The sequence below is a fragment of the Corythoichthys intestinalis genome, chromosome 15 (genome assembly GCF_030265065.1).
Source record: "Corythoichthys intestinalis isolate RoL2023-P3 chromosome 15, ASM3026506v1, whole genome shotgun sequence".
Classification (NCBI taxonomy): Eukaryota; Metazoa; Chordata; class Actinopteri; order Syngnathiformes; family Syngnathidae; genus Corythoichthys; species Corythoichthys intestinalis.
Window position 1 is genome coordinate 44,049,445 of NC_080409.1, and position 569,826 is coordinate 44,619,270.

The following is a 569,826-nucleotide window of genomic DNA, read 5'->3' on the forward strand; positions in this document are numbered from 1 at the left end:
AAAAAATATGGGAACATGGTGTTTGTGACTAAATTTACTTGTTATGAGACCAAATTAAATAAATCAAAAGAAAAGAATGCTTCAATAAAAAAATAAATAAAACTAAATAAGTCCACTCCCTGAAATGTCAATTTTTGTCTTGTCCAAACCCCAAAATCTAATTAACAAATTAGGTCTCAAATAAAACAGTTAAAATGAAGTTGGAATGTCTTTTTTTGGGAGGTATTGTTTATTTCATTGCTGCTGCTTGTAACCGTGGGAAGTTGTTTTCATAGACAGATTTCAAAATATACCGTAATTTTTGGACTATAAGACGCTCCATTTTTCCCTCATTTTGAATCCCGCGGTTTATAGTATAGTGCGGGTTATTTGTTGACTTATTTGGTTTAATAAAACACTTTATTTGACATAGGCATCATACTGTAAAACTGCCATAAGACTGTCGTGATTATGACATGACATTGCATATGACCAGTGTTGTCAGATCAGATTACAGTAACGCGTTACTAACTAATGCGTTACTGTAATCTGATTACTTTTTCATTAACGAGTAATGTAACGCGTTCATTTTTCTACACCAGTAATCTGATTAAAGTTAGTTTCCTTAGTGTCTCTGAGTTACTATTTTTTCATTGCCTCATAACGTATGTAGAATGAAGAATATTGTAGTCCTGTACAAAGAGCATTTTGAAAAGAAAATGCTAAAATAAAAGGTTCCCAGTACGTGTTTCCATGAACCCCCCCCACCCCCTCTTAGCTATTTCCTGTTTTGGTCTCGCGTCACGTGCTGTGGGACTGAGGCGGGTGGATATTCGCGCCGAGTATTGAGACGTTGCGAGGGAATGTTGATCTGTGGATATCCATGAATGAAGGTGAGTATTTTTCCTTCATTCTGGAGGGTATAAGCAAAAGGTTGGACCCCCTACATGCGCAGCCCGTTTCGTAGCTTTGCCGTAGCAACGACGGGCAGTCTACGCTCCAAGTTGGCAAGCTTTGTTTACATCATATGCGTGTTGCGCATTCATGCCGTGAGGTGATGTGTTCGTTTAGCATCTGTGGGATGTGTTCTAAGTCCGACTGAGTGTAAAGTGCTTAGTTGCCGCCACGTTGTGTGGCCAGATTGACCGCGTGTGTGTTAAGAGGAGTACTTCCGGGTTGTTAATGTGCACGGCTGCACGCGCATCCGCGCCCGCCACTACCTTTGTGTTTATTGCACTGTACAATCCACTTGTGTGTTGTTGATTATTGTGCCGTCAGTTTGCATTGTTTTACTTTGGCACTGATATGCTGTTAACCATAAGCCGAAATTCAGAAGTTTTGACATTAGGCTTAATCTTAGAGTTAGTGGGGCTTAATTGGTCGGTGGAGTTGGTTTCAACAAATTCCAAACAGTTTGTCAGATATTTGTTAGTTTCAGGGCTCCGGAGTGGCTAAGCTAGCGCGAAATTCTGATATTCCCCTTTAAATTCAATCATCGGTGAGTCAATTACATGTGATGACATTTTTCTGTTGTCATTCTTATGTTGAGGCGGCAAAGGGAGAAAAATGGGTAAAAAGTAACTAATAGATTACTTTTAAAGTAACTTAGTTACTTTGATAATGAAGTAATCAGTAAAGTAACTAGAATACTTTTTTGAGGCGTAATCAGTAACCAGTAATTAAATTACTTTTTCAAGTAATCTGTGACAACACTGCATATGACAGATGTCATTTAGTTTAATCCGGCAAATAATGTCACTTAAGTCACATTTATGTCCAGCTCGGATCTTTTACATCCATTCAAAAGAGAGATATGACACAATATGACATCTGTCATAAGCATTCATTAATGATCATGACAGTGTCATGTCATAATTATGATCGTCTTGTGACAGTCTTATGGCACCACTGTCATATAAAGTGTTACCAAATTCCATAACTAGCAATTAATGAAACAACTAGAGCAGTAACTGAAGATATAATTAGTATAGAACATGAATTATGATGTTATTTACATCTGTAATGCTGCATTGCATGCTAGCAGGCATTTTGGACAACAATACTGTTGACAGCAGGTGGTTGACTGTCTCCCCCAAGAGAACAGTGATGGCCATATGAAGCTTTTTGAAGCAATGAAGTTTTGCAGCCAATTTTTTCAAAGCTTCATGATGGTTTATTTGGTCTTATGACAGCCTGATGATGCCTCTGTCAAATAAAGTCAGTAAAAAATCAGTTTTCCAAAAGCAAATTTATGTCCTTTCTTCTATTTTTCATGTTTTCATCACAAAGTTAGCCTCGATTGAATTTCTAAATCTAACTCGTGTAACCCTGTGCATATGATCCTAACAAGACATTTATTGTCTTTTACTTCCTTTTTTTGTTTTTTACTTTTCTGCTTCTGAGGGGAAAATACAGTACATTTTAGTGTGATCATATAAAGTACAGTATTATAAATCAAAATATCTTATTACAAACGTTTTATAGTAAAATATAATTTGTAGATTTATAAAATCAGTCATTTATCACTGTCAAGAATTAAACAAAACAATTCAAGACACCATTATTGACATCATTGGATGTTGAATGAAAATAATACAATATATGACAAATATAAAAGAACAAATTTAAGAAGCACATATTTGATGACAAACCAACCATATGTTATATTGAGCATTCAATGTTTTTCATCTATTTAAATGACAATTTGTGTCCTTCTAATGTTCAACAACTTTTTATAAAATGTTCTCCATCTGAGTTGTGTGCAACATCATACAAAAGCAAAATGTCCCCAACACACACACACACACAAAGATCATCTGTTCAAAAATGGTGGAAACACTACTTATTGTCTCATGGACTCTATTAGACGTAATAGGAGTATGTATTGCTTGAGAAAAAGGGTCAACGTGCACACACAAAGGCTATTGTGACCATCGGCAGGAGGATAGCTTGTGTGTGATAATAGGATTCATCCAGTATAGCGGCACTCTTGCTTATTGGCTCAGAAGAGATATTGAAAGAAAACAGCCACCTCCCCCAACACACGCACTTGGCCATATGACATGACCCCCACCCACCATCGGCAACTCCCTTTGAGAATCTATTGTCATTATGAGAAGTGTGACATCATAATTTCCCTAAGAATTACTTTAATCATTATTCTTTTGACAAATGAATCATGTTTTTACATTTTTGGAAAGTGACAACAATCCACAAAATTCCTCGATCATTACACGTGATGCAACTACGTATATGCAAATTATGGATCCTCAACAACAACAAAAAAAACCTCTAACACTCGTGGATCATAACAGGACACATGAAAACGTATCGATCGGTTTGAATTTAGTCAAATGAGGCCCAATCAGCAGCAGGTATTTGAGAGATTTCATTTGATGGGTGATGATCATGATAACCCAGTGGAATAACTACATGTTGAGCAGCAAATGCGCCGCATATGGGCGTGAGCCGACAGGGGGTGCCATAACGAGGAATTCCCCTGATCACAGGCAGGGCTGCCAACAGACTTGCAGGGGCCCCGGGGACAAGAGACTATTATAGGGCCCCCACACCCCACCTCACCTCTGCCACCGGCTTGTCACGACAACATACGCAGTACTTTAACGCTTTGCAAGCAATGACAGTGTAAATTTTCAAAATATTTGCGATGGATAGTTAAATTTAACAGACCGTAATGTGATGTGACACAATATAAACAATTTCCATCTATTGTCACATGTAGGCTACAATACAATACAACTGAGAGTGCTATGCCTGCCTGCTAAGCAACAAAACAGTATAACTAAAAATCCTGTGCTTGCCCCCTCCAGATCCCTGGGGTTATCAAGCCCTCAAACAGTGATGCGCCTAGATTTTTTGACAGCAAAGTCATTTATAACATCAGTGAAATCCAGTTTTTGAGCAAGCTCATGCTCAATGAAGAGCATGGTGCTACTGGTATCCCCATGGGGCCGCTGTCCCCTACAATATAACCGGCTTTACCAATTTGGCGCAGACGAAGAGGTGGGCGAGCATAAGGGGTCAGATTAGAGTTTTTGAGAGTTGTTGCGCAGTAGCGCTGAGTTGAGTGGCTGTCAGTCCCCCATTGTTAATAAAAGTTCCAGCAAAAAGCCATCCGCATGTCTGCATTTTTATTCACATGGCCACCTTCCTGAAGGAAGACCCGGACGAACTGACGACAAACGAGTCGTCCACCCGTCCACTCCACACTACGGTGCAGAATTGAGAGCACCGCAACTTACCATAAAGTGCATTTTGATAAAAATGGGGGGGGCGCAAAAAATTTTATATGTTAAAGTTTTTAATTGTATAATGAGTACAACATAATATTTAATCAGACAATGATTGAAATAAAAAAGAAATAAATGAATGTAAAGAAATAAATTAAAGGTCATTCAGGGGCCCCTTATGGTCCTGAGGCCCAGGACAACATCCCCTTTTACCCCCCCCCCGTCGACGGGCTTCACTCCAGTTCCAAGTCTAAATTACCTCCACTCACGTTTTGATTTTTTTTTAGATTGTTGCCAACGAATTTGATTATCGATTTTCGCTGGCAGCAATGAGCAGTCCTTGTTAGAGCAAGAGAGAGAGTTCACTGCCAGTTGGCTCCACTCAGGTTTGGTTTCTGCATCGAACTTCCGGTTTACAAAAAAACCTCATGTGTTGCGGTTGAAGTTAGCAGTGTGTTTGTGAAGTTAAAACCTCAAAATCAAGCCACGGAATCTCTGGAAATGGATTCAGCACGACGTACATAAGACGTTGATGAGATTGTATGATTGTTCTTATCACTTCGTTGATCATTCGTAGACACAATTAAAAGAACCTGTAAGCCTGTGTTGACGTGAGATATAGATTGATACGCTGGCCACTTGAGTGACCAAAATGAGGGGAAATTACAAATTATATTACATTTGCCGAATGCAAAACGGCTGACACGGATTTTGTTGTTACAAGGAAATACTACAAGATATGTACATATAAACAAAAATAGCATGTCCTTTTTTTATTGCAGATATTGATCGCAATAAAACATTTGGACAACATGATTACATTTATTGTTTTATTTAAAACGATTGGTGCATGTGCAAAACAGGTCAATAAACCACAATTTATAAAATTATTGGAAAAATAGCATACGAGAATGTGATCAGACAGCAGAGCTCCGGAGCCTCACCAACATTCCAGAAGAGCTTTCTCCTAATGTCCTCTGTAATTCCAGTTCCAATAGCATATCTTAAAGTTGCTCCAGTTAAAAAGCAGATGGTTGGATCCTGGGATGGAGCTGACTGTCTGCCGCGAGGCGAGCCACCGCCTACAGCCCCTCGGCCGCCCCCGGGTAGAACGCACATAGTCTCGATATATGTCCATCAACGTACAGTAAGTGTTGATGTGAGGCATATCAACTTATCTTCCCTTGCCTAACAGCGTCTTCCATGTGTTAACACCCGAAAAAAAAATTGTAACACTCGCTTTTATGTGTTGACATAATTGTGCCATCTACACGTACTGATTAGCAACAGGCTAGCAGCAGATACAGTAGTCATAGTAAATAATATTAAAGATCATCATAATTACAATCGTCATCGCAAAAACAATATCAAAGGCAACAAGTCTTTTCAAGCGCAAAGTTTTAGCTTTAGTATTTTTTGAGCACCGGACACAGGTGCAGGTACGGGAATGCCTCGGAGCTTTTCAGGTTCCTGATCGCGTTGCCATCCACTGCCATAGTCCATAAAATATGATAATACTTTACTTGTGGACACCCCCGGCCATTTCTTAATGTTGTCTTCCCATGTCGAGATGGCAGAAGGATGCAATCGTGTTTTTTCAGGGTTTTTAGTGAGTGCTGCCACTCCAGCGCCATTGAAGTCAATGGTAAAAAAAAAAAAAAAAATCGAAAACTGATGTCGCTTGCAGAAATGCGGAAACAAAGCGGAAGTACCTCGGAAACTTGTCTATACAGTCCCTGACAAAAGTCTTGTCGCTTATCCATTTTGTAGAAACAATTGCTAATAACCTGACTTTTAATTATTCAATTGGTTTCAGAAATGGCTCATATGAAAGCTAAGACCCTCCCAAATGATGTTGAATGTACAAAAATATATTTGTTTCACTGAAAAAAGATTTATCATTTCATGAAGACATAAAAGTCTAATTTTGGCAAGACAAAAGTTTTGTCGCCTACAGAAATTAGTGTGAAAATTGAACAAAAAATATACTTCAAATACAAAAATATGTTACATAAAATAAGTGAATTAAGTAGTGGTGCTGTGAGATCCAAATTTAATATTTTGTATGACTTCCATGGGCTCGAAGTACTGAATCCATGTGGTTCGGCAAGGATTCATATAATTTATTGATTAAGTCATCAGGAACATCAAAGAAAGCAGTCTTGCATGCCTGCCGGAGTTCATCAACATTATTCGGTTTCGTCTTCCATGCTTCCTCTTTCATCCTACCCCAGACATGCTCAGTGATGTTCATGTTTGGTGACTGGGCTGGCCAGTCCTGGAGGATCTCGATTTTTTCCACTGCAGCAGAACTCCACGAGACCTGGTCACCTGAAGTCCCTGTGTCAACCAGAATAGTCTGTCGAATTATGTCTAGAAATGGCCTCCATGGTCGAATCAGTGCCCAGAAACCAGCATTATACAAAAGACAATTAAAAAAACGTGTGCCATTTGCCAAGGCCCACAGCCTGTCAAAAGGATGGACGCTGGAAAAGTGGCAAAAGGTGGATTTTTTAGATGAATCTTCCATTTAATTACACTACAGTCGCCACAAATATTGCAGGAGACCTACTGGAGCCCGCATTGATCCGAGATTCACTCAGAAAACAGTGAAGTTTGGTGGTGGCAAAATCATGGTCTGGGATTAAATTCAGTATGGGGGTGTGCGAGAGATCTGCAGGGTGGAAGGCAACATAAATAGTCTGAAATATCAACAAATCTTAGCTGCTGCTTACATTCCTAAACATAAAAAGGGACAAATTCTGCAGGATGGTGCGCCATCGCATACTTCAATCTCTACCTCAAAGTTCCTCAAGGCAAAGAAGATCAAGATACTCCAGGACTGGCCAGCCCAGTCACCAGACATGAAGATCATTGAGCATGTCTGGGGTAGGATGAAAAAGGAAGCATGGAAGATGAAATCCAAGAATGTTGATAAACCCTGGGAGGCATGCAAGACTGCTTTCTTTGATGTTCCTGATGACTTAATCAATAAATTGTATGAATCCTTGCCGAACCGCATGGATTCAGTCCTTCAAGCCCATGGAAGTCATACAAAATATCAAATTTGGATCTCACAGTTGGGCGGCAGCCAAAGGCGGGGGCCTTGGCGGTCCGACCCCCAGCTGCTGAAGCTAACTCTTGGGACATGGAATGTCACCTCTCTGGCAGGGAAGGAGCCTGAGCTGGTGTGTGAGGCAGAGAAGTTCCGACTAGATATAGTCGGACTCTCCTCCACACACAGCTTGGGTTCTGGTACCAATCCTCTCGAGAGGGGTTGGACTCTCTTCCACTCTGGAGTTGCCCATGGTGAGAGGCGCCGGGCAGGTGTGGGCATACTTATTGCCCCCCGGCTTGGCGCCTGTACGTTGGGGTTTACCCCGGTAGACGAGAGGGTAGCCTCCCTCCGCCTTCGGGTGGGGGGACGGGTTCTAACTGTTGTTTGCGCTTATGCACCGAACAGCAGTTCAGAATACCCAACCTTTTTGGAGTCCTTGGAGGGTGTGCTAGAGAGCGCCCCCTCTGGGGACTCCCTCGTTCTACTGGGGGACTTCAACGCTCACGTGGGCAATGACAGTGAGACCTGGAGGGGCGTGATTGGGAGGAACGGCCCCCCCGATCAGAACCCGAGTGGTGTTCTGTTATTGGACTTCTGTGCTCATCACGGTTTGTCTATAACGAACACCATGTTCAAACATAGGGGTGTCCATATGTGCACTTGGCACCAGGACACCCTAGGCCGCAGTTCGATGATCGACTTCGTAATCGTGTCATCGGACTTGCGGCCGCATGTTTTGGACACTCGGGTGAAGAGAGGGGCGGAGCTGTCAACTGATCACCACCTGGTGGTGTGTTGGCTCCGATGGCGGGGGAAGATGCTGGCCAGACCTGGCAGGCCCAAACGTATTGTGAGGGTCTGCTGGGAACGTCTGGCAGAATCCCCTGTCAGAAAGAGTTTCAACACCCACCTCCGGCAGAACTTCTCCCTTGTCCCGGGGGAGGTGGGGGACATTGAGTCCGAGTGGGCCATTTTCCGCACCTCCATTGTTGAGGCGGCCAATCAGAGCTGTGGCCGTAAGGTGGTTGGTGCCTGTCGTGGCGGCAATCCCCGAACCCGCTGGTGGACACCAGCGGTAAGGGATGCCGTCAAGCTGAAGAAGGAGTCCTATCGGGCCTTTTTGGCCTGTGGGACTCCGGAGGCAGCTGACAGGTACCGGCTGGCCAAGCGGACTGCGGCTTCGGCGGTCGCCGAGGCAAAAACCCGGACATGGGAGGAGTTCGGCGAGGCCATGGAAAACAACTTCCGGACGGCTCCGAGGAAATTCTGGTCCACCATCCGGCGCCTGAGGAGGGGAAAGCAGTGCACCATTAACACTGTGTATAGTGAAGATGGTGTACTGCTGACCTCGACTCGGGACGTCGTGAGCCGGTGGGGAGAATACTTCGAGGCCCTCCTCAATTCCACCGACACGCCTTCCTTTGAGGAAGCAGAGTCTGGGGACTCCGTGGTGGGCTCTTCGATCTCTGGGGTTGAAGTCACCGAGGCAGTTGGAAAGCTCCTCGGTGGCAAAGCTCCGGGGGTAGATGAGATCCGCCCGGAGTTCCTGAAGGCTCTGAATGTTGTGGGGGTGTCGTGGCTGACACGTCTCTACAACATCGCGTGGATATCGGGGACAGTGCCTCTGGATTGGCAGACCGGGGTGGTGGTCCCCCTTTTTAAGAAGGGGGACCGGAGGGTGTGTTCCAATTATAGAGGGATCACACTCCTCAGCCTCCCTGGTAAAGTCTATTCAGGGGTGCTGGAGAGGAGAGTTCGCCGAGAAGTCGAATCTCGGATTCAGGAGGAGCAGTGTGGTTTTCGTCCCTGCGTGGAACAGTGGACCAGCTCTACACCCTCGGCAGGGTCCTCGAGGGTGCATGGGAGTTCGCCCAACCAGTCTACATGTGTTTTGTGGATCTGGAGAAGGCGTTTGACCGTGTGCCTCGGGGAATCCTGTGGGGGGTGCTCCGGGAGTACGGGGTACCGAGCCCCTTGGTAAAGGCTGTTCGGTCCCTGTACGACCGGTGTAAGAGTTTGGTCCGCATTGCCGGCAGTAAGTCGAATTCGTTCCCAGTGAGGGTTGGACTCCGCCAAGGCTGCCCTTTGTCACCGATTTTGTTCATAATTTTTATGGACAGAATTTCTAGGCGCAGCCGAAGCGTTGAGGGGGTCCGGTTTGGTGACCTCAGTATTGAATCTCTGCTGTTTGCAGATGATTTAGTGCTTTTGGCTTCATCAAGTCGTGACCTCCAACTCTCACTGGAGCGGTTCGCAGCTGAGTGTGAAGCGGTTGGGATGAAGATCAGCACCTCCAAATCCGAGACCATGGTCCTCAGTCGGAAAAGGGTGGAGTGCCCTCTCCAGGTCGGGGATGAGATCCTGCCCCAAGTGGAGGAGTTCAAGTATCTTGGGGTCTTGTTCACGAGTGACGGTAGGAGGGAGCGGGAGATCGACAGGCGAATCGGTGCAGCGTCTGCAGTAATGCGGACTCTGCACCGGTCCGTAGTGGTGAAGAAGGAGCTGAGCCGAAAGGCAAAGCTCTCGATTTACCAGTCGATCTACGTTCCTACCCTCACCTATGGTCACGAGCTTTGGGTCGTGACCGAAAGAACAAGATCCCGGATACAAGCGGCCGAAATGAGTTTCCTCCGCAGGGTGTCCGGGCTCTCCCTTAGAGATAGGGTGAGAAGCTCGGTCATCCGGGAGGGACTCGGCGTCGAGCCGCTACTCTTCCGCGTAGAGAGGAGCCAGCTGAGGTGGCTCGGGCATCTGGTTCGGATGCCTCCCGGACGCCTCCCTGGAGAGGTGTTCCGGGCATGTCCCACCGGCGGGAGGCCCCGGGGACGACCCAGGACACGCTGGAGAGACTATGTCTCTCGGCTGGCCTGGGAACGCCTTGGGATCCCGCCGGAGGAGCTGGTTGAAGTGGCTGGGGAGCGGGAAGTCTGGGCTTCCCTGTTAAAGCTGCTGCCCCCGCGACCCGACCCCGGAACAAGCGGAAGATAATGGATGGATGGATGGATCTCACAGCACCACTACTTAATTCGCTTATGTTATGTAACATGTTTTTGTATTTGAAGTACAGTTTTTGTTCAATTTTCACACTACTTTCTGTAGGCGACAAAACTTTTGTCTTGCCAAAATTTGAGCTTTATGTCTTTATATGTCTTTATGAAATGATAAATCTTTTTTCAGTGAAACAAATATATTTTTGTACATTCAACATCATTTGGGAGGGTCTTAGCATTCATATGAGCTATTTCTGAAACCAATTGAATAATTAAAAGTCAGGTTATTAAAAAATGTTTCCACAAAATGGATAAGCGACAAGACTTTTGTCAGGGACTGTGGACTACAGTTAAGTCAGGAAGCTGTAATATATTATTTTTGAAGGTAATAGTCATCCATTTTGTCTTTATTGTTACTTACAACAGGACTAAAACAACGCCAAGTGAAACTGTGATGGTAAGTGAAAAAAAGTGTCATTTATACGATTAAATGATTAATTTTTTAATTAATCGTCCTATTAATCTAAATAATTGTTAGTTGCAGCTGTATTACTAACTAAAAAAGCAGCAAAGATGTTACCAAAAAAGTGTTTGTGTGTCTGCTGGGTTAGGGCCGATTGGGATGTGAGGGAGAGGGTAGGGGCCGCCATTTTTCATTTGGCATACCCTACCCAGAATCAAGAATGGGTAGTTGCACCCCTGTGATCGTCATATGAGGAAATAAAACGTCACAAACTAGGACTTTTTTTTTTTTTTTTTTTTAAGCATCTGGTGGGTATCCTTTTACTTGATTTATTACATTTGTGTCAAAATAGATTGGATGTCTACCGCAGTTAATGGCAACCATTGTGTAAAACTTTAAGGATGGATTCTTGACGATAATGACTGCAAAAACAAAAATGTCAACTGGAGCTAACTCTTTGTGGCAGTATTGTAGTATAAAAGGGGAGTAAGTGACTAATTTTACCAACAGATGACGCTGTAGCCTCAATTTTCGGCTGATACGGAGCCTCGTCTTCGAATTATAAACCAGCTGTCCAGTAATTCCATTTCATGCCACTAGATGGGAGACATTTATTTACTTTCTCGGTGAAAAAAAAACTACCTTATAAACAAAAATGAATGACTTTGTTTTATCTCATCAATCGGCCAAATGCATATTTCAGGACATTTCAATCAGCAGTTTGATTTATTTGCATGACGTCATTGTCTTTTGAACGCAGTGCCTCACTATATTGAGGCACTATAATGATTCTCTTTGGCCAAACTATCCCACATTTTGTAACTGTCAATGATACCAATGATGATGACAATAAACATTTCATTCATATTAGGTACATTATTGAATTTCACTTGGAAGTTTTTTTTTTTTTTTTTTTTTTTTTAATAAAGGTGACACATTGGGACTGTTGCAGTGTATTCTATTGAATATACTGTAATTTTCTGCCAATAAGCCGCACCTACCAAATTTGTCAGGAAAACAAATTTGTTCATGTATTAACCATACTGGACTAGAAACTACAGGTGCCCACATTGTATTATGGGATATTTACACCAAAAGACATGCAGTTAATCAGTGGTCTATTTAAGCCGTAGGTTTCAAAGTAGGTGGAAAAGTAGTAGAGTCAATTAGTCTATCTCCAAACATTATGACTAATGTGTTCATATAATTTATTAACATATTACACATCTTAAATCCCATTTTCAATCAATTTGGAGAATCCTAACGCACAGGAAACACACCTACAATCTCCTTTTCAAATCATTTTCAACAATTTTCCAGTTGTAATTACACCGCTACATAGCTATAACACACACACACACAAACGTATTGTTTTGAATTGTATTTATTCATGTCATAACATTGAATAGTACACTCAAACTTTACAATAACGAGTTTATGAAACTCAGTGGAATATCATCTGTGGAAATAACAACAATCCCCACAGACAGTTTACAAATAACTCTATTATAGAGTTTCTGGATTGTTATAATACAAAATAAAACTCACATACACACCTAATAGATATGTACACGTGTTGTATGGAGGTTGGAAAACAAACATGGGTGAAGGAGGGGTGTCGCTGGAATGTAAATATATGAAGGTGCAGTGCAGGAACGAGTCCAAAATGAAGCTTTGGTGTGTTGATGTGTCCATTCCGGACGGAGCGAGCAGAAAAACACTCAGCGCTTTCCATCTAGTCTCTCTCTGCATACCTATCCTACTCTCTCATGCCCCCCCTCCCTTCTTGTGCTCTTCTGGCCGGCAGTGAAGTGGAGACATGTGTTTCCCTGCACCTGCATGGAGAAGGAAAGAAAAAGTCAAGTCAAGATTCCTCCTCCTCCTCCTCCCTCTCGGCCACAGACAGACTGGCGCCGAGCATGGAGCATTCATTAACCCCAGGCAGATAGCAATGAATCCGTTTACAAACAGAACCAGGGTCTCGCCTAATTAGTTGCCGCTCCGGATTGTAATATCATTTTAAACTTTTTAAGTGATTTCACACTGACAAAAATAAATAAATAAATAAATAAATTGTTTCTTAGCTTTGAAAGAGCGATAAAATTGACTTTATTTAAAGGACTAAAATGTTTTTTTACCCAAAATGTTGACACGTGTGGATAGCTTTAAGGCTGGGGTGGGACAAATACGGCCTGCGGGCCATGAATGGTCCCCGTCACCGCATTTTGAGTACCAGGCAAAAAAGCCTATAAACAATATTTAGTATTATTCATAAGGGCACTGAATTATGTATGGAGTAATTTCACAAATAGCAGTCAACCAAAAGAATAATAACAGCAAAGCCCGTTTTTCAGTTCCCTGTCTGGTTTCAAGGGTCTATTGCACCATGTCTGAGGGGGAGTCGTAGTGATTTCTCTATTTGAATCATGACTCATCAAGAACCTCATGTTGGACATTCAAATCATGTTAGAAAAGAAGCACTTCTGATTTGTGGAGTAAATTCTATTTACAATTGAAAATGGCATTAAAAAAAACTCAATAGACCTGACAACTTGCCTTCATTCAAAACTACACTAAGAAATGGTTCCATTTCAGCAAAAAAAAACAAACAAAAAAACATGTTTATTAAAATGACTTTAAATTCAAGGTAGATGTCAGGATATCCCACCGAGATGTACATTTTTCAAAAGGACAGCAACAGTATAAAACTTACTTTTCCTATAGAAAAAGCATATTGGCCCACGAACATTATGTTTCTCACAGCTATATCTGTTCACATTGTTCACATAACGGACTGGTTTATATGTATACACATGTATGTAAAGTTGTGGCAGTACCTACCATGATCAAACATGATATATCCTAATGGCACAAACGCCCTTCATCTTTGGAGAAAGTTCTGGTCAGGTCAGCAGTCTAGAAGAAGATCCAAACTTTAATCAACATTGTATAACTACTATAGTATATAAGACAGTTTTTATGATTGCACCAATATTATTCAAATACACATCTAGTCAAAATTTGCTTACCTTTATTGACAAAAGCCTCGGAGTTTCTTCGGCCTCAAGGGCGATCTGTAGATCGAAGATGTAGTCAATGACGTGCTGAAGGATCTCCACCTGGCTCACACTCTTGTTACGGGGGATGCTGGGCACGAGCGCCGCCAAGCGCGAGTAGCAGTCGTTCATGTCACCCGGCGGCACCTCCACGCACGCGTGTTGTTGCTGCTTTGTCGTCCGGCCGATGGCCACGCTGCGCTCCGAAATGCAGCACACGGCTTTGTAGCAGCTCCTCCCTGAACGGACGGGACTAATGGCTTTCATGGCGGAGTTTGATATGTGTGGAGAGAAAAAAAAGTCACTTCGGTTTGATGACTTCCGCCTTCGGGATGAAGCTCGCCTTGCTGTCAAAATGAGAGCGTCAGTAGGTTTATATAGCTTGCGAGACGAACCCGCCCATTCATCGGGGCCGCTCCCCGATTGGCGGAAGCGAAAAGAGGCGCCTTCTTATTGGCCAATGCGGCCGCGGTGGGAGGAATGAGGAAATAGGAACTGGGGTTGCCTTCAAGGGATTCTCAATCTGATTTTTTCCAGGTACTTTAGAGCACCCAAAATACAGGAATATTATGTCGTTTTTTAATTGAAGCCATTAACCAGCAGAAAAAAAAAAGATTTCTAAGAGTTGTTATGTATGTTTGTATAAAGGTCTCTATTTATCATGAACAGAAGAGCTAGAGGTGCCAGAGATGAAGATGCTGAGGCAAGGCCGCAGGTTTGGTCTCAACATTGGTAGGGACGATATAACAGCATAACCTCCATGTACACTTTTTTTTGCTGGAGACTGGACATTGATAGGAAGGCTACATTTCATATGAACCTAATTTATTGATCGGCTAAATGATCAATGCAAAATAAATATATCAACTTGTACTAACTTTCACATGTATTAGTTCAGGTGATACACCGTTTGATTCAAACCTTTGTTTTCAAAAACTACTCAAGAAACATTTTGAAAACTTCCAGAATAAATGTCTGGGTGCATAAATTATATTAACATACACAATAAAAAAATGTTAATAATCTCAACTATGCAAGAATGTAAAAAAATAAACATTTGTCTTAAGACATCTAAACATTAGCTGTCTAAATGAATCAGTTCAATATAACTGAAAAAAAAAACTTCTTCGAGAATAACAAAAATCCAATAAAAATTGTAAAACACTACTGCATTTGTGCACAACCACAGCCAATCTCAACAAAAAAATGAAAACTTTTTACCTCAATTATGATTAATTAGAGCTGGGAATCTTTGGGCACCTAACGATTCGATTACGATTATGATTCAGAGGCTCCGATTCGATTATAAAACGATTATTGATGCACCCCCCTCCTTTTAATTTTTTATTTTATTTTTATGTTTTGTACATTAGTTCCAAAATTGTTCAAAAATCCTCTCAGACTAAACCAAACTACTATTTCAGTATCAAGTTAACATTTAACAGTAAACAAATATACAAAAATAACAGTAAATAAAAAAACTCCAGTCCCCATTCTGTATCCGCTGCTTTAAACAACATTCAATTAATGTTGTGAATCAACTGTTACAGTTGTTAAAATTACTCCCGTTATTCCATAATTTCCCTTCTGTCTACTTTTGTCAAAGTTTTAAAACTATTTCATCATTTAAAGATAGATTCAAGACAAGATTCTGCCGATTTAGGAGTATTTTAGATAAAAAGTTAACTTGGTTCGCTACAACAGAGCCTTCTAGAGAGGTCTACTGCTTTAAGATGGCGGCTGTTTACTTACGCCGGAAAGTCTGTCACTTCGCATCTCTGTTCAACAGTGTTGTTAATCTTACTGAAAAAAAGTAATTAATTATAGTTACAAATTACTTCTCCCAAAAAGTAATTGCGTTAGTAACTCAATTACCTGAATGTAAGAGTAATTAGTTACTTGGCAGAGTAATTGGTGATAATTACTTTTTTTTTTCCCTCCAAAAAAAAAAAAAAAAAAAACATTGGCCACATTATGTGAAGTTTTTTGTGAAGGTATTTGGTAAAATTGGCCCGAGCCCAATTCTTTACCCTAATTTACCCTTTACCCTGAATCAACTGTTAAAAGTTGTTAAAATTGCTCCCATTATTGCATTAGTTCCCTTCTCTCTACTTTCGACATATGAAAGTTTTAAAACTGTTTCATCATTTAAAGATCGATTCAAGTCAAGATTTTGCAGATTTAGAAGTATTTTAGATAAAAAGTTACTTGGGTTCGCTAGGAAGGTTCTCTACAACAGAGCCGTCCTAAAAAGTACTGCTTTAAGATGGCGCTGTCTACTAACGCATTTAGTGCCATGTCTGTCATTTTGCATCTAGTTATATCTATGTACAGTACATGTGATATCTACCATGTCTACCATATCTACCATAACATGCGGGTGTAGTTTGTAGGCTATCGGCTACAACATGTATTATTGGAGCTACCTAGCATCGCGTTTGCTCGGCGTCACAACTTTCTAGCTTCCTCCCCACTCCTGCTCTGCTCTGTCGTCTCGGTGAGTCCGTCTCCCTCAGACTTTTCGACCAATACTGTATAGTAACGCATAGTAACGCATGCCTTTCCGTCCTCAGTAACGGTAACGTCGTTGCCAAGATGAGAAAAGTAATTAATTAGATTACCCACTACTGAAAAAAATAACGCCGTTATATTGTAACGCCGTTATTAACAACACTGCTGTTCAATAATACTTGTTTAACACCGACGTCATCTGTCATTTTGCATCTAGTTCTACATATATATGATATCTACTGTAGCCGTATGTTTGTAGCAACTTGCAACTGGGCGATGTTTGTAGCGGCTGTCGGCCGCAGTCAGGTATGATTGTTTTTTTATCTAGCGGCATGAGTTGAACATGATATCTACTCCTAGTCCGTTCCTCATTGCGTTCCAAAGACCGCGCTGACTGTGTTTTACTTCCGCTTTACCTGGTATAATTCAATAATCGGAATTTGGATGTTTGTGAATCGTTCTCGAATCTTCCACGGCCGAATCGCGAATAATCTAAGAATCGGAAATTTCACACTCCTCTATGATTAATGTATGATTATCTAAAATGTCTGCATTGGCTGCAAATAACATTTTTTTTTTAATTAACATTTTTTAAATAAATGTGTTGAAAACAAACAGAAGGACAATTCTCTCTAAGCAGCTTCCTACTCAAGTTTTGCAGGTTAGCAAATTCACACAGTTTAATGTTATGCTAACTCTGATGCAGGTCGGACTTTCAGTAGCAAAATCAGTGGTGTTTCCCACCTCCACAACATTTGGATTACTTACAGTGGCTGCTGATAGCCAGAAAAAAAACCTTCTAATATCCTCTCCTTCAAAGGGGGCAGAGGAATCAGCATGTTGTCGACATTTATTTAGTAAGGGTAAGATGGAGACAACTGATTCGCTGTGGCGACCCCTGAAGGGAAAAGCCGATTGGAAAAGAAGAATTGATATTTTCTGACTTTTTTAAACAATTCATTTAACCCCATTTTCTTCCTTTAAATACAATGACAGTTCCATTTCTGGCTTTGATTGCGCTTAACTGTTTTGTAAAGTGTTTAGTATATCATATACGTAACATTGTAAGTAACAATATTCCGGGATTAAATAAATATATTGATAAAAACATGTTTTAGTTGCATTTTTTTGTCCTGTTGTCTTTTCAGTACTCATTTCAAATGTGAAGTTTATTTTAAAATGTTCTATTTTTACTGAAAATGTTTGCATTCTAATATTTAGAATATTGTACTATTTTGAAACCCCCATTTCAGGTATTTAATACTTTATTCAATATTATTACTTTCATCATAAAACCTTTAGTTTTAATATCTTAGTGTTCCCATGTATGTGATCAAATACTGCCCCAACACATCCTATAATGTTTGGTAATACATTTGATTAGGTGCTAAATCAGAAAAAAACAATATTTGAAAATAAACAAATTCTATACGGCCCATAAGAATGGACCACCAGACTTTACAATGAAGTTAAAAGGTCAAGTGGTGTCTTTTATTCTCCTGGTCTACTTTTTATGATGACACAGAGAGCACACGGTGCACATCTGTTTCGTGAAGAAGAAGAAAAAAGTGAAAAAGAATCAACAACAACACTGAAACAATTGCAGAGACACAAGTTGGCTGCCATGGAAGCACGTCCCGTTCTGCTGCTTATATTTATGTCTTATTTTCCTCTCTCTCTTGCTCTCTCTCTCTCTCTCTCACACACACACGCACACACACAATCCTGTTTTGTAGAGGAATGCAGCGGCCAGCCAGCTGTGTGTCCTATCCCGGCCCAGCTGTGTTGATCTAACGCGCCAGTCCCAGACATGCTGGCGCCAGCCTCCCGACGTCATCCATTCACCCCGACGCGTCCTCCCTCCTCCCTCTAGCCAATTCTCCCTCCCTCCATCCTCTTCGCGGAGACGCTCGGGCCTCTGATTGGCTCATTTCCACTGTCACTCAGCGACACTGCGCTTCCAATAAGAGCCAGAAAGTAAGAATAGCAGCTAAATCTAGGTTTACAACGTGTAAACAAACGTAAAATGAAGCAATCTAATGATACCAAATCTGATTTCAGATATAACTCACCGAGTTTGACTATTAGGTAGCTTGCTAGAGAAATAGGAAAGAATAAATACTCCCCTTTTCTAACTTCCCATGGAGGGATGTGGGAAAATGACATGCAAGCAGATTAATGCGAAAACTTCAATACTTCTACTTACTTGAAACAGCTCCCTTTAGACCAATCTTGTAAACTAAGTAGTCACTTTGAGTAGCATGTTCTGTAAAAAGAGAGTGGTCATGTTTGAGTGCCATTGACAGTGATAGAGCGATAGTCCATTCCATTTGAACTGGGAGTGATCAATGTCAGGGCCCTATAGTCAAAATAGGTTGGAAGTTAATCATTTCAATGGTAGCAAATGAGTTAATACTAGCAGAGCTGTTTGGAGTAGCCAAAAAATTTACTCTAAGTAAGAGTAGCGTTACTTAAAAAATAATATTACTCAAGTAAAAGTAGTCATCCAAAAAATGTACTCAAGTACAAGTAAAAAGTATCTAGTGAAAAGAATACTCAAGTAATTAGTAACATTGTGAGTAACTGCTTATTTTTGAATGAATGAATGCTTTATTTTGGAAATGAGAAAATAAAAGCAACAAACAAAAACAAACAAAAAACAAAAAAATCTGACAAAACCAGTGATAATACTTGAGATACCAGCAACAATTTTCTTTTCTTTTTATTTAAACTAATGGTATTTTTTTTCTCTCAGGACAAAGTTATTTATATCAACTCAGGAAAAGTTTCTTTGCTACAGCCATTTGTAACACCACATCACCCAATGTCCACTATTAATTTACATGCAATACTTGTCAACTTCTGCTTCTTAACTTCCATTGACACTTATTCTATGTGCAATACTTATTTACGTGCAATATTAATGTGCAATATTCAATGCCTCACTGTCAACGTCTGCTACTTAACTTCTATTCACACATATTCCATGTGCAATACTTATTTACGTGCAATATTAATGTGCAATATTCAATGCCTCACTGTCAACGTCTGCTACTTAACTCTATTCACACATATTTCATGTGCAAATCTTATTTACGTGCAATATTAATGTGCAATATTCAATGCCTTCACTGTCAACTGCTGCTACTTCACTTCAATTATTTGCACTGCCTGAACATAGGACTACCGCATACATATTTCATATATTTTTTAGATTTTATACTTTTATTCTTGCAAGCCACTTTCAAAATTTTTACTTGTCCTGCAATGTAAAGGGAGATCCGCCACAATTTCATTGTACAACTGTATAATGACAATAAAGGCCTATTCTATTCTATTCTGGCGAGAGAGAGAAGGGGGGGGGGGGGGGGGGGGACATAAATGAAGCATTATTCGTCCAAAGAGCATGAATGCCCTCTAGTGGAGAAAATAGTTCCCAGTTGGAATAGTGAATACTTCCTTCATAGTTACTATCATGAAATTAAAAGGATTGTATCTCCGGTTTTCCATGGTCAATCGGTAAAAAAAAAAAAAACTGAAACGGAGGTTTAAATCCGTGCTTTTGATTCATTTTCAGGGCAGCGTGCTATGTCAAATATCTCATTTTTTTTTACGGTGCTTTAAATACGCCGCGTGATTGAACAGGTTGGCGTGATCATAGAACGGGAAGCTTGCGTCACATTGGTGTAATGGAGTCATGTGATAATTGTTGCAACGTCTCATTGGTGAAATTGGTAGAGCTACTCTTGGCATCGCTGGCAAAAAAATTATAAATCTAAAATGTAGAATAAAGAGGCAAAATGTAACGACTCTTGTGTAGCCCAGAGTAGCGGGGTAAGAGTAGCATTTTTTTGTTGTTGTTCACAAATCTACTCAAGTAAAAGCAAAAAGTATGGCTTAATAAAACTACTCTTAGAATTAAATTTTTCTCAAAAAGTTACTCAAGTAAATGTAATGGAGTACATGTAACGCGTTTCTACCCACCTCTGAATACTAGTGCTGTTAAAGATATGAATTTAGGCCGGTGATAAAAGTAATCATTTACAACGCTACATATACATATCACATTTAGAATATACAGTGATCCCTCGTTTTTCGCGGTTAATGGGGACCAGAACCTGCCGCTATAAGTGAAAAAACGCGAAGTAGCGCCCCCCAAAATTTTTATTGATTTATTTTTTTGTGTGTTCAATGTATTTATTCAGATTAAGCATTGGAAAGAGAGACATGTTTTTTCACTTTTTTTCCTAAAGTATAATCTAAAAAAAACATGTATATATAGTATATATTTTAATAAATGTTTTTAAGCACTTCAAATATAATAATTATGATAAATTTTAAACATGTTACTGTCCCACTAAATTGTTTTTAAGCAACAATAAAGTGCAAAAATGCTTGCCTTTAATAAATGTTTCATTGAGTAAAACCACTCATATCTGCTCAAGCTGCTCATTTACACACGAGTTGCCACATCATCTGTTTAACAAGTTAAACGATGATTGACGCATGCGGCACTTTAAAGTTTCGGCATCCCAGCGTCTCTGGCAAGATCAAACCTTAACGTCTGTCAATCATCATTAACTTTAATAAGCAACTCTAGTGCACTGGCTTACCAAGAAAAGTAGCAGGAGCCAGAGTGAGAGACTATGTGATTGGATCAGGACAGCTCTATAAAATACTGCATTTATTAATTTATTTTTTAATTGGGAGAAAAAAAAAATCTGCGATGGACTGAGGGCGTGACGTAGCGACGGATCACTGTATTTGAAAGTACTATATTATAATATACTGTACATTAAATCAGTCATGATTAAATAAAGCTTTAAAGGGTATGACAACACCTGGGGAAATGCTAATATTCCATCATTTATCCATCAACGCATGCCTTTTGAATTCATATCATGCCACTTCGTGTAATTACACACATCGCAACACCAAGAAAATGATAGAAATTAGGTCGATTGTCAAGCTAAAAGGACCCGCCCCCGAGATGCCGGAAATCTAGCATATTGTGTGCGTGACGTCACTTTCGGGAAACAGCCTTCTCAGTGCTTAGTACTGAATGGCGGCGATGATGGCGGACAATTTTGTTTCTATTTGCAGCGACGAATCCGACGAAGCGAACATTCTTCTAATGGTGACGAGGAGAGTTATGAACCTTTCTTTGGTGTTTTGGGTTATCAATTTGAGCCCAAACGAAAGCCAAGGCAGCCTAATGAAAGGATCATTGAGGGGAGCAATCACACTGATGAAACCCCGACAACAGTTCGTGTGGGAAACACCAAATGGTATGTTTTGCATTTCTTTTTGTGAAGCTGATACACCGTGACCGCAAAATAAAGTAATGTATAGAATAATTATCATTTAATATGCTATCATCGGTTTCGCTCTGCCAACCGACACAAATATGAATGGGATTAGAGCAGGGGTCCCCAACCTTTTTTGCACCACGGACCGGTGTGATTTGGGTCTTTTTTTCACGGACCGGTGTCCCACTTTTATATTCAGCTGGACTCTCAATGTTATCCAATGGTGCTAAAAAACTATTTACATCACAAACATACATGTGCAACACGGAAATGGCGTAAAGTAACGCTTAACGACACGGCGAAGTCGTTAAGTGAGAGGGCTACGTGCAGTTGTTGCGTGCGCCAAACATGCAAACGTAAGTTAATATTTCTTTCTTTAAAGAAAGTTTGTAGTGTGGACTTAGGAATCGCTGCATTCGCGGTCCTTTTTAACGTTACGCGCATGCCAACTTTGTCAGAACACCGGCAATGTGCGGCAGAAAAATACAGCAAATATAAAATAGCATATGTTTTGAGCCCCGTCGTGTTAAGTGCAGGGAAAAAATACAACTCACCCGCTGAATCAGTGGGAGGGCTGAGTTTGTTTCGTTGAGACGAGATGGGAGAGTGAGAGAAGCTAGCATCACAAATACACGATGTTGGAAATTGTAGCACAGTTTTCAGCTCTCTCCTAGCGATGTCGGGATATTCCGAAATGACTTTAATCCAGAACTTCGGAAGAGTTGTTGTCTCAAATGTACGTTTAAGTTGCCGTGATTTGCGATCTCTACAAGCTGATATTCCTGTTCCACAGACATGCTCGAATCACTCGATTTATTCACATACAGGTCACGAATTCGCTCCTTTGCAGTTCGTGGGTCTTTAGTGATTGGGAAGTAGCATAAATTTTGTTTTCTTTGAGGTTGTAGGCACATCATCTGGCTCGTCAGGTTCCCGTTTCCCTGTAAAATTGCAAAATTAGCCCTCTTAGCACTGACGAACTTTACTCATTGTCTGCGTAGTCCAGCTCTTTTTCTCACGTTCGGGAACTCGTGGGTACTACATTGCGACAAATGGCTATTTGTAAACCACATAGCATGACAGGTTTGAACCATTTTAGCGATTTTTTCATAAAACACGAACGCAACTCTCTCGTCGATAAACAACGATGGCACCTGCCTCGACCTTTTGTTTCCTTGTTATGACGTCTCCGCCCCATTCGGCTGTTTCCGGAACACTTTCGGAAATGTTCGTCATTTTCGATAATTGCTCATTAATGTGATTGATTTTTTTGTTAACTTTATCAATATTTGTTATCTTGGCACATAACGGTTTTATTGCTGTCTCACACCCCCTTTGCGTTTTCATACCCTTTAACTCTAATGTCCAAAGTTCAAAATTGACCTTTGCCAGAAGTAAAAAACATTGATAAAACATCAAAGTTATTTAGGAATATAGCTCAAAATGTTATAAACTATGGATTATGGCCCCCGTTCCCCAAAACAATAGAGGACTATAGGCAAATGCCTGCAAGCAAACCAAACGTCAGCTACTGTACTTCTCCAGTTATATTTCCATAAGGTAACTTTAACCTCAACCAAAAGACCTATTCTGCTAAAATATTTTTTCTTTAGTTTTTTCAAGTGTGTCTTTCAGGTATTTTACTACAAAATGGTCTTAGACTGAATTTGATGCACGCGCACCCGCGGGATCAGGTGCTTGCCCTGCAAAGAGCACGGACACAATCGCCTCTCTCTTTCAATGGATGGGAGAATTCCGAGCCTGGCGTCAGTGAGTCTGCTCCCCCACTCCTCCTCCTCCTCTTCCCTCCCACTCCCTCCCTCCCTCCTCCATGCAGCTGGACGCAGACAATCAAGCCATCAACAATCGCCACGCATAATGATCAACACCCTTCTCCTCCCCTCCTCTTCTTAACTCAATCAAATTACCATCCTAGTGGATATTTACTGGCAAAACATGACCAAAAATCTCACAAATAAAAGCTCTGAATTGACTAAAATGGATTGATTTCAATGGACTCCTGATACAAAACTACAGCAAAAGGTCATCTTACTCCTCAACAAAGTTGTGGCGTCTGCAAGGACTCTGGTGATATGCAGTGATGTCATCGACGTGTGTCATCCGGGGAGGTCACGCGGCTTTTTTCACTAAAAGATCACGTCAAATTGACATGCTGGAGCCAAAACACAGAATCCAGAACTGAATGAAATTTGTTATGGTTGGTTTGAAATGTGGATAACACGCTATTAAAAAGCAAAAATTGTCAGTTCTTTTTAACGTCTGAAAACAGTACAAAAATCGATGGCTGACATGATGTTCACGTTGAAATATAACTTTAAAAAATAGCCGTTTCAATTAGTGGTGTCATTGCTAAATGCTGTTTTTCCAAAAATATTTGTGTTTATGGCAAAATCCTGCCCATTATATCAATGTACCGTAATTTTCGGACTATAAGACTACTTTTTACTTCATTTTGAATCCTGCCTGTTATAGTCCAACACGTCTTATTTGTTGATTTATTTGGGTAAATAGGCAACACTTTATTTTCTTCTCATGACAGCGTCATGTCATAATTATGATTGTCTAATGACAGTCTTATGGTGCCACTGTCAAATAAATAGTAACCAAATACCATAACTAGCAATTAATGAAACAACTGGAACAGTAACTGAAGAAATAATTAGCACTAGGGTTGTTCCAAACATGTTTTTTGCTCCCGATCCGATCGTTTTAGTTTGAGTATCTGCCGATCCCGATATTTCCCGATTCGATTGCTTTTTTTTGTGCTCCCGATTCAATTCCAATCATTCCCGATAATTTTTCCCGATCATATACATTTTGGCAATGCATTAAGAAAAAAATGAATAAAACTCGGATGAATATATACATTCAACATACAGTACACAAGTACTGTATTTGTTTATTATGACAATAAATCCTCAAGATGGCATTTACATTATTAACATTATTTCTGTGAGAGGGATCCACAGATAGAAAGACTTGTGACTTTGTATATTGTGACTAAATGTTGCCATCTAGTGCAGGGCCGGCCCAGTCTATACGCAGACTATGCAGCTGCTTAGGGCCCCTGACCACTAGGGGGCCCCCAATCTGGCAATTGTTTAATTTATATTCTATTTTGTTTACTACAGTTTGCTTTATTTGACTTTTGTGAGTTTTGATAGTTTAGTAGAAGCTTAAAAAGTATAAGTTCTTCCTTAACGTCTTTCTTTCCTCTTTTAGAAAAAGGTTTGGTGCTAGCTACTGTAAGTACTGACAATCATTTGGGGTGAGAAGTTTGAAGTATGCAGTGCAACACAATCTGATTAATATACAAAATATGGACGTATGGCTTGGATTGTATGTATGGGTTTCACAGTACACTGTGACGAAATGGTGGGCCAAAAATATGGGCCCCATTGCATTATTTTGCTTAGGGCCCCCAAATGGCCTGGGCCGGCCCTGATCTAGTGTATTTGTTGAGCTTTCAGTAAATGATACTGAAGGCCATGCCCAATTGCATGATGGGAAGTGGAACCATGACAAGTGGAACCATGACTGTGCGTAGTGCTACCAATTAATATATCTTCTCTGCGATGGGATATAACATAAGGTGTTAAGAAAAAGATCAATTGATACCTTGCTTCTCCACATTGCTTCCCATGATATTTCTAACCGTAGGGAGAGGGATTGTAAGGCTTTAGCCAATTAAAATAAGGCTCCAAAGGCTGCCAAAATTCACTCTACTCATTTTACGCTGCCTTTTAGCTCTCTATATGAGCAAAACGGCGCCATTACAGATGGAGCGCGACAATGCGTGAGTGGGTTGTGCAGCGCATGCGTTAATTGCGTTAAATATTTTAACGTGATACATTTTTAAAAAAATAATTACCGCCGTTATTGCGATAAATTTGATAACCCTACCTTAAGCCTAAACTAAAGACTCTGGATAAGATATTATGTCTATGATATTATTATTATTATTATTATATTATTATTATATTATTATTATTATTAGATATTATGTATATGATATTATGTCTGTAACGTTAAATACAATTAGAAAACGATTTAATAAAAAAAAAAAAAAAAAAATTAAAAAAAAGGCATGGCCGCTATTTTTTTGCCGATTCCGATACTTTGAAAATGACGTGATCAGACCCGATCGATCGGCATCTCTAATTAGCACAGAACATGAATTTTATTGTTATTTAAATCTGCAGCGCTGCAATGCATGCTAGGAGGCATGTTGGACAACATTGTTGACAGCAGGTAGCAGCAGAGGTTGACCGTCTCCCCCAAGGGAGCAGTGATGGCCATACAAAGCTTCTTGAAGCAATGAAGCTTTGCAGCCAATTGGTTCAAAGCTTAATGGTGGTTCATTTGGTCTCATGACAGTTGTATGATACAACTGTCAAATAAAGTGTTACCGGTAAATATCTTGTGGCGTAAATATTCCATAATACAGTGAGGACAGCTGTGACTTATCTATGAACAAATGTCGTTTTCGTGTCACATATGTCTTGTGGCGGCTTATAGTCAGGTCCGCCTTATAGTGTGAAAATTACAGTACATGTGCATAACTACTTAACATTTCATTGGTTGTTGGAAATTAAACATGACTACAAAACCAAAATGGTCATTAAACTTTGGGTAACCAAACGTCGTCTAATGCCCGGACATGTCCACTTTTCACATCCTGTCCGGGGCGTCCGGAAATTCATGAAAATGTCAGGTTTTCATTTTTTTTTTTTACGGGACCAATTAGCGTGTGTTGAAACTGACTGACTCTTTCCTCAGAATATGACAGTACTGTGCTGCATGTGGTGTGTTCCCGGAGAGCCTGCCCATTTGTTGAGACTTATTACGATTAATATGTATATAATCAAATGCTCATGCACACAAAAGAGTAATTATGATGAAAATACCTTTATTCTACTTTGGATACAAATTTGCACATGCGTGCGCAATCACAGACTGGCTTTATCGTGGCGTCAACTGTCAATTCTCATTAACAAACAAACCTTTGTCACGGCAGAAGCTCACGTGCTATCGGTATGGAGACTTGCTAAACTTACTTTTCGGCAACTGTTGACTTCTGTTGGAGCTTTGGAACTGGTGTGATCTGTAAAATCCAGTTTGGTGTTGCATCGTTGCACTGCCGATGATTGTAAACTTAAATAAGTTTCCGAGGTACTTCCGCTTTACGCCTGAATACCACTTGCGTTTCCAATTTTTTTACCATTGACTTCAATGGCGCTGGAGTGGCATCACTCACTATAAACCCTGAAAAAAACACGATTTGGAAATACCGCATCCTTCTGCCCTCTCAGACAACATAAAGAACTGGCCGAAGGTGACCACAAGTAAAATATTATCGTATTTTATTGACCTTACGGCAGTGGATGGAAACGCCATCAGGAAGCTCCGAGGCATTCCAGTACCTCCGCAGCCACAAATTTGGCTGTGTCCTCATACACAAACACGGGAATTTCGTCTTCATGAAGGCGGATGGAGAACCAAGCCAGTGTCTGAATGCTCCGTACCACTAACCATGGGTGCTGGTAATACCGGAGGGATGGGGACGTACAAACTGCAGGCTGTCCTGCATGTCCATTTGTTAAAACTGGCCGTTCGTGTAGTCATGCTGTCACAGTCTTATGATGTTTAATATTATTTACAACAACTGCTGCTAATCAGTACGTGTTGGATGGCACGCATAAAAGCAAGTGTTACAAGTTTTTTGTTCGTTTGTTTACTGGTGGTAAACGCTATTAGGCAAGGGAATATACAGTGAAAATGTCTTTTTTGGTATCGAATTGGAACTTGGCATAAAATGTGAAATGTTTCTGTTGTTATTTTGCACAGAAACAGTTGCTGTAACAGTAAATGCACTTTTTAATGTAAAACAAAAATACATGTCAAGTCCAGTTTAAATAAAGATGCATGCCTCTGTTTTTTTTTTTTTTTTTTTTTTTTTTTTTAAATTTCAAAAGGTAATATGTTGCCATAATTAAAGTATCGCAATACATATTGGATCGCCACACAGGTACCGGGAAACAGATCAGATTGTGACGAAAGCGGATCGTTCCAGCCCTATTAAGAACCACTACTCTGGATGGAAGACTTGTTTTCGCCAAGACCTACCACCACTGCGGAAAAAATACCAAAATTCTTGAGCAGCAATTCCCACCAAGACAGGGAAAGTCTAACTGTAGGCATTGTGACATCATGCGGGGGCAGGTAGTAGAGGGCCGTTACCTTCTTTTGCCAGAGCTGAAGAATCCAGTCAAAATTGCCACTTGGGTTTCTTGTTGAGCCTTCTGGACCTCCAAGAGCATCTGCATTAACTGCTCCATTCTGCAGGGCTGTTGGCTGGTGTGTAGCTGGGAGAAAAGCCGGGCTAACTCGTCTATGGCGTCCGTCACTGTTGTCTGGCCCTGGCCCGCCTGCCCACATTCCCCACCATCTGTGTAGGCTTAGCCAGGAAGGAGCTCGAGACACCAAAGTGTCCAACCAAACAGCTTCTTTATTCAACAAAAGGCGGGTTTCCCCAAAAGAAAGTGGCCAAAATGCGGCACAATAAAACAACAACTTAAACGCCTCCAAAAAAAGTCAACTTAGGTTTGTTCTCAAAATAAGTTCTTCCAGGTATTTCTGTCCTTCTTCCACGCCTCCTCTCTCTCCATCTGGTCGTCTCTTATATACCGGCTGCAATTAAGTGGTTTAAGCCAGGGGTTTTCAACCCAGTCCTCAAGGCACACTGTGGGTCCTGGTTTTTGTTCCAGCCGATCCAGCAGAGACAGTTGAACCAATGAGGCTTCTGCTAAAACAAGCCACACCTGACTGCAATCAACTGATTGCACTTGTAAAACACCAGATTGGGGAAAAAGTGTTGTCATCTTGTTTGGTAAGAATGAAATCCTGCACCCACAGTGTGCCTTAGTGGAATAGGTTGGGAACCCCTGGTTTAAGCAACCACACCTGGAGTCGTTGTGTGGCATGCTGGGAAGCGTAGTCTTTGGGCTGGCGGCCATTTTGACTGGATTCTTCAGCTCTGGCAAAAGAATGGAACGGCCCTCCACTACCTGCCCCCGCACAATGTCACAGCATATACTTCACTATCAGTTGACGGGACACGGGGCTCTATTTTAAAAAACTTCAAATTAATATATTTTCAAAACCAAAGCCACTAGCGACCTAAAACCAAAAGAGGCACCTGCCAATTATGAGTGTCCATGAGCATCGCCATAAAAAAATTTAAAGTCATTCCATAATAAAATCCAGATTAAATTTTTTTTTTGTATAACAAAATTTAAAATGGCTATAAAATTCTCAGATTTTATGCTAGATGCACAAAAATCACCAAATGCAGAGATAATCACCTACATTTTCAGGATCAATAGCAATATTTAACGTATCATATAGGTTTTTGCCAGAAATAGCAGCTTATTATTATTATTATTATTATTATTTTTTTTTTTACGAAATCCAACATGGCGAAAGAAAGAGCTTTTTAAGTTGAAAAGTCTTGTAAATAAATGCTTAAATTGTAAGATTTCTAAAGACATGAACGTAAAACAGCCTAGTTTCTTGGTTAAAAGCAAAAAATGGCCAGTTATTGTTTATTTTACGTAAATATTAAAAGCAAAAGTAACTGTTTTGTGTAATCCAACATGGCGGCCCGCGGCCGTCACAAAACGAAGAGCTTTTTAAGTTAAAATATCATGTAAATAAATGCTTAAATCGCGGAATTTCTATAGATAAGAACGTAAAACAGTCTAGATTCTTGGTTAAAAGCAAAAAAACTGGCAGTTATCGTTTATTTTATGTAAATATTTCAAGCCAAACTTTCAGTATTGTGTAATGCAACATGGTGGCCGTCACGAAACAAAGAGCTTCATAAGTTGAAAATTCATGTAAATAAATGCTTAGTTCGTGCAATTTGTATAGATATGAACGTATAAAAGTCTCGATTCTTGGTTAAAAGCAAAAAACGGGCAGTTATCGTTCATTTTACGTATATATTTCAAGCCAAAGTTACACCAATTTTACCTGTTGATGATGTTGAAGTTTCAAAGTCCATGAATGGTGCTATTTAATATAATAATTACCTTGAATCCTCGACCAAATCACTCGAGACACTCCTGCCTGCTTGTATGCAGTAAAACCTTCGTCCTGTTTCCACCTCAATCCGGCGTTAGAACGCAGCGTGTGTTTGAGGTCATCTTAGCGAAAGCCAACTCAACGTTCTGCCTGGGTCAGACCCCTACGGGAAGGCGTGGTGCAATGTCTGTACGAGCTGTCTTGTCAACTAATGGTGAAGTCTATGCTGTAGGGTTGCATTGGACATAACTGTAGTCGAGAAGAGAAAATGCAGTGTTACACCAATGTCAATTTGCGCATCATGCATGGGCAAGGAAGGGACTTGTTTACAAAATATAGAAAGACAACGGTAATGGCCTCACATCTTTTCAAAAGACACCTGAAACAAGTAGAAAAAAAAATATTCATAGCGACTTACACGCGGAACATTGAGTTTACACTGCTGAAAAATAAGTTGTTTTGATTTCCATCTAATTTTGAAACGTGTGACGCCACAAATACAAGTTTTATGGATGTTTTAAATCATGTAATGGGAAAGGCTGCATCAGATGTAATAATAATCATGTAAACCTAAACGTCTGGGGTTGTTTTCAAGGTAAACCCCACATTAGCCCTGCATGCCATACAAAGCACATGCCTGTCAAATAGGGCTTCACTACTACAGCGGTGTGGCTTGGCCGCGTGGGAATGTGGCTGTTGATGCAGTCAGGTGACCCTGCCGGTGTCCTTGGATGGGAATATTTGACACATTCGAATAAATGAAGGCAAAGCAACATGTACGGCAGGTGGGGAAGACGGGAGGAGGCGGCGAATAGCCACGACTGCGCAGCGGCCAAAACAAGCAGTTGACGACGTGACTCAGCGACGGAGGCAACCAGCTGCTGGTCACACTTCTGTTTTGGTGCTTGGCACGACCCTGAATGTACGGTACATGAGTTGTTAGCGTGACTCGTCAAATCTGAATTTAACAAGCTGACTTTAGTTTGAAATTCTTGCATTCCTGTCCAAAATAATGACGCATTGAGAATATAGCAAAATGGAAAACGTTAATATTAACTATTAGCTTCTGTTCACACTTGCATTCCAGTTAAAAATTCTGTCCAATGTAATTAAAAGTGCGTATGAGGCCAAAAAGCATGTTTATTTCATATTTCCATAGGCGGATCTACTATTCAGGCGAAGTAGCTGATCGCCTTAGGCCCCCAACCAGTAGGGGGCCCCCAACCAGCTGCCCTTGCACCAACGAGCAAGGGCTTGGGCCACCGGAGCCAGCAGCACCCCTAACTATTCGTCATGTATAATTATGTCAGCATACCAAACAAACAAATAACAAAACAAAAAAGAAAGCCATTTGAATGCTGCATTTATATTATCTCTCCCCCACACACTACAATGGACTGTTCCACGATGACAAACTGAGTATCAGTCGCTTAGCTTCATTTAGCGCCGTTTAGCTTAGCTTAGCATCGCTTAGCTCCGCTAAGCTGTTCGTTAGCTTAACTTAGCTCTCCCGCGTTTTTCACGCCAGTGAGTGAGAAGTTGAGAACAGGCCGCTAATGCCTCTTAACTTTCTTCTTCTTCTTCACACCGGACATACTATACACGACAGTACACCCTGTGGCGAAACAATGCAGTACAGTTCCAATCAGTCAAACAATAACGCTCAACAGCTGCTTAACAGCATTTGCTAACAAAACAAAAAATTAAATCTATTAGTGACACCACAAGCAATGACGAAGAATTTTATTTTTTTTTAATTTTTTTTTTTACGTGGAGTAAAGCTTTCGGTTAGCGGTTTAGCAAACGTACCTCTGGTGAACATTTCAAAATAAAAGTACGTCATGTTCGTCATATAAATAACAATTTATGGAGTTAATCCCCCATACTTCAGAATTAATATTATAATATGTTGAGTAAATACTACAGAATACAGATTCTACACTAAGAATAGCTTTCAAATGACACTCTTTATAACAAAAAATATGATTGGCAATGAATAATTATTGTAATTATTATACTACTATTATATATAGTAGTATACTATAATAATAATGCTAGAATTTTTTTAAAGAATTGTTTTGAATAATGTTGGAAAAGCAAAGTCAGTGTTCTGAATCTGTTTACTTTCCATTCTTTTGCACAAGTAAATGCTATCAGCATTTAACCTCATTGTTTATTTGTGATTAATTATTGTTATTTACATGATTATTTTTACTTTATTAAAGAATTTAAGTGTTCCAGAATGGTTTTGTGAATTAATAAGCCTCAACAAAAATTTATTTGCTAAATTAGTAAAAAAAAAAAGAAAATTATTAGATTAGTCGACTAATCGTACAACTAGTCGGCTGACTAATCAGGAGAAAATTTGTCGTTTAGCACAACTCTAGTGTACCGGAACATATTTCCTCCACACCCTTCTCACCTTTTTAACCCCTGACCCAAGAAGAGGGCCCCTGGATATTTTTGCCTTAGGCCCCAAAATTGCCAAGTCCGCCACTGCATATTTCACATGGTGTTTTATGCTCCTGAATGAAAAGGACCGATTGGTTGTGTGTGGAAGCGATCGTTTTATATATTCAATTTTTGAATCCCGCGCCATGAAAATGAGTTACTTCCAGCTCCAGTCTCGGGTTTAGGATGGATACGAATGTGACGTCACCCGGGTCAGCATCTCACAATACAGCATTGTTTTATAGCATGCAGATGGACTGCGGTTTCAGATGATTTAGCGGATTGTTTATTTTTCGCATCACGCCAGCCAAATGTGCTGCAGAAAATTGTTGCTGCACCAGGGAGAGGCGTGTGAGTCTTTTTGGTTTTCAAAAGGTTTCCATTCACCGCAGATATTGGCCAAAACAAGCCCTACTACTGAGGGACCATTGGACTTACGAGGAAGTGAGTAAACAACGTATTTTGTATTGTGTCAAATACTGGGATCACAGTACACGTTTTAATATGGAGGTGGCTTGCATTGTGTGGCTGATTGTCCACCGAGAATGCCACTCGGCCGAGGACCGGCAGCATGTCGCATACCCCCCTCTATACTCGGCTTATTGCCCTCTTCGTGTGCCCGGTGTTCCGTCAAATTTTCAACCCCATCAGAAATTGCAACTTTGAGTTAAAAATGGCCGCGACTACAGCGATTACAAAGTAAACACTAGAAAGTTTCTTTAAATTAAGGTCTATTTACTCACGTTTGTTCATGGACGAACATCTAGAAAAGTTCTCCTCAGACACATTCTGCCATGTTAGCTGTTAGCCTCCGACGTCAGCCAGTTTGTCCGGCGGTAATTCCCCAGCTGCTTCCCCAGCAAACATGCTCTCCTGCCTGCAGCAGATGACGAGCTGTAACTTGCTCGCCGCCGGGCGGGTTGCCGATCCATGAAGACAATCGAGAACCCCGCCGCTGTGTGAAATGATCCAGTGTAGTTTTGAGTGATTTTTCGCTTGGAAAGCTGAGAATAGACTTTGAAACATCGCTCTGTTCGGTTTAGCATGTTGGCTAGCTCTCACGCCTCCTGGTTTGTTTACGCTCTCCGAAGACGGGGCAGGGAAATGACAAAAGCCAGACTAACTCCGGTGGCATAAAATATAGTTTGGGAGGTGCAAGAAGTGGACAGTTTTGACCATTATGGAGTAATTTTGCCATGTCATACTCAATAAATGCATTTTTAATATTTCATATTCCATTTAGCACAAGACTCTTATTTGCCATGACCATACCATTTATTTAGCAATTACGGAAAAACACTTCGATAAAAATAATATCCTGTAAAAATATTGGAGTAGAGCGACTGAAAACATCGACATTTTGCGGCTCTCTTTGTCGCATTTTCCTCGTTCTGAATAATTCCCCCTCAATGGGCTGAATTCTAAATCAGATGAAACCATGACCCTGCTGACATCATCCTCCTGTTGGGGACGCTAAAGCACTATAATGATAGGCATGGCTAAACGGCGGATTAAAAGACTAATTTCTCGTCATCTGCGCTTTGCCGTATTGTTGTGTATAGTCGAATTGTCTCAAAATAAGATCCTAATTCACAGAATAATGCTATTTACTGTGGGGCAAATAAGTATTTAGTCAACCACTAATTGTGCAAGTTCTTCCACTTGAAAATATTAGAGAGGCCTTTAATTGTCAACATGTGTAAACCTCAACCATGAGAGACAAAATTTGTAAAAAACCCAGAAAATCACATAGTTTGATTTTAAATAATTTATTTGCAAATCATGGTGGAAAAAAAGTATTTGGTCAATGCCAAAAGTTCATCTCAATACTTTGTTATGTACCCTTTGTTGACAATAACGGAGGCCAAACGTTTTCTGTTACTCTTCACAAGCTTTTCACACACTGTTGTTGGTATTTTGGTCCATTCCTCCATGTAGATCTCCTCTAGAGCAGTGATGTTTTGGGGCTGTCGTTGGGCAACACAGACTTCCAACTCCCTCCACAGATTTTCTATGGGGTTGAGATCTGGAGACTGGCTAGGCCACTCCAGGACCTTGAAATGCTTCTTATGCAGCCACTCCTTTGTTGCCCTGGCTGTGTGTTTGGGATCATTGTTATGCTGAAAGACCCAGCCACGTCTCATCTTCAATGCCCTTGCTGATGGAAGGAGATTTTCACTCAAAATCTCTCGATACATGGCCCCATTCATTCTTTCCTTTACGCAGATCAGTCGTCCTGGTCCCTTTGCAGAAAAACAGCCCCAAAGCATGATGTTTCCACCCCCTTGCTTCACAGTGGGTATGGTGTTCTTCGGATGCAATTCAGTGTTCTTTCTCCTCCAAACACGAGAACCTGTGTTTCTACCAAAAAGTTCTATTTTGGTTTCATCTGACCATAACACATTCTCCCAGTCCTCTTCTGGATCATCTAAATGTTCTCTAGTGAACCGCAGACGGGCCTGTACTTTCTTCAGCAGGGGGACACGTCTGGCAGTGCAGGATTTGAGTCCCTGGCAACGCATTGTGTTACTCATAGTAGCCTTTGTTACTGTGGTCCCAGCTTTCTGAAGGTCATTCACTAGGTCCCCCCGTGTGGTTCTGGAATTTTTGCTCACCGTTCTTGTTATAATTTTGACGCCATGGGGTGAGATCTTGCATGGAGCCCCAGATCGAGGGGGATTATCAGTGGTCTTGTATGTCTTCCATTTTCTAATATTTGCTCCCACAGTGGATTTCTTTACACCAAGCGTTTTACCTATTGCAGATTTAATCTTCCCAGCCTGGTGCTGGTTTACAATTTTGTCTCTGGTGTCCTTCGACAGCTTGTGTCCTTCTTGGCCATAGTTGAATTTGGAGTGTGACTGACTGAGGTTGTGGACAGGTGTCTTTTATACCGATAATGAGTTAAAACAGGTGCCATTAATACCGGTAACAAGTCGAGCCTCGTTAGACGAAGAAGTTAGACCTCTTTGACAGCCAGAAATCGTGCTTGTTTGTAGGTGACCAAATACTTATTTTCCACTGTAATTTGGAAATAAATTCTTGAAAAATCAAACAATGTCATTTTTTTTTTTTAACCACATTCTGTCTCTCATGGTTGAGGTTTACCCATGTTAACAATTACAGGTCTCTCTAATCTTTTCAAGTAGGAGAACTTGCACAATTGGTGGTTGACTTAATACTTATTTGACCCGCTGTAAGCCCTTTTTTATCCTGTCGTACGCACTTTAAGGTTGTTTTTCCTCCTTCAAACTTCCTTCTTCATTAGAATCCAAGCTGCAGTGAGTGGCTCCACCACAAGACATTTGATTCATTACCGGGTTCAAGTTAACACACGTGTTTTCCCGCAGACAACAGTTGCACATGATTATGAGTAGACATGAAACTAATTAGATCACAATGTATGTATGTGTGTGTGGATTCCGTCTCACAATGCAAACACACACAGACACTGGATGGGGATCAGATTGGACGAGGAGCCCAGCTTGCCTATGTCAAGTCTGCACACGTTCCCTGTGCTGTTTATTTGCCCTTCCCAAAATGGCGCAATGAAGAGATTAGGCCTCTGCCGCACTTCCTTGAATGGTCATCCATTCCGTTCGTTGAGAATAAGTGCTCCATGCTGCTTTTTTGGTGTCTTGTGGGTAGTCTGCAGAGATGCCGCTGGTTCCATTTCAGATTCTATCAATGGGGATGCTGTTTACACTACAAGCCAGATTTATATAGCCCTTAATCATACCTTATGTCTCAAAGAGCTTTACAGGCCCGTGACAGATAACAGATGTTTATTACATGATGGATTTTGATCGGTATATAGATTACATTAAATATGTGAGAGATAGTTGAGTGGTGCTGAGAGACGGACAAATGCTTCAAACAAATGATGGCTGCTGTGATGCTGCAGGGGTTCAGCTGGGCACACTTCACAGAAGCACACTGCATCCCTGGTGGGTATGTCTGCACCTGTGTGTGTGTGCGTTTCTGGGTCAAGTGGGTCAATGAAAATCTTAAAGCACACACATGCATGTATGGCTGAACATACACTTCCTTGTGTTGATAATAAATTGATTCAATGGGGACTGAAGACATCATACGCAGCTGATTCCCCCAACCCTAGTCCTGTGCATATACATACATGCACGCACGCACACACCAACACACTTGCACTTTCCCAATCTGGGTCATTGGTGCCCCTCTCGGTCACCCCTGTCGGGGTCTTCCAGACGGGAGGGTGCGGAGTGGGAGAAGAAAGGTCTGGGATCCAAGTGACCTGATTAAAAATTACACACACATGCACACACACAGACCGCTAAGCTGCATGGCTAATCAAACACAACACACCCGCTGACCTTGCTTGCTACTGGACTCTCTAGTTGTCTAGTAATGCCCCCGACACCGTCCCCAAATCGCAACAGTCCTCTCTACAATCTGTGTGCGTTTGTGTGGGTGTGCATTGTCTAATATTATGGACATTTCCTGCTGACATTCTCCAGCTGCACTGTCACTTACTGGAAATACACTCCTTATTACTCAAGAACACTAAAAATACTGCTTCCTCCAAAGTAACTCAAAGAGGCCTGAGGAAGTCATGTCTCATGAACTGAAAGGCTGTGAGCGTAGCTCTATGTCAAGGCCACAATGATTACAATTTGTATTAAAAGTGTCTGTGGTTGCCCTCCTCCTAAACATGCCACTTAATAAAAACCAAACCCTGATACATTCAAACAAGGGGAATCCTGATACACTGGGGCAAATAAGTATTTAGTCAACCACCAATTGTGCAAGTTCTCCTACTTGAAAAGATTAGAGAGGCCTGTAATTGTCAACATGGGTTAACCTCAACTATGAGAGACAGAATGTGACAAAAAAAAAACATTGTTTGATTTTTAAAGAATTTGTTTCCAAATTAGAGTGGAAAATAAGTATTTGGTCACCTACAAACAAGCAAGATTTCGGGCTGTCAAAGAGGTCTAACTTCTTCTAACGAGGTCTAACGAGGCTCCACTCGTTACCGGTACTAATGGCAGGGGGAAAAAAAGCCTCGTTAGACCTCGTTAGAAGAAGTTAGACCTCTTTGACAGCCAGAAATCTTGCTTGTTTGTAGGTGACCAAATACTTATTTTCCACTCTAATTACGAAATAAATTCTTTAAAAATCAAACAATGTGATTTTCTGTTTTTTTCCCCCACATTCTGTCTGTCATGGTTGAGGTTTACCCATGTTGACAATTACAGGCCTCTCTAATCTTTTCAAGTAGGAGAACTTGCACAATTGGTGCTTGACTAAATACTTATTTGCCCCACTGAATATACATGAACCTCCTCCATGTTTCACAGTACATCACAGGACAGTGTACGTTTCTTGGTATTCTTCATTTTTACGTCTAATAACAGAGTTGATGCTGTAGTTCTGTCTTATCTGTCCAAAAAGGAATGCTCCGCAGAGGCTTTATGGCTTGTGAATATGCATTATCACAAATTCCAGTCTCACTTTATTAGGATTTTTATGAACTATGTTAATAGATATAGACATAGTTCATGGACGTGTAACACATTGATAGCATCTTCATTCACTTCATGGGAAAAAATTGCTTTGAGAGTTCTGAGTAATAAAACTCAACGTATCACTGTATTATAAATGTCACAAATCCTTTTGCTTTATTTGCTCCACTCAAATAGTAGGAATTTAAGAGGTTGTTTATCTTATCTACAGTTTGTCTCCTCCCCACTTCAATCTCGCTTCAGACGTCTGGAGGACAATAATTAACTCACTTAAGTCAGCCACGCGTTGACACAGGTGAGCAGCGAAATGATAGTTAAACAGTCATTACAACACAACACACACACACTGTCGATGAGACAGAGCATCTCGGCCCATCCGTCATCTAATTTCATGCCTTCCCTGTATTATTGTTGATTGGATAAGCCTGACGATGTCTCCGTCCATACAGTGTGATCGAGTTAACACGGTCGTCGACTGCCGTTTGTGAGAACGCTATCTCTCGGTAGCGTGCGGAGCGTCCTTCACTGTGAAGCTTATCAGCGACCTTTCAAGTGCCGCTTTTTATTTATCTCCCTTCCAAGCCCGACCCTGCGGTCTTTTACCCCTTGTGCAAGCTTATTTACAGGCATTCCGCTGATATTTTGCTTCTTTTTAAGCATATGAGATGCAGTTTTGGCCACAAAAAAGCATGGATGTTTTTTTTATTTTTTTTATTGTGTTCAATTATTAATCCGTGATGGACTCTTTGGAATTCCTTCAATTTCTGCACAAATTGGTCATAAGCTGTAGTTTGTTCATCAAAATCAAAATAACAAACAAATAGTGCAAAGTACTAAGCTCAACCTGTTTGAGAGGCTGCGAGAAGACCCAGGGATTCCAGAAATATTGCTGAAATGCAACACTTTTATCACGAAAAAAGGTCCAAGACTCATCCTAATGTTAGTGCATGTGTGATGCGCAATTAATTACAGGAGATGTTTACTTCATGTGATTACAGCTAAGGGAAGGTCAAAAAGTTATTAAGTCCAAGGATTCACTTACTTTTAAATCCTTGTACCTAGGCATGCGCCGGTTACCGGTTTCAAGGTTTAACGTGGTATGAAAACGTCACGGTTTCAAAACCACTAAAATTTTCCTTCATACCGTAGTACGGTATTCACTATTTTACATGTCCCAAAAATGCAGCCAGAAGTGTCTTGGAGCGGTAGCGCTCACCCCTCCCTCTCCGGATGTTGCTGTGTGTGATTGTGTGTGTGTCAGTGACGCTAGTCTGCTAGACAGCTAGCGAACCAAAAACGAAACACTCCAAACACAAGGCGTACTTTTCTTGAATTTATGGAGGTCTCAAATCATGGTAAATAAAATACACTCAATCAGCCAATCACATGGCGGTAACTCAGTGCATTTAGGCATGTAGACATGGTTTAAGACAATCTCCTGCAGTTCAAACCGAGCATCAGTATGGGGAAGAAAGGTGATTTGAGTGACTTTGAACGTGGCATGGTTGTTGGTGCCAGAAGGACTGGTCTGAGTATTTCTGCTGATCTACTGGGATTTTCACGCACAACCATCTCTAGGGTTTACAGAGAATGGTCCGAAAAAGAAAAAATATCCAGTGAGCGGCAGTTCTGTGGGCGGAAATGCCTTGTTGATGCCAGAGGTCAGAGGAGAATGGCCAGACTGGTTCGAGCTGATAGAAAGGCAACAGTGACTCAAATAACAACCCGTTACAACCAAGGTAGGCAGAAGAGCATCTCTGAACGCACAGTACGTCGCACTTTGAGGCAGATGGGCTACAGCAGCAGAAGACCACGCCGGGTGCCACTCCTTTCAGCTAAGAACAGGAAACTGAGGCTACAATTTGCACAAGCTCATCGAAATTGGACAATAGAAGATTGGAAAAACGTTGCCTGGTCTGATGACTCTCGATTTCTGCTGCGACATTCGGATGGTAGGGTCAGAATTTGGCGTCAACGACATGAAAGCATGGATCCATCCTGCCTTGTATCAACGGTTCAGGCTGGTGGTGGTGGTGTAATGGTGTGGGGAATATTTTTTTGGCACCCTTTGGGCCCCTTGGCACCAACTGAGCATCTTTGGAACGCCACAGCCTACCTTAGAATTGTTGCTGACCATGTCCATCCCTTTATGACCACAATGTACCCAACTTCTGATGGCTACTTTTAGCAGGATAATGCGCCATGTCATGAAGCTGGAATCATCTCAGACTGATTTCTTGAACATGACAATGAGTTCACTGTACTCAAATGGCCTCCACAGTCACCAGATCTCAATCCAATAGAGCATCTTTGGGATGTGGTGGAACGGGAGATTGGCATCATGGATGTGCAGCCGACAAATCTGCACCAACTGTGTGATGCCATCATGTCAATATGGACCAAACTCAATGAGGAATGCTTCCAGCACCTTGTTGAATCTATGCCACAAAGAATTGAGGCAGTTCTCAAGGCAAAAGGGGGTCCAACCCGTTACTAGCATGGTGTACCTAATAACAAATCCTATACAAAATGTGTACATTTAAAATGTACAATAGTATTTTTAACATGTGTGAATAGCTTCATTAGCACGAACACAACAGAATGTGAGGAAGTTATATCCATGAAGGCCATGAAAAAGGACGCTAAAAATAAAACACAAATTCAAATTCAAAATACAAACTAATTAAATCTTACAAAGACGAATGTTAGCGAGTCCTAGCTGGGAGAACAACTTCGTTGAGGTTATAGATCTCAGCCGCTGAGAAACAAGCTTAAATGAAGGAAAAAAAGGATAGCGTCAAAGATCGCTAATTGCGACAGATATTCATGCCCTAAGCACAAATCCACGTTCACTGGACAAGGATAGGTCTCACTCCCAACGTTTTTTTTTTCCAAGATGAAACCTTTACACAACAATATTTACATTTTAACCAACTTATACATTTTTAACTAACTTAATAACTTATGAATGCTTTATGTCTTTTTAACACAAAGGCATGACATGTAGAATAGAGTTGACACAGTGGCTGAAAATGGTGAAACTTCATTTGAGCTTTTTAGCCCCCTCAAAAAACAATAAAAAGTCATACAGTATATATTTTTTAATTTTATTTAGAAGTGTTTTTACTTTTTCATAGCAGTTATTTTTGTTCTTGCTCTAATCTTCAGCAACCTGAGCTGTGGCTAGTCTATAAGTGCTATTTATTTGAATTTTATTTAAAATATTTGTTATTATTTTGTTAATTCATTTATTTATTTTAACGTTATATTCATGGACCAATTTGCAAAAAAGTTCTGAAAAATAAAATAAATATAATTTTCAATTGAAAAAAAGTTTTAAGCCATACATCTCAAAATAACATGTTTTGGAGCCATAATTGCAATACCGTGATACCGTGGTATTTTTGCCCAAGGTTATCGTACCGTCAAAATCTCGAACCGGCACATGACTACTTGTACTGTGAATGTTTACATGGTATATTGCATATACGTATGAAAACACATAATTTTTATGTAAGGTATTAGTGTAAGAATACTCAATTTGTTATGATTTTGATAAACATTTGATGACCAATTTCCACGTTCGAAAAGATTCACATACTCTTTCCCTCACTGTATTACACTAAATTGGACCCATGGTATTAGATAATGACCATAAAAGGAAGTTTGGGGATTTCCAGATGTTCACCCGTCTTTTTTCACACAACAACATGGCAATGTTAGGCTAACCTCCCGCTGACTTAGCCAGAGCATCTGGCAAGCGTTAGACCTCACCTAAACTCTTAGCACTGTTAGTCAAATCTTACAGATGTGACTTCTAGGTCGTGTGATAGTGTGGGAGATGTTGTGATTGAGTGCTCAGTGAAGATTTTTGCAAAGCAATCAATGGACTTGGTAAGCAAAAAAAGCAGGAGTTGTAGGTGCATGGCGTCCACTGTATGCATCCTTTTGTCATGAGCAACCACTGACTTAAAGCAATATAGTGATAACTCTACATACGAAGTTAATTCGTTCTAGGACCCTGTTTGTAAGTCAAAATGGTTTTATGTCGAGCAGGATTTTCCCATAAGAATACATTATAATTCCATTAATTCGTTCAACAGCCCAAAAACCTACGCTATATCTTTAATAAATGCTGCTTGTACTATTACAAATGGCAGTTACACATAGTGAAACAAATCAATTTCAATAACAATCGGAATAATAATATAATAATAATTCCTGTAATAATGTAACGAATCGGGTTCTAATGTGGCGGACGTGTTTTGCGTGCTGTATCTGAACACACCCAGAGACTGACGTGATAGAGAGAGAAGGGTGCGGCGGAGATTTTACTTTGTCTTTTAAATATTTTGGTGTTGGCTTCAACTGCGGCGGACAGTAGGCGTGTTGTGTTGCGCTAGTTCTGAAATAAAAGATTATAAACCTGAATAAGTTGGCGATTTCTTTGGCGATTTTACCACAATAATAATGGTCACCTTAACTGATACTGGCAAACAGAGATCGGAGGAGGACCGTTGAGATTGTAGACATTGTACAGCCGTATTGTCAAGCCAATTCACGGATGTGCACACCACGCTCATATTTTTCTATCATTTCCATCTTCATTTCAATGGTAAGCGTCACCTTTTTCCTTCTTTCACCACCCGCACTAACCTTCTTGGAACCCATGTTGATTTCTCTCACAAGAAAATCCGCCGTGCGTCCGTCTTGCAGGAAAACAAAGAAACTGCGGCGCTGTCATAAATCATTGTATTTCGAGCATGACATCAGATGTACAAACAAATGGAGAGTCAAATTATATATATATATATATATATATATATATATATATACTGTATATATTAGGGGTGTCAAACGATTAAAATTTTTTAATCGCGTTAATTACAGCTTAAAAATTAATTAATCGTAATTAATCGCAATTAATCGCAATTCAAACCATCTATAAAATATGCCATATTTTTCTGTAAATTATTGTTGGAATGGAAAGATAAGACACAAGATGGATAAATACATTCAACATACGGTACATAAGTACTGTATTTCTTTATTATCACAATAAATCAACAAGATGGCATTACCATTATTAACATTCTGTTAAAGCGATCCATGGATAGAAAGACTTGTAGTTCTTAAAAGACAAGTTATAGAAATTTTATAACAAAACCCCTCTTCATGTTTTCGTTTTAATACAATTTGTAAAATTTTCAATCAAAAAATGAACTAGTAGCCCGCCATTGTTGATGTCAATAATTACTTCCACAATGCTCATGGGTGCTGAAACCTATAACATCAGTCGCACCCAAGCGCCAGCAGAGGGCGGCAAAACTCCGAAAAACACAACAAGTACACCTTTCACTATGCTCTCATTCTAATCTGTTTGAGCGGGGCATTTGTGCGTTAATTGCGTCAAATATTTTAATGGGATTAATTAAAAAAATTACAGCTCGTTAACGTGATAATTTTGACAGCCCTAATATATACGTGTGTATATATATATATATATATATATATATATATATATATATATATATATATATATATATATATATATATATATTTTTTTTATTTTTTTTAAATATTAATTCATATTAATATATATTTTTTATTTATATTTATACATATTATGTTTACTAAAACGATGTATGGATGTTAAACTAAGGAATACTTGTTATAAAATAAATAATTTGGATAAAACAGAGAAGGCGCTGTATGGTAATTGCAAACAGGAGCTACAGAGCCAGATCCTGCCCTGCTCAAGCGAACGCCATTGCCCCGCCCTCTTTTTAATCTTATCCTCCGCATCCAATACAGATTTTTGACTTCGTATTTCGATATGGAGCAGCAAGAAGCTAAAAGCAAACTAAAGACGGGGGAGTTTAAAAGACAAACACGTACTGGTATGAGTGGGGTGGGGAAAGGCTTCAAATTGATTGTCGAAGATGCTACAGAAACCAGTGTTGGCCTCGCCGAATGTAATGTATGTGACGCTTTGCTGTCATACGAGAGCAGAAAGACAGGCTTCTTGACGCTGAGTTGGCATTTAAAAAACTGTACTAGCGAAATGTAGATCGTAAAACATCTGTATTAAGACAGGCTTTAATTTGTTATAATTATGCACAGGCATCGTCAAAAATGTGATCACACAAAACACAACCAGTCCCTTTTCCCAAGCAGTGCTCTGTCCAGGTCTGACTGACGCATCCTCTCCATTTCCTCCTTCTCCTGAGTCCTCACAAATAAAACATAAAATTTCGGGTTTGTTTCGAGCCTGCAAATCAAGTTAATTGATCGGGTTTGGGCTTCTAGTCCCCATCCCTAATTTTAAATAGACTTTTTCATATTGGCCGGTCGGACTTTAAAAAAGGCCGACGCCGATATACCTCAAATTTCCAAATATCGGCCCGATATATCGGCTGGCCAATATACCGGTCTATCTCAGGGGTGGGCAAACTATTCCACAAAGGGCCGCAGTAGGTAGGGGTTTTTGTTGCAACCCATTAAGACAGTACTTCTCAAATAGTGGGGTGCGCTGCCAGGGGTGGCGCATGTGTCCTTGGGGAACATGCTTTTTTTTTTTTTTTTTTTGCCATACTAGAATAAAAGTGTGCTTGCACACCCACTCAGTGGGTGGCAGTGGCGCTCTCATTTTCAGAGAGTGCGCAGTATTTTTGAACCAAGCAAGAGCACACAGAATTATGAAGAGCTGTGCGCCGTTTTCGAGAGCAGTTTACTGGCTGGACTCACGCAGTGACCCACCGTCTTCTCCGGTTCTCACGTGTCCGCCCGAGAAGTGCCATTTTCAGCTTGGGGTCGTCACGACGACCGCCCTAACCTCCGGTTCTCCCCCGGCCGCTGTGAATGCGCCGTTTTCGGGCCGTTTGGCTTTTGGCTCTGACTTTTAATACAGTGGGAGACGAGGAAAGACCACTTTGTTTACTGTGTCTAAAAATGATTGTAGCGCACATTGGGAAGCCAAATCAATTAAGACGTCACTTAAAGATATTAGACCGAATCTCACTGATAAGCCGCTTGATTGTTTTTCAGCGAAAAGGTGCCGAATATTTCCAACAATCGCTTTGTCAGTGTTATGTTAGTAAACCAGTGAGCACTGTTAGTATGCTCAGTGCAGAAAAACCTCACACCATTGCAAAACATTGCAAAGGGGGTGATACTGCGAGCACCAAAAATAAGAACTGTCCCTCTGTCCAATGACACTGCCGTTTTTCTTCTATTCAGTTTCTTTTTTCGGTCAAATTTTTTGGCATATTGTCCTCATGAGAATGTTTCAAATCAATTTTAATTTGTTATTATTTCTTGATTTTATTACATTGTATTTTTCAGTATCAAATGGTAAAAAATGTACAGTGCCTTGCAAAAGTATTCGGCCCCCTTGAATCTTGCAACCTTTCGCCACATTTCAGGCTTCAAACATAAAGATATGAAATTTAATTTTTTTGTCAAGAATCAACAACAAGTGGGACACAATCGTGAAGTGGAACAACATTTATTGGATAATTTAAACTTTTTTAACAAATAAAAAACTGAAAAGTGGGGCGTGCAATATTATTCGGCCCCTTTACTTTCAGTGCAGCAAACTCACTCCAGAAGTTCAGTGAGGATCTCTGAATGATCCAATGTTGACCAATGATGATAAATAGAATCCACCTGTGTGTAATCAAGTCTCCATATAAATGCACCTGCTCTGTGATAGTCTCAGGGTTCTGTTTAAAGTGCAGAGAGCATTATGAAAACCAAGGAACACACCAGGCAGGTCTGAGATACTGTTGTGGAGAAGTTTAAAGCCGGATTTGGATACAAAAAGATTTCCCAAGCTTTAAACATCTCAAGGAGCACTGTGCAAGCCATCATATTGAAATGGAAGGAGCATCAGACCACTGCAAATCTACCAAGACCCGGCCGTCCTTCCAAACTTTCTTCTCAAACAAGGAGAAAACTGATCAGAGATGCAGCCAAGAGGCCCATGATCACTCTGGATGAACTGCAGAGATCTACAGCTGAGGTGGGAGAGTCTGTCCATAGGACAACAATCAGTCGTACACTGCACAAATCTGGCCTTTATGGAAGAGTGGCAAGAAGAAAGCCATTTCTCAAAGATATCCATAAAAAGTCTCGTTTAAAGTTTGCCACAAGCCACCTGGGAGACACACCAAACATGTGGAAGAAGGTGCTCTGGTCAGATGAAACCAAAATTGAAGTTTTTGGCCACAATGTAAAACGATATGTTTGGCGTAAAAGCAACACAGCTCATCACCCTGAACACACCATCCCCACTGTCAAACATGGTGGTGGCAGCATCATGGTTTGGGCCTGCTTTTCTTCAGCAGGGACAGGGAAGATGGTTAAAATTGACAGGAAGATGGATGCAGCCAAATACAGGAACATTCTGGAAGAAAACCTGTTGGTATCTACACAACACCTGAGACTGGGATGGAGATTTATCTTCCAACAGGACAATGATCCAAAACATAAAGCCAAATCTACAATGGAATGGTTCAAAAATAAACGTATCCAGGTGTTAGAATGGCCAAGTCAAAGTCCAGACCTGAATCCAATCGAGAATCCATGGAAAGAGCTGAAGACTGCTGTTCACAAACACTCTCCATCCAACCTCACTGAGCTCGAGCTTTTTTGCAAGGAAGAATGGGCAAGAATGTCAGTCTCTCGATGTGCAAAACTGATAGAAACATACCCCAAGCGACTTGCAGCTGTAATTGGAGCAAAAGGTGGCGCTACAAAGTATTAACGCAAGGGGGCCGAATAATATTGCACGCCCCACTTTTCAGTTTTTAATTTGTTAAAAAAGTTTAGATTATCCAATAAATTTTGTTCCACTTCACAATTGTGTCCCACTTGTTGTTGATTCTTGACAAAAAATTAAAATTTGATATCTTTATGTTTGAAGCCTGAAATGTGGCGAAAGGTTGCAAGGTTCAAGGGGGCCGAAAACTTTTGCAAGGCACTGTACCTTGAGTGTATTTTTAGTTTGGATGTGACTTCTATTTTTATTTTTATTTTTTAATTCAGGCAAATTGATGTGCTTTAAGTCTTTTCTGTTACAAACAAAACAATGTTAATAAAGTCATACTTTATTATAAGTTGATCTATGTTACTTTTTTTTCTTTAATTAAAGAAAAAAGGACACAGTGTTAGGCAGAGGTGTACTTATAATAGTAATTTTATAGACAAATTATACTATTTAAAGTGGTGGCCGAGAGTTTGGGGGAGGGGCGCGAAACATTTACGTCTTCCTTGGGGGGGCGTAACAGAAAATAATTGGGAAGCACTGCATTAAAAGGACACCTTTTCACCAATCTGTTGTTTTACAAGTGCAATCAGTTGATTGCAGTCAGGTTCTTCTCATTTCTGCTGAAACTTCATTGGTTAAACTATCTGTGCTGGGTCAGTTGGAACAAAGAACAGGACCCACTGCGGCCCTCGAGGACCGGTTTGCCCACCCCTGGTCGATCTCTAGTTGTGATAATGGCTTGTCTGTACGTGAGTGTCTGTGTGTGAGCTGTAGCTGACAGCAGCTTCTGATTTGGTGGTTAAATTGTTTTACTGTTGTCTCAGTGTTCACTCACCTGTTGAAAAGCGCATCGACTACTGCGACTAGTAAAGTCAACTGTACTAACCCCAAACCGATCGTTATGAACCATGACTTTCGTGAGCACAGACTGACAAGTTAAAAAGGGACCAGAAAAAAGACCTAGAAGACAATAAGAGCACACTCCCTGCACAGCTGCCATATTTTTTTTTCCAGAGAAGCTATTTCCTGTCAAAAGTCTGACAAGGGAATAATGATGGCTTTGATTGGGCCCCCAGTTAACGGGAGGCACTTCCTGTTGCTTTGTATTGCTTTCATTGTGAGGCGGCGGGGTGGGGTAAGGAAGGGGGGTGGAGGCACGGTTTTAGGGAAACAGCTGCTGGAGATGACACAGTCAAGAACATCCCTGTGACCCCCCGTCACTGCTCACGCAAACTGTTAAAGAAGAATTACAGAGTGCTTCATTAGTCTACTATGACGTAATTGAGGGGGGAAAAAAACTGGGACTTCAGCTATTGTAAAACATTTAATCAGATATGAAATTCAGCCAAAATATTTGATTATCTAATATGTTTCCAAAAATTGTCAGTCCTTCAACCAAAAATAACGTTCTGTCGCAATTTTACGCTTTTTCCCCCACAAGCATATTACTTAAAAAAAGTTTGATGTTTACTTCACGTTTTTTTTAAGCAGTGTATTTTTTTTTGCTTTTTACACATTTTTGGATAAACCTGGATTACAGATTTAAAAAGCCTCAATATAATTTTACTATTTTTATAACGACTAGATATATTGTGGTGCAAATAAGTATTTAGTCAACCACCAATTGTGCAAGTTCTCCACCTTGAAAAGATTAGACAGGCCTGTAATTGTAAACAAGGGTAAACTTCAACCATGAGGGACAGAATGTGGAAAAAAACCAGAAAATCACATTGTCTGATTTTTCAAGAATTTATTTCCAAATTAGATTGGAAAATAAGTACTTGGTCACCTACAAACAAGCAAGATTTCTGGCTGTCAAAGAGGTCTAACTTCTTCTAACGAGGCTCCACTCGTTACCTGTATTAATGGCACCTGTTTTAACTCATTATCGGTATAAAAGACACCTGTCCACAGCCTCAGTCAGTCACACTCCAAACTCCACTATGGCCAAGACCAAAGAGCTGTCGAAGGACACCAGAGACAAAATTGTAGAACTGCACCAGGCTGGGAAGATTGAATCTGCAATAGGTAAAACGCTTGGTGTAAAGAAATCAACTGTGGGAGCAATTATTAGAAAATAGAAGACATACAAGACAACTGATAATCTCCCTCGATCTGGGGCTCCATGCAAGATCTCACCCTGCGACGTCAAAATGATAACAAGAACGGTGAGCAAAAATCCCAGAACCACATGGGGGGACCTAGTGAATGACCTACAGTAACACAGTGCGCCGCCAGGCACTAAAATCCCGCACTGCCAGAAGTGTCCCCCTGCTGAAGCCAGCACACGTCAAGGCCCATCTGCGGTTCGCTTGAGAGCATTTGGATGATCCAGAAGAGGACTGGGAGAATGTGTTATGGTCAGATGAAACCGAAATAGAACGTTTTGGTAGAAACACAGGTTCTCGTGTTTTGAAGAGAAAGAATACTGAATTACATCCAAAGAACACCATACCCACTGTGAAGCGTGGGGGTGGAAAAATCATGCTTTGGGGCTATTTTTCTGCAAAGGGACCAGGACGACTGATCAGTGTAAAGGAAAGAATGAATGAGGCTAAATATCGGAGATTTTGAGTAAAAATCTTCTTTCATCAGCAAGAGCATTGAAGATGAGACGTAGCTGGGACTTTCAGCATGACAATGATCCCGAACACACAGCCAGGGCAACAAAGGAGTGGCTTCGTAAGAAGCATTTCAAGGTCCTGGAGTGGCCTAGCCAGTCTCCAGATCTCAACCTATTAAAAAATCTGTGGAGGGAGTTGAAAGTCCGTGTTGCCCAACGACAGGGCCAAAACATCACTGCTCTAGAGGAGATCTGCATGGAGAAATGGGCCAAAACACCAGCAACAGAGTGTGAAAAGCTTGTGAAGAGTTACATAAAACGTTTGGCCTCCGTTATTGCCAACAAACAGTAAATAACAAAGTATTGAGATTAACTTTTGGTATTGACCAAATACTTATTTTCCACCATGATTTGCAAAGAATTCTTTTAAAAAATCAAACAATGTGATTTTCAGTTTTTTTTTTCCACATTTTGTCTCTCATGGTTGAGGTTTACCCATGTTGACAATTACAGGCCTCTCTAATATTTTCAAGTGGGAGAACTTGCACAATTAGTGGTTGACTAAATACTTATTTGCCCCACTGTATACAGTAAGCACATGAAATAATAATTATCAGCAATGTATTTTAAGAGGGCAAGGGCAAGTGCTTGAGCACCACTTTGTGTCTATGTGGGCACGCCATTGGATATCACCATAGATGTAGTCCAGGAAATATAATTTTTAATTCTCTTTGTTATATGTTTGGCTTGACAGTGGCATTAAACAGCTTAAGCTCCCGATAAACTGTTCACTATCTCTGCCAAATTGTTGCGTCTTGTATCGTGTGTTGAGGTGAGTTCACTGCTAGCATACAGCACTCGTATTTGAAGTTCACACTCAGTAGTCAAAGCAAAGAATTGGTCGAACAGTGGCTCATATTTGGATAGACCTGAAATCTGAGTGAAGTCGCCTGAATGAAATGGACCGCTTGGATGTGTATGGAAGCGATCATTTTATTTCTTCAATTTTTTAAAATCCCGCGCCATGAAAATAAATAACTTCCGACTTTGAGGAGGAATGCGAATGTGACGTCACCCGGGTCAGCATCTCACAATACAGTATTGCTTTATAGCATGCAGATGGACTGCGGATTAAGTCGTTTATTTTTCGCATCACGCCAGCCGAATGTGCTGCAGAAAATTGTTGCTGCACCAGGGAGAGGAGTGTAAGCCTTTTTGGATTTCAAAAGGTTCCCATTCACCGCGGATATTGGCCAAAACAAGCCTTACTACTGTGGGACCATTGGTCTTATGAGAAAGTGAGTAAACATCACATTTTGTATCATGTCAAATACTGGGATCATGGCACACGTTTTAATACGGAGGTGGCTTGCATTTTGTGGCAGATTGTCCACCAAAAATGTCACTTGGCCGAGGGCTTGTCGCACACCCCCCTCTATACTCGGCTTATTGCCCTCTTCGTGTGCCCGGTGTTCTATCAAATTTTAAGCCCCATCACAAATTGCAACTTTGTGTTAAAAATGGCTGCGAATACAGCGATTACAAAGTAAACACTACAAACTTTCTTTATATAAAGGACTATTTATTTACGTTTGATCATGGACGGACATGTAGAAAAGTTCTCCTCAGACACATCCTGCCATGTTAGCTGCACAATAACTGCACGCCGCTCTCTCGCTGTTTACGTCTTTGCCATGTCGTAAAGCATTATTTTACGCAATGTGACAGCTACGCGCTCCTCTGACATTGGCCGGTTTGTCCGGCGGGCATTTTCCAGCTGCTTCCCCGGCAAACGAGCTCTCCTACCCGTAGCAGGGGATGAGTCCGACATGCTGTAAATTGCTCGACGCTGGGCGGCTTGCCGGTCCGCGAAGACAATCGACAACCCCGCCGCCGTGTGACATTATCCTGGGTAATTTTGTGTGATTTTTTTGCTTCGAAAGCCGAGAATAAGACTGAAACATAACTGAGTTTGGGTTAGCATGTCGGCTAGCTGTCACGCCTCCTGGTTTGTTTATGCTCTCTGAAGCCGGGGCAAGGAAATGACAAAAGCCGGACTAACTCCGGTGGCATAAAATATAGTTTGGGAGGTGCAAGAAGTGGACAGTTTTGACCATTGTGGAGTCATTTTACCATGTCGTACTTTATTTATTTTTTTGATTTAATCGTTTTCTAATTGTATTTAACATTACAGACTTTAGTTTAGGCTTAAGGTGGGGTTGTCAAATTTATCCCGATAACGGCGGTAATTAATTTTTAAAAAAATTTATCACGTTAAAATATTTAACGCAATTAATCAATGCGCTCCACGACCCACTCACGCATTGTTGTGCTCAATCTGTAATGGCGCCGTTTTACCTATATAGAGAGCTAAAAGGCAGTGTAAAATGAGTAGAGTGAATTTAGGCAGCCTTTGGAGCCTTGTTTTAAATGGCTAAAGCCTTACACTCCCTCTCCCTCCGATTAGAAATATCGTGGAAGCAATGTGGGGAAGCAAGGTAGTAATTGATCTTTTTCTTAACACCCTATTTTATTTCCCAACGCAGAGTGCCCATGCATTTGGGCATGGCTACAGTATCATTTACCGAAAGCTCAACAAATACACTAGATGGCAATATTTAGTCACAATATACAAAGTCACATTTATCCTTTAAGAATTACAAGTCTTTCTATCCGTGGATCCCTCTCCCAGAAAGAATGTTAATAATGTAAATGCAATCTTGAGGATTTATTGTCATAATAAACAAATACAGTACTTATATACTGCATGTTGAATGTATATATTCGTCCGAGTTTTATTCATTTTTTTCTTAATGCATTGACAAAACGTATATGATCGGGAAAAATTATCGGGAATGATTGGAATTGAATCGGGAGCCAAAAAAAGCAATCGGATCGGGAAATATCGGGATCGGCAGATACTCAAACTAAAACGATCGGATCGGGAGCAAAAAAACATGATCAGAACAACCCTAGGCCATACCATTTATTTAGCAATTGTGGAAAAAAATACTTTGATAAAAAGAATATCCTGTAAAAATATTTGCGAGACTGAAACAATGACATTTTTCGGGTCTCTTTCTCGCATTTTCCTCATTCTCAATAATTCCCTCTCGATGGTCTGAATTCTAAATCAGATGAAACCATGACCCTGCCAACGTCATCGTCCTGTTGGGGATGCTAAAGCCCTATAATGGTAGGTGTGGCTAAACTGCAGATTAAAAGACGAATTTCTCGTCGTCTGCGCTTTGCCAAATTGTTGTACATAGTCGAATCGTCTCAAAATATGATTCTAATTTACATAATAATGCTATTTAAGACTTTTTTTTTAATCCTGTCATAGGCACTTTAACCGTCTTGAACAGTTCCAGGAATACGAAACAGGAGAAAAACATAAGTGCGTGGAATATCAGCTGACGTGTAACTTATTACATACACATGACTTCTGTCTCTAAGTTCTTTTTGTTTTAACTCATCTTAACAAATCTGCTCTTGTGATGAATTCTTCAATGTTCTTCGAGGATCTAAGGGGCCATCGCGTTTCCCTTCAGAGGCCACATTGATGAGCAGCAGACAGAGAGAGTGGCCGTAGGGTACATGTTCCCGGCGGCGGCCGGGGTCACGGCGTCAAATGCCGGGGCTAATTGAACTCGGGGTCACGAGTGCGCATCGCTGATCGTGCGTGTCGTTTAGCGTATCTTTGTGCGTTGATAACATCACAAAGACAATTACGGACCAGGAGGAGGCCAGATAGCTTATCAGAGTTTAATGGGGTGTACTTTCTACGGGAAAGTTTGGTGCCATATAAATACGCCAAGATGTGATACAGTTGTTCCTCTAAATACGACATTAACCAAAAGAGTGCTAAAATGTTAACAGCTCCTGTCAGCACTTGTCATGTTTGTTGTAAATACTTTTGGTGAGATTTTTGCCATGTGATTTTTCTCCTAGAAAAATATATTCTTTGACTCAATTGGGGGAAACAGGTTTTTCTTGGTGTAACGGCATATCTTGTGGACAAAATGAGATAACTTTAACCAATTTCTACTGTAAATTTTCTGTCACTGTGATACAGTAGGGCAAATAAGTATTTAGTCAACCACTAATTGTGCAAGTTCTCCCACTTGAAAATATTAGAGGACTGTAATTGTCAACATGGGTAAACCTCAACCATGAGAGACAGAATGTGGAAAAAAAAAACAAGAAAATCAAATTGTTTGATTTTTAAAGAATTTATTTGCAAATCAGGGTGGAAAATAAGTATTTGGTCAATACCAAAAGTTAATCTCAATACTTTGTTATGGACCCTTTGTTGGCAATAACGGAGGCCAAACGTTTTCTGTAATTCTTCACAAGATTTTCACACACAGTTGCTGTTATTTTGGCCCTTTCCTCCATGCAGATCTCCTCTAGAGCAGTGATGTTTTGGGGCTGTCATTGGGCAACACAGACTTTCAACTCCCTCCACAGATTTTCTATGGGGTTGAGATCTGGAGACTGGCTAGGTCACTCCAGGACCTTGAAATGTTTCTTACGAAGCCACTCCTTTGTTGCCCTGGCTGTGTGTTTGGGATCATTGTCATGCTGAAAGATCCAGCCACGTCTCATCTTCAATGCCCTAGCTGATGGAAGAAGATTTTCACTCAAAATCTCTCGATACATAGTCCCATTCATTCTTTCCTTTACACAGATCAGTCATCCTGGTCCCTTTGCAGGAAAACAGCGCCAAAGCATAATGTTTCCACCCCAATGCTTCACAGTGGGTATGGTGTTCTTCGTATGCAATTCAGTATTCTTTCTCCTCCAAACACGAGAACTTATGTTTCTACAAAAAAGTTCCTTTTTGGTTTCATCTGACCATAACACATTCTCCCAGTCCTCTTCTGGATCATCCAAATGCTCTCTAGCGAACCGTAGACGGGCCTGGACGTGTACTGGCTTCAGCAGGGGGACACGTCTGGCAGTGCAGGATTTGAGTCCCTAACGGCGTATTGTGTTACTGATAGTAGCCTTTGTTACTGTGGTCCCAGCTCTCTGTAGGTCATTCACTAGGTCCCCCCGTGTGGTTCTGGGATTTTTGCTCACCGTTTTTGTTATCATTTTGTTGCCACGGGGTGAGATTTTGCATGGAGCCCCAGATCGAGGGAGATTATCAGTGGTCTTGTATGTCTTCCATTTCCTAATAATTGCTCCCACAGTTGATTTCTTTACACCAAGCATTTAACCTATTGCAGATTCAGTCTTCCCAGCCTGGTGCAGGTCTACAATTTTGTTTCTGGTGTCCTTCGACAGCTCTTTGGTCTTGGCCATAGTGGAGTTTGGAGTGTGACTGACTGAAATTGTGGACAGGTGTCTTTATACCGATAATGAGTTAAAACAGGTACCATTAATACAGGTAACGAGTGGAGCCTCGTTAGACCTTGTTAGAAGAAGTTAGACCTCTTTGACAGCCAGAAATCTTGCTTGTTTGTAGGTGACCAAATACTTATTTTCCACTCAGATTTGGAAATAAATTATTTTAAAATCAAACAATGTGATTTTCTGGTTTTTTTTCACATTCTGTCTCTCATGGTTGAGGTTTACCCATGTTGACAATTACAGGCCTCTCTAATCTTTTCAAGTCTGAGAACTTGCACAATTGGTGGTTGACTAAATACTTATTTGCCCCACTGTATTTACCAATCAACTGGCAAAACCTAACCTGAATAAGTACTAATGGTGCAAATGAAAGTGAATGGAATTTTGTCGCTAATCTAATGACTTTTGACCTGGATGACATGTTAATGAAGAGTCAGGACAGACACTTTTGATCACTCATTAACTGTCTTGACTTATGTGAGTGAGTGTGTGTTTGTGTGTGCACGCCTTTGAGTTCCTCTTTCCTCTGTCACACTCCTCTATAGCATCACCTCTGACCTGGTCGCCTGACCTCTCCAGCTCTAACTTCTCCTTGCTCATCCAGCTGTGGACCAGGCTAAATGTGTGTGTGTGCGTGCATCTTCAATTTATCCAGGAGAACTTGAATGCACTCTGACTGGCAAAAGCCCGCCAGCACACGTCTTTGTCTCCTCTTATCTTTGCTCTAATAATAATAATGACTAAGCACATTGACACTTTAAGATGAACTCTAAAGTCCAACGCAATCCATTTCAAAGTTGATTTTTAACTTTCGGAAAAGACAAAAGTTAGCCGCTGGAAAAAACAAACAAACCTCGTGAGAAAAAAAATGACCATCCCTTTTATGGCATATACTGTATAGTAATATTCTTGACCACGCTCCTATCTCTCATATCTTATTACTCAAATCCAATTTTTGTACTCAAATAGAAGGTAGCAAAGGAGAAAATAAGAGTAAGTCGGGTTTTGGGTTGATGTCAGGAAGCTTAGTTTGTGAACTGTATGCAGCCAAAAGCACATGGAGGATCGGGGCAGGAATCCAGGTGTAAAATAACATAACGTTGGCTCTTTTAGCCCAAAATGTGGCACTCTGAGGCAGATTATGGCATTTTTTGTCATTTATTCAGATAGAATACACAGATAATCTTGGAATGAACGTGTTGAATGAAAAAATGTGAGCGTTTCTGAGCACCACGAAAACCTCCTGTATGGAGGCTCTCGGCGCCTCGCCTTTCTCACACGAAATGCACAGATGAACTGTATAAATGCTTTGGGGGACAGGCTTGGTGAGTTCAATAATTTTATTCAATTTTTTTGTAATTTAATTTCATAGATAATACTAAACCAATAAAAACAAAAGATATATTTCATCACATTACATATACAGGGTGATTGAAAATTAGCTCCCGTATTTCTAAGTAAAAATTGAATAAATTTATCCATTTCTGAACAATTATTATTAGGGCTGTCAAAATTATCGCGTTAACGGGTGTTAATAAATTTTTTAAATGAATCACGTTCAAATATTTCAAGCAAATAACGGATGCACTGAATGACCCACTCATGCATTGCCTCAAACAGATTACAATGACGCCGTTTATGGACATTAAGAGTGAAGAGAATGCCACCAGCCGCTTGGGGGCAGTGCAGTTCCATACTAATGTTATTCCTTCTACTAGTGGAAGAATTAGTAGTTGTAAGACGTTTATGCTGTTACATTGTGCTATTTGTGCTCCACGCATATTTCTGTAAGTTTTCTTCCTTTTAGTGGCAATTATGTGTCTCTTGTTGTATTTTGGGTAAGATATGTACAGAGATATACGTATATGTTATAAAGGTGAGTGGACACAAGACGTTCTTTGGACCGCGCCGTTTTTTGGCATTAGATTCGGCAACTCCTTCACAACAAACATAAGTATCATTTACTGAAAGCACAACAAAAATAATATTCATATCCCTCAAAAAAAAAAAAAAATGTTCACAAAAAGAAAAGCACTTCTGTCTGTAGTAATGTGGCCCTATTCTCACAGTTAAACAACAATGCAAAGTGAACTGGCATGAACTGGCAACTTACTCAGACTTTGATCACTCTATTCTTATTATTGTTATTTTTATTCTTCTTATTATTATATTAACTCTACTTTTGATTGAAATTTTTACAAATTACATTACAACGAAAACATGAAGAGGGTTTTTAATATATCTTTCCATTCCAACAATAATTTACAGAAAAATATGGCATATTTTAGAGATGGTTTGAATTGCGATTAATTACGATTAATTACGGTTAATTAATTTTTAAGCTGTGATTAACTTGATTGAAAATTTTAATCGTTTTGACAGCCCTAATAATTATATTACATAGACTCCACCGTCAGTTGACAAGACAGCTCTCACAGACATTGCGCCACATCATCCCGTTGGGGGCCGACCCTGGCAGAACATTGAGTTGGCTTTCACTGTGATGAAGTCAAACACACACTGCGTTCTAACGCCGGATTTAGGTGGAAATAGGACGAAGGTTTTACTGCATACAAACAGGAAGGAGTGTCTCAAGAGTGTTTTGGTTGAGGATTCAAGGTAATTATTAGGTTTGTTCCGATCATCTTTTTTTGCTCCCGATCCGATCCCGATCGTTTTAGTTTGAGTATCTGCCGTTCACGATATTTCCCGATCCGATTGCTTTTTATTTTGCTCCCGATTCAATTCCAGTCATTCCCGATAATTTTTCCCGATCATATACATTTTGGTAATGCATTAAGAAAAAAATGAATAAAACTCGGACGAATATATACATTCAACAATAAGTATAACATAAGTACTGTATTTGTTTATTATGACAATAAGTCCTAAAGATGGCATTTACATTATTGACATTCTTTCTGTGAGAGGGATCCACGGATAGAAAGACTTGTAATTCTTGACTTTGTATACTGTGACTAAATATTGTCATCTAGTGTATTTGTTGAGCTTTCAGTAAATGATACTGCAGCCATTAAACTGTTCTGCCCAAATGCATGATGGGAAGTGCAACCATGACTGCGTAAGGGCACCAATTGATATATCTTCTTTGCGTTGGGAAAAAATACTGGGTGTTAAGAAAATGATCAACTACTACCTTTCTTCCCCACATTGTCTCCCACGATATTTTTAATTGCTGAGAGAAGGATTGTAAGGCTTTAGCCAAATAACAAAAGGCTCCAAAGGTTGTCAAAATTCTCTCTACTCATTATACGCTGCCTTTTAGCTCTATATACGGGTAAAACGGCGCCTTTATAGATTGAACGTGACAATGCGTTAGTGGGTCGTGCAGCGCATGCGTTAATTATTTAACGTAATTAATTTAATTACCGCCGTTAACGCAAAAATTTGATAGCCCTACTTTAAGCCTACACTACTCTGGATGAGTTTAAGACATTTTGTCTGTAACGTTAAATGCAATTGGAAAACGATTTAAATAAAATATATATATATATTAAAAAAAGGCATATCCGATATTTTTTTGCCGATTCCGATACTTTGAAAATGACGTGATCTGACCCGATCGATCGGGACATCTTTAGTAATTATTATATTAAATATCATCATGCATGCACTTTGAAACGTTAGTTAATTAGTGTAACTTTGGCTTGAAATAAAACGAATGATAACTACCAGTTTTTTGCTTTTAACCAAGAATCTAGACTGTTTTATGTACTTATCTGTAGAAATTCCACGATGTAATCATTTATTTTCAAGAATTTTCAACTTTAAAAGCTCTTTGTTTCATGACGGCCGCCATGTTGGATTACACAATACTGTAACTTTGGCTTGAAATATTTATGTAAAATGAACGATAACTGCCCGTTTTTTGCTTTTAACCATGAATCTAGACTGTTTTACGTTCACATCTATAGAAATTGCGCAATTTAAGCCTTTTTTTAAAGGAATATTCAACTTAAAAAGCTCTGTGTTTTGTGATGGCCGCCATGTTGGATTTTGTATCTCTACACAATAGCGGAATTCAACCTAAATAAGTTGTGATTGTATATAGAAAAATACAAATTTTGCCTTTGTTGAGTAACATTAAGATGATTCTGTATGCTTTCCTCAAATATTGTGTTGTTATCAAGTAAAATTGAGTCAGTTATTAGCTGTTGAAAACTTGCAATATATTAAAAAAAAATTTAAGTTGCTATTTCGGGCAAAAATATATATAAGAAAATATAGGAATAGGAAAATATAGGCGATTATCTCTGCATTCGGTGATTTTTGCACATCTAGCATAAAATCTGAGAATTTTACAGCCATTTGAAGTTTTGTTATAGTTATATATATTTTTAAAAATCCGGATTTAATTAGGGAACGACTCTTGGATACTCATATATGCCTAAGGGAGGTGCCTGTTTTGGTTTTAGTTCGCTAGCGGCTTTGGTTTTGAAAATATTTGAATTCAAGTTTTGAAAATAGGCCCCCGACTGATCGGCCCTGAGCCCCATGTCCCATCAACTGATAGATAATTATTAATATACATAGACTTCACTAAGAAATGATCATGAGAAGAAAACATAGAACCACAATTAAATGATATCACAAGGAACTCTTGTGGGCTTTCAAAATAAATAAATAAATAAATAAACTATAATAGACATTACATTATTTATGCCACACAAACACTACACGTTTTTATGAATGATTTCAGATTTCAAAAACAGGTGTGAACGCAGACTAGATGATTATCTGAACAAGTAAAAGCAAATTATGACAGTAGTACCTGCTTCAGTCAGAAATCCCCCCAATGTTCGACTTAAATTTACACCCTTGGATGAGGGACACTATTTGAATTTGTTACCCCCTAACACAGGGGTCGGGAACCTATGGCTCGCGACCCATATCTGGCTCTTTTGACAGTGCATCTGGCTTGCAGACAAATCTTTAATTATTTAAAAAAAAAAAAAAAAAAAATGTTGTTATACTCCTTTGCGCTGGTACCGGCATCCCCAAGGGGCCGCTGTCCCGTTTCAATATGACCGGCATTACCAAATTTAGTGTAGAAGAAGAAGTGAGCGAGCGTAAGGGGAGAGCGAGAGACAGGTGTGGAGAGAGAGCGTTGCGTGGGAGCGCTGTGTTGAGTGGCTGCGTCTCTCCAACATGTTTTTGTTAATAAAGTTAATAAAGTCTCCGATAAAAAGCCATTTCACACAGCCAGTCGGTTTCGTTTTCTGCGTTGTCAGCTAAATTTAGAAACCCTCTTGAGAAGATGGCAAAAAGAAACAAAAGACTAGGAGTATCATACTTTTCAGCAGGACATAAGTACATAAACGCAGCACCGTTTTTCTCTCTCGCTTTGGATGACTCAACAGACGTAAGCAACTTATCCTAGTTCAGCGTGATTGCAAGATTTTGACTATGACAGGGACAACAAGAGGATTTATTCAAGTCCTTCACCGAGTTCGCTAAAGAAAAAAATCCCAGCAGGGCCGAGAACCAAAAATGGTATTTGCCATATGGCAAAATGTTTTTGCTATGTGGCATTTTTTTTGTCATGTGGCAAAATCAATTTTGTCATGTGGAAATTTTTTTTTTGCCATGTGTCATTTTTTTTGGCCATGTGGAAAAATGGATTTTGCCATGTGGCATTTTTTTGCGGTATGTGGCAAAATGTATTTTGGTTTGTGGCATTTTTTTTGGGGAGAGGGTACACTACATTTTTTGGGGTATATGGTAGTTTTGCAGGCTATGGACGTCCATGCCATTGACGGCTATGCATGTCCAAATTTTCCATTCATTTTAAATGGCAGAAAAACATATATGGCTGTGATTTTTGACCATACACGTTACATTAGGGTGTCATTGACATTCAAAAAATGCCACAAACCAAAATGCGTTTTGCCACATGGCAAAAAAAATGCCACATGTCAAAATCCATTTTGCCACATGGCAAAAAAAAAATGCCACATGGCAAAATCCATTTTGCCAAATGGCAAAATCCATTTTGCCACATGGCAAAAAAAATAAAAAAAATGCCACGTGGCAAAATCCATTTTGCCAAATGCAGAAAAAATGCCACATGGCAAAATCCATTTTGCCTTATGGCAAAAAAAAAAAAATGCCACATGGCAAAAAATTTCTGCCACATGGCAAAATCCATTTTGCCACATGGCAAATACCACTTTTGGTTCTCGCTGTCTCTCAAAAATCTACCGATGGATAAACGTATTTCGGTGTGCACTGATGGTGCTCCGTGCATGGTGAGGAAAAACAGAATTCGTGGCGCATCTTCGTGAACATTAAAAGAGACACATCCTAAGTTTCTCAACGCCTACATGAAATTTAACCCCACCAAGTATCAACCAGGCTACAAAGCCATCAGCAAAACCATGCAGCACCAGAAGTCGCATTAATGATAAGAAATACTCATTGATTAGCAACAGCATAACAATGTTATTGAAAAGAATTCAGCAACTCAATGTACTTTAAAAGTGTTGAAATTACATAAAATGCACACATTAGTCGTATATTTAGTTTTAAACATATTGTATTGCTCTCACGCAATTACATTTAAAAATATGTGGCGTTCATGGCTCTCTCAGCCAAAAAGGTTCCCGACCCCTGCCCTAACAGATCCCCTGCTCCCTCTGCAGGAGAACAAAAGAATTACCCCTTTTTATGTCCCTGTTAAAAAAAATAGTACATATTTAAAACTACAGAAAACTCACATCTGTGTTTTGTTTTGCATGGAAAACAATGTTGTTTCGCAATCACAATGCAACAAATCTCTGCCCAAATTTCTCCCCTGTATGTGGGTCCGTTTGAACCCACTGGGTCGTCTACCACTCCAGCACACAGGGCCTTCTTTTGGTTCCCTCCCATCCCTAGCGCTCTCTTCTTCTCCTTCCTCTAGTTCGCTCTCCCCCCTGCTAGGAACCCCACAGCTGCGCCGACCAGGTGCGTTCCGCCCCGCACACACACGCGCCCAGCAACGGACGCAGCAGGAAATGCCTAATACCAGTTTTAGAATGATGCCACTATGCCAGCTTGTCAGCAAGAAAAGACGACATTGAGACACCAAGTGAAAGTGACAGAGCTCTGAGGAAAAACAGATGAATGCATTCGCGCTAATTTAGCACACTCTAAAATGACTCTTCAGCCCTAAATATTACTAGGAACACATTTCTTCAATTTTGACCGTTGACAGTAATCAAAATTCATTAAAATGTGAAAATTAACAGTACTGAAGGATGAAAGAGGAAGTGGGCGCAAGCTGTTGCCAACATTTACTCTGGTACACTTACTTGAGTAACTTTTTGAGAAAAATGTAGGGTTGTTCCGATCATGTTTTTTTGCTCCCGATCGTTTTAGTTTGAGTATCTGCCGATCCCGATATTTCCCGATCCGATTGCTTTTTTTTGCTCCCGATTCAATTCGGCTACGTTCATACTACAGGTCTTAATGCACGAATCCGATTTTTTGTCATATCCGTTTTTTTGGCGTGCCCGTTCAGACTGCTTTTATCCATTGAGACCGTTCAAGTATTACGCATGCGCACTAATTCGCAGTCCGACACGCGCTAAGCAAGAAGACCCGCATGCGCAGAAGCATCAAAACAAATGACACACGTCATCCGTCATTCCAGGGATATCATGTTTTGCTTTTCAAAAGGAGGACACAAATAACAGACATAAATAATCCCCGTTTAGGCTTATATTCAAAGTTTATATGGATCGATAGCATGCACGCACTGTCCGTGCACGTCACACACATATGGGCAGTTTGCCCCGACTCTCTCTCGGCCGTGTAAGCAATGTTGAAATATTGCTCACTTGTAACAGAGAAAACTGAGCATTCTCAGGCTTATCCTCAACCCATTTTTATTTTTTATGACTGTTGTGAAGCCCAGCCCCTCCCCGAAAGCCGTGTTCACTGCAAGCTAGGCGCTAATAACGCGCAGGTGCATCGCTACGGTAACGACTCTCTCGCTATTTGATGACATAATTGCTGCATGAAATCCGATTTGCGGGACTGGACAGTACAGACCGCCGCGACAGTCTGGAAAAATGTGGCCCAGATCGGATTTAGACCACATACGAAAGTGACCCAGATCGGATTTGAAATGGTCCCGTTCTATGCGACTTGTCACGTTCAGACCGTCAAATTAATGCCTCACTCGAGTCGGAAAAACACGAAAAAAATCGGATTCGTGCATTAAGACCTGTAGTATGAACGTAGCCTTCCAGTCATTCCCGATAATTTTTCCCGATCATATACATTTTGGCAATGCATTAAGAAAAAAATGAATAAAACTCGGACGAATATATACATTCAACATACAGTACCTAAGTACTGTATTTGTTTATTATGACAATAAATTCTCAAGATGGCATTTACATTATTAACATTCTTTCTGTGTGAGGGATCCATGGATAGAAAGACTTGTAATTCTTAAAGGATAAATGTGACTTTGTATATTGTGACTAAATATTGCTATCTAGTGTATTTGTTGAGCTTTCAGTAAATGATACCTTTAGCCATTTAACTGTTCTGCCCAAAAGCATGATGGGAAGTGCAACCATGACTGTGCGTCGTGGTACCAATTGATATATCTTCTCTGCGTTGGGAAATAACTTATGGTGTTAAGATAAAGATCAACTACTACCTTGCTTCCCATGATTATTGTAACGTTAAATACAATTAGAAAACGATTTAATTAAAAAATATATATATATTAAAAAAAAGGCATGTCCGATATTTTTTTGCCGATTCCGATACTTCGAAAATGACGTGATCGGACCCGATCGATCGGGATGATCGGGACATCTCTAGTATTTACTATTCGAAATGCCTGCCATTTTTAGCTTAGAATCAATAATTGATGTCTAATAGTTAGCTTAACAAACAAACAAAAAAGACTGTAAAAAATTATTCACTCGCATATTTTAAACTTTGAAACAAATTATGTCACAATGAAAAAATTAGCGTCTGTAAAAAAGTGACGGATATCTACCTCATAACTATAGCTTAATTGTACTTTTACATTGCGGTCGCATTTTTCCCAATATTTTAGATGCTATATAATTGATCCAAAAAATGGCGCATTAAGCCTGAAAACTATTTTTTAAATTTGTCCGTTTTACCTTGGAAACCCCCGTTTACAGATGTCGTGCAACCGCTTTTGTTTCAACCCAGCCATAAAACGAAGGTACCCTAATTTTCGGACTATAAGCCGCTACTTTTTTCCCTCATTTTGAATCCTGCGGCTTATAGTGCAGTGGGGCTTATTTGATGATTTATTTGAGTTAATAGGTAACACTTTGTTTGACAGCGGCATCATAAGACTGTCATAAGAACGTCATAATTATGACATGACATGACACGATCATGATCATTACTGAATTATTATGACAGATGTCAAAATGTGTCATGTTGCATATTATGTCACTAACTCCATTTATGTCCAGCTCAGATCTTTTACGTCCATTCAAAAGTGAGATGAGATAATTTGCTGGATGACACTAACCGACATCTATTATAAGCATTCAATAATGCCTATGACAGTGTAATGTAATTATGACAGTATTATGACACCACTATCCAAGAAAATGTTACCAAATACCATTACTAGCAATTAATGAAACAACGAACAGTAACTGAAGAAATAGTTAGCACAGTACATGAATTTTGATTGTTTTTACATCTGTAGCACCGAATTGCATGCTAGGAGGAATGTTGGATGACAACAGTGTTGACAGCAGGTGGGAGCTGAGGTTGACTGTCTCCCCCAAGGGAGCAGTGATGGCCAAATGAGGATTTTTAAAACAATAAGGCTTTGCACCAAATTGGTTTAAAGCTTAATTGTGGTTAATTTGGTTTCATGACAGTCTTATGATGCCATTGTCAAAGGAAGTGTTACCAGTTAATATATTTAGGTGTAAATATCCCATAATATAATGAGGACAACTGTGGTTTATAGTCCAGTGCGGCTTATCTATGAACAAATGCCGTTTTCATGCCAAATTTGGTGGTTGGCGGCTTATAGTCAGGTGCACCTTATAGTGCAGAAATTACGGTAATTATATTTATTATTCAAAATGTCATTTTTAGCTTCGAATCATTATTTGATGTCTAATATTTCATTAAAAAAAAAAAAAAAAACGACTTAAAAAATTATTCACTCGCATATTTTAAACTTTGAAACAAATTACGTCACAATGAAAAAATTAGCGTCTGTAAAAAAGTGACGGATATCTACCTCATAACTATAGCTTAATTGTACTTTTTACGTTACTGTCGCATTTTCCCCAATATTTTCGAAGCTATATGATTGATCCAAACAACTATCCAAACATTAAGCCCGAAAACTATTTTTAATTTGTCCGTTTTACCTTGTAAACCCCCATTTACAGATGTCGCGCAACCACTTTTGTTTCAACCCAGCCATACAACGAAGGTAATTAATTATATTTATTATACAAAAATTCATTTTTAGCTTCGAATCATGAATTCATGTCTAATATTTCATTTAAAAAAACGACTTAAAAAATTATTCACTCGCATATTTTAAACAAATTATGTCACAATAAAAAAATGGCATCTGTAAAAAATTCAAGGATATCTACCACATAATTATCGCTGAATTTTAGGGTTGTTCTGATCATGTTTTTTTGCTCCCGATCCGATCAATATAGTTTGAGTATCTGCCGATCCCGATATTTCCCGATCCGATTGCTTTTTTTGCTTCCGATTCCATTCCAATCATTCCCGATAATTTTTCCCGATCATATACATTTTGGCAATGCATTAAGAAAAAAATGAATAAAACTCGGACGAATATATACATTCAACATACAGTAAATAAGTACTGTATTTGTTTATTATGACAATAAATCCCCAAGATGGCATTTACATTATTAACATTCTTTCTGTGAGAGGGATCCACGGATAGAAAGACTTGTGACTTTGTATATTGTGACTAAATATTGCCATCTAGTGTATTTGTTGAGCTTTCAGTAAATGATACTGAAGGCCATGCCCAATGCATGACGGTAAGTGGAACCATGACAAGTGAAACCACGACTGTGCGTAGTGCTACCAATTCATTTAACTTCTCTGCGATGGGATATAATTCAAGGTGTTAAGAAAAAGATCAATTGCTACCTTGCTTCCTCACATTGCTTCCCTTGATTTTTCTAATTGAAGGGAGAGGGATTGTAAGGTTTTAGTCAATTAAAATATGGTTCCAAAGGCTGCTAAAATTCACTCTATTCATTTTACGCTGCCTTTTAGCTCTCTATATTGGCAATACGGTGCCATTGCAGATGGAGCGCGACAATGCGTGAGTGGGTCGTGCAGCGCATGCAATAATTGCGTTAAATATTTTAACGTAATACATTAAAAAAAAAAAAAAAAATTACTGCCGTTATTGGAATAAATTTGATAACTCTACCTTAAACCTAAATTAAAGACTCTGGATAAGTGTAACATATTATGTCTGTAACGTTAAATACAATTCGAAAACGGTTCAATTAAAATATATATATATTAAAAAAAGGCATGGCCAATATTTTTTTGCCGATTCCGATACTTTGAAAATGACGTGATCAATCAATCGGGACATCTCTACTGAATTGTATTTTTTTTTTTTATGTTACTGTCGCATTTTCTCCGATATGTTAGATGATAAATAATCGATCAAAACAAAGAAAAATGAAAAAAAAAAAAAAAAAGTTTAAAAGGGTAAATACGTACGTTATATGAAAATGAAAATCTCGACCACTCTTTGATGTCTGCGATTTCTGCATCGCGACCCTTGTTATATCACCATTATATTACCAGGTTTACTCAAGTTGACAATTACAGGCCTCTCTAATCTTTTCAAGCAGGAGAATTTGCACTATTGGTGGTTGACTAAATACTTATTTGCCCCACTTTTGGATTTGTACCACTGTTAGGTCATTCAGATAGTTTTAACAAATAAAAAAAACATTTTTTGAGGGAGCGGGGTTAAACATTGCCAACTTCCATGTTTAGTTTGTGCCACCTCTCTAACAGGGATCGTCAGATGTGAAATTCTGGTGTGCGCAAGCGTGACTTGATGTGTGGGTGGACGGAGGCACATGTGTTCTTATCAGGTGGAGTGGGGGAGTGAGGGAAAAGGGGGCTATTTTGGTCTGTGGCTCACCACGGACCCAGCCGTCATCTCATTGTGACAAAGTATGCGCAATAATCTAGTTTAAAAATGCACTAAAGAATCGTTTGGGGGAGGGGTTGCTAGCTCAAGGGCTCCCTCTTCAGTTGGGAAACGGTACATGTGCAAGGTAAACTAAACCTTAAAATTTTCTTCCACCCAAGGGTGTAGGTTTGGTCTCAACATTAGTAGGGACGATATGGCATAACCTGCATGTAGTTTTGCTAGGGACGGGACTTTCATAATGATAAAAATAAATCTGCATGACTTTTACTAACTTTTACACTGTTCAATTCAAACATTTGTTTTCAAAAACCACTAAAGAAACATTTTGAAAATTTCCAGAAAAAAAAAAGTCCGGATTTTGTAAGCAAATTAAAATTGCATTATTTGAACATCACTTAAATTTAGGGGTGTCAAACGATTAAAATTTTTAATCGAGTTAATTACAGCTTCAAAATTAATTAATCGTAATAAATCGCAATTCAAACCATCTATAAAATATGCCATATTTTTCTGTAAATTATTGTTGGGAAGGAAAGATAGGACAAGATGGATATATACATTCAACATACGGTGCATAAGTACTGTATTTGTTTATTACAACAATAAATCACAACAAGATGGCATTACCATTATTAACATTCTGTGAAAGTGATCCATGGATAGAAAGACTTGTAGTTCTTAAAAGATAAATGTTAGTACAAGTTATATAAATTTTATATTAAAACTCCTCTTAATGTTTTTGTTTTAATAAAATTTGTAAAATTTTCAATCAAAAAATAAACTATTAGCCCGCCATTGTTGAGGTCAATAATTACTTACACAATGCTCATGGGTGCTGAAGCCTATAAAATCAGTTGCACGAAAGCACCAGCAGAGGGCGACAAAACTCAGAAAAACACAACAAGTACACATTTCACTGTGCTGTCATTTTAATCTGTTTGAGCGGGGCATTTGTGCATTAATTGCATCAAATATTTTAACGTGATTAATTTGATAAATTAGTTACCGCCCGTTAACGCGATAATTTTGACAGCCCTACTTAAATTATATTAACATACACAATAAATACAAGCTTATTAATAATCTCTTTACAATTCAGGAATTAAAAAAAATGTCTTAAGACATTCTTAAGACCAACATTGTCTAAATAAAGAAATCAAAGTAAAATACTAAAGCTTTTGTCAACAAGCACAGTCAAACTCAACAAAAAAAAAAAAAAAATTGAAAGCTCCTGTGGGCTTCATAAAGACCACAAAAATAAAATAAAAAGTAAAATTAGGGAGAAGGGCGGTAAACCTCAGTTCACTACATTTCTCACAGTTAATTTAATGTTAACAGTAAAAAACATCCAGGAGAACACTTCTCTCTAAGCAGCTTCCTACTCGAGTTTTACAGGTTAACAAGTTCACACAGTTTAATGTTATGCTAACTCTGCTGCAGGTCGGACTTTCAGTAGCAAAATTAGTGGTGTGTTCTCCACTTCCAAACATTGACGTCTTTTTACATTTCTTACAGTGGTTGCTGCTGGATGAAAAAAACCCCATCTCATTTCCCTAATATCTCTAATATCTAATGTGTGTGTGTTTGGGGGAGGGGTCAAGTCATCAGCCAATCAAATGTGCGTTTAGGAGTTAAAAAAAAAAAAAAAATGGAACGGCACATCCAGCAAGTGAAAAGAGGTATCCTGTAAGTAAGTCTGAACATAATGAAAATAATTCACTTAATCAATTACAACAATTAAAACATATGGGAAGACAATCTAAATGACCTATATAACTGAAGTCATTATACAATGCAAATAAGGTTTGAGAAAAATGTGAGATTCCTGAAAAGTTGGTAGTGTTTTGTCCTTACCATCCCTATGCAAACCTACGCCATTGCTTCCACCATCACACATTTTTTACATTAAATTATGTCTCATGACACGCGACAAAATAAAAATGTCATTTGAAAAACAATGAACATGGAGAATAATTATGTACCGTACCTTCTGCTGTTTCATGAAAGCCTGTCTTTATTTGTCACATGCATCATGTCAATGAGCAAGATACATAACATTGTTGAAAATACATTTTGAAAAAAAAAAATGTTGCTAACATTTTGGCAACAACAACCGCAAGCTAAGCAATACTGTGAAACACATCTTTTCCCACCAATTCATACATAGGGGAAACCTCAGACTCTAAAATTCTAGAAAACGGTTCATCATCTTCCAGGACAAGATGCCATCCTGCGTATATAGCGCATGAGCCGTTTGGCCCAGTGACAGAACACATCCAAGCAGCGAGATATCTCCACAGAGTATCGGAGATCGTCAAAAGCCGAGTAGACCACAGGAAGTACTGGCGGTGGAGGAGGAGAAGGCACAACAGTGTTCATCTGAAAATTGCAAAATGGGACATCAAGAAAAACTGGAAGCGATACTGTTTTTAATGATAAATGATGTCTGTTCTGAAAGCATGGAGTGGGTTGGGTCAGGTACAATGCACTCCATAATTATTGGATATATAATAATTACTATATGTGTTTTTTAGCTTCTAATAATTTATTTTCTAAATAATATGGGACCTTAATAAAAAAATTAAAAAAAAAAAAGAGCAAAATCCAACCTTCAATACAAGTGCATTTATTCAGTGGGGAAAAAATCCCACATAAAGAAATAATTATTTGACATTAAATAATGTGTGTCACAATTATTAGCACCCCTGGTGTTAATACTTTGTACAACCCCCTTTTGCCAACAAAACAGCACCTAATCTCTCTCCCATAATGTTTCACAAGATCTGAAAAGACAGGAAGAAGGATCTTCAGCCATTCCTCTTTGCAGAATCTCTCTAAATCATCCAGAGACCTGGGTCCTCTCCTCTGTACTCTCCTCTTCAGCTCACCCCACAGGTTTTCAATGGGCTTGTGATCTGGGGACTGAGATAGCCATGGGAGGAGCTTGATTTTGTGTCTGGTGAACCATTTCTGTGTAGATTTGGCCATATGTTTAGGGTCATTGTCTTGCTGAAAGACCCAGTGACGACCCATCTTAAGCTTTCGGGCAGAGGGCAACAGATTTTGATTTAAAATGTCCTGGTATTTCAAAGCATTCATGATGCCATGCACCCTAACAAGGTACCCAGGGCCTTTGGAAGCGAAACAGCCCCACAGCATCACTGACCCACCCCCATACTTCACAGTATACTATACAATTCTCATATCAAATCGCTCACACATAACTTCACAAACTGTAGCTTTAAACTTAATGACAAATGCATACACGAACATGAATTAGCTGAAACAACTTACAGCCTTATGTGGGCCAAACCAGAGCGTAGCTGTCCTTTATCCATGTCAGACGAGTCTGCTCGTCAGTCCAGCCAGACCCAACGCTGCCACCAGAGAGCAGTGTATCCATCACTAAACCAAATACAACACTTTTGGCCTTTTTCGATAGTGATTTTGTAAGGGTACTTAACGGGTTGATTCCAACTTGCGCGGAAATTTGGGTTACGTTGCTAGTATAGGAACAGAACTCGTTCGTAACCCGGTACTACAAAGTGGTCATGGTGAGTCAACCAAGTCTTCCCAAACAGAGCTATTCAAGTCATCCGCTGAAAATTCTTCTAGTCATAGTATCGCAATATAGATCGCAAAGCCCCAACAAAAATCACAATGTCATTTTTTTCCCAATATTATGCAGCCCTAGAAGTTATTGTACATGATTGATATCCCAAGTTGTCTTTGATGTGACTAAATAGTCACAAGCCTCACCTGGGTCAGAGACATACTGACAAGGTTTGCCAGCCTCAGCAGGCGAACGCTGGCGTCTCTCGCAGCTTCGGAGGGCAAGCTGACGTTTTCTGTGGCTACCTTAAGCCAGTCCACATGCACTTTTAAGGCTAAAGTGTGCGTGTACAGCTGAGACAGACTCTCGTTGGCCTATAAAGACAAATAAATGTAGCATGTTTGTATGAAAACTCTATATGGCGGAAAACACTCAGGTGACTCAAAGTTCCGCTCTGAGACCCCCAATTTGGCATACTTTCAAAATTGTCTGATATGTATGTGTGATACATCATTGGAAAGCTTAAAATCTCAATTTTCTGGGGGAACAAAAATTTTGAACAGGAGGGCATTTAAAAAAAAAAAAAAATCACATAGCAAAACCCTATCTGGAGGTGAAAGCATGCGAAAGCAGAATTACAGACGCCATGACTTTAACGAGATGTTATCGTGCACTTACCTTGTGTCGATCCAAAAACTCCATGTAGCATGTATCATCGAGTGTCAAGACACAGATGTGAATGGCCACAGCTGGATTTTTTTTGGGAGATTTTATGGGTGAAACATGGTAATATCACAAGGGTCGCGATGCAGAAATTGCAGACATCAAGGAGTGGTCGAGATTTTCTTTTTCATATATTTACCCTTTGAAACGTTTTTTTTTTTTTTTTTTTTCCATTTTTCTTTGGATCGATTATTTATCATCTAACATATCGGAGAAAATGCGACAGTAACAAAAAAAAAATACAATTCAGCGATAGCTACGAGACATAATTTGTTTAAAAGTTTGAAATATGCGAGTGAATAATTTTTAAGTCGTTTTTTTTTTTTTAAATGAAATATTAGACATCAATTAATGATTCGAAGCTAGAAATGACATTTTGAATAATAAATATAATTAATTACCTTCGTTTTATGGCTGGGTTAAAACAAAAGCGGTTGCGCGACGCCTGTATACGGGGGTTTCCAGGGTAAAACGGACAAATTGAAATATATATTTACCCTTTTAAACTTTTTTTTTTCATTTTTCTTTGTTTGGATCGATCATTTATCATCTAACATATCTGAGGAAATGCAACAGTAACAAACAAAATACAATTAAGCGATAGTTATGAGGTACATATCCTTGATTTTTTTACAGACGCCATTTTTTCATTGTGACGTCCTTTGTTTAAAAGTTTAAAATATGTGAGTGAATAATTTTTTAAAGTCTTTTTTTTTTTTTTTAACGAAATATTAGACATCATTTAATGATTCTAAGCTAAAAATGGCAGACATTTTGAATGAAAAAATATAATTACCTTCGTTTTATGAATCGGTTGAAACAAAAGCGGTTGTGCGACGTCTGTAAACGGGGGTTTCCAGGGTAAAACGGACAAATTAAAATATATATTTACCCTTTTAAACTTTTTTTCCCCCATTTTTCTTTGTTTGGATCGATTATTTATCTAAAATATCGGAGAAAATGCGACAGTAACAAAAAAATAAAATAAAATTAAGCGATAGTTATGAGGTAAATATCCTTGATTTTTTTTATAGACTCCATTTTTTTCATTGTGACGTCATTTGTTTAAAAGTTTGAAATATGTGAGTGAATAATTTTTTTTAAAGTCTTTTTTTCTAAATGAAATATTAGACATCACTTAATGATTCGAAGCTAAAAATGACATTTTGAATAAAAAATATAATTAATTACCTTCGTTTTATGGCTGGGTTGAAAAAAAGCGGTTGCGCAATGTCTGTAAACGGGGTTTCCAGGGTAAAACGGACAAATTAAAAATAATTCGGGGGCTTCATGTGTCATGAATCTGCTACGGCAGCATATAGACATGTTGTTCTATCAAACACAACAGTTGTTTTGGCTTAAAATACAGCAGTTTCTTTTAAAGAGGAGTGCAAGAGCAAAAACTGCTTTTTCAGTCTTGTCTGAGTTTTCCGCCATATATATTCAGTCCCAACAGTCTATTTGCTTCTTCGAGAGAGCCATTCCGGGCAGCTGCCCATATTCCCATGTTCCATAAAAAACAGCCACTGTATACGTAGCCCACATCGGTTTGATAAATACTGGTTTACGAAGTACCTTCAATGAGTCGAAGTCAGCAGCAGTCATTTGTATGACAGGAATACTTTGCAGTCGGGCCTCCAGCAAGACCTCCACAAGTTCATTATGCTGAAACAAGAGGAAAAGTTTCACTTGGAAACTGTTGTTTTTGGCAGCTCTTTTAATTTTCGTCTTAGTCTTTTGAACAAAAATACATATTAGTCTTAGTTATATTTTAGTTAATTCAAAATGCATTCACCTTCGTAGTTTTAGTCAACGAAAACTCAAATGTTGTCAAGTTTTAGTCAACAATTATCAAAATGTTTTCGTCTATAGTTTTTAAAAGTTTTAGTCCATGTATAAATAAAAGATTTCCAACAATTTGAAATAAACATTGACAGACGAGCACATAATTGTAGCGTCGACAAGGACAATCTTCTTGACAATAATACACAAACACACCAGGAAAACAGTTTGATTTGCAAAAAATTTAATTAACCTGGATGCCACGAACTGTATGTAAAGTTTCCCAAGAGTTTAAGAAACCACTCACCAAGTCACCGTGCTAAATGCTAATTCTAACACGAACACTTCGCTAACGCGAACGCTATGCTAACGCTACAAGTTAGTTTCGTGTATGATGATGACTCAGCACAGACCTTTAAAGGCTAAAGCAACATTGTATGGGGGACGGGGCCGGGGGGAGGCCAGCACGTCAAATGAGTGACACGCCCAAACACTGCTAAAATGAGTGCTAACTACACATACGTAAGCCTGTCGCAATATGCAATAATTCCATTTATCACACGATAAATAAAAATTAAGGCGGTAATTTTTCCGCTGCGATTTATCGCCTCGCGTGCACGTGTGTGCGCGCGTGCGGCAGACATGCTGTTAAAAGTTCGGATTCCTTGTTACCAACTGCGCAAAACGCATCTTCGTTCCAGGTCCGGCAAAAACTAGTGCCGGAGCCAATCGTTCCCATTATATCCTATTGTTCAATGTATACCGGCCGTGCCAGTGCTCCGGATTGACTGCGGACCATCCGGTGTGCCGGTGTTGTTGACGTGTAGGCGCTCCTGTCAGGGGTGACATTTCACGCGGGGCGGCTATTTTTCGGCACAACACAGGATATTTGCGTGGCAAATTAAGAGCGCTGTGCTTCAAACTCGTCCTGTTTATGAAAGTCGATTGTCATATGCTGGTGTTGTGCAGTAATGAGCAGATGTGACTTCGTTTGCTAACTTTTTTTAATGCGTGCACACACTAGATATCATGAAATAGCAAACTAGATGTGCTACGTCCCATGCCATTGGCTACGTGAGCCCAGAGTGATTATGGGACACGTAGTCCATATACTACATCGATGAATTATAAACCGCCATGACTGAATGGAAGTTAAGAAGGCCAAATCAATCCATACTAGTGACTATAGATCCTACTCACATGACGTCACAACCACGCCTCCGCGCCATATTGTCCGTCAGCTCGTCGGGTTTAAGCATTACCGCTACGTAAATTCCTCCTATTATGGCGTGTTGTTCTGCTCGTTAACATTAATAATCAAAATGGTGAAGGCGTGTGTGGTGGATGGTTGCAGTAACAGAGAAGATAGACGGAGAGACTTGAAGTTCTACCGTATTCCGAGAGACCCAGAGAGGAGAGCGAGATGGACTGCTGCAATTTGACGAGAAAACTGGGCACCAAACGATCACCACAGATTATGTAGTAGTCATTTTATATCTGGTAAGATGCATTTAATATATATTTAGAGGGTTTTGGGCTGACAACCACAATTAAGATCATTGCGAGGCTAATCGCCGACAACATACAGTTTCAAATTCAAGATGTTTATTTCTTCCGCCATCATTATTTTTTGAATAATATTTAGCTGGTACCAAGTGAAAGAAGCTGGCCTCGTCTACGGATCATCAGTTAAACAGGTGTATCCAAAGCTTTTGCAAAGGGGGCCAGATTTACATAGAACAATATATTTAAACAAATTTTAGCAAGCCCTTCTGTGTCACATTTGCTTTATTATTATTTTTTTTTAAATTCATATTTCAACAATCTCGCCTTTGTGGCGTTCTCCTTCGACACTCGGGCTCTTGCGAAATACTGCTGCTGTGAAATGAAACTAGCTTCAAGTTGCTTTAATTTCTCGCTGCGTATCTTCCCTGTAATGTTGTACATGTTAGCATGTCTTGGTTGGTAATATCGCGTCACATCGAACTCTTTGAAAACAGCGACTGTCTCTTTGCAAATGAGGCAGACACAGTTGTTGCGTATTTTATTGAAGAAATAGTCCAATATCCACCTATCCTTGAAGCGTAGGCCATCGCAGTCAACTTTTTAAAAAAATTTTTATTGATTGTCGCCATTTTAGAAAATTGGAAGTAAAGGGTCACACGGGGGTAATGTTGCTTAGAGTGCTGCTGTTAAAGTTTTTTAAACTTTCGTGAGAATACGCTGAGTTTCTGTGGACAAGATAGTTGTAAATATCAGGGTAGCAGATGTCAGGCAGAGACGGCGAAGACAGCGGGTCGAAAAATATCGATTTAGGCATCAAATATGGATCTGGCGAATGGATCGACCGAAGCTTTTCCACATAACGCCTTTTGACACATCCAATGAGTTTACAGCATCTGAAAGCACCAGGGCTTCCATGAATTGCACTATAAATTGCACGACAAATTGAAACCATTGAGAATACGGATAAACAATGACGGACAATATGGTGGCAGAATACAGCGACACGTCATTGTGTGACGTTGGTGAGTGGGGTCTATATACTACATCAATGAATTATAAACCGCCATGACTGAATGGAAGTTAACAAGGCCAAATCAATCCATACCAGTGACTATAGATAATGCTGCAAATATTGTTAATTCAGTACGTGACACAGATGTATTCGGACCACAAATAGGATGTCTTGCTCATGTAGCAAACCTAGCTGCTAAGAGAGCTGTAGCAATCAACAGTGTGCCCCGCCTCACTTTACAAACAGCAAAGATTGTTCTCAGCACTTTTATACAAAATGTCTTCAGATCAGTAAGAAGTAAGCACATAAATATTATGCACTAAAATGCATGTTTATATGATGGCAATTTATTTTTTGCTCGTTTGCACAACAAAAAAAAAAACAAAAAAAAAAAAAAAAAAAAAAGAAACAATAAATACATTCCCCCCCCCAGAGCATTAAATGTATTGAATCAGATCGAAAATTGTGTCCCCTGTATCGAAAATCGTATCGAACAGTGACTTAACTGTATCGTTGCATCCCTATGGAACACCATTGCAGAATATATGAGGGGAAAAGTTTTCATTTGCCTAAATGCTTATGTTATTAACTGCAATTGTATTTTTTTTTCTTGAAAAACACATTTTATTTATTCTGTGTTTCTGTGCGGTATTAATATTGTTGTCTTTTACTTAAGAGGCATGGTCTATTGTTTTTAGTTGTGATTTCTTATCGCGTTTAAATGGGTGTACTTGATCTATTAATATATACTGTATTCTCACTATGTTATTGTAAATTGTAGGGCTGTCAAAATTATCGCGTTAACGCGCGGTAATTATTTTTTTTTAATTAATCACGTTCAAATATTTGACGCAATTAACGCACATGTCCCGCTCAGACAGTATTCTGCCTTTTGGTAAGTTTTACAGCAAGGCTGTGCTGTCTAACAGCGAACTCTTGTGGTCGCTTTGCGACATGGTTTATTGTTTTCTTGCCAGTTCAATATTGCTGCACGACGTCTCAGGCTGACGCCTACGTTGTAATGTTGTGCTTATATGATCCTTGGACAAGATTTGTCCGTAAGTATGGTTGTTGTAAAGAATGTACATATTATGTTTGTAAGCGAAATGTTATATTTTTGGTATGAGACGCTTTTTGTTTATGTTTAGTGAACCTGTATAGCGTGCTAAGCTAACGTTGTTGCTAATGCAATGTACTTTTTTTTGGTAGTTTTACGACGGTCTAAAGAGGACAATGGTTTGAGGCTATTTTATTAATAAATCAGATAAAAAAGGAAGAAGTCTGATTATTAAGGCGTCGTTCACTAGCTGTCTAGCTTTGGAAAAAGTAGACGCTTCGGCGTGAGGACAGCATAGACAGATTTAAATGACAGTAGAGTGAAATGCCCACTACAGTCCTTATGTACCGTATGTTGAATGTATATATCCATCTTGTGTCTTATCTTTCCATTCCAACAATTTATTTTACAGAATATATATATAATTTGCAGAAAAATATGGCATATTTTATAGAAGGTTTGAATTGCTATTAATTGCGATTAATTACGATTAATTAATTTTTAAGCTGTAATTAACTCGATTAAAAATTTTAATCGTTTGACAGCCCTAGTAAATTGGTTTAAAACAAAAAATTGGGGGGGCGCAGTAATATCGCATATCGCAATGATTTATGAGATAAATTATCGCACACCAAAATTTGTTATCGGGACAGGCCTACAGATACGATAAGAAAATATCACACATTTTGATCTTATGATGGAAACTTTGGTGAATTTTTGCCTTTTTCTTATCTTGTCAGACGACAACTGGCATCCATGTCGTTATGGTTCAGTCTCCAAAGACACGTTTTTAGCTCGTCATCATGATGTCATCGTCACGTAAAAATATTTTCCGTTATCGCCATTGTTTACGAAAACAACACTGCTTGGAAACCTTTCAGTGGGATAGCAAGCGAGATGATGGTAAGAAGGAGAAGGAGCGGAAGAAGAAAAGGGAGAGTAGGATAATGACAGGATGAAAAATAGTGCTACTATTGTCACCATCAGGTGTCGTAGTTGTTCCGAAGTCTTCCTCATGATGTCCATTTGACTGATGGCTGATTTGAGCGCATTGCAGAAGACACCATCATAGGCTGGGGCACACTGTGATGGCTGCATAAGCGCAATCAACAACAGCAGGTGCAGGAGACAAGAGGCCAACTTACAGATCGTTGCCCAATAAAAAAACCCTCCAAGATGATGATGATTCGCCATTATTACCACGATTTACAAATAATAATAAAAACAAACTCAAAAATATTGCCTGCTCTTCTAAATTCTGCTTTGAAATGACAGAAATGAGAAAGAGATCCTGGTCACATTATCAAAGTTCAAAGTCATCAAAAGGATTTAAAAGAGGTGTGGCCTTGTTTGTCCGAAATGATGAATGACGTCTTGGTAAAAAGCTTCCCAAAAAAACAACCAAACATTGTTGTAATCAGTTTTGATAGCGCTAATAATATCACGTCATAATACACTTACGACTCGAGATGACAGACTGGAACGGCCAGTTTTCGTTCATTTAGCTAACCTTTTTCCTGGGTAATACAAGTGCTTTATGGTGGCTGCTGATTGAATTAATTTGAAAGAAAATGGATGGATGAATGAATGGAAAAAGCAAGTATTGAGCAGGTATACTGTAATTTATCCACATAAGACAACTGATTTTCTTTGGCAATACAAACATGACTGCAGCCAGCAGAATAAAACAAGATAAAAGAAAAACTTTTGGAAATAACTGCACAAAAATCGCAGGGGTAACCACCAGAAAGTTCAACCGTGACCTGTACAATCGCAGTCAAGTGATGACAGTTACAAACTTGCTGGCATTTTCTGTGTTAGGTTGCAAAACAAGTACCATGAATGCAAAGGGCAGTAAAGCCTGAGTTATACTCCCGTGTTGCGGTGACGGCGTAGCGACTATGGTGTCATTCGACATTCGATAGTTCTGCGGTGAGGGAACGCGTTGCTCTGTAATTCACCGCCAAGCCACTAGAGGGATGTGGCGTTATGTTTGTACGGTTTTGGGGCATGCTTGTTTACTTCCGCTAGTCGGAGAAAAAATAAACAATGCAAGATGGAACTCTTGAAAGTAAATATTCTGCTCATCAACACTGAATAAATATTGAACATACAAATGTTGACGGGCAGGCGACGCAGAAGACGGTTTCGAGGCGGTCTGGCCGACTTTTGATGCCGCACAGAGAGTTTTAGACTCGGGTGGAGAGAGCTAGCTGTGGCGGCTAGCTTCAAACTGGCGTCGAGCACTGCGTTCAAGGTCTGCAAAGCCCTCCAGCCCGATTTGTTTGCCGTGTCCTACAACCAGCCAGTGGGAAGCCATAGCAGATTTCTGGCATCTAGGGAACTTCCCAAACTGCGTTGATTTTAACTGATTTTAAGGTTATCATAAAAAGCACCGAGGCACTCTCAATCAGTGATGATGTATTGTGTGTGTGAACTGTCTGTTATTGAAAATTAAAGATCAAAACAACTCTTTTGACACCAAATCTGTGCTTTATTCTTCATATACTTGAAACATATGTACACAGTAAATGATGAAGTGCACCAACCAAAAATACGACATAAAGTGATAAAAAGTTGGCAGTTTTTGGCCGACTGGGTCACCGCTTCGTGTGGCCACTCGATTCCAAACACCCACGTCTCGGTGGTTCTTCCATTTAAAAAAATTTTTTTTTTTCCGATCGCCGACCTTGCCATTTGGCAATCACAATAATAATGTCTTGACGAGAATTGCTCTCCGATGATACTCCCGTCGGCTTGGTGCATTTTTGCGTGTAGAAAATAATGTTTGATTCTATTCTACAATGGCAGCGTTTTCGCGGTAAACCGGAAACAACAGTCTGAGCGGACCAATCACAGTCCGTTTTCGTCACGTCATACACGTCTAGGTGACGCGAAGGTTAGAAAATTCGAGAGGCGCGCGTAAGCCTACGGCGTAGGGTCGTAACTCGATTCATCCTTGACGGCGTAGGTCTGACACGGAAGTATAACTCGGCCTTAAGACAGTCATAGGCTGCCATTTCAAGGGCGCTATCCATCTTTGATGTTTTTTCTGAAACTCCTTTCAAGGGAACCACGGACAGAAAGACGTGTAGTTCTTAAAAGAGGAATGTTAGTATGAGATAATGATTTGATGTTGAAACCCCTCTTAATATGTTCGTTTTTATAAAATTGAAAAATTAGTTTAACTAGTAGGTCGCCATTGTTGTTGACGATGCAATGCACCCTGTGCGGTGACGTCACTGAGCAGCACTGCCGTACATTCACAGTGACACTCGTTAGCCACATAAACATGTCGTAGGTTGTGCCCTTCCAATTTGAACCAGAGCAGGACAGCACTGTCGATATTTCACAAAATGAGCAGGAAAAGCAATTAAATTAAGGTCTTCAGTGGGATTTGAACCCATGGTTCCCATGCGACAGAAGAGCATGTAGCCTACAGGACTATACTTCCGCGTGGCGCTAAAGTCATGATTTTCCTTATAAAGCAATCGCAACCCACATGTGTCTATGCGGTAAAACCTGAAAGGGAAACACAACTGAAAAGAAAGTGCTGCTGGCTTGACCAAGGAATTAGAAAACGCGGCTCACTTCAGACAGCAAGCAGACAACATTAATCACACCAGACTTCTCCACCAGCTATCCACTATTGGCATCACCCGCACCCCGTTGAACTGGTTCTCATACTACCTTTCTGAATGCACCCAATATATCCAACTCAAGTCATTTAAATCCACCCCCTCCCCAGTTACCTCTGGTGTGCCCCAGGGCTCTGTCCTCGGGCCCCTACTCTTCATCATGTATCTCCTCCCCCTTGGCAACATTTTTCGTGAATTCAACATCCACTTTCACTGTTATGCCGATACACCCAAATGTACCTCACCTCTGAACCCTCCTCCTTTCTCTCGCCCTCATCCCTGTTTGACTGTATCACAGAAGTAAAAATCTGGTTTACCCATAATTTCCTGAAACTCAACAGCAATAAAACTGAGGTGCTCCTCACTTGCTCCAAATCCACAATCTCTAAAAACAATAGCCTATCCCGTACCATTGACAACTCCACTGTTTCACCCTCCCCCCAAGCCAAGAGCCTGGGAGTAATCCTGGACAACACACTTTCGTTTCAATAGCACACCAATAACATTACCCTGATGGCCCACTTCCACCCACGCACCATTAATCGCCTCCGCCCCTCCCTCACCCCAACTTCTGCTGCAGTTCTGGTTCACAGGCTGGTCACTTCCCGCCTGGATTACTGCTCTACTACTCCCTCCTCTTTGGCCTCCCTCAAAAGACCCTCAATAAACTCCAACATGTCCAGAATTCAGCCGCGCACATCATAACCCATACCCCATTCATCCACTACATCACTCCAGTTCTCCGCCAGCTCCATTACCTTCCAGTCACATCCACACACACATCCAGTTCAAAGTCCTGGACTTCATTTCAACCAAGAATGTGCAAACAGATTAACCAATGAATTTTCTGATGAAACAAGCAGCACATGACTGCAATCAACTGATTACACTTGTAGATCAGATTGGTGAAAAGATAACCTCTTCATTGGCTGGAACGAAATCCAGGACCCTCTTGGCCCTTTGTGGAATTGGATTGACACCCCTGATTTATTCTATTAGTATTTGTATTGCCTTAGCATCTCTTGTAGTATTTTAAATTTGCCTTAAACGTTCTATACTTAATTTTATTAAGTGTTCTCAATCTTTAATTTGTTTAAAGATATAATACACACGGTCCCAGGCTTCAACTGGGACCGTGTGCTTTGGTCAGATGAGACCAAGATTGAGCTTTTTGGCAACAAACACTAAGTGGCTCTGGCGTGCCACGAAAGATGCGCATGCTGAAAAGCACCTCACACCCACTGTGAAGTATGGGGGTGGGTCAGTGATGCTGTGGGGCTGTTTCGCTTCCAAAGGCCCTGGGTACCTTGTTAGGGTGCATGGTATCATGAATGCTTTGAAATACCAGGACATTTTAAATCAAAATCTGTTGCCCTCTGCCCAAAAGCTGAAGATGGGTCGTCACTGGGTCTTTCAGCAAGACAATGACCCTAAACATATGGCCAAATCTACACAGAAACGGTTCACCAGACACAAAATCAAGCTCCTCCCATGGCCATCTCAGTCCCCAGACCTTGTTTTGTTGGCAAAAGGGGGTTGTACAAAGTACTAACACCAGGGGTGCTAATAATTGTGACACACATTATTTGATGTCAAATAATTTTTTCTTTATGTGGGATTTTTTCCCCACTGAATGAATGCACTTGTATTGAATGTTGGATTTTTCTCTTTTTTCAATTAAGGTCCCATATTATTTGAATTTAAAAAATTATGAGAAGCTAAAAAACACACCTTTTTCAGGGGTGCCAATAATTATGGAGGGCACTGTATTATTAACAATAATATAGGGATTGCGTAAAAGGGTTTATTGAACACACGAAAAAAAACGCGATCGTGAAAAGGGAGACACAAAAAGGGTCCGGGACAAAAAACCCGAGGGAAAACTGCATTGAGAGACAGACAAATGAACTAGCAACAAAGGAATCTACAAAATGTCAAATGGCAGCAAGTCAATATCTCGGCAAGCCGCCTAGGATCGGTTTAAAGATAGTCCTGATGAGCTGGAATTAGATGCTTGTACGACGTTGGGAACTCATCCCACAGCTCTGTTATAAAGCAATCTGACCAGCAGCAGAATGTGACAAAATCATGCCAGTCGTGATAGTAGCTTTACTTGCTAGCTAGCACAGCTATTCTCTCAGTCGAGCCCAACTGCGTCATCACCCACAGGGTGCATCGCGCGAATAAAACATGCCGCCCTCAAAACATACTAAATATTATAGATTTTTCAAATCAGTGGCAATAATATGTGTTTCTAATAACATATATTTTTTTAAAAGAGACCAATTGTGACTTATTAGAGCCTACAAGTTACATTTCTTTGCTGTGAAATCGTAAGTGTCACTGTTAACGAAACGACAAAATAATAAGCGTAAAAATGTACTTAGAGCAATGAGATACCCTGCACTAACTGAACACTGATGGGGATCCCCAGAGGTTGCCAAACGTCTCATTTGAGGTGGTCACACTATGAATTAAAGTTCTCACAGCACCAATGTCATTACAAAATAAAAAATAATACCATACTTTTTTGAAAAAAAACCTGATTTGAAATATAACATTCACAAAATGTCACTACAGATTATTACAGTGGGAGATTTGGTATCATTTTTAAAGCTGCAATTTTAAAATTGCTCCGTAGTTTCAACCTGATGCACAGATACTGCGAATGTGCAAGCACGCATTCACACAAATAGAAACTTGCAATCTACTGAGACCTCAAGGACTGGGGCCACATTCTCACCTCAAACTTTTCCACCAACTGACTAGACTTTGTCAGACCATAGTTTCCACCGGATGTTTTTTGGGTTGACTTTTGTATCTATCAAAGGGGGAAAAAAGGTTCTAAAAACCAATGTAGGGCTCTCAAGCCGGATAGAGTTGTTCAGCTCATCACTGTACAGACAGATTTGATATCAGTCACCAAGTCTAAAAATACATTCTTTGATGTGTGCTAATCAACATGCAATGGGAGGGTGGCATCTTACTTTATTTTTGACCACTTACAATTACAGTACATGTAAAGAATATATGCCATTTTCTTAAATTAGACCCCCCTCCCCATTTCTTTAAGATCAAACAAATGTAAATAGACAAATACGTACAACCAAAGTATATCAAGCTACTTAAAATTGACTTGCTTGCTCCTACAGCAGAACTGAGTGCACTTCAGCTTGAAGCCACAAGTAATGGCCGAATATTTTCCAACAAGTTGCCCAGGTCCCGAAGTACCAAAGCAGATCCAGACTATCACAGTATAGACACCATGTTTGACTAATAGTATTATTTTCACAGTTTGAAATGTTGGATTACAATTGATGGATGTAACGAGAGACACACCTTCCAACTTGATCAGCTGTTGTTTTGACAGTTGATCAAATATTCTCCCAAAATTCTTGAGAATTTTGTCTCATTTTTCCACAAAAGTACAAAGCCAATTCCAAAATAGTTGGGACGTTGTACACAGTGGCAGACTTGGCAATTTTGGGGCCTAAGGCGAACATATCCAGGGGCCCTCTTCATGGGTCAGGGGTTAAAAAGGTGAGAATGGTGTGGAGAAAATATGTTCCGGTACACTAGGGCTGTCCTAAACGATAAATTTTGTCCTGATTGGCCAGTCAACTAGTTTTGAAAATTTTCTTGACGCTTATTAATTCACAAAACCATTTTGGAACACTTACATTCTTTACAAATAATCATGTAAATAACAATAATTAATCACAAATAAACAATGAGGTTAAATGCTGATAGCATTTATTAGTGCAAAAGAATGGAAAGTAAACAGATTCAGAACACTGACTTTGCCTTTCCAACATCATTCAAAACAATTCTTAAAAAAAATTCTAGCATTTTTATTATAGTATACTACTATATATAATAGTATAATAATTATTCATTGCCAATCATATTTGTCATAAAGAGTGACATTTGAAAGATATTCTTAGTGTAAAATCTGTATTCTGTAGTATTTACTCTACATATTATAATATTAATTCTGAAGTATGTGGGATTAACTCCAGAAATCGTTATTTATATGACGAACATGACGTGCTTTTATTTTGAAATGTTCACCGGAGGTATGTTCGCTAAACCGCTAACCGAAAGCTTTACACTCCGTAAAAAAACATTCTTTGTCATTGCTTGTGGTGTCACTAATAGATTTAATTATTTTTTTCGTTAGCAAATGCTGTTAACCAGCTGTTGAGTGTTATTGTATGACTGATTGGAACTGTACTACATTGTTTCGCCACAGGGTGTGCTGTCGTGTATTTTATGTTTGGTGTGAAGAAGTTAAAAGAGGCATTAGCAGCCTGTTCTCAACTTCTCCCCCACTGCACTTTGGCTCTCGTGGAGAGCACGTTCGCTCATGTGTTCGAAGTAAACGATAGCCGACATGGAAAGTAGCAAGTGAGCTGTAAAAATAGCGAGCTTTGTGGCGTGAAAAACAGGGGAGAGCTAAGTGAAGCTAGAGAACAGCTAAGCTGAGCTAAGCGATGCTAAGCGGAGCTAAGCGGCTGATAGTCAGGTAGAGATCATATAAATGCAGCATTCAAATGGCTTTCTTTTTTGTTTTGCTATTTGTTTGTTTGGTATGCTGACATAATTATACATGACGAATAGTTGGGGGTGCTGCTGGCTCCGGTGGCCCAAGCCCTTGCTCGTTGGGGGCCCCCTACTGGTTGGGGGCCTAAGGCGATCGCCTACTTCGCCTGAATAGTAGATCCGCCTATGGTTATACAAATTGAAATTCAATATTTTGTTAGAAAAAGAACATAATAGACAGATTAAAAGTTTAAACTGAGTGACTATATCCCCGATATCAAGTGACTGTGCGCTGGAGTCGACGTCAAGTTATGATCAGTGACTTCAACTGTGGCAAGGGAGGCCTTCACTTTATCAGATAGTGTCCTGGGTTACATTCTGAGCTCCTGGACAAGTTCTTGCTGTGAAAATACTGTTCATTTATGGCCTTTATCCTTTTTTAGACGATCACTGAACTAGTTTCAGAGTATTTGCCGAAGACTTGTAGGACTTATTTTTGTTGTGACCAAAAAAAAAAAAAAAAAAAAATGTTGGTATATTTCCAAAATTGAATACCTTTAGCGGAAACTCCTACTTTAAGACAACCAATGATTAATTCAGAAAGAAACCCAAATGCGTCACCATAAGCCAGTTTGAATTTGTAGTATGCTTTCAGTCTACACACAGACAACACGCACCATGCAGCAGGAAGAGTGTGGGTGTTAAGTAGCAGCTGTTTGGACAGAATCATCTGGCTTAGTTTGCTGTTGGTGCAGCCACCATCATCATTCTCAAATTCATCTTTCGTTTGTAGTCAGTATCAGGTTCAGATCTGCAGGAGTTTAAAAAAAATTGTGGCTGCAGTGCGAGCTTGTGAAAACATGAAATCTACAGTACGTGCGTCCTCTTTCTGTGCGTGTGTGTCATGAGAGTGACACCTGGGAAACCCAAACGTTGCGCAACAACACTTGCTGTGTTGCAAGGGAGAGCTGGCAACCGTGGCGAGGCGTGGCTCGCATGCGAGCAGATGCAGATGGACAGTGCAGATAAAAAAGAGATGAAAAGAAGAACTACACTGTACATTTGACTGTAAAAAATGTTCAAAGAATATACTTAAGTGTGAAATAGTTATGTGTCAAGGAACTGAAAACGATACTTGAGTACCGTAATTTCTGCACTATAAGGCGCACCTGACTATAAGCCGCCAGCCACCAAATTTGACATGAAAACGGCATTTGTTCAAAGATAAGACGCACTGGACTATAAGCCGCAGTTGTCCTCATTGTATTACGGGATATTTACACCAAAAGATATTAACTGGTAACACTTCATTTGACAAAGGCATTATAAGACTGTCATGAAACCAAATGAACCACCATGAAGCTTTGAACCAATTCCCTGCAAAGCCTTATTGTTTCAAAAATCTTCATTTGGCCTTCACTGCTCCCTTGGGGGAGACAGTCAACCTCTGCTGCCACCTGCTGTCAACACTGTTGTCATCCAACATTCGTCCTAGCATGCATTGCGGCATTACAGATGTAAATAACAATCAAAATTCAAGTTCTGTGCTAATTATTTCTTCAGTTACTGTTCCAGTTGTTTCATTAATTGCTAGCTATTGTATTTGGTAACATTTTCTTGGATAGTGGTGCCATAATACTGTCATAATTATTACATGACACTGTCATAAGCATTATTGAATGCTTATAATAGATGTCGGTTAGTGTCATCCAGCAAATTATCTCACTTTTGAATGGATGTAAAAGATCTGAGCTGGACATAAATGGAGTTAGTGACATAATATGCCACATGACACATCTTGACATCTGTCATAATCATTCAGTAATGCCCATGATAGTGTCATGTCATAATTATGACGTTCTTATGACAGTCTTATGATGCCGCTGTCAAATAAAGTTTTACCTATTAACCCAAATAAATCATCAAATAAGCCGCACTGGACTATAAGCCGCAGGATTCAAAATGAGGGAAAAAAGTAGCGGCTTATAGTCCGAAAATTAGGGTAAATGTCACGGAAAATAAGATTAGAAGTCACCTTGTACTATATTACTCGAGAAAAATTACCCAACATGATATGCACTTTAATATAAAAAAAATTCTCACATGCAATGTACTTATATTAACAGCAAACATATTTCAAAAAGTAGGTACAGTAGTTAGTTTTAATGAATGCAGAAAAATTAAACACAAGTATAACTTCACAACCCCCTTAAATTTTCCATGACAGTTTTGACCAGATAGTACTTCTGCAAACAGCGGAAAACGTACAGAAAAGCAGTAGATTTGCAATGTGTTTTTAAAGTTAAATATATTTTATCAGGAGGAATTTGCATATTGGCTGCCATAGACACCCAATCAAAATGAACTAGGAGGGCTGGCCAGTTGACATTCGTCATGTTCAATGGCTGACCAAATTGCAAATTTTCTATTCATCCCAAACGCCACCTGCTGGATCCAATAAAGACCTACTCTCCAAATTACCACTAAAGCAATTATCCTTCATGTCCCGAGCCCCACTGCTGTTAAGTGGCAATTGTGACAAAGACTAACTGCACTTATTTCTGCATTTCCTGTGCACACGCGTGTCTGCTAGCACAGGCGGACGCACACTGGCTACCAGGTGCACAGTGCAGGAAGTGAGCCAATAAGCCGGCGGCCCAGTGAGCGAGCCAACTGGGACCCATGGACACGTGCTGCCCTCCTCCACCAACATCCTTAACCCGTGAATGAACGCAAGAAGGAATTTATGGCATTACAATTTTAGTTGAAAAAGCTAAACACAATGAGTCAGGTTTAAATGCATCCACCCCAGCTCTGCTGTATCGCAGCTGTCTTGTTCAATTGTACTAGTATGTACTGTGGGAGAGCCATACTCAACAATGCATTGACCTCGCGCGCTGACCAGGTACAGTCCGTTGAAAGCGAACATATAACACATGGACACTCAGACGGCTGCAGAAAGAAATTACGGGGGGGGGGGGCATTATATTTTTTGGGGGTGGGGGCACTTCTTCAATATAAATTTAGCCTGAACAGTGGCGTTATTACCCGTACATTACTACATCAGGGCACTGAAATATTTTCTGTCACTGAAGTCACAAGTGGTAGTTCATCGTAAAATCTATGAGACAAAGGAAAAACAATGGTGCTACCAAAGTGCTTCAGCGGAAACATAACATACAGTGGGGCAAATAAATATTTAGTCAACCACAAATTGTGCAAGTTCTCCAACTTGAAAAGATAAGAGAGGCCTGTAATTGTCAACATGGGTAAACCTCAACCATGAGAGACAGAATGTGGGAAAAAAACAGAAAATCACATTGTTTGAGTTTTAAATAACTTATTTCCAAATTAGAGTGGAAAATAAGTATTTGGTCACCCACAAACAAACAAGATTTCTGGCTGGGTCTAACTTCTTCTAACAAGGTCTAACAAGGCGCCACTCGTTACCTGTATTAATTGCGCCTGCTTTAACTCAATATCAGTATAAATGACACCTGTCCACAACCTCAGTCAGTCACACGCCAAACTCCACTATGGCCAAGACCAAAGAGCTGTCGAAGGACACCAGAGACAAAATTGTACACCTGCACCAGGCTGGGAAGACTGAATCTGCAATAGGTAAAACATTTGGTGTAAAGAAATCAACTGTGGGAGCAATTATTAGAAAATGGAAGACATATAAGACCACTGATAATCTCCCTCGATCTGGGGCTCCATGCAAGATTTCACCCCGTGGCGTCAAAATGATAACAAGAACCGTGAGCAAAAATCCCAGAACCACACGGGGGGACCTAGTGAATGACCTACAGAGAGCTGGGACCACAGTAACAAAGGCTACTATCAGGAACACAATGCGCCGCCAGGGACTCAAATTCTGCACTGCCAGACGTGTCCCCCTGCTAAAGAAAGTACACGTCCAGGCCCGTCTGCGGTTCGCTAGAGAGCATTTGGATGATCCAGAAGAGGACTGGGATAATGTGTTATGGTCAGATGAAACCACAATAGACCTTTTTGGTAGAAACACAGGTTCTCGTGTTTGGAGGAGAAAGAATACTGAATTGCATCTGAAGAACACCATACCCACTATGAAGCATGGGGGTGGAAACATCATGCTTTGGGGCTGTGTCTCTGCAAAGGGACGACTGATCTGTGTAAAGGAAAGAATGAATGGGGCCATGTATCGAGAGATTTTGAGTGAAAATCTCCTTCCATCAGCAAGGGCATTGAAGATGAGACTTGGCTGGGTCTTTCAGCATGACAATGATCCCAAACACACATCCAGGGAAACAAAGGAGTGGCTTCGTAGGAAGCATTTCAAGGTCCTGCAGTGGCCTAGCCAGTCTCCAGATCTCGACCCCACAGAAAATCTGTGGAGGGAGTTGAAAGTCCGTGTTGCCCAACAACAGCCCCAAAACATCATTGCTCTAGAGGAGATCTGCATGGAGGAATGGGCCAAAATTGACAAGGGAGACGGAAAAAGCAGAAGCTTACCAGCAACATTGTGTGAAAATCTTGTGAAGAATTACAGAAAACGTTTGGCCTCTGTTATTGCCAACAAAGGGTACATAAAGTATTGAGATGAACTTTTGGTATTGACCAAATACTTATTTTCCACTATGATTTGCAAATAAATTCTTTAAAAATCAATCATTCAATGTGATTTTCAGTCCCCCCCCCACATTCTGTCTCTCATGGTTGAGGTTTACCCATGTTGACAATTACAGGCCTCTCTAATATTTTCAAGTAGGAGAACTTGCACAAGTAGTGGTTGACTAAATACTTATTTGCTTCACTGTATGCACTGATAAACATGAGCATTGATGTCAAGATGAGCAGTGAAATCAACAGTCATGCTTGAAGAGGTAACTACAGCAGCTAAAGAGCACAAAAAACACAGATGTCCATTCCAATTTGAATTAGCAACGGAGGAGCCGCTCAATCGCCATTTCTGTAACCGAAGCAATCCCTATCTGATCACAGTACCCAATGGCCGGCTACTCAGCCCGCCCGCCTTATCTGTGATTGCATACCTGTCAACCCCAGGCTGTTGGCAATCTTACAAATAGTGACGTACGCCCTTACAAATCGGTGACTAATCTTACAACGTTGTATATAGCGTGCAATATGAAACAAAAATAAATCTCAATTTTTAAAATAATATGAATTTATTGGTAATGTTATTGGTAATATTGTAACATATAACCTGGTGCAATCCCAGAAAAATCAATATCTACAGCTACACCATGATTACTAAAATTAAAAGTGACTTTTGTTATAATTGTATGTAGCACTTTTGGCAATTTCTATCATGTCTTGATGGCTGCACTTCATGGCACTTCAGCTCGCAATTCAGTTTGACTTGAAGGTAGTTCGTTAGTGTGTCCAATTATAAATTAAAAAGGTCAATTGATAAGATTAACTCACCGATGCAATCTTTGAGTCAGGGAACATTTCTTTTGCTAATTCTGAGAAGTGATCAGCAATAGTTGCAGGCAAATTGTGTTCGGCAACAAATTGGCAGAATAAAATCTCCGCTTTCATCACTTTTCATTCTGCAGACTTCATCTTTATGACCAGTGTTGTTAATCTTACCTTTAAAAAGTAATTAATTAGTTACAAATTACTTCTCCCAAAAAGTAATTGAGTTAGTAACTCAGTGCTGCAACGATTAATCGATTAACTCGAGTATTCGAAAGGAAAAAAATATTCAAATTAAATTTTGTTGCTTCGAGTATTCGTTTAATTAAAGTGGCGTTGTACTGGTTTATTTTGAAAGTGTTTAAATTTAGTCTTATTGATTAGGGTGGATACATTGCCCTCTGGTCTGCCTCATTTCACATGGCTGAATCAACCTGCTCCCTGATAAGACCAACGTAAGCTACATTTTTGTTTGGGCTAATGTTTTTAATGCATTCACAATTTAATTTATAGGTATATTTAGCCGTTTTTTGTGCGAATATGAGTCTGAACCATTTGTTAAGAGCTTTGTGAAAAAAAAAAAAACGTCAAACGTCAGCTAGCTTAAATGCTATAAATTGCTATGTAAGTTAGCCAATTGTTCTTTTGTTGTACATAATCCTCATTTATTTATTTTTTTATACCGTTTGAGGCTCATCCCAGGTATCTTAATTTTTTATGTTCCTTATCCGATTACTCGATTATTTGAACTAACTAGTTCATCGATTAATCGACTACTAAAATAATTGATAGCTGCAGCCCTAAACTCAGTTACCTGAATGTAAGAGTATTTAGTGACTTGGCAAAGTAACTGGTGTTACCTTTTATGTTATTTTTCTTCATTTTTTCAAAAAAAAAAAAACATACTAGGCTTAACCTTTGCCATGTTTGGAAGTTCATTTATTTATTATTTCATATCGACGTGAAAGTTTTAAAACTGTTTCATCATTTAAAGATAGATTCAAGTCAAGATTTTGCCGATTTAGGAGTATTTTAGATAAAAAGTTACTTAGGTTCGCGAGGAAGGTTGAATACAACAGAGCCTTTCTGAGAAGTGTACTGCTCTAAAATGGCGGCTGTTTACTAGCGACACCGAGTCTGTCATTTCGCATGTAGTTCTATATGCATGAGATATTGTATCTAGGTGTAGATTGTAGGCTGTCGGCTACAGTCAGGAAATATTGGAGCCACACATAGCATCGCATTTGCAACAGTCTCACAACAAATATTTTGCTCTCAGTGTCTCTGACTTTTCTCGCGTCATTCAACTAACGTAGTAACACATAGTACCGCACATTGTCTCGTTGCCGAAATGGTGACAAAATTCGAACAGAGAAAAAACCCGTAATGCACGAAAAACGTACAGATTTTGAACGTACGCCGTACACATTTAAAAATCAGTGCTCACTTGTACAAATTATGCCGAAACTTGACAGGTATGTAAATTGGCTAGAAATTGCCTTCATTCGCTGCTCATATTGGTTGAATTGAGTGACGACATATCAAGAGCGGATGAATAGAGGGTTTGTCGTCTCCGTGTGTGTGTGTGTGTTTTTGTGGAAGATTAAACAAACAAAAATAAAAATTACACAATACAGACTAATCGAGCTAGGGCGGGCACAGCCCCCGAATGCCCGCCCATGCCGCCGGGTCTGCAGATACTACAATACTTCCAGTGAGTTCTGTATTTATTATTTCCATTTTATTCTATTGAATGTTTGGATGTTGTTGAATGTTTATTTGAACGAGAGCTGAAACGATTACTCGAATAACTCGAGTTTAAAAATTGATCGAGGAAATGTATTCGCCTCGAAGAATTGTTTAATTTTGCCAGCTCCAAGTATCACATTTTGCCTGGACTACTTTTAATGCAGCACTACGCGCTGATGTCACGTACGTACCGGAAGAAAACAGCAGCGGCAGATATACATATACAGTGCTGGCCAAAAGTATTGGCACCCCTGCAATTCTGTCAGATAATGCTCAATTTCTCCCAGAAAATGATTGCAATTACAAATGCTTCGGTAGTAATATCTTTTATTTTGGTCGCAATGAAAAAACACAATAGAGAATTTTAAAAAAACAACTCACAAAACTCCAAAAATGGGCCGGACAAACGTATTGGGACCCTCAGCCTAATACTTGGTAGCACAACATTTAGACAAAATAATTGCGAACAACCGCTTCCGGTATCCATCAGCGAGTTTCTTACAATGCTCTGATAGAATTTTAGACCATTCTTCTTTGGCCAACTGCTCCAGGTCTATGTCTATGAGAGTTGAAGGGTGCCTTCTCCAAACTGCCATTTTCAGATCTCACCACAGTTGTTCTATGGGATTCAGGTCTGGACTCATTGCTGGCTACTTTAGAAGTCTCCAGTGCTTTCTCTCAAACCATTTTCTAGTGCTTTTTGAAGTGTGTTTTGGGTCATTGTCCTGCTGAAAGACCCATGACCTTTGAGGGAGACCCAGCTTTCTCACACCGGGCCCTACATTATGCTGCAAAATTTTTTGGTAGTCTTCAGACTTCATAATGCCATGCACACGGTCAAGCAGTCCAGTGCCAGAGACAGCAAAGCAACCCCAAAATATCAGGGAACCTCCGCCATGTATGACTGTTGGGCCCATGTTCTTTTCTTTGAAGGCCTCGTTTTGTTCCTGTAAACTCTATGTTGATGCCTCTCCCAAAAAGCTCTACTTCCTCCAAAACGTTTTTGGGCTTTCTCAGGTAAGTTCTGGCAAACTCCAGCCTGGCTTATTTATGTCTCTGGGTCAGAAGTGGGGTCTTCCAGGGTATCCTACCATAGAGTCCCTTTTCATTTAGATGCCGACCGAGAGTACAGGTTGACACTGTTGTACCCTCGGACCGCAGGACAGCTTGAACTTGTTTGGATGTTAGTCGAGGTTCTTCATCCACCATCCGCACAATTTTTCGTTGAAATCTCTCGTCAATTTTTCTTTTCCGTCCACATCTAGGGAGGTTAGCCACAGTGCCATGGGCTTTACACTTATTGATGACACTCTGCACGGTAGACTCAAGAACATTCAGGTATTTGGAGATGGTAGCCTTGACATAGTCCATGTTTCCTCACAATTTTGCTTCTCAAGTCCTCAGACAATTCTTTGGTCTTCTTTCTTTTCTCCATGCTCAATGTGGTACACACAAGTACACAGGACAGAGGTTGAGTCAACTTGAATCCATTTTAACTGGCTGCAAGTGTGATTTAGTTATTGCTACCACCTGTTACTGTATGTGCCACAGGTAAGTAAAAAGTGCTATTAATTACTCAAATTAGAGAGGCATCACAGTTTTTCAAAGGTTGCCAATACTTTTGTCCGGCCCATTTTTGGAGTTTTGTGTAACATAATGAGTTTTTTCTCCAATTCTCTTTTGTGTTTTTTCATTGCAAGCAAAATAGGAAAAATTTTGAACTTGAGGGCATAAAATAAATAAATAAATAAACAAACAAATAAATAAATAAACAAACTGTCAGGCTGTGGTGATGAGACAGACTCAGTTGCGGAGTACAGGCAATCAATTAGTTCATTAATGAAAACTAAGGTTGTTGCACTGGCACAGTAATGAAAGTAAAAACATAAAGCGGTCCAACGGAGGAAAGAGTCAGGACAATTAGGATAAAAAAGTTCAAACACTAAGCACTCCAAAAGGAAGGAAAGGCAAAAACAAACTACTCCAAATGGAGGAAAATGTCAAGATAACTAGGATCAAAAGGTTCAAACACAAAGCACCCCAAATGGAGGATAAGATACAGGATACCTATCATAGCAATGGCGAGAGGCTAACGTGACTGATCTGAGAAGACACTTCTGCACAGTACTGTACAAGGGAAACTAAGGCAATATATGGCGGAAAACACTCAGGTGACTTAAAGTTCCGCTCTGAGACCCCAATTTGGCCAAACTCAAAAATTGTCCCATATGCATGTGTGATACATCATTGGAAAGCGTAAAATCTCAATTTTCTGGGGGAAGAAAAATTTTGAACAGGAGGGCATCTAAAAAAACATTTTTAAACAGCAAAACCCTATCTGGAGGTGAGCGCACGCAAGAGCAGAATTACAGATGCCGTGACTTTAACGAGATATTATCGCATACTTACCTTGTTTCGATCCAAAAACTCCATGTAGCATGTATCACCGAATGTCAAGACACAGCTGTGAATGGCCACAGCTGGATTTTTGGGGGATTTTATGGGTGAAATAGGGTAATATAACAAGGGTCGCGAAGCAGAAATCGCAGACATCAAGGAGTGGTCGAGATTTTCTTTTCATATATTTACCCTTTTAAACGTTTTTTTCCCCCCCAATTTTTCTTTGTTTGGATCGATTATTTATCATCTAACATATCGGAGAAAATGCGACAGTAACAAAAAAATACAATTAAGCGATAGTTATGAGGTAGATATCCGTGACTTTTTTACAGACACCATTTTTTTCATTGTGACGTAATTTGTTTAAAAGTTTAAAATATGCGAGTGAATACTTTTTTAAAGTCTTTTTTTTTTTCTTAAAATATTAGACAGCAATTAATGATTCTAAGCTAAAAATGACAGACATTTTGAATAATAAATATAATTAATTACCTTCGTTTTATGGCTTGGTTGAAACAAAAGCGGTCACACGACGTCTGTAAACAGGGATTTCCAGGGTAAAACGGACAAATTAAAAATAGTTCAGGGGCTTAATGCGCGATGATCTACAATGGAAGCATATAGACATATTGTTCTATCAAACAAAACAGTTGTTTTGGCTTAAAATGCAGCAGTTTCTTTTCAAGAGGAGTGCAAGAGCAGAAACTGCTTTTTCAGTCTTGTGTGCGCTTTCCGCCATATACACACGAGGTAATGGGGAACAGGTGGAAACAATAGATGATTAGGTGAAAAGAAGGGCAAGTGTACAGACACAAGGAGGGTGAAGCCTTCAAAATAAAACAGGAAACAACACGACACAACTCCCCCATGATGTGACAGAACCCCCCCCCCCCCCAGAACCAGCTAACAGACGGTCCAGGCTGGTCCCTATGGAAGTCTCTGATTAAGGCGGGGTCCAGGATAAACCGAGAGGGAACCCATTGTCTTCTGTCTGTTCTGAGGTTGCACTGTAATGGTAAATGAACGGCAAGGGTCAGTCCAAGATGAGGTAGAGACGCAGGTCATGCAAGGCCAACGTACAGCAGGCACACCCTGGGGTTCGCTCTCTTCCCCCAGCTAGCCCCCTAGGGACGCAGATGCAACAACCCAGACAAGGCGGCGCTTCTCTGGGCAACACAGAGACGTTGCTGTGCTCCGGTTCCTGGAGCCCCGGCGCTCCGATAGAGAGGCCCTGCGCCCATGCAGGAACCAGAGGGGGGCGGAGGGAGAGGATGCAAAACACATCTGGCAGCTGCGAAAAACCCCGCATGCTACAAGAAGAAGGGCACCACGGAGAATGCTGACCTCCATCAAGGCTTTTTCCTAATTTTTCAGTGGAAAACAACACTAAAATATAGGGGTGCAACGGTACACAAAAATCTCGGTTCGGTACGTACCTCGGTTTTGAGGTCACGGTTCGGTTCATTTTCGGTACAGTAAGAAAACAAAATGCAAAATATAAATGTGCTAGTTGTTTATTACACACTTTTGTGCTTTCAACAATAGGAACTTTAGCCTATACAAAGCTAGAATTCTGCTCAAAAAGTAGCGGGTATTTAAAGATATTAATCCAATAACAATTTGCCTTTCAGACCCCGTGTATTGGTCAGCTTTCTTTCTGAAAGAAAGAAGAAAAAAGAAGTGCTGTGCTAAAGAGAAAAGCAATCCCAATGACAAAGATTTTAACATGTATTTTACAAATGAAATGCCTCATTGAATCATTTTTTTTTCTCTTATGAACGGTTTTCAAAAGCTTTATTGGTGGATTTTCTCGAGTTAAAGACCCACAAAGAAATTAATAAATTTAATTGTGTAAGCATTACCTGTGTATTATTCTTATTTTTTAATTACAGGTGTTTTAGCTCATTTCAATTTATTGAAATGGGCTATTATTTATTTTATTATGTGTTTGTATTTTAAAAATGTGATGTAGTATTCATTTATATTGTATATTTTATGTTGTATAACTTTAGTTCCTATGTGAATATTAGTTCCTACTTGTTTTGTTGTGGTAGGAGGGTTTTGTATTGAACACGGGGCCGTGTTGGTTATTATTATAGCAGGAAAGAGCAGTAAATCAACAAAGACAAGTCAACTGTGCCCCGATCTACCACTCAAGAGATCTGATGGACTCAAAAAGTGGGTTACGATTGCATATTAGCTTGAAAATCAACCGGATCCACGGTATTTTTATACCAGTGACTTCCGGTCTGCCCGATCCTAGCTTGTAGTATTGACGCAGGAGGGCCGCGTCTCGCGTCAAATAATAAACTCTGCAGTTCTTTTCGCGTGCGTCGCGTTGAGCCGCTTCTTACACGCGGCCGCACTGCGACTGGTGTGCATTGGCTGATTGACTTTAACGCCCGCTTTTCAATGCATTCTCGCGGCGGCCACGTTGTCGCGCCGTTGACGTTTCTGGGTTATATACTGTCCTACCGTGTTGGTCCTCATTATAGTAAAGCAGGAGTAAATATAATCTACACAAAGAAACTAACCCGATCGACTCATAGCCTCGAAAAGTAAGGGTTACATTACGTCAGAAACTTGTTCGGTACGCCTTCATTCCGAACCGAGCACCCCGTACCGAAACGGTTCAATACAAATACATGTACCGTTACACCCTCACTAAAATACCATTACACACATTGGTTTCACCTGGAGCCTCCTCCATATTGCATGTTTCACAGTTAGAACAGTGTTCATTTCTGTGACCATTGGAACAGAGCACAGCATGTGTGTAAATCTGACTGAACTCCAAGACTAGAATGTACCAAACTGCATGTTGACAAGCCACAAATCTCCAAGGATGGGACGGCAAATCCAATCTCATTTTATATGACTCACTGATTTATATACGCAACAAAAATGTATTTAATGGTTTAGGATGGTAGTCAGAAAAATGTTGACTGTTCCTACTGTGAAACAGAGGAAGCTCGGTTGTGGGCCTACTTGTAGATAGCAGTATAGTCCCCGGGTTACGACGTACTCGACTTACGCAATTTTGACTTTAGGACGCCAGAGTCTCGTCCGCTATTTTGTCTCTGGCCATTTTTTTTGTGTGTGTTTTTTTTAATCTGATAAACAGTACCCTAATGTACCTCACAGTATGTATATTTTATTTGACGTTATTAAAATAACGTGTTCTGTCCTCACTAAAGGTGAAGTTGTTCAGCTTTACATATAGCAAAAAAGGCAATTGTGCTTTTTGAAGTTATTTTTTTTTTCGGACAATTTGTAAAGCTGTAACACACATGTACACTTATGTTCAAAACGACACGCATTTTAACAATAAAACATAACACAAAACAATTAGTGTTCAAACGTCCATCTAGTCTGATCAATATGTAAATTTAGTAGATTAAATCAGACTAATTTTCCTAAAGAAATGTCTGCTAGCTTAAATGCTATAAATGCTAACGTATTTACAATTCTCATAGCAAATCGCTCACAAATAACTCCAAAAACTGTAGCTCTAAACTCAATTACAAATACATACACAAACATATATTAGCTAAAACAACTTACAGCATGATGCGGGCCAAACCAGAGCGTAGCTGTTTTTTTTGCAGTCATGATGTAGCTTCTTGCATTCGTCTTGCAAGCACTTTGCAGTCATGATGCGAGCCATTTGCATTTGTGTTGTGGCAATTGGGGTTGTGCTTTTGCCAATTTGCAATTGCGCTTTAGAAATTGGGGATCGTATTGTGGCAGTTTGCATTCCTGCGTTTTTCTCTTGCATTCGTGTTGCGAGTCATTTATGTTGTAGCAATTGGGGTTTGTGCTTTTTTTTATTTGCAAAATGTTTGGACTTTGCATTTCGCCTGACACCTCTCGGCCACCATTAGACGAGTCTGCAAGGTAACAGTCCAGCCAGACCCAACGCTGCCACCAGAGGGCAGTGTATCCTCCATCATTAAACAAAATACAATACTTTTGGACCTTTTGAATAGTTATTTTGTTGGGGTGCTTAAAGGGTTAATTCAGACGGGTTTCATCGCCAGCGTAGGAACGGAACTCGTTCATAACCCGGGGACTACCGACAGTCATGGACGAAATTATTGGCACCGCTGGAACTTTTACAGAAAATACGACATTTCTCACAGAAATTAATGCAATCACAAATGTTTTCAGTATGAATGTATTTATTTCTTGGATGCGTATTGGAAAAACACAAAACACCTGAGGAAAAAAGTCAAAATTGACAGTTTTAGACAAAACAAAAAAATATAGGCTGGACAACATTGTTGCCACCCTCACCACAATATCTGGTTACACATCATTTGGAAGAAATAACAAAGCAATCGCTTCCTATAACCATCAATAAGTCTCTCAGATGGAATTTTGGACTACTCTTCTTTTGCGAACTGTTCCAGGTCCCTCTGATTTTAAGGGTGCCTTCTTGCAACAGCAATTTTGAGATCTCTCCACAGTGTTCAATATGATTTAGCTCTGGACTCGTCGATGGCCACCTCAAAATTCTCCAGCGCTTTGTCTCCAACCATTTCTTGGTGCTATTGGAGGTATGTTTTGGGTAGGGCTGTCAAACGATTAAAATTTTTAATTGAGTTAATTACAGCTTAAAAATTAATTAATCGCAATTCAAACCATCTATTAAATATGCCATATTTTTCTGGAAATTATTGTTGGAATGGAAAGAGAAGACACAAGACGGATATATACATTCAAAATACTGTACATAAGTACTGTATTTGTTTATTATAACAATAAATCAACACGATGGCCTTAACATTATTAACATTCTGTTAAAGCGATCCATGGATAGAAAGACTTGTCGTTCATAAAAGATAAATGTTAGTGCAAGTTATAGAAATTTTATATTAAAACCCCTCTTAATGTTTTCGTTTTAATAAAATTTGTAAATTTTTCAAACAAAAACTAAACTAGTAGCTCGCCATTGTTGATGTCAATAATTACACAATGCTCATGTGGTGCTGAAACCCATAAAATCGGTCGCACCCAAGTGCCAGCAGAGGGCGACAAAACACAAAAAAACACAAGTAACAAGTGGAGATTACACTGTGCTGTCATTTTAATCTGTTTAAGCGGGGCATGTGCGTTAAATGCGTCAAATATTTTAACGTGATTAATTAAAAAAATTAATTACCTCCCGTTAACGCGATAATTTTGACAGCCCTAGTTTTGGGTCATTGTCCTGTTGGAACACCCATGACCTCTGACGCAGACCCAGTTTTCTGACACTTTACCCTCCATTACCCAACATTTTGATAGTCTCCATATTTCATGACTCCCTTGCTCACTGTCAAGGCACCCAGTGCCAGAGGTAGCAAAACAACCCCAAAACATCATTGGACCTCCACCATGTTTGACTATAGGCACTGTGTTCTTTTTAGGCCTCAGTCTTTTTTCTGGCACTGGTCTCCAACCATTTTTTTGTGCTATTTGAGGTATGTTTTGGGTCATTGTCCTGTTGGAACACGCATGACTTCTGACGCAGACACAGTTTTCTGACACTACACCTTACATTCCGACCCAAAACATTTTGATAGTCCCCTGACTCCTTGCACACGGTCAAGCACCCAGTGCCAGAAAAAAGAATGAGGCCTACAAAGAAAAGAAAAAACAGTTCCTGTAGGGGCAGTTTACATGGCGACTCTGCGACACAAAGACGCAATGACTGAGTTGCGGACTCGCCTCGCGTGCATATCGTGTCGGCGAAGATGAAAAATTGTGAATCCTGCCTCCAAAGTGGAAGAATCCGATTGCGGGGAGTTGAGGGGGGCTTCCTCGGCATGCATATCAAAGGCTCTTGCGGCGCGAGACCGCGTCGTTAACGTCAGCACTCGTACACGTCACATTGGGCGTGCGCAGTGGTGCTACAAAACATTAAAAACAGCAAATATGGCGGAATGTCAGCTTTAATTTACTGTTTTAATAATATTTTTAAATTAAATATGTTGAACGTTTCAATTTTTGTGCCTTTTTGAACAAAAGAAAAATGACATGGCTTCGAGTGGGCGGGCATAGTTTTTTTAACCGGGCTGAGGGAGCTTGGTGGGGTCAAAGTGTATCATTCTCTGTCGCCCAGTAAATCTGCCCTGCCCTCTAGGGCCTGGCATGAATACTACATCGTTTTCATGCGGAATCGCGACATTGTTCAAATGGAGACGTAAATGCAAACGCAAATTTGATATTTTTCGTATTCCGGAGAGTCACCATGTAAACGGCCCCGTTGTCAAACATGGTGGAGGTCCAGTGATGTTTTGGGGTAGTTTTGCTGCCTCTGGCACTGGGCGCCTTGACAGTGTGCAAGGAGTCATAAAAGCTGGAGACGATCTATTTTCTGGAAAAATTCCAGGGGTGCCAATAATTTCATCCATGACTATATACAGTATATATGTACATGCTCTATGAAAATGATGGTATCTTGCACAATGTAAAACCACCTTAGTAGGCTACTATACTATTATAAAATAAGCACACAAAGCTAACTTGCATTCAGTTGTGCAATAAACTTGCAGTAAAAGTAAAATACAACTAAACTTTAGTTAAGCCGCGATGCTTTCATGTGTCACACTTTGAGCCTCACTGATAATCTACATCTTAGTGAACATGCATTATTTCTTGTATTCTTCTTGTAAGAAAAATTAGCAGCGAAAAGGAGGACGCTGTGCATGTTGTGTATGTGTGGGTGCACATCTCTGCAAGGTGTCTCACTTGCTTCTTTGCGTGGGCGAAGCATTCAGCGGAACACAGGGCGCGGCATTCAAGGTGGCGGTGGTGGGCGAGAATGCGCGCTCATATATATGCGCTTGTGTGCGTGTGTGCAAATAAAGCGTGTTAGGGCTGTGTGACGTACACCTGACGCTCGCTCTTCCTACGCGACCTTTCACAATGACTCATTTTTTTCCCTATAGAATTGAACCAAGTGGCTGAGTACAAAAGGAGAAAGTAGAGCTAGAGTGAGTGCAGTGTTCAGCGTGGCCTGCAGCTCTTTAGATTATACGGAGTAGGTCAGTGAGAGAGGTACAAGCAGCCGGCTGGAGCGCAACGACGTTCGAGGCCAGCTGTTGGCCCATTAAAGGCCCATCTGCACACAATAGGCTCAGTCTCAAAACACCCACACCCACATCACATCCATACAGTACATACAAAGCCTGGTTCCAGCTTATAGATGCTTTTACATCTCTTGTTGCAAGCAACAGACAGAAAGAAATTGCACAATGACAATGGGGAGTAACTTTTGCATACTAACAGAATTTATTTTTACTGTTTTAGATTAGATCTAATTTATTAGTATTCCCCTTAAACCTTATTTTTACTTTTCTTCTAGTTGTAACGGTTGTATTACTTAAATATCTAGTACACACACGCACATGTATCCATTAAAAGTCTAAATACCCCTATTCAAATGCAAATATTTTGTGAAATGACAAAAGATCAAAATGTACAGTAGGGCAAATAAGTATTTAGTCAACCACCAATTGTGCAAGTTCTCCTACTTGAAAAGATTAGAGAGGCCTGAAATTGTCAACATGGGAAAACCTCAACCATGAGAGACAGAATGTGGAAAACCCCCCCCCAGAAAATCACATTGTTTGATTTTTAAAGAATTTATTTCCAAATTAGAGTGGAAAATAAGTATTTGGTCACCTACAAAAAAGCAAGATTTCTGGCTGTCAAAGAGGTCGAACTTCTTCTCAAGAGGTCTAACGAGGCTCCACTCGTTACCTGTATTAATGGCACCTGCTTTAACTAATTATCGGTATAAAAGACACCTGTCCACAATTTCAGTCAGTCACACTCAAAACTCCACTATGGCCAAGACCAAAGAGCTGTCAAAAGACACCAGAGACAAAATTGTAGACCTGCACCAGGCTGGGAAGACTGAATCTGAAGTACACTGAGAAACACCAAGGCAAGTGTCAACACAAAAGCAGGACATGACACGGAGGAAAAATTCTAGATGATGGTAATAATAAAATTGCTTTTTTGTTGGTTGTGAAGAGGATGCCTCCATTCCTGGCTGGCAATTAGAAAAAGAAATATGATGTTCAGAGATGTTAAAATGTTGAGAGGGGTGTCTTGAGTTCATCTAATTCCCAAATTCCAAATAAAAACGAAGTTATTGGGGAAAATGCTAAATTGGTCCACTTACAAAATGATGACGTCTATGTAGTACAGTATTTGTTTTGTTTTGGTTTTTTGTAATCCAAATAGGGAGCATTTACAGTGTGGGCATCATGCTAGGCAGGATCACGTCACAACAAAAATGCTTTGAACACAAGTGAAATGAATGAGTTATTGGTTGAATTTGTGACTAGTTACAAGTAATACAAGACGTATAGCACACGGAGTTATTGAATGTTAACGTTACGTGCGTGCCTGCACATGGCTAAATCTTATTAGCGCGGCGCAACGCTCACAACACAGCTTATCTACACACCAACTAGCCTTGCTAGCGTTAGCTCGAATCGATAATTGAAAAACAACACTCGGTTTGCATCATTTTTGCCGAATTTCATACACAATATTTACCTTTTCAGCTTGTCGATTGAGTGCGTGGTTCTTTTCGCGGATTGCGTCTTTTGGTCCAATCACAGGCGCGTCGTAAGGAGGAGGCGGTCCACCGCGGTCTACGTTCGCGGGGCCAATCACGGGCGTCCATGGTCGTAGACGAGGAGAGCCGATTGGCCGTGGCCGTAAAAAGGAGGCGGACAGCGGTCGACATTTCGGCCAACGGCAGCGTGGGATTTAGGAGGAGGCGGGCCAGCGGTCTACGTTTCGGCCAACGGCCGCGCGCCGTCTACGCTCGTCCACAGTCTACAGTTGCACGCTCCGAGCTCCGACTTCGCGATCTGTAAAACGCTTGGTTTAAAGAAATCAACTGTGGGGGCAATTATTAGAAAATGGAAGACATACAAGACCACTGATAATCTCCCTCAATCTGGGGCTCCATGCAAGATCTCACCCCGTGGCGTCAAAATGATAATCGCTTACCGTGAAGTCCGCCAGCGGGTCACGTACGGATCGCCTGGCTTTGTTCCTTCACCGCCTTACCGGAGTGTGTTGGCTCCCTGCTCATTTGTTACGGTAAGCGATTTTCATTGCTAAGGGACATTTCGTTTTGCTGTAAGGGTAACGCGGGGATTCTGGGGTTGACAAACTCAAATCTAGCGTCATCGTTGACATTTGTTGATTCTTGTTTGCTTGCTCTTGTGGGATTGCAATCAAAAAATCTCATTTATTCTGCATTTTCTAATCAATACACATTGTCTATTTTGCAAAAGTGTGCCTGTTACTGATTCACCGCGAATCTGGAAATTTCGGAAAACATAGTCTAAATGTGTTTTGTGGATCTGGAGAAGGCATTCGACCGTGTGCCTCGCGGAGTCCTGTGGGGGTGCTCCGGGAGTACGGGGTACCGAGCCTCTTGGTAAGGGCTGTTCAGTCCCTGTACGACCGGTGTCTGAGTTTGGTTCGCATTCCCGGCAGTAAGTCGAATTCGTTCCCAGGGAGGGTTGGACTCCGCCAAGGCTGCCCTTTGTCACCGATTCTGTTCATAATTTTTATGGAGGAGGTCCGGTTTGGTGACCTCAGCATTGAATCTCTGCTTTTTGCAGATGATGTGGTGCTGTTGGCTTCATCAAGCCGTGACCTCCAACTCCCACTGGAATGGTTCGCAGCCCAGTGTGAAGCGGTTGAGATGAAGATCGGCACCTCCAAATCAGAGACCATGGTCCTCAGTCTGAAAAGGGTGGAGTGCCCTCTCCGGGTCGGAGATGAAATCCTGCCCCAAGTGGAGGCGTTTAAGTATCTTGGGGTCTTGTTCACGAGCGAGGGTAGGAAGGTGCGAGAGATCGACAGGCGGATCAGTGCAGCGTCTGCAGTAATGCGGACGCTGCACCAGACCGTAGTAGTGAAGAAGGAGCTGAGCCGAAAGGCAAAGCTTTCGATTTACCAGTCGATCTACGTTCCGACCCTCACTTATTTTCACGAGCTGTGGGTCGTGACCGAAAGAACAAGATCCTGGATACAAGTGGCATAAATTAGTTTCCTCCGCAGGGTGTCTGGGCTCTCCCTTAGAGATCGGGTGAGAAGCTCGGTCATCCGGGAGGGACTCGGTATTGAGCCGCTACTCCTCCGCGTTGAGAGGAGCCAGCAGAGGTGACTCAGGCATCTGGTTCGGATGCCTCCCCGGAGAGGTGTTCAGGGCATGTCCCACCGGCGGGAGCCCCCGGGGATGACCCAGGACACGCTGGAGAGACCATGTCTCTCGGCTGGCCTGGGAACACCTGGGGATCCCACCGGAGGAGCTGATTGAAGTGGCTAGGGAGAGGGAAGTCTCAGCTTTTCTGTTAAAGCTGCTGCCCCCGCGACCTGACCCCGGAGCAAGCGGAAGATGATGGATGGATGGATAATTTCAAGACATTTGCCACAATTTTAAGTGCCTCTGAATCAGTCTGATTGTGACTTTTTTCTGACTTTGGTGCTTTCTAGACTTTGTGCCCAGAGGCGTAGAAAGGGTCCCCGGGGGCACCAGGCAACAAGCAACATGGGGCCCTTCGAGCGTGTGCAAGTAAGGGGGACAGTTGAACTTGGAGCAATAGCATATTTAATAAAAGTATAATAACGCCTTGGTCTCATAGAGCGCTTTTAAGACACTCAAAGTGCCTGGCTTCTACTACATTAGCACATAAAACTACAGTAACATAGTACACTCACCGCTGTCTTGCTTCCTTTTCTCCTCTTCTGCTTTTTTCCCCCCTTTCTTTTGTCGCTTCTAGAAGGATAACTTCTCTTCATTTTGGATATACGCCAATTAAAAAAAAAGCCAAATCGCCGCTCACTCTCACTCTGAGTCACGTGAGCGAGTGAAGGGGCCCCTTCAGGGAACTCAGACACAAGGCTTTCACTGGCACTGTCGCTCTTGTCGCTGCGACAGTGCAGTAAAGCTGCGTGTGCTAAATCTGTTGGCCCACTGGGGGCCCCTGCTGGCTGGGGGCCCTAGGCAATTGCCTGGTTTGCCTAATGGGACGCGACGCCTCTGTTTGTGCCGACTGCTGTTTTGAGCTCTTCATACTGCGATCCAACTTTTGTGAGCTTAAGTCTACGTGAGTGCTTGACCGGGAAGCACTTTTCGTAAATCTCCAGTCTATTCAATGCGGACGAGAACCTCTGCACTTTACTATTGACGTTTAATTATGCAATATTACCAACCACAGGCAGGACTGGAATTCAACAGCTACAGCCACCACAAAACAGCACTTATTATTTTCATTGTTTCCGCTTATAAACTGTGTGCCACTTGAAACTATTTGGCATTATTGTTCAGCCTTGGCAGAGGTCTACAATCGTTTTACTTAAGGAGGTCACAAAAAAAAAAAACACGCCAGCGTGCCAAATTAAATTAAAACCAGGTGCTGGGAAGCAACTAGCTGTCCCAACCACATACCTCTCAGTGCGGTTCCATCAAGCAAGCCACAGCACACGCGCACGTACAGTACGCACACTCACATACACATTGCTGCATGCAGACACATGCAAAAATATCTGTCCCAATACGAAAATAGGCCCCGAGAGGTTGCACCTGCACCTGTGCCCCGGTCCACACCTACACACAGGTGTCAGGATGTGACACGCACACACACACATTCAATAAGAGGGAGGGGGAAATACGAGAGCAGGGTGAAACAAAACTGCGGTTGACCAAAAGGCTTATTTGGAGATACGATCTGTTTGATTTACGTTTTTTTTTAATATGATGTGGGCTTGATTTGTTTGAATTTACAACAACAATGTATGCATTCATTTGGGAGAGGACACATTTCATAAGGTATCTTGTAGTTGTCCATACATCTGCGTACATGCTGTGGTTCAATATGAGAGCTGTGACTAATTTGCACGAAATGAAATGAGGCGGCACAAGTGACGAGCAATTCACAGCCAGATGGAATTTACCTCATCAACATAAAGAACAATATGGCATTTGACTCATTGCCAAAGTTGGATTTAGGTAAATGGTAACGGTAAACAATTCTTGAATTATTAGTATTTCAAAGAAACACTTATTAAAGCTACGTCAAACATCTACTCCTTGGTACAACAAAATCAGTTATTAATACATTATTGCTTTGATAAAACAGTCTTATGTAATAATAAGAAATTAATAAGAAATGCAACTACTCATATACTAAAGTAGTGACTGGTGGTTTAGTTTGTAAAAGATATAGACATTTACACAATCATTTAATGCCATCTTGTGGAATGAAACGGTTACTGCAAGCAATAAACTCCCAACTGCAGTGACTATTTTTCCTACTTGAAAAATGACAGTGAGAACACTTTCGAATTGTAATACCAATCAAGAGCAAAATACTACACTTGTCTAATTCAGCACAGAATAGACACCTTCTGTAATAACCAGGAGAGATGAATAACCTTTAAGATTCCTCTTTAGCGTTCCTTACGAGTCTTCTTTCCCTGTGCCGATGGGGCAGCAAATGCCGGTGCCTTTCGGACGGCAATGACCTCGGGGTTGCTTCTTCAGGTACTGCTGGTGGTAGTCTTCGGCATAGTAAAACTGCTGCAACTCAACAATTTCTGTTGTGATGCCCCCCACGCCCTTTGTCTCCAGCTCCTGTAGATAAAAACACAGATCCAAGAACTCAGCATGATGCTATTAGTCTCTATTACCCCAGACAAGGGCGTCGGTTTGCATAGGTATGGTAGGGACTTAACACTACCAACTTTTCAGAATGCTCAGATTGTCCCTATCAACTTTTAGGCAACCACATTTGCAACATATAACGACTTCAGGTATATCGGTAATTTAGATTGTCTTCGCATATGCAAAACGCACATTTGACTGGCTAATTACCCCCCCCCCCCCGCAATTCAACACAAGGCAATTCAAAGTGCTTTACATCACATGAAGATCATAAAAATCACATTTAAATCAACACAACGTAAAAACCAAGACAAAAGATCGCATTTAATCACAGAATAAAAATAAATAAATAAAAATAAAACAAAAATAAAAATAAAACAAAAACTACTACTACTTATAATAATTGAAATCAGCAATGGAGATAAGCACAAGAGGAATAGAAAGCAGGTACATTGAAATATATAGACAGTTATGGATATGCAGTGCTAAACAAAAGCGTTTTTAGCCCTGATTTAAAAGAGCTAACAGTGTGAGCATACTTCAGACGTTCGGGTAACTTGTTCCAAAGGTGAGGAGCATAATAACTAAATGCTGCCTCACCCTGCTTGGTTCTTGTTCTTGGATCATGCAGAAGACCGGTTCCAGACGACCTTAGGGGTCTAAATGTCTCATAGGAATCTAACAAGTCAAGCATGTATTTTGGTCCAAGGCCATTAAGTGTTTTGTAGACGAGCAGTAGTATTTTATAGTCGATCCTTTGACTCACTGGAAGCCAGTGTAGCGATTTCAAAACCGGTGTAATGTGGTCCAGCTTCCTTGTATTTGTGAGGACTCTGGCTGCAGCATTCTGTACTAGCTGCAGCTTCCTGACTGATTTTTTATCATGACCTGTAAATATACCATCACAATAGTCTAATCTGCTGAAAATGAATGCATGCATAAGTTTTTCCATGTCTTGTTGAGTCAGAAGCCCCTTAATTCTGGTTATATTTTTTAGGTGGTAATAGGCGGATTTAGTGACGGACTTTAGATGGCTATCAAATTTTAGGTCTGAGTCAATAATTACGCCAAGGTTTCTGACTTGATTTGTAGCTGTAAGTGACATTGTGCTAAGTTGGCTGCTTATCTTTGACCTTTCCTTTTTTGGCCCAAAAATGATCACCTCTGTCTTCTCCACATTTAACTGGAGAAAATTCTGACATATCCATTCATTGATTTGATGAATGCATTTACTCAGGGAGACTAAGGGACTATAATCATGTGGGGACACAGAAATGTACAGTTGTGTGTCATCTGCATAGGCGTGATAGGAGATGTCATACTGTTCCATTATCTGAGCTAACGGAAGCATATAGATGCTAAATAAGAGTGGTCCCAGAATTGACCCTTGAGGGACTCCACACGTGAATTTGGTTCGTTCTGACTGATAGTTTCCGATTGACACAAAGAAATCCCTATCATGTAAATAGGATGTGAACCACTGAAGAATAGTGTCAGTAAGCCCTACCCACTGTTCCAATCTGCTGAGTAGTATGTTGTGATCAACCGTGTCAAATGCGGCGCTGAGATCCAATAGTAGCAGAACAGATGATTTGCCTGCATCGGTATTCCGACGAATATCATTTAGGACTTTGATAAGCACGGTCTCGGTGCTGTGTTGTGGCCGAAATCCAGACTGAAATGAGTTGAAAAGATTGTTTTGCATCATAAAAGTCTGGATCTGTTCGAACACAAAACCTTTCGATAATTTTCCCCAGGAATGTCAGATTTGATATTGGCCTGTAATTACTAATGGTTGAGGCATCCAGATTAGTTTTTTTTAGGAGAGGTTTTATTACTGCTGTTTTTAAAGTCTGAAGAAACTCTCCTGTTTGGAGAGAAGTACTGTATTTATAATCTGAAGTATGTCTAGGGCTATGCAATGAAAAACAGTTTTGAAAAAGTTTGAAGGAAGGATGTCAAGGCAGCATGTTGTGGGCTTTAATTTTGACACAATTTCTGTTAAAGTGGCATAGTCCAAGAGGCTAAACTGTCTAAGATTGACGTGGGGGACATTTTGGGAGGCATTTAGTGTAACATTTGTTAATCTGGAGTTGCACACAGTCTGTCTAACCTTTAGTACTTTGTGTGTAAAGAATGCTGCGAAATTATTAGAGGACACCTCAGATGACAATTCCTGAGGTATTGATGGTTGTGGGTTTGTCAGTTTGTCAACAACAGAAAATAGTGTGCGAGTATTGTTGGTGTTTCTACTAATGATCTCTGAAAAATATGACTGTCTAGCATTTTTCAGTTCCTGGTTGTATTTGCGAAGACTCTCTTTGTAGATATCATAAAAAACTAGGAGTTTGTTTTTTCGCCATCTGCGTTCTGCTCATCTACAAACTTGTAGACGAGCAGAACGCAGATGGCGAAAAAACAAACAGAAATACAACATGTCAACAAAATAGCACTTCCTCCGCCCCCTTCGAAGAGGAGGGATATTAGAAGTTTTTTTTTTTTTTCCGGCCAGCAGCAGGAAGCACTGTAAGTAATGTAAAAAGACGTCAATGTTGTGGAGGTGGGGCAAACGCCACGAATTTTGATACTGAAAGTCCGACCTGCATCAGAATTAGCATAGCATTAAACTGTGTGAATTTGCTAACCTGCAAAACTCAAGGAGGAAGCCACTTTGAGAAAAGTGTCCTCCTGTATGTTTTCTATTGTTAACAATTAAACCGTAAGAAAAGTAGCGAACTGAGGTTTACCTACTTCTCCCAAATTTTCATTTTTATTTTTTTATGTGGTCTCAAAGCAGCCAAAAGGAGCTTTCGTTTTTTGCTGCGCTTGTGGACAAAGGCATTTAGCATTTATTTATTTTTGTTAAACCCTAAGAAGTTTTTTCAGTTATATTTATTTAGACGGACAATGTTGAGTGGTCCTAAGACAAATGTTTATTTTTGGCAATCCTGGATAGTTAAGGATTATTTACAAGTTTGTATTATTTTGTATGGTAATATAATTTACATTATGTTTAAACATTGCAATTTAAATTTGCTAATAAAATCCAGACATTTATTCTGGAAGTTTTCAAAATGTTTCTTTTCTAGTTTTTGAAAACAAAGGTTTGAATCGACCGGTGTATCACCAGAGCCAATACACATGAAAGGTAGTATAAGTCAATACATACTTATTTTTGCATTGATCATTTAGCCTATTCATTGATTAGGTTCATATTCTCGAGAAATGTAGCCCTGACCCCCATTCACCCAATCTGTTTGCTCTTATTAATGTCCTGCTTACAGCAAAAAGTGTACACGCACGTTATGTTGTTAGATCGTCCCTACCAATGTTGAGACAAAATCTACGCCCTTGCCCCCAGAATTAGGTGACTTGACAATTAGGGCTGTAGCTATCGATTATTTTAGTAGTCGATTAATCGATGAACTAGTTTGTTCAAATAAACGATTAACTGGATAAGGAACCTAAAAAATTAAAATACCAGAGCTGAGCCTCAAACAGTAAGAAAAATAAACAAATAGGGATCTAAGTACAACAAAAGAACAACTGGCTAACTTACAAAGCAAAAGTCCGCTAGCTTAAATGCTACAAATTGCTAGCGTTTTTTTGTGTGTGTTTTTTTACAGTGCTCTTAACAAATGGTTCAAACACATATTCCCAGAAAAAAAGGAGTAAATATACCTATAAACTACATTAGAAATGCATCAAAAACATTAGTTCAAACAAAAACTTTTTTTTTCTTAAATCATTCAAACACATATTCCCCCCCAAAAAACGACTAACTATACCTATAAACTAAATTACGAATGCATAAAATATTAACTTAGATTATGTTGGTCGTAACAGTGAGCAGCTGGATTCAGCCATGTGAAATGAGTTATGTCATATTCACGGATGCCACTAGAGGGAAGTGTATCCACCCAAACCAATAACACTAAATGCAAACACTTTCAAACGAAACCATTACAACTACACTTTGATTAAACGAATACTCGAAGCACCAAAATTGAATTTGAAACTTTTTTTCGAATTGAACTCGCGTTAATTAATTAATCATTGCAGCACTATTGACAATCATGGAATTTACCACAGATTTTAACACATTCCACGGAAATCAAAATAGTCTGCGGAATACAGGCAGATGTGCAGAATAGTTCAATTTCCCCTGTAGTTTTCATCCCCACCGCTAGGTGTCGCAGTAAAATAATGTCCACTATTGGCCCTGTTTGTTTCTGTTTGCTTTTTAAAGGAAAGAAAAACATGAATGCTAATAGTTGCAACATGAATGTAATCAGCCACAACAAGAGCACTAAAACAAGAGTACAGACTTGTAACAAAAGTGGATTTACAACAGAAGACAAACGCTCTCTCTTAATCCCTCTTTGTGACCATCTTTGCTCAGAAAGAGTCAGCGATAGGGTTGCCAACAGTCCCGGATTGCGCGGGACATCCTGGAATTTAGGAAGTTCTGATTGGTACCACCTGAATTCCAGGATGTCCCGCTCAATCCGGGACTGTTGGAAACTCTATCCAACGAAGATTGTTGTATAACGTTAGCTGCTAACATTATAACAAGTGTGAGCCGTGATGTTAACAGCATTACTGAGGTGGACTATTAGTGGGTAAATCAGGAAGTTCTGGTTCGGCTACTAGAGGGCAGCGGCAATGAATAAAGACAGACAGAGTTGGTTCTAGTTAAATATGTATTTTACAAAAAGTGATACAGAAAAATAAACAGTATATATTTACATTGCGCACACACAATCATTGTACAAATGGAAAAAAACTGAGTTCTAATTCCCCACCTCAATGTTCATGAATAATGAACCTCAAGTATGAATGCCTTCAGGTTTATGGATGTGGAAGGTGAATGTTGTCCCGTAGCGCTGCTTGAGGTATCAGAGGTTGAATGGATATTGGAAGCGCTTAGCTTGAGTGGTGGGGAAAGAGATAGGCTGCAGAGCCTCCTACCAGACTTAACAATTGTGTTGAAGACAAGGAAAGTACCACAGGCTCCTGGCTCGATTTCTAGCTCGCCATCCTTTTATTGGAGTGGTCCCAAGGCAGGGCAGGACTTGCCTGGCCTGCATGGACCAACCAACCCAATTAAACAATTGCAATGACTAAAAATGCAATACTGTGTAAGCATTAGCATGCTAACATACAGAAATACAAAAATAAAGCACCAACAGACACAGAAAATCACATGAGCACATAGGGTAGCGTAAGTTAGCATGGTGGCTAATCCGCTAACAATAGATGGAAAAATTCAAACTCACCAGTTCTCTTGGATGTAGTTGAGCACACACACTAAACAGGTCTCCAACACAAATAAAAAGGTCTGGTTCTAGAAGTTATAAAACAGCCTTTATACTAGTTTTAAAAGTAGTAATACTAAAAAGTAATACTACTAGTATTGATTTTTGTATTGTTGTATTGACGAATAACTTAATTGAAAAAAACAACAACATATTAATGATCTCACAAATTAACTGTCGAAATATGCTGCTCTGTTCTTTAAACTGAGACACTATCAGTGTCTCTGCCCTTATCATTCTGTATAAATCTTAATTTGAACCACATTTACAATACTGTAATATCACTTGGTACATCACATTTCCCACTTACTGTATCTAAAAAAGCTAGAAATACTACAGAAAAAAAGTACAGTCTGAGTTCAACGCACCAACTAAATACATTTTTCACCCCCACCACCTTCTGAGGCTTAATGAGCACAAGTATTTTCAAAATGCTTGCGTAATGTATCAGATCATCCATAAACTAAATCATAAATTAGGTGACTTCCTCCCAATCTGTACTCCTCAGCACACATATACTACTAGAAGAAAAAATTCATATCTTTGGGAAAAACAAGGCTAAAGTGTACAAACTTGGTCATTGTGTGCCGAGGACCACAGATTTGGAATGAACTTGACGAAAAACTTAAAATGTCACACTCCACCTCCATTTGTAAGAAAAAAATCAAAATTAATCTCCTAGCAATGTATGTTTAATATGCTGATATTTTGAATAACATTACTAAGGTGTCTCATGTCAAATCCAATGTAACCAGAATGTTGAAATTGTCCATAGTTAATTGTACAGTGGGGCAAATAAGTATTTAGTCAACCACTAATTGTGCATGTTCTCCCACTTGAAAATATTAGAGAGGCCTGTAATTGTCAACGTGGGTAAACCTCAACCATGAGAGACAGAATGTGGGGAAAAAAAACCCAGAAAATCACATTTGATTTTTAAAGACTATTTGCAAATTATGGTGGAAAATAAAATTTGGTCAATACCATAAGTTCATCTCAGTACTTTGTTATGTACCCTTTGTTGGCAATAACAGAGAACAAACGTTTTTTGTAACTCTTCACAAGCTTTTCACACACTGTTGCTGGTATTTTGGCCCATTCCTCCATGCAGATCTCCTGTAGAGCAGTGATGTTTTGGGGCTGTCGTTGGGCAACATGGACTTTCAACTCCCTCCACAAATTTTCTATGGGGTTGAGATCTGGAGACTGGCTAGGCCACTCCAGGACCTTGAAATGCTTCTTACCAAGCCACTCCTTTGTTGCCCTGGCTCTGTGTTTGGGATCTAATGCCACGTTTACATGGAGCCAAATATTCCAATTACAATCGGAATATTTGTTCAAACCGAATAAATGTGTTCCATACAAACACCTCATTCGGAATGAACAGGCCCAAACCGAATGGAATTTCTTTCCGATTCACAGGGGTGGAATATTCCTTTTCCCAAACCGATTAGAACTAAAATTATATCATGTAAACAGGGAAGCGGAATGGTGTCTGGTTGCGTTCTTTCTGCACATGCGCCGTACTGACGTGGTGACGTCACTTGGCGACGTAAGTAACGTCACTTGCAACATGGCTTCCAAGCACACGCACAGCGCACCCACACAACTTTTTAAATGAACGGCGTATCATTCTGAAGTTTTGTTTCCACTTGAAAAGTTAAAACGGCAGCTGATCTGACGATCGATCTCCATGTTTTGCAACGTGACGCTTTGTTTTGATTAATCTGCGCATGTCAGACGGCAGTTGTCAAACGTCCTTTCGGAATAAAGGCAGACACATGTAAACGCTGGATCGGAATAGATGAAGTGACATGTAAACAGCTGATGTGAAATTTCCATTCGGAATGATTTGAATCGGTATGAATAAAAATCAGCATGTAAACGTGGCTATTGTCATGCTGAAAGACCCAGCCACGTCTCATCTTCAATGCCCTTGCTGATGGAAGGAGATTTTCACACAAAATCTCTCGATACATGGCCCCATTCATTCTTTCCTTAACACAATTGTCCTGGTCCCTTTGCAGAAAAACAGCCCCAAAGCATGATGTTTCCACCCTCATGCTTCACAGTGGGTATGGTGTTCTCCGGATGCAATTCAGTATTCTTTCTCCTCCAAACACGAGAACCTGTGTTTCTAAAGTTCTATTTTGGTTTTATCTAACCATAACACATTCTCCCAGTCCTCTTCTGGATCATCCAAATGCTCTCGAGTGAACCGCAGTCGGGCCTGGACGTGTACTGGCTTCAGCTGGGGGACACGTCTGGCAGTGCAGGATTTGAGTCCCTGGTGGCACATTGTGTTACTGATAGTAGCCTTTGTTACTGTGGTCCCAACTCTCATTCACTAGGTCCCCCCGTGTGGTTCTGGAATTTTTGCTCACCGTTCTTGTTATCATTTTGACGCCACGGGGTAAGATATTGCATGGAGCCCCAGATCGAGGGAGATTATCAGTGGTCTTGTATGTCTTCCATTTTCTAATAATTGCTCCCACAGTCCCACAAATTTCTTTACACCAAGCATTTTACCTATTGCAGATTCAGTCTTCCCAGCCTGATGCAGGTCTACAATTTTGTCTCTGGTGTCCTTCGACAGCTCTTTGGTCTTGGCCATAGTGGAGTTTGGAGTGTGACTGACTGGGGTGGTGGACAGGTGTCTTTTATACCGATAATGAGTTAAAACAGGTGCCATTAATACAGGTAACGAGTGGAGCCTCGTTAGACCTCGTTAGAATAAGTTAGACCTCTTTGACAGCCAGAAATCTTGCTTGTTTGTAGGTGACCAAATTTTTATTTTCCACTCTAATTTGGAAATAAATTCTTTAAAAATCCAACAATTTAATTTAATGTAATTTGCTTTTTTTCCCCACATTCTGTCTCTCATGGTTGAAGTTTACCCATGTTGACAATTACAGGCCTCTCTAATCTTTTCAAGTAGGAGAACTTGCACTATTGGTGGCTGACTCAATACTTATTTGCCCCACTGTATGTATGTGTATAGGTGTGTGTAAGTGTATGCTGTCCAACTGGTCCCCTACTAAAACCTTTAAATAGCTTCTTTGGAGTGTCCTTTTCGCGCTTCATATGAATGCTTGTATATGATCATGCACTGTATACCTTGAATGATGTCAAAATAAACTGAACTAAACTAGCGCTGACGTTAGCTGGTAAAGTTAGCCAGATACTTCAGTGGCATCAGTTACTAATTTAGACAGGGCTTTGGTAGCTTGAGGCAGATGTGAGTTTACCACACTTTGGGTTTTAAATAATCTATTTAACCCAATAAAATACAAAGAACTTCTCAACTTGCCACACAAATGTAGAATGTTGTTTGATATGTGCAACGCATCGCATGTGAACTTTCCATGTCAGGCGAGGGCACGCAAGAGTTGTGCTGAGTGACAGTAGAAAGGCGCATGGTGCTCTTTGTAGTGCAGCGGTTTACCCGCTGTGGGACGATGCATCATCCGCTCCCTTTGTTGAGGACTTCTTAAAAAGCGCGTTGACGCTTACACTTTCTTAAGCACCTTGAAAGGAGGCTTCAAACACTTTTAAGTCCTACTAAAGTGGGTCGTGTGATTTTCTTTGTCGAATAAACGGGCATCTACAGATCAAAACGGAAACAACAAGTCGGCAGCGCGGTGGGACCGGGCAACAAGTAGCTCGAGCCGATGTTCTCACATATTGGAACACTACAGATATGAGGAGCTTCAAAACATATGAAAACAGTTGTTGTTGTACTGTATGTCCAGGTGACACAAAATATACCTCAAATGACAGTTGTGAAATCATTTAAAATAGTTAAGAATTGTCCTGGGACCGAAGGGTCAGCGGTTCAATTCCCGGCTATGACTTCCCGCTGTCGAAGTGCCCTTGGGCAAGGCACTGAACCTTGCCTTGCATGACAGCAGCAGCATTGATGTGTGAATGTGTGCGTGAACGGATAAATGTGTGCTAATGTGAAGTGCTTTGGGCATGGTAACCATGTAGATAAATGGGCTATATATACCAAGATGTAGTTGGCAAAATTTTTTATCTGTGAGAACCAAAACCAAGTGCATCCTGCTTGAACTAGGTTATGCCCTAATCCATGTCAAGGAAATTTTGGGGTTGTATTTGCCTCACACCAGACATCAACAATTTTCCATCGTCTGACTAGTTCCTAAATTCCAGGGTCATACCTGGTTTGTTTGATTTGCACTAACAATTAAATAAGCAGTATCTTTACCAACTATGATAGAGTGATCTAACTTCCTCTTTTGCCCGGACATGTCACTTTTATATCCTGTCCATGGCGTCCAGTGCGGTTTTATAATTCATGAAAAGGTCCTGACGATTTGCACAGAATACTACGGTTACTGTCGGGCCTATGACGTGTTCCTAGAGAGCCTGCCCAGTTGTTAAGACTTGGGTTCAATACGTATATAATCAAATGCTCATATAGCTAAAACTGTAATTACTGTAATTTTTTGGGATAATAAGCCGCTACTTTTTTCCCCTCATTTTGAATCCTTCTGCTTATAGTCCAGAGCGGCTTATTTGTTGATTTATTTGGGTTAATAGTAGGGTTGTTCCGATCATGTTTTTTTGCTCCTGATCCGATCATTTTAGTTTGAGTATCTGCTGATCCCGATATTTCCCGATCCGATTGCTTTTTTTTTGCTCCCGATTCAATTCCAATCATTCCCGATAATTTTTCCCGGTCATATACATTTTGGCAATGCATTACGAAAAAAATGAATAAAACTCGGACGAGTATATACATTCAACAGACAGTACATACAGTAAGTACTGTATTTGTTCATTATGACAATAAATCCTCAAGACGGCATTTACATTATTAACATTCTTTCTGTGAGAGGGATCCATGGATAGAAAGACTTGTGACTTTGTAAATTGTGACTAAATATTGCCATCTAGTGTATTTGTTGAGCTTGCAGTATATGATACTGTGGCCATTCCCAAATGCATGATGGGAAGTGGAACCATAACTGAGCGTAGTGCTACCAACTGATATCTCTTCTCTGCGTTGGGAAATAACATAAGGTGTTAAAAAAAAGATCAATTGTTACCTTGCTTCCCCACATTGCTTCTCATGATATTTCTAATCGTGGGAACAGGGATTGTAAGGCTTTAGCCAATTAAAAAAAGGCTCCAAAGGCTGCCAAAATTCAATCTACTCAGTTTACGCTGCCTTTTATATCTCTATGTAGGTAAAACGGCGCCATTACAGATTGAGCGCGACAATGCGTGAGTCGTGCAGCGCATGCATTAATTGCGTTAAATATTTAAACGTGATACATTTTTTAAAAAATTAATTACCGCCGTTATCGGGATAAATTTGATAACCCTACCTGAAGCCTAAACTAAAGACTCTGGATGAGTGTAACATATTATGTCTGTAACATTAAATACAATTAGAAAATGATTTAATAAAAAAAAAAAAATATATATATATATGTATATATATATATATATATAAATATATATATTTAAAAAAGGCATGGCCGATATTTTTTTGCCGATTCCGATACTTTGAAAATGACGTGATCGGACCGATGCCGATCGATCGGGACATCTCTAGTTAATAGGTAACACTTTATTTGACAACGGTGTCATAAGACTGCCATAAGACCATCATAATTATGACATGACACTATCTTGGGCATTAATGAATGCATATAACAGATGTCATTAAGTGTCATCAGGCAAATTATGTCACTAACTCCATTTGTGTCCTGCTTGGATCTTTTACATCCATTCAAAAGTGAGATCTAGAACACTGAATGAGAATAACAATTGAGTTGGAATAAATTTGTCAACGACATTTGTCATGACAGTAATTTATAAATCTAATTAGTTGGCACATAGCCTACTGTGTGTGTGACTACATTTCAATTTTGTTTTTATCATTATTGTTTTTTTTGTTTTTTATATTTTAAATACGTTATTATTGTTCGATTATTTTTTTTAAAGAATAATAAAGCCTGTTGAGTAACCTGTGAGAATTTGAATTTATACCTTTTGTACAATTTTTTTTAATAAAACTTTTTTTTTTCTATCCAGACAGAGGTGGCACACTTTAAATTTTTTAAAAGTGATATAGGCATCTTTGAATGAAGTTCGAGTAAAATTCAAGTATCTCAAGGCCGGGCAGAGTGTCCTCATTTTTGGAAATCAAAATATGGTCCCCTTAGTATATTCCCTTCAGTATATCCCTTTTATTTGCTGCCATGTCAATGTTATCTGCCAAGTGCCATCTGGGACTGTTTCTTTTAGATTTCAAATTTGCCACACACTAGACATCAACAATTTTCTACCCTCTGATGAGTTTCCAAATCCGAGTGGCATACCTGGTTTGTTTGATTCGCGCTAAAGATTATTAAGCGGTATATTTAACAATTCTGACATACAGTGGGGTAAGTAAGCATTTAGTCAACCACCAATTGTGCAAGTTCTCCTACTTGAAAAGATTAGAGAGGCCTGCAATTGTCAACATGGGTAAACCTCAACCATGAGAGAATGTGGAAAACAGAAAATCACATTGTTTGATTTTTAAAGAATTTATTTCCAAATTAGAGTGGAAAATAAGTATTTGGTCACCTTCAAACAAACAAGATTTCTGGCAATCAAAGAGGTCTAACTTCTTCTAACGAGGTCTAACGAGGCGCCACTCGTTACCTGTATTAACGGCACCTGCTTTAACTCAATATCAGTATCAAAGACACCTGTCCACAACCCCAGTCCGTCACACTCCAAACTCCGCTATGGCCAAGACCAAAGAGCTGTCGAAGGACACCAGAGACAAAATTGTAGACCTGCACCAGGCTGGGAACACTGACTCTGCAATAGGTAAAACGCTTGGTGTAAAGAACTCAACTGTGGGAGCAATTATTAGAAAATGGAAGACATACAAGACCACTGATAATCTCCCTCGTTCTGGGGCTTCATGCAAGATCTCACACCGTGGCGTCAAAATGATAACAAGAACGGTGAGCAAAAATCCCAGAACCACACGGGGGGACCTAGTGAATGACCTACAGAGAGCTGGGACCACAGTAACAAAGGCTACTATCAGTGACATAATGCGCCGCCAGGGACTCAAATCCTGCACTGCCAGACGTGTCCCCCTGCTGAAGAAAATACAAGTCCAGGCCCGTCTGCGGTTCGCTAGAGAACATTTGGATGATCCAGAAGAGGACTGGGCGAATGTGTTATGGTCAGATGAACCCAAAATAGAACTTTTTGGTAGTAGCACAGGTTCTCGTGTTTGGATGAGAAAGAATGCTGAATTGCATCCGAAGAACACCATACCCACTGTGAAGCATGGGGGTGGAAACATCATGCTTTGGGGCTGTTTTTCTGCAAAGGGACCAGGGAGACTGATCTGTGTAAAGGAAACAATGAATGGGGCCATTTATCGAGATATTTTGAGAGAAATTCTCCTTCCGTCAGCAAGGGCATTGAAGATGAGACATGGCTGGGTCTTACAGCATGACAATGATCCCAAACACACAGCCAGGGCAACAAAGGAGTGGCTTCGTAAGAAGCATTTCAAGGTCCTGTAGTGGCCTAGCCAGTTTCCAGATCTCAACCCCATAGAAAATCTGTGGAGGAAGTGGAAAGTCTGTGTTGCCTAACGACAGCCCCAAAACATCACTGCTCTAGAGGAGATCTGCATGGAGGAATGGGCCAAAATACCAGCAACAGTGTGTGAAAAGCTTGTGAAGAGTTACAGAAAACGTTGGGCCTCCATTATTGCCAACAAAGGGTACATAACAAAGTATTGAGAAACTTTTGGTATTGACCAAATACTTATTTTCCACCAAGATTTGCAAATAAATTCTTTAAAAATCAAACGATGTGATTTTCTGTTTTTTTTTTCCACATTCTGTCTCTCATGGTTGAGGTTTACCCATGTTGACAATTACAGGCCTCTCCAATATTTTCAAGTGGGAGAATTTGCACAATTAGTGGTTGACTAAATACTTATTTGCCCCACTGTATCTTATTGTTGTAATGTTATTGTCATACCACTAATAGGAGGTTTAGAGCAGGGGTCTCCAAACCGGTCCTCAAGGGCCACTATGGGTCCTGGTTTTTGTCCCGATCGAGTACCGACAGTTTAATCCAGTACTTCTCAAATAGTGGGGCGCCTCCTCCATGGGGGGCGCAGAGCGATGTCAGGGGTGGCGCATGTGAGCTCTGGGAACATGTTTTTTTTTTTTTGCCATACTAGAATAAAGTGTACTTGCACATCCACTCAGTGGGTGGCAGTGGCGCTCTCATTTTCAGAGTGCGCGCAGTATTTTTGGACTAAGCAAGAGCACACAGAAAGGAGATATGTAGAAGAGCTGTGCGCCGTTTTCGAAAGCCTTTTTCCGACCGGACTCACGCAGCGACCCACTGTCTTCTCCAGTTCTCACGTGACCGACTGAGAAGTGCCATTTTCGGCTTGGGATCGACACGACAACCGCCCTCACCTACGGTTCTCCCTCGGCCGCCAAGAATGCGCTTTTTTCGGGCCGTTTGCCTTTTGGCTTTGACTTTTAATACAGTGTAGAAGAGGAAAAAGCACTGTTTACTGTCTAAAAATGATTATAGCGGACAGCCGGAAGCCAGATCAATTAAGACGCCACTTAAAGACATTACACCCCAATCTCATTGATAAGCCGCTTGGTTGTTTTTCAGTGAAAACGTGGCGAATATTGCCAACAATCGTCCCGCTTTGTCCGTGTTATATCAGTAAACCAGTGAGCACTGTTAGCATGCTCAGTGGTAAATAACCCCACACCATTGCAAATGAGGTGATACTGTGAGCAGCGAAAATAAAAACTGTCCTTCTGTCCAAAGACACTCTTCCTTTTGCCCAAAGACACTCTTTTTTTTTTCTTCTTTTCAGTTTTGTTTTTTTGGTCATATTTTTTGGCATATTGTCCTCATGAGTTAATGTTTCTAATCAATTTGATTTTTTAAAAATTATTTACTGATTTTATTACATTTTATTTTTCAGTATCAAATGGTCAAAAATGTACCTTGAGTGTACAATTTGGATGCGACTTTTTTTAAATTCAGGCAAATTGATGCGCATTAAGTCTTTTCTGTTACAAACAAAACAATGTTAATGAAATTATACTTTATTCTAAGTTCGTTAATGTTACTGTTTTTTCTTTAGTAGAAAAAAGGACACATTATAATTTTATAGACAAATGATACTATTTACAGTGGCGGCAGAGAGTTTGGGGGGGGCGCAAAATATTTACGTCTTCCTTGGGGGGGGCGTACCAGAAAATAGTTGAGAAGCACTGGTTTAATCAATGAAGTTTCTACTAAAACAAGCAGCACCTGACTTCAATCAACTGATTACACTTAGACACCAGATTGGTTCAAAGGTGTCGTCTTGTTTTGTTGGAATGAAATCCTGCGCCCACTGCGGCCCCATGTGGAATAGTTTGAAGACCACTGGTTAAGACCACAAGGCTATTAAGCAAACCAGCAGATATAGTTACCATCAAGGGTTGAACACATGAGGGCAGCGCAGTACTTGATATGCGGAGCACTGCCGCAGAGGGTTTGCTAAATCAAAAGCGTAGCACCCTGCAGAGAGGCTGAGGCAGCAGCTGACCTCTAAGTCCTCGGCAGCTGCTTGCTACAATGTGAAGACTCTAATCCCCCTGCAGGAGCGTCCGCGAGCCAAATCCCAGCGCGTGGAATATCAGAAGATATGTACGTTTAGGCTTTTTAGCGGCGTGACACAGCAGCATGTGCTACATTAAACAGCGTGCTAGCATGAGCGCTGCTCGGCTGGCTATGGCCTAATTAACCACTCATCACCACGAAACCACAGTGGTAGCAAACCCTTCGGGGCATGAAGATGAGGAAGTGGGACACACAACATCCAAGCTACGCCAACCCCCCACCTTCACCTAGCCTCCCTCACGCTCCATCCTACGGTAGTCACAACACGGCCGCCATTTTAGATCTATAAATCAGAATGCAGGGCATCACACTGCCGTGGCTAACCTGACTTGGTTCCTCATACGCGATTGTTAGTCCGGAGGGCGAAATCTTCCGTGTGAAGGAGACGTCGAGAGCTTTCCGTGGCAGAAGCATAATCGTGTGTACATTAACATCACGTTAGTGTCAAGTTGTAACCTCGAGAGTATGAAATGAACGTGCGTAGACATGGAAGGAAAATGTCAGAGCTCTGTTTAGGGGGCTTAGGAGTTTATTCAGAATCAATTTAGGAGTACACTACTACTGGGGCCAATTGGTGGGATGGGGTTGGGTACCTGGGCCTTCAAGTGAGGCCATATCTGACTTACTCTGTAAATATTATTATCACCATCACATAGCAGATATAGAAACCTCAAATACTAAACAACAATGCAGTCAAAAAGAAAAAAAATGTGCTAAATACTGCACTTTAAGAGTTTAGAATCAATATTTACCAAATAAAAATCATCCTCACCAGAGACCTGATTAAATGTCAAAGTTGGCTCTAACATTTTTTGCCCTGATCAACCACTCAGAGGGAGAAAATGGGGCATGACATGAGTTAAGATTGTGCAGCGCAACCGTTTCCTAAGGTGTATTTTGCAGAACAGATTGACATGAAAACATGTCCTGGCTGGGATTTAATTGAATAAAAAATATATCCACATACACGTACTAGAAGCGAAACACTACAAAATGAAGAGACCGGTGGGGTGAAAACTGATAGAAGTTCACAGAGCAATTACCATAATTTGGGTTGTTAATGGTGGTCAGTACTTCTGACTTCTCACGACTGGGTACTTGAGATATTGAATTTGAAAAAAGCAAAAATAGATTAAAACACGGAGAGCTTCTTGGGAAAAGGTAAAAGGCCAAATTATGAGACTGACTAAAGGCCAACAACTTCAAAACACCATTAGTGTGAATTTTTTGTTTGTTGCCTTATTCTTATCGGCAAGAAAAAGATTCCCTAAGAAACACGAGTAGCATTGCAACTTAAAATACAGCCTTGTCTCCTAATACACGTGGATTTAAAAGTCCTCACACCCCTGTTGAAAAGCCAGGTTTATGTAAGATGAGCCTAAAGAAAAACATCCCAACTTTTACCAACTCTGAAAACCTTTTTGAGATGGGAAAAGAGCATTTTCTAAGAGAACCTTAAAATTGAAGATGTACAGTGATCCCTCGCTACTTCAAAGATTTTTTTTCCAAATAAAAAATAAATTTAAAAAATGCAGTATTTTACAGAAGTCTCCCGATCCGATCACGTAGTTTCTCGCTCCTGCCGCTTTTCTTGGTCAGGCATTGCAGTGGAGTTGTTTATAAAAGTTAATGATGATTGACAGAGAATAAGGTTTGATCTTGCCAAAGATGCTTGGAAGCTGAAACTTCAAAGCGCCGCATGCGTCAATCATTGTTTAACTTGTTAAACAGTTGCTGTGGCAACTCACTGTGTGTAAGTGAGCAGCTTGAGCGCATTTGAGTGGACACGAAGCATTTAATAAAAACAAAGCATTTTTCTACCTTATTCTTGTTTAAAAATAATTCGGTGGGACAGTAACATGTTTAAAACTTGTGCTTAATGTGTTCAAAAACCATTTAGTAATATATGTATTAGTGCTGCAACAATTAAGTCGAGTGATTCGATTAGAAAAAAGATTTCAATTAAATGTTGCTGCTTCGAGTATTCGTATAATAAAAGGGTAATTGTAATGGTTTGTTTTGGAAGTGGTTGCATTTAGTTTAATTGATTTGGGTGGTTTCACCGCCCACTAGTGGCAACAGTGACTATGACATAACTCATTTCACGCGGCTGAATCCAGTTTCTCACTGTTAAGACCAACATAAGCTAAGTTTTTGTTTGAGCTAATGTATTTTTTTTAATGCATTCATAATTTTTATGGGTATATTTAGCCTTTTTTTGGTAATATACCATTTGTTAAGAGAATTGTATAAAAAATAAATAAATTAAAAAAAGTGAGCATTTTATAGCATTAAAGCTAGCGGACTTTTCCTATGTAAGTTAGCTAATTGTTCTATTGTTGTACTTGGATCCTCATTTATTTATTTTTCATCCCGTTTGAGGCCGATTACTTGATTATTCGAACTAACTAGTTCGATTAATCAACTACTAAAATAATCAATAGCTGCAGCCCTCCATTAAGATTTTTTTTTTTTTTTACACTTTGGGGGGGAAAGGTGAAAAACGTCCTATATGTATCTATTTTCAATGTTAAATCTGAGTAAGTACATTGAACACACATGCACACACACACACACACAAAATATTTTTTTATGGGGGGGCGCTACTTCGCGGTTTTTCACTTATCGCCACAAGTTCTGGTCCCCCTTAACCGCGAAAAACGAGGGATCACTGTAGCTCTTTTTCCAAATCACCCAATAATATTTAAATGTGTAAATGAGTAAGTCTGACCTTGTATGACCTTTTACATGCAAATACTTTTTATTCTGGAATAGAGACCTTGTGCTAAACAGAAGACCCAAGATTGAGAACTAGTGACTAATCCATATTAGAGCTGAAACGAATACTCGAGCAACTCGAGTAAATCGAGTTTAAAAACTGATTCGAGTAATTTTATTCACCTCGAGTAATCGTTTATTTTGACAGCTCAAAGCATCACGTTTTGCTCGGACTACTTTTAATGCGGGACAACGCGCTGATGTCACGTGCGTAGAGGAAGAAGCAAAAAAAAAAAAAAAAAAAAAAAAACTTACTGCAGCCGACAGCCGCTACAAACGACGCTGACGTTGCTAAATACTAGCCCGCACGTCTGATGAGTCACATAGAGATCACGTGTATGTTGAACTAGATGCGAAATGACAGACTAGGCCGCGTCTGGGCAGCGTTAGTAAACAGCCGCCATCTTAAAGCAGTAAAGCGCGCTAAGCATGAATAAATAAGATTAACGTTACTGTCACTAGCTCAAGTAACGTTAGCCCTGCAGAGGGCTAGGTTTCTATTAATTATGACCACTTTCGATGTGTGGCTAACGTGTCTTACATACAGGCTTTAACATAAAAGCGTTGTGGAGTGATGAGGGTGTAAAATAAAAACTCAATAATGCTAACTATCAAATTTAGCTCAGTAGTCATTGCTGGATAAAACACCAAGTAGCACAGGTCCCTAATGTGCTCCAATATAGACTGTATCATACATTTATTCTGAACACTGCAAAAACTCAAAATCCTATCAGGACTTACAGTTTAGACTAACTTAAAACTTAACTTGGACTTAAAAATGGCTTGACACAAATAGAAATTCAATTGAAACACGTGGGGGGAAAAAAATCCTAACTTTTAAGTGACATCAAGCGTAACGGCATTTTTAGGTATATATATATATATATATATATATATATATATATATATATATAAGATCTAAAGGTTTTTTGAGTGATAGTAGTGAATTAGTCTTTTTTTATTCTAGTTACATCTGAGATGCAATTGTTGGCTGTTTTCAACAATATACATCGAAAATAAAGACACTAATTGACTGAAAATGGTTCAAGATTAGATGAAATGTCTTGTTTTGTCATGTATATTTATAATTGCTCTTCACCTAAAAACATTTGTTTTGTCTGATTACTCGATTAATCGATAGAATTTTCAGTCGATTACTCGATTACTAAAATATTCGATAGCTGCAGCCCTAATCCATATATTACTGCATTTTCATATGGGAACTCTTAAAAATCGGCCTATCATGCCCTTACATTTGGTCATTCATTTTAAAGGTTAGTTTTCAATGAAATATTGTGGCAAGTATTCACCTAAGCAGGTCTCTAGTTTGATACCCATGAATGAATCTTCCTTAGGGAACAAAGTAGAAAGACAAAATTCATGTTTTCTTTTGTTTTGAACAGCCTTATTACCACAACAGAGGAAACCAAGTTTGTGTGTTCGTGTGTGTTTCGAGCTTGCCGTGGCTCAGTCAGTCTCCATCATGCCTGTCGGAAACGCTCGCCCGTCAACGACACGGCCGAACGGGTGTATTTCTACGCGCGTTTCCCCTCGCTCAGTCCGCCGCTTCGTGCGATCGAGTCCTTCCTGCTCTCCAGCCGAGCAAAAGGGAAAAAAAATGAGGGTAAGAGAGAGAGAGCCCCCCTTTCACTACTAGCAGAGAGACACGGGGCCCCTGCTACATAAATAGGATGTGACACCCCGAGAGAGGGCGGAGGTTGCGGAGGGTAGAGTGGAAATGTACGCGGGTCCTAAACCCCACTGTGTCGCCGCCATCTTCCACATCCCCAACGTCCCCCGCCCATCTTCGGAAGGCCGCCGGCCACGCTTTGACATCGACTTTGTGACACCCGATGACTCATGCCGAAGACATTTGAAGATGGAGTTGACCTCAATTTGCCGATTTATGTAATCGTGCCTCAGTCTAATCCCGACGCAGACGTTTAATGCGACATTGCAGATTTTTTAGTCCATCATGATAGTGACTGAGTTCAGCTGTCTTTTTATGACAAGGGCTTAATATAAGCGACGACTGGAATTATTTCCCAATATTTTACAAATAAAAGATTCTTTAGATGTTTTTTCATCTGGATACAGGTTTGCAATGCAGATATAAAATGGCAAACAAAAACAAAAAAAAAGAAACACCTTAGCAATCCTATCACCACCCAATTTTTTTTAATCAGCCGCCACAAGGTTGAGATCAGTCGAACGTCGCATCGCTGGCGTGTAAAATTCCGCTGTCAAAAAAATAGAACATGAAATTCCATGAACGTTTCTGCGTCTTTTTACCCCCCCCCCCCGGTTTTTCAGCATCATTCCGGCATCCATTTTCCCTACTCTTCGGCTAGCGCTCGTACATTTTGTGATGAAGCCGCCGCCGCTCACACTCGGAGACGGAAAAGAAATCGACGCGTAAGATTCCGTCGCCCCGTTCTTAAAGCCCGTGCTTAACAAACGTGAGAAACTTTCAAAAAAGTCTACATGTGACCTTGTACGGCTGGAACACTAATGCAGACATAATGCACCAATTCAAACCCCCCTGCAAAAAAAACCCATTTCCAACCCCCACAACCTCCTTTCTATCTTTCAAGCTTATTAAGTTGCCTTATCAGAGGGTACACGCACCCCTCCGAGGCCTTGTACGCACACACAAACATTGTGCAGGTTGGCTGGATGAAACCTATTGTTTGCGAATACATACATAGTACAGAAGCCAGCTTCGTGCCACCACCCTGCCCTCCTTCGCATCAACCCTTCACATCGCTCCTCTCCCAGGGCCTGGAGGGTGAAGATGCGGGGTGAGGATGAGTATAAGGGAGGGAAGCTAGAAAAGGGGGTGAGACACGAGTGTGTGTGGGGTGTGCGCTTCTCCTTTGCGCATTGCTCCAAAAGCCTTTGATGTTCTGCAAATTTCAAATTTCATTATAGAAGAACCCCCATCTCCCCTCCCCCACTCTTGTGCTTAAACAACCCCCCCCTCCTTTGCACTTCCCTCCCTACCCAACCCCAATGCTGAAGTTAAGAAACTGAAAGCCGTGCAGAAGAGACTTTTCATATGGGTTAATTATTCATCGGGTTGGAAGAGTTTGAGCCAAAATGTACGTCTGAATGCGTGTGTCTGGATTTTTTTTCTTCCCGCGATCTTATCTTTGGCCTCGCCCACTCGTTTTTGTCACTCCATCGAAGGCGCGCTCTATTTTTTGGCCTTTTCGGAGGCGCGCGCTGTAGTCGCTCGGTGCCATTTTGGAAGACGAGGGGGCGTCAATGCGGCAAGGCGACCATTTTGGTTCCGAGCGTGTCAGATCCGCGTTCCCGGCGGAGCCCCAGTCGAAAACTGCGGCGCCACTGAAGTCGCTGACAGATCGGTGGTGTCAGCAGCGGCGTCGTCGTCGGTGGCAGAGAGAGAGGAGAAGCTGTCAGATGTTTGTAAATGTGTGTTTTGTGAGCGGGAACTAGGTTAGAGACTCTCAGACGTCAACTAGGGAGCTGACAAGACGATACGCTCCATATGAAGGGCCTTTTGTTGCATATACGCCCCATTAGCGGTACTTTAGATTTCTCGCTATAGAACGGCAGTTGGGGCGCAACGGTACATGTGCATTGATTCCTTGTTCAGCATGAGGGATAACATTGCAGACTTACACGCTAAAGGCAAAAATCCACAATCTGAAGGGACAATATGGAAAACTTAGTTTTAGCGCCGCTACACAGTACTCACTTTATGCTACAGTGCTGGCCAAAAGTACTGTCTCCCCTGCAATTCAGTCAGATAATCCTCAGTTTCCCTCAGAAAATGATTGCAATTACAAATGCTTTGATAGTAATATCTTCATTTATTTTGCTTGCAATGAAAAAAAAAACCCAAAAAGAGAATGAAAAATAAATCAAATTGTTACCATTTTACACAGAACTCCAAAAATGGGCCAGACAAAAGTATTGGCAACCTCAGCCTAATACAAAATAACTGCGAATAACCGCTTCCGGTATCCATCAATGAGTTTCTTACAATGCTCTGCTGGAATTTTAGACCATTCTTCTTTGGCCAACTGCTCCAGGTCTCTGAGATTTGAAGGGTGTCTTTTCTAAACTGCCATTTTCAGATATCTCCACAGGTGCTCTATGAGATTCAGGTCTGGACTCACTGCTGGCCACTTTAGAAGTTTATTGGCTGGATGTTGCCTGCTACGGCGGGGGACCCTGCCCTGCCCTGGGCTTGGTGGGCCGCTGGGGGCCCCGTGACGTGCCGTGTCGGCTGGGGGGCTGCGGCGGCGGCTTGTGGCCTGGTTAGGCGGATGGGGTTGGGGACAGGCGTGGGGTTGGTGGTGCTGGTGGTGGCCTGGGGGACCACCCTGGATTCCGGGGGGGGAGACGAGGGCTCCTTTGCTGGGCTGCGAGATGAGGGATGGGCTGCGCTGCCCCCCCTGGGCTGGCTGGGTGGGGGCCGTGGCCCTGTGTCGGCGCCCGCGTGGCGTCTCCGCGGCACGCGTGCGGCTGGATTTTATTGGGTGCGCTCGGGCGGGGGGTCCCGGTTCCGGGATTGGCGATGTTGCGGCGTAGGGTCGGTCGCCAACGGGCTAACACTCACAAGGCATTCACACGATTACTGGGTTCTAGACCACAGAGATGATTTGTGTACACTCTACCCCTTTCTATCACTTAGCTTATAGACTCCCCCACCTTCTTCCCCCTCTTTCCCTGGTCAACAAGCCCCCCACATGGTGTCAACCGGAAATACATTTAGCTGACGATAGCACCAACATATTAGTAGTTAGTGTAGTTAGGCGTTCAATGTATTTCTTGTTGTTGTTTGTGTTTCTTCTCTTTCTTCTCTTATGTTTCTTTTCTTCTGTTCCCCCATAACCCCTTCCTGTTCGCTGTTTTGTCAGAATAAATGAGGTATGTTGAATGATCACAAAGGGAGTATGTCAGACTCACAATGTGAAACATTAAAACTGTTCAGACTACCCGGGCACTTAGACTTCCATTCTCCGTGTCAAACAGCTGAACAGGACAGGTTTAAAAAAAAAAATTTTTTTTTTTTTTAAAAGTTTCCAGTTCTTTCTATCAAACGACTTTGTAGTGACTCTTGTAGTTTTGGATCATTGTCAAGCTGGAAGACCCATGACATTTGAGGGAGATCCAGCTTTCTCACACTGGGCCCTACACTATGCTGCAAAATTTGTTGATTGTCTTCAGACTTCAAAATGCCATGCACACGGTCATGCAGTCCATTGCCAGAGGCAGCAAAGCAACCCCAAAACATCAGGGAATCTCTGCTATGTTAGACTGCGGGTAACGTGTTCTTTTCTTTGAAGGCCTCATTTTCCCCCCTGTAAACTCTATGTTGATGCCTTTTCCCAAAAAGCTCTACTTTTGTCTCATCTGACCAGAGAACATTCTTCCAGTACTTTTTTGGCTTTCTCAGGTAAGTTTTGACAAACTCCAGCCTGGCTTTTTTAGTTCTCTGGGTCAGAAGTGGGTATCCTACCATAAAGTCCCTTTTCATTCAGACGCCGACGGATAGTACGGGTTGACATTGTTGTACCCTCGGACTGCAGGACAGCTTGAACTTGTTTGGATGTTAGTCGAGGTTCTTTATTAGAGGTGGGAATCTTTGGGCACCAAACGATTCGATTACGATTCAGAGGCTCCGATTCGTTATAAATCGATTATTGATGCACCACAACCCCCCCCCCATACCCCCTGCTTTTTTGTACACTAGTTCCATAATTGTTAAAAAATCCTCTCAGGCTAAACAAACTACTATTTCAGTATCAAGTTAACCGTTAAAAACAATGCATAAAATACTCAAGTCCCCATTCTGTATCGGCAGCTTTAAACTACATTCAATTAATTTAATGTTGTGAATCAATCGTTAAAGTTGTTAAAATTGCTCCCGTTATTCCATAATTTCCCTTCTGTCTACTTTCGACGTGAAAGTTTTAAAACTTTTTCATCATTTAAAGATAGATTCAAGTCAAGATTTTGCCGATTTGTTTTTTCATTATTTTTTTTTTTAGATAAAAATTAGGTTTGCTACAACAGAGCCTTCTAGAGAAGTCTACTGCTTTACTAGCGCGGGAAAGTGTCATTTTGCATCTAGTTCTTGGTATGTGATCTAACACGGCCGTCGTCTGTCATTTTACATCTAGTTCTAGATATATGTGATATCTACCATAGCCGTATGTTGCCGTGTGTTTGTAGCAACTAGCAACTGGTTTGTAGCGGCTGACGGCCGCAGTCGGGTATTATTGTTGTTTTTTTTAATCTAGCGGCATGAGTTGAACATGATATTTACTCTCGGTCCGTTCCTCATTGTTTCCTGAAGACCGCGCTGACTGAGTTTTATTTCCGCTTTACCTGGTATAATTCAATAATCGGAATTTGGATGTTTGTGAATCATTCTCGAATCTTCCATGGCCAAATCGCGAATAATCTAAGAATCGGAAATTTCGCACACCTCTATTCTTTATCCACCATCCGCACAATCTTTCTTTGAAATATCTCATCAATTTTTTTTCCCCTTCCACACCTAAGGAGGTTAACCACAGTGCCATGGGCTTTACACTTATTGACGACATTGCGAACGGTAGACACAGAAACATTCAGGTCATTGGAGATGGACTTGTAGCCTTCAGATTGCTCATGTTTCCTCACAATTTTGCTTATCAAGTCCCAAGACAGTTCTTTGGTCTTTTCATTTCTCCATGCTCAATGTGGTACACACAAGGACACAGGACAGAAGTTGAGTCAACTTTAATCCATTTTAACTGGCGGCACGTGTGATGTAGTTATTGTCACCACCTGTTATGTGCCACAGGTAAGTAACAGGTGCTATTAATTACACAAATTAGAGTGGCATCACATCTTTTTTCAAAGGGTGCCTATACTTTTGTCCGGCCCATTTTTGGAGTTTTGTGTAAAATGATAATGAATTTTCTCCCCCATTCTCTTTTGTATTTTTTCATTGCAAGCAAAATAAATGACGACATTACTACCAGTGTTGTTAATCTTACTGAAAAAAAGTAATTAATTATAGTTACAAATTACTTCTCCCAAAAAGTAATTGAGTTAGTAACTCAATTACCTGAATGTAAGAGTAATTAGTTACTTGGCAAAGTAATTGGTGATAATTACTTTTTTTTTTCCCTCAAAAAAAAAAAAAAAAAAAAAAAAAAAAAACATTGGCCACACTATGTGAAGTTTTTTGTGAAGGTTTTTGGTACAATTGGCCCGAGCCCAATTCTTTACCCTAATTTACCCTTTACCCTGAATCAACTGTTAAAAGTTGTTAAAATTGCTCCCATTATTGCATTTGTTCCCTTCTCTCTACTTTCGACATATGAAAGTTTTAAAACTGTTTCATCATTTAAAGATAGATTCAAGTCAAGATTTTGCCCATTTAGAAGTATTTTAGATAAAAAGTTACTTAGGTTCGCTAGGAAGGTTCTCTACAACAGAGCCGTCCTAAAAAGTCTACTGCTTTAAGATGGCGGCTGTCTACTAACGCATTTAGTGCCATGCAGTGTTGTTAATTTTACTTTAAAAAGTAATTAATTACAGTTACAAATTACTTCTCCCAAAAAGTAATTGCGTTAGTAACTCAGTTACCTGAATGTAAGAGTAATTAGTTACTTGGCAAAGTAACTAGTGATTTTTTTTTTTTCTCAAAAAAAAAAAAAAAAAAAAAAAAAAAAAAAAAAAAAAAAAAAAAAAAAAAAAAACAGGTCACACAATGTGAAGCTTAAAGGGTTTGGGGGACAATTGGCCCAAGCCCAATTCTTTACCCTCCACTTAACTAGACACAAGGGTATTGCGATAACTAGCTAGTAACCTTTGCTATGTGTGGAAGTCATTTAAAGTTGTGAATCAGTCGTTAAAGTTGTTAAAATTTCTCCCGTTATTGCATTAGTTCCCTTCTGTCTACTTTAAACATGTGTAAGTTTTAAAACTGTTTCATCATTTAAAGATAGATTTAAGTTAAGATTTTGCCGATTTAGGAGCATTTTAGATTTAAAAAAAATTACTTAGGTTCGCTAGGAAGGATCTCTACATCCGGGCCTTCCTGAGAGGTCTACTGCTTTAAGATGGCGGCTGTTTACAAACGCATGTAGTACTTAAAACATGTTGGCAATGCAGCAGTGTCTGACTTTTGCATCTAGTTCTATAATATGATATCTACCGTGTCATGTGGGCGTAGTTTGTCGGCTATGGCTGCAGTCAGGTATTATTGGAGCCATCTAGCATCGCGGTTGCAACGGCGTCTTCCCCACTCCTGCTCTGCTCTCGTCCCCGTGAGTCCGTTTCTCTCAGACTTTTTTTTATTCAACCAACTTAGTAACGCATAGTAACGCACGCCTTTCCCGCCTCAGTAACGGTAACGGCGTTGCCAAGATGAGAAAAGTAATTAATTAGATAACTCATTACTGAAAAAAATAACGCCGTTAGTAACGCCGTTATATTGTAACGCCGTTATTAACAACACTGATTACTACCAAAGCATTTGTAATTGCAATTATTTTTCTGGGAGAAATTCAGCATTATCTGGTATAATTCAATCATCAGAATTTTGATGTTTGTGAATCATTCTTGAATCTTCCATGGCCGAATCGCGAATAATCTAAGAATCGGAAATTTTGCACGCCTCTATTCTTTATCCACCATCCGCACAATCTTTCTTTGAAATATCTCATCAAATTTTTTTCCCCATCCACATCTAAGGAGGTTAGCCACAGTGCCATGGGCTTTACACTTACTGATGTCATTGCGCATGGTAGACACAGGAACATTCAGGTCATTGGAGATGGACTTGTAGCCTTCAGATTGCTCATGTTTCCTCACAATTTTGCTTATCAAGTCCTCAGACAGTTCTTTGGTCTTCTTTCTTTTCTCCATGCTCAATGTGGTACACACAAGGACAAAGGTTGAGTCAACTTTTAATCCATTTTAACTGGCTGCATCTGTGACTTAGCTATTACCACCAACTGTTATGTGCCACAGATAAGTAACAGGTGCTGTTAATTACACAAATTAGAGAAGCATCACATGATTTTTCAAAAGGTGCCAATACTTCCGGCCATTTTCTTGGGAGTTTTGTGTAAAATGATGATTTTTTTTCCCTTTATCTTTTTGTTTTTTCATTGCAAGCAAAATAAATGAAGATATTACTACCAAAGCATTTGTACTTCTATTTATTTCACAGAGAAATTGAGCAGTATCTGACAGAATTGCAGGGGTGCCAAAAGTGTGGCCAGCACTGGAAATAAATTTTTGCAAACAAAAGATAAATTCTTTAAACAAAAAACATTTGAACCAATGAACGTACATAAAATATGTGTACTGGAGTGTCTCAGTCTAAATCCTGACCGCAACCTGATTGAGATGCTGTGGCATGACTGCAAGAAAGCTATTCATAGCATAAGTCCCAGGAATCTTGCTGAACGGCAACATTTTTCTAAAAAGGAATTGGCTAAATTCATCCTGACTGTTGTACACATCTGACCTTTGCCACGTGAAGCATTTGGTTGAAGTTAATGCAGCCCGAAAAGTGTGACCGAATGGAATGCACAGATTTTTTCCTGTCCTGTAAATATTCAAGTAATTTTTAAATCAAAATATGAAATTGAAATAGAAAAAAATGTCATTGTCTGGGGTGGTATTAGTTTAAAAAGATTGATAATTCTTGTGATTTTGATTGATTTTTGGACCACTTAAAGAAGTTCCACTGAGTTCACATACTTTTTTCCTCCCACTTTTACAAAGTAGGTGCACTTTAGAAAGCCATTAATAAAAATATTGTCGTAATCACGAGATATGTGTGATTTAGTTGGAGTACTGTATGTTCCCCCCACCCGCCCTCCAAAAATAAATGAATGAATAAACAAAAGTCATATTTTGAATGGCGGATGTGTTTTGACATAGCTGGAGATCACTGCAATCTAATTAATAGTGTTCAATATGGGAAGTCAAAATTACATTTACAAAGACAATTACATACAGTGAGGAAAACAAGTATTTGAACACCCTGCGTTTTTGCAAGTACTCCCACTTAGAAATGATTGCCGGGTTGGAAATTTTCATGGTAGGTGCTTGTCCACTGAGAGAGACAATCTAAAAAAAATCATAGTGTTTGTTTTTTTTAAAAACCATTTATTTGTATTATACTGCTGTAAATAAGTATTTGAACACCTGAGAAAATCAATGTTAATATTTGGTACAGTGGCCTTTGCTTATAATTAGAGATGTCGATCGATCGGCATCCCGATCGATCGGATCCGATCACGTCATTTTCAAAGTATCGGAATCGGTAAAAAAATATCTGACATGCCTTTAAAAAAAAAAAAAAAAAAAAAATATTTTTTTTTATTAAATCGTTTTCTAATTGTATTTAACGTTACAGACATATGTTACACTCATCCAGAGTCTTTAGTTTAGGCTTAAAGTAGGATTATCAAATTTATCCCGTTAACGGCGGTATTTAAAAAAAAAATTATCACGTTAAAAAATTTAACGCAATTAACGTATGCTCTGCACGACCCACTCACGCATTGTCACGTTCAATCTGTAATGGCGCCGTTTTACCTATATATAGAGCTAAAAGGCAGCGTAAAATGAGTTGAGTGAATTTTGGCAGCATTTGGAGCCTTTTATTAATTGGCTAAAACCTTACAATCCCTCTCCCTACGATTAGAAATATCGTGGGAAGCAATGTGGGGAAGAAAGGTAGTAATTGATCTTTGTCTTAACACCCTATATTATTTCCCAAGGCAGAGAAGATATATCAATTGGTACCACTGCACACAGTCATGGTTGCACTTCCCATCATGCATTTGGGGAGAAGTTAAATGGCTACAGTATCATTTACTGAAAGCTCAACAAATACACTAGATGGCAATATTTAGTCACAATATACAAAGTCACATTTATCCTTTAAGAATTACAAGTCTTTCTATCCGTGGATCCCTCTCACAGAAAGAATGTTAATAATGTAAATGCAAACTTGAGGATTTATTGTCATAATAAACAAATACAGTCCTTATGTACTGTATATTGAATGTATAAATTCGTACGAGTTTTATTCATTTTTTTCTTAATGCATTGCCAAAATGTATATGATCGGGAAAAATTATCGGGAATGATTGGAATTGAATCGGGAGCAAAAAAGCAAAAAAAAAGCAATCAGATCGGGAAATATCGGGATCGGCAGATACTCAAACGATCGGGATCGGATCGGGAGCATAAAAACATGATCGGAACAACCCTACTTATAATTAGAGAGGTCAAACGTTTCCTGTAACTTTTTACTGGGTTTGCACAGACTGCAGCAGGGATTTGGAACCACTGCTCCACAAAGATCTTCTCTAGGTCAATCAGGTTTCTGGAGTGTCACTGAGAAACACTGAGTTTGAGCTTCCTCCAAAGAATTTCTTTTGGGTTTAGGTCTGGAGACTGGCGAAGCACCTCCAGATCCTTGATATGCTTTTTACGAAGCCACTCCTTGGTTATTCTGGCTGTCTGCTTCGGGCCATTGTCATGTTAGAAGACCCAGTCACGAGCCATTTTCAATGCTCTAACTGAGGGAAAATCTCACAATACATGGCCCTGGTCATACTCTCCTTAATACAGTGCAGTCGTCCAGTCCCATGTGCAGACAAAAAAAACAAAACAAAAAAACCCTAAAGCATGATGCTGCCACCCCCATGCTTCATAGTAGGGATGGTGTTCATGGGATGGTACTCATTATTCTTCTCCAAACACTATGAGTGGAATTAAGACCATAAAGTTCCATTTTGATCTCATATGACCACATGACTTTCTCCCATGACTCTTCTGGATCATCCAAATGCTCATTGGCAATCTTAAAACAGGCCTGGAAATGTGCTGGTTTAAGCAGGGGAACATTGTGTGCCATGCATGATTTTAAACCATGACGTCTTGGTGTATTACCAACAGTAACCTTGGAAATGGTGGTCCCAGCTCCTTTCAGGTCATTGACCAGCTCCTCCTGAGTAGTTCTTGGCTGATTCCTTACCATACTTAGGATCATTGAAACCCTACGACAGTGGTGTCCAAACTATTCCACATAGGGCCGCAGTGGGTGCTGGATTTCATTCCTACAAAACAAGACGATATTTTTTCACCAATCTGGTGTCTCACAAGTGTAATCAGTTGATTACAGTCAGGTGCTGCTTGTTTTAGCACAAACTTCATTGGTTAAACTTTCTGTGCTTGATCGGTAGGAACAAAAACCAGGACCCACAGCGGCCCTTGAGGACAGGTTTGGACAGACATGCCCTACGAGGTAGATCTTGCAAGGAGCCCCAGTCCGGGGGAGATTGACAGTCATGTTTAGCTTCTTCCATTTTCTAATAATTGCTCCAAAGGTGGTTCTTATATCACCAAGCTGCTTGGCAATTGTCCTGTACCTCTTTCCAGCCTTGTAGAGGTCTACAGTTCTGTCTCTGGTGTCTATGGACAGCTCTTTGGGTTGTATGGGGTGGACAGGTTTCTATATGCTACCCGCCTCAAACAGGTCAAAAAGTCAGACTCAAAAAGTCCACCTCCACTCCACTTGAGACAAGTTTGTTGGGGGTTATCACAATTATTGGCATAAATAAAAAAAACTCAAGGTTAACCAGATGTTAAAACGCAAAGTCCAGCAAAGGTTATTACTCTTTTACGCTGTTTTAGTTTTATGGCTTTCTATAGACGTGTTGTATGTGAGGATAGGTCACAGTTATCCAATTGTCAGTGGTGGTGATGGTTGAGTGTTGGGGGGTGTCCCTATCAGCTGATAGGTTGTCACTCTCGTCTCTCCGATCTCATTACCTTCTGCTATTTATTTGCCGTCAATCACCTCTCTCTGCCCTTGTCTCACCTGCTACCCCTCTTTCACCTCTGACCCCAGCCCAAGGCCAAGGTTGGGAGGTTGTCACCATGGAAACCCCCCCCCCCGAAAACCTTGGGCTGTGACGGCTGACCCCTAACTTAAAAACCACGGTTGTAATTCGCTCCCCTCTGACTGTCACTGAATGCTTTTAGAGCAAGCTGATGGGAGGATCAACGGTGAGACGGACCGATGGACAGATGGAACAGACAAAAGGAGGGGCGCCGGCGTGTGCCACCCCAACGACCTATGCGCCCTCTTGCGCTCTTTTAGTATGAGGCCTGTAGAGAATGAACATGTAGATGCGATCAACTAAACACAGGTGTCTTTGCTTAACTAAACGGCATCCGACTCAGAGTGGTCGCCACTCCAAAGACAGCCACTCCATTGTTATTCAAACAAATAGGCCAACTCCACACATTAGGTTTAGCAGCTCCACAAGCACACTTGAAACCTGGAAAATTTGCTCAGTGGGAGCTGAACAACTACATATTAAAATTTAAGTGGGACTTAATTTAAGCAGTGATGATGTGTATGGCATAATTTAGTTGCCGTTTCAACATGTTTTATTGAAAATTGCTCTGGATTAGAACATGGACGGATAGATCTGATGTTTTTACTGTTGTCTCTAGCATGTGTGTACAATGCCAGCATCTACAACAATAACAATGGTTATCTTATATTTATTTAAAGTACATCACCATCGTACAGGCTTCTTAGTCCTTGCAATTTAAATGTCTGGCTATTTTTAGTTTTACTTCATTTTTTGCATCTTTGTATGGACACACACGTTTCTTAAAGGGATTCTGTTTATCCCCGAGACCCTAATATATGGCGGCATCAAAACAGACACAGTAAGCAGTATTTAACAAAAACATTAGTTTGGAACATCCTCGCAACCCTTAGAGATATCCTTTTTAAATGAAGCATGTTTATTTTAGTGTTGCAACGATTAATCGATTAACTCGATTAACTCCTCGCGTCTGTCGGCAGTGACTCGTGATAATCATGTCATGTTTAAGACGTTTTTATGAAAAAAAAGACGCAAAACACAGCTGAAATATATGAATTTCAGACGTTTGTCTACAGATGTTTACCTGTGCATGCCCCCATCTCAAAATGGCGACACGTTCCTATGCGAGATGACGTCATCGTGACATCACGCCGACTGCGAGAATGAGATAAATGAATGAAAAACACAAAATAAAACAAAAAACAAACCCCCTAAAAATTAATGTAGCCTCAACGGGACACAAGCCAGTGTCCTACTTGCGCCAGTCCCAAGCCCGGAGAAATGCAGAGGGTAAAAAAAAGGCTGCGTTGGAGGTGAAGATTTCTTAGTGCCCACTCTGGTGGGTAAACCTAAATCCGGGCCTGTTTAGGATTCAAACCTTGAAGTGAATGTTTTTAAAGTGAAACTTAACTCAAACCTTTTAGATAGTGTCCTATTAAAAACGTTCATGAAGTACACAAACTGCCTCTATAGGATGCCATTGCTAATTTTTGTGATTTACGAGAAATGTCTGGTTTCAGCGACACTATTCACATTAGGGTTGTTCCGATCATGTTTTTTTGCTCCCGATCCGATCCCGATCGTTTTAGTTTGAGTATCTGCCGATCCCGATATTTCCCGATCCGATTGCTTTTTTTTGCTCCCGATTCAATTCCAATCATTCCCGATAATTTTTCCCGATCATATACATTTTGGCAATGCATTACGAAAAAAATGAATAAAACTCGGACGAGTATATACATTCAACATACAGTACATACAGTAAGTACTGTATTTGTTTATTATGACAATAAATCCTCAAGATGGCATTTACATTAATAACATTCTTTCTGTGAAAGGGATCCACGGATAGAAAAACTTGCGACTTTGTAAATTGTGACTAAATATTGCCATCTAGTGTATTTGTTGAGCTTTCAGTAAATGATACTGTGGCCATCCCAAATGCATGATGGGAAGTGGAACCATGACTGTGCGTAGTGCTACCAATGGATATATCTTCTCTGCGTTGGGAAATAACATAAGGTGTTCAGAAAAAGATCAATTGCTACCTTGCTTCCCCACATTGCTTCCCTTGAAATTTCTAATCGCAGGGAGAGGGATTGTAAGGCTTTAGCCAATTAAAAAAAGGCTCCAAAGGCTGCCAAAATTCACTCTATTCATTTTACGCTGCCTTTTATCTCTCTATATAGGGAAAACGGCGCCATTACAGATTGAGCGCGACAATGCGTGAGTGGGTCATGCAGCGCATGCATTAATTGCGTTAAATATTTTAACGTGATACATTTTTTAAAAATTATTTACCGCAATTATCGGGATAAATTTGATAGCCCTACCTTAAGCCTAAACTAAAGACTCTGGATGAGTGTAACATATTATGTTTGTAAAGTTAAATACAATTAGAAAACAATTTAATTAAAATATATATACATATTAAAAAAAGGCATGGCCGATATTTTTTTGCCGATTCCGATACTTTGCAAATGACGTGATCGGACCCGATCATCCCGATCGATCGGGACATCTCTAATTCACATGTATGTTTGGTTCTCTGGTTTAGCCTTTTGAAGGAGCCACTACACTACCAGGCAGCATTGGAATCATCTCTGGACAACTATTTATGACATTCTTTTGATTTATCCTCATCACCCAAAGGTTCAAATGAATTAATTGTGATTATCTTGAAATAAAAAACGCACGCCTACCGTCTGGTAGACCACTTTGCTATTCAGAGCAAGCTCCTGTTGAGTGGCGCTGGATGTGTAAATGGCCGAACGGTACTGAGTCCCAACATCGGCGTGCTGCTTCATACCTGCGAACACACACAAGAGCATAAGTGCCACAATCGCCGTCTACACATTTCCATTTGCATCTAAAAGGTTTTCACAATTATGTCATCATCCCACATCTTGAAGCCAAATGTATTTAGGCAATCACTTTCAGCGTCTGCGGCGTGCCGGTCTACGTGCTCGTGTAGGTGGCTGTGTGTTCATTTTCTTTGTCGTCTATGCACGTCAACATTTTCATCAGCTTTACATCAGAGTGTTTTTGGAGGACCACGGCAAAGTATGTGTGGAAAAGGAGGTCAAAGAGCTGCCACGTTTGTGCGCTCTTCACAAGTGACGTTACTGAACAGCTTTGGCGTCCGTGAAAGCCTCCGCACTTTATTTCTTTCTTACTCTTTATCCTCCATATTATTTTATTCATGCATCCTTACTTACTTCATTTTTGTGACATATTACAACACAGTATAGTCAGTATATTAAAATATCATTCTACTTAGTTCAGAAGGATCACAGGATTGTCTACATCTCAATGCTTTGCCCACTATAGCAACAGTACGATATTGATAACACAATAACTAGACGTGCTCCAACAATAGAACCGTACTACACATCCCAATAAAATGATGGCTCTGTTATATGCCAGCCATTCGACTGAAGCCAGGGGTCAAAACTGAGAAATGAGATTTTTGGTATGATACCCGCCTTTGAGTAACCTGGCACGCCAGATTGATTGTTCCATAAATCCGCGACGAATATATTCCACATATCAATCTGGGAAAGATCCAATCGAGACCTGTTTCATGGGATGAACTTTAAAAAAAAAAAAAAAAAAAAAAAAAAATACAGCTGCTGATTGGACAGTGGCTCCTCTCGTCACATTCGCAAAAACATCATTTCGCGTCAAAAAAAGCTTTTAGTGATGTTCTTTGCTCCTCTTTTAATGAGGAAACTAAGTGTATTTCAGACCAATACAGTGGGGCAAATATGTATTTAATCAACCAATAATTGTGCAAGTTCTCCCACTTGAAAATATTAGAGAGCCCTGTAATTGTCAACATGGGTAAACCTCAACCATGAGGGACAGAATGTGGAAAAAAAAAACAGAAAATCACATTGTTTGATTTTTTTTTAAAAAGAATTTATTTGCAAATCATGCTGGAAAATAAGTATTTGGTCAGTCCCAAAAGTTCATCTCAATACTTTGTTATGTACCCTTTGTTGGCAATAACGGAGGCCAAACGTTTTCTGTAACTTTTCACAAGCTTTTCACACACTGTTGCTGGTATTTTGGACCATTCCTCCATGCAGATCTCCTCTAGAGCAGTGATGTTTTGGGGCTGTCGTTGAGCAACACGGACTTTCAACTCATTCCACAGATTTTCTATGGGGTTGAGATCTGGAGACTGGCTAGTCCACTCCAGGACCTTGAAATGCTTCTTACGAAGCCATTCCTTTGTTGCCCTGGCTGTGTGTTTGGGATCATTGTCATGCTGAAAGACCCAGCCACGTCTCACCTTCAATGCCCTTGCTGATGGAAGGAGATTTTCACTCAAAATCTCTTGATACATGGTCCCATTCATTCTTTCCTTTACACAGATCAGTCGTCCTGGTCCCTTTGCAGAAAAACAGCCCCAAAGCATGATGTTTCCACCACCATGCTTCACAGTGGGTATGGTGCAATTGAATATTCTTTTTCTTCCAAACACGAGAACCTGTGTTTCTACCAAAAAGTTTTATTTTGGTTTCATCTGACCATAACACATTCTCCCAGTCCTCTTCTGGATCATCCAAACGGGCTGTAGCGAACCGCAGACGGGCCTGGACGTGTACTTTCTTCAGCAGGTGGACACGTCTGGCAGTGCAGGATTTGACTCCCTGGCGGCACATTATGTTACTTATAGTAGCCTTTGTTACTGTGGTCCCAGCTCTCTGTAGGTCATTCACTAGGTGCCCCCGTGTGGTTCTGGGATTTTTGCTCACCGTTCTTGTTATCATTTTGACGCCACGGGGTGAGGAGGGAGTTGAAAGTCCGTGTTGCCCAACGACAGCCCCAAAACATCACTGCTCTTGAGGAGATCTGCATGGAGGAATGGGCCAAAATACCAGCAACAGTGTGTGAAAAGCTTGTGAAGAGTTACAGAAAACGTTTGGCCTCCGTTATTGCCAACAAAGGGTACATAACAAAGTATTGAGATGAACTTTTGGTATTGACCAAATACTTATTTTCCACCATGATTTGCAAATAAATTCTTTAAAAATCAAACCATGTGATTTTCTGTTTTTTTCCCACATTCTGTCTCTCATGTTTGATGTTTACCCATGTTGACAATTACAGGCCTCTCTAATATTTTCAAGTGGGAGAACTTGCACAATTATTGGTTCACTAAATACTTATTTACCCCACTGTACTCTGGAAGCCTGGCAGCGTAGCCCAGTGACGTCAACAACAATGGCGACCTACTAGTTAATTTTACAAATTGTACAAGAACGAAAACATTAAAAGGGGTTTTAATATCAAATTATTTTAACTCATACTACGTTTATCTTTTAAGAACTGGTTCCTTTTAAACACTTTCATTGTGTGCTGCTATGGGCGAAACGTGAATTTAAAAAGCCTGATTCTATTTTATTCAATCATTAGCGCCGTTACTACCCTATCAAAGAAGCAAGTAGTTAGCTCCACCCACAGCGCCTGCCTGTCTTTTGATTATTCCAACTCCACAACCAATCCCAAAAGAATTGAATCCTCAAAGAAACACAACGGCAACAAACACAAGCACCCCCAAAACAACTCAGCCATCTCTCATGCGCTTTCTCCATTTTTAACAGCCCTCTTCGTTATTTTCTCCACCCGTCAAAGGCAACAGTAATTATTAATGAGAGCCTCCCTGTTCCCTCTGCATTATGCATGAGAGAGCCTTGCTTTTTGAAAGCACGGGGTAATGGGGGGGTTGGACCAAAAAGGGGATGGGCTCCAGGGGTCACACGTGCCCTCTCGCGCAAATGGCGCCGCCACGCGGGGGTCACTGACCTACACCCCATGAAAATATGAATTAACCCCCGCCAACAGGAGGGGCAGGCAGTGCTCAATACGAGAGCCTTTCAAAGTGGCCCCATTTTAAACGGTTGACAGACAAATGGAATGAGGAATCAGACAGACGTCTCGAAGATCACGCGTTCCTCGTTTGAACCTGCTGGGATTGGTAGCAGCAGCTCGGCAAGATGGTTCTCATTGTTTATCTTCATCCTTCTCTCTTTTCTTCACAGGCTTTTTAATCTTTCGTATCCCAACGCCCTGTCTCTCGCTCATTTCCTGCCGACACTTTAAAGCGTGTGCACGTTTGAACCGAAAAAAAGAGCAGAGGGGGGATCAAGTACGAGGCCGCCTTGTTGATGCATTCGCTGTTGCACTCGCAGGGTGCGCCTTTCTTCTAGTTGCCTCTGATGCTGCTTTGACCCTCTTTTATTCTAACCCTCCAACCCTCCCTGATGTATTTTTACGTAACGAGCCTTCATCCACTAACAAGTGCCGGAGCGGGGCTAAGCCTCATCTCGCCACGTACTGTCCCTGCGGCCTCCTCCTGCCTCTGGATTTCCGAGAGGGCCAGGCAGCGCTCGCACGGATGTAGAACAAGAGAAGACTGCAAATGAGGCAAATTAAAAACGCAAAGAGGGCCGCCTTACGTAACTGCCGTCAAGCCAAGTTAAGGCCAGTCCTGTTCAGTTTGGTATGGTTCCACATTGGGTAGCGCATGTTGGGTCACCTACAGTACTTGCCACCTCCCTTCCAAATTTGAAATCATACGGATGAATGAGTTGTAAAGGCTAGTAGAGGTGACTGCAGAATGCAGAAGTTACAGTGTATCACAAAAGTGAGTACACCCCTTCCATTTCTGCAGATATTTAAGTATATCTTTTCATGGGACAACACTGATAAAATGACACAATGAAAAGTAGTGTGTGTGCTGCAGCTTATACTGTATAATAATTTATTTTCCCCTCAAAACAACTCAAAATATAGCCATTAATATCTTAACCCTGGCAACAAAAGTGGGTCACCCCTGTGAAAAAAAATGTACATCCCTAAATGTCCAAATTGAGTGCTGCTTGTCATTTTCCCTCCTAAATGTCATGTGACTCGTTACAGGAGTGCTGTCAGCATTGCTGCAGAGATTGAAGAGGTGTGTGTGTGTGTGTGTGTGGGGGGGGGGGATTAGCCTGTTGGTGCTCAGACCATACGCCGCACTTTACATCAAATTGGTGTGCATGGCTGTCACTCCAGGAGGAAGCCTCTTCTGAAGACGGTACACAAGAAAGCCCGCCCGTTTCATCAGACCATAGGACATGGTTCCAGTAATCTATGTGCTTAGTTGACATGTCTTCAGCAAACTGTTTGCGGGGTTTCTTGTCGACAGTGCTGCACTGGAAACAGAAATGTTGTTTAATCCATCTGCAGTCGACCGTCGTGATTTTACGACACTATGTGGGTGTGCCCTGGTCCTCATCGGAAAAGCAGCGCTGGTCCTCATGGGAAACGCAGTCTTCCTTAAGGCAAGACACTACCACTTTTGTCCACCTGTGTCGCTAAAATCGACTAAAACTGAAAAGTCACCAAGTGTCTCTTTAAAGAGCATACGACACGAGAAAAAAGTCTTAAATGGCATTATTATGTGAATTAGAATCATATTTTGAGACGATTCGACTATATACAACAATTTAGCAAAGCGCAGAGGACGAGAAAGTAGTCTTTTTTAATCTGTCGGTTAGCCACGCCTACTATTATAGGGCTTTAGCGTCCCCAACAGGTGGATGACGTCGGCGGTAGACTGGGCTCATCGATTTTACTATTCAGCCCACTGAGGGGGCATTATTCAGAACGAGGAAAACGCGACGAAGAGAGCCGCAAAATGTCATTGTTTCAGTCTTTCCACTTCAATATTTTTACAGGACATTCTTTTTATCCAAGTATTTTCCCCCAATAGCTATATAAATGGCTTGAGAAGGACCAGTCAGCCCGTCGAGGGGGAACTATTCACAACGAGGAGAACGCGACGTTGAGAGCGGCAAAATGTCATTGTTTCTGTCTCTTTACTTCAATATTTTTACAGGATATTCTTTTTATCCAAGTATTTTCCCCAATTGCTAAATAAATGGCATGGTCATGACAAATAACAGTCTTGTGCTGAATGGAATATGAAATAATAAAAATGCATTTATTCAGGACGACATGGCAAAATTACTCCATAATGGTCAAAACTGTCGACTTCACCTTTACTGTCGCACCTCTCGAACGATATTTTATGACACCCAAATCGGACATATGTCATTTCCCTTCCCCGGCTTCGGAGAATGTAAACAAACCAGAAGGCGTGACAGCTAGCTGACATGCTAACCCGAGCCGAGTGATGTTTCAAAGTCTTCGAAGCGGAAAATCACACATTACTAGCCTGGATTATTTGACATGACGACTGGGTTGTCGATTGTTTCCGCGGATCGGCAAACCGCCCGGCGGAGAGCAATTTACAGTTCGTTCCCCGGAGGAGGGCGGCTGGAGTTGTTGTGCAGCTAACATGCTGCTAATGAGCAGAGGAGAGCTTTTTACATGCCTATCAATGATCAAACGTAAGTAGTCCTTTATTTAAAGGAAGTTTGTAGTGTTTACTTTGTAATCGCTGTATTCATATTTGACATAATACAAAACAAAATGTTTACTCACTTCCTCGTAAGTCCAATGGTCTCACAGTAAATATCCACGGTGAATGGGAACCTTTTGAAACTCCAAAAAGGCGCATACGCCTCTCCCTCATACAGAATGATTTTTCTGCAGCCGTTTGGCTGGCGTGATGCGAAAAATAAACGTATTAATCCGCAAAATCAGCTGAATCCTTCGTCCTCATACACAACAGTAGGCTGTATAGTGAAGAGGATGTCTTCTACCTTACACGTCACAGCGCCCTCCTCCTCAATGCAAGACCAAAGCCAGAAGTCACTCATTTTCCTAAATAAATATAGCGATCGCTTCCACACACATTCAAGCGGTCCATGTCATTCAGGAGCATAAAATACCGCGTGTATTATGAAATAAACATGCTTTTTCGTGTCACATGCACTTTAAACACCTGGGGAAATGCTAATATTCCATCATTTAATCATAAATGCATGCTTTTTGGATTCATATCATGCCACTTCGTGTAATTACACACATCGCAACACCAAGAAAATGATACAAATTTGGACCGATTGTCAAGCTAAAACGACCGGTGCCCGAGATCCCGGAAATCTAGCATATTGTGTGCGTGATGTCACAACTAGGAAACAGTTGCTTAGTACTGAATGGCGGCGATGATGGCGGACAATTTTGTTTCTAGTTGCAGCGACCAATCCGACGTAACGAACGTTCTTCTAATTGTGACGAGGTGAGGTATGAACCTTTCTTTGGTGTTTTGGGTTATTCATTTGAGCCCAAACGAAAGCCAATGCAGCCTAATGAAACGATCATTGAGGGAAGCAATCCTACTAATGAAACACCGGCAACAGATCGTGTAGGAAACACCGAATGGTTTGTTTTGCATTTCTTTTTGTGAAGCTGATACACCGTGACCGCAAAATAAATGTATAGAATAATTATCATTTATTGTGCTATCACAGGTTTTCGCTCTGCCAACAGACACAAATATGAATGGGATTAGAGGATTTGTTGTATATATTTTACGAGCGATAATTTATACATGTGTCCAATCCTATATCCAATGCGTGATATGTTTTTATTATAAAAGTACTCTGGCCATTTCGAGCTTGGCTGCTCCCCTCCTTTGCTTAGCCTGGAGTGGTCTCATCAGTGCCAGTCATTGTCCTCTTTCTTGATATCTCGGGACATTTAGGTGGCTGCGCGTGTATGGTGGGCACCTCATCTGCTTTCAGCAGCAATTTCTTTGCAAAACCTGATTTCATTTGTCCATAGTTCGAATAGCTTTCAGGTGTAAAATGCGCACCACACAAAACCGTGCCGGAGGCTGGGTCTGCAAAATTAGCCCTCTTTGCACGGGCGAACTTTACTCGTTGTCCACGTAGTCCAGCTCTTTTTCTCGCGTTCGGGAACTCATGAGTACTACATTGCGACAAATGGCTATTTGTACACCACATAGCATGACAGTTTTCAGGGTCCCCCCATGATCGATAAATCTAAATTCAAGACTTTTAAGATATTTTTAATGCCATTTCAACTGAAAATTAATACTTTTCTCGCACCCATTATTTAGATAATATTGATTCATATTAAAAAAATAGAGCACTGAACATCAAATTTAACCTCAATTACTAAGTGTGTTTGACAAAAGAATGCACATTTATTGAAGATACAACAAAAAGTTTCGTGCCACAGACCGGCCCTCTTTATGTCATGACCTACCTTATTAAAATATTGTAATAATAATCGTGCTGTCAAGCGATTAATTTTTTAAAATCGCGACTAATCGCATGCTGTCAATAGTAAACTTGCGATTTTTTAAAATGCATAAAATATATATTTCCATTTTTAAATACACCTATTAGCACAGAAGTTCATCAAATTTAAGCCTCATTAGAAACAAGAGTTTTCCTTTACACTTGTAAAGATGAATCAAATATGAATTTTCCCCAAATAACTTGTAAAAAGGGAGGCACAGAGGAAGAGCATGTCTACTGACAGTTCCGAGATCAAGGGCTCAAGCGCAGGTTCTGTGTGAAGTTACCATTTTATTTTTGGGGTACTAGCTATAATTTTATCTTATATTAGACTGCCTTTTTAAAGAATGAGGAACCTTTTGCAGGTGTTTTGAATTACACATGTGGCAAGTGTGTACAAAACTGAAGGGTTTGTGGTACATGCAAATTGACATACTCAATTTTGTTGGTTTAATCTACCAAAATAAAAACTTTTACCTGATATTCAAAATTTTGGGGGCGTACTGTATATAGTTTTCAATAAATAAAAAATTATATGTAATATATCATTACTTATGAGTGTTTTCATATTATTCATCACATAAAACTACCGCAATTAAATGTGAAAGATTGAATGATTGATTGAAAGAATAATTGAACTCACCAAAACGGTTGTCTCCCAATGCACTTATACAGTTCAGAGTAGTTCACGCTCATCAGTTTTTGCCTGAGAACGTGGATTTCACCCCAATCCTCCGTCTTTGTGCCCAAAAATAGTGCCTGGAGCCTCCATGGTGGAGGTTTTAGTGGTGCTCTCATTAAAATTATTTCATTCTGCATGTTAATTTACGGTTTATTACTGTACTTTTATCCAAACATGCTCAAAAACAACAATAATGGGTTGCGCCAACAGCCAGACGGGTTCACGCTCGTCATGCTGCCTCAACGTGCCCCATTTCGGCCATTAAAACCCAAAATTAAATTTTTCCAGAATCAAGTCAACAGGATGATATCATGATACTCTTTCCCACAGGCAGAGCTGGAGGCATTAGAGCAGACATGTCCAAAGTCCGGCCCGGGGGCCAAATGCGGCCCTTGGTCAAATTTCATCCGGCCCCCAGCCTCTATCATAAAATCAATAACGTCTGGCCCGCACACAGACTTAATAAATTGGTCAGCAGTACTGCTACCAGCATATGAAGTAGCTTACACACTAAATGCTGCTCCTCATTTACCCACTAAAAGGCAGCAGCACTTTAAGCAACATTACCCTATGTGACCCTATGCTCCCAATTTTCTAAAATGGTGACAATCAACAATAAAAAGAAAGTTGACTGCGACGGCCGACGCTTCAAGGATAGGTGGAAATTGGACTATTTCTTCACTAAAATACGCAACAACCGTGTCTGCCTCATTTGCAAAAAGACAGTCGCTGTTTTTAAACAGTTCAATATGAGGCGATATTACCAAACAAGACACGCTGACATATACGACAAGATTACAGGGAAGATACGTAGCCAGAAATTGAAGCAACTTGAAGCTAGTTTAATTTTACAGCTGCAGTATTTTACAAGAGCTCGAGAGTCGAAAGAGTACGCTACAAAGGCTAGTTGCGAGATTGTTGAAATTATTCATTTTAAAAAATAATAAAGCAAATGTGACACAGGGAATGGCTTGCTAAAATTTGCTTAAATATATTGTTCTACGTAAAGGACGTCAGCCAAGGTCGGCCCCCCACAATTTTACCACACCAAATCTGGCCCCCTTTGCAAAAAGTTTGGACACCCCTGCATTTGAGAATGGGTGCCTGTTGCGGGGTATCGAATTTCAAACTACGGAACGCTAGAAGGGCCACAATTTATCGCGCAAAGCGGGGTTGTGTGATGCCGTTAGTAAATAGTTTAACTGAAAAGCTTCGTTATAAAATGTGTATTACGACCGGCCCAAACGTCAGGCCGGCCCACGGGGAACTGTCTCGGTTCTCCCAATTAGCCACTCCGGGCCTGGTACTGTGCGATTGCCTGCTGTTGTGATATTGATGCTAATGATGCTAACGGCGCGCACGCACCAGGTGCAGTGCATCGTAAAAATTCTACGCGTCATCTTCGTTATGGATTTTAAAAAAAACAAAACTTTGTCACGGATATAATTTAGGTTGCACTGAGATGTTCTTGAAAATTAAAACCACGGTGAAAAAATTCCAGACTTACGACAGCTAATTTAATACTTTTAATACCTTTAGTAATGGAAAACTAAATTCAATGCCTTTTTAATACTTTTAATAACCCGCGGGTACCCTGGTTTTGAACCATTTTAGCGATTTTTTGATAAAACACGAACGCAACTCTCTCGTCGATAAACATCGACCTTTTGTTTCCTGGCTGTGACGTCAAAGCCCCATTCGGCTGTTTCCGGAATACTTTCGGAAATGTTCGTAATTTTCGATCTATTTTTGATAACTGCTCATGAATGTGATTTCTTTTTTTGTTAACTTTATTAATATTTGTAATCTTGCCACGTAACGGTTCTATTGATATCTCAAAGCCCCTTAATATTATAATTCTCTTTAAGTGAAAACAAAGGTGTTGTGAATTTAACGCATCTCACTGAAAGGTGTTGTTAAATTTGAATGCAAAAATTTGAATGAATAAAAAGGGTCCACATTAGAGAGACTTTAGGGAAACATATTTAACATCGTGACACTGGCAATTTAGCCTGTGGCTCATACATGACAGACATTTTAACACGTCCTCCTTGCTAGTTATAAACCAGGGGTTCCCAAAGTATTCCACATCGGGCCGCTGTGGGTGCTGGATTTCTTTCCAACAAAACAGGACGACACATGTGTACCAATCTGGTGTTTTACAAGTGTAATCAGTTGATTCTAGTCAGGTGCTGCTTGTTTTAGCAGAAACCTCATTGGTTAAACGGTCTGTGCTCGATCGGTGGGAACAAAAACCAGGACCCACATGTTAATGGCACTGAGGTGTGCTGCAAATTGTAGCATCGAGGGGAAGATTCAACGGGGCTAATAAGGAGTAACTCATAGATGTTCAATCACTGGGAGTCGTTTTAGCCACATTAGAAAACAAACAAGGAAACTGAAATGGTGAAAACATGTTTAACACTTCAGTTCCACAATCGATTATTATTCAGTTATTAGTTCTTGCTTCTTTACAGTATGTCACTGTTTACAAAAGACTAGAAAACAGAAAATAAAAAAAGCTATGCTTGATGTCACATTTAATGTTGTAACAGGAATCACAACTTTACAGTATGTCACTGTTTACAAAAGACTAGAAAAACAGAAAATAAAAAAAGCTATGCTTGATGTCACATTTAATGTTGTAACCAGTGTTGTTAATCTTACTGAAAAAAAGTAATTAATTATAGTTACAAATTACTTCTCCCAAAAAGTAATTGCGTTAGTAACTCAACTACCTGAATGTAAGAGTAATTAGTTACTTGGCAAAGTAATTGGTGATAATTACTTTTTTTTTTTTCCCTCAAAAAAAAAAAAAAAAAAAAAAAAAAAAAACATTGGCCACACTATGTGAAGTTTTTTGTGAAGGTTTTTGGTACAATTGGCCCGAGCCCAATTCTTTACCCTAATTTACCCTTTACCCTGAATCAACTGTAAAAAGTTGTTAAAATTGCTCCCATTATTGCATTTGTTCCCTTCTCTCTACTTTCGACATATAAAAGTTTTAAAACTGTTTCATCATTTAAAGATAGATTGAAGTCAAGATTTTGCCGATTTAGAAGTATTTTAGATAAAAATTTACTTAGGTTCGCTAGGAAGGTTCTCTACAACAGAGCCGTCCTAAAAAGTCTACTGCTTTAGGATGGCGGCTGTCTACTAACGCATTTAGTGCCATGCAGTGTTGTTAATTTTACTTAAAAAAAGTAATTAATTACAGTTACAAATTACTTCTCCCAAAAAGTAATTGCGTTAGTAACTCAGTTACCTGAATGTAAGAGTAATTAGTTACTTGGCAAAGTAACTAGTGATATTTTTTTTTTTCTCAAAAAAAAAAAACAAAACAAAAAAACACACAGGTCACACAATGTGAAGCTTAAAGTGTTTGGGGGACAATTGGCCCTAGCCCAATTCTTTACCCTCCACTTAACTAGACACAAGGGTATTGCGATAACTAGCTAGTAACCTTTGCTATGTGTGGAAGTCATTTAAAGTTGTGAATCAATCGTTAAAGTTGTTAAAATTTCTCCCGTTATTGCATTAGTTCCCTTCTGTCTACTTTAAACATGTGTAATTTTTAAAACTGTTTCATCATTTAAAGATAGATTTAAGTTAAGATTTTGCCGATTTAGGAGCATTTTAGATTTAAAAAAATTACTTAGGTTCGCTAGGAAGGATCTCTACATCAGGGCCTTCCTGAGAGGTCTACTGCTTTAAGATGGCGGCTGTTTACAAACGCATGTAGTCCTTAAAACATGTTTGCAGTGCAGCAGTGTCTGTCATTTGCATCTAGTTCTATAATATGATATCTACCGTGTCATGTGGGCGTAGTTTGTCGGCTATGGCTGCAGTCGGGCATTATTGGAGCCACCTAGCATCGCGGTTGCAACTGCGTCTTCCCCACTCCTGCTCTGCTCTCGTCCCCGTGAGTCCGTTTCTCTCAGACTTTTTTTTATTCAACCAACTTAGTAATGCATAGTAACGCACGCCTTTCCCGCCTCAGTAACGGTAACGGCGTTGCCAAGATGAGAAAAGTAATTAATTAGATTACTCATTACTGAAAAAAATAACGCCGTTAGTAACGCCGTTATATTGTAACGCCGTTATTAACAACACTGGTTGTAACAGGAATCACAACCAGGCATGGGACCAATGGATGTTGGAGTGGGACCAAATCCCAACCGTACAATACTTGTCGCTTGTGTTCACATTATGTATTTCATTTATAAATTATAAATTATTTTACTTGCAAATCCAATGCAGGTAAACATTGTTCGGGTAGGGCACTTCCAAATGCTTCATTATTTACCTTCTTTTTAAATGATTTCTGTTCAGATTATTGTGGAAAGTCTTATTTTATGCTCTGAACCGTGTTTGACAAACATTTTAAGATTCTGTCACAGTATATTCAAGAAAACCTCATACCGCTGACAAAGTATACATTGACAAGCACGCCAGATAGCAATAAAGATCTGTGTCATATTGTCCTTGTGTAAAAAAAGAATGTGTAAATGTTTAAATCCTGCAATTTGAACACGAAACAGGGCTCCAAACTGACAACAAATAGACTAAAATTAGAGCCAATGCGAGCTTTTTTTCCCTTTTTGGCTGACTAACTTCTTCAAGATGAAATCAACTAGTTCACGATCATGTGACGAGCTGGTCTGCTAAAGGAAAATAGACCCTACTCACCTACGTCACAAAATGACGTGTCGCTGTATCCGGCCGCCATATTGTCCATCATTTTTTAGACCTATTCTCATTGTTTTCAATAAGTCGTGCAAGTTATAGAGCAATTCATGGAAGCCCCGGTGTTATCTGACGCTGTAAACTCATTGGATGCGTTGCATAAAAGGCGTTATGTAGAAAAAACTTCAGTCTATCCATTCGCCAGATCCATATTTGATGCCTAAATCGATATTTTTCGACCCGCTGTCGTCGCCCTCTCTGCCTGACATCTGCTACAACTATCTTGTCCACACAAAATCAGCCTATTCTCACAAAAGTTTGAAAAACTTTAAGAGCAGCACTCTAAGCAACATTACATTACCCCGTGTGACCCTTCCAATTTTCTAAAATGGTGACAATCAATTAAAAAAAAAAAAAAAAAAGGTGACTGCGATGCGTCAAGGATAGGTGCATATTGGACTATTTCTTCAATAAAATACACAACTGTGTCTGCCTCATTTGCAAAGAGACAGTCGCGGAAGATACGCAACGAGAAATTAAAGCAACTTGAAGCTAATTTAATCTCACAGCAGCAGGATTTCGCAAGAGCCGGAGGGTCGAAAGCGAACGCCACAAAGGCGAGATTGTTGAAATTCTGTATTTAGAAAAAATAAAAAACAAAGCAAATGTGACACACAGAAGGGCTTGTTAATTTTTTTAAAAATGTATTGTTCTACGTAAATCAGCCCAGGTAGCCCCCCACATTTTTACCACACCAAATCAGGCCCCCTTTGCAAAAAGTTTGGACACCCCTGTTTAACCCTTTAAGGTCTGGGCCTATTTTGTCTGATTTTGCATGCCTTTGAAGTTGCCTTTATATTTCAAAGAAAGAATTGTTTACGATGGCCTGGTTTGGTCCCTTTTTTTGTGACACCTTGAACTTCATGTCCAAATTGTTGTTTCCTTCACTGATCAATTATAAATCATCATTTTGGGCCCAAAAAGACCAAAAATTCCAAAATCGTTTTGTCAAAATTTTTAATATTGATGTCCAATTGACAACCAAACATGCGTAACGAACCATTTTGAAACTTTTTAATATTTATTCAACATGTTAGGATGATCATTCAACCAAAAACATTTAGAATAAATAGTCTTATAGTTGACAATTCAACATAAACAACAGGTATAGCCATAGGCGTTTTTTGCCTTTATACATGCTCCAGTCAAAACAGGTTATATACAGCAGACCTAACAGTGAAGAACAGTGAAAAAATATATACCATCTAACACAAAAAGTGTTTAGAGGCCATCTCTTTATGAGTTTAGGTATTGCAGCCCATCGCCTGATGAAAACTATGTACACACAATCAAGCTTCTTGAACACACATTTATATACACGAATTGAAGACTGATTCTGGGAATATATATAACATTGGAAAAAAAAGTATTTTCAAAAATATTTACAATAAACAAGTTAAATTTTTTTCAGTCATGCCACTCCGAAAAGCAGTTTCGTCCTGGAATTAGACACGGCTACATCACACAGCTCACACTTCCATGGGGTGTCGGTCCTCTTTCCACCCTTCCATTTTCATTTCACTTCACTTTCATTGTCACTATAAATGTACATGAAAATAAGTCAGCATTTATGAAAATAATAAAGTATAAAATAAAAATATATACAGCAATAAATAATAATGGAAATATATATGTATGACAATAGAAAGAATACCATAGCTGAATATGTGCTACATCCCTAATCTTCATATAGAAAGAAGAACACCACAAATTATAAATTCCTGCCTGGGATACCCACAGTGCACGTACGACTTTGATCTGATATGCACATTTTATTATTATATACACAAACACACACTTATATTGCATCAAAATTAACTTTGTCTTGCAATATTAAAAGAAACTTTCAAAAGAAACGTTTTCAGCATGAAAAAAAAGAGTGAGTTGGTTTACCTCTGCTCGTCGATGGCGTCACCCACGTGTTCAAATCCGTCACTATCTTCACTCGAGGACTCTTCCGAAGAAGACGATGATGACGGATTTGGACCATCCTCTTCCTCAAGTTGATCAGAAGCACAATTGCTTGCGCTAAATTTAGTTTTCCGTTCATTGTCAAAGTCACACAAAGTCGCTTCTCGATCCAGGAGTATGCAACTGGCCGTCGCTCGCCACCTCGCTGCTTCAGAACACTCCTCCCTCTAGTTCGGTTGAACCTCGCACCGCAGTTATATTTATAAAAAAAAAAAAGAAAAACGCATTTTGTGCTTCCACTGTGACTTTGAAAGGGTTCGTTTGATTTGTGTTTTTTTCATGGAGCTTCCGTTTTGAAAAAGGCGGAAATATAGACATAAACAAATGATCCATGCAGCGTTTTAATGTTTTTTTGAGAGGACAATAAAACTATAAAACTTAAATGACAATATCTCACGTTCTAGTTGGTCGATTGACTTCAAATAATAACGAGAGTAAACCGCAACTTCCGCACTTTAAAACGAGACCAACCAACGGCATGTGGGTGACGTAATTAAAACGTGAGGGCGCTTCAAAGACGACGTGCGCTGAGGACGCGCCGGCGCGTCCTTCGACTCTCAAGGGTTAACCGATGATCCGTAGAAGAGGCCAGCCTCTTTCACTTGGTACCAGCTAAATATTATTCAAAAAATAAAGATGGTGGAACAAATAAGCATCTTGAATTTGAAACGGTATGTTGTCGGCGATTAGCCTAGCAATGATCTTAATTGTGGCTGTCAGCCCAAAAGCCTCTAAATATAGATTAATTGCATCTTACCAGATATAAAATGACTACTACATAATCTGTGGTAGTCGTTTGGAGCCCAGTTTTCTCGTCGAATTGCAGCAGTCCATCTCGCTCTCCTCTCCGGGTCTCTCGGAATACGGTAAAACTTCAAGTCTCTCCGTCTATCTTCTCTGTTTTTGCAACCGACCGCCACACACGCCTTCACCATTTTGATTATTAATGTTAACGAGCAGAAAAACACGCCATAATAGGAGGAATTTACGAAGCGGTAATGCGTTAACATTACGAGTAGACGGACAACATGGCGCGGGGGCGTGGCTGTGACGTCACGTGAGTAGGGTCTGTACAACGGAAGAAAAGGACTTCCGGGAGAACGAGACTCACAAAACGGCCGACCCGAGAGGCTCCGCCTGCCTCGGCTACATTTACGCACACGTCCCCTTGGTCGTTTGCGCATCCAGGAAATATACGTGGCACCACACTGCACGTTTCTATTTGAAAAATTTCAAGTGTTGAGTGGGCTACTGCGCAATGATTGTAACATCCAAATTAAGTATGTTAGATGTATTCTCAAGATTCCAATCGCAACTCTGGGACTGCTTGTAAAAGCAGCGTATGACCATGCTCTCCCTTCCGTATGATGCATTCAAATGCGTTCACGAAACAAACAGTGCTCACATAACTGACTCGGACAAGCTGGCAACAGAACATAGAAAGTACAGTACAGTGGTATGAAAAAGTATCTGAACCTTTTGGAATTTCTCACATTTCTGCATAAAATCACCATCAAATGTGATCTGATCTTTGTCAAAATCACACTGATGAAAAAACAGCCTGCTTCCACCAAAACTACCCAAACATTTACAGGTTTCCATATTTTAATGAGGATAGTACGCCAACAATGACAGAAGGGGGAAAAATAAGTGAACCATCATATTAATATTTCTTGCCCCCGCCCCCCTTGGCAGAAATAACTTCAACCAATCTTGGCCCATTCTTCTCTAAAAAACTTTTGTTCAGTCAGATTCTCGGGAAGTCTGGCATGAATCTCAATGTGGTTCAAGTCTGGACTTTGACTTGGCCACTCCAGAACGTGCATTTTGTTCTGAAACCATTCAGAAGTTAATTTACTTCTGTGTTTTGGATCATTGTCTTGTTGCAGCATCCATCCTCTTTTTAGCTTCAACTGTCTGACAGCCGGTCTCAGGTTTTCTTGCAAAACATCCTGATGAACTTTTGAATTAATTCTTCCATTATTGATTGTAAGTTGTCCAGGCCCCGAGGCAGCAAAACAGCCCCAAATCATGATGCTCTCTCCACCATGCTTCACGGTGGGAATGAGGTGTTGATGTTGGTGAGAGCGGTTCCATTTTTCCTCCACACATGACGTTGTGTGTTACTCCCAAACAATTCAACTTTGGTTTCATCAGTCCACAAAATATTTTGCCAAAACTTCTGTGGAGTATCCAAGTGACTTTCTGCGAACATTAAATGAGCAACAATGGTTTTTTTTTTGTGTTTTTTTTTAGACAGCAATGGCTTCCTCTCTGGAGTCCTCCCATGAACACCATTCTTGTCCATAGTTTTACATATACAGTAGTTGATGTGTGCACAGAGATATTGGACTGTGCCAGTGACTTCTGTAAGACTAGCAGACACTCTAGAGTTCTTTTTTTTACCTCTGCGCTGAACTCTTGGCGTCATCTTTGTTGGACGGCCACTCCTTGGGAGAGCAGCAACAGTGCCAAACTCTCTCCATTTTTTTAATAATATATAAATTAGGGCTGTCAAAATTATCGCGTTAACGGGCGGTAATTAATTTTTTAAATTAATCACGTTTAAATATTTGACGCTATTAACGCACATGCCCCGCTCAAACAGATTAAAATGACAGCACAGTGAAATGTGTTGTGAAATTGTTGCGTTTTTAAGAGTTTTGGCGCCCTCTGCTGGCGCTTGGGTGCGACTGATTTTATAGGTTTCAGCACCCATGAGCATTGTGTAAGTAATTATTGACATCAACAATGGCGGGCTACTTGTTTATTTTTTGATTGAAAATTTTATTGAAACGAAAACATGAAGAGGGGTTTTAAAATAAAATTTCTATAACTTGTACAAACATTTATCTTTTAAGAACTACAAGTCTTTCTATCCATGGATCGCTTTAACAGAATGTTGATAATGGTAATGCCATCTTGTTGATTTATTGTTATAATAAAGAAATAAAGTACTTATGTAGCGTATGTTGAATGTATATATCCATCTTGTGTCTTATCTTTCCATTCCAACAATTTACAGAAAAATATGGCATATTTTAAAGATGGTTTGAATTGCGATTAATTGCAATTAATTCTTAAGCTGTAATTAACTCGATTAAAAATTTTAATCGTTTGACACCCCTAACATATTATTATGCTTTTTTTTTTGTCATAACTGGGACACATCGCATCACAGCTTGGTCTCCCTAAAAAAAATTCCCATGTTAACTTAATTTCTAAGCAGTATACTGGGTGATGTCAAAACTGATAAGAGAATAAAATATAGATCCATAACTTTGTAGTTTTATTCATTTATTATGAAACTTTTTATCGAATAAACAGTATAAATTAGAGGAAAACTTAGCATGTCAATTTACAGTGTGCGCCCCTGAATCTTCTACTTGCACCCCTAAAATTTTAAGTTAGGAGCCACTGTGCTCCTAGTAATAAATGTTAGTTGGGAGCCCTGCGAAAGAAATTGCACTTAATGAAAACAATATTCTCTCTGCATAATGTAAATGTGCAAATAAACACATTTTGGAGTTGGTGATATCATTTTGTGTGCTGCTATAGTATGAAAATTTGATGGACTCACAAAGGCTGATTCTATTCCACCATCAAATGTTCAGGACAAATGGCGGATGACTGCAGCCTCCCTTGTTTTTTTTTTTTTGGTTGTGGTGCGTTCGTGCTAGTAGGTTGTGGCGTGCCCTGCGGTCCCGCTACGACTGCGTGTGCGTGCCAGCACAGTCCTCTCTCTCCCTCTCTCACTGGCGCTTCTCTCTCAGCTGCTATTTTTGCCCTCGTCTTATGTAAGCCGCCGCTGATGCGCTGGAGACAGAGGCAAAGTTTGGGATGGTGAGAGCATCCCTGGTTGATGCACGCACACACACATACATGTGCATTAGCATCTACAGCCTATCCTTAAAGGGATCCAATGTATGACAACGTATACAGCCAAATAGTAAAGTGATTCTCGGTTGGCTGAGTGGCTGCTGTGTGTGTGTGTGTGTGATAGAACGAAATGTACGTCCAAATCATGATCACTGTTGTTGCTTGCGTGCGTTTTCCACGACGGGGGCTCTCAAACGTGACTTCATGGTTCTGGGCATGCTGTCAGAGCCCAGTGACCCTTTCACTTTTTTTTTTTTTTTTTTTTTGCTACATCCAATCTAGCACATTATTCTTGTGCTACTCAAATGAGTCAAAAAAAGCGAACACACAGACACACTCAGGAAAAAAAAAAAAAACACAAAACAAAGTAACGTACTCAGTTACAATCTCAGTGCGAGCTTTGGAAAAATACGACGGCCACAGTAAGCAGTAATCAATATTTTGGACATATCAATAGTGCGTTGCTTCATATGTATACTGGGGAGAACAAGTATTTGATACACTGCCAATTTTGCTGGTTTTCCCACTTGCAAAGCATGTAGAGGTCTGTACTTTGTATCATAAGTTCTCTTCAACTGTGAAGGACGGAATCTAATACAAAAAACCCAGAAAATCACGTTGTATGATTTTTAAATAATAAATTTGCATTGAATTGCATGAAATAAGTATTTGATACATAACAAAAATCAAACTTAATATTTGGTACAGAAACCTTTGTTTGCCATTACAGATACCAAACGTTTCCTGTAGTCCTTGACAAGGTTTGCACACACTGCAGCAGGGATTTTGGCCCACTCCTCCATGCAGATCTTCTCCAGAGCCTTCAGGTTTCGGGGCTGCTGCCGGGCAACACGGACTTTCAGCTCCCTCCATAGATTTTCTATCGGGTTCAGATCTGGTGACTGGCTAGGCCACTCCAGGACCTTAAAATGCTTCTTATGGAGCCACTTTTTAGTTGCCTTGGCTGTGTGCTTTGGGTCGTGCTGGAAGACCCAGCCACGACCCATCTTCAGAGCTCTCACTGAAGGAAGGAGGTTGTCAGCCAAGATCTGGCGATACATAGCCCCATCCATCCATCCTCCCCTCAATACGGTGCAGTCGTCCTGTACCCTTGGCAGAGAAGCAGCCCCCCAAAAATGATGTTTCCTCCTCCATGTTTCACGGTTGGGATGGTGTTCTTGGGGTTGTACTTATCCTTCTTTTTCCTCCAAACACGACGAGCCCAGTTTACACCAAAAAGTTCAATTTTGGTCTCATCCGACCACATGACCTTCTCCCATTGCTCCTCTGGATCATCCAGATGGTCAGTGGCAAACTTCAGACGTGTCTGGATATGCACTGGCTTCAGCAGCGGGACCTTGCGTGCGCTGTAGGATTTTAATCCATGACGGCGTAATGTGTTTCCGATGGTTTTCTTCGAGACTGTGGTTCCAGCTCTCTTCAGGTCATTGACCAGGTCCTGCCGTGTAGTTCTGGGCTGATCCCTCACCTTCCTCATGATCAGTGATGACCCACGAGGTGAGATCTTGCATGGAGCCCCAGAACGAAGTAGATTGACCGTCAACTTCAACTTCTTCAATTTTCTAATAATCGCTCCAACAGTTGTTACCTTCTCACCAAGCTGCTTGCTTATTTTCCTGTAGCCCATCCCAGCCTTGTGCATAGAGCTGGGAATCTTTGGGCACCTAACGATTCGATTACGATTCAGAGGCTCCGATTCGATTATAAAACGATTATTGATGCACCCCACTCCTTTTTTTTTTTTTTTTTTTTAATTTGTTTTGTACATTAGTTCCAAAATTGTTCAAAAATCCTCTCAGGCTAAACCAAACTACTATTTCAATATCAAGTTAACATATAGCAGTAAACAAATATACAAAAATAACAGTAAATAAAAAAACTTCAGTCCCCATTCTATATCAGCAGCTTTAAACTACTTTCAATTAATTTAATGTTGTGAATCAACCGTTAAAGTTGTTAAAATTGCTCCTGTTATTCCATAATTTCTCTTTTGTCTACTTTCAACATGTACAAGTTTTAAAACTATTTTAAAGATAGATTCAAGTCAATATTTTACCGATTTAGGAGTATTTTAGATAAAAAGTTAATTAGGTTCGCTTGGAAGGTTCGCAACAACAGCCTTGCAGGGAAGTGTACTGCTTTAAGATGGCGGCCGTTACTAACGCCCGCATCTAGTTTTTTGTAGATGTGCTGGTAACGATACCGAAGCTATAATGCATCTAGTCCTATATAAATGATATCTACCGTAACATAATGCGGCTTGTAGCAGCTTTTCGGCAGCAGTCAGGTATGTTGTTGTTGTTTTTTTATCTCGTGGCATGAGTTGAGCTAGAGCCGTGAGTTGAGCATTGGCGTTACCCGAGGGGCCGGGTAATGAGAAGCATGATGTTTAGCTACTCTCGCTCCGTCCCTAATTGCGTACCGAAGACCGCGCGACGCGCTGAGTGTGTCGTACTTCTGCTTTACTTGGCATATTTCAGTAATCGGAATTTGGATGTTTGTGAATCGTTCTCGAATCTTCCACGGCCGAATCGCGAATAATCTAAGAATCGGAAATTTTGCACACCTCTACTTGTGCAGGTCTATTATTTTATCCCTGATGTCCTTACACAGCTCTTTGGTCTTGGCCATTGTGGAGAGGTTGGAGTTTGTGTGTTTGAGCATGTGAACAGGTGTCTTTTATACAGGTAACAAGTTCAAACAGGTGCAGTTACTTCTGGTAATGAGTGGAGAACAGGAGGGGTTCTTAAAAATGAACTAAGAGCCGAAATATTTCCTGGTTGGTAATTTATCAAATACTTATTTCATGCAGTTAAATACAAATTTTATTATTTAAAAATTGTACAATGTGATTTTCTGGATAGTTGTATTAGATTCCGTCCCTCACAGTTCAAGAGAACTTATGATACAAATTACAGACCTCTACATGGCTTGCAAGTGGGAAAACCAGCAAAATCGGCAGTGTATCAAATACTTGTTCTCCCCACTGTAAGCTTTAATATTATGACATTTTTCAGGTTTGGATTGTTTGGTACTAAGGGTGTACATGTATTCGTATTGAGCCATTTTGGTACTTGGTGCTTGGTTCGGAACGGAGTCGTACCGAACGAGTTTCTGATGTAATTTAACCCTTACAGTTTCTTTGTGTTGATTATATTTACACTGTCTTCTCTACTATAATGAGGACCAACACGGTAGGACAGTAAAGAAACGTCAACAGCGCGACAACGTGGCCGCCGCGAGAACGCAGTGAAACGCGGCCGTTAAAGCCAATGCACACCAGTCGCAGTGCGGCCGCGATAGACGCGTCCCAGAAGCGGCTCAACGCAATGCACGTAGGGTTGTTCCGATCATATTTTTTTGCTCCCGATCCGTCCCGATCGTTTTAGTTTGAGTATCTGCCGATCCCGATATTTCCTGATCCGATTGCTTTTTTTTTTTTTTTTGCTCCCGATTCAATTCCAATCATTCCTGATAATTTTTCCCAATCAAATACATTTTGGCAATGCATTCAGAAAAAAAATGAATAAAACTCGAACATATACATTCAACATACAGTACATAAGTACTGTATTTGTTTATTATGACAATAAATCCTCAAGATGGCATTTACATTATTAACATTCTTTCTGTGAGAGGGATCCAAAGACTTGTAATTCTTAAAGGATAAATGTGACTTTGTATATTGGGACTAAATATTGTCATCTAGTGTATTTGTTGAGCTTTCAGTAAATGATACTGTAGCCATCTGTTCTGCCCAAATGCATGATGGGAAGTGCACCCATGACTGTGCGTAGTGGTACCAATTCATACATCTTCTCTGCGTTGGGAAATAACATTAGGGTGTTAAGAAAAAGATCAATTACTACCTTTCTTCCCCACATTGCTTCCCACGATGTTACTAATCATAAGGAGCGGGAATGTAAGGCTTTAGCCAATTAAAAAAGGCTCCAAAGGCTGCCAAAACTCACTCTACTAATTCTACGCTGCCTTTTAGCTCTATATATAGGTAAAACGGCGCCATTACAGATGGAACGTGACAATGCGTGAGTGGGCCGTGCAGCGCATGCGTTAATTACGTTAAATATTTTAACGTGATACATTTTTTTAAAAAATTACCGCCGTTAATGGGATAAATTTGATAACCCTACCTTAAGCCTAAACTTAAGACTCTGAATGAGTGTAACATATTATGTCTGTAACGTTAAATACAATTAGAAAACGATTTATTTAAATATTTTAAAAAGGCATGTCCAATATTTTTTTGACAATTCCGATACTTTGAAAATGACGTGATTGGACCCAATGCCGATCGATCGGGACATCTCTAGATGCACGCGAAAATAACGGCAGAGTTTATTATTTGACGCGAGACACGGCCCTCCTGCGTCAATACTACTAGCTAGTAGACCGGAAGTCACTCGTGTAAAAATACGGTGGATCCGGTCGATTTTCAAACTAATATGCAATCGTAACCCACTTTTTGAGTCCATCAGATCTCTTGAGTGGTAGATCGGGGCACAGTTTACTTGTCTTTGTTGTTTTACAGTTGTCTTCTCTGCTATAAAAATAACCAACACGGCCCCATGTTCAATACAAAACCCTCCTACCACCACAAAACAAGTAGGAACTAATATTCACATAGGAACTAAAGTTATACAACATAAAATATACAATATAAATGAATACTACATTATATTTGTAAAATACAAACACATAATAAAATAAATAATAGCCCATTTAAATAAATTGAAATGAGCTAAAACACCTGTAATTAAATAATAATACACAGATCCTGCTTACACAATTAAATTTATTAATTTCTGTGTGGCGCTTTAACTTGAGAAAATCCACCAATAAAGCGTTTGAAAACCGTTCATAAGAAAAAAAAAAATCATTGAGGCATTTCATTTGTAAAATACATGTTAAAATCTTTGTCATTGGGATTGCTTTTCTCTTTAGCACAGGACTTTTTTCTTCTTTCTTTCAGAAAGAAAGCTGACCAATATTCGGGGTCTGAAAGGCAAATTGTTGTTATATTATTTTTAAATACCCGCTACTTTTTGAGCAGAATTCTAGCTTTGTATAGGTTAATGTTCCTATTGTTGAAAGCACAAAGGTGTGTAATAAACAACTAGCACATTTATATTTTGCATTTTGTTTTCTTACTGTACCGAAAATGAAACGAACCGTGACCTCAAAACCGAGGTACGTACCGAACCGAGATTTTTGTGTACCGTTACACCCCTATTTGGTACGGTACCTGTGCAAAACAATAGAGCTGAAACGATTACTCAAATTTTAAAAATTGATTGAGGATTTTATTCCGCCTCAAGGAATCCTAATTTTGCCAGGTCTAAGCATGACGTTTTGCCCGAACTACTTTTAATGCGGCACAACGCGCTGACGTCACGTGTGTACAGGAAAACGGGCGGCGGATATATTTTCATGTATTCCGCTCTTCACACTGGGTTGATGCTAGTGTGAAAAGGCCTTAAAGGGAACCTCGGACTTAAAGACTTGTAGGCTCTAATAAGCAACAATTGCTCTCTTTTACTAAAATATGTTATTAGAAACACATATATCACCATTGATTTAAAAATCTATAATATTTTGTACATGTTTTGACCTACGGAAGGCGCCAAGTCACGCTGGGTGATGACGCTTGTTGGGCTGGACTGGGAGAATAGCTGTGCTAACTAGCAAGCGAAGCTAGGATGATGACTGGCGTGATTTTGTCACATTCTACTACTGGTCAGATTGCTTAGTTTCAGAGATGTGGGATGAGTTCACAACGTCATACCTACATCCAATTCCAGCTCATCAGGAGTATCTTTAAACCGTTCCTAGGCGGCTTGCCAAGATATTGACTTGCTGCCATTTGATAGCTTGCATATCACTTCGTTGTTAGTCGTGGCATATTTTAAGCGCAATGGATGCCTGGGGTGATGACGCAGATTGTCACTGTCACTCGACGAATACTACCGGGTTACTGCAATTCCTTCTACCCGGCGAGACATCCAACAAATGCGCTCATCAGTTAAAAGCGGCGAGTACCTACTGTGTTTTTATTGAGTCTTTTGTTTAGGGCTGCAGCTATCCACTATTTTACTAATCGAGTATTCGACTGAAAAACATATCGATTAATTGAGTAATCGGATAAAACATTTTTATTAGTTAAGGAGCAATTATAAATTTACATGAGAAAACAAGACATTTAATCTAATATTGAACCATTTTCAGTCAATCAATGTCTATTTTCGATTGTTGAAAACAGCCAACAATTGCATCTCAGAAGTGACTAGAAAAAAAAAAAAAAAACTTTTTTACTGTTTTCACTCAAAAACCTCTAGATCTTATGATTTTTTTATTTTTTTTAATCGTATTTCTTACCTAAAAATTTAATTACGCTTGATAACACACTAGGGCTGCAGCTATCGATTATTTTAGTAGTCGATTAATCAATGAACTACTTAGTTCAAATAATCAAGTAATCGTACAAATCGGATTAAAGTACCTGAGCTGGGCCTCAAACGGTATTAAAAAAAAATTAAAAAAAATAAATAAGGATCTACATATGTACAACAAAAGAACAATTGGCTAACTTACATAGCAAAAGTCCACTAGCTTAAATGCTATAAAATACTTAAAAAAAAAAAAAAAAAAATTTTAACAATGCTCTCAACAAATAGTTCCGACACATATTCCAAGAAAAATTGGCTAAATATTAGGGCTGTCAAAATTATCACGGTAACGGGCAGTAATTAATTTTTCCACCCAATCACATTAAAATATTTGACACAATTAACGCACATGCCCTGCTCAAACAGATTAAAATGACAGCACAGTGTCATGTCCACTTGTTACTTGTGTTTTTTTGGTGTTTTGTCGCCCTCTGCTGGCGCGTGGGTGCAACTGATTTTATGGGTTTCAGCACCATGAGCAATGTGTAATTATTGACATTGTAAGATGTGCTCTAATACTTTTGCATGCTAAGGTTAATAATGTGTGTTTAAAACTAATAGTTATAGTTACTTGTCTTATTTAAAAGTCTTAAGGCCTTACAAAAGAAAGAATGTGTCACGGAAGGTCACATTCAACTGAAGGACAGATGCCCAGCTTGACCCAGAGAGGTAGATTTCCTGTTTTAGGTTTCTATTGCTGACCATAAGGTTTCAACACAATGAGACAAGACAAATAACTGCCCGCATTCTTTTCTCAACAGCTATTTCTCAAGATGTGAAACTCACACATGTATGTTGAAACTTTCTCACTTGTCAATAAAAGCTGCGCTCGTCAGGATGGAAGTCAGAGAAGCTTGATGGGAGCCACCGAGCTCACATCAACCTTTTTCTCCTGACGGGCCGTTAGCATAAAACCTTATCTGTCTCCATTCTGATCCTCTCTCCGTCCTCCCTCAGATCTTTTATTATTTTCTTAGTACAGTAGTAAGATTAGACCCAACATTTCTTGGTGCCGAAAGCCGGGACCTAAAAATCCGCGTTCTTCCGGACCGCCGCGGGGCCAACGGACGCCGCCGGGATATTTACGACCTTTTTCTCATGACCGGACGGCTGCGCCTTTGTTCCTGCGACGACCCGGATTGCCGGTGACAGGTCCCAGACGAACCAGGGCAGGACGGAGTGAGGTAGGATAAAGTCTAATTAAGTTGTTGACGCTTTCGGGTTTAAATACATGGCGGATTGAATTGTGAAGTCGAAGTACTGACTCATAATTGTTCGAAGTACGGAACATCCGTTAAGTAAACCGTTGAAATTTAAACCATCCTAGTTCGAAGTACTGAACTATTGTGTGACGAATTGCGTGCGTTTAAAGGGTCTATAAACGTTACGTAAACAGTAATCCTCGAAGTACTGAGGACTAACACACAGGCGATATTTTGCGAAGTAAAGACAAAATATTGCGGAAAGCGGGCCGAAGTACCGAGCCATAAAAAGTTAATAAAACGTCCGAACCCGGAGTCAGGGACAAGGTAAAGCAAACATAATAGCGTGATAAAAAGCAAAAGTGAAAAGTCCGTGCACGGCAATAAAATACAGGCGACCAAACCTTAACACAAAACAACTAAGAGATTAAATAGGCGACGTAAATAAAACGTAAACGTGTTACGTGTGAAAACTGATAAAAAACAAAAGTAAAAATGGGAAAAGAACAAAGCAAGAAAAGGCTACAGCAAGTTGAAGAGAAGACAAAGAAAAAAGAAGTTTTTCAACATGAGGAGTGCGGCCCTTCGGTGGCCCCTATTTGCAACATGGGGTCCTCGACGGCATCCGCTGGGTTTTTGCCCAAATTAATTATAAGGGAAGGTTGTAATTGCAGCTGGGAATATTCCAGCCTTTCCCTTGTACTATTTAGGATAGAAGTTTGAAATGGAATCTCAATAGAGATAAAAATAGACTATTGAGCTAAATTCAAAATAAGAACGCTCTTAAAAGATAATAAGAGAATGGCTAAAAGAGAAAGAAAATAGTTAATGTTTTGAAAAAGGAAAAGCTCAACTGTTGATAAATAGCTATTTGAAAACAAACTTAACAGATTTATTTTAAGCAAAGAGCTAGTATATTTGATAAAAAGAAAATTAGATTGTTAGAAAGGTTTTTCATTCAAGAATAGATATTGTTCATAATATTATTTGAAAGTAAATTCTTCTGAATTCAGGTGAGAAATGACCAACTTTTAGATGTATCGAGCTAATAAGAACAAATAGTAATATTTACTCCAAGTAAGTAGAGTAATTTGAAATAGATTGACTAAATTAGATTTTGAAGAACGTGGCAAAATACAGTAAGAACTGTCAAAAAGACTTCCCATTAATTCTTGGGAATGATAATAGATATCAATGCTAGTCTTATAGATAAAGAGCGGTCCAAATGTTGGTTAGCAAACTCCTGTTGAGGGAGGAGCAGCGGTTTGGTATATGTCACAAAATGAATAAATATTAACAGCTGATGAAAAATCAGTTTTAGCAGATGTTAGAGCAATTCTAAACTGCTGCTTTTTAAGAATGGTAGAAATAATTTAAACTAGGGAAATAAGTTGTTACAGGGAGTGTATAAATAATGATAACAAATCAAAAGTTGGGATTAAAAAACCGTTCTAAAAATTCACACGGAAAGCAGATAATTCTACCAACCTGGAGTGACATACAAATGGATGTTTTTTAGTGCACGAAAAAACATTCTTTGTTCTCCTCTGGACTGCTGAATTATCCTCTATTATAAATTATATGGATGTCAGTTGAAAATGATTGGAATTAAAAATTGAATTGAATGCTATAAGAGGTAGTGTTTACTTAGGTGTTAAAGAATAGCAGAGAGGTCATAGTGGAATAAAAAAGATTGCTTAAAAGAGTATTGCTGTCCCACAATACCCTCCCATTCAAATGAAAAACTTTGCCTGGGTAAAAAAGTCAGATTTTGACTTATGTGGACAACACAACGTGATATGGAGAATTCAAATTTGAAATAGAAATTTAAATTGATTACAAAATTTACCCAAAAGATACTCTAGGCCTATTGAGATACTGTATTTGACTAAAGACAATTAATTGAATAGATTATAATTGCGTAGTGGAATCGTAAGTTTTGGATTACATGTTGATGAATCTTCAACAGTGACCCAAAGAAGGTGAAAAGACATTTTTGTCAGCTCTAAAGAAATTCCAAAACAAAGACAAATTCATTCCATTTTTGTAATCTTGAGTGGAACATTGCGCGATATATTTAATGCCACTGCAAAATTCAATTTACTGATTAAAATGGGAGCTGACAAAAAATTGATCATAAGCATATATTGGCATTTGCCAAGTGGAAATTATTATACTGGGAGAATTGTAACTCTAACTTTGGGTTGATTGCGGAACGTAAACTGTTTTTGATACGGTAATAGTAACGGTAACAGTAATAGCATGGGGTTTCAGAAATGGGTTATTTGTTATTCTTGAATTTACGATACATGATTACCATTCTCCCAAGATAAGCTTAATCTTTGATTTTAGACTTTGAATATATCACGTTTATCCTCAGTATCTTTATTTCACATTTTTATTGACATAACATTTGGTTTGTTTTGAGGATATGTTTTAATGTAGAGTTTATAAAAGCTAATTTAATTTGGTTTGCAATTCATGCTTGGAAAAATGTCTTCAATTCATGCTTGGAAAACAAAAAAATTTTTTTCAGTGTTTACTTTGCATAAACAATGTTAAGAGAGACTGAAAAGAGGGAGGTTTAACAATGGACCCCACTTCAGAGTTGAGGGCCTAATGGAAGTGGGCAGACTGTTAAAAATTGAAATGGAAAAAAAAGAAGAGAAAACCCATTGCATGTACAGACCCCAGTCGGCTGGACTAGTGGAAAAAGACAATTTAATAACAGACTGATGCAGAAGGAAAGAACTTGCCACTTTTTGGACTTCCAGATTGAAACCCAGGACCTGTTAAGGGTTCTGGCAGCATTCCAGCTCATATAAAGAAACAGTTTGATCCAAGACAAGGTCGCGACAACAATGATCTGCCAGAATGTTCTGATCCACAGACTCTCAAGGTGCGGGTCGGAGACTTGTTGATCCTGAAAGTGTTGCAGCGTGCCTGGTGGGACAGTAAACGCTGAGTGAACGCTGGGACGGTCCTTACGAGATGGTGGGCTTCAGTCCGACTGCAGTGAAAGTCTCCGGAGGCACTGGGTGAATTCGTCAGTCCCAGTGCAAGCTCTTCCGGTTGCCAGAAGGACCTAGCGACGCCAGTCCACCAGACCCTGATTCCTAAAGTCCCGACCTCACCTAAAGTCATTAAGAGCGGTGGAGGGTTTTCCACCCTCCTGGCAGCCCGTCCGCTCTTACGAATGACCTCCCGTCATTGGATGGAGGAGTCTACTTCGCATTGTCAAACGCCTGCTCTCTACTGTGGACCAAAAGGTCAACACCATGTTTGTCGCCTACTCAGCCAAATACGACCTTGTGTCACAGGTCCCCCTAGAAGAACCAGATACGGACTTGGACAGTGACGATACGGACACTATCGTCTAAAATAGATTCCCCACAACGGCCATCCCGACTCTGCAACCCTATGGACTCTCGATAAATAATACTGACGCGGCGATCATAAATCGTTGAAATATGGCGTTCAAAAGAGTCCCAGATTGTACCTACATTTACCAAATGTTGTGTTGAATTGTGTGTTTTTCATGGAGCCATGGCATGAAGATGCTCTCGTCCCTAGCGTAAATGGGGAGGGAATAGGGGAATTTTGTTCTTAATGTTAAGGTTTTTTTTTCCCTTTGCCCCTATTGTGGCATTTTATAACTCCTGCTAATGGATAAATGATGAGTCAGACACAAACCCCACTCTCGGGAATGTCTAACTTTGATGAAAGCTGAAAAGTTTTAAACCCACAACAGGAGGGAAATGTAAGATGTGCTCTAATACTTTTGCATGCTAAGGTTAATAATGTGTGTTTAAAACTAATAGTTATAGTTACTTGTCTTATTTAAAAGTCTTAAGGCCTTACAAAAGAAAGAATGTGTCACGGAAGGTCACATTCAACTGAAGGACAGATGCCCAGCTTGACCCAGAGAGGTAGATTTCCTGTTTTAGGTTTCTATTGCTGACCATAAGGTTTCAACACAATGAGACAAGACAAATAACTGCCCGCATTCTTTTCTCAAGATAACAGCTATTTCTCAAGATGTGAAACTCACACATGTATGTTGAAACTTTCTCACTTGTCAATAAAAGCTGCGCTCGTCAGGATGGAAGTCAGAGAAGCTTGATGGGAGCCACCGAGCTCACATCAACCTTTTTCTCCTGACGGGCCGTTAGCATAAAACCTTATCTGTCTCCATTCTGATCCTCTCTCCGTCCTCCCTCAGATCTTTTATTATTTTCTTAGTACAGTAGTAAGATTAGACCCAACAGACATCAACAATGGCGAGCTACCAGTTTATTTTTTTTATTGAAAATTTTACAAATTTTATTAAAACGAAAAAATTAAGAGGGTGTTTAATATAAAATTTCTATAACTTGTACTAACATTTATCTTTTAAGAACTACAAGTCTTTCTATCCATGGATCGCTTTAACAGAATGTTAATGTTAATGCCATCTTGTTGATTTATTGTTATAATAAACAACTACAGTACTTATGTACAGTATGTTGAATGCATATATCAGTCTTGTGTCTTATCTTTCCATTCCAACAATAATTTACGGAAAAATATGGCATATTTTATAGATGGTTTAAATTGCAATTAATTATGATTATTTAATTTTTAAGCTGTGATTAACTCAGTTAAAAATTTTAATGGTTTGACAACCCAACTACATACACCCTCAAACTAAATAACGAATGCATTAAAAAACAGCTCAAACAAAAACCTAGCTTATGTTGGTCTTAACAGGGAGCAGCTGGATTTGGCCATGTAAAATGAGGTGACTAGAGGGCAGTGTATCCACCCAAATCAATGAAACTAAATGCAAACACTCTCAAAAACAAACCATTACAACGCCACTTTAATTAAACGAATACTCGAAGCAGCAAAATTTAATTTGAATCTTTTTTTTCTAATCGAATACTCGAGATAATCGATTCATCGTTGCAGCACTACTTTTGTTACCTTTTAAAGACGCAAATGTTTAGTAAATTGAACACAGAGATTTCATGATTAACCTATGCTAGCATTTTGGTAATGGTTATTATTAAGGTTGCTCCGATCATGGTTTTTTGCTCCCGATCCGATCCCGATCGTTTTAGTTTGAGTATCTGCCGATCCCGATATTTACCGATCCGATTGCTTTTTTTTGTGCTCCCGATTCAATTCCAATCATTCCCGATAATTTTTCCCGATCATATACATTTTGGCAATGCATTAAGAAAAAAATGAATAAAACTCAGACGATTATATACATTCAACATACAGTACATAAGTACTGTATTTGTTTATTATGACAATAAATCCTCAAGATGGCATTTACATTATTAACAATCTTTCTGTGAGAGGGATCCACGGATAGAAAGACTTGTAATTCTTAAAGGATAAATGTGACTTTGTATATTATGACTAAATATTGCCATCTAGTGTATTTGTTGAGCTTTCAGTAAATGAAACTGTAGCCATTTAACTGTTCTGCCCAAATGCATGATGGGAAGTGCAACCATGACTGCGTAGTGACACCAACTGATATATCTTCTCCGCGTTGAGAAATAACATTGTGTTAAGAAAAAGATCAACTACTACCTTTCTTCCCCACATTGCTTCCCACGATATTTTTAATTGTTGAGAAGGGGATTTTAAGGCTTTAGCCAATTAAATAAAGGCTCCAAAAACTGCCTAAATTCACTCTACTCATTTTACACTGCCTTTTAGCTCTATATATAGGTAAAACGGCGCTTTTATAGATTGAACGCGACAATGCATGAGTGGGTCGTGCAGCACATGCGTTAATTGCATTAAATATTTTAACGTGATTAATTTTTTAAAAAAATTAATTACCGCCGTTAACGCGATAAATTTGACAGTCCTACTTTAAGCCAAAACTAAAGAATCTGGATGAGTGTAAGACATTTTGTCTTTAATGTGAAATACAATTAGAAAACGATTTAATTTTAAAAAATAAATAAAGAAAGAAAAAAAAGGCATGTCCGATATTTTTTTGGCGATTCTGATGCTTTGAAAATGACGTGATCGGACCCGATCTTTAGTTATTATATTGTATTTAATTTGTGGATAAGCATGAAATTGCAAATTCAGAACATCATAAACCAAGGAACCCCTGGACTGACAGTGGAAGATCTAATGAATAAATCTTGCAATTCTGTGACCTACATCTTACCACAGTGTCTCTAGATTGTTGATTTTGAGGATTATTGTAGCGAACAAACTTCACAGAAAATAAAAGAAAAATCATTATTGTGGCCACAATCCATTATATTAATGTATTCCGATGGGATATAATTATCACTACTTCTCAAGCTACCAAGGTCAGTGATGTTTCTGTTTTCTTCAAGGGCATAAAAAGCACAGATTTATTGAGCCGACTGCCAAAGCTTTAACACTTAATTTGACCTTTTTTTCCCCACTCATTTTCTCATCAAAACATACTGCACCTTCTATTCTACTCTTATCTGTTAATATCATATCTATTGTTGAAAGGTGCGTTAATGGTGCACTAATGAGGCATTTTTGTTATTGTTTGTCAACTTCCAAATGGATGCCTTTGTAAGTTCAACATAATCAAAAGGATAAGCAGAAGAAGTGCACTCCCATATGCACACGTGCCGGGCAATCTCCATAAATTATGGCCGTCATCGGTGCGCCAGGGTGTAATAAGTGACACCTGGTAATGAGCACACCATGTGGGGGAATAGTATGGGGGTGGCAAGGGTCAGGGTCAGAGTTCAAGGTGATCTCCTGTGGGGTTTTCTTCTTCTCTTTTTTTAAGAAGGTGGGGGAAGACTCCCCTAAAATGAGACGATATGGTGACTCAACTCAAGGCAACATGGGAGTAACCCCCAAAAGGGAATTGGCGTGTGTCGCAGCCAGCTGGGGTGAAGATATGATTATTGGGGAATATTCATGCTCATTTGTCGGGGGCCAACGACCACCAGTATGATTTAGCAGATGGGCGGATTGGCTTCTATTTTGGGATTGGATCCAATTCATGATACAACAATAGCCAAGACTCACTGGGTCTGGCCACTCCAGAACGTGTATTTTGTTCTTCTGAAATCATTCTGAAGTTGATTTACTTCTATGTTTTGGATCATTGTCTTGTTGTAGTATCCATCCTCTTTTTAGCTTCAACTGTCTGACAGCCAGCCTCAGGCTTTCCTGCACAATATCTTGATAAATTTTTGAATTCATTCTTTCATTAATGATTGCAAGATGTCCAGGCCCTGAGGTAGCAAAACAGCCTCAAATCATGATTCACCCTCCACCGTGCTTCAAGGTGGGGATAAGGATTTGATGTTGTGAGCTGTTCCATTACTCCTCCACACATGAGGTTGTGTGTTACTCCCAAACAATTCAACTTTGGTTTCATCAGTCCACAAAGTATTTTTGTCAAAACTTCTGTCGAGTGTCCAAGTGCCTTTTTGCAAACATTAAAGGAGGAACTGTTTTTTTTTTTTTTTTTAGACAGCAGTGGCTTCCTCCATGGAGTCCTCCCACAAACACCATTTTTGACCATTGTTTTATAGTGCACAGAGATATTGAACTGTGCTAGTGATTTCTGTAAGTCTTTAGCAGACACTCTAGGGTTCTTTTTTACTTTTATGAGTATTCTGCGCTGAACTCTTGGCGTCATCTTTAGTGGACGGCCACTCCTTAGGAGAGAATCAACAGTGCCAAACTCTCCATTTGTAGACAACTTCTCTGACTTTCGATTGATGAACATCCAGAATTTTCGAGATGGTTTTGCATCCTTTCCCAGCTTTATTACAAATCAACAATCCTTGTTCGCAGGTCTTCAGACAGCTCTTATGACTGAGCCATGATGCACATCAGACAATGCTTCTATAGAAGAACATTCTTATCTGGTGTGTGTTTTATAGTGGAAGGGCAGCTTTAAACCATTCATCAGTGATTGGGCACACACCTGACTTAAAATGTTTGGTAAAAATTGGTTTCAATTAGGGCTGCCAAACGATTAAATTTTTTAATCGAGTTAATTACAGCTTGAAAATTAATTAATCGTAATTAATCGCAATTCAAACCATCTATAAAATATGCCATATTTTTCTGTAAATTATTGTTGGAATGGAAAGATAAGACAAGACAGATATATACATTCAACCTACGGTAGATAAGTACTGAATTAGTTTATTATAACAATAAATCAACAAGATGGCATTAACATTATTAACATTCTCATCTTCATCATAGCGATCCATGGATAAAAGACTTGTAGTTCTTAAAAGATAAATGTTAGTACAAGTTATAGAAATTTTATATTAAAACCCCTCAATGTTTTCGTTTTATTAAAATTTGTAAAATTTTCAATCAAAAAATGTACGCTATTGTTGATGTCAATCAGTTGGACCTAAGCGCCAGCAGAGGGCGCCAAACACCAAAAAACAAGTAACAAGCGGACATTACACTGTGATGTCATTTTAATCTGTTTGAGCGGGGCATGTGCATTAATTGAGTCAAATATTTTGTAGGGCTGTCAAATGAATAAAATTTTTAATCGAGTTAATCACTGCTTAAAAATTAATAAATCGTAATTAATCGCAATTCAAACCATCTCTAAAATATGCCATATTTTTCTGTAAATTATTGTTGGAATGGAAAGACTAGACGGATATATACATACAACATACTGTACATAAGTACTGTATTTGTTTATTGTAACAATAAATCCACAAATGGCATTATTAACATTCTTTCTGTTAAAGTGATCCATGGATAGAAAGACTTGTAGTTCTTAAAAGATAAATGTTATAGTTACAAGTTATAGTAATTTTATATTAAAACCCCTCTTCATGTTTTCGTTTTAATAAAACTTGTAAAATTTTCAAAAGTAGAGTTAATATAATAAGAATAAAAATAACAATAATAAAAATAGAGTGACCAAAGTCTGACTAAGTTTTACGTGTATTTTGCATATCTATTTTTATATGGAATGCCAGTTCATTTTGCATTGTTGTTTAACTGTGTGAGAATAGAGCCTCATTACTATAGACTGAAGTGCTTTTCTTTTTGTGAACATTATTTTTTTTTTCTGGAGAGATAGGAATATTATTGTGCTTTCACTAAATGATACTTATGTTTGTTGTGAAGGAGTTGCCGAAGATTATGCCAATAAACGGCGCGGTCCAAAGAACGCCTGTGTCCACTCGCCTTTACTGTATAACATATATCTGTACATATCTTACCCAAAATACAACAAGAGACACATAATTGCCACTAAAAGAAAGAAAACTTACCGAAATATGTGTGGAGCACAAATAGCAATTTGCATTGCATTGTGAATACAGCATAAACGTCTCACAACTACTAATTCTCCCACGTTTAGAAGAAATAACATGAGTATGGAACGGCGCTGCCCCCAAGCGGCCGGTGGCATTCTCTTTACTCTTAATGTCCATAAACGGCCTCATTGTAATCTGTTTGAGGCAATGTGCGAACGGATCATTCAGTGCATGCGTTAATTGCGTCAAATATTTTAACGTGATTAATTAAAAAAATTAACGCCCGTTAACGCGATAATTTTGACAGCCCTAATTTTAACGTGATTAATTTTTAAAAAATCAATTACCGCCCGTTAACGCGAAAATTTTGACAGCCCTAGTTTCAATTGCTCTTTAAGTCTCCTTAGGCAGAGGGTTCACTTATTTTTTTCCCCCTTCTGTCATTGTTTGCATGCTATCCTCATGAAAACCTATACATTTTTGGGTGGTTTTAGTTAAAGCAGAGACCGTTTTTTCATCCGTGTGATTTTGACAACGATCAGATCACATTTGATGGTGATTTTATGCAGAAATGTGAGAAATTCCAAAAGGTTCAGATACTTTTTCATACCACTGTAACTCTGAAAATATCGGACTGATTACTCCTTTTTTTGGATTCCATGTATGTTTTGAAATGTCCCACTCTCAAGTATATGAGCACAAAGGAAAAAATTTTTTTGGGTAGGCGTGCTTTACACACAAGCGTTTATACTTGAGTATTTCCTGCTCAGGAACGACATTTAAAAAGTGGAGTGAAACCTTCTTATAGATGTATATCCCTTGTCCTGTGTTAGCTCTCAGCCCATATTTTTGCGAGTGAATTAAATTTAATCTCAATTAACTTGGCCTGAAAACACTAAACCTTTGCAGTAGGAGTGGGAACCTCTTGGTACCTCACGATACGATACGCGATACAAAGCTCAGGATAATGATGATCTGAGGATACAACGATTATCAGTACATTGGTCAGGAAATCATTCTACAAACAACTAATAAACAGAAAAACAAGCTTCTACTGTAAATTGGAATGAGTTTATCATTAGTAGACGTCCAATCCATTTGAACTGGGAGGGTGGCAGCGAATGAACATTCACGTCTGGCAGTGCAGGATTTGAGTCCCTGGCGGCGCATTGTGTTACTGATAGTAGCCTTTGTTACTGTGGTTCCAGCTCTCTGTAGGTCATTCACTAGGTCCCCCCGTGTGGTTCTGGGATTTTTGCTCACCGTTCTTGTTATCATTTTGACGCCACGGGGTGAGGAGGGAGTTGAATGTCCATGTTGCCCAACGACAGCCCCAAAACATCACTGCTCTAGAGGAAATCTGCATGGAGGAATGGGCCAAAATACCAGTAACAGTGTGTGAAAAGTTTGTGAAGAGTTACAGAAAACGTTTGGCCTCCGTTATTGCCAAAAAAGGGTACATAACAAAGTATTGAGATGAACTTTTGGTATTGACCAAATACTTATTTTCCACCATGATTTGCAAATAAATTCTTTAAAAATCAAACAGTTTGATTTTCTGGTTATTTTTTTCCACATTCTGTCTCTCATGGTTGAGGTTTACCCATGTTGACAATTACAGGCCTCTCTAATATTTTCAAGTGGGAGAACTTGCACAATTAGTGGTTGATTAAGTACTAGGGGTGTAACGGTACACAAAAATCTCGGTTCGGTACGTGCCTCGGTTTTGAGGTCACGGTTCGGTTTATTTTCGGTTCAGTAAGAAAACAATGCAAAATATAAATGTGCTAGTTGTTTATTACACACTTTTGTGCTTTCGACAATAGGAACATTAGCCTATACAAAGCTAGAATTCTGCTTAAAAAGTAGCAAATATTTAAAGATAATCCAACAACAATTTGCCTTTCAGACTCCGCGTATTGGTCAGCTTTCTGAAAGAAAGAAAAAAGAAGTCCTGTGCTAAAGAGAAAAGCAATCCCAATGAAAAAGATTTTAACATGTATTTTACAAATGCAATGCCTCAATGAAACATTTTTTTTCTTATGAACGGTTTTCAAAAGCTTTATTGGTGGAGTTTCTCAAGTTAAAGCGCCACACAGAAATTAATAAATTTAATTGTGTAAGCAGGATGTGTGTATTATTTTTATAATTACCGGTGTTTTAGCTCATTTCAGTTTATTTAAATGGGCTATTATTTATTTTATTATGTGTTTATATTTTACAAATGTGATGTAGTATTCATTTATATTGTATATTTTATGTTGTATAACTTTAGTTCCTATGTGAATATTAGTTCCTACTTGTTTTGTTGTGGTAGGAGGATTCTGTATTGAACACGGGGCCTTGTTGGTTGTTATTATAGCCGAGAAGACAACTGTAAATCAACAAAGACAAGTCAGCTGTGCCCCGATCTACCACTCAAGAGATCTAATGGACTCAAAAAGTGGGTTACGATTGCATATTAGTTTGAAAATCGACTGGATCCACCGTATTTTTACATGAGTGACTTCCGGTCTGCTAGCTAGTAGTATTGACGCTGGAGGGCCGCGTCTCGCGTCAAATAATCAACTCTGCCGTTTCCGTGCGTTGCGTTGAGCCGCTTCTGGGAGCGCGTCTAACACGCGGCCGAACTGCGACTGGTGTGCATTGGCTGATTGACTTTAACGTAGGCCTGTCGCCATAACAAATTTTAGTGTGCGATAATTTATCTCATAAATTATTGCGATATGCGATATTATTGCGCCCCCCCACCCATTTTTTTAAACCAATTTACAATAACACAGTGAACATACAGTATATATTAATAGATAAAGTACACCCATTTAAACGCGATAAATATTTACTCTTAAATTCAAAACTACTTTTTAAGAAATCACAACTAAAAACAATTGACCATGCCTCTTAAGTAAAAGACAACAATACTGATACCTCACAGAAACACAGAATAAATAAAATGTGTTTTTCAAGAAAAAAAAAATTGCACTCAATAACTTAAGCATTTAGGCAAATGAAAACATTGGTGTTCCATAGGGATGCAACAATACAGTTAAGTCACGGTTCGGTACGATTTTCTATACGGGGGACACGATTTTCGGTCCGATTCAATACATTTAATGCTCTGGAAAAAAAAATAAAAAATTATATATATCTATTTTTTTGTTTTTTTGGCTAACGAGCAAAAATTAAATTGCCATCATATAAACATGCATTTTAGTGCATAATAATTATGTGCTTACTTCTTACTGATGTGAAAAAAATTTGGATAAAAGTGCTGAGAACAATCTTTACTGTTTGTAAAGTGAGGCGGGGCACACTGTTGATTGCTACAGCTCTCTTAGCAGCTAGGTCTACTAAATGAGGGAGACATCCTATTTGTGGTCCGAATCCATCTGTGTCACGTACTGAATTAAAATTATTTGTAACATTATCTATAGTCACTGGTATGGATTGATTTCGCCTTCTAAACTTCCATTCAGTCATGACAGTTTAGAAATTATCGATGTAGTATATGGACTACGTGTCCCATAATCACTCTGGGCTCACGTAGCCAATGGCATGGGACGTAGCACATCTAGTTTGCCATTTCATGATACAGTGCCTTGCAGAAGTATTCGGCCCCCTTGAATCTTGCAACCTTTCGCCACATTTCAGGCTTCAAACATAAAGATATGAAATTTTTTTGTCAAGAATCAACAACAAGTGGGACACAATCGTGAAGTGGAACAACATTTATTGGATGATTTAAACTTTTTTAACAAATAAAAAACTGAAAAGTGGGGCGTGCAATATTATTCGGCCCCTTTACTTTCAGTGCAGCAAACTCACTCCAGAAGTTCAGTGAGGATCTCTGAATGATCCAATGTTGTCCTAAATGACCGATGATGATAAATAGAATCCACCTGTGTGTAATCAAGTCTCCGTATAAATGCACCTGCTCTGTGATAGTCTCAGGGTTCTGTTTAAAGTGCAGAGAGCATTATGAAAACCAAGGAACACACCAGGCAGGTCCGAGATACTGTTGTGGAGAAGTTTAAAGCCGGATTTGGATACAAAAACATTTCCCAAGCTTTAAACATCTCAAGGAGCACTGTGCAAGCCATCATATTGAAATGGAAGGAGCATCAGACCACTGCAAATCTACCAAGACCCGGCCGTCCTTCCAAACTTTCTTCTCAAACAAGGAGAAAACTGATCAGAGATGCAGCCAAGAGGCCCATGATCACTCTGGATGAACTGCAGAGATCTACAGCTGAGGTGGGAGAGTCTGTCCATAGGACAACAATCAGTCGTACACTGCACAAATCCGGCCTTTATGGAAGAGTGGCAAGAAGAAAGCCATTTCTCAAAGATATCCATAAAAAGTCTTGTTTAAAGTTTGCCACAAGCCACCTGGGAGACACACCAAACATGTGGAAGAAGGTGCTCTGGTCAGATGAAACCAAAATTGAACTTTTTGGCCACAATGCAAAACGATATGTTTGGCGTAAAAGCAACACAGCTCATCACCCTGAACACACCATCCCCACTGTCAAACATGGTGGTGGCAGCATCATGGTGTGGGCCTGCTTTTCTTCAGCAGGGACAGGGAAGATGGTTAAAATTGACGGGAAGATGGATGCAGCCAAATACAGGAACATTCTGGAAGAAAACCAGTTGGTATCTGCACAAGACCTGAGACTGGGACAGAGATTTATCTTCCAACAGTACAATGATCCAAAACATAAAGCCAAATCTACAATGGAATGGCTCAAAAATAAACGTATCCAGGTGTTAGAATGGCCAAGTCAAAGTCCAGACCTGAATCCAATCGAGAATCTGTGGAAAGAGCTGAAGACTGCTCTTCACAAACACTCTCCATCCAACCTCACTGAGCTCGAGCTGTTTTGCAAGGAAGAATGGGCAAGAATGTCAGTCTCTCGATGTGCAAAACTGATAGAAACATACTCCAAGCGACTTGCAGCTGTAATTGCAGCAAAAGGTGGCGCTACAAAGTATTAACGCAAGGGGGCCGAATAATATTGCACACCCCACTTTTCAGTTTTTTATTTGTTAAGTTTAAATTATCCAATAAATTTTGTTCCACTTCACGATTGTGTCCCACTTGTTGATTCTTGACAAAAAATAAAAATTTTATATCTTTATGTTTGAAGCCTGAAATGTGGCGAAAGGTTGCAAGGTTCAAGGGGGCCGAATACTTTTGCAAGGCACTGTATCTAGTGTGTGCGCGCTAGGGCTGCAGCTATCGAATATTTTAGTAATCGAGTAATCGACTGAAAATTCTATCGATTAATCGAGTAATCGGATAAAACACATATATTTTTAGGTGAAGAGCAATTATAAATATACATGAGAAAACAAGACATTTCATCTAATCTTGAACCATTTTCAGTCAATCAATGTCTTTATTTTCGATGTATATTGTAGCTAGAATTAAAAAAAAAAGACTAACACTGCTTTCACTCAAAAAACTTTTAGATCTTATTTAAAAAAAATGTATATATATATATATATATATATATATATATATATATAGATAGATACATATATTACCTAAAAATGCCGTTACGCTTGATAACACACATCACTTAAAAGTTAGGATTTTTTCCCACGTGTTTCAATTGAATTTCTCTTTGTGTCAAGCCATTTTTAAGTCCTAGTTAAGTTTTAACTTAGTCTAAACTGTAAGTCCTGATAGGATTTTGAGTTTTTGCAGTGTTTAAAATAAATGTATGATACAGGCTGTACTGGAGCACATTAGGGACCAGTGCTACTTGGTGTTTTATCCAGCAATGACTACTTAGCTATAATTGATCGTTAGCATGATTAAGTTTTTATTTTACACCCTCATCACTCCACAATGCTATGTTATGTTAAAGCCTGTATGTAAGACACGTTAGCCACGCAACGACAGTGGTCATAATTAATTGAAACCTAGTCCTCCGAAGGGCTAACTTTACGTGAGCTAGTAGCGACAGTAACCTTAATCTTATTTATTAGCGCTTAGCGCTCTACTGCTTTAAGATGGCGGCTGTTTAATAACGCTGCCCAGACGCGGCCGAGTCTGTCATTTCGCATCTAGTTCAACATACATGTGATCTCTATGAGACTCCTCAGATGCTACCTGCTACCAACTTAACATCACGCGGGCTAGTTTTTAGCAACGTCGGCGTAGTTTGGAGCGGCTGTCGGCTGCGGAAATGTTTTTTATATTTTTTTATTGCTTCTTCCTCTACGCACGTGACGTCGGCGCGTTGTCCCGCATTAAAAGTAGTCCGAGCGAAACGTGATGCTTAGAGCTGTCAAAATAAACGATTACTCGAGGTGAATAAAATTACTCGGATCAGTTTTTAAACTCGAGTTACTCGAGTTGCTCGAGTATTCGTTTCAGCTCTAGAAAACAACAACAAATACGGCTCATCTTCTTCCTTGAGTTAATGAAATAATGCATTAGCTTGCGCTAAATGTAGTTTTAGATCCATTCTGCACGTTTCAAAGTCGCTCGCTCAAACCAACCGGCCGGCCGTTGCTTGCTTCGCATGCCTCCCTTTCAATAGTTGGCGCCTCGCTCGGAAATTTATTAAAAATAATCACATTCGGTTCGTCCTTCTTGACATCACAACTGCTCTTGGGATATGTAGTATTTTGTGGCGCTCTCGGTTTTGAAAAAGGACAAGAAATGATGGAAATATGGAGATGGATACATGGTCCACGCAGCGTTCTAATGCATATTTATGAGTGCAATAAAACTATAAAACTCAAATGACATTATCTCCCGTTTTTCTTGGCCGATTGACTTCAAATAAAAACTGGTGTGGACATCAACTTCTGCACTTTCAAACGAGACCAACCAGCGGCACGTGGGTGACGTAATTACAGCGTGACGAAGCTTCAAAGACGATATGCGTAAATGCGTCGCTGCCAACACGTTCGGTGTTAAAGGGTTAATATTCTGTCCGAACAAGCTTAACAAGAGGCAAACAGACAGCGGAGTGCACCAATCAGCGACGGGCAGACATGCCGTTAGCAAAGCGACGAGGGCAGGACGAGGGACTTGCGCGCGGAAGTAAACATACGAGGAGAACGGAGTTTATTCAACATGGCTAGCGCGAGACAGACTGTTGTCAATGTCTCGTGTCGATGTGTTTTAGCTCATTTAAAACTGAATTTACCGTGGATTGGAACATATTCTCGGCTCACCCGTTCGCCATCCGTGTTGATGTAGAGACGACTTTCGGCGCGCAAGAGTGACGTTGCTCGTAAAGAACACGTCACGCAAATAAACAAATCTGATTTCTCGATTGATTTTGTAGCTACTCGAGAGGCTGTGTCCCAGACTTTTCTCTCAGTGTTTGAAAAATACAGGAAGAAGAGTCTGGCCATGCCAGGCAAACACTCCGTTGCCTTGACATTTTTCCGAGTAAGGCCAACGACGTCATGCATCAAGAGAGACAATAGCTAATTAATATGCTCACTCGCCACCCTGTTGTCTGGGGTGTGAATTGCAACCTGTCAAAATGACGGATGGACTTCAGTTTTTTCCGTCACTGTTTTAAAAAAACGGTCAACGACGGAAAATATTCGGTTAACGCGACCCCTGATGAAAATTTGAAAATGATTCTGACCCCAACACAATACAAGGGTTTTGGTTAATTTGTTGAACAGTGCACGTACTGTGTATGCGCACACTATCAAAGACAAAGAACAGCGATGCTCGTTCACTGACGCAGCAACAGTAAGTCATATCATAAATAGTACATGGCCTCAAAAAACAGGAAGGATAGAGGGAAGAAGAAAGAAAGACAAAAATGAAGGGTGGGTAAAAGGCCTTGCTTGTTAAGATGAACAGCGGCGGGGTGGAGGAGGGGAGCCGAAGAAGAGCGGGGATGATGTTGTGGGGGGGTTGGATGAGAAGCTGGGAGGAGAGAGTGACTAAGAGATAAAAGAAGAGCGAGGGGATGCGAGAGTGTTTATGTGGTGAGCGGATGGCCTCGGGGAACCGTCGACTCACTGCGCTGCTCTGCGGATGTGCTGACGGGCCGCACGTTCACTCAGACGCTTGCCTTGTGGGCCCGCCGCAAAGAAGGAAAGGGGGCAGGTGAGAATGAGGATAGGTTGCGCTGGGAGCGGAGGCATGCGTTAGAAAAAAAGAATTGGAACATGTTTGGTTGAGTTAGGGAATAATAAGATGATTGTGGCGCTTAACGCGAATGGGGGGATGAGATATGTTGGAGCAACAAGAAAAGAGGTTCCTTAGGGGAGAAAAAAAAAAAAACGAGGCCTTCCGATGAACCAATGTGAATATACGAGCAATTAAAACTGGAATAAGTTGGCAACCTTGTGCATATAGGCGTATCAACGTAAAAATCAAACGGCGTTTCCTGCCCCCGCCATCTTTGCACTTTGACACGCCGATGTCACTTTTGTGAGTTTGTCACCGTGCGCTCATGTGTGAGGTTGCATTATTGAAGAGTTGTCATAACGCAAGACATAAGGGCGCTTTGAATTTTTTTTTTAGGGGGGGTTGGGTGGATCGTCTTTATGCAACATCCCAGAGAAGCCAGCAGATTGAGACTAGTGTTGCTGAATATGGAAAGAGGGCACACGGCAAAGGCTGCTGGGAGTTTCTGATTGGCTGCTAATGTTGCTATCCGGGCTGGGATTGGCGGATCCGACGCGAGCCCCGACATCACGTTGTCGGGACTAAACCCCTTTGAACTGAGGCAAAGCGGAGCGGCGCACATCTCGAAACAAGCGTTACATGCATCCATACGTGACAGCCGATGCCAACAAAGTGTGCAAGGGTGGACTACAACCCCCCAACCCCGCCCGCTCCCCCAAAACTCTTTCTATATATAAGTGATGAACTTCCTCCACTACGCCATTCTCTTCCGAGTGCATCACTGTAAGGTGGACGGAATAAATTGGAGCTTAAGCACGCGTGAAGGCACAGCCAGCGGGCCACATCACGCCACATTTGTCAAATCAGAGTTTTTTTTGAGCTGCATGTGAACTCAGAATCAGTGGTGGTGCGGTGGATGAGTGGAGTGGTGGTGGTGGGGGACATTAATGGCAGATATAGTAAAGGAAAATCTAAAAATGTGCACTTATTCTGGATGGTGTTCTTAACCGTGGCATGGAGTGCATAGACAACAAACGGCGCAGGCTGTAAATAAAACATGAGAGGAAGACAGGGCTGTGAGTCAGGGGAAACGCATGACTACTCGCCACGGCCCCCTTGGTACGTCTTTGCCCACGGTGCTGACACACAACTCGACCTACAGCGCCACTGTAGCTTCGTTGCTTTTGGATGACCTTGACGACCCCTTCCTTTCACCCCGTTTTCAGCCTCGGTTCAATGCAACGCTGATGAATGCCACGACTCGGCTGCCGTTCAATGCACTAGTCGCTATGATACAGATGTGTTTCAAAAAGAACATTGTAGGAAAGTGGCAAGTAATTTTCTTTTTTTTATGCTGTAGGCACTAGTTTACGCTATAAAAAATATATACAGTGGTATGGACGGCACCTTCCAAATCATCCCGCAGATTTTCAGCTATAATCAGGCCTGGGGAGTGGGATGGCCAGAACATTGTACTTGCTCCTGTGTATGAATACAGAGTAGACATGTGCCGATTGCCAGTTTCAAGGTACTGTGGTATGAAAACATCAAGGTTTCAAAACCCGAAAATGTTCTGTCATACCGTCCCTTCGATCGGGATGCCCATCGATTGGGTCCGATCACGTCATTTTCAAATTATCGGAATCGGCAAAAAAATATCGGACATGCCTTTTTAAATTTTTTTTTTTTTTTAATTAAATCGTTTTCTAATTGTATTTAACGTTACAGACAAAATGTCTTACATTCATCCAGAGTCTTTAGTTTTGGCTTAAAGTAGGGCTATCAAATTTATCCCATAAACGGCGGTAATTAATTTTTAAAAAATTAATCACCTTAAAATATTTAATGCAATTAACGCATGCGCTGCACGACCCACTCACGCATTGTCGCGTTCAATCTATAATGGCGCCGTTTTCCTGTATATAGAGCTAACAGGCAGCGTATAATGAGTAGAGAGATTTTGGCAGTCTTTGGAGCCTCTTTTTAATTGGCTAAAGCCTTAAAATCCCTCTCTCAACAATTAGAAATATTGTTAGAAGCAATGTCGGGAAGAACGGTAGTGGTTGATCTTTTCCTTAACACCCTGTGTTACTTCCCAACGCAGAGAAGATATATCAATTGGTGCCACTACGCACAGTCATGGTTGCACTTCCCATATTGCATTTGGGCAGAACAATTAAATGGCTACAGTATCATTTACTGAAAGCTCAACAAATACACTAGATGGCAATATTTAGTCACAATATACAAAGTCACATTTATCTTTTAAGAATTACAAGTCTTTCTATCCGTGGATCCCTCTCACAGAAGAATGTTAATAATGTAAATGCCATCTTGAGGATTTATTGTCATAATAAACAAATACAGTACTTATGTACTGTATGTTGAGTGTATATATTCGTCCGAGTTTTATTCATTTTTTTTCTGAATGCATTGCCAAAATGTATTTGATCGGGAAAAATTATTGGGAATGATTGGAATTGAATCGGGAGCAAAAAAAAAAAAAAAAGCAATCGGATCGGGAAATATCGAGATCGGCAGATACTCAAACTAAAACGATCGAGAGCAAAAAAACGATCGGAACAACCCTAGTTTTAACTATTTTTTATGTCCCTCAAATGCAGGGAGAAATCCCTTGCTTGCAGCTGCAAGGCTCAACTCTCCCCCACAGGGTGTTGCCCAGTGTCAGTGATCAGCTGTGCTACACGATGACTGGAGGTGGTAAAACACCTGAACTTTTTTCCCCATCGAAGAAAAGGAAATCGCTGGTATGGGAATATTTCGGCTACAGAAAAGTTACAGACGACCGCAGCGTAGAGGAGGATGGCCAACCGACATGCAACACATGTTTGCGGAGGGTGGCTGCCGAGGAGGAGATACCTCCAATATGATTTCGCATTTATACAAAAATTAAAGATGAGTAAACACTGTCGTGAATGTTTCCCACTAGGCACAGGAGTTAACTCCAGTGTGTTTAGTGTGTCTAGCGGGGGGTAAAACGTGTTTCTTTCTCTCTGGCAACTCTATGTGTTGAGAAAGAGTGTGTGTATAATGTAAATATGATACAAGTCATACACACGTGCTTTTTAAGACTACATTAATTTAATTAATTATTTTATTTTATTATTATTTTTTTTTTATTATACTTATGTTCCAATTTGCTAATGTTTCATTTTGCTTCCCCAATATTTTTCTTGGCCGACCACGTCTAGCCAAAACAAGAAGTGTGTTTGTGGCCTTCCATTTCCTAACTACGTTCCTCACAGTCGAAATTCACAGAAATATCTGAAATAGCTTCTTTTTATCTTCCTCTAAATCAGTCGGGAACCTTTTTGGCTGAGAGAGCCATGAACACCACATATTTTTTTAAATGTAATTCCGTGAGAGCCATACAATACGTTTAAAACTAAAAATACGAGTAATGTGTGCATTTTATGTAATTTCAACACTTTTAAAGTACATTGAGTCACTGAATTCTTTTTAATAACATTGTTATGCTGTTGCTAATCAATGATGAGTATTTCTTATCATTAATGCGACTTCTGGTGCTGCATGGTTTTGCTGATGGCTTTGTAGTCTGGTTGATACTTGGTGGGGTTAAGCTTTATGCAGGCAATGACAAACTTAGGATGCGTCTCTTTTCATGTTCATGAAGATGCGCCATGAATCCTGTTTTTCCCCACCATGCACGGAGCACGATCAGTGCAAACCGAAACACGTTTATCCATCGGTAGATTTTTGAGAGACAGCGAGAACCAAAAGTGGTATCTGCCATGTGGCAAAATGGATTTTGCCATGCGGCAAACATTTTTTGCCATGTGTCATTTTTTTTGCCATGTGGCAAAATGGATTTTGCCATGTGCCATTTTTTTGCCACGTGGCAAAATGGATTTTGACATGTGGCATTTTTTTTTTTTTTTGCATTGTGACAAAATGGATTTTGACATGGGGCATTTTTTGAATGTCAATATGCCCTAATTTAACGTGTATGGTCAAAAATCACAGCCATATATGTTTTTCTCCCATTTAAAATGAATGGAAAATTTGGACGTGCATAGCTGTCAATGGCATAGCCTTACTTGGGTGCAAGTTGAATATCAATGCAACAGCCACACGTTTTTCTGCCATTTAAAATGAATGGGAAAATTTGGACGTGCATAGCCGTCAATGGCATGGACGTGCATAGCCTGCAAAACTACCCCCAAAAAATGTCATGTCCCCCCCCAAAAAATGTCACAAACCAAAATCCATTTTGCCACATGGCAAAAAAAATTTCCACATGGCAACAAAATGTTGCCACATGGCAAAATCCATTTTGCCACATGACAAAAAAAATGCCACATAGCAAAAAAAAATTGCCACATGGCAAAAAAAAAAAAGCCACATCCCAAATCTATTTTGCCACATGGCAAATACCATTTTTGGTTCTCGGACCTGCTAGGATTTTTTTCTTTAGCGAACTCAGTGAAGGACTTGAATAAATCCTCCCCTCTCGTTGTCCCTTTCATAGTCAAAACCTTGCAATCACGCTGAACTGGGATGAGTTGCTAACGTCTGTTGACGAGAAGCGAGAGAAAAAAAACAGTGCCGCATTAATGTCCCTATGTCCTGCTGAGAAGTAGAATACTCTTCTTTTTTACTTTTTGCCATCTTCTCAAAAGGGTTTCTTAATTTAACTGACAAAGCGGAAAACGAAACTGACTGGCTGAGTGAAATGGCTTTTTATCGGAGACTATTAACACAAACAAAAACATGTTGGAGACACGCGGCCACTTAACACAGCGCTCCCATGCAACTCTCTCTCCACACCTGTCTCTCGCTCTCCCCTTACGCTTGCCCACTTCTACACTAAATTGGCAATATTGAAACGGGACAGCGGCCCCTTGGGAATGCTGATAACAGCGCAAAGGAGTATAACGATTTTTAAAAATTTTTTATAAAGATTTGTCTGCGAGCCAGATGCAGCTGTCCTAAGAGCCAGTTCTGGCTCGCGAGCCATAGGTTCCCGACCCTTGCTCTAAATCATAATCTTTACTTTTAGGTTGTGTCAAAGCCCCCCCCACATTTCCACTCTTTGCTGGAGACTCAAAGAGTCACAACATGCAATTGCCCAACTTAAAACATTTTCTAATGATTGCATGTACTGTACGTTCCTATAAGCTTCAGGCATAGACTTCATAATATATTGACGACACACAGGGCGCAGGGGCGATTAATAGGGGGCCTATCTCCGTCAAAGCTGAACGAGTGGAAACACAAAGTTTTTAGCAAGGAAAATTCTTGTGAATAAATGCTTACATCGCTGAATTCTTTGTAGATATGGACGTAAAACGGTCTCGATTCTTGGTTCAAAGCAAAAAAACTGGCAGTTAGCATTTATTTTACGTAAATATGTCGAATGTTCTGCTAGTCTTTAAGCCAGTGTGGCGCCGCCTTACCACCACAAAGCTTTTTACGTTGAAAATTCTTGTGAATAAATGCATACATTTCTTAATTCTTTATACATACAGTGGGGAGAACAAGTATTTGATATACTGCCAATGGATTTCCCATTGGCAGTGTATCAAATACTTGTTCTCCCCACTGTATGAACGTAAAATAGTCTGGATTTTTGGTTAAAAGCAAAAAACCGGGCAGTTAGCATTTATTTTTACGTATATATTGTGAATTATGACGAGAATGCCGTAGCGGATAATTTCTCTCATTGATTTTTTTTTCCCGTTTCAAAATGCATGCATGGTACGAAGAATATAATTACCTTGAATCCTCGAATAAATCAATCCTGAGACAATCCTTCCTGTTCGTACGTGGTACAGCTTTCGCACTTTTTCAACCTAAATCCGGTGTTGGATCGCTGCATGCGTTTGAGAATAACTGCGACAGACTTCGACCAACTGAAGCGGAGTGTGGGACGGCCCCCTACTTTGAAGGCGGGGCGCAGTGTCTGGGGAATGTGTCCCGTCAATATCATTATGAAGTCTATGCTTCAAGGCTTGATAAGCTCACATGTCAATTTCTGATCTCCAATTAACCAGTGCTAAGAAGTTACAAGCATTCAACAAAACAACAAGGGTGGTCAAGTTTTTTGATCCTTTGTAATTTTGCCTTGATGCATATTAGACATCTTCCATTAGTCCAATAAACCTAATTTAACTTCTCAAATATTTCTCTGTCCATCACTGTTTATTATATTAAAATGAAGTTGCAGATACAATCAATTAATGATTAATAAATTATTTTAAAATTGTCAAGGGTGTCCAAACTTTTTCAAACCACTGTACAATGCTGCTGAGCCTCTGGCTAATGGATGTCATGCATCTCATACTGTTTTTTTGTATGAAAAAGTTTGGATCCCAGTTGGCAAGAAGTATTTTCCAAGCCAAGTCTTGTTTTTTTTCCCCATGACAACATGGCAATTCTGCAACACTTCGGGTCTTCTGTTTGTAAATACTGCAAAAATAGTCAATTTTACAAAAAATAATGGGACAAACCTTTACGTGCCACTTTTTTTAGGTCACGCTGATAATGCAAGTGCAATAATCACCTATGCAAAACATGACGTCATGACAAAAGTAATGTCACTGAGTACATGCGGTGTGTGTGTGCATGTGAGAGCAGCGGCAACAAGCAGGCCTATAAATCTTTGATTCACCTCCTCCCAACTTGTCATACTCCCCCCCAACCCCCCTTTCGCTTTTCCATTCCATATGAGTGAGCAGAGTACGTCTTTGCCTGTCCTCTCACTCCCTTCTCTTCCTCAACCAGCGCCATTATGGTGCATTCATGTTCTTACATCACCTCCTCCAGTTTGCCCAAAGCTCGGCAAAATTTCTACCTCAACTTTTGCCATTTTGGAGTTGTCAAACAATCTAACCTGGGAAACGTACCCGTAATATATTAAAAGAAAAAACAACAGTAAAAAGAGAAAAAAAAAGTACCCTATTGGCCCGAATATAAGCCCTGATTATAAGAGCACCCCCTCTTTTTCAAGACTCAAGTTTGAAAAAACACTTTTTGAACACCAAATTAATTTTTATACAGAAAATAATTACAGTACATCGGAAACAAATGATTACAACAATATATTTGAGAAAAAAAGCATGTTATTTTGCCTCATTGAAATCTTAATATCCGAACATTTCAATATGTAAACGAAAGCGCAATCACATTCGTAAATGAATGGCTTCTGGTTTTTGAAATGTTAATTAAACCGATCTATTGTGATGAAACAACAAAATTGCAATAACTGCAATAACCATCAAACTGAAGTCTAACTATAACTGTAGTCTTGAAACGAATCTGAATGAGGAAAAACATTGCAATAAAATAATGCAAACTGGTTAAACTTGAGAGTAGCTGAGATCTATCATGACCGAACATCGCTTCAGTGATATCTGGCGCCATCTAGCGTCGTGAATGGGTATAATATCTAGACAGCGAATATAAGACGACCCTCACTTTTTCAGTCTAATTTCAATGCAAAAAACAGCGTCTTATATTCGACCCAATACGGTACTCAATCGGTCAATATGCCTAAGAGCTACCAAGAGTGGATCCGTTGATACAAATCGCTTTTGTAACCAGAGAAGGGTCATCTGACCCTAATCAGCATATCTTTTGTGAGCACAGAGGTCCTCATTAGTCATTCCCATTCACACTCACAAAACTACAGGGTTGGATTGCCTAATTAGCATCTTGAGTGTTTGCAGGGCAGGGCTGCTTTGGCTTTGTCGGACAGTGGACCCCCCAGGCAGGCAATTGGGCAGACAACCTTTTTACATATTCCAAAAGCTGCAGTTTGCCTACAACTCCTTTTATACAAGGTACAGTCTAGCTAATATTTTAGACAGAAGTGATTGAGATAGTTGTTCCTTTGTGGTGTTTTCATGTCAGACACTTCTGAGTGAATCCTCAGCAAAAAAAAAAAAAAAAAAACAGTGTTTCAATCTCTTCCTAACATTTTGTCAAATCGTACTAATTTATCAAAATTGAAAATTGACCAGTCACTCATCACTATTTATTCAGGCAGATGGTTTGGTGTAAAAGAGAATGTTTTGTCGAAGCACAGACAGTATCTCTCAATTGTGGGGGAAGGTGTCAGCTGTCTCAATCTCTCTGAATATGTAGTTGCACTCTTTCTTGTATGTACGGAGCTATAATTGTCATATTTTTGATGATGGATGGCTGATGATGCACACGTCATTTTTTGCACACAAAAAAAAGCTTTTTATTGAATAAAGAAACGTATGTGGAAAAGACAAAAGAAACAATATACAAGGGATGGTATAACATTTTTTTTTTAAAAAAAACAAGATTTTTTATGTGGTTTTGAGTGTGTGTCTGTCATGTCCTTGTCCGACTGGCATCTCAGCAGTCACTATTCTGTCCTTCTGCTTGGCGGAAACATACCCGGCACTGCCATGCCATGTTCCCTCTACGTTTACCACATGTGTATCTATAAGCAGTCAACACATCGTACAGTGCCGGAATTGTTCTTGCATTCATCATTTACTTGACACTTCGCCCTTTTCCCAGTGTTTTAGGTTGTTGCCGAAGCAATGTTTCCTTTTGCGCCTTTTTTGCGCCCATATGAGAGTCAGCCAAATTCTTTGCAAGACCCACCAGAAGTCCACCCGCTTCTCTTGCCTCCCAGTGCATGCCTGATACAACCCATATGCATTCAGTGCTGCCATGTCAATCATATTGTAGAAAACGGCAACTGGCCATCTTAGTGTTCCTTCGTGTTTGACAAAGCCAAGGGAGCCCTGGATTTGCAAATATTCCGGATACTAATTGCAGCTATCCAGAGTGAAACCTCTTCACACCTAGGCAGCGACTCCAAAGGAGTGTATAGGGGGGTTGCCTGCTTGATTGCTTGTTTGAGTGGTCTATTGTTTGACAAAGACCAGTAGTCAGTTTGGTATCTGGGTCATTTGATGACTTTCTGGTCTTTCTTTATAGCAAAAAAAAAATAAAATAAAAAAATAAAAAATAAAAAACTGGGACTTCCAGTGTTAAACCCTGAAATTTCAAATTGTTTTTTGCATAATTACTCTAATTTTTTTAAATCTTTATGGTTTACAATTAAACACACTTGAAACACAAGGACACTAGTGTGTATATTGCCTCTTTGCAACCTGTAAAGTACCTTATTTTTTAATTACTCATTTTATTATAATTTTGTAAATATACTTTAAAATTATTTTTGAAACATCTAATTACTGTAATGTAGGCTTTAAAGTGTATGTAACACCTGGGGAAATGCTAATATTCCATCATTTATCCATAAACGAATGCCTTTTGGATTCATATCAGGTCACTTCGTGTAATTACACACATCGCAACACCAAGAAAATGAGAGAAATTTGGGTCAATTTCAAGCTAAAAAGACCCTCCCCCGAGTTCCCGGAAATCTGGCAGATTGTGTGTGTAACATCAAAACAAGGAAACAACCGGCTCAGTGCTTTAGTATTGAATGGCGGCGATGATGGCGGACAATTACGTTTCTAGTTGCAGCGACGAATCTGACGTAATGAACATTCTTCTAATGGTGACGAGGAGACTTATGAACCTTTCTTTGTTGTTTTGGGTCATCAATTTGAGCCCAAACGAAAGCCAATGCAGCCTAATGAAAAGATCATTGAGAGGAGCAATCACACTGATGAAACCCCGACAACAGTTCGTGTGGGAAACATCAAATGGTATGTTTTGCATTTCTTTTTGTGAAGTATATACACCGTGACCGCAAAATAAAGTAATGTATAGAATAATTATTTAATATGCTATCATCGGTTTCGCTCTGCCAACCGACACAAATATGAATGGGATTAGAGCAGGGGTCCCCAACCTTTTTTGCACCACGGACCGGTGTGATTTGGGTCTTTTTTTTCACGGACCGGTGTCCCTCTTTTATATTCAGTTGGACTCTCAATGTTATCCAATGGTGCTAAAAAACTATTTACGTCACAAACATTCATGTGCAACACGGAAATGGCGCAAATTAACGCTTAACGACACGGCGAAGTCGTTAAGTGAGAGGGCTACGTGCAGTTGTTGTGTGCGCCAAACATGGCAAACGTAAGTTAATATTCCTTTCCTTAAAGAAAGTTTGTAGTGTGTACTTAGGAATCGCTGCATTCGCGGTCCTTTTTAACGTTATACGCATGCCAACTTTGTCAGAACACCGGCAATGTGCGGCAGAAAAATACAGCAAATATAAAATAGCATTTGTTTTTAGCCCCGTCGTGTTAAGTGCAGGGGAAAAAATACAACTCACCCGCTGAATCAGTGGGAGGGCTGAGTTTGTTTCGTTGAGACGAGATGGGAGAGTGAGAGAAGCTAGCATCAAGCTAGCGATATTGGAAATTGTAGCACAGTTTTCAGCGCGCTGCAAGCGATGTCGGGATATTCCGAAATGACTTTAATCCAGAACTTCGGTAGAGTTGTTGTCTCAAATGTACGTTTAAGTCGCCGTGATTTGCGATCTCTACAAGCAGATATTCCTGTTCCACAGACATGCTCGAATCACTCGATTTATTCACATACGGGTCACGAATTCACTCCTTTGCAGTTCGTGGGTCTTTAGTGATTGGGAAGTAGCATAAATTTTGTTTTCTTTGAGGTTGTAGGCACATCTTATGGCTCGTCAGGTTCCCGTTTCCCTGTAAAATTGCAAAATTAGCCCTCTTAGCACTGACGAACTTTACTCATTGTCTGCGTAGTCCAGCTCTTTTTCTCGCGTTCGGGAACTCATGGGTACTACATTGCGACAAATGGCTATTTGTAAACCACATAGCATGACAGGTTTGAACCATTTTAGCGATTTTTTGATAAAACACGAACGCAACTCTCTCGTCGATAAACAACGATGGCACCTGCCTCGACCTTTTGTTTCCTTGTTATGACGTCTCCGCCCCATTCGGCTGTTTCCGGAACACTTTCGGAAATGTTCGTCATTTTCGATCTATTTTCGATAATTGCTCATTAATGTGAATGATTTTTTTGTTAACTTTATCAATATTTGTTATCTTGGCACATAACGGTTCTATTGATGTCTCACACCCCCGTTGCGTTTTCATACCCTTTAAGGGGGTTGATAACTTGAGTTCAGTAGGGATAATTTGACAAAGTGTAAAATGAAATACAAGCTCTAATTAAAGTATGACTAAATACTGTATATCTTAAAAAAACAAAAAAAATTGACTTTGGGTGAAATGTTACACAACTTGAGAATGAACAGCAAATGTGTGAAACAAGACCCCCAATGTGGGGGGGCGTCAATAACGCACCACACTGGCATGACTCTCCATGGATGGCTGGATGTCAGACACATTAACTGTCTGCCATTGACTTAGACCCCTGAGACCCCTCCACCCTTCCTCCCTCCGCCACCAACACACCGTACACGTCTAGGCAGCATCCTTCTGCTCCAATACATCGTTCCAGTGTCCCCTTTGGGTTGCCTCAAGCTTGATAAGCAACCTTTTTTGGTGGGTTGTGTGCAAGCTCTACTACCTTGCGTCGGATCGTGGTTCTCCCAGAAGCGTTTCAACAGCTCCTCCAGATCGATGTCTTTGGGAGAGAAGACCACCCTAACAACCTCAGTGTGCCCAGTCAGACCTACAGGACAGAACACAATAATTAAGAAAGAAAAAAAAAGTTTTATGAATGATAATGACAAAAACTGTCTGAATGCTGCACACCACAGGAGAATCTTTACAGTATCTGAGGATATGGCCTTCAACTTTGATCAGAAGTGTGGAAAAGGCCCAACATCTCGATTGCCAGTAAACCTCAGTACAGTCCCTGACAAACGTGTTGTTGCTTATCCATTTTGTAGAACCAAATTATATATTTGTTTCACTGGAAAAAAGATTGATCATTTCATGAAGACATAAAGGTCAAATTTTGGCAAGACATAAGTTTTGTCGCCTATAGAAAGTAGTGTGAAAATTGAACAAAAAATGTACTTCAAATACAAAAATATGTTACATAACATAAGCTAATTAAGTAGTGGTGCTGTGAGATCCAAATTTAATATTTTGTATGACTTCCATGGGCTTCAGTAAGGATTCATACAATTTATTAATGAAGTCATCAGGAACATCTAAGAACGCAGTATTGCATGCCTCCCAGAGTTCATCAACATTCTTGGGTTTTGTCTTCCATGCTTCCTCTTTCATCCTACCACAGACATGCTCAATGATGTTCATGTCTGGTGATTGGGCTGGCCAGTCCTGGAGGATCTTGATCTTTCTCCACTGCAGCAGAGCTCCACGAGACCTGGTCACCTGAAGTCGCTGTGTCAACCAGAACAGTCTGTCGAATTCTGTCTAGAAATGGCCTCCATGGTCGAATCAGTGCCCAGAAACCAGCATTAAACAAAAGACGATTAAAAAAACGTGTGGCATTTGCCAAGGCCCACAGCCTGTCAAAAGGATGGACGCTGGAAAAGTGGAAAAAGGTGGATTTTTTCAGATGAATCTTCCATTGAATTACACCACAGTCACCCCAAATATTGTAGACCTACTGGAGCCCGCATGGATCAGAGATTCCCTCAGAAAACAGTGAAGTTTGGTGGTGGCAAAATCATGGTCTGGGGTTACATCCAGTATGGGGGTGTGCGAGAGATCTGCAAGGTGGAAGGCAACATAAATAGTCCGAAATATCAACAAATCTTAGCTGCCTCTTATATTCCTAACCATAAAAACGGACAAATTCTGCAGCAAGATGGTGCTCCATCGCATCTTCAATCAAGATCCTCCAGGACTGGCCAGCCCAGTCACCAGACACGAACATCATTGAGCATCTCTGGGGTAGGATGAAAGAGGAAGCATGGAAGACGAAACCCAAGAATGTTGATTAACTCTTGGAGGCATGCAAGACTGCTTTCTTCGATGTTCCTGATGACTTTATCAATAAATTGTATGAATCCTTGCCGAAGCCCATGGAAGTCATACAAAATATTAAATTTGGATTTCTCAGCACCACTACTTAATTCGCTTATGTAACATATTTTTGTATATGAAGTACATTTTTTGTCCAATTTTCACACTACTTTCTGTAGGCGACAAAACTTTTGCCAAAAATTGACCTTTATGTCTTCATTAAATGATCTTTTTTCAGTGAAACAAATATATTTTTGTACATTCAACATCATTTGTGAAGGCCTTAGCTTTCATATGAGCCATTTCTGAAACCAATTGAACAATTAAAAGTCAGGTCATCAACAATTGTTTCAACAAAATGGATAAGTGACAAGACTTTTGTCAGGGACTGTATATTGCATGTCAGGTAGCAAGTTTACACTGCAAATGTTTCATTTTTTTGTCACAATATCAACATCGTCTCTCTTCAACAAGGTCTCGGCCCGGTTGTTTTGATCAGCCGTGTGTGATCGCTGCATTCACACCTGTCCAAACATACAGCACCGAGAGGCTAAATGAAGCGTTCAATCCGAGCCAACTGTACAAGGCAGGTGCGAAAAACGCCTTAAGGGAAGCACGCGTCGGGTTGGAAGCCGCTGTGACTTTGACAAAGTATCCTGTCCTCTCAACCCCCTGCAGTCAAAACTTTTTTCTCTCCTTTCAAAGTATCGAACAGAGTCTTTACCGCTCACTTCTTTTTGTTGCAACGCTGTAGGAGCTGTGAGCGCAAACGTGTTCTCAATCTTAATTCATACGCGTTCATATTCTTAACGTGTCACATTCTCAACTATTTTCTCTGACCGGTTTTGTGAAAGTTACATCTAGAATGTGATATAATATGGAGCAAAAGAATATGGACCAAAGGAAGACCAAAGAAGAACCTGGAGTAGGTAAAAATAGCTTGTTGAGCTCTCCAAACAGCAATTTAATTAATCTGCATTAAATAGTAACTCATGTGGGGGGGAAATACCTGTGTGTGTGTATAATATCAAGTATGACTTAAATGATAGTTTCATACAAAAATGTCGCAGCTGTTCAAATTCTGGCATGGGTCATCAAGAATTTTGCGTCACGGCGTGATCGACATGTCCTCCAATTTAGTATTTATTGGTGAAACTGGCATGAATGAATCAGTTTTAGGAATTGGTGTTTAGGACCAAAAAATACATAAGCCATGGATAGACGCTGTTTGTGACATTTTTGGTACGATGAGACCCCCAATAAGTAAATGTGGATGTCAGGTCTTAATTAGGCATTTGCCGGTTTGAGATTCTGACTGTATGATAACCTTAAGCCAAAATATCATGGTTTCACGGTATTGCAATTATCGTGTAATTGCACTAAAGTGTATTACTTTGAAATATCTGGGTTAAGAAAAAAAAAACACTTGCATTGAACAGGACTTATTTTTGAAAACATAACAAATTGGATTCAGGTCTGGACTTTGACTTGGCCATTCTAACACCTGGATACGTTTATTTTTTAACCATTCCATTGTAGATTTGGCTTTATGTTTTGGAACATTGTCTTGTTGGAAGATAAATCTCCGTCCCAGTCTCAGGTCTTGTGCAGATACCAACAGGTTTTCTTCCAGAATGTTCCTGTATTTGGCTGCATCCATCTTCCCGTCAATTTTAACCATCTTCCCTGTCCCTGCTGAAAAAAAGCAGGCACAAACCATGATGCTGCCACCACCATGTTTGACAGTGGGGATGGTGTGTTCCGGGTGATGAGCTGTGTTGCTTTTACACCAAACATATTGTTTTGCATTGTGGCCAAAAAGTTCAATTTTGGTTTCATCTGACCAGAGCATCTTCTTCCACATGTTTGGTGTGTCTCCCAGGTGGCTTGTGGCAAACTTTAAACGAGACTTTTTATGGATATCTTTGAGAAATGGCTTTCTTCTTGCCACTCTTCCATAAAGGCCAGATTTGTGCAGTGTACGACTGATTGTTGTCCCATGGACAGACTTTCCCACCTCAGCTGTAGATCTCTGCAGTTCATCCAGAGTGATCATGGGCCTCTTGACTGCATCTCTGATCAGTTTTCTCCTTGTTTGAGAGGAAAGTTTGGAAGGACGGCCGGGTCTTGGTAGATTTGCAGTGGTCTGATGCTCCTTCCATTTCAATATGATGGCTTGCACAGTGCTCCTTGAGATGTTTAAAGCTTGGGAAATCTTTTTGTATCCAAATCCGGCTTTAAACTTCTCCACAACAATATCTCGGACCTGCCTGGTGTGTTCCTTGGTTTTCATAATGCTCTCTGCACTTTAAACAGAACCCTGAGACTATCACAGAGCAGGTGCATTTATACGGAGACATGATTACACACAGGTGGATTCTATTTATCATCATCGGTCATTTAGGACAACATTGGATCATTCAGAGATCCTCACTGAACTTCTGGAGTAAGTTTGCTGCACTGAAAGCAAAGGGGCCGAATAATATTGCACGCCCCACTTTTCAGTTTTTTATTTGTTAAAAAAGTTTAAATTATCCAATAAATGTTGTTCCACTTCACGATTGTGTCCCACTTGTTGTTGATTCTTGACAAAAAAACTAAATTTCATATCTTTATGTTTGAAGCCTGAAATGTGGCGAAAGGTTGCAAGATTCATGGGGGCCGAATACTTTTGCAAGGCACTGTATAAATTCAAATTGATCAGCAACATCAACTCATTAGGATAATATGCCAAACAATTAGATCGAAAAACAAAAATTAATGGAACAAAAATGACTGTCATTGGACGGAGGGACAATTTTTATTTTTGCTGCAGGAAGTATCAGCTCCCTTGCTATGGTGTGGGGTTATTTTGCATTGAGCAACTAGGTATGCCACCTTATATGATGCTGACAGTGCTTGCTGGTTTACTTATGTAACACTGTCTAAGCGGGAGGACTGTTGGCAATATTCTGTGCGTTTTCGCTGAAAAAAATAATTCCTGCTGTCTGCTGCGAACATTTTTAGACAAAGTAAACAGACTGGTCTTTCCTCGTCCCCCACTGTACTAAAAGTTAAAGCCAAATGCTACATATGCTTCGTCATATTTCCTTTTCTTAGCTTTTCAATAGCTCCCGTGCTCTTTGCTGTGTGCTCGTTTGGTTCAAAGATACTGCGCACACGATGAAAATGAGAGCGGCACTGCCACCCACTGAGTGGATGTGCAATTACACTTTAATCTAGTACGGCAAAAAAGTATGTTCCCCAAGGTCATATGCGCCACCCCCAGCATTGCTCTGCGCCCCACTGGGGGGGCCCGCCCCACCATTTGAGAAGTACTGGCCTAAACCCACAGCTACAGCTCAACATTATTACCATCAGAATAAAAAAATATTTAAATTACTAAATATATATTTTCCATAAAAAGCACGTGTGTATGACTCGACATGTCATACATGTGTGTATGACAGTTGTCAGAAAAACAAAAACATGTTTTACCACTGCTAGACACACTAAACATGGAGTTAACTGTCGTAGCTGGTGGGAAACGTAAATGACAGTGTTTACCAACCTTTAATTTTGTTTAAATGCGAAATCATATTGGAGATATTGCCTCCTTGCCAGCCACCCTCCGCGAACATGTGTTACATGTAGGTTGGCCCTCCTGCTCTCAGCCGCGGCTGTAACTTTCCTGAAGCCAAAGTATTCCCACACTAGCGATTTCGTTTTTTTCGATGGGGGAAAAAGTTCAGGAGTTTCACCTCCTCAAGCCATAGTGTAGCACAAAATTTTTGCGGTTTCAAAACCTTTACGTTTTAATACCACGGTATACATTGAAACCGGTAATCGGCACGTCTCGTCTCAATGATAATTATAAATGCTTTTCAAAATTATTAGTACCGGTAATTTGTCAGGACGTGGAAGTGAGGTGCACTCAAAAGCAGGGAAACTAGGACAGGGAATTGAGGCAGGGTGGCGGTGAACTCAAAAAAATGATTTAAGGGGATCCTCTATTTTAAAGACAAGTAATTCTTAAAAGATAAATGTTAGTATGAGTTATAATTTTATATTAAAACCCCTCTTAATGTTTTTGCTTTAATAAAGTTTGTAAAATTATTTTCGGCAATAGGTCGCCATTCTTGTTCCGTCGCAGTGCGTGACGTTACCGGGTCCGTTGCCGGAATTCCAGTCTGTCACTCGTTCGCTTTCCCAACATGTAATCGGTTCTACCCTTCCTATTTCAACCAGATCTGAAAAGTGAGGAGCAGGACAGCACTTCAGGGAAAAATGCGTGCAGCAAATACCTGATACAGACAAAAGTTGGGCAAAACTGGTGATGCGAGAGAGTCCTGTTGGGAAGTCCGGTTGGGAGCGAGAGTGTATGCTGTCCGGTTTTATTAGCAGATATTCAAGGTAGGCATATTGCGTTTTCAAACTTATCCCAATTATGTAGATTGTTAGCATCCAGAGCTGTCGTGTGCTTTACATACAGTACAGACCAAAGAGCACACCTTGTGTAATCCATGTCTTGTATATTGTAACACGTGGTAGGTAGGATACGTGTATAAAAGTACCAAAAAGGGGAGAAGCTTGCACCTATGCAAATTTTATTCACAAAAAAATATTTCCACCTTGACCACTCTTCACTCGGGAGCTCAGCAGTACCCAAACACGCGTTCCCTGACGAACTCCAACATTGTTGTAAGGTCCATGTCAGAGTCACAGTCGTCACTGTAGCGTGCCATAGTTCTTTGATTATTTGGTATGATTTGGGGAAAACTCCCACGAAGAATAGTCGACAAAAAAGATAGCTATAGTAATCCAAATCTGCGTTTTTTACTCACTCGAAGATCCAGGAATTAGACCGATACCATGGCAATGTTGCAGCTGCGATCAGGCCGTCGAGTCCACAAAATAGACTGATCTGAAAAGCTTCTGTGGGACCGACGAATAAAAAAAAAAAAGGACAGATCCGAAACCAATATTGCAGACACGGTGGGACCGTCGGATCCAGAAAATAGACGAATCCCTTACTTGACTGAGGATCCAGGAAAAATATTCGGGCGCCAGTTGTAACGCGTGGTGGGTACGATACGTGCATACAGGGATCAAAAAGGGGGGAGAAGCTTCCACTTATGCACATTTATTCACATAAAATAATAATTCCACCATGACCACTCACTTCACTCCCCCTGTTTCCATTTGACTGGAAATTGCATCTTAAAAGCAGCACATCGTGGCATTTTACTTCGCGAGTTTAGGCAGCATTATGCAATTGTTGAACACGCTACACATTTGGAAAGATCCCAATGACGTCATCACTGCGAGCCCGCAAACCATGGTACCAACTAACGGTCAAACTATGTAGTAAACATTATAAAAATTGATTTAACATTTTATGTGTTCCTAACAACATATTTTAGTACAACAGAACAATTGTGGTTTATTAGAGCCTACATGTAATTATGGTAAAGGATCACTTTAATGATAACTACAAAAACACAAAGTACAAACAAAAAGCACCAAAACCTACATAAAGAGAGGATGCAAGAACATGAGGACTCTGGATGGCAGAAATGACCTGAACAAGACCAGACCTTGGGATAAACATGAAAGCGACAATAGGCACGTTTACATGCTGACTTTTATTCATACCGATTCAAATCATTCCGAATGGAAATTTCAGATCAGCTGTTTACATGTCACTTCATCTATTCCGATCCAGCGTTTGCATGTGACTGCCTTTATTCCGAAAGGACGTTTGACAACTGTCGTCTGACATGCGCAGATTAATCAAAACAAAGCGTCACGTTGCAAAACATGGAGATCGATCGTCGGAGTGCTGCTGTTTTAACTTTAACCCACTTGTTGTGTTTGTGGGGTCGTATTCGCTTCTGCTGTTTTGCTCTTTTGCCTCGTAGTAGCCGGTTTTCCACCGGTTTCGAATCTGGTCAACGCTCCGGTCTACTCCGGCTTCGTGTAACCTCTCATGAATTTTTTTTAAATAGTTCACAGTTCTTCGTTTTACGGCCATCTAAGCGAGCAATTATATTAAATTCTTTTAAAGTTTGAATTAAATACAATCTTTCCGCCGGACTCCAATTAGGTGCGCTGTGCTTGGAAGCCATGTTGCAAGTGACGTTACTTACGTCACAAAGTGACGTCACCACGTCAGTACGGAGCATGTGCAGAAAGAACGCAACCAGACACCATTCCGCTTCCCTGTTTACATGATATAATTTTACTTCTAATCGGTTTGGGAAAAGGAGTATTCCACCCCTGTGAATCGGAATGAAATTCCATTCGGTTTGGGCCTGTTCATTCCGAATGAGGTGTTTATATGGAACACATTTATTCAGTTTGAACAAATATTCCGATTGTAATTGGAATATTTGGCTCCATGTAAACGTGGCAACTGACGCAAAAAGGAGTTACCAGAAACTGGGAACTTAAATACACAGACAAGTAACGAGGCAACGAGACACAGGTGGTTGATACAAGAGGCAACGGATTGGTCACGATACAAGGAACAGGTGAAATCAATGGGTAATCACATGGACAATAAAAACCAGGGCACAAACTGAACAGAACTCATCTCAAGCCATGACATTAATATTTTCACATAATTTTCATGGATGAAAAAAATATGAATACGGCTGTACCTTTACATACAAAGTTAATTCGTTCCAGGACTTTGTAAGTTAAAATGGTCGTATGTCAAGCAGGATTCTCCCATAAGAATACATTAATAATTCCATTAATTTTTTTTCCACAGCCAGAAAACTGACACTAAATCCTTAATAAATACTGTTTGTTACCATTACAAATGGCAATTATACATAGCAAAGAAGATAGATTATAAATAACAATCAGAATAATAATATAACAATAATTCCTGTAGTAATGTAACTAATCGGGTTCTAATGTGGCAGGTGTGTTTTGCGTGCTGTACCTGAATGCACCGTGTGGCTGACGTCACAGTGAGACAGGTGCGTGCAGTAGAGATATTACTTTCACTTTTAATTCCCTGCTGTTTTTGGCGTATACTGCGGGGGACAGGAACTTACTGCACAAGTTATGAAATAAATGATTAAAACCTGACGAAGCTGGCAACCTCCTTGCCGATGTTACAACAATAATAATTGTCACCTTAATTTATAAAGACTGGCGAACGGAGGTCGGAGGAGGACCGTCAAGATCGTAGATATTCTACGGCCCTATTGTCGAGCCAGTTCACGGACGAGCAGTCGAGCACACCACCCTCATATTTTTCTATCATTTCCATCTTCATTTCAATGGTGAGCTTTTTCCTATCTTCACCACCTGCACTTTCTTGGAACCTAAGTTGATTACTCTCACAAGAAAATCCACCATGCGACAGTCTTGTGGGAAGACAAAGGAACTGCGGCTGTCATACATCGTCGTATTTCAAGCATGTCATCGGACGTAGAAACAAATGGCGAGTAAAATTTTACGTCAAATGTCAAAAAGATTGTGTGTCGAAGCGATCATATGTCGAGGTACCACTATGTTTATAAAAACAAAATTAATACAAGTAAAATGAATGCTTATGACCCCCAATCACACTCAAATGTTTTTTCTTGAATTTTATAGTATTTAATGCTGCCTTTGAGAACGATAGATGTCCAATTCATTTAAACTAGGAAGACTTGCTGTGAATACTCATCTTTTAATGCCATTGACGGCACTAGACGTCCAATCCATTTTGACTTAGAGGGATGGCAGCGATCATTTACACCCAATGAGTTAAATGAGTGTCCCATTAAGGGTTAAACCAACATGTGTGAAAAGATGAGTTCCATATCAAACCTTGAGTTCCTTGAGACTTTTTATGTTTTTGTTTAATTTTGAATTGATTGTTGAAATTAGTGAGGAGAGCTACTTACTATTTTTTTTTCTTTAGTGGTGTTCAAGACCTTAACATACCTACAGTAATTTCCCGAATATAACACGCACTTTTTCCCCCCAAAATCAACTTGTAAAATCATGGTGCGCATTGTAAACGGGTACATGGATGGAGACAAATATATACACTCACCGGCCACTTTATTAGGTACACCTGTCCAACTGCTCGTTAGCAATTTCTAATCAGCCAATCACATGGCGGCAACTCAGTGCATTTAGGCATGTAGACATGGTTTAAGACAATCTCCTGCAGTTCAAACCGGGCATCCGAATGGGGAAGAAAGGTGATTTGAGTGACTTTGAACGTGGCATGGTTTTTGGTGCCAGAAGGGCTGGTCTGAGTATTTCAGAAACTGCTGATCTCCTGGGATTTTCACGCACAACCATCTCTATGTTTTGCAGAGAATGGTCTGAAAAAGAAAAAATATCCAGTCAGCGTCAGTTCTGTGGGCGGAAATGCCTTGTTGATGCCAGAGGTCAGAGGAGAATGGCCAGACTGGTTCAAGCTGATAGAAAGGCAACAGTGACTCAAATAATCACCCGTTACAACGAAGGTAGGCAGAAGAGCATCTCTGAACGCACAGTACGTCGAACTTTGAGGCAGATGGGCTACAGCAGCAGAAGACCACGCCGGGTGCTACTCCTTTAAGCTAAGAACAGGAAACTGAGGCTACAATTTGCACAAAATCATCGAAATTGGACAATAGAAGATTGAAAACACGTTGCCTGGTCTGATGAGTCTCGATTCCTGCTGCGACATTCGGATGGTAGGGTTAGAATTTGGCGTCAACAGCATGAAAGCATGGATCCATCCTGCCTTGTATCAACGGTTCAGGCTGGTGGTGCTGGTGCAATGGTGTGGGGAATATTTTCTTGGCACTCTTTGGGCCCCTTGGTAGTAATTGAGTATCGATGGAACGCCACAGCCTACCTGAGTATTGTTGCTGACCATGCCCATTCCTTTATGACCACAATGTACCCAACTTCTGATGGGTACTTTCAGCAGGATAATGCACCATGTCATAAAGCTGGAATCATCTCAGACTGGTTTCTTGAACATGACAATGAATTCACTGTACTCAAATGGCCTCCACAGTCACCAGATCTCAATCCAATAGAGCATCTTTGGGATGTGGTGGAACAGGAGATTTGCATCATGGATGTGCAGCCGACAAATCTGCACCAACTTTGTGATGCTATCATGTTAATATGGACCAAACTCTCTGAGGATGCTTCCAGCACCTTGTTGAATCTATGCCATGAAGAATTGAGGCAGTTCTGAAGGCAAAAGGGGGTCCAACCCGATACTAGCATGGTGTACCTAATATAGTGGCCGGTGAGTGTATATATTATATATATATATATATATATATATATATATATATATATATATATATATATATATATATATATATATATATATATATATATAAACCGTTTTTTTTTTTTTTTAATTGACACGGCCATGTTGTGTTGAAGAAACGTATGCGGCGATCCGTTGCCGACCATTACGGTACGTGACATCACCATTTTGTTTCGGTAATACTTCACTCTAATTGGCCGAATGATTTTGTCTGTGTTAAATCCTGCTTTTTTTACTCTTCATAAAGCACAGAATTTAGTTTCTTGAACTCATTTGAGTCAATGTTTATTGCAGCTCCGCAACTCGGACCGTAACAAACGTAACACAACACAAACTTTCTGTGTCCGTCAACTATATCTGTCCCTCGAGAAACTCAAACCCAAATAACAATAGTTCCTATTAGGGCTGTCAAAATTATCGCGTTAACGCGCGGTAATTAATTTTTTAAATTAATCACGTTAAAATATTTGACGCAATTAACGCACATGTCCCGCTCAGACAGTATTCTGCCTTTTGGTAAGTTTTACAGCAAGACTTTTTGTGCTGCAGCACAACAGCGAACTCTTTTGGTCGCTTTGCGACATGGTTTATTTTTTTCTTGCCAGTTCATATGGCTGCACGACGTCTCGGGCTGAAGTCTACGTTGTAATGTTGTGCTTATATGATCCTTGGACAAGATTTGTCCGTAAGTATGGTTGTTGTAAAGAATGTACATATTATGTTAGTAAGCGAAATGTTCTATTTTTTGTATGAGACGCTTTTTGTTTATGTTTAGTGAACCTGTATAGCGTGCTAAGCTAACGTTGTTGCTAATGCAATGCTTGTGTACTTTTTTTTTTGTAGTTCTATGACGGTCTAAAGAGGACAATGGTTTGAGGCTTTTTTTTATTAATAAATCAGATGAAAAAGGAAGAAGTCTGATTATTAAGGCATCGTTCACTAGCTGTCTAGCTTTGGAAAAAGTAGACGCTTCGGAGTGAGGACAGCATAGACAGATATAAATGACAGTAGAGTGAAATGCCCACTACAGTCCTTATGTACCGTATGTTGAATGTACAGTGGGGAGAACAAGTAGTGGGGAGAACCCATTGGAAGTGTATCAAATACTTGTTCTCCCCACTGTATACAGTGATACCTCAGCTCACGAACATAATTGGTTCCCAGAAAGTGTGTCTAAGGCGAAAAGTTCGTCTTCCGAACATTTATTTCCCATAAGAAACCATTAAAATGAGAATAATCCGTTCCCAGGTCCCCATAAAACATAATTTTCTACTAAATAAGCCTTAAAACTACACAAAAATATACCTTATTTTATGTATAATAAATGTGCTATTGTATTATAATTAAAGAAATAAACTGTACTGTATAATAAAGTCGTTTTATTTACCTTTGTGATGGTAGTTGATGGCTTGATGGAATGGAGTGGGAGGAGGAGGGAGGGAGGGAGTTACTGTTTGGAAGGAGAGTGTTACCGGCAAAGTGCGCAGGTAGCGTAGACTCCACTGCTGTGCCCCCCACATGCTTTTGGTTGTTAATAAAAGTGCCCACAAAAAGCCATCCGACACCTCTGGGTGTTTGTATGCACGCCGCCTCCTTTCTGGAGAGGAAATCGGGCGAACCGAAGACAACCGACGACAACGAGCCAACGTGACTCGCCGGTCCACTTCTCACTACGGTGGGAAGCTGAAAGCACCGCCAATTACCAGTCGAGGGCGAATTGGTAACACGAGTCACCTTCCATAAGGACTGTAGGTAACTCTTTTTCGGTCCCATAATAGCAAAAGTACACTCAATATGGTCCAAAATGTCTATCAAACACAAACCGCGTCCGCACTCAACGAAAGTGAGGGGACGAACTGGGACGCCGTGAACGTGCGTCAGCTTCTCGTGGCGCTTTTCGACCGCGTGAATTGGTTCGTCCGCCGAAAACTAGTTCGTCAGCAGAGACTATATGCTCGCGAATTTAATGTTCTTGAGGCGAAAAGTTCGTGAGCTTAAGCGTTCGTGAGCTGAGGTATCACTGTATATCCATCTTGTGTCTTATCTTTCCATTCCAACAATTTATTTTACAGAATATATATTATTTACAGAAAAATATGGCATATTTTATAGATGGTTTAAATTGCGATTAATTGCGATTAATTACGATTAATTAATTTTTAAGCTGTAATTAACTCGATTAAAAATTTTAATCGTTTGACAGCCCTAGTTCCTATTGTTACTGTCGTGTCGACAGCGATGAGCTCTCTCGGATTTCCGACTTATTTTGCTTAAGTTATACAGCAGCCTTTAAAAGAAAGGTCACATCTGTTTTGTTTTCTCCTGGATTCTGGTAAGTTGAAGATTTTATCAGATCATATAATTACTGTACATATGGTCAGTTTACGGTAATGTTTTGAACTACAAATGTGCTATGCTTGTGCTGTGTTTCACCAGTCAGTAAAATGACATTTCTGTACCTGTACACGAGCTCTGTTTTCTTGTATTCTTCTATTTATTGGTGCTAAAATTAGGGTGCGCGTTCTACACGGGTATAATAATTTCCCCTAGATTTTACTAGTAAATTTGGGGTGCGCGTTACATACGGGTGCGCCTTATATTCGGGAAATTACGTTTTTTTTTTTTTTTTTCCAGGACACAGACAGCTGCAATATTGATGAGTTTTTGCTCAAATTATTTCAAAAGGGCCTTTGCACTGCCTGCTGCCCGGGTGCCTAATCAGTAATGCATTCCATGACTATGACTTAACGTCTTTTGTCACATTACCACCCTTCAGTCTGCCCTTTAATCCTTATGTAGCTTCACTTGCGCTTCCATCAGCCCTGTCTGTCTCTTTGACCGTCCGACACCGTAGTGCTGACAGCTCTTCACCGCCATGCCGTGGACGGCGTTCCGCTCCGTCACGGCCACTGGAGCGACGCCTGCACCTTCCCTCCTAGCCGTTCTTTCCTTCGGATGTTCTTTCCCGTCAGAAAGTTTATTCCCGCCCTCCCCCTCAAGCTCTATCTGTCATACAGCTCCATCCTATAGCTGATGCACAATCCCTTGAAGGGCTTTCGCTCAGAATTTGTGCCAGCCAAAGCCCGACGCATCATCCTCGTCCTTTCCGTGTCCGATCCTGCTTTGCCCGCCATTGGGACTTTGCTCTCGTTTTTACTCAAAAAGCTTAGAAGTTCATAATTAAAACACACCAAACAGAGCCAGACGTATTCAATTAAATTATATATCAATGCCCTACATGGATCTATGAGAATCTTGATGAAGAAACACACAGATAAACACACACACATCGGTAACTAGGATGTTTTATGGCTCTGTAATTTAACCTCATGCCAAATCACAGTCTCAAGGAACAGAACCTACTGATGGCGCTTCATACGCGGTAACCTCTGCTGAAAAACGCCGCAGTAGAGCTCAGAAAGCAGCCCAATCCGTACAAGTAGGTCATGGGTGGGTGGGGATGGTAGAAGGAGGAGGTGGGTGGGTAGGTGTGGGGGGATTGGTATATGCAGCCCATCTGGAGCAGTGCGTTATGAGTTTGCCTGCAGATGAAGGGAAGGCGGAGAGACGACGCGAGAGCTATAATGAGTCCGACTGTGGTACTTTTTTTTTGGTGCATCGTACCCAACGTTGGATCAAAAGTAGCGAGGTGTCTCGCCACTGAACTCTTCAGAAAGAATTGAGCTTGAAATTCATCAATAGCGAGACATCAAGGGTTAAGTCGAATACCTGAGCAGATCTCTTCATAGGTGGGGTTGGGCGTAAAGCCGCCGGCAAAGCCCACCTGGGTGGAGAAGACCCCAGCAACTCTCCAGAAAAGCTTCTCGGCGCCCCAGAAACAACCCATACCTGTGCAAAAACATCAGTATTGCTGTGACACCAGTCAATCTTGGGACAATTACTGACCGTAAAAAAAAACTGATTGAACCATTTACCAAACATGATCGTCTCCATTCCTTCTGGAAAAGGCTCCACAGTTGTGTTACCGTTGACTGCATGCTTGTCTGAGGGGAAAACAAGTGTGACAAGTCAGATTGAGCAATTAATAAATGGTAACACCGTATGCATAATGGTATGCATGCAAAAAGGCCTATTCAAATTTTGCTGTCACACCTATCACAGGAAGACATCGCCTCACTTCGGAATGGCTCCTTAATAGTGTAGGAGCTTATTATAAGGGTGTGTGACAAAGCTGCGAGATCCTATTCACATAACTTCATTCAAGTCCGTTTTGAGTAGGCATGTGCCGGTATGAGATACTGACGGTATGATAACCTTAAGCCAAAATATCACGGTTTCACTGTTTTGCACTTGCAGCTCTAAAATGTATTACTTTGAAATATCTGGGTTAAAAAAAATAAATTCCATTGAAGAGGATTTTAATTTTTCAAAACATTAGCATATTGTAACTATAAGTAGAATGTAAAGTTAAAATTATTCTAGATAAAATCAAAATGCAGTTCTTTAGGTGAGCCTTAAGCCCCAGATCAACATTATCACCATCAGAACAAAAATTTTTAGGGCTGTCAAAATTATCGCGTTAACGGGCGGTAATTTTTTTTTTTATTAATCACGTTAAAATATTTGAAGCAATTAACGCACATGCCCCACTCAAACAGATTAAAATGACAGCACAGTGCAATGCTAACTTGTTAGTTGTGTTTTCTGGAGTTTTGTCGCCCTCTGCTGGCGCTTGGGTGCGACAGATTTTATGGGTTTAAGCACCCGTGAGCATTGTGTAATTATTGACATCAACAATGGCGGGCAACTAGTTTATTTTTTGATTGAAAATCTTACAAATTTTATTAAAACGAAAACATTAAGAGGGGTTTTAATATAACATTTCTATAACTTGTACTGACATTTATCTTTTAAGAACGACAAGTCTTTCTATCCATGGATCGCTTTAACAGAATGTTAATAATGTTAATGTTGATTTATTGTTAGAATAAACAAATACAGTACTTATGTACCGTATGTTGAATGTATATATCCATGTTGTGTCTTATCTTTCCATTCCAACAATAATTTACAGAAAAATATGGCATATTTTATAGATGGTTTGAATTGCGATTAATTACGATTAATTAATTTTTAAGCTGTAATTAACTCGATTAAAAATTTTAATCGTTTGACAGCCCTAATTATTTTCCATAAAAAGCATGTGTGTATGACTCGTATCATGTTTACATTATACACACACTCTCACTCTCAACACAGTTGCCAGAGAAAAAAACACCACGTTTTACCACCGCTAGGCACACTAAACACGCTGGAGTTACCTCTTGTAGCTGGTGGGAAATGCTGATAATATGCACTCAGCAGGAAAATAGCACATTATTTGCAATTAATTGGCATAGCCAAGATAAGAAAATAAAACTTACCAAGCAGCACCTGACACATGTGTTTCACAAAAGGAGCCTGGAATGGGCAAACGCTTAAGCATCTGTGTGGGGCGTGGGGAGGTGCAGCAAGTCACATGAGTGACACGACCAAAACACTGCTAAAATGCGTGCTAACTAAACATACAATAAGAAAATATCACACATTTTGAACTTATGACTGAAACTGACGAATTTTTGCCTCGTTCTCGTCTCGTCAGACGACAACCGGCATTCAGCTCGTTATGTTTTATACTCCGAAGACACGTTTTTAGCCCGTCATTGTGACATCATCATCATGAAAAAAATTGTTCGTTGACGAAATATTTTCGTCATAATTGACGAAAACAACACTCTGTGGTCCTATGGGTTTCTCCTGAGCCCCTTTCAGACTTATATCCTGGTAAATTCCCATGTAAAGTGACGTGTCATGGCTTTCAGACAAGGAGAAATATCCCGGGAACAACCCGGGTTGGACACTTTCAGACTTGTCCCGTGTTGGCGACTTGACGCGCTCTGCAGCTGACGGGATTTTATAACCTGGACATTGCGTCATTTTTGGTCGGCATCGGCAACAAAATAAACCACACATTTCCAAAGATGAACGATGGACTGTCTTTTACTTGGCTGTATGATACAGTAGCAACTTAATTTGGTTATGTTTCCAGTTTAATTTTGCCATTTCCAGTTTGCCATGTTCATAATGTCGATGTTTATTTAGCGCTTTTCGTCTTACTGCGAAGAGAGGAAATACATTATATTTCATCAGCCTTCGCACTGTGACCCTAGATTTAAACGTCTGCTTTCACACATGCCGCGTCTTGGTACGTCCTGGACATTACACATGGAAGCGACCTGGTAAATGTCCGTGTCATCCCGGCTAGTTTCTTTCACACATAAGGGCTACCCTTTTAAATTCCGGGAATTAACCAGAGTTCAGGTATGTTTGAAAGGGGCTCTGGTTAGTTCATTAGTTGACTTCCACACTTTGCTTTATCACCGAATTGCTGGTCACCAGGTTTGCTGGAACTTCATGAAAAAGTTTGCTTTCAAACACAGCTATATGTTACACCGCCTTTAACATCCAAGTTTAAACAAGCTATAATTGTCATATTGTCTTTCGTAAGTTTATCTAACCAAGTTCTAAAATTGCTGGTTCAAAACTAGACGTCCTGATTACCGGTTTCAAGATATACCGAGGTGTGAAAACGTCAAGGTTTAAAAAACGCAAAAAAAATTCTGTCAACCGTCCATAAGATATTAGCTGTTTTTTGTGTCACAAAAATGCATTGAGAAATCTTTCTCTTGCAGCTGCAAAGCTCAATCCTCCCCCAGCGGTTGTTGGTCAGTGTCAGTGAGTCAGCCGTGCTACACGATGGCTGGAGGAGATAAAACTCCAGAACTTTTTCCCCCATCGAAGAAAAAGAAATCGATGATATGGTAATACTTCGGCTACAGAAAAGTTACAGACGACTGCGGCTTAGAGGAGGAAGGCAAACTGACATGTAAAACATGTTTACGGAAAGTAGCTGCCGAAAGAGGCTATACCTCGAATATGATTTCACATTTATACAAAATTAAAGGTTAGTAAACACAGACACCTACAGAGAGCTGGGACCACAGTAACAAAGGCTACTATCAGTAACACAATGCGCCGCCAGGGACTCAAATCCTGCACTGCCAGACGTGTCCCCCTACTGAAGAAAGAAAAATCCAGGCCAGTCTCCGGTTCGCTAGAGAGCATTTGGATGATCCAGAAGAGGACTGGGAGAATGTGTTATGGTCAGATAAAACCAAAATAGAATTTTTTGGTAGAAACACAGGTTGTCGTGTTTGGAGGAGAAAATATACTGAATTGCATCCGAAGAACACCATACCCACTGTGAAGCGTGGGGGTGGAAACATCATGCTTTGGGGCTGTTTTTCTGCTAAGGGACCAGGACGACTGATCCGTGTAAAGAAAAGAATGAATGGGGCCATGTATCGAGAGATTTTGAGTGAAAATCTCCTTCCATCAGCAAGGGCACTGAAGATGAGACGTGGCTGGGTCTTTCAGCATGACAATGATCCCGAACACACAGCCAGCGCAACAAAGGAGTGGCTTCGTAAGAAGCATTTCAAGGTCCTGGAGTGGCCTAGCCCGTCTCCAGATCTCAACCCCATAGAAAATCTGTGGAGGGAGTTGAAAGTCTGTGTTGCCCAACGACAGCCCCAAAACATCATTGCTCTAGAGGAGATCTGCATGGAGGAATGGGCCAAAATACCAGCAACAGTGTGTGAAAAGCTTGTAAAGAGTTACACAAAACTTTTGGCCTCCGTTATTGCCAACAAAGGGTACATAACAAAGTATTAAGATACACTTTTGGAATTGACCAAATACTTATTTTCCACCATGATTTGCAAATAAATTCTTAAAAAACAAACAATGTGATTTTCATTTTTTTTTTTCTCCACATTCTGTCATGGTTGAGGTTTACCCATGTTGACAATTACAGGCCTCTCTAAAATTTTCAAGTCAGAGAACTTGCACAATTAGTGGTTGATTAAATACTTATTTGCCCCACTGTATGTGCTCGTCCGTCAATGTTCATTCGAAACTGTTGGAAACCACTTTTATTTATTTATTCATGGACTAAAACTTTTGAATTTTATAGACGAAAACATTTTGGGGAACTGTCGACTAAAAATATACAAAGACAAACAAATTTTGAAATAACTCAAATATTACTTGGACTAATAAGCATTTTCGTCCAAAACATTAAGACGAAAATTATATGATCTGCGAGAACAACACTGGAACCGTATGATATCAATCCATGGAACCTTAGGAGTGGAGTCAAGAGCACTGGACATATATCGCTAAGTAAAGAGGTAAGTTCCTCATTCCTGCAGCTCAAGTGATCACATCGTCAATTTTTTTGTACACATATCAATTCAAGAATAAGCTGTTAAATAAATAGCATTGCTACATGGAACTAGCATACTGAAAAGGAAGTCAGTGTGTGCAAAGTAGGAGTGCATGAGATGTAGGCACAGCCCACAGATGTGCGAAAGGGATTAGACTTGGCTAAGAAGACTGAGGTGACTTATCGTGCAAATCTCTGCTAAGCAAGGCTGGTTGGTACAGCAACCACTAATATTAGTCCTCAGATAAACAGGCCAATGGGTACACTAAGAGCTTAGGCACACACCAATAATGGATGCTTGCTCTGAGGTCAAAACCAGATAGCTCTCGAGCTGCTTAAAGACACATGATGTGTGACAATGACCTGAATACCAACAAAGTTAAATTAGATCAATCTAATAGTTCATTTCCTTGTTGTTTTTACAATGTAATAGCAGGCTAAAGACATGCGCATAACGGCACAACATTTAAAATGAAGAGATTATTCTGGGCCTAACTATTCTCTTTATTGTCTAGTCTAGTCGTCCCCAAAGAAAACAAGCCATGACTGCTGTCTGTTTTTTCTTTCTCAAAGATTACTGAACAATAATAACAACAACATAATAAAATCTAAAGCCAGAGGCACGGAGGTGGTGAGAAAGGCCTGCTCACCACCTCTCAGTACTTTTGAAGCAACAAACTGTTATCAAAACATTGCTTTGTTATTTCATTCTTGACGAAGGTAACAAGAAAATACTTTAGAAAAAAAAAAAATTGAGGCGCCGCTTGTCCACCGCTTCATTCTCGTTTCTGCCAACTGCTCATCATCTCTTCGTACCACTTTCCCAGCATGCCTTACACTCTTCGAACCAAGGCAAGCATGCAATCTGATCGTTCTCACAGCAGCTTTTGTTGCGGGTGTGTTCCTTCCACCCCAAATAGTGTAGCTGGCTGAGGTCCATGCTGTGCCAGGCATCCACCAGCATAACCCCAGAACCCACCTTTCCTCGCAAACCATCAACAACCCCAACTGTTCAACAAGTACTCTATCTGATACGAAAAGAGGTTTAAACTAGGGCTGTCAAATGATTAAAATTATTTAATCGAGTTAATCACAGGTTAAAAATTAATCATAATTAATCGCTATTCAAATTAACCCTAAAATATGCCATATTTTTCCGTAAATTATTGTTGGAATGGAAAGACATAAGACGGATATATACATTCAACATACATACATAAGTACTGTATTTGTTTATGATAACAATAAATCCACAAGATGGCATTAACATTATTAACATTCTTTCTGTTAAAGGGATCCACAAGAAAGACTTGTAGTTCTTAAAAAATAAATGTTATTACAAGTTTTACAAATTTTATATTAAAACTAGAGATGTCGATCGATCGGGTCCGATCACGTCATTTTCAAAGTATCGGAATCAGCAAAAAAATATCGGCCATGCCTTTTTTTAATATATATATATATATATATATATATATAGTTTTTAATTAAATCGTTTTCTAATTGTATTTAACGTTACAGACATAATATGTTACACTCATCCAGAGTCTTTAGTTTAGGCTTAGGGTAGGGTTATCAAATTTATCCCAATAACGGCGGTAATTCATTTTTTTAAAAATGTATCACGTTAAAATATTTAACGCAATTAATGCATGCGCTGCAGGACCCACTCACGCATTGTCGTGCTCAATCTGTAATGGCGACGTTTTACCTATAAAAAGAGGTAAAAGGCAGCGTAAAATGAGTAGAGTGAATTTTGGCAGCCTTTGTTTTATTTGGCTAAAGCCTTACAATCCCTCTCCCTATGATTAGAAATATCATGGGAAGCAAGGTAGCAATTGATCTTTTCTTAACACCTTAAGTTATTTCCCAATGCAGAGAAGATATATCAATTGGTAGTACTACGCACAGTCATGGTTCCACTTCCCATCATGCATTTGGGCATGCCTACAGTATCATTTACTGAAAGCTCAACAAATACACTAGATGGCAATATTTAGTCACAATATATAAAGTCACAAGTCTTTCTATCTGTGGATCCCTCTCACAGAAAGAATGTTAATAATCTAAATGCCATCTTGAGGATTTATTGTCATAATAAACAAATACAGTACTTATGTACTGTATGTTGAATGTATATATTCGTCCGAGTTTTATTCATTTTTTTCTTAATGCATTGCCAAAATGTATATGATCGGGAAAAATTATCTGTAATGATTGGAATTGAATTGGGAGCAAAAAAAAAAGCAATCGGATCGGGAAATATCGGGATCGGCAGATACTCAAACTAAAACGATCGGGATCGGATCGGGAGCAAAAAAAACATGAACGGAACAACCCTAATTAAAACCCCTCTTAATGTTTTCGTTTTTAATAAAATTTGTAAAATTTTCAATCAAAAAATAAACTAGATACACTAAATACACCACAAGGTGTCAATGGCGAGTTTTAAATTAACTTAGAAATCAAGCCAAATAGTGTGTTTTGTCCCTCGACTGACGCCATAGTTTCCTGTTTACTGCCCCATCCATTGTAATTCATGTCATTTGAGTGCTGGCTTCACAACGTACTTGACCTCTGATAGTTTGTATATTGTAAATAAATGTTGCCATCCAGTGCATTTGCTGAACTAAACGAAATGTTTGAATAGCGTTTGACCAAAGTCTGAGTAAGTTTTATGTGTATGTTGCATAGCTATTTTGATTGGGAATGCCAGTTCTCTTTGCACTGTTCTTTAACTGTGTGAGAATAGGGCCTCATTAATACAGATTGAAGCGGTTTTCTTTTTGTGAAAATTATTTTTTTAGAGATATTATTTTTGCTGTGCTTTCACTAAATGATACTTGTTTGTTGTGAAGGAGTTGCCGAAGCTTATGCAAATAAACGGCGCGGTCCAATAAAGGCCTGTGTCCACTCGCCTTTTGTAATATTGCGATATAGAATTAACCGAGGCACTTTAAAGTGCACGCGGCGCCAATGCTGTTTACTCACATGATGCAGGAGTGAGTTAGAATTACGGCCTGCCGAGAGCCATAAGCTGTGTTAATGTTGAAGCTGAATGTGCTAATAAAGAAACAAAGTACCAGCATGTCGCGTGTGGGATACCTTTGTTAAGCACAAAACAAGAAACCATTCTCTGCCTCTTAGCTCTCAAGTGTGTCATTGTAATCTGTTTGAGGCAATGCACGAGCAGGTCATTCCGCGCATGCGTTAACTATTTTAACGTGATTAATTTAAAAAATTAATTACTGTTCGTTAACACGTTAAATTTGACAGTCCTGATTTAAACATGTCCAAAACAAGCTAGATGGATTACCGTTGAAGAGTAGGGTTGTTCCGATCATGTTTTTTTGCTCCCGATCCGATCCCGATCGTTTTAGTTTGAGTATCTGCCGACCCCGATATTTCCCGATCCGATTGTTTTTTTTTTTTGCTCCCGATTCAACTCCAATCAATCCCGATAATTTTTCCCGATCATATACATTTTGGCAATGCATTAAGAAAGAAATGAATAAAACTCGGACAAATATATACATTCAACATACAGTACATAAGTACTGTATTTGTTTATTATGACAATAAATCCTCAAGACGGCATTTACATTATTAACATTCTGTGAGAGGGATCCACGGACAGAAAGACTTGTGACTTTGTATACTGTGACTAAATATTGCCATTTCTTGTATTTGTTGACCTTTCAGTAAATGATACTGTAGCCATGCCCAAATGCAAGATGGGAAGTGGAACCATGAGTGTTCATAGTGCTACCAAATGATATATCTTCTCTGCGTTAGGAAATAACAAGGTGTTAAGAAAAAGATCAATTGCTACCTTGATTCCCTACATTGCTTCCCATGATATTTCTAATCGTAGGAAGAGGGGTTGTAAGGCTTTAACCAATTTAAAAAAGGCTCCAAAGGCTGCCAAAATTCACTGTACTCATTTATGCTGCCTTTTATCTCTCTATATAGGTAAAACGGCGCCATTACAAATTGAGCGCGACAATGCGTGAGTGGATCTTGCAGCGCATGCATTAATTGCGTTAAATATTTAAACGTGATACATTTCTTTTTTAAATTACCGCCGTTATCGGGATAAATTTGATAACCCTACCTTAAGCCTAAACTAAAGACACATTATGTCTGTAACGTTAAATACAATTAGAAAACGATTTAATAAAAAAAAAATATATATATATATATATTAAAAAAAGGCATGGCCGATATTTTTTTGCTAATTCCGATACTTTGAAAATGACGTGATCGGACCCGCATCGATCGGGACATCTCTAGTGAAGAGTGTCCTAATTTGGGATTAAAATTTGCCTTTTGTGTTTTATTTTCAAGGATATCCAAAGACTGTGAGACAGCTTTTGTTGCCATTCAAGAGGCTCTTGTGACAAATGGAAATATCAAATGGTTACTGACAGTCTAGGGCAAAGGAATCACCACTATTTTTACTAAGAGTATAATCGAGTCCAGATAACCAAGTCTGAGGGGGGATTTGGCTTTTATTAGCCTCTGGTTTTACCTGTGACCCACGTCGTGCTCATAAAAATCCGCAGTCCAAGCGGCGAAACACGGGAGGGGTGCTACCCCTGGATGCCGAAACCTGTGAGGGCAAGGTCGATTTCCAGATCGCTCGTTTTATCCCCCACTCCACCCCAAAAATACATTCCCTTTTCGCTCTTGCTCTTCCCTCCCTCTCACCACTCTTCTTTGCTGCTTCACACAGGTTGGCAGCAAGCTAGGCACGAGTCGTCGAAGGAGGCTGAAGCTTTATACTGGTGCCAACTACCCTCTGTTTATGGGAGGATGGTAAGGGGGTGAGGAGGAGTAGGGGTAACAGGGGAGGGGAGGCAAGTCTGGTGGGGAGGTGGTCCAAGAATGGTAACAGCCAAATGAACAAAACAATGTGGCTGTGGCTCACTGTTACGGCTTATTCGTCAATCTCCATGATTTGTGAAGTTTTCTTAACTTTGAGGAAGAAGACCTGCACTTCATAAATTCTGTTAACATCTAAGAGGTGTAAAGTGAAAATAAGCAACATTTACTTTGGTGGCGTGTCAATAGTCTTATCTATTTGAGAGTTGGATAGCCGATGCTATTCGGAGAAAGTTCCGAGGACAGTCCAGGCCTATTGATTCTGGGAGCTCACCATGAAAGGATTCTCTCCTACACCGTGCTTTAAGCACAAACACTACTGGCTGGCGACAGTATTATGACATAACTGCAAGTCTTTTTAACTCTGTCAGCCAGAGGGAACAAAGCAGCATGGATACGAGTTTGAGGATCAGTGGTTCTGAAGGATACTTGATGTGTCCGTCGCCTGGGAACGGGGGCAGCACCCAAGCTGTCAGCGCCTCGGTCAAGGTTCTGTTGGGAATTCTGGGAAACTACAGCATACAGAGAGGCTCCAAAATTGGGTTTACAAACTAGAAGTACTGTGGGTTCTGCATTGTGATGCTTAAATCAGTTATTGACAACTAACTCAATGATTGTTCCTTAAGCAAAATGGTGGCACAATCCACTGGATAGAAATCCAAGTAAGAGTTGAGGGTGTAAAATGATGATTTCAATTCAATTCAATTTTATTTGTATAGCCCTGGATCACAACAACGTTGTCTCAAAGGGCTTTGCAGAGGCAATATGATACACAATCAGAAACAGCAAATGAAGCAACAAAGATGAATAAATAAATTCAAGTCCTGGGTATCCCCCATCCTTAGACCCTCCATGTCGGCAAGGAAAAACTCCAAAAACTCCAGAGTCTTCGGGAGAAAATGAGAAACCTTGGGGAGTACCACAGTCAGGAGAGATCCACTCCCAGGACAGATAGATGGGACTAAATGGTCTGGGTGCTGGAGTGGTCATGTCCGAACCTCGAAAGTTGTAGGTTTGATCTCCAAGTCCCTCCAAAGGCAAAGCATTCTTGAGACAGCTATCAAACTCCCAGTTGCTTTTGATGCTGCATCATCAGTGTAGAACGATGAGATTTTAAATTGCTTATGAGTACCTTGATAGTTGAACATAATCATGCTGTACACATAAAAGCATTTTCAGGAGCAAAGTTGGAATAAATGAAAGGTCTTTTGGAATGGCGTACCGCACGCATGCTATTTTTAGACCGTGACGTCGCATCGTAAAGCGGAAGTAAAGCCGAAGTGGGACATTACAGACCCACCCTCGCATAGAAATAACATAATTAGTGCTACTTTTCTCCGGTCATCTTTCAAAAACGAACATGCCGATCACGCTTTGCTTTATTGGAACTTGTAGAAACGACTCTAGACATTACGACACATGAAGGATGTTTTCTTCTTACGTTTCCGAAAACCAAAAACTCGGGAGGAAAAAATGTGAAGACTGAATCAACTTGCGCGGACTTTAACACCAGCTCGGTGAATCCATTCACATTTCATATGCAGCAAACATTATGTTGGGTTGGCATGGTCTTTCAGAGGACAAAGGTAAGCCATTTCTATATTTTCAACTTATTCTTTTAGCGTAACGTTGTGCTGTACTGCTTCTGTTTGACAACCGTTTCTGTTTATATATATATATATATATATATATATATATAACAACTTTAGTAAGGGGGAAGTGTAAATAAATTGTAGAATTAAGATGTGTTATCAACGAAAAAATTAAAAGTGTTCGTTGGCTGTCACTAAGTAGCATTTGCGATCGCTACACAAAGCTAACTAAATTACTCCCAAGAAAGGTAAGAGACGTAGGACAACCAGAGGATATATAAGAAAGACTAGGCTAATGGTAAAGGATAGCTTGTTGAAACAGGAGAACGTCATTGTCAGTCGTGTCGATAAAAAAGCTAAAGCTATGCTTAGGTTGGCTCGGTTTTTTCGTCTTTTTCAGCCTTCGACACTCAAGCCATCTCTTTAACTGAACATTTTTTATGTTCTTCCACATCTTTGCCAGTGAATTTGGCACCAGGCACATCATTTTCGGAGAGAATTGGTAGGTTTAGCTCTGTAAACATCTCCTTCGTACACGATTTCCATTCATTTCCGATTAGGGACAAACGGTAACTTGTCCCTACTTAGCAACAGTAGCTAATGTCTTGAATATTAATGAGCGGAAGTGATGTGTTGCTTGCGGTACGCCATTAGATCTATGATTTGGACTTAGAGGGGAGCTGAAGAGCTTTTCGGATTTCGGAAGAGTTAGTCAAAATAACCATGTCGTTTTTAACATGCAACTGTGAGGATAATTTGCGTTATTATTATTTTTTTTTGCACCCCGTTAATAGTCCCTTCCCAAACCGGAAATGTGATGTAAATTCCTGAACGCAACAGAAGACTATAGACTATCCACAGCGAGCATACCAGCAGCAACAATATCAGTGATATTTCCATTGAAAGTAACCATTCAGGATCACTCTTTCGTGACGCTAATGATAGCAAAGACTTTTGGGAGCTTGACACTTCATGTAAGGAAGAGTGGTAGGCATTTAGCATTGTGATTTGTCTCTGAATCTTTATTTCCCCAGTCATTCAGTGATATAATTATCAGTAATTGCAAAAACAGACGAGTAGTTATATACACTCACCGGTCACTTTATTAGGGACACTATGCTAGTAACGGGTTGGACCCCCTTTTGCCTTCAGCACTGCCCCAATTCTTTGTAGCATAGATTCAACAAGGTGCTCGAAGCATTCCTCAGAGAGTTTGGTCCATATTAACATGATAGCATCACAAAGTTGGTGCAGATTTGTCGGCTGCACATCCATGATGCAAATCTCCCGTTCCACCACATCCCAAAGATGCTCTATTGGATTGAGATCTGGTGACTGTGGAGGTCATTTGAGTACAGTGAACTCATTTTCATGTTCAAGAAACCAGTCTGAGATGATTCCAACTATATGACATGGCGCATTATCCTGCTGAAAGTAGCCATCAGAAGTTGGGTACATTGTGGTCATAAAGGGATGGACATGGTCAGCAACAATACTCAGGTAGGCTGTGGCGTTCCAACGATACTCAATTGGTACCAAGGGGCCCAAAGAGTGCCAAGAAAATATTCCCCACTCCATTACACCACCACCACCAGCCTGAACCGTGGATACAAGGCAGGATGGATCCATGCTTTCATGTTGTTGACGCCAAATTCTGACCCTACCATCCGAATGCCGTAGCAGAAATCGAGACTCATCAGACCAGGCAACGTTTTTCCAATCTTCTATTGTCCAATTTCGATGAGCGTGTGCAAATTGTAGCCTCAGTTTCCTGTTCTTAGCTGAAAGGAGTGGCACCCGGCGTGGTCTTCTGCTGCTGTAGCCCATTTGCCTCAAAGTTCGACGTACTGTGCATTCAGAGATGCTCTTCTGCTTACCTTGGTTGTAATGGGTGGTTATTTGAGTCACTGTTGCCTTTCTATCAGCTCGAACCAGTCTGGCCGTTCTCCACTGACCATCAACAAGGCATTTCCGCCCACAGAACTGCCACTCACTGGATATTTTTTCTTTTTCAGACCATTCTCTGTAAACCCTAGGGATGGTTGTGCGTAAAAATCCCAGGAGATCAGCAGTTTCAGAAATACTCAGACCAGCCCTTCTGGCACCAACAACCATTCCACGTTCAAAGTCACTCAAATCACCTTTCTTCCCCATACTGATGCTCGGTTTGAACTGCAGGAGATTGTCTTAAACCATGTCTATATGCCTAAACGCACTGAGTTGCCACCATGTGATTGGCTGATTAAAAATGAAGTGTTAACGAGCAGTTGGACAGGTGTACCTAATAAAGTGGCCGGTGAGTGTACATCTAGTAATAAATGTATCAAATTGACATGAATGGACAACCTATCAGTGGTCTTATGACAGGCAAGCATAGACAACAAAAAAACAGGTTGCGATCAAGTAATAAACGTATCAAATTGCCAGTAAGGTTCTACTTACGTCTTTGAAAAACCAAGGTTGTATCCTCATAGACTTTCAAAGTTGTAGTCGCTGAATTGTAGAAAACAAAGATGAGATCGAGGAGCCGGGGAGAAGTTATTCCACTTGACTCTCACTAAAGATGTCCAAATCCTTGCAGTTTTTTTGTGCCACTCATAGAGTCTCAAGCCTTCGTGTGACCAATTCATGGCTACACATCGAGATGGCAAGACGAATCTCGCGAATAAAACCCAGAAAATCTTTACTATATTTACTTTCGTATATTTGAGTCCTGGCGAGGTCTTCAGGAATCGTCCCTCCTTGCTAAGGTGTTGCTATGGCAGTAACTCAAAAACTATGCGTTTTGAGACAGTGAATGATGCATTCAATACGATTTAACCAAGTCAAACGCTCATGAATTTAAATCTTTACCTGCCCTTTAAAAACCACCGCTATTATGTAGGCACATTTTTCTTTAAATGCAGTTCATCTCAAAGCAAAAGTGGAAAAACTGGAAGGGCAATATAGGGCAAAGATAAGCTAATCAGAGGTTTGACTAGAGAGCCCTTGGTTCCCCTTGAATTGAAATTTTTCACGCTACTGAAATGTTTTACGGACGGTTTCTACTCATGTTTCCATGAGGTCTTTGAAATCCATCTTGTTTTTCCAATGTATTGTTTATACACAGTATGGGTGATTTTCTAATATATTTCCATTATGAATAAGCTGTTGAGACTTGTGATGAAGCACACAGCAGTGAGATTGATACTAGTCAGCTGACACCCACTGCTTCTGCTATCCTGTTTGGAAGAAATATTGGCAGTCTATACTGCACTGGCTGAACATAATAGCAGGTGTGCCCCTACCATGTAGCAATCTGCCACTGGATCGTTCGCGCCAAGGTCAGCGAGTACATTGGAAAGACAGTTGGGAAGAAAGGGAGGGAGGGAATGGAGGGAGGAAACAAGGAGCATCTTCAATGAAAGGGGCCTTTTATTTTAAAGAAGGGGGGCTTACGTGTACAGGAAGCTATAATTGACCATGCTTGCAAACATACACTTCGACGACTCCCATTGGGGCCAGACTCGTACAAACTAAGATGCCCCTCAATCCCCCTGCCGTGAAAAGGGGGTGGAACAGATTTGTGCCATGCGGCGTCTCCGAGCTGCTTGGACAGACGGAGCAGGAACTTACGATGGGGCGGAGCCTTCATGCGCGTAATGCCCAGATGGGCCCTCTGGACCCATCGTCCCATGATGCACTTTGGCAAGAAGCAAGGCAGGTGACCAACACCAGAGTCAAACAAAACGCCATGTTCGACATTATTCTGTGCTGGCGAGAAGCAAATTTCTCAGTCGGAAACTGCGATATGACTAAACTCACTAATAGTAGTAAAGTGAAATTAGTTCCTTGCATGCCAGTGGTGTTTATTTTTGTTGCACTTCAAGTGTAGGATAAATCTGTTGCTGGTGAATGAGGTGCAATAAATACAAGATTCTATAAAACACAACTACCTGTCTGTTCTTCTCTATTCAAGTGACTCGAATACTGCTCAGAAAATTTCTAATTCTTTGACATACAACAACTTCTTTTTAAAGTAACGGAAATAGTTACTTTACCAGGTAACTAGTTACTTTTACTATAGAGCAGGGGTCCCCAACCTTTTTTGCACCACGGACCAGTGTTATTTGGGTCTTTTTTTCACGGACCGGTGTTCTGACAAATTTTGCAACCCATCAAAAATTGCAACGATGCGGTTCTGCGCATGCGCGTAACGTTAAACATAATGCAAATTTTGCATAAAGCAAAATGCGCAAATGCAGCGATTCCAAAGTAAACACTACAAACTTTCTTGAAAGAAAGGAATATTAACTTACATTTGATCATGGAAGGACTTGTAGAAAAGTTCTCCACAGATACCCCACACCACACCACATCCTGCCATGTTAGCTGCACACAACTGCACACCGCTCTCACCATTAATGACTTCGCCTTGTCGTTAAGCATTAAGAAGCTCGCTTCACAAAGATACGATGTTGGAAATTGTAGCAAGGTGCTCTCGTAGCGATGTCAGGATATTCCGGAATGACTTTAATCCAGAACCTCGGTAGAGTTGTTGTCTCAAATGTACGTTTAATAAGGTCGCCGTCATTTGCGATCTCTATAAGTTGATCCTCCTGCTGCACAGACATTCTCGAATCACTCGTTTTTTTCACAAACGGGTCACAAATCCACTCCTTCGCAGTTCGTTGGTCTCCGAGGTTGGAGGCTCGTCAGGTGCCCTTTTCCCAGTAAAAATATCTCCAAAGACGTCTGTTTTCCAGTCATCTTCGCTCATGTGGGGGCTAATTATTTCCGGGAACAAATGTGCTGCACCCGCGGCCTAGTAATACGTTATTATCGAGGACAAGCGCACATAGATGTATTATATACACAAACGAGATGTACTGCTAGCGGTCCAATCAATGGATTTCTATGACGACATTCTAATCCATCCCGTAGTATTATATCTAGAGTAGACAGGGATATTGGTGTGTTAAGCAGGGGCACAGGGTTAATTCGGCCAGAATGCGGTCGTTATTAAATTATTATTTCTGTGCGGCCCGGTAGCAAATGCGCCACGGACCGGTACTGGTCCGCGGCCCGGCAGATGGGGACCCCTGCTATAGAGTAATTCAGTTACTAATTCAGTTACTTTTTGGAAGATGTAGTGAGTAACTATAACTAATTACTTTTTTAAAGTAGCGTGCCCAACACTGTTGGTTGTCAATGGGACATGAATACTACAAATTTTGACAAAAGATTTTTGGATTTTTTGGGGGGTGGGGGTCCAAACAAAATGTTGATTATAATTGGTCAATGGAGGAAACAACAGTTTGGACATGATGGTTACGGTGTCCTGAAAAAAGGGACCCAACCAGGCCATTGTGAACATTTTTTTCTTTTAAATAATATAAGGCAACAACAAAGGCATGCAATTTTAGACAAAATATGTTCATGTGTTAACGGGTTAACTTCAAATTTCAGAAAAAAACGACTTGTTTTAGTAATGGTACCGACAGTCTCAGACAAATGAAATTTCCTCCTTACAGACGTGGTTCTGGCTAGGTTTTTGCATTGTATCTCCCACTCCTGTGTTTGTTTTAGAGCTGTCCCGACTAGTCGACGTTGTCGACGTCATCGATGACGTAAATGTGTCGACGGGCAAAACATACCGTCGACAGGTAATGAGGGGTTAAAAAAAAAAAATTACATGCGGATAAAGTTTAGAATGGCGGACGCTCGCGATGCCAGCGGTTGTTACTGGCACCCCCAAGGGGGCCGCTGTTATTTCAATGTGACCGGCATTGTCAGATTGAGCAAATAGGAAGAAAGTGGGCGAGCGAGCGAGAGAGAGGGAGCGAGATCGGTGGTTGGAAAGGCCGAGTTGAGTGGCTGCGTCCCCCACGTTTTTGTTTTGGTCAATAAAAGTATCTATAAAGAGCCATCCGACGCCTCTCGGTGTTTATATGCACGCCGCCGCCTTCCTGAGGAGGAAATCGGACGAACCGACGACAACGAGCCAAGTGAATCGCTGGTTCACTCCTCACTACGGCAAGGAGTTGAAAACACCGCCAATTACCAAAAAGGGCAGAATTGGTAACACGTGAAAGCGGCATAAAGCCAAAAAAGCGGACCAGAATAGCCAGAGCCTGGAATTATTTTAAGGAAGATATGGAAGGTGCCACCCTGTGTGCTGTTTGCTAAGCTGAGCTCGCATACCACGGTAGCACGTCGGCTATGAACGAACACTTGCAGCGCCGTCACCCAAGTGTAATTTTAAGAAACAACAAGCTAGCGGATTGTAAGTCCATACAACTTTCTAACGATTTTTTTAATGGAAGTTGCCTTTATGTGCGTCGTACCAACATGCATTTTTATGTAATAAAATAATTAATATATGTATAATATAATGTATGATATATATTTTTAATTATTATTAAATTTATTAGGATCATGGAAGGTCCCACTTGGGGAAAATATACACATATATCCTGTATATACATAATAAAAGTATACATGGAAACAGCACTGGCCTGCTTACTGTAATCCATGACTGCACTAATGTTAGTTACTTTATATTATAAAGTATTATTGTGTATATACATATAGTAGTATACGATAAAATTAATACTATATATTTAATTTTTGTTACTGTGAGTATGTGTGCCTTTCATTCAAAACAATTATGGTAATATTTCAGTGTGCCCTCTACGTCAGGGGTCCCCAACCTTTTTTACACCATGGACCGGTGTGATTTGGGTCTTTTTTTCACAGACCGGTGTTCTGTCAAATTTTGCACCCTTATAAAATGTTGCTCCCAAAGCTTTTGTGGAGGTGAAAAAAGCCCTCTTTTATATTCAGTTGGCCTCTCAATGTTATCCAACGGTGCTAAAAAACTATTTACATCATGAACATACGTGTGCAACACAAAAATGGCATAAATTAATGCTTAACGACACGGCGAAGTCGTTAAGTGAGAGAGCTGTGAGCAGTTGTGTGCAGTTAACATGGCGAATGTAAGTTAATTTAAGTTTGTAGTGTGTACTTTGGAATCGCTGCATTCGCAATTATTTTTTTAACGTTACGGCCATGCCAAATTTGTCAGAACACCAGTAACGTGCGGCAGAAAAATACAGCAAATGTAACTTAACATTTGTTTTTAGCCCCGTCGTGTTAAGTGCAGGGAAAATACAACTCACCCGCTGAATCAGTGGGAGGCCTGAGCTTGTTTCGTTGTGACGAGATGGTCCTGAGATGGGAGTGAGAGAAGCTAGCTTCCCAAAGATAGGATGTCGGAAATTGTAGCACAGTTTTTAGTGTGCTCCTAGCGATGTCAGCATATTCCAATCTTTAATCCTTTAATCCAGAACCTTGGTAGATTTGTTGTCTCACATGTACGTTTAAGGTCGCCGTCATTTGCGATCTCTACAAGCTGATATTCCTGTAGCACAGAATCACTCGGTTTATTCACATACGGGTCACGAATCCACTCCTTCGCAGTTCGCTGGTCTTTAGTGATTGGGAAGTAGCATAGATATTGTTTTCTTCGAGGTTGTAGGCTCATCTTCTGGCCCGTCTGGTTCCCTTTCCCCCGTAAAAAATCTGTCCAAAGATGTCTGTTTTTCAGTCATTCTTGTGGGGCTAATTATTTCCGGAAACGAATGTGATGTGCCTGCCCTACGTCATACGTTATTATGGAGGCCAAGCGCACGTAGATATACAAAACAAGATGTACTGCTAACAGTCCAATCAATTTCATTTCTATGACGACCTCCTATCCTGTAGTTGTATATCATCTAGAGTAGACAGGGATATTGGTTTGTTAAGCGGCACAGGCCAAAGTCAATCGGCCAGAATGCAGTCGTTAATAAATTATTTATTATTTCTGCGCGGCCCGGTACCAAATGCGCCACGGACCGGTACCGGTCCGCGGCCCGGTCGTTGGGGACCCCTGCTCTACGTCATCTATTTTCAGGTTAAAACAAACAAAAGTTGAACAGTTTTTCCCCTCCCCCCAAAATGCGGAATGCACACCACAAAACGCATCTGAACTCACACAAAGTATTCTGAAACTGGTTGTCTGGGACATTGCAATTCATTTTAACATTTAGAACAATATAGACGATGACATACCACAAAAAGAGTAAGGATTGTTATAACTCCTGTTGAAAAGGTGAAGTCACAGTGCTTCCGTTTACTTTTTTTTTTTTTTTTTGCACTAGTTAATGCAAGCAGCATTTGACCTCATTGTTTGTGATTTATTATTGATATTTATGTTATTTATTTATACGTTAATAAAGAATTTAGGTGTCCCGAAATGTTAATTGTGAATTAATAAGCTTCAACAAAAATTTCATTATTAAAGTATTTAAAAAAAAAATATATATATATATATATATATATATATATATATATATATATATTATTAGATTAGTCGACTAATCGTAAAAATAGTCGGCTGACTAATCGGGAGGAAATCAGTCGTTTGGGACAGCCCTAGTTTGAGCATCAACTTTTAGTTTCCAAAATTTATAGATGATTTATAATGCTGATGTAGTGTGTCAGGCTGCCAAAGTTGAGGCCTAGGACAAGACCACCAATACCACCTCACCTTGACATGACATTAATTACCTGCAACAGCCATTTTCTCCTTTCGTCCGGCGAGGGCGCGCTCCCTGCTCGGCATCTGCGTCTTATATGACATGTTCTCGAGCCTCAGCGGACACCACCACGAACGCAGTTAAGCTCGTAGAAAGGAGGAAGGGAGAGCCAAATGGCTGAGTGTGGCATACTTGCGAGTCACCACAGCAAGAAGGTGAGAAGGAGGGGGTTGGGCAATGGGTGTTGGAAAACGCCACAGATATGAATATTCATGGCGCGTGGGCTACACCGTGCACCGCATAATAACTAGTCAAGGGGTTAATATGACTCTGGCACAAAAGCCTACGCCACACCGCGTGCGGGAATGAAATTAAATTTAAATAAATATCGGCGGTGGCGTGCATGCAAATGAGCTCGTGCCACTCCACGGTGCTCAGAGGCCTCTTCTCAGGTTGGAGCGAGGCCTGCTGTGGTGGCTTTTTTTGCCGTTTCGGAGGAGTTAATCCGGAAATGGGAATAATAGCTTGTTAAAACGCACGCAGAATAAATGGCAGAGGGATCCCAAATAATGCAAATACAGTAAATCGTGTGTAAACAAGCTATTTAGCTAGTTATGTTTAATTCGCTGTAACATTGCTATCAGATGCGCACCAATAGCCATATTAAAACCTCTAACCATCCCATCACAGATAATGACAATGTAGTCACTTTGTAACATATCCAACGGCATGTTGCTTTAATTCAATGATAAATTCATTTTAACATGTTTGGAGGCACTGAGCACAGAAAGTCTCACAAGCTAGCAATCGGCAAAGTAGCTCTCGTTCCTTTGGTTGACAGTTTTTGCTTTGTTTTGGGAGCCAGAATTCGACATATGAGCAAGCTTAAGATGCGACTCTGCTTGAGTGAAGTGAAAAAAATGGGTTTGCAGCAGTGTTGTTTTCGTCAACGTGACTATAAAAATATTCCGTCAACGAACACTTTTCTTCATGACGAGCTAAAAACGTGCATTGGGAGACTAAACCATAACGAGACGAATGCCAGTTTCGTCTGACAAGATGAGAATGAGACAAAAATGTGCACATGTTTCCGTCACATGTCCACAATGTGGAACATTTCATGTGTAGTTAGCCTTAAACCACCGTAGCAGTGTCTGGTTGTGTCACTCGTGACTTGCTGCGCCCGCTCCACACCTTACCAACACACCAGTGTGTCGCCTCCAATCTCCATGCACGCTCGCACGCACGGTAAGTTTGTTTTCTTTGCCAGAGAGAATATGCAGTGTTGCTTTAGCCTTTAAAGGTCTGTGCTGAGTGATTATCTCACAATAAATGGAACTCGTAGCATTAGCATAGCATTCGCGTTAGCATTAGGCTAATGCTAAAGGCGAGCGTCCTCTTAAACTCTCGGACAACTTTTTTTACATGTAGTTCATGGCGTGCAGGTGCGTATAATTTATTGAAAATAATGTTCTATTTTCCTGCTGAGTGTATAAAGTCATCAAGTCACAAGCATTTTCCTTGTGGCTATCAATTATTTTAGTGGTCGATTAATTGATGAAGTAGTTAGTTCGAATAATCAAAGTATCGGATAAGGAACATAAAAAAAATGAAAATATCTGATCTGAGCCACAAACGGTATAAAAAAATTTTTTAAAGTATAACAAAAGAACAATTGGCTGACTTACATAGCAAAAGCCCGTTAGCTTAAATGCTATCAAATGCAAATTTTTTCTTTTTTACAATGCTCTTCAGAAATGGTTCAAACGCATATTGACTCCCCAAAAAACTGCTGAATATACCGATAAACTTAATTATGAATGCATTAAAAAAACATTAGCTCAAACAAAAATGCATGTTTGTCTTAACAGGGAGCAGCTGGATTCAGCCATGTGAAATGAGTTCTGTCATATTCACTGTTTCCACTGGAGGGCACTGTATCCACCCAATTCAATAAAACTAAGGGGCTGTTTACAGGGTGACTCTCCGAGAATACGAAAAACGTCAAATTTGCATTTGCGTCTCCATTTGAACAATGTCGTGATTCCGCATGAAAACGATGTAGTATTCATGCCAGGCCCTAGGGGGCAGTGCAGATTTACTGGGCGACAGAAAATGATGCACTTTGACCCAACCAAGCTCCCTCAGCCCGGAAAAAAATATGCCCGCCCACTCGAAGCAATGTCATTCTTCTTTTGCTCAAAAAGGCACAAAAAAATGAAACGTTCAACATATTTAATTTAAAAATATTATTAAAACAGTAAATTAAAGCCGACATTCCGCCATATTTGCTGTTTTTAATGTTTAGTAGCACCGCTGCGCACGCCCAATGTGACGTGTACGAGTGCTGACGTTAACGACGCGGTCTTGCGCCACGGGAGACTTTGATATGCATTCCGAGGAAGCCCCCCTCAACCCCCCGCAATCGGATTCTTCCACTTTGGAGGTAGGATTCAGAATTTTTCGTCTTCGCCGACACCATATGCACGCGAGGCGAGTCCGCAACTCAGTCATTGCGTCTTTGTGTCGCAGAGTCGCCATGTAAACTGCCCCTAAGTGCAAACACTTTCAAAACAAACCATTACAACACCACTCTAATTAAACGAATACTCGAAGCAGCAAAATTTGATTTGAAGCTTTTTTTCTAATTGATTTACTCGAGTTAATCGATTAATCAGTACAGCGCTAGTTCATTCGAAATAGTTGGAAACTTTTATTGATTTATTTTGATAGTAAAAAATGTTAATTTTACAAACAAATTTTTTTGTAAACTTCGACTAAAACTAGACGAAATTGGTCTTGAGGTTTCGTCGCCAAAAACTAGACGAAGACAAACATTTTGAGATGACTAAAATATGACTAAGACTAATAAGTATTATCGTCCAAAAGACTAAGACGAAAATGAAAAGGGCTGCCAAACACAACACTGGTTTGCAGTCAAATAGCTGCAATACAGTGCAGCAACTAAATGTGACGGTAATAAGGATGATTATTTATGTGTGGGCGCCTAATGCCTCCTCTTATATGCTCTACAAGTAACGAAGAAGTCAAGACGTTGTTCCCGCGCATGTAGCAAGAATAACATCACACCCTGCTGCAATTCTTTATCTCTCCTTTTTAAAACTCCCTCTTTTCCTCTTCCTGGCTCTCTTATCTGGTGGGGAAATGAAGCTCAATCACCTGCGGAGGAGCTGAGGGCGGCACGGGCGACTTTGCAATGCAAATGCCAGGTAATTACCCCGACACGTGGGGAGTGCAAGCGCGCGAATGGAAATAGAGCAGAGTGGGGGGGAGAAAAAAGCAGAAAGAAAAAGAGCAGGAAATGGAGAAAGAGATGAACCAAGCGGCGGGTTCACCTGCCTGTTGATGCAGGATGATTGGGGGTGTCGGGAGAATGAGAAAATGGGTGGGGGGGTAGGCGGAGGGGATGCAAACATTACCTTGACAATGTCTGGCTGTCTGCAGCATCACTGTGTGCAACCAGCTACAGTAAAACAATGCATAGTATTTGTGTTGTGACATTTTTAGTCGTAAATAACTATGGCCAACAATAAGTTCCATAGCAGCTCTGTTACTAACCAAAACAGCAGCCCCTATACAGTCTCTCTCTCTCCGGAAATTGAACCCCATGTTGTAAATGAGTTAAATAACTTTGAAAAAATGACCTTTCTCTATAAGAAGACTGTATCTCGAGTGATCATTTAAAGTATAGTACAGTAGACAAATACAGTGATCCTTCGTTTTTCGCGGTGAATGCAGACCAGAATCCGCCGCGATTAGTGGGAAAACCATGAAGTAGCGCCCCCCACCCCAATTTTTTTTTTATTTTATTTTTTTATGGGGTGTTCAATGTATTTATTCAGATTTAGCATTGGAAAGAGATAAACCGTAATTTTCAGACTATAAGCCGCTACTTTTTTCCTTCATTTTGAATCCTGCGGCTTTAGTCCGGTGCGGCTTATTTGTTGATTTATTTTGGTTAAATGGTAACACTTATTTGACAGCGGCATCATAACACTGTGATAAGACTGTCATAATTATGACATGACACTATTATGGGAATAACTGAATGCTTATGTCATTAAGTGTCATCCAGCTAATTATCTCACTAACTCCTTTTATGTCCTGGTTGGATTCTTTACATCCATTCAAAAATGAGATAATTTTCCAGATAACACTAAGTGACATCTGTTATAAGCATTCATAAATGTTCGTGACAGTGTGATATCATAATTATGATTGTCTAATGACAGTCTTATGGCGCCACTGTCAAATAAAGTGTTACCAAATACCATAACTAGCAATTAATGAAACAACTAGAACAGTAACTGAAGAAACAATTCGCCCAGAACATGAATTTTTATTGAATTTACATCTGTAGCGCTGCAATGCATGCTAGGAGGCATGTTGGACAACAACAGTGTTGATTGCAGGTGGCAGCAGAGGTTGTCTGTCTCCCCCAAGGGAGCAGTGATGGCCAAATGAAGCTTCTTGAAGCAATGGCGCTTTGCAGGCAATTGGTTCAAAGCCTCATGGTGGTTCATTTGGTCTAATGACAGTCATATGATGCCGCTGTCAAATGAAGTGTTACCGGTTAATATCTTTTGGTCTAAATAGTCCACAATACAGTCAGGACAGCTGCGGCTTATAGTCCAGTGCGGCTTATCTATGAACAAATGCCGTTTTCTAGCCAAATTTGGTGGGTAGCGGCTTATAGTCAGGTGCACCTTATAGTGCGAAAATTACGGTATATAAGACATGTTTTTTCACTCCCCCCCAAAAAATTTGTAAAAAATGTATTGTAATAAAAGCATATAAAGCACTTCAAATATACCGAAATTTCCTGAATATAACGCGCACTTTTTTTCCCCCAAAATCAACTTGTAAAATCACGGTGCGCATTATACACGGGTACAGGGATGGAGACAGAAATATACATATATTATATATACATAAAGACCGATTTTTTTTTTTTTTTTACACGGCCATGTAGTGTTGAAAACGTACACGGCGATCCGTTGCCGACCATTATAGTACATGACGTCACCATTTTGTTTAGGTAATACTTCACTCTGACTGGTCGAATGATTTCGTCTGTGTTAAATTCTGCTTTCTTCACTCTTCATAAAGCACAGAATTTAGTTTCTTGAACTCATTTGAGTCAATGTTTATTGCAACTCGGCAACTCGGACCATAACAAACGTAATACAACACAGACTTCCTGTGTCCGTAAATTATATCTGTCCCTCGGGAAACTCAAACCCAAATAACAATAGTTCCTCTTGTTAGTCAACAGCGATTGTGCTCGTTCCGATTTCCAACTTCAATCCCCACTTTTATTTTACCGTATCACTTCATGGAAGAAACATTTATTTATCATGATGAAAGGAGCAACTTATACAGCAGCCTTTAAAAGAAAAATCACAACTGTTTGGTTTTCTCCTGGATTCTCGTGAGTTGGAGAAGTTGTCAGATCATATTATTACCATGCATATTGTCATTTTAGGGTAATGTTTTGAACTACCAATGTGCTATGCTTGTGCTGTGTTTCACCAATCAGTAAAATGACATTTCTGTATCTATACACAAGCTCTATTTTGGTGTATTCTTCTATTTATTGGTGCTAGGGTGCGCGTTATACACGGGTACAATAATTTCCCCTAGATTTTACAAGTAAATTTGGGGTGCGCGTTTTACACAGGTGCGCCTTATATTCTGGAAATTACGGTAATAATTAGTGTAATGCGATTTTTATGTATGATTTTATTTCCGATTTTGATTGTCTTGTTTTTTACGTTGTATTGATTTAAATGTGATTTTTATGATCTTCATGTGATTGTAAAGCACTTTGAATTGCCTTGTGTTGAATTGTGCTATATAAATAAATTTGCCTTGCCCCGATACCATTTTTTGGCCCCGATACCGATACCTGACTTTGCAGTATTGGCCGATACCGATACATTCCGATACCACACCTTTTGAAATATGGGCTGCTTACCTATGTGAAACAGGAAAAAGATTAATGGCGGAAAACACTGACAAGACTGAAAAAGCAGTTTCTGCTCTTGCACTCCTCTTTAAAAGAAACTGCTGTATTTTAAGCCAAAGCAACTGTTGTGTTTGATAGAACAATCTGTCTATATGCTGCCATAGCAGATTCACGGTGCTTTAAGCCCCCGAACTATTTTTAATTTGCCCGTTTTACCTTGGAAACCCCCGTTTACAGACGTCGCACAACCGTTTTTGTTTCAACCCAGCCATGAAAACGAGGTAATTATATTTTATTCAAAATGTCTGTCATTTTCACCTTAGAATCACTAATTGATGTCTAATATTTTGTTTAAAAAAAATAAAAAAATAAAAATAAAACTTTAAAAATTATTCACTCACATATTTTAAACTTTTAAACAAATTATGTCACAATGAAAAAAAAAATGGCGTCTGTAAAAAAGTCACGATTTACCTCATAAATATCGCTAAATTGTATATTTTTGTTACTGTCTCATTTTCCCCGATATGTTAGATGATAATCGATCAAAACAAAGAAAAATTGGGGAAAAAAAAGGGTATATGGAAAAAAAAATCTCGACCACTCCTTATGTCTGCGATTTCTGCATCGCGACCCATGTTATATTACCATGTTTCACCCATAAAATCCCCCCAAAAATCCAGCTGTGTCTTGACACTCATTGTTACATGTGACATGGAGTTTTTGGATCGAAACAAGCTAAGTACGCGATAATATCTCGTTAAAGTCATGGCGTCTGTAATTCTGCTCTCGCGTGCTCTCACCTATATAGGGTTTTGCTGTTTAAAAAAACTTTTTTTTAAAAATGCCCTCCTGTCCAAAATCCCCCCCCCAGAAAATTGAGATTGTAAGCTTTCCAATGATGTATCACACATGCATATCGGACAATTTTGAAATTTGGTCAAATTGGGGGTCTCAGAGCGGAACTTCAAGTCACCCAAGTGTTTTCCGCCTAATACAAATGTATGTGTGACAAATAATAAGGGGCAACGCCTGTATCGTCTTTTGTATTGTTGTTGGGTGTTTCCAATCGCAATCGGACACTTATAGCCTGTTTAGTTGTTTGGATGATGCGCGGACGCTAGCGAACGCATGCTAACCGTTTGTGAATGTCATAACTGTATTAGCAGCTAATCATCGCGGATTTGCATTGTTGCGAACATGTTTGTTACTGAGGACGAAATTGTTTGTTTTATTTCTAGTTTTAGCTTCATTCTTCAAGTTATGACGTTAGGATCAACAGCAAAATTAAGTAAAAAAAAAAAAAAAAAATCATAACGATGCCCTGCATCGTCATTTGGGAGTTTAGCTCGCTGTATAGCCAGGACTGAGCCGTAGCGTCTTGGTGAGGACAGTACAGCTGCGTTCAAGTGATGCCAGTAAATGGTATCAGCGCCCTAGTTGTTGGTACTTGCCGATACCGATACCAACACGGGCTGGATCGGCGCCCCTTCCGATACTGGTATCGGTGCAACAATACTAATAATTATGATAAGTTTTAAACATGTTTATGTCCCACCAAATTATTTTTAAACAAGAATAAAGTGGTCAAAAATGCTTGGCTTTATTAAATGCTTGATTGAGTTGCTCGAGCTGCTCACACACAATGAGTTGCCACAGCAACTGTTTAAAAAGTTAAACGATGATTGACGCATGCGGCTCTTTTGAAGTTTGTAACTCTGACAAGATCAGACACATTCATATGTCAATCATCGTAAATTTTAATAAGCAACCCTGACGAACAAAGAGCAGTGAGAGGGGGTGAGGGTCAAGAGTGAGTCTACGCGATCGGTTCTGGACTGCTCATCTGTATTTATTTTTTAATTGGGAAAAAAAAAAATCTGCGATGGACTGAGGGCGCAAAGTTTGAAGCGCGAAGTAGCGTGGGCTCATTGTACATGGTCACACCATAAAGCCTTTAGTTCATGCTAATGTTCCACTTGACACGAGCTGCAAAGTCCATCATAGGGCAAAGAAAGTATGGTTAAACTGTTGTCAAAATATGTTCTTGTATTTTGAAGGTCTGATATTTGACAGGATTTTGGGCACCAATGTCGGATTACCTTGAGCTGTTCTTAAAAGCTTTCATTGTGGTATACCTCTTGCCGTCTGTTGAACTCTTTTCACACAACATACGAAATCCTTCAGATAGATGCCCTTAAATTCCGGGATTTGAATGGCTGAGTCGAGTTTTATATTGTAAGAACACTGGGACAAAATTTTGACTAAAACTTTAGTCAAAAATGAATCACAGCAAAACTTGTTTATATAAAAAAAACAGTTCTTGGAAAAACTATTTAACCCTGGAGAATCCATAGGTCACATTTGGCCTATAATAATGGCTGCTACTCAAGGGTTAATATTGCAATATGAATAGACTAAAAGAGACCTCGAGTTGAAAATGCTCATTTACCTTGAGGAACCACATTTGAACTCTGCCGCTAACCAAAAACGCAGCACCTTCCAAACTTGTCTATCAATGTAGAGACTTAATGCAATACAGTAAACTGCCATGTAACAATTTAAAAATGTATTTTTAAACATATACAGTTGTGGTCAAAAGTTTACATACACTTGTGAAGAACATAATGTCATGGCTCTCTTGAGTTTCCAGTTATTTCTACAACTCAGATTTTTTCTCCGATAGAGTGATTGGAACAGATACTTCTTGTGTCACAAAAAACATTCATGAAGTTTGGTTCTTTTATGACTTTATTATGGGTTAACAGAAAAAGTGATCAAATCTGCTGGGTCAAAAATATACATACATGGATCTGAAAAAGCGAATCATTGACTTGAACAAGTCAGGAAAGTCACTTGGAGCCATTTCAAAGCAGCTGCAGGTCCCAAGAGCAACAGTGCAAACAATTGTTTGTAAGTATAAAGTGCATGGCACAGTTTTGTCACTGCCAAGATCAGGAAGAAAACGCAAGCTATCAGCTGCTGCTGAGAGAAAATTGGTCAGGAGGGTGAAGATTCAACCGAGAATCACCAAAAAGCAGATCTGCCAAGAATTAGAAGCTGCTGGAACACAGGTGTCAGTGTCCACAGTCAAGCGTGTTTTGCATCTCCATGGACTGAGAGGCTGCCGTGCAAGAAGGAAGCCCTTGCTCCAAAAGAGGCACCTTAAGGCTCGACTGAAGTTTGCTGCTGATCACATGGACAAAGATAAGACCTTCTGGAGGAAAGTTCTGTGATCAGACGAAACCAAAATCGAGCTGTTTGGCCACAATGCCCAGCAATATGTTTGGAGGAGAAAAGGTGAGGCCTTTAACCCCAAGTACACCATGCCTACCGTCAAGCACGGTGGTGGTAGTATTATGCTGTGGGGCTGTTTTGCTGCCAATGGAACTAGTGCTTTACAGAGAGTAAATGGGATAATGAAGAAGGAGGATTACCTTCAAATTCTTTAACATAACCTAACGTCATCAGCCTGAAGATTGGGTCTTGGGCGCAGTTGGGTGTTCCAACAGGACAATGACCCCAAACACAAATCAAAAGTGGTAATGGAATGGCTAAATCAGGCTAGAATTAAAGGTTTTCGAATGGCCTTCCCAAAGTCCTGACTTAAACCTCATTGAGAACCTGTGGACAATGCTGAAGAAACAAGTCAATGTCAGAAAGCCAACAAATTTAACTGAACTGCACCAATTCTGTCAAGAGGAGTGGTCAAAGATTCAACCAGAACCTTGCCAGAAGCTTGTGGATGGCTACCAAAAGTGCCTAATTGAAGTGAAAATGGCCAATGGACATGTTACCAAATATTAGCGCTGCTGTATGTATATTTTTGACCCAGCAGATTTGATCACTTTTTTCTGTTCACCCATAATAAAGTGATAAAAGAACCAAACTTCATGAATATTTTTTGTGACAAAGAGGTATCTGTTCCAATCACTCTATCAGAGAAAAATCAGAGTTGTAGAAATAACTGGAAACTCAAGTGAGGCATGACATTATGTTCTTCACAAGTGTATATAAACTTTTGACCACAACTGTATATTTTTTTTACCTTTCCTGTTTAGCTGCTTGACACGGAGAATGAAAATCTGAGTGTCCGATTGGTCCAAGCAGTTTTAATGTATCACATGGGAGAATGACATACTCCCATTGTGATCATTGAACGTGCCTCGTTTATTTGGAAAAAGCAGCGTAGAGGAATTATTGGGGGACAGAAGAGAGAAGGAGAGAGAGCCAGAAGAAGCACACATAACAACAAGAAACACAATGAACACCTACAATAACTTTGAATATGATGGTGCTATCGTTAGCTGGTTGTATTTCCAGTTGACACCATGTTGGGGGCCTGATGATCAAAGAGAAAGGGGGGGGGGGGCAGAAAGATAAGTGTTTGGGAGGGGTAGAGTGTAAACAAATCAGCCATGTGTGGTGTAGAACCAAGTATTTGTGAATCCCTTGTGAGTGTGGATATGTTGACATCCTATTCAATGCTGCCTGATCGCTAATCTTGACATCAAGTTTTATGTACTTGTGTTTAATTTCACAAAGTCATGCGTGAATCCCATTAGACATGTAGTAGTCCTGCAGACGCGTGGGTTTGCAGTTGTGTTGTGGTACATATGTATTTTTAAAGCGGAAACTTTCTTAAAATTGAACATAAGGTGAATTAAAGGAAGTCTCCGGTTTACGAACAAGCTCTGTTCCTACGCTGGCGACGTAACCCAAATTTCAGCATAAATCAGAATTAAGTACCTTTAAGTACCCCTAAATAACCCCCATATTTAAAATAACTATCCAAAAACACGTATTATGACGATGACAGAGGTCCGTGTGGTTTGCGGGCTATATTCAGCAGAAAAAGAAATTAAAATTTAATCTGTTTCATCTTCAATAACAGCAATTCAAATTTGGGTTTATAACTAGCTACCGATACAGCAGTAACAATCGAAACAAACGATTAGCTTGCATCAGTTTACGTTCATACATCATCAAAATAAACGCAAATAAATAAATAAATAAATAAACAGTACAAAAGGTGTTATATAAAGGTGCTGCCACCGTGGCTGTTTCACAAGCAACAAATGTGTGCTCATGCTCGCAGGCTTTCCCCTTGGCTGCGGGACTTCCTCGTTGAAACAAATGCACTCTTCCTCGTGTGTGCGCTAGCCTGCGCCCTTTTCTTCGTGTGCGCAAATACGTTCTTCTTTGTATGTACATGCGCTCTTACTCGCGTGCTATTAGTACTACCTGCTCTTCACTTCCTGCGTCAAAATAAAAGCATGTATCACCAAAAAAAAGTCAAAACTCCAGCGTCATAAAGTCAAAATCACGTTCAGTCGGATACGTTGTAATCCGGGTAATACTTGCGCATTGGTTAAATTTAAATAAACACCCTTCATTTTCATCATTATTTTTAATTATTGTGTTTTGGTATTTTTCAATTATTCCACTGCCTGATTGCGAATTATTCAGAGTTGATTTGAAACACGACTAACTATGGGTGCTTGTCTTATAAAAGGTTAATCACGAATGAATGTGTGTGTAAGTGTGCGGTTGCATGCATGTCGCGCCCGGCTGCTCCCGTGTTCATATTGCATGTGTGTTTAAATACAGTGTATATATGAGCATGTGTGGACCATTATGCTCATGCCCTCTAATGGGCACTTGTGTGTGTACATGCCTGTGTAGGGGTGTGCAAGTGTGTGTGTGTTTCGCCGCAGGATTTAATGCGTACGCCAGCTTGCAGCTGTTTCATTGTGAGCCAACGAGAGCAGAGCGGCGTGCAGATGTGCTTTAAGTATCAAAGAGATTATCAAGTGACCTGGAAATGAATAAACACACGCAGTGCGACGCATTCTGAACATGGCACGCCGGCCGCCATGTTGTCGTCCGGGAAGCGGGAACGCAGCGGTTTGTTTGTTTGGAAGCAACAGTGTGACTCACAAGTCTGATGTGTTTTAGGGCGGGTTTTTTGGCGTGTAATCGCGCCTTTGCTCGAGTCTCACTTTGCACTAATTAGAATTATAAATCACGCCGCCTCGCGCCACTTCAAAAGGGCCCTCCGACGTGGCGGCGAGCAGGTGGGATGGTGTGCAAAACAAAAGGGTTTGATTGCTCTGCTACGGTCGGTTAAAAGCAGCGTGACGCTCCACGGGGATTCATATTCATAAAGCGACGACGTGACACATTTGGAGTCATACTTAGGTGCCTGTCTTCATGTGACTAAAGTTGGACTAGCCTAAGAAACGTACATACAACTGAGTGATAGCGGACTCATCCAATTTATTGATAAACGCACACACGAGATATATTCTCCAACTTTCACGCCCAAACTACAGAATTCGATAGAACCGATTTTCATTCTTTAAATGAATTTTTAAAGATTAAATTCAGAGTTGCGCCCGAGCGGTACCAAATTACTAGCTAGCAATTAACTCAACTGAACACCATGCAATGTAAAAGGAGAAGACTTGCAACATTTCTGTTAACAGACGAGCATGATTGCTTTAACTGAGTTAAAGGGGCTTAACATTGCCAAAAACATTGATGTGTGGTTATAGCTGTGATTTTTCAGAATGTGTTAAATACAGGTGTAACAATTTTGATTATTAGACAACTAATCAATTAGCAAATTAATCGACAACTATTTTGATAACTGGTTGTTTACGACCTATTTCAACTTAAACTTGTCTAACTTCTAGAAATCATAACATAGATATAGCTTCTCAGTCATAAATATGATCAGATTTCTTCATTATATTTTTGTTGAGTCAAAGTAGGACATGAAAAAAAAAATCTGCTTTTACTTTGGAAAACAAAGATTCACATTTTTGCCAATTTTCGGACATCTCACAGTCTAAACTTGCTTCTTAAATAAGGCTGCAACAACTGCTCGATTAGATCGATTTATAAATTAGTTCCCAACGAATGATATCATCGATACAGTGTAGACTACAATTAAGTCAGGAAACTGTAATAAAATATTTTGATGGAAATAGTCATCCATTTTGTCTTCGTTGCTACTTACAACATGCAGAAACGACTTCAAGGTCAATTGTGAAGGTAATTGAAAGAAGTGACTTTTATCCAATTAATCGTTTAATTGTCCAATTAATCGAGTATGAAAAAAAACGTTAGTTGCAGCCCTAGTGTTGAAAAGCAGTGTTGTTTTCGTCAACGATGACTATAACGAAAACATATCGTCAACGAACAATTTTTTTTAAAGACGATAACGAGTTAAAAACGTGTTTTGGGAAATACACAGTAATATTTGTTTTCTTATCTTGGCCAGAGAACATACAAAGTTACTTTAGTCTTCAAAGGTCTGTGCTGAGTGATCATCACATATTAAATGCAACTCGTAGCATTACCACAGCATTCGTGGTAGCATTGGGCTAATGCTAACGGCGAGCGTCCTCTTAAACTCTCGGACTTTTTTTTTTTTTTTTTTTTTTAAACATACATTTTGTAACGTCCAGGTGGGTATAATTAATTGAAAAAATGGTATTGTTTTCCTGCTGATTGTATATTATCACCAAGTCGCCGTTGTCCTTGTAGACGCTACAATATGTGCTCGTCTGTCACTGGTCATTCGAAATATTTGGGAACCTTTACTTGTTTATTTATTTTTGGAGTCAATTTTATTAATTTTGCAGAAGAAAACATTTCTAGTAAACGTTGAGTAAAACTAGACAAAATTAGTCTTGAGTTTTTGTTAACAAAAACTAGACGAAGACAATCACATTTTGAAATGACAAAATATGACTAAAACAGTGGTTCGGTGAGTACGTCTAAGAGGTTCAGTGAAGGTAAAGAAACGCCGAGCCCTATTTTCATACACTGATTAAACACAGAGTTATGCTTCCGCGTCAGACCTGCGCCGTCAAGGAAGACCCGATTTACGACCCTGCGCCGTAGCCTCTCTGGGTCCTTCTTTTTTTTTTTCCTGACTTCACATCGCGTCAACGCGTGTGACGTGGTGGAAATGGACTATGATTGGTCCACTCAGACTGTTGTTTCCGGTTCAGCGCAAAATCAACGCCATTCTCAAACATTTTTCTACACGAAAAAAATGGACCAAGCCGACAAGAGTATCAACGAAGAGCAAGTACTACAACTTCTACAATGTCTCGTCAAGGTATTATTAAGATTGCCAAATGGCAAGCAATTCATGGGAGGAGATTGCTGAAAATACGGGGCTGGAGGTCAGCCAGTGATTGAATAAAAAAATGGAAGAACCACCACGACAAGTACAGTATGTGTTCGGAATCGAATGGCCACACGAAGCGGTGACCCAGTCGGCCAAAAACTGCCAACGTTTTATCACTTTATGTCGTATTTTTGGTCGGTGCACTTCATCATTTATTGTGTACATATGTTTGCAGTGAGTCTGTTACTTACTGTATTTACGTGTCACACTTCAAGTATATGAAGACTAAAGCACAGGTTTGGTGTCAAAAGGGTTGTTTTGATGTTTCATTTTCAACAACAGACAGTTCACACACGATACATCGTCACTGATTGAGTGCGCCTCGGTGCTTTTATGATAACGTGAACATCAATGCTTCCAACGTAGTTTGGGAAATTCCATAGGTGCCAGAAATCTGCTATGGCTTCCCACTGGCTGGCTGTAGGACACGGCAAACAAATCGGGCTAGAGGGCTTTGCAGAACTCGGACAAAACGCTGGACGCAGTGCTCGACGCCAGTTTGAAGCTAGCCGCTACAGCTAGCTGGTTTCCACTTGAGGCTAGAACTCTATATGCGGCATCAAAAATTGCACAGACCGCCTCTAAACCGTCTTCTGCGTCGCCTGCGCCTCAACATTTGTATGATCAACATTTATTCACTGTTGATGAGCTGAAGATCCAAATTCAAGCGTTCCATCTTTTATTGTTTTATTTTTTTTCTCCGTTAAACTAGACAAGAGGAAGTCAAAGAGCATGCCCCAAAACCGTACAAACATAACGCCACACCCCTCTAGTGGCTTGGCGGTGAATTACAGAGCAACGCGTCACCTGGCCGGAGAACCATCGAATGTTAAATGACGCCGTGGTCACTGCGACGTCACTGCAACACGGGAGCATAACTCAGGCTTAAATCTCGGCAAAGTGGCTTTTTAGACCAGGTTTTGGACTGGTTTGCTCCCAATTTACAGGCTTGATCCATTTCTTTTAACTACTAGTCATCGATCTGATGGGAGGAAGAACTGGTTTGCTCAGTGGAAGGTTGACTCGCACTTTATGACAAGGATACACCCGAGGACCCAAATGCTCGACAGTTCAGTTCAAACAAAAGTGTTTATTTTTCAGTTCTTAATGTTCAAAAAACCAAGATAATGAAAAATCACAGCAACAGCTGGACACCAATCAACTGAGTAAACTTGAAAAAAACAAAAGGCATTGGTTCAAAACATAAATAATTGTCCAAAAGGCTTACACAAGAATGTGGCGTAGAACGTGGCAGGACAAACCGACAGAGGGCAAGGTTAGACGCCAACTATTTATACAGAGGGTCACAGGTGGACACGATCAGCCTGATTGGCAAGAGTAGGAAGTAAAGTTGAAGCAAGGAGGAATGCCACTCAAAAAATAAGAGTCCTACATGAACCAACACAAAAAATTAACAAGACTTCCGAGACATGACACTTGGTAAGAGGGAGAGCAACGTCTCTAATTTTGACCTGTTTATAAAACATGCTTTCAAAATGAGAATTTTGAACGGGAATTTGCTCATTTATTGTCTTGCTTGTTTAGATATATCGGTTTTGAATTTGAAAAAATTGCTTTATTATCTAATTCCCAAGGGTTCGGTGAATCCACATGTGAAACTAGTGGGGTTCGGTACCTCTAGCAAGGTTAAGGAACCACTGGACGAAGACTAATAAGTATTATCATCCAAAAGACTAAGACTATGACGAAAATTAAAAAGGCTGCCAGGGAAAAAAAAAAAAAAAAACTGTGGAAAAGTTACTTCATTAAAAGAAAAAGCACATTTTTCCAAGCCGAAGCAATTCTTGCCGAGTATTTTCTGTATTAATACTATCAAAGTTGATGAAAGCTAATGCTTCTGTAAAATTGCTAGGAATAAAAACCCCCAACACTTTCAAAGCTTGTTCAGTAGCAGACAATTTATAGTAAAAACCCAAAAGGACGTTGTTTTATTTAAAATATACGCATCCTTTTTAGTGCAATGAATAAGTGAACAATTGACTGCAGGCAACCTCTATTGAAAAGGGATGGATAGAAACATGAAAATGAGACTGCCTATATTGCTCAGCGTAAAAAAGTTGAGAAAAACAAAAGAATTCCATTTGCTTTTTAAACTTAAAAGCAACAATAAAATTATTTGACTGCATAACACCTTACTAAACTGACAGTAAGTTCCTACATTAATATGACATGATTAATTTCTCATTACACCTGTTTGAGAGTTAAAAACATTCAACCTTTATAGGTCCTTTAAATATTTACACTAATTTGTCCCCAAGACAAAATTCTCTATAAATGAATTATAGATTAGTATTATTTCCACTGTAAACAAGTCAGCCTTTAAAAGGACTTCAGCCTGAAATACACACATTAAATATTTATTATATTTTAAGGGATTTGAAAACTAAAGGCAAGCATGTTTACGCAACCCCAGTTTTTTTTTTTTTTTTTTTTAAATATAAAGATGAATTGGCTTAAGTATTTGGAATTTGGCTTAAGTCACAACAAATTCTGTAGATTTTATTGACTTAATTGTATAGAATGTGTTTTATAAATTAAGGAAGTAAATAGAAACTTGCCATTAGTTTCATGGAACTTTATGAGAAAACAAAATATATCGAGGTATATAGTGGTATGAAAAAGTTTGGGCACCCCTGATCATTTTCAAGATTTTCCTTTATTAATCATCGGGTGTATGGATTAGCACTTTCAGTTAAATATATCATATAACAGACAATATATAGTGAAAAAATTATAGGAGTTGAGTTTCATAATTATTTAAACAAAAAAAAGCCCTGTGCATACATTTGAGCACACTTATTGTTCCTTGATTTAAATACCTTTAGCCCTAGTTACTCGAACACAAATTTCTTTGGTAAGATCATTGACCCTTGACCTAACGACACAGTTGAAGTCAAAATGAGAAAGGTTATTTAACGTGGATATATGCAAGAGTTTTATCTTAACTAGAGAGTGGCATCATGGTAGCTTCAAACTACTTTCAAAATACCTGAAAAGCAAACACTGTTCAACATCATGGTTTGGAGAAAGTGCATATAAAATACAAAAAGTTAGCTTAGAGATCATGGCTGTCAGTTTCCACCGTGAGGAACATAGTAGGGAAATGGAAGCCCACAGGTACAGTTCTAGATCAGGCTCGGAGTGGCAGGCCAACAAAAATCTCAGATAAGCAGACGCAAATGATGGTGAGAATAGTCAAACTCAACACACATACCAGTGCTAAAGATCTAAAACGAGGTTGCTGCAGACGTTGTCATTGTGCATCGTTCAACCACTCAGTAAACTTTGCACAAGGAGATGCTTTATGGGAAAGTAGTGTGAAAGAAGCCATTTTTCCCTGCACAATCAGAGGCTGAAGCACATTTGGAGCTAGCTTCGTTTTGGAATAAAGCATAGCGGACAGATGAACCAAAATTTCGTTATTTGGACATAACAAGGATATACACGGAGGATGAAGAACACAGACTTCTAAGACTTTCTAGAAATCTTGTTAAAGGTGAAAGTTGCACAGATTCCTGTCAGCATCAGCAGATCCTTGAAAATAATGTTCAAGAATCGGTTGTGCAACAAGCTCTATCTATATGAGATTTTTTTTTTTTTTTTAAAGTCTCCCCGCATTGCATATCACTACTCAGAGGCATATACCCTTTATTCTTAACGAAAAAATGGCTTATATAAATGCAGGTTACTAATACAATGTGACTGTCATCTTGGTTTCAATGCGTATTTGTTATATTGTCCCTCAATTCCTTTATCATATTGGACAAACTGCTCAAGGACAATACTACTTCCATTTATCAATAAGAAAACTTGGTTGTAGTTACAAGTGTACAACAATCGAACAAATTGAACTCAGTGGAGGCACCTCTTTATTTCCAATTCGACTGCATGCTGACTCTTAACATTCTTATGATGGTCTGCAGTCTTTTCCTCATTCGAGCATCTTTTCCAATGCTCGAGGGTCTTCCTTCTCTACACCCCCCTCCTCCATTTACAAACTATTTCTGGCCTACATCTTTTGCTAAATCTTCGCCCCACCATCTTCTTTTTTTTAATCATTATTATTCCTGAAGAGACTTTGCTTGAGGGAGAAGATGCCATTTATGTGCGGAGACAAAGCCAAACGGATGAAAAGGACACTGGGGAACAATATGTTTGCTGACGCCACCATTGTGGAACCTTCATTTTGACCCCGAGGGCTGGGATTGAGCGAGGACCGAGCTGTCTTAATGGGCGATTTTTGGGATGACTCCTTTAGACTTCCATCTAAATCACTTAAAAGCCCCTCCATTGTACAGCGAGTCACTATCAACCACTGCGCGCAACCCACTTTTCACTGCAGCGGTGCCCAATTGCCAATGCATTGAAAGCAGGGAAAACAATGAATCCGTTTGCTTGCATGTCTTTAGCAGCGTAGCTCGAGGACACGTTCTCCGCTTGCCGATTGGCTGCGGCGGGAGGAAAAGTTGGCGGAAAAGACACCGCAAGGGGAGGTTGGAGGCATAAAGGATTTGAAAAGCAAAGCCTCTTTGGTAAAGAGGGAGCCGTGTGGGGGTTGCTGCGGGATGGATGCGGGATGACACAAGGTCCAGATTAACCCTAATCTCAGGCCTGGTGCTTTAGGTGCGGGAGTGCAGAGGGGAAGCCAGGTGGTTCGAACTGGTGGGGGGAGGTGGAGTGGGAGTGTTAATCTCGGTGTGCTTTTATTTTGATAGAGATATACCCATGAAAAAAAGAAGAGATGTTAAGGATTGGCGTGGGCGTGGCCAGAGCGACGGGAGCTGCGAGCCGATTGGCTGCTGACTGCATGGCGACAGTGGCACATGCCCTGGTGCATGAGATTAGAAGGACAGTTCCCTAATCTGCTGTTTTAGGCTCGTATGTAGGCCAAGAGTGGCTTAACCGACCGCTCTTAGCGAAGCGACAGGAAGTTGACCGCCGTGATTTGGTGATGCTTTAAACAGTCGCACATCCAGCTCTATTGGAAACGCTCTGTCTCACGTGGTGTTAACCGCTGGAAAACATCAAATCAATAATTAAAAAAAAAAAAAAAAAAAAAAATCAAACCATGATAACAAACCAGCAAGGAAGAAATAATACACTGGAAATTTACTTCATCACTAATATTGTTTCATTCAGTTTAATTTAGACACATAAAGTGAACCGCTTATGTTTTATGGTGATTGTCATGTGCTGTCATACAACAGACCTGCTATCTTCTCAATGTGTAGTGTAACAAACAGCCGTGTAATACATTCTCATGCAGTGACCATTGTTTTAAAGGGTATGAAAACGCAAAGGGGGTGTGAGACATTAAGAGAATCGTTATGTGCCAAGATAACAAATATTGATAAAGTTAACAAAAAAAATTATCACATTAATGAGCAATTATCGAAAATAGATCGAAAATGACGAACAGTTCCGAAAGTGTTCCGGAAACAGCCGAATGGGGCGGAGAAGTCATAACAAGGAAACAAAAGGTCGAGGCAGGTGCCATCGTTGTTTATCGACGAGAGTTGCGTTCGTGTTTTATCAAAAAAAAAATCGCTAAAATGGTTCAAACCTGTCATGCTATGTGGTTTACAAATAGCCATTTGTCGCAATGTAGTACCCATGAGTTCCCGAATGCGAGAAAAAGAGCTGGACTACGCAGACAAAGAGTACAGTTCATCAGTGCTAAGAGGGCTAATTTTGCAGACCCGGCCTTCGGCACGGTTTTGTGTGGTGCGCATTTTACCCCTCAAAGCTATACGAACTATGGGCAAATGAAATCAGGTTTTGCTAAGAAATTGCTGCTGAAAGCAGATGCGGTGCCCGGTGAAAGAGGACGATGACTGGCTCTGATGAGACCACCTCACCACCCCAGGCAAAGCAAAGGAGGGAAATGGCCAGAGTGAGTACTTTTTTATAATAAAAAACATATCACGCATTGGATATAGGACTGGAAACATGTATAAATTATCGCTCGTAAAATATATAGAACAAATCCTCTAATCCCATTCATATTTGTGTCGGTGGGTAGAGCGAAACCGATGATAGCATATTAAATGATAATTATTCTATACATTATTTTGCGGTCACGGTGTATCAGCTTCACAAAAAGAAATGCAAAACATACCATTTGGTGTTTCCCACACGAACTGTTGTCGGGGTTTCATCAGTGTGATTGCTCCCCTCAATAATCCTTTCATTAGGCTGCACTGGCTTTCGTTTGGGCTCAAATTGATAACCCAAAACACCAAAGAAAGGTTCATAACTCTCCTCGTCACCATTAGAAGAATGTTCGTTACGTCTGATTTGTCGCTGCAAATAGAAACAAAATTGTCTGCCATCATCGACGCAATTCAGTACAATTCACTGAGCCGGTTGTTTCCCTATAGTGACGTCACACACACAATATGCTAGATTTCCGGCATCTCGGGGGCGGGTACTTTTAGCTTGACAATCGACTTAATTTCTATCATTTTCTTGGTGTTGCGATGTGTGTAATTACACGAAGTGGCATGATATGAATTCAAAAGGCATGCGTTGATGGATAAATGATGGAATATTAGCATTTCCCCAGGTGTTGTCATACCCTTTAATACTTTTCCACATGAATCAGGTCTCTTATGTTCTCAGTCGATCTAGGTTGTTCTCATACAGTGAAGCCCATACAGCATCTACAACCCCTAGCAAAAAGTATGGAATCACCAGTCTCGGACGAGCTTTCACTCAGACATTTTATCATGTAGAACAAACTCAGATAAAACTCTCGAAAAAAGAATGAAGTAGTCCAAAATTGCAACTCTTTAGCATTTAGAAACACTAAAATACATGAATAAAAAACATTGTGGTGGTCAGTAAATGTTACTTTTAAAAAGCAAGTGCAGGGAAATAAATATATGGAATCACTCCATTCTGAGGAAAAAAACTATGGAAGCATGAGAAAAACAAACAAAGAAATAACAATCTGTCAGGACTAATCCAAAGTTCCAGCATCATCACCTTGTCAAGAGTCAAGAATCTGCATTGGTTTGGTGCTGTTCCAGTGAGATTTACAAAGATTACTGCATGAAGAAAACATCAAATTCCCTCAATCCTTCATTATATGGGGCTGCGTGTCAGGCAAAGGCAATGGGGAGATGGCTGTGGGTAAATCTTCAATAAATGCACAAGTTTACATTTAAATCTTGAGACAGCTTTCTTATCCCTTCAATTGAAAATATGTTTGTCATTTTCCAATATGACAATGCATCATGCCACAGAGCTAAAGCTGTTCAAGCATTCCTTGGAGAAAGACTCATCCAGTCAATGCCATGGCCTGCAAATAGCCCAGATCTCAACCCTATTGAAAACCTGTGGTGGAAATTGAAAAAAAATGGTCCACAGCAAGGCTCCGACCTGCAAGGATGATCTGGCAACTGCAATCAAAGAGAGTTGGCACCAAATTGATGAAGAATACTCATCAAGTTCATGCCTCAGAGACTGTAAGCTGTCATAAAAGCCAGAGGTGGTGCTACTAAATAGTAGGGATGTGTTTTGATTGTTATTTCTTTGTTTGTTTCTCAATAATCGAATTGAATCGTGGGGTGCCTAAGATGGCACACCCTTAGCGGACAGTAGGCGTCACTGTGTTGCACAAGTTGATGGAATAAATGATTAGAAACCTGACAATTTCTTTGGCGATGTTATTACAATAATAATTGTCACCTCAACTTATAAAGACTGGCGAACAGAGGCTGGAGGAGGACCGTCGAGATCGTAGACATTCTACCGCCGTATTGTCAAGCCAGTTCACGGATGCACACACCACGCTCATATTTTTCTATCATTTCCATCTTTATTTCAATGACTAGCGTCACCTTTTCCCTTTTTCACCACCTGCACTAACCTTGGAACTAGCGTTTTCTCTCACAACAAAATCCGCTGCGCGTCAGTCTTCGGGCAAAACAAAGAAACTGCGGCACCGTCATAAATTGACGTATTTTGAGCATGCTGTCTGATGTTGAAACAAATGGCGAGTCAAATTTTTACGTCGGCTGTTGAAAAGATTGTGTGTCAAAGCGATTGTATGACGAGGTATCACTGTACTTGGCTTCATAAAGACCTGGCGTCCACATATGTAAACAAACCTTTTTTTTTCATGTATGACAAAATATTACCATTTGGTATTGTACAAATGTGTCCAAATGTGTGGGCACCATGTCTCACTTTTTAATATTTTTTAAATATTATTAATTATATTTTAAATTATAATGTATTTTTATGAATAAATAACATTTTGAATAATTATGTTAATAAAAACTACATTAAAAATGAATAAAACCAGAAATATTTTGCTTATGGCCCCCAATAACACTATATAATTGATGAACAATGAATAAAATAGCATTAATAACACAGTATTTTTAAAACATCCCATTTGTTTCTAATTTATCATAAAACATTTGTTATAAAATAGTCTACTTTTTAATTTAAGCTTTTTTTTTTTTTTTTTTTTTTTTTAAATAAAGAAATTTAAAAAAGGAAAACTTAGTATTCTCTGGAGGTGGGAATCTTTGGGCACCTAACGATTCGATTACAATTCAGAGGCTCCGATTCGATTATAAATCGATTACTGATGCACCACAACCCCCCGCGTTTCATTATTTGTACACTACTTCCTAAATTGCTCAAAAATCTTCTCAGGCTAAACAAACGACTATTTCAGTATCAAGTTAACCGTTAAAAACAGTGAATACAATATTCAAGTCCCCATTCTGTATCGGCAGCTTTAAACTAGCTCAATCTTGGTCTCATCTGACCAAAGCTCACTGTCCCAGTTGAAGCCTGGGAGAGCCTGGGAGGGGGTTAACCAGGGGTGCCAATAATTATGGAGGGCACTGTATGTGATATCTACCATAGCCGTATGTTGCCGTATGTTTGTAGCAACTAGCAACTGGGCGCTGTTTGTAGCGGCTGACGGCCGCAGTCAGGTATTATTGTTTTTTTTTTTTTTTTTTTATCTGGCGGCATGAGTTGAACATGATATTTACTCTCGGTCCGTTCCTCACTGCGTCCTGAAGACCGCGCTGTGTTTTATTTCCGCTTTACCTGGTTTTCAATAATTAATAATAATTCAATAATCGGAATTTGGATGTTTGTGAATCGTTCTCAAATCTTCCACGGCCGAATCGCAAATAATCTAAGAATCGGAAATTTTGCACGCCTCGAGTTTCCTCCCCTTTTTACTTAAAAAAAAAAGACAGAAAAACGCCAAAGTTTTTAAATATTTAAATAAAAACTTTACTATTAATTATATTGAATATATATTATTTACTGCTAACCTTATTTACAGTTTATGCCCAACTCCAATTAATTTAAAGTGGGAGCATTGGCTATGAATGCTCATTTTTCAGTGCCACTGATGGCGCTAAACATCTAATCTGTTTAGACTGGGAGGGTTGGCAGTGAACAATCTAGAGCTGAAACGAATACTCAAGCAACTCGAGTAACTCGAGTTCAAAAACTGATCCGAGTAATTTTATTCACCTCGAGTAATCGTTTATTTTGACAGCTCTAAGAATCGCGTTTTGCTCGGACTACTTTTATTGCGGCACAACGCGCTGATGTCATGTGCGTAGAGGAAGAAGAAGGAGAAAAAAAAAAAACTTACTGCAGGGACAGCCGCTACAAACGACGCCGACGTTGCTAATAACTAGCCCGCATGATGCTACGTTGATAGCAGGTAGCTTCTGATGCGTCTCATAGAGATCACATGTATGTTAAACTAGATGCGAAATGACAGAGCCAGCGGCGTTAGTAAACAGCCACCATCTTAAAGCAGTAGAGTGCTAAGCGCTAATAAAGAGCGCTAAGCGCTAATAACTAAGATTAACGTTACTGTCACTAGCTCAGTAGCTCATGTAACGTTAGCCCTGCGGAGGGCTAGGTTTCTATTAATTATGACCACTGTCGATGCGTGGCTAACGTGTCTTACATACAGGCTTTAACATAACATAGTGTTGTGGAGTGATTAGGGTGTAAGACAAAAACTTAATAATGCTAACTATCAATTTTAGCTCAGTAGTCATTGCTGGATAAAACACCAATTAGCACTGGTCCCTAATGTGCTCCAATACAGCCTGTATCATTCATTTATTTTGAACATTGCAAAAACTCAAAATCCTATCAGGACTTACAGTTTAGACTAACTTAAAACTTAACTAGAACTTAAAAATGGCTTGGACACAAATAGAAATTCAATTGAAACACGTGGGGAAAAAATTCTAACTTTTTAGTGATGTGCGTTATCAAGCGTAATGGCATTTTTAGGTAAGAAATATATATATGTACTGTATAATGTATATTTTATATACATATATACAGTGGGGAGAACAAGTATTTGATACACTGCCAATGGATTTTCCCATTGGCAGTTTATCAAATACTTGTTCTCCCCACTGTGTGTATATATATATATATATATATATATATATATATATATATATATATTTTTTTTTTTTTTTTTAATAAGATCTAAAAGTTTTTTGAGTGAAAGCAGTGAATTAGTTTTTTTAATTTTATATTCTAGTTACATCTGAGATGCAATTGTTGGCTGTTTTTTTAACAATGTACATCGAAAATAAAGACATTGATTGACTGAAAATGGTTCAATATTAGATGAAATGTCTTGTGTTTTCATTTATATTTATAATTGCTCTTCACCTAAATATATGTTTTATCCGATTACTCGATTAATCGATAGAATTTTAAGTGGATTACTTGATTACTAAAATATTAGTAGCCCTAGAACAATCACAAATTCGATTGGATGTCTAGCCCGGTCAATGGAAGCCAATGAGTGTCCTATAAAGGGTCAAGTTCCCCATCTCAAAAATGATAAAGCACTAATAGCAAAATGCCATACAGTAAACCTAAAGTGTTGTAAAAGAATATGCAAAATGTATATCTTAATAAATGCACCAATCATAACTCTGCTTACTATTACTGCACACTGATGCTAATTTAACTGAGTTCCAAAACCACATCATGATTCTATAAATTTGTCATGCTTATTAGTTTAAAAAAAAAAAAAAAAAAAAAAGCGCCCAGTGCTTTCTGCTTAACTAGGCTGCAAAATTGATTTGCCTGCATGACATTCTGCGAGCGTTATTGTTCATCACAGAATACGTCAGCCATGTAGTTTCATTAAAAGTACAATTAAAAACTAAAAACCTGACTATTTATCATTTTAAGAAGCAGTCAATGCAACAAACAGTCCCGGCCACTATGAATGAGATGCTACATCCATAAAACTATTAAGTAGCCTTTTTATTCGAATTATACAAAAACAAAACAGATTTTATTGGCTAAATGTTTAGTTAAGTCGTTCTTTTTAGCGAATGTCGATTTTCCTGTCCCATTTATTGTCGTAGTCTTGTGAAAAAGGTCAACTAGAGTTCTTCATATGCTGTATATTTTCTTTTTTTTTTTTTTCATTAGAGCTGATATCATTACTGCCGTGTTTGCTTCCTCCCTACTGTACGCCCCAAAGCAAATCAGTCGTGTGTCAAACAATAACATGCGAACATGAGAGGAACGGTGCAAAAACGGGAAGTAGGTCACATAGCAATTTATTTGACAAAAAAAAAAAAAGAGGGAGGCTGAGGGGGGATGGTGGGGAGGGAAGTGGGGCACGGTGCGTGCAGAGGCGGCGGCATTTTTGTTATTTTGGGGGAGAAAGCAGACGGGGTTTTACTTTTTGTCTATGCTTGCCTGCTTGGTTAAAGGAAAGTTAGAGAAAACCTCAAAATGTGATGATTTTATTGGAAGTGGGAGTGATACTGTGGTCCCTGGAGCATACTGACACGGGCGAAACACACACACTCACACACAGTCAACTGCATCGATCAGCTGTCATTAAACTGAGCGTCCCACCAAACACCACATACTTGCACTAATATTTAAAGAGCAAATAGAAGGAATGACACGTGTACACAAACATTTTCTGATGCCAATTAAACCTGCTCATCATCATGCAAGCCGTCACCTTAAAATCATGCTATACAGTTTTGCATCAAGTTCAAATAACTTAAAAAAATGTGCACTTGAATGATGAAATAACTTCCATGAAGAAGTTTTAAAATTGCTGTTATTATTCTTTACGCTATATTTGTCTAAGAAAAGAATATATTCACATTATAGTGGGTCAACTGGTGCAATGATGATTCTTGATGGATTGGAAAATGCACTACAGTATTTCATGTGTAGGATAGGTTGAACTGAAACATAGACTGCACTCAATCATTGCAGACAATCGGAAATTAATTTACCATGAGGGGAACACTCAGTAAAAAATGTGGAAATGTACTTTTAATCAAGAAAATGTACCTCTGCAGCAGTGTTGTTTTGGCAGCCATTTTAATTTTCGTCTTAGTTTTCGTCTTTTGGACGATAATACTTATATTGGCCTGACGGTGTGTTTTTTGCATTGAAGTAAGGCTGAAAAAGAGGGGGTCGTCTTATATTCGCGGTCTAGATGTTATACCCATTCACGACGCTAGATGGCACCGGATATCATTGAAGCGATGTTCTGTCATGACAGATCTCAGCTACTCTCAAGTTTAACCAGTTTGCATTATTTTATTGCAATGTTTTTCCTTATACAGATTTGTTTCAAGACTACAGTTACAGTTAGACTTCACTTTGATGATTAACAGTTATTGCAATTTTGTTGTTTTATCACAATAGGTTGGTTTATTTACATTTCAAAAACCAGAAGCCATTCATTTACAAATGCGATTGCATTTTAGTTTACAGATTTAAATGTTCAAATATTAAGATTTGAATGAGACAAAATAACATGCTTTTTCTCTCAAATATTATACTGTTATAAACATTTGTTTTGGATGCACTGTAATTATTTTCTGTATAAAAATTAATTTGGCGTTCAAAAAGTCTTTTTTTCAAACATGAGTCTTGAAAGAGAGGGGGTCGTCTTATAATCAGGGCCGTCTTATATTCGGGCCAATACGGTATTAGACCTAGTCATATTTTAGTCATTTCAAAATGTGTTTGTCTTCGTCTAGTTTTAGTCAACGTTAACTCAATAGTTACGTCTGTAAAATTCAGAAGTTTCACTCCAAATATAATGAAGAAAAGGTTTCTAATGAACATCGACAGACGAGCACATATTGCAGCATCTACAAATCTATCACGTGATAATACACACTCAGCAGGAATACAGTAGGCTACAATATTTTTAATTAATTATACCCGCCTGGAAGACACGTATTGTATGTAAAAAAGTTGTCCGAGAGTTTAGGAGGACACTCGCCGTTAGCCATAGCCTAATGCTTACGTGAATGTGAATGCTATGCTAATGCTACGAGTTACATTTAGCATTCAGCACAGACCTTACTATGCTAAAACAACATGGCATATTCTCTGTTGCAGAGATAAGAAGACAAATCTTACCGTTCGCGTGTCTAAAAACAAGCAATGGGGAGACTGGAGATTTCACTAGACTAGTGGGTGAGTTGGGGGGGTCGCAGCATGTCACATGAGTGACACAACCAGGCAGGCTAACTACACATAAAATGTCACACACTGTGAACATGCGACGAAAACTATGGCGCATTTTCGTCTCGTTATCGTCTCGTCAGACAAAAACTGGCATTATTGTTGTTAAGTTTTAGTCTCCGACGATACGTTTTTAGCACGTTATCGTCTCGTCATTGTCATGTAAAAATTGTTCGTCGACGAAATATTTTCGTTATAGTCATCGTTGATGAAAACAACACTGCTCTGCAGGTTAAACCATTACTTTAACATGAGAGAATGAAACACACTAAAATATTTGTGTCTAATAAGAGTGATTTCATCTACCAGAGAAAAATTAATTGGGTGTTATAACAGCACGAGTGCTGCAACCATAAATCGATTAACACGAGTAATTCGATTAGAAAAAAGCTTCGAATCAAATTTTGCTGTTTTGAGGATTCGTTTAATTAGAGTGACTTTGTCATGATTTGTTTTGAACGTGTTGCGTTGACTTTTATTGATTTGGGTGGATACACTGCCCTCTGGTGGCAACAGTGAATACGCCATCACTCATCTAACATGGCTGAATCCAGCTGCCGTCTGTTAAGACCAACGTAAGGTATGTTTTTGTTTGCGCTAACATGTTAATGCTTTGTTATTTAGTCTAGAAGTATATTTAGAAGTTTTTTGTTGGAATATGTGTTTAAACGATTTGTTAAGAGCATTGTAAAAAAAAAAAAAAAAAAAAATGTAGCATTTGATAGCATTTAAGCTAGCTGACTTTTGCTATGCAAGTTAGCCAATTGTTGTTTTGTTGTACTTAGATCCTCATTTATTTATTATTTTATGTCGATTGAGGCTAAGTTTAGGTATTTTAAGCAAGTCAAAATAAATATCAATGCAAGCATAAACTCTTGCTTATTTATTTGTATTAATCCTAAAATTTATTCTGCAATTAAATCTTCATAATCCGAATCCAGCTAAATCCAGCTGCCCCCTGTTAAGACCAACGTAAGGTATGTTTTTGTTTAAGCTAATATGTTTGTTTATGCATTCGTTATTTAGTTTAGAAGTATATTTAGCAGTTTTTTTGTTGTTGGGAAGATGTGTTTGAACGATTTGTCAAGCGCATTGTTAAAAAGGAAAAAAAAAAGTTAGCATTTAGCGAGCTTATAGCCAATTGTTCTTTTGTTGTACATAAATCCTCATTTATTAACTTTTTTATATCGTTTGAGGCTAAGCTCAGGTATTTGTATTTATTTTTAAATGCATTTATTGCTCTTGTGAAACAAAAGTACCATTTTGCATAGTTTAAAGAAAGAAACAATTTTATTTTGGATTTGCATTTAATGCTCTTATCAATAGTGTAGCAAACCAAAATAAATATTATTTCAAGCATAAACACTTGTTCATTAGTTTTACATCTCCCAAAAATGTTTCTGCAACGCATGAAATGTTCATAATCCGATTACTCGATTATTCGAACTAACAAATAGCTGCAGCTCAAACAGCAACTAATGAATGTGATTCTGAATAACATTAGTGATATGGTACATGAATAGAGAAGGGGCTTGTTTTAATATCGTGAGAGTATTTAGTGGCCGATGGGATACAATCTGTGCAGACTGAGGATGTGCAAAAGCCACATTAACACATGAGCGAGGCTCTGAAGCACCAGTCTTCTCTAATGACTCCGTAATCCCGCCCAAATGCTGCCTGTTTGCTAATCTCTCCATCGGATTACCCAAGTGGGGACGAACCCTGCGCTCTACTTGTCTCGACCCGGCTCAACAGAGCCGCTGCATGGGAAACCTCCTATACCGTCAATCTCATGCAATGAACCTTGTGTGTTATCATACAGTGAACTTAATACACTCTCATAAATAGCAATTTGCATGTGTTCATACACTGGACGACTTACATTCCTCCCACAATAAACCTCATTTTATAATACTGTGAAACTACAATGTTCTCAAATAGTGAACCTCCATAAACCTAAAATATTCTTATACTCTCATACAGTAAACCAGAAAATGAACCTCGTGTTTCTTCATGTAATGGACCTTACATTACACTCTGTTGCAGTAAAACTAAAATGCGCTACTAAAGTGAACCTCACAACTAGGACGTTCCAACGAAACTAGACGCTTCTCGCGCAGTGTCAAAATATGATGACTTTATTTAAACTGCATTTTATTATGTTTCCTGTTTTCTTGTTTTGTTTTCAAAATGACTTCTGAATAAAATCTCACCTCAGGAACTTTTACTTCAGGTTTGCATTCATAAATTGTGTTTGAGTCTGATTTCTTCTAAGCATACCCATCGTGAAAAATATTCCAAAATTGAGCTGTTTTTGCGAAGCTTTAACCATATTTCAGATTTTAACATGCCTAAATGCGATACCCAGTCAGCAGGCTGGTAGCAACAATTTTCCATAAATGATCAAGATAAAGGATTGAAATTTATTTGAATAAATTATAGTTAATAAAGACTTCTGAAGGACTTGTTTGGACATTTTCACATATTTTAGGATCTTCAATTTCCTCAAATTTATAAGAGGAGGGGAAATGATTATTTTGCCAATTCTGATAGAATTACAAAGATTTTTGCTAGTTTTCGAATGTCCATCAAAATACACTGCCAAAACACTTAGTTTGCCATACGTATGTGCTTATTCTGGTCTCATGACGTGAACTTTGTGTCCTTTGTGCTCCTAAATTAAACAATGTATCGGAAATGGAACCACATTTGCTGGAATTAAATTGCAAAGTGGCTCACTATCAGGCAGTAGAACCCTGTGATTCCTCCCAGTTCATTAACATAGACAGGCAATAATTATAATGTACAAGGTACAATTAAATACAACGAATTATAATTACAAGATGCGTGTATAATCACAGGTGAAATGATTGTGATTTTAAAAACTGGCAAAGTTGAGTAAAACAAGTCTTGTAATGCACCACAATTATAATCTGAGTTTACTAGTATTATGGATGAAAACATAATTTTAATGAGTATCTTAAAAAAGCTAAAGGACAAAAATGTAGGTAGTAAAAAGTAACTGAAGAGAGGGGGGCTGACTTCCCTAAATTCAAGCACATATCAGCGCCATTTTTTGGTTATTTTACATCAGACGTCGGAAGAACTAAGCTTATTTTATTGGTCACACGTCCACAACATCCTATTCTTTATATCCGCTACCGCTAAAGAAAAACGCCATTTTGTGCAGTCTTTGAGGGCCTAAAAATGTCGCCTTGATTTTACAGCTGAGATTGTATGCCTAGCCCTGTATGTGTGGGTGCGCGAGTGTGTGTGTGTGTATCTGTCCTATGCACTGTAGCTCAAACTGCAGTCGACAGCCTGCAACAACGTTTAGCAACATAGTAACACTCAGCGCAGCTCGGACGAAAAATTGGACCTAAATTTTACCTACACTCTATAGAATAAAAGGAAATATTGGACATTTTGCGTTGCAACAACACAAAAACGGAGCGACTAAAACACTGATGAAAGGATGTCAGTGCATGTCCAAGTAGAAGCAAAAAAATGGAAATGAGCGTGAAACATAAAAGTAGCTTGCAGCTTGTGCATACAGCATAAACTAAAATAAAATAGGATGAAAAGAATGTTTTCCTTTTATTTATAGATTCACTCTGGCCCTCAAAGCACTTGACAAAAAAGCGATAAAATAGAAACAAAGCATCCTGCGTTACCATAACAGATGGATGCATTACGGTTGTAAAGGTTTGGGAAGTGAAGCATGAGATGGAGGTACGTTCGATTCGACGTTAGCGGAGGAGAGGGGTAGTTGTGGTGGGGGCTTTTTGTTCCTGCGGCTGTCCCGTTTCCCGCGATCAGCTGACGGATGATGAAGCGCGGATGGGGTCAGGGGGCAAAACCTTGCATTGTCAGCCCAGCCGCCCGCCGCTCTTCCACCCCCAACCCATCTCCCGTGGGGGTTTTCCTCCCTTGGATGCACCCTACCCCTTTTTGCGTGCTCCCTCCTGCAGCATTTACATATTTTTATCAACCGCCTTGTGCAAATAAATTTTTCAGTACCACTGACGATGACAGACGTCTAATAGCTTGGCTTTTTTGATTCTTTTGCTGTGAATTTAAATTATATTGTCGCGAGTAGATGTGAACTGAGAGGGCTGGCAGCAAATGAACATTCATTCTCAGCCAGCCTTCCCAATTTAAATGGATTGGAGGTCTATCAATGTCAATGGCAGTCAATGAGTTGACATTGCAAAAAAAAAAAAACATTTCTTCAGTGACATTTATAAAAATGTGAGGTATATACTAAATTTAGTGATAGTATACATACATTGTATTAGAAGCTCATGACCACCCCTTTGCCCAGTGAGACCTCTCACAGGGGCCTTGTACAGAATGTATTCATATTGTGAAAATAATATTGCTATTCAGTGACTCTACTGAACCTTAGCTTTTGTCATACAGTGAATATCATGTGCTCGTCAATTGTCAAATATCTCATGGATCTCATAGAAGGAACCTAATACTTTTTCATCAGAAGAATCTAATAATATTTCCTTTAAAGCAGCCATATAAATATATTATAATATATCAAATTTGATGCTTTGAACTCTGTAAATTACCGTAATTTTCAGACTATAACCTGCTATTTTTTTCTCTCATTTTGAATCTTGCAGTTTATAGTCCAGTGCGGCTTATTTGTAGATACATTGTGTAATTGGGTAACACTTTGGTTGACAGCAGCGTCATGAGACTGCCATAAGAAAGTCATGATTATGGGATGACACTATCATGGGCATTAATGTGAATGCGTATGACAGATGTCATTAAGTGTCATCTGACAAATTATGTCACTAACTCCATTTATGTCCAGGTTGGATCTTTTATATCCATTCTAAAGTGGGATCATTTGCCGGATGACACAAAATGGTAGCTATCATAAGCATTTATTAATGCTCATGGCAGTGTTATGTCATAATTATGACAGTCCTATGGCACAACTGTCAAATAAAGTGTTACCAAATACCATAACTAGCAATTAATTAAACAAATGGAACAGTAACTGAAGAAATAATTAGCACAGAACATGAATTTTGTTTTTTATTTACATCTGTAGCACTGCAATGCATACTGGGAGGCATGTTAGACGACAGCAGGTCTCAGAAGAGGTTGACCGTCTTCCTCAAGGGAGCAGTGATGGCCAAATGAAGCAATGAATCTTTGCAGCCAATTGGTTCAAAAATTCATGGGTGTTCATTTGGTCTTATGACAGTCTTATGATGCCGCTGTTACCGGTTAAAATCTTTTGATGTAATTATCCCATAATACAGTGAGGACAGCTGCGGCTTATCTATGAACAAATGTCATTTTTGTGTCAAATTTGGTGGGTGGGGGCTTATAGTCAGGTGCGCCTTATAACACAAAAATTATGGTAAACCTATTACAGTCTAATACAGTCAATCCTTTGGCTCCAGCTATGAATGTATATGTTTCCCTTACAAGAACCCTCGTACGTTTAGAAAAAATGGATCAGCAAGGTGTCGTAGAGTAAGCCAGTGGAGGGCGCTCACATAATCATAAAGTGAGTCTTAAACCGTTCTCATGCAGTGAACCTATGCGAGCCGTTGCAATAAAACCGCTTAAAAACACTTAGGTCGAAAAATGAAAGACAAACTGTTCAACTGTCCCAGTTGTACTTTTCACGAGCTTTCCACAACTGCAAATATTTTGAAATGTAGTTAGAATTGGCAAGTAATCACGCTAAATTAAATATGAAGAAATTCGAGTTCAGATAATATGACAAGATGGCCAAAGAGCCGTGATGCATGTTTGCCTATCAAAAGTCTTTGGGTCTCTGAATCATAATGGGAATGTTGACTAAAGTACAATGACAAAATGTTAGGATGCAAACCAGCCATGAATGTTTCTGAGGTGTGAGTTTATTTAAAAAAAAAAAAAAAAAAAGTATGATGGGTCCAGAGATCGATGGAATGGTTCACAAATGTCCTTATATATAGTACAACGTACTAGCGCTGCAGCTATCGATTATTTTAGTAGTCGATTAATCTATCAACCAGTTAGTTCGAATAATCGAGTAATCGGATTAGCAACATTTAATGTGTTGCAGAATACATCTTAGGAGATGTAAAACGAAGCTTTGCTAAGATTGCTCTTTCAAAAAAGCATTAAATGCGAATACAAAATAAAATTCCTACGTGTTTCTTCTAACTATGCAAAATTTCACTTTCATTTAAAAAGAAATTAAAATACCTGAGCTTAGCCCCACACATATAAAAAATAATGAATGAGGATCTTTGTACAACAAAAGAACAATTGGTTAACCTGCACAGCAAATGTCCGCTAGCTTAAATGCTATAGAATGCTAACTTTTCTTCATTTTATAATGCTCTTAACAAATTATTTAAACATATATTCCTACAAAAACAGCTAAATATACCTATAAACTAAATTACGAATGCATTAAAAAAACATAGCTGTAACAAAAACTTACCTTATGTTGGTCTTAACAAGGAGCAGCTGGATTCAACCATGTTAAATTAGTTATGTCATATTCACTGTTGCCACTAGAGGTCACTGTATCCACCCAACTCAATAAAACAAAATGCAAACACTTTCAAAACAAACCATTCCAACGCCACTCTAATTCAACGAATACTCGAAGCAGCAAAATTTGATTCGAAGCATTTTTCTCATCGAATTACTCGAGTTAAACGATTAATCGTTGCAGCAGTACAACAAACCTAGTATTTTATCATTTGACGTTTTTGCCCGTCATAAAGTACGTGGTCATACTGTCAGTTTAGTACCTTCTCATCTCGTGCACGTAATACGAAATCGGGCCGTCATTTTAGTCTGCTCTCCTTCTCTGAAATTCAAATTCTCATGCAGTGGAATCTTGAGAACGCAAAACGCTCGCTACATAGAACCTTATATGTTTTTAGACCGTAGACAGAATACGCTGTTGCGCAGTGAAACTCGTACGTCCTTCATTCGATTTACCACGATGTAGTGTGACACGCCTGTCGCTCTCACACATTATGACGTATCAAACATGAACTTCCTCGAACCCCTCCATCGACCGTTGCGTACATAAACGCTGCGTATGTTTCTACATATATGTGCATGTACAGGGACAAGACAGCCTTACCCCCCAACCCCCATTTTGCCAAAACCCTCGCATAGTCACATCCACCGCACCCCACCCCCAGCCCAGTTTTTCCTGTGTAATCCCTGCCAGCTGGCCTCGTTGGTTAATCCCTCTGCACTGATCAGATAGGCCACGCATCCAGTACGGGACAGGGGCAGATAGGGGCGGGACGCTCCTGTCTATGCGTGAGTGTGTGTGTGTGTTGATGAGGTGGGGGGTGGTGTCGACCAGAAAGCATAAATTGCCGCTCGTGCCTTCGCCTCGGCGCAGTGTGTCTGTGCGTGAGCCAGTCGCCTCTTCCTCCTCCTCCTCCATCCCTTTATCTCCTCTTCCCTTGGATGCTCATACATATATACCTTCTCGGCTTATATATGTATCATTTTGGGCTTTTTTTTCCTTCCCTGAATGGATTTCTCCTCCACAACGGTATATATCTAATTGTTTTTTTTTTTTTAATACCTCCCTACCTGTTTATTTTTTTCCTGACTGCATGCCTCCTATCCCTTGTTGTCTGCCATCCAAGCATCCCAGCATCCCCCCTTTATCTCGCAAGCCAGCCAAAGGACCTCAAGGATGCGGAATCGGGACCACGGATGCGCCAAAACAAGAGGAAATACTGCAGCCTCCTCTCCTGTTCTCATCTGGGATATGACAACAAGTGCATTTGTTATTTTTCTAGGTAAACCATTTCATTGTGAAAAAGAAAAAAAGTTATAAAGTTTCCTGGACTAACGTTTGTGCTTAAAACGCCACCGTCGGTATTTATTTGTTTCGAGCCTGTTAGCGGCATAGAAGTGACGGGAGAGTGGGAGGACGGGAGGGAGGGAGAAAGAAAGGGAGATAACGACGCGGCTTTACCGACTGTAACGATGCGACGCTTAAAGCCGTTAAGCGGCGGCGGTGGAGGAGGGATGATGGCGTCGTGTGCAGGAATGGGAGCAGCCACTGAAACATAGATCGCTAATATCTCGGGTTGATGCGTTTGTTTTGTATTTGTCATTTTTTTCGGGGGAGGTGTACACCGCGATTGCTCGGTATACATTGTCCTGATACAGCCATGTCGGGTACTGTCAGCGAGGTTCCGGTGTTTGGTTTGAGCTCTTTGTGTTCACAGTGGACCTTGATTTAATTTCAATACAATTAAGGCACGCGGTGAATGCCAAGAGAGAAGCCACAGTCTTCGCTCACCTGACGGCGGGAAGTCACGTACGTACGGGCCGCCCGCAGGACGCGCTGCACAAAAGGCGCAGTGAAGGTTAAGCAGCTTTAGACGGGAAATCCTCGTTTTAAGCGTCGAAGATGATCGTGTTGTCATCAGAACTGGTTCAGCAGTGAGGGCCAGGTGGACAGAGGGGTCGCACGTAGGGTTGATAAGGGGGTGCCATGTGGTGACAGCGGGCCACTTTGGAGGTCTGCCAGTTTCCACCTGACCTGTAAACACAGAACAAGGTTAGAAAAATGCAAATGGAGAAAAACGTGAGGCAAAACAGTGTTGGTTTATTTATAACGAATGTGAAAAATAAATAATGTTGCAATACAAAACATGGACCTTGAGATTTTTGAGATGATTTTTAAAAGGTAAAATGCTAAAAAAAAAAAAAAAGTGAGGAAAACTAAACTATGTTAGAATTTTTACAATGTAAACTATATAAGAGAAGAAATTATATACAGCATTCGTATTAGTACCCATACAATCTGTTCTCTGGTATCTTAAAAAAAATATATATAAAAGTATATAATTTAACTCACGTACTTTAGCGATACATGCTTTTTATTTGACTTATATTGTTTTCTACTTATTCGCATGTAATTTTTTTGTTGTAAAAAAAAAAAAAAATCAATAAAGATCTCAATACTTGCACCGAATTTCCATTTATTTGTTTTCTATGTCAAAAAAAATGAAGTAAAGCCATTTTTTCCTCCAGAACAATCATTCGAATGCTATTTGAACGAGCGGTCCACGGGCCATATTCGGCCCGCTGTAGCGATTGATGCGGTCCTAAACAAATTCAATTTCAGAGTAAGTATCTTACAAATTCTCGAAAATTGTTTTAACTTTACGTAAAAGAGTAATATTTTTCATTTTATTTGTTTGTGGACTCCAACGATGCACTCCAGTGTCAATCCTATCGCACTGTATTAAGGGCACAACAGCACTGCAGTTGCGAACGCGGCACGCTTTAATATTGTGATTTCCAGATTTCCCCTTTGAGGCTAACACAATGAGCACGTGCGGAAGGGCAAGTGTGGCGAGGTCATCAACCGCTTTTTTTCAGGCCGCCATCTTGCTCGCTGTCTGCGCATTATGCGCGTCGGCTCTATAGAATTGGGACACCCCTCCTCTGTTTTATAGAAATGAAGAGGAGGCGGTGTGTATTAGACAGCAGGTGACCCCGTATATATTAATATATTCACCCCCCGCTACTACCATACATCATCATGACATTTTATTAGTACTATTGGTAAAGTCACCACTGTTTTGCATTCTGATTGTCTCAATGGGCAAATAAGAATGATGGAGGTCTTTACAATGCATAAATTGTTAACTATAATATCAAACGGTCCTTATCAAGCAGTTGCGCCATCATCGATTATTAGAAAACCATGTAAGAATATCTCTAATAGTGCACACGTTGAAGCCACTGAGCTTGCTTTAAAGGCTGGTTCCCTAAAAAAAAGTTTTTTCAAAAATAAAATCATAGAAAAGGAAAATAAAAACACCAAAATCGTGAATCCGCAGGTCTTGATAGGCAAATATAGGCCAACTGCAACAAAAAAAAAAGTCGGGTTTGATTAAGCAAAAAGTGATAAGCATCCAAAAATACAACAAAAATGAGCGACATCTCTTTAAAAGCTGTAAAAAAAAATAATAATAAAAAAATAAAAAAGACGACAAACGACATGTTACAGTAATAATGTTTCGTTAAGATTTGGCCACAACCCCTTCACATTGGCTATTGTGACTTTTTGCTTGTCCTATTTCATAGGAATTAAACTATGTAAAACAAGTATATAGAGTATATTGAAATTCTATTGGGCATTATAAGTCATGGTTTCTTTTATTTAAAAAAAAAAAAAAAAGGTTGTTTTGGGGCCTCAGAACTGATTAATGAAACTTTAATTTAACAGGAATTACTGATTTCATTTAATGTCACGTCCTCATACTTATATAACAGTTCAAACTGTTAGTTGTTACACCAGTCTGCATCTTTAATTAAAGAAAAAGAAGACTATTATGTACTTAAATCTTTAGATTTAAGTGGTTATATACGCTGATTACATCTTATAAAACATCTTAGTGTGTCCCCCTGCACCCTGGCCACTGGACACAATTAAAATGACTTGGTGAGGAGTGCAAACATTTATCAATTCTTCAGAAGATTTAAAAAAAAAAAAAAAAAAAAAAAAAAAAAAGCACAATTTTCTGAACAGTTCATCAATAATCCACATTTATTTTTTGGTCATTTTACTTGAAGACCCTTGCTTACGTACAAACACACATGCATTCGAGGCAAATCAATCTAATTTAGTCATGTAAATAGAGGTCGGCGGAGGCGACATGGCGAAGCGTCACTAATGGAAGAAAGAGATGGATGCCTTATGATAATGAAGGCACAATGAAGCACATGCATGACCTTGCGGCACCAAGTATGGAATACAGCACACACACAGACATCTTATAATAACAGTGTGAAACAGGCTCATCCTAGCATTTTTCTTGTGTGCCAAGTTAAAATACCCCCAATAAAAATGTAAGATGCTAAGGGTTGTGCCACATGAGCACAAAAACACAGACTGTGTCTGTCAGACACAGTCGCTGGAAGAATTGCCTGGCAAAATGTCAAGTGATGCTCATCATATATATAGGCTAACCAAAATATTAAGGACATTTCTGGTTCAATGTATGAGCACGTTACCACAAGTGCTAATCAAAGTGAGCATTACATTGGACTCGACTCCTCAGTGTGTTGGTTTAACGGTAAAATTAAAATAAAGTAAAATGGACTTAATATGTCAAATTTACTAAACCACAGTCTGAATCATGAAACACCGATTTAAAAGCATATCTGAGAGACTATTATCAAAATACAGCCATCCCCCCAAAATACTAAAATAACCAATTCTTGGGATAAATTACACAAAAAACAGACTGAATATACAAATATTTGATCAATGAAAAACAAACATTTTGTATGTTTAAAAAATGGAAAGCACCAATAATGGAGGAATAACAAAACTACAGGTAGTCCCCGGGTGACGACGTACTCGACTTACGCAATTTTGACTTAACGACACCAGTCTCGTCCGCCATTTGCCTTCAGTCGCATAAACAGTACCTTACTATACCTCACAATATCTTATTTTCTACTTTATTAATATGATGTCTTCTGTCATCACTAAACGTGACGTTGTTCAGCTTTACAGACAGCAAACAAGGCAATTGTGCTTTTTGAAGCTTTTTACTGCTTTATTTTTGACAATTTGTAAAGCTATAACACACAAATGTACACTTATGTTCAAAACGACACACATTTTAACAATAAACACCTGCCACAAAACAATTGGTGTTCAACCGTCCATCTAGTCTGATCAATATGTAAATTTAGTAGATTAAATGAGCCTATTTTGCCTAACAAAAGTCCGCTGGTTTAAATGCTACGATTGCTAACCTATTTATAATTCTCAAAGCAAATCGCTCACACAAAACTCCACAAACTGTAGCTCTAAACTTAATTACAAATACATACACAAACATATATTAGCAGAAACAACTTACAGCCTGATGTGGGCCAAACCAGATCGCAGCTATCCGTTATACATATCAGACGTCTGAGTTTGCTCCTCAGTCATACAAGGCAACATTCCATCATTAAACAAAATACAATACTTTTGGACTTTTTGGATAGCTATTTCTAGATTTAGGATTGCTTACTGGGCTAATTCCGACTTCCGCGGAAATCCGGGTTACGTTGCCAGCGTCGGAACAGAACTTGTTTGTAACCTGGGGACTACCTGTACACCACAACAATGGGAAATTTAGAATGTATGTAAGTAATATTAAATAAGCTAAAGAAAATTACAAAAATATTACAATACTACATCGTTAAAAAAAATCTAAAGTTACTAAATATTACAAATATACTATTTTTCATTTACTATACAGTAGTACCTCTACTTAAGAACATCTCTACATACAGAATATTCAGGTTAAGACTAGGGCTGCAGCAATCCGTTATTTTAGTAGTCGATTAATCGATGAACCACTAAGTTCGAAGAATTGAGGAACATAAAATACCTGAGCTGAGCCTCAAACGGTACAAAAAAAAAGATCTAAGTACAACAAAATAACAACTGGCTAACTTACATACCAAAAGTCTGCTAGCTTAAATGCTATAAAATGTTTTTTTTTTTGTTTTGTTTTTTTTTACAATGCTTTTTACAATGCTCTTAACAAATGGTTCACATACTCCCACAAAAAACGGCTAAATATAACAATGAACTAAATTACGAATGCATTAAAAATACATTAGCTCAAACAAAAACTTAGCTTACGTCGGTCTTAATAGGGAGCAGCTGGATTCAGCCATGTGAAATGAGTTCTATCATATTCATTGTTGTCACTAGAGGGCAGTGTATCCACCCAAATCAATAAAACTAAATGCAAACAATTTCAAAACAAACCATGACAACACCAGTTTAATTAAACAAATACTCGAAGCAGCAAAATTTAATTCAAATCTTTTTTCTAATCGAATTACTCAAATTAATCATTGCAGCACTAGTTAAGACACGCCTCAACAGGAAAATATTGCCTCTTGTTACGGAAAAAATTTCAGGGTACAAAAGGCCAAAATGGCTGGAAGTCGCAACCCCCAGAGTTTAATGAATGTAACTTATAGCTGGTCTGCCATTGGCTATTGCCTAGCATTCCTGGCGTACAATTGGCTAATAGGGACCTCTACTATAGACCCTACCCACCGACGTCACAAAATCACGTGGTCGCCCCCTTGTCCGTCATTTTGTGTCTGTATTATCAATGGTCTCAATTGATCGAGCAATTTATAATGCATTTCATGGAAGACCCGGTGCTTTCGGATGCCGTAAACTCACTTGGTGCGTTGCATAAAAGGCGTTATGTGGAAAAGCTTCAGTTTATCCATTCGCCAGATCCATATTTGATGCCTAAATCGATGTTTTTCGACCCGCTGTCTCTGCTAGCTACCCTGATATTTACAACTATCTTGTCCACACAAAATCAGCCTATTCTCACGAAAGTTGGAAAACTTTAAGAGCTTGGAGGCTTATAAATACTTCGTTGCTGGTTGGGTGAAACAGGTCCTCGTCCACGAAAATTCGGCAGGAATCTATCTTGTGCTCGGGAAGGTGAGTTACGAAATTTTCAATTCAAAATCTTTTGTTCTTGCTAACATCCACTGTCAAGTCTAATGTATTTCATGTCATTTGTCAATGGAGCTAGGGCTTTTAATGTTTATATGGTTTAGCGATAGCACTCTCACTACATACATACGTGTATGTTGTCGGCGATTAGCCTAGCAATGATCTTAATTGTGGTTGTCAGCCCAAAACCCTCTAAATATATATTAAATGCATCTTACCAGATATAAAATGACTACTACATAATCTGTGGTAATCGTTTGGAGCCCAGTTTTCCCGTCGAATTGCAGCAGCCCATCTCGCTCTCTCCTCTCCGGGTCTCTCGGAATCCGGTAGAACTTCAAGTCTCTCCATCTATCTTCTCTGTTATTGCAACCGACCGCCACACACGCCTTCACCATTTTGATTATTAATGTTAACGAGCAGAAAAACACGCCGTAAATAGGAGGAATGTACGTAGCCGTAACAGGTAAACACGATGTGTTGACGGACAATTGGGCAGCACCAGTCAGGAGAGCGGAGTTGTGACGTCACGTGGGTAGGGTCTATACTAGTATGTGTATGACTGTGTATCCCAGCGTCCTTCCTCATTACTCCTCATTGGCTCAACCCTCCCCCACCGGTTGTTGCTCAGTGTCAGTGAGTCAGCTGTGCTACACGCTGCCTGGAGGAGGTTTAACTCCTGAACTTTTTCCCCCATCTAAGAAAATGAAATCATTGGTATGGGAATACTTCGGCTACAGAAAAGTTACAGATGGCTGTGGCTTTGAGCAGAACAGCCAACTGACATGTAAAACATGTTTGCGGAGGGTGGCTGCCGAGGAGGCAATACCTCCAATATGTACTCCAGCTTGTTTAGTGTACAGGGTCCCCCCAGGATTGATAAATCTAAATTCAAGACTTTTAAGACCTTTTTTAATGCCATTTCAACTGAAAATTAATACTTTTCTCGCACCCATTATTTAGATAATATTGAATCATATTAAAAAAATAAAGCACTGAACATCAAATTTAACCTCAATTACTAAGTGTGTTTGACAAAAGAATGCACATTTACTGAAGATACAATTAAAACACATTTAAATATAAGGTCTTTCAGATTTTTTTCCCCAGGATAAAATGGATTTTACACTATTTTTGTAAAGCAACTTCAGAAATTACATTTGCAATACAACAGGTTTCCCTTTTAAGAGGACCTAGTCAAGGTGGTAGGTTGGTGAGTGTCAAGTTGGTCACCTTAACTGGTGATTGTCAAGTTGGTCACCTTAACTGTAAAGTGCTTGGGGAAATCTTGCAATTGGCAGTGAAAGTTTAAAAAACAGCCACTAAATGGCAGTAGTTTACCATTGATTACCACAAAATTAAAAAAAAGCTACACATGACCATTTCCCTTGGTAATTGTTTTTTTCTAATCACATTACAAGAAGTATACAAAACACATTTTAATCCTTTGTTAGCTATTGAAGACATTTCTTTTAATCAGATAGAGAAAATCCATACACTTATTCAATCAAGAAAAACATTTAAATATACCAGGAGGTGTTTTACTATCACCTACATTATAATTTGCCTATCACTATGCCATGTTATTCAGATCAACATTACCCCGCACTCAACCCAATAATAGTGTCAATTGTGTTGTGTATCTGAGGGTGACGGTGGATCTACGACGCCAGTTTATCCATGCTAAGGCTAGTGAACCTGCCAATACCCCATTGAACATGGCTAACTCTTGAGTTAAAACTACGAAATTCACATTCATTCGAAAGGCAAACCGTGCAGAAATACATTATTGCATCTAACACATTTGAATTGGAGAAATTGGCAACTTACTTTGAAATGTTAAGCAGGTCCACTGCCTTCGCATGACCCATAAACTGCGACCCAAAGTATCTGGATGCGACTTGGTCGCCGATCCAATACCTCACATGCTGGTCCAACTGTTTGGACTTGGTTGTCTTGTTGAGGCTTTCATCGAACATAACAACTAAGGCATCTGAGCAGTTCCTTACGTTAGCACACAGTACTGTGCGATTGCCTGCTGTATTGATGTTGATGCTAATGATGCTAACAGCGCGCACGCACGAGGTGCATTATGATTTGCAGTGTAGTGCAGCGTAAAAATTCTACGCGTCATCTTCGTTATGGATTAAAAAAAAAAAAAACTTCGTCACGGATATAATTTAGGCTGCACTGAGATGTTCTTCAAAATTAAAACCACAGTGAAAAAAATTCCAGAGTTACGACAGCTAATTTAATACTTTCAATACGTTTAATAATGGAAAACTAAATTCAATGCTCTTTTAATACTTTTAATAACCCGCGGGTACCCTGGTGTATCTAGCGGTGGTAAAACGTGGTGTTTTTTCTCTCTCTGGCAATTGTCTGTGTTGAGAAAGACAGAGTGGGTATAATGTAAACATGATACGAGTCACACACACGTGCTTTTACGGAAAACAGTTCAATTATTTTTGTTCTGATTGGTACTACTGTTGATCTGTGGCTGTGCGTTTAGGCTCACCTGAATGACTGCATTTTTTTAAACTTCAAATTAAACTTATGTTCCAATTTACTCATATGTTTTGAAACATAAAAATCCTGTTCAATGGAAAAAAAAGTTTCTTCTTTTTTTTTTTAACCCAAATATGTCAAAGTAACACATTTTAGAGCTGTAAATGCAATACCGTGATATTTTGGATCAAGGTTATCATACCGTCAGAATATCATACCGGTACATGCCTAGTCTCTACTTACAGAATTTTCAAGGTAAAAAACTACTTCCAGAACCAATTAATTTCGTAGGTAGCGGTACCACTGTATTTATTTTTGTTAGCTTATACCTAATAGGCTTCCCAGTAACATTTTGAATATCTTTAATGAGCAAAAAAATATTACCACATGCGAAAATACTGTTAAATGAGTTACAAAACCTGAAAAAGCTGCAGACTGAGCAAAAGTAAGCAATATCTTACAACTGCTTACAAACAGCTACTTATCTGAGAGCAAGTAACACATATTTCACTTTGAAAGCTAATTCACGCTTACCTTCTGTTTCTAAGGCCGCCTGACTAATTTTATTAATTTAAATTTCCACCATCCCCCAAGAAGCAACTTTGGGCCAAAATGGAGTCCCAGGAGACGCTCGTGTAAGAGTCACGGGGGATCCCCTCCTGGGAGCGTGCTTACCACGCACAAGCGACACGTGCCGTCGTCCCCAGACCTCAAGAGCCCCTCCACCCCACCCCACGCAAATTCACACCATTGTCAACACCCTCAACATACCCCTGAGGGGACAAAAATGGCGTTAAAACTTACCTAAAGCGTATGAAATGTGGGCCAATAACATCCAGTTGCCAGTGACGCCTAACAAGCGTCGCCTACTCGTTTAAAACCAGACCCGCCTTTTTTTTTTTTTAACTAAATTTGGCGAACATATACTTATAAAAGTCATTAGCTACATAAAGTTGAAAAGTGTTACGATATTTGTTCCTTTACTATTTTTTCAAGTGTCGTTAGCTTGCGCCAACTACAGTAATTGGCTAATGGCTATCCTCCATGCCCTTACTAACCCGGATATACGGTGGCCTAAAAGGGTCGTAAAATATTTTCTAAATTGGGCTTTCCAAACATTAAAAAATGACAAATATTATATTAATGTGACTGTTCAGAACTATTACTATTAGGCATGTAGTTATCTCATTAGCTGCCATTGATGGTGTTACACGGATCAGAGTTGCTTTTAAAATGAATTGGTTTACAATGACCAGTGACCAAACAATAACAATGGCATTTTACCACTTACACTACTGAAACTAACGAAAAACATCAAAAACCTTCCAACTGTTCTAAAGGCTTTAATGTTATTACTAGGGCTGTCAAACAATTACAATTTTTAATCGAGTTAATTACAGCTTAAAAATTAATTAATCGCAATTCAAACCATCTATAAAATATGCCATATTTTTCTGTAAATTATATATATATTCTGGAAAATAAATTGTTGGAATGGAAAGATAAGACACAAGATGGATATATACATTCAACATACGGTACATAAGGACTGTATTTGTTTATTATAACAATAAATCAACAAGATGGCATTAACATCATTAACATTCTGTTAAAGTGATCCATGGATAGAAAGACTTGTAGTTCTTAAAAGACAAATGTTATTACAAGTTATAGAAACTTTATATCAAAACCCCTCTTAATGTTTCCGTTTTAATAAAATTTGTAAAATTTTCAATCAAAAAATAAACTAGTAGCCCGCCATTGTTGATGTCAATAATTACTTACACAATGCTCATGGGTGCTGAAGCCTATAAAATCAGTCGCACCCAAGCGCCAGCAGAGGGCGGCAAAACTCCATATAACACAATTAACAAGTGGGCATTTCACTCTACTGTCATTTAAATCTGTCTGAGCGGGACATGTGCGTTAATTGCGTCAAATATTTTAACGTGATTAATTTGAAAAATTAATTACCGCCCGTTAACGCGATAATTTTGACAGCCCTGGTTATTACATAACGATTGAACAATCACTATCAGACCAATCCCAACAGATTGGACGTCTATCGCCGTCGATGGCACTACATCAGCCCTCGTTTTTCGCGGGTAAAGGGGACCGCCCACCTCCGCGAAAATTTAAAATCCGCGATGTAGAGGCGGAGCTTATTCACATCAATTTAAAAAAAAATTTTGGGGGGGGGGGTGTTGTTCAGTGTATTTATTCGGATTTAACAGCATTGGAAAGAGATTTTAAAACATCTTTTCCCCTTTTTTCCCCAAAGTATAACAAAACAAACAAAAACCTTATATGAATATGTATATTTTAATAAATGCTATTTAAGCACTGCAAATGGAATAAATATATGATATATATATATATATAAGAAAATAATTTGTACTTGTATACATGCATATAGCCTAACATTTTAAAATAAAACACTATTTTTTTTATTTTCAATTGAAGAAATCCACAATAGACTGAGGACGCGAAGTTTGAAGCGCGATATAGCGAGGGATCACGGTTTTGCCAACCATCCCAGTAAACCCTGTCAGGGATAGTGATCACTACATTGGACAGATCTTCAAAAACACTTTAAACCTTTATTGCGCAAGTGACATTTTCGTCATTAAAAACGCTTAAATACTAACAATTATTTTACATATATATATTTTTAATCATCATTGTATTTTTATAAATATATTAACTTAGATACACAATGTTAATGAAAGCTAAATTAATATAAATTCAAGCAACACTAGGTAACTTTGCAACCTTCATAAAATATTTTCATAACATTTGTGATATGTTGCCTGAGAAATAGTTGAATGACACCTCTTTTATAACTTGAGGGGGTCTGTATCACTTTCACCAGCACTAAATTTGAGGAGGGTGGCAGGAACCGTGCCACACTGAAAAACTACAAATGTGCCAACTGCATTACCCGGTAAAAAAATCAAACATTTCTCAATGTCAACATCATCATATGCTATTGTTTAGCCACAACTGGATTCATTACCTCATAACTAGTCATCCTTCACACTACCGCTGGAAACAGAAGTGTCATTTAATCATCTACATGCGACTGGGAGATCAGGATTTTACAACGCTGTGCGCAGGTCCTCATGGGAAATGCAGTCTTCCTTGAGACAAAACACTACCGCTTTTGTCCACCTGCGTCGCTAAAATCGACCAAAACTGAAAAGTTACATAGTGTTGCTTTAAAATCAATGGGATTCTCTACATATAGTCATTTACTACTAGTTGCTTTATTTTTAATTGTCAAATATGTCTCGGATCGGTATCGGCAAAACATATTTACAAAATAGGATTGGAAGAAAAAAAAAAACTTAGCAGACAATGACTATGGGTAAGACCAGCTGCTGGAATTCAGTAATGGTCAGTCGGATATTTTTCCTCTTCAGCAAATGTATGCTCCATCAGATCCTGGTCTGGTGATTGACTTGGCCATTACATAACACGCCACCTCCTGGCCTGAGAAAAAAAAATCTTGAAAAATCTCTATTCACTCATCAGAAATAAGCACTTTATTTTTCCTTAGAATTTTGCCACTTAGGTCTGACACATTAACTGGTAAATCAATCAACTATCTACACTAAACTGGCTTCAAGTTCATCACGTACGTTTGAGAGGAGCAATTGCCTGATACTATAACGCTCTCTTGAGGCCACACCGTGAATTACAACTTTACTGGCTGAAGAAAATGGCGGAGCGCATCAAACTAAAATGCAACACATAAAACATCCAACCAAGTTACGACTGTGAACAAATCAAAATGACACGCACAACTTCCTGGAGCATCTTTATTCTGCCACAAATAAAAGCCAGTAGTTCTGAAACAGGACCTTGCAATGTAATTTTTTTGTGTATGTTGAAACTTCTCAAAAATGTCATGAAACTTCTCAAAAATGTCATTCTGCAGAAACAACAAAACAATATAAGCTAATTTGATTATGGTTGGCTTAAGCAGTCAGAAATGTAAAGTGGGTAATGATGTAGTATCGACAGGCCTGGTTAGTAGAGAAGAATGTGAGGGAAAGGTAGTGATCAGCCATGATTGGATGGACGGGTGTAAAATATGAAACATTCTTCAGCATATAGGTGAAACAAGGGGAATACACACCAGTTCTGCTTAATATACCACATTTATTACTTTGGAACTGATTAATAGAAAGAGCGGGGGCAAGGCCACTCGCATCGCTGTCATTAGAAAAGGGAGAACAAAGAAAAAACCCCAAAAGAATGCAGCCCATTGCAACAATGACTTAAGCTGTCCAAGGGAAAGTAAAGGTGGAGAAATTAAGTCCAATGAAGGCTCTTAGTTAGCGGGGTCTCTTTCAAACGATACTCTCTTGCGCAAGGCTCAACTTAAGCGCTTTCTTCTTTAGTCGTCTCCCTTTGGACATCCACGGTGCGCTCAGTTCCGACACATGCAAAAACAAAATGGAAGGCTACTCTGAATGTCACCTCCAGAAGAAAAGCGGGAAATGACAGAAGGACAAAAACCCCAAAAACCATGGCAGACATGACCATAAAGAACATGACCGACTGTGGTAAACTGTTGAGGGAAAAAAAATTGTGTTCATGTTGATCTCAGACAAAACAATGCAGAAATGATACATGTTGTCCCACTTGTGATCTTGGGACACCATTTTAAACAAACGTGGAGGTGACCATCGCACAAACCTGCTCTTGGACCGTAAAAAAAAAAAAAAAAATCAAGATGATCCTTTAAAAAAAAAAAAAAATAAGGGCGTAAGAAGCATATGCAGTGGAATGGCAAAACAAGAGTTCACCTAAAGATGCTATGCATTAAGTTGTAGTCCTAGGAATAATAGTTTGTCTCATTTTTTTTTCTTTACTACGAGTTCCAAGTAAGTCTTCAAAGTCTAAAGAAATCAAGAAAGTCTTCATTGTGTTTTTACTCTCATCCTCGGTTAATTCTTTAGCCCGTTTTAGGATTTCTTAATAAAGAGACGTGTGGGTGTGATGATGCAATGGCTGGCTGGGGAGAAGAGGCCAGGTAGATGGGGGAGATTGGAGGGGAGGTGGGAGCTTTGCAGTCTTTTGACAAATGCATCAACTGTTACTTGATCCGGCCCTGGCGATCCTGGAAGAACAAACATAGTAAACCACTTTTAATGTTGGAAAAATAACAAAATGCAGAGAAAAATAAGACTTTACTAGCTGTTGCTATTTATATTTTCAGCATACCTAATTTGCTTAGACACCATTTTTCAAAATAGTGAGTCGTTGGCATTAGAGGTCACCAAGAATTGATGACCACTAAAACATAATAAAGATATATAAGGATTTTGTTACATATAAGTATTGGACAAAATAATGGAAACACCTAACATTTTGGCATAATCATTGAACATAATTGTTAAAGAACGGCATGAGGAAAATTCTAATGAAGTTGAGCATCTCGAATGGCCGGCACTATCCCCAGACCTGAACATTATTGAGCAAGGTTTCCCCTACAACAACAACAACAACAAAAAGATTGTGGCGCACCGCCATACCCCAATTTTTTTTTTCTCCATAAAAAATTATACAAATTATAAATTAGAACGTAACAACACATCTAATATCTATAGCTCATTACTTACGCAATATTTGCCAGAAGTCGTCTGAAATAGCACGTTAAACACAAACTGTTCCTTTACACGATTTATTTTGAAAATCTCATCGGTTTTCTTGTTGCAAGCGTGAGTCTGACTATGTTGCCGCAGAGTCGGCAGAAAAATCCACAGAAAGGTATTTCAAGTTAATGGATGGTTTAAACCTGTGAAAACAACCTTATATTGACATGAAGTTTAGGTACTTTTTGGCATGTGTTTTACCCAAATCGTCGAGTCCGAGCATAGCATTTGTTTGTTGCTGATGTTACTGGTAGTAATTTCAGATGAGTATTTTGAAGTATTAAAAAAGGTTTACCGTAATTTCCCGAACGAAGTTCCTTGAGACTTTTTCTGTTTTTGTTTAATTTTGAATTGATTGATGAAATTAGTGAGGAGAGCTAATTACTAGTTTTTTTCTTCAGCGGTGTTCAATATTCGTAGCGGTATTCGTAATTTCCCGAATATAATGCGCACTTTTCCCCCCCAAAATCAAATTGTAAAATCATGGTATGCATTATAAACGGGTACATGGATGGAGACAGATATATATATGTATTGAAGAAATGTATGCGCCGATCCGTTGCCGACCATTACGGTACGTGACGTCACCATTTTGTTTCGGTAATACTTCACTCTGATCGGCCAAATGATTTCGTCTGTGCTAAATTCAGCTTTTTTCACTCTTCATAAAGCACAGAATTTAGTTTCTTGAACTCATTTGAGTCAACGTTTATTGCAGCTCCGCAACTCTGACCATAACAAACGTAACAACACAGTCTTGCTGTGTCCGTCAACTATATCTGTCCCTTTGGAAACTAACCCAAATAACAATAATTCCTATTGTTACAGTCGTGCCGACAGCGATGAGCTCTCTCGGATTTCCGACTTACGTTCTCACTTTGATTTTACCGTATCAATCCATGGAAGAAACATATATTCATCATGATGAAACGAGCAAGTTATACACCAGCCTTTAAAAGAAAAGTCACATCTGTTTTGTTTTCTCCTAGATTCTGGTAAGTTGGAGAAATCAAATCATATTACCGTAAATATAGTCAGTTTATGGTAATGTTTTATGCTATGCTTGTGCTGTGTTGTGTTTCACCAGTCAGTAAAATGACATTTCTGTATCTGTATACGAGCTCTGTTTTCTTGTATTCTTCTATTTATTGGTGCTAAAATTAGGGTGCGTGTTATAAACGAGTACAATAATTTTCCCTAGATTTTAACAGGAAATTTGGGGTGCGCATTATACACGGGTGCGCCTTATATTCGGGAAATTATGTTAAGTTTTGAATGGACGACGGTCTGTTAACAGAACAACTATCATTGTTGTGGTAATTGGTAATGTAGTGCATATAAAGGCCAAATAAAGAAAAAGATGTAAGTCGTACTATTGCTACGAGGAAAAAAAGTTGTATTATTAAGTAGGGGTAATGTAGCTGTAATTAGCGACGCATTTTACCTACATGTGGCGTAGCTGAGCGTTACGACGAAGCATTAGTATAATCATTCTATTGATTACAAGTTGATGTAGATGAGGCAAAATATTAAGGATTTCCTCACTTGCTGAACAGATTCTAAAACAAGATGCTTACAACATTGTTGATTTTAACAGAGGCGGCAACAAGGGTTGGGCATCGTTTGAAATTGAACGATGCCGGTTCCGATTCGTAATTTTGATTCAGGTTCCGAACGATTCTCGATTCAGATTCTTTTAACTCATTCACTCCCAGCCATTTGCATCAGAGTGAGGCCCTTCACTCCCGGCGGTTTTTCTGGATTTTGACTGATTTTGCAAGGCTCACGGAAAATTCTGTTCTATTGCTATATAAACACAGAACCCACCAAAAGAAAGATTAGACTCTCTTCTTTCAGCAGAAAAATAGTTCATATCTTTTTCCATTTTTTAGAAATCAGCATTAGAAAATAGCTTCGTTTGAGCAATTTTCCAATTTCTGATGAAAAAATTGAGAAAATTAGCTTTTTGTAAACGCGTACATTTCGAACTTTGATTTTAACAAAGATATTTTTTGCATTAGTTACATCCCAAACATCTGAATAATGCTTTCTTTTTAAAAAATATCATGAACACCCAGACAAATAGAGCTTTTGATAGCAAAGTAACATTTACATATGACTACTGAGAGATGACGCTTTGTCTCCAAAATGACGCCGTTGTCGCCACGTCAGTCGTGTAAACTTTTCCCACATCGTTGTCTGTCTCACAAAGATGGATTATTTTTGCGTCTCTGCGGGGTCTGCTCGCCGAGCTGCCGCACTGGGGGTCTCACTCGTTTTGCTCGTTCGTCCAGCGCCTGGCCTTCCAGGCGCCCTCTCGGTTGTTTTGTTCGGTCGAAGCGCCGCCAGGCATCATGCCGCCTGCGCTCTGACTGTGCTGCCCGGCCGTTCATTGCTGTTGAATTGGGTTGCGGGTCTTATAAAATGCACTACTGCCCTCCAGTGGCCAGTTTTATTGCTTTAAAATGGGTTTGGAGCCTTGTTTTGTTTCTCAGAACAAGCTATAGATGCTTCTTGTTAAAAAAAACAAAAACGCAAAATACGTATAAATACGTTTTTGGGACAATTAAGCATTTAAAAATAGAACGTATTTATAAGTTTCTGGGAGCAAATGAGTTCAGAGGCAGGGTAAAAAAAAAAAAAAAGGGCAGGGTCCAAAAAAATTGCATGCTCTATATTAAAGTCTTAACTTCTCGATGATTTTTTAAATTATATTAACCTCTCACAGGGCTAATTTTAACTTGCATATAAATATCAGTCTTTGAACTGCAGCAATGTTTTTCCGCTTGGCGGTCAGGGCATCGAAACATGGAATCGAAATTTTAAAATTCGAACGATTCTGGGAGCATCGGAGTTTATTAGCTGGGCTAATGAAATATTTAAAATCTTTATTATGGTTCTTCTGGTAAAAAAATAAAGGTTAAAAAATTCTTGTTAGTCATGATATAAAGCAATTTCGCCACGGCACAACATGTGGGGCTGTCTGCTTTCAATGCAGCCCACCACCACAGCTTCAAAAGGGAAACCCTGTTGAGAATTTATGGTCAGTTTTAGCGATTCAATTAAGAAGTCGATTTCCATCTCCTCTAAAAGAGTTAGAGGGTGTTCTAACTGAAAAATGGCTTAAAATTCCTTTGCAAACAATTCACAAGTTGTATGAATCAGTACCTCGGAGAATTGAGGCTGTAATTGCCGCAAAAGGCGGACCTGCACCATATTAGTTTTAAAAACATTTTTAAGGTGTTTCCATTATTTTGTCCAACCTCTGTATAGCCGTAGTTGTACAGTCAAATTTTAATTTTGAATTTCCATTATTTCCTCAGGTTAAGATAACGAAGTTGCGCAGCGGCTGCTTTTCTGTTAAAAGTAAAGCCTCACTGGCAAGACAGGTTCAATGTGAAATTACCTGCAGCCTGTAATGACTCCTGTTGTTTGGGTTGCTGGGATATGGCTCGCTGCCTTGGACCTCCACCTGTCACAAAAACACCCCAAGTGAAAAAAATGGAAACTTTGGAAACTGGTTTACACTATTGCTGCAACGATTAATCAATTAACTCGAAGTAATTCGATTAGAAAAAAGCTTTGAAACAAATTTTGTATTCGGAGTATTCGTTTAAATAGAGTGGTGTCGTAATGGTTTGTTTTGAAAGTGTTTGCATTTAGTTTTATTGGGGTGGATACACTGCCCTCTAGTGTCAGCAGTGAATATGACATAACTGATTTAACATGGCTGAATCTAGCTGCACCTTGTTTAGACCAACATGAGGTCAGTTTTTGTTTGAGCTAATGTTTTTAATGCATTCATAATTTAGTTCATAGGTATATTTAGTAGTTTTCTGTGGGAACGTGTTTGAATGTTAAGAGCATTGTAAACATTAGCATTTTATAGCATCGTAAACATTAGCATTTTATAGCATTTAAGCTAGCAGACTTTTGCTATGCAAGTTAGCCAATTGTTCTTTTGTTGTACTTAGATCCTCATTTATTTTTTTGATACCATTTGAGGCTAAGTTCAGGTATTTTACCTTTTTTTAAATGAAAGCGCAATCCTCCATAGTTTGAAGAAACACTTGGGAATTACATTTTGTATTCACATTTATTACCCTTTTGAAAGTCTTAAAAATTATCCTAAACCAATTACTCGATTATTCGAACTGGCTAATTGATAGATTAATTGACTACTAAAATAATCTATAGCAGCACCCTTAGTTTACACAAAAAAATCCATGCAAATTTGCAAACACTCCTCAAAATTAAGCCTACAAAAAAGCTCAATAATGCATTTCTTAAAGCTGTTCTAAAAACAAAACATTTTAGGATCTTAACAATACAATCATTTTTAACATTTCACACAGATTAACCTTTAAATACAATTCTGAGTGGGGGGGGGGGGGGCACAACAAAACCTCGGGAAAATTTTCAATCAATGTCATCAATAAAATTAGTGTCATCCATCAGAAGGATACTATTTCTACAGTTAGGAAATACAAATTGTATTACACAATATCTCACCAGGCACATCTACTACTTTACAGATCACGCTTTTTACAAAGCAGTGTTTAAAATGTTACCCACACCAAATAAGAAAAACAAAATGCACTTGGTTCAACACAACAATACACCATTTGTACTGGATGTCATCCAGCTGCAGCACTTGAATTGTTAGTGCATTAAAAGAAATTGTGATTGAATTTGCTTTCAAGTGAGCGATGTTCACCAGATTATGCACAAGACTCATCTCCGTTTTGATGTCATGAAAACTTGCTTATTCGTTATATCCTTGCTTTCAAGCACAGCAGACTCCATTTAGCATTCAAAATATAACCAATAACCTCCACAGGTGTTTGTTATTTTCATTCAAAAAAAACAAAAAAAAACATTGCAAGTGAAAATATTCGGGGAAAGACGCTCGCCATGTACTGAGTGCATTAAATTCAAACTGAAAGCAGATAAAATAAAACCCTTTATCGCTTCTACCCTGTTTGTGCATCAGGGAAAACCAGTTAATGCAAAATAGTATCCCCCTGTCCCTGTCAAATCGATTAACCTATTGATAAATGTGACTCATCACACAACCAAGCCGTCAGTCCACTCGCTCAAATAATATTTACTCTAGGGCTGCAGATATCGATTATTTTAGTTGTCGATTAATCTATCAACTAGTTAGTACGAATAATCGGATTAGGAACATTTAATGTGTTGCAAAATAAATTTTAGGAGATGTAAAACAAAGGTTCGCCAAGATTGTACTTTCAAGAGCATTAAATGTGAAAAAAAAAAATCCATACTTTCTTCAAACTATGCAGAATTGCACTTTAATTTGTAAATAAATTAAAATACCTGGGCTTAGCCACAAACGGTATAAAAAAAAAAAAAAAAGAATCTAAGAACAACAAAAGAACTGGCTAACTTGCATAGCAAAAGTTTGCTAGCGTAAATGCTATAAAATGCTCAAGATCTTTCACAATACTCTTAACAAATTGTTCAAACACGTATTCCCACCAAAAAACGGCTAAATATAATACATATATAATAAAATAAATTACAAATGCATTAAAAAAATAAAAATAAAAAAAACGAAAACTTCCAACCCTATGTTGGTCTTAACAGGAAGCAGCTGGATCCAGTCTCGTAAGACGAGCTATGTTATATTGACTTGCCACTTGAGGGCAACTCATCCACCCAAATCAATAAAACTAAATGCAAACACTTTCAAAACAAACCATTACAATGCCACTCCTTATTAAACGAATACTTGAAGCAGCATAATTAGATTTAAAGCTTTTTTCCTAATCGAATTACTCCAGTTAATTGATTTAATCGTTGTAGCAATAATTTACTCATTTTTAAGTAAAGATTTTCTAACATTAATATGTGCCAAAACTCTTGGAGGGTTAAAAAGGGAATTCATCAGCAAGGGATCCCAAGTGGATAACAACGCTGCCTTTGGGCCTTTTTATTAACTTTTAATTCCATTGTCATACATATCAGCTACATTTGGACAAAGGGTTATTTAGTAGCTGTGGAATAAAGTGCACAACAAGCCTGCAAATAGGGAGTGGGCACAGCTGTGAACCGCAATAAAAAATAAAAAAAAATCTGAATTTTTTAAATGATGTCCGCCTCCAAAAATGTCCAGAATTACCTATATGAGTAGTTTTAAATGTAACTATTTCATTATATGACACCAAGACAACTTCAAACTCATTACCTTTAAGAAATAATGGATTACAGATTTGTGTTAGAAAAATTGCACCACAAGTGTCGTGTACATGCTGTGAACACTCAACTCCCACAAACCACTAAAGCCTGGCTCCTTCCTGACATACAGGACTCCCATATTGGTTGATGCACCATTTCAGCGTAGTTTCGAAGGAACCAATGACTAAATTCAGTGTAACAGATCCATTGTGGCATTCAAAAGCACAATAGAAGGGCAAAACATAAGTTTTTTTCCTGATGAGAGTCCCCCCCCCCCCCCCCCCCAAAAAAAAAAAGTAAATACCCTAATTTTCGGACTATAAGCCGCTACTTTTTTCCCTCATTTTGAATCCTGCGGCTTATAGTCCAGTGCGGCTTACTTGATGATTTATTTGGGTTAATAGGTAAAACTTTACTTGAGAGCGGCATCATAAGACTGTCATAAGAACGTCATAATTATGACATGACACTATCATGGGCATCACTGAATGCTTATGACAGATGTCAATATGTGTCATGAGGCATATTATGTCACTAACCCCATTTATGTCCAGCTCAGATCTTTTACGTCCATTCAAAAGTGAGATTTGCTGGATGACACTAACCATCATCTATTATAAGCATTCAATAATGCTTATGACAGTGTCATGTAATAATTATGACAGTATTATGGCACCACTATCCAAGAAAATGTTACCAAATACAATAGCTAGCAATTAATGAAACAACTGGAACAGTAACTGAAGAAAGAATTAGCACAGAACATGAATTTTGATTGTAATTTACATCTGTAGTGCCGCAATGCATGCTAGGAGGAATGTTGGATGACAACAGTGTTGACAGCAGGTGGCAGCAGAGGTTGACTGTCTCCCCCAAGGGAGCAGTGATGGCCAAATGAAGATTTTTGAAACACTAAGGCTTTGCAACCAATTGGTTCAAAGCTTCATGGTGGTTCATTGGGTTTCATGACAGTCTTATAATGCCTTTGTCAAATCAAGTGTTACCAGTTACTATCTTTTGGTGTAAATATCCCATAATACAATGAGGACAACTGCGGCTTATAGTCCAGTGCGGCTTATCTATGAGCAAATGCTGTTTTCATGTCAAATTTGGTGGCTGGCGGCTTATAGTCAGGTGTGCCTTATAGTCCAGAAATTACGGTAGGTGAATTACCAAACAGCTAACAGGCATAAGTTCTTGAGTACATTTTACAGAAGATTTAAACACACGGATGAGATTAAATTTTAATCAATGACACATTTTAACTGGCAGCCCGTTCAAATGGATTGGCAGTCTATTACCGTTAAAGACAGCGAAGAGTTAACGTTGAGTAATTGTTTAACTATTGCGAAGTAATGTATTGTACTACACCTGACCAAACCTGCTTCTAATATTCCAATTTCAACCTAAGCTCAAGTTTCAGGGCCTCTCGGTATTCATCGTTACCTTTTTCACACATTCTTCCTCTTCCTGACGCTTCTCGTAGTGCGAAAAGTCATCAAAGATGGAGGTGGTGTGTTTGTAGCCAGCGATAATCTTGAGCACCTGCCGGGCCTTTTCCAGCGGCACCTCCTGCGTGTCCCGAGAGTTGGTCACCGGCTTGTTCTCGTTGTTCTCCAGCCGGATGTGTCTGAGCTGACTGTTGGGAACGTCTTTGACGAAGATCCAGCGCACATCAAAGCGCCCCTTCCACTTGTCCTGCGACCACACGCCGGCAGACGTGTTGTAGTCCACGGCCGAGCGCATCTCGGCCACGCCGCAGAAGTGCCCGCTGCCGTTGACGCTGAACAGGAGGTAGAGCGGCCCTTTGGCGCCCAAGGAGCGGTAGGCGGCATCCAACCTCTTGTTGCCATGCTCCGTGCTGCACCAGATGTTGTACTTGATGGAGCGGTGGATGTCGTCCTCGGAGTAGCTTTTGATGATAAACACGCGGCCCTGCTTGGGGTTCCAGTCAAAGTCCTTGGGGTTGTAGTTGTTGACCATACGCAACTTCTCTAAGACTGGGTGGGGCTCGGAAGGCACCCCGGGAACCATGCCCACTCCGGAGGAGGCGGGAGGCGACTGCCCCGCACCGGTGCCGCCGCCGTCCCCAAACCCGTTGGCTCGGTTCCGCGGGGGCACCCAGCGGGTGGGCTGGCCCGCCTGCTGCTGTTGACTCGGCGGAGGCGGGGGGCCCTGGGAGAGCGGCGCCTGGGGCATTGGAGCCATTCCAGGCTGCCCGCTGGATTGGAGCTGATGCTGCCCCATCTGGGAAACCGGAGGTACCAGCTGTCCGTTGCTGAGGGGCATCTGTGGGTTCCCCGCCGCCGTACTTCCAGGCTGGGGAGACGCCTGATTGGGCGGTTGCCCATTGCTAGGAATTGGGGGGCCCTGCTGTGGCGTGACTGCTTTCGGCACATTGCCCTTGTTGTCCCACGTGCCGATGTCCATGTTGTGTTTAATGGGCGGAGGTGGCAAATTCGTCCCGGCCATGCCACCCTTGGTTTTCAGCTTGGGTTGAGGCTTGGCCGGCTTGCTGGCGATGTCTGCCCACGAAGCAGGCTTGGCGGGGGCGATGGAGACGGGAGGCATGCTTGGCGGTCCGACAGAAGACACTGGCCCGAGAGGACCCCCTCCCGGTAAGCTGGAGCCGACCACCTTCGGAGCCATGTCCCCATTACCCCCTGGAGATGCGCCCCCGATCTTTAACCCTGCCATGCCCTGGTCTAGGCTGTTCATACCGGGCGCCTTATTCAGGGGTTCATTGGCAGCAGGCGCAAAGGGGGACTGTCCGTCCATCACGGCTCCTCCCAGGGAGCTGGGAGCATAGGCATAGCTGCTGCTGTAGCCGGAGCTCTGCGGCGTGCCCGACTGTCCCTGAGAGCTGCTGTTTCCCCACGCCGAGAAGTCGATGCCGCTGGGGAAAAAGTTGAAGCCGTGCTGGCCCAAGAAGGGGTTGCTTCCCAAGGGACCCGGCTGCCCGAACATGGCATCCGGGAGGTAGTGGGGCTCTCCGTTGCTTAACTGTCCATAGGAGGCCAGGTAAGGCATAGGAGGGTCCCCGCCGGTAGACCATGCTGCCTCGTTGAGGGAGTAGGAAAATCCTATGGAGGGGCTGTAATAGCTGGGCATGTAGGAGTCAGACATGGCCGTATAGGCATTGCTCTAAAAGGGAAAGATGAAGCATTTTTAGTCACAATGTGTCAATACAACAAAAATAAGTGTGGTCAAAATAGGTATAAAAATATGGCGGAAAACACAGAGAAGACTGAAAAAGCAGTTTCTGCTCTTGCACCCCTCTTTAAAATAAACTGCTGTATTTTAAGCCAAAAGAACTGTTGTGTTTGATAGAACAATATGTCTATATGCTGCCATAACAGATTCATGGCGCATTAAGCCCCCGAACCATTTTTAATTTGTCCGTTTTACCCTGGAAAGCCCCCGTTTACAGACATCGTGCAACCGATTTCAATCTAGCCATTAAAAAACATGGTAAGTAATCATATTTATGATTCAAAATGTCTGTCATTTTTAGCTTTGAATCATTAATTGAAGTCTAATATTTAGTTTAAAATTTAAAAAAAAAAAAAAAAAAAAAAAACGACTTTAAAAACTTATTCACTCGCATAAACTTTTAACCAAATTACGTCCCAATGAAAAACTTAGCGTCTGTAAATAAGTCACATATATATGTACCTCATGACTATCGCTTCATTGTATTTTTTTCGTTACTGTCGCATTTTCCCCAAAATTTTAGACAAATAATCGATCCAAACAAAGAAAAGAAAAAGTTTAAAAGGGTAAATATATGAAAATTAAAATCTCGACCACTCCTTTATGTCTGCGATTTCTGCATCGTGACCCTTGTTATATTACCATGTTTCACCCATAAAATCCCCCCAAAATGCGGCTGTGGCCATTCACAGCTGTGTCTTGACACTCGGTGATACATGCTACATGGAGTTTTAGAACGAAAACAGTTAAGTACGCGATAATATCTCATTAAAATCATGTCGTCATTAATTATGCTCTCGGTTGGTCTCATCTCCAGTTAGGGTTTTGCTGTTTAAAAAAAGATTTTTTATTCATTTTTTTTTTAAATGCCCTCCAGTTCAAAATTTTTCTTCCCCCAGAAAATTGAGATTTTAAGCTTTCTAATGATGTGTCACACATGCATATAGGACAATTTTGAAATTTGGCCAAATTGGGGGTCTCATAGCTGTACTTCAAGTCACCTGAGTGTTTTCCACCATACAGTGGGGAGAACAAGTATTTGATACGCTGCCAATGGGATTGTAATGGTTTATTTCTAAAGTGTTTGCATTTAGTTTTATTGATTAGGGTGGATACACTGCCCTCCGGTCTGCCTCATTTCACATGGCTGAATCCAACTGCACCCCGTTAAGACCAATGTAAGCTAAGTTTTTGTTTGAGCTCATGGTTGTTAATGCATTTGTAATTTCCTTTAGATATATTTAGCCATTTTTGTGGGAATATGTGTTTGAACCATTTGTTAAGAGCACTGTAAAAAAAAAAAAAGTTAGCATTTTAGCTAACCGACTTTTTCTATGCAAGTTAGCCAATTGTTCTTTTGTTTTACTTAGATCTGCAGTTATTTTTTTATGCTGTTTCAGGCTCAGCTCAGGTATTTGATTTTTTTATGTTCCTTATCCCATTACTTGATCATGGGAAGTAACTAGTGCATCGATTAATCGACTACTAAAATAATCGATAGCTTCAGCCCTAATGAAAACCATTATTTTTGACAAAACGGCATATTGAAATGATGACAATCAATGTTTTGATCAATAAAGAGATCCACATCTTAATTTTTTACACCCATATTTGATATTTGAGAGTGACAAAATATGAATCCAACTGCTCCATGTTAAGACCAACGTAAGCTACGTTTTTGTTTGAGCTAATGTTTTTTTATCCAGTCATAATCTAGTTTATAGGCATATTTAGCTGTTGTTTTGTGGGAATATGTGTCTGAACCATTTGTTAAGAGCATTGTTAAACAAAAACAAACAAAAAAATAAATAAAAAGTTAGCATTTTATAGCATCTTAGCGAGCGGACTTTTGCTATCTAAGTTAGCCAATTGTTCTTTTGTTGTACACAAATCCTCATTTTTTTAAATACAGTTTGAAGCTCAGCTCAGGTATTTTAATTTTTCATGTTCCTTATCCGATTAATCGATTATTCGAACTAACTAGTTCATCGATTAATCGACTACTAAAATAATCGATAGCTGCAGCCCTACGTGAATGAATTATCACATTATGTTCATACCAAAAGTTTCATACTCGTTAACTTTTCTCAAACTTACTTGTCTGCATATATGGGCATTGATCTGCGCACCTCACAGTAAATCTCGTATTTGTCTCATCGTAGCCGAGCCAATTCCAGCAGTCTTGCCACTGGGGCTGAAACTTTCCCTTTTCTTTTCATATTGGATTTCACTTTCACTCAACTCCTTCAGTGACTTTCTCTTTCTTAAGTGGTCTTTTTAACCCCCGGTGCTTGGCCAGGTGCTGGGGGTTTCAGAAACATGCTGTCTTGCAGTATAACGTTAGGTGGGTACTGAGATACTGACAATCAATCAGCAGCAGTCATCAGGTTGCGCACGTTTACGCGGGAGCGAGCGAACGAGGTGTATTTACGCCCCACGGAGAGCAACGGCTGGTGCATAGACTGTAAAAGTTGTCTTTGATCGGGATACATAACGTCATCAAAACACGAAACTACTGGGATTTAAAGTGAAGATTTTCCTTTTTTCAGTGGTGAGAGCATTCTTCTAGCCCTGACCGTTTTAAAAATACGTCCGGGCCAATGGGCCATTGATATTGTTGACCCCTGTAAGCAGTAAGTCAAGTTGGATTTTCAATACGCAAGTTTTTTAAACTGAACCAACAGATCTTACGAAGGAGCACCAATGCTTACCTGTCTGGCCTGAGTGTTCAGATAAGGCTCAAACTCATCATCATTCAAGGAATCCTTTTGGGTCACTGCTCCGTTTTGCACTACAAATAAAACAGGTAAAATCCAATTAGTGACATTATAGGATACTATGAAAAATGCTTAACTGTTGCACACTTAAAGGCTGGATCTTCATTCACAGCATGGCTTAAGTGAGACAATCGGGATATAGATGAGTCATGGTATAACATTAATATATTATCAGATCAGCACATGTAAAGTGTCTGCCTTCAACAGCTGGGAGTAGTGACACCTCTTCCACAGTTTTTTATATCGGTACAAGAAAGGTGGCAATTGCCGTCACTGTCGGTGGTGAGGCAGCAAGCGACAGCTAAACCAAGATGTAAGTTAAAAAAAACAAAGATTATATTTTTCTGGAATGTTAACTTTGTACATAGGGCAGTATCTAATCTTCCAACGATTGTTTTACTGGCGGCTGTGGCGCAGTTGGTAGCTCGAGTTGTCCTGGGACCGAAGGGTCAGTGGTTCGATTCCCGGCTGCAACTGCCCACTGCCGAAGTGCCCTTGTGCAAGGCACTGAACCCTAATTTGCTCCCAATGGGTTGGCAGCTGCCTTGCATGGCAGCAGCCATTGGTGAATGTGCGTGTGAAAGGGTAAATGTGTGTTAATGTAAAGCGCTTTGGGCATGGTAACCATGTAGATAAATGCGCTGTATAAGTACCATTACTGATTATTGGTTTATGATTATATGCACCGTAATTTTCGGACTATAAGCCGCTACTTTTTTCTTTCATTTTGAATCCTGCGGGGTATAGTCCAGTGCGGCTTATATTTTCTAATTTATTTGGGTTAATAGGTAACACTTTATTTGACAGCGGCGTCATAACACTGTCATATGACCGTCATAATTATGACATGATTCTATCATGAGCTTTAGTTTATGCTTATGTCATTAAGTGACATCCGGCAAATTATGTCACTAACTCCATTATGTCCAGGTTGGATCTTTTACATCCATTCAAAAGTGAGATAATTTGCCAGATAACACTAAATGACATCTGTCATGAGCATTCATAAATGCTCAAGACAGTCTCATGTCATAATTATGATGGTCTAATGAGTCTTATGGCGCCACCGTCAAATAAGGTGTTACCAAATACCATAACTGGCAATTAATGAAACAACTTTAACAGTAACTGAAGAAATAATTAGTACAAAACATGAATTTTGATTGAATTTACACCTGTAGCGCTGTAATGCATGCTAGGAGGCATGTTGGACAACAGTGTTGTCAGCAAGTGGCAGCAGAGGTTGACTGTCCCCAACAAGGGAGCAGTGATGGCCAAATGAAGCTTCTTGAAGCAATAAATCTTTGCAGCCAATTTGTTCAAAGCTTCATAGTGGTTCATTTGGTCTTATGACAGTCATGTGATGCCACTGTCAAATAAAGTGTTACCGGTTAATATCTTTGGTGTAAATGTCCCATAATACAGTGAGGACAGCTGCGGCTTATCGTCCAGAGCGGCTTATCTAGGAACAAATGCCGTTTTCGTGCCAAATTTGGTGGCTAGCGGCTTATAGTGCGAAAATTACGGTATATTAAAATATATGGCAACTGTTATTGGCTGGCAACATTGTTAGACCTGTAAATGGGACCGTATATTGAATAAAGTCGCGTAATCTGATCAACTCTTTCAGCGACATTGACGAAAATGGAGGTCCAATTATGTGGCTCTTCCTTCTGCTGTGTTGAACGAATGTTTATCACCGTCAATGACAGCCAATGTGGTACTGGTAAAGTGAAATTGTTTAGACTGTCATTCCTTGACCAGCAAATTAATATAGCAGAGTTAATTTTGTCAACACTTGTAGATTAGTTGAAATTTTCTTTTATTCCAGACAATTTTAGGTTGATTTACCTGACATGTTAGGGCGACTACTTCCGCCTTCATCAGAGTGTCCGCTGACACTTGGACAGTAGTCGCCGAAACATGTCAGGTAAATAATATAACCTAAAATAATTGTCTGGGATGAATGAAAATTTCAAATAACAAATTTCAGTGGTACCGCAACATACGATCGCTTTGACACTAGACATGTGCCGGTTACCGGTTTCACGGTTTACCGTGGTGTGAAAACGTTGCGGTTTCAAAACCCCTAAAATTTTCCGTCAAACCTTAGTACAGTATTTGCTATTTTTCATGTGCCAAAATGCAGCCGAAGTGGCTTGGTGCGGCAGCGCTCACCCTTCCCCTGTTTGTTGCTGTGAGTGTCAGTGATGCTATTCTGCTAAACAGCCAGCAAACCCAAAAACACACCCTCCAAACACAAGGCGTACTTTTCTTCCATTTATTGAGCTCTCAAATCGTGGTGAAATATACAAATGAATACATTTAAAACGTTGTACAATTGTATTTTTCCACGTGTGATTAGGTTCAACAGGATAGCAGTAGCACCATTAAAAAGTTCGCCAAAAACAAAACACACATTTTCCTTTCAAATTCAATATACAAACCAACTAAAACTTACAAAGACGAATGTTAGCCTAGGCTAAGCTGGGAGAGCATCTTCGTCGAGATTTTATGTCTCACAGCCGCTGAGTGAGAAACAAGCTTGAGTGGAAGAAGGGGGGGGAAGAAAAAGGATCGCGTCAAAGATCGCTAATTGAGAAAGGAGGTCTCACTCCTCACTTTTTTTTTGTAGATGAAACCTTTCCTCAACAATATTTACATTTTAACTAATTTATAAAACTAACTTATACATTTTTAACTACCTTAACTTTAATTAACTTATGAATTCTTTGTTCTTTTTAACACAAAGGCATGGCATCATGTGGACCAGAGTTGACACAGTGGCTGAAAATGGCGAAACTTCACTTGAGCCCCCCCCCCCCCCCCTCAAAAAAAGTCATACAGTATATATTTTTATTTAGAAGTGTTTTTACTTTTTTATAGCAATTATCTTGTTCTTACTCTAATATTGAGCAACTTGAGCTGTGGCTGTGGGTATAGTCTAGGTTCTATTTATTTTATTTTATATAAAATATTTGTTATTTTTTGTTAATTTATCTATTTTCACATTATATTCATGTTCCAATTTGCAAATATGTTTTGAAAAAAAAACCTGTTCAATGGAAAAAAAATGTTTTTTTCTTTTTCTTTTTTTTTTTTTTTTTAAACCCATACATCTCAAAATTTTGGAGCTATAATTGCAATACCGTGATACCGTGAAACCGCGGTATTTTTGCTCACGGTTATCGTACCGTCAAAATCTCATACCGGCACATGCCTATTTGACACACAATCTTTTCGATATCCGACGTAAAATTTGACTCGCCATTTGTTTCTAAATCCGACGACATGCTCAAAATACGACGATTTTTGGCAGCGCCGCAGTTTCTTTGTTTTGCCGAAAGACGGACGCACGGCAGGTTTTCTTGTGCGGATAATCAACACTGAATCCAAAAAGGTTAGTGCAGGTGGAGAAAAAAAAAAAAAGAAAAGGTGACGCTTACCATTGAAATGAAGATATAAATGATAGCAAAATATAAGCATGGTGTGTGCATCCATGAACTGGGTCGAAAACAGGGCCGTGAAATGTCGATCTCCTCCGTTCGCCAGTCTTTATAAGTTAAGGTTACAATTCTTATTGCGGTAGTATCGCCAAAGAAATCGCCAGCTTCGTCAGGTTTCTAATCATTTATTCCGTCAACTTGTGCAAAAGCAGCGGACGCCAGCAACAAAACAAAGTTAACTCTTGCTCACCATCACGTCAGCCCCGCGGTGCGTTCAGGTACAGCAAAAAAAGTCCGCCACATTAGAATCCGATTCGTTACATTTTTACAGGTATTATTATTATCACTATTATTATTATATTATTATTATTATTATGATTTTTATTCATATATTATTTGTTTTGCCCTCTGTAATTGCTATTTACAATAGTAATACTTTTATTTATTAAGGATTTGGTGTAGGTTATTGGGCTGTGGAACGAATTAACGGAATTATAATTTATTCTTATGGGAAAATCCTGGTACCAGGTAATACCAGGTAAAGCTGAAATAAAACGCAGTCAGCGCGGTCTTCGGGACGCAATGAGGAACGGACCGAGAGTAAATATCATGTGCAGCTAATGCCGCTAGGTAAAAAAAAACAATAATGCCTGACTGCGGCCGTCAGCCGCTACAAACAGCACCCAGTTGCTAGTTGCTACAAACATACGACAACATACGGCTATGGTAGATGTCACATATATCTAGACTAGATGTGAAATAACAGACTTTCCCGCGCTAGTAAACAGGCGCCATCTTAAAGCAGTAGACTTCCCTAGAAGGCTCTGTTGTAGAGAACCTAATTACTTTTTATCTAAAATTCCCCTAAATCGGCAATATCTTGACTTGAATCCATCTTTAAAAGATGAAACAGTTTTAAAACTTTCACATGTCGAAAGTAGACATGAGGGAAATTATGGAATAACGGCCGCAATTTTAACAACTTTAACGGTTGATTCTAGAGCTGGGAATCTTTGGGCACCTAACGATTCGATTACGATTACGATTCAGATGGTCCGATTTGATTCTAAAACGATTATTGATGCACCCCCCCCCCCTTTTTTTTTTTTTTTTTTTTTTTAATGTTTTGTACATTAGTTCCAAAATTGTTCAAAAATACTCTCAGGCTAAACCAAACTACTATTTCAGTATCAAGTTAACATATAGCAGTAAACAAATATACAAAAATAACAGTAAATAAAAAACTCCAGTCCCCATTCTGTATCAGCAGCTTTAAACTACATTCAATTAATTTAATGTTGTGAATCAACCGTTAAAGTTGTTAAAATTGCTCCCGTTAACCCATAATTTCCCTTTTGTCAACTTTCGACATGTGAAAGTTTTAAAACTATTTTAAAGATAGATTCAAGTCAATATTTTACCGATTTAGGAGTATTTTAGATAAAAAGTTAATTAGGTTTGCTTGGAAGGTTCGCTACAACAGCCTTGCAGAGAAGTGTACTGCTTTAAGATGGCGGCCGTTTACTACGTCTGCATCTAGCTTTTTGTAGATGTGCTGCAAACGCTACCGTAGTGCATCTAGTCTTATATAAATGATATCTACCGTAACATTATGTGGATGACGTACTTTTGTAGCAGCTTCAGGTATGTTGTTGTGTTTTTTTATGTCGTGGCATGAGTTGAGCTAGAGCCGTGAGTTGAGCATTGGCATTACCCGAGGGGCCGGGTAATGAGAAGCATGATGTTTAGCTACTCTCGCTCCGTTGCTCATTGACCGCGCGGCGCGCTGAGTGTGTTGTACTTCCGCTTTACTTGGCATATTTCAATAATCGGAATTTGGATGTTTGTGAATCGTTCTCGAATCTTCCACGGCCGAATCGCGAATAATCTAAGAATCGGAAATTTTGCACACCTCTAGTTGATTCACAACATTAAATTAGTTGAATGTAGTTTAAAGCTGCTGATACAGAATGGGGACTTGAGTATTTTATTTAATGTTTTTAACCGATAACTTGATACTAAAATAGTAGTTTGGCTTATTTATCCTGAGAGGATTTTTGAACAATTTTGGAACAAATATACAAAACATTTTTTAAAATGGGGGGATGGGGGTATCAATAATCGATTTATAATGGATCGGAGTCTCTGAATCGTAATCGAATTGTTAGGTGCCCAAAGATTCCCACCTCTAATTGCCACCAATGGCAGTGAATGAGGTAGTTTGCTAGGTTGTTTGCAGACGCCAGCATCAAAACAAAGTAAACTCTTGCTCAAAAAGCAGTATTAAGGATTTGGTGTAGGTTTTGGGGCTGTGGAACGAATAAACGGAATTATAATATATTCTTATGGGAAAATCCTGCTCGACATACGACCATTTCAACTTACAAACAACGTCCTGGAACAAATGGACTTCATATGTACAGGTACCACTGAATTATATTTCTAGGTGCGAGTCTGAATGACTCTTTGTCAAAGTCGTCTGTTTGGCCAAAACAACGAATGTAAATTCCACACTGAGTTCCAACGATGATATTCTCGTCTACTACCATTAACAGTGGCCACGTTTACATGCTGACTTTTATTCATACCGATTCAAATCATTCCGAATGGAAATTTCACATCAGCTGTTTACATGTCACTTCATCTATTCCGATCCAGCGTTTACATGTGACTGCCTTTATTCCGAAAGGACGTTTGACAACTGCCGTCTGACATGCGTAGATTAATCAAAACAAAGCGTCACGTTGCAAAACATGGAGCTCGATCATCAGATCAGCTGCTGTTTTAACTTTTCGAGTGGAAACAAAACTTCAGAATGATACGCCGTTCATTTAAAAAGTTGTGTGGGTGCGCTGTGCGTGTGCTTGGAAGCCATGTTGCAAGTGACGTTACTTACGTCACCACGTCAGTACGGAGCATGCGCAGAAAGAACGCAACCAGACACCATTCCGCTTCCCTGTTTACATGATATAATTTTACTTCTAATCGGTTTGGGAAAAGGAATATTCCACCCCTGTGAATCGGAATGAAATTCCATTCGGTTTGGGCCTGTTCATTCCGAATGAGGTGTTTATATGGAACACATTTATTCGGTTTGAACAAATATTCCGATTGTAATTGAAATATTTGGCTCCATGTAAACGTGGCAAGTGATGGTCGTCTACTACAAAAATGGGTTTGACGTCTATTGCCACCAATGGCAGTGAATGAGGCAATTTGCTAGGTTGTTTGTCTTCTTGCTTCTATTAGGTTTACCTGTAATAACCCTTCTCCAATGTTGCTGTTTCTCTTGTTTGCTTTTTGGTTTCTATAGTGTTAATATAAGCATGTTCCCGTGAAGACAGCTCCCGACAATTAAACCTACCAACGTACATACCGAGCTACCTCTTATGTGCATGTCTGTCTAAGTGTATTCGTAAAGCAAATGCATGGAAGACGTGTCATTTGGGGTTAACCTAGCAACCAGATAGCGGCTAACATGCTAAGCAAACAAGTGTCCGAATGAACGCCAAGGGTGATTTTCACATAAACTTCCCCAACTCGGCGTGCTCGGTATTATTTATTCGGAGGTTTTAATACATAATCAACGTTCTAAATGTGAGCTATTGCTTTGGGATAGTGTGAGAGACAATTCCCTCGCACACGTGTCATCGCGATACAAAGCGAGTTAGCGAGGAAAGGGGGGATTCAGCTGGGCATCATGTAGCCAACTTTCGGGGTTGAAACGTGGGAACATAGGCCTCGTGTACTACTCCCAACGTACATTGCAGGCGTGTTGTCAAGAAACGCGACGCTTCAAAGCGACGAGCACACGTTAAACTCGAGCTTTCAAGTCAAAATAAGTGATCGCGAGGAAGGGAAGGAAAAAGCCGCTTACCTTTATTTGCTTGGCCTTTCGGTCTCTGGATTGGGTCCAGGTGATTCATGAAGGTTTGATTTATGAGAAAAGAGGAAGGGGAAAAATTGATGAAGATATAATAGGTTGAGCAGTCAGTTCCGTTTAGCAGGTGGTCAAGGCCTACTGCTGCACTACTTAGCCACAGCCGCTTTTTGCCTCTCGAGCTAAGCTATTCCTCGCTAGCCGCAGCCGCCGCGCGATGCTGCCAAATTGCTTCAGAAAATACCTCTCTTTACCTGTTCGAGGAGGCTGCTGGCTGACATGTCTTTTTATTCCCCCCGGCAGACTGCCTAAGTACACTACGAGCGGCAGGCTGGAGAATTTCGCGTAGCTACGGGTGAAATTGTTGAGCCGAGCGCCCCTATCTCCCAACAGAGCCTGCTTGGTGTCTACACAATGGCGGGCTGCACTTTGCTTGACAGACTTCTCAACATGGCTGGGCGGCCTCGTCAGCTCCGGGATGACGTTTAGCGACAGCGGACGGGCGCCCTCTACGGTCGGGGAGGAACTAGTACAGTGGTGGCATTCACGCCAAGATGGACCCCCTGTGGAAAATTCCCGGAAAAATATTGTACAATATTATTCTAGATTTTTTTTTTTTTTTAGATAATTTTTGCTTACGAAACTCTTTTTTAAAAAAAAAATCAAAATCCAATGATGGTTTGCAGCTTTGAAAGCCTGGTGCAAGGGAATGGAAATCACGCAATCACAATTCAAATTAGCGCCATACGAATTTTCTTGAACCTGGCACGATTCTGATTTTGAATTGGGAAGACGGAGGAATGAACAATTACAGACTTTTTCTTAAGATAATAATATATTTGTCATATAAAAAAAATAGCAAGATTTTCAAATAAGAGGTGCCGATTTCAAAAAGCAAATTCCCAACACTGCATAAGCGGATTTTAAGGAGGGGGCAGCCCCCGCCCGGTGGCCGAAAAGTGTCATTGCATGAAATTTACTTTCCTATATATATAAAAGTTGTAAGACAATAAAACTGCAACAAAAATAAATAAAATGAACAAAAACAAATATTTTCATAATGGGTCAAAATTATTTTTTCGAACAGATCATGTGACTAGCACCTTAGACGGTTGCATATAATTTTCAAAAAAATAAAAATAAAAAAATAGGGAAGACCATTTTTATTTTTCAAAAGATTTTTTTCTTTTATTGAATTTTTTATTAATTTTTAAACTTTTTTATTGAAGCAACTTTTTGGGTGATTAAATGATTTAGACACAAATGTCCTACCCCTAATATGGCCCAAACACAAAAAGGATTGCTTCAATCAAATAAAACTTTTTCACTGAAAAATTAAGTGTTCAAATGCAAATTTTTCAATTTCAAGTTTTTTTTTTTGCATTCAAAAATGTTTTCTATGATTGAAATTTTTCTTTTTTTGATTGAAGTGATTTTTCCTTTTGAAAATATAAATTTTTTGAAGCAACTTATTTTTTTGATTGAATAACAAAGACAAAAACGTCCTCGCCAAAATGTGGCCCAAACACAAATCAACATTACTGCAATCAAAAAAGTTGCATCAATCCCCCCAAAAAATTAAATCAAAGAAAAATAGCTTTCACATGCATTTTTTTTTTTTTCTTCTTGAGTTTCAATTATTATTATTTTTTTGGATTGAAGCGACTTTTTTAAAATTGAAATTATATATTTAGATTGCAGCAACTTTTTTTTATTGAAGCAACTTGTTTTTTTTTTTGATTGAATAATAAAGACACAAATCTACCTCCATGTGGCTCCGCCCAGGGGATACAATTTTTGACTGGGGTAACTACATTGGCACGACACCGATGGGCGTACCATATTCAATGGTTGACAATCTTGGTGAAAAGTATTGCTTAGGCAGCCTGATTTAGAATTCCCCTCAAGAATGATGGGAAACAAAAAAACGCAAAAAAACAAAAACAAAAGTCAAAGTTCACCTATGCAACACCTGTGTGTACTTTAGATCAACCATCTTTTTGTAAATTAAGTAGCAGATATCATCCCTCAACAAAAAAAACAAAAATACTTTCAAATGTGTATATTGTATATTCATTTAATATAATAATTCTATGTGTTAATCAATTTTAAAAAATGAAGAAACGAATTTTCCGTAACGTCCAATAATAATTACTGGACACAAATCTGTAAGAATACATTTACAATGACTAAGAATATAATCTGCAATTTATATCCAGTTTTAAATACTGCATTGATGGCAAATCAACTCAGTCAGTCTAATATGCAAAAAGTGTTTTTTCCGAATCCGATAAATGTACAAACTGTAACAAGAACACTCCAGATACATAATTGTATGCTTGGTGGTGTGAACCTGTACAACAGTTCTGGCTCCCTTTTGGACTACAGGACTCCGTTGTCTCCAAATCTTTGTCTTCTTGGGCAATTTGAATGCTGTAAACATCCCAAATAATCAAGCTCGTCAGCTACTGACAACTTTAACGATAGCTAATTAAACAAAAACATTTTTTAAAAAAACAATATTGCTAATTAAAAAAAATAAAATATTAACACGGACCAATGGTTAATTTAGTCATACAACATATAACACTGGAGAAAATATCTGCAAAACAGAAAAAAAAACTGTACAGCTAAAATCAATGGGCAACATTTGCCAGAATGCTGACCCTAGAATAATGATTATTTCTTGCCTGAGCCAGGAATACCATAATAATGATAATAATAAAAAATATATAAATAGAATAATAATAAACAGTTATGTTTAAATAATTCCCATCACTAATCCCTGGTACACATTTCTGGGTTGTCAATATATTTTTCTACCATCTTCATAGGAACTGTGTGGGTGCTCCTGGGGGGTGGGCCCGCCCCCCTCACCGGAGTGGGGTGGAGTTGGTGTGTGTAGTGCCTTCCTGTGACGACCCAGGCCAGGGATTGCACCTCCGTCCTCTTGGCCTGCCTCGTTCTCCGCCCATCTTTCTGGGCTTGAGCTGCCCTCGCTGCCCTTCTGACAGCAGGGTCATCGATGGGCCCTCCTGGGGTCCTTGGGATCTGGAGTGGGGTTGGTCGTCCCCCTGTTGGGGGGCTAGTTCTCCCCTGGCCACCGGCGCGGTGGCGGTTGCCCGCCGCTTCTTTCATCCTGTGGCCAGCTGTCTTGCGGGGCAGGGCCCAGCCCACAGGAGCCTTTCTCTGGTCCCGCTCTGCCCCGCGGTGGCGTAGTGGCTCGTGGGGGTCTCACTGTGTGTCCCGTCGGGCGGGGTGTTGTGGCAGTGCCTAATTATATATGCGCCACCCTGCCTAATCACATTTCTTTTCGACTTACCTTCCCTCTTCTTGTTTAATTACAGTAATTATATAATTACGCCAAAGTATCTTTGTAACAACTAACATTAATTATATCTTGAATACTTTAGCCAACCAGCCCTAAAATCTTTTATTTTCCAATCCATGTCACAATAGCAAGTACGATTTAGCCATTTTTATCTCTGAGATTTTTAAAAATTTTGTAGACCAGTGTAATTAGATTACGATAGCACCTCTATATTCTTACTTAGCATAGGTTTTTAAATCATGTATTTTTTGTTGTTGTTTGTACTTTGTTGTTCTCCTCTGTCTGCTTCTTTTCTTTGTGTCCTCCCAAAACCCCTTCCTGACAGCTCCTTTCTCCTAATAAATAACTCCAATGTGGCACATTAAAACTGTTCAGACTATAGGGACACTCAATTTCCCATTTTACATGTCTAAGGAGCTGAACAGGACAGGTTAAAAAAAAAAAAAAAAAACTACAAACAAAAACCACTCTGGTCTTGGCATCCAATAACACTAAAGTTGATGTTTTTTGAACAATGACGGACATCCACTTCGATTAAACCAGGAGGATTGGCTGTGAATGCTTATATTTCAGTGCTATTGACAGGGTTAGATGTCCAATCAAATTTTAACTGGGAGAGCGAGCAGTGACCATTCGCTGCCAACCTTTCCCTGTACAAATATTGAATACTCAATAAATATTAAAATGAACTGTTTTAAGGCATGTTTGTATTATTCTGTTGCTATAGGTTTTTTGTAAATGGTGAAAATATTTTGTTTAATAGCATACGTTTTAAATAGTGCTACTATGAAAATATATACAGGCCTGTCGAAAAAAACAGGAAGAAAACCCGAGGCACGCCCCCCTCAAAAAAAAAAAAAAAAAAAAGTGATGTAATATCTTGTAATGGCACGCCCTTGCCACATGGTGGAACACTGCAGTTTATTATTACGGCAGTACGGCATGTTATGAATGATCATTAGGCAACAGTCAAAACGTTCTATTTTTGAGAATGATTGACAAGCTTGTATCCAGATAGGGAGGCAGGTTGTCAAAAACTGTGTGAACCTCCCTGATAGGGTTATTCCTGCAAATAATCATTATGATAAAAATATATAAGAGGAGTAAACACACTTAATTTTAACAGATTTTCAAATTTGATACAGTATTCTTCATATGCTGAGGAAAAAAATTGGACAAATGTGCACATAGTACTCTGTCTGACCATATATACAATTACGGGGCAATCCCCTGGGTAAATTATGTTTCTACAATCATATCAAATTTGGTTCCTGATTAATGTAATCTTTTTACAATATAGAAATGGAAAATAAACCCCAAAATGAAATGTAATAAACTATTTTAAAAAAACAACAACAAATGAATAATTTAGCTAATACGACAATATTTCAAATTGTTAAGTAAAATTTATATTCATTTTAATTCATATTATATTTGAGCAACTGTTCTCTCACTGTACAAAATACCCCCTTTTAAGCTTTTTAAGATGGTGCGATTTTTGTGTTCAGTGTATGAAAAAAAACATTCCATCACAGTGGAAATAGTATTTTCTTATGAGTTTATTATTTCTGTGACCACACAAAGAACTAAAAACACTTCACGATTACACAATTTTAAAAAAAGGCTAAAAAATTAAGCCAGAGGACTTTTGCAAGGCAAGTTTGCTTGGGTTGAACACGCATGGTTTCATGTTTCTGTCACATTTTTTGTTAAAGGGATCCACGGATAGAAAGACTTGTAGTTCTTAAAAGATAAACGTTATTATGAGTTAAAATAATTTATAATTGAAACCCCTCTTAATTTTTGCGTTTTTATACAATTTGTAGAATTACCCTATTTTTCGGACTGTAAGACGCACCTGAATATAAGTCGCACCAGCCATAAAATGCCCAACGAAGAGGAAAAAATCATATATAAGTCGCACCGGTGTATAAGTCGCATTTTTGGGGGAAATTTACTTGATAAAATCCAACACATAGAACAGATATGTCATCATGAAAGGCAATTTAAAATAAAAATACAATAGAGAACAACATGCAGAATAAGTGTACAGTATGATAATGTTACATGGTGCCTTAACAACGAAATGCAAACGTGGCCGGTATGTTAACGTAACATAGCTATGAAGAGTTATTCCGATAACTATAGCATAAAGAACATGCTAACAAGTTTACCAAACCATCAGTATCACTCAATAACATGTGAAATGATATAATAATATGTTAATAATGTGTTAATAATTTCACACATAAGTTGCTCCAGAGTATAAGTCGCACCCCCAGCCAAACTACGAAAAAAACTGCGACTTATAGTCCGAAAAATACGGTAGTTTAACTAGTTGGTCACCATTGTTGTTGACGTCGCAGGGCGGTGACGTCACATGGTTACGCTGCCGGACTTCCATGACTCTAATGACATAAACATGTCATCTGTTCCACCCTTGACAAGCATGACAGCACTGACGATATTTCACTAAATGAGCAGCAAAAGCAAAATGAACAGGAAAGACGGGATGAGACGTGACGAGAGTAGGTCAAAATGTGCTACACCGGCGAAACGTCTACAAGAGGCGAATTTGACACCCAAAGTACTACCGTGCACTTTTAGCTTGTTTTGTTTGGATGAATACAGACAGAACATACTAAAGATACCTTAAGAAAATATTGAAATGTAGTTATATCAAATAAGGGTGGTTTAAATATGCTACGTGACTAATGTGGTCAACAGAACAACACCCTGCTTTAAAGCTACCACAAGAAAACACTATGCTTAAAAATGTGATAGGGAAACACATGCAAAAAGTATTTTGAGGCAATGAAAAGGTAATAAAAGACTCAATAAAAACACAAATAGTAAGTACTCGCCACTTTTAACTGATGAGCGCATGTGTTGGACGTCTCACTGCGTAGAAGGAATTGGAGTAACCCAAGGGCGTAGGTTTGGTCTCAACATTGGTAGGGACTATATAACATAGCATAACTTGTATTTACACTTTTTGCTGGGGACGGGACATTAATAAAACCAAAAAGTTAATGTGAACGCGGATCAGGGCTACATTTGTCAGGAATATGAACCTAATTACTTGATAAGCTATGATCAATGAACAATCTGTATTGATTTATACAAACTTTTATGTGTATTGGTTTCAGGTGATACACCGTTCAATTCAAACCTTTGTTTTCAAAAACGCCTCAAGAAACATTTTTAATACTTTCAGAATGAATGTTTGGATTTTATTAGCAAATTTAAATTGCAATATTTGAACATAGATTATATAAACATACACAATAAATACAAACTTGTTAATAATCTCTATCCAGGAATGCAAAAATAAATAAATAAATAAATAAATAAAACGTTTGTCTTAAGACCACTAAACATTGTCCGTCTAAATAAAGAAATTAAATATAACTGAAAAGACTTCTTAGTTGGGGTATAACAAAAATGAATAAAAATGGAGCCTTCCTTTAGGTAAAACATTAATGCTTTTGTCCTCAAGCATAGCTAAACTCAACAAAAGGCAAAAAACTTTTTTACCTCGACTATTATTAACATATATGAAAAAATGTCTGCATAGGCTGCAAAAAAAAAGTTTTAAATAAAATAATGTAGAAAAAAATACATTTTAAATAAATTCAAGTCATGACCCAATCAAACGTGCGTTTGATGGGGAAAAAATGGACGGGCAAGTTCAGCAAGTGAAAAGGAGTAAATGTAAATCTGAACATAATGAAAATAATTTACTTAATAATGGTAAGTTCAATTCTATCCTTACAACATATGAGAAGACAATCAAAATTACCTATATAACTGAACTCATTATACAATGCAAATAAGGTTGCTTAAAAGTTGGTGGGGACAACTTGAGCATCTTGAAAAGTTGGTAGCGTTATGTTCCTACTAAGCCTGAACGATATATCGTTTAAACATCGCCATCGCGATGTGCGCGTTCGCGATAGTCCCATCGCAAGCACGTGCGATATATATATATATTTTTTTTTTTTTATCCACATACGCCTTTCTTTCTGCTCTGTGCACAGCCTCACACCCCTCCCTCTCCCAGCCCTTTGTTCCTCACAGTCACTGCAGCACTTGCTTATTAAAGTTAATGATGCTCGTTGTCTTTGATCTTGCCAAAGAAGCGGACATCAAAGTGGAGAAATGTGTCAATCATCGTTTAGTTTCTGCAAGGAAGCCGCGCTGGAATGAATGTGTGTGTGTGTGTGTGTGTGTGTGTGTGTGTGTGTGTGTGTGTGTGTGTGTGTGGAGACGTTGGAGACATATAAAATAAATGCCAGAAGGGATCATGAGGAGTTTGAAATTTCTACATGCCACTCCAAGAGTCACAGCTAAGGTAGATAAACAGAAGCATTTAATATACCCAACCATTTTTCTACTACAGTACTTCATTCTTGTTCAAAAAATGATTTGGTTGGACAGTTATGTTTAAACTGATCATAATCATGACATTTGAAGTGCCTAAAAACCATTTATTTATATACATTTTTAAAAATCCCTATGGGGTAAAAGTTGAGAAAAAACATGTCTTATATGTATCTCTTTCCGATGCTAAATCTGAATAAATACATTGAGCACAAAAAACACACACAAAAAAAAAAACAAAAAAAAATGGGGGGGTGTGCTACTTCGCGGTTTTTCACTTATTGGCGCGGGTTCTGGTCCCCATTAACCGAGAAAAACGAGGGATCACTGTACACTGTGGTGATGGTGAGTCATCCAAAGTCTTTCCAAACAGCTATTCAAGTCATCTAGTGAAAATTTCTTTAAAAAAAATATATATATATTTTTGATATCGCTATATTATATCGCAAACCCCCCAAAAATCGCAACAATAGTTTTTTCCAATATCATTCAGGCCTAGTCCCTACCGTCCCTATGCAAACCTACACCCTTGGAGTAACCGTCGACAGTAAGAATCTACGTCATCACTACGAACATCCATAAAACAGGGCGCCCTCCATAGGTCAAAACATGTACTAAATATTATACAATTTTAAATCAATAGCAATATTTTATTGGTTTCTAATAACATATTTTAGTAAAAGAGAACAATTGTGGCTTATTACAGCCTACAAGTTTGAGTCCGAGGGTCCCTTTAAGTTAAATTGCACTCAAATTTTTGAAAAAAAAAAAAAAAAAAAAAAACTACCTCAAGCGTGTATCGTGACAAACTCAAAAGTCGAGGTACCACTGCACAAAGCGGGTCACAAGGTTCACAAAATGATATGAATTACTGTATGTCACCGTGGTCAACAGCCTCATCAAAGGCAAAAATGTGGGACAAATGTTGTTGCTATAACATTTCTTTACCAGCCTAGTTGCTTCTGTATTAAGCATCGCGCAAGGGCAAAGGTTGGTCAGATGGCATGTGACTAAATTGCACCTAAGAACACATGACATGGGCCAGGAATAACCCCACCCTTAGACTCCCACAAACACACACTTCAACCCCCCCTACAAGGGTGAATAAGCGTGCACGTTTAAAAATTACATTGTACACTAGGTTAAGATATTTGTTTTATTAAGGTAAAAATATACACCAAAGTACACATTGAGCTTGTGCTGCTGCCCAGTAGCAGCACAAAGGCATTTGGACTTGTGAACATGCTTAGAAGTACAAGCATGGCATGTGTGTATCATATTCAGCTTTTCAACTCTCAATCACTTTTGAGTGCTCTACTTGTCTCCGGAGGGCAGCTGCCCGCCTGCCTGCTGCGGAGTGGGACAGGTGGCGTGGCTTGGAGAAGAGCTGGCTCGCCACCAGCCAATAAAAATAACTGCAGGGCTCCATGATGTCACCTGAAAGCAAACCATAGCTAGGGTGAATTAAATAAATCATATAAATATATGCTTGCTTAGCGTCATGGTTTGTAATAGACAACATGGCTCAATTAGTCCTGGGGTTTGTCATCAGCACGCTGAATGAAGCCACCAAATCCAAATTCTGTCTCCAACCAATACGGCAGCGCCTACGCAGATATGTAAACAAGTCTAAGGAGGCTGGAGGCTTGTGTTGTAAACAACTTCTCTAATTAAATATGATCTCACATTTTGTGAAGAAACATCTGTAATGGCGATTAGTGTTGCCTTAAAATCTGAATGCGGTGGTGTGGTTTACTGGATAGGATTAAGGGCAATTCCATTCAGTTAATGGGAAAAGATGCTATGCGTGTTTTGAGTTACAAGAGGGGTCATGGAATAAATTAAACTCAAATCTGAAGACATTATCCTTAGTGTCTAATTTGTTGTCTTTGCTCACTCCTTGTCCAGGTATTGACAAGGCAAGTTTTAATTTACCCAAGTGCGTAGGTTTGGTCTCAACATTGGTAGGGACGATATAACAGCATAACCCGCGTGTGCACTTTTTGCTGGGGAGGGGACATTCATAATGATCAATGCAAAATAAATCTGTATTCATTTACTGTATACTAACTTTCATGTATATTGGTTGAGCCGACACTGTTCAATTCAAACCTTTGCTTTCAAAAACTAATAAAGAAACATTTTGAAAAAATCCCAGAAAAAATGTCCGGATTTTAAGAGCAAATTTAAATTACATTATTTGAAACTAATTGAAATTACATTAACATAGAAAATAAATACAAGCTTGTTAATCATCTCTTAACGATCCAGGAATTTAGAAAAATAATAAACATTTGTTTTAAGACCACTCAATGTTGTCTAAATAAAGAAATTAAATATAACTGAAAAAAAACTTCCTTGTCAGGGAATAACAACAACAACAACAACAAAATAATAAATAAAAATGGAGCTGTCCTTCAGGTAAAACACTACTGCTTTTGTCCACAAGCACAGTCAAACTCAACAACAAAAAATGAAAGCTCCTGTGGGCTACTTTAAGACCACATAAATAAAATAAAAATTAATATTGGGGAGAAGGGGGTAAACTTCGGTTCACTACATTTCTCACAGTTAATTTAACATTAACAGTAGAAAACACATACAGGAGGACCCTTCTCTCTATGCAGCTTCCTACTTGAGTTTTGCAGGTTGGCAAACAGTTTAATGTTATGCTAACTCTGATGCAGGTCAGACTTTCAGTAGCAATATTAGTGGTGTGTTCCCAATTTCCACAACATTGATGTCTTTTTACATTTCTTGCAGTGGCTGCTACGAGCTGAATAAAATAACTTATAATATCCTTCTAATAATATTATATCTAATATGTGTGTGTGTGTGTGTGTTTGTTGTGGGGGGTCAAGTCATCAGCCAATCAAATCACCCTTTCGGCGGGGGAAAAAATGGACCGGCACATTCAGCAAGTGAAAAGAGGTACATGTAAGTCTGAACATAATGAAAATAGTTCACTTAATAATGGTGGGGTCAATTACAACAATTAAAACATAAGGGAAGACAATCTAAATGACATATAACTGAAGTCATTATATAACGCAAATAAGGTTTCTTAAAGTTTGTGGTGTTTTGTCCCTACCATCCCTATGCAAACCTACGCCCTTGAATTTACCGGTATGTAAGTACAATATGTAAATTGACAGACAGTAACGTGAGCTGACAAACCAAAGTGATGTGGGTGTCCAAGTGATGCAGTCAGCAGTTTATTCAAAGGAACAGCATATGAAGAAAAATATTTATAGTAGCCATGTGGCAATTATAAATTATGAATTCAGCCTTGCAACATATGACACAGCTATGGGGCAGTTATGATTTAGCCCTATGAACTCCACTAAGCAACAGGTGACAGGAAAATACCATGTGAACCATTAGCCCCTTTCACAAACATATCCTGGTAAATTCCCGTGTAAGGTGACGCGGGATTTACTCGCGTCATTTGCTTTCACACATGGAGAGATATCCCGGGAATGATGCGGGTTGGACACTTTCAGACTTGTCCCGTGTTGCCCACTCGGCACTCTCTGTGCGGGGAGGGCTGTTGGCGCGATATTATAACCCAGACATTAAGTCATTTTTGGTCGGCTGTCACATTCTTTTGGTCAAATAGTGTTTTTTTAAAAGAGCCGATTGTGGGAGCGCTCCCGACGTCATACCTGCAGCCATTTCAAACTCACCAAGACTGTATTTAAGCCCAGGCGATCCAAGAAAAAGGTGCCGAGATATTAACTTGCTGGGTGCCATTCTACACCTTTTAGTCCCGAATTTCGTGCATTTGCTAGCTTGTTCGTTTTTTGCCCTTGTTTTGAAACACCCTACGTTGTGCTGGTATTTAAGTGTATTTGTTTTGTTGTCTTATCGGTTCTCTGCCTACCGCTTAAGTTAGTATTATTGATCCCCGTCGACCTAATGTTACGGACCCATTGTGTTATTCCCCCTTTTCTGGGATTGTGCGTATTTTTGTTTGTATTTAATACAATTAGAAACCTTTGAACGCATCCCTCTGTTGTTTTCTGATTTGAGGCAGAGCCTTGTTTTCGCAGTTGCGGACCCTAACATCGGCAACAAAATAAATCACACCTTTCCAAAGATGGACGATTGATTCTCTTCCTCAGCTCTACGATCCAGTAGCAATTTGATTTGGTGATCTTTTCAGTTTAATTTAGCTACTTCCAGCTTGCTATATTGATAATCGTGATGTTTGTTTACCGCTTTTCGTCTTACTGCCCGCCATGATATTTACGCCATCAGACATCGTGCTGTGACCTGTGAATTTAACACCTGCTTTCACACACACCGCTTCTCGGGAAAGTCCCGGATATTATACTAAGACACGACTCTGTAAATGTCCGCCTCATCTCTGTGTCAGTCACCCCGGGAAATTGCTTTCACATACAGTGGTACCTCTACATACGAATTTAATTCGTTCCAGGACCTTGTTTGTAAGTCGAAATGATCGTATGTCGAGCAGGATTTTCCCATAGGAATACATTATAATTCCATTAATTCGTTCCAAAGCCTAAAAACATATACTAAATTCTTAATAAATACTGCTGGCACTGTTACAAATGGCAATTAAACATAGAAAAACAAATTAGTTATAAATAAATAATTCAGAATAATATAATAATAAGAAGAATAATTAATAATTATTCCTGTAAATAATGTAACGAATCGGATTCTAATATGGCGAACACTTTTTACTGTCCCTGAACGCACCGCGAAGTGAGATAGGTCGGTGCGGTAGAGATAATACTTTCGTTTTCTTGAGAGCAGTCAACTGCTTAAGACAATGGGCGTTTTGTGTTGGATAAGTTCTTAAATTAATGATAAAAACGTGACGAAGCTGGCGATTTCCTTGGCAATGTTACCACAATGATAATTTTCACCTTAACTTATAAATAGTGGCGAACGGTGGTCGGAAGAGGACCACGGAGCTGTATTGTTGAGCCAGTTCAGGCTTTTTACTGTCCCTGAACGCACCGCGAAGTGAGATAGGTCGGTGCGGTAGAGATAATACTTTCATTTTCTTGAGAGCAGTCAACTGCTTAAGACAATGGGCGTTTTGTGTTGGATAAGTTCTTAAATTAATGATAAAAACGTGACGAAGCTGGCGATTTCCTTGGCAATGTTACCACAATGATAATTTTCACCTTAACTTATAAATAGTGGCGAACGGTGGTCGGAAGAGGACCACGGCATGGAGCTGTATTGTTGAGCCAGTTCAGGGACACGCACCCCAAGCTCATATTTTTCTATAACTTGCATCTTCATTTCAAAGGTAAGCATCACTTTTTTCCTTGTTTCTCCAACTGTATCAACTTTTTTTGAAAACTGTGTTGATTTCTCACACAAGAAAATCCACCGTGCGTTCGTTTGCAGTGCTGTCATGTCGTCGTATTTCGAGCAACTCGTCGGATGTAGAAACAAATGGCGGCTCAAATTTTACGTCGGATGTCGAAAAGATCGTGTGTCGAAGTGATCGTATGTAGAGGTACCACTGTATACTGTAAGGGCTGCCCGTTCAAATACCGGGATTTAAACGGTGTTCGCGTGTATGTGAAAGGGGCTATTGATTATAAACCGGTTTGATTCCTCATTAAGTGCTTAGATATTTAGCTATCACTGGTTCCAAGTTAAAAGATGGGTGGGTTGTGTCAGCATGTTCAACAGGTTCCAGAACCATCTAACAAAATTTGTAAAAGCTATGATGGCTGATAATTATTTAGAAAAGGAAACAACAAAGACTCAAACTGCTCAGGGAAATGAAAACCGCTAGCATTGAATGGTTCATCGCTGCTTCCCATATCTTACATGATATTGCAGCCATGATCATATCGAGTGCATCAACAGCTTTGACTAGAAAACATATGGATGGATGATTTTTCAGGTTGATCTACAAATTTGTGGTGTGTTTCACACAAAATCACAATTGCTCTTCCCAACATTGTTCTGTTTTTGGCGTATCTGCCCACCAGCAACTGTATTAAAAAGGCCGGACAGACCACTTTGGCCACTTGCACCCTTAGCCAGTTGCCAGAGAGCGTGTGCAAACTAAAGCCGGAGTCTGATCTCACTGCCATACCTGGCATTCTGAGGCCACAACACCATGCTGCCCGTGTGGAACCCGATCTGTCGTAAATCTCCCCTCTTTGACCATGTGACATGCCGAATTTGTGATTTCACCCAGTCACCCCCCACCCTTCCACAGAGCACAAATGTCAGGCGGGAGGGCGGCAATTCCATGTCTCGATTGCTCTTTCTGTGCACGTCGTTCATGCTCTTGAATATGTTACCCCTGGACGTGTAGCCATGATATCCTGGTGTGCGTTTGTGTCAATTTGCGATTGTGTGCATGCATAACTGGAGTGACCCGGCTCTGCTTTGGCGGCGGGACACTTTCAGTAAGAGGATGTCAGGAATGTGGCACTTGTCAGCCTCCCCGAGGATGATGTTTATTCACATTGAGTCCATTTTAAAGGTTTAGCCTATAATAAACTGCAAGTATTCACGGTATTAAACTACGACTCGGGTTATTATCTGTGTGTTTAGCCATTCTTAGTCCATTTTTTTCCACAAATGGCACAAGAGAAAAAACATTTTGTATTATTGTTTTATTATCTACAGGTAATGTAGGCCATCCAAGGACTTAAAAATCAGCAGTCAAAATATTTGACTATCCGCTATCAATGTTCTTCTAAAACAGTGTTTTTCAACCTTTTCTGAGCCACGGCACGTTTTTACATTGGAAAAGATCTCGCGCCACACCAAAAACCCAAAATGTTCTAAAATTGCTATCTGCACAGTATATTTAATCATAAAACAATTTCTGAATATCTTTACTTACTCAGTGTGAAACCTGTTGAGATGAACACAAAGCCGTTATCCTGGCAGGAATCTTCTTCAACAGCTCTTAGTCGCTCTGTTTTTATTTTTTTGTAGCAGTCAGGCTTGAAAAGCTCATAATTTTCAGACAGGGGACTTTAGCAATGTCTTTAACCGTATCAGGGACGAACATCTCGCTGACAATGGCTTTGCAGGCAGGTCATATTAAGGTCTCTGCAATAGTGTGGGACTTTTTGGATTTAGCAAAAAGTTCAGCAACAAGGTTTTGAGGGCTTTCTCATTGAACTTTGTAGTTTTTCTTCAAAAAAGTTTCTCAGTTAAAAGTTTCTCAGTTTTTACGAAGGCTAACAAAATAGTCCATTGACTTGTTTTGAAGCAACGGGTGTTTCATTTGGAGAAGACGTTTAAGCTTGCTTGGCACCATGGCGGTGTTGGATAGATGCTTGTGTCGCGTTCAAAAACTGCTCAGATGTCTAGCTATCAGCCACCTCCTGTCCTCAACAATGTGTTGGAATAAATTACAGGGGGAAGATTGACGGTCGTCACATATTGATAAAATGGAAAGGACACTTTCGTGTATATCGACATTTGACGAGTCTAATCATATGATGTACAGTAGACGTGCTGGGGTCCACATTGTCACGAACAGCAAGGTGGCTGATCGCTAGAAATCCGAGCAGCTCTTGAACGTGACATGAACAATACCTCGCTCATCTGCACACAACCGCAACCTTCCACCTTCTCCTTCCTTCCTGCTGCAACTCCGCTCAACGACGTTATAAAATTGCGATAGTGGATAATTTATCACGGTAAACCTGACGATCTCTCACGGCACACTAGTGTGCCGCGGCACACCGGTTGCAAAACACTGTTCGAAAAGGCACAATATACAAATGTTCAGTGAGTCCAAGCTAAATTTGGACTTCTCGCCAACCGATTATGGGGTACATATAATATTAGACAAACAATTATTCAGTCGTATTAACAATGTGTAACCTAAGCCTCAGACCTGTCAAGCAGACGGCACACCAGGAACAGAATTAGCACAAAAACCAGGTCAAGCTGCATGTATAGGAAACAAGAATAGGAAACTTATTAAACTAAAACAAGAAATAGAAAAGAAAACTCTTTTCCTCATTCAACCAAATACTGTAGGTATGACACGGCAAATCATTAGATTCAAATCGATGTAGTAACAGATCTTTAACAGCCACGGGGCACTGTCCACATGTATATCCCAAATGCCAAGGCAGGGGTGTGAAGTTAAAGACCTGCCACTCCTTTATATTGCCCTTTGTGTTGAGAGCAACAATTGCTTTTTATTGTACGTAAATCATGTGCGAAATGAGGGCGGAACGGAAGATGACTGGTTAGCAGCAGCAGCTCATAATTCAGATATCGAGGATTAAAATCTGGGCACCGGCCCATCGAATCCTAAGTGAGTTTGAATGGTTCCTTTTCTGTATGTGCCCAGGTCAGGGATCGAGTTTAGAACCACCATGTGAGGATGATAAGCAATAGAGAGAGAAAAAAATTAATGTGTCGGATCTTGATTGGAGGATTTCTAGTTTCTAACAGTATTGTTCATAAGTGAAGGATGCATGGAGCAGGAGATTGTGAAGATTTACTTGTCTATTAGTGTTCACACCCTTAACTTTGGTAATCAACTGTGGGACGTGACTGAAAGGACAAGTTCTAATTGTAGATAGAGGAGGTTGAAATGGGTTTCTTAGATGCTCAGCCATTTGGAAATGAATCTGAGTAGAGTTGCTGATCTTTTACATTAACAGTAGCCAGATGAGATGAATGGTGCAACTACACTAATTTTCGCACTATAAGGCACACCTGACTAGAAATCGCCACCCACCAAATGTGACAGGAAAACTGCATTAGTTCATAGATAAGCCTCATTTTGCGACTATAAGTCGCAGCTATAGGATATCTACACCAAAGATATTAACCGGTAACACTTTATTTGACAGCGGCATCATATGACTTTCATTAGGCCAAATGAACCACGATGAAACTTTGAACCAATTGGCTGCAAAGCTTCATTGCTTCAAGAAGCTTCAATTGGCCATCACTGCTCCCATGGGGGAGACAGTCAACCTCTGCTGCCACCTGCTGTCAAAACTGTTGTTGTCCAACATGCCTCCTAGCATGCACTGCAGCGCTACAAATGTAAATAACAAATCGAAATTCATGTTTTGTGCTAATTATTTATTCAGTTACTGTTCCTGTTGTTTCATTAATCGCTAGTTATGGTATTTCGTAACACTATTTCACAGTGGCGCCATAAGACTATGATTAGACAATCATATTTATGACTTGACACTGTCATGAGCATTAATGAATCCTTATAACAGATTTCATTTAGTGTTGCCGGGCAAATCATCTAACTTTTGAATGGATGTAAAAGATCTGAGCTGGACATACAGTGGTATGAAAAAGTATCTGAACCTTTTGGAATTTCTCACATTTCTGCACAAAATCACCATCAAATATCATCTGATCTTTGTCAAAATCACACAGATGTAAAAACAGTGCCTGCTTTAACTAAAACCACCCAAATATTTATAGGTTTTCATATTTTAATGAGGATAACAGACATACAATGACATAAGGGGGAAAAATAAGTAAGTGAACCCTCTGCCTAAGGAAACTTAGGCCATGTCTACACCTAGCAGGTTTTTTCTTTTTTTTTTTAAACGAGGATTCTGCCCTAACAAGTGGGGAAAAAATGATTGCGTCCACACCTGCACGTACCTACACATTTGTACCCTTGTAAAAAAACAAAACAAAATAAAGACTTCCACAGCCAACCGCTTTCATTCATTTTTAACCCTTTTCTTGCCCAACGTTTCACATTTGATACACCTAAAATTTCATGATTTTGAGACTAATTCAGAATTTTGACAATTCTTTTTGAAAAAAAAAAAAAATGTAGGATGCAAGTCAACACACCCCTGAACCTTTTGGAATTTCTCACATTTCTGCACAAAATCACCATCCAATGTGATCTGATCTTTGTCAAAATCACACAGATGTAAAAACAGTGTCTGCTTTAACTAAAATCGCCCAAATATTTATAGCTTTTCATATTTTAATGAGGATAGCAGATAAACAATGACATAAGGGGGGAAAAATAAGTAAGTGAACCCTCTGCCTAAGGAGACTTAGGCCATGTCTACACCTAGCAGGGTTTAAAAAAATTTTTAAATTTTTTTTTTTTTATAAAAACGAGGATTCTGCCCTAACACGTGGGGGAAAAACAATAATTGCGTCCACACCTGCAGGTACCTACACGTTTGTAACCTTGTAAAAAAAAAAAAAAAAAAAAAAAAAGAAAAAAACTTCCACAGCCAACCGCTTTCATTCATTTTTAACCGTTTTTTTGCCAAACGTTTCACATTTGATACACCTAAAATTTCATGATTTTGAGACTAATTCAGAATTTTGACAATTGTTTTTGAAAAAAACAAAAAAATGATGGATGCAAGTCAACACATGCATCTGCAGGTTCCATTAAAAAAAAAAAAAAACAGGATTTAGCAAGGGTTATAGATATCAGAGCGCTTATTACACATATTCATTTTGACTTTTTTTTTCACAAATTTGAAAAAAAAAGGTTTCATTAGGACCTTATTTTTTAAATTTTGGGATTGTCTGAAATATGCTTCATGTTGCAGGTATATAAGGGGTAAGTACATTCATAACAATAAAAATAATGGTCCATAATAACAATTCTTCAATAAGAAGCACAGCAATAGTTTGTGAAAAAAATAATGGGAAGCAAAAAAGCGCGTGTTTAATTTAATCCAAATGTAAACATTGGTTTCATGTGTGACGCGAGGACAAAGTTTGTCGCAGTCAGTGACTATTCCACAGTTAAATCTTCGGTTATCAGTGTCCACACTTCTTCACTTTCTCCGTCATTCTTAAGAACCCTGGTTTAAATGTGCGTGTGCTTGTGGATGATAGGCCAAACCATAAAAAAATATCTTCTTTTTGCCAAATACCCTGCTACGTGCGGACATGGCCTTAAAGAGCAATTGAAACCAAACAATTTAAGTCAGGTGTGTGTCCAATCACTGATGAGTGGTTTAAAGCTGCCCTGCCCACTGTAAAACACACACCTGGTAAGAATTATCTTGATGAGAAGCATTGTCTGATGTGCATCATGGCTCGGCTGTCTGAAGACCTGCGATCAAGGATTGTTGAATTGTATAAAGCTGGGAAAGGATACAAAACCATCGCTAAAAGTCTGGATGTTCATCATTGCCTTTCTGTTATATTCTTAAATATCAGAACAAATATGAGAACATCACAAATGTGAAATTCAGAAATAATTTGTTGGGAATTCTTTGCAACAGGAGGGACAAATCCCTTTTGCACAGGTCATTATCAATAATGGCTCATTAATCAACTACATAAGGTTTGTCCTTGCGAAAATAAACAGTCCTCTAAAATGCAAGCTATATTGAAAGCATGCGATACAGTTACACTTACATAGTTCATATAGTTCTTTATAAAAGCCCCTGACTTCCTAATGTCCTGCCTGTCAGTCTGTGTGGACAATGGGGGAGTTGTCTTGGGAAGAAAATAACCGCACACTTGCACATTACCGAGGATTTATCACCAACATTTGTGTATAACCATGAGAGGCCAAACCTGTCCATATGTGGTTGCCCTGAATGTGTGTGTGTTTGCGCGTGCTTCCGATGACACTGCGGAGATGATTCTGAACAGCTGAAATGAGTTTGTGAGGAGCGGGCAGCTGTACATCTCTGTCTCGGACATATATACACACTCACACACAAAAAAACAGCAGTGGAATCCCAAGGTCCGACCCCCTTGAGACTAAGCCGGACTGAGACCTTAATAAAGGCCTTGTTGTTTCAGGAGCTAGCTGGTCGGTTTCGAGTTCACGTCTCTGCAAACTCATCTCAAAACCTCACTTGCCATTACTCTTATTTTAACTTTGGATTTACAGTATTCTTATGATGCTTGTAAAGTCTCTACGGCTGACTACATATGTATTTTACACAGTCCAGTATTTCTAATATAAACTATTAATGGTGGTGTCGCAATGAGAATGGCTGTCTAAATAAAACCGGGTTGCCATTAGTGTGTCAGCTGGTCTGCGATCTGTCAGCCAATGGAAGCATTTGCTCGTTCAGACTACTTTTTATGAGAGGTGGGGCCTAGATGTGCAACAGGGTCACAGCGAGTGATGTAACCTCTGTTTATTTTCAGCATATACGTGTAAATGTAGACACACGCACAAGCAAGCACACACTTAGCCAGACTATTGAACATACTGTTCTTCACTTGCAAAAACAGCTAATATTTCCTTCACTGAGCGCAAAATTGCTGCAAAAGTCATTGCATTTGTTGTTTCTTTCATAGCAGGAAAATGCAAATACAGCGCGGTGGCATCTGTATGTGCCAAATAAGGATAGCAATTTCATGCAAAGCCAGATAAAATTGCAGGCAAAGCAAACAAATGAGCTAATGGTGTCTCGTAAGGGAAAAAGCTGAGTATCCAGTAGGAGTGGAACCTCTTGGTACCTCACGATACGATACGATTTGAAATACAAAGCTCACGATAACGATGATCTGACGATATGGCAATACAACGATCATCGATACATTGGTCAGGAAATCATTCTAGGATATTCTACAAACAACTAATGAACAGAAAAACAAGCTGCTAGTGTGAATTGGAATTAGTTTATCACTAGTAGACGTCCAATCTATTTAAACTGGGAATGTTCATTCGCTGCCATCCCTCCCACTTCAAACGGATTGAAAGTCTATGGCTGTCAGTGGCAGTCAATGCCAGGCAATTAGGTAATTTTGGGCCATTTAAGGTCACACTGTAACAGCACCAAACAAAAGTTCCAGCCTCATCACCTTGTCAAGAGTCAAGAATCTGCATTGGACAAGGTGTCAAGAGTCAAGAATCAAGAATCTGCATTGGACAAGGTGTTAAGAGTCAAGAATCTGCATTGGACAAAGTGATGATGCTGGAACTTTTGTTTGGTGCCGTTCCAGTGAGATTTACAAAGATAATTGCGTGAAGAAGACATCAAAATTCCCTCAGTCCTTGATGATATGGGGCTGCATGTCATGCCAAGGCACTGGGGAGATGGCTGTGGTTAATTCTTCAATAAATGCACAAGTTTATATTTGAAATTTTAGACAGCTTTCTTATCCCTTCAGTTGAAAATATGTTTGTCATTTTCCAAGATGACAAAGCAAAGCAAACAAATGAGCTAATGGTGTCTCATTCTAATTCACAGAAAAACAAGCTTCTAGTGTGAATTGGAATGAGTTTATCGCTAGTAGACGTCCAATCCATTTGAACTGGGCATGTTCATTCGCTGCCATCCCTCCCACTTCAAACGAATTGAACGTCTATGGCTGTCAGTGGCAGTCAATACCAGGCAATTAGGTAATTTTGGGCCATTTAAGGTCACACTGGAACAGCACCAAACAAAAGTTCCAGCCTCATCACCTTGTCCAATGCAGATTCTTGCCTCTAGACACCGATTCTTGACTCTTGACACCTTGTACAATGCAGATTCTTGACTCTTGACAAGTTGATGATGCTGGAACTTTTGTTTGGTGCCGTTCCAGTGAGATTTACAAAGATGTTTGCCTGAAGAAGGCATCAAAATTCTCTCAGTCCTTGATGATATGGGGCTGTATGTCATGCAAAGGCACTAGGGAGAAGGCTGTGGTTAAATCTTCAATAAATGCACAAGTTTATATTGAAATTTTAGACAGCTTTCTTATCCCTTCAGTTGAAAATATGTTTGTCATTTTCCAAGATGACGAAGCAAAGCAAACAAATGAGCTAATGGTGTCTCGTAAGGGAAAAAGCTGAGTATCCAGTAGGAGTGGAACCTCTTGGTACCTCACGATACGATACGATATGCGATACAAAGCTCACGATAACGATCTGACGATATGGCGATACAACGATTATCGATACATTGGTCAGGAAATCATTCTAGGATATTCTACAAACAACTAATGAACAGGAAAACAAGCTTCTAGTGTGAATTGGAATTAGTTTATCACTAGTAGACGTCCAATCTATTTGAACATCCCTCCCACTTCAAACGGACTGAACGTCTATGGCTGTCAATGGCAGTCAATGCCAGGCAATTAGGTAATTTTGGGCCATTTAAGGTCACACTGGAACAGCACCAAACAAAAGTTCCAGCCTCATCACCTTGTCCAATGCAGATTCTTGACTCTTGACAAGGTGATGATGCTGGAACTTTTGTTTGGTGCCGTTCCAGTGAGATTTACAAAGATGATTGCCTAAAGAAGACATCAAAATTCCCTCAGTCCTTGATGATATGGGGCTGCATGTCATGCAAAGCACTGGGGAGAAAGTTGTGGTTAAATCTTCAATAAATGCACAAGTTTATATTGAAATTTTAGACAGGTTTCTTATCCTGTCAGTTGAAAATATGTTTATCATTTTCCACGATGACAATGCATCATGCCACAGAGCTAAAACTGTTAAAGTATTCTTTGGAGAAATACTCATCCAGTCAATGTCATGGCCTGAAAATAGCCCAGATCCCAACCCTATTGATAACCTGTGGTGGAAATCCAAGTCCACGCCTTAAAAACTGCAAGCTGTCATAAAAGCCAGAAGTGGTGCTACTAAATGCTAGGTTTTGATTGTTATTTCTTTGTTTGTTTCTCATGATTCCATATTTTTTTCCTCAGAATGGAGTGATTCCATATATATTTCCCTGCACTTGCTCTATAAAATTAACGTTTACTGACCACCACAATGTTTTTTATTCATTTCTTTTAGTGTTTCCGAATGCTAAAGAGTTGCTTTTTTGAACTAATTCATTATTTTGTCAAGCTTTTTATCCAAGTTTGTTCTACATGATTAAAATGCCTGAGTGAGTGCTCGTCCGAGACTGATGATTGCATACTTTTTGCTAGGGGTTGTATTATGGTGGAAGATTTTTTTTTTTAAACCCTTTTTAAAATGATATCTTGATTCTTGGCAGGAGCATATCGATAACCTTTTGGGATACAAAGTAACACGATACAGTATATCACCAGTTCGATGTTTTGTCACACCTCTAGTATCCAGACATGAAGCCTATTGGTAACAAGGACTAGGTCAGGAAGTGGCAGTGAGAGACACGGTGGGTAATACACTCATTGCCATTATTACTATTAGTGGCATCTTTTGCCTTCCGTCAGCTGCAGCTGTTGATCACGCTGGTGCAACACTGAGCGTTTTAGCATTGCATCACTCGCCCTGACTTCAGTGCTATGCCCTCACTTAGTCTGCACTTATATGGAGCCCTTTTTTTGCACGTCATGCTAAGGTGGGCCCACTTTAACTTCGGGTGCGCGATTAGTCTCGGGAGCACATTCTTCTGGTGACAACCCGCCACCCGCTATTCATACAATGCGTGTCGGAGGCATAGTGAGATGTTGGTCATGTTCTCTAATGCGGGGAACGCAAGCAGGCGGACGATGTAACTTCCCAAGGAAGCTTGTCCACTGGCATACATCAGAGACATTCCACCTCATTTGACACTCGTCCATGGAATTCTGCACATTTTCCGCACTGTTCTCCGAGGCATTCTGAAGTGCCTGTCAAATAGACTGGCGGGCCCAAACAGCAGTGTGGGCTAGTCTTGGTTTAGTGGTCTGATGATGATGCAGGCATCATGATAAAAAGATACATTTTGCCGTTTTTTAAAACATGTTGTCTAAATGAGAAGAAATTTGAATGGACTTGAATGGATTCACTTGGGTTCAGGGGTGAAAGTGGTTAGAATTTCTTGCCTGAACTCCCCGACGTCAAGGTCGCCATGGAGTCAGAAATGTTATTTATTTATTTACAGTGCCCTCCATAATTAATGGCACCCCTGGTTAAGATGTGTTTTTTAGCTTCTAATATTTTTTTTTTTTTTAATTCAAATAATATGGGACCTTAATGGAAAAAAAGAGAAAAATCCAACCTTCAGTACAAGTGCATTTATTCAGTGGGGAAAAAATCTCACATAAAGAAATAATTATTTGACATCAAATAATGTGTGTCACAATTATTAGCACCCCTGGTGTTAATACTTTGTACAACCCCCCTTTGCCAACAAAACAAGGTCTGGGGACTGAGATGGCCATGGGAGGAGCTTGATTTTGTGTCTGGCGAACCATTTCTGTGTAGATTTGGCCATATGTTTAGGGTCATTGTCTTGCTGAAAGACCCAGTGACGACCCATCTTCAGCTTTCGGGCAGAGGGCAACAGATTTTGATTTAAAATGTCCTGGTATTTCAAATCATTCATGATGCCATGCACCCTAACAAGGTTCCAAGGGCCTTTGGAAGTGAAACAGCCCCACAGCATCACTGACCCACCTCCATACTTCACAGTGGGTATGAGGTGCTTTTCAGCACGCGCATCTTTTGTGGCACGCCAGACCCACTTAGAGTGCCAGTTGAAGCCTGGGACCGTGAGCTTTGGTCAGATGAGACCAAGACTGAGCTTTTTGGCAACAAACATTTGGCATTCGGACATTGATGTGACTCGTCATTGTCAGACTCGGATAACTGCAGCAGCTGGGGAAACCTCCATGCCGGCCGTGGAATAAAATAAATATCGGTGGAAACGAATTACGCTACACAAGCACTTTATTATGCTTGTTGTTAACACTTGTGTATGTTAGGGTGACCATATTTTGGTTTCCAAAAAAGAGGACACTTGGCCCGGCCTCGAGATACTTGAATTTTACTCGAAGTCCAGTCAAAGATGTCTATATAATTTTGATGTATTTAAAGTGTGCCTCCTCCGTCTGGTTAAAAAAAATCAGTTTTATTAAAAAAAAAAAAAAAAAAAAACAACAAAAAAAAACATAGGCCTATTGCCATATAGTATAGATTATACACTATATGAAATATTTTTTTACTCAACAGGCTTTATTCTTCCCAAAAACAATAATCAAACCTAAAAAAAAATGAATAATGATTTAAAAAAAAAAATATATATATATATACATATATATATAATGCAGACCCACGGAAATGTAGTCCAGTCAATACGCACACACAGTAGGCTATGTGCCAACTCAACATTTTTATAAATTACTATCACGACAATTGTCGTTGACAAATTGTTATTCTCACTCAATTTTTATTCTCATCCAGTGTTCTAGATTGTACGCAAACAATAACCGAAATAAACTGACAAGCAATTCAACCAGCATGTTTCCAAACGCAGCAGTTCAAAACTATATTGCCCATAATGCCTAGCATGGCTGAGCGCACTGATAGCTACCCTGTTAGCAAGTACCGGGCGAGGCAAAATCAAACTTTGCTATCAAAGTTTACAACCATCGGCAGCGCAACGATGCAATACCAAACAGGATTTTACAGATTACGCCAGTACAAATCTCCGACAGAAGTCAACAGTTGCCATTATATACGTATTTATCGTAAAAAACTCTCAACTGGGCAGGCGCTCTTATTTAAAATATAATACTAACATTCAACCAAATACACGAACACAGAACAATTAATACAAGACTAATACAATATACTGCATCTCTGTTTACACATATAACCCAATATTCAACACACGTGATCGGCATTAACAGGAACAGAAAGGTGTATGGAGCCACGTCTTAAAACTCCTTGCTGTAGTCTGATTTCTTGCCAAACTGTCAACCGTCGGTAGATGGTGGTAATTCCACATGAAATAAAGGGTAAACTGCCAACAAAAAACAAGAAGAAGATGTACTCCTTCTCTCGCCCCTTCTAGTCGGAGCCACAGCAATGCAGGCAGGCGCTGCCTCCTAGCGGCCGTAGGGATTCTCTTCAAATTGGTCCCGTGAAAAATCATAAAAACCGGACATTCTCATGAATTTATGAAACCCGGCCAGACCCTCCGGAGAGCACGTAATAAGAGGACATGTCCGGGCAAAAGAGGACGTTTGGTCATCTTAGTGTATGTAAATCTGTTGTTGGTAGATTGTTTTCTTCTTGGAGATGAAATGCATGTGTGGCAGCTTTGTATTTTATTATTATTTTTTTTTTACATAGCGTTTTGACAGGTACCGTCATTTTTGGAATCAAAGCACTGTATACCGGAACTGCGTTCCGGCCCTGAATCTTATACCAGAAATGCATTCCTGACCGTTCTGGCCCACTTTCACCCCTGCTTGGGTTTTACCTTGCTAGTTTAGATATAGCATTTTTTAAATTTGAAAACAAAAAAAAAAAAGATTTTTCTAATTCCTATGGGTTCAGTTAATGCACGTGTGAAACTCACGGGGTTCTGTACCTGTAGGAAGGTTAAGAACCACTGATTTAGGGTAAGAAGCCCATGTATGACTTGTTGTAGATAAGTGCGCAAGATTTAAGCTTGAGTATTTTTGGAGCACTGGACACATGAAAATGCAGGGATAGGAAGAACATACCTTCCATAACATAGCAGCAACATGGCTACATAAACACCCAGTCTTTGTGGTGGCATGGGCTTTGTTCCACATCTGCCTTCATGAACATGTTCATCACATGTCGTAATGATGGCAGATGGATGAAGTATTTCCAAATGGTCTTTTTGGAGGAATTTTGATGAGGTATGCCACTCCAGCTCGGCTGTTGTTTTGATTACAGAAAGTGTAAAATGGAAGTCGAGAGCAGAAATTCGGAAGTAAAGCGGAAGTACCTCGGAAACTTGTCTATACAGTATGCTTTAAGTTCATGTGTGAAGTCAAACTCAATCTGTTTGCACTGCTAATGGGTGATAATTTGCCACAGATTTGTGCAGGGTGCCTTTCTCTTCTGTGTTGGTACAGTATGAGCAGTGTATGCAACCTATATAGTTGACACCTAAGTGTCGTTCGGAGAACACACTAAATATTTGAGATGGCTCAAAGGTTTACTTGGCAACCAATGGCTGTTTTAGGAGCGTGGATACACTTTCAGCTTGGACCGCGCACAAAGTGAACACAGTACATGGAGGGAAATTAAGGGCTACATCTGTGCGATCCTCATCTTTTTTCTTTGACAACAACTTGGCTAGATAATAAATCAAAACCTAAAAAAAAGGTAAAATGTCTCTTATCTGGCTGGAATTGCTCTGTTGAAAGGTGGACAACATTTGGACTTGGCCTTGCAATTTAACTGATCAATCAGACATTTTCGTACTTGTTCTTTTTTTCATACTTTTATCATGATCAATTGTAATCATTAGGGGTGCACGATTGAAACCGATACCGGTATTGATAACTTCCTGCTCCTCAAGGCCGATACCGATACGATAACCGATAATATACAGTCCCTGACAAAAGTCTTGTCGCTTATCCATTTTGCAGAAACAATTGCTAATAACCTGACTTTTAATTATTCAATTGGTTTCAGAAACGCCTCATATGAAAGCTAAGACCCTCCCAAATGATGTTGAATGTACAAAAATATATTTGTTTCCCTGAAAAAAGATTTATTATTCAATGAAGACATAAAGGTCAAATTTTGGCAAGACAAAAGTTTTGTCGCCTACAGAAAGTAGTGTGAAAATTGAACAAAAAATGTACTTCAAATACAAAAAATATGTTACATAACATTAGTGAATTAAGTAGGAGTGCTGTGAGATCCAAATTTAATATTTTGTATGACTTCCATGGGCTTGAAGGACTGCATCCATGCGATTCGTCAACGATTCATACAATTTATTGATGAAGTCATCAGGAACATCAAATAAAGCAGTCTTGCATGTCTCCCAGAGTTCATCAACATTCTTGGGTTTTGTCTTCCATGCTTCCTCTTTCATCCTGTTCACGTCTGGAGGATCTTAATCTTCTTTGCCTTGAGGAACTTTGAAGTAGAGATTGAAGTATGCAATGGAGCACCATCCTGCTGCAGAATTGGTCCCTTTTTATGGTTAGGAATGTAAGAGGCAGCTAAGATTTGTTGATATTTCAGACTATTTATGTTGCCTTCCACCCTGCAGATCTCTCGCACATCCCCATACTGGATATAACCCCAGACCATGATTTTGCCACCAGCAAACTTCACTGTTTTCTGAGTGAGTCTCAGACCCTTGCGGGCTCCAGTAGGTCTCCTGCAATATTTGCGGCGACTGTAGTGTAATTCAATGTAAGATTCATATGAAAAATCCACCTTTTGCCACAAAACAGTGAAGTTTTTTGGTAAGACTAAGACATAAACCAAACAGGTATTGTGCTTTGTCAGGAGATAAAACATTAGGTGTAACAGGAGAGGAGGCTTTTGCGGTCTTGGTCCATGAAACAACTTAACCTGGCAATTATAAGACCGCAAGCCTATCAATAACCAAAAGGCCTCTCAAAAATATTATACCAGAACAGCATTTCGGCCCTGACTCATATACCGGAACTGCGTTCTGACCCTGAATCTTTCACCAGAACTGCGTTCCTGACCGTTCTGGCCCACTTTCACCCCTGAACATTACACTGTAAAATGCAAACATTTGCTAATTGCCATAGTAAGGTTTTTCACTCAATGATGGAAAAATACGGCCACTAGAACAGTAAAAAAAACTTTGCATACTGGCAAAACAGGAGTGGAAACAAACGCACACATCCCAATCCACCGACACCATCCCCAAAATATTACCGTAATTTCTGGACTATAGACCCTACTGATCAACGTCACAGAATGACGTGTCGCTGTATCCGGCCGCCATATTGTCCGTCTTTGTTTATCCGTATTCTCAATGGTTTCAATTTGTCGTGCAATTTATAGTGCAATTCATGGAAGCCCCGGTGCTTTCAGACGCTGTAAACTCATTGGATGCGTTGCATATAAGGCGTTATGTGGAAAAGCTTCAGTCTATCCATTCGCCAGATCCATATTTGATGCCTAAATCGATATTTTTCGAACCGCTGTCTCCGCCCTCTCTGCCTGACATCTGCTACCCTGATATCTACACCTATCTTGTCCACACAAAATCAGCCTATTCTCACGAAAGTTTGAAAAACTTTAAGAGCAGCACTCTAAGCAACATTACCCCGTGTGACCCTTTACTTCCGATTTTCTAAAATGGCGACAATCAATAAAAAAAAAAAGTTGACTGCAATGGCCGACGCTTCAAGGATAGGTGGATATTGGACTATTTCTTCAATAAAACACGCAACAACTGTGTCTGCCTCATTTGCAAAGAGACAGTCGCTGTTTTCAAAGAGTTCGATGTGACGCGATAATGATATTACCGAACAAGACACGCTGACATGTACGACAACATTACAGGGAAGACACGCAGCGCAACTTGAAGCTAGTTTAATTCCACAGCAGCAGTATTTCGCAAGAGCTCAAGTGTCGAAAGAGAACGCCACAAAGACGAGACTGTTGAAATTATGAATTAAAAAAAAAAAAATAAAGCAAATGTGACACACAGAAGGGCTTGCTAAAATTTGTTTAAATATATTGTTCTATGTAAATCAGCCAAGGTAGGCCCCCGCATTTTTACCACAACAAATCTGGCCCCCTTTGCAAAAGGTTTGGACACCCCTGTTTAACTGATGATCCGTAGACGAGGCCAGCTTCTTTCACTTGCTACCAGCTAAATATTATTCAAAATGTAATGATCGTGGAAGAAATAAGCATCTTGAATTTGAAACTGTATGTTGTCGGCGATTAGCCTCGCAATGATCTTAATTGTGGTTGTCAGCCCAAAACCCTCTAAATATATAATAAATGCATCTTACCAGATATAAAATGACTACTACATAATCTGTGGTAATCGTTTGGAGCCCAGTTTTCTCGTCGAACTGCAGCAGTCCATCTCGCTCTCCTCTCCGGGTCTCTCGGAATACGGTAGAACTTCAAGTCTCTCCGACTATCTTCTCTGTTATTGCAACCAACCGCCACACACGCCTTCACCATTTTGATTATTAATGTTAACGAGCAGAAAAACACGCCATAATAGGAGGAATTTACGTAGCGGTAATGCGTCAACACGACGAGTTGACGGACAATATGGCGCGGAGGCGTGGTTGTGATGTCATGTGAGCAGGGTCTATAAGGCGCACCTGACTATAAGAAGCCACCCACCAAATTTGACACGAAAACAGCATTTTTTCATAGATAAGCCGCACTGGACAACAGGCCTCAGTTGTCCTCACTGTATTATGGGATATTTACACCAAAATATATTAACCGGTAACACTTTATTTGACAGCGGCATCATAAGACTGTCATAAGACCAAATGAGCCACCATAGAACTTTGAACCAATTAGATGCAAAGCTTCATTGCTTCAAGAAGCTTCATTTGGCCATCACTGCTCCCTTGGGGGAGACAGTCAACCTCTGCTGCCACCTGCTGTCAACACTGTTGTCGTCACTGTTTTAGCGCTACAAATATTAAATAACAATCAAAATTCATGTTCTGTGCTAATTATTTCTTCAGTTACTCCTCCAGTTGTTTCATAAATTGCTAGCTCTGGTATTTGGTAAAGCTTTATTTGACAGTGGCACCATAAAACTGTGATAGGACCATCATAATTATGACATGACACTGCTATGAGCATTAATGACATCACGACGGATGTCATTTTGTTTTATCCGGCAAATTATCTCACTTTTGAATAGATGCAAAAGATCCGAGCTGGACATATAAGTAGTGTTGGGGACGTAATTTGCCAGATGATACTTAAAGACACCTGTCATATGCATTTATTAACGGCCATGATAATGCCATAATCATGTCATATTTATGTCGGTCTTATTGCAGTCTTTTGACACCGTTGTCAAAGTGTTACCTATTAACCCAAATAAATCAACAAATAAGCTGCACTGGACTATAGACCCTACTCACATTTCGTCACAACCACGCCCCCGCGCCATATTGTCCGTCAACTCTTCGTGTTGACGCATTACCGCTGCATAAATTCCTCCTATTATGGCGTGTTTTTCTGCTCGTTAACATTAATAATCAAAATGGTGACGGTGTGTGTGGCGGTCGGTTGCAATAACAGAGAAGATAGACGGAGAGACTTGAAGTTCTACCGTATTCCGAGAGACCCGGAGAGGAGAGCGAGATGGACTGCTGCAATTCGACGAGAAAACTGGGCTCCAAACGATTACCACAGATTATGTAGTAGTCATTTTATATCTGGTAAGATGCATTTAATATATATTTAGAGGGTTTTGGGCTGACAACCACAATTGCTAGGCTAATCGCCGACAACATACACTCAGACGTTGTGAATGAACTACCTGAAAATACATAATTATAAGGGGATAATAAGACAGTTATCATACAATTAATTTACAATTTCACTATTGAGGTCAAAAGCCAAAAAAATAAATTCAACTAGGGACAATCTCGAGTAGTGCTATCGCACTTCATATTTATTACATATTATATATGTATGTAGTGAGAGTGCTATCGCTAAACCATATAAACATTAAAAGCCCTAGCTCCATTGACAAATGACATGAAATACATTAGACTTGACAGTGGATGTTAGCAAGAACAAAAGATTTTGAATTGAACATTTTGTAACTCACCTTCCCGAGCACAAGATAGATTCCTGCCAAATTTTCGTGGACGAGGGAGGACCTGTTTCACCCAACCAGCAATGAAGTATTTATAAGCCTCCAAGCTCTTAAAGTTTTTCAAACTTTCGTGAGAATAGGCTGATTTTGTGTGGACAAGATAGTTGTACATATCAGGGTAGCAGATGTCAGGCAGAGCCTTTTATGCAACGCATCCAATGAGTTTACAGCGTCAGATAACACCGGGGCTTCCGTGAATTGCTCTATAAATTGCACGACTAATTGAAACCATTGAGAATAGGGCTAAAAAATGACGGACAATATGGCGGCCGGATACAGCGACACGTCATTTTGTGACGTAGGTAAGTAGGGTCTATAAGCCGCAGGATTCAAAATGAGGGAAAAAAGTAGCGGCTTATAGTCCGAAAATTACGGTATATATTATCGGGCCGATAAATAATGTTATCGGATTTATTGGTATGATGTCATAATTCCTATTATCGGACCGATAATTATCGTGCACCTCTAAAATGATGGCACATAACAAATAGGAACAGAAGGTAATTCATATGCAATGTGATCATTGTTGGTGGTTGTTTGGTGGTCCACCAAGTGGGAAGGAGTTGACACAGAGATGTACAGGACCGTCCCACTTACCCTCAGCGCCCAACACATTTTGCTGCCGCAGCTGTTGTGCCACCCGCGTACACGCACACACATTTGCACACACTTAAGTGTACTCCTTGTGCAGTGACTGCATGTCCATTCAGGCTGCTGCTCACTGCTCGATCGCCGTCTACTTGGGTTGCCTCTCTGGTCTGCACATACGCACGCAAAGTGGAATGTTGTCGCCGTCTTACTGGGAAAAGTGGCATTCAGCAGAAGAGTGAAGAAGACTGCGCTCATTTACCATGAGCTGTTTGGATGTTATGTACCCAGCCTATGGACATTACGCCTCGTACGCAGCCAACACTCCTGCTTTCATCAACACACGACAGGTAGGCAAAAACGTGCATCACATTTTGTTCTTTTTAATGTTATGCAGTCTCTCATTTATCTGTATTATATTCGCAGCCTGGATTGTGCTGTGCATTGAAAAAAAAAAAATCATTATTTAAGTTTAAACTTTTTGCAGGTTGTGCAACAAAAAATAGATATTTAGAAATATGTACTTTAAAGTTAATACAAATATGTTATAAAATATACAGTATGTACTGTATAATCAAGTGTTGCGTGCACATACAATATACCTATGAAGATCCACATCATGCTTATACACATAACTGGATATTTAAACTAGTGCGGTCAAATTTAATTTTAATTTTTAAAAATCTAATTAACGCCCGTTAATGCGATAATAAATTTTTTTAATTAATCACGTTAAAATATTTGACGCAATTAACTCATTTGCTCCTAGAAACGTATAAAGACGTTCTCTTTTTAAATGCTTCATTGTCCCAAAAACGTATTTATACGTCTTTTGCGTTTGGGTTTTTTTTTTTTTTACAAGAAGAATCTATAGCTTGCGATCTATCTGAGAAACAAAAAACAAGGCTCCAAACCCGTTTTAAAGCAATAAAACTGGCCACTGGAGGGCAGTAGCGCATTTTGTAAAGACCTGCAACCCAATTCAACAGCAATGAAAGGCTAGGCGTCACAGTCGTAGCACTGGCGGAAGTATGCCAGGCGGCGGAGACCGAACAAAACAACCGAGAGGACGCCTGGAATGCCAGGCGCTGGACGAAGGAGCTAAACGACTGAGACCACCGTGCAGCGGGCTCGCCAAGCAGACCCCGCAGAGATAAAAAAATAATCCATCTTTGTGAGACAGACGAGGGAAAAATTTACACGGCAGACACGGCGACAATGGCGTCATCTCGGCGACAACAGGCGTCATCTCTCAGTAATCATGTGTAAACAAATTGTTACTTTGCTATCAAAAGCTCTATTTGTCTTGTTCATTATGATATTTTGCAAAAGGAAAACATTATTCAGATGATTGGGATGTAACTAATGCAAAAAATAGCTGTGTTAAAGTCAAAGTTATGTTTGAAATGCATGCGTTTACAAAAAGCTCATTATCTCAGTTTTTTCATCTGAAATTGGAAAATTGCTCAAACTAAGCTATTTTCTAATGCTGATTTCTAAAGAACGGAAAAAGATATGAGCTTACTTTTTTTCTGCTGAAAGAAGAGAGTCTAATCTTTCTTTTGGTGGGTTCCCTGTTTATATAGCAATAGAACAAAATTTTCTGTGGGCCTTGCAAAATCAGTCAAAACCCAGAAAAACGGCCGGGAGCGAAGGGCCTTTCTCTGGTGAAAATGGCTGGGAGTGAATGAGTGAACGCATGCGCTGAATGACCCGTTCATGCGTTCCCTCAATCAGCTTACAATGACGCTGTTTTAGCACTTTGAGAGCGAAAAGGTAGAGACATGCGAGTGGACACAGATGTTCATTGGAATGCACGCACCTGTTATTGGCTTGAGCTTTGTCAACTCTTTCACAACAAGTACTGTGGTAAACGACGTGGGGAAGAATGACAGGAGGTGATCTTTTTCTTAGCACGCTTAATTGAACACAATGCAGAACATACTGTATAACATTTGAAGCTACCACTGACAGTTATGGCTGCCCAACTTCCCATCATGCATTTGGGCGGAACAGTTAAGTCGCTACAGTATCATTTAGTGAAAGCACAACAAAAATATTATATATATATATATATATATTAGGGCTGTCAAACGATTACAATTTTTAATCGAGTTAATTACAGCTTAAAAATTAATTAATCGTACTTAATCGCAATTAATCGCAATTCAAACCATCTATAAAATATGCCATATTTTTCTGTAAATTATATATATATATTCTCTAAAATAAATTGTTGGAATGGAAAGATAAGACACAAGATGGATATGTACATTCAACATACGGTACAAAAGGACTGTAGTGGGCATTTCACTCTACTGTCATTTAAATCTGTCTATGCTGTCCTCACTCCGAAGCGTCTACTTTTTCCAAAGCTAGACAGCTAGTGAACGACGCCTTAATAATTAGACTTCTTCCTTTTTCATCTGTTTTATTAATAAAATGGCCTCAAACCATTGTCCTCTTTAGACCGTCATAAAACTACAAAAAAAAGTACACAAGCATTGCATTAGCAACAACGTTAGCTTAGCACGCTATACAGGTTCACTAAACAAACAAAAAGCGTCTCATACAAAAAATATAACATTTCGCTTACTAACATAATATGTACATTCTTTACAACAACCATACTTACGGACAAATCTTGTCCAAGGATCATATAAGCACAACATTATCAGCCCGAGATGTCGTGCAGCCATAATGAACTGGAAAGAAAACAATAAACCATGTCGCAAAGCGACCACAAGAGTTCGCTGTTGGACAGCACAAAAAGTCTTGCTGTAAAATTTACCAAAAGGCAGAATACTTTCCGAGCGGGACATGTGCGTTAATTGCGTCAAATATTTTAACGTGATTAATTACCGCGCGTTAACGCGATAATTTTGCCCTAATATATTATATATATATATATATATATATATATATATATATATATATATATATATATATATATATATATTCCTATGTCTCAAAAAAATAATGTTCACAAAAGGAAAAGCGCTAAATGCTAAACTGTCATTCCCAATCAAAATAGCTATGCAAAATACACATAAAACTTACTCAGACTTTGCCTTGGCTAGATCTCTAATTTAAAGCTCGCCATTGACACCTTGTGGTGTATTTCAATCACTATCTTACGTAGTTAAAGACACTGTGGAAGAACGGCAGGGAGCCCGATGTGACGTCACCGCTCGGCGACGTCAACAATGGCAAGCAATTAGTTTATTTTTTTATTGAAAATTTTACAAATGTTATTAAAACAAAAACATTAAAAGGGGTTTTAATATTACTATAATTTGTACTCAAATTTATCTTTCTATTCATTCTTTCTATCCGTGAATCCCTTTAACAGAAAGAATGTTAATAATGATAATGCCATCCTGTGGATTTGCTGTTATAATAAACAAATACAGTACATATGTACAGTATGTTGAATGTTTACGTCCGTCTTGTGTCATATCTTTCCGTTCTAACAATAATTTACAGAAAAATATGGCATATTTTAGAGATGGTTTGAAATGCGATTAATTACGATTAATTAATTTTTAAGCTATGATTTACTCGATGTTAATCGTTAGACAGCCCTAATTTAAACATATCAATACATCTTCAAGTTCCAACCTCATGCAAGCATTACGCATGCAGTACGATAGATAATAAAATGCTCTGGTTAGAGTAATAGAAACAGTAAAACAGTAAATGCAAATGTAAATTCCTCTAGTTAAAAAAAAAAACTTTCTATCAAGCCATAACTATATGTTCATCAACTGAGCCACATTTGTCATAGGTTAAATACACTTAACTTCCTCAAACAATATACAGCAACTACAAATATGCCGACATATATAGCTTTACAATTGTCAGATGTATATACATCTATCGGTAATGGTATCGCCAAATTATTTAGCAACAAATATATATTATACAGTGCAGCTATTCATATACATAATGCCATTTTACATTTATATTTGTTTACTGTATACATACAGTCTCTAGTTATGACCATGGTAATACAGTGTCACTCTATATACAATTAATGGCGGAAAACACTCTTGACTTGAAGTTCTGCTCTGAGACCCCCAATTTGGCCAAATTGTCCTATATGCATGTATGAGACATCATTGGAAAGCCTAAAATCTCTATTTTCTGGGGGAGGGAAAAATTTGGAACAGGAGGGAATTTTTGACACCCTAAAAATGGGTCAAATTAGGTGAGTGAAAAATTTACATTTTTGAGGCCTTTGAAATTTTCTTTAAGTTCCTCATTTAAAAAAAGGTTTTGGACACCAATCCTGGTACATAATAGATAACGAACACTTCAAAATGATCCCCTTTGTCTACTCAAGTCTTTGATAATCAATATGTATGCACTAACTTGTGGGTGGATGTACAATAATAAAGGAAATTGGTGTTTGAGTAAATGTAGATATAATTTCGCCCTGTGTTTTATTTTGTAAATAAACATGGTAAAACGCGGAGTTAGCTGTATAGTTAATGATAACTTTACTGCATATAGTTTTTGATTTGGCTTGATTTTAATCTGTCCAAAGAAAAAACATTTCCAGGGGACTTTTAGGGGTTAAATTCCAGGACCATAATATTTTAATTTTTGCTGTGTGCTTATAAAATATTTTTCAATTATGATTAAAGAATGTGAATTTGAGATACTCATAATAAAAGGCTCCATATGCATAAAGGGAACATACTGTATCAATATGAGTACATAACACTATCTATTTTTTGTATTTAGCCTTAAAGCCTAGGCTTTATGATTTGAGTATGTAATGTATCTAATACATCCATATTAATACATCCTTAATAAGCAAATCCAAATGGCAACAAGGGTCAAAAAGAAAATGGATACCACCCTGGTCAGTTAGCCTGCTGTGTCCATAATTCTCGTGTTAGCGTTCGACTGCAATGTATGTTTTTTTTGTGGCTTTCCGGTAACTCGAGGTGAGAGCATGAGAGGGCATAATTAAAGGCACCATGATTTTAGAGAGATATTATCGCGTACTTACCTTGTTTCGATCCAAAAGCTCTGTGTAGCACGTATCACCGAGTGTCAAGACAGCTATGAATGGCCACAGTCGGACTTTGTGGGGATTTTATGGGTGAAACACGGTAATATAACAAGGAACGCGATGCAGGTATCAAAGACAAGAAGGAGTGGTCGAGATTTTTCATGTTTTTCTTTTTTTGGATCGAATATTTATCATCTAAAATATCAGAGAAAATGCGACAGAAAAAAAAAAAAAAAAAGATACTATTAAGCGATAGTTATGAGGTAGATATCCGTGACCTATTTATAGACAGTATTTTTTTTCGATGTGACATAATTTGTTTAAAAGTTTAAAACATGCGAGTTAATAATCTTTTAAAATATATTTTTTAAACTAAATATTAGACATCAATTAATTATTCTAAGCTAAAAATTATAGACATTTCAAATAATAAATATAATTACTAACCTTTTTATGGCTGGGTTGAAACAAAAGCGGTTGCGCAGTGTCTGTAAACGGGGGTCTCCAGGGTAAAACGGACAAATTAAAAATTGTCCAGAGGCATAATGCGCCATGAAACTGCTATGGCAGCATATACCCATATTTTTTGGACTATAAGTCGCAGTTTTTTTTTCATAGTTTTGGCAGAGGGTGCATCTTATACTCTGAAATTGTTAACACATTATTTTCTCATTGTTGCTTGTTAGCATGTTCTGTATGCTATAGTTATCGCATTAACTCTATGTTACATTAACATACCAAGCAGGTTTTCAGTTCGTTATTTATGCGTCATGTAATGTTAGCATACCGTACACTTATTTAGTCTGTTGTTCTCTATTGTATTTTTATTTTAAATTGCCTTTCAAGATGACATGTCTGTTCTTGGTGCTGGATTCTATCAAATAAATTTCCCACAAAAATACGACTTATACTCCGGTGCGACTCATATGTTTTTTGTCCTTTTCATTGCGCATTTTTTAGCTGGTGCGACTTATACTCAGGTGCGACTTATAGTCCCAAAAATACGGTAGACATATTGTGCAATCAAACACAACAGTTGTTTTGGCTTAAAATACAGCAGTTTATTTTAAAGAGGGGTGCAAGAGCAGAAACTGCTTTTTCGGCCTTGAGTTTTCCGCCATAAACATCTAGCATCAATAATTTAAATATATAATACAAATAAATAAAATAAAGATTTTTCCTCGCAATATGCACCAAGCCTTCTACGCAGTATAAACTGTGCATCTTCCGAGCTGTAATACAATTTCAATACTTAGCGTATCAACCAAATCGAGTATCTATCTCACTCCTGACACATGCATACTGTATACGTACACAGCATACACTGTATATATTAGGGGTGTAACGGTACATACAAATCTCGGTTCGGTACGTACCTCGGTTTTGAGGTCACGGTTCGGTTCATTTTCGGTACAGTAAGAAAACAAAATGCAAAATATAAATGTGCTAGTTGTTTATTACACACCTTTGTGCTTTCAACAATAGGAACATTAGCCTATACAAAGCTAGAATTCTGTTCAAAAAGTAGCAGGTATTTAAAGAAAATCCAACAACAATTTGCCTTTCAGACCCCGCGTATTGGTCAGCTTTCTTTCTGAAAGAAAGAAGAAAAAAAGTCCTGTGCTAAAGAGAAAAGCAATCCCAATGACAAAGATTTTAACATGTATTTTACAAATGAAATGCCTCAATGAATCATTTTTCTTATGAACGGTTTTCAAAAGCTTTATTGGTGGATTTTCTCAAGTTAAAGCGCCACACAGAAATTAATAAATTTAATTGTGTAAGCAGGATCTGTGTATTATTCTTATTATTTAATTACAGGTGTTTTAGCTCATTTCAATTTATTTTATTTAAATGGGCTATTATTTAATTTATTATGTGTTTATATTTTACAAATGTGATGTAGTATTCATTTATATTGTATATTTTATGTTGTATAACTTTAGTTCCTATGTGAATATTAGTTCCTACTAGAGATGTCCCGATCGATCGATCGGGTCCGATCACGTCATTTTCAAAGTATCGGAATCGGCAAAAAAATATCGGCCATGCCTTTTTTAAATATATATATATTTTTTAATTAAATCGTTTTCTATTTGTATTTAACGTTACAGACATAATATGTTATACTTATCCAGAGTCTTTAGTCTAGGCTAAAGGTAGGTTTATCAAATTTATCCCAATAACGGCGGTAATTAATTTTTTAAAAAATATCACGTTAAAATATTTAACGCAATTAATGCATGCGCTGCACGACCCACTCACGCAATATCGCGCTCAATCTGAAATGGCGCTGTTTTACCTATATAGAGAGATAATAGGCAGCGTAAAATGAGTAGAGTGAATTTTGGTAGCCTTTGGAGCCTTTTTTTAATTGGCTATAGGCTTACAATCCCTCTCCCAGCGATTAGTAATATCATGGGAAGCAATGTGGGGAAGTGGGGAACACCTTATGTTATTTCCCAACGCAGAGAAAATATATCAATTGGTAGCACTACGCACAGTCATGGTTCCACTTCCCATCATGCATTTGGGCATGGCCTTCAGTATCATTTACTGAAAGCTCAACAAATACACTAGATGGCAATATTTAGTCACAATATACAAAGTCACAAGTCTTTCTATCCGTGGATCCCTCTCACAGAAAGAATGTTAATAATGTAAATGCCATCTTGAGGATTTATTGTCATAATAAACAAATACAGTACTTATGTACTGTATGTTGAATGTATATATTCGTCCGAGTTTTATTCATTTTTTTCTTAATGCATTGCCAGAATGTATATGATCGGGAAAAATTATCGGGGATGATTGGAATTGAATCGGGAGGAAAAAAAAGCAATCGGATCGGGAAATATCGGGATCGGCAGATACTCAAACTAAAACGATCGGGATTGGATCGGGAGCAAAAAAAAACATGATCGGAACAACCCTGGTTCCTACTTGTTTTGTTGTGGTAGGAGGGTTTTGTATTGAACACATGGCCGTGTTGGTTATTATTTTAGCAGAGAAGACAGCAGTAAATCAACAAAGACAAGTCAACTGTGCCCCGATTTACCACTCAAGAGATCTGATGGACTCAAAAAGTGGGTTACGATTGCATATTAGTTTGAAAATCGACCGGATCCGCCATATTTTTACACGAGTGACTTCCGGTCTGCCTGATCCTAGCTACCCGTAGTAGTATTGACGCAGGAGGGTTCACGTCTCGCATCAAATAATAAACTCTGCCGTTCTTTTCGCGTGCGTCGTGTTGAGCTGCTTCTGGGACGCGTCTAACAAGCGGCCGCACTGCTACTGGTCTGCATTGGCTGATTGACTTTAACGCCCGCGTTTCACTGCAATCTTGCAGCGGCCACGTTGTCGCGCCGTTGACGTTTCTAGGTTATACTGTGCTACCGTGTTGGTCCTCATTATAGTAGAGAAGACGGAGTAAATATAATCTACACAAAGAAACTGTAACCCAATCGACTCACAGCCTCGAAAAGTAAGGGTTACATTACGGTTCAATAAAAATACATGTACCGTTACACCCTTAGTATATATACATACTGTACATCTATGTACCAATCTACACTCATGACACCTCTCTCAACCCTCTACTTTGATGCCAGACTCCCTCTGGTGTGAACAGCACCTCACCTCCGTGCCGGGATTTTATGGACAATCCCAGGTGTGCTGAGGGAATGTCCGCCGTCCAGGGCACCGTGGGCGGATCGGCGACCTCGTCTTCTTCATCAGCGTCATCTTCTTCTTCTTCCTCCTCTTCCTCGTCGTCCTCCTACACACCGGCTGCCCCGCGCCCTGACGAGGGCCCCAAGGACAAGCAGGAGGGCCCCGAGGCAGAGTATCTGAGCTCGCGCTGTGTACTCTTCACCTACTACCAGGGGGACATCAGCAGTGTGGTGGATGAGCACTTCTCTCGGGCACTAAGCTCCTACATGGACGGGGAGGGGAAGAGGCGGGCTTCGGAGCAACAGGTTGCCGCTACCCCAGGTATGCTGTAAAAAACAAACCGTTAATTAAAAAAAAAAAAAAAAAAAAGATGCTGTGTTACTTGTAGATGAATGAGAAAGCACTGATTTACTATTTTGTCTGTAATATTAAATTAAACTGGGTTCAGTTGTGTTATTTAAATGAGACATTTTAGGATGAACTTGCACTATAAACTTTACAGTAGTGTTGGGAATCTTTGGCATTATATTGATTCAATTATTAATTTATGTTGATATGACGTGTCATGTACAGCTTCAAAACAGATTCTGCAATTTTAATGTGTCATATTTTCCCCGAGTGGCATCTTTTGGGCCACACAAGATGAGGTCAGACAGGTGACTCCTTTGAGAGGAGGGGTTGCTTTGTGGAACTCTAGTCCATTAATGAGATCAGAATGTATGGGGTTAAAGGTAATGAGGGGTCATGCTAGCTGTAGGCAGAATAAGGGTGACTCTTTTGACTTCACTGACGTTGGTTAGTATTTTGAAAAGTCAGGAGAGGTCACAGCTGGACATCAAATATGTTCAAGAGTTCCAAAGTCAAACAGTAACCACCAGGGCAGGCTCTTGGTGATTTGGTGCCCTGGGCAAAAGATTAAATTGGAGCCCACTCTCCCTCATCTGTGGAAAACACCTAGCTCGGGGGTCAGCAACATGCGGCTCTAGAGTTGCATGTGGCTCTTTAGCCCTGCCCTAATGGCTCCCTGGAACTTTTTTTAAAATGGAAAAAGATGCGGGAGGGAAATATGGTTTTTGTAGGAGGACAAACATGACCCAAACATTCTTCTTTTAGTATTTTCTGCACTTTAAGGCGCACCTTCAATGAATGCACTACTTTAAAAAAAAAATTCATGTATAGGGCGCACTGCATTATAAGGCGCAGTAGTAGTAATTAGGGTTGTTCCGATCATGTTTTTTTGCTCCCGATCCGATCCCGATCGTTTTAGTTTGAGTATCTGCCGGTCCCGATATTTCCTGATCCGATTGCTTTTTTTTGCTCCCGATTCAATTCCTATCATTCCCGATAATTTTTCCCGATCATATACATTTTGGCAATGCATTAAGAAAAAAATGACTAAAACTCGGAAGAATATATACATTCAACATACAGTACATAAGTACTGTATTTGTTTATTATGACAATAAATCCTCAAGATGGCATTTACATTATTAACATTCTTTCTGTGAGAGGGATCCACGGATAGAAAGACTTGTAATTCTTAAAGGATAAATGTGACTTTGTATATTGTGACTAAATATTGCCATCTAGTGTATTTGTTGAGCTTTCAGTAAATGATACTGTAGCCATTTAACTTCTGCCCAAATGCATGATGGGAAGTGCAACCATGACTGTGCGTTGTGGTACCAATTGATATATCTTTTCTGCGTTGGGAAATAACATAGGGTGTTAAGAAAAAGATCGACTATTACCTTACTTCCCTTCTTTGCTTCCCACGATTATTCTAATCGTTGGGAGAGGGATTGTAAGGCTTTAGCCATTTAAAAAATGGCTCCAAAGGCTGCCAAAATTCACTCTACTCATTTAACACTGCCTTTTAGCTTTATATACTGTGTGGGTAAAACGCCGCCATTATAGATTGAATGCGTGAGTGGGTCGTGCAGCGCATGTCTTAATTGTGTTAAATATTGTAACGTGATAAATTGTAAAAAATATTCATTCTCGCCGTTAACGCGATAAATTTGATAACCCTACCTTAAGCTTAAACTAAAGCCTCTGGAAGAGCGTAACACATTATGTCTGTAACGTTAAATACAATTAGAAAACGATTTAATAAAAAAAAAAAAAAAAAAAAAATATATATATATATATATATATATATTTAAAAAAGGCATGTCCGATATTTTTTTGCCGATTCTGATACTGACGTGATCGGACCCGATTGATCGGACATCTCTAGTACAAACATGACACAAACCTTCTTCTATTAGTATTTTCCGCACATAATGGACTATTTTAAAACAGTTTTCATGTATAGGGCGCACTTCATTATAAGGCGCAGTAGTAGTAGTAATAGTAGTGGTTGGTATTGCATTAAGCATCCACAAGATGGAGCTGAGCTAAATGGAATGTCATGCCATAATGAACCAATATTGATAAATATATAAGGCACATCAGGCGCACTGTCGGCTTTTGAGAAAATTGAAGGCTTTCCGGTGCACCTTTATAGTGCGGAAAATACGGTCATGATGAAGGCTCATTATGTATTGGTAGGCTTCTTAGTCTTTTTGATAGTAGGCTAATATAGATACAAGATAAGATAAGAATAAGATGGATATATACAGCATGTGTTGCCTTCATTATAAGGCTTATATAAGGCTTTTAATTTTTTGCAGCTCCAGACATATTTGTTTTTCATTTTTATTCTCCAATAGGGCTCTTTCAACATTTTGGGTTGCCGACCCCTAACCTAGCTGGCTAGAGAGAAGTGCAACTGTTTTTGTGCGAACTAAAAATTATGTCAAATTACCGTATTGGCCCGAATATATAACGGTGTTTTTTACATTGAAATAAGACTGAAAAAGTGGGGGTCGTCTTATAGTCGCAGTCTAGACATTATACCCATTCTCGACGCTAGATGGCGCCAGATATTGAAGCGATGTTCTGTCATGGCAGATCTCAGCTACTCTTAAGTTTAACCAGTTTGCATTATTTTATTGCAATGTTTTTCCTTATTTAGATTGGTTTCAAGACTACAGTTACAGATAGACTTCACTTTGATGGTTAATGCAGTTATTGCAATTTTGCTGTTTTATCACAATAGATTGGTTTATTTACATTTCAAAAACCAGAAGCCATTCATTTACGAATCTGATTGCACTTTACTTTACATATTTAAATGTTCAGATATTAAGATTTGAATGAGGCAAAATAACATGCGTTTTCTCTTAAATATATTGTTATAATCATTTTTCAGATGTACTGTAATTATTTTCTGTTTTAAAATTAATTTGGTGTTCAAAGTCTTTTTCAAACTTGAGTCTTGAAAAAGAGGGGGTCGTCTTATAATCAGGGCCGTCTTATATTCGGGCCAATACGGTATGTACATTTTAAACATGCAAGATATTAAAAACAAAATAAAAAATTCAATTTTTAGCAAACTATGGGGTAAATAGCTCAAAACTTAACACAAATACAGGTAGTCCCAGGGTTAAGACGGATCCGACTTACGCGATTTTGACTTTACGACGCCTGCGTCTTTTTTTTTTTTTTTTTTTTTTTTAATAAATGTTGACTTTTGTTGTGTGATGCATGCTTTTATTGGTGCAGGAAGTGTAGAACAGCAAGCGAACGAATGTACAGACGCGCCCATACAGGTGCACACAGAGCAGCTAAGTGACAAATGTGACAGCCTGCGAGCACATTTGTTGCTTGTGCAGCATCCCGAGGCGACAACTGTATATAACCCCTTTTATACTGTTTATTGGGCGTTGTAATTGTGGTCGAATACTTAGGGCGAGCTTACTTGATTGTTTTTGATGATGTGAGGAAGCTAACTGATACATGCTAATCGTTCTTTATAGCTGTATCAGCAGCTACTGGTAAATGCAAATTTGAATTGCTGTTAGTGAAGATAAAATGAAATTAAATTAGTTTTATTTTAGTTTCATTCTGCAAGTGTTGATGTCATGAGCAGCCGGGGCTTAGCTCACTGTGTAGCTAGGACTTAGCTCTTGCAAGGACAGCACAATGACGTATAATACATGTTTTTGGATAGTTTTTTTTTTTTTTTAACTTAGAGTAGATCGCTAGCTAGACATGTGCCGATTACCGGATTTAAGGTATACCGTAATATGAAAACATCAAGTTTTCAAAACCGCAAAAATTTTCCACCACACCGCTCCTACGGTATTAGCTATTTTTATGCCCCAAGAATGCAGGGAGAAATCCCTCACTTGCAGGTGCAAGGCTTAACCCTCCCCCACCGGTTGTTGCTCAGTGTCAGTGAGTCAGCTGTGCTACACGTTGGCTGAAGGAGGTGAAACTCCTGAAGTTTTTGCCCACATCCAAGAAAACGAAATCGCTCGTATGGGTATACTTCGGCTATAGAAATGTTACAGACGGCCGCGGCTTAGAGAAGGAGGGCCAACCGACATGTAACACGTTTGCTGAGGATGGCTGCCGAGGAGGCAATACCTCCAATATGATTTCGCATTTATACAAAACTAAAGGTTAGTAAACACTGTCATGAACGTTTTCCACCAGCTACAAGAGTTAACTCCTGCGTGTTTAGTGTGTCTAGCTGTGGTAAAACGTGGTGTTTTTTTCTCTGGCAACTGTCTGTGTTGAGAAAGAGAGTGTGTGTACAATGTAAACATGATACGAGTCATGCACACGTACTTTTTATGGAAAATAGTTCAATTATTTTTGTTCTGATGGGAATAATGTTTAGCTGTGGCTGCGGGTTTAGACTCACCTAAAGAACTGCATTTATTTTAATTTTATTTAGAATATTTAGTTGTCGCTTTTGTTTTTAATTTATTTTATTTTAACTTAACATTACACTTATGTTCCAATTTGCTAATGTTTTGAAAAATAAAAATCCTTTCCCATGGAATTTTTTAAATAGTTTTTTTAAACCCAGATATTTCAAAGCAACACATTTTTAGAACTGTGAAACCGTGAGATTTTGGCTTAAAGTTATCATACTGTTAGAATATCATACAGGCACATGTCTCCACCGCAGGAACAGAATTCGTTTGCAAACCGGGGACTACCTGTAGTGAGCAAAAAAACCTCAAAATGTAGCCCCAACTTTCCCCGTTCGTTTGAACTATTTTCAATGTACAATGACAACACAACACATCGGACTGACACACATGACTATAGTTGTGCACATCATTTTAGTGTTTTTAGAAATTGTCTATACTGTTATAAACATTTAAAATTATAGTGAGTAAATGATAAATAAACACCCTAATAGTTGAAAGAAATTTGTCCTTGAAAGAATATGTTGCTATTTGTGGTTTGTTGTGTCAGCTGAGTTTCAGTCCAGCATTAGGTTAAAGTCACTGGTCTTAATGAAAACTGATTCAATTAATTAAATCCAGAGGTGGCTAGCAACTAGGGCTGCAGCTATCGAATATTTTAGTAATCGAGTAATCGACTGAAAATTCTATCGATTAATCGGATAAAACAAATATATTTTTAGGTGAAGAGCAATTATAAATAAACATGAGAAAACAATTTATCTAATCTTGAACCATTTTCAGTCAATCAATGTATTTTCGATGTATATTATTGAAAACAGCCAACAATTGCATCTCAGATGTAACTAGAATTAAAAAAAAAAAAAAATCTCAATTCACTGCTTTCACTCAAAAAACTTTTAGATCCTCTTTAAAAAATTATATATACAGTATATACATATATATATAAATATTTATATATATATACCTAAAAATGCCGTTACGCTTGATAACACACATCACTTAAAAGTTTGGATTTTTTCCCACGTGTTTCAATTGAATTTCTATTTGTGTCAAGCCATTTTTAAGTTCTAGTTAAGTTTTAAATTAGTCTAAACTGTAAGTCCCAATAGGATTTGGAGTTTTTGCAGTGTTCAAAATAAATGTATGATACAGGCTGTATTGGCGCACATTAGGGACCAGTGTTACTTGGTGTTTTATCCAGCAATGACTACTGAGCTAAAATTGATAGTTAGTATTATTGAGTTTTTATTTTACACCCTCATCACTCCACAACGCTATGTTATGTTAAAGCCTGTATGTAAGACACGTTAGCCACGCATCGACAGTGGTCATAATTAATAGAAACCTAGCCCTCCACATGGCTAACATTACGTGAGCTAGTGACAGTAACGTTAATCTTATTTATCAGCGCTTAGCGCTTTTTATTAGTGCTTAGCGCTCTACTGCTTTAAAATGGCGGCTATTTACTAACGCTGCCCAGACGCGGCCGAGTCTGTCATTTCGCATCTAGTTCAACATACATGTGATCTCTATGAAACTCATCAGACGCTACCTGCTACCAACGTAGCATCGTGCGGGCTAGTATTTAGCAATGTCGGCGTCGTTTATAGCGGCTGTCGGCAGCAGTAAGTTTAAAAAAATTTTTTTTTTTTTGCTTTTTCCTCTACGCACGTGACATCAGCGCTATCTACTGTATGTACTGACAATCATTTGGGGTGAGAAGATTGAAGTATGCAGTGCAACAAAATCTGATTAATATACAAAATATGGACGTATGGGTCTGATTGGATGTATGGGTTTCACAGTACACTGTGACGAAATGGTGGGCCAAAAATATGTTCCCCTTTGCATTATTTTGCTTAGGGCCCCCAAATGGCCTGGGCCGGCCCTGGGAAGGCGTCCAAAACAACTAATCTATTGGCATTTAGAAAACATGCCAACTCCACAATCCATATCTCAACGAGCTCATAAATGAGTTCACTTGTGTCTTACGGCTTCACTACATCTTAAAAACATCCGGATGGTGTCGCTACTGGTGTAATCTTAAAGAGCCAGTTACTTCACCTGCATGCGGTCTTTCTGACCACACTTTTGTAACGCGTCACTTCAGTACGACAAACGTCCTGCCTCACAACAGATTCTATGTTTGTCCATGCTGCTCAGCACACAGCCTCGCGGCGGGCGTATCCTCCTTCAAAGACATCGCCCCCCCACAATGGCCGCTGTCAGATTTATATGCCCTGTGATCGGACACTACCCCTAGCCGGGCCACGCGGTGTCTCTTTTCCAGAGGAATATCTAAATATAAAAGTCTACTGCTGAAAACATATAATGGCCTGCTGACATTCTGTCAAGGGCGAGGGGAGGTTGATGGGAGGGGCGATGGGGGCGAAGAAAAAACAACAGGTGGGGGTGCAGAGGACTGAAAAGAGGAGCAGCCGGCACTTACACAGGGTCACTGTTGTGCGTGCACGAGTGTGTTTTAATACTTTCTCGAGGGCCGAGTAGACATGGGAGTGAGAGATGTCACCGCAGACAGTGATTTAAGGCTTTTTGGGCTGCCTCTAGGTCACAGCGTCTGCCTTATATAGATGGCATTCTGGGATATATGGTCTCTATCTCGCTACCACGCTCTCTCTCTCTACACTACATGTGGTTGTGTTTATTTCTGTGTCTTGTTGGAGCTAGCAGTGTGACAGTATGATCCAATGGGGAAGATATCTGGGCAAGGGAGCTAAGCTGTCATGTGACTGCATGCACCCACTCCTCTTTTTAAGCCCCGTTTCCAACGAGTGGTGCAGCTCAGTTTGGTACACCGCTATATTTTCCACGTTCTTTCTGTCAATGAATGATTGGAAGATAATTTAAACACAGAGGGCTCTACTTTTGTAGTGTCAAGTCTGGCGCATCCTTATTTCTGTGCAAGGGCAATGCTTGGTGTACCTTGGTTACCTGGGCTCCTTCTTCCTTAATCCAACTACCTATGATGAAGTCTATAAAATAATCATGACCATGAAGAATTCAAATTCAGCTGCAGCAGATGGAATTTCTAACATAATTCTGAAACACATTTCCAACATTATCACTGCACCTCTTACCCACTGTATCAACTTATCACTACTCTCTGGAGTAGTGCCTCAAATAGCAAAAATTGCACAAATCACATCAATTTTTAAATTTGGAAATAAAAATGATCTGAGCAATTACCGACCAACATCTATTCTGCCTACCCTTTCCAAGGTATTGGAAAGAGTAGTCTACAACAAACTCAGTAACTATCTAGACAAGCTAGACATCATTGTACCATTGCAGTATGGATTCAGAAAGAAAAATAGTACATATATGGCAGTACTTGACCTAACAGAAAAAATCCACGATTAAATTGACAAAGGTGACTACAGAGTCGGCGTTTTTCTGGACCTATCCAAAGCATTTGACACTATTAAGACCGATATATTAATTAAAAAACTCCAACATTATGGGATTAGAGGCCTAGCGCTAGAGTGGTTCAGTAGCTATCTATCTGGAAGACATCAGTATGTCAAGATTAACAATTCAGAATCATCATACAAACTCCTCAATCATGGAGTCCCCCAGGGCTCCATCTTAGGGCCACTCCTCTTCATCCTTTACGTTAATGACTTTGTTAATTCCTCATCTGTTTTTTATAAAGTACTATTTGCTGATGATACAAATTTATTCTTTTCCCATAAACATCCCTTTGCACTTGAGCAAATCATAAATAGTGAACTAAAGAAAATAGACACATGGCTCAAATGTAATAAACTCTCTCTAAATATCAATAAAACAAATTTCATTGTGTTTCGCTCCAATAAAAAATCCAAACGAATCTGCTTAAACATAAATGGAGAAACCATTGAAAGAGTCTGCTCTACAAAATTCCTGGGAGTCCATATTGATGAGTACCTTAGTTTTAAAAAACATATTGATGAGCTCACAAATAAACTGTCGAAATATGCTGCGCTGTTTTTTAAACTGCGACATTATATCCCACTAACTGCACTTCTCACCCTGTATAAATCTTTATTTGAGCCACATTTACAATATTGTAATATCATATGGTGCAACACATTTCCAACCTATCTAAAAAATCTTGAAACCCTACAGAAAAAAGTCATACGTGCCATAACAAGGTCTGGGTTCAATGCTCCTACTAAATTAATATTTCACCACCACCACCACCTTCTGAGGCTAAAAGAACACAACTACTTTCAAAATGCTTGCATAATGTATCAGGTCATCCATAAACTAAACCATAAATTAAGTGATCAGTACTCCTCAGCACACATATACTACTAGAAGAAAAAAATCACATCCCTGGAAAAAGCAGAAGTCTAAAGTCTACAAGCTTTGGCATTGTATGCAGAGGACCACAGATCTGGAATGAACTGGACGAAACACTTAAAATGTCACACTCCATCTCTATTTTTAAGAAAAAAACTGAAAACTCATCTCCTTTCTATGTATGTTTAATATGCTGTCTTTGAATAACATTCCTAAGGTATCACATGTCAAATCCGATGTAATCAGAATTTTGAAATTTCCCATAGTTAATTGCATGTACGTGTATGAATGTGTGTATGTGTGTGTTGTTTGACTGGGCCCCTACTAAAAGCTTTAAATAGCTTATTCGGAGTGTCCCTTTCATACATCTTGTCAGATGAACTGCTTGTATATATGATCATGTTCATGTGTGTACCATGATACGATGTGTGAATAAACTAAACTAAACTAAACTAAACTAAACCCATGTTGCGAAGGAAGGTGTGGCCTTGAAGACCGGTTGATTGACAATTTAAAAAGAACAAGTGATGTTAAAAATCGATGGATGGACGGCTATAGAATATTTCAGTAATCAAGTATTCAACTGAAAATTCCATTGATTAATCGAGTAATCCGACTAAAAACATGTTTTTTTTTAAGGTAAAGAGCAATTATAAATATACTAGTGCTGTCAAATTTATCGCGTTAACGGGCGGTAATTAATTTTTTAAATTATTCACGTTAAAGGGATCCTCTATTTTTAAGACAAGTAATTCTTAAAAGATAAATGTTAGAATGAGTTATGATAATTTGATATTAAAACCCCTCAATGTTTTTGTTTAATAAAGTTTGTAAAATTATTTTAAGTGGTAGATCGCCATTCTTGTTACATCGCAGTAAATGACGTCACTGGTCCTGTTGCCGAAATTCCAGCGTGTCACCCTTTAGCTTTCCCAACATGTCGTCAGTTCTACCCTTCCTATTTGAACCAGATCTGAAAAGTGAAGAGCAGGACAGCGCTGTCGGTCGTTCACAAGACGAGCTTCAGGGAAAAATGTGTGCAGCAAATACCTGATAAGACAAAAGTTGGGTAACACTGGTGATGCGAGAGAGTGCTGTTGTGTTGGGAACTCTGGTTGGGAGCGAGAGTGTACGCTGTCCGGTTTTATTAGCAGATATTCAAGGTAAGCATATTGTGTTTTCAAACTTATCCCAATATAATTATGTAGATTGTTAGCATCCAGAGCTGTCGTGTGCTTTACATACAGTACAGGCCAAAGAGCACACCTTGTGTAATCCATGTCTTGTACATTGTAACTCGTGGTAGCTAGGATACGTGTATAAAAGTACCAAAAAGGGAAGAAGCTTCCACTATGCACATTTATTCACAAAAAATAATATTTCCACCTTGACCACTCTTCACTCGGGAGCTCAGCAGTAAGCAAACACACGTTCCCTGACGAACTCCAACATTGTTGTGAGGTCCACGTCAGAGTCACTGTCGTCACTGTAGCATGCCACAGTGCTTTAATTATTTAGTATGATTTGGGGAAAACTCCCACAAAGAATAGTCAACATAAAAGATAGCAATAGTAATCCAAATCCACGTTTTTTACTCACTCGAAGATCCAGGAATTAGACCGATCCCATGGCAATGTCGCAGCCGTCGATTCCACAAAATAGACTGATGCGAAAAGCCGCTGTGGGACCGACGAATCAAAAAAAAAATGGACGGATCCGAAACCAATATTGCAGACGTGGTGGGACCGTTGGATCCAGAAAATAGACGGATCCCTTACTTGACTGAGGATCCAGGAAAAATGTTCGGGCGCCAGGTGTAACGGGTGGGTAGGTTACGTGCATACAGGGACCAAAAAGGGGGAGAAGCTTCCACTTATGCACATTTATTCACTAAAAATAATAATTCCATCTTGACCACTCACTTCACTCCCCTTGTTTCCATTTGAATGGAAATTGCATCCAAAAGCAGCACATCGTGGCATTTTACTTGGCGAGTTTAGGCAGCAATATGCAATTGTTTAACATGCTACACACTTGGAAAGATACCAATTACGTCATCACTGCGAGCCCGCAAACCATGGCGCCAACTAACGGTCAAAATATGGACTAAATATTATAAAATATTGCCATTGATTGAACATTTTATGTGTTTCTAACAACATATTTTAGTACAAGAGAAAAATTGTGGTTTATTAGAGCATACATGTATTTAAGTTAGAGGATCACTTCATAATATTTGACGCATTTAACGTATGCGCTCATGCATTGCCTCAAACAGATTACAATGACGCCGTTTTTTGCACTTTGAGAACTAAGAGGCAGAGAAAGGTGTCTTGTTTTGTGCTTTTTCTTATCAAAGGTATACCACAAGTGACGTGCTGGAACTTTGTTTCTTTATTAGCACATTCAGCTTTAACATTAACACAGCTTACGGCTCTCGGCAGGCCGTAACTCTAACTCACTCCTGCATCATGTGAGTAAACAACAGTGGCGTTGCGTGCACTTCAGGGTGCCTCGGATAATTCTATATCAGAATATTACAAAAGGCAAGTGGACACAGGCGTTCATTGGACCGCGCCGTTTATTGGCGTAAGCTTCGGCAACTCCTTCACAACAAACATAACTATCATTTAGTGAAAGCACAACAAAAATAATATCTCTCAAAAAAATAATGTTCACAAAAAAGGGCTTCAGTCTGTATTAATGAGGCCCTATTCTCACACATAACAACAATGCAAAGAGAACTGGCATTCCCAATCAAAATACCTATGCAAAATACAAATAAAACCTACTCAGACATTGGTCAAACCTTATTCAAACATTTCATTTAGCTCAACAAATGCACTGGATGGCAATATTTAGTCACAATATACAAACTATTAGAGGTTGTTATACGTTGTGAAGCCTGCACTCAAATGATCGTGAAGTACAATGGATGCACCGGTAAACAGGGAACAATGGCAACAGTTGAGGGACAAAACACACTCTTTGGCCTGATTTCTAAGTACTTTAAAACTCACCATTGACACCTTGTGGTGTATTTCAATCACTATCTTACGTAGTTAAAGACACATTTATTTATTTATTTATTTTTATTTTAAAAGAAGTAAATCTCTCGCTCAGTAACCGGCAGCATCCTTCACAATGTTGGGAATGCGTCCGTTAATTAAAGGTGTCCGGGCGGCAGACGTGTCTTAAAATTTGTTCTGCTACAAGCGGCTGTCATAAAGTTATGAGGGAAAAATCATCGTTTTTGAACCTTTATGAATCGTACTCGAATTGTCACGTGTTGAATCGCGGTGCTTCTAATAATCGTTTTTTTGGAACTCCCTTATTAGGCACCAGTGCTATTTGGTGTTTTATCCAGCTATGACTACTGAGCTAAAATAGACAGTTAGCTTGACTATGTTTTCATTTTACACCTTGATCACGCTACAGCGCTGTGCTTTTACAGATTAAATAAAGCCTGTATGTAAGACACGTTAGCCACGCATCGACAGTAGTCATAATTAATAGAAGCCTAGCCTTCCGCAGGGCTAACATTATGTTAGCAAGGTAGAGTTACTAACGCCGGCGAGTGTGTAATTTCGCATCTAGTTCTATACACATCTATGATATCTATGAGACGCATCAGACGCTACCACCGTAGCATCATGCAGGTGTAGCTTGTAGCAAAGTTAGCATAGTTTGCCACATCTCCACTATAAAGCTACGCAAAGTTCCGTAAGCTATGTGAGTCAATTGTATATCATGTTCATTAGTATTCGCCTGTGCTTTCTCGATCAGACACGCCTTCGCCGAGCAGCCGACGAAGCTTCCCTCCATCCTTCTGGGACAGTAACTACTCATCGCCTCAAAGTCGCGCACACTGTGAGACAGCAGCTCCTTCCTATTCCATGGACCCCTACGCGTCAGGGCTGCACCCTGGCCTGCCTCATCCGCACGCTCACCCTCACCCACACCCACACGCTCACCCTCACTCACACCCCCACCCAGCAGAGAGCTGGGGATACACCCAAGCTCAGGCCTATGGGCCCCCGAGGCCTCTCCATGAACTGTACTCGCCCTCCGCTTTGGAGCCCCACTACGGGCCACTGCTCATGCCTGCCGTTCGGCCGGCCCACCTGCCTACCTTGCCGAGCCACTACGAAGTAAGCAAGTTGGAACCCACGGCGTCCTGGCCCGGCCTGCTCCCCCCGGGAGATGTGAGCCAGACACTAGCCCTCAACATGGATGCAGGTAAACAATTCTAGGTTTACGAGGGGGTTCTGTTCTGACAGAGACAGGGTAAACTACTAAACTAATTTAATAGCCTTCAAAATTACACTCAAATGTTCTATTAAAAAAAAATAATTGTAAGAAATACATTGAAAACAATCAAATAGAATAGCATGACGATGTGTGTACCACCTCAAGTGCTGCGGCACAAACCGCAAACAGTTAGGCTTAAAAAGCTCAGAATTATCAGACAGGGGGACTTTGGCAATGTCTTTAACCTCATCAGGGCCAAGCATCTCGCTAACAATGTCTTTGCAGGCAGGTAGTATTAATGTCTCTGCCACAGTGTGGTAGGGTGACCATATTTTGATTTCTAAAAAAAAGGACACTCGGCCTGGCCTCGAGATACTTGAATTTCAGGATCACTCAAAGTTGCCTATATCACCCACCTTTTTTTACTCAACTGGTTACTCAACAGGCTTTATTCTTCCTAAAAAAGTAATGAAACAATAAAAAAACAACAACAAAAACAAAAAAAACGAATAGTGATTAAAAAAAATAATATAATGCAGACCCATGGAAATGTAGTCCAGTCAATACACACACACACACACACAGTAAGCTATGTGCCAACTCAACATTTTATAAAATTACTATCACGACAATCGTTGTTGACAAATTGTTATTCCCACTCAATTGTTATTCTCATTCAATGTTCTAGATTGTACGCAAACAATAACCGAAATAAACTGACAAGCTATTCAACCAGCATGTTTCCAAACGCAGCAGTTCAAAACTACATTGCCCATAATGCCTAGCGAGGCTGAGCTCACTGATTGCTAAGCTATTAGCGAGTATGGGAGCCGAGGCAAAATCAGACTTTGCTATAAAAGTTTCCAATAATCGGCAGCCCAAACGGGATTTTACAGATTACACCAGTACAAATCTCCGACAGAAGTTAAGAGTTGCCATTAGGGTTGTTCCGATCATGTTTTTTTGCTCCTGATCCGATCCCAATCATTTTAGTTTGAGGATCTGCCAATCCCGATATATCCTGATCCGATTGCTTTTGTTTTTTTTCCCCTCCCGATTCAATTCCAATCATTCCCGATAATTTTTCCCGATCATATACATTTTGGCAATGCATTAAGAAAATTAAAACCAATTAAAACAATGCTCCAAAAACCTGCTAAAATTCACTTATTTTACGCTGCCTTTTAGCGCTAAATATAGGTAAAACGGTGCCATTATAATTTGAACGCGACAATGCGTGAGTACGTCGTGCAGCGCATGCGTTAATTGCTTTAAATATATTAACGTGATTAATTAAAAAAAAAAAAAAAATACCACCATTAACGCGATAAATTTGATAGCCCTACTTTAAGCCAAAACGAAAGACTCTGGATGAGTGTAAGGCATTTTGACTGTAACGTTAAATACAAATAGAAGACGATTTAATTAAAAAAATAAATATATATTAATATATATACTATATATATAGCCACGTCTTTTAGAACTCCTTATTGAACTCCTTACTGTAGTCTGATCTCTCGCCAAACCGTCAGTAGATGGTGGTAATTCCCCATGAAACAAAGAGTAAACTGCCAGCAAAAAAAGAAGATCTACTCCTTCTCCCGCCCCTACTAGTCGGAGCCACGTCAACACAGGCAGGCGCTGCCCCCTAGTGGCCGGAAAGATTCCCTTCAAATTGTTCCCGTGAAAAATGTTAAAAACCGGACATTTTCATGAATTTATAAAACCCGGCCGGACGCTCCGGAGGGCACGTAATAAGAGGACTTGTCCGGGCAAAACAGGACGTTTGGTCACCCTACAGTGTGGGACTTTTTGGATTTAGCAACAAGTTCAGCAACAAGCTAACTAGCTTTGAGGACTTTCTCATTTGCTTTGTAGTTTTTCTCAAAAAAAATTGCCATCGACTTGTTTTGAAGCGGCTGGTTTTAAGTTTGGAGATGACGTTTAAGCTTGCTTGTTACCATGGCGCTGTTGGAGAGTTGCTTGTGTCACGTTCAGCAAGGTGGCTGATGGCGAGAAATCCGAAAAGTTCTTGAATGCGACGCAAGCAATACCTGGCTCATCTGCACACAAGCGAAACCTTCTACCTACTCCTTCCTTCTGCAACTCTGCCCAATGACGTTTGAAAAATAAATAAATAAATAAATAAATAAATGCGATATTGGATCCAGTGGTACCCTGACATGCGATTGCTTCGACACAGACATAAAATTTGACTTGCTATTTGTTTCTACATCCAACGACATGCTCGAAATACGACGATTAATGACAGCACCGCAGTTTCTTTGTTGCGGGAGAAATCATTATGGGTTCCAAGAAGGTTAGTGCAAGTGGTGAAAAAAAGGAAAAATGTGACGCTTACTATTGAAGGAATTTAGTCCTCCTAGCCCAAACCCCACGGGGAGGCCGGCAACAGAACGGAAATGTGCTCCGCCGCTCGACGCCCCCGAAGAGCCAGGCCAGGAGGAAGCCAAACTCCACGCGTTCCTGTGTTAACCCTTTGCACACTGACTCCATGTTTCAAAAGCTTGAAGAACACTCGCCGAAAACAGGTTGACAATTTATTCGTCGACAATGGTAAAAAACAAGGCAAAAACAGACGACGGAGGGACAATTCTGGATCCAAAACAAGGCTACATGTTTCCGAGCAGAAGAAATCTGTCTTATCTCAGTGTCCAGTCTTTTTGAAGTCTTTGCTGACGCGGGTCTTGTCGAAGGCGTTTCTGGGCGTTGCTTTTTGATCTTCCCCTTGTTGGCCGGTTTGAGGCGGCTTAGGTTCGTGCGCGGATTGGGACGCCCGCTATCAACTTTGCTGTCCGGGCTGGTTGTGCTTGTTTTAGGACAAAGCGCTTTGTCCTTGGAGTTTGCTGGGAGAGCAGATTACCCGAGTTGGTGCGTCACTCTTGTGATAAGACGGCATTGTGTATCTCTTCTATTTCTTTTCATTAAACTATGGTGTGCTATTTATTTTATATTAGTAGTGTAGTCCTACCGTAAATATGAAAATGATACTATTTCCTGATTAATTATATTACGTGTGTTAGCCTAATGCAAACAGTTAGACGGTGCCTACGAAAACCTGTACCATATGTATGTGTTAGACTATATATGTGTTAGACTAATGCAAACAGTTATATGGTGTGTGCGATGACGACATCGTTTCTCCTTTACTATTGAAATGAAGATGGAAATGATTAGGAGTGTAATGGTACACAAAAATCTCGGTTCGGTACGTTCCTCCGTTTTGAGGTCAAGGTTCGGTTCATTTATATTATATATAATATATCATTAGATATAGGGCTAGGAGTTGAAAGAAATGGAATAAAGCCTGTAAATAAATTGGAGGCAACCCAGTCCAAAACCTAGTCTAAAACGACACTTGGCCTTTAGGGCGCTGTGTGTCTTAACCTTCACCTAACCCCTTAGAATTACCCTCCGAACACCTGGGGTTCAATCAAACCCAGGGTAAGAACCACTGGCTTACACCAAACCCACGCGCTTGTTGTGAGCACCCCCACAAACACAGGCACCTTGAATGCAGTCAAGTCTTTGTCAAGAGAATGCTTGGCTAAAATGACCTCCATGACAACGTGTGCTCTGCTGTATGCCGACAAGCTCCTAATCACTGTTTTTCTATTATGCTTTCTCAGGCTTGCAGCAGCACAAGAAAGGCAAAGAGCTCTACTGGTTTTAACGAGGCCCACATTGACCACAGCCAATTAGTCCCTGGACCGTCTTCGCTATTGAACAAGCATCTCTTCTTTATCCCATGCATTGGATTCATTCATACACATACACACATGTGCAAAACCACCTGGCCTCCTCTTACAGGATGCAGCCTAGCTCTAGGTGGATGTGAGTGCACCATGGAGATAACACATAATCTGGACCGCCTTCGCCATGTCCCTCTCCCGGGGCAGAGCCTGGCATGGGTGGGACGCCATGTTGGACCCAGAAAAATAGACTTCAGCTGATCGAGGGATGGACCTAGGGGGAGGGGATTGTTCCAATGTGCCTGGTTATCTCCATTTCATTCTTTTGTTTGTTGCTGCATCCACCAATAAATCAGACGAGAAATGGAGATTTTTACTTTTTGACTGACATGGTGTCATTTCTATTTATTTGTGTTTATTTTATTGAATTGTTTGCTTTATAGGCCAGTGCTTCTGCAATGATTGTGGTTGGGGTTCTCCAAGTGACCACACAAGATGTATAATGTGGCCATTGTGCTCTTAAGGGGGAAAGTGTTTATCAGGGGTAAGAGAAAATGTGTTCTTTGGATTTTTTTTTGCTTTTTTTTTCTCCATATGCTCAATAAGTACTCTCTCATTTGTGTGTTATTCTCTTGATTTATTTTTGTGTCCAAAAAGATTGTGATGTCAATAAATATTTTTATGGTAAAGCGACACATTTCTCAAGTGTGTTGAATAAAGAAAGATGATAAACAATTCATTGATTAATAAAATTAAATTGTGATTGAGGTAAGGCCTATGACTAGGCATTGGCCAGTCGCTGGTTTCAAGGTTTACCGTGGTATGAAAACGTCACGGTTTCAAAACCACAAAAATTTCCCATCATACCGTAGTATGGTATTAGCTATTTTTATGTCCCAAAAATGCAGCGAGAAATGGCTTGGAGTGGGAGTGCTCCCCCCTCCCCCCTCTGGTTGTTGCTCTGTCCTGTGTGTTGGTGACACTGCTGTCGCTGTCAAAACTACACCTGAGCTTTTTCCCCCTCAAAAAAGACAGTCGCTTGTATGACATTTAATTCGTAAATCATCAGCCAGAACGCAAAGTAAATATGACAGCGCAGGGATGACGAGACGGGCACAGGTCCCAGAACATACGCAGAAAATGGTGCTGAAAACAACACGCAAATGCCCACCTGCCATTCTGTGAGACGTACAAGCCTCATTTTCAGATAATAACCATGGCATAATTGTTATGACAACAATTTACAATGATCTCATTTGCTCCCAAAAACGTATAAATACATTCTATTAGAGCTGTCCCGACTAGTCGACGTTGTTGACGTCATCGATGACGTAAATGCGTTGACGGGCAAAACATACCGTCGATGGGTATTGACAGGTTAAAAAAAAAATACATGCAGATAAAGTTTATAATGGCGGGCGCTCCCGATACAAGTGGTTGTTACTGGCACCCCCAAGGGGGCCGCTGTTATTTCAATGTGACTGGCGTTGTCAGATTGAGCAAAGAGGAAGAGAGTGGGCGAGCGAGCGAGAGGGAGCGAGATCGGTGAGTTGGAAAGGTGCGCGGGTAGCGCCGAGTTGAGTGGCTGTGTCCCCTACGTTTTTGTTTTGGTCAATAAAAGTATCCATAAAGAGCCATCCGACGCCTCTCAGTGTTTTTATGCACGCCGCCGCCTTCCTGAGAAAGAAATCGGACGAACCGACGACAACGAGCCAAGTGAATCGCCAGTTCACTCCTCACTATGGCGAGGAGTTGAAAACACTGCCAATTACCAAAAAGGGCAGAATTGGTAACACCTGAAAGCGGCATAAAGCCAAAAAAGCGGACCAGAATAGCCAGAGCCTGGAATTATTTCAAGGAAAATATGAAGGGTCCCACTTTGAGTACTCTTTGCTAAGCTGAGCTCGCATACCACGGTAGCACGTCGGCTATGACGTTATGAACACTTGAAGCGCCGTCACCCAAGTGTAATTTTCGAAGACAACAAGAAACAACAAGCTAGCGGATTGTAAATCCATACAACTTTCTAACGACTTTTTTTAATGGAAGTTGACTTTATGTGTGTCGTATCAACGTGCATTTTTATTTAATAAAATAATTAATATATATAATATAATTATATGATTTTTTTTCAAATTATTATTAAATTTATTAGGATCATGGAAGCTCCCACTTGGGGAAAATATATACATATATTCTGTATATACATAATAAAAACATATGAAAACAGCACTGGCCTGCTTACTGTAATCCATGACTGCGCTAATATTAGTTACTCAATATTATAAAGTATTACATATAGTAATATACTATAAAATACTATATATTTAATTTTTGTTACTGTGGGTATGTGTGCCTTTCATTCAAAATAATTGTGGTAATATTTCAGTGTGCCCTGTACTTGATCTATTTTCAGGTTAAAACAAACAAAAGTTGAACAGTTTTTCCCATCCCCCAAAAATGCGGAATGCACACCAGAAAAAGCATCTGAACTCACACAAATTATTCTGAAAATAATTGTCCAGGACATTGCAATTCATTTTAACATTTAGAACAATATAGACAATGACATATCACAAAAAGAGTAAGAATTGTTTTGACTCCTGTTAAAGAGGTGAAGTCACAGTGTTTCCGTTTACATTTTTTTGCACTAGTTAATGCCAGCAGCATTTGACCTCGTTGTTTGTGATTTATTATTGGTATTTACGTTATCTATTTATACGTTAATAAAGAATTTAGGTGTTCCAAAATGTTTTTTGTGAATTAATAAGCTTGAACAAAAATGTCATTATTAAAGTAGTAAAAAAATAAATAAATAAATACATTTTAAAAAATTATTAGATTAGTCGACTAATCGTGAAAATAGTTGGCTGACTAATCGGGAGGCTAATTAGTCGTTTGGGACAGCCCTACATTCTATCTTTAATTGTTTCAGTGTCCCAAAGACGTATTTATACGTCTTTTACATTTTTTTTTTTTTTTTTTTTTTACAAGAGACATCTCTGGGTTATGATTCAATTTGGCTCCAAAGCACAAAGCTGAAAATCCATTTTAAAGCAATAAAACTGGCCACTGGAGGGCAGTAGCGCATTTGGTAAGACCCTGGATGACCGAGCAGAACGACCGAGACCGCCAGTGCAGCGCACGATGCCGTTGAGTCCGTGCTACTCGCCGAGCAGACCCTGCATAGACTCCAAAAAATCCATCTTTATGAGACAGGCGGCGATGAGGGAAAAGTTTACCCGGCTGTCGCGGCCACAACAGCGTCATCGCTCAGTTAGTTATGTGTAAATAAATAAATGAATAAATAAATAAATAAATAAATAAATTAAAAAATTTGTCTTGATGTTTATGTTATTTTGTAAAAGGAAAACATTATTCAGATGTTTAGGATGTAACTAAAGCAAAAAATAGCTGTGTTAAAGTTATGTTTGAAATGTATGCTTTCACAAAAAGCTCAATTTCTCCGTTTTTTCATCAGAAATTGGAAAATTGCTCAAACTAAACTATTTTCTAATGCTGATTTCTAAAGAATGGAAATATAATATGAACTTACTTTTTTTCCTGCTGAAAGAAGAGAGTCTAATCTTTCTTTTGGTGGGTTCCATGTTTATAAAGCAATAGAACAGAATTTTCTGTGGGCCTTGCAAAATCAGTCAAAATCCAGTAAAACGGCCGGGAGCGAAGGGGGTTGCACTGGTGAAAATTGCTGGGAGTGAATGAGTTATTTAGGCTATACTCTGCACAGATTGCCCGCATAACTAAAGGTGGGACTTACAGAACACGGTCAGCAATTACTTTTTAAACAGGTTGACCTTGTAAAACATAAAAAAAAAATCAGAGATTACGATAAATAACAGAAACCCATTATTTTGCAAGTTTCCATCCCCGCCGTCTTCTCTGGTCCCATAGTTCCCACCGCATTACAAATTGTGCAGCCCAAACCCAAATTTCCCATATGGGTACTGGCCTGTTGCTCCGGCTGTTGGTGGTCCACCTGGCTGACTGCTGTCAGTGTAGCTAGCCCCCACTCTGGGTGGCGCTGAACCTGACCAGCTGCTGCCACGGTAGCAGCCTCCTGCCCCTGCTTGGCTGGCTGTTCGTGAACCTGGCTAGCTGCTGCGGCGCTAGCCTCCTGCTGCACCTGGTCCTTCCCATTAACATGACCGCTGCAGCTGCCCTAATCGCTGGTTGTTGCTTTTCTGACTCATTTTGAGCCATCTTCCATCTTTTTAAAAAAAGACTGAACATAACAGTCTTTTTGGCATGTTGAAATACCGTTTGATGCTGACTGCTTGCTCCCCAGATGCCATAAATTTCTAGTTTATTTTATTTTTTTATTTTTTATTTTTTTTTTAGGTCAGGGCCGTGATTTGTTGGTCCAGCTTTTCAGTGCATCAACAAATCTCCGACTTTTTCAAATGACGTTAAATATTAAAAACAAAATGCAATTCTTGGGATTTGTTCTGTAAATGAATTTATCCATATTATTAAGGGTGTGACAATATATCGAAATGGTGATATATCGTGATACTTTGCATCCCAAAAGGTTATCGATACGCTCATGCCAAGAATCGAGATATCGTTTTGAAAAGGTATCAATGTTTAAAAAAAAAAAAAAAAAAAAGAAGGAACCAACAAGTTGCTACCAAAATCTTACTACATAATAGTGTTTCAGTTAACTCAATGGCAGCCATTGACAGTCACTTTTTCCGATTTTCAGGGCATTTACAGGTCACTTTCTGTTCATTTTAGGGTATTTACAGATAACTTCCTTTTGAGTTTGAGTCACTGCCTATTCATTTGTGGGATTCCCGGCTCACCTTCTGTTCTGTAACCCAAAATCAACAGGAAGTGCCCATAAAATGCCCCCAAATCCACAGGAAGTGACTGAAAATCAACAGGTAATGATCTAAAATGGCCCCAAATCACCTCCTTGCCTGGCATTAATTGGCTGCCACTGATGTCTATAGAAGCGGGAGGGGCCTGTTTGAAGTGGGAGGGGTTAATTTGCTGCCACACTCCCAGTTCACATGGACTGGACATAAACTTACAGCAGAAGGATAAATATAGCTTGTTTTTTTCCTGTTTATTAGTTTTTTTGTAGTATGATTTCCTGACCAATGTATCGATAATCACTGTATTGCTATATCGTGAGATCATCGTTATCGTGAGCTTCATATCGGAAATCGTATCGTATCGTGGGATACCAAGAGGTTCCCACCCCTACATATTATTATTTTATTTTATACTGTAATGTCCGTAACTATGCATGGTCCCTAAAAGGGACGCTGGTACTGGAGAGCTGTGAGGTAGTAGGAAGCGAGGAGAGGACGGGCGGGAAGCAAAAGTTAGCGGTCGAATGTGGCGGCAGTCCGCTGTTATTTTGTTTATTGTTGCCACAGTAAAGTGGAGAAAGCCATCAACGACTCCTCTCCTTCTTTCCCCCCATTAGAGGCTAATACAATACATTTTTAAAAAACGCTTCTATTTTACTATTATTTTCTATACACGAGAGGTGCTGGATCTGCCCAAATAAGTCCCGAAACACAGGGAGGCCAAAATCAAGAGGTGCCGGATCTTGTTCCGGCAGGATCTGGCTCAAATTAACCCATGGGTATTAGTATTTCTGCTGCCGAAAAGAAACAGACAGCCGCAGCTTAGAGTAGGAAGGAAAGCCGACGTGCAGGCAACACCTCCAACATAATTTCACATTAACATGACCATCATCTGTCACTTTACACAAAATTTAAGTTAAGTCAACGTTGTCATGAATGTTTCCCACCAGCTACGAGAGTTCACTCCAGCGTGTTTCGTGTGTCTGGCGACGGTAAAACAAGTATTATAACGTAAGCTTGTTAACGAGGCTATTAACGTGGCAAGTTAGCACTGCTAACTTGTTTCCTCACTATCCTCACTATAAGCATACTTTTGTTAAGTCTTCTGCCATTGTAAACATCTGTTCAAAATAACAATTTTATAATACAGACTGTGGTGTTTTTTCTGTTGACTTTCTGTGTTGAGAGAGGGTGTGTGTGTATAATGTGTAAATAATGATACGAGTCATACACACGCGCAGTCTCTTGCTCTCACTCTTCATTAATATTCACCTAATTAATATTAATAATAGTAGTATTATATTAACCCAGAAAATGTGAGCATGCTCACATTCCTGCATCATAACTTGGACAGAGATAAATATGTAAAAATAAGCAAGTCTCAAAAAATGTTGAGATGGAGCTTTAAAGTCAGTGAAGTGCCTGATATACATATAACGAGTGAAAGCCGGGCCAATGTTTATTCTGTATATTCTGGTAGCCACCCTTTCTTTTTGCTTCTCAGACAAAACTTTTTGGTGAGACAGCGAGAACCAAAAGTGGTATTTGCCATGTGGCAAAATTGATTTTCCCATGTGGCATTTTTTTTTTTTTTTGCCATGTGGCAAAACTGATTATGCCATGTGGCATTTTTTGCCATGTGGCAAAATGGATTTTGCCATGTGGGATTTTTTTGCCATGTGGCATTTTATTGCCATGTGGCAAAATTGATTTTCAACATGTGGCATTTTTTTTTTTTGCCATGTGGCATTTTGTCTTTGCCATGTGGCAAAACAAATTTTGCCATGTGGTTTTTTTTTCTGCCATGTGGCAAAACGGATTTTGCCTTGTGGGATTTTTTTGCCATGTGGCATTTTTTGCCATGTGGCATTTTATTTTTCCATGTGGCAAAATGGATTTTGCCATGTGGGATTTTTTTGCTATGTGGCATTTTTTCTTTGCCCTGTGGCAAAATGAATTTTGCCATGTGTGGCATTTTTTTTGCCATGTGGCAAAATGGATTTTGGTTTTGGCATTTTTTGGGGTTATATGGTTGTTTGCATGGATGAAATGAATGAATGGAACATTTGGACGTGCATAGCCGTCAATGGCGTGGACGTGCATGGCCCGCCAAACTGCCACATACCCCCCAAAAATGCGACAAACCAAAATCTACCTTGCCACATACCAAAAAAAAATGCCACATGTCAAAATCCATTTTGCCACATAGCAAAAAAATTGCCACATAACTAAAAAATGTCACATGTCATAATCCATTTTGCCACATGGCAAATACAACTTTTGGTTCTCGGCCATGCTGGAGAACTTTTTGTCTCTGTTGCTCCGCCGTCTTTGCAGAATTCGCACAAAAGCATTAGCATCGATTTCTGTCTTTATAATGAATCGGGAAAGAAAGAAGTGACAAGTGCCTTAAAGCAGTCAGCACATTTGTAGTGTTTTTGTTTGGCAGGGTTCCTGCCACCAAATTAATTAATGCCGGTGAAAGTGATACAGAAGATATAAAAGAGGTGTCATTCAACAAGTCAGTCGACATATCATCACAAATATCATGAAAATATTTTATAAAAGTTGAAAAGTTACCTAGTGTTGCTTTAACTAGAACAACTCTACTGTGTCTCACTGTAAACATTAAGAATATGTATGTGACATTTGTGTCGTGGTCAGACAGACATGGGAGATAAACAGACTACATGTGTAAGGTACATAAAGAAATATGAAAAAAACGTCACAGTAAAACTGCTTACTGCTATGGCACAATATGTTCATCCCTATTTCGCCTTAACTCTGTCAATTCCAATGAAGAGAAAATTTGTCGCCCAAATTACTGCTGAAATGGGCTCCCAATTCTATAATGAACCAGCTATTTGAAGCACGACAACAGCTCGAAACACAAAAGTAGCACCGGTGAATCTGATGAACGTTGCCATGTGACTGCGCTCATTTAAAAAGGCCTTCCATTTTGAATTCCTGCTTGCATTCACACTTTGTCACCTATAAAGTGGCAACGAGCGCCTAATGTCAGCTATGCGCAACCAGAGAAGATGGCGAGCATGCCGGCTATGCGCCCAATGATGTTGTGTTATTGATCCGATAATCAGATTATGCGCTGAAGTATGCCCGCCTTGGCCACTGTCACCATTTAGCGGCTGCTATGTGTGAATCCTACCCCGCTCACCAGCATGCATTTGGACGCTGCCAACTATTTGATTGGCTCTAAGCTGGAGAAATATGTAAAGTAATGAAATTAAAACAGTTTCCCCATAGGCCAAGCATCTTTAGTGCCTTTTCACATATGCCAGGGGGTTTCAGATTTGTACTTTTCGCACTGGATCCACCAGGATGTATTCTGATGTTGCTATGCAGCCACAGCAATTATCACATTATAGCAATAAACACAACATGACATTCATAACAGCTATGTTTGTCAAGCAGCCCATTGGACACTAAAGGAGTACAACATGTTTTGATTGAGATTGTCCTGCAAGCACTCATGGTGATCTGTCTCACTGATTGCAAATAAGTACTTAATGGGGGTATTATTTAGTTAAGACAAATGGGTTCTGTATGACTAAAAGCGTAAAATGATGCCCTCTGTTGTTCGGTTTGTGACATTGCAAATGCGCAGCTCAGGCTATATTTCATCAGAATCTATCCTAACAATGTTTGAAAAACAACACAATTCATCCAGAAAGTACCGGTAATATGAGTTGTTAATATTGTAATATATAACTACTGTCTATGAAGGGCTATACATATTAATAGTCAATTGCATAAAGGATTATGGAAATGAAAATAAATTTTGCTATTGGTGAAAAAAGTTGGAGGATACACTACTAAAACAGTATTTACATTTAACCATTCATAGGACAATTTACTAGTTTTAGTAATAAATAAAAATAATAACCTCATAAAAATCTGGCATCCACATAGGTGGGGATCACATTTTCATTCATGTAGGCCCCAAAATTATTATTTATTTTTTCATGAATAAGTAAAATTATAAATCTCGGGCTGCAGCTATCGATTATTTTAGTACTCGATTAATCTATCAACTAGTTAGTTCGAATAATCGAGTCATCGGATTAGGAACATTTAATGCTGTAAGATAAATTGTATGCCAAATATATTATGCCAGTTTGCTCGCCCACAGCTATTATACGTGCACTCCTAAGCTATTATGAAGAATACAGTTTTAGCCCATAATCATGTGCTTACCGGCGATTGCTCACATTCTGCTGATAAATAGATACACACACATATGTTGATTCATCACACAACGTCTCAGTACTTTTCCACCAAGCCACAGTACTTTGAGTGCAAATGTGTGTTCAAAACAAAGATATCTTGCCCGCTCAAGAGTGTGACTGTTAATTCAATCAAGAGTATGACTGTTAATTCAATCAAGAGTGTGACTGTTCAATCAATGAATAGAATAAGGAACTTGCCCGACCGAACCTGCCACGTTGGACAACAGTGTTGTAACTGTATTCCGCCCAGCAACAAGCCTTCAATAAAAGTTAGCAGCGTGGGAGAGTTCGGAGAGAGACTCTAATGAGACAGCATTGATCGTGGAACTCTGTCTCCTGGTTCTCCCAACCTGCAGGTTGAAAAACGTCAGCTCTCTGACTCTGTCTCACTTTATGCCCTGCCTTTTGTCAGCTTGCCTTGGGTAAATAACTAAGTTAAAGAACGAGTTTTAGACCTAACAAATGCATTGCAGAATAAATTTTAGGAGATGTAAAACAAAAGCTTGCGGAGATTGCACTTTCAAAAGAGCATTAAATGCGAACACAAAATAAAATTCCTCAATGTTTCTTCAAACTTGCATAGCAAAAGTCCGCTGGCTAAATGCAATAAAATGCTAACTTTGTTAAAACAACACTTTCAAAAAATCATTCAAACACAGATTCCCACAAAAAACAAAAAAAAACAAACAAACAAAAAAAAACAGCTACACATATAAACTAAATTATGAATGCAAAAAAAAAAACATTAGCTTATGTTGGTTTTGACAGGGAGCAAGTGGATTCAGCCGGGTAAATGGGTTATGTCCTGTTTACTGTTGCCACTACAGGGCAATGGATCCAAATCAACAAAACTAAATGCAAACTCTTTCAAAACAAACCATTACAACGTCACTCGAAATAAACGAATACTCAAAGCAGGAAAATTTGATTTTAAGCTTTTTTGTAATCGAATAACTCAAGTTAATCGATTAATCTTTGCAGCACTAAATAAATCATTAAAATGGTAATACAAATTAAGAAAAAAAAAAAAAAAAAGCTAAACAAATACATTCTGGTAATGGCCCCCAATAACATATTAAATTCTATTGATTTATTGATTTATTTATTTTTATTTCATAATATTTAACTCATTGTCTGCCACTGACAACAATATACATCCCCACTGATTTGAACTGGGAGGACTGACTGTGAATGCTCATTTTTCAATGACAGTGACAGCACTAGACGTCCAATCTATTTTGGAGCGCTGCAATGATTAATCGATTAACTCGAGTAATTCAATTAGAAAAAAGCTTTGAATCATAATTTGCTGTTTCGAGGATTTGTTTGATTAAAAGTGACATTGTAATTGTTTGGGTGGAATACTGCCCTCTACTGGCAATAATGAATATGCCGTAACTCGTCTAACATGGTTGAATACAGCTGCTCCCTGTTAAAACCAACATAAGGTATGTTTTTGTTTGAGCTAATATGTTTGCTTATGCATTTGTTAGTAGTATATTTAGAGAATTTTTGTAGAAATAAGTGAACGATTTGTTAAGAGCATTGTAAAAAAGAAAAGAAAAAAAAAAGTTAGTATTCGACAGCATTTAAGCTAGCGGACTTGCTATGCAAGTTAGCCAATTGTTCTTTTGATGTACTTAGATCCTCATTTATTCATTTAAGTTTAGGTATTTTAAACAAGTCAAAAATAAATATTATTGCAAGAATAAACACTTATTTGTTTTACATATCCTAAAATTTATTCTGCAACGCATTAAATGTTCATAATCTGATCACTCGATTATTGGAACAAACTAATAGATAGATTAATCAATTACTAAAATAATCAATAGCTGCAGCCCTACTATTTTTTACGGGGATGGTTGGCAGTAAAGATACACGATAATATCGGTTACCGATAATTATCGGCCGATAATGGCAATTATGACGTCACACAGATAATACAGATTTTTAAAAAATCAACCGATAATGCAATCCGATAATTATATACTTGATTTAGCCTCCAAATGTGCGCAACCGAAGCAGTTTTCTCCACTTCTCCACCGCCGCCTGCTCAACCCCTCCCCTCTCTGAAGCCACTGTGGGAGGAGGGGTTGAGGAGTACGGCGTCATAGAGGAGGTGGTGTTACACATCAGTGTTGAGGCGCTCTCACTAGCGTGCGTTGATTTTCCCGTGTGCGAAATGAAATAAACAACGCTCTCGCCATCTACAAAACATGCACTGCAGAAGTTCCACGAGGCGTAAAGAAAGCGTCCTCATTGAACACCACTAACCCAGCAGCCATTTAAAACTGCATCACAAAGATTTTTGGAACAAATACGAGGCTGCTGCTAGCGCGAATGCTAAAGCTATTGTAAACACACATAAACTATAAAGGAAGCTACGGGGCTTGTGACGATACAGAGATGCTGCGGTCCTCCCGGAGTCGAGTTGTTTGGGAATGCAGCCCAAAGCGGGTGGTAAACTCCCATCTATGGCTAAACACCTCATGAGACAAGTTGACAAGTAGCTGTCTTCCGACGGAGCCCGCCGGTCCGGCAGGCCGCCGCCTCGCCGTAGGCGGGCAGTGCAGAGCCATGCACCGAATACGCCGCAGCGAGCCGGCCGGGGCGGGCGGATATCCGGTACGAACTTAGCTGCCGCCGCCACTCCAGTTCAAGACAGAGGCCTGGCTCGGGTACTAATTTGGTGGCCGGACAGACTGAAGGGCACAGGCGGGAGGAAATTCTCGAAATGACCCGATAGCCAAACCGCTGGATGAAAAAATAATGCAGTTTATACGACCACGATTCTTCGTGAAAGACATGCCGATCACATCAGTTTTAACACGGACATTCGGACAAGTGATGTCAAGTAAGCATGTTTATCATGACGGCACAGTGGTTAGTTGATAATTGTAACATGCACCAAACCACACAAAGAAGTCATCCAGTCAGTAATGCATTCAGTACGCTTTAAATTTAAATTTAAATTTCTTGATCAGATCATTCTTTTTAAATCTAGTCAAATAATTTTCCCCATCTTGTTTTGAGTGTTAAAGAGAGGTAACAGATGAATGCGCCAGATTATTCCTCTTACTTGAACTAAATATTGCCATTTGTTCTTATTAAGCCCAAACATCTAAAAAAATAAGGTCATTTTTCACCTAAATCAGGAAAAAATTGCTTTCAAATGTTTTGAACCATACATATTCTTGAATAAAGAACATTTCTGACGAGTTTTTTTGTTTTTTTTTTAGGATTATGTATAATAATTGATTGCTTAAAATAAGACTTAAGCTTATTTTCAGCTGGTAATTTTTCTTCAAGAAATCTGTGTGAAATATATTTGAAGTGCTGGCAGTTAATTTCCCTTATTTCCAATAGATTTACATTGAAAACAAGCGAATTTAACTAGTTTTAAGGAGTTGTGTTTTTGCTGTGTAGTAATGTTATACGTTAGGAATGGCTCATTTTTAAAGCCATTTTTGTGCAACTTAGGTATTTACTCTGTAAGTAATTGTTGCCAAAAGTTTACCATTACACAATGTCAGACAATCTGTCTTTATTTAGATGTTGGAATTTACTACTTGTTCACATTTGATGTTGAAAAAAGAGCAATAATATTTTTTCACAGTAATATTTTCTTTTTTGTATACTTTAAAATTTTACATAAATCTTTTATCGGCTTGACATTATCGGTTATCGGTTGGAACGAGGAGGAAATTATCGGTTATCGGTATCGGCTGAAAAATGCATTATCGTGCATCACTAGTTGGCAGCAATGGCGGCCAATGAGCGAAATGAGTGCCCTATAAGTGTTAAAAACATTGCATTGAAGAATGCATTTAAAAAAAAAATTAAATATGTATTGTTCAATTTTGGTCTTTCTTATTATCAATATATTGTTTCATTAACTTTACTATTTGATTTTTGGTCATATTTATTTTATTCAGTCATGGTGTTACTCATCATTATTGTTTTGATTTGAACTCTTTCCTATTTATTTTCAACCAGTCATGCTCAGGGAGGCGGGGACAGGAGAATCGTGTTGTTAATAAAGGCTACGGAGAAGTCATTGAGGATCAAGATGCTGAACTGTCCAAAGTCTGAGGAAAGCAGAAGGTTGTTAATCTTGAAGAGAGCTTATTCTGTGCCGTGTTGCAATCAAAAGCCAGGTACCTATTGCTCAAATGTGTTATTGGAGGACAGAAAGGTTTTGACTTGGTGCTTCATTACACTTTTGAGTATTTAAACTGGAAGTGGAGATTGGAAGGGTTGCGTCCAGGACATAAACTGAGTCACACACAAATCACAAAATATGGTTGACTCACATTCCGCCTCAAAATCACATGAGGGGATAAGATGATCATTCCATTTCTTAACGTATCATTGTCGATATTGGCTAAGTGTATAAGCCAAAAAAGGAGACAATACTGGTTTTAATTGCTTGCTGCAATTCTGGGCAAATAGATTGCACAACATATGTGCCCTTGGGACATAAAACCTACAAAGTTAATGTTTCATTTTCAATATTACGATTTGCTTCTCATGACTGTCATGTGCACACACAATGTCTACATAATGTTGCAGTCTGCTGTTGAAATGAAATACAGTGATCCCTTGTTTTTCGCGGTTAATGGGGACCAGAACTTGCCGCGATAAGTGAAAAAAAGCAAGTATTTTTTTGGGATGTGTGTGTGTTTGTTAAATGTGTTTATTCAGATTTAGCATTGGAAAGAGATACATATAAGACATGTTTTTTCACTTTTTGTTCCCCAAAGTATGATTAGAAAACAAAACATTATGTATTCATTAAAAGATGTCCCGATCGATCGGGTCCGATCACGTCATTTTCAAAGTATCGGAATCGGGAAAAAAATATCGGACATGCCTTTTAATATACATGTATTTTTTAATTAAATCGTCTTCTATTTGTATTTAACGTTACAGACAAAATGCCTTACACTCATCCAGAGTCTTGAGTTTTGGCTTAAAGTAGGGCTATTAAATTTATTTCGTTAACGGCGGTAATTATTTTTTTTAAATTAATCACGTTAATATATTTAAAGCAATTAACGCATGCGCTGCACGACGTACTCATGCATTGTCGCGTTCAACTTATAATGACGCCGTTTTACCTATATATAGAGCTAAACGCAGCGTAAAATGAGTAAAGTGAATTTTGGCAGTCTTTGGAGCATTTTTTTAATTGGCTAAAGCCTTACAATCCCTCTCTCAACAATTAGAAATATCGTGGAGAGCAATGTGGGGAAGCAAGGTAGTAGTTGATCTTTTTTTCTTAATACCCTATGTTATTTCCCAAAGCAGGGAAGATATATCAATTGGTGCCACTACGCACAGTCATGGTTCCACTTCCCATCATGCATTTGGGCAGAACAGTTCAATGGCTACAGTATTATTTACTGAAAGCTCAACAAATACACTAGATGGCAATATTTAGTTACAATATACAAAGTCACATTTATCCTTTAAGAATTATAAGTCTATCCGTGGATCCCTCTCACAGAAAGAATGTTAATAATGTAAATGCCATCTTGAGGATTTATTGTCATAATAAACAAATACGGTACGTATGTACTGTATGTTGAATGTATATATTCGTCCGAGTTTTATTCATTTTTTTCTTAATGCTTGCCAAAATGTATATGATCGGGAAAAATTATCGGGAATGATTGGAATTGAGTCGGGAGCAAAAAAAAAGCAATCGGATCGGGAAATATCGGGATCGGCAGATACTCAAACTAAAACGATCGGGAGCAACAAAACATGATCGGAACAACCCTAGTATTCATATTTTAATAAATGGTTTTAAGCACCTCAAATGTAATAATTATGATGAGTTTTAAACATGTTACTTTTCCACCGACTTATTTTTAAAATAGAATAAAGTAGAATGCTTGTCTTTATTAAATGCTTCATTGAGTGAGTCCACTCAAATCCGCTCCAGCTGCTCACTTGCACACAAAGAGTTGCCACAGCAAATGTTTAACAAGTTAAACGATGATTGACGCATGCGGTGCTTTGAAGTTTCGGCTTCCAGGCATCTCTGGCAAGATCAAACCTAAATGTCTGTCAATCATCATGAACTTTAATAAGCAACTCCAGTGAAATACAGCGATCCTTTGTTTTTCGCGGTTAATAGGGACCAGAACTCGCCGAGATAAGTGAAAAATCGCTGAGTTTTTTTTTTTTGGGGTCTGTGTGTGTTTGTTAAATGTATTTATTCAGATTTAGCATTTGAAAGATATACATACAGTGCCCTCCATAATTATTGGCACCCCTGAAAAAGATGTGTTTTTTTTTAGCTTGTAATAATTTTCTTTTTTATTCAAATATTATGGGACCTTAATGGAAAAAAAAGAGAAAAATCCAACCTTCAATACAAGTGCATTCATTCAGTGGGGAAAAAATCCCACATGAAGAAAAATTATTTGAAATCAAATAATGTGTGTCCCAATTATTAGCACCCCTGGTGTTAATACTTTGTACAACCCCCTTTTGCCAACAAAACAAGGTCTGGGGACTGAGATGGCCATGGGAGGAGCTTGATTTTGTGTCTGGTGAACCATTTCTTTGTAGATTTGGCCATATGTTTAGGGTCATTGTCTTGCTGAAAGACCCAGTGACGACCCATCTTCAGCTTTCGGGCAGAGGGCAACAGATTTTGATTGAAAATGTCCTGGTATTTCAAAGCATTCATGATGCCATGCACCCTAACAAGGTTCCCAGGGCCTTTGGAAGCGAAACAGCCCCACAGCATCACTTACCCACCCCCATACTTCACAGTGGGTATGAGGTGCTTTTCAGCATCCGCATCTTTCGTGGCACGCCAGACCCACTTAGAGTGTTTGTTGCCAAAAAGCTCTATCTTGGTCTCATCTGACCAAAGCACTGGGACCGTGTGTAATTTTGTGTGAGGCCAAGATTGAGCTTTTTTCCATTAAGGTCCCATATTATTTGAATTAAAAAAATATATTAGAAGCTAAAAAACACATCTTTTTCAGGGTTGCCAATAATTTTGGAGGGCACTGTATAAGACATGTTTTTTCACTTTTTGTTCCCCAAAGTATGATTAAAAAAATAACAAACCAAGAAAAGGAGCAGGAGGAAGAGTGACACTACAGCATCTCAATGGGTCAAAGATCTGGGCTTTGACTCGGCCATTCCAGGACTGTCTATTTCTTCCTTTTCAGCCAATCCTCAGTGGATTTCCTGGTATGTCATGTGTCATTGTCATATTGCAAGGTCCAGTTTCACTTCAGCTTTACTTTTTTCACAGATTACCTCACACATTCCTCAAGCACCCTCTGATACATGGTAGAGATCATGGTGGATTCTATGATGGTGAGCTGGCCAGGTCCTACTCTAGCAAAGCACCACCAAACCATGACACCTCCACCTCCATGCTTAACAGTTGGTATGAGGTTCTTTTCCTGTAATGCTGTATTGGGTTTACGCCGAACATGTCCTCTGTTCTGGTGTCTAAATAATTCAATTTTAGATTCATCTGTCCAAAGAACATTATTCCAGAAGTCCTGGTCTTTGTCTACATTCACTCTGGCAAACTTCAGTCTGACCTTCATGGTCTTCTTGGAGAGCAAAGGTTTCCTCCTTGCACACCTCCAATGGAGGTTAAACTTCTCTTTCTGATAGTAGAGGCATGCACTTTCACATCAATAGTAGCAAGAGCCTACAGTAGGTCCTGTGATGACATTTTCGGGTTTTTGGAGACTTCTTTTAGCATCTTGCGGTCTGCTCTCGTGGTGAACTTGCTTGGATGGCCAGACTTGGGCATGTTGGCAGTTGTTTAGAATGTCCTCCACTTGTAGACTATTTTTCGGACAGTGGAATGGCTGATTTTATATTCTCTTAAGATCTTTTGAAATAACTTACTAGATTCATAAGCGTCTACAATCTTCTTTCTTAGGGCCTCAGACAGCTCCTTTGATCTCGTAATGCTGTTTTCTCTCACTTCAACAGTCACTGTTGAAAGTATTCTGCGTTGAGGGGCGAGGCATACTTTCTTCAGACCGATGTCAAAGACTGGTAGATGGCTACAAAAAGCGACTCACTGACATTATTTCAGCCAAAGGGGGTAACACTCGCTATTAGGTGGTTGGGTGTCCTAACTTTTTCCTCACTAAGAATATGCATTTTTGTTGATAAATTTGGTTTAATGAGTAAAACAATGTTAATTTCTGTTGATTACCTGCAATTAAATCACTTTTCCAGAGATAAAGATAAACAAGATCAGACATTGATATGTAAATATTTCTTAATAAAGAACTGAATATTTAATGGGGTGTCCTAATTTTTAAGACTGTATGTATGTTATAATTTCAAAAGTTTAGACAAATTAAAGGTGAAGAAGTTCCTAAACGATTAACTGGTTATCAAAATAGCTGTCGATTAGTTTGCTAATTGATTAGTTGTCAATTAATTAATTGTTGCACCTCTAAACAAAATGTTATTCATTCATTCTTTCATTTTCCATGCTGCTTATCCTCACGAGGGTGGCAGAGTTAACTTAGAAATAGAAAAATTAATTGCAGCATTAATAGTGTACCAAGACATTACTTTATATAATTTATTGTGCTGCAATGATTAATCGATTAACTCGAGTATTCGATTAGAAAAAAAGATTCGAATTAAATTTTGCTGCTTCAAGTATTCGTCTAATTCAGGGGTGTCCAAACTTTTTGCAAAGGGGGCCAGATTTGGTGTGGTAAAAATGTGGGGGGCCGACCTTGGCTGGCGTCCTTTACGTAGAACAATATATTTAAGCAAATTTTAGCTAGCCATTCTGTTATTGATTTTATGACAGAGGCTGGGGGCCGGATAAAAATTTGACCACGGGCCGCATTTGGCCCCCGGGCCGGACTTTGGACATGTCTGGTCTAATTAAAGTGGCGTTGTAATGGTTTATTTTGAAAGTGTTTGCATTCAGTTTTATGGATTCAGGCGGATACACTGACCTCTGGTCAGCCTCATTTCACATGGGTGAATCCAGCTGCTCCCTGTTAAGACCGACATAAGCAAAGTCTTTGTTTCAGCTAATGTTTTTTTTATTGCATTCGCAATTTAGTTTTTAAGTATATTCAGCCGTTGTTTGCGGGAATATGTGTTTGAACCATTTAAGAGCATTGGAAAAAAAAGAAGTTAGCATTTTATAGCATTTAAGCTAGCAGGCTTTTAGCCAATTGTTCTTTTGTTGTACAAAGGTCCTCATTAATTTATACCGTTTGAGGCTCAACTCAGGTATTTTAATTTTTCTGTTCCTTATCCGATAACTCGATTATTCGAACTAACTAGTTCATCGATTAATCTACTAAAATAATCGATAGCTGTAACCCTAATCATGTATCTTGAAGACTTCAATTAGATTAGGTATTAAGGTGTTTTCCGTCAATGATCAAGTACAGATTGGTTCTCAGTTCCTATGCGATTGGAGGAACAACAAAGTGTTTGTTGGACAACAAGTGAAATGTCATCTACGTTTACGAAAAAAAAAAAAAAATTCTTGGAAACACCTTGTTTTTGAGCGTTATTGGGCCAAAGACTTTCAATTTACGGAGAAACTTGCTTCAACCCGATAAACCTGGTAGTAAAACGTACAGGGAAATCGTGGAAACTCTTAATGGACATTTTTCACCCAAGCCCCTTGTGATAGCAGAGAGATTCCGATTTCACAGGAGAAATCAGGAAGAGGGGGAATCTGTCACCATGTTCGTAGCGGCGCTGCGGAAGCTGGCTGAACATTGTGAGTTTGGTGATGTTTTAGAAGACACATTAAGAGACAGATTGGTATGTGGACTGAGAATGAAGCAACGCAAAAGAAGTTACTTTCAGAAAGTGGACTTACATTAAAGACAGCCTTTGATGTAAGTGTGGCTATGGAAATGGCTTCAAAGGAGGCTCAACAACTGAACATTACGAGCAGAATACACCAAGTGTCAAGTACCCAAAGCAGTGTTGCTGGTCCCTGTTTTAGGTGTGGTAAAACAGGGCACCTTTCCTCCACCTGCTGGTGCAAAGAAAGGAACTGTCATAATTGTGGGAAGAAGGGTCATGTTGAGCGTGCCTGTCGGAAAAAATACAAGCACAGACAAAGATAAGGAAATGAATGACAAGAAGAAAACAAAGAAATATTTCAAAGCAGTAGAGAGTTCCTCTACTTCTGAAGATGAAAGTGACATGCACACCGTGCATGTAATGAGCGTGGACAGGGAAGTACATACTCTGCTGACCTCTCAAAAAATCTGGCCTCCCATAAGAATTACATTATAAGAAAAACATTCATGATACATCATTTCCTCATTTCAATGATTGACTGCTCAACAATTTACAAGCTGCTGACAGACACCTGACTGGACGTGTTGTGGGTCATATATGGAATCAGCTATTTAAGAAAAGGACAACAAACCTGCGTTGCCTACAGTTTCCACTGCTACCTTGGGCACAGACTTGCTGACATTGAGGCAGGTAAGCAGCTACAAAAACACATAAACATGCAACTACACAATTATTGGTTGTGAAACACACAGGTTACAAGTATGATATACAGTTTTAAAACAACAAATTTGCTCAATTAAATTTCATTATCTGTTATTATTAATGAATTATATTAAGTCATGCGAAGAAATGTTAATAATGATCATAATCAACATTTTTTTCATTATAACAATGCCTTGTGACAGTATCGAAATAGATATTTGTGTATTGAAAGATGGGTCAAAAATAACATATTCTTAGTTAGTCAATTATTGAACGAAGATGGTCAACTTTTCACTTATCAAGAATTTAGTTTGTCTTATAGTATGGTTGCTACGCCTCGTGAATATTCTGTTGTGTTAGATGCGATACCAGAGGGCTCTCGAAGATTATTACAAAATTCTCCGAAAGGTAGAAATTGTAACGTGCCAATCTTTGATCCAGAGTCTCTGTTTATTGGTTATAAATGTGCACTATTAAGCTCTGAAGCCTCCAATCGTTGTTTGAGAGGACTTATTCAAAAGGAGATAGTTTCCAAACATGCAGCAATTTCTTTTTGGAATAATTTATATGAAAATATTGAATGGAAACATACTTGGCTTTTGCCTAGAAAATATTTATTAAGACATAAAGTAAAAGAAATCACACTCAAATTACTTCACAGTTGTTACTCTGTAAAGACAACAATGGTTAAATTTAAAATTAATATTGAGACATTATGTTCTTTTTTTGCAAATGCAGAGGAAACTATTTCCCATTTGTTTTGGGAATGTATTTACTCCCACATCTTTTGGGTTGACCTGAACAATTATATTAATTCCAAAGTTGTGCCATCATTGAAAATTGTTTTTAGACGTATTTTGTTTGGCCTATCCAACGTTGAAGAACCAGAAATGGATAAAAGATATGTTGTAAATCTTATTTTATATTGGCAAAATTTCACATTCACTGTGTAAAATATGCTAATCAAAGACCAAATTTTCATGTTTTTGGGAAAATGTTTTCTTTATATTTGGACGATTTGAGTTCCTCTTTGAATCCCAAAGCTATAAGGACAAAAAGACTTTGCAAACAGTACGGCTAGTGTTAAAAATGACCCCGACCATTTTATTTATTATTTTGTTGTTGTTGTAAATCTGTTGATTGTATGTGAATTGTTGGCCCATTATGTGTATTTGTTTTTGTGTAAATAAAGTTTAAAAAAATAACAGTACAAATTTAAAAAACAATGCCTTGTGTTCCATGCTACATTTGAGGGAAACGTTTGACTTAAAATGACAAGTTTCTATATTCTAAAAGTCCTTGTACTTGAGTTTTGTATTTTTTAATTAATATTTTTGCAACGTCTCACTGGTGAAATTAGTAGTGCAATACAATAGCAATAGCATTGCTAGCAAAATAAATAAATAAATAAATCTAATACAGTGGTACCTCGACATACGATCGCTTCGACACACGATCTTTTCAACATTGTAATACAAACGCGTTGAAACTTTCGTCTTATTTGCGGTCTTTTTTCCGTATGAATGACTAAAAGTTGCTGTGTTGCGGGTTGTCACACAAGGAAGAGTTCGGAGCCGCATTTGAAGTTCTTCATTCTTCCTTGAAAGAAGAAAAGTAGAAACAAATGGCTGAAAGCAATTAATCGAGGAACAGTAAAAGAAGACGGTTCCGTGGACCATTCTCGCCTGTGGGAACGTAAATCCAAGCACATTTAGCCCTCACTGCAGCCGACATTTTATTACTGGTGAGTAAACTTTAATCGATTTTTTTGCCCCAATTAGCTGCTAGGATTCAATAGACTAGGCAGTGGTTATTATTACCGTAACCGGCAACTCGCAAAGCGTTATTTTTCTTTTGCCGTGAACTGCTCTGATTAGTCAATCGGTATATTATTGGCCCGGTGGGAATTGGTTATTTTGCCGTGACGTGTTCAGGTGTTAAGGTGACAATTATTATTGTGGTAACATCGCCAAGGAAATCGCCAGCTTTGTCCCGTTTTTATCATTTATTTAAGAACTTATTCAACACAAATCGGCCATTGCCCTCCGCAGTTGACTGTGCTCTAAAGAAAACAAAAGTATTATCTCTACCGCACTGACCTATCTCACTGTGACGTCAGCCCCGTGGTGCGTTCAGGTACAGCAAAAAGTGTCCGCCACATTAGAATCCGACTTGTTACATTATTTACAGGAATCATTATTAATTATTATTATTAGAGAAGTCCGATCACGTCATTTTCAAAGTATCGGAATCGGCAAAAAAATATCAGCCATGCCTTTTTTAAATATATATATATATTTTTTAATTAAATTGTTTTCTAATTGTATTTAACGTTACAGACATATTATGTTTCACTCTTCCAGAGTCTTTAGTTTAGGCTTAAGGTAGGGTTATCAAATTTATCCTAATAACGGCGGTAATTAATTTTTTAAAAAATGTATCACGTTAAAATAATTAACGCAATTTATGCATGCGCTGCACGACCCACTCACGCATTGTCGCGCTCAATCTGTAATGGCGCCGATTTAGGTATAAACCCTACCCACGTGACGTCACAACTCCAGTCTCCTGAATGGTACCGCCCACTTGTCCGTCAAAACATAGTGTTAACCTGTTACGGCTACGTACATTTCTCCTATTTACGGCGTGTTTTTCTGCTCCTTAACATTAATAATCAAAATGGTGAAGGCGTGTGTGGCTGTTGGTTGCACTAACAGAGAAGATGGAAGGAGAGACTTGAAGTTTTACCGTATTCCGAGGGATCCAAAGAGGAGAGCAAAATGGACGGCTGCAATTTGACGTGAAAACTGGGCACCAAAAAATCACCACAGACTATGTAGTAGTCATTTTATATCCGGTAAGATGCATTTAAGATATACTTAGAGGGTTTTGGGCTGACAAATAACCACAATTAAGATCATTGCGAGGCTAATCGCCGACAACATACGACGTAGTACGACATAGTTTCAAATTCAAGATGTTTGTGACTTCCCTTTCTTCCACCATCGTTATTTTTTGAATAATATTTAGCTGGTACCAAGTGAAAGAAACTGGCCTCGTCTACGGGGCTGACAAATAACCACAATTAAGATCATTGCGAGGCTAATCGCCGACAACATACGACGTAGTACGACATAGTTTCAAATTCAAGATGTTTGTGACTTCCCTTTCTTCCACCATCGTTATTTTTTGAATAATATTTAGCTGGTACCAAGTGAAAGAAACTGGCCTCGTCTACGGGGCTGACAAATAACCACAATTAAGATCATTGCTAGGCTAATCGCCGACAACATACACGTAAGTATGTAGTGAGAGTGCTATCGCTAAACCATATAAACATTAAAAGCCTTAACTCCATTGACAAACGACATGAAATACATTAGACTTGACAGTGGATGTTAGCAATAACAAAAGATTTTGAATTGAAAATTTCGTAACCTTTCCAAGCACAAGATAGATTCCTGCCGAATTTTCGTGGACGAGGACATGTTTCACCCAACCAGCAACGAAGTATTTATAAGCCTCCAAGCTCTTAAAGTGTTTTTCAAATTTTCGTGAGAATAGGCTGATTTTGTGTGGACAAGATAATTGTAAATATCAGCGTAGCAGATGTCAGGCAGACAGGGCGAAGACAGTGGGTCGAAAAACATCGATTTGGGCATCAAATATGGATCTGGCGACTGTATAGAACGAAGCTTTTCCACATAACGCCTTTTATGCAACACATCCAGTGAGTTTAAGGCATCAGAAAGCACCGGGTCTTCCATGAAATGCATTTTAAATTCCTCGATCAATTTAAACCAATGCTAATACAGAGACAAAATGACGGACAAGTGGGCGGAACCATACAGCGAGCACGTGGTTTTATGACGTCGGTGGGTAGGGTCTATATATAGAGATAAAAGACAGCCTAAAACGAGTAGCGTGGATTTTGGCAGCCTTTAAAGCCTTTTTTTAATTGGCTAAAACCTTGCAATTCCTCTCCCTACGATTAGAAATATGGTGGGAAGCAATGTGGGGAAGCAAGGTAGCAATTGATCTTTATTTTAACACCTTATGTTATTTGCCAACGCAGAGAAGATATATCAATTGGTAGCACTACGCACAGTAATGGTTCCACTTCCCATCATGCATTTGGGCATGACTACAGTATCAATTACTGAAAGCTCAACAAATAAACTAGATGGCGACATTTAGTCACAATATACAAAGTCAAAAGTCTTTCTATCCGTGGATCCCGCTCACAGAAAGAGTGTTAATAATGTAAATGCCATCTTGAGGATTTATTGTCATAATAAACAAATACAGTACTTATGTACTGTATGTTGAATATATATATTCGTCCGAGTTTTATTCATTTTTTTCTTAATGCATTGCCAAAATGTATATGATCGGGAAAAATTATCGGGAATGATTGGAATTGAATCGGGAGCAAAAAAAAAAGCAATCGGACCGGGAAATATCGGGATCGGCAGATACTCAAACTAAAACGATCGGGATCGGATCGGGACCAAAAAAACATGATCGGAACAACTCTAATTATTATTATATTATTCCGATTTTTATTCATAACTTGTTTGTTTTGCTATGTTTAATTGCCATTTGTAATAGTACCAGCAGTATTTATTAAGGATTTAGTGAAGGTTTTCGGGTTGTGGAACGAATTAATGGAATTATAATGTATTTCTATGGGAAAATCCTGCTCGACATACGACCATTTCGACTTACAAACAAGGTCCTGGAACGAATTAACTTTGTATGTAGAGGTACCACTGTATGTTGAATAAAAAGGAAAAATGTAACGACTCTTGTGTAGCCCAAAGTAGCGGAGTGAGAGTAGCGTTTTTTCTTCACAAATGTACTCAAGTAAAAAGTATGGCTTAGTAAAACTACTCTTAGAGGTACATTTCTCAAAAAGAAACTCAAGTAAATGTAATGAAGTACATGCAACGCGTTACTACCCACCTCTGGGCAATCATAACCATGGACCACATTACGGCCCTAACAATAGTTTCAGTTTATGATGCAACAGAAAACAAGGGAAGTTGTTGCATCTTGAAAAAAAAAAAAAAATCAAGAAAATTATTTTACTTTCCTGACAGACAAAGATGAAGCTGGTGCTGCTTGCTGCTGCTTTACTGGCTGCGGCCAGCTGTGCGAGCATCTCGCTGGAGGATCTGGAGTTTCACGCATGGAAGCTCAAATTCGGTGGGGCAAAAGTTTAACTTTGTTTAATATCCAGCAACCTTGTTTCTCAAAACTTTTAGGAATTTTTCCCCCGAATTGAACAAAAGGCAAATATATGTACAGTGAGGAAAATAAATATTTGAACACCCTGTGATTTTGCAAGTTCTCCTGCTTAGAAATGATGGACGGGTTTGAAATTTTCAAGGTAGGTGCTTGTTCGCTGTGAGAGAAAATCTAAAGAGAGAATCTAAAAAAAAAAACAAAACAGAAATCACAGTGTATGATTTTTTAAAAACAAATTATTTGTATTATACTGCTCCAAATAAGTACTTGACCACCTAAGAAAATTCCTGTTTATATTTGGTACACTAGCCTTTGATTACAATTACAGATCTTCTCTAGGTCAATCAGGTTTCTGGGCTGTCACTGACAAACACAGAGTTTGAGCTTCCTCCTAAGATTTTCGAGTGGGTTTAAGTCTGGAGACTGGCTAGGCACCTCCAGAACCTTGATATGCTTTTTACGAAGCCACTCCTCGGTTATTATGGCTGTCTACCTTTGTCATGTTGGAAGACCCAGTCACAACCCATTTTCAATGCTCGAATCGAGGGAAGGAGTTTTTTTTCCCCAAAATCTCACAATTCATGGCCTTGGTCATCCTCTCCTTAACACAGTACAGTTGTCTAATCCCACATGCAGAAAAACACCCCGAAACCATAATGCTACCACCCCCATGCTTCACAATAGGGATGGTGTTTTTGGGATGGTACTCGTCATTCTTTTTGCTCCAAACACTATCAAAGTCAAATTGACCACATGACTTTCTCCCATGACTCCTTAGGATCATACAAATGGTGATTGGCAAACTTGGGCCTGGACATGTGCTCGTTTAAGCAGGCGGACCTTCCGTGCCATGCATGATTTTAAACCATGACGTCTTACTATATTACCAACAGTAACCTTGAAAATGGTGGTCCCAGCTCTTTTCATTGACCAGCTCCTCTTGGCTGATTCCTCGGTATTCTTAGGATCATTGAGACCCTACAAGGTAGATCTTGCATCGAGCCCCAGTCCGAGGGGGATTGACAGTCATATTTAGCTTCTTCGATTTTCTAATAATTGCTCCAATGGTGGATCTTATATAGCCATGCTGCTTGGCAATTGCTCCGTAACCTTGTCCAGCCTTGTAGAGGTCTAGTATTCAGTCTCTGGTGTCTTTGGACAGCTCTTTCGTCTTGACCGTGTTAGGAATTGGAGTCTTCTTGATTGTATGGGGTGGAAAGCTGTTTATATACAGCTAACCGCCTCAAACAGGTCAAAAAGTCAGACTCAAATACTCCACCTCCACTCCACTTATTCGTTTGACTTTTTAAAGGCCACTAACAGGTCATTGAGGCTCACAATTCTAGCTAATAGACAGGTGTTCAAATACGGTACTTATTTGCAGCAGTATAATACACATAAATTGTTTTAAAAATCATACACGGTGATTTCTGGATTTTTTTTCCCCTTTACATTGTCTCTCACGGTGGTCAAGCAACTACCATTAAAATTTCAAACCCACCCATCATTTCTAAGTGGGAGAACTTGCAAAATTGCAGGGTGTTCAAATACTTATTTTACTCACTGTACGTGGTCCTGAAGCCAAATGTATCAAATACATTTGACGCTTATCACCTTCACTGAGTTAAAAATACCTATGTTCTTCATTGATTTGAACTTTTTCTGATCCTGACTGACAGGGAAATCCTACAGCTCTCCATTGGAGGAATCACAACGCAAGTCCATCTGGCTGAATAATCGTCGCCTGGTCCTTGTGCACAACATCATGGCTGACCAGGGCATGAAGTCCTACCGTCTAGGTATGACCTTCTTTGCTGATCTGGTAAGAAAACAAGCTCTCCGTTTCATCTTTAAATACCTCTTATGAAATCTTTTGACCAAATGTAGCCAATCCTAAAAGTGTCCCTCCTGATCAGGAAAACAAGGAGTACAGGCGGATGGTTTCGCAAGGGTGTCTGCGTAACTTCAACACTTCCGTCCCTCGGGGCGGTTCCACGTTCTTGCCGCTGCCGTTGGGAGCTGACCTACCACACACTGTGGACTGGAGGCAGAAGGGATACGTCACCGATGTCAAGGATCAGAAGCAGTGTGGCTCTTGCTGGGCCTTTAGCACAGTAAGTGGCTGCCGTTTTGACTTCTGCACCATTAAAAATTAAATTGAGATATTTGTTGCCTTGTTCAGACAGGGTCTTTGGAGGGTCAGACCTTCAGAAAAACGGGCAAACTGGTGTCTCTAAGTGAGCAGCAGTTGGTTGACTGCTCTGGCGACTTTGGCAATATGGGCTGCATGGGAGGCCTAATGGATGATGCTTTCAGATACATCCAGAAAAACGGGGGTATTGACACGGAGGAGTCCTATCCTTACGAGGCTGAGGTAAACCGATAATCTCTCATAGTACTAAATGCAAAACAGCGACAGTACGTTACTGAGTATCAGACACGTAACAGAACTACAAGGAGTTAGTCACCTGTACTGTTCAAACACCCAAGTGTAGTTGAAAACGAGAGACGGGAGGCTCTTTCGCTGAATTGAGCCGGTGTCCTGTCGATTTGCGTTCCCTCGTCGAAGTAAACTCCTAGTTGTTGATAGCAACTTAACGTCGAACAAATTTACCTTACATTTTGACACATCCATTTAGATCTATTATTACTTTAGAAACTCCCACTTTTATCCCGCTATAATGCCAATATTCTATCTTGAACAATAAACGCCATTAGAACCCAGGCAACACACGTGTTTACTGCTTATCATACAACGTTAACTTCCTTACGCTTTTACTGTGTCTCACAATTTCATCATTATTCCATTCTAGTCTTTCGTGCATAATTGCTTACAGAGGTTCGTGGTAAAAAAATCACTATGAAATAAATATACAGTGATCCGTTGTTTTTGCGCGGTTAATGGGGACTGTCCCCTCGCGATAATCATAAATCCACCAAGTATAGGCGGAGCTTAATTACATTTTAAAAAAGAAAAAAAAGAAGTGTATTCAATGTATTTATTCAGATTTAGCATTGGAAAGATTGATAGATTGGAAGATAGATTGGAAAGAAGACTCACCGGCCACTTTATTAGGTACACCTGTCCAAATGCTCGTTAACAGCCTAATCATTAATAATAATAATTAATAATAATAATAATAATTATAATATAATATATATTATATATATATATTATATATATATATATTATATATTATATATTATATATATTATAATATAATATAATAATAATAATTAATTAATAATAATAATAATTCTAATCAGCCAATCACATGGCGGCAACTCAGTGCATTTAGGCATGTAGACATGGTTTAAGACAATCTCCTGCAGTTCAAACCGAGCATCAGTATGGGGAAGAAAGGTGATTTGAGTGACTTTGAACGTGGCATGGTTGTTGGTGCCAGAAGGGCTGGTCTGAGTATTTCAGAAACTGCTGATCTACTGGGATTTTCACGCACAACCATCTGTAGGGTTTACAGAGAATGGTCCGAAAAAGAAAAAATATCCCGTGAGCGGCAGTTCTGTGGGCGGAAATGCCTTGTTGATGCCAGAGGTCAGAGCAGAATGGCCAGACTGGTTCGAGCTGATAGAAAGGCAACAGTGACTCAAATAACCACCTGTTACAACCAAGGCAGAAGTGGCCGATGAGTGTATATATATTATTCATTCATCCATTCTATCCCAGCTAACTACGGGCAGTAGGCAGGGGACACCCTGAACTGGTTGCCAGCCAATCGCAGGGCACAAGGAGACATACAACCATTCACGCACACACTCATACCTACGGACAATTTAGAGTGTTCAATCAGCCTACCATGCATATATATATTATATAAGACATGTTTTTATCCCTTTTCTCCTAAATGTATCATTTAAATTTAACTTAACACACACTGTGGTCGCTACAACACACTACCGCTAGTGTTTAACAAGCTCAACGAGCTTATACATTCGGCGCCTTTCAAGGTAGGCGCTCCCAAGCTTCTCTGGCAAAATCAAAGCTACGGAGCTGTTACTCATCGTTGACTTTAACAAGCAGCTGCTTGGTGAGCAAGAAAAGCAGCAGGAGGGAGAGGTGAGAAGCTGTACATGATCGGATCGGGACATCTCTATAAAATATTGTGTTTATTTATTTATTTTTTAATTAAAGGAAAAAAAAAAAAATCCGCAACGGACTGAGGGTGCTATGTTTGAAAACCAAAAAAATTAACATATTAAATCCCCAAAGTTAAATATTGTATTGTTTTAATAGGTTATATTTATTTTTAACAAAACCAAAAAAAGAAAATCTACCCAAAAACTTTTCCTTCCCCAACACCAGGGGGAAGCACCCTACTTCCCGCGCCACTGATGAATGTCCCCTCGTGACTCAAATCATGGTGTAGGATGTCGTTCCTACAGAATTTCTTAAAAGTAGTGTTGGAATGCACTTTTATCCCCCGGTTCTATTTAAAGACTAAAGAGCCAAGGAATTCTGGCCTTAATACTTTCCTGCCACCTGGATCCAGATAAGCAGAAGGAATTAGATGTTTTCGATGCCATTATCGACAAATTGTCCCAGGTCTGTTTAACGCCATTTGTTGGTTCATAAGCACAGTATAGCATTGATTGAGAAAGTGTATCTTGTATGTGCGCAGTGACCAGTCTCTGAATGCAATCCTGTGTTCCCTTTCTTAAAAAAAGGACGGAGATTGTCGCTACAACCCGAACACAATCGGTGCCACATGCACAGGTTACGTTGACATAAAAAAAGGAGACGAACGCGCCCTGTTGGAAGCCGTGGCTCGAGTTGGACCTGTGTCGGTTGCCATTGACGCGTCACAAGAATCTTTCCAGCTTTATGATTCAGGTGACACACATTAGTGTTATGAAAGTCATGAAGTTAGAAAAAATATTTGATCTGAGCTTATCTAGTTGTTTGTTGGCAGGCGTGTACGATGAGCCCGATTGCAGTAGTTCTGTGTTGGACCACGGTGTGCTGGCAGTAGGTTACGGCACTGATAATGGACAGGACTACTGGCTGGTCAAGAACAGGTAAACTGCATGATAATTGGATATTAATAATGATATTTTGTCATTTTATTTTCCAAAATTAGTAACTGTTACCAAAATAACCCACCATGTATGTTGAATGATTGCTGATCGATTGACCAGATTGTTTCTGGTTCACACCAGATTGTTTCTAGTGCGCACCAGAAACTATCTAGTAAACATTAGCATTATATAGCATTTAAGCTAGCGGACTTTTGCTAAGCAAGTTAGCCAATTGCAACAATGCAACAATAGCGTACCGCACGTAACACTTCACCTTTGCTCATATTCATGACATTGCCAACTGTTGCTAGGGGCGGTCAAACTCGCGTAAATAGTGTACAAACGAGATGTTTACTGAGCTAAACCTACCAATTCTATCTGAAAATGATGTCGCTGGTGCCAAATTCGCTAGTAAAGATGTGGAAGAACATACAAATGTTCAGTTAAAATGATGGTTTGAGTGTCGAGGGCTGAAAAAGAGCCGACCTGATCCAGAGGTAGCTTTTTTTTTAATCAACACTTTTATCTTGTGTGCATTGCCTTACGACACTGACGATGACATTCTCCTGTTTCAACAAGGTATCCTTTACCACCATATGCCCTGTCTTTCTTATATATTATATCCTCTGGTTGTCTTATGTCTCTGACCGTTCTTGGGGGCAATTTACATTACTGTTTTTGTGTAACGATCGCAAACGCTACTCATTGACAGCCAACGAACACTTAATTTTTTCTTTAATAACAATTCTTAATTGTATAATTTATTTACACTTCCCCCTTACTAAAGTTGTTTTTTTAACAACAGAAAAGGTAACAGTGGCAGTCAGATACCATTTTAATTTTTTTCAGGTCATTCATTGTCAGATAAAAGCAGCATGGCAAAACACCACGCTAAAAAATAAGTAAAAATATCAAAATGGCTTACCTCTTCGTCCTCTGTAGTACCATCGACCCCCAACAAAATGTTTACTGCATATGAAATGTGAATGGCTGGCGATAAAATGGTCTTTTGGACATCCGCGCAAGTTGATCCATTCTTCACATTTTTTCCTCCGAGTTTTTGGTTTTGGGAAACGTATGAAGAAAACATCCTTCATACTGTATGTCGTAATGTCTAGAGTTCCATAGCAGTAGTGTTTGTTCGGCATGTTCTTTTTTGAAAGATTACCGGAGAAAACAAGCAGAGATAACATGGGTTGTATGCGAGGGCATGTCTATAATGTCTCACTTCTGTGTTACGATGGCGACGTAACGGTCTAAAAATAGGTCTAAACGGTCAAAAATTTGCTAGTTTAAATGCTATACAATGCTACGGTCGACAGTTACGGACCACTAAAAGAAAGCTTTACTCAAAAGTTCGCTAGCTTAAATGCTATACAAAGCTAATGTTTACAACAATTGGCTGGCAAAAGTCAGCTAGCTCAAATGCTATATAATGCTAATGTTTACAACAATTGGCCAGCAAAAATCGGAAGATGACTTTTAGGGGTCCCTATTTTTTAGTTTTGTGTGATATTTTTAGGTTCGTGTGAACACTTCTTTAGTGTCGTGTGAAAATGGGTTAGGGTTGGCTTTAGGGCTCCTGTGAAAATGGTTAGGGTTGAGCTTAGGGTTTAGGGTTAGGGTCATCTTATTAGCTGGAGTTTCGCAAAGGATATTGACGGTATATGCATGTGATTGGCCGACAGTTATGGACCACTAAAAGAAAGCTTTACCCAAAAGTCCGCTAGCTTAAATGTAATATATAATGCTAATGTTTACAACAATTGGCTAACTTGTATAGCAAAAGTCCACTAGCTTAAATGCTATATAATGCTAATGTTTACCAGATTATTTCTGGTGCACACCAGATTGCTTACATTTATTCAATTTCTGTTGATGTCCGTTTAGGGGCTCCGTAGACCTTAGCGCAAAATGAAAGCAATATTTTTCCGATCCTGTTTAGCCTTCTAAAGTGGCACTATTAATTTGGAACTGTTTTCTAGCTGGGGTCAAAAGTGGGGAGACAAAGGCTACATCATGATGAGCAGGAACAAACGCAACCAGTGTGGAATTGCTACTGCGGCCAGCTACCCATTAGTGTGACCAGGTCCGGAGGAAAACATGACATTAGACAATATTGAATCAAATGGCAAATTTCTGTCTTCTCTGGCATTTTGAATCCAAAATTTCACAAAATAAAAAGACACTGTTCATAAAAACGCTGATTCTATTTATTTTATTTTTATTATAGGAAGTGATTATGAATGGCCAAATCTACGTAAACTAGTTTTAGTTTTGCTGGTACTGATTTTCTGCAACTGATTCATGCATATTTGTTTTTTCAAAGACAGTGTCCCCCCGACTCAATTATTTATCGATTGAAATTAAATTTTAATATAATTATAAAAGGTTAAGCTGTTTCCCTAAAATGACTGGACAGGTTGATGTTATGAAGTTCTACGTAGTCAACTTCAAATGAGTATAAAATTGACGTTTTATACAACAGTAAGTTTAAAGTGCGTACGACAGGAGAACAAAAGTCTTAAATAGCATTATTATGTGAATTAGAATCATATTTTGCGCCGATTCGACTATACACAAGAATTTAGCAACGCGCAGATGACGAGAAATTAGTCTTTTAATTTGCCGGTTAGCCACGCCTACCATTATAGGGCTCTAGCGTCCCCAACTGGTGGATGACGTCAGCGGAGTAACGATTTCATCTAATTTAGTATGCAGCCCATTGAGGGGGAATTTTCCAGAACGAGGAAAACGCGACAAAGAGAGCCGCAAAATGTCATTGTGTCAGTCTCTCTACTCCAATATTTTTATAGGGTATTCTTTTTATCCAAATATTTTTCCCCAATACCTAAATAAATGGCATGGTCATGACAAATAACAGTCTTGTGCTAAATGGAATATGAAATAATAAAAGTGCATTTATTCAAGACGACATGGCAAAATTACTCCATAATGGTCAAAACTGTCGACTTCACCTTTACTGTCTCACCTCCCGAATGAAATTTTATGCCACCTAAATCGGGCTTATGTCATTTCCCTTCCCCGGCTTCGGAGAATATAAACAAACCAAGAGGCGTGACAGCTAGCCGGAATGCAAACCCGAACTGAGTGATGTTTCAAAGTCTTTGAAGACGAAAATCACACACGACTAGCCCGGATCATTTCACATGACGACTGGGTTGTCAATTGTCTTCGCCGATTAGCAACCCGCCCGGCGGAGAGCAATTTACAGCTCGTTCCCCTGCTACTACGGACAGGAGAGCTTGCCGGGAAAGCAGCTGGACAATGACCGCTGAACAAACCGGCCGACGTCGGAGGAGCGGAAGCTGCCAAATGGTCAACACGAATATGGCAAAATAATGCTTTAATACACGGCAAAGACGTAAACAGCGAGAGCCATATGAGAGCGGCTGCAGTTGTTGTGCAGCTAACATGTGCAGCTAATGTGTATGAGGAGAGCTTTGTATATGCCTATCCATGAACAAACGTAAGTAGTGCTTTTAGTTAAAGAAAGTTTGTAGTGTTTACTTTGTAATCGCTGTATTCGCAGCTATTTTTAACACAAAGTTGAAATTTCTGATCGGTCGGAAAATTTGACAGAACACCGGGCACATGAAGAGGGCAATAAGCCAAGTATAGTGCTCTCCCGACAGGGGGATGTGTGACAAGCCGCCGGCCGTCGGCCGAGGGGACAAGGAGCATGTCAGCCACAAAATGCAAGCCACCTACATATTAAAATGATCCCAGTATTCGACATAATACAAAACACAATGTTTACTCACTCCCTCGTAAGTCCCATGGTCCCACAGTAGTAAGGCTTGTTTAGGGCAATATCCACTGGAGAATGGGAACCTTTTGGAACCCCAAAAAGGCGCACATGCTTCTCCCTTGTACAGCAAGATTTTTCTGCAGCCGTTTGACTGGTGTGATGCGAATAATAAAGGTATTAATCCGCAAAATCAGCTGAATCCTTAGTCCTTCTCATACAACTGTACGGCTGTATAGTGACCGAAGCCAGAAGTCTGTCATTTTCATAGCGCGAGATTCAAAAAATTGAATAAATATATCGATCGCTTCTTCACACATCCAAGTGGTCCATTTCATTCAGGGGCATAAAATACCACGTGTATTATAAAATAAACATGCTTTTTCGTGTCACAGGCACTTTAAAATAATAATGGGTAATTCAACTAAACAGCACCAGTAAGTTCTTACTGTCACTGTACATTGTGTGTGTATTCATGTGTGCTCTATTAAGTTTCCTCAAATAAAACTGCAAACCCTGAAAAGATTCAACTTATTTGTCACAGCCAATCGAGTTTTAAGTGTCTCTGATATTACGGCAAGCCATCAAACTCAGGCACGTATCAGATTTTGTTGAGAACAGTGAAACAATATTGTCCTTTTAAAAGCTGACATTAAAAAATTCTGCTACTACTCATTACTGCCTGTACAAGGGTCGACAACCTTCGGCTCCGGAGCTGCATATGGCTCTTTGAGCCCTCTGATGTGGCTCAGTTTAAAAAAAAAAAAAAAAAAAAAAAAAAAAAAAAGTCACCTATTTGATTAAAATACATTATGGTGCTTAACAGATTTAACAAAGAAATTCAGCTTTCCTTTGGTAAACACACTAAGTCAGGATTACTTACCAAAAAGCAGACAGAGACAGTAGTGCCTCCAGCGATTCTACACCTAGTGGTGGAGGCTGTGTATTGTTGCAAGACGCGCCATTAAAGTGCCTATGACAGAAAAAAGCATGTTTATTTCATATTTCACACGGTATTTTATGCTCCTGAATGAACTGGACCACTTGGATATGTGTGGAAGCGATTTATTTATATTTTCATTTTTTTTTAATCCCGCGCCATGAAAATGAATAACTTCCTGTTTTGAGGAAAAATGTGAATGTGACGTCACCTGGGTCAGCATCTCACAATACAGCATTGCTTTATAGCATGCAGATGGACTGCGGATTCAGCTGATTTTGCAGATTAATTCGTTTATTTTTCGCATCACGCCAGCCAAATGTGCCGCAGGGTTTTGTTGCTGCACCAGTGAGAGGCGTGTGAGCCTTTTTGGGTTTCAAAAACCCCACCCCGAGATTGGCCAAAACAAGTCGGACAACTTTTTTTTTTTAATTACATGCAAATGACCGTCTACGTTGCTAGTCACATGATCTGTTCGGGAAAAAAAATTGTTCATTTTATTTATTTTTGTTGCAGTTTTATTGCTTTACAACTTTTATATATATAGGAAAGTCAATTACATGCTGGCCCCCGCTGCCCCCCCCTTAAAATCCGCTTATGAGTAGTGCTATCAATATTATACGCAAATTTCATCTGATGCAGGAATACTGATTTATCTTTAGATTGTTTGTCCTTGGTATATTCTACTGAGCTTTATTCTAGTTCTGACCTCTTTTTTTCCCTTCCTGTTAGCTGTAAGACATATTCTAATCACACACAATAACTAATGAACCTACTTTAAAATGTCACATTATATCTGCTGGTGATATGATTGTAGTAAAAGTGGAAGCTACAAGTGACGAATGACAAGGTAAAAATTAATTTAAGCAGCTTATTTCACACACAAAAAATATGAACACTGTGTCTCCAACCTGCATGACCTAAATAAACCGAGCCAATTGAGATCATTCAGGGAGAAACTTTTTTTAATGCAAAGGAGACAAAGACAGGAAGGCAAATGCATATAAAGGAGGGAACCCACCAGGTGAGGCAAATGAATTGGTCTTTGGAAATCCTGTTGGAACTGTAAAAGATAGCCTTGCCTGATAAAACACCTCAAATTAAATCAATTCAGCCTTTTTCAAAGAAGGCCAATTAGACGATGAGATGTGAAAACCATGCGGCAACACAGTGGAGCATCCAATTGACCCCCAGCAGAGAGGGACACCTGGAGGGGGCATGCCTTTGTAAACAAAGCTATTGATCACCAAATGGTAGCCTGATGGATGCATACAATAACAGACTACTGTTCTGAAAAAAACTCAATTGACATATAATTGGGAAGTGTGTGTGTGTGTGGGGGGGGGGGGGGGGTGTTGGTGTTGGTGTAAAATTTCCGTCTTCATATCTTCATAGGTGATATTTAAGAGGCGACAAAGGCCGGAGGGAATTTTCCATCTGTGTCACATTAAAAAAAATCTACAAACAGTTTAAACCATAAAAGGTGAAATAGTTTTAAACATTTAAAGCTTTTTTTGTGTTTTATACATAAATGGTACACATTTAATTCTGTCAAAACATTTAATAAAAAAGAAAAAGAAAAAAAAAAAGTTCTTTTAATCATTCATTTGTACAGTAAAGGAATATTTTAACGTCATTACCAAGTGCAGTAAAGCCCGACTCTCACTAGATGGCGGCACTTGACTGCTAATAAGCAGCTTCAGTTTTGATCTGCGTTCCATCATTGAAAGCGTGGAGTCATACGTTTTGCTTTGATTTTAGCCCCCACATGCCCTCACAAAGTTCCCTTGCTGGGACGACAAACACAAATAACCATTTTGGTATTTCCTTTTGGTGTTTAGTGTGTGCGTATGTGTTCGGGGAGGAAGTCCTTGTATGAGTAACGTCTGTAAGGATATTGTTCCTTGCAAGATAATGTGTACTCGTGGTAGGATAGTGAGAACAAACAGAGCTGAACACACACACACACAGAGGGCTAATGCACAAACCAGATAAAATGTGAACACTGACAAACCTTAATTGTCTCTATGCCAAATGAACCTGCAAAGTATATAAACAGCATTTTTTGCTCATTTTATAGTTCTCTCATAATAAGTGAACACCCCTGGTCACTTCCTACAGCTAAACGTATCCTCTATGCTATTACTAGCAAATTGTGTTAAACTTATAGAGCAATAAAAAGAAGAGTGAAAAAAGGCTAATGAGCAAAACAGTAGTTTTACTGAGCCCCCTTGTTACGTGCCGTTACATGAGTTGGTTAGAAATTAGGGTGTGTAACGGTAGACAAAAATCTCGGTTCGGTACGTACCTCGGTTTTGAGGTCACGGTTCGGTTCATTTTCGGTACAGTAAGAAAACAAAATGCAAAATATAAATGTGCTAGTTGTTTATTACACACCTTTGTGCTTTCAACAATAGGAACATTAGCCTATACAAAGCTAGAATTCTGCTCAAAAAGTTGCGGGTATTTAATAATAATCCAACAACAATTTGCCTTTCAGACCCCGCGTATTGGTCAGCTTTCTTTCTGAAAGAAAGAAGAAAAAAGAAGTCTTGTGCCAAAGAGAAAAGCAATCCCAATGACAAAGATTTTAACATGTATTTTACAAATGAAATGCCTCAATGAATCATTTTTCTTATGAACGGTTTTCAAAAGCTTTATTGGTGGATTTTCTCAAGTTAAAGCGCCACACAGAAATTAATAAATTTAATTGTGTAAACAGGATCTGTGTATTATTCTTATTATTCAATTACATGTGTTTTAGCTCATTTCAATTTATTTTATTTAAATAGACTATTATTTATTTTATTGATTGGCTGGCAACCAGTTCAGGGTGTCCCCTGCCTACTGCCCGTAGTTGGCTGGGATAGGCTCCAGCACCTCCGCGACCCTAGTGAGGAAAAGCGGCATGGAAAATGAATGAATGAATGAATGAATGTGTTTATATTTTACAAATGTGATGTAGTATTCATTTATATTGTATATTTTATGCTGTATAACTTTAGTTCCTATGTGAATATGAGTTCCTACTTGTTTTGTTGTGGTAGGAAGGTTTTGTATAGAACACGGGGCCATGTTGATTATTATTATAGCAGAGAAGACAGCAGTAAATCAACAAAGACAAATCAACTGTGCCCCGATCTACCACTCAAGAGATCTGATGACTCAAAAGTGGGTTACGATTCTTCCCCTAGTCATTCTAATCAAATAAGTTCATTTTCATCTTTATATTGTGTCAGGCCGAGATGATGAGGTGGACTCAGCTGTGAAGTTCAGGCAAAAACAAAGGTTCCTCCGCTTGCATCGGGGGGGGGGGGGGGGGAAACACAAATCGCTCAAAATGGAGGAAAAAACAAGATGACTGTGAAAACTAAGAAACAAGAATGACATGAGTGACGTGTTGGAAAACACTTTGGCACAAGACAAGGAAGATGCAGACTATTTATACACAAGAGGTAATGAGGAACAGGTGGAACAAATAGGTGATTAGGTGACAAGAGGATGGGCAAGTGTACAAACACAAGTAGGGCGAAGCCTAAAATGGTAAATTACACGAACCCTCCCCCCATTAAATGGTAAATGGTGTTATACTTGTATAGCGCTTTCCACCTTTCAAGGAGCTCAAAGCGCTTTACACTACATCGCCATCTACCTACTGGTGATGCACCAGGAGCAATGTGGGGTTCAGTATCTTGCTCAAGGATACTTAGGCGAGTTGATCAGGGCAGATAATCGAGCCCACAGCCTCTGGGTTGGGGGGGAAACTACTCTACCACTGAGCCATGCCACCCCCTAATTAAATGATATATATTGAACATTTTGCAAGTTCCTTAACTTGCTCTTCCATCCTGTCATTGGGAGGTAAAGTGGGGCAAATAAGTATTTAGTCCACCACTAATTGTGCAAGTTCTCCCACTTGAAAATATTAGAGAGGCCTGTAATTGTCAACATGGATAAACCGCAACTATGAGAGACAGAATGTGGAACCCCCCCGAAAATCACATTGTTTGATTTTTAAAGAATTTATTTGGAAATCATGGTGGAAAATAAGTATTTGGTCAATACCAGAAGCTCATCTCAATACTTTGTTATGTACCCTTTGTTGGCAATAACGGAGGCCAAACGTTTTCTGTAACTCTTCACAAGCTTTTTACATACTGTAGCTGGTATTTTGGCCCATTTCTCCATGCAGATCTCCTCTAGAGCAGTGATGTTTTGGGGCTGTCGTTGGACAACATCGACTTTCAACTCTCTCCTCACCCCGTGGCATCAAAATGATAACAAGAACGGGGAGCAAAAATCCCAGAACCACACGGGAGGACCTAGTGAATGACCTACAGAGAGCTGGGACCACAGTAACAAAGGCTACTATCAGTAACACAATGCGCCACCAGGGACTCAAATCCTGCACTGCCAGTCGTGTCCCCCTGCTGAAGAAAGTACATGTCCAGGCCCGTCTGCGGTTAGCTAGAGAGCATTTGGATGATCCAGAAGACTGAGAGAATGTGTTATGGCCTGGACGTGTACTTTCTTCAGCAGGGGGACACATCTGGCAGTGCAGGATTTGAGTCCCTGGCGGCACATTGTGTTACTGAAAGTAGCCTTTGTTATTGTGGTCCCAGCTCTCGGTAGGGCATTCACTAGGTCCCCCCCTTGTGGTTCTGGGATTCTTCCTCACTGTTCTCGTTATCATTTTGACGCCACTGGGTGAGGAGGGAGTTCAACGTCCGTGTTGCCCAACGACAGCCCCAAAACATCACTGCTCTAGAGGAGATTTGCATGGAGAAATGGGCCAAAATACCAGCAACAGTATGTGAAAAGCTTGTGAAGAGTTACAGAAAACGTTTGGCCTCCGTTATTGCCAACAAAGGGTACATAACAAAGTATTGAGATGAACTTTTGGTATTGACCAAATACCTATTTTCCACCATGATTTGCAAATAAATTCTTTAAAAATCAAACAATGTGATTTTGTTTTTTCCCCCCACATTCTGTCTCTCATGGTTGAGGTTTACCCATGTTGACAATTACAGGCCTCTCTAATATTTTCAAGTGGGAGAACTTGCACAATTACTGATTGACTAAATACTTATTTGCCCCACTGTAATGCGTTACTACTTTAAGAAACTATCTGTTACCAGTGTTATAAAGACCAGCCTTGTGTTTTTCATCAAAGTAACCTAAAACAGTCGACGGAATACACGTTGACACATTTCTTTCACTTTCTAGTAAGGTTACTGGTGAACTCAACCTGTACACTCTGTCAAAGTGAGATATTGTCAAATTTTTGTTTGACTTTCGAGGCATTTCTTAGTCTATTGTGTGGACTGCATCGGTATTCAACCTTACGGTTATATTCTTTTCCCCTGCAGTTTTTCCATTTCTATTCAGCAGTACGAACAAGTAAAATCCCGCTGCGGAATCAATAGTCTAAACTATCAATTGCGTACCTCCCTGTGTGAGCTCTCCATTCCCTTTGTCCAGCCAGCTGCATTTCTTGGACAGTACACCTGTCTGCCAGAGGTAAGTGAAGCAGGCACAGCCTGTGAAAACAATAACAAATAGAGAAAAATCAGCTCCAGCAAGGCCAATTACACCCCGACAAAGCACTTTGCATGTCATTGGGATGGGGATTCATGCTTGATTGACTGAATGGCTTCTAACGAGCGCTGGCGAACAACATGCGGGGAAAAGGGACACGGCAGTCGAATCCCCCTGATGGATTGAATCACACCAAATAAACATGCGCGCGCACACTCACGTACACATTTAAGCACAAACACACTCTCTGGTGAGCTTTTAACAGTGCAAAGGTGTGCAATCACATTAGCATGCATGGAATTGGAGAAACCCTTGCATACTGATTTTCATACTAAATTTAAACTGTGTGTTATAGCAGTGGGTGGAAGCTGTAGAGTGGATAAAGCAGTAGAAACTGTATATTTTCTCTTGGTAAGAGAAAGCCACACTCCTACTTGCCTCCTTTTATAGTGTCACTTCACTCGATGGAGTTGTGTATAAAAACAGATGGATTGGTGAAAAACCCTCCGCAGGGACAAAGGCGTGTTATGTTAATGAAGGGCCTCTACAGCAGATGTTAGTTTTAGTCCTGTGATGTGTTACACACTGCACTTTGACTAGACAGAGATTCACATCTTCAAAGTTGTTCCCCTTCCATTTTATTACTTTCTGACTCTTCTATGAAAGCCACCGACTAATCATGAAAAGAGCCAAATCTCTGTGTGTGACACGCTTGGCGGGATCACTGTCACGTACGCTAAAAACTAGAACAGCGCTTGATGCAGGCTCAAAACGGCAGATCGTGAAAACAATTAATGCTCAAAAAACACAATGTTTACAATTTCAAAGTCTTTTTTACAGTGAGGAAAATAAGTATTTGAACAATCTGTGATTTTGCAAGTTCTCCCGCTTAGAAATGATGGACGGCTTTGAAATTTTCATGGTACAGTGGGGCAAATAAGTATTTAGTCAACCACTAATCGTGCAAATTCTCCCACTTGAAAATATTAGAGACACCTGTAATTGTCAACATGGGTAAACCTCGATCATGAGAGACAGAATGTGGAAAAAAACCGAGAAAATCACATTGTTTGATTTTAAAGAATTAAATTTGCAAATCATGGTGGAAAATAAGTATTTGGTCAATACCAAAAGTTCATCTCAATACTTTGTTATGTACCCTTTGTTGGCAAAACGGAGGCAAAACGTTTTATGTAACTCTTAACAAGCTTTTCACACACTGTTGCTGGTATTTTGGCCCATTCCTCCATGCAGGTCTCTTCTAGAGCAGTGATGTTTTGGGGCTGTCGTTGGGCAACACAGACTTTTAACTCCCTCCACAGTTTTTGTATGGGGTTGAGATCTGGAGACTGGCTAAGCCACTCCAGGACCTTAAAATGCTTCTTACAAACCCACTCCTTTGTTGCCGTGGGTGTGTGTTTGGGATCATTGTCATGCTGAAAGACCCAGCCACGTCTCATATTCAATGCCCTTGCTGATGGAAGGAGATTTTCACTGAAAATCTCTCGATAAATAGCCCCATTCATTCTTTCCTCTACACAGATCAGTCGTCCTGGTCCCTTTGCAGAAAAACAGCCCCAAAGCATGATGTTTCCACCCCCATGCTTCACAGTGGGTATGGTGCAATTCAGTATTCTTTTTCCTCCAAAAACGAGAACCTGTGTTTTAACCAAAAAGTTCAATCAGAAGCTATTCACATAGGTACTCCTCATCAGCTCCGTTCCGCCCCCATTTCCTCAGTCTCCTTTTTCGGCCACAAATTTTCCCTCTCCCCTTCTGTGACTAATTTGGGAGTCAGATTTGACCCCCATCTTAGCTTTAACAATCACATCAATTACATTTGCAAAACCTCCTTCTTTCACCTCCGCAATATTGCCAAACTCCGGCCATCTCTCTCCTGTCCTGCTGCAGAGAGACTCGTCCATGCCTTTGTCTCCTCCAGGTTGGACTATTGTAACGCACTCCTCATCGGGATCCCTGGCAAGAGCCTACAAAGGCTTCAGTATGTCCAAAACAGCGCTGCCAGGGTCCTGATGAGGGTGCGTAAACACGAGCACATCACCCCCATCCTTCACACCCTACACTGGCTCCCTGTTCACCTCCGTATTGAATTCAAAATCCTCCTTCACACCCATCACTGTCTACACGGTGTAGCCCCCACCTACCTCACCGAACTCCTCACATCACATAATTCAGCTAGAACCCGGTCAGGCCAACAGCACCGTCTACTCCCGCCCAGGACTCGGCTCAAGACTATGGGCGACAGGGCCTTTGCAGCTGCTGCTCCCAGTCTGTGGAACGCCCTCCCAGACCACCTCAGAGCCCCGCAGACGGTGGATGCATTTAAAAAAGGACTAAAAACTCACCTTTTTAAAAAAGCTTATTCTAGCTAATTTTATTTGACTATCTTATTTTTGTCTGATTGGTATCTGATTTTATCTGTGCTTCTGCCTGTTTTGCTTTTCCTCTTCTATTCTTAGTCTTTTTATTTATTTTATTTTTTTCTGGCAATGTGCACTTTGAGATTTGTTTTCAAATGTAAAGTGCGTTATAAATAAAATGTATTATTATTATTATTAATTTTGGTTTCATCTGACCATAACACATTCTCCCAGTCCTCTTCTGGATCATCCAAATGCTCTCTAGCGAACCACAGACGGACCTGGACGTGTACTTTCTTCAGCGGGGGGACCCGTCTGGCAGTGCAGGATTTGAGTCCCTGGCGGCGAATTGTGTTACTGATAGTAGCCTTTGTTACTGTGGTCCCAGCTCTCTGTAGGTCATTCACTAGGTCCCCCTGTGTGGTTCTGGGATTTTTGCTCAGCATTCTTGTTATCATTTTGACGCAATGGGGTGAGGAGTAGAGGCGTGCGAAATTTCCGATTCTTAGATTATTTGCGATTCGGCTGTGGAAGATTCGAGAACGATTCACAAATATCCAAATTCCGATTATTGAATTATACCAGGTAAAGCGGAAGTAAAACACAGTCAGCGCGGTCTTTGGGACACAATGAGGAACGGACCGAGAGTAAATATCATGTTCAACTCATGCCGCTAGATAAAAAAACAATCATACCTGACTGCGGCCGACAGCCGCTACAAACAACGCCCAGTTGCTAGTTGCTACAAACATACGGCTACAGTAGATATCATATATATGTAGAACTAGATGGTAAATGGTAGACGACGTCGGTGTTAAAACATGTATTATCGAACAGAGATGCAAAATGACAGACTTTCCGGCGTAAGTAAACAGCCGCCATCTTAAAGCAGCAGACCTCTCTATAAGACTCTGTTGTAGCGGACCTAATTAACTTTTTATCTAAAATACTCCTAAATCGGCAGAATCTTGTCTTAAATCTATCTTTAAATGATGAAATAGTTTTAAAACTTTGACAAAAGTAAACAGAAGGGAAATTATGGAATAACGGGAGTAATTTTAACAACTGTAACAGTTGATTCACAACATTAAATTAACTGAATGTTGTTTAAAGCTGCTGATACAGAATGGGGACTGGAGTTTTTTATTTACTGTTATTTTTGTATATTTTTTTACTGTTATATGTTAACTTGATACTGAAATAGTAGTTTGGGAGGATTTTTGAACAATTTTGGAACAAATGTACAAAACATTAAAAAAATAAATAAATAAAAAGGAGGGGGGGTGCATCAATAATCGTTTTATAATCGAATCGGAGCCTCTGAATCGTAATCGAATCGGAGCCTCTGAATCGTAATCGAATCGTTAGGTGCCCAAAGATTCCCAGCTCTAGTGAGGAGAGAGTTGAGAGTCCGTGTTGCCCAACGACATCCCCAAAACATCACTGCTCTACAGGAGATCTGCATGGAGGAATGGGCCAAAATACCAGTGACAGAGTGTGAAAAGCTCGTGAAGAGTTACAGAAAACGTTTGACCTCCGTTATTGCCAAATAAGGGTACATAAAGTATTGAGATGAACTTTTGGTATTGACCAAATACTTATTTTCCACCATGATTTGCAAATAAATTCTTTAAAAATCAAACAATGTGATTTTCTGTTTTTTTTTCCACATTCTGTCTCTCATGGTTGAGGTTTACTCATGTTGACAATTACAAGCCTCTCTAATATTGTCAAGTGGGAGAACTTGCAGAATTTGTGGTTGACTAAATACTTATTTGCCCCACTGTACCTACTCCTTCCTTCCTGCTGCAACTCTGCCCGACGACATTAAAAAATGCGATACTGGATCATTTCCGGTTATCCAGTATCGGTTGAAAAACACTGATCTAATGGTCTATAAGCAGGGGTGCACAAAATTTTTTTGCCCAGGTTCTCAGAGGAGGACCTGGAGATGTGACTTGGTCCTCATTGAGCTTGAGAGCCGACCCGCCTAATGCGATAAATTTATGACAAGCTTTACTTCGAGCCAATTAACTTTAATTAATTACATTAACAATTAATGCTTGATTAACATCAACTGGCACAACAAAATTGCCATTACTTTGAAGTGAAATGTAAAGAAATAAAAAGCACCAATTCAAAATAAAGGGCATTATGCGGCTCCCACATTAACTCCAAGCCTTTTTAAAAGTGGGATGTCCTCCTCATAAGACCTCATTGAAGGTGCATGTTTAGCTTTGTAAAATGCGAGCAAAAACACGTTTGTCAGTGCATGTCGCTGATCATTACCTTTATTCCGCCACTTGTCCATAGGGCGAGTGGGGTCCTGTTTGACATCGATAGTTTGCTTAATTGCCACATGCTCTCTGTTTTTTTTGTGCTTTTCAAAGTTTGGATGGCTGAAATTCTTTGACCCTACATAAAATGCGCTGCTCTTATCAGCGACATTGAGATTCTCACGGCACATTTTGTACCGCATTTCCGTGCGAGCATTATTTGCTTCTAGCCATGGTACCTCCAGTAGCCACTTTTCAGCAAAAGTCCTTTTTTTCGGTAGCTCCGGTGAAGTCTCTGTCATCTGTCTGTCTTTTGACGGGGGTGGGGGAACACGGAAGTAATTACTCAGTGTGGCCTGCCTCTTCGACATTTTGAGAAGTTATTTTCTCGTGTCCGCCGCAAATACAGTGGTCAGCCATCGGTACGCAAAAGCGTATGGAAACCGTTGAGGGCCAGCGCGTTTGTCTACGTCCAGTATGCATGCGCGCATGCGGACCACTTATGTGCACCCCTGTCTATAAGAATATTTGCTGACCTAAGCTGTAACCAGCCCTCGTACAAAGGCAGAAGGCTTTTACATTCACTTTGAAGGAAACATGCATATTGGCCCACAACCGATAATGAAAAACCGATGTCAATATTATTCTATGAGCTATGATCAGTATAACAACGCAACTCCGGTTTGTCTCTCATTGTCAATGGCAGCCAAAGAGTTATGGCTCACTCATCTTGAAAGTTGACTTTGAAAAGGGAAACAGGTGACAGTATTTCTCACAATTTTCCACCTCAGACATATCAGAGACATGACAGATGAATCTATATTCTTACAAATGCAATTTAATTCAATTTAATTGACATAACTGACTTTTGTGTGCAGATGTCGTACCGATTTGCTTTATGACAGAGTCGTGTTGATTGCTCATCTTCTTGCAACCCCAGCTTATGTGACTAAAGGCATCATCATTAGCCGCTGCGCTGAACCTTTGTGTTTTTCTAATCACTAGACAACTTTTTCTCGCAAGACGTGACCTTTTCTTGTCTAAGCTACAACCCTTGAACGGTCATGCTCGCAATGAATGCATTTCCACCTTGTTACCTCCTGACTTTTCTCCGTTGCCTGACCCATTTTCTCACCTCCCCCTGCCTGCCATCGACAGCAGGAGCTAATAAGGCAATTAAAGCCTAATTAAAGGAGTCTTCAGATGATGCTGTTTATTTGTGTATGTCGGAAGGTCTCAGGAAAAAATATATATATCATGAAAGGCTTCAAAGTTCATTCTTCATTGCCTTTCACCTCAAGGTTACCGCTTGTGTTTATCCACGCAGCCCACTCGTTGTCCAGAATGAAAGAGCTCAGAACATGATGTCAGACAGGTTACCGCTGCTCGGCGTCCTGAATCAAAGTTGCGGATTAAAAGGGAAGACAAACAGGAGGCGCATTGCCGATCGTTTACTCAGGAGGAAGATTTGTCAATGGGTTTATTTATGTTGATTTCATCTTGTTGTGAACGATTACGAGCATACATTTGTACACCGAAACAAAATCTTTACCCCCGAATTAGAAGGCCCTTGCAATACATTAGCCTCGAGGTAATTACTAGAAACTCAATTAGGAGGATGACCACGGCCAAACTGGAGGACTTAAGCTTCAATGCTAGTAAATGGATTGAGAGTTAATTTAGTGAGCCGGAGGGTGAAACAGCCATCGGTGAATGTGGACGCTCTGCTATTTGCAGTCCCGATGCCCTCGCTTTGCTTTTTAAGCGTTTCAATTAGATAGATGTGAGACTTAACTGTTCATTTATGTCTTTCCTTGTATGCCCGTCATTGGGGGAACAATTATCTGGAAGCAATTATTATTCCAACCATATTATCTCATTGGCTGCCAGTGAAGGCAATACTCATCTTTTTGAGGTTACAAACAATGCCCGATGTGAGGTTTGGGAATCAAACAGCTGTGTATTTCATGAATTAATTTGATTTTGAATGAAAACAAAAGAATTCACGATGAATGCAGCCAGACAGAAAGATAAAACACTGTATACTGAAGCATATGTCAATGATAAACCTAAAAAGCAGATAAAATCCGAAAGCATAGTAGCACTTACAGTGCATTTCAAGTTAAGATATAAGTATGTGTGAGAGTCTGTTCGTGACTGAGCGTGTGGTGTCGAGTGGGTGTGCGTCGTGAGGCCGTCTCTTTGAGTCCTTCCTCTGGTTGCCAGATGGAGTTAGTGCTAGCCTCCACGCCTGAGAAACAAAGCTCAAACTGCCCTACTTCCACTGCTCATTCACCTTGATCAGCGATTGATTTAATATCATCAAATGATATGTTGTCACATGGGAGAAACTTTCAGAATGTTCTCACCAGATATTTTCATGCTAGTACAGTAATTTTCGGATTATAAACTGCTCTTTTTTTCCCCTCATTTTGAATTCTGCGGCTTATAGGGCATTGTTGATTTATTTGGGCTAATAGGAAACACTTCATTTGACAGCGGCTTCATAAGACTGCCATAAGACCGTCAGAATTATGACATACACTGTAAGGGGCAATAATGAATGCATATGACAGATGTCATTAATTTTCATCCGGCAAATTATGTCACTAACTGCATTTACAGTGGGGCGAATAAGTGTTTAGTCAACCACTAATTGTGCAAGTTCTCCCACTTGAAAATATTAGAGAGGCCTGTAATTGTCAACATGGGTAAACCTCAACCATGAGACACAGAATGTGAAAAAAACCCAGAAAATCACATTGTTTGATTTTTAAATAATTTATTTGCAAATCATAGTGGGAAATAAGTATTTGGTCAATACCAAAAGTTCATCTCAATACTTTGTTATGTACCCTTTGTTGGCAATAACGGAGGTCAAACGTTTTCTGTAACTCTTCACAAGCTTTTCACACACTGTTGCCGGTATTTTGGCCCATTCCTTCATGCAGATCTCCTCTAGAGCAGTGATGTTTTGTAGCTGTCGGTGGGCAACACGGACTTTCAACTCCCTCCACAGATTTTCTATGGGGTTGAGATCTGGAGACTGGCTAGGCCACTCCAGGACCTTGAAATGCTTCTTACGAAGTCACTCCTTTGTTACCCTGGCTGTGTGTTTGGGATCATTGTCATGCTGAAAGACCCAGCCACGTCTCATCTTCAATGCCCTTGCTGTTGGAAGGAGATTTTCCCTCAAAATCGCTCGATACATGGCCCCATTCATTCTTTCCTTTACACAGATCAGTCGTCCTGGTCCCTTTGCAGAAAAACAATCCAAATCATGATGTTTCCACCCCCATGCTTCACAGTGGGTATGGTGTTCTTCGGATGCAATTCAGTATTCTTTCTCCTCCAAACACGAGAACCTGTGTTTCTACCAAAAAGTTCTATTTTGGTTTCATCTGACCATAACACATTCTCCCAGTTCTCTTCTGGATCATTCAAATGCTCTCTAGCGAACCGCAGACGGGCCTGGACGTGTACTGGCTTCAGCAGGGGGGGCACGTCTGGCAGTGCAAGATTTGAGTCCCTGGCAGCGCATTGTGTTACTGATAGTAGCCTTTGTTACTGTGGTACCAGCTCTCTGTAGGTCATTAACTAGGTCCCCCCGTGTGGTTCTGGGATTTTTGCTCACCGTTCTTGTTATCATTTTGACACCACGGGGTGAGATCTTGCATGGAGCCCCAGATCGAGGGAGATTATAAGTGGTCTTGTATGTCTTCCATTTTCTAATAATTGCTCCCACGGTTTATTTCTTTACACCAAGCTTTTACCTATGACAGATTCAGTCTTCCCAGCCTGTTGCAGGTCTACAATTTTGTCTCTGGTGTCCTTTGACAGCTCTTTGGTCTTGGCCATAGTGGGGTTTGGAGTGTGACTGACTGAGCGTTGTGGACAGGTGTGTTTTATACCGATAATGAGTTAAAACAGGTGCCATTAATACAGGTAACGAGTGGAGCCTCGTTAGACCTCGTTAGAAGAAGTTAGACCTCTTTAACAGCTAGAAATCCTGCTTGTTTGTAGGTGACCAAATACTTATTTTCCACTCTAATTTGGAAATAAGTTCTTTAAAAATCAAACAATGTGATTTTCTGTTTTTTTTTTTTTCCCCCCACACTTTCTCATGGTTGATGTTTACCCATGTTGACAATTACAGGCCTCCCTAATCTTTTCAAGTAGGAGAACTTGCACAATTGGTGGTTGACTAAATACTTATTGGCCCCACTGTATGTCCTGCTTGGATCTTTTACATCCATTCAAAAGTCAGATAATTTGCTGGATGACACAAAATGACATCCGTCATTAGCATTCATTAATGCTCATGGCAGTGTCATGTCATAATCATGATGGTCTTATGACAGTGTTATAGCTCCACTGTTAAAGGGCAGCTGAAGAGCTTTTTGGCCTTTAGTGTAATTTTACTAATATAAACTTTGGACGAGTTTGTCAAAACAACCATGTTATTGTTAACTCGTAATTGCAAGGATAATTTGCGGTTTTTTAGGGCTGTCAAAATTATCGCGTTAACGGCCGTTAATTAATTTTTTAATCACGTTAAAATATTTGACGCAATTATCGCAGATGCCCCGCTCAGAGAGTTTTAAATGACAGTACACATTGAAACGCTCACTTGTTGTGTTTTATTTTGCCGCCCTCTGCTGGCGCTTGGGTGCGACTGATTTTATAGGCATCCATGAGCATTGAGTAAGTAATCATTGACATCAACAATGGCGGGCTACCAGTTTATTTTTTGATTGAAAATTTTACAAATTTTATTAAAACGAAAACATTAAGAGGGGTATTAATATAAAATTTCTCTAACTTGTACTAACATTTTTCTATTAAGAACTACAAGTCTTTCTATCCATGGATCGCTTAAACAGAATGTTAATAATGTTAATGCCATCTTGTTGATTTATTGTTATAATAAACAAATAGTCCTTATGTACCGTATGTTGAATGTATATATCCATCTTGTGTCTTATCTTTCCATTCCAACAATAATTTACAGAAAAATATGACATATTTTATAGATGGTTTGAATTGCGATTAATTGCGATTAATTAATTTTTAAGCTGTAATTAACTCGATTAAAAAATTTAATCGTTTGACAGCCCTGGTTTTTTTTTAGTTCTTTTGCACTCCGTTAATGGTCCCTTCCCAAACCCAGAAGTGTGACGAAGGCAACAGAAGACTACCCACAGCTAGCATAGCAGCAACAACGATATCAGTGAGATTTCCACCAAAGGTAACCATTCAGGATCGCTCTTTCGTGACGCTATCGATGGAAAAGGCTTCCAGGACAGCTGACACTTCACGAACGGCAGAGTGGTAAGCCTATGTCCAGCATTGTGATTTTTGTATTTGAGAGAATGCGATCACATGGTTGTATACAGTGGGGAGAACAAGTATTTGATACACTGCCGATTTTGCTGGTTTTCCCACTTGCAAAGCATGTAGAGGTCTGTAATTTGTATCATAAGTTCTCTTCAACTGTGAGGGACGGAATCTAATACAAAAAAAACAGAAAATCTCTTTGTATGATTTTTAAATAATAAATTTACATTTAATTGTATGAAATAAGTATTTGATACATCACAAAAATCGAACTTAATATTTGGTACAGAAACCTTTGTTTGCTATTACAGATACCAAACGTTTCCTGTAGTCCTTGACAAGGTTTGCACACACTGCAGCAGAGATTTTGGCCCACTCCTCCATGCAGATCTTCTCCAGAGCCTTCAGGTTTCGGGGCTGCTGCCGGGTAACACGGACTTTCAGCTCACTCCATAGATTTTCTATCGGGTTCAGATCTGGTGGCTGGCTAGGCCACTCCAGGACCTTGAGATGCTTCTTACGGAGCCACTCTTTAGTTGCCTTGGCTGTGTGCTTTGGGTCGTTGTCATGCTGGAAGACCCAGCCACGACCCATCTTCAGGGCTCTCACTGAAGGAAGGAGGTTGTCAGCCAAGATCTGACGATACATAGCCCCATCCATCCTCCCCTCAATACGGTGCAGTCGTCCTGTACCCTTGGCAGAGAAGCAGCCCCCAAAAAATGATGTTTCCTCCTCCATGTTTCACGGTTGGGATGGTGTTCTTGGGGTTGTACTCATCCTTCTTTTTCCTCCAAACACAACGAGCCGAGTTTAGACCAAAAAGTTCAATTTTGGTCTCATCCGACCACATGACCTTCTCCCATTGCTCCTCTGGATCATCCAGATGGTCAGTGGCAAACTTCAGACGTGTCTCGACATGCACTGGCTTCAGCAGCGGGACCTTGCGTGCGCTGTAGGATTTTAATTCATGACGGCATAATGTGTTTCCGATGGTTTTCTTCGAGACTGGTTCCAGCTCTCTTCAGGTCATTGACCAGGTCCTGCTGTGTAGTTCTGGGCTGATCCCTCACCTTCCTCATGATCAGTGATGCCCCACGAGGTGAGATCTTGCATGGAGCCCCAGAATGAGGCAGATTGACCGCCAACTTGAACTTCTTCCATTTTCTAATAATCGCTCCAACAGTTGTTACCTTCTCACCAAGCTGCTTGCTTATTTTCCTGTAGCCCATTCCAGCCTTGTGCAGGTCTATTATTTTATCCATGATGTCCTTACACAGCTCTTTGGTCTTGGCCATTGTGGAGAGGTTGGAGTTTGTTTGTTTGAGCATGTGAACAGGTGTCTTTACAGATAACAAGTTCAAACAGGTGCAGTTACTTCCGGTAATGAGTGGAGAACAGGAGGGGTTCTTAAGAACTGAGAGCCGAAATATTTACTAGTTGGTACTGTATCAAATACTTATTTCATGCAGTTAAATACAAATTTATTATTTAAAAACTATACAATGTGATTTTCTGGATTTTTGTATTAGATTCCGTCCCTCACAGTTGAAGAGAACTTATGATACAAATTACAGACCTCTACATGGCTTGCAAGTGGGAAAACCAGCAAAATCGGCAGTGTATCAAATACTTCTTCTCCCCACTGTATATTTTCCATGCTCTCCACATAGCTGAAACTTGATATTAGGTTATGGGACAGCTCCTACCCATCTAAATATGTTAAAGGTTGCCCAAATGTGGCTTGAAAAAAATGATTAAATGGTACTGATTTTTCAAAATAAATGACAAAACCATTTTATTTTTCAGGTGTTGCTGTAAACCTTCAGGTAATTACCCTTACCATTCCAAGAGAATGCCTGTGTCATCAGGAGATCCCAGACGTGAGAGACAAACCTGAGGAGGCTAAAGCACTGACAGGGGCATGAAATACATAAAAAACAAAAATAAAAAAACAACAACATAAATTGTAAACAACATTGACATATTTTGTTGACTGATTAATGTATTATATTGGTATACAATATATTGTAATTAAATTACATTCTGAAACAATATTCAATAGGCCACAATAATAACAATACCACCAGATTTATGTTGAATCAGCATCAGCTTTTACTGTCAGATTGTGACACAACATAGAAAGCTAAGTTATACCAAGCAAACATTGGCACACATCAAATAACAAACTTAGTAAGCAACACAAAGTTAGGATAGCAACGGACTAGCGCAACATTGAAAAATGATAATGGCAAAAGACAGAAGCAATTTAGAGTGGGATAAAATGTTCTCTTTAGCATTAAGTGTTTTCTCTATACAAAGATAAATCATTATAATTATTAAAATATGAAGGTAACTAGATTTTTCTTCTAAAAATATGTGCTGTATATAGGACTAGTTTAAGATTTCATTTCATCAAAATTTGCTACATTTAATTCTCATAAGTCATCGTCATCTGATGGAAGAAATTCAGCATCTGGCAGGCCTCAGGATCTCTTCTGTCGTCATCGCTGGACACCGCATCAATTGGGAAACTGGGTGGTGACTGACTTGCAACGCTTTTTTCATTGTGTTGAGGGTTTCCGCCGCTTAATTTATGCTTGGCTTCCTGAAAAAAAAAAAAAACACAGCAGCATGAAAATATATGATGAATACTAATTTTAATTTAATAAATTTTAATAATTTCTTGGTGATCAAATAATAATACCCCAGTTAAAGTAGCATATATTTGACACTATTGTTCCCTCTTCAAATAGGCAGACCTTGATGTTGAAGAAAGAAACCTATTTACTTATGACAGACCAACAGCAACAACAAAAAAAATGTCACACTTCAACAAACAGGCAGTAGGATTTCCCCTTGTTTATCAACAGAAGTGCATCAAATTTTAGAATCAGAAAAGCCAGTAAGGGTCTACTTACGTCTTCGTAAAACCGAGGTTGCATTGTTGTAGGTTTTCAAAGCTGTCGTCGCTGAAATGATGAAAACTGAGCCTATTGGGGACCTGTATGCATGCTCACAAAAACAGTCCAAACCTTTGCAAGAGAGGTTTTTTCGAACCACTCATGGAGTCTCGAGTCTTCCTGTGAGCAGTTCATTGCTACACAACAAAATGGCATGACGAATCTCGCGAGTAAAACCCAGAAAATGTTTGTAATATATGGCGAGGATAGCGTGGTGCTATACATCCGTGTTCAAAGTGGTGGCGAGCAGGGCGGACTGCTAATCTGTAGCTTCTGGAGGATCACTGAACGGCCGGTGCTCTGGACAGCCGGCGGCCACCATACATACATTACTGTTTTTATCCCCTCTATCCTCTGTGATTATCTACAGTTCGCATCCAATCCGACAGGTGGCAGCAATATTCCTGGCTGCTAACCGCCAATCTGATAGGAGGAGAACGAAGAAGTGGGCCATTGCCGCAAGGCGCTGTGACTCTGAAAGACTTGTTGTGGCCCACGAGGGGGCAGGATAGAGCGATAAGAGCTTTGGCGGACTTTCTAGTTGCCACCGGTCTGAGATGGAATGAAGAGGGTTGCTTTCTAGGTATATTGGCAATTGTTATCCACCAGGTAGCTACAATTTAAATGAAATAAATGGCAATTAAAGGGCTAGTGCCAGCAAAAAACATTTTAGCTGTAAAACAACGTATGTACACGCAGCAGCAATATTAATTCAGAAGAAATATAACAAAATATTAATAAAATGAATGGTTTTACTTTAAAGTTTAGGTAGTTAAATTGATATGATATATATTTTTAATCATTTATATATGGTTTTGTTTTCTGGTTAATACTTGCCAATGAAGGTTATGTATATAGGATTTGTCTTGAAATGTTTATTGTATTTTCATTGAAATTTATTATTTGTGTGGCAAATTTAATTATGGCATAAACAATGAAGTCTTTTTATAGACACAGGGGATAGGTGTTATTATAATCAATTGGATACATAAAACTTGCTTTAAAAAAATAAATTCTTTTATTTGTTTATTCAGGTTGATTATAGAGCTAGGGCAGAAGATGAATCCAACTCCAGTTCATCCTTGCAGTACTTTGAGCACCCAAAGTCAGACAGTCACAGTCTAGACACATTTTCTTCATTTTTCTCTCAAAGTGAACGAAATTGATGCATTTTACAATAAAATGTAAAAAAAATTCTCCCGGGAGGGCATGCCCCCGGACCCCCCTACAGAGTCTGTGTACAGCGATTCTTGTTGGCTGGGCTGAGTCAAAGTCCAGGGCTGCTTTTTAGTTCCAGTCTGCCCCTGGTGGCGAGGCTCCCTGGAAGTTACGTCATCAGGTAGCGGTTGGCAGGGCAGCGCGTCCCTCGTTGCTAAGGTGTTGCTATGGCCATTGCTCAAAAACTACACGGTATATTATTATTATTATTATTATTATTTTTATGTGACTTTTTGAGAGAGCAAATGATGCCTTTAATACAATTCAACCGAGTAAAACACTCAAGAACGAAATCCGAAAAGCTCTTCAGCTGCCCTTTAACACTCAGTAAAGGTATTGCCCCTAGATTGACCGGGAACAGGTCTTAAATGTCTTCCTTTCGGTCCAAATCTGTTGGGTTTGACTGGCTTCAGATTTGCTAGGACCTTTAGCAAAGCATGTTGTGTGCAGGTATCTGCTTGTCGGTTGCCTTTGCAAACAAGCAGTCCAGGTGAGTGTTAAAATACCAGATTGAGGTGTTGAAACTCACGTTTGTCTGCTTATAGCATGCAAAGTCCTAAAAGGCTGCCTGAGTAGTAGCACATGTTGTGCAAATTGTTACCATCAAGCAAAGCTTAAAGAAATGACGTGTTCATAAATCTGGCAATCGACTTTCTGGTACTTTCCTATTAACCATAAAAACAGCCATGAAACACATACTAATCAATCTTTCATGCTTGCTTGTATACAAACAAGAATTAGACTCTTTTCTCGCACCCCCAGTGATAAGTCGTCACTGGAAATTGCCTCGTTATTTAACAATCATTCCTACATCACCTGGCATTTATGTGTCTGCGCCGATCCTGCTGAGTAGGTATTAGCTTGTTCCTCATTACTTCATAATTGCTGACTTTTTGTGCGACCTCAACAGGAAATGAAAAATGCTGACTAACTGGTTAAGCGTGGATTAAGTGCCTCTGCGAAGTCCAATAGCGCACCCTCCTCGGGGTCTCTTTCAGCTTTCATTCTCTGCTTTAGCTCTCAATCAAGGGACATACACTATGTGGCTGTTTAGCAGCTACTGTACGTGCTTAGCACTGTTGACATGATCACTATTTCTTACGTGTAACTTATTGATTTTAAACATACAGTACATCTTCCTACATGATCAAGTATATGGGTGAATTTGTTTGTCATGAAGTCAATTGATGTACATTTGCTGACGAAGTACCACTGTAAATACTCTATATACTGAACGCATATATGAGTGCAATCCTACAGGTACAAAGCGGGTGACCGGACTGGTAAACAAGTTAGCGGACCTCTTGTGTGCAAAGTGGAGTTATACAGTATAAAATTGTACGTGTTCAGAAAACTAGAATTTAATAGGTCGTTGACAGAGGTGGGTAGAGCAGCCAAAAATTTTACTTAAGTAAGAGTAACGTCACTTCAAAATAATATTACTAAAGCAATAAAGTAGACATCCAAAAAATGTACTCAAGCACAAGTAAAAAAGTATCAAGTGAAAAGAATACTCAAGTAATGAGTAACATTGTGAGTAACTGCTTATTTTTGTTTGTAAACAATGGTATTTTTTTTTCTCTCAGCACAAACTTACAGTATCTATATGAACTGTTGCTAAAATGATACTGTACAATAACCTAGGGCTGCAGCTGTCGATTATTTCAGTAGTCGATTAATCGATGGGCTAGTTAGTTCGAATAATCGAGTAATCGGATAAGGAACATGAAAAATTAAAATACCTGAGCTGAGCCTCAAACGGTATTAAAATTGTTTTGGGAGTATCTATGTACAACAAAAGAACAGTTGACTAACATACAGTTTTGGTCAAAACTTTACATACATTTGTGAAGAACATAATGTCATGGCTCTTTTGAGTTTCCAGTTATTCCTACAACTCTGATTTTTCTCCGATAGAGTGATTGGAACAGATACTTCTTTGTCACAAAAAACATTTATGAAGTTTTTTTTTTTTTTTTGACTTTATTATGGGTGAACAGAAAAAGTGATCAAATCTGCTGGGTCAAAAATATACATACACCAACACGAATTAGCAATTTTGGCGAATCATTGACTTGAACAAGTCAGAAAAGTCACTTGGAGCCATTTCAAAGCAGCTGCAGGTCCCAAGAGCAACAGTGCGAACAATGTTTGTAAGTATAAAGTGCATGGCACTGTTTTGTCACTGCTACGATCAGGAAGAAAACGCAAGCTATCACCTGCTGCTGAGAGAAAACTGGTCAGGAGGGTGAAGATTCAACCGAGAATCACCAAAAAGCAGATCTGCCAAGAATTAGAAGCTCCTGGAACACAGGTGTCAGTGTCCACAGTCAAGCGTGTTTTGCATCTCCATGCACTGAGAGGCTGCCGTGCAAGAAGGAAGCCCTTGCTCCAAAAGTGGCACCTTAAGGCTCGACTGAAGTTTGCTGCTGATCACATGGACAAAGATAAGACCTTCTGGAGGAAAGTTCTGTGGTCAGACGAAACAAAAATCGAGCTGTTTGGCCACAATGCCCAGCAATATGTTTGGAGGAGAAAAGGTGAGGCCTTTAACCCCAAGTACACCATGCCTACCGTCAAGCACGGTGGTGGTAGTATTATGCTGTGGGGCTGTTTTGCTGCCAATGGAACTGGTGCTTTACAGAGTAAATGGGATAATGAAGAAGGAGGATTACGTTCAAATTCTTGAAGATAACCTAACGTCATCAGCCCGAAGATTGGGTCTTGGGCGCAGTTGGGTGTTCCAAAAGGACAATGACCCCAAACACACATCAAAAGTTGTAATGGAATGGCTAAATCAGGCTAGAATTAAGGTTTTCGAATGGCCTTCCCAAAGTCCTGACTTAAACCCCATTGAGAACTTGTGGACAATGCTGAAGAAATAAGTCCATGTCAGAAAGCCATCAAATTTAACTGAACTGCACCAATTCTGTCAAGAGGAGTGGTCAAAGATTCAACCAGAAGCTTGTGGATGGCTACCAAAAGCGCCTAATTGAAATGCAAATGGCCAAGGGACATGTTACCAAATATTAGCGCTGCTATATGTATATTTTTGACCCAGCAGATTTGATCACTTTTTTCTGTTCACCCATAATAAAGTCATAAAAGAACCAAACTTCATAAATGTTTTTTGTGACAAAGAAGTATCTGTTCCAATCACTCTATCAGAGAAAAATCAGAGTTGTAGAAATAACTGGAAACTCAAGAGCGCCATGACATTATGTTCTTCACAAGTGTATGTAAACTTTTGACCACAACTGTACATAACAAAAGTCTGCTAGCTATAAAATGCTAACTTTTTTTTTTTTTTTTTTACAATGCTCTTAACAAATGGTTCAGACACATATTCCCACAAAAACGGCTAAATATGCCTATAAACTAAATTATGAATGCATAAAAAACATCTCAAACAAAAACTTAGCTTACGTTGGTCTTAACAGGGAGCAGTTGGATTCAGCCATGTGAAATGAGGCAAACCAGAGGGCAGTGTATCCACCCTAATCAATAAAACTAAATGCAAACACTTTCATAATAAACCATTACAACCCCACTTTAATTAAACGAATACTCGAACAATAAAATTTAATTCGAATATTTTGTTCTAATCGAATACTCGAGTTAATCAATTACTCATTGGAGCACAACAATAACCCATTACATAACCACATTAAGCCAAAGAAATACCCAAAAATAAATAAATAAATAAATAAAAAAAATACATCATTGAGTCCGGGCGAGAGAGAAAAAAAAAAGACAGAAATTAAGTATTATTCGTCCAAAGAGCATGATTGTCCTCTAGTGGAGAAAATAGTCACCAGTTTGAGTAGTGAACACTGTAGATCAGAGGTCATGGAACCGCCGACCTCGGTCCGGTTCCGGACCCCCAAGCCGTCTGGACCGGATCTCAAGCTGTCGCGACTAATACACGTTGCAACAACAAAAATCATTTTTGTCTGCGAGTTTGCCGAGCGGAGGTGGGCAACAAACAAAAACCTTAACGGTGACTCGCGTGAGCCAGCCAATGGGAGTGAAGCATTTGAAAGTTATTTTTAGAACAGCATGTCTCAGGGTCAGTTAACATGGCGACTCTGCGACACAAAGACGCAATGACATAGTAGCGGACTTGCCTCGCGTGCATATGGTGTCGGCGAAGAAGGAAGGCGAAGACGAAAAATTCTGAATCCTGCCTCCAAAGTGGAAGAATCCGATTGCCGGGAATTGAGGGGGGCTTCCTCGGCATGCATATTAAAGGCTCCCGCGGCGCGAGACCGCGACGTTAACGTCAGCACTCGTACACGTCACATTGGGGGTACGCAGCGGTGCTACTAAACATTAAAAGCAGCAAATATGGCGGAATGTCGGCTTTAATTTACTGTTTTAATAATATTTTTAAATTAAATATGTTTCAATTTTTGTGCCTTTGTGAACAAAACAAAAATGCCATTGCTTCGAGTGGGCGGGCATATTTTTTTCCGGGCTAAGAGAGCTTGGTGGGGTCAAAGTGCATCATTCTCTGTCGCCCTGTAAATCTGCACTGCCCCCTAGGGCCTGGCATGAATACTACATCGTTTTCATGCTGAATTGCGACATTGTTCAAATGGAGACACAAATGCAAATTTGAAATTTTTCTTAGTCACCATGTAAACGGCCCCTCACACTCGCTTTCCAGACTCCGCGGAGTGACAGCCAAATACTGAGCCGAATGAAGTTGGAGTAAGAGGCGAAAAAGGTACGGCAAATGGCGTGCTCAAAACTACGCAAGATTGATGCAGAAAACAGTGTTTAAGGAGGAGTGGACCAACACATTTTTGTTCATTTTACCTGGCGGCAGCACAAGACTGTTATAGCTCATCTGTTCAGAGACGGTAGCGCTTGTAAAGAGCAGCAATTTGAAAAGGCACCATGAGACGAAGCACGCAGCTTTTTCGCAAAGTTTCCCTATGAACTCTGCCATCCGTTCTCAAAAAATAGCGGAATTAAGGGCTTATTATGATCGCACCTCAATGCTCATGGTTCATTCATTCACTGCACAGCAATGAATGCTCCCTCAGAATAGCGTGGATATTGGGTCAAAACAAAAAGTCTTTCAGTGACGCACAGATTGTCAAAGATTGTATGAGTGCAGTTGCTGAAACTTTGCTTCATGGAAAGCAAAAAGAAGAGGTCTGTCAAAAAATAAAGCAAGTCCTCCTGTCAGCATCCACAATTTAAAAAAAAAAACAAAAAAAAACAGCAAACTCCACACAGGAGGGTCAGAGCCCGAGATTGAAGCCTTTATCTCAGAACTGTGAGGCAGACGTGCTAATCATTCTGCCACCGTGCTGCATGGCATATTAAAACTACTCTTAGAAGTTCATTTTTTCTCTAAAAGTTACTCAAGTAAATAAAACTAAGTACATGTAATGCGTTACTACCAACCTCTGGTCGTTGATTACCAGTTCAGGGTGTACCCTGCCTCCTGCCAGTTGTTAGCTGGGAGAGGCTCCTGCACCCCAGCAACCCACGTGAGGATAAGCGGTCCATAAGATGAATGAATGGATGAAAAAGTGAAATGATTTGATGACAAGAATTGATGTTGTTTAATTTACTGTATTAAATTAAACTATTAGACCAGTGGTCTCCAAACAATTCCACATAGAGCCACAGGATTTCACTCCAAAAAAACAAGACCACACCTTTTCACCAATCTGGTATTTTATGAGTGTAATCAGTTGATTGCAGTCAGGTGCTGCTTGTTTTAGTACAAACCACATAGGTTAAAAGGTCTGTGCTTGAACGGTATGGACAAAAACCAGGACCCACAGTGGCCCTCGTATGGAGGTAGATTTGTGTCTTCATTATTAAATCGAAGAAAAAGTCACTTCAATCAAACAAAAGGTGTTTGAATGCAAAAAAAAAAAAAAAAAAAAAATTGAAACTCAAAAAAATATATTTGAAAACTATTTTTCTTTGATTGAGAATTTTTTTATGATTTAAGTCAAGTTTTTTTTTGATTGAAAGAACATTTTTGATTGAAGTCATGTAATTTTGCATTTGGACCACATTTTGGCTAGGGCATTTGTGTCTTTATTGTTCAATCAAAAAATAAGTTGCTTCAAACAAAAAAATATATATTTTCAAAATGAAAATCACTTCAATCAAAAATTAAAAAAAAAAAATTCAACCGTTGAAAAAAAGGTTTGAATGTGAAAAAATATTTGAGACGCAGAAATTCGCATTTGAAAACTTTATTTTTCATTCAAACTGTTTTCTATGATTGAAGCAATCCTTTTTATGTTTGAGCCATATTATGGGTTGGACATTTGTGTCTAAATCATTCAATCTAAAAAAAAGTTGCTTTAATCAAAAAACTATTTTTAATTAAAAAAAAAAAAAAAAAACATTTGCAAAAATATATATTTTTTGAAAATATTTTTTTTTATTTGAAAGATATCTATTTTTTATTGAAGTGTCACTTTTTTTTGAAAAGCAAAAAGTTTTAAACCTTTTTTTTTTAAAGTGGAAAAAGTTTTGAAGGCTCTTTTTTTCGATTGAATCATTTTGACACAAAGATTCAACTTCAACGCTATTTCCGGCATTTTTGAGTGGCAGGTGACTACGCCAATGGCATAAAAGTATGAAGCAAGAATAATGGCCACCAGGGCTCCAGCCAGCCATCGGACTCTGCTCGAGTCCAAGCCGAATATAGGGCACCGGTACGGGGGTGTGACATCGGCATTTCACCGGAGTACCTGCAACGGTACGTTGCCCTGTCGCGGCACACTGGTCGGACCCCGATATCAACCCCCAGGCGCGGAGGCCGGCTGTCGAGTGGACGGCCCGCGAGTGACAAAACACTCATTCAAAGCTGAAGCAATGAGGCTTCCGGCGTGGACGCCTCGCTTACTGGGCAGGCTAGTGTCGGGCCACTCGCCGACCACACGCCGGTTGGAACCAATTGCCAACCGTCATGTCAGGGCAGCGGGTGAAGTTCGCCGTGTTGAATCACATTAAGCAGCAGGGCACCGTACTCTGGTGAAATGCCAATTTCACCCCCGAACCCCCCCCCCCCCCCCCCCCCCGTATCGGTGCCCTATATTCGGCTTGGACTCCAGCAGAGTCCGATGGCTGGTTGGAGCCCTGGTGGCCATTATTTTTGCTTCATACTTTTATGCCATTGGCGTGGTCACCTGCCACTCAAACATGCCGGAAATAGAGTTGAAGTTGAATCTTTGTGGCAAAATGATTCAATCGAAAAAAGTGCCTTCAAAACTTTTTCCACTTCAAAAAAAAAAAGTGCGTTCAAAACTTTTTCCACTTAAAAAAAAAAAAAATTAAAACTTTTTGCTTTTCAAAAAAAGTGACACTTCAATAAATAAATATATATATTTCAAATAAAATATTTTCAAAAAATATATATTTTTGCAAAAGTTTTTTGATTAAAGCTAATTTTTTTGCGATTGAATGATTAAGACACAAATGTCCTACCCATAATATGGCTCAAACACAAGAAGGATTGCTTCAATCAAAGAAAAGTTTGAATGAAAAATAAAATGTTCAAATGTGAATTTCTGCGTCACAAATATTTTTTCACATTCAAACATTTTTTTCTACGATTGAATTTTTTAAATTTTTGATTGATGTGATTTTTCATTTGAAAACATATATTTTTTGTTTGAAGCAACTTATTTTTTGATTGAATAATAAAGACACAAATGTCCTAGCCAAAATGTGGTCCAAACGCAAAATTACATGACTTCAATAAAAAAAAAAAGTTGTTTCAATCAAAAAAAAAAAAAAAAAAAAACTTGACTTAAATTAAAAAAAAAAAAAAAAAAATCAATCAATCAATCAAAGAAAAATAGTTTTCATATATATTTTTGGAGTTTCAAATTAATTTTTGCATTTAAACACATTTTTTTTTTTTTTTATTGAAGTGACATTTTCTTTGATTGAAAATATATATTTTGATTGAAGCAACTTTTTGGGGGGGATTGAATAATAAAGACACAAATCTACCTCCATACCCACGAGGACCGGTATGGAGACCTTCACAATTTCACCAAGCTGTAAGGGTAGTATCGTTGAAGGGAAAAAAAACCTGAGCATTTCAAAAACATAAATGAAAAAGGCATTTTATTTTCTAATAAAACCAGGCCCAAGGGTTTTAAACCGATGTTTTGTTTTAATTAACACAGACAACAATTTATCCATTTTACTGTACGTGCTCGTATGTAAAGGTCACATCATGTGAATATTAATGAGGTCTAAGGTGCTCGATATAACAGAAATAGGATACAAGATAGTTACCACAAAAATACTATTTGATAAGGTCATGTAGACACATTTCAACTCACTTGGAGTCATATTGACCCTTAAGCATCCACTATGATGCCTGACTAAAACAATAACACAGTACAATGGTAATGAATGACATAACAAAAAATGTCTGATTAATCTTTTTACAGACTGGAGGCTGGTCAAGTTGCCACTCATGTTGTTATTATTGTTGTTGAGGGTGTCTACATTATTATTTTATCTTTATTATTGTATCTATTTCTCCAATATTTTTGAACGGCTGACATTGAAATTTGTTTGGTATACAGGTAGTTCCCGGGTTACGACGTACTTGACATATGCAATTTCGACTTTCCGACGCCGGTGTCTCGTCCGTCATTTCGTCTCATTTTTTTTAGTCGCATAAGCAGTACCTTATTATACATCACAGTAATTTTTTACTTTAATTTATGACATGTTCTTTCCTCACTAATCGTCAAGTTGTTCACCTTTACAGACACTAACGAAGACTATGGTGCTTTTTGAAGCTGTTTACTTCCTTCACTTTTGACAATTTAAAAAGCTGTAACACACAAGTGTATACTTATGTTCAAAACGACACGCATTTTAACAAAAAAAAAAAAAAACACGACACAAAACAATTGGTGTTCAAACGTCCATCTAGTCTGATCAATATTTAAAATTTGTAGCTTTGTAGCTAAGTCTGTTAGCTTATATGCTACGAATGCTAACGTATTTACAATTCTCATAGCAAATCGCTCAAATGTAACTCCACAAAACTGGCGTTAAACTTAATTACAATTGCATACACAAACATTCATTAGCTGAAACAACTTACAGACATATGTGGCCAAACCAGAGCACAGCTATCCTTTACCCATGTCATGCGTCTGAGTCTGCTTCTCAGTAATACAAGGAGACAGTGCAGCCAGACAAATGCTGCCACCGGAGGGCAGTGTATCCTCCATCATTAAACAAAATACAATGGACTTTTTGGATAGTAATTTTGTAGGCGCACTTAACTCAATAACTCCCAGCCATTTTCACCGGAGCAAGGCCCTTCGCTCCCGGCCTTTTTACTGGATTTTGACTGATTTTGCAAGGCCCACAGAAAATTCTGTTCTATTGCTATGGAACCCACCAAAAGACAGACTCTCTTTTTTTCAACAGAAAAAAAGTTAGTTCATATCTTTTTCTATTCTTTAGAAATCAGCATTAGAAAATAGCTTAGTTTGAGCCATTTTCCAATTTCTGATGAAAAAACGGAGAAATTAAGCTTTTTGTGAAATCAAACCTTTCAAAAGTAACTTTGACTTATACACAGCTGTTTTTTGCTTTAGTTACATCCCAAACATCTGAACAATGTTTTCCTTTTACAAAATAAGATAAACAACAAGACAAATAGAGCTTTTGATCGCAAAGTAATAATTTATTTACACATAACTAACTGAAAGATGACGCTGTTCTTGCCGCGACAGCCGGTTAAACTTTTCCCATATCGCCGTCTGTCTCATAAAGATGAATTTTTTGAGTCTATGCGGGCTCTGCCCGTGAGCAGCACGGACTCAAAGGCACCGTCCGCTGCACTAGTGGTCCCGGTCGTTCTGCTCGGTCGTCCGCCGCCTGGCATCCATTCGGTCGTCTTCCGCCGGCGCCCGGCCGTGCGGCTTGGCCGTTTGTTGCCGTTGAATCGGGTTGCGGGTCTTACCAAATGCGCTACTGCCCTCCAGTGGCCAGTTTTATTGCTTTAAAATGGATTTTCAGCTTTGTGCTTTTGAGCTAACTTGAATCGCAACCCAGAGATGTCTTTTTTGAAAAAAACAAAAACGTAAAAGACGTATTTGGGACACTGAGACAATTTAAAATAGAACATATCTATACGTTTTTGGAGCAAATCAGTTAAAGGTTTAATTCAGACTTATACGGAAATTCTGGTTACGTCGCCAGCGTAGGAACGGAACTCGTTCGTAACCTATATTCTAGAGACGTATACACATCGATCCTCGAAGCCGGAGTTTTGATTTTTTTTTTTTTTTTTTAATCACTGCCGATTAGTTAACTGCACACTTATTGTTGCCTGCAAGTTAGGAGTTAGCCAGTCGTGAGCGTGTGCACTTTTCGTCACACCAGGAACAGCAGCAACATTTCTAATGATAAAAACTAGAGATGCCGATCGATCGGGTCCGATCACGTCATTTTCAAAGTATCGGAATCGGCAAAAAAATATCGGACATGCCTTTTTTTAATATATATATATTTTTTGATTAAATCGTTTTCTAATTGTATTTAATGTTACAGACATAATATGTTACACTCATCCAGAGTCTTTAGTTTAGGCTTAAGGTAGGGTTATCAAATTTATCCCGTTAACGGCGGTAATTTTTATTAAAATTTATCACGTTAAAATATTTAAAGCAGTTAACGCATGCGCTGCACGACCCACTCACGCAATGTCGCGTTCAATCTGTAATGGCGCTGTTTTACCTATATATAGAGCTAAAAGGCAGCGTAAAATGAGTAGAGTGAATTTTGGCAACTTTTGGAGCATTTTGTTAATTGGCTGAAGCCTTACAATCCCTCTCCCTACGATTGGAAATACCGTGGGAAGCAATTAATTGATCTTTTTCTTAAGACCCTATGTTATTTCCCAACACAGAGAAGATATATCAATTGGTACCAGTACGCACAGTCATGGTTGCACTTCCCATCATGCATTTGGGCAGAACAGTTAAATGGCTACAGTATCATTTACTGAAAGCTCAACAAATACACTAGATGGCAATATTTAGTCACAATATACAAAGTCACATTTATCCTTTAAGAATTACAAGTCTTTCTATCCGTGGATCCCTCTCACAGAAAGAATGTTCATAATGTAAATGTCATCTTGAGGATTTGTTGTCATAATAAACAAATACAGTACGTATGTACTGTATGTTGAATGTATATATTCGTCCCAGTTTTATTCATTTTTTTCTTAATGCATTGCCAAAATGTATATGATCGGGAAAAATTATCAGGAATGATTGGAATTGAATCGAGAGCAAAAAAAAAAAAAAAAAAAGCAATCGGATCGGAAAATATCGGGATCGGCAGATACTCAAACTAAAACGATCGGATCAGGAGCAAAAAAACATGATCGGAACAACCCTAATAAAAACCGTATTAAAATGAGTTTCATCTCTTCTATCAAAAGGTCATTATGTGTCATCTATACTGTATTAATGAGGAGCTTTACTGTGATTTCTGGTGCTTGCTGATTGGAGCCCAGAAATGCATGTGAACGTTTCATATATATATATTTTTTTAAATATCACTGTGATGACAGAAGCTTCCAGGCCGGCATGGCACGCACCGCAAAGGCCAATCAAGCCCTTACTCAAAAGGGGGCAAATTACCATATTCACAGGAACAAAATGACTCCCTTAATTGCAGCCATATCGAGGCTGTGTTCTTCACGCCTCCTCGTCGCCCTTTTTCCCTCCATCAGCAGCCTTTTTTGTTATTCTTTGAAATTCACTCTATTCCTCCTCCAATCACTCAGTCATCAGTTGGCTATTGTATGTACGTGGGTTGGGGTGTGAGAGCTTGTCGGACTCAAACGGAGGCTGTCATCATCGTACAGCAGCACACAATGACAGTAATATCGGCCTTGCACACTAGGCCTGTCAGTCTTTTTTCCCCCCTCTACTGCAGTTTGTACGTTACCATCATGACACTTTTGTTTGTGTTTTGATGTCTTTTGTACTAAAGTTCATCTCCATCTTTTTGACTGCTCGCTTGTCAGTTTGGAATTTTTCCTCCTAATTTGTTCATCCCAAGACATGGAAATATAACATGGTAACTTTCCTTTCAATGAAATGAAAAAACCAATTCGGATTGTTTATTTTCTTCATGTAATCTTCCTCAGAAATGTTTAAATGGTAAGCCTCTGTGTTTCAGGTCAATATACAGTTGTGGTCAAAAGTTTACATACACTTGTGAAGAACATAATGTCATGGCTCTCTTGAGTTTCCAGTTATTTCTACAACTCTGATTTTTCTCTGATAGAGTGATTGGAACAGATACTTCTTTGTCACAAAAAACATTCATGAAGTTTGGTACTTTTATGACTTTATTATGGGTGAACAGAAAAAAGTGATCAAATCTGCTGGGTCAAAAATATACATACAGCAGTGATAATATTTGGTAACATGTCCCTTGGCCATTTTCACTTCAATTAGGCGCTTTTGGTAGCCATCCACCAGCTTCTGGCAAGCTTCTGGTTGAATCTTTGACCACTCCTCTTGACAGAATTGGTGCAGTTCAATTAAATTTGATGGCTTTCTGACATGGACTTGTTTCTTCAGCATTGTCCACAAGTTCTCAATGGGGTTTAAGTCAGGACTTTGGGAAGGCCATTCGAAAACCTTAATTCTAGCCTGATTTAGCCATTCCATTACCACTTTTGATGTGTGTTTGGGGTCATTGTCCTGTCGGAACACCCAAGTGCGCCCAAGACCCATTCTTCGGGCTGATGACGTTAGGTTATCTTGAAGAATTTGAACGTAATCCTCCATCTTCATTATCCCATTTACTCTCTGTAAAGCACCAGTTCCATTGGTAGCAAAACAGCCCCACAGCATAATACTACCACCACCGTGCTTGACGGTAGGCATGGTGTACTTGGGGTTAAAGGCCTCACCTTTTCTCCTCCAAACATATTGCTGGGCATTGTAGCCAAACAGCTCGATTTTTGTTTCGTCTGACCACAGAACTTTCCTCCAGAAGGTCTTATCTTTGTCCATGTGATCAGCAGCAAACTTCAGTCGAGCCTGAAGGTGCCGCTTTCGGAGCAAGGGCTTCCTTCTTGCACGGCAGCCTCTCAGTCCATGGAGATGCAAAACACGCTTGACTGTGGACACTGACACCTGTGTTCCAGCAGCTTCTAATTCTTGGCAGATCTGCTTTTTGGTGATTCTCGGTTGAATCTTCACCCTCCTGACCAATTTTCTCTCAGCAGCAAGTGATAGCTTGCGTTTTCTTCCTGATCGTGGCAGTGACAAAACAGTTCAATGCACTTTATACTTACAAACAATTGTTTGCACTGTTGCTCTTGGGACCTGCAGCTGCTTTGAAATGGCTCCAAGTGACTTTCCTGACTTGTTCAAGTCAATGATTCGCTTTTTCAGATCCATGTATGTATATTTTTGACCCAGCAGATTTGATCACTTTTTCTGTTCACCCATAATAAAGTCATAAAAGTACCAAACTTCATGAATGTTTTTTGTGACAAAGAAGTATCTGTTCCAATCACTCTATCAGAGAAAAATCAGAGTTGTACAAATAACTGGAAACTCAAGAGAGCCATGACATTATGTTCTTCACAAGTGTATGTAAACTTTTGACCACAACTGTATACAGTGCTAGCCAAAAGTATTGGCACCCTTGCAATTCTGTCAGATAATGCTCAGTTTCTCCCAGAAAATGATTTAAATTGCAAATGCTTCGGGAGTAATATCTTCATTTATTTTGCATGCAATGAAAAACACAAAAAAGATGAGAAAAACAAAAATTAAATCATGATCATTTTACACAAAACTCCAAAAATGGGCCGGACAAAAGTATTGGCACTTTCAGCCTAATACTTGGTAGCACAACTTTTAGACACAATAACTGCGAACAATCGCTTTCAGTATCCATCAATTAGTTTCTTACTCTTTCTTCTGCTGAAATTTTAGCCCATTCTTCTTCGGCCAAATGCTACAAGTCTCTGAGATTTGAAGGGTGCCTTCTCTAAACTGCCATTTTCAGATCTCTCCACAGGTTTCTATGGGATTGAGGCCTGGGCTCATTGCTGGCCACTTTAGAAGTCTCAAGTGCTTTCTCTCAAACCATTTTCTACTGCTTTTTAAAATGTGTTTTGGGTCATTGTCCTGCTGGAAGATCCATGACCTCAGAGCTTTTTCCACACTGGGTCCTACATTATGCTGCAAAATTTGATGGTAGTCTTCAGACTTCATAATGCCATGCACACGGTCAAGCAGTCTAGTGCCAGAGGCAGCAAAGCAACCCCAAAACATCAGGCAACCTCCACCATGTTATACTTTGGGGACCCTGTTCTTTTCTTTGAAGGCCTCGTTTTTTCTCCCTGTAAACTCTATGTAGATGCCTTTTCCCCAAAAGCTCTACTTTTGTCTCATCTGACCAGAGAACATTCTTCCAAAATGTTTTAGGCTTTCTCAGGTAAATTTTGGCAAACTCCAGCCTGGCTTTTGTATGTCTCTGGGTCAGAATTGGGGTCTTCCTGGGTATCCTGGTATAGAGTCCCTTTTCATCCAGATGCCGACGGATTGTACGGGTTTACACTGTTGTACCCTCGGACTGCAGAATAGCTTGAACTTGTTTGGATGTGAGTCAAGGTTCTTTATCCACCATCCGCACGATCTTTCGTTGAAATCTCTCGTCAATTTTTGTTTTCTGTCCACATCTAGGGAGGTTAGCCACAGTGCCATGGGCTTTACTCTTATGGATGACACAACGCACAGTAGACACAGGAACATTCAGTTCTTTGGAGATGGACTATCGCCTTGAGATTGCCCATGCTTCCTCACAATCTGGCTTCTCAAGTCCTCAGACAGTTCTTTGGTCTGCTTTCCTTTCTCCATGCTCAATGTGGTACACACAAGGACACAGGACCGAGATTGAGTCAACTTTAATCCATTTTAACTGGCTGCAAGTGAGATTTAATTATTGCCACCACCTGTTATGTGCCACAGGTAAGTAACAGGTGCTGTTAATTACACAAATTAGAGAAGCGTCACACGATTTTTCAATGGGTGTCCATCTCATTAGACTATACGACATGGTTCCAGTAATCCATGTGCTTTGTTGACATGTCTTCAGCAAACTGTTTGAGGGCTTTCTTGTGTACCATCTTCAGAAGTGGTTTCCTCCTGGGGTGACAGCCATGCATACCAATCTGAGAACTAACAGGCTGACCCCCCACCTCTTCAATCTCTGCAGCAATGCTGACAGCACTCCTGTAACGACTCACACGACATTTTGGAGGGAAAATGACAAGCAGTACTCAATTTGGACATTTAGAGATGTACTTTTTTTCAATGGGGTGTACTCACTCTTGTGCCCAGGGGTTTAGATATTAATGGCTATATTTTGAGTTATTTTGAGGGGAAAATAAATCAACTCTTAATTAATATAATCTTAATATAAGCTGCACACAGACTACTTTTCATTGTTTTGTCAGTGTTGATATATTTAAATATCTGCAAAAATGTGAGGGGTGTACTCACTTTTGTGATACACTGTAAGTAGAGAAATTGTTCCTTGTTTAAACAGTAATGACATGCTAACATTAGTTAATAAAATTAAACATTTTTTAGGGCTGTCAAACGATTAAAATTTTTAATCGAGTTAATTACAGCTTAAAGATTAATTAATCATAATTAATCGCAATTCAAACCATCTATAAAATATGTCATATTTTTCTGTAAATTATATATATATTCTGTAAAATAAATTGTTGGAATGGAAAGATAAGACACAAGATGGATATATACATTCAACATACGGTACATAAGAACTGTATTTGTTTATTATAACAATAAATCAACAAGATGGCATTAACATTATTAACATTCTGTTAAAGTGATCCATGGATAGAAAGACTTGTAGTTCTTAAAAGATAAATGTTAGTACAAGTTATAGACATTTTATATTAAAACCCCTCTTAATGTTTTCGTTTTAAAAAAATTTGTAAAATTTTCAATCAAAAAATAAACTAATAGCTCGCCATTGTTGATGTCAATAACTACACAATGCTCATGGTGCTGAAACCCACAAAATCAGTCGCACCCAAGCGCAAGTGAGCATTTCACTCTACTGTCATTTAAATCTGTCTGAGCGGGACATGTGCGTTAATTGCGTCAAATATTTTAACGTGATTAATTTAAAAAATTAATTACCGTCCGTTAATGCGATAATTTTGACAGCCCTAATTTTTTTCTTTCCTTACATTAATTTAAAATAAAGTTTAACAGAGGGTAAAAAATTCTCAGTAAATAATTCATGCACCTGAGTAAATACTGCAGTTACGATGCAGATTAGGACTTCTTTTCACATGAAAAAGCAGCTGAGCTTTCAGTCACCATCTTTCCACCGACTTCAAGCAGTCAGTTATCCTACTGTGAATCCGCCTCCTACGTTCGCTACCATCATTGCAAACAATGTCAGCGCCACTGTACACTGTCAGCGTTTGTCGTCTGCCATTGTCGCTCGTAGTTTGTCTTCCCTTGCTGTCGCTGAAGTGTCGACGGCGTTCGCATTGCGCCAAAGATGTGACGGCATCAGTCATGCTTGTGTTGTAAGGAAGAAAGCTGTGAGCACAAGGAGGAAAGGAGGGATGCGGGGGGTTGGAATAGTGTCCCAGGATGGTTTACACAGTTGTGCCTCGGAGATGAGCCGAGGTCTTGACTGCTGTTAGGTGGAATTTCCATTCAGTCGGAATATTTGATGCCGATCTGCCGGGAGGAACGGCAGGAGGTTACGCTACAAGCTTCATCTGTTACTCAATAACAGTCGAATTGAGTATTTTGCTAACTTTAGCAAATATCATCCGTACGTGTAACAAACCCTGTTAAAAACCCAGCGACCTTTCAGGAAAGTACTACTAGGAAAATCTTTAACTTATTTACTAATGCCTTTGACAAGGATGGACGTCAAATCCATTGCAACTGGGAGGTCTGGCAGTCAATATTCAATGAGAGCTACTGTATAAACAAAAAACTGATGTAGTGTTTGCCAAACAAATGTTATTGCATTTGATTGCAATATATTTAAAATACTAATCGAATATAGACAAGTTTCCCGAGCAAAACATACTAATCTACTATACAGTGGGGCAAATCATTTGCAAATCATGGTGGAAAATAAGTATTTGGTCAATACCAAAAGTTCATCTCAGTACTTTGTAATGTACCCTTTATTGGCAATAACGGAGGCCAAACATTTTCTGTAACTCTTCACAAGCTTTTCACACACTGTTGTTGGTATTTTGGGTCGTTCCTCCATGCAGATCTCCTCTCGAGCGGTGATGTTTTGGGGCTGTTGTTGGGGAACACGGACTTTCAACTCCCTCCACACTTTTTTTATGGGGTTGAGATCTGGAGCCTGGCTAGGCCACTCCAGGACCTTCAAATGCTTCTTACGAAGCCACTCCTTTGTTGCCCCGGCTGTGTGTTTGGGATCATTGTCATGCTGAAAGACCCAGCCACGTCTCATCTTCAATGCCCTTGCTGATGGAAGGTGATTTTCACTCAAAATCTCTCGATACATGGCCCCATTCATTCTTTCCTTTACACAGATCAGTTGTCGTCGTCCCTTTGCAGAAAAACAGCTCCAAAGCATGATGTTTCCACTTCCATGCTTCATAGTGGGTATGGTGTTCTTCAGATGCAATTCAGTATTCTTTCTCCCCCAAACACGAGAACATGTGTTTCTACCAAAAAAAGTTCTATTTTGGTTTCATCTGACCATAACACATTCTCTCAGTCCTCTTCTGGATCATCCAAATGCTCTCTAGCGAACCCCAGATGGGCCTGGACGTGTACTTTCTTCAGCAGGGGGACACATCTGGCAGTGCAAGATTTGAGTCCTGGCGGCGCATTGTGTTACTGATAGTAGCCTTTGTTACTGTGGTCCCAGCTCTCTGTAGGTCATTCACTTTGATTTTTGCTCACCGTTCTTGTTATCATTTCAACGCCACGGGGTGAGATCTTGCATGGAGCCCCGGATCAAGGGAGATTGTCAGTGGTCAGATTCAATCTTCCTAGCCTGTTGCAGGTCTATAATTTTGTCTCTGGTGTCCTTCGACAGCTCTTTGGTCTTGGCCATAGTGGAGTTTGGAGTGTGACTGACAGAGGTTGTGGACAGGTGTCTTTTATACCAATGCATGGGTGAATGGGCCAAAATACCAGCTACAGTGTGGGAAAAGCTTGTGAAGAGTTACAGAAAACGTTTGGCCTCCATTATTGCTAACAAAGGATACATTACAAAGTATTGAGATGAACTTTTGGTATTGACCAAATACTTATTTTCCACCAGGATTTACAAATAAATTCTTAAAAAATCAAACAATGTGATTTCCTTTTTTTCCCCTCCATATTCTGTCTCTCATGGTTGAGGTTTACCCATGTTGACAATTACAGGCCTCTCCAATATTTTCAAGTGGGAGAATTTGCACAATTAGTGGTTGACTAAATACTTATTTGCCCCACTGTACATGGAGTTAGTGCCATAATTTTCCAGATGACACTTAATGACATCTGTCATAAGCATTCAGTGATGCCTATGATAGTGCCATGTCATAATTATGTTGGTCTTTTAAAAGCCTGATGACGCCGCTGTCAAATAAAGTGTTGCATATTAACCCAAATAAATCATCAAATATGCTGCACTGGACTAAAAGTATAACCCGCAGAATTCTAAATGTAGGAAAAAAATAGCGCCTTATAGTCTGAAAATTACGTTAAATCACTGTTTGTCCCCTTTGTTCAAATCTTATCAATTCAAATGAGTTTAAAGCAGACATGTCCAAAGTCCGGCCCGGGGGCCAAATGCAGCCCTCGGTCAAATTTCATCCGGCCCCAAGCCTCTGTCATAATAATCATTAACATCTGGCCCGCATAGACTTAATATATTGGTCAGCAGTACTGCTACCAGCATATAAAGTAGCTTACACACTAAATGCTGCTCCTCATTTACCCACTAAAAGGCAGCAGCACTCTAAGCAGCATTACCCCGTGTGACCCTTTACTCCCAATTTTCTAAAATGGCGACAATCAACAAAAACTGTTGACTGCGACAGCCGACGCTTCAGGGGTAGGTGGAAATTGGACTGTTTCTTTACTAAAATACGCAACAGTTATGTCTGCCTTATTTGCAAAGAGACAGTGCGCTGTTTTTAAATAGTTAAATGTTAGGCGATATTATCAGAGGCGATATTACCAAACAAGACACGCTGACATGTATGAAAAGATTACAGGGAAGAAGTGAGAAATTGAAGCAACTTGAAGCTAGTTTAATTTTACAGCAGCATTATTACATTACATACACTGTAACAGCAGTATTTCGCAAGAGCCCAAGAGTCGAAAGACAACGCCACAAAGGCTAGTTGCAAGATTGTTGAAATTATTAATTTTAAAAATTAGGGCTGCAGCTATTGATTGTTTTAGTAGTCGATTAATCGATGAACTAGTTAGTTCGAATAATCGAGTAATCGGATAAGGAACATGAAAAATTAAAATACCTGAGCTTAGCCTCAAACGGTATAAAAAATAAATAACGATTGACAAAAGAACAATGGCTAACTTACATAGCAAATGTCTGCTAGCTTAAATGCTATAAAATACTAACGCTTTTTTTTTTTTTTTACAATGCTCCTGACAAATGGTTCAGACACATATTCCCACAAAAAAAAAAAAAAAAAAAAAAAAAAAAAAACGGCTAAATATACCAATACACTAAATTACGAATGCATTTGAAAAAAAAAAAAAAAAAAAAAGCTCAAACAAAAACTTGGCTTATGTTGGTTTCAACATGGAGTAGCTGGATTCAGCCATGTGAAATGAGGTAGACTAGAGGGCAGTGTATCACTTTAATTAAACGAATACTCGAAGCAACAAAATTTAATTTGAATCTTTTTTGAATACTGGAGTTAATCGATTTAAAAAAAAATAATGAAGCAAATGTGACACACAGAATGGCTTGCTAACATTTCCTTAAATATATTGTTCTATGTAAAGGATGTCAGCCAAGGTCGGCCCTTCACATTTTTACCACACCAAATCTGGCCCCCTTTGCAAAACGTTTGGACACCCCTGGTTTAAATCATTAGTGCGAGACGCTTGCTTGCATGAAGCATTTGACACCTCGGGCAAATATTTAGGTCGGTGTTGATTTGTCGGCTAATATGCAGTGAATCACTTGTATCCTATTTTTGTTTTTATTTATTTTTTACTCCTCGCCACCGTCACTATGTTCAACGTGAGCACTGAGGGAACTCCTTCACCAATTAAAGCGACCTGTCACATTTTATCCACCGTTATTAGCCAACACTGAAACTTTTTTTCCTATTGCACGCCGACTGCTAAATACGCTCCCTCAGCTTGCCTCGTAAAGAATAAGCGGTTCAACATGCCTTGTTCCCAATGACACTTTAATAGTGTGATAAATTCAGTTAGGAAGATGCAATTTTTAAAAACAGCCCGAGGATATTTATAGCGTGCCGCTCCGACGCGGCTTATTATTATGTATTGTAGATAGATCTAGTGGAAAACAACAACAAACGTGCCGTAGCCATATTAAATGTGAGGCTGAATTAACAGCGGTGAACTTCATACATCATGTTGATACATCTCAATGTATTCAGATAGGAAGGCCCGCACAAATAAAAGCCTCTTAATTAATAATGCTTGACGAGGCTTCTGGTGGCAAGCTAAAGGCTCGTTAGAAGAGCGCTAACGAGTCCCTGGTAACGAAAGATGTTGCTCTCTAATAAAGAACCGACTAATTGGCGGATTACATTCGCGGGCAAAGCTCACCGGCGGCCGGCGCGTTGACCTCGTTTAAGAAGGCCGCCGTTTAGAATGCGTCATCAAAATGGGGTCACGCTGCGGGAGGCCTGTTACATTACACTGTGGGTCCAAGTGCCTCAATTCAGATTTTATGTCAACGGAAAGTAGTGGCAGGTAGAGCTGTGGCAAAAGGTCGATTGGACCTGATATTGAATTGAATGCCATTATTGTTATTGCATAAATATAGACAGACAACTAGGGCTGCAGCTATCGAATATTTTAGTAATCGAGTAATCGACTGAAAATTCTATCGATTAATCGAGTGATCGGATAAAACATATTTTTAGGTGAAGAGCAATTATAAATATACATGAGAAAACAAGACATTTTATCTAATATTGAAGCATTTTCAGTCAATCAATGTCCATATTTTCGATGTACATTGTTGAAAACAGCCAACAATTGCATCTCAGATGTAACTAGATTAAAAAAAAGACTAATTCACTGCTTTCACTCCAAAAACTTTGAGATCTTATAAAAACAAAAAAACAAAACAAAACAAAACAAACAAACAAAAAATATATATACATATCTTACCTAAAAATGCCATTACGCTTGATAACACACATCACTTAAAAGTTAGGTGTTTTTCCCACGTGTTTCAAATGAATTTCTATTTTTGTCAAGCTATTTTTAAGTTCTAGTTAAGTTTTAAGTTAGTCTAAACTGTAAGTCCTGATAGGATTTTGAGTTTTTGCAACGTTCAAAATAAATGTATGATACCTGCTGTATTGGAGCACATTAGGGATCAGTGCTACTTGGTGTTTTATCCAGCAATGACTACTTAGCTAAAATTGACAGTTAGCATTAAAGATGTCTGATCACGTCATTTTCAAAGTATCGGAATCGGCAAAAAAAAATATGGGACATGCCTTTTTTTTAATATATATATAGTTTTTAATTAAAACGTTTTCTAATTGTATTTCACGTTACAGACAAAATGTCTTACACTCATCCAGAGTCTTTAGTTTTGGCTTAAAGTAGGACTGTCAAATTTATCGCGTTAACGGCAGTAATTAATTTTTTAAAAATTAATCACGTTAAAATATTTAATGCAATTAACGCATGCGCTGCATGACCCACTCGCGCATTGTCGCGTTCAATCTATAAAGGCGCCGTTTTACATATATATAGAGCTAAAAGGCAGTGTAAAATGAGTAGAGTGAATTTAGGCAGTCTTTGGAGCCTTTATTTAATTGACTAAAGCCTTAAAATCCCCCTCTAGACAATTAAAAATATCGTGGGAAGCAATGTGGGGAAGAAAGGTAGTAGTTGATCTATTTCTTAACATCATATGTTATTTCTCAACGCAGAGAAGATATATCAATTGGTGTCACTACGCACAGTCATGGTTGCACTTCCCATCATGCATTTGGGCAGAACAGTTAAATGGCTACAGTATCATTTACTGAAAGCTCAACAAATACACTAGATGGCAATATTTAGTCACAATATACAAAGTCACATTTAAACTTTAAGAATTACAAGTCTTTCTAGCCGTGGATCCCTCTCACAGAAAGAATGGTAATAATGTAAATGCCATCTTGAGGATTTATTGTCATAATAAACAAATACAGTACTTATGTACTGTATGTTGAATGTATATATTCGTCTGAGTTTTATTCATTTTTTTCTTAATGCACTGCCAAAATGTATATGATCGGGAAAAATTATTGGTAATGATTGGCATTGAATTGGGAGCAAAAAAAAAAAAAGCAATCGGATCGGGAAATATCAGGATCGGCAGATACTCAAACTAAAACGATCGGGAGCAAAAAAACATGATCGGAACAACCCTAATATATATACATATATATATATATATAGATATATAGATATATATACACAGTAGGGAGAACAAGTATTTGATACACAGTCAATGGGAAAACCCATTGGCAGTGTATCAAATACGTGTTCTCCCCACTGTATATACACTCAACGGCCACTTTATTAGGTACATCTGTCCAACTGCTCGTTAACACTTAATTTCTAATCAGCCAATCACATGCCGGCAACTAAGTGCATTTAGGCATGTAGACATGGTTTAAGACAATCTCCTGCAGTTCAAACTGTGCATCAGTATGGGGAAGAAAGGTGATTTGAGGTACTTTGAACGTGGCATGGTTGCTGGTGCCAGAAGGGCTGGTCTGAGTATATCAGAAACTGCTGATCTCCTGGGATTTTCACACACAACCATCTCTAGGGTTTACAGAGAATGGTCCGAAAAGAAAAAATATCCAGTGAGCGGCAGTTCTGTGGGCGGAAATGCCTTGTTGATGCCAGAGGTCAGAGGAGAATGGCCAGACTGGTTTGAGCTGATAGAAAGGCAACAGTGACTCAAATAACCACCAGTTACAACCAAGGTAGGCAGAAGAGCATCTCCGAACGCACAGTACGTCGAACTTTGAGGCAGATGGTCTGATGAGTCTCGATTTCTGCTGTGACATTCGAATGGTAGGGTCAGAATTTGGCGTCAACAACATGAAACCATGGATCCATCCTGCCTTGTATCAACGGTTCAGGCTGGTGGTGGTGGTGTAATGGTGTGGGGAATATTTTTTTTATGGCACTCTTTGGGCCCCTTGGTACCAATTGAGCATCGTTGGAATGCCACAGCCTACCTGAGTATTGTTGCTGACCATGTCCATCCCTTTACGACCACAATGTACCCAACTTCTGATGGCTACTTTAAGCAGGATAATTCGCCATGTCATAAAGCTGGAATCATCTCAGACTGGTTTCTTGAACATGACAATGAGTTCACTCTACTCAAATGGCCTCCACAGTCAACAGATCCGAATCCAATAGAGCATCTTTGGGATGTGGTGGAACGGGAGATTCGCATCATGGATGTGCAGCCGACAAATCTGCACCAACTGTGTGATGCCGTCATGTCAATATGGACCAAACTCTCTGAGGAATGCTTCCAGCACCTTGTTAAATCTATGCCACGAAGAATTGAAGCAGTTCTGAAGGCAAAAGGGGGTCCAACCCGTTACTAGCATGATGTACCTAATAAAGTGGCCGGTATATATATATATATATATATATATATATATATATATATATATATATATATATATATATATATATATATAGGGCTGTCAAACGATTAAAATTTTTAATCGAGTTAATTACAGCTTAAAAATTAATTCATCCTAATTAATCTTAATTAATCGCAATTCAAACCATCTATAAAATATGCCATATTTTTCTGTAAATTATATATATATTCTGTAAAATAAATTGTTGGAATGGAAAGATAAGACACAAGATGGATATATACATTCAACATACGGTACAAAAGGACTGTAGTGGGCATTTCACTCTGCTGTCATTTAAATCTGTCTATGCTGTCCTCACTCCGAAGCGTCTACTTTTTCCAAAGCTAGACAGCTAGTGAACGACGCCTTAATAATCAGACTTCTTCCTTTTTCATCTGATTTATTAATAAAATGGCCTCAAACCATTGTCCTCTTTAGACCGTCGTAAAACTACAAAAAAAAGTACACAAGCATTGCATTAGCAACAACGTTAGCTTAGCACGCTATACAGGTTCACTAAACATAAACAAAAAGCGTCTCATACAAAATATATAACATTTTGCTTACTAACATAATATGTACATTCTTTACAACAACCATACTTACGGACAAATCTTGTCCAAGGATCATATAAGCACAACATTACAACGTAGGCGTCAGCCCGAGACGTCGTGCAGCCATATTGAACTGGCAAGAAAACAATAAACCATGTCGCAAAGCGACCACAGGAGTTCGCTGTTAGACAGCACAAAAAGCCTTGCTGTAAAACTTACCAAAAGGCAGAATACTGTCTGAGCGGGACATGTGCATTAATTGCGTCAAATATTTTAACATGATTAATTATTAATTAAAAAAATGAATTACCGCTCGTTAACGCGATAATTTTGACAGCCCTAATTATATGTGTATATATATATATATATATATATATAAATATAAAATAGGAACTTCCGGTATCGATATCGGATCGGGATCGCAATATTTGGCCATGGTATTACTTGGTATCGGATCGAATCCAAAATCGCTGGTATCGCCCATCACTACTGCTCTGAGTGACTATCTTTCCCCTCCCAGATGCCCCGCCAAAAAAATAAGTGAGAAAAAAGATGAAGAGCAAAAGTCCATATGAACAAATGAGGAGAAAAAGAGAGAAGTGTGGCAGACCCATAAGGAAGTCTTTGACAGGGACTCGCCCGGCAGGCAGCAGAGGTGTAGGACTCTGACACCAGAACTGAGCGCCGAGTCATCCATCACCGTGGCAACCCTGCCTGTCAGCGCTACAATCTTGGGGGACGTGGCGGCAATGCCGGGGCAGATGGGCAGGGAGGAGGAGACCGGTATCCTCGTTCAGCGCCAGTCTGAGGCGGGACGTAAGCCAGGAAGAGCATACACACACACGCACACTCAAGCTAAAATCGAGGCTAAAATGCGTATTGACCTGTGACCTTTACTGTCTCTGTGTCCACTCCACAGACAGGACTGTCTGGAGGAAGAAATGCAGCACATCTATCAAAACAGCCCTCGTGACTGCTGAAAAACACATGTGCCAAAGTCTATTTTACTCGTCACTGTATTTTACTGAGCATTTTCTTTTTCTGACAACTACTTACTGTACTTTTCCACCCTACATTTAAAAACTGATATTTTTACTTCTTTCCGACCATCGCGGATGACAATACAATTTAATGAGCAGATTATCAAGTACTGTAGAGTAAATGAACATGAATGGCATCGCATTCAATTAAAATAACAGCTTATCTGCGATTTAACAGTTCATGAAAAGCTGTTTGCGGTTAAGTCCAAGTCCCTCAGGTGCATCTATTGTTATTTTTTTTCTCATGAGTAATTGCATTTGTTTTATAGAGAATAAACAGCTCAGCACAGCATTCAATTATTCCAGTGTCAGATGTGCTTGTGTCACAGTAGTGGGAGTGCAACACTTCATTTCATTTAGATGCACTAAGTCAGTGCTGCTAAGATTGCGAAGGGAGATTAAAATGTAACTCAGTTTGGAGTCTGTGTGGGAAAAGGCAATCATCGCAGTGTAGCGCAACACTGATATTGATATTGCGTGAGAACGGCACTCGGGTCATTCTCGGAGACGGTGACTTATATACTGGGCGTGGTGGATCTTAAAGGCTTGTCGTACCGTATTAAAGTAAGTGAAGGAGGCGAATGACCAACAGATGGTTTTCAAACCTTTTACACCAAGTATCACCCAGAAAATGATTGGCTTTCTACCAACATTGAATCTAAGTAGCGTAGGAGGCCAAAATGATCAAAACTGAGAAAGAAGATCTGCTCCTTTAAGGAAAACGCACACAAAAAGATATTTTTAAAGAATAAAGTAACCATTTGGCCTTAAGAAAAAAAACAAAAAAACAGAAAAAATTAATAAATCAAGGTGTCGCTCTTGAATGGTTCATGTCGTACCTAAATGAATGGAGTTTTTGTGTAAAAATGGGCAATTTGATGTCCAAAAAGGCATCGCTTCCACACGGGGCTCCCCAGGGATCTGTTCTCGGCCCTCTTTTATTTTCGCTTTATTTATTGCCCCTGTGTTCTGTTTTATTTCATTTGTATGCTGATGAGTGTCAGATTTATTTTCCAATGGCGCAAAATGGCACTTTCTGTCAACTCATTGAATGCCTAAATGATATAAAGTCGTGGCTTTCACTTAATTTTTAAGTTTGAATGAAAGCAAGAGTGAAGTCATGGTGTTCGGGCCAAGTAGCCAGGCCTCCCTGAATGTTGACCTCGGTTCATTGTCTCCGTTTCTTAAGAAGTACCGTATTTTTCAGACTACAATGCGCACCTGAGTATAAGTCGCACCAGCCATAAAATGCCCAACGGAGAGAAAAAAAACATATACAAGTCGCACCGGAGTATAAGTCGCATTTTTGGGGCAAATTTACTTGATGAAATCCAACACATAGAACAGCCATGTCATCTTGAAAGGCAATTTAATATAAAAATACAATAGAGAACAACATGCTGAATAAGTGTACAGTGTACAGTGCATGAACAACGAAATGCGAATATACTGTCCTTACCAGGACGCTACGGCTCAGTCCTGGCTATTTAGCGGGTTAAACTCCCAAATGACGATGCTGGACGTCCGTATAATTTGCTGAATCAATTTCATCCTCGATACCAAACAGGTTCGCATCGACGTAAATAAATGATAATTAGGTGCTTTTACAGCAATGACATGACACAAACGGTTAGCATGCGTTCGCTAGCATTAGCACACCGTTCAAACAACCACACAACTGGCTCTAAGTGTCCAATCGCGGTTGGAAAACACACAACAACAACAGAAAAGAGGATACACACAGGCGTTGCCTCTGTAGAGATATATTACAAGCATAAATAATAAACGTAGGTTCGCAGCCGTGTTTCTCTCTCGCTAACTCGCCCACTCAGTCAGAGCTACGTAGCTGTCGGTCTTCTTCTGGCGTGTGAGCGCTCTTCTTCTCGTAAACAAGTGCGAGTGCGCCCCCACGTAGGCGTGAAAGTGCCACAAACTAAATGCATCCATTTCAATATAAAAAAGTCAATAATACAATTGAACACACATTGCCAAAGGCAGAACGCGAACGTGGCCATAGCTATTAAGAGTTATTCAGATAACTATAGCATAAGAACATGCTAACAAGTTTACAAAACCATCAGTGTCACTCCAAAAAACCAAAACAACATGTGAAATTATACCATAATATGTTAATAATTTCACACATAAGTCGCTCCTGAGTATAAGTCGCACCCCCAGCCAAAATATGGGAAAAAAAACGACTTATAGTCTGAAAAATACGGTACCAACATTGAATCTAAGTAGCGTAGGAGGCCAAAATGATCAAAACTGAGACAGAAGCTCTGCTCCTCTAAAGGGAAACGCACACAAAAAGATATTTTTAAAGAACAAAGTAGCCATTTGGTCTTAAAAAAAAAAAAAAATTCAAGGTGTCGCTCTTGAATGGTTAAAGTCTTACCTAAATGAATAGAGTTTTTGTGTAAAAATGGGCAATTTCATGTCCAAAAAGGCATCGCTTCCACACGGGGTTCCCCAGGGATCTGTTCTCGGCCCTCTTATTTTCGCTTAATTTATTGCCTCTTGGTTCTGTTTTTAGGAAACATGATGTTTTATTTCATTTGTATGGTGATGACTGTCAGATTTATTTTCCAATGGCGCAAAATGGCACTTTCTGTCAACTCTTTCAATGCCTTAACGATATAAAGTCGTGGCTTTCACTTAATTTTTGAGTTTGAATGAAAGCCAGACTGAAGTCATGGTGTTCGGACCAAGTAGCCATGCCTCCCTGAATGATGACCTCGGTTCATTGTCTCCGTTTCTTAAGAACTATGTAAAAAATCTGGGGGGTCAAATTTGATTATGATTTTAAATTTGAGAAGCAGATTTCTTGTGTTGTGTTTTTATCAGCTTCGCGAGATTGCTAAGGGGAAATCTGTTGTTTCAAGCTCTTATTTGGAGAAATTGATTCATGCTTTTGTCATAACTCGGCTGGATTATGGTAATTCTTTGTATGCAGGCGTCGGTCAGGCTGCACTGGCCCGTCTGCAACTTGTACAAAACTCTGCTGCTCGACTCCTAACTACAACCCGCAGGCGCGAACATATCACCCTGATTTTAGCATCTCTTCACTGGCTCCCAGTATATTACCGGATATATTTTATATTATTATTTGTTTTTAAATGTTTGAATAATCTTGCACCGCCATATCTGTCAGAACTGCTTCAGCCTTACAGCCCAACCAAAACCCTCAGATCAGCTGACCACCTGCTTAAATAAGTCCCAAGATCAAGGCTGAAGCTTAGGGGTGACCGTGCATTTGCGGTGATGGCGCCCAGGCTGTGGAACCAATTACCACTTACTATTAGACAGGCTTCTTCACTTACGGATTTCAAATTACGCCTTAAAACATTTTATTTTTCTCCAGCTTTTAATGTGCAATGACGTCTTTTATTTATTTTATTTTTTATGTGTTTGTTTTATCTTTGAATGTTAGCTTATTTTGCTGTTTTATCGTATGTAAAGCACTTTGGACGCCTTTGCTGATTTTTTAAACGTGCTATACAAATGAAGTTGATTGATTGATTGAATCTAAGTAGCGTAGGAGGCCGAAATGATCAAAACTGAGACAGAAGCTCTGTTCCTTTAAGGAAAACGCACACAAAAAGATATTTTTAAAGAATAACGTAACCATTTGGTGTTAGAAAAAAAAAATAAATCAAATTACTAATACATAGATACATACACATGCTTATGTTCAAAATGACATGCATTTTAACATTAAAACACTTCACACAAAACAACTGGTGTTCAAACGTCCATCTAGTCTGATCAATAGGTAAATTTAGTAGATTAAATTAGCCAAATTTGCCAAACAAAAGTCCGCTAGCTTAAATGCTATGAATGCTAACGTATTTACAATTCTCATAGCAAAACGCTCACACGTAACTCTACAAACTTTAGCTCTAAATTTATTTACAAATGCATACACAAACATATATTAGCTGAAACAACTTACAACCTTATGTGGGCCAAACTACAGCACAGCAATCCCGCCTCCTTGTCAGACATCTGAATATGCTCCTCAGTCATACAAAGTGACAGTCCAGCCAGACTCAACACTGCCACGAGAGGGCAGTGTATCCTCCATCATTAACAAAATACAATACTTTGTGACTTTTGGATTTTTATTTTGAGATTTAGGGGCATTTAAATGGTTAATTCAGATTTAAGATGGGTTACGTCGCCAGCGCAGGAACGGAACTCGTTTGTAACCCGGGGACTACCTATACAGAAAAATATGTATTTAGAAAAAAAGTTACAAGCAAAAAGAAATTCAAATCGAAGGGAAATTAACTCATTATGATAAAAACATCAAATTTTTGAGAATTAAAAAAAAACACAAATATATTCTTAGAGTAATTAGGTCAAAATGAGCCAAGATTTAAGAATTTGGGGGGGAAATACTTAATGATTTGATTTAAAAAATGTTGACGAAAAAGTCAAATACACATTCTACCAAAACAAAATACCGGTATTTAAAACTTGTGTTTTACAGATTAATCACAAATCTATTGAATTTAAAAGCGAAATATAACTGAACTGTACTTAGCCTGTGAGTACCACTAGAGGGAGCCGACGTTCCACTAATGGTTCTAATATGACGCTTCGAGAATCACGGCTTTAAAGATGCACCATGAAATTAGCCTCACGATATCAAGCTTTCCACTCACAGGGAGAAACGCCTGATTCTTATTAACAAACTTAATACGGCGTCCGGTTTCTAAGCCTTCGAGTGTTCTGTTTCCAGTCTATTTCCCAGTGGAAAATCTTGGATGGAAAATGGAAATCTCGGATGAAATTGTCAATGAAGTATTGAAGGAAACTTTCTGGATGCACAAAACTAAAGTGGTCACAATGGCGTACCGCACGCATGTTTTTTTTTAGACCGTGACATCGCATCGTAAAGCGGAAGTAAAGCCGAAGTGTGACATTATAGACCCGCCCTCGCATAGAAACAATGCTATTTGCACTACTTTTCTCTGGTAATCTTTCAAAAACGAACATGCTGATCACACATTGCTTTTTTGGAACTTGTAGAAACGACTCTAGACATTACGACATATGAAAGATGTTTTCTTCATACGTTTCCCGAAACCAAAAACTCGGGAGGAATAAATGTGAAGACTGAATCAACTTGCGCGGACTTTAACACCAGTTCGGTGAATCCATTCACATTTCATATGCAGTAAACATTTTGTTGGGTTGGCATGGTCTTTCAGAGGACAAAGAGGTAAGGCATTTTTATATTTTTAACTCTTTTTTTTAGGATGACGTTGTGCCTTACTGCTTCTGTCTGACAATGAATGACCTGAAAAGAATTACAATGGTAGCTGACTGTCACTGTTACCGTTTCTGTTGTAAGAAAAAAACAACTTTAGTAAGGGAGAAGTGTAAATAAATTATAGAATTAAGATTTGTTGATAACGAAAAAATGAAAAGTGTGCGTTGGCTGTCACTGAGTAGCACTTGCGATCGCTACACAAAATAATAAATTCCCCCCAAGAACGGTCAGAAACGTAGGACAACCAGAGGATATAATATATTGGAAAGACGGGGCTGGTGGTAAAGGATAGCTTGTTGAAACAGGAGAATGTCATTGTCAGTCGCGTAAGAAAAATGTGTCGATAAAAAGCTAAGGCTACGCTAAGTTCGGCTCGTTTTTTTTGTTGTTGTCTTTTTCAGCCCTCGACACTCAAGCCACCTCTTTAACAGAACATTTTTATGTACTTCCACATCTTTGCAAGTGAATTTGGCACCAGGGACATCATTTTTGGAAAGAATTGGTAGGTTTAGCTTTGTAAACATCTCCTTCGTACACGATTTCCATTCATTTCCTATTGGGGACAAATGGTGGCGTGTCCTCCCTTAGCAACAGTAGCTAACGTCATGAATATTAATGAGCGGAAGTGACGTGTTGCTTGTGGTACGCCATTGTGGTAATAGTGAAGAAACACCCAGACCTTATACGGAACTGTAGCTGGAGGAGGGGATGGAGGGGTGGAGTCCAGGCCACTATTAAATATTTGTCATCAAGCAACATAAACAACCATCAAAAACTAACGAGATTCAAAGGCTGAATTAAAAATCATATCTTTATAAAATAATAACCCAGCATTACATTATTCTCACACTGTAATGTAGCTCACTAAAGTAACAAAAATACTACCATAGAGTATTTCTATTTAGGAGTGCACAAATGATTTCATTTTCTTCATCTTTTAGCTTTTTGTTTGTCCATCACTACCAGCTCACATAAATCGGAAATCTAAGGCAGCGAATGAGTTAATGCACCGCTTGTTACACTTGAGTTATTTGGGCATTATGTACATTGGAGGGCATGTTCTTAACAGAGCAAGAGAAACACTTGACAGTCCATTAAAGCTCTTGTCTAACTCAACAGGCAACAATGAGACTCCATTACTGCAAAAGCAGACTAAAGGCTCTGACTGTTTTGTCTTTCTGTAGGCTAGGGTATGTTTTTAATTTCCAAAGGGGCCACAGGTTATAATATAATAATATAATAATAAGGTTAGGTTATAATATATATAACACATCACTTAACATTAATTCACGTATACGTTAGTGCATTAATAAATAGTTATTAATGTATACTGGTACTAGTAAGTGACTATGTTATTTTAAAATGAGAAAGATTGCTCTGTGAGTCCTTGGGTGCTGCTAACCTAACCTTAAGTATGGTATTATTTCACGTGAATGTACCTCATAAGTATTACTTAACCTTAATTAACCACTACTGAATGTTTTTTTGGACCTTTATTGTAAAGTGTAACACATGTGTCCCTTAACTAAGAAATTCCTCGCTCAGCCTCCACCCCGTACAGACGCACTCTGAAGCACTCTCTTATCTTAACCGATAAGCGCTCAGGGCCAGCAAGCTCGACTCCCAGTATGGCTCCAAAGAATTTGAAACCTGGAGACTTGGATGAAATAAATTCCTCCATACAGAAGTTGGAGGTCTCCTTGTCTGGCTTGACTCAAAACCAGAATCAAGAAATTGTCAGAGAGCTCCATTTAATTCGCGCTGAAAACGAGAAACTCAAGCAGGCGGTCGAGGAGAGAGATGTTCGCATCAAGAAGCTAGAAATTTTGGCTGACGATCTCGACCAGTGCCGACGCGCAAATGAGCTCATCAATTCTGGATTACAACTGACGCCTGGCCCAGGGGACACAGTGGCGCAACTGGCAATTGCTAAGCTGAAAGAGTATGGAATAAACATGGAACCGCTGGACATCCGTCGCTGCCTTCTGCTCCCATCTGGGGGGAGAGGACCGGCGACGGTGCTCATGAAGCTGGCAGACCACAAGACCAAGACTGCCCTGCTTAACCAGCGTCACCACCTGAAAGGGTCGGAGATTGTCTTGAATGACAACCTGACTTGCCGAAATGCCGAAATTGCAAGAAAAGCACGTCAACTCAAGAAAGCTGAGAAATTAGCCAACACCTGGGTCTCGGATTGCAGGATCCTTGTCAAGACGCAAGATATGAAGATTAAAGCTATTACGAGTTTTGACCAACTGACTACAATAGCTGGATAACTGTAAATACTACACAGCCGACCAGTATAACAACTCGTGGATGTGGACGGTAAGCTGAAACTTATCAACGGCAGGAGTTACAAGAATCTTGAACACATTAAGGATTATCTACCAAAGACAACAAAGGCTCTGACTTTAATTTGCACGGATATAACATGACGCAAAAGTATCCGGCATCTAAGGGGTAAGGGGGTGTTGCAATTATGATTGACAATCTCCTGGAATGTATTACAATTGAACTCCTAATCCCCAATTGTAAAAACATAATTATCTGCTGTGTCTACCGAGCTCCTGATTCAAATGTCTAGTTTACTGAGTATATGGAAAAGATACTGTATAAAACGAATAATAAGCATGTTTTCGTTGTGGATACATTAATCTTGGGATAAAATATGTACAGCATGTTGTTTGATTTTCTCATACATTCATGTCTGATGAAACTGTTACAGTGACCTTGTGTGCGCCAATTGTTGCCACCATGTTCCACAGCAAACAGATGCAAAAATGTCAGGGACATGACAAAGTCATAACCTTGTACGCCCTAAAATTAATCGAGCTGCTTGACTGGACTCTTGGTTACCAAACCCAGATTGTTGACTGTGTTATTTTACAGTTTTGATGTATGTTCCATGCCTGAATATGCGTCTTTAGTTGTATGGGGGACGGGAAACTGATAAGCATATGCTTCATCTCGTCCGCCTTTGTCGTCTTCTTCGGTTCTTTCGGGCAAATCATACATTTTGTAATTGTCAATGATTGTCAATGATGATGACAAAAAAATTCCATTAAAAAAAAAAAATATATATATATATATATATATATATATATATATATATATATAAATGCTTAAGTCCCCCCCAAACCTTTATTAACCATTACTGAATGCTTTTTGGACCCTTATTGTAAAGTGTAGCACATGTGTCCCTTAACTAAGAAATTATAAACGCTAAATTAACAAACCCTAATCCTAAATCCTAAACCCTAACCCTACATAGGCCTATTTATATTTTTTAATTTTACCAAACCAGTAATTACTGTCTGGTTATGCATTAACTAATACATTACCTAATGCATTAACTAATGCATTAGCTAATGCATTAACTCATGTCAATTAATATATTAATAAATGTTAGATAGCAATTACTGTAATGTTACTGAAACATTAGTTATTGTCTAAAAATGCATTAACTAATGTTAATTAAGGGACCCTTATTGTAAAGTGTTACCAACAAGTTTTTAGCTTGTCATTATCACAAAATATTTCCATTATTGGCATCGTTGACGAAAACAACACTGGTCTGTGTATATATGATAACATACTAAATGTTACTGAGTATGCGTGAGTGTCTTGATGTGAGCTGTGGACGACAGCAGGAGGTAGAATGACCCATGTTAATCACATTTCAGTATAAAAAATGTAGTGACATAGCTATTTCAAGCCAGACTTGAATGAAAACCGTGTGCATGGGAATTGGGATGATCTGACAACATAAAACAATGATTTTGATTGATAGCTCTTTTCGCTAATTGGGTACAAAATTAAAACCATCTCTGACTAATCCTGGGAGCGATTATAACACTTTGTGATGAGCATTGTGGGCTAGGTGCCGGCTGGAGCATGAAACACCGCAAAGAAAGTACGCTTTTATTGCTGCATTAGTATGTGGCTCACATCCTGCTGATACACTGCTAATTAGCCTCAAGCTCAGAATGGGCACGGTTCCAATTAGTGGTCGATGTGCCCTTTTCAGTGCACAACAGCCATTCCCGTGAGTATGCGCGCGTGCAGTGACAAGCGGCCAATAACGGAATGTCAGCAGAGAGGTGATAATTTGTTTTTGTTTTTTTTCCTGCTCTGTACAGGAATAAGAGTGTCTGGCAAGCAAATTTTAAATGAATAATGATAATACGGTGTTAGGGACAGCATGTGGCTATAAGACAAGGCTCATGCTCCATCATTTTTTTTTGTAGTTCAAAACCAATATATATATATATATATATATATATACATACTGCATATATACTGTATATATATATATATATATATATATATATATATATATACAGTGGGGAGAACAAGTATTTGATACTCTATCAATGGGAAAACCCATTGGCAGTGTATGAAATACTTGTTCTCCCCAGTGTGTATATATATATATATATATATATATATATATATATATATATATGGCGGAAACACTCAGGTGACTTGAAGTTCCGTTATAAGACCCCCAATTTGGCCAAATTTCAAAATTGCCCTATATGCATGTGTGATACATCATTGGAAAGCTTAAAATCTCTTTTCTGGGGGAAGAAAATTTTTGAACAGGAGGGCATTTTTGACACCTTAAAAGTAGGTCAAATCAGGTGTGTGAAACATATCCATTTTTGAGACCTTTGAAAGTTTCTCATTTTAAACAAAGTTTCGGACAGCCATCCTGGTATAGGCTATAATAAATAAACACTTCAAGATGATCCCTCCCCCGTTGTCTACTCAAATCTTTGATAATCAATATGGTGTTATATAGCGCTTTTCCACCTTTCAAGGCGCTCAAAGCGCTTTACACTATCTCGCCATTCACCTACTGGTGACGCAGCACCAGGAGCAACGTGGGGTTCAGTATCTCGCTCAAGGATACTTAGACGAGTTCATCAGGGCGAAGAATCAAACCCACAACCTCTGGGTTGGGGACAACTACTCTACCACTGAGCCACGCCACCCCACAATATACAGTACATGCACTAAGCCATGTGGGTGGATGGACAATAATAAAGGTAATTGGTGTGTGAGAAAATGTAGATTTTGTAAATAAACATGGTTAAACAGGGAGTTAGCTGTATAGTTAATAACTTTACCGCATGTAGTTTTTTATTTGGCATGATTTTAATCTGGTTAAGAAAAAAAAAATTCAGGGGAATTTTAGGGGTTAAATTCCAATACCATAATATTTTAAAATATTTTTTTCTATTATTTCTTCAATTATGTATAAAGAATGTGAATGAGTGACACTGAGAATCAAAGTCTCCATATGCATATTTGCACATATAAATGTGAGTACATAACACTTACTGTATCTATTTTTTGTATTTAGCGCCTAGGACCTAAGCGTTGTTATTTAAGCATCTAATGTATCTAATATATCAATATCATCCCATAATAAGCAATCCAAACGGCAACAAGGGTCAAAAAGATAATGGATAGCACGCTAGTCAGTTAGCCTGCTCTGTCCATAATTCTCGTGCTAGCATTCGATTGTATGTCTTTTTGTGGCTTTCCGGTAACTCCAGGTGCGAACATGAGCGAGCAATATTAAAGACATGATGATTTTAACGAGATAATATCGCGTACTTACCTTGTTTCGATTAAAAAAACACCATGTAGCATGCATCACTGTCACGGATCGCGGGCAGGCAGGTGGTGTGGACCCAAATGCAGGGAAACAAAAACGCAGCAAGGGAGGTAGCGGTGAACTCAAAAAAACGTTTTAATAATTACTAACAAAAACACAAAGTACAACCAAAAGGACTGAGGATCAAAAAGGCAATGTTCAAACAAAACTTACTTAATCGGAGGGACTGGTACACGAGGGCTTGGACAGGACTTGAAATTGACATTGACAATGACGCAACAAGGAGTGAAAAGAAATTGGGAGCTTATATACACACTCGCAGACAAGGGTTAACGAGACAACGAGAAACAGCTGGGTGACACAGGAGGATACAGATTGGAGGATACACTAGGAGCAGGCAGAACAGGTGAAATCAATGGGCAATCACAGGGACACACCAGGAGGGAACCAACACAAAACATTACAATCACAGAGTGTCAAGACACAGCTGTGAATGGCCACAGCCGGACTTTGTGGGAATTTTATGGGTGAAACACGGTAATATAACAAGGGTCGCGATGCAGAAGTCACAGACAAAAAGGAGCGGTCTAGATTTTCTTTTTCAAATATTTGTCCTGTTAAACATTTTTTCCATTGTTTGGATCGATTATCATCTAAAATATAAGGAAAATGCGACAGTAACAAAAAAAATACAATTAAGCGGTAGTTGCGTGGTAGATATCTGTGACCTACTTACTGACACTATTTTTTTCATTGTGACGTAATTTGTTTAAAAGTTCAAAAAAAAAAAATCGAAAATTTTAATGTATTTTTAAATAAATTTTAGACATCAATTGATGATTCAAAGCTAAAAATGAAAGACATTTCGAATAATAAATATAATTTAGGCCTGTCAAATTTATCGCGTTAACGGGCGGTAATTATTTTTTTAAATTAATCACGTCAAAATATTTAACGCATGCGCGGAACGACCCACTCACGCATTGCGGCAAACAGACTACAATGGCGCTGTTTTATGTACAGTATATTGAAAGTTAAGAGGCAGAGACAAGCAGGTGGAGTGGACACAGGCATTCATTGGGGCTGCGTTATTTATTGGGAAAAGCTTTAGCATCTCTTCCACAACAATTATATCTATTGTGGTGAGTGACGTGGGGTAGAATGACAGGTAATGATCTTTTTCTTAACACCCTTATTGAAAACAATGCAGAGAAGATATACCATTTGCAGCCACAACTGACAGTCATGGTTTCCCAACTTCCCATCATGCATTTGGGCAGGACAGTTAAGTCGTTACAGTATCATTTACTGAAAGCACAACAAAAATAATATTCCTATCTCTCAAAAAAAAAAATAATGTTCACAAAAAGAAAAGCGTTCAATGCAAAGAGAACTGGCATTCCCAATCAAAATATCTATGCAAAATAATAGTCAGACTTTGGTCTATTCAAACATTTCGCTCATAGCTCAACAAATACACTAGATGGCAATATTTAGTCACAATATACAAACTCACATTTATCTTTTAAGAATTACAAGTCTTTCTATCCGTGGATCCCTTTCACAGAAAGAATGTTAATATTGTTAATGCCATCTTGTGTATTTATAGTTACAATAAACAAATACAGTACTTATGTACGGTATGTTTAATGTAAATATCCGTCTTGTCTTATCTTTCCATTCCAACAATAATTTACAGAAAAATATGGCATATTTTACAGATGGTTTGAATTGCAATTAATTACGATTAATTAATTTTTAAGCTGTGATTAACTAGAGTAAAAAATTTAATCGTTTGACAGCCCTAATATAATTACTTACCTTCTTTTTATGGCTGGGTTGAAACAAAAAGGGTTGCGCAGTGTCTGTAAACGGGGGTCTCCAGGGTAAAACGGATAAATTAAAAATAATGCAGGGGCATAATGCGAAATGAAACTGCTACGGCAACATATCGTGTTCTATCAAACAGAACAGTTCACACAAATAAACAAAACAAATACACTAATTGAGGTCACTCGGACGGTGATGGTATCGGCAAAAACGTTCAATATAATAGACGGGTGAAAGACACTGGAGGAAAAGTGAAGTGTTCTCGGGGAAAAAAAAATCCCTGAGTCAGATCTCATGCATGTGTGTACGTGCATGAAAACACATGCACACAAAGGGCAGTTGGACTTCTTGATCGATTGAGCCACGCGCTGCTGTGACGCCTCAGAAGGCCTCAAAGACGAATGAGCTGACCTACGAAGGAAACGAAGAGAAGAGCAAAAGAAAACCTCTGAGGTTCTGTGTCACGGTGGAGTTTCTATCTTTCAAAACAAACTTTCCCAGTGAGATCAATTATATTTTGAATACTTCGTGCAAGTGTCAAAAGCGGTGCCGTTATAAAGCCTTGATCAACAGTACAGGGAATGTTTTAATTAGCATTTGGCTCAGAGTCTTACGATGCAACCAACACTGGGGTTTGGTGGATTTTTGTCAGATTTATCCAGTGTTGTTAATCTCATTTAAAAAAAGTAATTAGTTACAGTTACAAATTACTTCTCCAAAAAGGTAAATGAGTTAGCAACTCAGTTACCTCATTGTAAGAGTAATTAGTAACTCAGAAAAGTAACTAACGTTACTTTTCATGTTCAACACGTTATTAAATTATATATTCTATAACATTTTTCACATAAAAGCAGGGGTGAAAGTGGCTAGAATTTCTTGCCGGAACTCGCTGTCACTAATAGATTTAATTTCTTTTTTCGTTAGCAAATGCTGTTAACCAGCTGTTGAGTGTTATTTTATGACTGATTGGAACTGTACTGCATTGTTTCGCCACAGGGTGTGTTGTTGTGTATTTTATGTTCGGTGTGAAGAAGAAAAAAGTTAAAAGAGGCATTAGCGGCCTGTTTTCAACTTCTCCCTCACTGCACTTTGGCTCTCATGGAGAGCACATTCGCTCATGTGTTCGAAATAAACGATAGCCGACGTGCAAAGTAGCAAGTGAGCTGTAAAAATAGCGAGCTTAGTGGCGTGAAAAACGCGGGAGAGCTAAATGAAGCTAACAAACAGCTAAGCGATGCTAAACGGAGCTAAGCGAAGCTAAACGGCGCTAAATGAAGCTAAGCGACTGAAACTCAGTCCGTCGTCGTGGAGCAGTCCATTGTAGTGCGTGTGTGTGGGGGAGAGATATAATATAAATGCAGCATTCAAATGGCTTTCTTTTTTGTTATTTGTTTGTTTGGTATGCTGACATAATTATACATGGCGAATAGTTGGGGGTGCTGCTGGCTCCGGTGGCCCAAGCCCTTGCTCGTTGGGGCAAGGGCAGCTGTTTGTGGGCCCCCTGCTGGTTGGGGGCCTATGGCGATCGCCTACTTCGCCTGAACAGTAGAGCCGCCTATGATAACGGGTCATATTAGAACATTGGCACCGACTGTTATTGGAATGACTCTCTGGCAACTCTATGTGCCGATTGAGTCTCATTGCGTCAATTTGAAGCCAATCCAGCAGCTGATGTGCAGAAAAAAAGAAGAAAACCTTGTGGAAAGTTAACAGGTTGGCAACTGTTTCCAACATTAGGAATGTGGCAGTGGATGAGGCGGCAGGATGCTTTTTCGTCTCTGAGGTCCAGCCTGAGAGCTGCAAAAATATCCGCTTCCCCATTGTGGAAATCACCACAGTAAATAAGAATTGCTGACAAAGCACAATACTGCAATAATGCGAGAACAAAAGAGAAGAACAAAAGAAAAACAGAAAAAACAAAGCATATTCCAGCATGTCATTAAATGTAGCTCAGAAGGACCTACAAATTCAGTCTGGCCAATCACTGTAAAGAACAATAACTGACACTTTGTTTTACAATTCGAAAAGGGGTTGAACAAAAAATTTTTTTCAGTAATCTTTATGATGTGCCAACATGGTAAAGATTATAATTGCTATTGCATTTAGAGAATGACAACTATATGGACAAATTCATCCATTTTCATTATCTCTGGGCATTGTTGTTTTTGTCAACGACGACAATAACTAAACTATTTCATCGACGTGACATGCTAAAACGTGGCTTAGGAGACTAGAAATATAACAAGACGAATACCAGTTTTCGTCTGATGAGACGACAACGAAACGAAAATGCGACAGTTTCTGACAGACATTCACAGTGCGTCACATATTCATATTATAAATGGAGTATGTCATTTTGCATCGTAGCAGTATTTGGGTCATGTCACTCATGTGAGATGTGCTGAGCCTCTCCCTCACTCTCCTCACCAGGGTTTAGGTTGTGTTTCAAGCTAGCTAAGCTAAGCTAAGCAAGCTAAGTTCCGGCTTGCTTGTTCGGAAACACATGGTAAGGTTTGCGTTCTTATCTTGGCAAGAGAGAATATGAACTGTTGTTTAGCCTTTAAAGGTCTGTGCTGAGGGATTATCACACACTAAATGTAACTTGTCGCGTTAGCATAGCATCCGCGTTAGCATTAGCATCAACTTTAGGGTGGCGAGCATCCTCTTAAACGCTTGGACAACTTTATTACATACAGTTTGTGGCTTCTAGGTGGGTGTAATCGAAAATAATGTACTGCTTTACCTACTGAGTATGTATTATCATTACAAAGTTAGCATTGTCCTTGTAGACGCTACAGTATGTGTTGGACTAGAACTTTTGAATTTTACAGAGGACAACATTTTGAGTAACTGTACACCAAAACCAGACGAAATTTGAATGAGATTTCGTCGACTAAAACTAGACGAAAATGAACACATTTCGAAATGAGTACCATATTTTCCGGACTATAAGTCGCACCTGAGTATAAGTCGCACCAGCCCACAAATGCGCATTGAAGAGGGAAAAAAAACATATAAGTCACATTTTTTGGAGGGAAATTTACTTGATAAAATCCAACACATAGAACAGATATGTCGTCTTGAAAGGCAATTTAAAATAAAAATACAATAGAGAACAACATGTTGAATAAGTGTACAGTATAATAGTGTTACATGATGCATGAACAACGAAATGCAAATGTGGCCGGCATGTTAACATAACATAGCGAGTTATTCAGGTAACTATAGCATAAAGATACGGGCCGCCATTTGTAAAACAGCACATGCCGAAAATTACGACAACAAACGTGGGATTTTTGCAGTTGAAGTTAGAAAAGGCAACCTTTCTCTCCAGTCCAGTCCAACAGAGACCCCTCATGGCTATTCTTAGTAACTTTACAGGGCTCGTGGGTAAAAGTGACACTAAAAGCACAAAATACTCCTTAAATGGTTTCTCCTAAATGTGTATTTTACCTAGATATTGTTATTATCACAATAAATCATGTCCAAGAGCCGACTGCCACCGTTGAGTAGGTTTTATTCATTTTCAAGCAACGTAAACAAACTGTCTGAGCTGCTTCAGCTAATTTTGTTACTTCCAGTCTCCAGTCATGTGAATTTGCATATTACGCTAAATATTTAGTTTGAACTGTTTCCAGATATAAGATTTAAATATAGTATTTAGATATAACATATACATTTAGGATTTAATATAAAATTCAGATTTCGGATATATATTTCGGATATAAATTTCATATATATATATATATATATATATATATATATATATATATATATATATATATATATATATATTTAGGATATAAATTTAAAATATATATATAGAATATAGATTTAAGATTTACATTTAAGATTAAAAAAGAAAAAAATGTTCTGGATTTAAACATTCAAGTCCAATGCTTATTATTTAAAAATAAATATTTAAGTTGCTAAATAATGTTGTAAATGTGCAAAAAAAAAGTGACTGCAAAAATTTCACACCACATTTTTAACACTGCGTGGCGATAAATGTGAGAAAATGTTGTCGTAACTTTCGGCATGTGCTGCTTTACAAACGGCGCCCCATATAAAGAACATGCTAACAAGTTTCCCAAACCATCAGTGTCACTCTAAAACACCAAAATAACATGTGAAATGATTTAATAATGTGTTAATAATTTCACACATAAGTCGCTTCAGAGTATAAGTCGCACCCCCAGCCAAACTATGGAAAAAAAAAAAACTGCGACTTATGTTCGAAAACTACAGTAAAGTATGACGAAGACATATAAGTATTTTTATCCAAAAGACTAAGACGAAGACACAAATTAAAAGAGCTGGCAAAAACAACACGTCTCGGGGGGGCGGCCATTTTGTATAACACCACCCTCTGCTGTTGATCAGAATGTATATATTAACTGATTTGATTTAACTGTCTTTTTCATTCCCCCAAAAAATAAAATATAAAAAAAACATAGTTCACACAGTTTTTTTTTATTTCACTAACTGTATATAACAGTGGTATGGTATACAAACTTTAACTTTCATATGCTGTGAGAAAAAAGCCTTTTGGTTTTTTCTGTTGTACTGAACCTGCACCGAACCGCGACCCCCGTACCGAGGTACTTACTGAACCCTAACTTGTGTGTACAATCACACCCTAATATTTTTTCAATATGCAGGTGAGGCTCTGAATCTCTTCCCTCTCCAATCTTTGGTCTTGTTGTTTTGATAAAAAATTAAAAAAAAAAAAAAAAAACACACACACACAAGGTTTATGGATACGTCATTCAAGAATAGTTTAGAGCAAGTGACTATTTTTGGTAATAAAAAACAAAAACAAATTATTATTGTAGCATCTACAAGGACAACATCCCTTGGTGATGATAATGCATACTCAACAGGAAAACTCGCCACGCTAAATGCTAATGCTAGCGAGAATGCGAATGCTACAGTAACCCTCCGAAACACCTAGCATCGTGTTTGCAAAGGCGTCACAACCCCATTCCCTCCTCCCCCTCCTGCTCTCTCCGTGCTTCAGACATCTAGGGCGTCATTCAACCAAATTGTGGTAACACGCACCTTCACATCCTCAGTAACGGCGTTGCGAAGATGGGAAGAGTAATTACCGTATTGGCCCGAATATAAGACGGCCCTGATTATAAGACGACCCCCTCTTTTTCAAGACTCAAGTTTGAAAAAGACTTTTTGGACACCAAATTAATTTTTATACAGAAAATAATTACAGGGCATCTGAAAGAAATGATTGTAACATATTTGAGAGAAAAAGCATGTTATTTTGCCTCATTCAAATCTTAATATCTGAACATTTAAATATATAAACTAAAGTGCAATCATATTCGTAAATGAATGGCTTCTGGTTTTTGAAATGTAAATAAACCAATTAGGGTTGTTCCGATCATGTTTTTTTGCTCCCGATCCGATCCCGATCATTTTAGTTTGAGTACCTGCCGATCCCGATATTTCCCGATCCGATTGCTTTTTTTTTTGCTCCCGATTCAATTCCAATCATTCCCGATAAATCTTCCCGATCATATACATTTTGGCAATGCATTAAGAAAAAAATGAAGAAAACTTGGACGAATATATACATTCAACATACAGTACATAAGTATTGTATTTGTTTATTATGACAATAAATCCTCAAGATGGCATTTACATTATTAACATTCTTTCTATGAGAGGGATCCACGGATAGAAAGACTTGTAATTCTTATAGGATAAATGTGACTTTGTAAATTGTGACTAAATATTGCCATCTAGTGTATTTGTTGAGCTTTCAGTAAATGATACTGTGGCCATTTAACTGTTCTGCGCAAATGCATGATGGGAAGTGCAACCATGACTGTGCGTAGTGACACCAATTGATATATGTTCTCTGCGTTGAGAAATAACATATGGTGTTAAGAAAAAGATCAACTACTACCTTTCTTCGCCACATTGCTTCCCACGATATTTTTAATTGTTGAGAGGGGGATTTCAAGGCTTTAGCCAATTAAATAAAGGCTCCAAAGACTGCCTAAATTCACTCTACTTATTTTACACTGCCATTTAGCTTTACATACAGGTAAAACGGCACCTTTATAGATTGAACGCGACAATGCGCGAGTGGGTCATGCAGCGCATGCGTTAATTGCGTTAAATATTTTAATGTGATAAATATTTTTTTTAATTAATTACCGCCGCTAACGGGATAAATTTGACAGTCCTACTTTAAGCCAAAACTAAAGACTCTGGATGAGTGTAAGACATCTTGTCTGTAACGTGAAATTAGAAAACGATTTAATTTAAAATATATATATATATTAAAAAAAGGCATGTCCGATATTTTTTTGCCGATTCCGATACTTTGAAAATGACGTGATCGGTCATCTTTAAAACCAATCCATTGTGATAAAACAACAAAATTGCAATAACTGCATTAACCATCCAAGTGAAGTCTATCTGTAACTGTAGTCTGGAAACAAATCTGAATAAGGAAAAACATTGCAATAAAGAAATGCAAACTGGTTAAACTTGAGAGCAGCTGAGATCTGTCATGACAGAACATCGCTTCAATGATATCTGCCGCCATCTAGCGTCGTGAATGGGGAGAGTAGATGAGATCTGTCATGACAGAACATCGCTTCAATGATATCTGGTGTCATCTAGCGTCTTGAATGGGTAGTGTCTAGACCGTGAATATAAGACGACCCCCTCTTTTTCAGTCTTATTTTAATGCAAAAAACACCGTCTTATATTCGGGCCAATACAGTAATTAGATTACTCACTACTGACATAAGTAACGCCGTTATTAACAACGTTGTTTATTTGTTAGTCTATAAATTCAATATCCAGCAGTATTTTTATCTATTTTATCATATAATGGATTATTGAAAAATATGTAGTTTGAATTTAGATTTTGCGGGCAAAAATCGGACTAACGAGCACTAGATATGAACTTTCACAACAAGGAGCAGTTAGTGAAGAACTTGTCAAAAACTAGCTTGCTTCAAGCTGTTTATTACTATATTTGAAAGTGAAGTTCACTGTAGAACTTGACATAAAACAAAGAGAACCGTTTCTCTACCTTTTCTACTAGGAAAAACTCACATAGCGTAGCAACAGTAACCGAGGGGGTGAGGGGTTCTGTTTTAATGAAAGGCCAATTAAAGCAGACGACTGCTGCCCACAAATCGCCCATCTTGTGGTGGCCATTTGCTTTTTTTCCTGCATCTCCGGCGCGATAACAACAAAGGCACACTACCGCCAATCATGGTCACGGCCAATCAAATTTAATTGGCTTTCCCGCAATAAGACGTTATAGCTTTTCAGGTGAACATCATTTCGACGTCTGTTATTGTTAGGAAGAATAGGAGGAGTGCTGGGCAAGATCCAGTTGGAATATTTAACCTTTCCAAATGCCTGCCTGACTCTCTGGAGCGGATCGCACTTCCACTCGAGCTTCTGTTTATCCCCGTCTTGTTCCTGTGACTGTTGGGGAGAAAAAAGAAGTGTACTTTTTTTTCTTTGACAGCAACCCCACAACAGCTGTCAGAGGCATTCAGCAGCACACACACACACAAAGACTAGAAAAAAAAGAAGCAAAATGCAACGTCGTCTAGAGTTGGGGGAGAATAAAAAAAATCTAAATATATTTTGTTTTCTCTTGCTGACTTGGGTATGGGCGACTCATAAAACAGGAAGCTGTGACAGAACTGGGCTGATTGAAGGTTTGGAGGAAAAACACTTCTTGGAAAGCTCCCAAATAGTCTTTTCAAAGAAGCACATTTAATAAGAGATTTGGAAATACATTTAAACTTTTAACCCGAGCTTAGTCTCGTCTGGTTGCCCTAACACTTGCTCACACTGCTTAGAAACAAAACATTATCACTTCTTTAAGAACAGTGTTTTCTGACTGTTACTGAGCCAAGAGACATATTTTGCTTCTAGAAAAAAGGAACACACTATCAAGTAAAAAATGTCATAAAAAAGTATACAGCTAGTCCGCGGCTTATGAACGAGTTCTGTTCCTATGCTGGCGACGTAACCCGAATTTCCTCGTAAATAGGAATTAACCCTTTAAATACCCCCCAAATCTCAAAATAACCATCCAAAAACATGGATTATCAGTGTTGGGAATAACGCCGTTATAAATAAAGCCGTTACATAGCGGCGTTATTTTTTCAGTAAGGGGTAATCTAACTACCGTAATTTCCCGAATATAACGCGCACTTGTTTTCCCCAAAATCAACTTGTAAAATCATGGTGCGCATTATAAACGGCTACATGGATGGAGACAGAAATATATATATATATATATATATATATATATATATATATATATATATATATATATATATATATATTAGGGCTGTCAAATAATTAAAATTTTTAATCGAGTTGATTACAGCTTAAAAATTAATTAATGGTAATTAATCGCAATTAATCGCAATTCAAACCATTTATAAAATATGCCATGTTTTTCTGTAAATTATATATATATTCTGTAAAATAAATTGTTGGAATGGAAAGATAAGACACAAGATGGATATATACATTCAACATACGGTACATAAGGACTGTAGTGGGCATTTCACTCTACTGTCATTTAAATCTATCTATGCTGTCCTCACTCCGAAGCGTCTACTTTTTCCAAAGCTAGACAGCTAGTAAACGACGCCATAATAATCAGACTTCTTTCTTTTTCATCTGATTTATTAATAAAATGGCCTCAAACCATTGTCCTCTTTAGACCGTCGTAAAACTACAAAAAAAACGTACACAAGCATTGCATTAGCAACAATGTTAGCTTAGTACGCTATACAGGTTCACAAAACATAAACAAAAAGCGTCTCATACAAAAAATATAACATTTCGCTTACTAACATAATATGTGCATTAGTTACAACAACCATACTTACGGACAAATCTTGTCCAAGGATCATATAAGCTCAACATTACAACGTAGGCGTCAGCCCGAGACGTCCTGCAGCCATATTGAACTGGCAAGACAACAATAAACCATGTCGCAAAGCGACCACAAGAGTTCGCTGTTAGACAGCACAAAAAGCCTTGCTGTAAAACTTACCAAAAGGTAGACTACTGTCTGAGCGGGACATGTGCGTTAATTGCATCAAATATTTTAACGTGATTAATTTAAAAAATTAATTACCGCGCGTTAACGCGATAATTTTGACAGCCCTAATATATATATATATATATGTATGTATGTATATATATATACATATACATATATAAACCCGATTTTTTTTTTTTTTATTGACACGGCCACGTTGTGATGAAGAAATGTATGCGGCAATCCGTTGCCAACTACCATTTTGTTTCGGTAATACTTCACTCTGATCGGCCGAATGATTTCGTCCGTGTTCAAATCTGCTTTTCTCACTCTTCATAAAGCACAGAATTTAGTTTCTTGAACTCATTTGACCATAACAAACATAACAACGCAGACTTCCTGTGTCCGTCAACTAAATCTGTCCCTCGGGAAACTCAAACCCAAATAACAATAGTTCCTATTGTTACTGTCGTGTCGACAGCGATGAGCTCTCTCGGATATCCGACTTACGTTCTCTCTTTCATTTTACCGTATCAATCCATGGAGGAAACACTTATCTATCATGATGAAACGAGCAAGTTATACAGCAGCCTTTAAAAGAAAAGTCACATCTGTTTTGTTTTCGCCTGGATTCTGGTAAGTTCAAGAAGTTATCAGATCATATTACCGTACATATTGTCAGTTTACGGTAATGTTTTGAACTACCAGTGTGCTATGCTTGTGCTGCGTTTCACCAGTCAGTAAAATGACATTTCTGTATCTGTACACGAGCTCTGTTTTCTTGTATTCCTCTATTTATTGGTGCTAAAATTAGAGTGTGCGTTATACACGGGTACAATAATTTTACCTAGATTTTACAAGTAAATTTGGGGTGCGCGTTATACACGGGTGCGCCTTATATTCGGGAAATTACGGTAATTATTTTTTCTGCCGTTACTGTTACTGACGGTCAAAAGAGGTGCGTTACTTACTTTGAATAAATTGAAGAAACTACCAGCCGTAGAGAGTCTACTCTGCTCTGTTTATTTGTCATCCAAGACTTGGGGTGCGTTCAGGTTCATGGCAATGAAAATAGTAAACACACATAGCTTATCTTTGCAAGAACGATGGAGTTGCCGTTTGATACGGTCATAATGTGCATCTCCTGCACCCATCCGTTGCAAAACTGTTCGTAGCTTTGTAGCGATTTGTAATTTCGGAATCGCTGATGAGTTTAGTAACATACACCAAACAATAAATACAGCAGAATGTCCATTTCGCGTAATTGTGGAAGCCCGTCGACATCTTTACTCCACTTGTCTTCGGCTTGCTCGTACAGGTCAACATTGTTCACATCCTTAAGTTTGATCACATATCTTTCTTCGCCTTATTAACGATTTTGTCTCTTTCTCGAACTGGCAAGTAAAAGTTTAATGTCATCGAGTCAAACCTGGTTCCAATATGGCTGCGTTGTTGTCAAATCTCACGTGATCCCCCATTCAGTGACGTAAACGCTCGAGCCTAATAGCACACATACTTCAGAGCCGGTTGTTTATATGTGAATTGTCTTGCTCTATGTTTGTATACGTGTATTTGTTGTTAATAAAGTTTGTTTACAAAAAAAAAAAAAAACTTCAGAGCCGGTGATTCCACACACAAACCGGAACAGCGTGTGCGGCAATCACACACGCAAAACAAATGCAGAGGGATATGATGGCAGACCATTCAGAGGAAAATTTGTCCTTTACGAGGTGGAGATATAAATACTATTTCAAGTTGGTCGAAATTAAAGGAAAGAACGTGCATGTAAAGTGTAATTTATGTCCCGGGGCAAACTTTTGTCGACATCTGTGGTAAGCAATTCAAATCTGTTTATTTTTGTTGCACTTCAAGTGTAGGATAAATCTGTTGCTGGTTAGGTGCAATAAATATTACAAGGTTCTATAACACAACTACCTGTCTGTTCTTCTCTATTCAACTGACTCGAATACTGTTCAGAAAATTTCAAATTCTTTGACATACAACAACTTCTTTTTAAAGTAACGGAAATAGTTACTTTCCCTGGTAACTAGTTACTTTTACTATAGAGTAATTCAGTTACTAACTCAGTTACTTTTTGGAAGAAGTAGTGAGTAACTATAACTAATTACTAATTATTGAGGTTTAATTAGTCGACCAGCCATTGACTCGCCCTACCTTAGCCATTCCGGAGCCCTAAAACTAACAAATAACTGACAAATTGCACAAAATTTGTTTAAATCAACTCCAACGACTAATTAAACCCCCGCTAACTCCAAGATTAAGCCTAATGTAAAAAATTCTGAACTTCCCCTTTGAAATAAAGACCTAGCCGTTAAAATGTCTCCAAAAGTTGAAAACAATAAAACAAACAATAAAAATTAATGAAATGAACAAAAATCCTACAACGTAAAGTTTTCATAATGGGTCAAAATCATTTTTCGAACAGATCATGAGACTAGCACCTCGGAGACTATCCTTTGCTTTGCTAAGCCAAAACCAGAGGAGGCAAGATGGATATTTAGAATTTCTTTAAATCTAAGCTTTCAAACGCTGCCAACAACAACTTGAACAGTTGATTAAACTCGAACAGTGTCAAGATGTTATATACATATATATATACAGCATTGGCCAAAAGTTTGGAGACACCTCAAAGGTGGATACTTTGAACAATGTAGAACACAAAACCTGTTTTCAGTTATTTTACTTTTTTTGCCATTCCACATGTTCCTTCATAGCTTTGATGTCTTCAGTGAGAATATACAATAGTAGCGAAAATATATGAAACGCAAAAATCATGAAGTGTGTCCAGACTTTTGTTTCAGTCTTCAACATACTTTTCCCCCAGTCCCACAAATGTAAAACTTCGCCTATGATTACAAACTCAAGTATAAAATGTACATAATTACACATATTATAAAGGCTGGTTACAAATTTTAGAAGTGCTGGTTGTCTCGTTACCTGTCGGCTTTGATTCGAGTTTTTTCGCGTTGTGCTGTAATTCCAAGTGCTTCCTTGTTGAATTGGATGTCGAGTTTTTAGCGGTCGACAGTCTTTCTGAGCCTGCGCAGAGTTTGCAACGCAGGGAGATATTTTTGTCATCTTTACTGGACGAATATGTGAAGTAATGGCTGTATCTCCAGTGAGCAAATGCAGCTGTTTGTTGTATCTCTCCAACTCCTTTACTGTTAGCATCCTGATAGGTAGCCACTAGCCATGCTAAGTTGTTGACCACCGTGGCAGACGGCGCGCGCACAGGCAGGATGGTAATACGCGTGACTCGTTTTTTCCCCCCGATGAGAAAAGGTGATATGTGATGTCACTCCCAGACTCAAGCGCAGTATTTTCTTTTCAAATGCTCTTCGTACATGATTACAATATTCTTCATTCTACATACAGTATGAGGCAACAACAAAATAGTAACGCACAGGCACCGAGGAAACTAACTTTAATCAGATTACTGGCTTGGAAAAATGAATGCGTTCGATTGCTCGTTACTGAAAGAAAGTAATCAGATTACAGTAACGCGTTACTTACTGACAACACTGCATATAACACATGTTTTTGGCAAGTTATTTTGAGATTTGGAGGGGATATTTAAAGGGTTAATACCGACCTACGCGGAAATTCAGGTTACGTCGCCAGCGCAGGAACGGAATTCGTTCGTAACCTGGGGAGTACTTGTAGTTGTTTTTGGAGTATCTTATTTTTCCCATTGTCACAGCCTTATTGGAATGTGTCGGGATCAATTTCAAAGGGGGATTTGCTAATCATTTTATTCTAGTTTAATTTACGATTTATTCCATTTCTATGTTTTATTGGAAATGGGGTATGTAGAACAGCTTGGAAGTCAACCAACATCATGGAATTGATGGCGTTGAAATTCAGAGATTCCACTGTGATGTTTCCGCATGAAGCTTCATATGGAGCGCTCGAATGTAGAAAAAAAAAGTTTGCTTCTTTTTCAAAAGTGCAGACTTTTGGGCCCGTTACAGGAAGTTGATGCATGTGAGTGCATCATCAACGACAAAAGAAAAAGAACAAGAAGATGAAACAACTGAAAGAGATGTGGTGGCACAGCGGGACACAATGAGATGAAGAGGAGGCAAAAAAAAAATCAAAACTTGGTTGTATTATATATGACATAAAACATGTGGCACAGAACTGGATTTTGAGGGATCTTATTTCACCCAAATGGTACAGAAGACTTTTGTTCCCCGTTGCCACTATTCTATGAAGCAGTACTCTTGACTTTTGTTCATCACAGCGCAATGATGGCAATAATGAGAGATAATAATCTTGATTTCCTTCTGGTTCGGTCATTTGTCATTCAGTTATGTCTTCCGGAAGTGAAATATGTACTAGAGGTCGACCGATGTAGAATTTTCAAATGCCGATGGCCACACCGATATCTAAAAAAAAATTCCAGCCGATACCCGATATCCAAAGCCCGTTTTGTAAGCCGATATTTGAGGCCACTATACTTTTTTTTTTCTTTTTACCAAAGCACGTAGATTATTAAAGACATTAAAAAAAAAAAAAATGTTTCAACGCCTTCAAATTTACAATGATGACTTGGGACTGAAAGGATTACTTTGGTCTAGTGCTACCAAACCAACGAACGCAGCACTTCTTTTTATGATTATACCCACTAAGCAAGAACAGAACATTATTTTCAAATAATTAAACCCACCAGGACGTCACGACGAGATATAAACAAGTTAAAGTTTAAGAAGATGCTCACTATGCTAATGCTAATGCTACAAGTTACATTTAGAGTGTATTGATCACTAAGTAAACACTTCAAAAGGCAAAACGCATTATTGCATGTTCTCTCATGCAAGATAAAAAAAAATCTTACAATATTTACAAAACAGGCAAGCCTGAAGCTTCCTGTGGCAGCCTGCCTTCAAGCAAGAAGGGTCTGACTTCAGTCCAGAGCCAAGCCGTTACAAACCACGCCTCATGCAAACCACACCTCTTACAAAACATGCCTACTGTTGGTATGGTGGCACGAGAAATTCGTTTAATATGTGAAGTTTAAAGGGGTTTGGGTACAATAGGCCTTATCCCAATTCCTTACCCTAAACTTAACTAGACACAGGGGTATTGCGGACAAAGGGGCATAAATGTGCATAAACTTAACTAGATTGTAACTTTTGCTATGTTTGGAAGACATTTAATGTTGTGAATCAACCCATAAAGTTGTTAAAATTGCTCCACTTATTGCATGATTACTTTATTTCCCGTCAGTCTTTTGACATGTGAAAGTGTTAAAACTGTTTCAGCATTTAAAGATAGATTCATGTCCAGATTTTGACGATTTAGGAGTATTTTGGATATAAAGTTACTCAACTTAGGTTCGCTAAAACAGAGCCTGCCCGAGAAGTCTATTGCTTTAAGTGGCGGCTGTTTACTAACATCGCTGAGCCTGTCATTTCGCATCTAGTTCTATATACATGTGATATCTATGAGACGCATCAGACGCTACCACCGTAGTTTTTTGGGCGTAGTTTGTGGCACCGCAGCATCGCGGCGTGCCAATACATCGACTATTAGATTCATCGAGATTCAAAACGTGACGATTCTATTACGATTCCTAATGTTCAAAAACTATGTTTTTCCCGCGGGACAAAATTCAAGACATGTCTGCCGCCCGGACACCTTAAGCGACGCACAAGGTGAAGATGGCGGCAGCGGAAGTTACTGAGTACTGTACAAAAGACTCGAAAATAAATTTGTGTATGAGACCGGCAAGCGCCGGGTGGTGGCGCTTTGGGTCCTCTTCTGTGCGCAAGTTATTTTTTTAGCGCGAGAGGGGAAGCGAGATGGTTCGCTGCTCCTTGCCTTTCAGTTGTCCAGCAGTAGTTTCAAGTCATGTTAATTGAAAAATGTTCTGAGTGCGTTGCTAAGTCTTGTGTGCCCATGTCCATTTGTGCGTTGTCTATAGACCCTACTCACCTACGTCACAAAATGACGTGTCGCTGTATCCGGCCGCCATATTGTACCTATTTTTTAGACCTATTCTCATTGTTTTCAATTAGTCGTGCAAGTTACAGAGCAATTCATGGAAGCCCCGGTGTTATCTGACGCTGTAAACTCATTGGATGCGTTGCATCAAAGGCGTTACGTGGAAAAGCTTCAGTTTATCCATTCGCCAGATCCGTATTTGATGCCTAAATCGATGTTTTTCGACCCGCTGTCTTCGCCATCTTTGCCTGACCCTGATATTTACAACTATCTTGTCCTCACAAAATCAGCCTATTCTCACGAAAGTTTGAAAAACTTTAAGAGCTTGGAGGCTTATAAATGCTACGTTGCTGGTTGGGTGAAACAGGTCCTCGTACATGAAAATTCGGCAGGAATCTTGTGCTTGGAAGGTGAGTTACGAAATTTTCAATTCAAAATCTTTTGTTCTTGCTAACATCCACTGTCAAGTCTAATGTATTTCATGTCATTTGTCAATGGAGCTAGGGCTTTTAATGTTTATATGGTTTAGCGATAGCACTCTCACTACATACATATATAATATGTAATAAATATGAAGTGCGATAGCACTACTCCAGATTGTCCCTAGTTGAATTTATTTTTTGGCTTTTGACCTCAATAGTGAAATTGTAAATTAATTGTATGACAACTGTCTGATTATCCCCTTATAATTATATATTTTCAGGTAGTTCATTCACAACGTCTGAGTGTATGTTGTCGGCGATTAGCCTAGCAATGATCTTAATTGTGGTTGTCAGCCCAAAACCCTCTAAATATATATTAAATGCATCTTACCAGATATAAAATGACTACTACATAATCTGTGGTAGTCGTTTGGAGCCCAGTTTTCTCGTCGAATTGCAGCAGTCAATCTCGGTCTCCTCTCCGGGTCTCTCGGAATACGGTAAAACTTCAAGTCTCTCCGTCTATCTTCTCTGTTTTTGCAACCGACCGCCACACACGACTTCACCATTTTACAACATGGCGCGGGGGCGTGGCTGTGACGTCACGTGAGTAGGGTCTATTGGTGTACAAAAGTTACTTCATATGTAGAATGTGTAAATCCAGGATTAGGTACAGTGGTAACACTACAAACATGTGAAATAGTACAGAAATCTGTGAAAACAAAGTGTATTGGTTAAAAGAAGTCTCATTTCTAAAGGCACTTATATGCAGTGTTGTTAATTTTACTTTAAAAAAGTAATTAATTACAGTTACAAATTACTTCTCCCAAAAAGTAATTGCGTTAGTAACTCAGTTACCTGAATGTAAGAGTAATTAGTTACTTGGCAAAGTAACTAGTGATCATTTTTTTTTCTCAAAAAAAACAAAACAAAAAACAAAACAAACAAACAAACAAACAAAAAAACAGGTCACACAATGTGAAGTTTAAAGGATTTGGGGGACAATTGGCCCTAGCCCAATTCTTTACCCTCCACTTAACTAGACACAAGGGTATTGCGATAACTAGCTAGTAACCTTTGCTATGTGTGGAAGTCATTTAAAGTTGTGAATCAACCGTTAAAGTTGTTAAAATTGCTCCCGTTATTGCATTAGTTCCCTTCTGTCTACTTTAAACATATGTAAGTTTTAAAACTGTTTCATCATTTAAAGATAGATTTAAGTTAAGATTTTGCCGATTTAGAAGCATTTTAGATTAAAAAAAAAAATAGAAGAAAAAAAGTTACTTAGGTTCGCTAGGAAGGATCTCTACATTAGGGCCTTCCTGAGAGGTCTACTGCTTTAAGATGGCGGCTGTTTACTAACGCATGTAGTCCTTAAAACATGTTGGCAATGCAGCTGTGTCTGTTTTTGCATCTAGTTCTATAATATGATATCTACCGTGTAATGTGGGCGTAGTTTGTCGGCTATGGCTACAGTCAGGTATTGTTGGAGCCACCTAGCATCGCGGTTGCAACGGCATCTTCCCCACTGCTGCTCTGCTCTCGTCCCCGTGAGTCCGTTTCTCTCAGACTTTTTTTATTCAACCAACTTAGTAACGCATAGTAACGCACGCCTTTCCCGCCTCAGTAACGGTAACGGCGTTGCCAAGATGAGAAAAGTAATTAACTAGATTACTCATTACTGAAAAATATAACGCCGTTAGTAATGCCGTTATATTGTAACGCCGTTATTAACAACACTGCTTATATGTTTAATGTTTTCCGGAAAATGTGGAGTTCATTCCCCCAGTGTAAATTTTGTTGTATTGTTAAGAGAGAAATAATTACTGCCTTTTAAACAGCTAATGTTTTTGCCCCTTCTTGTGAAAAAGAGCAGCTTAAGGTCAGCTTTGTGTTGTATAGGCATGTTTACATTGTTAGGTTTTGAGTTGGTTCCCTCCTAGTGTGTTCCTGTGATTACCCATTGATTTCACCTGTTCCTAGTGTATCCGCCAACCTGCATCCTTCTGTGTCACCCATCTGTTCCTCGTTGTCTCGTTACCCCTCGTCTCTGTGTGTATATAAGTTTCCAGTTTTTTTTCACTCCTTGTTGCGTCATTGTCAATGTCAGTGTTGACGTCAAGTCCTGTACAAGCCCTCGTGTACCAGTCCCTCTGATTAAACAAGTTTTGTTTCAACATTGCCTTTTTGATCCCCAGTCCTTTCGGTTGTACTTTGTGTTTTTGTTAGTGATTATTAAAACATTTTTTGAGTTCACCGACACCTGCCTTGCTGCATTTTTGTTTCCCTCCATTTGGGTCCACACCACATGTCTGCCCGCATTATCCGTGACATCCATTGTTCCTGCTGGATTACAAATAAAAAGTAACGGACATAAATTTGTTTGACTGCTTTAATTATTTTTTTTACTGGCAAATATACCTTGCTTAAAAGTAGGAAGTAGCCACAAAGTAAGAAAAAAGAAATCCTGAAAGGTACGTGAAAAAATGCATCGAAAATCGTGATAATTGTTAACTCATTTGCTCCCAGAAGCGTATAAATACGTTCTATTTTTAAATGCTTCATTGTCCCAAAAACGTATTTATACGTCTTTTGCGTTTTTCTTTTTTTTTTTATAAGAAGCATATATAGCTTCCGCTCTATCTGACAAATAAAGAACACAGCTCCACACCCATTTTAAAGCAATAAAACTGGCCACTGGAGGGCAGTAGCGCATTTTGTAAGACCAGGCAACCCGATTCAACAGCAATGAACAGCCGGGCAACATGGTCGGAGCGCTGGCGGCATGATGCCAGGCGGCGCTCCGACCGGACAAAACAACCGAGAGGACGCCTAGGAGGCCAGGCACTGGACGACCGAGCAAAACGAGTGGGACCCCCAGTGCAGCTGCTCGCTGAGCAGACCCCGCAGAAACGCAAAAATAATCCATCTTTGTGAGACAGACAACGATGAGGGAAAAGTTTACACGGCTGACGTGGCGACAATGGCGTCATCTCGGCGACAAACCGTCATCTCTCAGTAGTCTTGTGTGAATAAATTGTTACTTTGCTATCAAAAGCTCTATTTGTCTGGTTGTTCATGGTATTTTGTAAAAGGAAAACATTATTCAGATGTTTGGGATGTAACTAACGCAAAAAAATAGCTTTGTTAAAGTCAGTTATGTTTGAAATATATGCGTTTACAAAAAGCTAATTTTCTCCGTTTTTTCATCAGAAACTGGAAAATTGCTCAGACTAAGCTATTTTCTAAGGCTGATTTCTAAAGAATGGAAAAAGATATGAACTCACTTTTTTTCTGCCAAAGAATAGTCTAATCTTTCTTTTGGTGGGTTCCATGTTTATATAGCAATAGAACAGAATTTTCTGTGGGCCTTGCAAAATCAGTCAAAATCCAGAAAAACGACTGGGAGCGAAGGGCTTTGCTCTGGTGAAAATGGCTGGGAGTGAATGAGTTAATACAGTAATGATCGTTTAATAATTGAATAGTACCATCCTGAATCGTAATGGAATCGAATCGAGGAGTGCCTTAGATGGCACACCCCGACTGCAGCATTATGTGAGCGTTATTTGTAGGGATTTGGATTGTATGAGCCAAGGTTTGTAACTGCTGTCGCTTGTCTACTGCAGGGTCCTTCTGGGGTCCTACCGTCAGCCGGCGGCAGCCACAGTTGCCCACACAGATGCCGGATCAAAATCCTTTTTTATCGGCTTATTTCTTTTGTTAACGGGCCGATGTTGGAAAAAAGTCCATACATCGGTCAACCTCTAAAGGCCGAGTTATACCTCCGCGTCAGGCCTGCACCGTCAAGGAAGACCCGATTTACGACCCTGCGCCATAGCCTGATGCGGTCCTATTGATTTTTCAAACCCTAGCGTCATTGCATATGACGTGGCGGAAATGGACTGTGATTGGTTCGCTCAGACTGTTGTTTCCGGTTCAGCGCGAAATCACCGCCATTGTAAAACATTATTTTTCTACACGCAAAAATGGACCAAGCCGACGGGAGTATCATCGAAGAGCAAGTCTCGTCAATGATTGCCAAATGGTAAGGTCGGCGATTGGAAAAAAAAAAAAAAATGGAAGAACCACCGAGACGTATGTGTTCGGAATCGAGTGGCCACACGAAGCGGTGACCCAGTCGGCCAAAAACTGCCAACTTTTTATCACTTTATGTCATATTTTTGGTTGGTGCACTTCGTCATTTATTGTGTAGATATGTTTGCTGTGAGTCTGTGACTTATTTATTTGTCACACTTCAAGTATATGAAGAATAAAGCACAGGTTTGTTTTCAAAACAATTGTTTTTTATCTTTAATTTTCAATAACAGACAGTTCACACACGATACATCATCATTGATTGAGTGCCTCGGTGCTTTTTATGATAACGTTAAAATCAAGGCTCCCAAAGCAGTTTGGGAAGTTCCATAGATGCCAGAAATCTGCTATGGCTTCCCACTGGTTGGTTGTAGGACACGGGAAATAAATCTGGCTGGAGGGCTTTGCAGGCCTTGGGCGCAGTGCTCGACGCTAGTGATGTGTCTGTCGCGAACGAGCCGATACAAAGAGCCGGCTCTTTGAAGTGAACGATGAGAGCCGGCACCCTCCCTCGAGAGCCGGCTCTGTCGCTCTGTCATTCTGGCATTCTCTACGTGTCTGAAGCGAGGTTTAGCAGTGGCTCAGCTACCGTGCTCAGAGAGGGAGACAGGAAGAGAAAGGGGAGGGGCTTGGTACTAGGTACTGCACGGAGTGCACGCTTAGCACATGCCTCGTCGTGTCTGTGCAGCCACAGACAGACAGAGGAGGAGGAAAGGACGACACACGAACCGGGTGGTAGGCCTTCAAGATGAGTCGAAAATGCAGTAACATTTGGAGACATTTTAACTGGTTTAAGTCAAATGACAATAGGGCAGAATGCCGTGTCTGCAAACTTAACCCCTAATGTATCACATTTGTGTATCACTTAGAATTTCATTATTTTGAGACTAGAAATTTGAAATGTTTTTTTTTTTTTAAATGATGGATGCAAGTCAACACAAGCATCTGCAGGTTCCATGAGAAAAAAAAAATCTGGATTTAGCTAAAAGACTGGACATATAATTACTGAGAGGAGTCGGATCAGCCCGTCCAAGTTGAAGTATTTAGTTTTCTTGAATGCAAATTTAAACTAAAGCAAGGAGTAGCTTATGTTTGTTTTGTTCGCTGCTGCTGTTGCAGTTTCTACTCACTTTTTTTGTTATGATGCAGCATGTTTGATTGTTGTTGGTTGAAGTTTAATTTTGTTGCTTGTTTGTTTGGAGACTTTTTAATGTTCAATAAAATAAGTAAAAACCCTTTTCTTTGCTTGATAATTGATGCTATTTGCAGTCAGTACAGTGCAATATTTAGTTCACCAAGTCATTTATCAAACTATATGCTAAATTTGTCATAAATATTTAAAAGAAAAGCTAAAGTTAAAAGAGCCATTTGAGAGCCAAAAAGAGCCGGCTCTCTTCACTGAGCCGATCCAAATGAACCAGATCACCGAAAAGAGCCGAAAATCCCATCACTACTCGACGCCACTTTGAAGCTAGCCGCCACAGCTAGCTGTCTCCACCCGAGTCTAGAACTCTCTGTGCGGCATCAAAAGTCGGCCAGACCGCCTCGAAACCGTCTTCTGCGTCGCCTGCCCCTCAACATTTGAATGATCAACATTTATTCAATGTTGATGAGCAGAAGATTTACATTCAATCGTTCCATCTTGCATTGTTTATTTTTTTTCTCCGTTAAACTAGACTAGCGGAAGTCAACAAGCATGCCCCAAAACCGTACAAACATATTGCCACACCCCTCTAGTAGCTTGGCGGTGAACTACAGAGCAACGCATTCCCCCACCGCAGAACTATCGAATGCTCATTGACGCCGTAATCACTTCGCCGTCACCGCAACGCAGGAGTATAACTCAGGCTTAATACAGTATATTCATACAACTGTTTGTTTCCTCCACTTTTTAAGGGACCAAAAGTAACAGGACAATTGGTGAAGCCTGAGGTACCCTAGCATAGATTTGCTCTGACTTTAATATCCCATTTAAGAGAATCAGCTAAAAGGTCTAGAGTTCATTTCAAGCCTGCATTTGGAATCTGATGCTGTCAGCTCTGAGATCAAAGAGTTGTCGCAATCATTGAAGCGAACCATCGTTAGGCTGGAAAATCAAGACCAACCTACCGTAGGGAGGTTTGACCAACTCAACTGTTTGGAACATTCTTAAAAAGGAAAATAAATCCACCGAAGAGCTCAGAAACACCACAAGACCCAAAAGACCATGGAAAACAAATGCAGGTAGGGGGGTAGCAGAAGGTTGGCGGTTCCGTCGCAGGCAGGAGTTGGCGATGTGATTTGTGACAGTGTGATACTCCCTAACACGATTTCCCCTCCACCGCCTTCCTGCTGTGTCAACACTAAGCTCCCGCCGCTTCCGATATGGCATCTTGATATTGTCTGCTTTACCTTTACGCCATGTGCACCTCCTCACCCGCTCTACCTACTTCTTCACGCACAACACCTGCCTTCATGCTGCTTTGTTATTTTAGTCTCGTTAATATGCTTGTCTACCCGCCTGCTTCTTTTCAGCCTCGGCCTCAAATCGCAATCTGCTCCGCAAAGATGGAGCATCTAAGAGAAAATAAAGTGCAGAAGAAGAAATGAAACAAAAGAAAAAATGACCATATAAAGAAGTGTTGCTTCATGGATTTTTTTTTTAATCTTTTGACAAAATACGCTGGGAGGTGATGACAGGCTAATGTTGCCTGTGGCAAATTGATCAAACTTTGGTTGCCTGAGAAATGTGGCGTGCTCACAGAACAAATGTAGCCAGACAAAATGATATTTTACAGCAGATTTGCGCTTAGGCTCACTACAACTTCCACGGCAGAGATGCTAACGCAGCAAATAGTGGATTAAAGTGGTATTTATGTGGAATCATTATGATAAATTCTCCGACTATGAACGTCAGTGAAAGACAAAGACAGATTCCATACGTACAGAAACTTTAAAGAGTGTGTTCTTACATCCTTAGCTACTTTTTACATGTTACCATGAGCATTTATGTGCTGTACACCAGGGGTGTGACAATATATCGAAATGGTGATATATCGTGATACTTTGTATCCCAAAAGGTTATTGATATGCTCCTGCCAAGAATCGAGATATCGTTTCAAAAAGGTGTCACTGTTAAAAAAAAAAAAAGTTGCTACCAAAATCTTCCACAATAATAGTGTCTCAGTTAACAATAGACCCCAATCACCAACGTCACACAATCACATGACTGCTGTATTGTGCCACCATATTGTTCGTCATTGTGTGTCCGTATTGTCAGTGCTCGTAGTTTCTAAAGGTGGATTAACTTGCAAATTATGGAAGCCCCGGTGCTTTCAGACGCTTTAACTCATTGGATGAGTTGCATAAAAGCCGTTATTTGGAAAAGCTTCGGTCGATCCAGTCGCCAGATCCATATTTAATGCCCAAACCGATGTTTCCTCCAGTCCGGCCCCGTCCCGTGCGTCAGAGCTCGTCCTGAAACCACAAAATTTCCAATCATACTCCAGTTTATGTCATGATGAGGAGTCGGGTACCCAAATTCGGCACCGGCCCGAATATAAACCGACATTTGGTCAGCTGGGCGTCACCGTTGTCACGATTGTAAAATGAAACTTGATCGACATTGGGCCGGAGTGTGCCGCAAAATAGCTGCCCCGCGTGAAATGTCCCCCCTGACGGAATCGCTTATTTATAACGCTTTATTGATGGGAAAACATCAAATGTTTTCATGGACGCATTACAGTAATGGATTTACGACTGTAAGATCAGTTTTAAATAATTAAATTACACAAAATATTAGTACTGCATTTTAGTAACAAATTGTGGACTGGGCCACATAACCATCTTTGAACAGAAATGTATTAGTCTACAGGTTTTCACGACCATATCCCAATGACAATCACAAATACAATGTGGTCTAGGGCTGCAGCTATCGAATATTTTAGTAATCGAGTAATCGACTGAAAATTCTATCGATTAATCGAGTAATCGGATAAAACAAATATATTTTTAGGTGAAGAGCAATTATACATATACATGAGAAAACAAGACATTTCATCTAATCTTGAACCATTTTCAGTCACTCAATGTCTTTATTTTCGATGTATATTGTTGAAAACAGCCAACAATTGCATCTCAGGTGTAACTAGAATTTAAAAAAAAAGACTAATTCACTGCTTTCACTCAAAAAACTTTTAGATCTTATTAATATATATATATATCTTACCTAGAAATGCCGTTACGCTTGATAACACACATCACTTAAAAGTTACGATTTTTTCCCCACGTGTTTCAATTGAATTTCTCTTTGTGTCAAGCCATTTTTAAGTTCTAGTTCAGTTTTAAGTTGTAAGTAAGACTGTAAGTCCTGATAGGATTTTGAGTTTTTGCAGTGCATGATTAAGTTTTTATTTTACACCCTCATCACTCCACAATGCTATGTTATGTTAAAGCCTGTATGTAAGACACGTTAGCCACGCATCGACAGTGGTCATAATTAATTGAAACCTAGCCCTCCGCAGGGCTAACGTTCCGTGAGCTAGTAGCGACAGTAACGTTAATCATATTTATTAGCGCTTAGCGCTCTTTATTAGCGCTTAGCGCTGTACTGCTTTAAGATGGCGGCTGTTTACAAACGCTGCCCAGACGCGGCCGAGTCTGTCATTTCACATCTAGTTCAACATACATGTGATCTCTATGAGACGCGCCAGACGCTGCCTGTTACCAATGTAGCATTGTGCGGGCTAGTATTTAGCAACGTCGGCGTCGTTTGTGGCGGCTGTCGGCTGCGGTAAGTTTTTTTTTCCCCTTCTTCCTCTCCGCACGTGACAGCGCGTTGTCCCGCATTAAAAGTAGTCCTAGCAAAACGTGATGCTTAGAGCTGTCAAAATAAACGATTACTCGAGGTGAATAAAATTACTCGGATCAGTTTTTAAACTCGAGTTACTCGAGTTGCTCGAGTACTCGTTTCAGCTCTAATGTGGTCATAGTTAGTCAACCAAAGTCTTTCCAAACAGAGCTATTCAAGCTATCATGTGACAAATTCTTCTAGTCTTAATATCGCATTATAAAATTTAAATCAGTCACAGTCTCAGTTTTTTCCAATATCGTTGAGCCCTAGTGTCCATTGCATGGGAAGTTTGAGTGTCCTCAAGAAAAACCCACACCCATCCTGTCTGATGATGAGACACAGCCGTTTCAGTCAACTCATCTCTACCACTGCTCACAATTAAATCCCTAATGTTTCATCTAAATATAAAGGAGTTGTGTCAGTGCCCATTAACAGCACAGGGTGGCAACTCTTTAGCCTCTGGTTAAATGTGTCTCGAAGCGAGGTCGAATGCAACTGGAGGCCGCGCGTTGCCTGACGGACTGACCAGTCGGGTTTAACCGACCGTGAATGACGAGCCATCAGTGCGAGGCCCTGAAGACTGGCAGGTGCTAATTTAGGAACATGATGATGCCCGCACGCACGCACGCAAGCATGCAACTCACCCAACCCCCAAAATATCCAGTCATTAGCAATCGGGAGATGGACTGCGTTAGTTGAGTACCTTAAAATGTTTTAGCACCGAGAACATTTTGAAATATTTTCATTTTTTGTATCTCTCCAGAAAAGATGTAAGAAGTTATAGTTAAGGTATATTTATTTCTGTGAAATATCATAAGAGGCAGTTAGACCTGAAGAGTACACATGGGTTAAAATGTGGCTAAAGTAAAGCTTATGCAAGGGATGAGATGCTCATCCCTCCTCTACATATTTGTAAGAAGTGAGTGGACAGATGGTTGCACGCCTCCTCATTAGAACCTCACGTGCATCCGAATGTGAACATCAGAACCACAAGACCTCAATTTAAAAAAAAAAAAAAAAAAAAGGGGGGGGGGGCTGAGAAAATCAGTCAATAGCAATGCTTGAAAAGCTGCGTGCAACCTTTGGCTTAATGACTCGTGAAAGTGGACATGACATCAGTTCTCCAAGGTTGGATTTACATTGCACTCACACATGTATTGCCTATATGCAATTTATCTGACTGGTTACTCAACATCAACATTTTAAATATATTAACCCTCAGGCGTTATTCAATGTTTACTACGTTTCCATCTTGTTCTTGGTTGGCATGGACAGACATGATGTCTAATTTTTAAGCATGAATTTGATTTTTTGTATGTGTTTATTTTACGGTATAAAGACATTAACTAGCATTAGGTTTAGTCATTTTCCAGGGTTACTGTGTAGTTGAAAGGTTAGTATTCCAACACTGAGCAAACCATAGCGTATATGAAGACACCCTAGTGGGTGCAGCGACTGTGAATGACTTTGAGCTATTTTTGGGTTTCAGAAGTGTGTAACTACTAGTCTTGTAGCTCTTATAGGTATTGAAAGAAAATTGTATTTTTGCTAACATGCTAATCGATAATCATTGACAATATATCTAAAATATGAGTATATGGTAAATAATGTTTGTGTGAACCAGAGGCGTAGCAAGGGTCCCCGGGGGCCCCAGGCAACAAACAACATGGGGCCCTTCGAGCGTGTGCAAGTAAGGGGAACAGTTGGACTTGGAGCAATAGCATATTTAATAAACGTATAATAACGCCTTGGTCTCATAGAGCGCTTTTTAGGACATTCAAATTGCCCGGCTTCTACTACACTAGGACATAAAACTACAGTAACATAGTACACTCACCGCTGTCTTGCTTCCTTTTCTCCTCTTCTGTTTTTTTTTTTAATTCTTTCTTTTGTCGCTTCTAGATGGATAACTTCTCTTCATTTTGGATATAGGCCAATTAAAAAAAAGCCAAATCGCCGCTCAATCTCACTCTGACTCACGTGTGGGGGTGGGTGAAGAGCAAGTGAAGGGGCCCCTTCGGGGAACTCAGACACATGGCTTTCACTGGCGCTGCCACACTTGTCGCTGCGACAGTGCAGTAAAGCTGCGTGCGCTAAATCTGTTGCCCCGTCTGGGGCCCCTGCTGGCTGCGGGCCCTAGGCAATTGCCTGGTTTGCCTAATGGGACACGACGCCTCTGGTGTGAACAGACAAAAGAGCCCATTATGGAAAAAATGAATGACTAAGTGATAAGGACAGGACAGTATGTGGATAATGACTGTCTATGTAATACCCTCTCCATTTAAATATCAGACGGATAGTTCTAAGCCAGTGGTTCTTAACCTTGCTAAAGATACCGAACCCCAAAAATTCCACATGTGGATTCACCGAGCCCTTTGGAATTAGATAAAAAATTATTTTTTTTCAAATTCATAACCAATATATCTCAGCAAGCTAATAATTTTGCATATTCCCATTAAAAATTCTTCTCATTTTGACAGCATGTTTTATAAACAGGTCAAAATTTGACACCACGCTGCTCACTGGTCTGTTGTATTCCCTCATACAAAGTGCGAGTCAACCTTCCACTGAGCAAACTCCCGTCAGATCGAGGACTAGCAGTTAAAGAAATGGATTAAGCCTGTAAATTGGGAGCAAACCAGTTCAGAACATGGTCTAAAAAAACACTTTGCCTAGATTTAATCAGCGTATTAAAACAGGGCTCTGCATTTAATATTTAATAAACTTACTCACCGAACGCCTGGGGTTTGATCGAACCCAGGTTAAGAACCAATGTTCTAAGCTGATATTGTGCACAGAGTCAGCCCACTCAAGCCTGACGCTGACAGAAGATAATCAGCGTCAATCCAACAACAGTGGCTATGAGCTCTTTTGCCCTATCCAACACTTGCGGCACACCTGGGCGCCGCCCTGACAGCCCCTCCGATCTGCCTCCCTGCTTCCCAGCACCTTCAAAAAGACTAAACATTTCCGTCAGAGGTTACTTCTCAGGCCTTGCAACAACACTTACTGTACGTTGATAAACATTAAGTGCTTGACAAAAGTACTGGCACCCCTGCAATTCTGTCAGATAATGCTCAATTTCTCCCAGAAAATCATTGCAATTAAAAATGCTTTGGTAGTAATATCTTCATTTATTTTGCTTGAAAAAAAAAAAACATACAAAAGATAATTGAAAAAAATTAAATCATTATGATTTTACACAAAACTCAAAAAGTGGGCCAGACAAAACTATTGGCAGCCCGTGAAAAAAATCATGTGAGGCTTCTCTAATTTGTGTAGTTAACAGCACCTGTTACATACCTGTGGCACATAACAGGTGGTGCCAATAACTAAATCACACTTGCAGCCAGTTAACAGTCTACCATGGCGGAGGTTCCCTGATGTCTTGGGGTTGCTCTGCTACCTCTGGCACTGGACTGCTTGACCGTGTGCATGGCATTATGAAGTCTGAAGAATACCAACAACTTACACAAAACTCCAAAAATGGGCCGGACAAAAGTATAGGCACCCTCAGCCTAATACTTGGTAGCACAACCTTCAGACAAAATAACTGCGAACAACAGCTTCCAGTATCTATCAATGAGTTTCTTACAATGCTCTGTGTTAGGTTTTGTGTTGGTTTTCTCCTAGTGTGACTTGTCCCTGTGATTGCCCATTGATTTCACCTGTTGTACCTGCTCCTAGTGTATCCTCCAATCTGCATCCTCTTGTGCTCACCTGTTCCTCGTCGTGTCGTTACCCCTTGTCTGTGTATATAAGCTCCCAGTTTCTTTTCACTCCTTGTTGCGTCATCTATCTGTCCCGCCAGCAGACTCTGACTCGGCTCCCGACGCTGTTCCGCCAGCAGACGACCCCGACGACTCAGACGACCCCGACGACTCAGACGTCCCCAACTCGGCTCCCGATGCTGTTCCGCCAGCAGACGACCCCGACACTGTTCCTGGTCCGCTCGACGACCCCGACACTGTTCCTGGTCCGCTCGACGACCCAGACGCTGTTCCGCCAGCAGACGACCCCGACGACGACTCAGTTGCTGGTACGCCCGACTCCGACGACGACTCAGTTGCTGGTCCGCCCAACTCCGACGACGACTCAGTTGCTGGTCCACCCAACTCCGACGACGACTCAGTTGCTGGTCCACCCAACTCCGATGACGACTCAGTTGCTGGTCCACCCAACTCCGATGACGACTCAGTTGCTGGTCCGCCCAACTCCGACGACGACTCAGTTGCTGGTCCGCCCGACTCCGATGACGACTCAGTTGCTTGTCCGCCCGACTCCGACGACAACTCAGTTGCTGGTCCACCCAACTCCGACGACGACTCAGTTGCTGGTCCGCCCGACTCCGATGACGACTCAGTTGCTTGTCCGCCCGACTCCGACGACAACTCAGTTGCTGGTCCGCTCGACGACGCTCCTCGCTTCCTGCCACAGCTGGCGGCATGGACGACCGAGCCAGCCACCCTCGTCCCGGTCGTCCGCACGATCGACCCGTGCGCATGCCCCGCTTCTGGCGCCCAAAACGCCCGCCTGATTGACCATTGCGGTCGGCCCACGTCTGGCGTCCTGGACGCCCACCTGACTAGCCCCGACGGGCTGATGTTGCTCCCTCCTCCGGGCAACCTTCTGCCAAACGTGTTTGGGATTTTTCAAGCAGTCCAGTGCCAGAGGTAGCAGAGCAACACCAAAACATCCCGGAATCTCCACCATGTTAGACTGTTAACTGGATGCAAGTGTGATTTAGTTATTGCCACCACCTTTTATGTGCCACAAGTAAGTAACAGGTGCTGTTAATTACACAAATTAGAGAAGCCTCACATGATTTTTCACAGGCTGCCAATAGTTTTGTCTGGCCCATTTTTGGAGTTCTGTGTAAAATCATAATGATTGAATTTTTTTTCCCCATTTTCTTTTGTGTTTTTTCATTGGAAGCAAATTAAATGAAGATATTACTACCAAAGCATTTGTAAATGCAATGATTTTCAGGGAGAAATTGAGCATTATCTGACAGAATTGCAGGTGTGCCAATACTTTTGGCCAGCACTGTATGTCGAGACTATGTGCGTCCTACCTGGGGCCGGCTGGGAGGCTGGGGCTGGAGACGGTGGCTCACCTCGTGGCGGACCGTCAGCTCAATCTGGAGACTCAACTTCGAACTTTAAGATACAATATTGGAGCTGGAATTACCAAGGACAGGGGGATAAAGTCGGTCTGGAAGCCGCCGAGGGTCTCCGTGATGCCGGGTGAAAGTTGGGAGAAGCTCCCTTAAGCTCTGCTTTCTGATAACACATTTCTCATATGCTCAACCTTCGTTAATAGTTTTCAAATAATTTTATCGATTGTGATTTATTGACCTGTTTTGCACATGCACCAATAGTTTTAAATAAAACAAGAAATGGAATCACGTTGTCCCAATTTTTTTTTATTGCGATCAATATCTGCAATAAAAAAGAATTACTGTATTTTTCGGACTATACAGTGCCTTGCAAAAGTATTCGGCCCCCTTGAATCTTGCAACCTTTCGCCACATTTCAGGCTTCAAACATAAAGATATGAAATTTAATTTTTTTGTCAAGAATCAACAACAAGTGGGACACAATCGTGAAGTGGAACAACATTTATTGGATAATTTAAACTTTTTTAACAAATAAAAAACTGAAAAGTGGGGCGTGCAATATTATTTGGCCCCTTTACTTTCAGTGCAGCAAACTCACTCCAGAAGTTCAGTGAGGATCTCTGAATGATCCAATGTTGTCCTAAATGACCGATGATGATAAACAGAATTCACCTGTGTGTAATCAAGTCTCCGTATAAATGCACCTGCTCTGTGATAGTCTCAGGGTTCTGTTTAAAGTGCAGAGAGCATTATGAAAACCAAGGAACACACCAGGCAGGTCCGAGATACTGTTGTGGAGAAGTTTAAAGCCGGATTTGGATACAAAAAGATTTCCCAAGCTTTAAACATCTCAAGGAGCACTGTGCAAGCCATCATATTGAAATGGAAGGAGCATCAGACCACTGCAAATCTACCAAGACCCGGCCATCCTTCCAAACTTTCTTCTCAAACAAGGAGAAAACTGATCAGAGATGCAGCCAAGAGGCCCATGATCACTCTGGATGAACTGCAGAGATCTACAGCTGAGGTGGGAGAGTCTGTCCATAGGACAACAATCAGTCGTACACTGCACAAATCTGGCCTTTATGGAAGAGTGGCAAGAAGAAAGCCATTTCTCAAAGATATCCATAAAAAGTCTCGTTTAAAGTTTGCCACAAGCCACCTGGGAGACACACCAAACATGCGGAAGAAGGTGCTCTGGTCAGATGAAACCAAAATTGAACTTTTTGGCCACAATGCAAAACAATATGTTTGGCGTAAAAGCAACACAGCTCATCACCCTGAACACACCATCCCCACTGTCAAACATGGTGGTGGCAGCATCATGGTTTGGGCCTGCTTTTCTTCTGCAGGGACAGGGAAGATGGTTAAAATTGACGGGAAGATGGATGCAGCCAAATACAGGAACATTCTGGAAGAAAACCTGTTAGTATCTGCACAAGACCTGAGACTGGGACGGAGATTTATCTTCCAACAGGACAATGATCCAAAACATAAAGCCAAATCTACAATGGAATGGTTCAAAAATAAACGTATCCAGGTGTTAGAATGGCCAAGTCAAAGTCCAGACCTGAATCCAATCGAGAATCTGTGGAAAGAGCTGAAGACTGCTGTTCACAAACACTCTCCATCCAATCTCACTGAGCTCGAGCTGTTTTGCAAGGAAGAATGGGCAAGAATGTCAGTCTCTCGATGTGCAAAACGGATAGAAACATACCCCAAGCGACTTGCAGATGTGATTGGAGCAAAAGGTGGCGCTACAAAGTATTAACGCAAGGGGGCCGAATAATATTGCACGCCCCACTTTTCAGTTTTTTATTTGTTAAAGAAGTTTAAATTATCCAATAAATTTTGTTCCACTTAACGATTGTGTCCCACTTGTTGTTGATTCTTGACAAAAAATTAAAATTTTATATCTTTATGTTTTGAAGCCTGAAATGTGGCGAAAGGTTGCAAGGTTCAAGGGGGTCGAATACTTTTGCAAGGCACTGTAGGTGGCAGTTTTTTTTTTTTTATAGTTTGGCAGAGGCTGCGTCTTATACTATGGAGCGACTTACTGAATATAGGGTTGGTTTCTCGCTAACTTTTTAAAAATAAATATATATTCATATATTTAAAATAAAACGACGTATGGATGTTAAATAAAATAATTTGGATAAAACAGAGAAGGCGCTGTGCATGCCTGCGCACGTGAACGCAGTGGCTCTCTTTTCAATCTTCCCCTCCCAGCGCCCTGCGGCGCCCTCCGCGAGCATTCCTTTTCGATATGGAGCAAATATAGGAGTGAAAAACAAACTAAAGACAGGGGAATTGAAAAGCAAACAACTGTGGTAGGAGTGGGATATGGAAAGGATTCAAATTGATTGTTTGTTGAAGGTGCTATACGGAAACCGGTGTCGGCTTCGCTGAATGTAAACGAATGTGGCGCTTTGGTCTCATACGAGAAATATATTTAACAAACTTTTCCAGCGTTATTTTGTTGTGTAAATGCATTTATATTGATCATAAAAATATGAAGACGATTTAAACATTGAGAAAACGTTTTTTTTTCTGCCAACTCGAGATTAAAATAAATGTCAAATCCACCATCCGCCTGTTAGAACAGACACGCAAATATAAAAGATATAAATGTTTATTGAATATCCATCTTACAGTCTTGTTTAACTGGGAGAATTCGTTGCAAAAGACAGGCTTGAATTTGTTATCATTATGCATATATACACCTCATCGTCACAATTGTGATCACACAAAACGCAACCACGCATTGCATTACCAAATTTCCTCCTTCTCCTGAGTCCTCACAAATAAAACATAAAATTTCGGGTTTTTTTGGACTCGTGCCTACAAATAAAATATAAAATTTCGGGTTTTTTCGGGCTGGGCAAGCAAATCAAGACAATTGATCAGGCTCGGGCCACATTGGGCTTTAATACTCGCAGGCCGGTCGGGTCAGGCTGGAATTTTTAGGCCCGATGTAACTTCTAGCGTCATGTAATGTTAGCTTACCGTAGACCTATTCAGCCTGTTGTTCTCTATTGTATTTTAAATTGCCTTTCAAGATGACATGTCCGTTCTTGGTGCTGGATTCTATCAAATAAATTTTCCCCCAAAAATGCGACTTATACTCCAGTGCGACTTTATATGTTTTTTTTAGGGCTGTCAAAATTATCGCGTTAACGCGCAGTAAATAATTTTTTAAATTAATCACGTTAAAATATTTGACGCAATTAACGCACATGTCCCGCTCAGACAGTATTCTGCCTTTTGGTAAGTTTTTCAGCAAGGCTTTTTGTGCTGTCTAACAGCGAACTCTTGTGGTCCCTTTGCGACATGGTTTATTGTTTCCTTGCCAGTTCAATATGGCTGCACGACGTCTCGGGCTGATAATGTTGTGCTTATATGATCCTTGGACAAGATTTGTCCGTAAGTATGGTTGTTGTAAAGAATGTACATATTATGTTGGTAAGCGAAATGTTATATTTTTTGTATGAGACGCTTTTTGTTTATGTTTAGTGAACCTGTATAGCGTGCTAAGCTAACGTTGTTGCTAATGAAATGCTTGTGTACTTTTTTTTTTGTAGTTTTACGACGGTCTAAAGAGGACAATGGTTTGAGGCCATTTTATTAATAAATCAGATGAAAAAGGAAGAAGTCTGATTATTAAGGCGTCGTTCACTAGCTGTCTAGCTTTGGAAAAAGTAGACACTTCGGATTGAGGACAGCATAGACAGATTTAAATGACAGTAGAGTCAAATGCCCACTACAGTCCTTATGTACCGTATGTTGAATGTATATATCCATCTTGTGTCTTATCTTTCCATTCCAACAATTTATTTTACAGAATATATATATATAATTTACATAAAAATACGGCATATTTTATAGATGGTTTGAATTGCGATTAATTGCGATTAATTACGATTAATTAATTTTTAAGCTGTAATTAACTCGATTAAAAATTTTAATCGTTTGACAGCCTTAGTTTTTTTTCCTTTTCATTGCGCATTTTTTGGCTGGTGCGACTAATACTCAGGTGCGACGTATAGTCCGAAAAATACAGTACATACTATTTTTGTTTATATGTACATACCTTGTAGTATTTCCTTTTAACAACTAAATCCGTGTCAGCCCTTCTGCATTCGGCAAATGTAGTAAAATATGTAATTTCATCTCATTTTGGTCACTAAATTGGCCGGCGTATCAATCTATACCTCATGTCACCACAGGCTGACAGGTTATAAGCAGTGTTGTTAATCTTACTTTAAAAAAGTAATTAATTACAGTTACAAATTACTTCTCCCAATAAGTAATTGTGTTAGTAACTCAGTTACCTGAATGTAAAAGTAATTAATTACTTGGCAAAGTAACTAGTGATAATTTTCATGTTTTTTTTTCTCAAAAAACAAACAAAAAAAAAATGTTCTGAATCAACCTTTAAAGTTGATAAAATTGCGTTATTGCATTAGTTACCTTCTGTCTACTTTCGACATGTGTAAGTTTTAAAACTGTTTCATCATTTAAAGATAGATTTAAGTCAAGATTTTGCCGATTTAGGAGCATTTTAGATAAAAAGTTACTTAGCTTCGCTAGGAAGGTTCTCTACAACAGAGCCTTCCTGAGAGGTTTACTGCTTTAAGATGGCGGCTGTTTACCAACGCATCTAGTTCAATATATATATATATCTTGCTAATGCCACCGTGTCTGTCATTTGCATCTAGTTCTATGGTATGTGATATCCAATGTAGCATTCGGTGGGCGTAGTTTGTAAGCTATCGGCTACAGTCAGGAGCCACCTAGCATCGCGTTTGCAACGGCGTCGCCACTCCTGCTCTGCTCTCTCGTCTCCGTGAGTCCGTCTCTGACTTTTCTCGCGTCATTCATAGAAACGCATAGTAACGCACGCCTTTCCCGCTTCAGTAACGGTAACGGCGTTGCCAAAAGGAGAAAAGTAATTAATTCGATTACTCACTACTGAAAAAAATAACGCCGTTAGTAACGCCGTTATATTCTAACGCCGTTATTAACAACACTGGTTATAAGTTTGCCCACGAATAGTCAACAAAGTTATAGGAACAATCATACAATCTCATTTGCGTCTCGTCTACGTCGTACTGAATCCCTTTTTGGAGATTCCGTGGGTTCCTCTGGCTTGATGTTGCAGTTTTAACTTCGCAAACACACTGCTAACTTCAACCAGAACTTATGAGGTTTTTTCTAAGCCGGAAGTTCGAAGCAGAAATTTTCCAAGATGGGGCCGCCCATATTTTGCTCAGGTAACATCTATATTTCTATGTTTTTATCGAATTAATCTGTAGAATTTTCAGTAGAATATTCGATTACTAAAATATTCAAGCTCCAGCCCTACATGACTTTAAAGTGAATTTTGCTAAATGTTCCCTTCATAGCGAATCCGATTAAACAGACTCTGTGTAACTCACACTCATCTTAAACAAGACAAAAGCACAAAACTCTTGCAAGTTATTTGGAGGAGTGCACTCTTCACCTTCAAGCTGGAGAGCCTTTGAAATGAGAGGCTACTCAACCATGAACACAGGCGCCCTCCAACCCATCAACAAGTCCATTTTAATTCATAACACAGGTGAACAGAGAGGCACTTCTATTAAAATTGGAAATGGCAGAGTGGGGGTTGGGGCGGTTTAAAATCACATTGAGCCACTAGCAAAGAGAGAGAACGTGAAAGGCATTTGGTGAAGCATTGTGAGGGATGTCAGGTGGGGAGGAAATTCACAGGTAGAAAAAAAAAGGTTCAAGCAATGCAATTTTTTAATTTTGTTCAAATGCAAAAGGTCATCTGGTGTGCCGCACAATGAACGCCCACTGTTGGTGATTGCTTTCCATTCCTTCATTAAAAAAGTTACCATGCTTGGAGGCGCAAAGCGAAGATTAAGAACCATTTCCTCTAGCCGCCGTCTGCTCGTCGCTTCTATTTTTTACGCTCGGGGCGCAAGCCATTCTGTTTCATTATTTAGTTTCTAATTAAAGCACCTGTAGTTATGCCTGGACTGGCTTCAGTGTCCACTGGACGCGGTATCTCCATTTGGTGGCACAATTTAGCGCCATGCTTATCAGTCTTTTTTCCGAAAGTTTTTGTGGAACTTTCTATGTCTGCAATCGTCTTGGTAATATCCATTCATTTTCTTTTGTATACGTTTCAAAGTAAGTTTAAAGCAGCCAGCTAGTAAGTGAACTCAGACATAGACTGTACTAGTATATTTCAGACTATAAGGGCGCTTTCACACTAGCACTGTGTGGTGCGTTTTAAACAGACCAGAGTACTTTTTCTCGGATAGTTCACTTCGTTTTGTAAATGTGAGCACGAATCTGAACTCTAGTTCAGACCAAACAAATGAACTCTGGTTTAGTGCAACAATTAATCCATTAATCAACAACTAATCAATTAGTAAATTAATCAACAACTATTTTGATAACCAATTAATCGTTTAGGACCTTCTTCACATTACACTTGTCATGTCATGTCATTTTCTATTTTATTTTGAAGGCTTCACCCTCCTTGTGTCTGTGTACTTGCCCTTCCTCATGTCCCCTAATCGCCTATTGTTTCCACCTGTTCCTCATTACCTGATGTGTATATATTGCCTGAGTTTCCCTTGGCTTGGCTTGTGCTGAAGTGTCTTACCACTCATGTTCATTATGTCAGCCTTGTTTTGTAGCAATCATAGTTGTCTAAATATTATCCTCCATTTGGAGTGCTTTGTATGGAGCCCCCCGGGTGCCAGGGTAGAAAAAATAAAAAAAATAATATCTAAACTGTACCCACAGATTACTAAACTGTACCTACATTTTACTAATCTGTACCCACAGATTACTAATCTGTACCCACAGTTTAGCAATGACCCAGAAGCTGTAGTCACCAATGTTTGGCGGGGACTCCAAACGACGAGGGACCGACCGAGCAAGCACCTGCACCTTTTGCCCTCGGCGAACAAAGGGGTTTTAAAAGGTAACTATTGCACATTTTCTTTGGTAGCCGTCTACATTTTCAGGTGTCATCAATCAAAATAGCATGTTGTGTGTTAGTAGCCGCTAATGCTAATAACTGACAAATGAACACTACTTGAATTAAGCACGCACGGACACGACAGCAGCACAGAAAATGTGCAAACACAACATGCCATATTGATTGATGACACCAGAAAGACACCTACCAAAGAGAACGTGCAATAGTTACCTTTTAAAACCCCTTTGTTCGCCGAGGGCAAACTCTGCAGATGGTTGCTCGGTCGGTCCCTCGGCGTTTGGACTCTTGAGTCCGCGCCAAACATTGGTGACTACTGTTTCCGGGTCATTGCTAAACTGTGGGTACAGATTAGTAAACTGTGGGTACAGTTTAGTAAACTGTGGGTACAGATTAATCAACTGTGGGTATAGTTTAGTAAACTGTGGGTACAGTTTAGTAATCTGTGGGGACAGATTGCTAAACTGTGGGTACAGTTTACTAATCTGTGGGTACAGTTTAGTACTCTGTACCCACAGATTACTAAACTGTGGGTACAGATTAGCTATGATTTTTTATTTTTTTCTATCCTGGCAGCCGGGGGGCTCCGTAGCTTTGTGTATAAAATTTTGATCTTAGTTGTTTTGGCTTTTTTCTCCATTTGGTAGTGATGGAGAAACCGAAGCTTTCTGAAGCAGTAAATCAAAATCAAGCAATGTGTGGAAATGGTTCAGTATTATGAAGCATTTGCCACGAATCAGTGTGGTGAGTCACGACACTGCCTCACCACTGCTTTCTGTACCGCTGAAGGAAATGTATTGAAATGGTTCAGTGCTACGAGGCATTTGACACAATTCAGTGTGGTGACATCTTCTGGACAAAAATATATTGAATTTTCATTTAACCAAATGACCAAGTGTCATCTGAACAATGAAACCTGTGGGTGCTATGGTGGTTATATACTTTGTCTGAAGTGCAAGTTGTAGTGGGTACGACCCCTAGCCTGAAATTTATTCTTCCCCCAGATTAATTTAAAAAAAAAACAATAATGATAACGAAAACCAAAAAAAAGCTGTTATGTTACTTTTAAATGAAATACTGAAATGCTTGTGCAATAAGGAACTCTTGATGGTAGGTGTATAGAACGCTAGTGACACTGGGATGGGGATTTGGGTGTTTCACAAATTTTTATTTAAAAACAATCATCTCAGCAACATTTGGTTTCAGCTGGTTCCTCTTTTTGCTAATGACCTCTCCAGCTTTTGAGAATATTCTCTGACATGGCACGAACAAATATACAAACTGGCAGATAGACAAACAAACATAAAAACTGACAGACACAAAAACAAACACAAAAACTGACAGACACAAAAACTAGTGTGTGTGTGTGGGGGGGTGCGTGTGCGTGTGTGTGTGTGTATTGTATAAATCAGTGTATAGTGTGTCAATGAATGCCTATACTATATGCATTTGGAAATGAATCTAATGTGTAATCTGATCTAATTTCACTTTATTCTCCCTCGTTCTCAATATGATGTAATGCGCGCAAAAGCTCTCCTCACAACCCACAACATTTTGAGGGATATTTCTATTTATAAGCATTGTGAGTTTGACTGAGCCAAATGGACTGACTCGACCCCTCGCTACCTGAGTGACACGTCCACGGCCACGACCGACACGCGTGTGAAATCACAACGCTTCGCTTCCGCGGCCAGGTGTTTTTCCACTGAATGAAGCGAGACATCGGTACAACGTATCGGGATACTTATTGCCGCGAGCGCTCGACACTTGTCGGGCGTCTGCTTCGAGCGTGACGTCACGAGCTGTTCCATCGGATCCAGCGAGACATTGGGGCGACTGATTTGTGATACTTCTGCCGCGAGCGCTCGACAATTGTCTCGAGCGTCTGCTTCGAGCATAACATCACTACCATTTGGAGCATTTTATGTTTGTATTTTTCCTCCTTTTGGAGTGCTTTGTGTTTAAATTTTTTTATCGTAGTTGTCTTGGCTTATTCCTCCGTTTGGAGCGTTTTATGTTTGTACTTTTCCTCATCCCCGCATGCCAGCGGAGATGGCTCTGCTCGGTCATCCAGCGCCTGGCATCCCGGACGTCCTCTCGGTTGTTCTGCTTGGTCGTCCGCCGCCCGGCGCTCTGACTGTGCACCGCGGCCTTTCGTTGCCATGGAATTGGGTTGCGGGTCTTACCAAATGCACTACTGCCCTCCAGTGGCCAATTTTATTTCTTTAAAATGGATTTTCAGCTTTGTGCTTTGGAGCTCAGTTGAATCGGGACCCAGAGATGACTTTTATAAAAAAAAAAAAAAAAAAATGTAAAAGACATATAAATACGTCTTTGGGACACTGAAACAATTAAAAATAGAACATATTTATACGTTTTTGGGAGCAAATGAGTTAAAGTTAACAATGATTGACAGACATTAAGGTTTCATCTCACCAGAGATGCTTGGAAGCAGAAACTTCAAAGCGCCGCATACGTTTATCATCGTTTAGCTTGTTAAACAGTTGCTGTGGCAACTCATTGTGTGTAAGTGAGCATATTGAGCGGATTTGAGTGGACTCATTCAGTGAAACATTTAATAAAGAAAAGCATTTTTATACTTTATTCTTGTTAAAGTAATAAGTGAAAAACCTTAAAGTAGTTTTTTTTTTTTTATCACAGCGGATTCTGGTCCCCATTAACTGTGAAAAATAAGGGATGAGTGTAATACTGAAGATAGAGGCTTTACTAGATTTGGTAGTGATGAGGAGTGAGTTCGGGAATTTGGTAAACAAGTTATCTTGTTGACGCTATAATTATCTGAAAAACTCAATATGCTATGGTAATGAATGCCCTGTAAGCCTGTTCTTCATTTGTATTGTTTTACTATCAATTATCATGCATGTTCTCGGTCTCAGCTTGTGCAGCTTGTATTCAGTAATGACATATAGTCCAATTACAGTGCCTTGCAAAAGTATTCGGCCCCCTTGAACCTTGCAACCTTTCGCCACATTTCAGACTTCAAACATAAAGATATAAAATTTTAATTTTTTGTCAAGAATCAACAACAAGTGGGACACAATCGTGAAGTGGAACAACATTTATTGGATAATTTAAACTTTTTTAACAAATAAAAAACTGAAAAGTGGGGCGTGCAATATTATTCGGCCCCCTTGCATTAGTATTTTGTAGCACCACCTTTTGCTCCAATTACAGCTGCAAGTCACTTGGGGTATGTTTCTATCAGTTTTGCACATCGAGAGACAGCTCGAGCACAGTGAGGTTGGATGGAGAGTGTTTGTGAACAGCAGTCTTCAGCTCTTTCCACAGATTCTCGATTGGATTCAGGTCTGGACTTTGACTTGGCCATTCTAACACCTGGATATGTTTATTTTTGAACCATTCCATTGTAGATTTGGCTTTATGTTTTGGATCATTGTCCTCTTGGAAGATAAATCTCCGTCCCAGTCTCATGTCTTGTGCAGATACCAACAGGTTTTCTTCCAGAATGTTCCTGTATTTGGCTGCATCCATCTTCCCGTCAATTTTAACCATCTTCCCTGTCCCTGCTGAAGAAAAGCAGGCCCAAACCATAATGCTGCCACCACCATGTTTGACAGTGGGGATGGTGTGTTCAGGGTGATGAGCTGTGTTGCTTTTACGCCAAACATATCGTTCTGCATTGTGGCCAAAAAGTTCCATTTTGGTTTCATCTGACCAGAGCACCTTCTTCCACATGTTTGGTGTGTCTCCCAGGTGGCTTGTGGCAAACTTTAAATGAGACTTTTTATGGATATCTTTGAGAAATGGCTTTCTTCTTGCCACTCTTCCATAAAGGCCAGATTTGTGAAGTGTACGACTGATTGTTGTCCTATGGACAGACTCTCCCACCTCAGCTGTAGATCTCTGCAGGTCATCCAGAGTGATCATGGGCCTTTTGGCTGCATCTCTGATCAGTTTTCTCCTTGTTTGAGAAGAAAGTTTGGAAGGACGGCCGGGTCTTGGTAGATTTGCAGTGGTCTGATGCTCCTTCCATTTCAATATGATGGCTTGCACAGTGCTCCTTGAGATGTTTAAAGCTTGGGAAATCTTTTGTATCCAAATCCGGCTTTAAACTTCTCCACAACAGTATCTCGGACCTGCCTGGTGTGTTTCTTGGTTTTCATAATGCTCTCTGCACTTTAAACAGAACCCTGAGACTATCACAGAGCAGGTGCATTTATACGGAGACTTGATTACACACAGTTGGATTCTATTTATCATCATCGGTCATTTAGGACAACATTGGATTATTCAGAGATCCTCACTTAACTTCTGGAGTGAGTTTGCTGCACTGAAAGTAAAGGGGCCGAATAATATTGCACGCCCCACTTTTCAGTTTTTTATTTGTTAAAAAAGTCTAAATGATCCAATAAATGTTGTTCCACTTCACGATTGTGTCCCACTTGTTGTTGATTTTTGACAAAAAAATTAAATTTCATATCTTTATGTTTGAAGCCTGAAATGTGGCGAAAGGTTGCAAGATTCAAGGGGGCCGAATACTTTTGCAAGGCACTGTATATGGTAGTACTGGGCAAAAAAATCAGCAGTATCATTGCTCCAAGAAACAATCTATTCAGGATACAAACAAATGAAAATCTCAGTCACAATTGGCTTATCGGCGTTTGTTTGAACCGACCGACAGGCCAGTGGGCACAGTTCCACACAAAGTGCGACACATTCACAGATCAATGGATAATGTTTGGATCGTGCCGAGTGTTAAATGCTGACAATGTATCCATTGATTTGGCTCTTTCTGTAGGCATCGATGAGTTGAGCAACAGGGAGAGCAGCAGTAACATTTAGCTCAAGGGTGGGAAATCTATTCCAAAGTCTCAAGAACCGATGCCATAAAACACACATGATGTCTGCCATTCTGCCTTGATATATCACTGCTATGGCGGACTCCCAAGTATCCTTCAGGGAGTAACAATTTCCATGATTGCTACCAAATATGACCCACATGTACTTTTCAGGTCGGCAACGTTTGATTATGAAGCATTTGAGTCCTCATCATTGCATGTGAGTGGCGCAAAGTTTGATGACTCACCATAAAACAACCCACAGCTCTGCAAGGTCAAAGTAAATGCAGCCCAAGAAGGCAGTTTCACTTATCAACGTGATTTAGTAGGCACACCTATCCTGAGGAGACCCACAAGGAGCCATCCTGAACGGACACATAAATTCTACCATTTTGGTTCGAGGCTGCCATTTTATGGTTGATTAGGCTTTTTCTAAGGGTCCTTCAAAGAAGAATTTGTCCTTGAGTTTTGTCCAATTGCCACCAGACTTGAACCACATATAGTAGACAGATGGGCCATTCCGCATAGCAAAAATCTTCAGTATTCACCATTGCAGTCAAAATTGACGACTCGCCGTAAAACTTGACCAAATGTCTTCTGAGTGATACCCAAGCACCCCTATTTTCAGCAATCTGTCAAACGATTGAAATTTTTAATCGAGTTAATTACAGCTTAAAAATTAATTAATCGTAATTAATCGCAATTCAAACCACCTATAAAATATGCCATATTTTTCTGTAAATTATTGTTGGAATGGAAAGATAAGACACAAGACGGATATATATACATTCAACATACGTAAGATAAGTACTGTATTTGTTTATTATAACAATAAATCAACAAGATGGCATCAACATTATTAACATTCTGTTAAAGCGATCGATGGATAGAAAGTCTTGTAGTTCTTAAAAGATAATTGTTATAGAAATGTTATATTAAAACCCCTCTTAATGTTTTCGTTTTAATAAAATTTTTTAAATTTTCAATCAAAAAATAAATTAGTAGCCCGCCATTGTTGATGTCAATAACTACACAATTCTCATGGTGCTGAAACCCATAAAATCAGTCGCACCCAAGCACCAGCAGAGGGCAACAAAACACCGAAAAACACAAGTAACAAGTGGACATTACACTGTGCTGTCATTTTATTCTGTTTTAGCACGACATGTGCGTTAAATGCGTCAAATATTTTAACGTGATTAATTTAAAAAATTAATTACCGCCCGTTAACGCGATAATTTTGACAGCCCTAGTTTATATGTTACAGCTGCTCTCCCTTTAGGCCCTATTCCTTATTAAACCACATGACACTTTGTATGAGACCTGGTGCAACCAATGAATATTTATACCCGAGTTAAGATTTGTATACTGATTATGTACTGGGCTTGATGAAAATAATTGACACATAATTCCCTTAAGCGTTGTTATATACAGGGTTAGCAAAAATGAAGAGAAGAGCCAAGTCCATGGTAGCAAAAAGAAGAAATATAATCAAGAGCGTCAATAGATCCGAAATTACATCTATAAACAATATAGTAGACTGTAATTATAATATAAACAATTTGCTGAGCTGACAAAACACAGATGATTTTGGGTTAAATGCGTTTCCGTAGTGCCGTCCTGGCATTTAATGTGCTGTCACATCATCTTCCACTAATGAACTTAAAGCATTACCGCCGGGGACGTGACCAAACTTGGTAGCTTGCTCGGAACGAGCGCAACTGCAGAGGGGGTGAAAAGGCCACGCGCTGTCCAAGACGCTCGCTAATGATGCTGCTAACTGCCTAAATAAAGACGAGCGGGGTAAAAGTGCTGACAAGGACGGCGGGGGGAAAAAATAAACAAACAAAACTGGTTCCTCTTACACGCTGTCTCTCACTCCTAATTTTTCCCTAATTAAGGCGTCAATGTACTGTATTTTCTTGCACTGTTGTTTTTCTGCAGAGAGAATGGACAAGCTGCTTCTTAACTGAAAAACCTTTATTCATATAATCTGATGCTCTGTGCAAAATTTTGTTGCTTTTAGCAGCCCTTTAAATTTTCGTCCTAGTCTTAGTCTTTTGGACGAAAATCGTTATTAGTCTTAATCAGTGCTTAATTTGTGAATCATAAGGTGCCGGAACGCAAAGGGATGATGAGACGGGCACAGGTCCCGGAACATACGCAGAAAATGGTGCTGAAAACAACACGCAAATGCCCACTTGCCATGTTGTGGGACTTACAAGTCTCAATTTCAGATAATATCCATGGTATAAATGTTATGACAACAATTTACAATTATTTAGGCTATACTCTCCACAGCACTGGCAATTGCCCACATAACCACAGGTGGGACTTAAAAGTACACAGTCAGCAAAAAATGAGAGATTACAATAAATAACACAAACTTCTTTTGTGAGTTTCATCCCCCGTCTTCTCTGGCGCCAAAGTTCCCACCGCCTTACAAATTGTGCAGCCCAAACCCAAATTTCAGATTACGGATACTGGCCTGTTGCACCGGCTGTTGGTGGTCCACCTAGCTGACTGCTGGCGCTGTAGCTGGACCCCATTCCGGGTGGCGCTGAACCTGACCAGCTGCTGACACGATAGCAGCCTCCTGCCCCGGCTTGGCTGGCTGTCTTTGAACCTGGCTAGCTACTGCGGCACTGCAACTGGTCCTTCCCGTTAGCATGATCGCTGCAGCTGCCCTCACCGCCGGTTGTTGCTTTACTGACTCTTTCTTAACCATCTTCTTCCTTTTTGAAAAAAGACAGTAAATGCAACTGTCTTTTTGGCATGTTGAAATACCGTTATCCTGGCTTCTTGCGCCCCAGGTGCCACAAATTTCCTTTTTTTTTTTTTTTTTTTTTTTTTTTTAATGTCAGGGGCATGATTTGTTGGTCCAGCTTATCAGTGCACCAACAAATCTCCCACTCTTTCAAACGACGTTAAATTTTTATAAAGTACATGCAATTTTGGGGATTTGTTCTGTAAATGAATTTATGCATATTATTATTTTATTTTATACTTTTTTTTTTTTAAAACGTTGTTGCAAGTTTTAACAGAATTCACCTGCGGAACTAATGTTGGCAAGTTGTGTTGTTCCCGTGGGGAAGGGTTTGGTTAAAGGAAAAGTTGGAAGTAAAACAGTCTTCTCCCACGAGTGCATGCAAGTGTGACATGCGTTGTCATTTTGTGCGGTTTTAAAGTCAATAAAACAATGCGGCTTGGTTTCGTGGTTCGACACTCCTGCTCAGACTCCTGTCCTAGCTTGCCACAATATTATTATTATATAGCGTAATTAATTTTAAACTCACTTTAACGCCACAAACTATATATAAAAAGTTCTCCAAGAGTTAAAGATGACATTCACCACTTTAACCCTTTAACACCTAAGCCTATTTTGGCCGAATTTGCATGCATTTGATGTTGCCTTTATATTATAAAGAAAAAATTGTTCACAATGGCCTTGGGTCCCTTTTTTAAGGACACCTTGAACTTCGTGTCCAAACTGTTGTTTTCTTCACTGACCAATTATAATCCACATTTTGGACCCCAAAAGACAAAAAAAAAATCCCAAAATATTTTTTCAAAATTTGTAATGTTGATGTCCCATTGACAACCAGACATGCTCGACCAACAGTTTTGAAGCTTGATAATATTTATTCAACTTGTTAGGATAAACATTCAATAGGAAAAAATAACACTTAATAGTTTTATGTTTGACAATTCAACACAAACAGCAAGTATGGTCATAGGCGTTTTTGGGCTTACTTACATACTATAGTCAAAACAGGTTATATACAGTGCAAAATAGTGAGAAAAAAAAATATATATATATCATCTAACACAAAATTGGTTTGGAGGATATCTCTTTGTGACGTTAGGTATTATACCCATCACCTTATCTAAAGTATATACGTACATGCAATCAAGCTTCTCGAACACTCATCTTTATAAAAATTGAAAAGATTATAGTGAAGAAAAAATATATATAACATTGAAAAAATGTATTTTGAGAAATATTGACAAGTAGTTCAGTTCAATTCAAATTTTTCTGGCATACAACCCAATAAAGTTAAAAAAAAAATTTTTTTTAATGCACACTCAATAAAGCTTCTGCATGAACAGGTCACGGAGCTGCGTCACACACAACATCACACAGCCTACTCTTTCGCCGTTTGCGCGCTGCTCTCACTTCTACTCGCCGAGACACCGACTCATCCCAGGAAAACAACGACAAATACGGCCCATCTTCTTCCTTGAGTTAATGAAATAATGCATTAGCTTGCGCTAAATTTAGTTTTAGATTCATTCTGCACGTTTCAAAGTCGCTCGCTCAATCCAACCGGCCGTTGCTTGCTTCGCATGCCTCCTTTTCCTTAGTTGGCGCCTCGCTCGGAAATTTATTAAAAATGTCCACATTCGGTTCGTCCTTCTTGACATCACAACGGCTCTTGGGATATGTAGTCTTTTGTGCTGCTTTCGGTTTTGAAAAAGGACAAGAAATGATGGAAATATGGAGATAGATACATGGTCCATGCAGCGTTTTAATGCATATTTATCAGTGCAATAAAACTATAAAACTCAAATGACATTATCTCCCGTCTTTCTTGGTCGATTGACTTCAAATAAAAACTGGTGTGGACATCAACTTCCGCACTTTCAAATGAGACCAACCAGCGGCATGTGGGTGACGTAATTACAGCGTGACGAAGCTTCAAAGACTACGCTAACGCTATACATTACGTAGTGTGTGATGATCACTCAGCACAGACCTTTTAAAGGCTAAAGCAACATGGCATATCTAGCCAAGATAAGAAAAGAAAACTTACTCACCGGATGGTAAGTAAGCTTGTGTGTGGGGCAGGGTTAAGACGCAGCGTGTCACTCATCTAACCACTGCTAAGTGCTAACTACACATACGGTAAGAAAATGTCACACATTGTGAACTCATGGCGCAAACTATGTCGATTGTTCATCTCGTTTTAGTCTCGTCAGACAACAACTGGCATCCATCTCCTAATGTGTCTCCCAAGACACATTTTTAGCTCGTATTAGTCATGAAAAAAATGGTCCCTTGACGAAATATTTCCATAATCAACAGCACTGAAGAAAAAAACACCGCCCCAGAGACAAATTTTTCCTGCAATACAGCCTTTTCGATTGACCGTTACGTCTGTGAAATTGCGACGCTGTTCACATGCGAATCAAATTTACAATGACAACTAAGGATTGCTTCAGACCGCAGGTCTTAATGCACAAATCCGATTTTTTTTGTGTTTTTCCGACTCGGATGAGGCATTAACTTGACAGTCTAAACGGGACAAGTCGCATTGAAGTGGAACATTCAAATCCGATCTCGGTCACATTCGTATGTGGATAAAAACCAATCTGGGTCACAGTTTTCCAGAATGTGGCAACGGTCTGAATTCTCAAGTCTCCCAAATCGGAATTCATGCAGCAATTACATCAGCAAAGAACAAGAGAGGAAGGGAGGACGGCAGCGTTGGAGCTGTGTATTAGCATTAGCGCCTAGCTTGAAGTCGGCTTTTTGGCAGGAGGCGGATTGAACACAGTCATAAGAAGGAAATACAATGAAAAAAAGGATTAGCCTGAGAATTCTCGGTTTTCTTTCTGTTCGCCAAATGAGTAATATTTCAATATTGCTTCCTTGGCCGAGTTGGGGCAAACTGACCGTATGATTGTGCGTCATGCACGCACAGTAAGGTGACCACCTGTCCGGTTTTAGGACAGAAACTCGGCATTTTCTCAGATAATCGAGATTGTTATCAGGCTCTAGCAAAGCTTGCTGATGAGCTGATTATTTGATTCAGGTGTGTTAAAGGAGGGAGACATGGAAAACAAGCTGGATAGTGGCTATCCAGGACCGGAGTTGGATACCCTTGCTATACTGTTTGTTCAGGAAAGGCCCCTGCCTTGAGTTATTTTTCTATATCTGCGCATATGGATCACTTTACTCAGTGCTTTGTTTGTAGTGGGTCTAATTATTGCACTCATAGAAATGTGCAAACACTTTTGGGCCTGCTAGTAGTCCGAGCTTTCATCCACATAGATTGGATATGACAATAAATTTGATTTGTTGGCACCCAAAAAATCTGTGAAAAAGATCTTTTTCCGGAACATCATCCTCAACGCATTTGCCCATCAATAGCGGTCAGTGTTATGGGAGCTTTTGTTTGTTTCGTCTTCCTGTCGCAGCCCCCTGATGATTTTGTTCCGCCATGCATTCATTACCCCAATACAACTTCCTCCATCTGCGCACCCCTCTGACCTTCTTCTATTCTTCCTCTTGGCACCCGTTTGCTTCGGCTGGTGTGAAAGAGGAAGCGAGGCACTGTGCAATGGGAGCGAATGTGAGGCTAGCTCGCACGCTTACACACACGTCCATACACACACTGGAAATGGGCGCCTGCAGGGATATGTATGGCCACTCAGATGTCCACAAAATAGACGGGGACCCTCGGAAGACACGACGGCCCTCTAGTATATAGGGCTTTACACTTATTGATGACACTGCACACGGTATACACAGGAACATTCAGGTCAGGAGATGGACTTCTAGCCTTGAGATTGCCCATGCTTCCTCACAAGTTTGCTTCTGAAGTGCTCAGACAGTTCTTTGGTGTTCTTTCTTTTCTCCATGCTCAATGTGGTACACACAAGGCTGCAAGTGTGATTTAGTTATTGCCACCACCTGTTATGTGCCACAGGTAAGTAACAGGTGCTATTAATTACACAAATTAGAGAAGCATCACATGATTTTTCAAAGGGTGCCAATACTTTTTTCCGGCCCATTTTTGGAGTTTTGTGTAAAATTATAATGATTTCATTTTTTCCCCGATTCTCTTTTGTGTGTTTTCATTGCAAACAAAATAAATGAAGATATTACTACAAAGCATTTGTAATTGCTATCATTTTCTAGGAGAAATTGAGCATTATCTGACAAAATTGCAGGGCTGCCAATACTTTTAGCAAGCAGTGTATATATATAATAATAAATGATTCAAATGTAATAATTATAGGTTTTAAATATGTTATTGTCCCACCGAATCATTTTTAAACAAGAGTAAAGTATAAAAATGCTTGTCTTTATTAACTCATCCACTCCCAGCCATTTTCACCGGTGCAACCCCCTTCGCTCCCAGCCGTTTTACTGGATTTTGACTGATTTTGCAAGGCCCACAGAAAATTGTGTTCTATTGCTATTTGAACACAGAACCCACCAAAAGAAAGATTAGACTCTCTTCTTTCAGCAGGAAATAAGTTAGTTCATATCTTTTTCCATTCTATAGAAATCAGCATTTGAAAATAGCTTAGTTTGAGCAATTTTCCAATTTCAGATGAAAAAATAGAGAAATTGAGCTTTTTGTGAAAGCATACATTTAAAACATAACTTTGACTTTAAAACAGCTATTTTTTGCTTTAGTTACATCCCAAACATCTGTTTTCCTTTTACAAAATAACATAAACAACAAGACAAATAGAGCTTTTGATAGCAAAGTAACAATTTGACTATACATACATAACTATACTATACATAACTAACTGAGAGATGACGCTGTTGTGGCCGCGACAGTCGGAGTAAACTTTTCCCTCATCGCCGCCTGTCTCATAAAGACGGATTTTTTTTTTTTAGTCTTTCTTTTGTGGTGACCACTGCCTCGTGGCAGAGTTCGCCTGGGGAACTTGTGTTCCTGGGGGGAACTGGTTTGGCCGTGCGCGTTTCCGTGCGGGACACTGGAGGGTGCGGGGGACGCGAGCGGCCGAGCATGGTGGCGCAAGCTCTGCTCGGCGAGCAGCACAGACTCAACGGCATCGTCCGCTGCACTGGTGGTCCCCGTAGTTCTGCTCGGTCGTCCAACGCCTGGCATACCGGGCATCCTCCCGGTTGTTCCGCTCGGTGATCCGCCGCCTGGCATACTGGACGTCCATTTGGTCGTCTTCCGCCAGCGCCCCGGCCGTGCGGCCCGGTCGTTTGTTCCGTTGGATCAGGTCGCGGGTCTTACTAAATGGGCTACTGTCTTCCAGTGGCCACTTTTATTGCTTTAAAATTGATTTTCAGCATTGTGCTTTGGAGCTAAGTTGAATCAGAACCCAGAGATGTCTCTTGTAAAAAAAAAAAAAAAAAAAAACGTAAAAGACATCTTTGGGACACTGAAACAATTAAAAGTAGAATGCATTTATACATTTTTGGGAGCAAATGAGTTAAATGCTTCATTAAGTGAGTCCACTTAACTCCACTCCATCTCCTCAATTACACATAATGAGTTGACACACTAACTGTGTAACTAGTTAAACGATGATTGACGCATGCGGCGCTTTGATGCTGAGGCTTCCAGGGATCTGTGGTAACATCAAACAGAAGATGTCTATAAGTCATCGTTAACTTTAATAAGCATCTCCAGAGCAGGGAGAGTGAGACGACACGATTGGCTCAGGACAGCTGATCTGTATTTTTAAGTAGCGAGGGATCACTGTACTTCATCGACCACTGATGTCGAGACTGATGATGAGTCAAATTTTATGTCGAATTTCGAGAGTGTTGGATTATATTTCCATTTATTCTCATAATCATATGTGGACATTGCATTTTTCATCATAAGACAAGTTATTTGTCCTTTGTTCAGTGAATGCCATTGAATAGTTGCACATCTGGAAAATATTTGTGGGTGCTAGCAAGATGGGGGAGGGAGAGACCCTCCCCAAGTGAGAGGGGAGTAAAAAGAGCCTACGCACGAGGAGGCCGGACCACTTTTCTTTGTCTTGGTGCCATAATGTCATGTCTTGTCTGTTTGTCTGTCTTTAAGTGTAAATTCTTTGTTCTTTTTTTTATTCGCAAATTCTGTGTCATCGTCTCCTGTTCGTTATAAGCATAAAACAACCTGTAACAAGGAAAAATCGACTCTTTTCCTTCAAGAGGAACGTATGTCGAGGTACCACTGTAATAAAATCTCAACAAACAGAAACAATTGAATATATACAGTATATTAAACCTGTATTCCAATTATTATTACATATTGCAGTGTATAAACTGTAATATGAATTGTAAAGCAGTAACACACATATGTGATGCATCAACACGAGATGGGGTCAGCCCCTAGAAATGGGATAATTTCACCAATAGAAGATGCAATGTACTGGACTTTAATTCTTTATCCTTGGGGTATTTTGACGAAAGCATGTCACAGAGATTTTTAAAATGTGGGGCAAAACCGCATAATATATCTTCTTTGAATATGCTAATCAATTTTTCCGAAACGTCGCGCTTCTCAATTTGCACGGCGTTTAAAATGTCAAGTTGTTTGTACGTTTTCAAAGCCGAGCAAAGCATTCGCTTAATTTGCCGCACGCTCTTTTGGACACGACGCAGCCGGCAGCTGACGATGACGTTCATTGGGGGCAGCTGCAAATTTGAAGCATATCTCTTTATATCCATTTGTGTCAACCTAAGCTTGATGTCTACTGTGTGTGTGTTTGTGAGATCAATTTGCTGTTATTCCAGCATTTGTCAGGTCCGAAAAGCAGACGCGTGAAGATTGATAGGGGTTATCGTTTGAGAACACATCATTCATCAGAACTTGACAAATCCATATCTGACCAGAAAAAAAACATCACCACAAGCAGCCGCGTCGACCCTGAATGTGTGTGCGTGCGTTTCATTTCTGATGAAATCTGAGGCACGTTTGCGAGTGTGTTTGTGTGCACGGCTGGCTGTGTGGTCGGGTCTCCATTTGGACGCCAAAGCAGATTGACAGCGGCGGATTGGACAATATTTATCTACAACTCCACTGAGGAAAATAGTTTGTCCCCGGTGACATTTTCATCGATTGCAACATGTATCTTGCTTCCCCCATTCTTCCTCTTGCCCCCCACCCAATCCTTTCCACTGAAAAATGACTAATCTCATGACTTGTTCTCCCCGTGTAGGTCAGGATGTTATGTATACTGAACGCATGTTCTCACTTTCACACATTTTGCCAAATTCGGATTTACCGTATTTTTCGGACTACAAGTCACACCTGAGTATAAGTCGCACCAGCCATAAAATGCCCAACGAAGAGGAAAAAAAAACTTATACAAGTCGCACCGGAGTATAAATTGCATTTTTGGGGGTAATTTACTTGATAAAATCCAACAAATTGAACAGACATGTCATTTTGAAAGACAATTTAATATAAAAATACAATAGAGAAAAACATGCTGAATAAGTCTACAGTGTACAGTGCATGAACAACGAAATGCGAATATACTGTCCTCACCAGGATGCTACGACTCGGTCCTGGCTATTCAGCGGGCTAAACTCCCAAATGACGATGCTGGACGTCCGTATAATTTGCTGAATCAATTTCGTCCCCGATACCAAACAGGTTCTTATTGACGTAAATAAATGATAATTAGGTGCTTTTACAGCAATGACATGACACAAACGGTTAGCATGCGTTCGCTAGCATTAGCGCATCGTTCAAACAACCACACAACTGGCTCTTAGTATCCGATCGCAGGTGGAAAACACACAACAACAACAGAAAAGATGATACACACAGGCGTTGCCTTTGTAGAGATATTTTACAAGCATAAACAATGAATGTAGTTTCGCAGCCGTGTTTGTCTCTCACTAACTCGCCCACTCAATCAGAGCTACGTAGCTGTCGGTCTTCTTCTGGCGTGTGAGCGCTCTTCTTCACATAAACAAGTGCAAGTGCGCCCCCACGTGGGCGTGAAAGCGCTACAAACTAAAAACATACATTTCAATATAAAAAAGTCAATAATACAATTGAACACACATTGCCAAAGGCAGAACGTGAACGCCATAGCTATTAAATTATTCAGATAACTATAGCATAAAGAACATGCTAACAAGTTTACCAAACCATCAGTGTCACTCCAAAACACCAAAATAACACGTGAAATGATATCATAATGTGTTAATAATTTCACACATAAGTCGCTCCTGAGTATGTCGCACCCCCAGCCAAACTATGAAAAAAACTGCGACTTATAGTCCGAAAAATACAGGAGGGTCAATATCAGATTTTTTTTTTTTTGTATTTATCAGTTCCCTCACCCAGTCTCATTTATTTGATTAATAATCATTGTTCATTGGTTGCCGGAGCCTATCCCAGCTAACTATGGGCTGGAGCAGTGCTTATTTCGTCAACGAACAATTTTTTTCATGACGATGATGTAACAATGATTAGCTAAAAATGTGTCTTTGGAGACTAAAACGTAACGAAATGGATGCCACTTGTCATCTGACGAGACAAGAACATATTTGCCATCGTTTCCGTCATAAGTGTGATATTTTCTTATCATATGTGTAGTTAGCACACATTTTAGCAGTGTTTGGTCGTGTCACTCATGTACATGCTGCGCCTCCCCCAGACCTCACACACAGGCTTAAGTATATGCCCATTACAGGCTCCTTTTGTGAAACGTGTCAGGTGCTGCTTGGGATGTTTTGTTTTCTCATGTTGGCTATGCCATGTTGCTTTAGCCTTTAAAGGTCTGTGCTGAGTGATCATCACACACTAAACTAACTTGTGGCATTAGCATAGCATTCGCGTTAGCATAGTGTTACCATTAGCATTTAGCATGGTGACTTGGTGAGTGTCTTCTTCAACTCTTAGAAAACTTTTTACCTGCAGTTTGTGGTGTCCAGCGGAGTTTAATTAATTACCTGGTCTTTCCTTTGGAAAGAACAGGTATATGTTATTCTGTTTTTTTTTTGAATGGGATTCCTTCGGCGCGCCGCGCAGCCCGAACCGCTTGACCAATCGGCACCGTTCAAGTATCGACGCGTCCGGAATTTTCGTGCGACGCAGGCTTTTTTTCAAACGGCCCCGAAAAATGTTCCGTTCGCCCGTAAACGGCAATTTTCCGAAAAAAAAGAAGCAATTTTCAAAATGTATCTAGTCCTAGAATTTTTTACCAAATTACATAATTTAGGTATCAAAACTTCCGGGATGGTGAGGGGCATAAAAGTTGTATACAGAATTTGGAAAAAATTTACGGTTCCCCAGAAATTTGACAAAAACTTGCCCATTCATTTTTAATGAGGAAAAAAAAAGTTTCAAAATGTATCTAGTCCTACAGTTTTTCACCAAATCACACAATTTGGGCATCAAAAATTCCAGGACGGTGAGGGGAATAATAGTTATTCACACAATTTGGAAAAAATATACAGTTCCCCGGAAATTTGCCAAAAACCGTTGCTCCTACTAGTAGGGGCGGGAGAAGGAGTAGATCTTCTTCTTCTTCTTTTGTTGGCAGTTCACCCTTTGTTTCATGGGGAATTTCCACCATCTACTGACGGTTTGGCGAGAGCTCAGATACAGTAAGGAGTTCAATAAGGAGTTCTAAAAGACGTGGCTCCATACACCTTTCTGTAAGTTTCTCCTGTTAATGTCGATTAATTTTTTGAGGCGTAATCAGTAATTAAATTACTTTTTCAAGTAATATGTGAAAACACTGGTAATCACTCAACTACCATGCCGCCTAATTGTTTTTTTTTTGTTTTTTTTTTCTGTTTTTTATGAATAGATACAATTATAAATTAATAAAATGGTGATTTAAAACCAAAACTAATCCAAAATAAATGATTAAAAACAGAAATATACTCTCGCTATGGCTCTAAGTAACAATCTAAAGTAGGTTTGTAAAAATGTTTTGTTTTTTATTGATTTATTTTTTAATTTCACACTGTATAAATGAATGCCATATAAATGGTATTAAGGTACTCATTCCACAGTAAGAAACACTGTTGAAAATAATAAAAATAGCATATTTGAAGTTATTTTGAATACTTTGAATTTGTTATTTCATCTTTTGAAGTGTACTATATGTACAGTGGACAATAATTAAAATTAAAATTAAAATTAGATTAAAAAGACAAAAAAATCTTAAACCATAAATACTCTAATGAATACTCAAATATTTTGATCCAAAAAAGGAAAAAAATGGGGGGCGAGGGGTTTGCGTTATTGTTACTATTTATCATTATAATTATAAGTTGTCAAGCTCTCGTTAGTCTGACCTCTTTTCGACACATCTGTTCAGCCAATGTCTCCCCCTCAAGAGAAAAACATCTCCATGGACTTGAAGGTAAAATCCAAACAGATGTGGCCACAGACCTGTGAAAACAGAAGCTACAATGAGCCAATTGGACAGTAAGTTTGGGAGGATTTCTCAAAAATGCCATCTTTCCAATATTCTATTCATCTGAAATGCATTTAAATATGGATTTTGTTTGCTCAAAGCCTAATGTTTCTCTAGTGACCTATCAAGATGTGTCATGGAGCAGAGATGTTATTTCAATAAACACTTTTGGATGTCAAATGGAGGCATCAGACTTCTGTGTTTTTCTTTTATTTTTTGCGACACTAATAGGGGGATTCCCAGCAGCGCCGCTGCAGACCCATCTGTTCTCCATTGGCACGCTGACCCGCACCGCAGCTGCCCTGTCAAAACTTTGTTATTTAAAGGTACAGCACGACCTGCCACCTGTATAACTATCGCCCGTGGCGCTTGATTAAGACAATGGCATTTTGATAGTGATTGTAAGAGCTACGATAGCATTAAAATCCATTTTAATCTCCTAGGCTCCCTGGCGATCAAAGAGGTGGTAGGCCTTCGACACTCCATGTAGCATGTATCACTGAGTGTCAAGGCACAACTGTGAATGGCCACAGCTGGATTTTGGGGGCGATTTTATGGGTGAAACATGGTAATATAAGAAGTGTTTTGATGCAGAAATCGCAGACATCAAGGAGTGGTCGAGATGTTCATTTTCATATATTTACCCTCTTGAACGTTATTTTTTAAATTTTATTTATTTATTTATTTATTTTTCTTTGTTTGGATCGATTATCATCTAAAATATTGGGGAAAATGCGACAGTAACGAAAAAAATACAATTAAGCAATAATTATGAGGTAGATATCCGTGAGTTATTTACAGATGCCATTTTAGAGTTTAGAATAGGCGAGTGAATAATTTTTGTCTTTTTTTTTTTTTTAAACTAAATATTAGACATCAATTCATGATTCTAAGCTAAAAAAATAGACATTTCCAATAATAAATACGATTACTTACCTTCTTTTTATCGCTAGGTTGAAACAAAAGTGGTTGCGCGACATTTGTATACGGGGGTTTTCAGGGTAAAAGGGACAAATTAAAAATAGTTCAGGGCTAAATGTGCAAAGAATCTGCTATGGCAGCATATAGACATACAGTATTGTTCAATCAAACACAACAGTTTTTATGGCTTAAAATACAACAGTTTCTTTTTAAGAGGAGTGCAAGAGCAGAAACTACTTTTTCAGTCTTGCCTGTGTTTTCTGCCATATATGTATATCAGATGTTGCGCTAGACATTTTCGTTGTCTGTCATTTTGACTGACAGGGTCATAAAAATCCGGTCATAATCTATTTTTACCCGTCACTTAAATTTTTAAAATGATAATGATGACATATTCAATAGTATTTAGTGTTCATTCATTTTTAATTAATACTGTAACGCTTGCTTGGCGGCGAAAAATTAGACACGGAAGTCGTGGTATTTTTCTCCCTCTTTTTACTCTGCTTACCGCCAACAACACCAACAAAACAGCAACTATTCACTCGCATATTTTAAACATTTAAACAAATTACGTCACAATGAAAAAAATGGTGTCTGTAAAAACATCACGGATATCTACCTCATAATTCATAATTGTATTTTTTTGTTACTGTCGCATTTTCTCCGATATGTTAGATGATAAATAATCAATTCAAACAAAAAATAAAATTGAAAAAAAAACATTTAAAAGGGTAACTATATGAAAAATAAAATCTCAACCACTCCTTGTTGTCTGCGATTTCTGCATCGCAACCCTTGTTATATCACCATGTTTCACCCATAAAAAACAAACAAAACAAAAAAAATCCTGCTTTGGCAATTCACCGGTGTGTCTTGACAGTTGGTGATACATACTACATGGAGTTTTTGGACCGAAACATGGTATGTATGCGATAATATCTCGTTAAAATTGTGGCGTCTTTAATTCTGCTCTCGCCTCAGTTAGGGTTTTAATGTTTAATTGTTATTATTATTATTTTTTTTAAATGCCTTCCTGTTCAAAATATTTCTTCCCCCAGAAAATTGAGATTTTAAGCTTTCCAATGATGTATCACACGTGCATATCGGACAGGTTTGAAATTTGGCCAAGTTGGGGGTTTCAGAGTGGAACTTCAAGTCACCTGAGTGTTTTCCGCCATATATATATATTAGGGCTGCCAAACGATTAAAAATTTAAATCGAGTTAATCACATCTTAAAAATTAATTAATCGAAATTAATCGCAATTCAAACCATCTATAAAATATGCCATATTTTTCTGTAAATTATTGTTGGAATGGAAAGATAAGACACAAGACAGATATATACATTCAACATACTGTACATAAGTACTGTATTTGTTTATTATAACAATAAATCAACATTAACATTAACATTCTGTTAAAGCGATCCATGGGTAGAAAAACCTGTAGTTCTTAAAAGATAAATGTTAGTACAAGTTATAGAAATTTTACACTAAAACCCTCTTAATGTTTTCGTTTGAATAAAATTTGTAAAATTTTCAATCAAGAAGTAAACTATTAGCTCGCCATTGTTGATGTCATTACAACATGGTCACTCCCCAAACCCATAAAATCATTTGGACCCAAGCGCCAGCAGAGGGCGCCAAACAACAAAAAACAAGTAACAAGCGGACATCACTGCTGTCATTTTAATCTGAGCGGGGCATGTGCGTTAACTGCGTCAAATATTTTAACGTGATAAATTTTAAAAATTAATTACCGCCCGTTAACACGATAATTTTGACAGCCCTAATATATATATATATATACATATATATATATATATATATATATATATATATACATATATATATATATATATATATATATATATTTTTTTTTTTATATATATATACTTTGGGTGAAAAGTGAAGAAAAAAAACATGTTTTATATGTACCTCTTTCCAATGCTAAATCTGAATAAATGCATTGAACACAATTGGGGGGGTGCGCTACTTCGCAGTTTTTCACTTATCGCGGCGGGTTCTGGTCCCCATTAACCGCGAAAAATGAGGGATCACTGTATTTATTTATTCATGGACTAAAACCTTAGAAGTATATAGATGAATACATTTTGAGAATTGTCGACTAAAACCAGACGAAATTTGTCTGAGTTTTCGTTGACTAAAACTAGACGAAGTCGAACACATTTTGAAATGCCTCATAAGACTCATAAGCATTTTCGGCCAAAAGACTAAGACAAAAATTAAAAGGGCTGCCTAAAACAACACCGCTCCCAACGGACGTCTTTCGCCGTCAGTGGCACATCCAATGGGTTAAACAGTGCACAAATCCAAAGTCTTTGAACTTCCCTGACCAACATCATTGTAACCCGCTGAGTTAATTCTTTGATGCGGGCTAAATTGAAGTCTCGGGAGGTCACGCGTGACTACACTTCGGAGCATATTATTCCGGAAGATTTTTCATCCGTTTCCAAATTGCCCAACTTTTGAAGCATGCTAACTTCGAGGCAGCTTTGTACAAAGTCTGGAATGTAATGTCACGGCCTCATTTGACTTCAATGCTACTCGGTTCGTCTCAGGATGAATCTCCGCTATTCAGGAAGGAAAAAAACAGCCGCTGTATTCAGAGTGCCGTTTCTCCATCCTATAATAAATGATAGCTTTTTATTGTCTTTCTCACACGCTTCCCCGTCTTGCCTTCAAGTCATTGCTGAACTAAACTACCTTTAACATCATTGGAGTCAAGTAATCAGTGAGTGATGCAGACTGTGAGGTGAATGCGCCTGGCCTCCGGAGGTCTCCTGTCTGCTTATTTAAGGCCGTTTTTTATGTTTTATTGACAGATTGGCGACGGCGTGGAGACGACTCTGAAAAGGATCCGCTACCGTTATCTGCGGAACATTAGAGGGCATGAATATAGATTTTTTATCCTTTCCACCTCGCTTTTCAGTGTGTTTTGCCCTGGCTCACCTTGTCTTTCTGTCCGTCTTTGCAATAATCACAGTCATCCATATTGGATTTCGTTATTTTGTGAAGGTGATGAGAGCAGGCCACAAAGAGTAAAAGGCAAAAGCTAGAAAACAAACCAACAACAAAAAAAACGATATTGGTGCCGTGCCGGACAAAAGAAAGACACGGGTTGTAAAAAATCGACACATCTTTTCTTCGCATTGATTTTGGCGACCAAGTTGGCGTGTGAATGAACATGAGGTTGAAATAGAGACATTTTCGAGCGAAACGCTGTAATGGCAGAGGAAGGGGAACTGGGGAGGTCGATTGGGGAACCAGGGTCGAGAGCAACTGGAGAGAAAATTCACTGGACTGAATACCCAAGAGAAGCCATTGCGTGATTGCGCATCCTTGAAAGCAGAACTGTGAAGGGCTCAATATTGAGTGGGAATCAATAAATTCTTCTACGAAAAAAAGAATTAAACAATGATGCAAGGCTAGATTTTTCTGTAGGGTACTTTTACAAAAAGAAAAAATTAAACCAGAAAAATGGGGGACAATAGACCCCAGGGTTTTTCGAGTACCTCTAAAAAGATAATAATTCAACTCTACAGTTACTAACATTACCTACGAGAAAATATAGTTCTGTCGTAGGGCAAACAGATTCGTAAAAAAATATAGTTTCTAACTAATGAAGAGATTTTTCCTCATCGCAGGACTGTATTAAATTTATGAAGTAAAACTTGGTCCTCACACAATTCTGACAACCATAATTTCCCGAATATAACGCGCAATTTTTTTCCCCCAAAATCAACTTGTAAAATCATGGTGCGCGTTATAAACAGGTACATGGATGGAGACAGAAATATATATATATTACATATATATATATATATATATATATATATATAAACCACATTTTTTTTTATTGACACGGCCACGTTGTGTTGAAGAAACGTATGCAGCGACCCGTTGCCGACCATTACGGTACGTGATGTTACCATTTTGTTTCGGTAATACTTCACTCTAATCGGCCGAATGATTTCGTCTGTGTTAAATTCTGCTTTTTTCACTCTTCATAAAGCACAGAATTTAGTTTCTTGAACTCATTTGAATCGACGTTTATTGCAGCTCCGCAACTCGGACCATAACAAACGTAAGCACGCAGACTTCCTGTGTCCATCAACTATATCGGTCCATCGGGAAACTCAAACCCAAATAACAATAGTTCCTATTGTTACTGTCGTGTTGACAGCGATGAGCTCTCACGGATTTCCAGCTTACGTTCTCACTTTCATTTTACTGTATCAATCCATGGAAGAAACATTTATTCATCATGATGAAACGAGCAAGTTATACAGCAGCCTTTAAAAGAAAAGTCACATCTGTTTTGTTTTCTCCTAGATTCTGGTAAGTTGGAGAAGTTGTCATATCATATTATTACCGTAAATATTGTCAGTTTATGGTAATGTTTTGAACTACCAATGTGCTATGCTTGTGCTGTGTTTCACCAGTCAGTAAAATGACATTTGTGTATCTGTACACGAACTCTGTTTTCTTGTATTCTTCTATTTATTGGTGCTAAAATTAGGGTTATAAACGAGTACAATAATTTCCCCTAGATTTTACAAGTAAATTTGGGGTACGCATTATACACGGGTGCACCTTATATTCGGGAAATTACGGTAACATTGGAATATTCTATCTCATTATAAAAAATTATTGCAAAAAATTTTGACAGGTTTTCTCCATGCATTATGACTTTTTTATAGTAAAATCAATATTTTCCCTCTTAGCACTTTTGGATTTTTTTCAGTATGACCATTTTTTTCACTTGTCCTCATAGTTAGAGGGATTTTCTTAATTCAAATTCAGGAATAAGCACAAATGGAGTTCATTTACATGATCATGTTGTCCAATGTGCATCCATTCAATATAGACAGTGGCTATTGCTGGGTGAAGGAGATAGTGCCTTTTCTCGGAGGCACCGTCTAAGTGTTTGCGTTATTCTAATACACTCGATATAATAGAAAGACATTTACCCATAGCAAGGGCGTAGGTTTGCATAGGGACGGTAGGGACATAACACTAGCAACAGTCCAGGATTCTCAAATTGTCCCCACCAACTTTTAAGCAGTGCCACTGTCATTTTCAGCGTGTGTGCAGTATTTTTTAACCAAACAGCAGCGCACAGCAAAGAGCACCGGACATATGAAAAGCTAAGACAAGGAAATATGACGACCCGTATGTAGCATTTGGCTTTGACAGTACAGTGGGAGACGAACATACACCAGTCTGTTTACTTTGTCTTAAAATGTTCGCAGCGGCCAGAAGGAATTATTTTTTTCAGCGAAAACATGCCGAATATTGCCAACAATCCTCCCGCTTAGTCGGTGTTACATATGTAAACCAGCGAGCACTGTCAGCATCATATAAGGTGGCATACCTAGTTGTTCAGTGCAAAATAACCCCACACCATAACAAAGGAGCTGACACTGCCTGCAGCAAAAATAAAAACTGTCCCTCCGTCCAATGACACTGTCGTTTTTGTTCTATTCATTTTTGTTTTTTCGTTCTAATTGTTTGGCATATTATCCTCATGAGTTAATATTGCTAATCAATTTGAATTTATTATTATTTATTGATTTTACTAAATTTTAATTTTCAGTATCAACCGGTCAAAAAATGTATGTAGTGTATTTTTACAGCATTGATTTTTTTTGTTTACACTTTATTGTAAGTTGATCTCTTTTGATGATTTTTCTTTTAATATTAAAAAGAACACAACGCTATGGGGGAGGTGTACTTATAATATTAAGAATTTTATATACAAATCATAATACAGTATATTTATAGTGGCGGCAGAGAGTTGGGGGGCTCGGAACATTTACGTCTTCCTGTGGGAGGCATAACAGAAAATAATTGAGAAGCACTGCTCTAAATGCACATTTCACCATGTTGCCAGGCGTCAGTAACTCAGCAGACTGATGCTGCATTTGAGGAAGGTGGGAAGTGAGAGTTTCCATCCTCCGATCTGGAAAATTATCATTGGAACACCTCCACTATTTGATCATTTACGAGAAGGCAGGTTTGCTAGAGGTCAAAATGTCTTTGGAAGGCCAAAATAAAAAAAACAACTTGTCACGATCACTATCTTTGCCGTTTACATTCGCTTGGAACGCTTTAACTTCGCAACTTGTACCATCCGAGTGGGAAGGAATAGGAAATATTAGGGTCATTTAATGAATACTGTATTGGCCCGAATATATGACGGTATTTTTGCATTGAAATAAAACTGAAAAAATGCGGGTCATCTTATATTCGCAGTCTAGACATTATACCCATTCAAGACGCTAGATGGAACCAGATATCATTGAAGCGATGTTCTGTCATGACAGATCTAAGCTACTCTCAAGTTTAACCAGTTTGCATTATTTCATTGCAATGTTTTTCCTTATTCAGATTTGTTTCAAGACTACAGTTACAGTTAGACTTCACTTTGATGGTTAATGCAGTTATTGTAATTTTGTTCTTTTATCACAACAGATTGTTTATTTACATTTCAAAAACCAGAAGCCATTCATTTACGAATGTGATTGCACTTTAGTTTACATATTTTAATGTTCAGATATTAAGATTTGAATGAGGCAAAATAACATACTTTTTCTCTCAAATATATTGTGATAATCATTTGTTTCAGATGTACTGTAATTATTTTCTGTATAAAAATTAATTTGGTGTTCAAAAAGTCTTTTTTCAAATTTGAGTCTTGAAAAAGAGTCTTAAAATCAGGGCCGTCTTGTATTCGGGCCAATACGGTAATTGTATTACATTTCTCACATATGGAACATTTAAATAAAGGAATTTAAACTTACAACTCGGCAACTGAAGAAATGTTCCTCTAATGCTTTGTTTACATGTGGACCTAACTACCCTTCACGAGGAAGACAAACATAGAATAGCAAGGCCATCAATCTCTTGATGGATTTTAAGTCCATAAATGGAGAAAATGTGCAGTTGGTTCACGACGGGTGCGTTATTAATTTTGTTTGCCAAAACACCTTTATGGATTTGAAATATTGGTTGTTTTTCGCCGATGAGCTCATGGAAAGAAAATCAATAATATCATAGCACTACTTTGATGTCACCGCTTTTGATTTTGAAATACACACTGCTTGACTGTGAGGAGCATATTGCTCACTTCGCTGGGAGCTCCACAGTTTAATTGCAAGCATGTGCCTGCGCTACCGGCCATCCGTCACCATAACAGCGTAGATACAAATCATATTTGGACACGAGGAGTTAAGGAACATGACGTTTATGGAGCATTTCCTCACTGGGCCACATGTGAAAGTTTAGTCAGAAACAGGTGGAGAGGAAGAGGAGTCAGAGAGAGTCATTTCCCATCATGTCCAAGTTATTGATGACCCTCAGCCTTAGTGGGAAGCCTGCTCACTGCTTTCCATTTAGATTTTCATTCCACATGCAATTGGAAGCTTGCGGACATTCCTCTCGGTGACATTTTGGAAGCAGCTCATTTCCGTTTTGGTGTATTTATACAAGGTGTGTCAGAAAATTTCTGGGATCCGTGTCTTGAAAGATATACAGTAGTTCAAACCCAAACTAGAAGGTTAGGTGACTGGAATATACAGTGGGGCAAATAAGTATTTAGTCAACCACTAATTGTGCAAGTTCTCCCACTTGAAAATATTAGAGAGGCCTGTACGGTAATTGTCAACATGGGTAAACCTCAACCATGAGAGACAAAATGTGAAAAAAAAAAAAAACAACTGAAAATCACATTGTTTGATTTTTAAAGAATTTATTTGAAAATCATGGTGGAAAATAAGTATTTGGTCTATACCAAAAGTTCATCTCAATACTTTGTTATGTACCCTTTGTTGGCAATAACGGAGGCCAAACGTTTTCTGTAACTCTTCACAAGCTTTTCACACACTGTTGCTGGTATTTTGGCCCATTCCTCCATGCAGATCTCCTCTAGAGCAGTGATGTTTTGGGGCTGTCGTTGGGCAACACGGACTTTGGGGTTGAGATCTGGAGACTGGCTAGGCCACTCCAGGACCTTGAAATGCTTCTTACGAAGCCACTCCTTTGTTTCCCGTGCTGTGTGTTTGAGATCATTGTAATGCTGAAAGACCCAGCCATGTCTAATCTTTAATGTCCTTGCTGATGGAAGGAGATTTTCACTCAAAATCTCTTGATACATGGCCTCATTCATTCTTTCCTTTACACAGATCAGTCGTCCTGGTCCCTTTGCAGAAAAACACCCCCAAGGCATGATGTTTCCACCATGCTTCCAGTGGGTATGGTGTTCTTTGGATGCAATTCAGTATTCTTTCTCCTCCAAACACGAGAACCTGTGTTTCTACCAAAAAGTTCTATTTTGGTTTCATCTGGCTATAACACATTCTCCCAGTCCTCTTCTGGATCATCCAAATGCTCTCTAGCGAACCGCAAACGGGCCTGGACATGTACTTTCTTCAGCAGGGGGACACATCTGGCAGTGCAGGATTTGAGTCCATGGCGGCGCATTATGTTACTGATAGTAGCCTTTGTTACTGTGGTCCCAGCTCTCTGTAGGTCATTCACTAGGTCCCCCCTGTGTGGTTCTGTGATTTTTGCTCACCGTTGTTGTCATCATTTTGACGCCACGGGGTGAGATCTTGCATGGAGCCCCAGATCGAGGGAGATTATAAGTGGTCTTGTATGTCTTCCATTTTCTAATAATTGCTCCCACAGTTGATTTCTTTACACCAAACGTTTTACCCATTGCAGATTCAGTCTTCCCAGCCCAGTGCAGGTCTACAATTTTGTCTCTGGTGTCCTTCGACAGCTCTTTGGTCTTGGCCATAGTTGAGTTTGGAGTGTGACTGACTGAGTTTGTGGACAGGTGTCTTTTATACCGATAATGAGTTAAAACTGGTGCCATTTATACAGGTAACGAGTGGAGCCTCGTTAGACCTCGTTAGAAGAAGTTAGACCTCTTTGACAGCCAGAAATCTTGCTTGTTTGTTGCTTACTTATTTTCCACTCTCATTTGGAAATAAATTCTTTAAAAATCAAACAATGTTTTTTTTCTGTTTTTTTTTTCTCCACATTTTGTCTCTCATGGTTGAGATTTACCCATGTTGACAATTACAGGCCTCTCTAATCTTTTCAATTAGGAGAAGTTGCACATTAGGTGGTTGACTAAATACTTATTTGCCCCACTGTATGACACACTCGTACAAATAATGGGATCAATTAACTAATTTTACGACTTCAATCTTGAAAAAAGTGTCCAAGCATTTAAACAAAGTCCTTCTTGATGACACTCAGTGCAACTGAAGTGGCTTCCTCTTCAAGTTTTAACCCTCGAGAGTAGAAGCTCACCTCCACCCACTGGATTTTTTATTCTGTTGGAAGCCATTACAGCGACTTTCTCTAAGCGCTTTAAGCTAATTAATTTATGGCGCAGCACTGTGACATCCTTTCAGCAATTACAATGTGGTCAAGTCGGTCATCTTAACTTAATTCATTTGGGTTTTGGGGGGCCAGTCTGAGGCTAGTTTAGGCCTCTGTGGATAACCACAAAGCAGAGAGTGCTCATGTGTGCAGGCTGACACATATAACAGCATAAATTGTCTCGCTAGTATTTTTTAAGATTATTCTTAAGTCACATGACTACTGCTGCAACGATTAACTCGAGTAATTCGATTAGAAAAAAAGTTTCGAATCAGATTTTGCTGCTTTGAGGATTCATTTCATTAGAGTGGCGTTGTAATGGTTTGTTTTGAAAGTGTTTGCATTTAGTTTTATTGATTTGGGTGGATAGACTGCCTTCTAATGGCAACAGTGAATATGGAATAACTCATTTAACACGGCTGAATACAGTCGCTCCCTGGCATTCATAATTTAGTTTAGAAGTAGATTTAGATTTTTTTTGTGCGAATATGTGTTTGAATAATTTGTTAAAACAAATGTTAGCATTTTATAGCATTAAAGCTACACAGCACACAGCTACCTAGCCCCTAAAGGGAGATCGACAGGAATAAGATACATTTCAACCATATGGTGCGGACCAGAAACAATCTGAAAAATTTATTCACGCGTTCGTTACATCGAGATTGGATTACTGTAACTCCCTACTTGCAGCTTGTCCTAAAAGTTCTCTAAAAGGTCTTCAACTAGTCCAAAACGCAGCAGCAAGACTTTTAACAAGAATCAATAGAAGAGAGCACATCACCCCTGTGCTCCAGGCACTTCACTGGCTTCCAGTCGAGTTTAGAAACTAAATTTAAAATACTCCTTCTTACATTTAAGACCATTGATGGGTTGGGGCCATCTTATCTCACCGATGCTCTGGTTCCATACCGCTCCAACAGAACACTCCGATCTCAGAATGCAGGTCTACTGGTAGTTCCCAGGGTTTATAAAAGTACTGTCGGAGCTAGAGCCTTTAGCCACCAAGCCCCTGTTTTATGGAATCAGCTTCCAGCTAGTATTAAAGAAGCCAAGACAGTCTGCACATTTAAGATTAGATTAAAAACGTTCCTATTCGACAAAGCTTATGGTTAGGCTAGTTGAAGTCGGAGTAGACTCACAGTTTAGTCTAAGCTGCACTAGAAGCTATAATGCTGGGGGAAGTACAGCCGCTGAGTTCTATCTCCTTTTCTTACTCTATTTACCACTTGTCTTACTTTATTTCTATTTTCCAATGTTAATATCTAGTTGTCTAGTCTCTTCATCACTAGTCAACCGGTGTCCCCTTTCCCCCCTCCCCTCTGGGGAGGGGGTATTTTTCAGCTGCAGCCTCCTGACTGTCCGGACCCCTGGCTGGATAGACGTCCTCGCTGCTACCCCCGTCTCATCTGGCTAGATGGACCTCTTCTTGCTCCTTTACTCCACTGCATTTTTACGGACTGCAACTTTGCTTGCTAATTCCCATTAGCAGTTCTGGGGTTCCTGTCTATCCGTCTTGGGAGTGGATCTCTCCTGACTGTGGTACTCCCTGAGGTTTCTCATTTTTCTCCCAATTGACTCTGGAGTTTTTGGAGTTTTTCCTTGCCGGCATGGAGGGTCTTGAGGATAGGGGATACCCAGGACATAAACTGTATCTATTCATCTTTGTTGCTTCATTTCTAATTATGTATCATATTGCCACTGTAAAGCCCTTTGAGACATCTGTTGTGATTGAGGGCTATACAAATAAAATTGAATTGAATTGAATCTGGTAAACTTTAGCATTAAATAGCATTTAAGCTAACGGACTTTTGCTATGCAAGTTCAATTCAATTCAATTTTATTTGTATAGCCCTCAATCACAACAGAAGTCTGAAAGGGCTTTACAGAGGCAATATGATACACAATTAGAAACGGGAGGAAGAAGGCAGAGGGCTAGCCATAGCTCGGATAAGCTAGGCTAGCAAGATAAAGAGGAGAGGAGAGTAGTTTTGATCCACGAGCTGTTAAATCGTGGGATCAGCCAATTGTTCTTTTGTCGTACTTAGACCCTTGTTTATTTGTTTTTATACCGTTTGAGGCTAAGCTCAGCTATATTAATTTATTTTTAAATGAAAGTGCAATTATGAATAGTTTGAAGAAACACTCGGGAATTTTATCTTGTACTCTTATTTAATGCTATTTTAAACTGGTGATGGATTACTCGATTGCTATAATAATCGATAGCTGCAGCCCTACATATGACATTAATGGAAATAGCGTTGGTTTGAAATGTCTTATTAGCTGTGCTAGTGTTAGTTTTTCGCTAAATAAAAGCAATTTCGGCAAACGATAATTGTTTAACCATGTGTACATTAAAAGGCTGTGTTTTGAAAAAACCTCGTAGCTCTCGTGAAGTCTCATTAAGATTTTACTGAAGGAAGCTGGACACCCAAATGGTGTTACATGATGAGCAGTGATCATATAACTGGGTACGTCACATCCTGTGGCGTTTGAAAAAACAAAAAATGAAACACAATACACTTCAGTGTTTTTTTCATCAACAATGACAATAACGAAAATATTTCGTCAACTAACACTTTTTTCATGATAATTACGAGTTCAATGTATAATACATGTTTTTGGAAAGTTATTTTGAGGTTTCGGGGGTATTTTGGGGTACTTAAACGGTTAATTCCATTTTATGTTTAATTCGCGTGACGTCGTCAGCGTAGGAACGGAACTAGTTCGTAACCCTGGGACTATCTGTATACTTGTTCATCTTAATTGTTTCCTAATAGCCATTTTACAAAATCTTAAAAAAACACAATCTTTGTCCACCCATTTCCAATCTGATCTTCTAAAAATGTTGCATAGTAAAATACAATTTTTTTGATTACGTTCTTGTAAATTTTGATTATTTTTCTTGCTTTGTAGCTCTAAGACAAAATGAACCAATGTTGCAATAATTCTATCTGAAAGCAGGTTAAGTCAGCAATGTACAGTATAATAGGAGCCAGTGTGATTGTAAATGGCAAAAACTAAATTTAACATGTATCTACATAGTATACAGTGGGGCAAATAAGTATTTAGTCAACCACTAATTGTGCAAGTTCTCCCACTTGAAAATATTGGAGAGGCCTGTAATTGTCAACATGGGTAAACCTCAACCATGAGAGACAGAATGTGGAAAAAAACCCAGAAAATCACATTGTTTGATTTTTAAAGAATTTATTTGCAAATCATGGTGGAAAATACGTATTTGGTCAATACCAAAAGTTCATCTTAATATTTTGGTAATGTACCCTTTGTTGGCAATAACAGAGGCCAAACGTTTTCTCTTCACAAGCTTTTCACACACTGTTGCTGGTATTTTGGCCCATTCCTCCATGCAGATGTCCTTTAGAGCATTGATGTTTTGGTTGTCGTTGGGCAAAATGGACTTTCAACTCCCTCCACAGATTTTCTATGGAGTTGAGATCTGGAGACTGGCTAGGCCACTCCAGGACCTTGAAATGCTTCTTACGAAGCCAGTTCTTTGTTGCCCTGGCTGTTTGTTTGGGATCAGTGTCATGCTGAAAGACCCAGCCACGTCTCATCTTCAATGCCCTTGCTGATGGAAGTAGATTTTCACTCAAAATCTCTCAATACATGGCCCCATTCATTCTTTCCTTTACACAGATCAGTCGTCCTTGTCCCTTTGCAGAAAAACAGCCCCAAAGCATGATGTTTCCACCCCCATGTTTCACAGTAGGTATGGTGTTCTTCGGATGCAATTAGGTATTCTTTCTCCTCCAAACACGAGAACCTGTGTTTCTACCAAAAAGTTCCATTTTGGTTTCATCTGACCATAACACATTCTCCCAGTTCTCTTCTGGATCATCCAAATGCTCTCTAGCGAACCGCAGACGGGCCTGGACGCGTACTGGCTTCAGCTGGGGGACACGTCTGGCAGTGCAGGATTTGAGTCCCTGGCGGTGCATTGTGTTACTGATAGTAGCCTCTGTTACTGTGGTCCCAGCTCTCTGTAGGTCATTCACTAGGTCCCCCTGTGTGGTTCTGGGATTTTTGCTCCCCGTTCTTGTTATCATTTTGACGCCATGGGGTGAGATCTTGCATGCAGCCCCAGATCGAGGGAGATTATCAGTGATTTTGTATGTCTTCCATTTTCTAATAATTGCTCCCACAGTTGATTTCTTTACACCAAGCGTTTTACCGATTGCAGATTCAGTCTTCTCAGCCTGGTGCAGGTCTACAATTTTGTCTCTGGTGTCTTTCGACAGCTCTTTGGTCTTGGCCATAGTGGAGTTTGGAGTGTGACTGACTGAGGGTTGTGGACAGGTGTCTTTTATACTGATAATGAGTTAAAACACGTGCCATTAATACAGGTTACGAGTGGAGCCTCGTTAGACCTCGTTAGAAAAAGTTAGACCTCTTTGACAGCCAGAAATCTTGCTTGTTTGTAGGTGACCAAAAACTTATTTTCCGCTGTAATTTGGAAATGAATTCTTTCTTTCCACATTCTGTCTCTCATGGTTGAGGTTTACCCATGTTGACAATTACAGGCCTCTCTAATCTTTACAAGGCGGAGAACTTGCACAGTTGGTGGTTGACTACATACTTTTTTGCCCCAATGTACATCTTGCTTCACTTCAGTAAATTTCGTCTCCAATTTAAATATTTTACTCACAAAACTGATTTTATCTGTTTATTTTACAATAATATGGCTTTGCCCATACATAGAAAAAGACTTGTTAGTGAATCTGCATTGGCAGGAACATATGCAAATCACAGTGCAGTGGATGAATGCATGGAGACCAAGTTAAGGCCTTTTAATCATGGCCTATGAAAAAATCACAGCGTGTTGGTTTCACAACACTGTGGTTGCCACATTAGCATCATGCATCCCCCACGCATCCCACAGGAGAGTGGTCGTTTGCCTCGTTTGTTGCGCAGCGCACCGTCCGCAGACTTTGCGGTAATTAAAACTGGATGGAGCCCTATCAAGTAAAGCTGCTTAAGTTTAATGCAGTCGGCCACGCGGACAACGAAGGGAATAGAAGGGCGGTTGGGGTGGTTGTGGGGAGGGATGCGACATGGCATGCAGCCTTGAACATATAATCCCCCCACCCTCATACGTCCACATGAGAAAAGGGTCGAAAGTGGATGTGGGGATATGGACGGGAGGTTGTCACGCTTGGCTTTCAGAGAAGTTAAAAAGCATTTGATCGGGCATGTGGTTGTATGTGTAACAGAGTGTGTGCGTGGTTTCCGAGAGGGATTTGGTTCATGGCAGATAGACTTCACTGAGCAAGACCATTGTTAAATACCTCTGTGTCGTGCAGATCAGCTACAGTAAGTAGAGGGACCAAAGCACTTAAATCCAAATACAGTATATATATGCAGTCAGTTTGTGACCATGCCAGCGGTGACAACAGGCAAGTTGCCATAGACGTCGAGTCCCGATATGTATTTGTCTTTCGATTTGATGAAACATTGGGGTTGATTGTATTAATATGTTTACTGCCAACATTTTAAAAGGATCCACAGATAGAAAAACTTGTAGTTCTTAAAAGAAAAACGTTAGTATGAGTTAAAATAATATGATATTCAAACCCTTCTTGATGTTTTCGTTTTTATACAATTTGTAAAATTAGTTTAACTAGTAAGTCGCCATTGTTGTTGGAGTCGCAGGGCGGTGATGTCACTGAGTTACGCCTCCGGGCTTCCAGAGTATAACTCTAGCAACATAAACATGACATCTGTTCAACGCTTTAAATTTGAACCCGAGAGGAACATAAATGAGCATGACAGCACTATCGATATTTTACAAAAAGAGCATCAAAAGCAAAATGAACAGGAAAGACGGGATGAGACAAGACAAGAGTAGGAAAAAAAAAACGGTGTTCTGCCAGAATGTGTTATACGGCGAAACGTCCTACAAGAGGCGAATTTGACACCCAAAGTACAACGGTGTGCTTTCAGCTTGTTTTGTGTAGATTTATAAAGACAGAAGATACTAAAGATGTCTTAAGAAAATACATATATGTATTCATATCAAATAAGGGTGGTTTAAGTACGCCACGTGACTAATTTGGTCAACAGATCAACAATCTGCTTAAAGCTACCACAAGAAAACACAATGCTTAAAAGAATGAGAGGGAAACACATGGAAAAAGTATTTTGAGGCAATAAAAAGACTCAATGAAACCAAAAATATTAAGTACTCGCTGCTTTTAACCGATGTGTGCATGTGTTGTACGTCTCGCCACGAAGAAGGAATTGCAGAAAGCCGGTAATGTTCGTCGAGTGACAGTGACAAACTACGTCATCGTCCCGAGTGTCCATTGCGCGCCCCAACGTGGCGCCCTCCGTAGGTCAAAACTGTGAAAGAATATTTTATTCAAGCAAAAACGAACTAAATATTATAAATTTTTATGTTAAGGGCAATATTTTATGCATTTCTAATAACATATTTTAGTAAAGAGGGAACAATTGTGACTTATTAGAGGCCCATAAGTCTTTAAATCCGAGGTTCCCTTTAAATTCAAACAAATTATATACATGTATGGATTTGGCAGAGCATGTGCAGAGGTAGATAGTAGAAGCACATGTGTTATTAAAGGGTAAAATCCAAATGATTACAACTTGAATATACTCAAGGAAGTGCATTGAAATAATACTTCTGGACTGGTTACCTCTGCCAACCTCTGAAACTTCGGAAATGCAGCGGTTATGCATTCAGTGTTTGTGTTCAAGAGTACTCATAAATGAATGAAGGGGTTATTATCAAACATTCAGATAGTTTTCTTAAAGTATGAGACCGGTGCGGTGACTGAATATTTGGGGTGATGAGGTTAGAAAAAGAACTTAGTAAAAACTGCTGAACTGATTTGTTTATTTACAGTGATTTCCCGAATATAAGGCGCACCCGTGTATAATGCGCACCCCAAATTTACTTGTAAAATCTAGGGGAAATTATTGTACCCGTTTATAACGCGCACCCTAATTTTAGCACCAATAAATAGACGAATACAAGAAAACAGAGCTCGTGTACAGATACAGAAATGTCATTTTATTGACTGGTGAAACACAGCACAAGCATAGCACATTGGTAGTTCAAAACATTACCATAAACTGACAATATTTACGGTAATAATATGATTTGACAACTTCTCCAACTTACCAGAATCTAGGAGAAAACAAAACAGATGTGACTTTTCTTTTAAAGGCTGCTGTAGCTATAACTTGCTCTTTTCATCATGATGAATAAATGTTTCTCCGTGGATTGATACGGTAAAATGAAAGTGAGAACGTAAGTCGGAAATCCGTGAGAGCTCATCGCTGTCAACATGACAGTAACAATAGGAACTATTGTTATTTGGGTTTGAGTTTCCCGAGGGACAGATATAGTTGGCCGACACAGGAAGTCTCTGTGCTTATGTTTGTTATGGTCCGAGTTGCGGAGCTGCAATAAACGTTGACTCAAATGAGTTCAAGAAACTAAATTCTGTGCTTTATGAAGAGTGAAAAAAGCAGAATTTAACACAGACGAAATCATTCGGCCGATTAGAGTGAAGTATTACCGAAACAAAATGGTGACGTCACGTACCGTAATGGTCGGCAACGGGTCGCCGCATATGTTTCTTCAACACAACGTGGCCGTGTCAATAAAAAAAAAAAAAATCGGTTTGTATATATATGTAATATATATATATATATATATATATATATATATATATATATATATATATATATATATATATATATATATATATATATATATATATATATATATATTTCTGTCTCCATCCATGTACCGCATCATGATTTTACAAGTTGATTTTGTGGGGAAAAAGTGCGCGTTATATTCGGGAAATTACGGTAACTTAAATTTACAGCGTAAGTGATATGATACAAAGAGAAAAAGTGATGAGGTCATTAATGTACATGCCAGTTGGGCTGTATAATGTAATCTAAATCAAAATCTTGCTTTGGAAACAGAATTGATTGGTCAAAAATTCATGTCAAACTTAAATGGAGTGCCTACTCTACAAAATATGGTGATACTTTGAATCAGGTTACTTCAGTGGAGGTTTGCTCTCTCAGGGTGCTCCTCTGAGAGAGTTTAAAACCCTACTATGGAGCCCTAACCTTGGTTTCAAACACTAATTTGAAACCCTAACTCTTTTTTCGGAACCCTAACCACTATGCGAAACCCTACTTTAGAAGTCTAAACTTAGTTTGAAACCTGCTTCGCTATCCTAACATGGATTTTAAACCCAAATTAGAATCCATAACTCTACTTTGGAATCCTAACCCTTGCTTTGATGCCTTAATTCGAAACTTTAGTTGGGGTTTAAACCCTTTTTTAGAACCCTATCCCTGGTTTGAAACCCTACTTTGGAACAGTAACACTAGTTTGAATACCCAATTTGAAATCCTACACCTTAACCATAGTTCGGAACCCTTATCATAGTTTGAAATCCCACTTTAAAACCCCTTTTAAACCCTACTTTGGAACCCAAACCTACTAAGACTGGCAAAACTGTAGATATTTGTTGCTGTTTTTTTTAACCCATTCTTTAGTATGTGCTTATTTGTTCATCTGTCTGTTGTTAGAGTAGTAGCTAGAATGTGAGGGAGTTACACTTTCATTTAAGAGAACCTGAAATCTTACGCTTGAATGGAAGTTGATTTTGTGTGTGTAACACAAGATGGAGTGAAGCTGAAACTCCTGGTCTACTTTTTTTTTTTTTTTTTTTTTTTTTAAGTGTCTTTGATGCTGACCTCCCACTCTTTTTTCGGGTGGAATATTTGATATTCCTTCTCCAATGCGTTTGATCTGTGAGCGCAATGAGGGGGTATTAGACTACCCCGGGGATCAATAACACCCCGCTTGGTCAATCCATTAAAACCGAGCGGTGATTAATTAAGATGTCCTAGCTGTCGGAAACTGGGAATTAAGAGTTAAAAAGAAGGTGGGCGGCTCAAGCTGTCTAAACGGGAAGGGGATGGAGGCTGTGACAACTGAGACATTAGCAAGCCTAAGAAAAGTAAACGTATGTTGCTGTAGTCTCTAGCATGTTGTTATAGAATTCTGTCTGTCTTCTATGCAAAAAAACAAAAAAGTGATAACATATTACCCTGATAACAGGTGACTGTGCGCCAGATCTGGCTATTGCTATGTGGATCTGGTGAGCTGACGCCAGAACCACATAGCAATCACGGCCACTGAACGTCAGTGCACCAGATGCGGCGGCGATCATCAATCTGACAGTCCAAACCTAATAGCAGGTGACTGTGCCGTCAGCTCGCCAGGTTCACGTAGCAATCACGTCTGCTGAACGCCTCAGATTCGGCGGGTATCATCAATCTGACAGTTCAAATGATAGGTTACGCACTGGTCCGGGGCGGACCTTGTGGACCGGACGCACTCAAAATCTGAAATTTAACAGTTGAAGTGTGACGTCACAACAGCACGGACCCTAAAGGCTGGCATCCTCGTTACGACACTCAAGAGGAGAACATGCGGGAGTCAGGACACAGCATCTCAGCAGATGGCAATTTTGTATGGTAAATTCTTTATTCAAAGTCATAATCGCATACCCTGAAGGCAGGCACCAGCTGCGACACGGTGAAGCGACGGCGTAAACCCGTCACCGAGCGTTCAGCGTCAAGGGAGCTTGTTGCTCTGTAATTCACTGCCATGCCTCTAGAGGGGTGTGGCTTTTTTGGGGGGGACTTTTGTCGAATTCCTTTAGTTTTCCTCTGGTCATTGACAACAATGGCAATGAAGATGGAACGCGTGTATTTGCAGCTGCTGCTAATCAATATTCAACAAATAAATGTTGTTAATATGAATGTTGAAGCACAGTCGACACTAAAGACGTTTGCGAATGTGTTGTTGTGCTGAACCGGAAACGTTCTGAGCGGACCAATCACAGTCCGTTTATGTTCACATCACGTGTGTTGACGTGACGCGTCGTCAGGATTTTTTGGAGGTGCACATCAGGCTACGGCGTAGGGTCATAAATTGGGTCTGCGTTAACGGCGTAGGGCCGCTGTCACACCTATGCAGAAGCATAAATCAGCCTTAAACAGGAGAACACGCAGGATTCAGGACACGTCATCTCGGCGTACGGAGGTTTTTATGCTAAGTGCTTTGTTCAAAGTCATAAGTACGTTTTGAAGTCACTCCTTGACTGCTAAACAAGTTATTCAATCGAGCATTAATAAAATGGCCGGTGTATTAAAGTTGATTTGCCATGTCTGCAGGTTAAGTAATTCGAAATTTGTTGCATAACAACATTTGGAGGGATAAAGCATTTACTCTGTGTTGCTGTAAATGTTTCGGTGTTTGAATGCTATTATTCAAACTGAGCCCCTCCTCCTTGTGTTTGTGTATTTGTATCACTGCCTTGATTGCACAGAAGGGTGAGTCTGCGACCAGGTGCCGCTGATCAGCAGCTTACTTAAATTGGTCCTTGGCCTCACATCATCGCCTGATCAAATACTCAACAACATGAGTTTGTGACTCCAACTTTCAGCTAACAAAGAATCTTGTAATGTACTGATACTGAGCGCATTTATGCCCCTCCCCCCCACCAAACTGCCCACCGGATTCTTCAGACACTATCTAACATTCCCTCTCACCGTCAATTAACTCGTTACCACGACCAGTTTGCCTCTGTCTCTGAGCTTCGGTCCCACATTATGCCAGAACTTAAACAAATACAATGTTTTTTCCAGTCTAAAAATGGGTCATCTTCAATTGTGGAGACGCTTGTTCCAATTCAAATATTTTGTGAGAAAACAATGTTGTATTGTTATGGTGCATTAATATGTTAGCTTTAACCCATTCTTGCCAAATGTATCACATTTGATACACTTAGAATTTCATGATTTTGAGACGAATTCAGAATTTTGAAATATTTTCCTCAAAAGAAAATAATGGATGCAAGTCAACTCATCCTCAAAAAAAATAATGGATGCAAGTCAACTCATGCATCTGCAGGTTCCATGAGAAAAACGGATTTAGCAAGGATTTAACAATTTTGTGATTCTCTGACAATTGCTTCATATTGCAGGCATTAAAGGGTTAATACAGTGGGGCAAATAAGTATGTAGTCAACCACCAATTGTTCAAGTTCTCCTACTTGAAAAGATCAGAGAGGCTTGTAATTGTCAACATGGGTAAACCTCAACCATGAGAGACAATGTGGGGGAAAAAAACAGAAAATCAGATTGTTTGATTTTTAAAGAATTTATTTGCAAACCATGGTGGAAAATAAGTATTTGGTCAATACCAAAAGTTCATCTCAATACTTTGATATGCACCCTTTGTTGGCAATAACGGAGGCCAAACGTTTTCTGTAACTCTTCACTCTTCGCTTGGTGTAAAAAAAAAAAATCAACTGTGGGAGCATTTATTACAAAATGGAAGACATACAAGACCACTGATAATCTCCCTCGATCTGGGGCTATATGCAAGATCTCACCCCGTGGCGTCAAAATGTAACAAGAACGGTGAGAAAAAAATCCCAGAACCACACAGGGGGACCTAGTGAATGACCTACAGAGAGCTGCGACCACAGTAACAAAGGCTATTATCAGTAACACAATGCGCCGCCAGGGACTCAAATCCTGCACGGCCAGACGTGTCCCCCTGCTGAAGCCAGTACACGTCCAGGCCTGTCTGCGGTTCGCTAGGGAGCATTTGGATGATCCAGAAGAGGACTTGGAGATGTGTTATGGTCAGATGAAACCAAAATAGAAATTTTTGGTAGAAACACAGGTTCTCGTGTTTGGAGGAAAAAGAATATTATATTGCACCATACCCACTGTGAAGCATGGGGGTGGAAACATCATGCTTTGGGGCAACAAAGTAATGGCTTCGTAAGAAGCATTTCAAGGTCCTGGAGTGGCCTTGCCAGTCTCCAGATCTCAACCCCAGAGAAAATCTGTGGAGGGAGTTGAAAGTCCGTGTCGCCCAACGACAGCCCCAAAACATCACTGCTCTAGAGGAGATCTGCATGGAGGAATGGGCCAAAATACCAGCAACAGTGTGTGAAAAGCTTGTGAAGAGTTACAGAAAACGTTTGGCCTCCGTTATTGCCAACAAAGGGTACATAACAAAGTATTGAGATGAACTTTTGGTATAGACCAAATACTTATTGTCCACCATGATTTTCAAATAAATCCTTTAAAAATCAAACAATGTGATTTTCTGTTTTTTTTTTTTTTCCACATTCTGTCTCTCACGGTTGAGGTTTAACTATGTTGACAATTACAGGCCTCCTAATATTTTCAAGTGGGAGAACTTGCACAATTAGCGGTTGACTAAATACTTATTTGCTCCACTGTAAATGGCACGAAAAAGAAGTGTTGTCATTATTGCTGTTAATAGACAAATTTAATTTGCAACAATATAAACACATTACAGTATGATACATTGAATAAAATGGAGCCCAAATTTATTACTGAAAACAGTTTTGATACAAATCCGGCCCAGATAGGGTAACATGTGTGCCATATCCGGACCAAACATTAATGTAGTGTCTGCTACTTTATACCAGTTCAGGCCCAAAACTGGTTTGCTATCCGGCAAGTGACTCCCTACTGAGTTTGGGCCATTGTTCAAAAAGACACTGGGGCGGATCTGTTTTACGAAGTTGGGCCAAAATTTGCAGTACATCTGGCCTATGTCCGCTCCAGTTATATTTTGGTATCTGGATAATTTTATTTTTCTTAGCTTGGGTAGAATTGATTAATTACATTTTCATTGATTTCAATTATAGAACGAATAAAATCGAATCTCAAAGCTCCAATATGTGGAAACTGAACACTGAAAATGAAAAATAACACTACAGCTGTTGATTTAAAAATGTTCATCAAAGCAGCATGCATCTGTTTAAATACAACTTTTCACCCCCACACTACCATTAAATTACAAGAATAACATGTCACCGGTGTGCACCAAAATAACTAAGCTTTCCTTGAAGTCAACACAGCGGCAAATCTTTTCAACACATGCTGTTTATATGTTAGCACAAAGGTGCGCGCGTCAATGCTGAGACACAAGCATAAAGCTGAAGCTATCCAAATTACAGGCCCTTTCAAAGCCTCCCCAGCCAAATTGGGGAAAAATTACGAGGTGGCTGTCGCAGAGAGCTGACGCCTGCATAATTGCGGCGTCGCCGCTTGGCATGATGAAGAAGAGGAGGAGGAGGAAGGGGAGGAGGCGATGCATCTGCGCTGATTGCTGCTATTTAGCTCCTTCATCGTGATTGCGCTCACGCCACCCGGGTGACAGGTAGCTGTTAATCCTTTCACGTGGCTCATCTCTCTTTCCTCCGAGGCGACCGCATCTTGTCGACTCAACGTAAAGTCAAAGTGCTTCATTTGGGCTGCGACAATAGGAGATGAGCCAATAAACCGAACTATGACGGCAATTGGCGAGTAGAAAAGCATGAATATACTGTATGTACTGCATCAATTTTGCTGGTTTATCTTGAAAACTGACACACCACACTAAAGACAGAACAAAATCATTCATCGTCCATTTTAGTAGATACAGCTTAAAGTGCGTAAGACAGGAGAAAAAAAGTCTTAAATAACATTATTATTTGAATTAGAACCATATTTTGAGAAGATTCAACTATATACAACAAGCGCAGATGATGAGCAATTAGTCTTTTAATCTGCCGGTTAGCCACGCCTACCATTATAGGGCTTCAGCGTCCTCAACAGGTGGACGACGTCAGCGGGAGAATGGTCTCATCGGTTTTACCATTCAGTCTGTTGAGGGGGATATTATTCAGAACGAGGAAAACGCGACGAAGAGAGCCGCAAAATGTCATTGTTTCAGTCTCTCTACTCCAATATTTTTACAGGATATTCTTTTTATCCAAGTATTTTTCCCCAATAGACCCTACTCACATGACGTCACAACCACGCCTCCGCGCCATGTTGTCCGTCTACTCGTCAGATTTTAGCATTACCGCTACGTAAATTTCTCCTATTATGGCGTGATTTTCTGCTCGTTAACATTAATAATCAAAATGGTGAAGGCGTGTGTGGCGGTCGGTTGCAATAACAGAGAAGATAGACGGAGAGACTTGAAGTTCTACCGTATTCCGAGAGACCCGGAGAGGAGAGCGAGATGGACTGCTGCAATTCGACGAGAAAACTGGGCTCCAAACGGTTACCACAGACTATGTGGTAGTCATTTTATATCTGGTAAGATGCATTTAATATATATTTAGAGGGTTTTGGGCTGACAACCACAATTAAGATCATTGCGAGGCTAATCGCCGACAACATACAGTTTCAAATTCAAGATGCTTATTTCTTCCACCATCATTACATTTTGAATAATATTTAGCTGGTACCAAGTGAAAGAAGCTGGCCTCGTCTACAGATCATCAGTTAAACAGGTGTGTCCAAACCTTTTGCAAAGGGGGCCAGATTTGGTGTGGTAAAAATGCGGGGGGCTACCTTGGCTGATTTACGTAGAACAATATATTTAAACAAATTTTAGCAAGCCCCTCTGTGTGTCACATTTGCTTTATTATTTTTTTAAATTCATAATTTCAACAGTCTCGTCTTTGTGGCGTTCTCTTTCGACACTCGGGCTCTTGCGAAATACGGCTGCTGTGAAATTAAACTAGCTTCAAGTTGCTATAATTGCTCGCTGCGTATCTTCCCTATAATGTCGTACATGTCAGCGTGTCTTGTTCGGTAATATTATCGCGTCACATCGAACAATTTGAAAACAGCGACTGTCTCTTTGCAAATGAGGCAGACACAGTTGTTGCGTGTTTTATTGAAGAAATTGTCCAATATCCACCTATCCTTGAATCGTCGGCCATCGCAGTCAACTTTTTTTTTATTGATTGTCGCCATTTTAGAAAAGTGGAAGTAAAGGGTCACACGTGGCAATGTTGCTTAGAGTGCTGCTCTTAAAGTTTTTCAAACTTTCATGAGAATAGGCTGATTTTGTGTGGACAAGATAGTTGTAGATATCAGGGTAGCAGATGTCAGGCAGAGAGGGCGAAGACAGCGGGTCGAAAAATATCAATTTAGGCATCAAATATGGATCTGGCGAATGGAAAGACTGAAGCTTTTCCACATAACGCCTTTTATGCAACGCATCCAATGAGTTTACAGCGTCTGAAAGCACCGGGGCTTCCATGAATTGCACTATAAATTGCACGACAAGTTGAAACCAATGAGAATACGGATAAACAAAGACGGACAATATGGCGGCCGTATACAGCGACACGTCATTCTGTGACGTTGGTGAGTAGGGTCTATAGCTAAATAAATGGCATGGTCATGACAAATAAGTCTTGCGCTAAATGGAATATGAAAAAATAAAAACGCATTTATTCAGGACAACATGGAAAAATTACTCCATTATGGTCAAAACTGTCGACTTCACCTTGTTGCACCTCCTGAACGATATTTTATGCCACCTAAGTCAGGCTTATATAATTTTCCTTCCCCGGCTTCGGAGGATGTAAACATACCAAGAGGCGTGACAGCTAGCCGACATGCTAACCCGAACCGAGTGATGTTTCAAAGTCTTCGAAGCGGAAAATCACACATAACTAGCCCGGATTATTTCACATGACGACTGGGTTGTCGATTGTCTTTGCTGATTGGCAACCTACCCGGCGGCGAACAAGCTCGTCGTTCCCCTGCTGAGGCCAGAGGGCTTGTTTGCGGGGAAGCAGCTGGACAATGACCGCAGGACAAACCAGCCGAGGTCGGAGGAGCGTGTAGCTGCCAAATGGTAAACATGAATCTGGAAAAATAATGCTTTACTACACAGCAAAGTCGTAAACAGCGAGAGACTCATAGGAGGGCGGCTGCAGTTGTTATGCAGCTAACATGACAATAAGTGTATGAGGAGAGCTTTTTACATGCCCATCCATGATCAAACGTAAGTAGTCCTTTATTTAAAGACAGTTTGTAGTGTTTATTTTGTAATCGCTGTATTCGCGGCTATATTTAACACAAAGTTGCAATTTCTGATCGGTTTGACAGAAATTTGACAGAACACCGGGCACATGAAGAGGGCAATAAGCGGAGTATCGTGCTCTCCCGGCGGGGGGATGTGCGACAAGCCGCCGGTCATCGGCCGAGGGGACAAGGAGCCTGTTAGCCCCAGATGCAAGCCACCTACATATTAAAATGATCCCAGTATTTGACATAATACAAAACACGATGTTTACTCACTTCCTCGTAAGTCCCACGGTCCCACAGTAGTAGGGCTTGTTTTGGCCAATATCCACCAGTGAATGGGAACGTTTTGAAACCCAAAAAAGGCTCACAACAACTCTCCCTCGTACAGCAAGATTTTTCTGCAGCCGTTTGGCTGGCGCGATGCGAAAAATAAACAAATTATTCCGCAAAATCAGCTGAATCCTTAGTCCTTCTCATACAACACTACGGCTGTATAGTGAAGAGGACTCCTTCTCCCGTCACAGCGCCCTCTTCCTCAATGCAAGACCAAAACGGGAAGTCTGTCATTTTCATAGCGCGGGATTAAAAAAATTGAATAAATATATCGATTGCGTCTTCACACATCCAGGTGGTCCATTTCATTCAGGAGCATAAAATACCGCATTTATTATTAAATAAACATGCTTTTTCGTGTCACAGGCACTTTAAATTTGATCAAAAGAATTACAATTTCAAAATTGTAAATTTTGCTCACTTTAGGGAAAACCCTTTTGGATGGAGCATTTGATACCATAAAGGTTAAAGTTCCATAATTTTAGGACTATAAAGCGCATCTGACAACAAGCCGCCACCCACCAAATCTGACACGAAAACTGCATTTTTTCACGGATAAACTGCACCGGACTGTAAACTGCAGCTGTCCTCACTGTATTATGTATTATAAGACTGTCATAATTATATTATTATTATTATATTATCGATCGGGTCCGATCACGTCATTTTCAAAGTATCGGAATCGGCAAAAAAATATCGGCCATGCCTTTTTTTAATATATATATATTTTTTAATTAAATCGTTTTTTAATTGTATTTAACGTTACAAACATAATATGTTACACTCATCTAGAGTCTTTCGTTTAGGCTTAAGGTAGGGTTATCAAATTTATCCCGATAACGGCGGTAATTTTTTTTTTTTTTAATGCATCACGTTAAAATATTTAATGCAATTAATGTCTGCGCTGCACAACCCACCCACACATTGTCACATTGCCACGCATTTTTATAATATGATTCTATATTATCTAAATAATGGGTGCGAGAAAAGTATTAATTTTCAGTTGAAATGGCATTAAAAAAAGGTCTTAAAAGTCTTGAATTTAGGGGGGACCCTGAGTAGGTTGCGGACAACCTCCAGACTACGGTAAAAGTTGAACAGTTAATATATTCTGCAAGGTTGTTTTGCACTGTGTGTTGTTGTGCCATATCTGTGTATCAAAGTACTGGAAGTACACTTTTCATTTGTACCTGAACTTGAAGTGAATTGTTGACAATGTTTAGAATGTTTATATTGGTTTTGCTCTGCACTTTTATTTTGTCCATTCTTTTGAATTTTGAAATACATATTTTTCAAATGAAACTGGAGTTGCCATGTCCAATTTATTTTAGAAAAATAAGTTACTCTTACTAAATACATTTAAGTACCATTTTGCATCAACTTTTGAGTTGAAAAATTAAAATGAAGGAGTTATAGCAACCTAAATGAAGTAATTTTACCTCTTATCAATGCTAAAACTTGGACTTAAAAATGGAGTTGGTTCTACACAATAAAGCTTGTGGAGGACAATAAATAATGATGTTTCAACTATACTAATTGAGTTAGTCCAGTTATAAAATTTTTAAGGGAAGTACTTAATCTTGGCTTAGTTGAATTTACTTAAAAAAAATAAATGCAAATTGTTACAACAATTTTTTTAAGTAGAGCCAGTGTTTTTTTTTTTTAGAGTGCACCTCTGATCTGTACTTGAGTACATATTTTTCAGACAGCTTTTTATGCCAAAACAGATATGCATATTCGCATAAACCTGTTTAGATGATGACACAATATACAAAAAAACAAGTCAATCCCCAGATTTAAACCCAATTGAATATGCATTTCCATTACAAGTAATGCATAAATTACGTATCAACACAACAATAGACATGTTCGTCTCTTGTCTCATATTATTGACAAGGTTCCTAAAGTTTTCAACAGGTAAACTTTAAGAAACTATGTCAGTATCAGTAAATTTCAGATTTTTAGTGGGGACCCTGAACATTTCTGTTGTTCCCTCTAGCATAAATACAGAAACTATTCAGGTAACATCCCGCTACTATCCTAGTGGTTGGTTTCTATGACATACTGTAACTTGAAGACAGACTCCACCACGACAGGATAAAGACGCTTGTATTCCCTTTCATTGATTCCCTCGGGGGGTCTAATCAGTATTGCACAAATAGGACGATTTGGGCTCGTGCGGATGGAGCGGATCATCAGACGATGGCAGCACAATGAGACAGGATGAAGCTCTTAGTGCTGGCGGGATGCTTTAAATAATAAAGGCACCAGGGCCTTCATGAATAGACTATTATGGCTCTTTGAATGGATGTTTTTCGCTTTCTGCCTTTTGCATACGACCCCCCCCACACACACACACACACAAAAAATGTGGTCCAGCTTTTCCCTCAAGAAATAAAAGTAAACTGGAGGAATGAAGGTAATAAATAAATAAATAAAGTAAATATAGGCACACTAAACTTTCCCTTTTGGAATTAAATTTAACTGAATTGAGCAACTGGTTTGAATGTGAAAGGCAGACAAAAAAAGCAATGCAATGTTTAAGATTTTGATTATGTATTGTCCAAAGTAGTGCCGCAACGATTAATCAGTGAACTCAATTAACTCTTTGTCTTTAGTTTCATTGATTAAATATGTACATACATATGTACATACATACCAACATAATTCCTTCCTGCCCACAGTCTGCCCCGCGAGAGCCTTCAAAAGACTGAATGTTTAACTAATTGTGGTCATTTCTCTCGGGAACCTTTTGTTGACGTGTGATAGGGTGACCTTGCCTCCCCGCCTAAGTGTTTCTGTTTCGCCTTGCCGTTTTGATCGCTGTCGAGCTGAATAAATTGTCAACTTGTTTTCGGTGAGCCTTTTTTAAACCTTTCAAAATGGAGTCAGTACAAAGGGTTAAGACTACAGTGAACGCATGGAGTTTGCAGGCATGCAAACTTGCCACCTTTCGGCGAAATTTCGCCGTTTTGAAATCAAAATGGGTCATTCTTCTGAATCACGTAGATCCGAGGAGAAAAAAATGGGGCGGGGGGGAGGGGGGGGTCTGTCAACGAGCGAGTGAAACCGTAGTCCATGCTCAAAACTACACTCTAGTCCAGGGGTCCCCATCTGCCGGTCCGTGGCGCATTTGCTACTGGGCCGCACAGAAATAATAATTTAATAATGACCACATTCTGGCCGAATTAACCCTGTGCCCCTGCTTAACACACCAATATATCTGTCTTCTCTAGATATAATACTACGGGATAGATTAGAATGTCGTCGTAGAAATCCATTGATTGGACTGCTAGCAGTACATCTTGTTTGTGTATATAATATATCTATGTGCGCTTGTCCTCGATAATAACGTATTACTAGGCCGCAGCACATTTTTTCCGGAAATAATTAGCCCCCACACGAGCGAAGATGACTGGAAAACAGACGTCTTTAGAGATATTTTTACGGCGAAAAGGGCACCTGACGAGCCTACAACCTCGAAGACCCACGAACGGCGAAGAAGTGGATTCGTGACCCGTTTGTGAATAAACCAAGTGATTCGAGCATGTCTGTGCAACAGGAGGATCAACTTGTAGATATCGCAAATGACGGCGACCTTATTAAACGTACATTTGAGACAACAACTCCACCGAGGTTCTGGATTAATGTCATTCCGGAATATCCTGACATCGCTACGAGAGCATCGAAAACCTTGCTGCAATTTCCAACATCGTATCTTTGTGAAGCGGGCTTCTTAATTAATGCTTAACGACAAGGCGAAGTCGTTCATGATGAGAGCGGTGTGCAGTTTTTGTGTGCAGCTAAATGACAGGATGTATCTGTGGAGAACTTTTCTACAAGTCCTTCCATGATCAAACGTAAGTTAATATTCCTTTCTCTCAAGAAACTTAGTGTAGTGTTAACTTTGGAATCGCTGCATTTGCGCAGTTTGCGGCTATGTTTAACGTTACACGCATGCGCAGAACCACATCATTGCAATTTTTGATGGGTTGCAAAACTTGTCAGAACACCGGTCCGTGAAAAAAAAGACCCAAATAACACCGGTCCGTGGTGCAAAAAAGGTTGGGGACCCCTGCTCTAGTCCGATGACCTAGACCTATAACCGCCACTCTCTTCTCGTGACAACAAATGACTGACAATAGTGAGCGACAGGCTGTTCTCTGCTTAATGCAAATGGGACATACTGTATATTTTATAATTTAGATTTTGTATAATTTGCTACTTACTGCGTCTTATATGTTCTGATTTCTGGATGAGAGATATAGACTTGCATATGTTAAATTATTATGTACTGTGTTTAATTCGAGATCTCTCTGGTTGCACTATGAAATGCACTTTTCCGCGCATGCCGTGGGTCCATGTTACTTTGTCACCTTTTTCACCCCTAACCAGTTTGCATGCCTGGTTTGGCCTTCTGGCTGGATTGTCGAACGTTTTTTACACGAACACGGACTTTTGTACAGATTCTCAAGGTAAAAAAACAAAAAACAAACAGATTGCTAAGAATTTAATGTTGCTTCAGGAGAAGACAAAAGTTGCTGACAACTAAATCAGATGTCGGCTTGCAATTTGGATAGTGCTGAAACTGCATGGCTGTGGACTGAACCTGTGTCTACATAGTACTTCTTTGACAATAAAACACGTGAAGGCTGAAGCTAGGAGGGATCTAAAATTGCTAATTGTACCAGTGACCTTAAAAATGAGACTAGTGATGGAAAAACAATGCAAATGACAATATTTGGGCAAGACAGTCAATATATCAATACGGCTTACTTGATCATGAAGTTTCATTACACCGTTTCTGTCATTATTTGTGATTTCAGGGCTGAAACGTGCATTAAATTGTTCCTCAGTATGTTTTGTGCCAAATTTGGTGGTTGTCTGGCCTCAGTAGCACACTAGTTACTAAGGACAAGTGAATGGTTGTTTGTTTTTTCCTAGTTTTGGAGACCCAAGATGCACGTACCACCCAACTTCAAGTTTAAATATCTTGGATATTAAACATCAGAGCATTGTTGACACGTAATTGGCAAATTGAGATTACCATCTTTTTTTAATCAGACCGAAATCTCAGTTTTGATTAACAGATCACTGTGACATTTTGCTGTGGCGCATCACATACAACTAGAGTTGTCCGATATTATCGGGTAGTCGAGAAAAAGATTTTATGTGATATCAGATAATATCGACATTAGTTTTTCATGATTGGTTTCGGGCCAATATGCATGTTGCCTTCGTAGTGAATGTAGAAGTCTTTTGCCTATATGAAACGGCTGGTCACAGCTTAGCACAGCAATTATGCTTAATGACCATTAGATGTCTTCAAACTAAGATGCTTGAGATTTGTTATGTGAGCAGACCATTTGACCTGGCCATCACAATACAATTAGCCATAATATACAGTTGTGGTCAAAAGTTTACATACACTTGTGAAGAACATAATGTCATGGCTCTCTTGAGTTTCTAGTTATTTCTACAACTCTGATTTGTCTCCGTAGAGTGATTGGAACAGATACTTCTTTGTCACAAAAAAACATTCACGAAGTTTGGTTCTTTTATGAATTTATTATGGGTTAACAGAAAAAGTGATCAAATCTGCTGGGTCAAAAATATACATACAGCAACACGAATTAGCAATTTCCTGTGAGTGATTATTGACTTGAACAATCATTGACTTGAACAAGTCAGGAAAGTCACTTGGAGCCATTTCAAAGCAGCTGCAGGTCCCAAGAGCAACAGTGCAAACAATTGTTTGTAAGTATAAAGTCCATGGCACTGTTTTGTCACTGCCACGATCAGGAAGAAAACGCAAGCTATCACCTGCTGCTGAGAGAAAATTGTTCAGGAGGGTGAAGATTCAACCGAGAATCACCAAAAAGTAGATCTGCCAAGAAGTAGAAGCTGCTGGAACACAGGTGTCAGTGTCCACAGTCAAGCGTGTTTTGCATCTCCATGGACTGAGAGGCTGCCGTGCAAGAAGGAAGCCCTTGCTCCAAAAGCGGCACCTTAAGGCTCGACTGAAGTTTGCTGCTGATCACATGGCCAAAGATAAGACCTTCTGGAGGAAAGTTCTGTGGTCAGACGAAACAAAAATCGAGCTGTTTGGCCACAATGCCCAGCAATATGTTTGGAGGAGAAACGGTGAGGCCTTTAACCCCAAGTACACCATGCCTACCGTCAAGCACGGTGGTGGTAGTATTATGCTGTGGGGCTGTTTTGCTGCCAATGGAACTGGTGCTTTACAGAGAGTAAATGGGATAATGAAGAAGGAGGATTACCTTCAAATTCTTTAAGATAACCTAACGTCATCAGCCCGAAGATTGGGTCTTGGGCGCAGTTGGGTGTTCCAACAGGACAATGACCCCAAACACACATCAAAAGTGGTAATGGAATGGCTAAATCAGGCTAGAATTAAGGTTTTCGAATGGCCTTTCCAAAGTCCTGACTTAAACTTGTGGACAATGCTGAAGAAACAAGTCCATGTCAGAAAGCCATCAAATTTAACTGAACTGCATCAATTCTGTCAAGAGGAGTGGCCAAAGATTCAACCAGAAGCTTGCCAGAAGCTTGTGGATGGCTACCAAAAGCGCCTAATTGAAGTGAAAATGGCCAAGGGACATGTTACCAAATATTAGCGCTGCTGTATGTATATTTTTGACCCAGCAGATTTGATCACTTTTTTCTGTTCACTCATAATAAAGTCATAAAAGAACCAAACTTCATGAATGTTTTTTTGTGACAAAGAAGTATCTGTTCCAATCACTCTATCAGAGAAAAACCAGAGTTGTAGAAATAACTGGAAACTCAAGAGAGCCATGACATTATGTTCTTCACAAGTGTATGTAAACTTTTGACCACAACTGTATTACGTCCACGACATACAGTCATGTGAAAAAATTAGGACACCCTATGGCCACAGCCTGTGTGTTTTCTAACACATTTGGTCATATGGATATTTAATATCAATTTTAACAATCTTGAGAGATTCAAGTAATAGAACTAAACAATTAAAACTCGGGAAAATGATATAACTTTTAGGACACCGCTACATTCCATCCCACTTAAAATGGCTAAGATCACACACAGGTGTATCACATCAGGTGCACATTATTAGAATATCATCAATCATTAGTGTTTTGAAGGAGGCTTGCCTTATTTAAACCTCACATTTAGTTTGGTGTGCCCCTGACTGTTTAAATGAGAGAAAACACAATGGTGAGATCAAAGGAGCTGTCTGAGGCCTACAGAAAGAAGATTGTAGATGCTTATGAGTCTGGTAAAGGGTTTCAAAAGATCTCAAAAGAATATAAAATCAGCTATTCCATTGTCCGGAAAATAGTCTGCAAGTGAAGGACATTCAAAACAACTGCCAACATGCCCAAATTTGGCCGTCCAAGCAAGTTCACCCCAAGAGCAGACCGCAAGATGCTAAAAGAAGTCTCCAAAAACCCTAAAATGTCATCATGGGACCTATAGCAGGCTCTTGCTACTGTTGATGTGAAAGTGCATGCCTCTACAATCACAAAGAGACTTCACAAGTTTAACCGTCTTGGGAGGTCTGCAAGGAGCAAACCTTTGCTCTCCAAGAAGAACATGAAGGCCAGACTGAAGTTTGCCAGAGTGAATGTAGACAAAGACCAGGACTTCTGGAATAATGTTCTTTGGACAGATAAATCTAAAATTGAATTATTTGGACACCAGAACAGAGGACATGTTTGGCGTAAATACAATTCAGCATTCCAGGAAAAGAACCTCATACCAACTGTGAAGCACGGAGGTCATGGTTTGGGGATGCTTTGCTACAGCAGAACCTGGCCAGCTCCCCATCACAGAATCCACTATGAATTCTATCATATATCAGAGGGTGTTTAAGGAACATGTGAGATCATCTGTGAAAAAAATTAAAGCTGAAGCGAAACTAGACCCTGCAACATGACATTGACCCAAAACATACCAGTAAATCCACCAAGGACTGGCTGACAAGGAAGAAATGCCCTGACCTTAATCCCATTGGGATGCTGTGGGGTGACTTTAAACGGGCTATACATGCAAGAAACTCCTCAAACATCTCACAGCTGAAAGTATTCTGCGTTGGGTAGTAGGGCAAACTTTCTTCAGACCGATGTCAAAGACTGGTAGATGGCTACAAAAAGCGTCTCACTGAAGTTATTTCAGCCAAAAGGTGGTAAAACTAGCTATTAGGTTACCACCTAATAGCTAGTGTTCTAATGTTTTCCTCAGTTAGAATATGCATTTTGTTGATATATTTGGTTTAATGAGCAAAACAATGTTAATTTTTGTAGTTTACCTGCTATTAAATCACTCTTTTCCAGAGGTCATATATTTGTATGTGACCCTTTCTTGAAAAAAGAACTGAATATTTCATGGGCTGTCCTAATTTTTTCACATGACTGTATATATCGGTTTTGGATTTTTGGAGCTGGATAATGTCGGGATATTGGTTAAAAAGTCATTATCGGACAACTCTACATACAAAAAACGGATAGCGTGTGTACAGTGTGAGCCAAATATTGCAATGACCCCGAGTGGTGTATAGATCGCAAATGTTGTCCTTCCTCTCATCTCCACTCGCACCAGAGTTTCAACATTTGCCGAGTTGATAAGCAGCCGTGATGAAGCGTGCGGCGTGGCGCCTTGCCAAACCAGCGTGTTTATTTATAGCCATCAATATTTAATTGAGTTTACTCTAATCTTCCGTTAGCGCCTGCACACGAGTCTCCACTCGCCCCTTCAAGAAGCAAAATTAATTGGAGTGCAGATACTGTAAGGAGGCTCGTCTTAATTGTTCTGGGAGAGCAGGTAGTGTCTCAGGTGTGGATGGGTACACACATGAACACGCAGTAACGCATTCTTTTGTTGAGAGAGTCCCTCATGAACGGATACTTTCAGAGTACTGTGACCTTCTCATTTCTGGCCTTCTTAACTCTTTTATTCATGTAGCATCCCCAGTAGCAGGTGACTGCACCGGATCTGGCGTCAGCTTGCCAGATTTACATAGCAATCCAATTGCTGAATGCCTCAGATGTGGCCGAGATCATCAATCTGACAGTCCAAATGATAAATTACGCACTGTTCCAGGGCGGACCGTGCAGACCGGATGCGCTCAAAATCTGAAATTTAACAGTCCACGTGTGACGTCACAACAGAGTGCACCCTGAAGGCTGGCATCCTCATTACGACACTAAACAAGAGAATACTCAGGAGTCAGGACACAGCATCACACCAGACGGCAATTTTTTTATAGTAAATTCTTTATTCGAAGTCATAATCATGTTTTGAAGTCACTGCTTGACTCTTAAACAAGTTATTCAATAGAGCGTTAATAAAATGGCCGTTGTATTCAAGTGATCTGCCATGTCTGCAAGTTAAGTAATTCACAAGTTGTTGTGGAACAACATATGGAGGGAGAAGGCATTTATTTTGTACTGCTGTAATGTTTCAATGTTTGAAACAGTTAGGGTGACTGCCTCTTAAGGCCCAAGTACACCGCATGCGTGATCGTTGCGTTTCCGGTCCGACTCCGGTAAAAAATAGCGCCGGAGCTAATCCGTTCCCATTATATCCTATTGTTCAACGTATACCGGCCGCGTCAGTGCTCCGGCTTGACTGCGAACCACCTCCGGCGTGCCGCATGCCCGCTGGATGGTATAGGCTATTTTCTATTTTTGCCGGACACGCATCCGGCAAAATGGGCGGAGCTGGGCCTGACGTCAAAAGCCCAGGTGCCTAATCACGGTTTAAACACGAGCGAAAATGGATGATGAGCGCTTCATCATGGAGGTGGAAAGCCACAAAGTGATATACATGCAGCAGATATTACTATAAGGACACCATTAAAAGCGAAACTGCAAAGTGTCCTATTATGTGTGTTTTTCTGGCAATGATATCAAACACGACGTGCTAAGCAAAAAAAAAAAAAAAAGACAGCGTATCTGGAAGTGGTTCCACTGCAGAAATTCTCGTGCCCCGCGTACAAACAATCTCGGTTTGTATACAGAGTCGAGGGGGAAAAGTACGAAAGAGAAAAAAGAGACGAAAGAGAAAAAAGAGACACCCACAAGTTTCGACCTGGTGGTCTATTCAAGACGTTTCTCTTTCTTTCCTACATTTCACTTGACTCTTCATAGAAAAAACAACAGTTTGCGCTGGCCACATGAATCTGCAGTGTTGAGACACCAATTCCAAGTACGCTGTTTTTTTAGTTCATGTCGAATATAATTCGCTATCCATTTCATAAATATGACAGATTATTTATCAGTTGTTTATAACAGCTCTATGAGATGTTATGTGCCATAAATTTTAAATGTGCACAAAGATATAAATGCACCGACACAACCAAGGGCATAATAGCCCCCCTTCCCTCCACACACGGAGCCCTGATCTCAACATGATGCAGTCAATCTGGAATTAAGAGACAGACACAAATAAAATATTGTAGCGTCGCCGGGGCTGTCATCGGTGGGTTAATTTATGCACCAACGCGGGGCTGTCATTGGTGTGCTGGTGCACCAGCGCGACGCTCCGATTGGTGGACTAGATAGCGTCAGTGTAAATACAGTGGGGAGAACAAGTATTTGATACACTGCCAATGGGTTTTCCCATTGTCAGTGTATCAAATACTTGTTCTCCCCACTGTAGTTGTTGTTTTTGTATTGGTGAGGTGGCGGGAAGTTAATAAAGAAAAAGAGGAAAAAGGCGTTGAAGCTCGTGTGTTGTTTTCGCGGCCAAACTTCCGCTTAGCAAACGTTACATTATCAATATGCAAGGAAAAAAATGTGCTCTCTCTCTGCTTCTCTGATGAGTACATACTACAGACTCTGTGTGTTTGTCGTTGATTTAAATGGCACATTATCGCGCGCGATCACGCGAGAGCTCACGAGGGGACGGAGTTGGCGGACCGCAGCCGTGCAGCAGCCGGTATGATTTGCCTGTTTTTGACGGACTGCGTGGCACGCAGGCAACACTGAACCGGACCGGAACCGCAACGATCACGCATGCAGTGTACTTGGGCCTTTAGCCCGCTCTTCCTTGTGTTTGTGTATGTGTGTCACTGCCTTGATTGCACAGATGGGTGAGCCTGGGACCAGGTTCTGGTGATCATCGTCAGCAGCTTACTTAAACTGGTTCTTGGCCTCACATCATTGCCAGATCAACAACTCAACTACATGAGTTTGTGACTCCAGCTTTCAGCTAACAAAGAATCTTGTTATCCTGATACTGACCTTTTTTTTGTTTGTTTTGTTTTTGTTTTTTAAAAAAAAAAGAAAATCCAGCGATCCTGTGCTGCTTGTCAGCCTGAACACCTGCCTGCCCGTTCATCTGTTCTATCACCAAACTACCAACCGGATTCTTCGGACACTATTCGCCACACCCTCCATCCTTCAATAAAATATATTTACCATTGCCACTTTGCTTCTTGTCTCTATGCTTAGGTCTTAAAACAAGTTCTTTAATGCAGAGTTGCTTGTTCCAATAAAAAAAATTTGTGAAAAAACAATGTTGTAATTTTATGGTGCATTAATATGTTAGCATTAATAAATGGCACAAAAAAGAATTGTTGTCATTATTGCTTATAATAGACAACATTTAATTTGCAGTATATAACATTACAATAAGATACATTAAACAAGATGGACCCCAAATTTAATGCTGAAAACTGTTTTGATACAAATCTGGTCCAGTGCTGGCCCAGATTGGGTAACATTTGTGCCATATCCGGGCCCAGGGGTCGCGTTAACCGAATATTTTCCGTCGTTGACCGGTTTTTTAAAACTGTGACGGAAAAAACTAAAGTCCATCTGTCATTTTGACAGGTTGCAATTCACACCCCAGACCACAAGGTGGCGAGTGAGCATATTAATTAGCTATTGTCTCTCTTGATGCATGACGTCGTTGGCCTTACTCGGAAAAATGTCAAGGCAACTGAGTGTCCGAAGTTTCTTCAAAAAGCCCCAAAACGACGATGGTGTTGATAAAAGAGGTGAAAAAAGAGGGACTGGTGCAGTGGAGGATGAAGGATGACAACGAATCAAGTGAATCGCCGGTTCACTCCTCACTGCGGCGAGCAGTTGAAAACACCGCCAATTACTAAGAAGGGCAGAATTGGTAACACGGTGAAAGCGGCATAAAGCCAAAAAAGCGGACCAGACTAGCCAGAGCCTGAAATTATTTCAAGGAAAATATGGAGGGTGCCACCACTGTGTGTACTCTTTTTGCTAAGCTGAGCTCTAGTGACGGGATCTGTCGTTCACTTGAGTAAACGAATCCATTCCGGTTCGTTCAGTAAAAAGATTCGTTCAAACAAATCGTTCAACGAATCATTCGCCCCCCTCATCTACCTCCCCGCCCAAACGAATCGTTCAGTTACTGAACGGGAAGTGACGTTGCCGAACGAATCACCAAAGACCGCTTCGCAGTATAACTGAACGGGAAGTGACATTGCTTGGTCCCTCCCTCTCTTGCACATAGGCACCGCTCGTCGTAGTTTCAGAAATGAGTGACAGGCGGTATCATTCTGCTTTCACAGACAGCCTCGTCTCCCTCCTGCTGCTGCAAAAGCGAGGGAGAACTTCCGCGTCGTCTGTCCTAGTTCTATGGGCTCAAAGTCATGGCTCGTGCTTGCATTTCGATTTAGGACACGGTTAAACATTTTCCTTTTGTCAGGGGAGTGGGGGTTTGGGGTCGGGGGCGCACGGACTTTCTTTAGCATGATCTTGATCACATATGCTACCAGCCAACGCAGCATGCTTGCTGTCACGAAAATAAAAATAAATCGAAAGTTTAATTTCTAAATATGGAACGACCAACACATCATATTTACCTCTGGCTCTGTTGTATTTTTGTTTTTATGCTTATCACTATTATTTTAGGTCACTATTGTTAAAACTGAAGTGTAAATAGCTAGTTGTCAAATGTGCTGCTCTGAAATAAAAACAATACTACATTTTGATATTCGACAGTTTAATTGCAAATCAATATTAAGATGATTGTATTGAATTTTTGCACTGGTATTAACAAATAAAATAATCCGGTCAGCTCCCCTGTCGCCCCCTCATCTCAGATTGTTAAATGCTGACGAGAAATAATTGTTTGGTCTTTACGATGTTGCCTTTCTACTCTCATTAGTCTGTTAAGAAAAATGTAGACATATTGCGACATCTGCCGTGTCCGCGTGCGTTGTTTTTGAGTAGCACATGATGAACGGATGGACATAATTTGTCAAATCAACACCCAACACGCTCTGACACGAAAAAAAAAAAAAAAAAACAGTCGGAAAAAATTGACATGTATATACAGTTTCATTGCAAATCAGTGTTATGGTGCTAATACTAAATATTTTTTCTGTGCGCATATGAGGTAAATATCGCTGCCATGAAGCCTCCATATAGTGACAGTTCCCTGCCCCCTTCACTGCCGTGAGTGCCGTCACGCGACCGCAGCTCACTTTAGCTTGCCTCGTAGCTACCCGTGTTTTTTTTAAATTTATTTTTAGCTACGCGTGTTTTAACTACTGTAAATTTGATAGTATGTTGTCAGTCATAGGTAGTCCCGAGTCTGTTGAGAAAAGTAGTACACTAAACCATTCTCGCTAGATTTGTGTGGTGTTTTGTCTGTTTGAGCAGCATTTCATAGGCTCCACATTAACAAATATGTGACAAAGTCATTTCCTTCCATTTTTTGACTCATTCACCGCATTACTGGAAAGTCAAGTTAGCAGCAAGCTAGGTCAGGAACCGGAGGACCGAGTCACTGAACGGGAAGTGACATAACTCAGTCTTGCCCCCTTGCGTGCACGCTGGCTGCTTATTGGTGACACGTGGAAGTGAGTGACAGACGCCCTGATTCTGTTTCCACTCCCTCCCCTGCCCGCGATGAGGCTGGTGTCTGATTGGTCGTGTGTGATGTCAGAAGACGCTGCCGCTTGCTCAACGCCCTCCCACGCAGCGAACAAGCCCTAACTTCATAGAACGAATCAGTGCAGATGGTGATTAGTTCGGTCTCGTTCACCCAAACAATTCGTTCGAAAAGACCGAATCGTTCGCGACCGATACAACACTACTGAGCTCGCATACCACGGTAGCACGTCGGCTATGAACGAACACTTGACGCGCCGTCACCCAGGATTATTTCGGAAAACAACAGGAAACAACAAGCTAGCGGATTGTAAGTCCATACAACTTTCTAACGATTTTTTTAAAAAATTGAAGTTGCCTTTATGTGCGTCGTATCAACGTGCATTTTTATTTAGTAATCATAATACATTAAAATATAAGTATGTATGTATGTATGTATGTATGTATGTATGTATGTATGTATGTATGTATATATATATATATATATATATATATATATATATATATATATATATATATATATATATAATGGAATTATATAATATTTTATTATTATTAAATGTATTAGGATCATGGAAGGTCCCACTTGGGGTGAAAAAAAAATATATATATATCCTGTATATACATAATATAATAAAAATATATATGGAAACACAGCACTGGCCTGCTTACTGTAATCCATGACTGCACTAATGTTAGTTACTTCATATTATGCATCAAGATATAGTCATTTTAAAAATTTAAGTGACTGGTAAAAATACATTATGACCGGATTTTTATGACCCTGTCAGTCAAAATGACAGACAACGAAAAAGTCTAGCGCAACCTCTGTCCGGGCCATACATTTACTCATTCACTCCCAGCCATTTTCACTGGAGCGAGGCCCTTCACTCCCGGCCGTTTTACTGGATTTTGACTGATTTTGCAAGGCCCACAGAAAATTCTGTTCTATTGCTATATACACATGGAACCTACCAAAAGAAAGATTAAAAACTGTTCTTTCAGCAGAAAAAAGGTTAGTTCATATCTTTTTCCGTTCTTTAGAAATCAGCATTAGAAAATAGCATAGTTTAAGCAAAGAATTTTTCCAATTTCTGATGAAAAAACGGAGAAATTGAGCTTTTTTTGAAAGCGTACATTTCAAACATAACTTTGACTTATACACAGCTATTTTTTTTGCTTTAGTTACATCCAGAACATCTGAATACTGTTTTCCTTTTACAAACTAAGATAAAAAACTACACAAATAGAGCTTTTGATTGCAAAGTAACAATTTATTTACACCTACAGTAACTAAACTATTGAACTGTTGAACTATTTGCGCACGTAACAACGGGGAAGGCTCTCGGCTGCTCCCGTGGCTAATCTGATGAGTCTGGATCAAGATCGGTCTCAATTTTTTCATCATCTTCATCGTTGGTTTCAACCTCGGGCTAAGGAGTAATGCAACGTTAGCTCCGCAGAACGCATGTGGAACCTGACGCTGTCGTGGACGTCACCTTCTGTATCATCAAGGTAGATTTTTTTAAAACCTTCTTTGACAGTGGTTTCGTTTTCTTTTCAAAACACTCCTCGAGTGTCGTTTGCCTTTTTTTTCCCGATCGTTCTCCACATTTTTCCCAAATTCTCACGTGTCTTCACAAGATCCCCTCCAACTTCCGTTTCCTGACAATTTTTCTTCACTTCCTTACTTGGCCCGAGATGAGTTCTTGCCAAATGCGCTACTGACCTCCAGTGGCCAGTTTTATTGCTTTAAAATGGGTTTTGAGCTTTGTGCATTATATTTTAGATAGATCAGAACCTATAGATGCCTCTTGTCAAAAAAAAAAGAAGCAAAAAACCCCGCAAAAGACGTATAAAAACGTTTTTGGGACACTGAAGCAATTCAAAATAGAACGTATTTATACGTTTTTGGGAGAAAATGAGTTAATGTGGTTGCTGTTAGTTGGACCAGTTCTGGCCCAAAACGGTTTGCTGATCCAGCAAGTGAATCCATACTGATTTTGGCTAAGGTGACCAAACGTCCTCTTTTGCCCGGACAAGTCCTACTTTCATGTAGTATCCCCGTCGTCCGGGCGGGTTTTATAAATTCATAAAAATGTCCAGTTTTTATGATTTTTCAAGGGACCAATTTGAAGAGAATCCCTCCGGCCGCTGGGTGGCATCGCCTGCCTGCGATGACATGGCTCCTTGTAGTAGGGAAGGAAGGAGTAGTTCTTCTTGTTTTTGTTGCCAGTTTACCCCATCATGAGGCATTACCGCCATCTACTGGTTTGACGATTTGGCCACAATGCCTGAAGTTTTTTACGATAAATACGTATATAATGGCAACTGTTGACTTCTGTTGGAACTTTGACTGTAAAATCCCGTTTGGTGTCGCATCGTTGCACTGCCGATGATTGTAAACTTTTATAGCAAAGTTTGATTTTTGCCTCAGCTAGCTATCAGTAAGCTAAACCACACTAGGCATTATGGGAAACGTAGTTTTGAACTGCTATGTTTGGAAACATGCTGGTTGGATAGTTTATCAGTTAATTTCGGTTTTTGTTTGTGTGCAATCTAGAACATTGAATGAGAATATCAATTGTATTGGAATAACAATTTGTCAAGGACAATTGTCGTGATAGTAATTTATAAAAATGTTTCGTTGGCACATAGCCTACTGTGTGTATGTGTGTTGACTGGACTACATTTCTATGGGTCTGCATTATATACGTATATACATATATATATATTTGTGTATATATATATATATATATATATATATATATATATATATATATATATATATATATATATGTGTGTGTATGTATTATACGTGTATACTGTGTGTATATATATATATATATATACGTATATACGTATGTATATATATATACGTATATATGTGTATATATGTATATACATATATATATTATGCATATATACGTGTATATATGTATATACCTGTACATACATAAGTACTGTATTTGTTTATTATGACAATAAATCCTCAAGATGAGATTTACATTATTAACATTCTTTCTGTGAGAGGGATCCACGGATAGAAAGACATGTAATTCTTAAAGGATAAATGTGACTTTGTATATTGTGACTAAATATTGCCATCTAGTGTATTTGTTGAGCTTTCAGTAAATGATACTGTAGCCATGCCCAAATGCATGATGGGAAGTGCAACCATGACTGTGCTTAGTGCTACCAATTGATAGATCTTCTCTGCGGTGGGAAATAAAATAGGGTGTTAAGAAAAAGATCAATTACTACCTTGCTTCCCCACATTGCTTCCCACGATATTTCTAATCGTAGGGAGAGGGATTGTAAGTCTTTAGCCATTTACAACAAGGCTGCCAAAATTCACTCTTCTCATTTTACGCTGCCTTTTAGCTCTCCTAATATGGGTAAAACGGCGCCATTACAGATTGAGCGCGACAATGCGTGAGTGGGTCGTGCAGCGCATTCATTTATTGCATTAAATATTTTAATGTGATACATTTTTTAAAAATTAATTACCGCCGTTATCGGGATAAATTTGATAACTCTACCTTAAGCCCAAACTAAAGACTCTGGATTAGAGCTGTCCCGACTAGTCGACATAGTCGACGTCATCGATGACGTAAATCCATCGACGAGCACAACATCCCGTCGACGGTTAATGAAGGGTTAAAAAAATATATGCGTGGAAAGTTAGAATGTCGGATGCTCTGTTTGCAAGCGGGGAAAGCGGCACAAAGCCAAAAAAAATCGCACCAGAGTGTCCAAAACATTGACTTATTTCAAAGAAACAAAGGAGAGTACACTCTTCTGTCCTGTCTCTTCAGTGCCAAGCTTGGCTGCGCGTCGGCCGTGAATAAACACCTCAAGCGCCTTCACGCAGTTTGTAATTTTTTAAAAAAATTTTTCATTTTTTGTACACCAGAGGGTGCTGTCGCCTTACTAAATAATAATGTTTCATTGACAATGGGCCTATAAGTGCTATTAGTATTGTTCTTAATGCTAATTGAAAGGTTTATTTCATGTTATGGTTTATTTTAATGTATAGAAAATTATATAAGGTTAAAAGGTCATAAATATATACAGTATATACAGTGATTGCACTCAAGGGAGAGATTGTCAATGATAAGGTAATAAGGTAAAGGCAATTCATATAGGCAATTCATTGATATATAAATAAGGTTTAAAAGGAAAAAGGTGAAAAGTTTTTGTTAATTTCTAATTCTGTTGCTTTATTTGTGTGCACCGTAGCTCTTACGGTGTGTTTACATCAAGGATGGAATAAAAGTTGTAAACCATCAGTTTAAGAAACCATCTTTTCAATCGGGATGCTACACTAGTTAATTCTATCAGCATTTGAACTCATTGTTTATTTGTGATTTATTATTGTTATTTACGTGTTTATTTGTACTTTAATAAATAATTTGAGTGTTCCAATATGTTTTTTGTGAATTGATAAGCGTCAAGAAAAATTTCATTGCTAAATTAGTGGGGAAAAAAAAAAAAAAATTAATTATTAGATTAGTCGACTAATCGTAAAAATAGTCGGCTGACTAATCGGGAGAAAATTAGTCGTTTGGGACAGCCCTACTCTGGATGTCTGTAACGTTAAATACAATTAGAAAACGATTTAATTCAAATATATATATATATATTAAAAAATAGGCATGTCCGATATTTTTTTGTCGATTCCGATACTTTGAAAATTATGTAATCGGACCTGATCGATCGGACATCTCTATTATTTATTCATTTTTTTTCAAACTGCATTTTACCATCCAGAGTGAGGGGGCACACTTTAAATATATTAAAGTGATATAGGCATCTTTGAGTGAACTTCGAGTAAAATTCATCTTGAGGCCGGGCTGAGTGTCCTCTTTTTTGGAAATCAAAATATGGTCACCCTAATTTTGGCCCATTGTTCAAAAAGACACTGGGGCAGATCGGTTTTACTAAATTGGGTCGAAATTTGCAGTACATCTGGCCCATGTCTGCTCCGGTTATATTTTGCTATCTGGGATATGTTTGCACTGTGTAGTGATCTATCACACACCTGGCTTGCTGGTATATCCTCTCCTGATGGAAAGTACAAAACGTCACGGCTTCGCGTGTAACGACGATGGCATTCACGTCGCAAACCCGTGGGCCTCGCAGACACCAGACTTACTCAACATGTTTTTCCGCGTCGCTTTAAAGCGGATAACAATCCATTAAGGCTACGAGAATAGAGGATGAGAGCGGGAAGAGAGCAGATAAGAGAGAAGGAGAAGATACGTGCAGATTTACAATCAAAGATGGGGTGGCGTGGAGATGTTTTTTTTTAATTAAAATTTGATTAAGAGTCTTTATATCGTGTGCTCTAAGCCGCCACGATCAGCATAATCCCTGTCCAAACAACACATCGTCAATCTGCGCTTCGCACACGCACACACGGGAGAGCGATGGCAGGGACGGGAGGGAAAAGTGCACAAATGATTGGATTTAGATTAGCGTGGCTCTCTTTTAATGGCTTTGAAGTAATACCATGACACAGACTGAAGTCGCCGTAGGCTTTTAAACCAAGCGTGAGTGCGCGAGAGGCAGAGAGAGAGAAAGAACCAACACTTCCTTTGTCTTATGTCTTTTCAACAGGTTGTTAACACATTGGCTACCATTAAAGAAACTGGACGTCAAATCCAGTGGGGGGACAGTCTGCTAGCCCTCACAGTCAAAATGTTTTGGACGTCTAGCACAGTCAATGTCACTTAAAACATCAGCATTCTATACAGTGGGGAGAACAAGTATTTGATACACTGCCAATGGGTTTTCCCATTCTCGTGCCAAATAACAAACTCTGCCGTTCTTTTCGCATGCGTCGTGTTCTCGCGGCGGCCACGTTGTCGCGCCGTTGACGTTTCTGGGTAATACTGTCCTACCGTGTTGGTCCTCATTATAGTAGAGAAGAAGAAGTAAATATAATCTACACAAAGAAACTGTAACCTGATCGACTCACAGCCTCGAAATGTAAGGGTTACATTACGTCAGAAACTCGTTCGGTACGCCTCCGTTCCGAACCGAGCACCACGTACCGAAACGGTTCAAAACAAATACATGTACTGTTACATGCTTAAAATTAATCGACAACTATTTTAATAACCAATTAATCGTTTAGGACCTTCTTTACCTTAAACATGTCTACATTCTTGAAATTATAACATATATAGGTAACACTTTATAATAACTATCCGTTTTACTAGTTAATAGAGCATTAGTAAACTGTTAATAAATTATTTATTGTTGATTTGTGAAGTATTTGTTAACAGTTTCTTAAGCATTTACAGGGTGTTCCAATATGGTTGACCCCATTCTAAATGCCCATGCTAGTTGATGGATCTTAATAAAACTATATACACTTTATGTTGAAAGTCATAAGTTTATTGGTTAAATATACAAAGAAAAGTACATATTTGTTGGTTCTATGGCAGATTTTCATAAATGTGCAACATGAGCGCTGCCTGCAAAATGCCTTTTCTTTTAAAGTGAACGGCATTTCTTAACCTGAAAAGATAGAAATGCCAAACGTTACACACAAAAACTTGAACCGTTTCTACATAAACTGTGTTTCAGGTAAAGAACATCCTGTAAATGCTTAACAAATTGTTATGAAATACTTCACAAATCAACAATAAATCATTTATCAACAGTTTACTAATGATTTATTAACTAGTAAAACGAATAGTTATTATAAAGTGTTACCCATATATATATTACTTCTTAGTTGTAAATATCATATTTCTTCATTATATTTTTGTTAAGTCAAAGTAACACATGAAGAAAAAAAACTGGAAAACAACAAATCCCATTTTTGCCAATTTTCAGACATCTTACTATCTAAATTAGCTTAATGAGGCTCCAACAACTAATTAATTAAAGCTTATTAAATAATTAAATTTTTTATTCATCATCTTTTTTCGAGTTATTATTAAAGTAGGTCTACTTTACATATTTGATTTTTTTTTTTATTTATTTATTTTTTTTATTGCTATTTTGGAGCTTAAATATTTCTTCAGCCCTTACAAAACCATTGATGTTTTGACAATTATTGTCCTAAAAACCAGATATTGAAAATCATATGTATGCAATTTATTACATTTTTTAACATGAAACATTTTTTGATCATTTCTGATCATTTATCATTCTACTACTTGACCTTTTATCTTTTTGACTTGTATTTAGTGTAAAACATCCATTGTGTTTTTTGCCCTCGTAAATAAAATAATTCTTTCTATCGTTCTCTTTGTTTTCAGTCCTTTCTGAGTTTTAAAAAGCTGTTATTTTCGGCACATAAGGATTATTAAAATTCAGCCCATTGTAAAGAACACCCACACAAATTCCTCACAGCAAAATAGCCCACGAATTGTTCGTAAACAATGCCATACAATTTCATCGGAACTTCAGTTCAGATACGCAGAAAGGACATGAAGAAACATTTCTTAATTCAGCTGAAGGTCAGTGAACAAGTGCTCTGCATCCACTGTAAAGGCCACTTGAGTGTCCAATCCACTCCGGTCTCCGCTCGGTTACCCTACTTCCCTTAAAGGGCATTTCACGTGCACGCAAAGAAAGGAAAGCTTACACTTTAATACCAAACAAGGCGGTGACCAAAAAGCGGTGACCAAATGGTGTGTTTTGCATACTTCAAAACGTCGAAATGGATTATGTTTTTCAATTTTGCAACTCACTTTGTATTGACAATGTGTTAATATGTGCATACGCGCCCAGACACAAGAAAAGAATTACTAATAAGTCGGCTCACTCCTAATCAAACCAATTAAGTAATAGCAATTACCCACAGCGGAGTGATTGGGAACCCACTGGAGCTGGCAACAGAGTTGATAGGAGATGTGAAGTAGATGTGGAGTGTGATTTGAGCTGGCATGAACAAGTCCTCTGCGGCCTCTTTCTCTCTGGTGGACACCCTTGAGTCGCCAGCAATTATCACTGCCCTCAAATACGCTACATCAGGAACTAGGGATGTCCCCGATCACGTGATTGGAAATCAGAGCGATTGAAACATTTTTCAGAATCGAGTGAAAAGGATCAGGTTTTAAAATTTTTTTAAAAATATATATATTGTGGAAAACACTCAGGTGACTTAAAGTTCCGCTTTGAGACCCCCAATTTGGCCAAATTTCAAAATTGTCCAATATGCATGTGTGATACATCATTGGAAAGCTTAAAATCTCAATTTTCTGGGGGACGAAATTTTTTGGACAGGAGGTCATTAAAAAAAAACAAATAAATAAAATAATTTTAAACAGCAAAACCCTATCCGGACGTGAGAGCACGTGGGAGCAGAATTGCAGACGCCACGACTTTAATGAGATATTATCGCGTTCTTACCTTGTTTTGATCCAAAAACTCCATGTCGCATGTATCACTGAGTGTCAAGACACAGCTGTGAATGGCCACAGCTGGATTTTTTGGGGATTTTATGGGTGAAACATGGTAATATAACAAGGGTCGCGATGCAGAAATCGCAGACATCAAGGAGTGGTCGAGATTTTCTTTTTTTAATATATTTAACCTTTTAAACGTTTTTTTTTTTTTTTTTTTTCCAATTTTTCTTTGTTTGGATCGATTATTCATCATTTGACATATCGTGGAAAATGCGAAGGTAAAAAAAAAAAAAAAAAAATTGCGATAGTTATGAGGTAGATATTATGGACGCCATTTTTTTCATTGTGACGTCATTTGTTTAAAAGTTTAAAATATGCGAGTTAATGATTTTTTTTAAGTCGTTTTTTTTTTTTAAACAAAATATTAGACATCAAATAATGATTGTAAGCTAAAAATGACAGACCTTTTGAATAATAAATAGAATTACTTGCCTTGTTTCCCATTGCCAAATTTCCCATTCATTTTCAACAGCAGAAAAACTTGTGTTGTTGTGATTTTTTACCAAAAACTTACAATTACAGCCCATTGACATTCAACTGGCGTGAAAGTAAGTCAATGCCATTGACAGCCATGCAACAGGACGTGTACCCCAAATCAACAGGAAGTGACCTGTTAGATCTGTATCAACCACAGCAAACCGTATCGTAATTTCTCCAGAAATTGCTGTTTTTTTGTTTTTTATTTTGAATATTATAACATTGATTAAATGTTAAAAAAGAAATCAATACTATTCAAATGACAACAAAGAGAAATATATTGGTTATGTCTAGGGTTGTTCCGATCATGTTTTTTTGCTCCCGATCCGATCCCGATCGTTTTAGTTTGAGTATCTGCCGATCCCGATATTTCCCGATCCGATTGCTTTATTTTTTGCTCCCGATTCAATTCCAATCATTCCCGATAATTTTTCCCGATCATACACATTTTGGCAATGCATTGAGAAAAAAATGAATAAAACTCGGACGAATATATACATTCAACATACAGTACATAAGTACTGTATTTGTTTATTATGACAATAAATCATCAAGATGGCATTTACACTATTAACATTCTTTCTGTGAGAGGGATCCATGGATAGAAAGACTTGTGACTTTGTATATTGTGACTAAATATTGCTATCTAGTGTATTTGTTGAGCTTTCAGTAAATGATACTGTGGCCATCTTAAATGCATGATGGGAAGTGGAACCATGACTGTGCGTAGTGCCACCAATTGATATATCTTCTCTGCGTTGGGAAATAACATAAGGTCTTAAGACAAAGATCAGTAGCCACCTTGCTTCCCCACATTGCTTCCCATGATATTTTTAACCATAGGGAGAGGGACTGCAAGGCTTTAGCCAATTAAAAAAAAGGCTTCAAAGGCTGCCAAAATTCACTCTACTCATTTTGCGCTGCCTTTTATATCTCTATATAGGTAAAACGGTGTCATTACAGATTGAGCGCGACAATGAGTGAGAGGGTCGTGCAGCGCATGCATAATTGCGTTAAATATTTTAACGTGACACATTTTTTAAAAAATTAATTGCCGCCGTTATCGGGATAAATTTGATAACCCGACCTAAAGCCTAAACTAAAGACTCTGGATGAGTGTAACATATTATGTCTGTAACGTTAAATACAATTAAAAAACAATTTGATTAAAATATATATATATATTAAAAAAAAGGCATGGCCGATATTTTTTTGCCAATTCCGATACTTTGAAAATGACGTGATCGGACCCGATTGATCGGCATCTCTAGTTATGTCCCCTAATAACAGCAAGGTTTTCCATTTTATGTCATTGTATTAAACTCATTGCCTACCATTGACAGCTATAGACGCTCATGTTTCAGTGCCACTGATGAGGCTAGATGACCAATCCATTTTGACTGGAAGGGCCTAGCGCCATCAATGGCAGCCAATGTGCCAAGTGCTCTATAAAGGGTTACTTACAGCACAATCCTCCTAAAACTCCGCTAATGCCATTGATGAGCTCTAATCGACACGGCTGCCAGCTTCAATTAGACAGCTAATGGCCTACATCAGCAAGGAGAGTGGGCCGCTATAGGTCAGCAAGAGCAAAAGGGTCGGCATGTGTGTAAGTTCACAGATAAAGAAGGAAATCATTTCAAAGTAATTTATTTGCACTTCGGAGCGGCACTTGTGATTATTTGCAGCGATCAAAGTGTTCTTGAGAACTTTCCTTGGAGGACGTCATTGACTCTTGACAAAAAAAAGAGCAATGCATGGTGAAGACTCTTGTGAAGGAGACAAAGAGGAGTCTTGGAAGCGTGTTACCCCTCAGGTGCTCCAGGTGCTTATATGAGTACAATGCAAGCTAGTAAAAATGAATAAATAAATAGAATCTAGCACGGGTAACAGCATCTTCAGCTATTTCAGGGGCTGTATGTTTGCGCAATGGCGTACCGCAAGCAACACGTCACTTCCACTCATTAATATTCATGACATTAGCTAAAGTTGCTAAGTAGGGACAAGCCACCGTTCGTCCCTAATAGGAAATGAATGGAAATTGTGTACGAAGGAGATGTTTACAGAGCTAAATCTACCAATTCTCTCCGAAAATGATGTGCCTGGTGCCAAATTCACTGGAAAAGATGTGGAAGAAGATACAAATGTTCAGTTAAAGCGATGGCTTGAGTGTCGAAGGCTGAAAAAGACGGGAAAAAAAACAATAGCTTTTTTATTGACGCGACTGACAGTGACATTCTCCTGTTTCAACAAGCTATCCTTTACCATCATCCCTGTCTTTCTCATATATCCTCTGGTTGTCCTACGTCGCTGACTGTTCTTGGGGGTAATTTAGTTAGCTTTGAGTAGCGGTCGCAAATGCTACTCAGTGACAGCCAACGAGCACTTTAATTTTTTCATTGATAACAAATCTTAATTCTATAATTTATTTATACTTCCCTCTTACTAAAGTAACGGTAACAGTGGCAGTCAGATACCATTGTAATTCTTTTCAGGTCATTCATTGTCAGACAGAAGCAGTACGGCACAACGTTATGCTAAAAGAATAAGTTAAAAATATAAAAATGGCTTACCTCTTTGTTCTCTGAAAGACCATGCCAACCCAACAAAATGTTTACTGCATATGAAGTGTGAATGGATTCACCGAGCTGGTGTTAAAGTCCGCGCAAGTTGATTGGGTCTTCACATTTTTTCCTCCCGAGTTTCTGGTTTCCGGAAACGTATGAAGAAAACATTCTTCATGTCTCGTAATGTTTAGAGTCGTTTCTACAAGTTCCAAAAAAGCAATGCGTGATTGGCATGTTCGTTTATGAAAGATTACCGGCGAAAAGTAGCACAAATTACGTTCTTTCTCTGCGAAGGCGGGTCTATAATGTCCCACTTCGGCTTTACTTCCGCTTTACGATGCGACGTCACGGTCTAAAAATAGCATGCGTGCGTTACGCCATTAAAACGTTCAGGATGCCGATCACATGGATTTGAACTTGTGATGTATCGTTGGCCACATTATGATTTGACAACACATCTGAATGATTTTCCAACTTGGGAACTCAGATCTCCCGACATACATGAACGCAGCATATCTCTGAAGGTGCTTTGCGAAAGTGTCAACTCACATGCCTATTGCAGTCAGTTACGGGCATGAATTGCTGATGTGCAGATTGTCTACTCTATATGGAGTGAATAGATTAATATGACCGTATTAAATAGGCACATTCTGTTGACCAGGGGTCCCCAAACTTTGTTCTGTGAGGGCCACATAACTTTTCCCTTCTCTGATGAGGGGCCGGGGTCAGTTTGTAACAGAAAAATTGTGACGATTGCAGGAGTGCCTAAATGTAATAATGTATTGTTTTTCAGAAAGCCACAATCAAAGAACCCTCTCTGGATTCTTCACGGAACAAAAGTAAACAAAATAATAATAATAATTAGGGCTGTCAAACGATTAAAATTTTTAATCGAGTTAATTACAGCTTAAAAATTAATTAATCGTAATTAATCGCAATTCAAACCATTTATAAAATATGCCATATTTTTATGTAAATTATTGTTGGAACGAAAAGATAGGACACAAGACGGATATATACATTCAACATACGGTACGTAAGTACCAGATGTTGCGCAAGACTTTTTCGTTGTCTGTTATTTTGACTGACAGGGTCATAAAAATCTGGTCATCATCTATTTTTACCCGTCACTTAAATTTTAAAAATGATAATAATGACATATTCAATAGTATTTAGTTTTCATTCATTTTTAATTAATATTGTAATGCTTGCTTGGCGGCGAAAAATTGGACACGTAAGGACCTCGCGTTGATGTGTCAATCATGGTGCCGCCGCCAGACCCCGGTGACGCTACAAGCTTAACAGAATCCACACCGTGCCATCAAGCATATGAATATGTAACTTTTTCTCCGCAGTGACAAAAACAGCTGACTGTGGCCCCAGTAGGTTGGCTACATATGGAACAATGAAATTAACAGTTCACCGGCTGTGGCCTGAACGCAGTCTTCCTCCTGGCGCGCATGGACTTGAATTGCGTACCCGCTTGTGCATAATCAAATGTCTCAAGTGGGATTCCTTCAGAGGCTATTGTCATGAGGTTTTGGACTTTTGCCTCGGACAGACGACTTAGTTCGGACACTCAGTTGCCTTGACATTTTTCCGAGTAAGGCCAACGACGTCATGCATTAAGAGAGACAATAGCTAATTAATATGCTCACTCGCCACCCTGTGGTCTGGGGTGTGAATTGCAACCTGTCAAAATGACAGATGGACTTCAATTTTTTCCATCACCGTTTTAAAAAACCGGTCAACGACGGAAAATATTCGGTTAACGCGACCACTGGTAAGTACTGTATTTGTTTATTATAACAATAAATCAACAAGATGGCATTAACATTATTAACATTCTCTTAAAGCGATCCATGGATAGAAAAACTTGTAGTTCTTAAAAGATAAATGTTAGTACAAGTTATAGAAATTTCATATTAAAACCTCTCTTAATGTATTCGTTTTATTAAAAATTGTAAAATTTTCAATCATAAAATAAACTATTAGCTCGCCATTGTTCATGTCATTACACCAGGCTCACTCCCCAAACCCAGAAAATCATTTGGACCCAAGCGCCAGCAGAGGGCGCCAAACAAAAAAAAGACAAGTAACAAGCGGACATTAGACTGCAGTCATTTTAATCTGAGCGGGGCATGTGCGTTAATTGCGTCAAATATTTTAACGTGGTTAATTAAAATAATTAATTACTGCCCTTTAACGCGATAATTTTGACAGCCCTAATAATAATATAATAATAATAAAAACACTATTAATTAAATGGATAATAACCAATTTACCTTCTCTGAGTTCTTCGCAGAAAAGGCCAGGAAATAACACTATTGGGGGAATTCAAAATGCTCTTGTATTGTTCAGGGGGCCGGACCAAATGTGGAGGCGGGCCGTATTTGGCCCGCGGGCCGTAGTTTGGGGACCCCTGTTGTAGATTATGCAATGTAGACTTAAACTCCAAAGTATTTTTTTTTACCAGTGAAATTCATCCTAGGGCACGTGCCTTGTGAAATATGTCTGGCGACAACCATGTTCTGCTTCAACGTCACATCAGTGATAGGAAATTTAGCTCTGGTCAGCGTCGTCACTAACGCATTACTAAGTAACGCGTTATTGTTATCCGATTACCGTAATTTTTGCACTATAAGGCTCACCTGACTATAAGCCGCCACCCACCAAATTTGGCACGAAAACGACATTTGTTCATAGATAAGCCACACTGGACTATAAGCCGCAGCGGTCGTCACTGTAATATGGGATATTTACACCAACGATATTAACCGGTAACACTTTATTTGACAGCGGCATCATACGACTGTCATAAGACCAAATGAACCACCATGAATTGCTTCAAGAAGCTTCATTTGGCCATCCCTGCTCCCTTGGGGGAGACAGTCAACCTCTGCTGCCAACACTGTTGTTGTCCAACATGCCTCCTAGCATGCATTGCAGTGCTAAATATGTAAACAGCCAACAAAATTCAAGGTCTGTGCTAATTATTTCTTCAGTTACTGTTCCAGTTGTTTCATTAACTGCCATTTATGGTATTTCGTAACACTTTATTTGACAGTAGCGCTATAAGACTGTCATTAGACAATCTTAATTATGACATGACACCGTTATGAGCATTAATGAATGCTTATAACAGATGTCATTTAGTGTTATCTGGCTAATTATTTCACTTTTGAATGGATGTAAAAGATCCGAGCTGGACATAAATGGTGTTAGTGACATAATTTCCCAGATGACACTTGATGACATCGGTCATAAGCATTCACTAATGTCCATTATGTCATGTCATAATTATGACGGTCTTATGACGCCACAGTCAAATAAAGTGTTAACTATTAACCCAAATAAATCAACAAATAAACCGCACTGGACTATAAACTGCAGGATTCAAAATGAAGGAAAAAAGTAGCAACTTATAGTCTGAAAATTACGGTACTTTCTTTCAGTAACGCGCAATCTAACGTGTTCATTTTTCCAAACCAGTAATCTGATAAGTTAGTTTCCTTCGTGCTTTAAAGCCAAAACTTCAAAGCGCCGCATGCGTCAATCATCGTTTAACATGTTAAATATTTGCTGTGGCAACTCATTGGTTGTAAGTGAGCAGCTTGAGCAGATTCGAGTGGACTCACTCAATGAAGCATTTAATAAAGACAAGCATTTTTCTACTTCATTCTTGTTTAAAAATAATTTGTTGGGACGGTAACATGTTTAAAACTTATCAAAAGTTTTACATTCGAAGTGCTTAAAAATCATTTATTAAAAAATATATATGGTGGAAAACACAGACAAGACTGAAAGAGCAGTTTCTGCTCTTGCACTCCTCTTTAAAAGAAATTTAAAGAATATTTTGAGCCAAAACAACTGTTGTGTTTGATAGAACAATATGTCTATATGCTGCAATAGCAGATTCATGGCGCATTAAGCACCCGAACTATTTTTAATTTGCCCGTTTTACCCTGGAATCCCCCGTTTACAGACGACGTGAAACCGTTTTTGTTTCAACCCAGCCATGAAAACAAGGTAAGTAATTATTAGGGCTGTCAAACGATTAAAAATTTTAAACGAGTTAATTACAGCTTAAAAATTAATTAATCGTAATTAATCACAATTAATCGCAATTCAAACCATCTATAAAATATGCCATATTTTTCTGTAAATTATTGTAGGAATGGAAAGATAAGACACAAGGTACATAAGGACTGTATTTGTTTATTATAACAATAAATCAACAAGATGGCATTAACATTATTAACATTCTAAACAAAGCGATCCATGGATAGAAAGACTTGTAGTTCTTAAAAGAAAAATGTTAGTACAAGTAATAGAAATTTTATATTAAAACCCCTCTTAATTTTTTCGTTTTAATAAAATGTGTAAAATTTTCAATCAAAAAATAAACTAGTAGCCCGCCATTGTTGATGTTAATAATTACTTACACAATGCTCATGGGTGCTGAAGCCTATAAAATCAGTCGCACCCAAGCGCCAGCAGAGGGCGGAAAAACTCCATAAAACACAACAAGTCAGCGTTTCACAGTACTGTCATTTAAATCTGTCTGAGTGGGGCATCTGCGTTAATTGCGTCAAATATTTTAACGTGATTAATTTAAAAAATTAATTAACGCCCGTTAACGCGATAATTTTGACATCCCTAGTAATTATATTTATTATTCAAAATATCTGTCATTTTTAGCTTAGAATCATTAATTGATGTCTAATATTTTGTCTAAAAAAAAAAAAAATCCTAAAAAATTATTCACTCGCATATTTTAAACTTTTAAACAAATTACGTCACAATGAAAAAAATGGCGTCTGTAAAAAGTCACGGATATCTACCTCATAACTATCGCTAAATTGCACTTTTTGTTAGTCGCATTTTCTCCAATATGTTAGATGATAAATAATCAATCCAAACCAAGAAAAATTGAAGAAAAAAAAAAGTTTAAAAGGTTAAATATATGAAAAATCTCGGCCACTCCTTGATGTCTACGATTTCTGCAACACGACCCTTGTTATATTACCAGGTTTCACCCATAAAATCCCCAAACAATCCAGCTGTGGCCATTCACAGCTGTGTCTTAACAGTCAGTGATACATGCAAAATGGAGTTCTTAGATCGAAACAAGGTAAATACACGATAATATCTCGTTAAAGTCATGGCGTCTGTAATTCTGCTCTCGCGTGCTCTCACCTCCAGATAGGGTTTTGCTGTTCATAAAACATTTTTCGGTAACACTTTATAATAAATATCCGTTATAATTAGTTAATAGATCATTAGTAAACTGTTGATAAATGATTTACCTTTGAATTGTTAACAAACACAACAGTTTGTTGTGATGTATGGACATTTAATGCCCCTCATTAATTGAGTTTATTCTGTGTTTAGCACAAAAAGGGTCCCAAACTCATGGGTTTGTAGAATACTGTTGTATTTTGTTGTTCTGCCATGTGATGGCTCAGTATGTTTCTATGCATTAAACAAAATGTTCAACATTTCATCTGTGGTGTTTCTTTGATAAAGTACAGCACATAGAAAGGCCTATGTGCAGAACAATCTTTCTATAAGGCATCATTATAACTGCTAAACAAACTGTTAACAAACACTTAAGAAATCAAGAATAAATCATTTATTAACCGTTCACTAATGATCTATTAACTAGGTATAACAGATAGTTATTATAAAGTGTTACCCTTTTTTTTATTTTAAATCCCCTCCTGTCCCAAAATTATCTTTCCCCAGAAAATTAAAATTTTAAGCTTCCTAATGATGTATCACACATGCATATCGGACAATTTTGAAATTTGGCCAAATTGGGGGTCTCAGAGCGGCAGAGGTTGCGCTAGACATTTTCGTTGTCTGTCATTTTGACTGACAGGGTCATAAAAATCCTGTCATAGTCTATTTTTACCCGTCACTTAAATTTTTAAAATGATAATGATGACATATTCAATAGTATTTAGTTTTCATTCATTTTTAATTAATATTGTAACGCTTGCTTGGCGGCGAAAAATTAGACACGGAAGTCGTGGTATTTTTCTCCCTTTTTACTCTGCTTACCGCCAACAACTCCGCCCCCAAAGAAAAGGAGGCAACGATATAGACCCCAATCACCAACGTCACACAATGATCTTAATTGTGGTTGTCAGCCCAAAATCTTCTAAATATATATTAAATGCATCTTACCAGATATAAAAAGACTACTACATAGTCTGTGGTGATCGTTTGGTGCCCAGATTTCTTGTCGAGTTACAGCAGTCCATCTCGCTCTCATCTTCGCGTCTCTCAGAATACGGTAGAACTTCAAGTTTCTCCGTCTATCTTCTCTGTTACTGCAACCAACCGCCACACACGCCTTCACCATTTTGATTATTAATGTTAACGAGCAGAAAAACACGCCGTAATAGGAGGCATGTACGTAGTAGGAATGTATAAACATGACGGGCTGACACACAATATGGCGGCTCCAGTCAGGGGGGCGGAGTTGTGACGTCATGTGATTGGGGTCTATACACAGGCGGCAATCTAGTCCACCAATTGGATGTCGCGCTGGCACACCGGGTGCACCAATAAGAACCTCGCGTTGATGTGTCAATCACGGTGCCGCCGCCAGACCCCGGTGACGCTACAATATTCTGACAGAATAGCCAACGACGTCATGCATTAAGAGAGACAAGAGCTAATTAATATGCTCACTCGCCACCCTGTGGTCTGGGGTGTGAATTGCAACCTGTCAAAATGACTGACGGACTTCAGTTTTTTCCGTCACCGTTTTAAAAAACCGGTCAACGACGGAAAATTTCCGGTTAACGTGACCCCTGCAGAGCGGTCACCTGAGTGTTTTCCGCCATATACGTACGTTTTTTCTTAAATTATACTTTGAGGAACAAAAGTGAAAAAACATGTCTTATTATGCATCTCTTTGCAGTTACAATACTAAATTTAAATAAATATATTGAACACACCCAGAATTTTTTTTTTTTTTTTGAGGTGAGGCTACTTTGTGGTTTTTCACTTATTGAGGCGAATTCCGGGCTCCATCAACCGTGAAAAACAATCACTGCATTTACATATTTATTAAAAATGTACATTTTATGTTAATCTGTCTTGTCTGTTTTTAACACTTAAATCTGTGTGGTCATATTCTAACCATATAAAATAAAGGGTTGATTGAGCTTGTCCCTGCAAATAAAAATAAGCCCCACCATTAAAGGTGGTGCCAGACAAAGACAGAATGAAACAGCTGCACTATGATGAATGCCCTACATTGATTCCACAGGAAGCTGGTTCATCTGTCACTACTGATGCAACCCTTCCACTCCAGTCTTTCAAACACATACACACACAGCTGAGCTTGGCGACAAATGCTCCTTTGACGCGTCTTCCTTGAGGCCAAAGCTGCCATCAACATCACTTCCTGGCCACTTACCGCTTTTTTTTCCTTTCTAAAGCTCTCCCTCAATACTAGCCCTCACTCCCTCCAATTCATGCATAGCATTCACCCACCAACCAACACTTCCTAACTGTTCCACAAGAGCCAGGAAGAGGAAACATGATTAAGGTGTAATTAAATGTAAAAAAAGCTACATTTTAAACATACTGAAAAAGTTTTCATTACACTGATTATGTCCAAATACAGCTTTGAGAAGGCCATGGTATGAGGTGCTTCATAAATAGGACTATCATTTTGTGTAGATCGGTGGTCCCTAACCTTTTTTGCGCCATGGACCAGTGTAGGGCTGCAGCTATTGAATATTTTAGTAGTCGATTAATCGATGGACTACTTAGTTCGAATAATTGAGTGATAAGGAACATGAAAAATTAAAATACCTGAGCTGAGCCTCAAATGGTATAAATTTTAAAAAATGTAATAATAATCTATGTACAACAAAAGAACAATTGGCTAACTTACACAGGAAAAAGTCCGCTAGCTTAAATGCTATATAACGCTAAAGTTTTTTTTTTTTTTTTTTTTTTTTTAACAGTGCTCTTAACAAATGGTTCAGACACATATTCTCACAAAAAAACAGCTAAATGTACCTATAAACTAAATAATGAATGCATTAATAAACATTAGCTCAAACAAAAGCCTAGCTTACGTTGGTCTTAAAAGGGAGCAGTTGGATTCAGCCATGTGAAAAGAGGCAGACCAGAGGTCCGTGTATCCACTCTGATCAATAAAACTAAATGCAAACACTTGCAAAAGAAACCATTACAACGCCACTTTAATTAAACGAATACTCAAAGCAACAAAATTTAATTTGAATTTTTTTCCCCCAATCGAATACTCGAGTTAATCGATTAATCGTTGCAGCACTAAACCGGTGTAACGTGGGCTTATTTGTTGTTGTTGTTCTTTTTAGCGGTCCGTCAATGTGAAGCAGAAAATTAGTGAATTTAAAATAACACAGCGGGTCTAAAAATGAACATTAAGTGCAGGGAGAATGTAACACATTATATGCTAAATCAATCTAGCAATTCGGATTGCCACAAGGTATGATGCTCTCAGTGCATTCACGTCTGTTGCCTCGTTTGCTAGCGTTGTGCACCAGAAACAATCGTCTGGTGAACATTCGCATTGTATAGCATTTAAGCTAGCGGACTTTTGCTATGCAAGTGAAGGAAAAGAAAATCGATTTTTCCTTTTTACAGGTGCTTTAATTCGCTTAAAGAACAAAAAGAAAGCATTAATAACCTAAGATATATGGCGGAAAACACAGACAAGACTGAAAAAGCAGTTTCTGCTCTTGCACTCCTCTTTAAAAGAAACTGCTGTATTTTAAGCATAAACAACTGTTGTGTTTGGTAGAACAATATGTCTATATGCTGCCAAAGCAGATTCATGGCACATTAAGCCCCCAAACTATTTTGAATTTGTCTGTTTTACCCTGGAAAACCCCCGTTTACAAACATCGCGCAACCGCTTTTGTTTCAACCCAGCCATAAAACGACGGTAATTAATATTTATTATTCAAAATGTCTGTCGTTTTTAGCTTAGAATCATTAATTGATGTCTCATATTTCGTTAAAAAAAAAAAAAAAAACGACCTAAAAAAATTATTCACTCACATATTTTAAACTTTAAAACAAATTATGTCACAATGAAAAAAATGGCGTCTGTAAAAAAGTCACGGATATCTACCTCATAACTATCGCTTAACTGTATTTTTTTTGTTATTTTCGCATTTTCTTCAATATGTTAGATGATAAATAACCGATCCAAACAAAGAAAAATTGAAAAGAAAAAAAAAAAAAAAACCAAACGTTTAAAAGGGTAAACATAGGAAAAAGAAAATTTCGACCACTCCTTGATATCTGCGATTTCTGCATTGCAGCCCTTGTTATATTACCATGTTTCACCCATAAAATCCCCCAAAAATCCAACTGTGGCCATTCACAGTTGTGTCTTGACACTCGGTGATACATGCTACATGGAGTTTTTGGATCAAAACAAGTACGCGATAATATCTCGTTAAAGTCATGGCGTCTGTAATTCTGATCTCGTGTGCTCTCAGATAGGGTTTTGCTGTTTAAAAAACATTTTTTTTTTTTTAAAATGCCCTCCTGTTCAAAAATTTTCTTCACCCAGAAAATTGCGATTTTGAGCTTTCCAATGATGTATCACACATGCATATCGGACAATTCTGAAAGTTCGCCAAATTGGGGGTCTCAGAGCTTCAAGTCACCTGAGCGTTTTCCGCCATATACATTTATTGAGGAAAAAGTGATTTTAAGCTGATCGATCAGGTTACGTCTCCCAAAAAGCCACGAGGTGACCCCCAGAAGAAGTGCTCCCAATCTCTGAGAGCATACCGTTTATATTTGTTGTCTTCCACAAACTGTGGAAGAAAAACAGCAGCCTAGTGCCACCCATAGCTAGACAAAACAATGGAAGTGAAAGTCCTTGTACTGTAGATAACAGAGAGATATGAGAAGATCATGTACAACCATGTGAAATGAACAGGTATGTATTGGTGTGAATAAATGGAAATATAGCTCTACACAAGTTAGCCAATTGTTCTTTTGTTTTATTAAATCATGTCATTTTTTTTTTATATTGTTTGAGGCAAAGCTCAGGCACTATTTGAGTCCAAGATTGAAGTAAAGTTCAACTAAATCCTGTTTTATCATTTTTAGCACGCCAAAACTGCTGGTGTCCGATGCGCGCCTCAGTTTAGCCTCAAACGATATAGAAAAAAATAATAAATCAAAGACTTCATAATAATAATGATGGGTCACAACCCGCCATACACTGCGGAACTCCTTCAAGTTCGGGGCCTGCGCACATCAATAGTAGTTATTCTCTAACACACTCACGCAGCGATCTAACACCGGATTTAGGTTGAAAAAGTACGAAAGCTGTACCGTAAAGAAACAGGAAGGATTGTCTCAGGAGTGATTTGTTCGAGGATTCAAGGTAATTATTATATTATTCCATTTCCATTATTTTGACCATGCATACATTTTGAAACGTTGTGAAAATAATGGGAAAAATTAGCCACTACGGCATTGGCATCAGTTCGCAATATTTACGTAAAATAAAAGCTAACTGCACGTTTTTTTTTTTTTCTTTTAACCAAGAATCGGTACTGTTTTACGTCCATATCTATAGACCCTACCCACGTGACGTCACAACTCCGGCCTCCTGACTGGTGCCGCCCAATTGTCCGTCAACACATCGTGTTTACCTGTTACGGCTACGTACATTCCTCCTATTTACGGCGTGTTTTTCTGCTCGTTAACATTAATCATCAAAATGGTGAAGGCGTGTGTGGCGGTCGGTTGCAATAACAGAGAAGATAGACAGAGAGACTTGAAGTTCTACCGGATTCCGAGAGACCTGGAGAGGAGAGAGCGAGATGGGCTGCTGCAATTCGACGAGAAAACTGGGCTCCAAACGATTACCACAGATTATGTAGTAGTCATTTTATATCTGGTAAGATGCATTTAATATATATTTAGAGGGTTTTGGGCTGACAACCACAATTAAGATCATTGCTAGGCTAATCGCCGACAACATACACGTATGTATGTAGTGAGAGTGCTATCGCTAAACCATATAAACATTAAAAGCCCTAGCTCCATTGACAAATGACATGAAATACATTGAACTTGACAGTGGATGTTAGCAAGAACAAAAGATTTTGAACTGAAAATTTCGTAACTCACCTTTCCAAGCACAAGATAGATTCCTGCCGAATTTTCGTGGATGAGGACCTGTTTCACCCAACCAGCAACGAAGTATTTATAAGCCTCCAAGCTCTTAAAGTTTTTCAAACTTTCGTGAGAATAGGCTGATTTTGTGTGGACAACATAGTTGTACATGTCAGGGTAGCTAGCAGATGTCAGGCAAAGACGGCGAAGACGGCGGGTCGAAAAACATCGATTTAGGTATCAAATATGGATCTGGCGAATGGATAGACTGAAGCTTTTCCACATAACGCCTTTTATGCAACGCATCAAGTGAGTTCACGGCATCCGAAAGCACCGGGTCTTCCATGAAATGCATTATAAATTGCTCGATCAATTGAGACCATTGATAATACAGACACAAAATGACGGACAAGGGGGCGGAACAATACAGCGATCACGTGATTTTGTGACGTCGGTGGGTGGGGTCTATAAAGAATTAGGGATTTAGGCATTTATTCACAATAATTTTTAACGGAAAAAGCTCTTTGTGATAAGGCGGCGCTACAGCGGCTAAAGACTAGCAGCACATTCGACATATTTACGTAAAATAAATGCTAACTGCCAATTTTTTTTTTTGCCTTTCACCAAGAATCGAGACTGTTTTACATCCATATCGATTAAAAAATCAGGGATTTAAGCATTTAAGCTATAGACCCTACCCACGTGAACGTCACAACTCCGCTCTCCTGAATGGTACCGCCCAATTGTCCGTCAAAACATAGTGTTAACCTTTTACGGCTACGTACATTCCTCCTATTTACGGCGTGTTTTTCTGCTCCTTAACATGAATAATCAAAATGGTGAAGGCGTGTGTGGCTGTTGGTTGCACTAACAGAGAAGATGGAAGGAGAGACTTGAAGTTTTACCGTATTCCGAGGGATCCAAAGAGGAGAGCGAAATGGACGGCTGCAATTCGACGTGACAACTGGGCACCAAAAAATCACCACAGACTATGTAGTAGTCATTTTATATCCGGTAAGATGCATTTAAGATATACTTAGAGGGTTTTGGGCTGACAAATAACCACAATTAAGATCATTGCTAGGCTAATCGCCGACAACATACACGTATGTATGTAGTGAGAGTGCTATCGCTAAACCATATAAACATTAAAAGTCTTAACTCCATTGACAAACGACATGAAATACATTAGACTTGACAGTGGATGTTAGCAATAACAAAAGATTTTGAATTGAAAATTTCATAACTCACCTTTCCAAGCACAAGATAGATTCCTGCCGAATTTTCGTGGACGAGGACCTGTTTCACCCAACTAGCAACGAAGTATTTATAAGCCTCCAAGCTCTTGAAGTTTTTCAAATTTTCGTGAGAATAGGCTGATTTTGTGTGGACAAGATAATTGTAAATATCAGCGTAGCAGATGTCAGGCAGACAGGGCGAAGACAGTGGGTCGAAAAACATCGATTTGGGCATCAAATATGGATCTGGCGACTGTATAGAACGAAGCTTTTCCACATAACGCCTTTTATGCAACACATCCAGTGAGTTTACGGAATCAGAAAGCACCGGGTCTTCCATGAAATGCATTTTAAATTCCTCGATCAATTGAAACCAATGCTAATACAGAGACAAAATGATGGACAAGTGGGCGGAACCATACAGCGAGCACGTGGTTTTGTGACGTCGGTGGGTAGGGTCTATTTGTGTTTCCGTTCGGTCAGCTTTGAAGGGGGTAGGCCCCTATTAATTGGTCCCCGCGCCCCGTCAATATCATTGTGAAGTCTATGAAAAAAATGATCTAAGCCCAACAAAAAAAAAAAAACAATTGTCTAACTTGCATAGCAAAAGTCCGCTAGCTTAAATGCTATATAATGCTAATATTTACTAGGTGCGCACTATAAACAATCTGATGCACACCACGTTTTAAATTTATTTCATTTCTGTCGATGTCCCTTTAAGGGCTCCAGTCAACAGCAGCTAACGTTACTGTTTACAATGACTGACGCATGGCTGCTATAGTTGTGCAAACACCCCAGTAATGGCGGCCAACCACTAGATGGCGATGTACACAAATCTGTACTCCGATTAGTTAATAGAGTTGACCGGCATATTAATGTGTCAAGATGCACAGGCCAGATTGCGGTTATTAACAAATGATTTATTATTTCTCTGCGGCCCGATAGCAAATGTGCCACAGACCGGTACCAGCCAGGTGGTTGGGGATCACTGGCGTAGATGACTTACTTGGCAGTCAGCGGACGACTTCTTACTGATGCGTTCCAACTTGCAAATCCTCCCAGAAGAGCTGTTGTATATGTAGATCAGCTTGGTGTCCCAGTATTTGTATCCATGGCAAAGTTGGCAGTTTTAGTGAATTTGAAACATATCTCCACGGAGGTCTTTTGTTGTTGTTTGTTTTTGTTACAACTCAAAAACACTTTTATTTGCAGTTTTTGTTACTATTATGTATCGTACGATCCGCATCATCATTGCAATGTGCACAATAATACATAAAAAAATATTCATCTCTAGGTGTAGCATTGTTTTTGCAAATTCATTGACAGTTTTAAAAACATGTATTCATGTATTACACATTGATCTTTAGTTCCTTTTCAGAAAATCTTTTATATTGTTTTGAAATTTCATCCAAGACCACCTTTATTCAGATTCATTTAGCTAATAATTACCCTTTGACAATAGGGAGCGTCTCTCAGAGCTCAGTATGTGTACAGTAAGTACAAATACATTTACAATGTATGACAAAAGTGAGTACACCCCTCGCATTTCTGCAGATAATTAAGTATCTTTTCATGGGACAACACTGACACAATGACACTTTGACACAATGAAAAGTAGTCTGTGTGCAGCTTGTATAAAGGAGTTTTTATTTTTGTCCCTCAAAATAACTCAAAATATAGCCATTAATATCCAAACCCCTGGCAACAAAAGTGAGTACACCCCTTTGAAAAAAACGTACATCCCTAAATGTCCAAATTGAGTACTGCTTGTCATTTTCCCTCAAAAATGTCATGTGACTCTTTACAGGAGTGCTGCAGAGATTGAAAAGGTGGGGGGTCAGCCTCAGACCATACGCCGCACTGTACATCAGATTGGTGTGCATGGCTGTCACCCCAGGAGGAAGCCTTTTCTGAAGACGGTACACAAGAAAGCCCGCAAAGTTTGCTGAAGACATGTCAACAAAGCACATGGATTACTGGAACCACGTCCTATGGTCTGATGAGACGCGGGGGCTTTTTGTCAGTGTTGTCCCATTAAAAAGATATAAATATATGCAGAAATGCGAGGGGTGTACTCACTTTTGTGATACACTGTATGTATTAAATAAAAAGTGACATATGGTCACTGTCCAATGGAACACATGCATCATCAAATAGTCTAACACAAATTTCATTCCAAGCTAGCAGTCAGACGACTATGACCTCTTGCTCCTTTATTTTGGCAGCAATGAACTTTCACACGTTGCAGAAAATCAAATGACCTACCTTTTCGATGGCCAAAATGTCACACGACGTTGCGAAAAATGACCACACTCACAAAAAAAAGTAAGCAGTCCAGTTGAGCAGTCAGACTAAAGTCACACATGGTTCTTTTATTGCACACATATTTTTCCCTTTTTTTTTTTTTTTTTTTTGGTGTGAGCAACAAAAAGTATTACATGGATTACTCCCTCAACATTCTCAGTTTAGCCCCATTATTGTAAAAACAATACACATCACTCAAAATCACACAGATTTTAGTGCACAACTATACGGATAAAGAACTTATAGTAGTAT

General features: G+C 39.4%; 6 protein-coding genes and 1 long non-coding RNA gene across 12 annotated transcripts; 2 read left to right on the top strand and 5 right to left on the bottom strand.

Moving 5' to 3' along the window:
- Window positions 1-12,115: 12,115 nt before the first annotated feature.
- On the bottom strand, window positions 12,116-14,143 carry id3 (inhibitor of DNA binding 3). The gene is made up of 3 exons (XM_057859586.1): window positions 13,770-14,143; window positions 13,582-13,656; window positions 12,116-12,575 (listed from the first exon to the last, which is right to left on the bottom strand). Exons 1-2 carry the CDS (start codon window positions 14,061-14,063, stop codon window positions 13,603-13,605), a joined length of 348 nt encoding a protein of 115 aa, XP_057715569.1. The 5' UTR covers window positions 14,064-14,143; the 3' UTR covers window positions 12,116-12,575; window positions 13,582-13,602.
- A 53,078-nt stretch (window positions 14,144-67,221) lies between these two features.
- il11b (interleukin 11b) lies at window positions 67,222-102,725 on the bottom strand (the record flags this gene model as incomplete). The annotated part of the gene is made up of 4 exons (XM_057858755.1): window positions 67,222-68,952; window positions 70,333-70,500; window positions 72,425-72,514; window positions 102,513-102,725. Coding segments are annotated over 4 exons (645 nt in total), but the record flags the coding sequence as incomplete, so codon positions are not given.
- Window positions 102,726-104,147: 1,422 nt separating this feature from the next.
- On the bottom strand, window positions 104,148-265,707 carry msrab (methionine sulfoxide reductase Ab). Of its 4 annotated transcripts, none has more exons than XM_057858581.1 (7): window positions 265,469-265,614; window positions 264,748-264,921; window positions 210,002-210,070; window positions 209,796-209,915; window positions 195,426-195,530; window positions 140,044-140,150; window positions 104,148-106,614 (listed from the first exon to the last, which is right to left on the bottom strand). In XM_057858581.1, exons 3-7 carry the CDS (start codon window positions 210,018-210,020, stop codon window positions 106,441-106,443), a joined length of 525 nt encoding a protein of 174 aa, XP_057714564.1. In that variant the 5' UTR covers window positions 210,021-210,070; window positions 264,748-264,921; window positions 265,469-265,614; the 3' UTR covers window positions 104,148-106,440. The 4 variants fall into 4 exon arrangements, with proteins under 4 accessions (XP_057714564.1, XP_057714563.1, XP_057714561.1 ...); XM_057858580.1 differs by lacking the exon at window positions 264,748-264,921 and adding an exon at window positions 218,885-218,965 and having other exon boundaries at window positions 265,469-265,599; XM_057858578.1 differs by lacking the exon at window positions 264,748-264,921 and having other exon boundaries at window positions 265,469-265,707.
- On the top strand, window positions 232,440-356,533 carry vgll2b (vestigial-like family member 2b). 2 transcript variants are annotated; one of them, XM_057858577.1, is made up of 5 exons: window positions 232,440-232,623; window positions 330,242-330,469; window positions 338,757-339,138; window positions 351,681-352,133; window positions 355,796-356,533. In XM_057858577.1, exons 2-5 carry the CDS (start codon window positions 330,383-330,385, stop codon window positions 355,837-355,839), a joined length of 966 nt encoding a protein of 321 aa, XP_057714560.1. In that variant the 5' UTR covers window positions 232,440-232,623; window positions 330,242-330,382; the 3' UTR covers window positions 355,840-356,533. The 2 variants fall into 2 exon arrangements, with proteins under 2 accessions (XP_057714560.1, XP_057714559.1); XM_057858576.1 differs by lacking the exon at window positions 232,440-232,623 and adding an exon at window positions 310,793-311,371.
- Window positions 276,969-298,837, bottom strand: ythdf2 (YTH N6-methyladenosine RNA binding protein F2). Its single transcript, XM_057858572.1, has 6 exons — window positions 298,622-298,837; window positions 298,365-298,389; window positions 290,976-291,055; window positions 286,498-288,195; window positions 282,257-282,322; window positions 276,969-278,315 (listed from the first exon to the last, which is right to left on the bottom strand). The coding sequence occupies exons 1-6, from the start codon at window positions 298,646-298,648 to the stop codon at window positions 278,292-278,294; spliced, it is 1,920 nt and encodes a 639-aa protein (XP_057714555.1). The 5' UTR covers window positions 298,649-298,837; the 3' UTR covers window positions 276,969-278,291.
- Window positions 307,361-415,800, bottom strand: LOC130930614 (uncharacterized). Its single transcript, XR_009067084.1, has 4 exons — window positions 415,571-415,800; window positions 395,890-395,982; window positions 338,785-339,143; window positions 307,361-307,518 (listed from the first exon to the last, which is right to left on the bottom strand). It is a non-coding gene; the product is annotated as an uncharacterized LOC130930614 (long non-coding RNA).
- ctsl.1 (cathepsin L.1) lies at window positions 375,278-387,931 on the top strand. 2 transcript variants are annotated; one of them, XM_057858573.1, is made up of 8 exons: window positions 375,278-375,431; window positions 380,546-380,651; window positions 382,373-382,515; window positions 382,610-382,807; window positions 382,876-383,067; window positions 385,380-385,545; window positions 385,625-385,730; window positions 387,716-387,931. In XM_057858573.1, the coding sequence occupies exons 2-8, from the start codon at window positions 380,552-380,554 to the stop codon at window positions 387,813-387,815; spliced, it is 1,005 nt and encodes a 334-aa protein (XP_057714556.1). In that variant the 5' UTR covers window positions 375,278-375,431; window positions 380,546-380,551; the 3' UTR covers window positions 387,816-387,931. The 2 variants fall into 2 exon arrangements, with proteins under 2 accessions (XP_057714556.1, XP_057714557.1); XM_057858574.1 differs by having other exon boundaries at window positions 375,278-375,427.
- Window positions 415,801-569,826: the final 154,026 nt, after the last annotated feature.

What these genes read in the sequence shown, in the direction of transcription:
- id3 (XM_057859586.1), bottom strand. Translation starts at nt 14,063, where the DNA reads ATGAAAGCCATTAGTCCCGTCCGTTCAGGGAGGAGCTGCTACAAAGCC. An exon ending in CGAGGCTTTTGTCAATAAAG is followed by an intron (nt 13,657 to 13,769) that starts GTAAGCAAATTT and finishes ATCTTCTTCTAG; the next exon opens with ACTGCTGACCTGACCAGAAC.
- msrab (XM_057858578.1), bottom strand. Translation starts at nt 265,595, where the DNA reads ATGACAACACGATCATCTTCGACGCTTAAAACGAGGATTTCCCGTCTA. An exon ending in CTATGAAGAGATCTGCTCAG is followed by an intron (nt 195,531 to 209,795) that starts GTATTCGACTTA and finishes TCTGTCCTGTAG; the next exon opens with GTCTGACTGGGCACACTGAG. An exon ending in GAACCACGATCCGACGCAAG is followed by an intron (nt 140,151 to 195,425) that starts GTAGTAGAGCTT and finishes GTGTGTTCGCAG; the next exon opens with GTATGAAGCAGCACGCCGAT.
- ythdf2 (XM_057858572.1), bottom strand. Translation starts at nt 298,648, where the DNA reads ATGTCAGCCAGCAGCCTCCTCGAACAG. An exon ending in CCAGCAGCCTCCTCGAACAG is followed by an intron (nt 298,390 to 298,621) that starts GTAAAGAGAGGT and finishes GACCCAATCCAG; the next exon opens with AGACCGAAAGGCCAAGCAAA. An exon ending in GAAAGGCCAAGCAAATAAAG is followed by an intron (nt 291,056 to 298,364) that starts GTAAGCGGCTTT and finishes TTTTATTTGTAG; the next exon opens with TGCAAAACGGAGCAGTGACC.
- vgll2b (XM_057858577.1), top strand. Translation starts at nt 330,383, where the DNA reads ATGAGCTGTTTGGATGTTATGTACCCAGCCTATGGACATTACGCCTCG. An exon ending in ACAGGTTGCCGCTACCCCAG is followed by an intron (nt 339,139 to 351,680) that starts GTATGCTGTAAA and finishes TTTCTCGATCAG; the next exon opens with ACACGCCTTCGCCGAGCAGC. An exon ending in AGCCCTCAACATGGATGCAG is followed by an intron (nt 352,134 to 355,795) that starts GTAAACAATTCT and finishes ATGCTTTCTCAG; the next exon opens with GCTTGCAGCAGCACAAGAAA.
- ctsl.1 (XM_057858573.1), top strand. Translation starts at nt 380,552, where the DNA reads ATGAAGCTGGTGCTGCTTGCTGCTGCTTTACTGGCTGCGGCCAGCTGT. An exon ending in TGACCTTCTTTGCTGATCTG is followed by an intron (nt 382,516 to 382,609) that starts GTAAGAAAACAA and finishes CCTCCTGATCAG; the next exon opens with GAAAACAAGGAGTACAGGCG. An exon ending in TACTGGCTGGTCAAGAACAG is followed by an intron (nt 385,731 to 387,715) that starts GTAAACTGCATG and finishes ACTGTTTTCTAG; the next exon opens with CTGGGGTCAAAAGTGGGGAG.